Source organism: Protomyctophum bolini, assembly GCF_963924005.1.
Source record: "Protomyctophum bolini genome assembly, chromosome: 2".
Lineage (NCBI taxonomy): Eukaryota > Metazoa > Chordata > Actinopteri > Myctophiformes > Myctophidae > Protomyctophum > Protomyctophum bolini.
The window spans coordinates 30,720,814-31,139,027 of record NC_137863.1 but is presented as its reverse complement, the minus strand read 5'-3'; the positions used below and the strand labels follow the sequence as shown (position 1 = coordinate 31,139,027).

Below are 418,214 nucleotides of genomic sequence, written 5' to 3'. Positions count from 1 at the left end.
GGTTATAGTTATGCACAGAAGAAGTACTCTGATTATTTATTTATTTTTTAATTATCATTGCAACGTTTCATTGCATTGGGCCAAAATGCCCCCCCCCCCCCCGTCTCCTATACGGCCCTGCTTGTAGGTGGTGAGGAGTACTTTGAAGCAGGGACGGATTAACCCTCCCTGAGCCACTAATCTTTTCCGGGTTTTTCCTTCTTTTAATCATCTTTTTGACCTATAAATCTAACACAATCAACAGCCAATGAAGAGCCTCAAACCCAGTACTGCGTGTACTCAGGGCCCCTGAGAGCCAAGCTAGGGCTCCTGGGCCACGGCCCCACTGGCCCTGCATGCTTTGAAGTCGATTATTTGTTTAACGGGGAGCCAGTGGAGGCCATGAAGGAATGGGGTGAACAGGTGAACAGGTGAACAGGCGGGCAGCTGAGTTTTGAATGTATTGGAGCTCATTGCTACTATATTATGGTATAGTTATAGAATAGATACTATAATATGTCGATACTCAAAAAATGACGAAATGACAAAAACGATGGGTTATAGCCCATGTTTTTTGAAATTTTGAAAAAAAAAGTTAGCCTCGTTTCTCATCATTTTGGACCATGGGCTATAGCCCATATCCTACGGCATACTATAGCGCGCCGTTTTTTATCATTTTTGAGGATTTGAAAAAAATGACGAAATGACAAAAACGTTGGGTTATAGCCCATGTTTTTTGAAATTTTGGAAAAAAAAGTTAGCCTCGTTTCTCATCATTTTGGACCATGGGCTATAGCCCATATCGTACGGCATACTATAGCGCGCCGTTTTTCATCATTTTTGAGGATTTGAAAAAAATGACGAAATGACAAAAACGATGGGTTATAGCCCATGTTTTTTGAAATTTTGGAAAAAAAGGTTAGCCTCGTTTCTCATCATTTTGGACCATGGGCTATAGCCCATATCGTACGGCATACTATAGCGCGCCGTTTTTCATCATTTTTGAGGATTTGAAAAAAATGACGAAATGACAAAAACGATGGGTTATAGCCCATGTTTTTTGAAATTTTGGAAAAAAAAGTTAGCCTCGTTTCTCATCATTTTGGACCGTTACGTGGGCTATAGCCCATATCGTACGGCATACTATAGCGCGCCGTTTTTTATCATTTTTGAGGATTTGAAAAAAATGACGAAATGACAAAAACGTTGGGTTATAGCCCATGTTTTTTGAAATTTTGGAAAAAAAAGTTAGCCTCGTTTCTCATCATTTTGGACCATGGGCTATAGCCCATATCGTACGGCATACTATAGCGCGCCGTTTTTCATCATTTTTGAGGATTTGAAAAAAATGACGAAATGACAAAAACGATGGGTTATAGCCCATGTTTTTTGAAATTTTGGAAAACAAAAGTTAGCCTCGTTTCTCATCATTTTGGACCATGGGCTATAGCCCATATCGTACGGCATACTATAGCGCGCCGTTTTTCATCATTTTTGAGGATTTGAAAAAAATGACGAAATGACAAAAACGATGGGTTATAGCCCATGTTTTTTGAAATTTTGGAAAAAAAAGTTAGCCTCGTTTCTCATCATTTTGGACCATGGGCTATAGCCCATATCGTACGGCATACTATAGCGCGCCGTTTTTCATCATTTTTGAGGATTTGAAAAAAATGACGAAATGACAAAAACGATGGGTTATAGCCCATGTTTTATGAAATTATGGAAAAAAAAGTTAGCCTCGTTTCTCATCATTTTGGACCATGGGCTATAGCCCATATCGTACGGCATATTATAGCGCGCCGTTTTTCATCATTTTTGAGGATTTGAAAAAAATGACGAAATGACAAAAACGATGGGTTATAGCCCATGTTTTTTGAAATTTTGAAAAAAAAAGTTAGCCTCGTTTCTCATCATTTTGGACCGTGGGCTATAGCCCATATCGTACGGCATACTATAGCGCGCAGTTTTTCATCATTTTTGAGGATTTGAAAAAAATGACGAAATGACAAAAACGATGGGTTATAGCCCATGTTTTTTGAAATTTTGAAAAAAAAGTTAGCCTCGTTTCTCATCATTTTGGACCGTGGGCTATAGCCCATATCGTACGGCATACTATAGCGCGCAGTTTTTCATCATTTTTGAGGATTTTTAAAAAATGACGAAATGACAAAAACGATGGGTTATAGCCCATGTTTTTTGAAATTTTGAAAAAAAAAGTTAGCCTCGTTTCTCATCATTTTGGACCGTGGGCTATAGCCCATATCGTACGGCATACTATAGCGCGCAGTTTTTCATCATTTTTGAGGATTTGAAAAAAATGACGAAATGACAAAAACGATGGGTTATAGCCCATGTTTTTTGAAATTTTGAAAAAAAAAGTTAGCCTCGTTTCTCATCATTTTGGACCATGGGCTATAGCCCATATCGTACGGCATACTATAGCGCGCCGTTTTTCATCATTTTTGAGGATTTGAAAAAACATGACGAAATGACAAAAACGATGGGTTATAGCCCATGTTTTTTGAAATTTTGGAAAAAAAAGTTAGCCTCGTTTCTCATCATTTTGGACCGTGGGCTATAGCCCATATCGTACGGCATACTATAGCGCGCCGTTTTTTATCATTTTTGAGGATTTGAAAAAAATGACGAAATGACAAAAACGATGGGTTATAGCCCATGTTTTTTGAAATTTTGGAAAAAAAAGTTAGCCTCGTTTCTCATCATTTTGGACCATGGGCTATAGCCCATATCGTATGGCATACTATAGCGCGCCGTTTTTCATCATTTTTGAGGATTTGAAAAAAATGACGAAATGACAAAAACGATGGGTTATAGCCCATGTTTTTTGAAATTTTGGAAAAAAAAGTTAGCCTCGTTTCTCATCATTTTGGACCATGGGCTATAGCCCATATCGTACGGCATACTATAGCGCACCGTTTTTCATCATTTTTGAGGATTTGAAAAAAATGACGAAATGACAAAAACGATGGGTTATAGCCCATGTTTTTTGAAATTTTGGAAAAAAAAGTTAGCCTCGTTTCTCATCATTTTGGACCATGGGCTATAGCCCATATCGTACGGCATACTATAGCGCGCCGTTTTTCATCATTTTTGAGGATTTGAAAAAAATGACGAAATGACAAAAACGATGGGTTATAGCCCATGTTTTTTGAAATTTTGGAAAAAAAAGTTAGCCTCGTTTCTCATCATTTTGGACCATGGGCTATAGCCCATATCGTACGGCATACTATAGCGCGCCGTTTTTCATCATTTTTGAGGATTTGAAAAAAATGACGAAATGACAAAAACGATGGGTTATAGCCCATGTTTTTTGAAATTTTGGAAAAAAAAGTTAGCCTCGTTTCTCATCATTTTGGACCATGGGCTATAGCCCATATCGTACGGCATACATAGCGCGCCGTTTTTCATCATTTTTGAGGATTTGAAAAAAATGACGAAATGACAAAAACGATGGGTTATAGCCCATGTTTTTTGAAATTTTGGAAAAAAAAGTTAGCCTCGTTTCTCATCATTTTGGACCATGGGCTATAGCCCATATCGTACGGCATACTATAGCGTGCCGTTTTTCATCATTTTTGAGGATTTGAAAAAAATGACGAAATGACAAAAACGATGGGTTATAGCCCATGTTTTTTGAAATTTTGGAAAAAAAAGTTAGCCTCGTTTCTCATCATTTTGGACCATGGGCTATAGCCCATATCGTACGGCATACTATAGCGCGCCGTTTTTCATCATTTTTGAGGATTTGAAAAAAATGACGAAATGACAAAAACGATGGGTTATAGCCCATGTTTTTTGAAATTTTGGAAAAAAAAGTTAGCCTCGTTTCTCATCATTTTGGACCATGGGCTATAGCCCATATCGTATGGCATACTATAGCGCGCCGTTTTTCATCATTTTTGAGGATTTGAAAAAAATGACGAAATGACAAAAACGATGGGTTATAGCCCATGTTTTTTGAAATTTTGGAAAAAAAAGTTAGCCTCGTTTCTCATCATTTTGGACCATGGGCTATAGCCCATATCGTACGGCATACTATAGCGCGCCGTTTTTCATCATTTTTGAGGATTTGAAAAAAATGACGAAATGACAAAAACGATGGGTTATAGCCCATGTTTTTTGAAATTTTGGAAAAAAAAGTTAGCCTCGTTTCTCATCATTTTGGACCATGGGCTATAGCCCATATCGTACGGCATACTATAGCGCGCCGTTTTTCATCATTTTTGAGGATTTGAAAAAAATGACGAAATGACAAAAACGATGGGTTATAGCCCATGTTTTTTGAAATTTTGGAAAAAAAAGTTAGCCTCGTTTCTCATCATTTTGGACCATGGGCTATAGCCCATATCGTACGGCATACTATAGCGTGCCGTTTTTCATCATTTTTGAGGATTTGAAAAAAATGACGAAATGACAAAAACGATGGGTTATAGCCCATGTTTTTTGAAATTTTGGAAAAAAAAGTTAGCCTCGTTTCTCATCATTTTGGACCATGGGCTATAGCCCATATCGTACGGCATACTATAGCGCGCCGTTTTTCATCATTTTTGAGGATTTGAAAAAAATGACGAAATGACAAAAACGATGGGTTATAGCCCATGTTTTTTGAAATTTTGGAAAAAAAAGTTAGCCTCGTTTCTCATCATTTTGGACCATGGGCTATAGCCCATATCGTACGGCATACTATAGCGCGCCGTTTTTCATCATTTTTGAGGATTTGAAAAAAATGACGAAATGACAAAAACGATGGGTTATAGCCCATGTTTTTTGAAATTTTGGAAAAAAAAGTTAGCCTCGTTTCTCATCATTTTGGACCATGGGCTATAGCCCATATCGTACGGCATACTATAGCGTGCCGTTTTTCATCATTTTTGAGGATTTGAAAAAAATGACGAAATGACAAAAACGATGGGTTATAGCCCATGTTTTTTGAAATTTTGGAAAAAAAAGTTAGCCTCGTTTCTCATCATTTTGGACCATGGGCTATAGCCCATATCGTACGGCATACTATAGCGCGCCGTTTTTCATCATTTTTGAGGATTTGAAAAAAATGACGAAATGACAAAAACGATGGGTTATAGCCCATGTTTTTTGAAATTTTGGAAAAAAAAGTTAGCCTCGTTTCTCATCATTTTGGACCATGGGCTATAGCCCATATCGTATGGCATACTATAGCGCGCCGTTTTTCATCATTTTTGAGGATTTGAAAAAAATGACGAAATGACAAAAACGATGGGTTATAGCCCATGTTTTTTGAAATTTTGGAAAAAAAAGTTAGCCTCGTTTCTCATCATTTTGGACCATGGGCTATAGCCCATATCGTACGGCATACTATAGCGCGCCGTTTTTCATCATTTTTGAGGATTTGAAAAAAATGACGAAATGACAAAAACGATGGGTTATAGCCCATGTTTTTTGAAATTTTGGAAAAAAAAGTTAGCCTCGTTTCTCATCATTTTGGACCATGGGCTATAGCCCATATCGTACGGCATACTATAGCGCGCCGTTTTTCATAATTTTTGAGGATTTGAAAAAAATGACGAAATGACAAAAACGATGGGTTATAGCCCATGTTTTTTGAAATTTTGGAAAAAAAAGTTAGCCTCGTTTCTCATCATTTTGGACCATGGGCTATAGCCCATATCGTACGGCATACTATAGCGCTCCGTTTTTCATCATTTTTGAGGATTTGAAAAAAATGACGAAATGACAAAAACGATGGGTTATAGCCCATGTTTTTTGAAATTTTGGAAAAAAAAGTTAGCCTCGTTTCTCATCATTTTGGACCATGGGCTATAGCCCATATCGTACGGCATACTATAGCGCGCCGTTTTTCATCATTTTTGAGGATTTGAAAAAAATAACGAAATGACAAAAACGATGGGTTATAGCCCATGTTTTTTGAAATTTTGGAAAAAAAAGTTAGCCTCGTTTCTCATCATTTTGGACCATGGGCTATAGCCCATATCGTACGGCATACTATAGCGTGCCGTTTTTCATCATTTTTGAGGATTTGAAAAAAATGACGAAATGACAAAAACGATGGGTTATAACCCATGTTTTTTGAAATTTTGGAAAAAAAGGTTAGCCTCGTTTCTCATCATTTTGGACCATGGGCTATAGCCCATATCGTATGGCATACTATAGCGCGCCGTTTTTCATCATTTTTGAGGATTTGAAAAAAATGACGAAATGACAAAAACGATGGGTTATAGCCCATGTTTTTTGAAATTTTGGAAAAAAAAGTTAGCCTCGTTTCTCATCATTTTGGACCATGGGCTATAGCCCATATCGTACGGCATACTATAGCGCACCGTTTTTCATCATTTTTGAGGATTTGAAAAAAATGACGAAATGACAAAAACGATGGGTTATAGCCCATGTTTTTTGAAATTTTGGAAAAAAAAGTTAGCCTCGTTTCTCATCATTTTGGACCATGGGCTATAGCCCATATCGTACGGCATACTATAGCGCGCCGTTTTTCATCATTTTTGAGGATTTGAAAAAAATGACGAAATGACAAAAACGATGGGTTATAGCCCATGTTTTTTGAAATTTTGGAAAAAAAAGTTAGCCTCGTTTCTCATCATTTTGGACCATGGGCTATAGCCCATATCGTACGGCATACTATAGCGCGCCGTTTTTCATCATTTTTGAGGATTTGAAAAAAATGACGAAATGACAAAAACGATGGGTTATAGCCCATGTTTTTTGAAATTTTGGAAAAAAAAGTTAGCCTCGTTTCTCATCATTTTGGACCATGGGCTATAGCCCATATCGTACGGCATACTATAGCGCGCCGTTTTTCATCATTTTTGAGGATTTGAAAAAAATGACGAAATGACAAAAACGATGGGTTATAGCCCATGTTTTTTGAAATTTTGGAAAAAAAAGTTAGCCTCGTTTCTCATCATTTTGGACCATGGGCTATAGCCCATATCGTACGGCATACTATAGCGTGCCGTTTTTCATCATTTTTGAGGATTTGAAAAAAATTACGAAATGACAAAAACGATGGGTTATAGCCCATGTTTTTTGAAATTTTGGAAAAAAAAGTTAGCCTCGTTTCTCATCATTTTGGACCATGGGCTATAGCCCATATCGTACGGCATACTATAGCGCGCCGTTTTTCATCATTTTTGAGGATTTGAAAAAAATGACGAAATGACAAAAACGATGGGTTATAGCCCATGTTTTTTGAAATTTTGGAAAAAAAAGTTAGCCTCGTTTCTCATCATTTTGGACCATGGGCTATAGCCCATATCGTATGGCATACTATAGCGCGCCGTTTTTCATCATTTTTGAGGATTTGAAAAAAATGACGAAATGACAAAAACGATGGGTTATAGCCCATGTTTTTTGAAATTTTGGAACAAAAAAGTTAGCCTCGTTTCTCATCATTTTGGACCATGGGCTATAGCCCATATCGTACGGCATACTATAGCGCGCCGTTTTTCATCATTTTTGAGGATTTGAAAAAAATGACGAAATGACAAAAACGATGGGTTATAGCCCATGTTTTTTGAAATTTTGGAAAAAAAAGTTAGCCTCGTTTCTCATCATTTTGGACCATGGGCTATAGCCCATATCGTACGGCATACTATAGCGCGCCGTTTTTCATCATTTTTGAGGATTTGAAAAAAATGACGAAATGACAAAAACGATGGGTTATAGCCCATGTTTTTTGAAATTTTGGAAAAAAAAGTTAGCCTCGTTTCTCATCATTTTGGACCATGGGCTATAGCCCATATCGTACGGCATACTATAGCGCGCCGTTTTTCATCATTTTTGAGGATTTGAAAAAAATGACGAAATGACAAAAACGATGGGTTATAGCCCATGTTTTTTGAAATTTTGGAAAAAAAAGTTAGCCTCGTTTCTCATCATTTTGGACCATGGGCTATAGCCCATATCGTACGGCATACTATAGCGCGCCGTTTTTCATCATTTTTGAGGATTTGAAAAAAATGACGAAATGACAAAAACGATGGGTTATAGCCCATGTTTTTTGAAATTTTGGAAAAAAAAGTTAGCCTCGTTTCTCATCATTTTGGACCATGGGCTATAGCCCATATCGTACGGCATACTATAGCGTGCCGTTTTTCATCATTTTTGAGGATTTGAAAAAAATGACGAAATGACAAAAACGATGGGTTATAGCCCATGTTTTTTGAAATTTTGGAAAAAAAAGTTAGCCTCGTTTCTCATCATTTTGGACCATGGGCTATAGCCCATATCGTACGGCATACTATAGCGCGCCGTTTTTCATCATTTTTGAGGATTTGAAAAAAATGACGAAATGACAAAAACGATGGGTTATAGCCCATGTTTTTTGAAATTTTGGAAAAAAAAGTTAGCCTCGTTTCTCATCATTTTGGACCATGGGCTATAGCCCATATCGTACGGCATACTATAGCGCGCCGTTTTTCATCATTTTTGAGGATTTGAAAAAAATGACGAAATGACAAAAACGATGGGTTATAGCCCATGTTTTTTGAAATTTTGGAAAAAAAAGTTAGCCTCGTTTCTCATCATTTTGGACCATGGGCTATAGCCCATATCGTACGGCATACTATAGCGTGCCGTTTTTCATCATTTTTGAGGATTTGAAAAAAATGACGAAATGACAAAAACGATGGGTTATAGCCCATGTTTTTTGAAATTTTGGAAAAAAAAGTTAGCCTCGTTTCTCATCATTTTGGACCATGGGCTATAGCCCATATCGTATGGCATACTATAGCGCGCCGTTTTTCATAATTTTTGAGGATTTGAAAAAAATGACGAAATGACAAAAACGATGGGTTATAGCCCATGTTTTTTGAAATTTTGGAAAAAAAAGTTAGCCTCGTTTCTCATCATTTTGGACCATGGGCTATAGCCCATATCGTACGGCATACTATAGCGCTCCGTTTTTCATCATTTTTGAGGATTTGAAAAAAATGACGAAATGACAAAAACGATGGGTTATAGCCCATGTTTTTTGAAATTTTGGAAAAAAAAGTTAGCCTCGTTTCTCATCATTTTGGACCATGGGCTATAGCCCATATCGTACGGCATACTATAGCGCGCCGTTTTTCATCATTTTTGAGGATTTGAAAAAAATGACGAAATGACAAAAACGATGGGTTATAGCCCATGTTTTTTGAAATTTTGGAAAAAAAAGTTAGCCTCGTTTCTCATCATTTTGGACCATGGGCTATAGCCCATATCGTACGGCATACTATAGCGTGCCGTTTTTCATCATTTTTGAGGATTTGAAAAAAATGACGAAATGACAAAAACGATGGGTTATAACCCATGTTTTTTGAAATTTTGGAAAAAAAGGTTAGCCTCGTTTCTCATCATTTTGGACCATGGGCTATAGCCCATATCGTACGGCATACTATAGCGCGCCGTTTTTCATCATTTTTGAGGATTTGAAAAAAATGACGAAATGACAAAAACGATGGGTTATAGCCCATGTTTTTTGAAATTTTGGAAAAAAAAGTTAGCCTCGTTTCTCATCATTTTGGACCATGGGCTATAGCCCATATCGTACGGCATACTATAGCGCGCCGTTTTTCATCATTTTTGAGGATTTGAAAAAAATGACGAAATGACAAAAACGATGGGTTATAGCCCATGTTTTTTGAAATTTTGGAAAAGAAAGTTAGCCTCGTTTCTCATCATTTTGGACCATGGGCTATAGCCCATATCGTACGGCATACTATAGCGTGCCGTTTTTCATCATTTTTGAGGATTTGAAAAAAATGACGAAATGACAAAAACGATGGGTTATAGCCCATGTTTTTTGAAATTTTGGAAAAAAAAGTTAGCCTCGTTTCTCATCATTTTGGACCATGGGCTATAGCCCATATCGTACGGCATACTATAGCGCGCCGTTTTTCATCATTTTTGAGGTTTTGAAAAAAATGACGAAATGACAAAAACGATGGGTTATAGCCCATGTTTTTTGAAATTTTGGAAAAAAAAGTTAGCCTCGTTTCTCATCATTTTGGACCATGGGCTATAGCCCATATCGTACGGCATACTATAGCGCGCCGTTTTTCATCATTTTTGAGGATTTGAAAAAAATTACGAAATGACAAAAACGATGGGTTATAGCCCATGTTTTTTTAAATTTTGGAAAAAAAAGTTAGCCTCGTTTCTCATCATTTTGGACCATGGGCTATAGCCCATATCGTACGGCATACTATAGCGCGCCGTTTTTCATCATTTTTGAGGATTTGAAAAAAATGACGAAATGACAAAAACGATGGGTTATAGCCCATGTTTTTTGAAATTTTGGAAAAAAAAGTTAGCCTCGTTTCTCATCATTTTGGACCATGGGCTATAGCCCATATCGTACGGCATACTATAGCGCGCCGTTTTTCATCATTTTTGAGGATTTGAAAAAAATGACGAAATGACAAAAACGATGGGTTATAGCCCATGTTTTTTGAAATTTTGGAAAACAAAGTTAGCCTCGTTTCTCATCATTTTGGACCATGGGCTATAGCCCATATCGTACGGCATACTATAGCGCGCCGTTTTTCATCATTTTTGAGGATTTGAAAAAAATTACGAAATGACAAAAACGATGGGTTATAGCCCATGTTTTTTGAAATTTTGGAAAAAAAAGTTAGCCTCGTTTCTCATCATTTTGGACCATGGGCTATAGCCCATATCGTACGGCATACTATAGCGCGCCGTTTTTCATCATTTTTGAGGATTTGAAAAAAATGACGAAATGACAAAAACGATGGGTTATAGCCCATGTTTTTTGAAATTTTGGAAAAAAAAGTTAGCCTCGTTTCTCATCATTTTGGACCATGGGCTATAGCCCATATCGTACGGCATACTATAGCGCGCCGTTTTTCATCATTTTTGAGGATTTGAAAAAAATGACGAAATGACAAAAACGATGGGTTATAGCCCATGTTTTTTGAAATTTTGGAAAAAAAAGTTAGCCTCTTTTCTCATCATTTTGGACCATGGGCTATAGCCCATATCGTACGGCATACTATAGCGCGCCGTTTTTCATCATTTTTGAGGATTTGAAAAAAATGACGAAATGACAAAAACGATGGGTTATAGCCCATGTTTTTTGAAATTTTGGAAAAAAAGGTTAGCCTCGTTTCTCATCATTTTGGACCATGGGCTATAGCCCATATCGTACGGCATACTATAGCGCGCCGTTTTTCATCATTTTTGAGGATTTGAAAAAAATGACGAAATGACAAAAACGATGGGTTATAGCCCATGTTTTATGAAATTTTGGAAAAAAAAGTTAGCCTCGTTTCTCATCATTTTGGACCATGGGCTATAGCCCATATCGTACGGCATACTATAGCGCACCGTTTTTCATCATTTTTGAGGATTTGAAAAAAATGACGAAATGACAAAAACGATGGGTTATAGCCCATGTTTTTTGAAATTTTGGAAAAAAAAGTTAGCCTCGTTTCTCATCATTTTGGACCATGGGCTATAGCCCATATCGTACGGCATACTATAGCGCGCCGTTTTTCATCATTTTTGAGGATTTGAAAAAAATGACGAAATGACAAAAACGATGGGTTATAGCCCATGTTTTTTGAAATTTTGGAAAAAAAAGTTAGCCTCGTTTCTCATCATTTTGGACCATGGGCTATAGCCCATATCGTACGGCATACTATAGCGCGCCGTTTTTCATCATTTTTGAGGATTTGAAAAAAATGACGAAATGACAAAAACGATGGGTTATAGCCCATGTTTTTTGAAATTTTGGAAAAAAAAGTTAGCCTCGTTTCTCATCATTTTGGACCATGGGCTATAGCCCATATCGTACGGCATACTATAGCGCGCCGTTTTTCATCATTTTTGAGGATTTGAAAAAAATGACGAAATGACAAAAACGATGGGTTATAGCCCATGTTTTTTGAAATTTTGGAAAAAAAAGTTAGCCTCGTTTCTCATCATTTTGGACCATGGGCTATAGCCCATATCGTACGGCATACTATAGCGCGCCGTTTTTCATCATTTTTGAGGATTTGAAAAAAATGACAAAATGACAAAAACGATGGGTTATAGCCCATGTTTTTTGAAATTTTGGAAAAAAAAGTTAGCCTCGTTTCTCATCATTTTGGACCATGGGCTATAGCCCATATCGTACGGCATACTATAGCTCGCCGTTTTTCATCATTTTTGAGGATTTGAAAAAAATTACGAAATTACAAAAACAATGGGTTATAGCCCATGTTTTTTTTAATTTTGGAAAAAAAAGTTAGCCTCGTTTCTCATCATTTTGGACCATGGGCTATAGCCCATATCGTACGGCATACTATAGCGCGCCGTTTTTCATCATTTTTGAGGATTTGAAAAAAATGACGAAATGACAAAAACGATGGGTTATAGCCCATGTTTTTTGAAATTTTGGAAAAAAAAGTTTGCCTCGTTTCTCATCATTTTGGACCATGGGCTATAGCCCATATCGTACGGCATACTATAGCGCGCCGTTTTTCATCATTTTTGAGGATTTGAAAAAAATGACGAAATGACAAAAACGATGGGTTATAGCCCATGTTTTTTGAAATTTTGGAAAAAAAGGTTAGCCTCGTTTTTCATCATTTTGGACCATGGGCTATAGCCCATATCGTACGGCATACTATAGCGCGCCGTTTTTCATCATTTTTGAGGATTTGAAAAAAATGACGAAATGACAAAAACGATGGGTTATAGCCCATGTTTTTTGAAATTTTGGAAAAAAAAGTTTGCCTCGTTTCTCATCATTTTGGACCATGGGCTATAGCCCATATCGTACGGCATACTATAGCGCACCGTTTTTCATCATTTTTGAGGATTTGAAAAAAATGACGAAATGACAAAAACGATGGGTTATAGCCCATGTTTTTTGAAATTTTGGAAAAAAAGGTTAGCCTCGTTTTTCATCATTTTGGACCATGGGCTATAGCCCATATCGTACGGCATACTATAGCGCGCCGTTTTTCATCATTTTTGAGGATTTGAAAAAAATGACGAAATGACAAAAACGATGGGTTATAGCCCATGTTTTTTGAAATTTTGGAAAAAAAAGTTAGCCTCGTTTCTCATCATTTTGGACCATGGGCTATAGCCCATATCGTACGGCATACTATAGCGCGCCGTTTTTCATCATTTTTGAGGATTTGAAAAAAATGACAAAATGACAAAAACGATGGGTTATAGCCCATGTTTTTTGAAATTTTGGAAAAAAAAGTTAGCCTCGTTTCTCATCATTTTGGACCATGGGCTATAGCCCATATCGTACGGCATACTATAGCGCGCCGTTTTTCATCATTTTTGAGGATTTGAAAAAAATTACGAAATGACAAAAACGATGGGTTATAGCCCATGTTTTTTTTAATTTTGGAAAAAAAAGTTAGCCTCGTTTCTCATCATTTTGGACCATGGGCTATAGCCCATATCGTACGGCATACTATAGCGCGCCGTTTTTCATCATTTTTGAGGATTTGAAAAAAATGACGAAATGACAAAAACGATGGGTTATAGCCCATGTTTTTTGAAATTTTGGAAAAAAAAGTTAGCCTCGTTTCTCATCATTTTGGACCATGGGCTATAGCCCATATCGTACGGCATACTATAGCGCGCCGTTTTTCATCATTTTTGAGGATTTGAAAAAAATGACGAAATGACAAAAACGATGGGTTATAGCCCATGTTTTTTGAAATTTTGGAAAAAAAAGTTAGCCTCGTTTCTCATCATTTTGGACCATGGGCTATAGCCCATATCGTACGGCATACTATAGCGCGCCGTTTTTCATCATTTTTGAGGATTTGAAAAAAATGACGAAATGACAAAAACGATGGGTTATAGCCCATGTTTTTTGAAATTTTGGAAAAAAAAGTTAGCCTCGTTTCTCATCATTTTGGACCGTTACGTGGGCTATAGCCCATATCGTACGGCATACTATAGCGCGCCGTTTTTTATCATTTTTGAGGATTTGAAAAAAATGACGAAATGACAAAAACGTTGGGTTATAGCCCATGTTTTTTGAAATTTTGGAAAAAAAAGTTAGCCTCGTTTCTCATCATTTTGGACCATGGGCTATAGCCCATATCGTACGGCATACTATAGCGCGCCGTTTTTCATCATTTTTGAGGATTTGAAAAAAATGACGAAATGACAAAAACGATGGGTTATAGCCCATGTTTTTTGAAATTTTGGAAAACAAAAGTTAGCCTCGTTTCTCATCATTTTGGACCATGGGCTATAGCCCATATCGTACGGCATACTATAGCGCGCCGTTTTTCATCATTTTTGAGGATTTGAAAAAAATGACGAAATGACAAAAACGATGGCTTATAGCCCATGTTTTTTGAAATTTTGGAAAAAAAAGTTAGCCTCGTTTCTCATCATTTTGGACCATGGGCTATAGCCCATATCGTACGGCATACTATAGCGCGCCGTTTTTCATCATTTTTGAGGATTTGAAAAAAATGACGAAATGACAAAAACGATGGGTTATAGCCCATGTTTTATGAAATTATGGAAAAAAAAGTTAGCCTCGTTTCTCATCATTTTGGACCATGGGCTATAGCCCATATCGTACGGCATATTATAGCGCGCCGTTTTTCATCATTTTTGAGGATTTGAAAAAAATGACGAAATGACAAAAACGATGGGTTATAGCCCATGTTTTTTGAAATTTTGAAAAAAAAAGTTAGCCTCGTTTCTCATCATTTTGGACCGTGGGCTATAGCCCATATCGTACGGCATACTATAGCGCGCAGTTTTTCATCATTTTTGAGGATTTGAAAAAAATGACGAAATGACAAAAACGATGGGTTATAGCCCATGTTTTTTGAAATTTTGAAAAAAAAGTTAGCCTCGTTTCTCATCATTTTGGACCGTGGGCTATAGCCCATATCGTACGGCATACTATAGCGCGCAGTTTTTCATCATTTTTGAGGATTTTTAAAAAATGACGAAATGACAAAAACGATGGGTTATAGCCCATGTTTTTTGAAATTTTGAAAAAAAAAGTTAGCCTCGTTTCTCATCATTTTGGACCGTGGGCTATAGCCCATATCGTACGGCATACTATAGCGCGCAGTTTTTCATCATTTTTGAGGATTTGAAAAAAATGACGAAATGACAAAAACGATGGGTTATAGCCCATGTTTTTTGAAATTTTGAAAAAAAAAGTTAGCCTCGTTTCTCATCATTTTGGACCATGGGCTATAGCCCATATCGTACGGCATACTATAGCGCGCCGTTTTTCATCATTTTTGAGGATTTGAAAAAACATGACGAAATGACAAAAACGATGGGTTATAGCCCATGTTTTTTGAAATTTTGGAAAAAAAAGTTAGCCTCGTTTCTCATCATTTTGGACCGTGGGCTATAGCCCATATCGTACGGCATACTATAGCGCGCCGTTTTTTATCATTTTTGAGGATTTGAAAAAAATGACGAAATGACAAAAACGATGGGTTATAGCCCATGTTTTTTGAAATTTTGGAAAAAAAAGTTAGCCTCGTTTCTCATCATTTTGGACCATGGGCTATAGCCCATATCGTATGGCATACTATAGCGCGCCGTTTTTCATCATTTTTGAGGATTTGAAAAAAATGACGAAATGACAAAAACGATGGGTTATAGCCCATGTTTTTTGAAATTTTGGAAAAAAAAGTTAGCCTCGTTTCTCATCATTTTGGACCATGGGCTATAGCCCATATCGTACGGCATACTATAGCGCACCGTTTTTCATCATTTTTGAGGATTTGAAAAAAATGACGAAATGACAAAAACGATGGGTTATAGCCCATGTTTTTTGAAATTTTGGAAAAAAAAGTTAGCCTCGTTTCTCATCATTTTGGACCATGGGCTATAGCCCATATCGTACGGCATACTATAGCGCGCCGTTTTTCATCATTTTTGAGGATTTGAAAAAAATGACGAAATGACAAAAACGATGGGTTATAGCCCATGTTTTTTGAAATTTTGGAAAAAAAAGTTAGCCTCGTTTCTCATCATTTTGGACCATGGGCTATAGCCCATATCGTACGGCATACTATAGCGCGCCGTTTTTCATCATTTTTGAGGATTTGAAAAAAATGACGAAATGACAAAAACGATGGGTTATAGCCCATGTTTTTTGAAATTTTGGAAAAAAAAGTTAGCCTCGTTTCTCATCATTTTGGACCATGGGCTATAGCCCATATCGTACGGCATACTATAGCGCGCCGTTTTTCATCATTTTTGAGGATTTGAAAAAAATGACGAAATGACAAAAACGATGGGTTATAGCCCATGTTTTTTGAAATTTTGGAAAAAAAAGTTAGCCTCGTTTCTCATCATTTTGGACCATGGGCTATAGCCCATATCGTACGGCATACTATAGCGTGCCGTTTTTCATCATTTTTGAGGATTTGAAAAAAATGACGAAATGACAAAAACGATGGGTTATAGCCCATGTTTTTTGAAATTTTGGAAAAAAAAGTTAGCCTCGTTTCTCATCATTTTGGACCATGGGCTATAGCCCATATCGTACGGCATACTATAGCGCGCCGTTTTTCATCATTTTTGAGGATTTGAAAAAAATGACGAAATGACAAAAACGATGGGTTATAGCCCATGTTTTTTGAAATTTTGGAAAAAAAAGTTAGCCTCGTTTCTCATCATTTTGGACCATGGGCTATAGCCCATATCGTATGGCATACTATAGCGCGCCGTTTTTCATCATTTTTGAGGATTTGAAAAAAATGACGAAATGACAAAAACGATGGGTTATAGCCCATGTTTTTTGAAATTTTGGAAAAAAAAGTTAGCCTCGTTTCTCATCATTTTGGACCATGGGCTATAGCCCATATCGTACGGCATACTATAGCGCGCCGTTTTTCATCATTTTTGAGGATTTGAAAAAAATGACGAAATGACAAAAACGATGGGTTATAGCCCATGTTTTTTGAAATTTTGGAAAAAAAAGTTAGCCTCGTTTCTCATCATTTTGGACCATGGGCTATAGCCCATATCGTACGGCATACTATAGCGCGCCGTTTTTCATCATTTTTGAGGATTTGAAAAAAATGACGAAATGACAAAAACGATGGGTTATAGCCCATGTTTTTTGAAATTTTGGAAAAAAAAGTTAGCCTCGTTTCTCATCATTTTGGACCATGGGCTATAGCCCATATCGTACGGCATACTATAGCGTGCCGTTTTTCATCATTTTTGAGGATTTGAAAAAAATGACGAAATGACAAAAACGATGGGTTATAGCCCATGTTTTTTGAAATTTTGGAAAAAAAAGTTAGCCTCGTTTCTCATCATTTTGGACCATGGGCTATAGCCCATATCGTACGGCATACTATAGCGCGCCGTTTTTCATCATTTTTGAGGATTTGAAAAAAATGACGAAATGACAAAAACGATGGGTTATAGCCCATGTTTTTTGAAATTTTGGAAAAAAAAGTTAGCCTCGTTTCTCATCATTTTGGACCATGGGCTATAGCCCATATCGTACGGCATACTATAGCGCGCCGTTTTTCATCATTTTTGAGGATTTGAAAAAAATGACGAAATGACAAAAACGATGGGTTATAGCCCATGTTTTTTGAAATTTTGGAAAAAAAAGTTAGCCTCGTTTCTCATCATTTTGGACCATGGGCTATAGCCCATATCGTACGGCATACTATAGCGTGCCGTTTTTCATCATTTTTGAGGATTTGAAAAAAATGACGAAATGACAAAAACGATGGGTTATAGCCCATGTTTTTTGAAATTTTGGAAAAAAAAGTTAGCCTCGTTTCTCATCATTTTGGACCATGGGCTATAGCCCATATCGTACGGCATACTATAGCGCGCCGTTTTTCATCATTTTTGAGGATTTGAAAAAAATGACGAAATGACAAAAACGATGGGTTATAGCCCATGTTTTTTGAAATTTTGGAAAAAAAAGTTAGCCTCGTTTCTCATCATTTTGGACCATGGGCTATAGCCCATATCGTATGGCATACTATAGCGCGCCGTTTTTCATCATTTTTGAGGATTTGAAAAAAATGACGAAATGACAAAAACGATGGGTTATAGCCCATGTTTTTTGAAATTTTGGAAAAAAAAGTTAGCCTCGTTTCTCATCATTTTGGACCATGGGCTATAGCCCATATCGTACGGCATACTATAGCGCGCCGTTTTTCATCATTTTTGAGGATTTGAAAAAAATGACGAAATGACAAAAACGATGGGTTATAGCCCATGTTTTTTGAATTTTGAAAAAAAAAGTTAGCCTCGTTTCTCATCATTTTGGACCGTGGGCTATAGCCCATATCGTACGGCATACTATAGCGCGCCGTTTTTCATCATTTTTGAGGATTTGAAAAAAATGACGAAATGACAAAAACGATGGGTTATAGCCCATGTTTTTTGAAATTTTGAAAAAAAAAGTTAGCCTCGTTTCTCATCATTTTGGACCGTGGGCTATAGCCCATATCGTACGGCATACTATAGCGCGCCGTTTTTCATCATTTTTGAGGATTTGAAAAAAATGACGAAATGACAAAAACGATGGGTTATAGCCCATGTTTTTTGAAATTTTGGAAAAAAAAGTTAGCCTCGTTTCTCATCATTTTGGACCATGGGCTATAGCCCATATCGTACGGCATACTATAGCGCGCCGTTTTTCATCATTTTTGAGGATTTGAAAAAAATGACGAAATGACAAAAACGATGGGTTATAGCCCATGTTTTTTGAAATTTTGAAAAAAAAAGTTAGCCTCGTTTCTCATCATTTTGGACCGTGGGCTATAGCCCATATCGTACGGCATACTATAGCGCGCCGTTTTTCATCATTTTTGAGGATTTGAAAAAAATGACGAAATGACAAAAACGATGGGTTATAGCCCATGTTTTTTTAAATTTTGAAAAAAAAAGTTAGCCTCGTTTCTCATCATTTTGGACCGTGGGCTATAGCCCATATCGTACGGCATACTATAGCGCGCCGTTTTTCATCATTTTTGAGGATTTGAAAAAAATGACGAAATGACAAAAACGATGGGTTATAGCCCATGTTTTTTGAAATTTTGAAAAAAAAAGTTAGCCTCGTTTCTCATCATTTTGGACCGTGGGCTATAGCCCATATCGTACGGCATACTATAGCGCGCCGTTTTTCATCATTTTTGAGGATTTGAAAAAAATTACGAAATGACAAAAACGATGGGTTATAGCCCATGTTTTTTGAAATTTTGAAAAAAAAAGTTAGCCTCGTTTCTCATCATTTTGGACCGTGGGCTATAGCCCATATCGTACGGCATACTATAGCGCGCCGTTTTTCATCATTTTTGAGGATTTGAAAAAAATGACGAAATGACAAAAACGATGGGTTATAGCCCATGTTTTTTGAAATTTTGGAAAAAAAAGTTAGCCTCGTTTCTCATCATTTTGGACCATGGGCTATAGCCCATATCGTACGGCATACTATAGCGCGCCGTTTTTCATCATTTTTGAGGATTTGAAAAAAATGACGAAATGACAAAAACGATGGGTTATAGCCCATGTTTTTTGAAATTTTGAAAAAAAAAGTTAGCCTCGTTTCTCATCATTTTGGACCGTGGGCTATAGCCCATATCGTACGGCATACTATAGCGCGCCGTTTTTCATCATTTTTGAGGATTTGAAAAAAATGACGAAATGACAAAAACGATGGGTTATAGCCCATGTTTTTTGAAATTTTGGAAAAAAAAGTTAGCCTCGTTTCTCATCATTTTGGACCATGGGCTATAGCCCATATCGTACGGCATACTATAGCGTGCCGTTTTTCATCATTTTTGAGGATTTGAAAAAAATTACGAAATGACAAAAACGATGGGTTATAGCCCATGTTTTTTGAAATTTTGAAAAAAAAAGTTAGCCTCGTTTCTCATCATTTTGGACCGTGGGCTATAGCCCATATCGTACGGCATACTATAGCGCGCCGTTTTTCAGCATTTTTGAGGATTTGAAAAAAATGACGAAATGACAAAAACGATGGGTTATAGCCCATGTTTTTTGAAATTTTGAAAAAAAAAGTTAGCCTCGTTTCTCATCATTTTGGACCGTGGGCTATAGCCCATATCGTACGGCATACTATAGCGCGCCGTTTTTCATCATTTTTGAGGATTTGAAAAAAATGACGAAATGACAAAAACGATGGGTTATAGCCCATGTTTTTTGAAATTTTGAAAAAAAAAGTTAGCCTCGTTTCTCATCATTTTGGACCGTGGGCTATAGCCCATATCGTACGGCATACTATAGCGCGCCGTTTTTCATCATTTTTGAGGATTTGAAAAAAATGACGAAATGACAAAAACGATGGGTTATAGCCCATGTTTTTTGAAATTTTGGAAAAAAAAGTTAGCCTCGTTTCTCATCATTTTGGACCATGGGCTATAGCCCATATCGTACGGCATACTATAGCGCGCCGTTTTTCATCATTTTTGAGGATTTGAAAAAAATGACGAAATGACAAAAACGATGGGTTATAGCCCATGTTTTTTGAAATTTTGAAAAAAAAAGTTAGCCTCGTTTCTCATCATTTTGGACCGTGGGCTATAGCCCATATCGTACGGCATACTATAGCGCGCCGTTTTTCATCATTTTTGAGGATTTGAAAAAAATGACGAAATGACAAAAACGATGGGTTATAGCCCATGTTTTTTGAAATTTTGGAAAAAAAAGTTAGCCTCGTTTCTCATCATTTTGGACCATGGGCTATAGCCCATATCGTACGGCATACTATAGCGTGCCGTTTTTCATCATTTTTGAGGATTTGAAAAAAATGACGAAATGACAAAAACGATGGGTTATAGCCCATGTTTTTTGAAATTTTGAAAAAAAAAGTTAGCCTCGTTTCTCATCATTTTGGACCGTGGGCTATAGCCCATATCGTACGGCATACTATAGCGCGCCGTTTTTCATCATTTTTGAGGATTTGAAAAAAATGACGAAATGACAAAAACGATGGGTTATAGCCCATGTTTTTTGAAATTTTGAAAAAAAAAGTTAGCCTCGTTTCTCATCATTTTGGACCGTGGGCTATAGCCCATATCGTACGGCATACTATAGCGCGCCGTTTTTCATCATTTTTGAGGATTTGAAAAAAATGACGAAATGACAAAAACGATGGGTTATAGCCCATGTTTTTTGAAATTTTGAAAAAAAAAGTTAGCCTCGTTTCTCATCATTTTGGACCGTGGGCTATAGCCCATATCGTACGGCATACTATAGCGCGCAGTTTTTCATCATTTTTGAGGATTTGAAAAAAATTACGAAATGACAAAAACGATGGGTTATGTTTTTTGAAATTTTGGAAAAAAAAGTTAGCCTCGTTTCTCATCATTTTGGACCATGGGCTATAGCCCATATCGTACGGCATACTATAGCGCGCCGTTTTTCATCATTTTTGAGGATTTGAAAAAATTTACGAAATGACAAAAACGATGGGTTATAGCCCATGTTTTTTGAAATTTTGAAAAAAAAAGTTAGCCTCGTTTCTCATCATTTTGGACCGTGGGCTATAGCCCATATCGTACGGCATACTATAGCGCGCCGTTTTTCATCATTTTTGAGGATTTGAAAAAAATGACGAAATGACAAAAACGATGGGTTATAGCCCATGTTTTTTGAAATTTTGAAAAAAAAAGTTAGCCTCGTTTCTCATCATTTTGGACCGTGGGCTATAGCCCATATCGTACGGCATACTATAGCGCGCCGTTTTTCATCATTTTTGAGGATTTGAAAAAAATGACGAAATGACAAAAACGATGGGTTATAGCCCATGTTTTTTGAAATTTTGAAAAAAAAAGTTAGCCTCCTTTCTCATCATTTTGGACCGTGGGCTATAGCCCATATCGTACGGCATACTATAGCGCGCCGTTTTTCATCATTTTTGAGGATTTGAAAAAAATGACGAAATGACAAAAACGATGGGTTATAGCCCATGTTTTTTTAAATTTTGAAAAAAAAAGTTAGCCTCGTTTCTCATCATTTTGGACCGTGGGCTATAGCCCATATCGTACGGCATACTATAGCGCGCCGTTTTTCATCATTTTTGAGGATTTGAAAAAAATGACGAAATGACAAAAACGATGGGTTATAGCCCATGTTTTTTGAAATTTTGAAAAAAAAAGTTTGCCTCGTTTCTCATCATTTTGGACCGTGGGCTATAGCCCATATCGTACGGCATACTATAGCGCGCCGTTTTTCATCATTTTTGAGGATTTGAAAAAAATGACAAAATGACAAAAACGATGGGTTATAGCCCATGTTTTTTGAAATTTTGAAAAAAAAGATTAGCCTCGTTTCTCATCATTTTGGACCGTGGGCTATAGCCCATATCGTACGGCATACTATAGCGCGCCGTTTTTCATCATTTTTGAGGATTTGAAAAAAATGACGAAATGACAAAAACGATGGGTTGTAGCCCATGTTTTTTGAAATTTTGAAAAAAAAAGTTAGCCTCGTTTCTCATCATTTTGGACCGTGGGCTATAGCCCATATCGTACGGCATACTATAGCGCGCCGTTTTTCATCATTTTTGAGGATTTGAAAAAAATGACGAAATGACAAAAACGATGGGTTATAGCCCATGTTTTTTGAAATTTTGAAAAAAAAAGTTAGCCTCGTTTCTCATCATTTTGGACCGTGGGCTATAGCCCATATCGTACGGCATACTATAGCGCGCCGTTTTTCATCATTTTTGAGGATTTGAAAAAAATGACGAAATGACAAAAACGATGGGTTATAGCCCATGTTTTTTGAAATTTTGAAAAAAAAAGTTTGCCTCGTTTCTCATCATTTTGGACCGTGGGCTATAGCCCATATCGTACGGCATACTATAGCGCGCCGTTTTTCATCATTTTTGAGGATTTGAAAAAAATGACGAAATGACAAAAACGATGGGTTATAGCCCATGTTTTTTGAAATTTTGAAAAAAAAAGTTAGCCTCGTTTCTCATCATTTTGGACCGTGGGCTATAGCCCATATCGTACGGCATACTATAGCGCGCCGTTTTTCATCATTTTTGAGGATTTGAAAAAAATGACGAAATGACAAAAACGATGGGTTATAGCCCATGTTTTTTGAAATTTTGAAAAAAAAAGTTAGCCTCGTTTCTCATCATTTTGGACCGTGGGCTATAGCCCATATCGTACGGCATACTATAGCGCGCCGTTTTTCATCATTTTTGAGGATTTGAAAAAAATGACGAAATGACAAAAACGATGGGTTATAGCCCATGTTTTTTGAAATTTTGAAAAAAAAAGTTTGCCTCGTTTCTCATCATTTTGGACCGTGGGCTATAGCCCATATCGTACGGCATACTATAGCGCGCCGTTTTTCATCATTTTTGAGGATTTGAAAAAAATGACGAAATGACAAAAACGATGGGTTATAGCCCATGTTTTTTGAAATTTTGAAAAAAAAAGTTAGCCTCTTTTCTCATCATTTTGGACCGTGGGCTATAGCCCATATCGTACGGCATACTATAGCGCGCCGTTTTTCATCATTTTTGAGGATTTGAAAAAAATGACGAAATGACAAAAACGATGGGTTATAGCCCATGTTTTTTGAAATTTTGAAAAAAAAAGTTAGCCTCGTTTCTCATCATTTTGGACCGTGGGCTATAGCCCATATCGTACGGCATACTATAGCGCGCAGTTTTTCATCATTTTTGAGGATTTGAAAAAAATTACGAAATGACAAAAACGATGGGTTATGTTTTTTGAAATTTTGGAAAAAAAAGTTAGCCTCGTTTCTCATCATTTTGGACCATGGGCTATAGCCCATATCGTACGGCATACTATAGCGCGCCGTTTTTCATCATTTTTGAGGATTTGAAAAAATTTACGAAATGACAAAAACGATGGGTTATAGCCCATGTTTTTTGAAATTTTGAAAAAAAAAGTTAGCCTCGTTTCTCATCATTTTGGACCGTGGGCTATAGCCCATATGTACGGCATACTATAGCGCGCCGTTTTTCATCATTTTTGAGGATTTGAAAAAAATGACGAAATGACAAAAACGATGGGTTATAGCCCATGTTTTTTGAAATTTTGAAAAAAAAAGTTAGCCTCGTTTCTCATCATTTTGGACCGTGGGCTATAGCCCATATCGTACGGCATACTATAGCGCGCCGTTTTTCATCATTTTTGAGGATTTGAAAAAAATGACGAAATGACAAAAACGATGGGTTATAGCCCATGTTTTTTGAAATTTTGAAAAAAAAAGTTAGCCTCCTTTCTCATCATTTTGGACCGTGGGCTATAGCCCATATCGTACGGCATACTATAGCGCGCCGTTTTTCATCATTTTTGAGGATTTGAAAAAAATGACGAAATGACAAAAACGATGGGTTATAGCCCATGTTTTTTGAAATTTTGAAAAAAAAAGTTAGCCTCGTTTCTCATCATTTTGGACCGTGGGCTATAGCCCATATCGTACGGCATACTATAGCGCGCCGTTTTTCATCATTTTTGAGGATTTGAAAAAAATGACGAAATGACAAAAACGATGGGTTATAGCCCATGTTTTTTGAAATTTTGAAAAAAAAAGTTAGCCTCGTTTCTCATCATTTTGGACCGTGGGCTATAGCCCATATCGTACGGCATACTATAGCGCGCCGTTTTTCATCATTTTTGAGGATTTGAAAAAAATGACGAAATGACAAAAACGATGGGTTATAGCCCATGTTTTTTGAAATTTTGAAAAAAAAAGATTAGCCTCGTTTCTCATCATTTTGGACCGTGGGCTATAGCCCATATCGTACGGCATACTATAGCGCGCCGTTTTTCATCATTTTTGAGGATTTGAAAAAAATGACGAAATGACAAAAACGATGGGTTGTAGCCCATGTTTTTTGAAATTTTGAAAAAAAAAGTTAGCCTCGTTTCTCATCATTTTGGACCGTGGGCTATAGCCCATATCGTACGGCATACTATAGCGCGCCGTTTTTCATCATTTTTGAGGATTTGAAAAAAATGACGAAATGACAAAAACGATGGGTTATAGCCCATGTTTTTTGAAATTTTGAAAAAAAAAGTTAGCCTCGTTTCTCATCATTTTGGACCGTGGGCTATAGCCCATATCGTACGGCATACTATAGCGCGCCGTTTTTCATCATTTTTGAGGATTTGAAAAAAATGACGAAATGACAAAAACGATGGGTTATAGCCCATGTTTTTTGAAATTTTGAAAAAAAAAGTTTGCCTCGTTTCTCATCATTTTGGACCGTGGGCTATAGCCCATATCGTACGGCATACTATAGCGCGCCGTTTTTCATCATTTTTGAGGATTTGAAAAAAATGACGAAATGACAAAAACGATGGGTTATAGCCCATGTTTTTTGAAATTTTGAAAAAAAAAGTTAGCCTCTTTTCTCATCATTTTGGACCGTGGGCTATAGCCCATATCGTACGGCATACTATAGCGCGCCGTTTTTCATCATTTTTGAGGATTTGAAAAAAATGACGAAATGACAAAAACGATGGGTTATAGCCCATGTTTTTTGAAATTTTGAAAAAAAAGTTAGCCTCGTTTCTCATCATTTTGGACCGTGGGCTATAGCCCATATCGTACGGCATACTATAGCGCGCCGTTTTTCATCATTTTTGAGGATTTGAAAAAAATTACGAAATGACAAAAACGATGGGTTATAGCCCATGTTTTTTGAAATTTTGAAAAAAAAAGGTAGCCTCCTTTCTCATCATTTTGGACCGTGGGCTATAGCCCATATCGTACGGCATACTATAGCGCGCCGTTTTTCATCATTTTTGAGGATTTGAAAAAAATGACGAAATGACAAAAACGATGGGTTATAGCCCATGTTTTTTTAAATTTTGAAAAAAAAAGTTAGCCTCGTTTCTCATCATTTTGGACCGTGGGCTATAGCCCATATCGTACGGCATACTATAGCGCGCCGTTTTTCATCATTTTTGAGGATTTGAAAAAAATGACGAAATGACAAAAACGATGGGTTATAGCCCATGTTTTTTGAAATTTTGAAAAAAAAAGTTTGCCTCGTTTCTCATCATTTTGGACCGTGGGCTATAGCCCATATCGTACGGCATACTATAGCGCGCCGTTTTTCATCATTTTTGAGGATTTGAAAAAAATGACGAAATGACCAAAAACGATGGGTTATAGCCCATGTTTTTTGAAATTTTGAAAAAAAAGATTAGCCTCGTTTCTCATCATTTTGGACCGTGGGCTATAGCCCATATCGTACGGCATACTATAGCGCGCCGTTTTTCATCATTTTTGAGGATTTTAAAAAAATGACGAAATGACAAAAACGATGGGTTGTAGCCCATGTTTTTTGAAATTTTGAAAAAAAAGTTAGCCTCTTTTCTCATCATTTTGGACCGTGGGCTATAGCCCATATCGTACGGCATACTATAGCGCGCCGTTTTTCATCATTTTTGAGGATTTTAAAAAAATGACGAAATGACAAAAACGATGGGTTATAGCCCATGTTTTTTGAAATTTTGAAAAAAAAAGTTAGCCTCGTTTCTCATCATTTTGGACCGTGGGCTATAGCCCATATCGTACGGCATACTATAGCGCGCCGTTTTTCATCATTTTTGAGGATTTGAAAAAAATGGACGAAATGACAAAAACGATGGGTTATAGCCCATGTTTTTTGAAATTTTGAAAAAAAAAGTTAGCCTCGTTTCTCATAATTTTGGACCGTGGGCTATAGCCCATATCGTACGGCATACTATAGCGCGCCGTTTTTCATCATTTTTGAGGATTTGAAAAAAATGACGAAATGACAAAAACGATGGGTTATAGCCCATGTTTTTTGAAATTTTGAAAAAAAAAGTTAGCCTCGTTTCTCATCATTTTGGACCGTGGGCTATAGCCCATATCGTACGGCATACTATAGCGCGCCGTTTTTCATCATTTTTGAGGATTTGAAAAAAATGACGAAATGACAAAAACGATGGGTTATAGCCCATGTTTTTTGAAATTTTGAAAAAAAAGTTAGCCTCGTTTCTCATCATTTTGGACCGTGGGCTATAGCCCATATCGTACGGCATACTATAGCGCACCGTTTTTCATCATTTTTGAGGATTTAAAAAAATGACGAAATGACAAAAACGATGGGTTATAGCCCATGTTTTTTGAAATTTTGAAAAAAAAAGTTTGCCTCGTTTCTCATCATTTTGGACCGTGGGCTATAGCCCATATCGTACGGCATACTATAGCGCGCCGTTTTTCATCATTTTTGAGGATTTGAAAAAAATGACGAAATGACAAAAACGATGGGTTATAGCCCATGTTTTTTGAAATTCTGAAAAAAAAGATTAGCCTCGTTTCTCATCATTTTGGACCGTGGGCTATAGCCCATATCGTACGGCATACTATAGCGCGCCGTTTTTCATCATTTTTGAGGATTTTAAAAAAATGACGAAATGACAAAAACGATGGGTTGTAGCCCATGTTTTTTGAAATTTTGAAAAAAAAGTTAGCCTCTTTTCTCATCATTTTGGACCGTGGGCTATAGCCCATATCGTACGGCATACTATAGCGCGCCGTTTTTCATCATTTTTGAGGATTTGAAAAAAATGACGAAATGACAAAAACGATGGGTTATAGCCCATGTTTTTTGAAATTTTGAAAAAAAAAGTTAGCCTCGTTTCTCATCATTTTGGACCGTGGGCTATAGCCCATATCGTACGGCATACTATAGCGCGCCGTTTTTCATCATTTTGAGGATTTGAAAAAAATGACGAAATGACAAAAACGATGGGTTATAGCCCATGTTTTTTGAAATTTTGAAAAAAAAAGTTAGCCTCCTTTCTCATCATTTTGGACCGTGGGCTATAGCCCATATCGTACGGCATACTATAGCGCGCCGTTTTTCATCATTTTTGAGGATTTGAAAAAAATGACGAAATGACAAAAACGATGGGTTATAGCCCATGTTTTTTTAAATTTTGAAAAAAAAAGTTAGCCTCGTTTCTCATCATTTTGGACCGTGGGCTATAGCCCATATCGTACGGCATACTATAGCGCGCCGTTTTTCATCATTTTTGAGGATTTGAAAAAAATGACGAAATGACAAAAACGATGGGTTATAGCCCATGTTTTTTGAAATTTTGAAAAAAAAAGTTTGCCTCGTTTCTCATCATTTTGGACCGTGGGCTATAGCCCATATCGTACGGCATACTATAGCGCGCCGTTTTTCATCATTTTTGAGGATTTGAAAAAAATGACGAAATGACAAAAACGATGGGTTATAGCCCATGTTTTTTGAAATTTTGAAAAGAAAATTAGCCTCGTTTCTCATCATTTTGGACCGTGGGCTATAGCCCATATCGTACGGCATACTATAGCGCGCCGTTTTTCATCATTTTTGAGGATTTGAAAAAAATGACGAAATGACAAAAACGATGGGTTATAGCCCATGTTTTTTTAAATTTTGAAAAAAAAAGTTAGCCTCGTTTCTCATCATTTTGGACCGTGGGCTATAGCCCATATCGTACGGCATACTATAGCGCGCCGTTTTTCATCATTTTTGAGGATTTGAAAAAAATGACGAAATGACAAAAACGATGGGTTATAGCCCATGTTTTTTGAAATTTTGAAAAAAAAAGTTAGCCTCGTTTCTCATCATTTTGGACCGTGGGCTATAGCCCATATCGTACGGCATACTATAGCGCGCCGTTTTTCATCATTTTTGAGGATTTGAAAAAAATGACGAAATGACAAAAACGATGGGTTATAGCCCATGTTTTTTGAAATTTTGGAAAAAAAAGTTAGCCTCGTTTCTCATCATTTTGGACCGTGGGCTATAGCCCATATCGTACGGCATACTATAGCGCACCGTTTTTCATCATTTTTGAGGATTTAAAAAAATGACGAAATGACAAAAACGATGGGTTATAGCCCATGTTTTTTGAAATTTTGAAAAAAAAAGTTTGCCTCGTTTCTCATCATTTTGGACCGTGGGCTATAGCCCATATCGTACGGCATACTATAGCGCGCCGTTTTTCATCATTTTTGAGGATTTGAAAAAAATGACGAAATGACAAAAACGATGGGTTATAGCCCATGTTTTTTGAAATTTTGAAAAAAAAGATTAGCCTCGTTTCTCATCATTTTGGACCGTGGGCTATAGCCCATATCGTACGGCATACTATAGCGCGCCGTTTTTCATCATTTTTGAGGATTTTAAAAAAATGACGAAATGACAAAAACGATGGGTTATAGCCCATGTTTTTTGAAATTTTGAAAAAAAAAGTTAGCCTCGTTTCTCATCATTTTGGACCGTGGGCTATAGCCCATATCGTACGGCATACTATAGCGCGCCGTTTTTCATCATTTTTGAGGATTTGAAAAAAATGACGAAATGACAAAAACGATGGGTTATAGCCCATGTTTTTTGAAATTTTGAAAAAAAAAGTTAGCCTCGTTTCTCATCATTTTGGACCGTGGGCTATAGCCCATATCGTACGGCATACTATAGCGCGCCGTTTTTCATCATTTTTGAGGATTTGAAAAAAATGACAAAAACGATGGGTTATAGCCCATGTTTTTTGAAATTTTGAAAAAAAAATTAGCCTCGTTTCTCATCATTTTGGACCGTGGGCTATAGCCCATATCGTACGGCATACTATAGCGCGCCGTTTTTCATCATTTTTGAGGATTTGAAAAAAATGACGAAATGACAAAAACGATGGGTTATAGCCCATGTTTTTTTAAATTTTGAAAAAAAAAGTTAGCCTCGTTTCTCATCATTTTGGACCGTGGGCTATAGCCCATATCGTACGGCATACTATAGCGCGCCGTTTTTCATCATTTTTGAGGATTTGAAAAAAATGACGAAATGACAAAAACGATGGGTTATAGCCCATGTTTTTTGAAATTTTGAAAAAAAAAGTTAGCCTCGTTTCTCATAATTTTGGACCGTGGGCTATAGCCCATATCGTACGGCATACTATAGCGCACCGTTTTTCATCATTTTTGAGGATTTGAAAAAAATGACGAAATGACAAAAACGATGGGTTATAGCCCATGTTTTTTGAAATTTTGGAAAAAAAAGTTAGCCTCGTTTCTCATCATTTTGGACCGTGGGCTATAGCCCATATCGTACGGCATACTATAGCGCGCCGTTTTTCATCATTTTTGAGGATTTGAAAAAAATGACGAAATGACAAAAACGATGGGTTATAGCCCATGTTTTTTGAAATTTTGAAAAAAAAAGTTAGCCTCGTTTCTCATCATTTTGGACCGTGGGCTATAGCCCATATCGTACGGCATACTATAGCGCGCCGTTTTTCATCATTTTTGAGGATTTGAAAAAAATGACGAAATGACAAAAACGATGGGTTATAGCCCATGTTTTTTGAAATTTTGAAAAAAAAAGTTAGCCTCGTTTCTCATCATTTTGGACCGTGGGCTATAGCCCATATCGTACGGCATACTATAGCGCGCCGTTTTTCATCATTTTTGAGGATTTGAAAAAAATGACGAAATGACAAAAACGATGGGTTATAGCCCATGTTTTTTGAAATTTTGAAAAAAAAAGTTAGCCTCGTTTCTCATCATTTTGGACCGTGGGCTATAGCCCATATCGTACGGCATACTATAGCGCGCCGTTTTTCATCATTTTTGAGGATTTGAAAAAAATGACGAAATGACAAAAACGATGGGTTATAGCCCATGTTTTTTGAAATTTTGAAAAAAAAAGTTAGCCTCGTTTCTCATCATTTTGGACCGTGGGCTATAGCCCATATCGTACGGCATACTATAGCGCGCCGTTTTTCATCATTTTTGAGGATTTGAAAAAAATGACGAAATGACAAAAACGATGGGTTATAGCCCATGTTTTTTGAAATTTTGGAAAAAAAAGTTAGCCTCGTTTCTCATCATTTTGGACCGTGGGCTATAGCCCATATCGTACAGCATACTATAGCGCGCCGTTTTTCATCATTTTTGAGGATTTGAAAAAAATGACGAAATGACAAAAACGATGGGTTATAGCCCATGTTTTTTGAAATTTTGAAAAAAAAAGTTAGCCTCGTTTCTCATCATTTTGGACCGTGGGCTATAGCCCATATCGTACGGCATACTATAGCGCGCCGTTTTTCATCATTTTTGAGGATTTGAAAAAAATGACGAAATGACAAAAACGATGGGTTATAGCCCATGTTTTTTGAAATTTTGGAAAAAAAAAGTTAGCCTCGTTTCTCATCATTTTGGACCGTGGGCTATAGCCCATATCGTACGGCATACTATAGCGCGCCGTTTTTCATCATTTTTGAGGATTTGAAAAAAATGACGAAATGACAAAAACGATGGGTTATAGCCCATGTTTTTTGAAATTTTGAAAAAAAAAGTTAGCCTCGTTTCTCATCATTTTGGACCGTGGGCTATAGCCCATATCGTACGGCATACTATAGCGCGCCGTTTTTCATCATTTTTGAGGATTTGAAAAAAATGACGAAATGACAAAAACGATGGGTTATAGCCCATGTTTTTTGAAATTTTGAAAAAAAAAGTTAGCCTCGTTTCTCATCATTTTGGACCGTGGGCTATAGCCCATATCGTACGGCATACTATAGCGCGCCGTTTTTCATCATTTTTGAGGATTTGAAAAAAATGACGAAATGACAAAAACGATGGGTTATAGCCCATGTTTTTTGAAATTTTGGAAAAAAAAGTTAGCCTCGTTTCTCATCATTTTGGACCGTGGGCTATAGCCCATATCGTACGGCATACTATAGCGCGCCGTTTTTCATCATTTTTGAGGATTTGAAAAAAATGACGAAATGACAAAAACGATGGGTTATAGCCCATGTTTTTTGAAATTTTGAAAAAAAAAGTTAGCCTCGTTTCTCATCATTTTGGACCGTGGGCTATAGCCCATATCGTACGGCATACTATAGCGCGCCGTTTTTCATCATTTTTGAGGATTTGAAAAAAATGACGAAATGACAAAAACGATGGGTTATAGCCCATGTTTTTTGAAATTTTGAAAAAAAAAGTTAGCCTCGTTTCTCATCATTTTGGACCGTGGGCTATAGCCCATATCGTACGGCATACTATAGCGCGCCGTTTTTCATCATTTTTGAGGATTTGAAAAAAATGACGAAATGACAAAAACGATGGGTTATAGCCCATGTTTTTTGAAATTTTGAAAAAAAAAGTTAGCCTCGTTTCTCATCATTTTGGACCGTGGGCTATAGCCCATATCGTACGGCATACTATAGCGCGCCGTTTTTCATCATTTTTGAGGATTTGAAAAAAATGACGAAATGACAAAAACGATGGGTTATAGCCCATGTTTTTTGAAATTTTGAAAAAAAAAGTTAGCCTTGTTTCTCATCATTTTGGACCGTGGGCTATAGCCCATATCGTACGGCATACTATAGCGCACCGTTTTTCATCATTTTTGAGGATTTGAAAAAAATGACGAAATGACAAAAACGATGGGTTATAGCCCATGTTTTTTGAAATTTTGAAAAAAAAAGTTAGCCTCGTTTCTCATCATTTTGGACCGTGGGCTATAGGCCATATCGTACGGCATACTATAGCGCGCCGTTTTTCATCATTTTTGAGGATTTGAAAAAAATGACGAAATGACAAAAACGATGGGTTATAGCCCATGTTTTTTGAAACTTTGAAAAAAAAGTTAGCCTCGTTTCTCATCATTTTGGACCGTGGGCTATAGCCCATATCGTACGGCATACTATAGCGCGCCGTTTTTCATCATTTTTGAGGATTTGAAAAAAATGACAAAATGACAAAAACGATGGGTTATAGCCCATGTTTTTTGAAATTTTGAAAAGAAAAGTTAGCCTCGTTTCTCATCATTTTGGACCGTGGGCTATAGCCCATATCGTACGGCATACTATAGCGCGCCGTTTTTCATCATTTTTGAGGATTTAAAAAAATGACGAAATGACAAAAACGATGGGTTATAGCCCATGTTTTTTGAAATTTTGAAAAAAAAAGTTAGCCTTGTTTCTCATCATTTTGGACCGTGGGCTATAGCCCATATCGTACGGCATACTATAGCGCGCCGTTTTTCATCATTTTTGAGGATTTGAAAAAAATGACGAAATGAAAAAAACGATGGGTTATAGCCCATGTTTTTTGAAATTTTGAAAAAAAAAGTTAGCCTCGTTTCTCATCATTTTGGACCGTGGGCTATAGCCCATATCGTACGGCATACTATAGCGCGCCGTTTTTCATCATTTTTGAGGATTTGAAAAAAATGACGAAATGACAAAAACGATGGGTTATAGCCCATGTTTTTTGAAATTTTGGAAAAAAAAGTTAGCCTCGTTTCTCATCATTTTGGACCGTGGGCTATAGCCCATATCATACGGCATACTATAGCGCGCCGTTTTTCATCATTTTTGAGGATTTGAAAAAAATGACGAAATGACAAAAACGATGGGTTATAGCCCATGTTTTTTGAAATTTTGGAAAAAAAAGTTAGCCTCGTTTCTCATCATTTTGGACCGTGGGCTATAGCCCATATCGTACGGCATACTATAGCGCGCCGTTTTTTATCATTTTTGATGATTTGAAAAAAATGACGAAATGACAAAAACGATGGGTTATAGCCCATGTTTTTTGAAATTTTGAAAAAAAAAGTTAGCCTCGTTTCTCATCATTTTGGACCGTGGGCTATAGCCCATATCGTACGGCATACTATAGCGCGCCGTTTTTCATCATTTTTGAGGATTTGAAAAAAATGACGAAATGACAAAAACGATGGGTTATAGCCCATGTTTTTTGAAATTTTGAAAAAAAAAGTTAGCCTCGTTTCTCATCATTTTGGACCATGGGCTATAGCCCATATCGTACGGCATACTATAGCGCGCCGTTTTTCATCATTTTTGAGGATTTGAAAAAAATGACGAAATGACAAAAACGATGGGTTATAGCCCATGTTTTTGGAAATTTTAAAAAAAAAAGTTAGCCTCGTTTCTCATCATTTTGGACCGTGGGCTATAGCCCATATCGTACGGCATACTATAGCGCGCCGTTTTTCATCATTTTTGAGGATTTGAAAAAAATGACGAAATGACAAAAACGATGGGTTATAGCCCATGTTTTTTTAAATTTTGAAAAAAAAAGTTAGCCTCGTTTCTCATCATTTTGGACCGTGGGCTATAGCCCATATCGTACGGCATACTATAGCGCGCCGTTTTTCATCATTTTTGAGGATTTGAAAAAAATGACGAAATGACAAAAACGATGGGTTATAGCCCATGTTTTTTGAAATTTTGAAAAAAAAAGTTAGCCTCGTTTCTCATCATTTTGGACCGTGGGCTATAGCCCATATCGTACGGCATACTATAGCGCGCCGTTTTTCATCATTTTTGAGGATTTGAAAAAAATGACGAAATGACAAAAACGATGGGTTATAGCCCATGTTTTTTGAAATTTTGAAAAAAAAAGTTAGCCTCGTTTCTCATCATTTTGGACCGTGGGCTATAGCCCATATCGTACGGCATACTATAGCGCGCCGTTTTTCATCATTTTTGAGGATTTGAAAAAAATGACGAAATGACAAAAACGATGGGTTATAGCCCATGTTTTTTGAAATTTTGAAAAAAAAAAGTTAGCCTCGTTTCTCATCATTTTGGACCGTGGGCTATAGCCCATATCGTACGGCATACTATAGCGCGCCGTTTTTCATCATTTTTGAGGATTTGAAAAAAATGACGAAATGACAAAAACGATGGGTTATAGCCCATGTTTTTTGAAATTTTGAAAAAAAAAGTTAGCCTCGTTTCTCATCATTTTGGACCGTGGGCTATAGCCCATATCGTACGGCATACTATAGCGCGCCGTTTTTCATCATTTTTGAGGATTTGAAAAAAATGACGAAATGACAAAAACGATGGGTTATAGCCCATGTTTTTTGAAATTTTGGAAAAAAAAAGTTAGCCTCGTTTCTCATCATTTTGGACCGTGGGCTATAGCCCATATCGTACGACATACTATAGCGCGCCGTTTTTCATCATTTTTGAGGATTTGAAAAAAATGACGAAATGACAAAAACGATGGGTTATAGCCCATGTTTTTTGAAAATTTGAAAAACAAAGTTAGCCTCGTTTCTCATCATTTTGGACCGTGGGCTATAGCCCATATCGTACGGCATACTATAGCGCGCCGTTTTTCATCATTTTCGAGGATTTGAAAAAAATGACGAAATGACAAAAACGATGGGTTATAGCCCATGTTTTTTGAAATTTTGAAAAAAAAAGTTAGCCTCGTTTCTCATCATTTTGGACCGTGGGCTATAGCCCATATCGTACGGCATACTATAGCGCGCCGTTTTTCATCATTTTTGAGGATTTGAAAAAAATTACGAAATGACAAAAACGATGGGTTATAGCCCATGTTTTTTGAAATTTTGAAATAAAAAGTTAGCCTCGTTTCTCATAATTTTGGACCATGGGCTATAGCCCATATCGTACGGCATACTATAGCGCGCCGTTTTTCAAAATTTTTGAGGATTTGAAAAAAATGACGAAATGACAAAAACAATGGGTTATAGCCCATGTTTTTTGAAATTTTGAAAAAAAAAGTTAGCCTCGTTTCTCATCATTTTGGACCGTGGGCTATAGCCCATATCGTACGGCATACTATAGCGCGCCGTTTTTCATCATTTTTGAGGATTTGAAAAAAATGACGAAATGAAAAAAACGATGGGTTATAGCCCATGTTTTTTGAAATTTTGAAAAAAAAAGTTAGCCTCGTTTCTCATCATTTTGGACCGTGGGCTATAGCCCATATCGTACGGCATACTATAGCGCGCCGTTTTTCATCATTTTTGAGGATTTGAAAAAAATGACGAAATGACAAAAACGATGGGTTATAGCCCATGTTTTTTGAAATTTTGAAAAAAAAAGTTAGCCTCGTTTCTCATCATTTTGGACCGTGGGCTATAGCCCATATCGTACGGCATACTATAGCGCGCCGTTTTTCATCATTTTTGAGGATTTGAAAAAAATGACGAAATGACAAAAACGATGGGTTATAGCCCATGTTTTTTGAAATTTTGAAAAAAAAAGTTAGCCTCGTTTCTCATCATTTTGGACCGTGGGCTATAGCCCATATCGTACGGCATACTATAGCGCGCCGTTTTTCATCATTTTTGAGGATTTGAAAAAAATGACGAAATGACAAAAACGATGGGTTATAGCCCATGTTTTTTGAAATTTTGAAAAAAAAAGTTAGCCTCGTTTCTCATCATTTTGGACCGTGGGCTATAGCCCATATCGTACGGCATACTATAGTGCGCCGTTTTTCATCATTTTTGAGGATTTGAAAAAAATGACGAAATGACAAAAACGATGGGTTATAGCCCATGTTTTTTGAAATTTTGAAAAAAAAAGTTAGCCTCGTTTCTCATCATTTTGGACCGTGGGCTATAGCCCATATCGTACGGCATACTATAGCGCGCCGTTTTTCATCATTTTTGAGGATTTAAAAAAAATGACGAAATGACAAAAACGATGGGTTATAGCCCATGTTTTTTGAAATTTTGAAAAAAAAAGTTAGCCTCGTTTCTCATCATTTTGGACCGTGGGCTATAGCCCATATCGTACGGCATACTATAGCGCGCCGATTTTCATCATTTTTGAGGATTTGAAAAAAATGACGAAATGACAAAAACGATGGGTTATAGCCCATGTTTTTTGAAAATTTGGAAAAAAAAGTTAGCCTCGTTTATCATCATTTTGGACCGTGGGCTAAAGCCCATATCGTACGGCATACTATAGCGCGCCGTTTTTCATCATTTTTGAGGATTTGAAAAAAATGACGAAATGACAAAAACGATGGGTTATAGCCCATGTTTTTTGAAATTTTGAAAAAAAAAGTTAGCCTCGTTTCTCATCATTTTGGACCGTGGGCTATAGCCCATATCGTACGGCATACTATAGCGCGCCGTTTTTCATCATTTTTGAGGATTTGAAAAAAATGACGAAATGACAAAAACGACGGGTTATAGCCCATGTTTTTTGAAATTTTGAAAAAAAAAGTTAGCCTCGTTTCTCATCATTTTGGACCGTGGGCTATAGCCCATATCGTACGGCATACTATAGCGCGCCGTTTTTCATCATTTTTGAGGATTTGAAAAAAATGACGAAATGACAAAAACGATGGGTTATAGCCCATGTTTTTTGAAATTTTGAAAAAAAAAGTTAGCCTCGTTTCTCATCATTTTGGACCGTGGGCTATAGCCCATATCGTACGGCATACTTATAGCGCGCCGTTTTTCATCATTTTTGAGGATTTGAAAAAAATGACGAAATGACAAAAACGATGGGTTATAGCCCATGTTTTTTGAAATTTTGAAAAAAAAAGTTAGCCTCGTTTCTCATCATTTTGGACCGTGGGCTATAGCCCATATCGTACGGCATACTATAGCGCGCCGTTTTTCATCATTTTTGAGGATTTGAAAAAAATGACGAAATGACAAAAACGATGGGTTATAGCCCATGTTTTTTGAAATTTTGAAAAAAAAAGTTAGCCTCGTTTCTCATCATTTTGGACCGTGGGCTATAGCCCATATCGTACGGCATACTATAGCGCGCCGTTTTTCATCATTTTTGAGGATTTGAAAAAAATGACGAAATGACAAAAACGATGGGTTATATCCCATGTTTTTTGAAATTTTGAAAAAAAAAGTTAGCCTCGTTTCTCATCATTTTGGACCGTGGGCTATAGCCCATATCGTACGGCATACTATAGCGCGCCGTTTTTCATCATTTTTGAGGATTTGAAAAAAATGACGAAATGACAAAAACGATGGGTTATAGCCCATGTTTTTTGAAATTTTGAAAAAAAAAGTTAGCCTCGTTTCTCATCATTTTGGACCGTGGGCTATAGCCCATATCGTACGGCATACTATAGCGCGCAGTTTTTCATCATTTTTGAGGATTTGAAAAAAATGACGAAATGACAAAAACGATGGGTTATGTTTTTTGAAATTTTGGAAAAAAAAGTTAGCCTCGTTTCTCATCATTTTGGACCATGGGCTATAGCCCATATCATACGGCATACTATAGCGCGCCGTTTTTCATCATTTTTGAGGATTTGAAAAAAATTACGAAATGACAAAAACGATGGGTTATAGCCCATGTTTTTTGAAATTTTGAAAAAAAAAGTTAGCCTCGTTTCTCATCATTTTGGACCGTGGGCTATAGCCCATATCGTACGGCATACTATAGCGCGCCGTTTTTCATCATTTTTGAGGATTTGAAAAAAATGACGAAATGACAAAAACGATGGGTTATAGCCCATGTTTTTTGAAATTTTGAAAAAAAAAGTTAGCCTCGTTTCTCATCATTTTGGACCGTGGGCTATAGCCCATATCGTACGGCATACTATAGCGCGCCGTTTTTCATCATTTTTGAGGATTTGAAAAAAATGACGAAATGACAAAAACGATGGGTTATAGCCCATGTTTTTTGAAATTTTGAAAAAAAAAGTTAGCCTCGTTTCTCATCATTTTGGACCGTGGGCTATAGCCCATATCGTACGGCATACTATAGCGCGCCGTTTTTCATCATTTTTGAGGATTTGAAAAAAATGACGAAATGACAAAAACGATGGGTTATAGCCCATGTTTTTTGAAATGTTGGAAAAAAAGTTAGCCTCGTTTCTCATCATTTTGGACCATGGGCTATAGCCCATATCGTACGGCATACTATAGCGCGCCGTTTTTCATCATTTTTGAGGATTTGAAAAAAATTACGAAATGACAAAAACGATGGGTTATAGCCCATGTTTTTTGAAATTTTGAAAAGAAAAGTTAGCCTCGTTTCTCATAATTTTGGACCGTGGGCTATAGCCCATATCGTACGGCATACTATAGCGCGCCGTTTTTCATCATTTTTGAGGATTTGAAAAAAATGACGAAATGACAAAAACGATGGGTTATAGCCCATGTTTTTTTAAATTTTGAAAAAAGAAGTTAGCCTCGTTTCTCATCATTTTGGACCGTGGGCTATAGCCCATATCGTACGGCATACTATAGCGCGTCGTTTTTCATCATTTTTGAGGATTTGAAAAAAATGACGAAATGACAAAAACGATGGGTTATAGCCCATGTTTTTTTAAATTTTGAAAAAAAAAGTTAGCCTCGTTTCTCATCATTTTGGACCGTGGGCTATAGCCCATATCGTACGGCATACTATAGCGCGCCGTTTTTCATCATTTTTGAGGATTTGAAAAAAATGACGAAATGACAAAAACGATGGGTTATAGCCCATGTTTTTTGAAATTTTGAAAAAAAAAGTTAGCCTCGTTTCTCATCATTTTGGACCGTGGGCTATAGCCCATATCGTACGGCATACTATAGCGCGCCGTTTTTCATCATTTTTGAGGATTTGAAAAAAATGACGAAATGACAAAAACGATGGGTTATAGCCCATGTTTTTTGAAATTTTGAAAAAAAAAGTTAGCCTCGTTTCTCATCATTTTGGGAGAGACAGCGAGATCAATTCGTGGCGGTGACGACTCGCCACGACGTATTTTTTTACGCCATGACGTATTCTTCATTATCCGCCATGGCAGAACAGAATCCGTGGCGAGTACAGAATCCGCCATTGTTTATTTTTTTTTTGCGTGCCGTGGTGCAGGTTTTATTGTCCTAGTATTACTATTCTCGGAATTATTTCATCCTCTTGTAGCGTAACGGTTAGCGCTCTCGCCCCTATAGTCAAGGCACTGTGCCGGGCCAGGTTCGATTCTTGCAAAAAACAAACTTTTTTTTTTAAAAGTTATTTTTTTACCCGTACATACAGTGTGTGTGCGTGCGTGCGTATACAGTGTGCGTGCGTGTATGCGTGCGTGCGTATACAGTGTGTGTGTGTGTGCGTGCGTGCTTCATCGTATTTATTATTATTATTATTATTATTAATATGCAGGTAATAATAATAAATACGATGAAGCACGCACGCACGCATATACAGTGTGTGTGCGTGCGTGCGTATACAGTGTGTGTGCGTGCGTGCTTCATCGTATTTATTATTATTATTATTATTATTAATATGCAGGTAATAATAATAAATACGATGAAGCACGCACGCACGCACGCACACACACACTGTATACGCACGCATACACGCACGCACACTGTATACGCACGCACGCACACACACTGTATATGCGTGCGTGCGTGCTTCATCGTATTTATTATTATTACCTGCATATTAATAATAATAATAATAATAATAAATACGATGAAGCACGCACGCACACACACACACACACACACACTGTATACGCACGCACGCATACACGCACGCACACTGTATACGCACGCACGCACACACACTGTATGTACGGGTAAAAAAATAACTTTAAAAAAAAAAAGTTTGTTTTTTGCAATAATCGAACCTGGCCCAGCACAGTGCCTTGACTATAGGGGCGAGAGCGCTAACCGTTACGCTACAAGAGGATGAAATAATTCCGAGAATAGTAATACTAGGACAATAAAACCTGCACCACGGCACGCAAAAAAAAAATAAACAATGGCGGATTCTGTACTCGCCACGGATTCTGTTCTGCCATGGCGGATAATGAAGAATACGTCATGGCGTAAAAAAATAGGTCGTGGCGAGTCCCGCCATGGCGGATTCTGTACTCGCCACGGCGGATTTTGTTCTGCCATGGCGGATAATGAAGAATACGTCATGGCGTAAAAAAATAGGTCGTGGCGAGTCGTCACCGCCACGAATTGATCTCGCTCCACCTGCATTTTGGACCGTGGGCTATAGCCCATATCGTACGGCATACTATAGCGCGCCGTTTTTCATCATTTTTGAGGATTTGAAAAAAATGACGAAATGACAAAAACGATGGGTTATAGCCCATGTTTTTTGAAATTTTGAAAAAAAAAGTTAGCCTCGTTTCTCATAATTTTGGACCGTGGGCTATAGCCCATATCGTACGGCATACTATAGCGCGCCGTTTTTCATAATTTTTGAGGATTTAAAAAAAATGACGAAATGACAAAAACGATGGGTTATAGCCCATGTTTTTTGAAATTTTGAAAAAAAAAGTTAGCCTCGTTTCTCATCATTTTGGACCGTGGGCTATAGCCCATATCGTACGGCATACTATAGCGCACCGTTTTTCATCATTTTTGAGGATTTAAAAAAAATGACGAAATGACAAAAACGATGGGTTGTAGCCCATGTTTTTTGAAATTTTGAAAAAAAAAGTTAGCCTCGTTTCTCATCATTTTGGACCGTGGGCTATAGCCCATATCGTACGGCATACTATAGCGCGCCGTTTTTCATCATTTTTGAGGATTTGAAAAAAATGACGAAATGACAAAAACGATGGGTTATAGCCCATGTTTTTTGAAATTTTGAAAAAAAAAGTTAGCCTCGTTTCTCATAATTTTGGACCGTGGGCTATAGCCCATATCGTACGGCATACTATAGCGCGCCGTTTTTCATCATTTTTGAGGATTTGAAAAAAATGACGAAATGACAAAAACGATGGGTTATAGCCCATGTTTTTTGAAATTTTGAAAAAAAAAGTTAGCCTCGTTTCTCATCATTTTGGACCGTGGGCTATAGCCCATATCGTACGGCATACTATAGCGCGCCGTTTTTCATCATTTTTGAGGATTTGAAAAAAATGACGAAATGACAAAAACGATGGGTTATAGCCCATGTTTTTTGAAATTTTGAAAAAAAAAGTTAGCCTCGTTTCTCATAATTTTGGACCGTGGGCTATAGCCCATATCGTACGGCATACTATAGCGCGCCGTTTTTCATAATTTTTGAGGATTTAAAAAAAATGACGAAATGACAAAAACGATGGGTTATAGCCCATGTTTTTTGAAATTTTGAAAAAAAAAGTTAGCCTCGTTTCTCATCATTTTGGACCGTGGGCTATAGCCCATATCGTACGGCATACTATAGCGCACCGTTTTTCATCATTTTTGAGGATTTAAAAAAAATGACGAAATGACAAAAACGATGGGTTGTAGCCCATGTTTTTTGAAATTTTGAAAAAAAAAGTTAGCCTCGTTTCTCATCATTTTGGACCGTGGGCTATAGCCCATATCGTACGGCATACTATAGCGCGCCGTTTTTCATCATTTTTGAGGATTTGAAAAAAATGACGAAATGACAAAAAACGATGGGTTATAGCCCATGTTTTTTGAAATTTTGAAAAAAAAAGTTAGCCTCGTTTCTCATAATTTTGGACCGTGGGCTATAGCCCATATCGTACGGCATACTATAGCGCGCCGTTTTTCATCATTTTTGAGGATTTGAAAAAAATGACGAAATGACAAAAACGATGGGTTATAGCCCATGTTTTTTGAAATTTTGAAAAAAAAAGTTAGCCTCGTTTCTCATCATTTTGGACCGTGGGCTATAGCCCATATCGTACGGCATACTATAGCGCGCCGTTTTTCATCATTTTTGAGGATTTGAAAAAAATGACGAAATGACAAAAACGATGGGTTATAGCCCATGTTTTTTGAAATTTTGAAAAAAAAAGTTAGCCTCGTTTCTCATCATTTTGGACCGTGGGCTATAGCCCATATCGTACGGCATACTATAGCGCGCCGTTTTTCATCATTTTTGAGGATTTGAAAAAAATGACGAAATGAAAAAAACGATGGGTTATAGCCCATGTTTTTTGAAATTTTGAAAAAAAAAGTTAGCCTCGTTTCTCATCATTTTGGACCGTGGGCTATAGCCCATATCGTACGGCATACTATAGCGCGCCGTTTTTCATCATTTTTGAGGATTTGAAAAAAATGACGAAATGACAAAAACGATGGGTTATAGCCCATGTTTTTTGAAATTTTGAAAAAAAAAGTTAGCCTCGTTTCTCATCATTTTGGACCGTGGGCTATAGCCCATATCGTACGGCATACTATAGCGCGCCGTTTTTCATCATTTTTGAGGATTTGAAAAAAATGACGAAATGACAAAAACGATGGGTTATAGCCCATGTTTTTTGAAATTTTGAAAAAAAAAAGTTAGCCTCGTTTCTCATCATTTTGGACCGTGGGCTATAGCCCATATCATACGGCATACTATAGCGCGCCGTTTTTCATCATTTTTGAGGATTTGAAAAAAATGACGAAATGACAAAAACGATGGGTTATAGCCCATGTTTTTTGAAATTTTGAAAAAAAAAGTTAGCCTCGTTTCTCATCATTTTGGACCGTGGGCTATAGCCCATATCGTACGGCATACTATAGCGCGCCGTTTTTCATCATTTTTGAGGATTTGAAAAAAATGACGAAATGACAAAAACGATGGGTTATAGCCCATGTTTTTTGAAATTTTGAAAAAAAAAGTTAGCCTCGTTTCTCATCATTTTGGACCGTGGGCTATAGCCCATATCGTACGGCATACTATAGCGCGCCGTTTTTCATCATTTTTGAGGATTTGAAAAAAATGACGAAATGACAAAAACGATGGGTTATAGCCCATGTTTTTTGAAATTTTGGAAAAAAAAGTTAGCCTCGTTTCTCATCATTTTGGACCGTGGGCTATAGCCCATATCGTACGGCATACTATAGCGCGCCGTTTTTCATCATTTTTGAGGATTTGAAAAAAATGACGAAATGACAAAAACGATGGGTTATAGCCCATGTTTTTTGAAATTTTGAAAAAAAAGTTAGCCTCGTTTCTCATCATTTTGGACCGTGGGCTATAGCCCATATCGTACGGCATACTATAGCGCGCCGTTTTTCATCATTTTTGAGGATTTGAAAAAAATGACGAAATGACAAAAACGATGGGTTATAGCCCATGTTTTTTGAAATTTTGAAAAAAAAAAGTTAGCCTCGTTTCTCATCATTTTGGACCGTGGGCTATAGCCCATATCGTACGGCATACTATAGCGCGCCGTTTTTCATCATTTTTGAGGATTTGAAAAAAATGACGAAATGACAAAAACGATGGGTTATAGCCCATGTTTTTTGAAATTTTGGAAAAAAAAGTTAGCCTCGTTTCTCATCATTTTGGACCGTGGGCTATAGCCCATATCGTACGGCATACTATAGCGCGCCGTTTTTCATCATTTTTGAGGATTTAAAAAAAATGACGAAATGACAAAAACGATGGGTTATAGCCCATGTTTTTTGAAATTTTGAAAAAAAAAATTGCCTCGTTTCTCATCATTTTGGACCGTGGGCTATAGCCCATATCGTACGGCATACTATAGCGCGCCGTTTTTCATCATTTTTGAGGATTTGAAAAAAATGACGAAATGACAAAAACGATGGGTTATAGCCCATGTTTTTTGAAATTTTGAAAAAAAAAAGTTAGCCTCGTTTCTCATCATTTTGGACCGTGGGCTATAGCCCATATCGTACGGCATACTATAGCGCGCCGTTTTTCATCATTTTTGAGGATTTGAAAAAAATGACGAAATGACAAAAACGATGGGTTATAGCCCATGTTTTTTGAAATTTTGAAAAAAAAAGTTAGCCTCGTTTCTCATCATTTTGGACCGTGGGCTATAGCCCATATCGTACGGCATACTATAGCGCGCCGTTTTTCATAATTTTTGAGGATTTAAAAAAAATGACGAAATGACAAAAACGATGGGTTATAGCCCATGTTTTTTGAAATTTTGAAAAAAAAAGTTAGCCTCGTTTCTCATCATTTTGGACCGTGGGCTATAGCCCATATCGTACGGCATACTATAGCGCACCGTTTTTCATCATTTTTGAGGATTTAAAAAAAATGACGAAATGACAAAAACGATGGGTTGTAGCCCATGTTTTTTGAAATTTTGAAAAAAAAAGTTAGCCTCGTTTCTCATCATTTTGGACCGTGGGCTATAGCCCATATCGTACGGCATACTATAGCGCACCGTTTTTCATCATTTTTGAGGATTTAAAAAAAATGACGAAATGACAAAAACGATGGGTTGTAGCCCATGTTTTTTGAAATTTTGAAAAAAAAAGTTAGCCTCGTTTCTCATCATTTTGGACCGTGGGCTATAGCCCATATCGTACGGCATACTATAGCGCGCCGTTTTTCATCATTTTTGAGGATTTGAAAAAAATGACGAAATGACAAAAACGATGGGTTATAGCCCATGTTTTTTGAAATTTTGAAAAAAAAAGTTAGCCTCGTTTCTCATAATTTTGGACCGTGGGCTATAGCCCATATCGTACGGCATACTATAGCGCGCCGTTTTTCATCATTTTTGAGGATTTGAAAAAAATGACGAAATGACAAAAACGATGGGTTATAGCCCATGTTTTTTGAAATTTTGAAAAAAAAAGTTAGCCTCGTTTCTCATCATTTTGGACCGTGGGCTATAGCCCATATCGTACGGCATACTATAGCGCGCCGTTTTTCATCATTTTTGAGGATTTGAAAAAAATGACGAAATGACAAAAACGATGGGTTATAGCCCATGTTTTTTGAAATTTTGAAAAAAAAAGTTAGCCTCGTTTCTCATCATTTTGGACCGTGGGCTATAGCCCATATCGTACGGCATACTATAGCGCGCCGTTTTTCATCATTTTTGAGGATTTGAAAAAAATGACGAAATGAAAAAAACGATGGGTTATAGCCCATGTTTTTTGAAATTTTGAAAAAAAAAGTTAGCCTCGTTTCTCATCATTTTGGACCGTGGGCTATAGCCCATATCGTACGGCATACTATAGCGCGCCGTTTTTCATCATTTTTGAGGATTTGAAAAAAATGACGAAATGACAAAAACGATGGGTTATAGCCCATGTTTTTTGAAATTTTGAAAAAAAAAGTTAGCCTCGTTTCTCATCATTTTGGACCGTGGGCTATAGCCCATATCGTACGGCATACTATAGCGCGCCGTTTTTCATCATTTTTGAGGATTTGAAAAAAATGACGAAATGACAAAAACGATGGGTTATAGCCCATGTTTTTTGAAATTTTGAAAAAAAAAAGTTAGCCTCGTTTCTCATCATTTTGGACCGTGGGCTATAGCCCATATCATACGGCATACTATAGCGCGCCGTTTTTCATCATTTTTGAGGATTTGAAAAAAATGACGAAATGACAAAAACGATGGGTTATAGCCCATGTTTTTTGAAATTTTGAAAAAAAAAGTTAGCCTCGTTTCTCATCATTTTGGACCGTGGGCTATAGCCCATATCGTACGGCATACTATAGCGCACCGTTTTTCATCATTTTTGAGGATTTGAAAAAAATGACGAAATGACAAAAACGATGGGTTATAGCCCATGTTTTTTGAAATTTTGAAAAAAAAAGTTAGCCTCGTTTCTCATCATTTTGGACCGTGGGCTATAGCCCATATCGTACGGCATACTATAGCGCGCCGTTTTTCATCATTTTTGAGGATTTGAAAAAAATGACGAAATGACAAAAACGATGGGTTATAGCCCATGTTTTTTGAAATTTTGGGAAAAAAAAGTTAGCCTCGTTTCTCATCATTTTGGACCGTGGGCTATAGCCCATATCGTACGGCATACTATAGCGCGCCGTTTTTCATCATTTTTGAGGATTTGAAAAAAATGACGAAATGACAAAAACGATGGGTTATAGCCCATGTTTTTTGAAATTTTGAAAAAAAAAGTTAGCCTCGTTTCTCATCATTTTGGACCGTGGGCTATAGCCCATATCGTACGGCATACTATAGCGCGCCGTTTTTCATCATTTTTGAGGATTTGAAAAAAATGACGAAATGACAAAAACGATGGGTTATAGCCCATGTTTTTTGAAATTTTGAAAAAAAAAAGTTAGCCTCGTTTCTCATCATTTTGGACCGTGGGCTATAGCCCATATCGTACGGCATACTATAGCGCGCCGTTTTTCATCATTTTTGAGGATTTGAAAAAAATGACGAAATGACAAAAACGATGGGTTATAGCCCATGTTTTTTGAAATTTTGGAAAAAAAAGTTAGCCTCGTTTCTCATCATTTTGGACCGTGGGCTATAGCCCATATCGTACGGCATACTATAGCGCGCCGTTTTTCATCATTTTTGAGGATTTAAAAAAAATGACGAAATGACAAAAACGATGGGTTATAGCCCATGTTTTTTGAAATTTTGAAAAAAAAATTTGCCTCGTTTCTCATCATTTTGGACCGTGGGCTATAGCCCATATCGTACGGCATACTATAGCGCGCCGTTTTTCATCATTTTTGAGGATTTGAAAAAAATGACGAAATGACAAAAACGATGGGTTATAGCCCATGTTTTTTGAAATTTTGAAAAAAAAAAGTTAGCCTCGTTTCTCATAATTTTGGACCGTGGGCTATAGCCCATATCGTACGGCATACTATAGCGCGCCGTTTTTCATCATTTTTGAGGATTTGAAAAAAATGACGAAATGACAAAAACGATGGGTTATAGCCCATGTTTTTTGAAATTTTGAAAAAAAAAGTTAGCCTCGTTTCTCATCATTTTGGACCGTGGGCTATAGCCCATATCGTACGGCATACTATAGCGCGCCGTTTTTCATCATTTTTGAGGATTTGAAAAAAATGACGAAATGACAAAAACGATGGGTTATAGCCCTTGTTTTTTGAAATTTTGAAAAGAAAAGTTAGCCTCGTTTCTCATCATTTTGGACCGTGGGCTATAGCCCATATCGTACGGCATACTATAGCGCGCCGTTTTTCATCATTTTTGAGGATTTAAAAAAAATGACGAAATGACAAAAACGATGGGTTATAGCCCATGTTTTTTGAAATTTTGAAAAAAAAAGTTAGCCTCGTTTCTCATCATTTTGGACCGTGGGCTATAGCCCATATCGTACGGCATACTATAGCGCGCCGTTTTTCATCATTTTTGAGGATTTGAAAAAAATGACGAAATGACAAAAACGATGGGTTATAGCCCATGTTTTTTGAAATTTTGAAAAAAAAAGTTAGCCTCGTTTCTCATCATTTTGGACCGTGGGCTATAGCCCATATCGTACGGCATACTATAGCGCGCCGTTTTTCATCATTTTTGAGGATTTGAAAAAAATGACGAAATGACAAAAACGATGGGTTATAGCCCATGTTTTTTGAAATTTTGAAAAAAAAAGTTAGCCTCGTTTCTCATCATTTTGGACCGTGGGCTATAGCCCATATCGTACGGCATACTATAGCGCGCCGTTTTTCATCATTTTTGAGGATTTGAAAAAAATGACGAAATGACAAAAACGATGGGTTATAGCCCATGTTTTTTGAAATTTTGAAAAAAAAAGTTAGCCTCGTTTCTCATCATTTTGGACCGTGGGCTATAGCCCATATCGTACGGCATACTATAGCGCGCCGTTTTTCATCATTTTTGAGGATTTGAAAAAAATGACGAAATGACAAAAACGATGGGTTATAGCCCATGTTTTTTGAAATTTTGAAAAAAAAAGTTAGCCTCGTTTCTCATCATTTTGGACCGTGGGCTATAGCCCATATCGTACGGCATACTATAGCGCGCCGTTTTTCATCATTTTTGAGGATTTGAAAAAAATGACGAAATGACAAAAACGATGGGTTATAGCCCATGTTTTTTGAAATTTTGGAAAAAAAAGTTAGCCTCGTTTCTCATCATTTTGGACCGTGGGCTATAGCCCATATCGTACGGCATACTATAGCGCGCCGTTTTTCATCATTTTTGAGGATTTGAAAAAAATGACGAAATGACAAAAACGATGGGTTATAGCCCATGTTTTTTTAAATTTTGAAAAAAAAAGTTAGCCTCGTTTCTCATCATTTTGGACCGTGGGCTATAGCCCATATCGTACGGCATACTATAGCGCGCCGTTTTTCATCATTTTTGAGGATTTGAAAAAAATGACGAAATGACAAAAACGATGGGTTATAGCCCATGTTTTTTGAAATTTTGAAAAAAAAAGTTAGCCTCGTTTCTCATCATTTTGGACCGTGGGCTATAGCCCATATCGTACGGCATACTATAGCGCGCCGTTTTTCATCATTTTTGAGGATTTGAAAAAAATGACGAAATGACAAAAACGATGGGTTATAGCCCATGTTTTTTGAAATTTTGAAAAAAAAAGTTAGCCTCGTTTCTCATCATTTTGGACCGTGGGCTATAGCCCATATCGTACGGCATACTATAGCGCGCCGTTTTTCATCATTTTTGAGGATTTGAAAAAAATGACGAAATGACAAAAACGATGGGTTATAGCCCATGTTTTTTGAAATTTTGAAAAAAAAAAGTTAGCCTCGTTTCTCATCATTTTGGACCGTGGGCTATAGCCCATATCGTACGGCATACTATAGCGCGCCGTTTTTCATCATTTTTGAGGATTTGAAAAAAAATGACAAAAACGATGGGTTATAGCCCATGTTTTTTGAAATTTTGAAAAAAAAAGTTAGCCTCGTTTCTCATCATTTTGGACCGTGGGCTATAGCCCATATCGTACGGCATACTATAGCGCGCCGTTTTTCATCATTTTTGAGGATTTGAAAAAAATGACGAAATGACAAAAACGATGGGTTATAGCCCTTGTTTTTTGAAATTTTGAAAAGAAAAGTTAGCCTCGTTTCTCATCATTTTGGACCGTGGGCTATAGCCCATATCGTACGGCATACTATAGCGCGCCGTTTTTCATCATTTTTGAGGATTTAAAAAAAATGACGAAATGACAAAAACGATGGGTTATAGCCCATGTTTTTTGAAATTTTGAAAAAAAAAGTTAGCCTCGTTTCTCATCATTTTGGACCGTGGGCTATAGCCCATATCGTACGGCATACTATAGCGCGCCGTTTTTCATCATTTTTGAGGATTTGAAAAAAATGACGAAATGAAAAAAACGATGGGTTATAGCCCATGTTTTTTGAAATTTTGAAAAAAAAAGTTAGCCTCGTTTCTCATCATTTTCGACCGTGGGCTATAGCCCATATCGTACGGCATACTATAGCGCGCCGTTTTTCATCATTTTTGAGGATTTGAAAAAAATGACGAAATGACAAAAACGATGGGTTATAGCCCATGTTTTTTGAAATTTTGAAAAAAAAAGTTAGCCTCGTTTCTCATCATTTTGGACCGTGGGCTATAGCCCATATCGTACGGCATACTATAGCGCGCCGTTTTTCATCATTTTTGAGGATTTGAAAAAAATGACGAAATGACAAAAACGATGGGTTATAGCCCATGTTTTTTGAAATTTTGAAAAAAAAAGTTAGCCTCGTTTCTCATCATTTTGGACCGTGGGCTATAGCCCATATCGTACGGCATACTATAGCGCGCCGTTTTTCATCATTTTTGAGGATTTGAAAAAAATGACGAAATGACAAAAACGATGGGTTATAGCCCTTGTTTTTTGAAATTTTGAAAAGAAAAGTTAGCCTCGTTTCTCATCATTTTGGACCGTGGGCTATAGCCCATATCGTACGGCATACTATAGCGCGCCGTTTTTCATCATTTTTGAGGATTTAAAAAAAATGACGAAATGACAAAAACGATGGGTTATAGCCCATGTTTTTTGAAATTTTGAAAAAAAAAGTTAGCCTCGTTTCTCATCATTTTGGACCGTGGGCTATAGCCCATATCGTACGGCATACTATAGCGCGCCGTTTTTCATCATTTTTGAGGATTTGAAAAAAATGACGAAATGACAAAAACGATGGGTTATAGCCCATGTTTTTTGAAATTTTGAAAAAAAAAAGTTAGCCTCGTTTCTCATCATTTTGGACCGTGGGCTATAGCCCATATCGTACGGCATACTATAGCGCGCCGTTTTTCATCATTTTTGAGGATTTGAAAAAAATGACGAAATGACAAAAACGATGGGTTATAGCCCATGTTTTTTGAAATTTTGGAAAAAAAAGTTAGCCTCGTTTCTCATCATTTTGGACCGTGGGCTATAGCCCATATCGTACGGCATACTATAGCGCGCCGTTTTTCATCATTTTTGAGGATTTAAAAAAAATGACGAAATGACAAAAACGATGGGTTATAGCCCATGTTTTTTGAAATTTTGAAAAAAAAATTTGCCTCGTTTCTCATCATTTTGGACCGTGGGCTATAGCCCATATCGTACGGCATACTATAGCGCGCCGTTTTTCATCATTTTTGAGGATTTGAAAAAAATGACGAAATGACAAAAACGATGGGTTATAGCCCATGTTTTTTGAAATTTTGAAAAAAAAAAGTTAGCCTCGTTTCTCATAATTTTGGACCGTGGGCTATAGCCCATATCGTACGGCATACTATAGCGCGCCGTTTTTCATCATTTTTGAGGATTTGAAAAAAATGACGAAATGACAAAAACGATGGGTTATAGCCCATGTTTTTTGAAATTTTGAAAAAAAAAGTTAGCCTCGTTTCTCATCATTTTGGACCGTGGGCTATAGCCCATATCGTACGGCATACTATAGCGCGCCGTTTTTCATCATTTTTGAGGATTTGAAAAAAATGACGAAATGACAAAAACGATGGGTTATAGCCCTTGTTTTTTGAAATTTTGAAAAGAAAAGTTAGCCTCGTTTCTCATCATTTTGGACCGTGGGCTATAGCCCATATCGTACGGCATACTATAGCGCGCCGTTTTTCATCATTTTTGAGGATTTAAAAAAAATGACGAAATGACAAAAACGATGGGTTATAGCCCATGTTTTTTGAAATTTTGAAAAAAAAAGTTAGCCTCGTTTCTCATCATTTTGGACCGTGGGCTATAGCCCATATCGTACGGCATACTATAGCGCGCCGTTTTTCATCATTTTTGAGGATTTGAAAAAAATGACGAAATGAAAAAAACGATGGGTTATAGCCCATGTTTTTTGAAATTTTGAAAAAAAAAGTTAGCCTCGTTTCTCATCATTTTGGACCGTGGGCTATAGCCCATATCGTACGGCATACTATAGCGCGCCGTTTTTCATCATTTTTGAGGATTTGAAAAAAATGACGAAATGACAAAAACGATGGGTTATAGCCCATGTTTTTTGAAATTTTGAAAAAAAAAGTTAGCCTCGTTTCTCATCATTTTGGACCGTGGGCTATAGCCCATATCGTACGGCATACTATAGCGCGCCGTTTTTCATCATTTTTGAGGATTTGAAAAAAATGACGAAATGACAAAAACGATGGGTTATAGCCCATGTTTTTTGAAATTTTGAAAAAAAAAGTTAGCCTCGTTTCTCATCATTTTGGACCGTGGGCTATAGCCCATATCGTACGGCATACTATAGCGCGCCGTTTTTCATCATTTTTGAGGATTTGAAAAAAATGACGAAATGACAAAAACGATGGGTTATAGCCCATGTTTTTTGAAATTTTGAAAAAAAAAGTTAGCCTCGTTTCTCATCATTTTGGACCGTGGGCTATAGCCCATATCGTACGGCATACTATAGCGCGCCGTTTTTCATCATTTTTGAGGATTTGAAAAAAATGACGAAATGACAAAAACGATGGGTTATAGCCCATGTTTTTTGAAATTTTGAAAAAAAAAGTTAGCCTCGTTTCTCATCATTTTGGACCGTGGGCTATAGCCCATATCGTACGGCATACTATAGCGCGCCGTTTTTCATCATTTTTGAGGATTTGAAAAAAATGACGAAATGACAAAAACGATGGGTTATAGCCCATGTTTTTTGAAATTTTGGAAAAAAAAGTTAGCCTCGTTTCTCATCATTTTGGACCGTGGGCTATAGCCCATATCGTACGGCATACTATAGCGCGCCGTTTTTCATCATTTTTGAGGATTTGAAAAAAATGACGAAATGACAAAAACGATGGGTTATAGCCCATGTTTTTTGAAATTTTGAAAAAAAAAGTTAGCCTCGTTTCTCATCATTTTGGACCGTGGGCTATAGCCCATATCGTACGGCATACTATAGCGCGCCGTTTTTCATCATTTTTGAGGATTTGAAAAAAATGACGAAATGACAAAAACGATGGGTTATAGCCCATGTTTTTTGAAATTTTGAAAAAAAAAGTTAGCCTCGTTTCTCATCATTTTGGACCGTGGGCTATAGCCCATATCGTACGGCATACTATAGCGCGCCGTTTTTCATCATTTTTGAGGATTTGAAAAAAATGACGAAATGACAAAAACGATGGGTTATAGCCCATGTTTTTTGAAATTTTGAAAAAAAAAGTTAGCCTCGTTTCTCATCATTTTGGACCGTGGGCTATAGCCCATATCGTACGGCATACTATAGCGCGCCGTTTTTCATCATTTTTGAGGATTTGAAAAAAATGACGAAATGACAAAAACGATGGGTTATAGCCCATGTTTTTTGAAATTTTGAAAAAAAAAAGTTAGCCTCGTTTCTCATCATTTTGGACCGTGGGCTATAGCCCATATCGTACGGCATACTATAGCGCGCCGTTTTTCATCATTTTTGAGGATTTGAAAAAAATGACGAAATGACAAAAACGATGGGTTATAGCCCATGTTTTTTGAAATTTTGGAAAAAAAAGTTAGCCTCGTTTCTCATCATTTTGGACCGTGGGCTATAGCCCATATCGTACGGCATACTATAGCGCGCCGTTTTTCATCATTTTTGAGGATTTTAAAAAAATGACGAAATGACAAAAACGATGGGTTATAGCCCATGTTTTTTGAAATTTTGAAAAAAAAATTTGCCTCGTTTCTCATCATTTTGGACCGTGGGCTATAGCCCATATCGTACGGCATACTATAGCGCGCCGTTTTTCATCATTTTTGAGGATTTGAAAAAAATGACGAAATGACAAAAACGATGGGTTATAGCCCATGTTTTTTGAAATTTTGAAAAAAAAAAGTTAGCCTCGTTTCTCATCATTTTGGACCGTGGGCTATAGCCCATATCGTACGGCATACTATAGCGCGCCGTTTTTCATCATTTTTGAGGATTTGAAAAAAATGACAAAAACGATGGGTTATAGCCCATGTTTTTTGAAATTTTGAAAAAAAAAGTTAGCCTCGTTTCTCATCATTTTGGACCGTGGGCTATAGCCCATATCGTACGGCATACTATAGCGCGCCGTTTTTCATCATTTTTGAGGATTTGAAAAAAATGACGAAATGACAAAAACGATGGGTTATAGCCCTTGTTTTTTGAAATTTTGAAAAGAAAAGTTAGCCTCGTTTCTCATCATTTTGGACCGTGGGCTATAGCCCATATCGTACGGCATACTATAGCGCGCCGTTTTTCATCATTTTTGAGGATTTAAAAAAAATGACGAAATGACAAAAACGATGGGTTATAGCCCATGTTTTTTGAAATTTTGAAAAAAAAAGTTAGCCTCGTTTCTCATCATTTTGGACCGTGGGCTATAGCCCATATCGTACGGCATACTATAGCGCGCCGTTTTTCATCATTTTTGAGGATTTGAAAAAAATGACGAAATGAAAAAAACGATGGGTTATAGCCCATGTTTTTTGAAATTTTGAAAAAAAAAGTTAGCCTCGTTTCTCATCATTTTGGACCGTGGGCTATAGCCCATATCGTACGGCATACTATAGCGCGCCGTTTTTCATCATTTTTGAGGATTTGAAAAAAATGACGAAATGACAAAAACGATGGGTTATAGCCCATGTTTTTTGAAATTTTGAAAAAAAAAGTTAGCCTCGTTTCTCATCATTTTGGACCGTGGGCTATAGCCCATATCGTACGGCATACTATAGCGCGCCGTTTTTCATCATTTTTGAGGATTTGAAAAAAATGACGAAATGACAAAAACGATGGGTTATAGCCCATGTTTTTTGAAATTTTGAAAAAAAAAGTTAGCCTCGTTTCTCATCATTTTGGACCGTGGGCTATAGCCCATATCGTACGGCATACTATAGCGCGCCGTTTTTCATCATTTTTGAGGATTTGAAAAAAATGACGAAATGACAAAAACGATGGGTTATAGCCCTTGTTTTTTGAAATTTTGAAAAGAAAAGTTAGCCTCGTTTCTCATCATTTTGGACCGTGGGCTATAGCCCATATCGTACGGCATACTATAGCGCGCCGTTTTTCATCATTTTTGAGGATTTAAAAAAAATGACGAAATGACAAAAACGATGGGTTATAGCCCATGTTTTTTGAAATTTTGAAAAAAAAAGTTAGCCTCGTTTCTCATCATTTTGGACCGTGGGCTATAGCCCATATCGTACGGCATACTATAGCGCGCCGTTTTTCATCATTTTTGAGGATTTGAAAAAAATGACGAAATGAAAAAAACGATGGGTTATAGCCCATGTTTTTTGAAATTTTGAAAAAAAAAGTTAGCCTCGTTTCTCATCATTTTGGACCGTGGGCTATAGCCCATATCGTACGGCATACTATAGCGCGCCGTTTTTCATCATTTTTGATGATTTGAAAAAAATGACGAAATGACAAAAACGATGGGTTATAGCCCATGTTTTTTGAAATTTTGAAAAAAAAAGTTAGCCTCGTTTCTCATCATTTTGGACCGTGGGCTATAGCCCATATCGTACGGCATACTATAGCGCGCCGTTTTTCATCATTTTTGAGGATTTGAAAAAAATGACGAAATGACAAAAACGATGGGTTATAGCCCATGTTTTTTTTTAATTTTGAAAAAAAAAGTTAGCCTCGTTTCTCATCATTTTGGACCGTGGGCTATAGCCCATATCGTACGGCATACTATAGCGCGCCGTTTTTCATCATTTTTGAGGATTTGAAAAAAATGACGAAATGACAAAAACGATGGGTTATAGCCCATGTTTTTTGAAATTTTGAAAAAAAAAGTTAGCCTCGTTTCTCATCATTTTGGACCGTGGGCTATAGCCCATATCGTACGGCATACTATAGCGCGCCGTTTTTCATCATTTTTGAGGATTTGAAAAAAATGACGAAATGACAAAAACGATGGGTTATAGCCCATGTTTTTTTAAATTTTGAAAAAAAAAGTTAGCCTCGTTTCTCATCATTTTGGACCGTGGGCTATAGCCCATATCATACGGCATACTATAGCGCGCCGTTTTTCATCATTTTTGAGGATTTGAAAAAAATGACGAAATGACAAAAACGATGGGTTATAGCCCATGTTTTTTGAAATTTTGAAAAAAAAAGTTAGCCTCGTTTCTCATCATTTTGGACCGTGGGCTATAGCCCATATCGTACGGCATACTATAGCGCGCCGTTTTTCATCATTTTTGATGATTTGAAAAAAATGACGAAATGACAAAAACGATGGGTTATAGCCCATGTTTTTTGAAATTTTGAAAAAAAAAGTTAGCCTCGTTTCTCATCATTTTGGACCGTGGGCTATAGCCCATATCGTACGGCATACTATAGCGCGCCGTTTTTCATCATTTTTGAGGATTTGAAAAAAATGACGAAATGACAAAAACGATGGGTTATAGCCCATGTTTTTTGAAATTTTGAAAAAAAAAGTTAGCCTCGTTTCTCATCATTTTGGACCATGGGCTATAGCCCATATCGTACGGCATACTATAGCGCGCCATTTTTCATCATTTTTGAGGATTTGAAAAAAATGACGAAATGACAAAAACGATGGGTTATAGCCCATGTTTTTTGAAATTTTGAAAAAAAAAGTTAGCCTCGTTTCTCATCATTTATCGTACGGCATACTATAGCGCGCCGTTTTTCATCATTTTTGAGGATTTGAAAAAAATGACGAAATGACAAAAACGATGGGTTATAGCCCATGTTTTTTTAAATTTTGAAAAAAACAAGTTAGCCTCGTTTCTCATCATTTTGGACCGTGGGCTATAGCCCATATCGTACGGCATACTATAGCGCGCCGTTTTTCATCATTTTTGAGGATTTGAAAAAAATGACGAAATGACAAAAACGATGGGTTATAGCCCATGTTTTTTGAAATTTTGAAAAAAAAAGTTAGCCTCGTTTCTCATCATTTTGGACCGTGGGCTATAGCCCATATCGTACGGCATACTATAGCGCGCCGTTTTTCATCATTTTTGAGGATTTGAAAAAAATGACGAAATGACAAAAACGATGGGTTATAGCCCATGTTTTTTTAAATTTTGAAAAAAAAGGTTAGCCTCGTTTCTCATCATTTTGGACCGTGGGCTATAGCCCATATCGTACGGCATACTATAGCGCGCCGTTTTTCATCATTTTTGAGGATTTGAAAAAAATGACGAAATGACAAAAACGATGGGTTATAGCCCATGTTTTTTTAAATTTTGAAAAAAAAAGTTAGCCTCGTTTCTCATCATTTTGGACCGTGGGCTATAGCCCATATCGTACGGCATACTATAGCGCGCCGTTTTTCATCATTTTTGAGGATTTGAAAAAAATGACGAAATGACAAAAACGATGGGTTATAGCCCATGTTTTTTGAAATTTTGAAAAAAAAAGTTAGCCTCGTTTCTCATCATTTTGGACCGTGGGCTATAGCCCATATCGTACGGCATACTATAGCGCGCCGTTTTTCATCATTTTTGAGGATTTGAAAAAAATGACGAAATGACAAAAACGATGGGTTATAGCCCATGTTTTTTGAAATTTTGAAAAAAAAAGTTAGCCTCGTTTCTCATCATTTTGGACCGTGGGCTATAGCCCATATCGTACGGCATACTATAGCGCGCCGTTTTTCATCATTTTTGAGGATTTGAAAAAAATGACGAAATGACAAAAACGATGGGTTATAGCCCATGTTTTTTGAAATTTTGAAAAAAAAAGTTAGCCTCGTTTCTCATCATTTTGGACCGTGGGCTATAGCCCATATCGTACGGCATACTATAGCGCGCCGTTTTTCATCATTTTTGAGGATTTGAAAAAAATGACGAAATGACAAAAACGATGGGTTATAGCCCATGTTTTTTTAAATTTTGAAAAAAAAAGTTAGCCTCGTTTCTCATCATTTTGGACCGTGGGCTATAGCCCATATCGTACGGCATACTATAGCGCGCCGTTTTTCATCATTTTTGAGGATTTGAAAAAAATGACGAAATGACAAAAACGATGGGTTATAGCCCATGTTTTTTGAAATTTTGAAAAAAAAAGGTAGCCTCGTTTCTCATCATTTTGGACCGTGGGCTATAGCCCATATCGTACGGCATACTATAGCGCGCCGTTTTTCATCATTTTTGAGGATTTGAAAAAAATGACGAAATGACAAAAACGATGGGTTATAGCCCATGTTTTTTGAAATTTTGAAAAAAAAAGTTAGCCTCGTTTCTCATCATTTTGGACCGTGGGCTATAGCCCATATCGTACGGCATACTATAGCGCGCCGTTTTTCATCATTTTTGAGGATTTGAAAAAAATGACGAAATGACAAAAACGATGGGTTATAGCCCATGTTTTTTGAAATTTTGAAAAAAAAAGTTAGCCTCGTTTCTCATCATTTTGGACCGTGGGCTATAGCCCATATCGTACGGCATACTATAGCGCGCCGTTTTTCATCATTTTTGAGGATTTGAAAAAAATGACGAAATGACAAAAACGATGGGTTATAGCCCATGTTTTTTGAAATTTTGAAAAAAAAAGTTAGCCTCGTTTCTCATCATTTTGGACCGTGGGCTATAGCCCATATCGTACGGCATACTATAGCGCGCCGTTTTTCATCATTTTTGAGGATTTGAAAAAAATGACGAAATGACAAAAACGATGGGTTATAGCCCATGTTTTTTGAAATTTTGAAAAAAAAAGTTAGCCTCGTTTCTCATCATTTTGGACCGTGGGCTATAGCCCATATCGTACGGCATACTATAGCGCGCCGTTTTTCATCATTTTTGAGGATTTGAAAAAAATGACGAAATGACAAAAACGATGGGTTATAGCCCATGTTTTTTGAAATTTTGAAAAAAAAAAGTTATCCTCGTTTCTCATCATTTTGGACCATGGGCTATAGCCCATATCGTACGGCATACTATAGCATGCCGTTTTTCATCATTTTTGAAATTTTGAAAAAGAAAAAGTTATCCTCGTTTGAAACCTATAGCTATAGCACATGGTCCAAAATGATGAAAAACGAAACGAGGTCAATTAAAGAATTAGAAAGTAGATAAAAACGGCAGGTTACAACACTTTTGTTATTTTTGTATGTTTGTTTTTCTTCTTTGTAATTATTTGTTTGGTCCAAAATATTGTGTGTATGTTGTCACGACAAGAGTTGGCTTCGTACAACGCTTAAAAGGTCTTTAAATAAATACATTTTGAAATGCCCATGGGAAAATTAATGTCCTGGGCCACTCGTCGTTCTGAAAGGGGGAGGGACTGCGACACTCTATAGTCCATGGTCTCGGAGGGCATATAGTATGTCATTTTTCACGATTTCGGAGGATTTAAAAAAAGGTGAAAATCGCGGAAAAGCGAAAGGCTATAGTCCATGGTCACAGAACGCATACTGGTAAAGGTAATTTATACTGGTCAAGGTCATTTATACTGGTCAAGGTAATTTACTAGTCTTATATAATTTAAATAAACCATGTAAATACAACAAATTGAGCAGAGCACTGCAGGGACTTGAACCCCGTTCTGGTAAACCAGGAGTACCACACCAGTGCCTTAGTTTTAGTTTGTTTTGTTTTAATTTACAGGTCCATTATTTTCATCTTGTTCTCAAATCCTGCAAAATCATGAAAAACGTCATGCAGTCCGAAACCATGGACTATAGTATACCTTTTTTTCGTGATTCATCTTTTTTGAAATCCTTCAAAATCTTGAAAAGTGCTGCAACTCTGTTGGGTTGCACCACAGCATACTATAGATAGAGCGTCGCAGTCCCGCCCCCTCGAGAGACCCCGAAAATAAATCCCCGTTCATTTTCCTTAGACTTTTCAGAAAGTATTTATTTAAAGAAGTTTACGCCGCGGACAAAGCCAACTCTTGTTGTGACAAATCATGACAATAAACACAATGTTTTGGGCCAAACAAATTAGAACGTCAGGTACATACAAGACTTTGTTTTTCTTCTTCGTTTGGTCCAAAATATTGTGTTTGTTGCCATGATTTGTCACGACTCGGCTTCGTACAACGCTTAAAATGTCTTTAAATACTTTTTGAAATGTCTATGGGAAAAATGCATTGCGATTAATTTCCTGGGACTGGCATAGTCATGAAAGGGGGCATCATTTTCTTTTTCAAATCCTCTTAACACATGAGCTTGTAGATCAGATTTTTTTTGCTAATGTTCCCCTCAGAATAGTGATTCTAGCGTTAATGTAATTAATGTAGTAAATACATGAATGGAAATTGGATTTAATTATTACATTAACGATATCAACGAATGAATGAATATTAAATGAAAAAAGTTGCAAGCAAAGATTTGGAACTCCTCTGTAGTAACGAGGAACCCCTATACTATAGGGGTCAGAGAACCATGTGATCAGAACCATCACTGGCCTCTCTACACTGGCTCCCGGTTAAATACAGAATAGAGGTCAAAATCCTCACCTATAAAGCTCTCAATGGTCAGGCACCAAAATATCTCAAAGAACTCATTGATCCCTACAATCTTAACAGAACAGTGTGTTCATAGTTTACAAAAATGTTTAGTCCCGAATATCAAAAGTTACAATAGGAGGCAGAGCGTTTAAGTCCCGGGCACCTTCTCCCGGCATCTGTCCTCGGGGGTGACACGCTCTGCACAGTCAAGACTAGATTAAAAACCTCTATGACAAAAGGTGACCCGACAAAGTAAAAAGGGTGAGAAGAGAACCCCTCCACCCAACCCCTCGGCGTGGTCACGCCGCCAGGGCGAGTTAATTGCACAACCAAACACTGTTGTATATATATCAGTATATTATGTACACGTAATAGAGGCTAGTATTTTATAGAGAAAGGCTTTATTATGTGATGGGAGTTTAATTGTGTTTAAGTGCTTTGCATTATATGAAATGTCTTGTCGTAGTTTACCGTTTTGCCTCATTCTAGTGTTGTTCTATAACCCACTGAGTATTTACTTTAATAAAGATTGTTATACATTTAAAACCCTCGTCTGTGGTCCTTCCAGGTTCGGACAGGACTACAGTTTGTAGTAAACTCAGTCTTTTACTTAATTTCCATATATAAATGTTTAGGCATTTTGAGCAAAGATCCCAGGAGGAGAGAGATACAAAAGTCAGAATACGAAAGTGAGGCAAGAGGAGACACATGGGTAGGGATGGAGCTCATTAATTTATATCGATAACGATCAGGCTTAGAGCAATTTATATTATTTTGAGGAAAGACAGGAGACAATAAACTCTGAACAGAACCAGTATCTACTGGGGCAATTGCCCCAATGGGGCAAATACTAGGGCAATTGACCTTTTTACCAATAAAATATTAAAGAAACTGTTAACAGGTTAATATATGTTCCGCCACTTTAAAAGCGTAATTGAGTTTACCCAGATAGTGCTGGTTGGCATTTATTGATTCACCTCTTGATTATTCAAACATGAACGGGCCACTACGCTCAACAAGCCCAAAGCTTATTGATAACGGGTACTCAATAAGTTTAAGGATTTTTCCTGGTATCGCTCCATCCCTACACAGCTTATTGATAACGGGTACTCAAGTTTAAGGATTTTGTTCAGGTATCGAACTCCATCGCTACACATGGGTATCAACGTTTTATTGCTCACGGTCAAGCGGTCCATGAGCTATGCCCGTTTAAAGTTTGAATTTTCAGTTGAGTGCTATAGCGCCACCTATTGGACAATGGCTGTGGGCTTTGTGTCCTCGCCGTTTGGCATTGCCCTCGTTGTCCTGATCAGATGGGGTGATGGGAAATCAGGGCAAATCGTCATTTTCAAATTATTGGGAGCCCAAAAAAAATAAAGGAGGGCTACCATATTGCCAAGTTTGACGAAAACCCGACAGCACAGTTCAGCCAGAACTAACATTTTTGGTGGAAGGAGAAGAGAAAAATAAATAAATAGACTTGTAACCCAACTGTAGAGAGTACAAACACAGTAAAGAACCTGGGGGTTATCATCTATGAAAAGGAAACAATGAGCAGAAAATGAACCATGTAAATACAACAAATTGAGGGCACCGCAGGGAGTTGAACCCCGTTCTGGTAAACCAGGAGTACCACACCAGTGCCTTAGTTTTTGTTTATAATTTACAGGTCCAAATCAGTCATTAGTTTCAATTTTGCAATATAATTAAAAAAAAAGAGAGCCTACACACTCAATTTGAATCTTGACTATTATATAATGATAGCCATGCTTATGTCTTTATACAATTGAAAGCCGGAAGACTCACTCCACAAATACCTTAAGGAAAATTCCTCAGACATAAACTAAGAAAATATTTTGTCATGCTCATAAAGTGCTGCAAAGTGCTAAAAGTGAAAAGTGCAGCAGAAAACGTTTGGGTCATAGGCCCATCGTCAATGCCAAAGTTTTAGCTGCAAATGGCAGCATAAATAAATCACATCAATACACACCACATAATGTGATGTTAACTGACACGATGAAGCTTGCACATTATAAGACATACATCACATCAACCAACATCACATACCTAGCCCTACCCTAACCCTAAGTTAATTATGTGATGTTGGGATGACATGATGAAGCCTTACTCACAAATGTGAAATGATACAAGACATAAACACACATCACATACCGGGCCTGTGTTCATAGGTGATGTGGGCTTACGTAATGAAGCTTTACTCACAAATTAGATCTGATAATATAGCACGAACAATGGTCTTATGACCTAGATGTTTGCTGCTGCACTTTCACTTCAAGCACTTTGAGCGCTTTATGAACATGAACAAAATAGATTTTCTTGGTCTCTGCCCAAGCAGTTGGCCTTTAGGTTTCCGTGGCGCAGTATTTTTCTATCTAGTTGTCCCATGTAGGAAACATGGGGCAAGACTGTACAATTTATGCCATTTGTGGACGATTGACATAAATTATACGAGGTAGCAGCATTCTTTGCGCCCCAGTATTTGTCAGCAATATTATGAACATTAGTACACAACATGAACAGCAATAAACACAATTCATATGGCGCAATGCCAACAGACGTGAATGACGAGCTAGCCGCAATTGCTGTGAAAAATCACCTTTAAAAAACCACATAAATGCACATCACATATCGGCCTGTGTTCATATCTGATGTGAACTGACGTGATGACGCTTTACTGGTAAATTACATGAAACAGCTCCAAATGAGAAACTGTACGCGAGACATGACCAGACTCACACATACACTAGTGAAAAACTAGTGTCATAGATAGGCAAGAAAGAAATAAGAAATTACAATAAAGCAAAATGCGATTAAAAACTCTGAGACCACAAAAACAAATTACTTTATTAAAGCAAAGAATAGAAGAGAGAAAAGATGAAGGTTGGGTAGAAACCTTGTACGTCCAAAACGGTTACTTTTATGGACCAAAACAACTGATCCAATATTATTAATATAATAATCTGTGTTGCAATGTTATTATTTAGTCACAAGCTCTTGCTGATACTTCACTGGTTTGATTAGAAAAACAGAATACTACATGTTAAATATTCAATAATGGATTATCTTTGCCTCATGAGATTGGCCATTTGCTACTTGTGTGTGACACTGTAGCATGACCAAGTAACGAAATTAATTTACTAAAGGTTGAACTATGGAGATACAAGGTTTCTGCCCAACAGTCAAGGATAATAAACTACACTCACTTACCTTCAATATCAGCACTAAACAAAACACACACACCAACCAAGGAACCAAATGACACAGCGGCCATCATTTGCTTCCTCTTGTTAGTTCAGACCTACAGCATAGTAAGCTGTAAACAAAGTGTTAAGGGGCTACGTGCTACCATAATGACACAAGACATAAAGCACACACCTCCACATCACATAAAACACTAGTGAAGAACTAGGGCAATAGATAGGCAAGAAGACAGACATTACTTAAATAAAATAAAGCAAAATGCGATTAAAAACTATGACAACAAAAAATAAATAACTTTATTAAATCCAAAGAATAGAAGAGAAAGGAGACACATACATATGTGATGTGGATGTGGACAGACTTTACCCGTAAATTATGTTAAACGATAAATAAATCACATGCCTCCACAAACATCACATAACGGTGATGTGGACTGGCATTATACACACAAATTAAGTGAAACTATACATGGCGCGAAAGACAACCTACGGTATGGTAGCATGTAGCCCACTTAAACAAGCAGCAGGAATCAGACGGTTAACTAACCTTCACTGCTAACAGCAGCCAGCAGTGGCAACAGCATAGAGTTCACCCAGCAGTGGCAACAGCATAGAGTTCACACCTCCAGTCCGCTTCACTTTCTGAAATGGCAGGGGAAAAGAAAATTAGTTGTCGGCCTACAGGATGACATTTTGGAAGTCATAACAGTCACTGACAGAGCTGTGTCACCATTATTACACACATTCTAGGGCTATAATCTGCCTTGTGCAACCATTTATTTTATGAAGCCTAAAAGCTAAAAAGGAAACTTCATATTCATAAGTTCACGTACCATGGGGGGCCTTCCGTCGCTCGGTTGAAGATAGCCGGTATTAATAGAGCCGCGTAGGTTGTATGGCACAATACGTCCCGAGCACCGTACGCCTCGTAATCTCAGGGAGCGTTCGTTGACACCGTTATAAGTTTCAGCTCAGCCGAGTAGACACTCTATTACCAATACCAGCCATCTCCTGATGACTGCATCCAAGGTCACCGCATGACACCAAGGTCACATGATCAACCTGTAAGACACAAACATAGGCCAACATTACTCTTTATCCAGATTTTATACATTGTAGAAAATACATCTTTAGGAAATTATTGCATTTTCTTTTGCAACCAGATCTTATTTTAATGATGTTTGAGACAAAAAACACTTTCCTGGGGGTTTTATGCGTTTAGATATTTTAGTATTTCAAAGAGTCCATGATGTCATGGACACTTGGCTCACTTCCTTCCTGGACTAAATGTTGTCTCAGTAAGACAGCCCTCCCCCTATCCACAAGGAGGAGCAGTGGACCAAAGCATTGTGGGAATTGTAGTTCAGGAAGGAAGTGAGCCCGGTGTCCATGACATCATGGAGTCCATGGACACTTTGAAATACTAAAATATCTAAAAACACATAAAAACCCCAGGAAAGAGTGTCTCAAAAATCATTCATATAAGAACTGGTTGAAAAAGGGGTGAAGTGGCCCTTTAAAGTTGAAATAAAGTTGCTCTGTATGGTAGAAATGAGCTTGTAGATCTGCTACTTTTGAATTCTGAGAAGTTTGTACATTTGAGTTTTCCATCCAGCAGAGAGACATTTAGTTTAGCTTAATCTTATGAATGTGTCTGAGCCACAGTTACAACTTGTGTTACCATTATGTACTAAAGTAAAAGGGTATGGCATACAAATGTACTTAAAAATGACCAAATGTAGCCTACTCATTACACAGAATGTCCCATTTCAAATGTTTGAAAGAAAATCTGAAAATAGCAGATCTACCATCTCACAATGCATTGCATCACAATGCATTGTGAGATTGTAGATCAACTACTTCCAAATAGCCAACATGTGGTTGTAGCCCAGTGGTAAATTGCAATGTAGCCAAAAGGATATACTTTTTAAATAATCCAAATCTACAAAACTACAGATGAAATGTAGCTTTGGCTAACTCTACTCTGGCCCATTTACATTGATGTGAAATCTGACATGTTGATTAATGAGCTTTGTCCCTGTCAAATAAATAAAGTGTCCAAATAGAATATAAAAGTACAAAATATTGTCCACAGTACTTCAGTAGATGTTTGTTTGTGTCTCAAAAAGTACCAACACGTTCCTCATATTGTTGTCCTTTTAGAGTCACAATAAACAACCAACAGTCCTTCTAACAACACTAATGTTTAAACAACAACAGAGGTAATGTTGGCTAACATTAACAACCATGCGGTTCACAAACAAATCTTACCTCTCAGCAGCAACGCCCCAAACACACTATGCAACGCGTGAGGCTCCATTTTAAATCATAAGCCCCGCCTGCTGTATCCGGTTCTAGCCCGTCGGTCATTGGTCCGTCAGAGTGAATGGATCAGCTGTGTGGATTTACAAGCCACACGTATGCGCGCGCGCACACACGCAAGTGTACATTTGCGTTTGGCACATTAAATGGTATTACACTGCCATCTAGTGGTTAATGTTTCAAACATCAATGTCCAAAGTGCAATAAAATTATGTAAGCGAGGCATAAACAAAATTCCCCATGTGCCCTCCCCTCATCTATCCATCCATGTATTATCCATTAATCCACCCATCTACAAACCCCCTCGGCTCGGTCCTCATGTTTGACAAATGAGTGTTTTCCTTCAAACTGACTACTCACAGCAGACATTACATTGTGGGGGATTTGCCATCAATCGGGCATCATGAAATCAGCACAATGTTGACCATCGTGCTGATTTCATGATGTTATGTGGACAGTGGACAGCAGATTGATGTTGTGAGTACGCGCTGAAATCAGAAAACATTTTTGAGGGGCGCTTTGAAGATTACGTCATATCCCTGCTGGAAAATAAATAAATACAAATAACAACTCGTAATGGTTGTCAGCCAGAGCTGAGGACATGGAAGACACTTTTCCAATTGAAAAATGTGTTAGCAGAGGATGGTTTCGATCCATCGACCTCTGGGTTATGGGCCCAGCACGCTTCCGCTGCGCCACTCTGCTACCGTTACCCCGGGTGGGACTCGAACCCACAATCCCTGGCTTAGGAGGCCAGTGCCTTATCCATTGGGCCACCGGGGCTGCAACAGGTACTACCATAGTGTTAATACCGGTATATAAACTAGGGAGTGGAGTCAGTGGACTGACTTCGAGGCACGGAAGAACGCTTTACCAGTAGAGTTATATAGATTTGTATTGATTTGGCACAATCATAGTGGCTCGATATTGCCAATATCGAGCCATATTGCCCAAATCCTTGCCAAAATGGCCAATCAAGGTCGCCTATATGGCCCAAATCTTGGCCCAAATGCGGAAGTGCTAACCTCCATGAACGCGCATGAATCGATTCATGAACGAGCGCTCTGTGTTAAACGAGCAGCAGCGCCGCATTTTTGTTCGTGCGCGTTCTCCGGCCTGCAGTTCCAATTCTAGCCAGTAGGGCTTTCCCAGCCGCTCGGGAGGGCTGTGTCTGGGTCCTTTTATCATTTATTCTATTCTATTCTATTTTATTTTTATTTTATTTACCAGTTCTGGTAATCAAACGCATCCGTTTTGTCAAACACAATTGATATACTTTTCCCAGTTTGTTTTATTGTTTTTAATGCTGACCCAAAATGCCATCCCAATGAGCGGGGAGATGGCACCACCATGTGGTCATTGACAACATTACAACTACTAAGCCTTAAAAATATGAAGAAAAAAAAGCTGATACACTATATTGTTTTGCTTGTCTTACACAAGTAACACTCAGACAGAATCTACCCCTTGGCCAAGTATTATAGGCTGCATAGGCTATTATTTAATATAGCCCATGTAGACATTTGGTAGCTGAAATATATCATTTTCATAATTTAATAATTTTCCAATCACACACACAGTATAAATCTCCCAAAACACAGGACTATATAATCACCTCAGATGAAAATATTACCATAATCATTCTTTGAGCATATCTCCCCATCTATGTCATTAATCTCAGTCGAGGCAGCTGCAGAGGTTTAATGCCTGTTCCTGTCCCCCACAAATCTACACTCAGCTCTAATTATAGATCCACCTTTGCCCATTGGAGAACGTTATTATTAGAAGTCTAATAGGGCAGTTGGTTCAATAACTATGCGGAGTTTCAGCCACGGAATCCAGTTTATGCGGAGTTTTTGCCAGGGAATCCAGTTATAATCAGCAAATGAGGTAGGTTTGCTTATTCATTCATAACCAGTCAATGGTGATGTCAGCAATACAAAAACATTAGCATGAACCCACACAGGAATAGGCCTTTGGTTCTAAATGAGATCATGGTACTGTTTTTGGACGATGTCTGTTTCATTTTACTGCCCGTTTCATTTTACTGCCGTTGCTGCTATGACGCCTAGCTGAATTTTCTCCCCGCAGTGATCGATAGGGTTAGGCTGTTATCTTATCTCATCTCGTCATCAGACCTTATACTACTACAGTATTTCTTTACATAATGGGCTCTCCCACAACTCCAATTATGCACAGTATCTTTTTGGCATTTAGCTCACCCAGAGTAAGTTACACTGTCTTAGCACACATGGGGTCATGTGGGACATGTATGAATGCTGATGCACACACTGGCTGTACAGTGGTGCGGACAATAACCACTCCGATTTAAGACTAGTCTCAATCGTATACTATAGCCCCCTCTGCTGCTAACATTATCCAAGACATACGTTTAAAAAGAGCACCTTTTGTTTAGGGGAAATTAAACTACCAGAAAACATTGTTTCATATCGATAATATTACCATAACCATGGTCCAAATGTATCAGCGGTCTCTAGCCCATCACTTCTAAGCACCCTGACTGAGCGAGACAAGATGTGCCCTTAGAAGAGAAAGGTTGCCGTAGATACTCTAGGAAATGGTAAAGGTGAAGAGTTTAGAGTGGCAGACCAGTTCAGCTTAGGTCAAGTTACAGTGTGGCCAGGGCTGATCTTGCATGTGTTGACAGTTGTTGAGAACATCCTCTGCTATGTAGCACCAGAATTCTGTCTGCTCATGAGTCCAATCAACACTGAATACAGAACAAGGAACAGACCAAAACCATAGTTGTAAACATTTTAAGTTCTAAGTTTATTCCAAAAGATCTTATTACGTTAAGTGAGCAACCTCCCCAAGCAATGACTGACTGTTATTTGTTTAACATATCATTACACAACTGCAAAGGTCAAAATGATGTGGAGCTTTTACACCCTGAAGCCAGTCAACGTTGCCACTCCAGGGAAAAAATAATACCTTTCTGTTAACTTTTGACTTGATACCAAAAAGTACAGAACTGTAAATAACAAAAAAGCCACACACAGTGTATTTGAAATCTGCATCAAAGAGTGAAGTTATGCTTTCTCCGGTACAGTAACAATGGAGGGTCATTGACGCGACTCTGCTTAAGAGGTCCTCACAGCTTAAGTACGACAGAAGAAGAGTTAGATGCGGCGCAATCATCATTTAACCCATTCCTCTAGTAATCCCCTGGGCTTGTTTTAGTGGACACGTCCATTTAAGGCAGCCATCACTCAGTCCGTTTACGTTAGTGAGTCAGTCCATTACATGTGTTCCGGGTGGTTCTGCAAACAGTGGATGAACTCTGTGACTGGATGGCCATTGAAGCAGATCTGGTACACCTCATTAAACAGTGGGAACCTGGATAGGTGAAAGATGGAGAATGTAACCCCGATCCTACACTGGCTTTAAGAATTTATTGTTAAGCTCTTCATGGTCAGAGTTGTTAAAACCCTATGTTCCGGAAATTCCTCCGAAATAATTTTTTCTCAAATAGAAACTTTAATCAAATTATACACTTTTTGACAAAATAACAGTATAAAAAAAACAAATCGGTAATCATCCAAAATCATGATTGGCATCGGATCCAAACATCTGGCATTGGACGTGCTCTACTTACTTCTCCACCATGTTTTTGTGTTTGAGGATGTGGTTGACTTCAGCGGCAGTGGCTGGACCCTGAAGCTTCTGACCGTTGAGCATCTCCTTCTCCAAATCCTCAATGGACTGAACAAAGGAATGGTGCAAAAATAAAACTGTTGTGATATTAAATTGCAAATGGTCCATGTATGTCTTTGGAGACACATTCATTTTAGTTTTAGTCATAGTCTCTTGAATAGTTTTTTAGTAAAATTTTAGTCACCTGGAATGTCTTAGTGTTAGTCTAGTTTTAGTCGACTAAATATAAGATTTTAGTCGACTAACTCTACAGTTGATTTAGTTGACTAAAATGTATTTTGGCGGGCTTTGATGCCGTCGTAATAACTGGTTTTACAAAATACAAAATAGCCGATCTACAAGCTCACAATGTGTCGCACTGTGACGCATTGTGAGCTTGTAGATCTGCTATTTTCAGCATGCAACCAATTGTAAAATGACATACTGGATCTCTGCTATAATTTTGTATGGCATACGAAATGCTGACTAATCCCTTCCTAACATTTTAGTCTAGTTTTTAATTGTTGACGAAATCGTCTTAGTTTTAATTTAGTTTCCAATAGATTCCGTCAGTGGAAAAAGGTAGCCGACGAACATTTTTCGTCTTAGTTTTAGTTGACGAAATCAACACTGATCTTAGGAGAAACAAAAGATGGAATAGAGAGATAGTAAGAATACTACTGTACGTCTATATCCATTATTTTTGTCATACTTTTCCCGTTTTGGCGAAAGCTTCACCGATCTTGCGGTTGCGTCCACCGTAACAGGTTGTGATGAGGTCGGCGATGCCGCAGCTCTCCAGGAAAGTGGAAGGGGACACAGAGCCCTTTGTGCAGAAGAATTTGGCAAAGGCGATCATCTCCATTAGGCCAAGACGAATGACTGCAGCCTTGGTGTTATCCCCAAATCCAAGGCCATCACAGAAACCGGCCCCCACTGCTACAATGTTCTGCAGTAACAATAAAGGCTTGGTTGGTTGGGGCTGTATTGTGCTTTCTGAAAGTATAGCAATGCATTAATGATTTGTTTTCTCGTTTGTGTAGAATCTGCATTCATGGTGTAAGACTCTCTCCAAACATATTGTCAAACGAATGACGATAACCAACGTTGACACTGTGATTATGTATCCCCCCTATTATTCATTCTCTATTCCATTATCTATACCTCACTGATGCCTTTGATACCTCATCTATCCATTTCCTTGAAAGGATTTAGAAAGCACTATGTCAAGGTAATCACAAAAATCTTAATGAACAATCTTATGGTCTGTTAATAGTGGCAGTCGTGTTTATTTAATCTATTTACGTAGTAAGTTATGAATGTGTACAACATGAGTGACCATAATCCCACTGCCGCCTGAGTATGGCATACGAAATGCTGACCTTGAGAGCTCCACAGATCTCCACAACATCAGCCTCTTCCACCACAGTCACACGGAAGTTTGTGGTCTGCATCAGCTCCTTCAATATGGGCCCGTTTACTTTGTCTTTGCACCCTGCATGGTATATCATTATTACCTTAGTATATATTATAATATAGTACTTATATTGTTCTGTACACACTAGTGCTGCCAACGAATATTCTATATCCGAATATATTTTCGAATCAAAAAAATTAATGAATAACCAAATATATAAAATTAAGGTTTGAATTAAAAATAATAATAAAACATATTTTTTAGTTATTATTATTATTCGTTTTCGCGAGATGGTGCCATGGGTAAGCGACGTAAAAACGTAAAGTTGGCTCTTATAGCGCCACCATGAGGCCGACCGGTATACTTCTAAGGTAATTAATTTTAGTAATTATTATGAATCTCTCCTCCAAGTCTTGTAAGTATAGCCCTTACGGTCTCAGAGGAAAAAATACTTGAAAGTGAGTTTTTGCATTTTCCCATTCATGTCTATGTGGAAGTTCTAATTAATTCATATCAATTAAATTATCCAACAAATGTCTTAGCAAAATACAAGCACACGATTCCCGATGTAGCCCGTCGTTTTGACATATGGCTCGAGTGCGTGCGACAAAAACTGTGGGAGGTATAATCATTATACCTCCCACAGTTATTTTGACGCATTATACTATAATGCGTCAAAATAAACAGAGCAGTAAAACAATAGTATGATTGCCCTCAGGGCAATCACACTAATAAATCTGAATGGCTCGAATTGAAATCCGAAATCCGAATGGCTCGAATTGCTCGAATCCACGTGGGTTTTTAAAACGAATATCCGAATCCAATTTTTGGACAATTACGGTAGCACTAGTACACACCCAGTATAGCATAGTATATATCGACTCAGTCTACACAGGACTGAGTCAAGACATCCACTTTCATACAGAACAATTTAAATAACGAACAGTTGAAATATTAAGTACTATAAGTGTGTATACACAACAATATGATTGATATGCATATTATGAAGTTTTATCTTTTGTGAAAAACTGTCAAGTCCAGGCTACTTACCGATAGTTGTTTCACAGAACTTCTCATCAGCAACCTCATTGGCGATGTTGGCTCCCATAAGAACGGTCATAGTGATGCCCAGCTTCTCACGAATGACGTCTGAGATCAGCTTCAGCCCTTCTGGACCCTCATCCACACCCTGGCAGGGGCACACACACGCGCACACACACACACACACACACACACACACACACATCTATCATGGCCTTACACCCTATTTTAAACATGCTTTATACCAGGGGTATTCACATTTAACCTCATTAATTTATGTTATTTTATGCATGTTTTATACAACATTATTGTTTTTGTCTTTTTTGTGATTAATTAATGCAACACTGAATGCATCTCAATCATTTGACACACATTTATACACATTTTCTTGTCTGCAACTATACTTTAATGAACCACCTTCAACCTGGCCTTTCTATTTTGGGCATGTCATCAAAAATAGTGGAAATATCTACACATTTTTAACGTGTTGCACTGGGACACTTTCAGCTTTCAAAGTCTATGTTGATGTCTTTTTAATGACGTCTTCTATCTTTCTGGTGAGAGAAGGCTGGCCCATCTAGGACAAATCTCTCCACGCCTTTCTTCAGATGTTTTCAACACTGCAAAGAATCTACCGTACCTTGATGAGAGACATGCCAACGGACTCCTTCTTAATGACGTCTTTGATGGTGTCACAAACTCTCAGGATGAACTGGTGAGGGACCACAAAGATGAGGATGTCGGCTCCCTTCGCAGCCTCAGCCAAGTCTGGGACAGCCAGCTGATGGAGGATGTTTTCAAAATATTATTCACTAAATCCGGGTGATTTTCACCCAGACATTTATGTTTATGTGATTTTCATAATGTCTGAGGTGGGTGGGTCTTTCAGCCTACCTTCATGATGCTCAGTGACATCATAGAAGGTAGGTTTGTTTCCCTGTCCACAGCCCTAGGCCTGACTCACACGGTCACAACAGATTGATGTATAGCTGATGCATGAGACTTGTTTACTGATGCAAGCCCCCCACCCCCTCATACAACACAAATGTGTCAAACCATGTGACTCCCATTGGAAATGCATTGTGAGCTTGCATCAGTAAATAAGTCTCATACATTAGCTATACATCAATCTGTTGTGAAGGTGTGAGTCAGGCCTTAGTCTTTCTACAGGCAGGTGTTTGGGTGTATTTCACCCGGGTTTAGTAATATTGGGACCCCCCCCACCCCCACCCCATGATGTCTATACTAGCTGTACATACTAGCAGCCGCATAATAAGATGCTTCTGAATATTTTCATTTCAAAAAATTATTTTGCAGATGATTTTCCAACTTTAATTTAACTACATAGGCCTATAGCCTAAAGCCTCCAACCACGTGCATTGTGCTGAATGAACAACATGTGGGCGGTGCTACTTACCACATTGGGGGGCAGTTTGTGACCAGGCAGGTACTTTACATTTTCATGGTCTGTGTTGATGATTTCTGAGAGTTTACGGTCATTAACCATCTCCTCAAACACCCACATGGACACCGTCGTTTCAAAGCTGTCATACTTTGCTGCATTGGCACCAACAATCTTGGCAATAGCAGAGCCCCTGGACATTGGACAAGTGGACGTTATTATTGACAATTCTGGTGATCGGTATGTAGATAAGACCAGATGGGTTCAGGGGGGTAGGCTATTCTGAAAAAGTTGCCTAAATGGACTTTGAGATGGCGCGTATACATTTAGCAAACGATTAAATTATTACAGGGAAGGCTACTTCCATTATTATAGGAAACTTTTAATTAAAGATAGTGGGGAAAGCAGCCAAAGTTAAGGACAAACGGCGATAGCGCATGAAGATTCATTACAATACCACTGTTATTTGGCAACAGCGGCTGTTAAAGTCAAAGACATTTGGAATGATTTGGCAAAGCTGTAGCCTATGTCTGACATCAAATCCTGGGTGTGCGAGTCAGAGGGTCGGGCCTCAGGGACAGATGATCATTCCCAGCTGTTAAATGACAACTCAAACAACAACATTCACTCAAACTTCAAAGCAAGCTGCAATAGGCTACGCAACAATGGCAAGCTTTACAAATGCATCTTTTAAAAAGTATTGTTTCACATTTTCAGCCTACCTACAGGCAAGTTGTTGTGCTGCTTAGTTTTACTTATTCAGTCTAAAATCGCTCACCAGTTACCAGAGCCGATGACGCAGACTTTCTTTGGTGCCATAATGATGTGTGATGTCCCAGACTGTGGAGCTGCTTCTCCTCCTCTGGTGCCCACTGCCCGGTGTGAAGAAGTCGAGCTCAACTAACGAGTCAACTTGAGAGAACACATGTATTTATATAGCACTTAAGCATGCGAGAAAAGAGGCACGACCCTTTCCCATTGGTTGGGATGTTGTCGAGTCCCAGAGACATGAAAGTTCAATTGCAGACCCCCCTCTGGGAACCACCCTGATCCACATGCGGACATCCGCTGTTTAACATACCGTAATTGTATAAAAATGGAACAGTTAGGGTCCATTTGGTTCCATTCAGGCAATATTCAAAGTCTTACTCTATTAATCATTTAGGGAGTGCCCATGTTGAGAACCATTGGTCTGGAGAATGTTTTACTTTGGCTACCTTGAGTGACTCCAAATTGAGTCTAGACTACCGACACCATTTTATTGGATTTTATAATCGCCTTGTACTTTGGTCTTACCATAGGTTCGTTTTAAAGCATGTTGGATTGGAAAAATGCCAACAACAAATCAAACGCCATCAAAAAATATTGTGCCAGGCCAGAGACCCCCACGATGCAATTCACAATGTTCTTTTCAGGATAAAAAGGGCAAGCCCACAGCCCCTATATAGGCTATGTATATTAGGGTTAAAGCCGTGGACCCACTAAACCCCCCAATGACCCTGAAATCTATCAACCCACATGTATAATTGTTTCCACCAGAAATAGACCGAAGCAAAAGTTACTTTAAGATATCCTTTATTTTATTATAACGTAAGATTAGAACATACAGAAAAATAGGTTTGGTCCATGAAAAAGTCTTAAGATAATAATACTATAGTCTCAAGTGTTGTCTATATTTAACTCTAGTGGTTCTGAAAATGTATTGAACATTAACAATTTTACTAATCAGCCCTGAAAACATTAGTGTATTGTTGGAATTCATAAAGTGAATGAAAACCAACCTTTCAAATGAGGGCCTCCAACTTGACTTTGACAGCTAATGGCCCTTAAATCAGACTGATTCAAAAGCTGAAATTCTTTAAATAGGGTAGGCTACATTCCATGACCAATGCACCACGCTTGTTCAAGTGTATATGGCTTCTCTGCAAATAATTAAAATACACAAATCTATAAAGCATATTATGGAGCATTGGTTCATCAAATGCAACTGCTACAGTCATGTTATAAAGAAGAAAGCCATTGGGCTCACTGAGCGAGGAGGACCGATAATATAAATATTGCGTAAACTATCCGAGCATAGACAGAGTTAAGAGAACCATCTGCCTGGAAAACAGATACAATTTTACTTCACATCAATCATCAGTTTATCCTTGCTCAGTATTTACAAAACTATATAGACTAGAGGTACTTATACTAGCTAAATTCTTGATATTCTGTACTAGCTAACAAGACAAATATTGATATATTTGTTTGACAAAACAAACAGGATCATTAACAAAAAGTTTTTTTTTTTTTTCGTTTTTTTTTTTTCAATCAATGGCACCCTGAAAAATATGAAGCTTAATTCATATTTAGTTGAATGACCCCTTCAACACGCGGTTGTAGACAATGTTGCTAAATTATGTACTTTTGAGAAAGGTTCAGGCAAATAATTATTAATTAACCTTTAAACAACTTTGTCTGATCTGTCCCAACAGTGTATGTTCTGCCATAGTCAAGTTGTAAAATCTTCAATTTCAGACAAGAGGACTGTGCCACAAACCATCAAAACAGAACAATGAAATTGTATGACAGACTGACATGGATATCCACACACTGTAGGCTAGATAAATGATTACAAACACATTAACCATCTATACCAAACTTATGACTAACCTTTTGGGGGGGCAAAAATGGGAGTGTATTATTTATGAATTCTGTTCCCAAAAAACAAAACAAAAAACAGAAAGCAAAGACCCATGGCAAAACACTTGATACTTGAAAGCAACGGCTGGTGCAACTGCCCGCTGTTTATCATGGGTGTACAATCAGTACTGTGTGGGCCAGGGGGAACAATCTATCCAAAATGAAAGGAATGCTTCCAGGTAAGGCGTAGGCAATCAAGAGAAAATACATTGTGCTCAGGGAGCTGTGGTGTGTGACAAAAACAAAAATCGTTAATAAAGAACATAACTGCAATACACACTGAGCAGCGGGGTGGTGGTGATGAAGCTTGAAAAAATATCCAACATAACAGAAAAGGCCGTCTATTATCTATAATCCGTCTAGGTTTGTCAAAGCGCTTTGAACATTTCCCTCGGTACGCTCACAAACACTCTGAAAGCACAGCACGTCTCCGCGGTTGGCCTGGCGCCTCTTTTTAGGTATTCCTGATCCCAAGAGCCTGCTCCAACTCCTGACGACGCTGCTGCACCTGGAAAAGATTTATCACAGATACAGTATGTCATACATGGGCAACTGGCGGCCACATGCGGCATCACTTAATGTGGCCCTCAGGTTAATATCGGAATACTGTTACAATTCCAAACATACAAACATGAACCGCTTTAATTACTTCAGTCTAAATTAGCAGCTTAAGAACCGTTCATCCAATCGACTGAAATCGGTTCCGGCCTGTGCCATGGACACGCGTTCTTAGCGGTGGCTATGCCCCAAACGGGCACGGCAACAGCCGTAGGAAAATTCACCCAAAACAGATGATGAAATGGAGAAAGAAAGAGGGACACGAGGTGCTGGCAATTATAAAATAATCAAATAAAATTACACCTGTTGTCCGCAGTGATGTGGGAAACTGCAACACTTTGAGGGGATAGAAAACCTCATGCATATTGGCAGAGGAGCAGCCATATTGAGCATGACGTAGGTCGGAGCCAAATGGCCATCATGTTGTTAAGCGTTCTAAGACAGATTACCTTGGAGTAGAAGTAGCGACACACTGCCTCCTGGGCCCAGGGCTGGAAATAGAACTCTGCCCTTCGTTCTTCTTCCGGGTTTCCGACCACATCCGTCATGGTCTGATTGCAGTGAAAAAATACAGAATTAGGCATTTGCACTTTTGAAAGTCATCCGAGAGTCTCAACTACACTTGTAATGCAGGCCGTGACAGTAAAAACAACAAATATTGATACAGTCAAGAGGATAATTGAGTTGAAACAATTTTCTCGGGGGAAATTCTGTTGCAACTGCAGCCGCATGCAGAATAAAAATCACACCCGTGTGAACAGAGTGGTGCAACTCCCCTCTCCCCCTGCCCCCCTCCCTCTCTCTCATTAGCAGGCAAGAGTGCAGCACTCTCTCTCCCTCTGTTTCTGGCACAACAGCAGCACCTTTTCCCCTACTGGTACTCTAGTAGGGGCAAAAAGTAAACAATTATATTAGAATATTTTTTGAATAACCACATAGCTATGGCAAAAATAGCTGTGTATAAATTGTGCAAAAGTGCTGCACCAACTGAATCTGAAGTCTGAGCAGTACTACCGAGTGTAGTAAATTAATGACTTATTTTGTAACATTTTTACACCCGTATTAACCCTGCCATTGAACCCCTTTCAGACAATCAGCAGGCCTGTCGTTTGTGATGTATTTTGCATGTTTCATAAAGTAAAATGCTTGTAGATGGGCCATGTCCACTATTTGTACAAGACAAGTTTAACAATATTAAATGTCAGTCAGGTCTTTGTATATTTACAGGAGTCCCTGTATATCGCATTTTCGTGTTGAAAAGGGAAAAAATACAAACCATCCAGGTTAAGGACTGGAATGAGGATGCCCGTCTGTCTCTACAGGGTTGTCTGGATTGCACTGACTGGGATATGTTCAAAGAGTCATGTAATGATATTGATGAACTTACTGATGTTATTTGTAGCTGGACATCCTACTGTGAGAATATTGTGATCCCCGTTAAAACTGTTAAAATGTATCCCAACAGTAAGCCATGGATAACAAGGTCACTTAAAGGGCTACTGGACAGAAAGGGGAAGGCATTTAAAGAAGGGAACCTTATAGAGATGCGTAATATTGAGAAAGAGATTAAACGAGAAATCAGAGCCGGGAAAATGAGATATAAAGTCAAAATAGAAAATCAGCTCAGGATGAACAATCTGGGCTCTGCCTGGAGTAGTATGAAGACTATTGTGGGTCTCAAGGATGAGGGCAGGACTAAGATACAGCTTGGTGGCTATAATTCAGATCTGCAGCTAGCAGAAGAATTTAATGAGTTCTACACAAGATTTGATTATTTGTTATATCGGCCCAGTGCAATTTTTGCTGAAGCCAAAAGAGATTTATTTTGAGTGATGCAACCACTCCCTTAACCCATTCTGACCGGGCACCCATTTTGGTGTTAGCATCATGTTATGCTTTAGCTATTGAAAAACAGCAGATCTACAAGCTCATAACGACTGACATTTTTTTAAATCTGATCTCAGGTCAGAATGGGTTCATCAGACCAGTGTGTGTCCAGTGGAAACCTCGTATGAATCTGATCTCAGGTCAGAATGGGTTAAGGAGTAATGTGTGTGGCTGGCTGGGTAGCTGGCTGGGTGGGTATGAGCACGAAAATACCATGGTTGTTTTTCACCACCTGTGCGCAACCTAACACACACAAACACACATATTAACTGTATATATAATGATTTCGGGTGTGCCAGTACAGTGACAGTACAGTACAGTAGAGGGTACAGTAGAGGCAGCACCAAACGGTAACTCATTTCTCAACCATTTCGGACGTGGGGCGGCTCGCTGGGACTGGGCCGGCACCCTGGCCGTGATCCTGTGGGTCTGGAACTTCCGGGGACCCCCACACTGAGATGATGCACCACTCACTTCACACGGGTGTGATTTTTATTTATATGCTCCGATATTCAATGGCAAAAACACCATCGTGCAGCAGGGCCCTGGGTGCCAGCGCAAATGCTTAACAGATTTAAACCCCAAAAGAAAAGGAGGGCAAGTTTGCCTTGAGCACATAGTGTGGATGCACTAAGTTTCATACTGGACTTGCCGGCATATGCCCGAGTGAACATGTGATAATTTAAAAAAAGATCACCACAATCCAGGTCTAGTCGCCGGCGGGCGTGTGCACGAAACGAGCACGCGTGCAACAATTTCACGGGACTGCGTCCACGAAAACACAAAATTCGATTTAAAATAAGTTTTTTTTTTTTTTTTTGGTATGTTTTGGTAAACCATCTTTTTAATGTCCTAGCAACACCATGCCTCTATTTAACACCTAGCCTGGCGCCAGCCAGCGTGCTATCTGGTCTAGAGGGGTGGGCGAGCATGGAGCAAGCGCTGGAAAATATTGGTTCATCGATCGCCTGCCCCCCTCCAGCCCCTCCACCCCCCTCCCCCCGGGCACCATTATTTCGAGCGATGCCCCTCTGTTCACTCCCACTCCTAGACCAGGAAATGTATCTCGTTCCCCCAGGCTTTCATTTGTTTGAGCCGATGCGAACGAAAATAAAAGCCTGCAGGGTACCGAGGCTATTTAACACCTGCTTGGCTCCATGACTGACAGGCCTTACCTTGAGGTCTCTGCACTGCGACTGCAACCAGTCGTTGATAAAGCCCTGAGGATCTCTGGCAAAGCTCAGCATGAACTCTCTCTGGGTCTTCAGCTGGTTGATGGTCTCAATGGTCTCGTGGATCTGTGGAGAAAAAAACCTCATTATCAATTCAGTTAATATCTGCAAAGAATTAGTCATGTCACTAGCAGTCATTGTCACTCTATGCTAGAATCAGATTTAATTCCATTAAACCAAATGAAATTAATACAGTGGTACACGGTACTGCTGGATTTCTGTCCTATCACCAGGCAATTCAGTAATTCCACTTAACAAGTCTGACGTCGCGATAACACCCACAATGAGCAATTCATATCCTGTAGCCTAGCCTTAATTGTTTTCCAAGACATTTTTAATTAATTAAAATGGCCTTATATAGCTTGCCTTGGTGGCAAGCCTTTGATATACAGCAAGCAGGAAAAGCATGTCCAGTGACGATAATCACTCAAAAATAGTACAATACGAACGGGGCCAGCGCCCATTAACAATAAACAAATATAATTGACATTGTTGACTCAGTCTCAGAACAAAGACCACCCAGGAGGAACTCTGTCAGTAGGGGATGTTTGGCTCCACGGCATTATCAACAGCCACAGTAATGGCTGATGGAGGGGAGCTCACAAAGATCAAGCTGACCTCAACATTGGGACAATTAAAAAGCGACAGATAAATGTAACTTTGGTCATAAATCGTCGGGAAAAGACATTAATTTCCATTTGCTCAAAAATGGTGTCCGTGTGCTGTGCCTCATGGTTTTAGCATCGTTACAGAAGATGGAGCGTGTCGTCACACAGCCAATCCACGTGATTTATAACTGAGCAACAATCACATTTTGGAAATCTGTGAAGAAGCCACGTTCTTTTTAAGCACCACACCTCTAGCGGTCATTTGGGATTCTCAGAACCGCAATTACATTAGTGTCCATTTCTTAAGGCCCTGAGAGCATCTCAGAGCACGCATAGAAGTGAGCAATAAATAATAATCGATCGATCATCAGATAAAGAGGGGGCACAGACGCAATATTTTTGAGTGTTTTCTCAGGCAGACAAGCCTGCTCCTGGGCTGATATTTACAGCGTAGGGGGGGGGGGGGGGGGGGATTGAACACAATTTCAACTCGTCTGTAACTGCAACAAGTTTTTTTGTCACCCAGCCAATTAAATACATATATTTCAATACAGAAAGTATTGATGCTTTCATTTCGATGCAAATAAAGAAATTCTGGGGGAAATAGCCCTTCCCCCACTTTGAAATCCTGTGGTATATATTACCTTGTTGTCCAGGCCAGCTATTTCTTGCTGACTGGCTGTGGAGAGAAGGAAGGAGTTCATCTGAGTCTTCAGGGTGTCGTCCACCTCTACATCAATGTCGTAGCAGGCAGTCTTCTTTTGGTCATTCGGGTCCACACTGCAGAGTAACACACAGATCCATCTTTAGTTTCACCTCTGTGGTTTTGATCTGATGGATATACTAAACGCTTCATTTCTGACTTCAACATGCCTCTCGTTCAAAATAGGAACGCTTTTTGGATCATGGATCATGAGTAAAAGCGGCACCCCAGAGCTTCTATTTTGAAGGAATCCCGGCACTGATTGTGTTAAAGTGAGCTTGCGTTAACACAAAATTGAAAGCAGTGATGCAAGATGCTTATGTGCGAAGAGAAATGTAAATTAGTTCCTCTGACTACTGATTTAATATTTGTAGTGACCAATATTAGTCAGGATATTCGTCTAACAGAGGGTGTTGAAAACACCAAAACACCTGAACTACCAGACACTGCAAATGAAAGCCATGAAGGAATCATGCCACTCAACCATGTACACCTATAGTTTGCCTAGTTTCAAAAGTACTCGCATCCATCAGTCGCAAATGTGGCATCCGTTTCTTCCACGCTAAAACAGCCAAGCCTTTATGAACAAAATGCCATTACATTTTCTTTGTTTTCCAAGGAAAAGGTATTATTTTTCTCTGATAATTACCTGATGACATGGTTGATGATGATGGGCTCGGGGGGCATCAAGAGGGCATGCAAACGTTGAGGGATCTCTGAGAACTTCATGCGCTGGGTCTCGAAGATCTACAAAATGACATCCACGCTCCGTTATCACAGCAAGAGACAAATTAATGGTGCCCACCACTACTTCTGCCACAAGATGAGAAAAGTTATTTTGAATTCTTATTTAAGAGCCATGGAGTTTCTAATCTGTACATAATGCGGAGGCTAGACCCGGCAGAGTACATAATTATTACTATTTAAACCAACCAAGAATTTGAATAGAATAGTAGAATAGTCCCCACTCTTTTGCTGTGTTTTTGGTCACATTATGTATATAATATAGTATTATGCATATAGGTGCGTGTAAATATGCATTTACACATTCTTAGGAGCAATTCGGGGTTAGGAGTCTTACTCAGGGACACATCGACACAAAAATGCTACTTTTTCAGCTGAGTATGTTTATTCATTTCAGTGGAATAATATTTGTGTTCTATAGACCAGTATTATTTAATGGGGTTAAAGTACTCAAAACATTGAACATGACCACACGGATGAATACATCTTGGAGAAAGTAAATTTGATGGTTTGGATTTAAGTAACGTTGCATGAAATAGGCATAGGCAAAATAAACCTATTTTTTGGGGGAAATGTTTGGTGGATGTTTGGTGCAAGATGCTCAAGATAGATGGCCTACAAAGGTTAATATGCCACCACCTGAAAATAAATATGCTACAGTTTCATTAATACAGATTGTAGAATGCAGATTTGATACATTTCACTTGATTATTGTCCATAAAATCTCAACAAATTGGGATTTTGTGGTTTTCGGGCATGAAGGGGTTATTATGCATTAATTAATAATGCATTAATCATAAATGAAATACATTGTGCATCTCCACATTTATGAACACTGTAGAAAGCTAATGTGATGCATTTAGACCAAGTGTCTTGCATGAAATACCATAAGACTCTAATTTGGGTGGATTTATTGTGTTTCGTGCATTAAGCGGTTAATAACAAAAAATGCCCAAGGGATATCAACGGGCACCCTCTTGAATTTTTAAGAGGTGACCCCAAGCTACAAGAATCAGTTGGAAAAAAAAAACGTTATCTGACGAAACCACGTTCAGCCAAAAATCAGCCTTGGACAATATGGTTTGCTGGAATACCCAGCCAAGATCGAGGCTTGGCAGAAACTTTAGTTAAAAAAACAAAAACACGAATAGGCAACATACTGTGCCTCCACTCCATATGTTGCATCAGCAAGGACGGCCCCCCCTCACCTGTTGCAGATATTTGTCACAGTTGATGAACTCGCGCTCATGTGGGTCCTGGAGCTTGTGAGTCTTGACGTACTGCCACAGGGCCTGGATGATGACCGGCCGGGTCTGGGTGTGGATGCCCAGCATGCGAGCCAGGCGGGGGTCCAGCTTGAACTGAGGAGGCTGGGAAGGGGCAGAGAAATGGGGGGTCAGTGAATGGTGCAGAGAGAGATAAGAGTTGCAGTTAGGAGAAGACGATAAGAGGAGACAGAGAAAGAGGGTATAGGTGAACACTAAAGGAATTGAAACGATGATAATACTTATTTTACATTCTCTATAATTGTGTAGATTTCTTGTAAACTAAGAAATGCAGATGTTTAACAATGTTTAACTCTTGAGAGCGTAAAATGAAACCAAACGGACCCGTGTGGGTCCGTTTGGTTTGGTGATCACTTCGAAGAGAGGTGGCGAAAAAACAACAAAAGATAGCCTACTTTGGGCAGCCCGTGTGCATGCACATTTCTGTTAGTAGCAAACCACAGCATGCAAGCCGCCTTTGTTTTCAATGATCCCCCCATTAGCACGTCGATCGGAAAACCCGTTCTCACCTATCGGCTGGAGATGCGCTGCCACCCCCGTCCTTCATTAGCGATGCCCATAATTTGCCCAGTCAATCGTGTGTGTGTGTGACGTTGCTCTCATATCTCAGACATGCTTTAATTTGTTATTGGTAATAAGAGAAGTAGCCTACAACACTATTGCCCTGGGTAAATACAGAATAGATATTATATAGATATTATATTTAAAATAATCACTATATTATCCACAAATGGCTCAATAAAGGAGAGGATGTTATACTATTCATTATACATGTCTTAAATTGACATTGAGCTTTTTTGTTAATGTAAATAAACATTTGATTTGACCTCTTATTTAAGTTATTTTATACCATTTTGGAACCGAAATACGGAACCGTTAAGAACCGGAATCGATAAGCAGAACCAGAACCGGATTCGCAAAAATCCAAACGATACCCATCCCTAGCTGGGGACCACCTGGAACACTCTCAGGGACCACTGATGGAATACGCCAGCTTTCACGAAAGCTCGAGTCTTACCGACACGCAAGTGTTGTTTTACCTGGTAGTCCAGCATGAGCAGGACGGTGCAGCGAACGCCCACATCACCAGGCCTCTTCACCTGGAAACCGTCCGTCTCCTGGGTGGTGGCAGTCCTGTGCCACTGGAAACAAAAAACATGTCATCATCTATGACCGTCCTAGAGCAGTGGTTCCCAAACTTTGTTATGTCAAGGACCCCCAAATTGACACCAATTATCTCTGCGGACCGCCCATTTGAAGCGATATGCCAGGGACCCCACAGCCCCCCACCCCGTTTAAGTTCCCTCAGTTTGACCTGCATTAGTCTACGGGCCACCTGGAATTTCTATCTCCGAAACACCGATTTATATCGTAGAACCAAATGGACACGCCAGGGTCCAAGACAGAGAGATTTGGTGCAGAGAAAAGGGGATGAGACCAAGTAGTGCCAGGTTTTGCGACCATGCATAATGCTGTGCTGGGGTCTCACACTTGGATTAGGCCATAGACCCGAGGACGCATCTGTGTCACCTTATAGCTATTAACCACTTAAACCATTGTTTTAAACTTTAGCTGTTGAAAAATAGAACATCTACAAGCTCATAGTGCGACACAGTGCCACACTACGAGCTTAGTTCTGCTTTTTTTTTTAAATCGTGAAAATGAATGCAAATCTGTGAATATATTCGTTCACAGCAAACGTTTTGAACTCATATCTTTTCTTCTGGGAGGTCCCTGGAACAACATATTTTCAGATGGGGATCGGCAGCCAATTACATATAATTCTGGGGGTCCTTGACATTAAATAGTTTGAGCACCACTGATACAGAAACATTCTTCAGAGAACGGTCAGGATTTAGAAGACATTTGTAGAATCTGGTCTCAGGTCTTAATGGTTTAATAAAATTGTAAACGCATATGATTAAATAGAATTATTGTGAGTAGTCTTACTTCCACTAGGTGATTATCGGGGCCGTACAGATCCTTGTCCAGCTCAATCACCAGGGACTTGAAGAAGGAAGAGAACTTCCTTTTCTGTTTGGTGGCATCGTACTTGGACACAGCCGTCTGGAAAACAAACCATCATCGCTGTAAAATGCGTCACGTAGCCCAGCAAGCAAGGCAAAAAGCAAGTACTTCTGTACACCGGACAACACAGTGGATAGTTAAGCCCCAAGTACCTCTGTACACCGGACAACACAGTGGTTAAGTTAAGCCTTTTTAACATCTTACCAGCCATGAAAATGGAATAAGACCCAAATGACAACTGGCCATTAGGCCATAACAAGTTGGTTGATAAGGGTAAACCAACTTGCCAGCTCAAGCCAACATTTATTAGCAATTAGTCTAGATATTCTATAGCAAACATTTTTAAATGGCATGGTTATATGCAATTGTTCCCATAAACTGTTGAATGAAATAAAATAAACGTCTACTGTAATCAGGGCTCGATTGTGCGACTAGGTACTCGCATTTGATACAAAAAAATAGCAACGTCTATCAGCATAAAAACAAATTGATTATATAGATTATATATAAAAAAAACATAAAAATTATATCGAGATGAATATCAATATTGTGATCATTTCTGAAAGGATAGTGATATATTTTTCCATATTGCCCGCCCCTACCTCATATCACTTTATTAAAGAAATATCACACCTGTGTGATGATGTATCATCATACATCATCTCATACTGGCCAGTGGCCAATCAGAATGCCTGTTGCCGTGATTTGTTAGCCGATTAAATTGTCCTTTCAATGTCAATGGCGTTTAATGTTTTAATTTAAGTCATATTTAGCGGAATTTTGACCTAATTTCTCCATTCATTGTCAATAGCAAATATTGAGACTTGTGGGGACTAAAGCTGTATATAGGAGGGTCTAGCACCCCTCAAAAGCACATTTGATAACTTTTCATCGTGTTACTAGAATTTTCAACTTAGTAGCACACATGCTACTTGGAAGAAATGCTAAGCGTCGAGCCCTGACTGTACTACCGGTACCTATTCTAGGCATGTCATAATAGGCAAACATTCTGTGAAAATACAGCAAAAATAGATCTAAAAGCTCAAAACCTGTTGTGGCGCGTTGTGTACCTCTTTGCTGTTTTTGGCAAAGAGTTTGTGTAAATGGAAAAAGATGGGACCAAGTACAGACAAATGGGGAACCCTAATCAACTATGTATATAGAGTTTAAATGGCTATGTGTGTGAAGCGAGCAGGATTTCCTTTGTTCTACAAGATCCGACTGTCAGCAGATGCAAATAATTTGGAATTAAACATACAAATTACAATACTAAGTACTGGTAACACAGTATTACAGATTCCTTTAATAAAATAGTGTAACTTTGGGAATTCTGTTTGAAGTGAACAGTGACTCTCACGCCGACAAGAAAGGTTGGGTCTACGGAAATACAGGCAGACATTAATCCAGAAATGACCCCATTGTGTCAGTCTTACATCTTCAAGGAGGCGGCCTTCTACACGTAGCTCCCATGATGCAACTGTGCCCTCTCCATCTTCGGCATCAGGCTTGGCAGGGTTGAAGGTGTTGGAAATGAAGATGCGAAGCTTTCTTTTTTGCTAGAACCAGACGATAAGTAGAAGCAACATTAGAGTCATAGATTTTTCATGATTAAAAATGTGAGAACTATTCTATGTATATATATCAAATTGTGTTTGTGCCAAATTCAATGTCTAAACCAGGGTTCTTCAAAGCCCTGTCACTACTGGTCACAAATAGTGCCGTTTTTCAATTTCACCATGAAATAAATTGCATTCAACTGGTGTTCCAGGCCCCGTCTGGACTGTGAATTCTATAAATGTTCCCATTTCAAAAGTGTAACAGAAGTGGCTGGCAGAATGTAGCTCAAATGGGTAGAAAACGCCGGTCGACCGAAAAAAGCAAGCACATAAGGTAAAGCAAAAGCACTATGCCAAACAGTTTTCTATTTATTAAATGTCCAATGAAGTTTAACTTCATTTAGCGGAATATATCTGAACTGTTCTTGGCTAACATGACCGCTGAGAACAACTTGGGAACTGTAGAAAAATTCTCTATCCGGGGCGAAATACCCCAAAATGACCACGCCCTTTTTTAAATAACCGCCATTTAAAACATGGCTCTCTCTTCTAAACCGTTGGAGCTACAGATGTTCAGAGATGCTCAAAATGTTCAGAATACTCATGTTTGAATACTCAATAGACCATATGGACACGGCGGTCATCTTTCCATAAGTTAATGGCAGGTTGGAAACTAGCCAAAATTTGCCAATGACCGCCCAGACAACCAAACAGACAAAGTCTGATCTAATTGTATTAAATTATGTCAAACTCACCAACATTGCAGCTGTATGAAAAGCTTTAATTATCCTCTTTCCATCTGCAAAGTGTTTGTTTCATAAAAGTCCAAGGTAGAAATGTTAATGATGTTTTGAGCTACTTTATGTCAAGAAATTCCTTGCAGGTGATTTCTTTCTAAGTATTGGAGTTTGGAAGCGCTTGAATCATCACTCAGCGCACTAGGGCTGTGAGAACCAATTTCATAATGTGAAAGAAATTCGAAAATTAAAAAACATAATTACATATTTGAATGCTAAAATTACCATTTGAAAGTAGCTTTCATAATTTATTAATTATATTTCATATTTTTATTTTGTTTTATATTTTACCCGATCGCTTAAAGTATTTGAATAACGAATCTACCGGCGTTGAATCGTCCCGGCCGCTTCTTGCCTTCCAGCCATATAGAGCGTTGCAGTCCCTCCCACTTTCAGAACAACGAGTGGCCAAGGAAATGGTTCTCCATTCATTTTCACCATAGGAGATTCCTAAATGATTTATTTAAAGACGGTTACACCGCGGACAAAGCCAACTCGGATCGTGACAAATCATGACAATGAACACAATGTTTTGGGCCAAACAAATAATTAGAAAGTAGAAAAAAACGGCAGGTTACAACACTTTTTTTGTTGTTTTTCTTCTTATAAATTATTTGATCGGCCCAAAACATTGTGTTCATTGTCATGATTTGTCACGATCCGAGTTGGCTTTGTCCGCGGTGTAACCGTCTTTAAATAAATAATTTAGGAATCGCCTATGGTGAAAATGAATGGAGAACCATTTCCTGGGCCACTCGTTGTTCTGAAAGGGGGAGGGACTGCGACGCTCTATAGAGGAGTGAGCAACTTCCATTGAAATGAATAGCAGGGGGGGCAGGGCTGTCGCTACCGGTCCTACTCTATCAATCGATCTGTTGGATTGAATATAGAAAATAACATTAGAGAAAACGTAATCTGCAGACTATATGAGCTGGCCTGTTCATCGTGATAGCCACTGCCACACTGTTCTGTTAACCCATATTGGGCGGGAACCGCTTTTGGTGTCAGCATTATGTTATGCTTTAGCTATTGGAAAATAGCAGATCTACAAGCTCATAGCACGCCACCGAGTGGCCCGCTACGAGCTTGTAGGTCTGCCATTTGTTTTAAATCGAAGAACGACTGACATAGAAACATAGTTTTTTCAGAAAACTGTCAGGATGTAGAAGACATTTTTAGAATTGATCTCAGGTCAAAATGGGTTAAAATAGAGAAACAACTGCTGTATTGCTGGTTTGAAAGTTCACTGTCTAAGTGCACTAGTGAAGTATATTATATTTAGATATATATATATATTATACGCTATTAATATTTTTTTGTGCCAATCATTAATTCATGTTGGAAAAATAGCTTTGGCGTTTGGATGGGGGGCCCTCTAGTGGACAGAACGTGCATAAAATAATATATTCTGTGTATATGTAGGCTATATAATGAGCTAAAATGAATTATGTAAATTTTCGAATATGTTCGAATATTAAAAATAATAAAGCAATGAAATTCGAATGGGATTATAGAGGTAAACGGACAGCCCTACTGCGTACCACTTGTTTTGAATTTGCACATAATGCAGGAGGCAGCAGGATGTTGCGTTACTGAAAGGGAGCGCTTCCAAACTCCATCACTTGGAAAAATCACCTGCAAGGAGTTTCTTGACATAAAGTAGCTCATAACATCTTTATGGTGGATTTTTATGAAACAAACACTTTGCAGATAGAAAGAGCATCATTCAAGCTTTTCGTACAGCTGCAATGTTGGTGAGTTTGACATAATTTAATACAATTAGATAGGACTGTGGCAAATTGTGCCTAGTTTCCACCCTGCCATTAACTTGTGAAAAGATGACCGCCGTGTGCATATGGTCTATTGAGTATTCAAACATGAGTATTCTGAACATTTTGAGCATCTCAGGAAATCTGTCGCACAAACAGTTTAGAAGATAGAGCCATGTTTGAAGTAGCTGTCTGGTGTGGTCACTTCCGGGTATTTCGCCCCGGATAGAGAATTTTTCGCAGCGGTCATATTAGCCAAGAACAGTTGAGATATTCTCCGCTAAATTAAGTGCATAGATATCTTAGCCAGGTCCTGGAGTAAGTGCAATGGAACTGCCCTGAACCAGACCCGTGAGTGATACAGGCATTAAATTAGAAGTGAATCATTTCAGTGGAAGCAAAGGTTCTCCCGTCTTTACCTTAATGGGCCTCTTGAGAGCCTCCTGGATGTCCAGTCTCTTGCGCATAATGGTCTGGTCCAGTTTCCTCTCAAAGGCCAGCAGATCCATGTAAGCCTGAGACTCTGGGACCAGCTCTCTGATCTGAGACAGGACAAACACACACAGAGGTCTTTCAGGCCATCTACTGGCAGTAGATAGTGGAACAGAGGAAATTCCCCATTGTTGCAGTCATCAATTTCTTTGCTCCACCTCATGGACACATGTCATTGTGTCATTTTTTTAAAATAATTATGCGGTTGACATTTGCACGTTAATCCCATTTACGCACTTTCTTTTGTCTTTTGTGTGTTCACTCTTTTATTCTAGCAGCTTGACCAACAGGGTGGATATATATATATATATATATCCTGTTGCCATGCACAAACTTTTAGTTTATACCTTATCTCCAGTTTATGTAAAAATGTTGATTTATTTTACTTTGTTTCTTCATTTATTGATCTCCCCCCTTTTCCTCCCTTTCTCTTCTGTGGAAAAAGCGACACGAGGGGAACCATGCACAAAACGTAATATTTTTACTCTGTAAAATCTGTGACGTAAAGCAGATTCAGATATTGATAATGCAATGAGTAGGGGTGGATGACTATGAAGTCTACCACAGTGTAGTACGCAGCCCGATGAGCCACATGTGTTCATTTAATTAGAATAAGATTTAAGATAAATTAACTTGATTAAATAAAGGACCAATACTTTCTCTGTGCAGCTTGCACAAACATTACCAAGCAACTGTCAAGACGATACATTCCGATTCACTCGTGGCTTTGTTTTAATGAACCCCACAATCACAGCCAGCAATGAGTAATTTGTTTAATACTCACCCTCTGAGGTAGAATTTTGTCAGCCATCTTCTTCTTCTTTGTGCTAAAAAAAACATTAAAGATTATAATTAAAGTATGCAAGTTAGAAGAGAATGATTCGCTTAATTTGACTTAGATGCGACAAAAACAATTATTCCCTGATCGGCTCACATCTCCACCTGACCTGTGAAATAGCTAGTGGATGTTGTTTAGTGTTTGAACCGGAACTGATTGTCGGCCATTTTATGAGTTTTTTTACGTGCTAGCGGCCACTAGCGCGGAAAAAGTTAACTAGGGCTGCACGATAGTGTATGATGGCTACATGTTTTATTTTGTATTCAATGCCATTGTTGTTCATTGGAACCACATATTTAGTCAAATGCTATGTAATGGCCTCTGGTAATTTTATTGCGCCTCAGGGTACCCGACTGCAAAGTTTCACGATTATGTAACTGTGAAACAAATAAATTGTGATTTTCAATAATTTGATTAATTGTGCAGCCCTAGTCATAATAAAACACATTTCAAATCAAACAAGCTGTTACATCGAACGTGCTGTACATAGAAGGCATCAACAGAACACAACAGGCTCGTTATCTGATAAATAATAAACGGAATGTCTGACATGCCAGTCACGCAGTTTTGGGAAGCATATTGGGAAGAAGTGGTTGCGTTACACCATCATTCGTTGCCTATTAAATTTTGTTCCCTTAGCACACTCCAAGCCTCATAACAACACTCATGTTTTTGGCCGTGAACATCTGTACATTGATCCATTTAACTACTAAACAAAATATGGACTCTCCTAACTTCTACAACACGCCAAAACGGACATTGCAGTGTGTGTGGCTTGTGTGTGCGCACGCATGTGCCTGTGTGTGAAAAAGACACCTTGTCCAACGGCATGCTTCGGACCACTTGGGGGTCCACGGACCACCTGTTTAATAATAACATTAATTTTGTGCCCATACCTGTACATTGGTGTTGGAGTACTAAGGACTAGTTGATATAATATCCCATTAAGTAAAACAAAAAATTAGTCTTGAGAAGAGATTTAAAAGATAGCCTGACCACTTCTAATGGGGAAAGGGGGGGAACCTGGTGGCAGCTGCAAAGGAACGGTCACCCCTGGTTTTTAGTCTAGCTTTGGGAATCTTTGGGAATCAAGTCCAGGGGCAACTTGCCAGCAGACCGGGCCTAGAGCTCTGACTGAGGTATAAAGTTTCACATATTCAGCCAGAACATAAAGATTTAACCCATTCTGAACGGGAACCCCTTTTGGTGTTTTAAGCATTATGTTATAATTTAGCAATGGAAAAATAGCAGATCTACAAGCTCATAGCACGGCACCAAGTGCAGTGCTACGAGCTTGTACGATCTGCTATTAATATGTCGCAAATCTTTGAATATATTCTTTCAGTGCGTTTTAACTCAAATCTTTGAGTCCCTATTTTCAGATGGGACCGGCAGCCAAATACAGATAATTCTTGGGGTCCTTGACATGAAAAAGGTTGAGCACCACTGACATAGAAACCTAGGTTTTTCAGAAAACTGTCAGGATTTAGAAGAGGATTTTGTAGAATTAGCCCTTCACTAAATCCCACCCCAAAAAGCAATTGTCCAATGCCAATCCAAATAGTTTAGCAACGGTTGCTATGGAGGTCAAGCTTTCTTCGCTGCTAACGTGCCTATTGGACAAGGATGGGTTGGGGAGGGACTTAGTGAAGGGCAAATTGACCTCAGGTCTAAATTAGTTAAAAACATTTACTCAAGTTTGTTTCATAAACCCAGTGAACTGACATGACACTTTACTGATAGTACTATAGCCATACTAATAGGCCTGTCACATTTATATAATCATCACTTATTTATTACATAATCTAATCGCAATTATTTGAGGTAAAAAAGCTTTTTAAGTTTAAAATGATTAAATGTCAGTCATTTATTTTTATACATTAGTCATATCTGCAATTTTTGATTACGAAGTCTTTAAGGCAATCTGAAATGTAATTTATATTCATATCAAAGCTCAATGCCAAAAAAAAGAACACAATTAAATCGTAAATTGCAATAATTTGTATGCCAATTAATCGTCAACTTATCCATGTCTGATCGTGGCAGCCATACCCAGTGCTCTGGAACAGAAGGCCCTGAAATGACACGTGCTAACCAGTGGGAACTTACTGCTGGTTGCGGTTCTGCTGCTGGACCTGTTGGATCTGCTGGGGTGCAGGCCTCTTGCGAGATGGGTCCATGACCCCAGGCATCCCAGGGCGGGACACAGGGCTGTTACCATATCCCGGAGGGCCCATGGCCGGTCCCTGGGGCGTCATGCGGTTGGATGGGGGCATGCCAGGTCTCTGGATAGGAACCAAAGATTTCGGTAAATTTTCGGGGGTGAGCAGCTCCTTTGCTGGAGCAGTGTGGTGGTCAGGTGTCCCTTCTCAACAAGTCTCAAGTCCATCAATTGACAGAGTTGAGGGCACAGCACACCGATATAAAAGTAGATTTTTTTAAAATCAAGATTTAATCATAGACTTGATTCTGGAGTATAAGCACGATTGTTCATTTACAATGTGATGGTCCGTGGCGAAAATACAACTTGGCAGTTAATTACCCTCCCCAGAAAAAGTCCAAACAAAGGCTAAAAAGCACTAAAATGTCTGAGTGCTTCTGTTCAGTAAATTGATTCTTCAAAGTTAGTATGCATTGTGCCACACATGCATTTTAAAAGGAGCCAGAGGACACGACACAAAGTCCAACAACTATTTATATAAACGTAGGTAATCTAGGTATAAAACGTTTATATGCTTGCATCAGTAATCACCAACAGAGCAAAAGAAAACTTGGAATGTCTAGGCAGCATTGACTATTTGGTTGGGAGTGGGACAAAACTTTTTTTAAGGTAGATCACACCAAAGCAACTCATTGAAACTCGACTTAAAAACAGTTTTGTCACAACCCGACCCTTGGGCTTAACACAGACGATAAGTAAAGCAATAGTGGAAGAAAAAGAATGTACCATTTGTATAGAAATGGTCAATCATAGATTCTACCACAGCAGCTACCTTATAGGGTAGATTTGTGCATGCCCCCTTTCACAATGAGAGGTATCTCAAATGTGCATGTCAAGTAACTATTGCAAAAGAATAGACAATACTCCCCCACCCACCCATCCAACTCACCACAACATCTGATAGGAATTCAAACAGACGGCTTCGTGTGTCTGACTGCATGATAAAAGCCGCAGATGAATGACAAATTACTGATCTCCCCTTTTCTCTTCAGCAGACACTCTTGTATTGAACGTGCAAATCTCAATACAGAGAGGCTACGGCACCTTCCGAGTCCCTCCACCTCTCTCTCTCTCTCTCTCTCTCTCTCTCTGTGTACAACAGCTTCAGTTAGACACTGCCCTTCGGTTGGAGGGTAGGTTGGAGAGAGAAGAGAGCGAGATGGATGTACATTGGACACCAGTAGCCCATACACTGGCAGCTAACGTAAAAAGGTATTTTTTATTAGTTATGATGATCAGCTATGCTGTCAAAATGTGACTACGTAAAAACAGCACCCAGTTTTCCTAATGTTTGTGCTCTCCGTTTTTCAGAGCGCAAATCACATCTATGCTCAGCTCTAAAGATACCGTAGTGATTTGACTATTGCTTGACAGACAGCATATAAAAGTGGAATACTAACTTACTATATTTGATTTTGACAGAAATGTGGACCGTTTAGGCTGTAGTGGAATGGGCACAACCATACATACACTAAACAGAACATAAAAAATACAAATATAAATAAAAATTGTGATGTATAAAGTAGTGTAGTGCACGCCTGCACGGGAACGATAAAATGTGCCAAGAGAAATTCCATGCAATTCATTCAGCACTCTTTTCACAGCTTCAGCGCAACCTTGGCTTTCTGGAGAAGAATTACATGAGTTACCTCGAGTATGAGGCTCTTGATTATGTTGCCACAGCATGCTTTTGTGTGTGTGTGAAAGCAGTCAAGGACAGGGGAGAAAGTGGAACAAACATCATTTCACAGAAAGTTGCTCTTAGAATGTCAGTAAGCTGCAATGACTTGAAGAAAAAAAAGAGACTTCTCCATCATTGTGATATACATGTAAATTAGATGAGGTAAATCCAAGGCAAGATGGTTATCCTAGTAGCTGACAGCATGTCTACTTTAAAGGGACCCTTTTTGCTAAAAGAAACATGTTAATGACGTTTAGAAGATCTAGAACACTTTCCTGGGGGACTTTATGTGTGTACTATGTGGGTTTAGATATTTTTGATTTTAGCAGTGAGCCCAGTGTCTATGATGTCATGGACACTGGGCTCACTTCCTTCCTGGACTACAATTCCCATAATGCTTTGGTGCACTGCTCCTCCTTGTGGATAGTGGGAGGGCTGTCAGACAGTACCGGGCAACAGCCAGACAAATTTTCCAGAAGTGCATTATTTGTCCTCACTTTTGAGGTCCGGGCTTACGCACGTGATGTCATGAACATCCGTCCACCTCCATGAAAGTGCTGCAATTCCACATTTCTCCAGTAAGTAGTGGCAGCTTCAACGTTGGATAGCCTTACTGGGGGCTTGGGTTTAACCCATTCAACAAAAACCTTTTCTGTGTCCCCGGTTAAAGGACCACTTCACCACTTTTCAACCTGCTTTCATATATATTTGGTCCTCACTAATGTTCATGATAAAATGCAGATTTTTTTTCTACTCAAGTCTGTGTCTCATATGGCTGTGGGCAGTTTAGCCCTAGAACGGCTCTTGTTGATTCATACAGCATTTCACATACAAGAGCCATAGAACGGTCGTACTTACTTTCTGATCGGATGTAAAATTGGCGGCCTAAATGTGATAAATGCTCCGTTTGTACCCATTAAATAATTCCAAAGACGTGGAGTGAAATATGGTCCTCTAGTTTTATATCCATGTGAAAGTTCTGGCACTAAACGTGTATTTAGTCAATTATCTCCACTTTTTCAAGAGATGCACACGGACATCTTTCTCTCCGGGCAAAGGGGCCCAGAATGACAGCTGGACTTCATTTATCAAAACTTTCTCTGATCATCACAAACGTCATTTGACCAGGGAAACACAAAAGTTTGGGTCACACAATTGGCAGGTGCCTTCAATAGGTGCTGGGTAATTAATCACACCACCTGCCAATTGTGTGACCAAACTTTTGGTGATGACATCTGCTGTAAACAGGACGTATACGTAAAATCAGTCCATCGATCATTCTGGGCCCCTTTGCCCGGAGAGAAAGATGTCCGTGTGCATCTTTTCAAAAAGTGAAGATAATTGACTAAATACACATTTTGTGCCAGATCTTTCACATGGATATAAAACTAGAGGACCATATTTCACTCCACGTCTTTGGAATTATTTAATACTAGTACAAACGGAGCATTTATCACATTTAGGCCGCCAATTTTACATCCGACCAGAGAGTAAGTACGACCGTTCTATGCCTCTGATACATGAATGAAAATGTATGAAGTTAATTAAATGATCACAGGCGTTCTAGGTCTATGGGCAGTTGAGAAACTTGTCGCCCCACGCCCCCCAGTGACATCATCGATGGGGAATCCAAGCTAATAGAAACTGCAGGCTTACTATTCGTGTAAAGTTGCAATGCGATAATGGAAGGCATCGTTCTCACAATAATAAAATCTAAATATTAAAAAAACTGAACTGCCCACAGTCCTCCTATGAGACCAAGACTGAGTAGAAAAAGAAGTGGTATTTTATCATGAACATTAGTGAGGACCAATTATATGAACATAAGTGGTCCTTTAATGTAAATTTGCAGCCCACATCATTGAGAGAAAGAAAGTTTGGGGATACCTGCACAATATTGCTGACTGCACTAGCCCTGAAAACATGACTGCCATGATGATTATCATGACATGTATAAATACGAGTCATGTTTTCAGGGCTATGACTGCACAAACTAAAGAAGATATCCGTCGCTTGCTCCCACTAGTTAAACCGAATACCAGCCAGGAGGCAAGTGTTATAAAGTGTTACCAAAACAGAAATATAAATTTTATTTATTAATTACTAGCGCCTGCATAACATCAGCTTGCAATATAGTAAAACTCCAGCATCCAACTATAGGGCGCAAACTATCCCTGAAAAGAGGGCAGTGCATGTTGTTACATAAAAACGGTTACCATAACAGCATACCGTACATGTCTGCTAGTGCACTAACTCATTCAATACGTATTTTGTACACAATTTAAAAAAAAAAAGAGCAATGAGGTCAGCATCCTGCACAAGCACAACAGTTAAGATTGCATCAAACAAACAAACTACTCAAGCATAGCTCGGCAAATAAGAGCGCTATGCAAGTTAGCTAGGCTAGCCGGGCTAAGTTATTTGGCTAACTAACCTAACAACTAGCTGGCTAGTAGCTGCTAACCCGAACCCAGTTCCAAACTACAACCCAATAGAACGTGTGATCAGACCGAGCAGGGTGTTTGTGTCCATTATAACAGTTGTATTGTAACAGAGCCTCCAGCTAGCATCAGTAGCGCCATTAGCTCCCTGACAAAAGCAGATTGGAAAGGCTTTGTTCTTTGCAGACATGCTCCATGGATGGATGGAGTGAGTGAGTGAGTGACGGTGGCTCACCGGGTATCCAGGCCCTGGCATCGGGGAGCGGTACATGTGGTTCTGGCCGCCCGGCGAGGGTCCCATCCTCCCGGTGGGAGTCCCGGGTCCCATGCCCGGTCCTCCGCCCGGTACCGGAGGTCCAGGTCCCATTCCGCCGCCACTGCCTCCCGTTGGGGCCGACTGAAAGCCACCTCTAGCCGCCATCTCTCCTCCGAATGGTAGCAGCACCGCTGGGGGAGAAAGAAGAAACTATCGCGATACTACGGTGACGGGCTGCAGACGAGACGTGTGAGCGTTGATATGTGAGCGCTGCTGTGTGAGGAACGCGAGAGAACTAAGCAACCCTGTCTAGGAAAACAAGCCCAAAAGGATTGATTGATTGATTGATTGATTGATTGATTTTTATTTCACAGTATGTAGAATGGGTATACATTTCATGATTTCAAACGCACAAGTCAATACAAAAACTGCTACTTTGTGGACGAAACCATGATGAAGCAAGCACTGCAGTGCACTAAGACTTGTTTACAACAGGATCCACCATTTTCAATTCATCAGAACATTTAAAGATGTACAATATATTACACTTCAGGAAAAGAAAATGGGATTTATACTCGAGCCGTGACCTCGGTCCTAGTCTCCTAGCCATTGTTCACATGACGATGACTCATCATGTTTCAAAATGGTAAATGGTGCATTTATATAGCACCTTTATCCAAGGCGCTTTACATAGATTGTGCATTACATTCACCAATTCACACACACATTCATACACTGATGGCGGCAGAAACCATGCAAAGCTGGGGCACGGTGGCACAGTTGGTAGTGCTGTCGCCTCACAGCTAGAAGGTCCTGCGTTCGATTCCCGCTCGGGACGCTGTGGGTGCTGGCGGCGTGTTTCCTCCTCCGCGCCATCAGTGCCCATACCCGAAGGCGGGGTTGGCGAAAGGGCCTTTCTGTGTGGAGTTTGCGTGTTCTCCCTGTGTCCCCTAGGGTAGGTACCCTCACAAAAAACATGCAGTAATCCTGGTCACTAAACTGCCTCCCCCTGGCCAGCCGGGGCGCCTGATGGAGGGGAAAGGAACTGGTTGGAATAACGTGTTCCTTCCACGCGCTACGTCCAACCAGGGAAACTCCACCCTGTCAGGTGTAAAGGAGCAAATTGGACACTCAGGCATGAAGGAAGCATGAGTTCAAGTCCGTTGCTCTCCCCTTGTCCCCCATATATGGGGACTAGGTTGGTGGAGGGTGTGTAGAGCTCAGGAATCAGGATCACATTAGATGATTGACACAGGGGTGAAAAATGGGTTACAAAATCGTGGGATAAAAAATATATATAAAAAAAAGGAAACCATGCAAAGCACCAACATCAGGAGCAATTATGGGTTCAGTGTCTTTCTAGCCGACATCAATAAATGGATGGACATCTAGAAAGGAGCGCAAACCCCAAATTCTGTTATTGCATACATGTAAGTAACCATATTGTTATAGTCTCCTTCATATCACGATGAAATACCAGGAGGCACAGTGTGTGCGTGTGTGTGTGTGTGCGTGCAGCGTGCGTGCACGCGCCGCATGCGTGCGTGCGTGTGTGCGTGAGTGAGTGTGAGACATACACAAGGATAAACCTAATCTACAGTTAAAAAGTTAAACGTTTAAATATGTCTTGACAACAAACACAAGTACTTCTAGACCAAGTCAAAAAGAGACAATCTGCAAGAAAAAATGGGAAGGTGCTGACTCAACAGAAACCTGCATGGGAGTTATCTTGGATGCTGACCTCAATTTTCAATCTCATAGACAAGCTGACCAATGCATGCTGGAAAACGGATTCACTCTTTTATCTCTTGACTATGCTGCTTTTTACCAGCCTGTCCAAGAAGTGTATACTACACCAATTTTTGCTATACTCTGAAAGTCTGCATTGGCTCCTTTATGATGATGATTTCCTGTTTTTTGGCTATAGAAGTGTATGTCTCTAAATGTTATGATGAAAAAGGTGGACCCTCTTGTAAACAAGTCTATAGTGCTTTATTGGTCGTCCACTCACAGTTAACAGTTTTTTGTATTGAGTTGTGCTTGAACTATACTGCAATTCTGCAAACTGTTAATAAATACTTCAATCAATCAATCAATCAATGGCTTCCAATTTAATGTTAAACTCTTATTACTTGCAAAGCTTTAAATGGCCTATAGCAAGGTCTCACTACCCCACTTGTAGCAACTCATGCACTAAAGAATAGATTAGATGTTTTATTTTGTTAAAAGGTTAAAGCATATATAGGCCTAACCATTCATTCCAATGAAATGTTTGTTCAGTAACAGGGGTCTCCCTGTGTTTGCATTGTTCAGTAACAGGGGTCTCCCTGTGTTTACATTGTTCAGTAACAGCTAGGGGTCTCCCTGTGTTTTCATTGTTCAGTAACAGCTAGGGGTCTCCCTGTGTTTACATTGTTCAGTAACAGCTAGGGGTCTCCCTGTGTTTACATTGTTCAGTAACAGCTAGGGGTCTCCCTGTGTTTACATTGTTCAGTAACAGGGGTCTCCCTGTGTTTACATTGTTCAGTAGCAGCTAGGGGTCTCCCTGTGTTTACATTGTTCAGTAACAGGGGTCAGTGGAAAGAAGACCTACACAGAGGAGGTCCTGAACTCAGTGTCAGACATGGCTGCCGTACAAGTGAAGAAGCTAACCAATCTCATGCAGCCCCACCTGCAGACTGTCCTGGCCAGACAGAGGACTGAGAGGAGGGACTATGGCATTGATGAGAAGACCTTCCCAATGAACTATCCTGTCAGCGAACAGGCAGCCAAGATAGATGAAACCCCTGTGCACAACATTGGAATGGAGAGACAGTGTGGCAAGGTGGACTACAGACTGAAGAAGCTACGCACATTAAACGCAGTCAGCAGGTCAATCATTTTGCAGAAGAGCCAGGAGCTTAGGGCTGGACAGATTCCATCCTTCAGAGGTTTCAAGGCAGCAGCCGAAGCAAAAAGGGAGGTCGAACTCAACTGGAGTAAACTCATGAAGCCAAAATTTGTTATAATTTCATCACGTAGAACATTTTTGTTAAAAGTGAAACACACCAGGGGTTAATTATCTTGGGGCAAATATAATATGCGATTTTAATTTCACAGGTATTTAGCACACAATGACTGACATGACATTTATATGCCATAATTTAGTAGCTAATGGACATTAGCATAACATAACATAACCTTGGCTCCTTTGAAAGCACAATTAGTTTTGGCAGAGCTATGTAAATCACACAGCTCCTGTAGTGGCTTCACCATTATGTCCTGTGTGTATGCCAGGGTCCAGCCACATATTTCATAACACCAACAAACCCTTTCTTATTATCTAAATCCTTTGATGTTATCAGAAAAATCTGATGGCATATATACCATCTGTTTGTGTAGTGTAGGCACTACACATAAGGGTGGCGCTATGCCCCCCTTTGTGAAATTGGAGTAAGACTGGTTTGAGTGCTATTTGGCATGACCCTCTACCATATTATAAAGTTTCATGAACATGTGACTGACTCTGCATGTATGTATCAGGGGCAAACCTCTCATATAGGCCTACTGAGTTTTTAGATCAGACTATTGGTCCAAAGTGTGTTTAGAAGGTTTCGAGCTTTTTGAGATTTAACTGTTTTTCTGTAATTCAAAATGGTGGGAGATCTAAATGTCACAGGTCATCATAGGTCCTAATACCACATTTGTTCATATGTGTATTAAAGTTTTATTGCTACCGGTCAAACAGTTCATGAGCTATGCATGTTCAAAGTTTGCATTTTTCAATTGAGCCAATTGTGGGCTTCATGTCTAAGCAGGGTGACATAGCACTCTGGTAGAGAAAACAGGAAAGGGCACACACCAGTGATGGTGAGAAGCTCAAGGAATTCCCTGAAGATCTCCTGGAACACCTATACAGCAATCTCATCTAATTCTACTTCATTAAATACTTTCAAACATAAGTTTAGGACCGACTTAATTGATCAGATCACTTAATTATATTTCTTTGTATCATCTCTTCTTTTCTCTAATCATGTAGATAACCAAGAATTCTAATCATGTTCTTGTTTTATATACAGTACTGCAATCATGTATTCTATATCTCTTGTACAATGTTTCATTGTGTTTTACATAGGTAGAGGCCTCATAAGCCCCTTGGGCTTTTTTGCCTCAGCCTAGCACTTTACCCTTCATATATATATATATATATATATGTTGTTCACTGTGTTGTTTTTCTATACGGTGCTGAATAAATAAATAGAAATACTAGGTCGAAACGTTGGATATATATATATATATTTTTTTATCCCACGATTTTGTAACCCTTTTGTCACCCGTGTCAATCATCTAATGTGATCCTGGGCTCTACACACCCTCCACCAACCTAGTCCCCATATATGGGGGACAAGGGGAGAGTAACGGACTTGAACTCATGCTTCCTTCATGCCTGAGTGTCCAAGTTGCTCCTTTACACCTGACATGGGGGAGTTTCCCTGGTTGGACGTAGCGCGTGGAAGGAACACGTTATTCCAACCAGTTCCTTTCCCCTCCATCAGGCGCCCCGGCTGGCCAGGGGGAGGCAGTTTAGTGACCAGGATTACTGCATGTTTTTTGTGAGGGTACCTACCCTAGGGGACACGGGGAGAACATGCAAACTCCACACAGAAAGGCCCTTTCGCCAACCCCGCCTTCGGGTATGGGCACTGATGACGCGGAGGAGGAAACACGCCGCCAGCACCCACAGCGTCCCGAGCGGGAGTCGAACCCAGGACCTTCTAGCTGTGAGGCGACAGCACTACCAACTGTGCCACCGTGCCCCTCGTTGGATATTTCTTGTCAATAAATATACTGCATCGTGGCTACGTGTGCGGCCTTTTTCTTATTTTCCTGACATAGCACTCTACCATATTGGCAAGTTTCGCGAAAACCGACTGCACAGTTAAGTGCTATTTTTGGCGGAAGGAGAAGCCTTAATAAAATGCGTGAAAAATGTATGAGTAGGTACTTCTGTCCCATTGTCAGTATGCCCAAGAAATGTGGGTGCTGATGGGTCCAGATCCAGCTGTGCACCTGCAGAGCCGTGCCATAAAGACAGACGATGGATAAAAAGATCTTGTCATCATGACTTTGGTACTCGGGAACCCCTTTTGGTGTTTTAAGCATTTTGTTATACTTTAGCTATTGAAAAACAGCAGATCTACAAGCTCATAGCGCTACGAGCTTGTAGGTCTGCTATTTTTGAAAAATCATGAAAATGTGGAGCAAATCTTTGAATATAATGCTTTCACAGCGAATGTTTTTAACTCATATCTTTGCTTCTGGGGGGGGGGGGGTCATCATTTCAGATGGGGGTCGGCGGCCAAATACAGATAATTCTTGACATGAAAAAGGTTGAGCACCACTGGCACAGAAACATGGGTTTTTCAGAAAACTGTCAGGATTTAGAAGACATTTGTAGAATCGTCCTCAGGTCTAAATGGGTTAATTTACAATACATAAGACTGCTGCAAGAAGGCAACGCAAAACAAAATGTTCTTATTTTATATAGGTCTATAAACACAGGCAACATAAACATAGCTGAATGAAGTTTTAATGATTTAACAAACTACTATAGCCGTTAACTATAGGAGGAAAAAGTGGAATCAAATAAAGAATAGAAGTCTGCACTCCGCAGAGTCCGCACACTAACTTTAATAATAATAAAGAATAGAAGTCTGCACTCTGCAGAGTCCGCACACTAACTTTAATAATAATAAAGAATAGAAGTCTGCACTCTGCAGAGTCCGCACACTAACTTTAATAATAATAAAGAATAGAAGTCTGCACTCTGCAGAGTCTGCACACTAACTTTTCAGCTCCCAGTTAAGGCTTAATGTGTCAAAAAAGAAACAACATGAATCTAATAAAGTCTTGACTAGGAGCTTCTTGAAAAGTTAGTGTGCTGACTTCTATTATTCTTATATATAGTCGTAAAACGCCTTAATTATTTAAAGGTTGTGTAAGTGATATTCTTAATTTATTTTGCTGTGAGTGTTAAATAGCTCCAATTTATTCGTCCCTTCCTCCCCCCACACACACAGGAACAGTTTTGACATTATAATTTTGGAAATATTCAATTTTTCCCCTTGTTCAGTAACAGGGGTCTCCCCATCTTTCCTGCTCTTTAGTAAAAGAATAAAAATATAAGTACATTTTCAGGTTGGGAATCGGCCGGGAAACCAATCTACTGAGAGAGAAGTCATACAGGATAGTGGGATTCTGGGATACACTAGTGAAATTGAAGTGATGGTGGGGGGAAAAGGCAAATTTGTTTGTCACAACAAGAACCTGTAATTAGGCGATACACAATGTTTTAAGTCGCTCTGGATAATAGCGTCTGCGTCTAAATGCGTAATTGTTAACCTGAGAAATCTGCATACAAACTTTGTCCAACAGCATTCTTCTTCCTCCAAACAAAAAACATCAGAAAACTATTCTAGAGCTTTACATGCTACAGTACATTTGTATCAATCTTTTTCTGGAAGACGACGTATCCAGGCTGAAGAATTAGGTTGAAGCACACCATCCATCACCCAGTCACCCCGAGCCATGGTAGCGTTGTTGTGGCTAATCACGAATCAGTGTCGGCATCGGTGTGGTAGATGCCTCTGGTCCAGTTGAGTAAAGTCGCGTGCTGCTTAAGGGTTTTAAATAGGTTTTCTTTAGGTCTCGGTGAGAACCGGGGGAGTTTACGTCGCATCGGCCTCTGAAGCGTTTGCTCGAGTGGAGGCTTTCAGAGTCCAGTTCCCTGTGGCGCTTCCTGAGAAGGGATCGGTGTGGGGACAAGGCAAGGGCTGACATAGCACTATTGGCATCCATGCGCATTGTGCACACGCTGCAAAGAGGACCCAAGGGAACAGGTTTTCCCAGGCAGACACATCTGTGGTAGACTCTCTGAAACTCCATGTCAATCTTCTTGGGAGAGTATCGGATGCTGCTGCTGTCATGGCAGGTGGAGATGTCAAGAGAACGTCCAGTCCCTGTGGTGGACTGACGTGAGTTGACCTTTGGTTGTGAAGGACTGTAGTAGTGATGCTTCGTTGGTGACATGATCGACTTCTGTGGGGAAGAAAGTGGAGATGCAGACCTAGACGTGGATTCCCCTAGGTGTTTGGAATACTTCTGTGGGGAAGCGAATGGTGATGCAGACCTAGACCTGGATTCCACCAGGTGTCTGGAAGGACTTCCTGCTGTGTCTGACTTGGGCCTTTGGGAGAGGGCATGGGACATTCCACTTTGCCTTTCCACATTCTTCAGCCAAGTTTTGAAAGGACTCCGTCGGACTGAGGAGGAGAAAACAGCAGAACCATCTGTGACTGTGAATGAGAGTAGCGATGCAGACCTGGCTTCCCCTGAGTGTTTGGAATACTTCTGTGGGGAAGCGAATGGTGATGCAGACCGGGCTTCCCCTGAGTGTTTGGAATACTTCTGTGGGGAAGCGAATGGTGATGCAGACCGGGCTTCCCCTGAGTGTTTGGAATACTTCTGTGGGGAAGCGAATGGTGATGCAGACCTTGACCTCGATTCCACCAGGTGGCTGGAAGGACTTCCTGCTGTGTCTGACTTGGGCCTTTGGGAGAGGGCATGGGACATTTCACTTTGCCTTTCCACATTCTTCAGCCAAGTTTTGAAAGGACTCCGTCGGACTGGGGAGGAGAAAACAGCAGAGCCATCTGTGACTGCGAATGAGAGTAGCGATGCAGACCTGGATTCCCCCGAGTGTTTGGAATGCTTCTGTGGGGAAGCGAATGGTGATGCAGACCTAGACCTGGATTCCACCAGGTGTCTGGAAGGACTTCCTGCTGTGTCTGACTTGGGCCTTTGGGAGAGGGCATGGGACATTCCACTTTGCCTTTCCACATTCTTCAGCCAAGTTTTGAAAGGACTCCGTCGGACTGGGGAGGAGAAAACAGCAGAGCCATCTGTGACTGTGAATGATTCCTTTTCATATGCAGCATTGCACGTCGGTAGAGGATGGATGACTTCTCGCCCTGACCTTGGGGACTGACTCCTGAATCCATCAATCGTGAGACGGCCAGACCGGCCAGTAGGTTGATCCCTCTGATGCGGGCTCTCCGTTGGGGCAAGATGTTGTTGCCTCTGTAAAATGTTAGTGATAAAAGAAGGGTGAAAAAGAACGTCAGGCCTGTACTTGGATTCCACAGGGTCTGCCTTTTTTTTACGACACCCAATTTCTGTTTGTTGATCCTGCTGGTTGGCAACGTCGTGCAAATACGACTGATTCACCACTTCCATGGTTTTCCCTGGTATTAAGTTAATGAGCAATGAGCAGTTGGGGGATCTCTTACGAACGACTTTTCCTTTATTCTTCTTTGGGTTCCTGAGGTCAGGTGCTCTCACCGAGACATCGAGGGTGTGGTTGAGGTGGCTTGCATTGGGCGGAAATCTCTGTCTCCGATACTTCCTCATCACAGAGTCAGCTGCGTCAAAGACCTGCTGACTATACACAGCCTTGGACAGTTGATCGATCATCCTGGGATAAAGTTCCACTAAAAAGGTGCCGTGACTACTCAGGGTCTTCTCAAGTTCCTCATCCTGGTCCTCAGGTTGGCTTCCCCGAGTCTCATCCAAGAAGCTCTGACTCAGCTGGGTATTGTTCATTCCAGATTCACCTGTGACTGTGAGAGACACAAAGAACAAAATAAGTAATGCAATAATACCCAACTCAAGGTAGGCCTGTCACAATTATTACATAAGGCAATTATGTTTGTATAATCATGTCCCATGTTTAAAAATGTAACAATGCAAATTTAAAATAAAATTGTGAAAATGGCAGATCTGCAAGCTCACAACATGATGCAACACGTTGAGAGCTTGTAGATCGCCTATTTCCACTATTCATGTTTTTTTTTAAGATTATGAAGTTGTCATTATTAGTTATTTGATACATCTGCCTTAACAAGATGATCTAGTCATACTGATCCCATTCCCAAGTAGCGCTGGCAGCTTCTCAACATAATGTAATGAGTATGAGTATGGCATTGAAAATTATAGAAAGTATATTGCCAGTAAGAGTGTTGTTCTAATTTGTAGAACAAAAGAGGAACAAAAGTAAAATATTTCCTGATTTTAAACTTTTAACACTCTCATGTGTCTGCAGTAAAGTCAATTATCTTGGACATTTTATTACCGAGCAGATGATGATGATATAGACAGTGCCGCAGGATGTATGTATAGGCAAACACCCTCGCACCACTGTGTTCAATAGCAGTTAAGATCACTTTATTTAGAGCTTACTGTGCACCACTCCACACTGCCCACTTGTGGTCAAGCTACAAAAAAGCAAGTATTCAGAAACTTCATGTAGCGTATAATGAATTAATGATGCCAAGAGAATCTTAATCAAAAGGCCTAGAGTCAATACTTTTCAAGCTGTTCTCGAGATTCATGTGTTGCTTAAGGATGAGTCTGTGAATAGCAGCATTGTGTCAGTATACTGTGTCAGATACTCCTCGAGCCTTAGGTGGGGAGACATGGGCTAAAAGCCTGAACTTATAACTGTCGCAAATGCCTGTCTAATATGTAGGCTACATTTAGACTGTTTTTTATTGTATGAATATATATATGTTATTGTGTTTTTTGTCGTTTTTCTATGGACCGTGAGTCTGCAATAAAGGCATTAATTAATTCTTACCCTCATGCTGCACAGAATGATTACTGCCCAGATCAGTCTCATCAGCCTCACCCTCCTGCGTGTTGTCCCACTGCTGAAAGTAAGGTATGGTGGGGGAAAAAGAAAACACACTTTTAGGAGTGATAAAGTCTGGTACATTCAGGAAGTTAAAATCATCATCTGATGCTGCCTGAAGTGCGACTAGTTTGAAAAGCAATGCATGGCATTAGTAATTTCATTCCAAGCCATTGGTGTTCACTGCATTTTATGCACTTTGTTTAGTGCTATTGCTAGCAAATAATCATCACAATTTGTATTTCACAATAATTCTATAGCTTTATGCATGCTGTTTATTTTGGAAGAACAAAAAGTTACCCGAGTGTCACTTGTGTCCTGTGCTGAAATGAGAAGAAACACATGGGCTGGCATTAATGTCGACATAAACACAGTCGTAAACATTGGTATAATTAGTTAAAAGTTGACATCTACCTCTCAGTGACTCTTCTTCAAAATCTCTGGAAGAAGTCTGAGGAATAAAAAATAAAGTTGAAATCAGTATAGATAACCAGTCACATTTTGCATGTCAGTCTTTAAGATCTGTACAAGGCGTGTAGTCACTGTGGTGATAGGCTGGTGAAGTTTAATCAGCGAAGCATTAGCCAGCGCACCCCCACCTCCCTGTCTCTAATTCCATTAAAATTGCAATATCTATCTCTCTTTTTACAAAGATATTTAGAAATATATCGTGTAGCAAATATTAGAGCATACATTATTTACATACATATAACATTATTTTTATATTGACAACATCGATGAATACCGCTAACCTAAGCCCTATTTTATACTTCACAATAGTGTCATGGAAGAATAGAGGAAATATCGATCGATATCTCACCATGTCACATCACGGTTGCGAGTTGTGTTGCGAGCGTTTAGATCAATTTGAGCTGAAAACCTGGGCCACCTTGGACAACTAAAGAGCCAGTGATGCCAGCTCTTTTTTCTTTTTTGGCTTTTGTGCCTTTATTGATAGGTGAAGACAGACAGGAAAGAGGGAGAGAGAAGGGACATGTAAGGTCGTCATGAACGGGACACGCTGTCAGGCAAGAGCCTACAGGTATATGTGGCATATGCCTGGACCACTAGGCCAGCGGGCGCCCGTGATGCCAGCCAATACGTATGACAATACATCAATCTGTTAGGCAAGCAGCAGTCATCAGATGACTAGGAAGAAATGGGGGGGGGGGGGGTCACTCAACTTATATACACACTGCCTGCCAGAAGTATACGTAAAATTGGGCAGTTTACATCAACCACACGACTACTGCTACTACCCAAACCTTACATTTGTAAGTGACATCTTCAACTGGAACTGGCCCTTGCGGATGCGACGACAGTACACTTCATCATCCAAGGACAGGGCCGAACATGAAATACAAAACACAGAATAACACCAACCACATGTGAGTAGCAGAAACAGACAAGTAAACAACCACTGAGTAATGTACATCAATCCGAACCTAGAGTGTCCTCACAGCAATAATAATCTCTCTCCAGTGTGTGTGTGTGTGTGTGTGTGTGTGTGTGTGTGTGTTAATTAATAATACGTTATTTGGCCTTGAATAAGTCCTTTTTGATTACCTGAAAATGGCAATTTACGTCATGACATTTTATATTCCAACATAACACAACACATGTAGTTGGTGCACATTAAATCATATGCCATGATGGAACATGGCTATTGTATTGGATAGACATTTCACATTTGGTCACCTCCATAGGACGTCTCGTTCAGGTCGATGTTCACATCGTCCGGATACTGTGAATACTGTGAAGTCAAATGGACAAGATTTCAATGTCACTAAAGTTTGTTTCATTTTATCTGAGACCTCATTCACCACACTGATTTCCAACACTGCTGTTGAGTTCGGATTTATTTAATCTAATCTCTTGCCAAGATCATCATTGATTGATTTATTAACAGTTTGCAGAATTCCAGTACATTTCAAGTACAACTCAATACAAAAACTGTTAACGGAGAGTGGACGGCACCATAAAGCATTACACTTGTTTACAATAGGGCCCACCATTTTCAATTCATCAAAACATTTAGAGATGTACAAATATACACAACTATATACTCAAAAGGAAATCATCATAGGAGGTAAAAAGGGAAAAGAAACATATACAGTGATTGATGGGGAACAGGGGTGGGTGGGGGATTCAGATTTTACTGGGGGCCAGTTTCGAATTGCAGTCATCCGTAGGTTCCCTTTGAGAGCAGTTTTGAAGGAGTCAAGGGATTTGCTTGTCTTAATGACTGTTGGTAGGGCGTTCCACATTTTGGTGGCATAGGAGCGAAATTAATTTAGTCCCCGTTTGTGCCGAATCTGGGTTGCACTGGGTTTGTTGAACTCCCTCTGGTAAGCCATTCCAGCCTGTCAAAGTGGACAGGGGTGAAGTCATCATCATCATCTATTATTCATCATGTTGTATAGGCTACTTAGACTATTTATTTTTCATTAATTCATCAATGCGTTTACTTTGACGCATTACATAGGCTGCATAGATAATGTTCGTGACATACGTTTACTCATTCATACTCCAATGGCGAATAGTTGCATTTATTAAAAGCTAATGATGTGTTGGTAGACAGTCACAGGAAGAAGGGGTTGTCTTCCTGTCTCGTTCTCAACAACAAAACGTGTCTAAGGTCCACACAAGTTGACACAATTAACGCACGTGTGTCCGTCTGCCTGACGATTCTTTATCCAGATAAAAATCAGTCACATCGGTATGTTTTGACATTCCGTCGCTGTGAACATCTGTCGTCTCTACGGCGACAGTTGACGCGGTCTGACTATGCGGACTGTGCTTGAAACTGTTAATAAATATTTCAATCAAAGACAAACTGGAACAACGGAGCTAACGTTAGCACTTAGCTTACTTGACTCATACATACTTTCCTCGTGATTCTGTCCATATCACGCTTGTATCTCAACATATTTGACGCCCAGCCCTCGTTCATCTTGTCGTCCATGTCGTCTATGTTTAAAATAATATAGCAATTACTGTTGAATTGTGTCGATTTGAAAAAGTGGAGCCTCTCGGTCAAAATAGAGAAGAGAAACGTGATTGGTCCAGGAGGAGGTGACGTAAGGCTTTCGTCGTGGATTGCGTCATCTTTCTGCGACTAATAAACTGGCAGTGCTGCTGCGCTGTGATTAGTTGAGACCTCTATGGTTGAGACTCGCAAAAAACAAAAACACAGGAATGACGAATCCATGCCGTAATGTGATGTTGCTCTCTGAAAAAAAAGCTCACAACCGCTTGCAGCGTGGCATTGTGAGCTTGTAGATCGTCGCAAAAACAAATAAATAATCATTCAAAATAACATGGAACTTGTTTGTCGCCACAATTGATTTCAATCATTAGAGTGAAGAGTATTAGAAATGGTCAGCAATACAATACATTATAATATGTTGCTTAAAATGCATATTTAAATTCATGTTCAGAAGCATCTTCCATAAAACCCTAATGATCTGGGATATATGTAATAAAAGCAAGGTTAAAAGCCTACAATGGCTTCAACTGGTTTAGAATGAATAATAATACCTAAACATAATTTTACATATAGAGTATGCACATACTCAGAGTTGTCACAGTACTGCACGAACCTACAGGATCTGGTGGTCAGAGTTGTCACAGTACTGCACGGCAGCACCAGAACCTACAGGATCTGGTGGTCAGAGTTGTCACAGTACTGCACGGCAGCACCAGAACCTACAGGATCTGGTGGTCAGAGTTGTCACAGTAGTTGCACGGCAGCACCAGAACCTACAGGATCTGGTGGTCAGAGTTGTCACAGTACTGCACGGCAGCACCAGAGCGGCTGTGACAGCATTGTCACATATTATGCAGCAACACTGTCAAGGAGTCTCCGAACAGCAGGGTCAATAGGTCATACTCTAAACAGCAGGGTCAATAGGTAGGCTAGTACTCTAAACAGCAGGGTCAATAGGTCATACTCTAAACAGCAGGGTCAATAGGTTGTACTCTAAACAGCAGGGTCAATAGGTCCTACTCTAAACAGCAGGGTCAATAGGTTGTACTCTAAACAGCAGGGTCAATAGGTAGTACTCTAAACAGCAGGGTCAATAGGTTGTACTCTAAACAGCAGGGTCAATAGGTTGTACTCTAAACAGCAGGGTCAATAGGTTGTGCTCTAAACAGCAGGGTCAATAGGTTGTACTCTAAACAGCAGGGTCAATAGGTCCTATAGGCTACTCTAAACAGCAGGGTCAATAGGTTGTACTCTAAACAGCAGGGTCAATAGGTAGTACTCTAAACAGCAGGGTCAATAGGTCCTAGGCTACTCTAAACAGCAGGGTCAATAGGTCCTACTCTAAACAGCAGGGTCAATAGGTTGTACTCTAAACAGCAGGGTCAATAGGTAGTACTCTAAACAGCAGGGTCAATAGGTAGTACTCTAAACAGCAGGGTCAATAGGTAGTACTCTAAACAGCAGGGTCAATAGGTAGTACTCTAAACAGCAGGGTCAATAGGTCATACTCTCTAAACAGCAGGGTCAATAGGTTGTACTCTAAACAGCAGGGTCAATAGGTTGTACTCTAAACAGCAGGGTCAATAGGTCATACTCTAAACAGCAGGGTCAATAGGTTGTACTCTAAACAGCAGGGTCAATAGGTTGTAAACAGCAGGGTCAATAGGTTGTACTCTAAACAGCAGGGTCAATAGGTTGTAAACAGCAGGGTCAATAGGTTGTACTCTAAACAGCAGGGTCAATAGGTCATACTCTAAACAGCAGGGTCAATAGGTTGTACTCTAAACAGCAGGGTCAATAGGTCCTACTCTAAACACCCATACATAGGGACAGACAGACATAGGGACACACATAGTGGGGAGTGTCTAAGTGGGAGAGGCCATGTCTTAGCTATAGGTGAATTGCGATCGGTTTGTTTGGACATATCTAGGCAGGCAGTCATGTAGGTAGGAAGGTGCGACACCATTGAGAGGCTGAGCTTTATAAAGAAGTTAAATAATTTAATAATTTAATAATAATGTGAGACTAAAACCTATCAAAGCCTCTGCTTCTGCTCTCTTATTAACTATAATTATAAACTCCTGAGCAGGATGCAAAGTAGAGCCCAGAGGAGCCTTGCCAAAGCATTATGACAAACGGCTGGGCTTTCTAATTGCTCTGCAGGGTCTGGCAGGATAAATGAATGCTAAGACTAAAACCATGAGTCATTTGACATGATGGCAGGCATAAGTACATCATATGGGTCTAGACGGCAGTGTCATTTTCTACTTAAAAAATTCATCCACTTTTCAGAGGCGTAAATGGGCCAGCGTTGTGGAAACAGTCTGATGTTGTGATTCAGATGGCACAGTGGTGGAAAGCAACTAAGTACATTTACTATAAGTACTGTACAATTTTGAGGTATTTGTACTTTTACTCCATTACATTTATTTGAATCTACAACCTAACAATGCGTAGCATTGCGACACATTGTGAGCTTGTAAATCTGCTGCTATTTTCAAAAAGAAAATTTGAAAACTTGAAATGGGACATTCTGCATAATGAGTACTTTATACTTTTGGTACTTGAAGTTTATTTTCATAGCCAATACTTTTGCACGTTTACTTAAGAACATTTTGAAATCCGTAACTTCTACTTGTAACAGTATTTCTATATTGCAGTATCGATACTTTTACTTTAGTAAAACATGAGAGTACTTTTCCCCGCCGCTGCAGAGGCAGTGCAAGCTATAGTGTATGTCATTTTCCCCATTAATTCCTAAAGGGTGTTGAAGGACAAACGTTCTGTAGCTAAGGGCAACGCTGGCATTATGATATAACGCTTTTCACCATCCAGAAAGTCTATAAAGCCAAAACGGAGTGCATTGCTACTTGCTAGTGGTAGATATAACGACAGGACTTGATAAGAGGACTAAGAGGAAGATTACTGTGCTGATGCATGCATTGAGTTTGATGCCCACGAGCCTATGCACAGCAGGAAACAGCCCAATTCACAGGACATGGTTGAATTATGCACCGAGAATGTGATATTCACGGCCTGGGCCGGTCCAGGCACCTTGGACCAGGCACCTTGGCCAGTAGCCCAAGTCTGGCAGTGTGCAGTGGGCTCGACTCCCAATCCCGACAGTCTTTGCTGCATGTCGTCCCTCTATAAAAAAAAGAATAAAATAAAGGCGAAAGCCATACAAAACAGAGAATGTGATATTCATATTATTAAAATGCAACAAGAAAATTGTTTGAATAAAACAAACGTGTTTATTAAGTGGTCTCGGGGGCATACAGCCATCTAGGGAGGATATACACACGTTTTTTGTTTGATGGATTCATTCACTCCTTCGTGAAAATTAATCTCTGATGTGACTGTCAACAGATTGGCCTTTTAGTCAAAGATGTCTGGAATGGAAAGCACAACCACCTCCAGAGCGATGCAAGCCAGGTACTCTGGATCTCCTGGCAATATAAATGACGCTTGGCATATAAAACCACAGGACCATAGACAAGCTTTATTGATCCAGAACCTTTTTTATGTGGAGGGGAACCTTTTTAATTTTGACTGGGGGTTTCATTTTGGCAAGGGGCTGACCCCCCCCCCACCCCACACACACCCACACACACACACACACACACACACACACACACACACACACTCACTCACTCACTCACACTCACACTCACACACACACACACACACACACACACACACACACACACACACACACACACACACACACACACACACACACACACACACGCAATGCTCCCAACAGCCCGAGCCTCATCTGAATGCAGCAAGCGTCTCTTCTGAATTCCTTTTGTTGGCAAGCTGCTCTCTTGCGTAGCACTGTCTTTGACCCTTGTCCAATCTTCTGAGTAGCAGACAGCCATGCACTCACGCAAAGACACGAATGGCAGCAGGAAATGAACTGAGCACCATATTTTATTCTTGATTAATTTATCTTCCCGTCAGGTCAGAGAATGATAAAATAATCTGGAACAAAATCATGTTCTGGGAATTTAAACCTGCAAAAAAAATGTTTCACAAGATTCTGCAATACAAGATACAGCCTTAATGCAGTATATTAATGTATGGTGACTAGCAGAGCCAGAGCCAGAGGATGAACAATGAAGGGACGCTCGCGCAAGGCGAAAGTCGCTTGATGTTTTCATTTCCCAATAAACGTAAAGTTTTGAGTGGAAAAATAATGAGAGGTAAAAGGGGTAAAGAGGCAAAAACCTAATATCCTTGAATAACCCAAATCAGCCATGTATTAGGCCAACATATGCATCTTAATATGTCCTGGGGCAACAAACAACAGACATGGTTTTAGGGCAGACAATGTTGAAGTGATGTAATTGAGCCCCCAAATATATATGGGATTACTAATCTAGTTCTCTATATTTCACTATCTCTCTCTCTCTCTCTCTCTCTCTCTCTCTCTCTCTCTGAGTTGGCAGCAGCCAGTACACTGCCTAGTAGAATGGGGAAAGGCATTAGGCTACTGGCTGGCTGGCTGGATGGCAGACTGACTATCACGATAAAGCTGTTTTGGTTGTGCAGGATATTTCTCATCCATCCTGTTGTCAGAGCAGCTGAGACTATAATTACATTGCAGCAGTTTGGTGTTCCAAAATACCAATGTTGTGGCTTGCAGCAGGTAAATTGCCGCTCCAATTAAGGGTTGAAGTAGATAAGAGATATCACGTTTATTACAAGATTCAAACCCCATTACAAATGCCAATTTAACGTGAATGCTTAATTTATACAAAACGTAAATAAATTAAATAAATTAATATTTACTGAGGTTACTTATTTTCTTGTTTATTTATAAAGGAGATAAGGTAAGTTTGTTTAACAATAATGACATGCCCAAAACAGGCACAATAATGTTATGAATTGAACTTGAATTGAAATAAAAATGTCTCTATTTGTCCATTTCCCCTCCTTTCCAATTTGCCCTCCTTGTCCCCAATTTTGAAAACATGTGCCCTAGGGCCTAGATCAGCGGTTCACAAACCTTATTGGCCATGCACCCCCTGTTAGTGCCCGACCTAGCTGTCGCACCCCCCACCATGGAAATATAAATTGAATAAGCTATAAAGAGACATAATTATATTTCCTATTTTATCTACATATATGCACAATATGAATATGGCATATATATGCAGCATAGGCCATATTCTGTATATACTTGCCCTATATGGGCATAATATGTTAATATATTTAAAATAAAACTATAGCACCACCATTAGCCTTTTCATGTCGCGCACCCCCTAGAAGGCGCTCACGCACCACAGTTTGGGAACCACTGCCCTAGATTAACTGCAGCTTACGCCAGGGCTCCACCGGGCGGCGGGCGCGTTGCGTCTCCATCTCGTGCGTCAAAAAACGAACCGGGGCAATTTTAATGGTGACGGAGACGCAGTGGAGCCACCCTTCATTGATTAAAAAGGGAACATTCTGTGACGGTGACGGAGACGCTGACGCGCCCGGTGGAGCCCCGGTGTTACAGGATAAAAGCTTTGCACTTTGTGGTCGAATGAGAAATGCTTCTGGCACCTTGTGAGAGTGCGTAGAACTGACAAATAAAATACCTTGATGGGCAGAGGGAGGAAATTCAATGATAAGAACAAAAGTTCCATAAAATATAAATTTTCCAAAAATGATATTTACATTTTATTCACGTTTTGTTAGCTAAATAGAACAGTGTATTACCTGGGAGATGAAGACTGGATTATCAGGCAAAAATTGATTATATGTTCTTTGTATGAAAACAAAACCAACCTAAAAGAGTCAGAGCAACACGATAATTATGACATTGATAATATGACAATATATCAATAAGAATACATTTTCTTTTTTATGTCACCTCTACATATTGGCTGTATTTGTGCTTTGATAAGACGTTTGCAACTAGAACACACAGAAAAAAAAATAACCCCCCAAGATTAGAGCAATCGGTTGAGCTGGGAGATCTCACTTCACTTCACAGTAAAGATAAGAGTAAACAAAGTTGGAGGGGAAGCACACGCACGCATACACTCTCCACACATTCTGCCACTCATTAAGAGTACATAGAAATGGAGGTGGGGGTGGGGGGGTCTAGCTGACATGAGTTTCAGCTCAACAACTTTAACTGTAAACAAATACGCATATCCATACATATGCACGCAAGTGCACACACACACACACGCACGCACGCACGCACGCACGCACACACACACACACACACACACACACACACACACACACACACACACACACACACACACACACACACACACACACACACACACACACACACACACACACACACACACACACACACACACACACACACACACACACACACACACACACACACACACACACACATACACACACAGAGAGGATATCTTCTTCATCTTCCTGTATATCAGAGGCAAACTTGGCATTATAGTATATCTCTGCTGTCGGGAAGAAACTCCCAAATTGTTCATTTTTCAGGAAAACCTTGTATTTTGAAAACAAAGCAAAACTGCCTCATCAAAGTTGGTGTTGTGACTTTATATATTGTAAATTACTTCCATGAGAGGGAGAGAGGTGGTGGAATTGTTTTAGCAGACAGTTTGAGGGTCCAATGGAGTTAAGAAGTTTTGTCCAAAGCACATTTTTTTTTACATTTTACTTTTTACACAGACTGGTGTTCAATAGCCCTGATTTATGCAAAAAAGAAAAAAAAATCAAAAACCTAAAAAATTAAGTTGGGTGCTTTCCTCCCGACAACAACGAATATATATATATATATATATATATATATATATATATATATATATATATACACTTAGAAATGAAACGACGTACTGAAATGACGTACTGTACATGCAGTGGGCAAATACAAGCATGCATTTACAAGATGTGGCCTGAAATGTTCACCGTACATTTTGACTATTAAATGGTATAGATATTGTATCTCTACCACCACCACCATGACCTGTAGGGTACAAGAACCACCACCAGTCATCACCCCCAACACTTCCACACCACTCGCTTCCAATGTTATCAACAGATAATCACCATATGTTCTCAACTGGACCATGCAATGCAGGCAATATGGACATTTCCACATTGGGTGGCTGTGGCTCAGGAGGTAGAGCAGGTTGTCCAATGATCCGTGGGTCGGTGGTTAAAATCCCAGCTGCTCCTGTCCACATGTCGATGTGTCCTTGGGCAAGACACTGAACCCCACCTTGCCTCCAGTGGTTCCATTGTAAAGCGCTTTGAGTAAGCACGTAGTGCATAGAAAAGCGCTATAAAAATGCAATCCATTATTATTATTATTATTACCTGCCTACCGCGAGTAGGAGACTAGGAAATGCGGAAGTGAAAATTACTGCCGCCAAAGCGAAAACATTGTGAAACTGACTTAAATGGCCGTTTAAGACTGATATGAGGTTAGGGGGACTTACATGGCCTGTTAAGACTGAGGTTAGGGTTAGAGTTAGGGTTACGGTTAGTAATAGTCAGGACAATTAATGCGGCCGTCCAACGCCACGTCGGAAAATGGCTGACAACAACGTCCGTATGTGTAAATGTCCATGCTGGCTGCATTGCATGGCCTTTTGATAATTAAGGGCTGATGACGGAGATGAAATCCTCTGATAACATCCGAAGCCACTAGCCACGCCCACTGTAGTCTGCTGATTGATCTGTATCCCCAAGACGATTACATACATTCTCAGATAAACTATACAGAGCCCAGCTGTTGTCTTATGGATCGCTGCAGCATTTACAGATGTCGCTACATGTACAATGGAGTAATAAGCACTATGATTCTCTAGATAGACGTCCATGGCTAGAGCAGAGGTCTGCTGAGAGCGACATGTTTTAGCGGCGGGGAAAGGCATAGGGGGGACTCTTTTTCAGCTGTTGTCTATTATAATTGTCCATTTCTGTCTTTTGAATAGACAGGTCCATGTTGGCAAGGCTTCTCCAAGAGCATCCTTTTGCGGCAGTATTCCAAAGAAATACACAGAAATGTTCTGTGAAATATTCTTAGAATGTTCTGAATTTCTTTTCTCTTTTTTCTTCTTTTTACAAGATATTTATATTTGGAATATATTCTCTTCTGGGCCTCGGGGTTAAAGTTCTTGGTGGCCCCCTCCCCACCTCCACCCCCATGTCTTCATCTTCTGTTTCTCCACTGTAGCATTTGATTTGATCGTGTTACTCTTTTTTCCTTTAGTCAGATAGTCTTCTCGAATGGTTGGTTGCAAAATGCACGCTTTGACCCTTGGACCCTTGGAGGACTTTACTCAGCAGGTGAAATCCTCAAAGTTCCCTTGTTGTCCTGGATGGTGAGGTAGCATGTTGGCAGCGTACGTGGACGGGGTACGCAGGTTCTCGCAAGGAGTCTGCGAGAGAACAAAGACAGAGAGATTGACAAAGTGATACACAGAGAGAATGTAAAGGCTATTGTAAACAAGTGTAATGCTTTATGGTGTCGTCCACAGTTAACAGTTTTGTATTGAGTTGTGCTTGAAATGTACTGTAATTCTCCAATCTGTTCAATCAATAAAAAAAAAAGAGAGAACAAAAGAGAGACATGCAGGTCCACAGGAAAACAAAAAACGGAGCTGTAACAAACCAAAAAAACGCTTTAGTAATGAGGAAAGGGAACAACAGAAGGGAGGATGGGTTGTGTTGCTGGACAATAAGCTCCTGTAGGAAATCTCTGTTTCTTCTTCTTCTTCCTTTAAAGGCAGGAATATAAAAGATTACCGCAAGTCACTCAGGATGGCAGAGCAAAGCAGAACCGAGAGGGGATTCTGTCTTGTTCTATGCCCGCATCCTGAAGTACGATTAAAGCGAACTGGCTTCATTTGTACTGGGAAATTGGTGAACTGTCACACCGACCACAGCTCTAATTCTGTGACCATCCCTCCCTGCCGACCCTTTCTACCGCCTGTGATTTCATTTTAACTGCTTCACACAGCAGTTCTTACCCCCCCCCTCCTCTCTCTCTCTCTCTCTCTCTCTCTCTCTCTCTCTCTCTCTCTCTCAATTTTCACTCCCTCTATCTTCAAAATCTTTCTTTTCAGTCCCTTCATGCCTCACAATTAACTTTCTTCCCATCCCTCTGAACTTTAGTCTCCGTCATTGTTTCTTTTTTTGGCATAGGCAGCTCCCGGCAGGATCGGCCGGGAGAAACTATGCGCAGCTGCTAGACATGAGACTAATTCATTAGAGAGACAGAGAGAGAGAAGAGTGTATGTGACTAGCAGCAGTTTTATTCAGATGACAACGTTTCGGTCTAAACGACCTCCTTCATCAAGTATCTCATACCTGATGAAGGTCATTTAGATTGCTGCTCTATAAGTGAAGACCCTTTTCTTCTCATGATTCGCATTTGGTTGCCGGCTCATACTCACCTGTCCCTGTAGGTATGCACAAGGCCTTTTCTCTACAAGGTAAAAACCTATCCAAAATAATCAGTGTGCATGCCTGGCTGCAGAACAGACTGGTCGGGAAGAGAAGAAACTGTGCAGTGGTTGTTAGTAGAGATGTCCCGACTGTATCGGTATCGTAAAAGTATCGGTATTGGCCCTTATTTGTCATATCGGGTTATATCGTATCGGCGAATATGCCAGTCTAACCACTGATCTGACACAGGGGTAAGGGGTTGACACTATGGCAGGGAAAAAATGTTGGGGGATGTGGAGTTTGCTTTTGTTTGCCCTAGTGGTCAGATGTGTGACTGTGCAGTGAGCATCCTATAGTATACTCACATGGCGCTTCACGTCGTCCAGGCTCAACACTGGTCCCCGGTCGTTGTTGTTGCTGCGTTTATGTTTCTTCTTCGCACATCGACACAGCTTGTACTTGATCACCTGCAAACAGGCAAAAAAAAACCACACACAATCCTGAGATCTTGGCCATCTGTTAATCGCTGAACGGTCCTGGAATGCATCCAGCATACCGTATCTACTGTATACTGTATACTCCACTGAGAGGGAATGCGGGGAACTCATTATTAGATACACGCCCACGGACACGTGTTAGGAGAAGAACACAAGCGCACACAAAGCACTGCAATCACAGAGCACTTAATCTTGAATCTAACATTTTCCCATTTCATGGAAAGTCTCCCCAACCAGAAGCAATTGAGTTTAAAAGAATATGTCCAACAGAGGGGGATGTTATTCTAATTAGAATGGATGGGACATTTCCTGGCTAATCTGAAATATAATACATTCAAAATGTTAATGTATTCAGGGGTGCAATAAGATGACGCTAGTAGTTTCCTACTACAGCAGTGGTTCTGTAATTATAAGTAAGTAAGTAACTAACTAACTAACTAACTAACTAACTAACTAACTAACTAACTAACTAAGTAAATACATTGCAACAGAGATTGTAGATTGGCTATTTTCACAATGTTTGCCTCTATCTAATATATATACTTACTTATACACAATTTGGCCAATGTTTCACCAGTTTTTATAGTTTGTTGATTACCTTTGTAGTCAGGAGCTGGCTAAGATACTGTATGTATGCCCTTCATTTAGGAGATAATATCTCAACTGTTCTTGGCTAATAATTCAAGCAATATTTTGATACAATTAGATAGGACTTGATGTATGGGCCGTCAATGGCAAATTGCGGTTAGTTGCCATGCGCTGCCATTACCATAATGGCAATATGACCGCCATGTGCATATGGTCTATTCTATTGAGTATCAAACAAACATGAGTGTTCTGAACATTTTGAGCACCTCAGAAGATCTGTAGCTCCAACAGTTTAGAAGATAGAGCCATGTTTTTAAAAGGGTGTGATCATTTTGGGGAATTTCGTCCCGATAGAGACTTTCTCACAGTTCCCAAGTTGTTCGCGGGGCTCATATTAGCCAAGAACTGTTGAGATACTCTTTCCTAAATGAAGTGCATACAAAACTTAGCCAGGTCCTCTACTATTGATGCAGTAATGGACTTTCTTTCTGACTGATTTGGGTCATTTTTGTGCATTGTGCAGGCATTGGAGGTAAATAGGCAGGAGAAGGGTGCAAGCCAATATTAATGAGGCCTAAGGCGATGAACAATGAAAAAAGAAGAAAAAGGCTGCACACTCATAGCCACGATGCTGGACGTTTAATAACAGAAACCAGACATGACACCATGGTGTGGACAGGAGTGTGACATCTGAGGTCTTGGCAGCTTTCTGCATAAACGACTCCTCAATCGCCCACCACCCCACGTAGTCGTTATGCCAATTATTTATATCCTCCACACACATTTTGTGTGCGTTGTCACTACTGTTGTATCCTACTGACTCAATCAGTGAGGGGAGCCCCCACCGTAAATACTAGTTACTAATTAATCAAATTTACCAGCAACAATAATGTCAAACAGCAGTAAACTCTTACTTTTTGTTTTGTATAGTGTCTAGTTAACATTACTCTACTAGACCCCCAGGTGTGGTTAGAATATCGAAATATGTCTTCCCTGTGTATTTTTGGTTTCTTCCTGAGTCGAAAGGCCCAATCAAAATGCACCAGATATAGTGACATCACAATATCATCCCCTCCCCCTAACCCCTCCCCTTTTATCATACAACAACAGATGTGGGTGCGGCTTCAGTTCAAATGGATCACCACCTACCTAAAAACCAGGCAGACTTAATGAACTGGTGGGTGTGGCCACATAAAAACATAAATTGAATCATTAAAATTTTAGTATAATCATACTACGAATGAGAATGTTTTAGGGGGGGGATCACGGCATTCCCTCTTTAAAGCACATGGAGGCGGCGCTGTTGTGTTCTCCGTAAAACAGCCAAGCCAGCAATAATGACAGCTCTTCTTTATTAGGGGTATCTAATCCATCTGTATTAAAGTGTTACATGATGTGCTTGTACAGAATGACCATGCTCTTTGCACACAAGGCGAGGAGAACGTGGGAGATATTTTACCTCATACAGATAATCAAAGAGTTCGAGAATGGTGAGGAGACTGGCTCCGATGAACAGGCCCATCTGACCCCCAATGTCACCTAGAAAGACAAGTCAAGACAAGTGTGAAGGTCTTGAATAATACTGCGTGGGTGCGTACGTGCGTGCGTCTAAAATGGTATAGGCCTATATGTATGTTGTGTGTGTGTGTGTGTGTGTGTGTGTGTGAATGAAGAGAACAAATCAGTTTTCATTCTTGAAATGGCCTGCACCTTTGACTCTAGCTTAGAGGAAGCCTTTATGACTAAGGTCATTAAGTACCAGCCGCTCCTCCAGACCATCATTGAACTAGGCTATAGGTGCAATCTGTATATGTGTTTATCTTCGGCAGCCTAGGACATGTACACAGTTTGGTCGTAAGAGGCTTCCAACAACTTGGGATGCCAAAAAAAGCAGCCAAACGGCTTGCGAAATTCTGTGCAATATCTTCCACTATCGGTAGCCGCCAAATATGGCGAAGACGCTGTTACCTGTACCCCTGAAGGGTGTGTGGGTATTTGTTCGGGATTTGCTGACTGCATTCTGTACGGCACCTTGTAAATATTTGTGTCCTTGTATTTGTATCTCTTATGTGGACATAAATAAATGATTAAAATGTGTGTGTGTGTGTGTGTGTGTGTGTGTGTGTGTGTGTGTGTGTGTGTGTGTGTGTGCATGTGCGCGTGTATACACCTTGTATCTACATGTTTGTTATTTCTTTTCATAAATTAATGCTCTAATTCATTGAATGACTGTAGTGCATAATTATCAATAAAAGCAGATCTACAAGTTCACAATGCAGCATGACGCTTTGTGAGCTTGGCAATTTTCACAATTTTAGAAATTTTGTGAAAGGTTTTGCTTCTGTAGACATGACCCAAAATATGGATACCAGGTTAAAGGAAAACAAGCTGACAATGCGCTGCGATGTACATTTAAAGGAATACAAGCTCACAATGTGCCGCGATGTACATTTTGAACTTGTGAAATGGGACATTCCGCACAATAAGTACTTTTACTTTTGGTACTTTAAGTACATTTTTTAAATCAATACTACAGATCTTGAAGCTCACAACGCTGCGTTGTGAGCTTGAAGATCTGCTGTTTTCGCGTTTGTGTGACACTCTTGTTTGATGAAGTAGGGCATTAATTCACTGAAGAAGAAGAAAAAACATTAAAAGTTGAAATATGGTTTCCTCCCAACAGCGACGATATACTATAGAATGTCTGCATATAATATATTGGTGGCTATATTCTGTTTCATATGCCCATATTCAGTGACCATGAAAGATGAAAGAAAAATGCATTGAAAGGCAAAAGACTGATTAATACATCAACTCAACCTCCATCGAGACGTGGCTGCCTATTACAAAAGCAGCAGCAGCTACAATACTGTCCCTCTGGATAAAAAGTATCTATCAAATTGCATTTTGCACATTGATCTATTCTTAAGTACACACTTGCCAACCATTTCCTTACCGAGAAGGCCCGCCAGCTCGTACGCTTTCTTCTGCTCAATGGTCTCGTAGTTCAGCGCTTCAAAGAAGATGTCCAACACCAGAATGTTATCACTGCGAACAGATGTCAAAAAAAGAGCACAGACATTTCTCTCTCTCTCTGCTTTTTCATATTACTTTCACATCGCATGAGGTGGCTAAAAAGCCTGTTGGCAGGTTTTCTTACTTGTGTGGGCATGTTTTTGTAATGTACAGTGGTGGAAAGTAACTAAGTACATTTACTTAAGTACTGTACTTGGGTACAATTTCGAGTATTTCCAATTTCCAATACTTTTACTTCGACTCCACTACATCTCAGAGGCAAATATTGTTACTCCACGACATTTATTAGACATTTTTAGTTACTAGTTACTTTACTTTGTAAATTTGAATTATTATTACAAAACATACATTAACCTCTTCAGCCCTATTTAAACTTTTGGCTATTTGAAAATAGACAATCTACATGCCTATATAACGACACGTTGTGAGCTTGCTTTTTTCAGAAGACTTTTACACATTTTAAACTGGACATTATGCATAACTTGAACTTTTGATTTTGGAACTGTAAGTATATTTTGATGGCAATACTTTTGTACCTTTACTCAACTTTGATTATGCAGACTTTTACTTGTAACTGTAACTATTTCTGCATTGCAGTATTGCAACTTTTACTGCAACTTTTTATGTAAAACATTTTAGTACTTATTCCACCACTGGTAATGTGCAGATGTCTCGCGTCAAACAAGTAAACTGCTGCCACCAGGAAAGGCTCGTCAAAGTAATTTAGAATCAAAAGAGAAAATATGACAGGTGCTTGTTTTGTTATTCCACAACCTGTGACTTCAGTGAAGAGACCAGAGGATTATATTTTAGAGACCCTGGGGCAAGGGAAAATATGGTTTTGATTTCTGAATATCCAATGTAGTCTGATGATGCAAGGACTGCTTATCATGAGGGAAAGTTTAGCTTTCATCTGTCAACAAAGCAATATTCGCTAGCAAGTAACCAGTATTATAATACACCAATATTACTAGTGAGCTATAGAAATATTTGACCCCAGCGACTGCTGTTTAAATCTTCAAACTGAAACCATCTAAAACCATCCTGTTCACCCGAGATACCCAGCCTCTCCTTATGTAAGCGCAAAGCGGTAACTACTAGAGTCACAGACTTCGGTACGTAAGGCAACCAACATGAAACTGCAAAAATGAAACAGTGTGTTTGTAATACTCGTAACTCTTCGTGATTGTACTTAGCCAGAGTTCACAATCTATATGTGTCCCAGAGATATATATGATATGCAGTATAAGCCCATTTAATTTATAGTTGCTACCATGCTGCCAAAAACTAAAACAACCAAATGGCCTGCCGAGAAAATTAATAAGCCGATGTATTAACCTCGTGTCACCAGACGTTCCACCTCGGCGGAAAGCCTGGTCTGTGTTTCTAAATCACTGTGTGATCCGGTATAGACCGGATGGTAAAATCCGTAAAGTCCAGATTTTTTGGCATCGATCAAGGCATAAACAGTCCTGCCTTGATTGGCCAGGCCGTTTGGTGGCCGGAGCATCGAGTCTGCCTGAGAGTTCCCAGTGTACTCTCTGCTGCCCCATCTGGCGGAGTCAGGTTATTGTTTTGGTCCCCCCCGTTTGTTTTTAGTCTCGCCAGTCGCTACGAGTTGGATTAAAAGATGGAAGAAATTATTATTATTATATGCTGCATCAAGGCTTTTATTGGGTAGGCCCTAAAATTATGATGCCCTTGATCAACATGACGTAAAAGTGTCCGGTCATGACCGGATCATGGTATGCCTCCCGAGTCCCGGGCTACCGATCTATTAACGTCTGGGTTTCCGAGGCTACCGATCTATTAAGCATTAAGCTCAAACAACGCATCACTGCGTGACACCTTGTGAGCTTGTAGATCTGACATCTTCGATGTGAGACACTGGCACGCAACTAAGAATAAATCAGGCCTCAGGAATCAGGATGCAACCCAGGATACTACTGTACAATACTTTTTTTAAGACCCAGAAAAATACAGGAGATGAGGACATGACCTCAAAGGCATACATAGGATAGTTCTTTATCTTTGGACTGGACTGGGACTGGTATGTATTGTCAGATGCCCAAAATAAGTTGCACACCTGTTCGCTATCTTGCTTTTCCCATTCCCATTTAAACAGCCTGAGTAATTATACATTTTTGACACAACGTTTACTTGAACAGAATTCTGTGTTCATTGATATAACTTTCTGTAGCTATGTCCTTATTTAATTTTGTTGATTTGGGCAAATTAATGAATTATGTAATGTAAACATGCTGTAAATGCAATTGTGAAATGGTGTCTTATAAACCCATGAGGGTTGGGCTCATTGTGTGCAGGACACAAACATAAATAAACAATCAAACAAAACAATAATCAATATACATTTCTCTAGGCCGTCCTCAGACGAGCCCTCCATACATTTGATCAAATATTAAGTATTCAGAAGTAAAATGTATTTTCTTTATATTTTTTTTATCCCACGATTTTGTAACCCATTTTTCACCCCTGTGTCAATCATCTAATGTGATCCTGGGCTCTACACATCCTCCGCCAACCTGGGGAGAGCAACGGACTTAACTCATGCTTCCTTCATGCTTGAGTGTCCAAGTTGCTCCTTTACATCTGACAATGGGGGAGTTTCCCTGGTTGGACGTAGCGCGTTGGAACACGTTATTCCAACCAGTTCCTTTCTAACCCAGGACCTTCTAGCTGTGAGGCGACAGCACTACCAACTGTGCCACCGTGCCCCCTAAAATGTCTTTGTAATATAAACACATTGCTGTATTGTTTTCACAATAATAATTTCTATGAAACCACCTAATGAATGCTCTGACTTGTGGAACCACTATTCGCTAGACTACATGAAACGCCTATGTTAACGTCAGCATAGAAATGCAATCAAATCAGCAAAAAACAGATGCAGATTCTTCATAAATACAAAGCAACATAAAGCATCAGCCTCCTTTAAAATCCCTATAAGATTGCTTTCTGCGAGGCAAACTTAATAAAGACTGTATTAATTCACAAGCAAGCAAAGCTTTTTGTAGCCTAATCATTTTGAATAGCAGACTTTTACTTGCCAGGGTGCAGTCACAACAAACTTTGATTCTGCCTATCTGCCAAGCTTTTTTGTGAATGAATGTTTGTTGCTATTCGAGGATGGGAATGATATTTTTAATAATGTTACCATTAAAAAGCATTGGCAGAATCCATCCCGTATAGGCAGAATTAAACTGAACACACCCTAACAGTGCATTTCTACGGTACATTGTTTCTATACTTGAGTTTAAAGGGGGAAAAAAAGAGTACTTCTTCTATCATTGGTTAACGTTCACTGACTCCCAGTTATTAGCGGTGAAGGTAGCAGTCATTGTAGTAAGCCATTTGGTGGGAATGACTTCTACGGTCTACGGAATTCTCTGCCTGGTCAAACTATTCAATCATGAAGAAGTTCTTATTGAATTCAACAGCTGACTTCCCCCATCCCCCTGCTGTTATTGTGATAATGTTGTGGTGAAAACACTTGGCTAGTCAGATCGATGTTCAGAACACACACACACACACACACACACACACACACACACACACACACACACACACACACACACACACACACACACACACACACACACACACACACACACACACACACACACACACACACACACACACACACACACACACACACACACACACACACACACACACACACACACACACACACACACACACACACACACACACACACACACACACACACACACACACACAAAATAATTAGACTGTTTATCATTTGCAGTAATTTATTGAATACATTTTTGATTTAACGGTTCTCTTTGTTGTTCTCTTCTCTTTTGTTTTAAGGTAAAACGAGGAATATAATATCATTGTCAGTTTTGAAAGGAAAGGTTTCTTTGTGTTTTTAAATCTATGACTCGACCTTTTCTTCTTTATAATCAAGCGTATTGTGTATGCAAAACAGAGCAGGGCCTGGACTGTGTGGATTGTGGAAAGTGCGCGCACTCATGTTTAGCATTTTGTGTTAGTACTGTTAACTTGTAGGCTACACTATTCCCCCATGTGAATCATAATACACTTTCCCCGGATAAAAAAATAATAAAACACACATAATAAGGAGACAGGCATAATAAATACTATACACATATACCAAGTTTTTGTCTCTGTCAAAAGAGAAAAAAGGAGAGTAATAAACAAATCTTCTTTTGTGAAAGCTGTCTCCTCATTATTATGTCACCTCCCCTTACCCTAGACAGGGGGTCGTAACACAGGTATACTAACAAATTCAACTTTTCTTTCCAGCCACAGTGATAGAAAATGAACAGGAGGCAGCTTTCTTTAATTATTTCTGACACTCATGGGCATTTCTTCTTATTTTCCAGACCAGTCACGCGTACAGTGTCAGCTGCAAATGTGAATCATTATTTTCTCACTGTCAGATTTTCTCATTAGCTGGTGTTTAGGTTAATCTTCACTACATCGGAACAGCTGCTGTCGTAAAGACATGTGTGGATAAATGTCGCATCCTTGAGCGAGTCTGTGTGTGTGTAAGTGTGTCCTCATTTGCATGTACAGTATGCACGTGTGCGCGCGTGCGTGTGTTAATTGGTCTGTGTGAAAGTACCTTTCTTTTTTTTTTTTTTGCCTGTTGACGATGTGTGCAGTGTGCAGGGACGTGCACACATAGACATCAAAGGGGGCTTCAGCCCCTGCCCATTTACCCGTCTTTAAAACAACTGCCATTTCCAGACCACGAATACAGCATTGAAAGAAATGTAAATGCCACTCCTTTCCATGCCATGCTGGAAGGCAGCATTCAGGACGGGAGGGCGTATTTGGCGTATTGTCACGTAATGGCTGCTCGGAGACCTCGATGCAACTCAGGTCAACAGAATCGCTGCATACCAAGCCGATGGTGTCGGTGCAGTGGGGTGCACCTCATCTTGTTTCTCTCTCTTTGTTTCAGGGAAGGGAGGGCTCTGTGACTGAGTGTCTGTCCGTCAGATTTCTGTCTCCTTTTTTCTTCATATTCAAACAAAAAAACTCACGGATTGTATCGTCCCTCGGCGAGCGGTTATTTCTTTATTATGATGACCAACGCCGGTCAGATGGAACATTGCAAATGCGCTGTGTTGTTACGAGTGTTGGGCAGGCTCTGCAGCAACACTAACCGCCTCACAACAGTCTTTCCACCTCGGAGGAAAAAACAGCAGGCGAACTCGACTAGCCGAGTTTGAACGATACACAGCGTCTAACATAAAACCGCTTCTAATTAGGCTTTCTGTTCAAGAAGAGTACGTTACTACAAAAGCAGGTGTTACATAAAGGTACATATCTCCAGAATGGAAGATGGTAAAATCAATTAAAAAAATAAAAAATAGAGAGAGATATGCTTTCTTTTGAGGTATGCTGTGTGATTCTCGCTATAAGAGCGTTGGAGTGTCGGCCTAGGAAAAGTTTGTTCGTCCAATGCTATCATCATAGCAGTGAGGGCCATGCAGTTAATCAGAATCGTTAGCACTCTTTGTGTTAACACATTTGTTTTGAAATCCATGTCATACACCACATCTCCAGTAGATAAAGAGTGCTGGGTTGCGCCCCAAAAATAGCTGATCTACAAGCTCTCAGCGCGTCGCAGGGCGACACTATTTTTGTGCAAAAGTGCCCTCTTACGAGATTTCAGTCCCTGCCTCTCTAACACTCTCTGCACGTCCCCTGGATGTGTGAGCAAATATGTGTCTCTAGCTAACCCACAGTATAGGTGGGTTAGCTAGAGACAGCTGGCCCATCCATCGCTGTCTCTCTTTGTGGTTCCCGACAGACAACTCTGCACACTGTCACACACTTCAGTTTCACACCGCTAAACATCGCTCAGACACTCAAATTCTTCGACAGTCTATTCTCTCTGAGGACATATGGAGTTATCTTGTCCTGTGTAGCTCCTTGGGAACTGAGGGATAAAGGGATTCTGTATGCCCTTTACTCATTTTTCCTGGACAATTTTTGCTCTTTCCAGAATAGGCTTTATGCACCACAGGAAGAAATAAAATCCTTACAGGTCCTTCACAGGTCTTACCAATTATACTAATTACGACTCTGTTCCATTCTGGTCAAACAGAGTCAGGGTGCTGACTGCTGAATGGTGCATGGTGGCTCACTGGAAGCAAGTGCTTAAACTGCTGTTTAAACTACTCACTGGCAGACGGTGGGGAGGAGCTAGGGGCCGCTTCAGTTCTGAGCAGATCCACATGGGCACGCATGCAACTCCAGGACACCCGTATTTGGTGCCCCCTCGGCGTGTTGTCCGACGCACAGTGTGTACCATGCGTATGCCTAGCGGTGGGACTGTTTGTACACTCTCAAAGTGAAAAAACAAATATTTAAAGAGAACCCCTGGGCTACACTAAGGCCTGGGCTACACGTATATCGATTTTTTACAAAAAACCTGAAGGGCCTTTCAGCCACACGCGAACGGCGTTTTCAGCCACTCAAACGGAGGTTTTTGGAAACGGATAAATAAGTGAAGATTTTCCAAAATATCCGGAATCAGTGGATCTGTGTAGTCATGTGAAACGGAGCGTTTGAGAAACGCATCTCATTTTTACTATAATTAGGTGAGAAATGCAGCTTGCGCCTGCATGGAAAGTACACGGATATCGATCCGATTCTTTTTATATCACTGTTAACAACTTTAAAACGTATGTTGCATCAACTTTACCACGTCACCAGCGAGCAAAGGCTCTGCTCTGCTGCATCGAATAATAAATAATATATCAGCGGACTGGTGATTTCATTTGTATTGGTGCCGAGTGCGAAGCTTGAACAATAGGTTAATTGCGGACCGCTACAGAGAAACTGTGGATATTAACCTACCAATAAGGACCCAGGCCAAATGCCATTGCGCAGTACACCAACAACAAGTCTATGCGTGGTGTGTGCATAGCATAAAGTAATAAAATGATAGAGACTGAACCGGAGCGATAGCCCCGCCTCCCCGCTATTCATGTCAGTGGAAGTTGCTCAGTGGCGCTTTGAAGCACCCGGAAGAACAGTCTACTTCCGCATTTGACCACGAGATTTTGGTGGTCAAATGCAGAAGTGCAACCGAGCGCTCAATGTTAAAGCCCAGGTGCACAGGGGGTTTCCCGGACATGAATCCACGGGTCCGCCTGCAGTTCACGCTCTAACCACTAGGTTAGGTTAAGGCAGAGTGCTTCAATGCTGGAGAGCCTCACTGGGGGCTCTCCATTTCATGCTCATGGTCATGGAGGGAGAGAGGGTGCAGAGAGAGAGAGAGGAGTGAATGCTATCGCAACAAATATCATGGCTGGTGAAAGTATACAGTGGGTCGCCATGTGCATATATGTCACATCTCTCTCCTGTTTGGGTAATAAAGGGTGCACCCCGTTGTCACTGTGCCTGCGTGAACCTTTATTCGCCTACATAATGTGACATTTATTATAGCCTACACCTCGAGCTCACAACTGAGCCTTAATTAGTATCATTATTAAGGGGACACTTCACCCTTTTTGCAAAAAGAAAAAGAAAGAAAAAAATACAGTATTTGTTAATGACGTTTAGAAGACTTGTGGTCTTTATGTGTGTAATATGTGTTTTTTGATATTTTAGATTTTAGCAGTGAGCCCAGTGTTTATGATGTCATGGCCATTGGGCTCACTTCCTTCCTGAACTATAATTCCCATAATGCTTTGGTGCACTGCTCCTCCTCGTGGATAGGGGGAGGGCTGTCTTACTAACATGTAGTCCAGGAAGGAAGTGGGAACAGTGTCTGTGACGTCATAGACACTGCTAGAATCTAAAATATCTAAAACCACCATATTACACACGTAAAGACCCCAGAAAAGTGTAAATGTTATAAACCTCATTAACATATATTATTTTGCAAAAAAGGGTGAAGTGTCCCTTTAAGACCTGTGAAGGTGAAGGTGAGGACACAGACACACTGAGAATTTCACTAATTAATCTGATATTAAGGTCAGACAAGCAGACTTGTGACCAGGAGGGTATTGATTCTGATCGTTGGGCGGGTGGGGGAAGAGTAGGAGAGTAATGCTCTCTTTCGTCTCTCAGTGACAGGAATCATAATTAGGATGACTCCATAGCCATGAGGCTCATACTGGCGGTGCTACAAGAGTGCTAATTATAACTCTGAAAGAGCTTAAATGGCTTTATGGCTTCCAAAGCCAAAATCTACAAGCTCACAACGCATTGCATAAGTATTAATCAGGCAGGCTTAAGTATTCAACCAGTAAGACGCCTTAAGGCGACGGGCGACCGAAGGACAAAAAAAACCACACAATTAAATGTCAACCGCAATTATTTGTGTTACAATTACTGTCACATATTTCATAATCGTGACAGCCCATATAGTACAGGGATATATGCTGCAGCACTGTCATAGAAGTTTCATTTTAAATTGTCTCATATAAGCAGGGGTGCATATTAATATTTTGGGCTAGTTCTCAAAGGAGCACCTGGACATGTAAGTTGGTGCAGCGTGTGTGTGACAGTGCGTGACACTTAACATTCAGTTGCTCATGTGGTTCCACTGACCATCAGTTGACGGCTGGTCTCCAACAGCAGATATGCATGGGCTCAGCGAAGACATTTCTCTGCACATGATGAACAATGAACAGATTAAGAAAAATTATCTGACTCACGCTATGTACTGTTCTGTCTTGTTGTATTTCTTGGCCAGGTACTTGGCCGAGGCTTTGCTGGGGATTTTGACGAAGGACATCTCTTTGCCGTAACGTGTCAGGTTGCACGGTGTCTCACACACACAATAGTCATTGTCTTGCTCCACCAAAAAGTCTAAAAACGGATGGAGGAGAGAAATAATGAGAATCTTTTAATTCAGATAGGGGGGGAAAGAGAGAGAGAGGGACAAAGGCAGAGTGAGAGAGGAGTGGAGAGTGAAGACAGATACAGTCAAACACAACATTTGAACCTTGAATTATTTTTTTACATTTTAAGCCATTTCGCCATGAATACACTAGCAAATAGGGTGCATTGTGATATCACTGAGAAAGCGTGGGAGAGCTTTATGAATAGAAAACCCAGAGGAGTCTCGAGAGGCTTAGAACTACATCTGAGCCTCTCGGAAACGACACAGACTAAGACAGCAAGTACAACAACAGCCAGAGGCCGACACATCAGACGAACGAATCCTCTATGATGCATCCGGCTTGGACGGCAGATCCACCGGACACAACTGTGGGTGAGAGGGACGCAGAGGAGGGCGACCAATGATCTGTCGCTGCCTTAAGGACGCTTACAGGTTGGCACCGATCCGCGCCCGACTCCGGGGAGAGGAACGGAGAGGGACAGTTACACACTAGTCTGCACTCTCAGGTGAAAAGAAGTGACTGGTGGTGAGTCTTGACATTACGTATATCCTCAGAGGAGAGTGGAGACACATGGTCGTCCACAGACATCCCCAAGACCAGCCAGTAGGGCTCAGCAGTGACAGGGAAGTGGAATAATTATAGGACTAAATTGTGTGAACATTTTAAAATGTACAGTGGTTGAAAGTGCATTTTATTTTACTTATAAGTAATGTTCTTAAGTACAATTTGAGGTAGGCCTACTTCCAATTTACAGTGCTTTTACTTATATACTCCACTACATCTCAGAGAAAAATATTATACGTTTACTCCACTATAATTATATGAAAACTTTAGTTAGTTACTGTGTAGATTTTGGTTAATATTACAAAACACACTAACCCACATCAGCCGTATAAATATATTTCTGCCAGCAGATCTACAAGCTAGACTTTTTATACATTTGGAAATAGGACATTCTGCACAATGAGTACTTTTACTTGTGGTACTTTAAGCACATTTCGACATCAATACTACATTGCAGTATTGATGCTTAATTTACTTAAGTAATAAACGTGAGTACTTTTTCCACCACTGGCAGATGTGGGATGATCTTCAAGCTGAATATAGCTCATTGTGACCATGCAAATGATGAATGAAGTTCGGTACATTTGGACCTGGGTCTCAGAACGGAGGGGCAAACACACACACACACATGCATCGAAATTACGCATGCATGGCTGCATGCGCTCCACATAAATCCCTCTTACTTTTCTGCTCATGCAACCACAATGAATATCATGATCTTTCATTGCTTTCCAGAGGCGTGCACAGATAGACACCAAGTGGTGCTAAAGAACATGCCCTTTTTGAACAACAAAGTGCCCTTTTGAAAGGCCCAAGTATGTGGCCCATACAGTACTATACAGTATGTGGCCCATGGTGACATCAATCAATAAAATATATTATTTATGCCCCAAAATCTATAAATCTCACACACTGTTATTAAGGCCGCCGCACAAGGTGCCCCTTTTCACTTGAGCACCTGCCCCAGATGTCTGTGCACACCACTGTTGCTTTATACACACAGGCATGATAACACTTGGCATCCACAGGGTGTTGTGTGGTTATTATCTACTTACCCAGAGCAGGGTCGGCGCATTCTTTGTATTGCTCCGGAGTGCAGTATGGAGCGTCTCCTGCATACAAGAACAGTGAACACAATGCTTAAAAATTCAAAATTAAGGGGGTCGAGGGGTGGTATGGACCGGAGTGAGTGAGTGAGTGAGTGAGTGAGTGAGTGAGTGCGTGCGTGCGTGCGTGAGTGAGTAAGTGCGCGCGTGTATGCGTGTGTGTGCCTGGGCTTGTAAGTAATTTCTAAGCGTGTAATTCATTTTGTTTCAGCCTGTCATTATCCTTCTTATCGCAAATGGATTTTCTTCACACATTTTGATCTCATCTCCTAATTGATTTCATTAACGTTTGTACTTCATCGGCTCCTCTCTCTGTCTAGTTTTCTCTCATTGTCCCCATCGCCCTCTCCCCTCCATTTCCCCCCCGAGCACTCACTACAACCATTCCTCTCGCTCTATCAGGACAACACAGGCAGAAGGCATGTCCGAGATAGAGAGCAAATGATCTCCCAGGTGATATTATTCATGGTGTTTTTGAGTCGTGCTCTTTGAAAATTGCCCCTAATCACGCGAAGCTAGGGGAGATGAATAGGAACCGAACACAATCTGGGGGGGGGGGGGTCTCTCTGGAGATGCCACATTAATGCGTTAAGACCTGAGGAACAGATTGTGTCTTCTAAATCCTGACAGTTTCATGAAAAACCTAATGTTTCTATATCAGTGGTTCTTAAACCATTTCATGTCAAGGACCCCCAGATTTATCTGTATTTGGCCACGGACCCCTATCTCAAAATATGTTGTTCCAGGGACCCTCAAAGCAAACGAAAAGGTAGGAGCAGTAGTGGGGATGTGCTAACCACGGGAGACAAACTTGAAAATAAGAAGGAGAGGTCGCACAGCTCGTAGTCATGATGCAAAAAACCTTTCCCATTGGGTTACCAACGTTTCGGCAACAAGATGCCTTCTTCAGGGTACCTCCAGGGACCCTCCCAGAAGCAAGTTAAAACTGTTCGCTGTGAAAGAATATCTATCCAAAGATTTGGACACATTTTCACGATTTTTCTAAAATAACAGATCTACAAGCTCGTAGCGCGGCACTCAGTGCCGCACTGTGAGCTTGTAGATCTGCTAATTTTCAATAGCTCAAATTAAAAATAATGGTTTAAAAGACACAGATGCGTACCAGCAGGTCTTAATGGATTAATCAAGCTACACAATCGCAATAATAGACTGGCCTAATCCCTGGTATACCATCGCTACAGCAGACAGGCCAGACAGACCGTGCGTCTGTCTGGCTGGCCAGGACGATCGACAGGCGCAGAATGCAAGGTTGATTGGGGAAACAAGACAGCCCGTGGCATAACAATTATTGTTTAGATGGGAGGGGGTTACGGAGAGCAATCAAACGTTTCCCGTCTGCCAATTGCATGCCAGAGTCCTTGTTTGGGAGACGCACAGTCTAATTTTCCCCACCACTGATAGTCTGGCTCCCTTACCAGGCATGTGGACCATTCTGCAGTTGCAGTTCTCCACCAGGTAGCGCGTCTCGCAGTCGATGCGGCAGGCCGTCAGGCTGTAGCTGCTGAAGAAGTCAGAGTCCATGGGCGTGGACTTGCAGTCGCCCCATGGCGGAGGAAGGTAGGTCAACTGACAGACAGACAGACAGACAGACAGACAGACAGACAGACAGACAGACAGACAGACAGACAGACAGACAGACAGACAGACAGACAGACAGACAGACAGACAGACAGAAGGACACAGGGTAAGCAGAACAACAGTGCAGCAGCATTCAGTAAAACATTAGCCTGGCTGCAGCCAGTGTGATAATTATATAATAATAATAAATATAATAATAAACTTTATTTATAGAGCACTTTTCCCAACAATCTTACGAAGTCAGTCTTCGGAAAAAGTGTGGGAGGGGGGGGGGGGGGGGGGGGGGGGGGGGTGATTGACGACGTCAATCTAGACATTTTCCAAAGGAATTAAAAGATTTTCCAGAAATCTTCCAAAAATATCAATAGTGAAAATAGTGCAGCACACTACTCAAGATCTGCTACTTTCCCTGTATTTCATTGAAAATAGCATAATATAATAATGCTATTTTAATAATAATATTCTATTTCTAGAAATGTAGTGGAGTCCAAAAGTATATTCGAAATGTAGAGGATTCCAAAATACAAAACTACAGTACTACAAGTAAAGTACATAATACTCCACTGTCTCATGGTGTATCATAGTTAGTTCAAACCTTGTAATGTAAAATAGATAGCATTTTATGTAGACATCGCACTCTATAGTGTATACTATAAATAGGCCTACTCTTACTCATAGGTTCATTCTACAGATATTTTAGGTTAAGATTCTTGATGACTATTTCTATGTGTTTGACGTATTGCCATGTGTTGTTCTTGCTTATACTGTAAATCGCTCTGGATTAAGAGTGTCTGCTAAATGCTTAAATTGTAAACTGTGATTGGCTGAGAAGCATTCTAATGAGTGCATATATTAGTCCTGATATTACCTCACGTAAGGTAGCAATGGCTGCCAACTGCTGTTAGTAACAAAGTGCTTTTCATTTTCTTTCCCTTCAAGTCATAAATATCAGTAATGAAACCGTGGTGTATATAATACCAATAAGGCACTCAAGGGTGTGCTATACCGTGAGATATTGGAACTGATGCTCTGATCTACAGCATACACGACAATAATTTCTCACAGCATACGTAGCATCCCCTCCAGTGCATTATTGCTTAACCGTATGTCTTGCAGCAACGCTTTCCAAGACAATTTCCTTAACACGGTGGATTAAGTTATTCTTTCTATCGACTCACTCTCTACAACAGCTGTACTCAGTGTGTGCGAAGGCATCTGTTATACATTCGGGCCACTCCTACTGGCACCACGTGCCTGTATAAATCCTGGAATAAATCCCGTTACAGGTCTCTCTCCTGTGTCTCAGCCAGTCAGTCAGTCCCCCTCACTGCCTCACTGTCAAAATAATTCACAGAAAAACATCAAGAGGGATAGATTGCACTCTCGTCTGTCGGGGCAATACAGCTATACTATAAGAACAGCTGCAATCTAAGCGTTTCACCGCAGGAACATTCATTTGCCTCTGCCAACAATACCCTACGGCATACTGCGTTTCCTCTAATCCTTTAAGGCAAGCACTAGGTGGAGAAACAAATTAAAACCAAAACAAAAGTACACTGAAGACAGTGTAGTGTGTGCAACAGTGCGCACATTTTAAAAGAGGCAATAACCTAACATTTTTAAACGTGCGTGTGAAGTTGCCCGAATGGCCAAGGCTCCAAGAACAGTCGTAAATTGTAGTTAAGGGCTTTTATTTTCCCCAAACTCCTCCACCAACTGACAGTTTTAATCAGTGCAATTCATATCAATTCAAATATCAAATGAAAAAACGAAATACTGGCCAACAATAGACCAACAAAATAAATTCTTAGGCAAACACAATTGAACAAAACCAAACAGGATGAGAACTCTCTTCAGGCTAAACCTTGGTCACACAAGGCCCTGTAGGTCTCCCTCAGGTATGTTACCCGTGTTAAAGCCCACAACCAACTAACTCAACTGACCCTGCATCCTCCCTTAAATAGGAGTGGATCCTACCACAGACACAGAACAATTAGCAACATTTCTTCTCAATAACTACAAATAAATACTTCCATAAATAAGCCATTGTATAAAAGTAACCTAAACATACTAAAAATGTGTTACAATTAAACAAATATAAATAAGCATGAAAACTCAATGACAAATACTCAAAGCATAAGAAGGAACACCCCTCTCCTGCATAGCACTTGGCCCCTTCCTCATCAAGGGACATGCCACCAACTGTGCAGGAGAGACAATTGGCAATCAGTGATAATTTAAATTCCACCACACAATTTGAAAATGGTCCTTGCATGTTATAGACAGCAGTTTCATGTGTCTTTGTATATAGGGCACGGGTTGCCCCGTGACAGTGCATATTAAATTGAGCAAGTGAAGCGTTATTTATTGCCCATCGTCGAGCATGTGAGCGAGGTACGAAGGATGACTCACTAAATCAAGCAAGCTTCGCAGTGCAGTTACATCAGCTCAAAACCAAGGGTGCCATTGAGTACTCAAACTAATTGAACACCACCATGGTAATTGAGGGACCTTGATTACTCAACAAACATGTCTGCTGTGGTGTAGTGTACCCGTACCGTAGAGAGCAGGCCACGGCCTCGCTGTCCTTGTGGCTGGCTTTGTTTGGTACACTAATAGCTGTGTAACCACTGTGCGCACGCACAAACTCACAGTGTGTGTGTGTGTGTCCTGACTCCTCTTAGTCCTCTAGAATGTCATCAGAGGAGTAGAATCATTTGTCTCTTTTGTTTCTACTACAGGACATCTCAGGAAGTCATGGCGAATATAAAACCCAATAGAGCCGGACACACGCCGTGAGATGAGCTCCATTAAGTGCATTCCTTATTTATCCAAATCATCATCTGCAGCAACATGAAAGAGCCATGAGTAATGGCTCTCTTATGCATGGTTGCCTCCTATTTAAAAGTGCCGGCATCTTCACAGCTTCTAGCCATTCTAAAAACCGTGTAACATCACTAGATTAATATCTCTTTTTCTTTTTCACCCTTTACAGCAGTGGTTCCCAAAGTGGGGTCTGGGGACCCCCAGGGGTCCTCGAGGGAGTTCCAGGGGGTCCCCAGCTAAATGATAGTTTGGAACCAAATGGACCCTTATGGGTCAGTAACTCTGAGAGTGTACAAAATGGAACCAAAAGGACCCGTTAGGGTCCATTTGTACAGTCAGAGTTAAATTAACATAAATTAAATATATAAATTGTGGGTCCCAGAGATAGAAATGCCATTAAATGGGGGTCTGTAGACTAATGCATGTCAAATTGGGGGTCCTTGAAATTAAGTGGGTTGAGAATCACTGCTAGAGCCGTAAAAATCTCCTCTTATGGGGGTCCCTGGCATATATTTTTCAAATGGGGGTCCGTGGGAAAATTAGTGTTAATTTGTGGGTCCTTGACATGAAACAGTTTGGGAACCACTGCTTTAACAGAAGCAGGTATATGAGGTGGTGTGCAGACCAAAGTATATCAACCCAATGTTTCAGAATGTATCTGACTCTGCTTTAAAAATCCACTGGTGGAAATTCTGAAGAAGACGACGAGGAAGAAGAAGATAAGGAGAGGAAGAAAAGCATTCCATGTACGTTTTTTGACCTAAATTCTCCGTTCCTTAATTATACGGGAAAGCGAGTGAGAGGGAATAGGGGTAGGAAAAAAAAGAATAAGCCCTGAAGTCAGCGAGAGAGCGAGATAAAAAGAGACACAGGGTAGAGATAGGGGAAGTGGAAATGGAATGAGAAAAGTGGCAACATTTGAATGTTATTTTTGTTTTCCACGATAAGTGAGCGGGGGAAGAAATTGTTCATTCTTTTGTGTGCTTGAGCCTGAGCAATCAAGACTAGAGCCTGAGTGACAAGCAGCATAACTACAAAACCCCCAAGTACTGTTACAGCACAGGGTAGGGCAGCTGTAGCAGGGAGCTGAATGGACGAAGAGTAAACTGCATTAGATTAATGAACACTGGGTCGCATGCTGCCACACACACACACACACACACACACACACACACACACACACACACACACACACACACACACACACACACACACACACACACACACACACAGAGAGAGAGAGAGAGAGAGAGAAGGAGGTGGAGACCAGTGTCTTCGTTGACTAAAGCTAAGACAAAAAAATGTTCGTCGACTACCTTTTTTCCACTGACGAAAACTAAATGGAAACTAAATGAAAACTAAGCTATGACGACTAAAACTAAATATACCAACAATTTTGTCAACAAATAAAAACTAGACTAAAATGTTAGGACATGTTAGGAATGTTAGGTGGACAAGAGATCCAGTATACCGGTAAGTCATTTTACAATGAGTTGCATGCTGAAAATAGACGATTTACAAGCTGTAAATCTTATAGATCGTCTATTTTCAGCAAGTGAAAATAGACAGTCGACGGCATCAACATTTCGTTCGACTAAATCAACTGTAGATTTAGTCAAAATGTGCTGCCAAAACACTGGTGTAGATAGACTAGAGAGAGAGTGGGAGGGAGAGTTATAGAGAAAGAGAGAAAAGCAACAGAGAGGTCAGAGAGATATTAGACGACGGGGAGAGGAGGGGAGTAGTATTCCTGCAGAAGCGACGTCGGCAGCATGCATAATCTCACTGCAGCCCGGCGCTGACACAGGGGCACACTCTCTGACAAGGGGGGCACGCAGTGGTGGTGTGACTGTGATCGCTTTCCCGAACACCGATCCTGTCCCTCATTCCCTTCTGGCCATTATGCATGTTTCCGTATCGTGCTGGCCTGGGGGGCAACCCGGAATGAGCGATTGACACTTGCACCGCATCTATCTATGCCTGCCCTCGCTCCCCTAGCCTGTGGAATTATACATGGCGGAACCGCAGAGAGCACGCGCGGGGAGGGAACATCATTCCAGGGAGGGTTGGCCTCCCACATACTGATTCGCAAAGGGCACGTTTCATGCGTCGTGCGGTGCAGGCTTAGTGTGGCGCCCGTGTCCAGATCACATGCAGGAAATCCATGGTCTGAGGCATCCGAGGTGAACGCCGACTTAGGTTTAAAAACACTTGTCACAGGACACCAGTTGCAGGGATGCTATTGATTGTTTTGTAAACTTGTACACACGCCCTGCGCTGAGGGGAGCTTTTCCCAACATAAAAAAAAAAGAAATGGAAATAACTTGTAGACAGACGAAGGAAGAAAAAAATGACTAATATAGACAGAACACTAGTGAAGCAAATGTAATTTGTGGTTGTGATATGCTCCCCGATGCTTGGCAAAGCCACACCAATGACTGAAAAAACCTGGTAACAAGGCTCACCAATACAATATTTCTTTTTAGAAAACCGAGAGCAACCAAATCATGTATTTTACAAACTGCTATTTGATGAAAATACTATTGTTGAACGTGATATTGATGCGCTTGGAGCTGACAGATCCCTTCACTCTGACTCTCTGCAGTATAGATTGTACACGCACACACACACACACACACACACACACACACACACACACACACACACACACACACACACACACACACACACACACACACACACACATACACAGTCTCACAAGTGACGCGTGATCTGTTTAGGATGTCATGTCATTCATCGTGCCAATCCATCTGAAGACGTGCAGGGGGCCTTACCCGTTGCTCCTGACAGGAGACGAAGGTCTGGAACCCCGGGGCCACTCCGAAACCCAGCTGATCGATGAAGGGAGGCTCGTCTTGGCTGTGAATCTGGACCTTTATCCCTGCCTCGAACGACGTCTCATCTGTCAGTGGGGAAGGTGGGGGAGGGGGGGGGGGGTGTACACATGCATATTTTTATAGCACATTTCAATAACAAGTACATTTGTTAAAGGACCACTTCACCACTTTTCAACCTATGTTCATATAATTGGTCCTCACTAGCACAATTGTTTTCTACTCAGTCTGTGTCTCATAGGACGGCTGTGGGCAGTTCAGAAACCCGTCCACCAGTGAACACCATCAATGGGGAATCCAAGCTAATAGAAACAGCAGACTTTCTATTCCTGAAAAGCTTTATTTATTTATTTAATCAAAGGTAGTGTAAGGTTTGGTTAAAATATGTGTTAAAAAGCTCTATAATGTGATAGTAATCATTGCTGTATAGTGTGTGTTCGTGTTGCAGTAACAGGAGTCTCCATGTCACTCCAGCCTCTCACCAAACGGAACATGTATTTTCAGAAACCGAAACGAAATCTTTTTTTTTACCCATTTAGGACTGAGGCCAGATTCTACAAAATGTCTTCTAAAATCCTGACAGTTTTCAGTCAGTGGTTCTGAAACTATTTCCTGTCAAGGACTCCAAAAATGATCTGTATTTGGCCACGGACCCCCATCGGAAAATATGTCATTCCGGGGACCCCCCCTAGATGCAAAAACATGCTGGGAAAGAATATATATTCAAAGATTTGAGGCACATTTTCATTCTCAGTTATGAGCTTGTAGATCTGCTATTTTTCAATAGCTAAAGTTTAAAATAATGGTTAATGTGGTTAAAAGCTATATGGTGACACAGATGTGTTCCATCCATTGGCACATTTGCCAATCAAGGCTAAAATGTAATTTTGATAGGATAGCATGTTATTTGTAGATAAATAGCATGTTATTTGTAGATAAATATTGATATTATATATATTACTTTAGACTGATTATAGGTTATTGGTGTAGGCCTATGATCCTATAGATTACCATTTCTAATATACATTTAATGTACAGTGTTACCTCGGGTCTATACCTTGCTTACTGAAAATCGCATTTTTCAGAAAATGATGAAAACCGAAGGCCTATATTTTGAAAACAAACAATACTGCCTCATCAAAGTTGGTGTTGTGACTTTATTGTCAATTGCTTGCATGAGAGGGGGAGAGGTGGTGGAGGGTCCAATGGAATTTTTTTAACCAACGTACAGACGTAAAAAGTGTTCGATAGCACTGATTTATAAAAAAAATAATAAATAAATAAATAAATAAAATGGAGTTAGGTGGTTTCCTCCCGGCAGCAAATCAATTATGCACATTGTGTAAATGTATACACATTGCACATGTAAGGCCTATACATATACATATATATTATTTATACCCTCGTACTGTGCATGCAGTGAGTGTATTTATAAGTAAGGACTATGCACAGAGCACCTTCAAGCACCTCAAAGTGTGCCAGGACTATAACTAATACTACTAACTGATATGTTCTTTAATTTTATGCCGTTATTGTTGCTGCTGCTACAATATTGAGGAACAAAAAGCAAAGAAACGTACTCATATTCGTGAATAAGGTCTTGAGTCCGGACTTTTCTATTACGTGCACTGGTACGATCATACTTTTCACCATTGAAAAAACCCCTAAAAAGTATAACTTCTTAGGAGTTATTGCTATTATTGCTACCCCGTGATTTCCTGAGGTAGCGAAGTGTTAACACCCCAAACGCCCTGGGTTATTTAATCCATGATTAAATCATAGCGCCCATCGATTTATAGCAGCGGAGCACATTTAGCGACGGACCAGATGTTATCCCGGATGTGGCTGTAGCAGCTAGATGTAGCCAAAACACTCTAGAGGCGATCGGCAACAACGGGAGGTATGATTCATTCTAACACAACGGGACCGCGACGGGCCATCTAACACAATCTTTTCTTAGAATTGGACGGAATGATTTAGATCAAGAGTTATTCACGTTTTAAGATTTTCGATCTCATCAGCTAGATGACGTCCCACCGGAAAATAACATTGAATGTTGCGCAACAGACGCTCCCAGCCTGTGGAGTGATGCGATCTGTTTTGATATCAATAATCTCCGTCCTTTTGATCAATCTCGAAGCGCAGGGTGTTACTAATTGAAAGGGTGGAGGACTTCGTCCTGTGCGCTCAGGGTGTTAATGAACGCTGGAAAGGACAACGCATATATAAACGCCTTAACAAGCCCGCTTAACGATATACCTCACGCAGCACCGTTATTTATTGCCTTGGAGGAAAGGGGGAGTGAATAGAGAAATTAATAAATAAATGATGAGGACAATAAAGGAAAAATCAATGGAGCTGACAGGTTCCTTCGCTCTGGCACTCTCTCGTATAGATTTTACATGAAACAGATGGGCCTCCGTGATACCGAGATCAGGGCTAATACAGAGACACGCGAGCAACCCCTGCTGAGTACATTGTTTACTTTTCTTTTCATATTCATATTTTCATCACGTTTGTTGCCGGAGACTATACTTATCACAGAGAGATGGCACCGCTGCTTTGGAGTGATTTAGTCTCCCTGGAGATGAATCTGTGAGACTAAATAGGATGTCTGTTTCCATACTTCCTCTGCTCCCCTGGATGTCACCCACTATCTGTTCCTCTGATTGCCAGTTCTTCTGGCCTCGGTTTCTTTAATTAAAGGCGCAGAGGGATACACAGGTGGAACTCAGGGAGAAAGTTTTCGTTAAAGAAGGGGCGACAGAATATTAACACTTAAACATTGGTCTTCTGAGTCTGGGATAGAAAGCCACTGCCAAGGAGAGCTTTGCTTTGAAGGGGGCTTTGAAGCACCACATACAATTACATGAAGTACATAACTAGGACTGAGGCTCTGATTGGAAAGGCTAATGCCATCTTTAAGTAAGGGCCATCTGTCATCTCCACGCCGTTTGAATAATGATATTCAAGAGACAAATGGAAAAGTCAACGCCATAGGGAAATGACTCTATTGGCGTGTTTGCCTCACTAAATCACAAAATAATTCCACTGCCTCTGGTTTGATGTGAAAGGAATGCGGGTATACTACACAGCTAATGTTTGTAGTGGGGGAAAAAGTTCCCCACTGCTCTAATACAGGTCCTTGAATGATTGATGTTGTGGTCCTATAGCTGGATTCAAAAGTGTGTCATTACTTCACTTTTGTCCCCCCTGCAGGCAATCATCAAGCTGAAACTGTTTCAGCACACAAGTAATAGTAATCTGTAATTTTTGACTGAGGCTCTCTAAATCTATATTTTACCATCAACCTTGTAGTTAAAATAAAAGCTATATTATTTTGTCAGCAGTCAAATTCCTCAAGGAGGACTATGTTAATGTTGTGAATAACACACCATCACCCCGAGGATATAGGATAGCCTACTTGTCCACGGAGTGGGACTAGCCAATGGGCACAAGCTGTCCATCTGGCATATGGGATCTACACCATGCCAATTTGCTCCTCCCTTCGGGTGAAGCTGCGCAACTGTGGGCTCTGTGCGTAATATAGTCCTGGGTTTCTAGAAGGCTCTGTGCGTAATATAGTCCTGGGTTTCTAGAAGGCTCTGTGCGTAATATAGTCCTGGGTTTCTAGAAGGCTCTGTGCGTAATATAGTCCTGGGTTTCTAGAAGGCTCTGAGGTAACTATAGTCCTGGGTTTCTAGAAGGCTCTGAGGTAACTATAGTCCTGGGTTTCTAGAAGGCAGCCTTTTCCAGTGTCCCATAAACTTGATTGGTCCCCAAAACACTGTGTTTTCCGTTCAAATCTACTGCAGAGCCCAAAAAATTGGGACAGGCAACGGGATCGCTTGTTTTTACCGCGACGGTTGCATGCCGTCTCAAGCGAACTTGAGCCACAAGAGACACCGTCGGGGCGAGCCATAGCGAGCGAATCGCCGGCTCGTGCCGAACGTTACGAAGCCCCTTGAGCCGTTATGTCTCCATAGGGACATAAGCGTAAATCCTCGGACCCCCCCTAGTTTCTGTACCTCCGCCATGGCTACACCAAGTCAGCGTCAATATTCCGATGGGGCTTAATTCCCTCGTCGCGTATGTCCGACTCTCCCCCCGTTACTAACCCTGTCCCTAACCTTAACCTTAACCATAAGCAAAGCCACGTTGTCGGACTAATGCGCCGTCGGGATTACGAATTACAAGGATCCCATCTCGGTCCGAAACAACACAGCGTTTTCCTGTTTTCACCCACACTGCTAGTTGCCGCGTGGGTGGAGCGCCCAGACGTCACGCCCTACAGTACATTATAATGCGTGCACGTTCTTTGGGAAAGGCGCTGTTAACTTATATCATAGTCTGATTAACACCAACCAACATACTACATGTGTCAATATATCTGGTGCACCTACTGTATGGCACACGTCTACCGGACACAGACAGAGACAGAGAGAGACACATGGAGCTTGGGGAGACATCGCACCTATAGATTTGGTGTGTGTGTGCGTGTGCGTGCGTGTGCGTGCGTGCGTGCCCGTGTGTTTCTCATAACATTGTTACTAGGACTGCATTAGGTCTAGGCTAAATTCCTGTCTTTGTGTTTTACTGTTGCAAACTGTGTCTTTAGCCTTTTAATATTATTACAGTAGTATATCAATATCAGAATATCATTAGCCATCTCATTAAAAAAAACATGTTTAAGAATCCCCATGTTTCTTTTTAATTAAAATGTGTAAGTAATTATTAATGATTTATTGGTTTGCGGGCAATTCCTATAGTGGTTGGAATTAATATTCTTTGGCCTGTACTGAAGGTATAGTTTTACATACATTTCCCGATCCTCGTGAAATATTAATACAGACACAGCAATGTTTTAGCAAATCAACACAATCCCTGAGCTCCCAGCCTTCTAGGGGAAAAAGTGGCGCCAGTGCCAAAGAAAAACCAAAGAAGAAGATGTATGTACGTATGTAAATATTATGTTTAATTACTGGATTAAATTATATTAAAGAAAGACGAGTTCCCTCGTTCTGGCAAAGGCGGGTTGTGGCGAGAAGAACGAGGTCCCGCGTTCATGGCATACTTTATGTTAAAGGAGCATTCAGTGATTTGGAAAACCCCCCGGTCCGCCCCGGTAACAAGATGTGCACATGCACGCACTACAGTGGGGGGGCACGCGACAGGCCGACAGCACGCACACCAAGGCACGCCCCCGCTCGATCATGATTGGCGGAAGGCCCCTCTCTATCCTGATTGGATGAAGGCTGGGCCACCTAGCCAAAAACGAAAGGTTTTTTGACCCCCAGGGGTTAACTCATAGAGTATAAAGAAGGATAGAGACCGAAATGGAGCATTAGCGCCGCCCCCCCGCTATTCATTTCAGTGGAAGTTGCTCAGTGGCACCCGGAAGACTTCCGGAAGTATAATTATAACTCAATGGCTCGAGCGAGCGGAAGTTTAGCCTAGCCCCGGACCTCAGGAACTCCTTATATGGTCAGCACACTCTATAGTAGGGAAGAATATCACAACAAAACAAAAATAAGTGATATTTGAATTAAGTGAAATCACTGAATATACCTTTAAGGACCGAAACAAAAGATAAACAAAAATAACTTTCAAAAAGACTTTTGTATGTGTTTAGAGACTAGAGTGTGTTTGGTTTGTGCAGAGACAGGATGTGCCCCGAGTTAAAAACCCTCTATTGATTTTATAAGGCAAAAGGTTCTGCTCCATCTCTGATTCATGAGAAAAGTAAACCCAGCCGACAAGTGATACAATTACATCACAATAAAGGACCATTTCTCCTCGTCCATATCCATCCATCTTTATACGGCACAGTTGTTAACGCAGAGCGGTCAATGCAAGTGCGATTAAACTGGGCAATATGTGTGCCTTTTCTGGGCCATCACTCATACTCGAAAAGTGGGGACGGCCTGCCCTGCATACCGTATTTCAATCTGTGAAGCACGAGTTATGTTAGTTATTCTTATAACATTATGAATTTATTTCTTTTTTTTAATGTGTTTTGGGCTTTTCTGCCATTATCAGAGGTATACTCCCCTTCTTAACCACTCTGCCATTGGTGTCCCCGTAACCTTATTCATTTCAAGGACCCCCAGTTTGATATGCATTAATTAAGCCATGGACCACTTTTGATGATTATTTACATCTGGGACACTAATCTACACTATAATATCCTAGGTGTTAATTCGACTCTGAGACATTTGTACACAGGTTTACAGACAAATAAGGGTCCATTTGGTTCACAACAACTATCAATTATTTAGCTGGTTTCATTGTACAGATAATTATTATACTGATACTGACAGATGTTCTTTCTTACTGTAAATTGCTCTGGAGCGCCTGCTAAATGCCTGAATTGTAAATTGTAAAAAACATTGTCATAATTACTTTATAAATTATTATGCGTTTTTGGTTCTACCGAGTAAAGCCCTTCCAGCCAGTAGCATTCATTTCTGGTTACTTTTCGGGACCGCAAGTTCCAAGACGGTAGATTTGAATTCACCAAAAAAATTGGCTTCAAAACGGGGTCCCTTTGTATATATATATATATATATTACAGTCTATGGTTACGACATGCTGCATGGATCTGACGAAATTACAAAGGATTTTCCTCACATTACATATTTTAAGAAGTGATTCAAAGAAAGACAGTGATTTATCAGGTCTGATGCGCTCCACTGGCAGGTCATTCCGGAGTCAAAGAGCGCTAACATCAAAGGCATGATGATCACCCTTTATTGTCTTCAGCCTCGAGTCAGGAACAACCAGCGGGTTCCTCCCTGGGGAGTGGGGACCTCCGATTAACTAATAACTCAAAAATGTAATTAGGGACCAGGCTGTGAAGTGCTGTCGTATATTAAGGAGCCACATTTTCCATATAATGTTGTATAATGTTATATACTGTCTGTGTATGACAAACCTTCACTGACTGAGTTTCTGAATGCTACTGTAGCTCTGAGAGGCTTGATATTAGCTGGCCCACAACCACATTCCAAGAAGGGCCTATAGTGATCTGCTATGTATCTGCTTGTAAAGGCTATTAAAATTGGGCCGTGGATAACATTGTATAGATTTAGTAGAGGACCAGGCTAAGATATGTATGCATTTCATTTAGAAAAGAATATCTCAACTGTTCTTGGCTAATATGACCGCCGCGAACAACTTGGGAACTATGGCTAATTCTCTATCCGGGAGGAAATACCTGAAAATGACCACACCCTATTATAATGACCGCTAGTTGAAACATGGCTCTAGCTTCTAAACCGTTATGTCAAGAAATTCCTTGCAGGTGATTCTTTTTCTAAGTATTGGAGTTTGGAAGCGCTTATTGAATAATCACTCAACGGCCTGCGTACCACCTGTTTTGAATTTGCACATAATGCAGGAGGCAGCAGGATGCTGCGTTACTGAAAGGGAGTGCTTCCAAACTCTGAATTTCTTGACATAAAGTGGCTCACAACATGTCTATGTTGGATTTTTATGAAACAAACACTTTGGAGATAGAAAGAGCATCATTCAAGCTTTTTTTACAGCTGCAATGTTGGTGAGTTTGACATAATTTCAACGGTTTAGAAGTTATAGCCATGTTTCAACTAGCGGTCATTTTAAAAAGGGTGTGGTCATTTTCAGGTATTTCGTCCCGGATAGAGAATTAGCCATGGTTCCCAAGTTGTTCGCGGCGGTCATATTGCCATTGTGTTAACAATCTATAGAAATGACCATCTACTTAATATGCGGTGGTCTAGACGAAGGAAACATACTGGGGGCGCACATGCACGTGCATACCCCACATGCACTATTTCTTTGGTATAGAATGATATAGGGTCTCAAATGTGCGGAGATCCACAGTCAGTCGAGAGTTGACAAGAGAGTCGGAGTGGGAGTCCAGAGTTGGAGTAAGCAAGAGTCCAGAGTAAGAGCAGGGAGAGTGCAGGGAGTGAGATCGAGGTTCCAGATGAGTTCGGGAACAGCTATGACTGCTCTGGGATGAGTAGCAATGGAATGGACTGATCATGAATTTGGTAACAAGCTTTGTCCTTAATAAAATGATACAGGAATAAGGACATGCCTGGTCATCTCCAATCATTTATGCTACAAGGTCGAAAGTCCTTAATAAAATGATACAGGAATAAGGACTCCAATCATTTATGCAAGGTCAAAAGTGCTTCCTGGACACTCAATATGCTACAGTGCCTTAAAAAATATGAACATAAATCCTATAAAACAGACAGGCTATCATTGTGTAGGGACGTTCACACAGAATATATATATATAAAACAGACAGGCTATCATTGTGTAGGGACGTTCACACATAGAATATATATAAAACAGACAGGCTATCATTGTGTAGGGACGTTCACACATAGAATATATATAAAACAGACAGGCTATCATTGTGTAGGGACGTTCACACATAGAATATATATAAAACAGACAGGCTATCATTGTGTAGGGACTAGGGACGTTCACACATAGAATATATTCACTTCTCCTGGTTGTGGATTATTATGTGGTCGACACACGCTGACTCTTTTGCACCTTAATACAACGCGTCATTTTTTCCTCCAGTTAATTTTTCCCATAGATGTTTCATAAAGTATTTATTTAAAGACCTATAAGCCTCAGTCAAAGCCAACTCGGATCGTGATAATGAATGAATTGTCACAATCAGAGTTGGCTTTGACTGAGGCTTACAGGCTTTAGTTCCAACACTATTATTGGTTCGACAGTCATTAGACCGACAACCTATACTCAAACCCTAACCTAATCATAACCGCAAGCACGGGAGCAGCGCATGTTCGAGAGCTATAGTGGTTAATGTATGTTTTCAAATCAACATTTTAATCTAAAAGTAAAATTTTTGGTATTGAAAATTTGACATGCTCAAGTAAAGTATACAAATACCTCAACATTGTACTTGAGTACCTACAGTACTTGAGTAAATGTACTTAGTTACTTTACACCACTGGTAGATTGAACTCCTTTTATGTGATGCACAACACCGAGACCCCTCTAAGCTGCCTTGCGCTATTTGAAAGGTGGCCCATGCCACAGCAGATATGGGAACTTTGATGGTGAAACTTAAAAGTCACTTTCAGAATGTCAAGGGGGCACAAGGTGGAGTGCCGGAGCTCTAGAAATCACTACTCCAGAATACTGGAATAAAACGGAATAATGAACTCCAGCGCAAGGGGAATATATCAGTAGAGGTGGAATACGGTTCCGGGTGGCTGCTGGAACCTAATGAAAGATGCAAAGCTTGCATTATTGCTTCCTTATTGCTTCCTTATTGGTTCACTCTGGTATATCAACCATTCCACATAAATATGTGTCTGCTGCTCTGCCCCAGATTACACTGTAAACAACAATGGAGCTAGCTTGGAAGAGGTGTCACCAAAATGTCGGCGGACATGCAGGCTTTGGATATTTACACAGTTGCTACAAGTTCTGGAGTTAAAAGCGGAGAATAAAACCTAGCAATCAAGCACAATGATGCATGAGACAAGTCAAATAATATAAATACATATCACTATGTATTAGATAAAGATAAAAGCACGTATGTTTGTTCATTTAGACGTGTGGGAACGTCATAACTAATCCAACCGACGGGTTGCTAGGACGTGTACACACGTGTACACACGTCCTAGCACATTTTCATTCATATCAAACGAGAGAAAGATATTCAGAATTTAATTTTTTATTAAAAAAAATTGTTGGCATCCAACTAAAGGAGGCCAACTTTGTCGTTCACTTCCCTGTATACGGATCAGAAAGAAAGGCTCTGCGCGCGTAATCTAGGGAGCTCTCCGTGGTTTAGACCAGATGGATATACTAAGCTCTTAATTTCTGACTTCAAGGGGGGGGGGGCTTTACAGAGTAAAAGTGGCCATATCTTCCTGGCACCCCGAGCTTACCCCTCAAAAACAGGTTGCGATCAAATTAGGACACCAATTCGCCAAGGATCATTTCAAGTCTAATTGAGCCTTTAATATCTATTCGACATGCCGTTAACTATATGGGACAGCTTGTAGGGTTGTTTCACCAGAAAATATAATTGTGTACCATTTGAAGGGGAAAAGAATGGTCACAAATTGATCGATTTGTCAAATATGACGTAAACCATTGCAAAGTAGTCACAGATATGCTAGTAGTCTGTATATGTCTGTATGCAGGGACGGCTCCAGGGGTGGCAAGGGGGGCTTTAGCAAGCCCAATTATTGACTGACTTCTATATAAACCAAGATTCATTAGCCCCTGCTCTAAATAGCCAGCCCTCCCAGGCAGAATTTTCTGGAGCTGTCGCTGTATGTATGACTGTAACAGCCGTTGGCTGTATTTATTATTATGTTCGATTAGTAGTGATAAATATATATAGAGCTAATGCTATTTTATTAGTAGGCTTGCTTAGCTGTACAGGTTATAGGGATGGCTATTATTGCCTGGTACTGTTTGGTGCTTCTGTCGTCCCTGCAGATGATGAGTGACGTGTCCCTAATGTGTTGCCGTCTTGAGGAGGGCCTGGCTTGCAGCTCCTATTGGCTAACTGGCCCTGTGGCAGTTCAGAGACCCGGCTACCTGGCTACATAGCTCACTCTCTGTCAGCCCTTGCGTGGTCTTCCCTCCAGCCACCTACGCTCTGTTATGTTTTCGTTATGTCTGCTTTATTTCGTTAGTTTGTGTTTTCGTTCTGCTTACGCTTATAGTTTACTCCCTTCAGGAAGGAGTGTTAGTCTTGCTTAGTTCTTAGTTCTGTTTGTTAGTTTCAGTTGTAGTCTCGTATTTGTATGTTTGTCAGGGGTTTGAGTTAGTGTTGTTGCCATCATCACCTTTCTTGTGTTTATTCGTTCATTCATCACCCTGTAATGTAAGTCTTTCAGTCATTCAGCCATGCAGTGCTCACAGAGCCAACTTGTAAATCATTGTTCGTCATGCACTAAAGCCACTTTGTAAATTATTTGCTTTTGAGTATTAAAGAAATACTCTTTTATGAGCGGCGGTGTTCTTCCATCCATGTTGCGGGGAGTATGCCCCTAGACTTCAGATCAGTCCGTTACAATGACATTGAAATTACTTTTACATTTTATGGAACTGGAAAGACGACAACATGCATACCTCCCTCTGCATAACCTTACCAGTCTCTCCCCATACGACAACATGCATACCTCCCTCTGCATAACCTTACCAGTCTCTCCCCATACGACAACATGCATACAGTACCTCCCTCTGCATAACCTTACCAGTCTCTCCCCAGACGGGCAGATACTCATCTTGCTGGATGTCCAGCATCAGTTCCAAGCCGTTGCCCATTCCACCCTTCATTGTGATCATTAGGGGACGCCCGTCTTGGCCCGAGTTAAAGGTGTAGCATTTCCCATAGCGTGTGAAAATCTGAAAGATACAAAGAAACAAAAAACATATGGAGATCATTAACAATGGCAATAAATATATATATATATATTGGACACATTTTATCAGCAGCACATGTGTTCAGCTGTAATGCATGTAAACCTTTTAAAGTCATACTCTGAAACTTTTCCATTAAACAAAAGTGATTTTTTTATTATAATCTTTGGTATTTCTTCCACAATTGACAACATCTCTGTGTGTCTGCTCTGCCCCAGAACCACGGAGCTATAGCCTGGGAGAGGTGTCACCAAAAAGACTACCAAAAAAAGAAGAAATGTATGACAGAATCTCAGATTTACAATATCAAAGGTTAATGCAATGCATTGCAGGGTATGTGTTCCGCCCATAGCACCGCAACAAAGTAATAAATCCTAATGGAATTATGCTAATGGCAGACCAAGCCGCAGGACCTGACACTGTTGTGTGCCGGTACCTGTGTGGTACCTTCACAAAAACTAGTTGTGGTGAGGCATAGATATGTGCTCTGCTAGAAACCTTTTAGATAAATCAAGGCACAGCTTCCTTTTAATGCTAAAAATGATGAGTGCCTTAAGCCATTTAGACCTGAGCTCGATAGTCTTCTGAAAACTTTCAAAATCAGTGGTTCTCAAACTATTTCATGTCAAGGACCCCCAAAAATATATGTACGTATTTGGCCGCCAACCCCCATCTGAAAATATGTTGTTCCATGGGATTTGCGCCACATTTTCACGATATTACAAAAATAGCAGACCTACAAGCTTGTAGCGTGGCACTCGGTGCCGCGCTATGAGCTTGTAGATCTGCTATTTTTCAATATCTAAAGTATAACATAATCCTTCAAACACCAACAGGGGTTCCCGAACTTCCCGTCCAGAATGGGTTAAGGCTGCAGGCAGTGCAGGCTACGCCTGTATGGTCTCATTAGCTGATCGGTTGTATAGCTGCCATTGAAGTGCTACAGATGAGAGCAGGGGTCCACTAGCGGGGCCATGCATGTGGGCATGAAAATATATGATTGGCAGTTCTAATGGAGGTCTAACCAAATCACAAACATCAGGGAATGGAAAGTAATGCAGGAACCAAAATCCAACGTCCTTGCACTTAGCTGCCGTATAATGGCTACTGTACCTACTGATGTCAAAACATATCTGGTCACTATACTCACTATAAGGGAAGAGGGAAAGATAGATTTGATACAGACAATTAGGATGAAAATGCTTTTTACTGTAGACAGCAGAGACAGTCTGTGAAAATGGGAAAATAATTCATTCATTCAGCTTCTGACTGCATCTTGAAAACCTTGAAACCTGCGAGGAGGCGTTTATTACTATGAGGGTGAGTGATGACTCAGACATTAAGCGGGTTCATGACAAATGACTCAAATGCCACAGATACATGGAGGCAGAGAAATTGCATACAGTATGTGGCCCACAATGGGAAATCCTTACCATTGATTGAATACAGTGCGGCGATAGAGTGGGATAAAATAGAAATGACTCTAACCCATTCTGGGCAGGAACCCCTTTTGGTGTTTTACCCCCTCAGGCCGGGAACCGGGTTCTGTACAGTCTGTGTCTCTTTTGTGACCATACTGTATATGGAGATCTCTGTATCTGTCTGTCTGCCTCTGTCTGTCTGTCTGTGCCCGAAGAGTGCAAACTGACTGTGAAAAGTGTAGTGGTTAAGTAATCAATTTGCAGGTGTGGGGTTGCCATGGCAATCAATTGGCTGAGGCAGAGGCTGGGAATTGCACAGGTGAGGAGCCTTAAGGCTCATTCATAGTCTGGATTTTCGGTGTTGAGGTGACCACCGCTCCGGTGGTGAGGTGACCACCGCTCCGGTGGTGAGCTGACCACCGGAGCTGAAATAACGTTGAGCGGTGGTGAGTACAAACAGAGAGAAGGGCCGGGGCGGTGGCGGTGGTTTGCGGCTCTTGACGTCATGTTGTAGTTCGGTGGTCACCTCACCACCGAAAATCCAGACAATGTATGAGCCTTTAGGCTGATTAGACCCACTGGCAGAGCCCGAGCAGAGCCTTTTGTGGTGGTTCTGGAGAACCAAAATAATTGCATTGAAACTGTTGCAAGAGCTCACAATATGTTACATTGCAAGTTGCATCCCGTTTGTCGATTGGCTGTGTTTGAGTTTCAACTGAAGTATAATAAATCATGCTTTAAGTGCAAGACATGGGTCATATTTCATTCCTACTGTTGCATTCTTTCCTGTCTCGTTTCTGTACACTTTAATAAAGCAGAAACCCATTAGATATATAGATCTTTACAAAGACCACTGTTTATCACTACTCCTTGGAATATGAGTCGAGTTGTGATGCTGAAACAATGAAGTGCAACATTTGCGGGAAAACAAGGTCACTGCCTTTTAGCCTTTACACAAAAATGACAGGGAGGTTTTCTTTTCCCCTTTGGCACCCATTTAAACAGCTTAACCACCATATACACACACACACACACACACACACACACACACACGATTGTTTGTGTCTGTCAATGTGTGTGTGTGTGTGTGTGTGTGACTGTGTGTGTGTGTGTGTGTGTGTGTGTGTGTGTGCGTGTGCGTGTGTGTGTGTGTGTGTGCGCACGCGCGTGTGTGTGCGTGTGTGTGTACGCCTGCATGTGCACGCATATCATTCAACAGCGAGCTGATGGACCAAAGGGAGGTGTCAGAGTTGCTGTGGTAACCATGGAGCCTGCGCTGGGCACATTGAGCAGCTAGCGGAGCGAACAACAATCTCCGTGGGTGCTGCATGGCGACCTTGGAGAGGCAGCGAGCACCTCCATTGTGCTGTGGCTAAGAAGCTCTGAGCGTTATGCCTAAGGTCTAATACATATACAGCACTTTGTCATTGCGGAGTCATCTATCTAACTATGACTATGTACCAAACTCTCTCGTACGTGCGTGTGTACTGTACGTCTGAAATCCACGTAACTCGAGAACCGTTCGCCCCACCGACTTCAAATTCGACACACACGTTACGTTCCACACCCCCACAGGGAGTGCAGTGCCCGGTGGACCCACGGTTGTCCAGGACCGCCACAAAAGACCTCTCTCTGCCCAGGCTCTGGACCTGATCTCCATTATGGAGCTGTCCTATATGTTCTGACATCATTCTGACATCTGCATAGACTCCGTATTTTAGCATGCCTGACAATTTAAAGAACTCCATATATGGACATAAAAGGGACGTAGACATAATAACATTTTGGCCATTTGAAAATAGCCAAACTTGCGATATATATATTCTGCAAAATAAGTACTTTTACTTTTAGTAATTTAAGTACATTTTGATTCCAATACTTTTGTACTTTTACTCAAGTACATTCTGAATACAGGACAGTATTTGTAACGGAGTAGTTCTACATTGCAGTATTTATACTTTTACCTAAGTAAAACATTTGAGTACTTTTTCCACCACTGACGGGCACCGCTCTAGTTGTATAACACACAGCATGATGTCCAGCTGAAAAGCATGACACAATCGTACAACATGGCAGGCGGAGAAACACCCACGAGCTCCACCAACACAAACACCACGTGAAAGTAAACAGACCAAGAGAAAGCAAAATGAGCATTGAGTCATTTTGGAAAGCAAACAAATTATTTTACCATAAAATGCTCTTGGCTCTATACAGTACTTCCACCTCACATCAGCAAAATGAGCCTCACTGAAACAAACAAGTTCCATTCCACCTCTTGCCCCAAATCCCATTTGTTGTTGCCAATTCATAAATATTTATGATATTTAAATGGTGATATAGCCATACATTTGTCTATGGACTGGATATACTGTACAACTGCGTAATGCTGTGGTGATGAATTAAGCGGAAGTAACAAATCTATGATTGGGTGGGAGAGGGTCATCACAGCTGTTACTATACTAGGAGGCTGACTCATGCATTCCAGTATGATTGGCTTTTGCTATTAGCCAAAGTAAACATTTTCCACATCTTGAGGAAAGAACAGAGGCTTACTTGTGAACAAGAAGAATTTAAATGTTAATATCAACTCAAATGAAAGAAGTAAAACCCAACCAACCGAGACAGACTGATTCATGCTTCAGTGACAAAGTGCTGTGAAATGTCACACTAAAGAAGATAACATTTTCAAAGTCGTCAACGCGCGTCATCCTCTCTAAGATGAATAATTCACAGGCAGACAGGCCTGCCTGACGCCTGAGCATGTTAAGGTGGCCCAGGGCTAGACCCCACATGCGGCGAGGCCACAGAACCATGTTGAGGTGGCCCAGGGCTAGACCCCACATGGCACATGTGACGAGGCCACAGAACCATGTTGAGGTGGCCCAGGGCTAGAACCCACATGGCTGACGAGGCCACAGAACCATGTTGAGGTGGCCCAGGGCTAGACCCCACATGGCACATGTGACGAGGCCACAGAACCATGTTGAGGTGGCCCAGGGCTAGACCCCACATGGCACTGACGAAAACTAAATGGAAACTAAATGAAAACCAAGCTGTGATGACTAAAACTAAGACGGAATACATTCACAATTTCGTCAACAAATAAAAACGACACTCAAATGTTAGGAAGGGACTAGTGGACAAGAGATCTAGTATAAGTCATTTTACACTTGGTTTGAATGTGCTGCGACGCGTTGTGAGTTTGTAGATCTGCTATTTTCAGCAAGTGTCAAATCAGCCATTACGACAGCAAATCAAGGATATTTAGTCGACTAAAACTAGACTAACACTAAGACATTCCAGGTGACTAAAATGTGACTAAAACTAAATGAAAACTATTCAAGAGACTATGGCTAAAACTAAAATCAAAATGTGCTGCCACGCATGCATGTTTCAAGATCAACCAGGCACTTGGGGACATTGCAAATTGTGACACTGTGGCAGTCATGGAAAAAATGCTTGGCCATGTAACATTTCTCGGGGGTGCTTTCGACATTGCATCAATAACGGTTATACTTTGTATTTAAAAAAATCACACCTGTGTGAACTGAGCGGTGCAACTATACATTTATTGTTATAGTACTGTACTATTCAATTTCCCCTCTGGGATTAATAAAGTATTTTCCATTCCATTCCATGTGCTCTGATAACTGTGTAACGGAGCGGATACTACAGACTAGCCTACAACATCTAATTTCCAGTTAACATCTCATCTAGGATGAATGAGTTTGTCTGCCGTGATAATGAATGCCATGCACTATAGGGTTTGAATTCTCATGTTGTTTTTGGCAGCACATTTCTATTTTAGTCTAAATGTCATTTGTCATGGAAGCTCAAGCTTGTAGATCTGCTATTTTCAGCATGCAACCAAGTGTAAAATGACTTATACTAGATCCCTTGTCCACTAGTCCCTTCCTAACATTTTAGTCTTGTTTCTATTTGTTGACGAAATTGTCAAAACGTATAGTTTTAGTCATCATAGCTTGCCTTAGTTTATTTAGTTTCCATTTAGTTTTCGTCAGTGGAAAAAGGTAGTCGACGAACATTTTTCGTCGAAAACAACACTGATGTGAGACCTGTATGGGAAACGGGATGAACATAATGGCTGTGGATGGGCGCGGTGCACAGGAGGGCATGAAGGCCTGCCCCAAAAAGTGTTTGGTAGCTAATGGGGGATTCACACTGAGTCCATCAGGCTCCCCACATTGGGCCTTGATTCTTTCGCACCCGCGAGTACACTTCATTCAACTGTATTCAATGCTTTCCCATTGCAGCGATCCGTATCCGAGTACACATGTCGTCAATCAATCGGTCCCTATGCGGTCCCGGGAACAGTTGGGTGATCCGCTCACAGGAACGGTAACGCAGCATTCACACTACACATCTGCCAAGTGGCCCCGAGTGAGCATCCGGAAAACAGTGTGAATCGATGCTTTTACTCAAGTAAAACATTTTAGTATAGCCTATACTTTTTACCACCACTGTATGTATGGATAAAAAAGGATGGAGTGATGGAGTAAGAGACTGAACGGAGTGGTTGATGGAGCAGGTTCATAGAGAGAAAGAAACAGCCAACATGGGCTTTCCGTATACCTCCGTGGAGACCCACTCCATCACCTGGACCAGCTCTGTCTTCATGCTTCTGTTCTCACTGTGAATTATGTTAGTGACCTGAGTCATACCAACGCCTTGCCCTGCCCTGAAGCTGAAGCAAGAGAGGGGCCCGTTATTTATCCATGTGCACAGGCAGACACACGAAGACAGGTGCCCCGTTAGTTATCCATGTGTACAGGCAGAAACACGACCTCTCCAAGCAACTAAAAACTCGTGAATTGGATTTATATCATTGAAATTACGGCCTTTGCCAATGCAATTACTTTGAGCAATAAAAGCGTCCTTATAATGTGTTTGGGCTGATAGTACTCGGATGAGAGTAAAACATCTGTCTGAAGTCTATGTTCTGTGGGTTCTTATTAACCCATTTAGACCTGACGTTGAAATTAATTTTTTTTTTTTTAATGTGTCAGTGGTTCTCAATATTTCATGTCAAAGATTATATGTAATAGGCCGCCGACCCACATCTGAAAATATGTTGTTCCATGGACCACCCATGGAACAACATATTTGAGTTAAAAACGTTCACTCTGTAACAATATAGTATATACAGATTCCAGGCACATTTTCATGATTTTTCAAAAATAGCAGATCTACAAGCTCGTAAAAGGGATTGACGTACAGAATGGGTTAAACACAAGTGCATTTGGAGAAAAAAGCAGGAGCCATCTGTTGTGTTATGCTGTGTTCTGATGATGCAGACATCTGGAACAGCCATGAAGGCGAGATATATATTTTTAATCGAGTGCCTCTGAATTATGGGCCTCTCAGGCGCTCATAAAACCACACAGACGTGCCTATGGCAGTCTATTACCAGCATTACTGCTTAGTTGACTAACATGGGCTTCAATCATCGGGAGAAAAAAACCCCTCACTATACCATCACTGTCTGAAGGCAAATTTGGGTAATGAGGTATGGGAGAAACAGTGGGAGGGAGACCCACTTATCGCTGTGCTTCATGGATTGATGGAGTGTCGATCAATGAACTGCCTTTTCCATTGAGCCTGTCACTATTAAACCGCTCTGCATCGAGAGTGTCGCAGAGTGCTGAAAAACGCTGCTAAATGAATCAAAAGTCTTCATTAGCAGCATATTGGTCTCCCGAGACACTCCTTTAGTGTTCTATATATATTGATCGTTCTGTGTTATGAGTGGAGCGAGTGGTGGAGGAGGGGCCATTTCAGAGCAGAAGAGCATTCTGCCACCATATCTGCTTTATTAATAGGTCAGTTTGGTCCTAGTTGACCTTGTCCTTGACCAAGACTTTGATAGTTGGATATAGCCTTTTTTCCTAATGCTGCACATCTCTTGTAAACTCTAGTAGGTAACCCTTTAATTTTGCAAGTCTATCCTTTTCAATAGCCATTGTGAAATCAACGTCGAATGTTCAGTTGTCAACCTCACCAACCGGAAAAGTTCAGATGGCCCTATAAAATTACATCCAATTATAATGATAGTGTGAGAGACAGGAATGTCAGGAAATAGTGATTCAGTGACAGAGGGGAGAGAGAGCATGAGAGAGATTGGTGAGGGGGAAGAGAGAGAGAGAGAGAGAGAGAGAGAGAGAGAGAGAGAGAGAGAGAGAGAGAGAGAGAGAGAGAGAGAGAGAGAGAGTCCTGGATTAGCTTCAACACCCAGAGGCATTTAGAAGAAAGAGACCCAGACCAGTGCAAAGGATTGTGCATAATTGATGGACCTTCATTATGAGTATTAGGTCATGCAGAACTCCATGCATCAACATAAGAAATGAGTCCCAAGTCCCAACTCAATCATCGGACTTAATCAGGTCAAAAGACTGCATGAAAACAACCAACTATATGGATCCAAATCAATTCTGCGGGCTGTTGATTCTTAAACAGCATTCAAATATCAAACATCTGAAAATGAACTTCAACCATAGCTTTCCCGTGCTGTTGTGATCTACCCCACAGTGTATAGCCTATAGGCTATATGTTCATATAAAAACCAAAATCCGAAAATCAAACCAAAATCGAAAGCCAACTGGGGCTATATATCTTGTGCCAGTGCCACCCCTTCCCTTCCCTTACCCCTTATCCCTAAACTTATTTGCCTTTTTATTTTATTTTATTGTTTTAATTTATTATTTTACTATTTTTAAAAACATTTTCAAATTCTTCAACTAGCCGATCTACATTGACCCGTTGTGAGCGGCTATTAGAACTATAAAGGTTTTTCAAAATAGTAAAAAAAAAAAGAGGCAAATAAGTGGCGCCTACTGTACTGTACTGTACTGTACACTATACTGTGTACTGTACATACTGTAGCCACAGATATTGTAACTTTGGAACTGTCCACACACTCACGGTGCTGAAGTTGCGCGGCCCGCAGAGCTCTCCTTGGTAGCGGCAGTACAGCAGCATCTCTTCCAACTGGTGTCCCAGCCTGTCCAGCAGCTGTCTCATGGAGGGCTGCGACTCCCGCGGCGGCGGGAGAAAGTGGTTGAAGTCTAAAATCCGAGAGAAGGGCGACCAGGGGTCGGGCTCGCTATTAGCCAGGACTGCGCTGCCACCATTGCCGCCACCACCATCATCATCATTCCGGGGACTGGTCGGAGGAGCGAGCGCCTCGCGCGCAGCGGGAGAGACCTGCCAGTTCCTCCCCAGCAGTCCGAGCCACCTCCCCGCGCTGAAGATGTCCGTCTTCTTCATGCGCCGCGGCAGCAGCAGGTTCTGGTTGCAGATGGTCACGGCGGGGAACACGAGCCGCTTGGCGTACACCATGTGCGCCTTGGTGTGCACGGGCGACGAGAGCAGGTAGCGCACGCGGTTGGACGACCACGTGAAGAGGAGCGCCAGCGCGGCGAGGAACGCCAGCAGCCAGGCGACCCTGCGCGGGTAGGAGCCGCCGAGGAAGACGTGTCTCAGGCCGTGCACGGTGGTGTGCTTGAGGAACAGCCTGCCGGCGTCCGAGAGCCGGGAGGAGCCCGCCGCTCGACTTGACTTGGTGGTGGTGGAGGTGGATCCGGATGATTCGCACTGCTGGCACATTTTGGGGGGAATTGATGAATGCTCACAACATCCAACATCGGTCCCATGGATTAAAACGCCTCATGCGGTCTCCGAGGCTAATAGTCCCTGGATTGATCGCGATTCGTTTTCTACACTTTCTCGTTTTCGTCTGTGTCTGTAGGCCAGGGCACTTCGTTTGGAGAGCTCGGATCATGAAGCGCATGCAGCGCACATCATAATCATCTGTGGAGTGTGTAGCGCGCTCTCTCCTCTGCTGTGTCCCTCTTCTTCTCTCCGCCACTGAGCAGCATTTGGAGTCTGTCTGCTGTCGCGGGTCGGCGGATCGAGGGAGAGTTTATAGTTTAATATATGTCAGTCGCGGAGCGAACCCTATAATAATAATAAGCTTTGATGTCAGCGGATCGCCAAGTTATGCTTATTAAAATGATTCTCCGTGCCGCGTTGTCCGCACGCACGCGCGCAGCAACAGGAGTCCTGCAGAGGATTACTTCACCAAATACCAATATAAGCCAATTTAAGCCACAGATCCACGCAGTTACACTACAGGGTATCTCTCTATAAACTGACTGTATATAGCTCCGTCCTCCTCCTCCTCCTCGCTCTCTGAGTGTCTCCTTTCTGTCATGTCTTTGCTCATGTTGTCAGAGTCAGACCATTTAACAATTCCCTGAACCTCTCTGCGCTGTTTACTGAGTGAAAGCGTCGTTCTCTCAGTGGATGCCGTGACACACACACACACACACACACACACACACACACACACACACACACACACACACACACACACACACACACACACACACACACACACACACACACACACACACACACACACACACACACACACACTTATGTTATTGCATGCAATTCATCTTTTTCATAAGTATAGCTCACACCATATTCCAGACCATTATGTCACCAGTTGCCAGTTGCATTCTAAATACCATATATGGTCCTATATAAGAGCATTTCTTGCATTCACCAGAAGACTTTGACAGCAGCCAGACCTATAGCCTCCAGTGGTGGAAAATACTCAGTTGTTTTAACCCATTTAGACCTCTAAATCCTGACAGTTTTCTGAGAAACCTGCATGTATGTCAGTGGTGCTGGTGCTCAACCTTTTTCATGTCATGGACCCCCAAAATTATATGTAATTGGCTGTTGAGCCCCATCTGAAAAGATATTGTTCCAGGGACCCCCCAGAAGCAAAGATTTGAGTTAAAAACAAAAATAGCAGATCTACAAGCTCGTAGCGTGACACTCGGTGCCGTGCTATGAGCTTGTAGATCTGCTATTTTTCAATAGCTATATAACATAATGCTTGAAACATCAAAAGGGGTTCCTGCCAAGAATGGGTCAATACTGCAATTTAGAAACGCTAAATGTACTTGACTAAAAGTGCTAAAGTATTGGCATCAAAATGTACTTAAAGCATATTAAAAGTAAAAGCACTCATTATGCAGAATGTCTCATTTTCGTTTTCAATTTTCTTTTGAAAATTGCAGATCTACAAGCTCACAATGCATCGCAAAACTTTTGTAATTTGTAGATTTTGATTATTATGACAAAACATACATTAACCACTTCAGTCCTATACATTTCGGCCATTGGAAAATAGCCGATCTACAAGCTCACAATGGGAAATATACTCCAGTAAAGTAAAAAATAAATCACACCCGTGAGGGCGCTCTTATCGTACATCATCTCATTCTGGCCAATCAGAATTTGCGTCCTCACCTTCGTCCTCAATGTTTGTGTTTACACAAACACTCAAAATTGTCCATTCATTGTCAATGGCATTTAATGTTATATAGGACAAAATCTGGGTTATACATACACTAAAAAGTGGACATATAGCCCCTCAAAAATATACCTCAAAATAGTACTCGACCCATTTAGAGTGACCTGAAGACGATTCTACAAATGCCTTCTAAATCCTCACACTTACACTCACATGGAGCGGCATTTCAATAGCTAAAGTACTGTATAACATAATGCTTAAAACACCAAAAGGGGTTCCCGCCCTGTAAATGTACTTTATACACAGCACTGGTGTCCACCATCATTGTATACATACCCCTGACTCAGCATATCCCTGCATGTGAGAACCCTTTAATGGCACAGGTAATGAGAGGCATGATGACAATTAAAACTCCCCTAGCTCAGTCCCCATGCTAAATTAATGCAAATAATGCAGCATGTTAGGAGGCATCGGGGGGAAAAGAATACCGTAACTCAGCTCTTAATGGCTCCTTTAGGCCCGAGCTGTCCCAGTGCAAGAGATGATAACAGACACATGCATTGCATGCATTCAAAACCAGGCTATATAGAGGCACCATCACCAAAGCATTTCCCGAGGCAGGACGGGAACCCCTTTTGGTATTTTAAACATAATACTTTAGCTATTGAAAAATAGCAGATCTATACAAGCTCATAGCGCGGCACAGAGCTTGTATAGACCTGCTATTTTTTAAAAAATCGTTCTAACTCAATGTTTTGCTTCTGGGGGGGGGGGGGGGTCTCTGGAACAACACATTTTCAGATGCAGGGTCTGCGGCCAAATACATACATACCATTCTGGCCCTTCCGGGGCTCAAAAAGTTTGAGAACTACTGATATAGAAACAGAAAACTGTCATGATTTGGAAGACATTTTGTAGAATCCGTTGTCAGGTCAAAATGGATTAGGGCCGAGCTGTCCCAGTGATGATAACAGACACATGCATTTCATGCATTCAAAACCAGGCGGCTATATACAGTATACAGGCCTATAAGTGCACCCTCACCACAGCATTGTGTGAGGCAACATCGCTAGCTAGCTCCCTTGGGGGATGCTGGTTATAACTTAAGTGCAGGTTCATGTTTGGATGGCTGTCAGCACACACTGCTCTTATCCAGGGTAATAGCTATATATGCATATAGGCTGATCCTATAGCCATTGGTGGAAAGTAGCTAATGTCTACTCAAGGGCTATATATGCTTAGAATTTAGAATAGAATAGATTTTGAGGTATAGTTTTACCTTGAGTACTGGTATTTCATTTTTGAGGGGCACTAGCCCCTCCTATATATTCAGCTATTAGTGTATATTTTCATCTTACACAAACATTACATTCCCATTCTACGTCATACTGTATGTGGACGAGCAAATCGGTATTTTTTGTGCTATGAATGGAGAATGTACGTCATACGTAGATGTCTGAGCAAATAGACATGTTACGTCATAATGATGTAAGAGCACCCCTCACTTCACACGGGTGTGATTGCTTCCATGGCTTATGGAATAGGACCTTCTGTCACACTGTGTACTGTGCGTGCACAGACGGGTTGAGTGTGTGAGTGAGTTTGTGCTGGAGACAGATTGGCTGAGTTAAGAAGTCTGTGTGAATGCATGTAAGAAAAATATTAGGAAAAATAGCAGATCTAGTCTCATAAATACTGTTTTCTAGGCGTGTATACGGAATTGCAATTCCGTGCAATTTCACCATGTTTGGGTGAGACCGGGTATACAGTAGGTATACAGTAGGTAACTACATTATCTGGATTATGCTGCATACTTCGCAGTACTATTCATTGTCCAGGCAGAACCACTGACAGTTATGGTCTCCAATGAAGTTTCAGTCCACAAAATAAAAGTCCACAGTGCAGATTTAACTGTGAGAATGTAAAAAATGGCCCCATTGTCCAGTGATCCAAAAAGGGGTCAATTTGCACATTATTGGAGTACTGTGGATTTTACTGTGTTGTGTAGCGACTGTAGTGAGTCAAGCCCCGTCAACCACAGAAAAAAGGCGCAGGCAGGAAATGGAAGATGTAATCATTTTTTTTCTCCAATCTTTTCCATTCACTGCTTTTACTGGGACGTCCACTCTAGCTTCCCGGTGCATTTCCATTAATTTCCATGTTGACCACATTGCATCTTGGATTGTTGCTGCATGGTAATTGCCCCCTTATCCTACAAGGCATTCTAGGGTTTTATTCACCTCGTCTGATAATCACTAGACATGCTTTGATGTACGGAAGCGCTGTTTGGTGGTGGAACTTCAAGGAGGCGCCATGCATCCATCGTCAACATACATTCACGTCGCGACTTGTAAGATAGTAATCGCCATCTTCATTTCATACAGGTGTGTGTCCTGCGTGGAACAACATAGACATTATGCACTTTAGGAGAAAGATGGAGTGGTGGATATACAAAAGTGAGAGAAAATACAGTTAAAGAAAGAAATGCAGGCGTGCTTCCTCTGGAAACTCTCCTTGGTTGATGCAGTGGATGCTAAATGGTAAATGGTGCATTTGTTTAGCACTTTACGTAGTTTGTGCATTACATTCACACACACACATTCATACACTGATGGCGGCGGAAACCATAAAAGGAACCAACAAGCACATCAGGAGCAATTAGGGGTTCAGTGACTTGCTCAAGGACACCTCGACACCAACTCTGGGGGAGCCCGGGTTTGAACTGGCAACCTTGCGGTTACCATCCAGCTACTCTACCCCTGAGCCACCACCGTGCTCCGATTTAAATAGAACTCAACTCATAAACCAACAAAGTGGAAAACGTGGCACATAAAAGATGCAAGACTGGCTCAAAGTGCCGCTTTTTCCACTTTGTTGTTTTATGAGTTCTCTTTGTTCTGTTGTCTGTGTGTCTGTGTGTCTGTGTGTGTGTGTGTGTGTGTGTGTGCGCGCGCGTGTGGCAGGAAAGCGAAAGTTATAGTCACAGAACAAAAAGTTTGCCTATGAAGTTTGGACGTGTTCGGAGATCATTGCTGATATATTTTTACATTTCCGTGTTTCACGGTACTTATTTGACGATTGCCGCCCAATACTCTCTACGCCTCTAGATCTCTCATCAAGTCACAGACACGCCGCCGGAGGAGTCGGTCGTTTCGACAAACTAATCCGTCCCAGGGATGGGATAATGATGTACTCGCCTGACAGGGAAAACAAATAAAACATTGCTACACCACCACCACAAGGACGACAACGATGATTTAATAACACGCCTCTCGGAAACGCTGTATAAAGACACTCACTAATGACCATTATGAGAATGACTCAGGGACACTCGTTAAGGGGCCTTGAGCCAGAGCTCTGTGATCACGCAGTATGAAGCACTCTGCATGGGTGAAAACACTTGGTGTGGAAATAGAGAGGGTTTCTAAAAGACACCCAGAGGTGACTAATGGAGCAGGAAAAGGGGAAGACAAATCGCTCCCTCTCATTCAAGAGTCAACAGAGGGCCAGAAAACAGATTTCCTATATAAAAATAAAAGAAAAGCTGTTTCCAGTGTTGGGTATAAACATGGTGAGTTAATTGGATTTGGACTCTCACAGCAGAACATGGTTTATATCAGTGCTTCTCAAAGTGGGGTCCGGGGACCCCTAGGGGTCCTTGAGGGGGTTCCAGGGGGTCCCCAGCTAATGATAGTGAGGAACCAAATGCACCCTTAAGGGGACTGTAACTCAGTGAGTGTACACATGGAACCAAATGGACCCGTTTGTGCACTCTCAAAGTTAAATTAACATTGATTTTACAATATAAATTGGGGTACCAGAGATATGAATGCCATTAAATGGGAATCCGTAGCCTGCCCTGGCTATAATGCATGTCAAACCGGGGGTCCTTGAAATTGAAATGGTCACTGCTAGAGCCGGAAAAATCTTCTTTCATGGGGGTCCTTGGCATATCTTTTCAAATGGGGGTCCGCGCACTAATACGTGTCAATTTGGGGCTCCATGACATGAAAACGTTGGTTTGGGAACAACTATGATGACTGGCTTGTTATTCCTGTAAAGACAAAGAGAATTGAAACTTTGTATTGAAAGAGACAGCCGCCCCGAAGCTAAATATGATCCTTGTCAGTTCGGTTCAGTTTTGATTAAGTGATGGAGACATCAACACCCAAGGAATAAGGATCCAGACTAGAAGAGACATATCCTGAAACCGTTTTGACTGACTGTTAATGGAAAGATCAACTTCCTTTCTGTCTGCCCACACTGCGATGAAACTAACCTGTAAAAGCTGCAGCAAACATGACGAATCGTTTCTGTTACCATCGTGTGGTGTGACGTCTGCTGCATTAGTGGCAACTATTGTGGATAATATTTCATATACTTAACTTGTGTGCTGGCTTTAAGTAAGATGTTCATATTCACAAAGGCATTATATATACTACAGCACATACATATTTCAACGTCGAAGTAAATGTCAGAAATGAAAACCTATGGGGAATGTGAGTGATAATAGACAAAAGAAGACAAAAAACAACAACAATATGAATTGTGTACTGCATGTTATATCCTTTAGTCGTTTTGTCAAGGAGACATGGATAAAATAACAGTATTTTATGCAGTACATCTTTTGCCTGGAGCTAAACACAAACTAATTTGCACACTGCTGCCCTTACAGTGTGCCTGTCAATATTTGAGATGCGTGTACAAATTATCAAAAAGATATGAATTACAATGAGTGAGATTAATTTAAAAATTAGTCAATACAAATGCTAATCTATAGAGCTTAATTATTTCTTTGCTTCTTGTTGGGTTACTCTTATGTTCCTTGTTTTAACTTGGTTATTTATTTTGTTACATTGTAGGCTACAGCACCTTAATTGTAACATTGTTTCGAAAGGTACTTTATAAATAAAATGTACTTATTTACTTACTAAAAGGGAGAGAAAAGAGAATCCCCACAATGGAAGGTCTCTCCTCTGGCGGTGAAACTTAAATAAATTGTCGGGGGGGAAGAAGGCTGGTTTTATCTGCTTCCACGATGGAGGCTGATGGTTTGTTTGGCAGAGCTGAGGGGTGTCGAGGCCCAGCACATTTAATCAAACTGTCAGTCCAGAGCCCTCGACTGGGGCGGGGCGGGACCTTGCCTTGTGGAGAGTCAAACTTTGGGGCCAGTGGTACCGCCCTGTTTACTTCCATATATTCTGTTTGTCTTCATCCATCTACCTGGCCGTGAAATGGCTTTTAATCCATCTTTGTTTCTCTCTCTCTCTCCCTCCCTCCCTCCCTCCTCTCTCTGCTGCCAGCCAGCTTTTCTCAGTTAATACTAAATGGCTGTATGTTCTTTCTCTCCCTGTTTCTCTCTCCATCATTCTTTCTCTCTCTCATGCAGCTACTCCCTGATTTCTTTCCATCCATCTCTCTCTCTCTCTCTCTCTCTTTCCAGCACTTAACCAAGTTCTCTCTCTCTCAATCTATTTACCTGTCCGTTACTGACTGTACACGCACGCACGCGCACGCATGCACACACTACACGCCTTACTCTGCTTGTCAGCATGTACTGAACAAAGTGTCTCTCCTCTCCAGGACAACACACCGTGCACTCTCTGTCGTGTTCCCCATTCTGAATTGTTTCTCATCTCACATCAGCACACCCTCTGTTATGTTCCCCCGTTCTCAATCCTTCCTCATCATAAAGTCAGTGTTGACCACATTGCATCAGTACTTCTGTATATAGAGGTATACTGGGTATCTCTCTATTATGTCCAGGTTTCCATCCTGCAATCCAATTTCACATTATTCTCTCCGTCGCTGGACTCTGTCTCGATATCTGCACTGTAAAATACCAAAATCAAAATAATATTTTCCAATATTTTAACTGAGGGTATACAAAATGTGCCCATATGGTTTAAGTTCAATTAACACTGAAGGGTTAGAGCCAGCCTGCCCGCCCGCCCGCTATTTGGGGGGTCGCTTTGGGGCGAATGAAAAATGGGGAGAGAAGTGAAGTGAAGGAGGGAGCATGAGGGAAGGAGGCAGGAGTCAGCGTGCCCCTGTGGGAGCTCACAGAGGCAGGTGGTGATTTACGGAGACAATTTCAAAGATAATTGTGTACATGATGTGCCGGTAGGGACGTACGTGTCACAAGGCTTATTTTTCCAATAGTTCCTCAATCTCCCATGAGGCTAGAAAGGTGAATTAACCTGACACACGTCAGGCCAGTTCTGCGAGGTTCACCTGAGAAACAAGTGCCTGTTAATCCATTCTGGGCGGGAACGCATCTGTATCGCCTTAGCTTTTAACCACTTTCAACTATTATTAAAACTTTAGCTGTTGAAAAATAGCAGATCAACAAGCTCATAGCGCGGCACAGAGTGACGTGCTATGAGCTTGTAGATCTGCTATTTTTTGAAAAATCTTGAAAATGTGCCACAAATCTTTGAATATATATATTCTTTCACAGTGAATGTTTTTAACTCATACTGTATATTTGCTTCTGTTGAGATGGGGGTCTGCGGCCAAATATATATATCATTCTGGGGCCCTTTGACATGAAATAGTTTGAGAAGCACTGATAGAGAAACATATAGTTTTTCAGAAAACTGTCGTGATTTAGAAGACATTATAGAATCTGGTCTCGGGTCTAAATGGGTTAAAGAAACATACCAGTGTCAACTGTCAATGTCATCGTCTATTGAAAGATTTGATTGTCATTGTTACCAGTGGTGCAGGAAAAAGTACTCAAATGTTTTACTTCAGTAAAAGTACAAAGGTATTGGCATCAGAATGTATACCAAAGGCTACTCACTTACAGTATGTAGAATGTCCCATTTCAAGTTTGTAAGTACAGTACACAGTACTTACAAACTTGTACTTGGTTACTTGGTTACTTTACACACCCCTGGAAAGAAGTGCCTGTTAGAGAAACATGCCATTCTGTCCATGTCATCGTCTATTGAAAGATGTGATTGTCATTGTCACTCTGTCCACCTCGTCATGGTCAAGGCACATAATGGTCTCGGACCAGTCAGAGGCGTTCTGCTCGAGGTCTCTCACTGGCTGTTGAGGAGTTTATCCTTGCCGCTGTGACCAAAACCTTGCTCAGGGGGTAAACGTTGGGTCTCTGCTCTTGTAAAGTGTCTTGAGACAGCGTGTTATTTTTGCACTCTAATAAATATGTGCGACCAATGACAAAGCTTCCACCCTGGGCAAGACCTACGCTGAAAAGACTATCAGCAGAAATTGCGGGATTTTGGCGGAAGTATTGCCCAAGGAAATGACGTTGATGCTTTACAAATCCGTTTACATTCTCCGTGGATGAAACAAGTGTTGTGAACTTGTGATTGGTCGGGAAAATATCGTATCCGGGGGAAATACATTTGACGGATGTTCCAGATAAGTAAGCCTGGGACCGAGGCTACAAAGCTTCTAGGAAAATCTCTGAATGCAGGCAAAAATGTTGGGGAGTGTTTTACCCATTGCTGGCTGTCTTCTGAATACCCAAAAGTCTGTAAATTTTTTACATATTATTGCTTATAGCAGCTGTATAGTTTCTTTGCATTTAACAGTGCTAATGACATATATATATAATCCGTTTCAAGACCACATATGAGGCCCCCATGTATACCTCTAGACATAATTATTCTGTTGATACAGCTGTATTGATACAAATAGTTTTGACTGTTTCAACATTGCGAGCATTTACGCCGCAGCAACACCACCTCTCCTCATCCTGTCGTTCCTTCACTTCACTGTCCCTCCACAAGTGTCTCCCCTTTACCTCCCAATGCTGACCTACGTACATTTCACTGCATTTTAAAAATGTGTATGTGACAAATAAAGATTGATTGATTGATTGATTGAATGCCACACATTTTACCCAGGTTGGGAGAGAGTAAGGCAGCGAGTGAGCGAGAGAGAGAGAGAGAGCGAGAGAGAGAGAGAGAGAGAGGGCCACGGGTGGCGGGGGGTTGACTGACTGACGACCAGTCAGAGGTCGGAGGCCCCCCTGAGGGTGGAGGCCCATTTCAATTGAAACTGGTATGAAACATACAGTAGCAAAGGCCTCATTTATTATTATTTATTATTTATCATAAAAAACGTCACCCTAACTACTTGTCCTTGTATACTTGGCAATGACAAACTACTATTACCAAACTATGCACTTTTCAAATTTGCAAAGTGGAGTTTTTCCAAGTGCTAAGTAGTTGGTATTAAAACAAACTTAAAATCTTACATTTGGAATCAGTTCAAGAGGCATACTTGTATTAGTATTATAATAATTTGTAATAACCTAATTGTGTGCTAAGTGTTGTAGATGTTGCTAAAAACATAATTTATTCAGAAATCCTAATCCTAATATTAAATATATTATAAATGGTGTGAATATACAAAACACTGTAATACCCCTCAAGTACGCTAAACTGTTATGCTAACATTACTGCAGTGGTGGCAGTAGCTCAGAGGTAGAGTGGCCAGTAGAGCAGCTGGATGGGAACCATGAGGTTATCAGTTCCATCCTGGGCTCCCCCAGAATCATTGTCAGTGTCCTTTTTTTTCTTAGATTTGTTTTGTATGAAGATGGACAGGAAAGAGGGAGAGAGAGAGAAGGGGAGAGAGAGGCAAGGTCGTCATGAACGGGACTCGAACAGTCCAGAGCCTATATGTGGCATGCGCCTGGACCACTAGGCCAGCGAGCGTGTGTCGAAGTGTCCTTTAGCAAGACGCTGAACCCCAAATTGCTCCCGATGTGCAGGTTGGTGCCTTGCATGGTTTCCTCCGCCATCGGTGTATATGAATGTCATGTGATAAACAAAAATTAAATGCTGTGTTCAAAAGATTAAGCCTAAATCAGAATTTGCTGTCAAAATTAAGACTAAAGGGCAGTAAAGGCCAATTCATACTTCAATTATAGGTGATAAGGTGACCACCGAAACGATGGTTAGTATAAACAAAGAAGAGGGGTTTGAGTTGCTTTACCACCGCGGAGTGACAACATTGTTGTCGCCTTATCACCTAAAACTGGAAATAGGACTAAAACTGAAATGGCGTGTTATTAAAAAAGACTACGACTAGATTTGAATGTAACTGAATTTGCTGTGAAAACGATCACTGGTCGGTCCTGTGTGTGTGTGTGTGTGTGTGTGTGTGTGTGTGTGTGTGTGTGTGTGTGTGTGTGTGTGTGTGTGTGTGTGTGTGTGTGTGTGTGCATGGGTGAATGTGTTAATGCACAATCTGTGTAAAACGCCTTGGATAAAGTTGCTATATAAATGCACCATTTTCCATTTACTGCACTAATCTCAAAATGGACTGAAAAGCCATATAGCTTAAGTGTTGTCGATTAACGGGTCAGGTTCATATTTATTTACGATCATCCTTGGCATGATAAGAGGGTAGCCCGTCACAGTTCAGTTCAGCAGAAAAGAAAGTCCCTGAGTTTCACGCAGATGGGCGTTGCATACCGATAGGGTGGGTATCAGTTCATCTTTTTAGAAATTGCACATAACGTACAGTATAGTGCAATGTCCTGTGTGTGTACTGTAAATAAAAACGACCTTAGCCAATAACGTCGGTATCTCGCCATAGTACAAGAGGAAACAAGGGTAGTGCATTTTCAGAAGATATAAACAAATGAATCTAAGCCTAAGGCAACACACCGCCCTCGAATGAAACATCTGGTTATCAGGGATGGTGGAGGGGACACGCACGCAGGGATTCCAACCCAAGTAACCGCCAACTCCGTTGAGTTGACAAAGCATGGCAACAGGAATAAAGGTCAAATGATTTCATGGTTGCAGGTCAATTTTGAGGAAGTAAGTAAGTATGAGCCATGAGGCCCATGGGGCAGAAGCCTATCTCTTATTTCTGTAGCATGAGGGAGCTTTGATGTACAAGTACAACCCCTGGACATGACACTAGTATGTCGGAGGGACTTACGCCCAATCCAACCCTTGATGCTGAGTGTCAAGCAGGGACTCAGGGAGGCACTGGATCCCATTTTTAGAGTCTTTGGTATATAACCAGGCCAGGTATCGAACCCCCGACCTCCCAGTCTCAGGGTGGACACTCTAACCACAAGGCCATTAGCCTGGGCAGCATTCCTTTTCGGGTTTATGATCCGATCGGGAGTGGATGATATCGCTACGTCATGTTGTAGTATTGTTTTGTAGTCAACAATCATCCGGAACTTCCTTTTCCCTCAAACTGATTTTTCTTAATAATAGCTGCAGGCTATGAGAGCTTTTATTGTTATTCTTCCGGTTTGAGGGAAAAGGAAGTTCCGATTGATTGTTCCTGCCTGATGACTACAAAACAATACTACAACATGACGTAACGATATCATTCGTTCCAGAGTGGGTCAAACAGCAATTTTGTAACACAGACAAGGATTTCCTCCGAAGTGGAAAGCCTGGTGACGCGAGGTTATAAGGCCACTGAGCTGGTCCCAAGTTTGAGGAAGTGGATACTTTTTTGACAAGGATTTGGGGGTCGTCGCTACCTATAGCTACGTATATAACCAGTTGTGTAAATTAAATAAGTACATTTACTTGAGTACTGTAAACTCAAGTACATGTTTGAGGTATTTGTAGAGCATTTCCAACTTCTTACTTCAATACTTTTACTTCTACTCCACTACATCTCTGATCCAAATATTGGACTTTTAATCCACTACATTCATTATGAAAATGTAGTTAAGATTTTGTTAGATTTTGATTATTATTACAAAACACTAACCGTCTTCAACCAAATACATTTCGGCCATTAAAATCTATCTACAAGTTCACAATACGTCCCGATGCGATGCATTGTGAGCTTGTAGATCAGCAATTTTCTAAATATTTGTATACATTCGAAATGAGACATTCTGCACAAAGACAACTTTCTACTTTGACTTTAACTTGTAAAAGAGTATGTCTACATTGCAGTATTAGTTATTTTACTTACATTAAGTAAAACATGTGAGTACTTTTTCCACTACTGGCTATAGGCCTTACCAAAGCCATAGAGTAAGTAAGACAGAGTTACGACAACTCTGTTCACTTCATAGGGCCAGTCCAATGGTGGCTCTTCTATTGGAGTCTATAGGCTACCAGGCTGTTTTCTGCCCCCTCAATGTCATAATGCCGCTATAACCCACTCTCCATGGTGCCCACGGCTCTCCTTCATGCCCCTGCCTATACTGTATACCCGCTGATGTGCAGGGGAAGATGAATGAATGCCACTTTGAGAAGGAAACATTCCCGCTATACGACTGACATTTACAAATGAACACTGTAAAAAGGCATGAGCAGCATTTATCTGCGAATGTGAACCTTGAAAGAGGACAAAGTTAGAACGCACGCACGCCACACACGCACACTATTCATATCAAACTGAAATGCCAACATTAACAACCTTGGTTTCCTCCATTTCGCAGCTTCTCTAAAAGGTTTCTTTTTTCAAATCATCATCATAATTTTTCGACCGCGGTCGAAATCTTGGATTTCACAATGCCACGGCAGTCTTTCCAGTCCTTCATTGTCATCCCCAGTTCCTGCTTACTGATGCATGTGTCCCTAGCGATGACATCAGGGAAGTTTCTACCTCTGGTCTGCTTTGAGGCAGGATTCCAGAGAAGAAGGGAGAGATACAGTATAACCTCATGATCAGCTCTGTAGCAGTGGCCGGCAAACTGTGTTCTTCTGGATCGGACTAGTGAAGAAACACAGGGAAGGTTGCCGTATATAAGTCGATGGGTGCTCTGCAGCTCTTCCAATTATTTTTCAAATGTTCAAGTTTTTCAAATATCAGCACCTCTCCAACAGTGAAATACCGTAAGTCAAAGAAACGGCAACACCGGGCACATAGTTTGCTTTTACTATGTTTAATTCAGCAAAAAGAACTCGCAAGGAGGAGCATATGGCCAGTGGCGGTGCACTAACCGGCTGAGCCACCAGGCACCCCATGCATGACAGCTACTTAAACAGTTGGCCAGACGAGACTTTCATCAAGGGATGTCAAGCACATACACACACACGCACAGTGGTTGCGCGCACGCACGCACACACGCACACACGCACACACACACACACACACACACACCTCCCTCTTCCTCCCCCGCTCCCGAGGAGCAGAGCACACTGCCAAAAAAATTCACAGAGTCTGTCTAAAAGCAGCTGCGCGCAGTTTGCAGATAAATTATTTCATTTTGGGTTCACAGTGTAGCGTAATGGTTCAGTGTGTGCGTGCGTGTGCGTGTGCGTGTGTGTGTGTGTGTGTAAAGCTTAATTTATGCACCATTGTACAATGATGTCACAGATTGTAAATGTACAAGCTCAAGCCTCACGGCATTTCGTATCGCAACCTGTAGCATAGATCAGGCTTAAGAGTATGAGTGCACTGCGCGAGCCCTTCTGCAGGGCTACTATACTTTGGTCCGACATACCATTGGTCCCATCCATTGGTCCCATCGACTACCTACCCCAAACCCTCACCCTAACCATAACCGCGAGCACGGGGCAGCACCATAGAGTATTAAAAGGATAGAGACTGATCTGGCGCGAAGCTCCGCCCCCTCCGCTATTCATGTCAGTGGAAGTTGCTCAGTGGCGTTTTGAAGCACCCAGAAGGACCGTCTACTTCCGCCTTTTTTCGAAAAATAATTTATGCCAATTATGAAAATTGCTCAACATATGCAAGTTAGCATCCGGCAGTTTCTACATGCTGGGGACCCATACTCAACATTTCTAACATAATACCTTGGTATACTCAACATGCCTGGGTTCACATTCTGACAAGTGGACTAAAACCCTAATCACAGGGAACTGAGGGAAGCCACAGGTGAGTTTTAACCAGCCATGCTGACACCCTATACCCCAAACCAAACCCTAACCATAACGCTATAAACCTCACAAGGAAGCCACGGGAGATTTCTAACCGGCAACGCATTGTCGGGAGCCACGGATGAGTTTTAACCAGCCACGCATGTCAAGTCAAGTCAAGTCAAGTCAAGTCACCTTTATTTATTTAGCACATTTAAAAACAACAGAGTGCTTTCCATATAAAAATTACATCATAAAATACATAATTTAAATAAACGTTTAGCAATACTACAACATTTTAAGGAACATGAAACAACAAATAGCCTAATAATTACAAAAAGGTTTAAAACATTCACAGAACTAGGAGCTGAAGGCAATGGAGAAAAGGTGAGTTTTTAGGGAGGATTTGAAACTTTCGATGGTTGAGCTGGATTTGATCTGTAGTGGGAGACTATTCCAGAGTTTGGGGGCAATTACTGAAAAGGCCCGGTCGCCTTTCGTTTTTTGGCTCGTTGAGGGGACAGCAAGGGGCAATTGCTGTGTCTTATCGATACACTGCCGCGGATGTTATCGACAGTTGCTGCTTCTGGACTGGCGGACGGACCGACACTGCTGCGGTATGGAGCCAGACAACTATTCCACAATCTCCGAATGCTATATAGAGTCTGGAACTACACCTCCCGAAATCCGAGGAAGGAAGGAAGCTGCCATTTCCGTTCACAAAAATATATTTTTAAATATCTTTAGAGCTTTTTTTTAAATTTACTTTTCTGCATGCTAAGTAACACGCTATATAATATGCTTAGATGATCTTTATTTATATTTGGATAAATGTGCGCGACTGTAAAGACGAAACGAAAGTGGGGAGGAGGCTCCACTTCCGCTTTATATTTGACTCATGATAGAGCTTCCGTTGCTCCAGACTGTATGATGGAAGCATTTGGAAATTGCAAGTGGCAACAGTCTGGCAACGCGTGACACCATCCTACAGCAACGTATATGGAATAGGTTTTAAGTGGTTAAATCTGACACAAAGTGTGCTTCCAGGCAGGGGCCGCAGGGCCAAATGTTATTGGCATTAAGAATTGCATTAGCTATGCCAATTAGCTAGTAGTGACTGTGAATAATGTGGACTGTGTCTCGTTGCACCATGCAGCGCCAGCCGGACTGAGATTGATTCATTGTTAGGGAAGAAGAGACCTGGCTGACACCTAAAGCCAATTGAAACCTTGTCATATGGGTTGTGTCACTATAGCCAATAATCGTCTTGTAGGCCTATTTGGAAACCATGCAGCTCTGGAGGTCTGCCAGCTAGCCACAAGGAGAGAACTAGCAACTGTATATCAACCTCAGCATCACGGACATATTCTAGCACAAACACACACGTGCTAGAACATGTATACTGTACTGTACAAGCCACAGAGTAATGGTCATCCTAAAAGTGCTTGTTGCTACAGTAGGCCTACAGTACATCGAGTCTGAATTTATGTGTAATTAGTGCTGCTGTGGCCACTGCAATGCATATTTATTTATTTATTTATGTTGTTAAACAGAGGTGAATGGCGATTATGTAACATACAATTCTGGTATCTCTAATGACCACTGTGCCGCACGCACGCACACACGCACGCAGCTCATAACGAGAGAAACGCTCTCGAAAACGGACACCGTCCCCTTAACAGCCCCTCTGCAAACCATATAGTCAATCGAGGCCAAATGGCAACTGCTCCATTTCAGCTGTGGTAAAAAAAGCAGAGGTGTAAGAAGAAGCCATTACGGGCCAAGTTCTCAGCCTAATTAGCTGCAGATAAGTGGCTACTGGGCCCCACATCAGACACTTGTCATATGTCTTATTCATATATAATTGCTGCAACACGGCTGGATTATCCCTCATTCTCACATTGTTAGGCACCATTAATCTCACTGCACGAATGAAACGAATGCCCTATACCCCTTCATTCTCTGCCACTCAAATGACTCATTAGTACGTTGCGTGATGATGTAAGGACGGATGGGCATTGAAGAAAACTCACGACATACTGTACTGTACACAATGTTGGTAAGACCTGGTTTATCCTTAGTTGCAGGTCATAGCAGAAAATAGCAGATCTACAAGCCCCACGTGTTGCGATGCGGCATAGTATACCAAGTACTATAAATCAGTCTGGGGTTTCAGGATGCAGGGTGCAGAACATCTAGACAGACACTGACGGCTCTCTCTCTCTCTCGCAGACTAGGAATGATGAGTGCTTTGATTAAAAAAAGGGTGTTTCGTTAAAACGACGATTCATCATCAGGGAGAGAGACAGACCTCTGTTGTTCTATGTTAGGTCTGGGTCACCCTGACTAAATAAAAAACGCCTGGGTTTCTGAGGCTACCCCGACTCTGACACACAGAGTGCACTCATATGCAGAGAGAGACAGTAGGGTTATCTGAAGATTCAGAGAGAAAGTGGGGGAGAAGAAAAAAAGAGAAAGAGATAACAGAAAGAGAAAAGAGAGATAAACAGAGAGAGAGAGATACTATCTCCCTCTCCCTCCCTCTCGTGCGTGCATGCGTGCGTGCGTGCGTGCGAGAGAGAGAGAGAGAGAGAGAGAGAGAGAGAGAGAGAGAGAGAGAGAGAGAGAGAGAGAGAGAGAGAAAGAGGGGAGAATAGCTATATCTATCTATAGGATCTGCGAGTCCTGTGGGCACAAAGGATTATTGAGCAGCCCAATAGCCAGGTGGTTAGGGCACACATACAGTACCACATGGATGCAAGTCCCTGATCCCCTGATCGGTCCCTGGTCCCCTGGTCCCCTGGTCGGCGAGTGCCCTAGTTCCATTACCGGTCCACCGGACCATTTGCTGAATATCATCCCCAAACCCCCACCCTCTCTGTGTTTCCTGTCTCTCTCCACGGTCACTGATAAGGACAAACAAACAAACCCCCGAGTAGCGGACTGTGTTTGTGACGATGCAGAATGAAACGTGTCCGAGGTGTCTCACTCTCAAAGGCAAAGCCCTGCATATGGCCTCAAGGCTCGTTTCTTATTTTATTGTAGTTCATTAGGCTGAATCGGACAAAACTAAATGTGTTCCATTTCATTTGCAATAAATATCCCCTTGTAGTTGGTGATCACTAATGTTATACTAGTGTATACTGGGTATCTACTATCAATGCATACAGTACGTGCATACGTACCTGCAATTACTGTAATATCATATGCATCTACCGTATATACAGATACAAATGTCCCCATCTTTCTGCACATTTTCCCATTGCTACTAAACGTGTCTATATACCTTTTACAATGTAATATAGGCCTATATTAATGCCAAATGGTTTATATTTATTAACAATTAACAACATTTAGCATTTTGCCAAACTAGTAAAACAAATAAAGCCCTCTTGAATCTTGATTTGAATTTCTATAGTATCCACTGTGAAGTCGCCGGGAAAGGGCTAGCAGCTCATACATACACACAGGGACAGGGAAAGGGCTAGCAGCTCATACATACACACAGGGACAGGGAAAGGGCTAGCAGCTCATACATACACACAGGGACAGGGAAAGGGCTAGCAGCTCATACATACACACAGGGACAGGGAAAGGGCTAGCAGCTCATACATACACACAGGGACACGCAGAGAGTGTTAGAGGGGCGGGGTCCGTAAGAGGGCACTTTTGGACAAAAATAGCGGATCTACAAGCTCACAACGTCGAGAGCTTGTAGATCGGCTATTTTCGGGGCGCAACCCAGCACTCTTTAGCGGAGATGCGGTGTGTGTATGACATGGATTTATAAACACATTTGTTCAACGTAAAATGCTGCGTTCCAAGTTCATTCTCCTGGACGCTGCCTTCCGGCGTGGCATGGAAAGGAGTGGCATTTGCATTTCTTCCACCATAGTAAAGGTTGCATTCATTCGTGGTCTGGAGAGGGCAGTTGTTTTACAGACGGGTAAAAGGGCAGGGGCTGAAGCCCCCTTTGTTGTCTATGTGTGCACGTCCCTGCATACACACCCCTAGAAAGTGTGCTGCTTCATCAAGACCCCCCCCCCCCCCCCCTCTAAATGCCACTGGCCTCAGCTGGATAAACGTTCAGCTCTATGATCCTTAAACGGAAATCAAAGGGCTCATTAGAGATCATTAGAGATGGGATTAAAAGGAATTTCCGGGACATTAGAGGCCGACAGTTTTGTAGAAACCACTCTTGTACAAAAAGAAAAGAGTGGTTTCACAGCTGTGGAAACTCTGACAGAGAGCTTCTCCCAGAGTCCACCATGATTCCAAAAGGATTGCAACACTGCCCCCTTGTGTTCACAGGGAGAAGTTGGTATACTTTAATCGGTAAGAGGGAGGTGAACATCTGCCAGAGCGGAAATTAACTTGATCATCCCCAGTGATAAGATGGGAATCCAAATCATTTATTTTATCGATAACGTTCTCGCTGCCAAAACAGTTTTTAGAATAAGATTACGAGAGGGGAAAACGCAGACTCCTGCGAGTCTGCGTATAATTACTTTAGTGGTATGCACAGGCGTTTAGAGGGGCAGGTGCTCAAGTGAAAAATGGCACCATGCAGCGCGTGGAACCGGCCGGTTGCCTTAATAGTGTGAGATTTATAGATTTTGGGGCATATTAGTTCCGTGCAATGTTTTTCATTTTGAGCGAAAGTATTTCAACCTCACTAAAGGAAGAGGTTCATCAGTAGATTCGAGCTCAGTGCTTGCAATCATGTGGTGGAAAGTAACTAAATACATTTACTTAAGTACTTATAAGTACAATTTTGAGGTAGTTTTCCTTTAATGGTGTATTTCAAAATTGCAGTACTTTTACTTCTACTCCACTACATTTCAGAGGCAAATATTGTACTTTTACTCCATTACAATTATTTGAAAACTTTAGTTACTTTTTAGATTTTGATTAGTATTATAAAACAATAACATACATTAACCACTTCAGCCCTATACATTTCGACCATTTGAAAATAGCCGATCTACAAGTGACGCATTTAAAAACGTACTTCTACATTGCAGTAATTGATGAAGAAATGCTAGGACCTTTTCCACCACTGCTTGCAATATACGGCTATGTTTTGCATCACAAAGGGCACATTCAAATTAAACTGGAAATGGAGAATAAAATGCCAAAGAATTAACAGCAGGGAAGCTTGCAGTCAAGCAGCATTCATATTTTATGATATGGTGATGTCACCTCCTAGAGCAGTAGTTTTCAAACAGTGGTCCTTGAGGGGGTTCCAGGTGGTCCCCAGCTAAATGATAAGAGAGCTGGTAACCAAATGGATCCCCATAGAGCCCATACAATCATTGTATGCTCTCAAGAGTTACATTTTTGTTAAACAACTGCGTCTACACAATTAGAGAATGTAGAATAATTTATATTTTGATTGACATTTGCCAACAGCATGCAGGAATTGTGGACACAATCTTATCCAACTAACAAAATATCCTTTAGTTTTGGGTCTGAGAGGCTAAATGTCATCAAATGGTGGTTCCGTGGCTCAAATGCTGAAAAAAGAATGGGCCTTGCTTGATGTGAAAAGGGTTGAAAAGCACTGTCCTAGAGGAAAGGTAAAACTCGCCATCTTCAAAACGGAGACAATGTAATGACAAGCAGTTTATCACAGAGTCAACCCTATTTTCATCTTATTGTCATCTGACCCTCTAGATGGGAGATACTGTATGGGGGGGGGGGGGGGGTCACCCACACGGACAATGCTGCTGTCTATATGAAACTGGAACTGAAATGAAAGGTCCAAAAGTTCTGTAGCTGGCTTCATACTGTATTATGGCCTCTTTTTATATATCCAAATGGTTTCAAATGCAACCTTTCCGGGGTCATAATATGATACAAAGCATTTTGTAAATGAATGAACCATTTGAAGGACAAGCACAGCACTCTGGAACCTTTTTGTTTTTTTTAACTTTTGTTTTTTTTATCCCACGATTTTGTAACCCATTTTTCACCCCTGTGTCAATCATCTAATGTGATCCTGGGCTCTACACACCCTCCACCAACCTAGTCCCCATATATGGGGGACATGGGGAGAGCAACAGACTTGAACTCATGCTTCATGCCCGAGTGTCCAAGTTGCTCCTTTACACCTGAACCTTTTTCGTTCCATAATTATGACACTTTTTTTTTGTAAGAGTGATCCATTCTGTGGGGGGGGGGGAAAGGGCTGGGTCTCTTTGAAACATACAGTACTACTGTACATACGATGTAGCTGTTTTCTGACAAACTGGGTAATACACCACTATGGGATAAAATATAGAATATGTTACTAAGAATAAAACAACATTTTGCAACGGCAATTGAAATCAATCATTAAATAACCATATGTTACAAACCTTGACATTATTAATGACTTACTTATGTAAGTAGCTCAACTGCAAGGTAAATGCCTGTGCGTGCGTGCGTCTATAATCAATCGGTCTGTCTATCTGTAGATATCCATCCATATATAATGTATACGTACCACGTCAATACATCCCATAATAGGCTTGGGAATAATGACATTACTCTTTACCCTGATACAATTCCTGAGGATACAACTCCATAAAGGAAGTGCTGAACCGCAAGTATTTACTTCCTCGCTGTCGGGCAGTGTGTGCGGCAAGACCTGGCATTTAATTTTCCTCTCCCTTGAAAGCATTCCCTTTCCGACTGACTGTCTGTCTGTGAGTGTGTGTGCGCGTCTGCGCGTGTGTGTGTGTGTGTGTGTGTGTGTGTGTGTGTGTGTGTGTGTGTGTGTGTGTCTGTGAGAGCCTGAGGGCCAGCAGGGTAAACAGACACATGCTCTTGAGGAGACAGGACGAAGGGCGAAACCGGAGCCGCCGGGCCGCGCGGCCTGGCTCTGATAGTGGATGCTGAGTTTGATGGAAAGGCAAGCCGTCTAACGGGCCGAGGGAGGGGAGGGGAGCAGGAAGCCAGGGGGTTTGGCTCGCTGCTCTGAGGGGGGCTCACATTCTGCTGCTGCCCCAGGACTGAGAAAAACTCTGTAACCGGAGCCTTAATACCTTGTCCGCAGGGCATTAACCAAAGCCCAGCTATATTGAACGAGCACGAAACATCATTTGCAAATGTGCCTGCGCGCGCGCGCGCACACACACACACACACACACACACACACACACACACACACACACACACACACACACACACACACACACACACACACACACACGTGTGAATTCTGAAGTCTTGTCTTAGTCGAGGAAATAACAAAATCTTAGTCTTTTAGTCTTCGAGTCTTAATCAACGAAATGAACACTGAGACACGCACAGGAGGATAGACAAGGGCACACAAATACGTGATACGAAGAAAGAGAGAGTTGAAATAGAGATGGAGAGAGAGCGAGACCACAAAGAATGAGAGATAAATAAAACAATCAAATAGCTCTTCCCTCCCTCTATGCCCCTGATACCAACAGGCCATTATCAGTCTCATATTATAAACAGCCACCAACAAATATCACATCATAATGTTGTTATCAGTGCATGCATGGCTGCCAAACGAACCCATTACGCATGAATGCCAAGCTGCCAGTATATCTTTAGGCCTTAATATCTTAAAACATCCTTTGAATGTTCAAGTATGCCGGCAGTGGAGACCGACAACTATGGTACAAGTATGCTAATTAAATACAATTCTGAGTAGACCTGATGTCTGTTCTTTAACTTGAGCTCTGTTCCTTCAATGTGTTATTTATATAACTCCGTCATCCAGCTAGTCCAGGAGCTGCCGCTTGTAGCGCAAGCAATCGATGATTACATTAGTAGAGGACTGTAATAGAGAGGGGCTCAGGTTAATGGTCAAAGACTGAGTTTCATTCCTTTGGGACTAGACAGGGAAATTAAACCTTGTCAATTATTGGGAAATGGCTCCTTAGCATTTGTGCGTGTATACACACATGTGTTGACATTAAGCCTACCCTACACAATCAAATCCTCAGTGTTAATTGACCTCTGAGAGCGTGCAAATGGTACCAAGTTACATTGTGAGGATATTTCTGTGTATAAATGCTGTGTATATGTGTCTAAAATGGGAAGTGTGATATCTACACACATTTACACTTTACATTTCTTGAACGTCCTTTAGCAGTCAGTGCAGACCTGTCTATATCTGTGCAAAGGTCATGGAAATCAATAGACAGATGGTAGGATATTAATTGTCGACACAACAAACGCAATTTGTATTCCACTTGCGTCTCTCAGCTGTGAATGCTCAAAGGAATGCAGCAACCAGAAAACAAGCCTACTGTGGACATCAAGAAACCATGCAGCTCCTATTGCTCTGAGAATAACACAAATGATTTCCTCAACAGCAGATATCTATGACATTTGATCTTCGATTTGAACAACCCTTGTTTAACTGGGCAGAGGGACTAAGAACACATGATTACATACGACAGCGGTCATCGTAATAAGTGTCTGAATTGGCCCTGAGTAATGAGGGCAAGCATTTTGGTTTGCAATTTAGACTTTGGACACGTAAAACGTGATTACTAAGTTCAAGAGTATAAGCTAAATCTAGTTTCAAAGTGCTAGCCTGGCATTAGAGCAATTTATCACAACAAACAGTGGCACAGTCTATGTTCTGTCAACTCCGAACAGATATATGCGTTCTGCTATTCCCTGATACACACAAATCAACATTTTGTCCGTCCCATATTTCCCTAGAAATTAATTTAAAACACGTCAAATTTATAAGAGTAGCACAAATTGTTACTAAACAAGTAGTATCTACTGTATAGGTTAGAATATGCAAATTAAATCTACACATAATTTAATCTATTCAAATGACAATTTAAAGTTTTTCTTTCAACCATCATTTAGCCATTAAGATTGGAAGCCCTTTTCAAGAGTCTTTCTTGGCCAAGACATCAGCATCAAGAAAACATTTCCAACAATTAATATACAAGAAACTATCGCACAACACACTCACAACGAATAACTTCTCAGTCTGAAATAAAAATTAGTTTAATTTTCTGAAATGGCAACGGTCCAACAACAGCACACCGCTGCTTAAGTTGAAGACGCCCTATTGTTGGAGAATAATTTTCATGACATATGTACTATTTGTTACTGATTTATTAAAAACAGTAACAAAGGGTCTTGTTACACCCATTAGGTTCCCTAATGCCCCCTACCTCTCTGAAGTGCTCGGGGCCACACTCCAAGCCCCTGAATTCACACTCCAGCAGGATATCCTCGATGCGGTGCCGCGTGCGGTTGAAGAACTCGTCGAGGCTGAAGCGAGACCCCGGGGGACGGTCGGGCTCCGGGGCCAGCGGGATGCCGGGCGCCATGTTGTCCTCGTAACCCAGCAGCGGGCCCATGAAGATGAGGTCGCTGTAGCTGATCTGGGACTTCCGGAACGTGTTGAAGTTGCACATGGTGATGGCGGGGAAGGTCATGTTGTCCGCCACCCGCTCGTCCAGCATGGTGATGTGGTCGTACTGCAGGTAGTAGATCACACGGTCCGCCACCTGCATGATGAAGGCGGAGAGGGCCAGCGTGAAGACGATGCCCCACAAGCCCTGGCGGATGCTGCACGACTTGTCCTCCGCGAAGATGTGGTTGGCTCCGTGGAGCGAGCATCCGTCGAAGAACGCGGCGATGCCGTCCACTTCGCCGACCTCCTCCTCCTCCTCCTCATCTTCATCGTCGCCACCGATGCCGTCCGTCTTGTCTCCCCCCTCGCGGTAGTCCCGTGAGTCCCCGTCGCCATAGCCCTTATTCACCCGCCTGTAGTGGTCCTCGAAGCCCGGTCCCCGGCCGGGCTCGTCGTCGGCCGCGAAGGAGATGGTGCACATGATCCGGACAGGCATGGTGGCGGCGGCTGGATGACGAGGCTAATAGTGTGGGTGATGTCGGTTATCAAGTCCAATGCTCAGTCCGCAGCAGTGGCTGATCCTGAGCCTTGCACAGCTTTAAAGAAAACAACTGGATAATGTAATAATTCAACAGCAAAAGTAAGGATATGCTTGTTCAGAAGTGGCAGTTGATGCAAAACAAAAACCCCCAAAAATGCATTTGGAAATCATCCATTGACGCATCGATAACTTCAACCGACGGATGAAATAGGGATGAAATCCCAAGCTACACAATTTAAAATAAGTGTCAAAGAAAATAGAAAACCAAAATGAAAAGTTAATTTGAGTTGCAGAGCAAAGTCAAGACTGCATCAGCCAGTATTTAAAAAAAAGCTGCACAATCACTCAATTCCATCCGTTCGCATCTGTTGGGGCGGTGGTTCTAATGAGAGAAGGATATCTTCAATCTGGATCTGTCCTTCTCTCTGTGGGGCAGATTCACCTCAGAAGTAGAAGAGGAGGCAGGGAAGGAAGGAAGGAGGAGGAGGGAAAAGGAGTACCGCCGGACACAGAATACTCCCTCAGAGCCCACGCTACAGGTCACCGGGCTAGGGCAGAGTTTCACCATTTACAGGAAACACAGCTTTGACGCAGAGCAAAGAGTCAGAGATCAGCAGCAGCCAATGTGCTGTGTAGAAGGAAAGAAAAAGCACAACATTTCTGCTGAATTTGGTGTTCGGAATGAGCTCGATCTCCTCCCTTCCTCAAAAGACTTGCCTCATCGTGGTTATGTAATCAAATGTCAGTGGTAACTGGATGGGCATGCCTGCATGACAAAGCCATTCTTCTGTTGTGGCATCATGGAGCCTTCCCGGTACCTGCCTTTACCCTGTCGTTCATTCAACCTGTTCAGGCTGGGAATGATTCTCTTTCAATGGTACCTGGATGGATCTCTGACTAAAGCGTTGTTCTGTGCAGCCTACTCTGTTAAGCCAGCTTGCTCAGATATCTTAACCAAAGCACTGAGGTTAGCAGAAAAGGCGGAATCAAACAGTAGGTCCAGACTACTACTGACAAGGAATGGAGAGACAGCTGTATTAATATTGTGCCTATACAAGATTATCCAGGAACGGCTGCAAGGAATGCTTCTGTTCCAAGTAGGCACACAATTATCCGGGATTTCGGAACATTACTTTTCAACCCTCATCAAACCCTGTACACTCATTGCCCCATTGCACCCTTGGATCTCTCTATATGGAGCTGACCTGTTCTGACATTCCATATGTTGATCTGACTTCATCAAACCCTGTACACTCAAGACACGCTCCATATATGGCCAGACCTCATCAAACCCTGTACACTCAAGACACTGCCAACGCTGCCACCCTTAGATCTCCATATATGGAGATAACCTGTTCTGATATTCCATATGTTGATCTGACCTCATCAAACCCTGTACACTCAAGACACGCTCCATATATGGCCAGTACAGAATTCATTCCATATGTTGATCTGACCCCTCCCATGCCAAAGCCACCAGCGCTCACCCAGCAGCCTGCCGTCGCCCAGACGGATACGTGGACGTGACCTCGCCCTTACTGGACTTACTGGTCATATGTGGATATTATCAGTTATTTGTATATTTGTTATTTAAATATATATTTCATTGAATTTGTATGTTTGTATGTATTATTTGAATAATGTAAGGCAAATATGGTCCTCAGCCCACAGGGGACTTGACTCCCTATGAAAGCCTCAGGACTGTGGATTTAATAGGAATACGTTTCACGTTCACGCAACACAGACGCCAACTCTAGAATTCAAGAGATAAGACGTTGACAGAACGAACAGCCATTAAAAGTTGTGGCCTAAACAAGAAATTAATTTAAAAAGGTCATTTCGTCGTCTTTTTTCAATCTAACGGCTCATTTTGCAGACTATACTCTCCTTTAAATGACACACTCATAGCTCTGAGAGGTTTGGGGGGGGAATTAGATTAGTCAAAAACGGGTAGATGAGAAAACACGGCACTCTGACGAAGGCTTAACAGCCGAAACGCGTATAGGCCTGTCTTTTTTTATGCTCTTTGCCGAGCTTATGTCATCTAAACAAAGGCTTTTTAGTTGACTGTAACCTCCTTTTGTAGTACCATTTTCGAACCCTCGCCATTGAGCACCCGTTTAAAGCTTTTACAACCACACGGACCACGGCAGCGCTTCTTCTTCTTTATATTCACAGAAGAAAACGTACTGTATCTTAAATGGAGCATCTCAATGTTGCTGCATTGAGATGAATGCAGTTTCCCAGTGGCGGTGTTGGTTTGCGATATGAAAAAGGAAATGTAGGAAAATGATCCGTCTGTATTGATCCCGGGCTCCATTAGAGCTTAAGAGATTATTTTCAGAAACATGACGGTAACAGGAGGATGACCAGCGCTCCACCCGGATAATCTTTGCCTGCAAGATGCTGGAAGCATCGATGAGTCCAAACTGATATAGGAGAGAATTCCGCACACTTAGAAGATGACGATGGTGCCAGAAGGTGAAACCTTAGACCCATTTAGGACGAATCACAACACTTGCTACAGTAACCCATGGCGGTATCGGCCGGCAATTGAAACTATAAAACTGAATCAAAAACACATTAGCTTAACAGGTTTGCTGCGCTTTAAAAACCATAACAATAACATTGTTATGTTTCTTGCGAGCATTTCCTAAGCATAATTATATTAGGGAATGGCCACAAGAGACAGGAGGAGGTTTGGTCAATATGCGGTTGACTTAAAGACTTATGATGACTATACGAGTTTTCCTTTAGCCGACACTGCAGTAATGCCTGATTCATGGATAGCCTACGGCAGTGGTTCCCAAAGGGGGGTCCGGGGACCCCCAGGTGTCCTTGAGGGAGTTCCAGGGGGTCCCCCGGCTAAATGATAGTTTGGAACCAAATGGACTCTTATACAAATGTACACTCTCAGAATTAAATTAACAGTGGTTTTACAATATAAATTGGGGGGTTCCAGATATAGAAAAGCCCTTAAATGGGGTCTGTAGACTAATGCATGTCAAACTGGGGGTCCTTGAAATTAAACGGGTTGAGACTTGAGAATCACTGCTAGAGCCATAAAAATCTTCTCTTATTGGGGTCCCTGGCATATGTTTTCAAATGGGGGGGTCCGTGGGATAATTAGTGTTAATTTGGGGGTCCTTGATATGCGGTACCAAGCTTGACCAAACGCAAATAAAGTCACCCCAGCTCCATGTCTTCCAGCGAAACTATAAAGCCAATTAATATGCACATAATATTAACATCCTATATTTGACCTTTGGCAATGTGTGATATTGCTGCAGGGCCAGGGGAGAGTACAATGTTTAAAAAGGCAGTGCAATAACCCTACCCAATGAGTCTTACTTGTTTCTCCTTAACCCCTATCGGATGTGAGGGGCCATCAGATCAATTCTGATCTATTCTTGTCCTGAGTTCACCTTGACATGCACTGATGTTGACAACCACCAGATGGCAGCAACGGCACATCAAATCCACGTATTATTTTTGTTGCTTCTAATCTGAACTCTTAAAATGTTCAGAGGTGGCAAAAGTACTCACTTTTTAAAATACTTTACAAAATGTACTCGAGTAAAAAGTACAGGCAAAGTATTGGCAAGTACTCATTATGCAAAATGTCCCATTTCAAGTTTCAAAATGTATAAAAGTCTTCTGAAAATAGCTGATCTACAAGCTCACAATGCCTCGCACAGCGAAGCATTTTGAGCTTGTAGATGGGCCAAAATGTGTAAATATAGGGTTTAAATGGTTAATGTATGTTTTGTAATAATAATAATCAAAGTAATTAGTAACTAAAGTTTTCAAATACATGTAATAGTAAAAGTAGAGTAGAGGTAGAAGTAAAAGTATTGGACGTCACATTGGAAATACTCAAGTAAAGTAAAAATACTATATATATATATTTCTTTTACAGTACAGTACTTAAGTAAATGTACTTCATATTATTTAAACTATATATCAAATGGCGTCTTTATTTTGAAACTAAAACTTGATTATATACATGGGGTGAAATATGTCCGCCCCCATAAACAGAGTTTATAGGACATTCAGTGCTCAAGTGGAAATGGGCCTCATAACTGAAGTGGAGCAATTAAGATGATCTCAGGCAATTTAATTAGCGTCTGTGAATAGGCAGCTCCCTTCTGAAGCTATCGAACATGAAGCAAAGACTGATTTGTAGGCTCTCACAGAATAATTGAATGAATCTTTGCATTAAACAAATTTCAATAGTGTTTCACCATTGAAAGAACCAGAAATCATTGCTATATTGAGGATGTAGCAAGGATTTCTGGTTCTGTCAATGGTGAAAGACCGCTGTGACTGCCGTCACCATCTCCAGATGATCACTGCCAACGGACCCGCCTTTTTGACATCCCGTCCCTATTTTGGGCAAGTCCTAATATTGTACGTGAACATTCAACAAAAATAGCCGATCTACAAGCTCACATCGCATCATGTTATGATGTGTTGTGAGCTTTGAAAATTGTCTAGGTTTTGGTAAAGAGAAATAGTGTATACAGGCTACAGGGGGGAAAAAGGAGGGGGCCAAGCATAGACCCCTGGAGGATAAAGTAGTTAACAGCACTAGTATCTGAGCTCTGTTCTCTTCTCTCATCCTTTTGGGTACATACTATTTGTGTCCTAAGCTCTAAAGTGAACTCTCAGTACAAAGGACACCTGTTGTGTGCGTGTGCGTGCAATATAGAATGTAGAATAACATGTTATTTAGACAGATGGCAGATTGGCATCCTCTAGTTTGTAGTTTCAATGCACAGATGATGTATTTTGTGATATGAAATATGATACAGTTTAGAGTAGACTTATGCTGTAGGTTCTTGGCGTACCTATGATCCTAGATCACTGAGGCACTACAGTGACTACACTGTCTCCATAAGTTTGATGTACTGTATGTGTTCGCCTTGCCTTCTGCAAGTGGCTCTTGATAAAGTTTGCTTAATTGTAAATGTGTGTGCAGGCTGTATGCGTGTTGTTGTTGCTGCTGCTTCAGGTCATAAGGTGGCAGTGTTGTCGTGCTGTTGTCAGGCCAGCCACACACACACACACACACACACACACACGGCAGATGGGAGCAACAGCTCCAGCGTTTCCCTTGCAGGTCCCTCGTTCTCACGACGAGCCCCACTGATGGCTGGGGCCGACCTGCCGTTGCCATGGCTACACTCTGGCCGTCGCTGTGTGAGACGATGGATACATGAAACCCATTACTCAGAACATGCGTGCACTGTAGGTGACCCAAACACATGCACACACACACACCAATGCACATGCACACTGACACACACAGAAAGGCACACCAAAGCGCAGATACACGTAGACACACAGCCAGATGTATACATGGATTCACACACACACACACACACACACACACACACACACACACACACACACACACACACACACACAAAGAGCTTGGCATGCCAATCCAGTCAATAATAAGCAAATAATTTGCTTTTGCTGTGTATTGACATTAAGTATCTGGATACAATATTACACATATTTAAGTAAAGTACACTAGCTCACTGGCAGAGAGCCATAGGGAGACAAGCACGCACAGCCACACACGATTGGTCAGCCCCACAGCTGGATTACATCAACTCACATACCCTGGAGGGGTACAATTAATCAACAGCACTGCCAACTTACATAAGCTCACGCACACTCATGCACCCTCTTGGTCCTCCATCATATGGACATGTTTAAATTAGTGTCCGTCCGTCCCACCCACCCACACACAGGTTATCTAACCCTGTGCATGTCCAACACACATTAATATATACATTGCTCGTACATAGACACTCATGTTAATTCTCCATATAAGTAGTATGGTTGAACAAAGGAACTGGGACGTAGACGTAGACTCATAGACTATGGGCTCCATCTTGCGCCACCCCTTATCCCTAAACTTATTTGCCATTTTTTACTATTTTAAAACGTTAAATAGTTCAACTAGATCTACATCGACACATTGTTAACTGTCTGCCATAGATGATAATACTGTTCTGGGTGGATCAATATGACAACATGCATACTGTAATATACTTCATCCACTGTGGGATGCGACAATAGAATTATTGTGAGCCGAAATAGAAAAACAAAAAGCATTGAGGTAGCCTATAAAAGTACAGTAGAATGCTGTTTTCAGAAACAGCCCTCTTCTGCTAGGGAGTGTTACAAACAGTGGCGCTCCCCTGCTGGGAGGAAGAAAAAAAACGAAGAGAAAACAATGCTCCGCCTTTAAGTGAGTTGTTTTGGCCACGGAACACATTTCTCATTTATGGTCCCATGTGGAGAGGTGACACGCAGCCGCGTGACCTCAGAGAAAACCTGATAATGGGACACCAGTTCTATCATAACACACACACAAGTAACACAGCCTGGTGAAAACAGACCATAATGTCACATTTGTGTATAGACCAGGGGTTCTCAACCAGTGGTCCAGGGCCTGCCATAGGTCCTTGAGGGGGTCCCACGTGGTCCCCTGCAGCTAAATGATGGAGAGTTGATAACCAAATGGACCCTTACAGACCTTTAACTCTTGAGAGTGTAAAATGGAAACTAAACCAAATGGACCCGCACGGGTCCATTTGGTTTAGTTTCTTTAGAGTTAAATTATTGTACATAGAAGTCTTCATTAGAGAATGTAGAATAATTGTTATTTTGATCAGTGTTTGCCTATTATCTTATGGTACCAACGTCAATACAGCATGGAAGAAATTAAGAAATAAGAAACAATACGATAAGAAAATATTCAGTGGTGCTCAACCTTTTTCATGTCAAGAACCCCCAGAATTATCTGTATTTGGCCTCCGACCCCCATATCAAAATATGTTGTTCCAGGGACCTCCCGCAGAAGCAAAGATTGCAGAAGCAAATTTTAGTTAAAAATGTTCGCTCTGAATGAATATATATTCCAAATTTGCGGCACATTTTCACGATTTTTCAAAAATAGCAGATCTACAAGCTCATAGCGCGGCAATGAGTGCCACGCTATGAGCTTGTAGATCTGCTATTTCTCAATAGCTAAATAATAACATAATGCTTAAAACACCAAACGGGGTTCCCGCCCAGAATGGGTTTCGTGTTGCAGTTGTACAACACTGTTGTACAACGGAGCATAAATTGGGCATATATAAAGACTGACATGCATTACACACACTTGGAACAGACCGATCACAGAGATAGGTCAACGGGATGAGAGAAAAGGAGAGATCTCATTTAGATTCACGACGAACATGAGCGTAGGGATTTAACGTTTGATGGAGGAAAAGGTCTCTCTACCAGGTGGAGTGCAGGGCAGTGGACTGCCTAAAAGTGTTAACTCAATGGGTTTCAAAGGAGAATGATGAAGAGGCAGGGTTATGCCTTTTGGGAGGGCAGGGCAAGGGCACCCATACAAAAAAAAGAAAAAGGGAAAAAATGAAAGACTGAATAAGAGCAGAAATTACAAGAAGATGAAAACAGGATATAGTCACATTTTGGAAACTGTAGAACCAAGAGCGTCTAGAATCTATCGATCATAATAAAGATTTTTACATTTTCAACTTTTCATAATAGATGTAAATGTTGGCTTTGATATGTCTCAGGTGTCTAAGGCAGGGGTTCTCAACCCGTGGGTCGTGACCCCCCGGGGGGGTCCCCAAATTATAATTATTTTTTTGCAACTGAATGGCTGGAAAATGGAAATTATTTGTTTACATACACTTTCCTTAATGATTACATCTGGTTTCATTTTTGCAGTCAGTTTGTATTGGTGGTGGGGAGGGGCGGGGCGGGGGTCCCCAGCCAAAAACGTTGAAAATATACACACATAAAAACCCCACTACCCCAGGAAGGTTTCTTGTCCTAAACATAATTAAAATAAGCTCTGGTTGCAAAAGGGGTGGTATCTCTCATTTTAAGATTAAAATGATGCAGGAGGCATACATTTTTGACATTGACTTGATTATTTTGATGGCTTCTGAGTGGCTACTGTAAGTAACCAGATCAACTACTGTAGAATATAATGAAATAAGGCTTCTGCATTTCATCTACATAATCTTGCACTAATTACATTATGTAGATGCCTCAGCAGGCAAAACAACAATGGGATTATTAGAGCCACAGAGAGTGGCAGTGGTAATAATATCTCTGTAATACGTATTTTTTTAATAAATTACCAACTGAAATAAATTAAATGTAAGACTTTTTTTTGTTTCACATTATTTTGGAGGTGCTCTGCCTTTTGGAATCAACCACCACACATTGACTCTACTGTACCACACTAACAAACAAGTGAACCCGTTTCCGTGAATGCATATACCATTTTCACACATAATTATGCAAGTATCAATATTGCAATAGCCTACATATCACTGCTGACTTAGCAGTTTATCATAGTAGACTACACCAATGGCAGAGAGCGACTGCAGTTTAGTTTGTCTAGAGGGAATGAATGAATTATGAAGGCATAAAGAAATGGCACTTTAATATAGGGAGCAGGTGCACAGGGACCAGTTAGTTTGGTATGCATGTCTGCAGTGGTGGAGGTATTTGTACTTTACTTGAGTATTTGCAATTACTTCTACTCCACTACATCTTGGATCCAAATGTTGATGGTAAAGAGCTTTTCTCAAGTTATTATAGAACAGCAACAAGAACATTACTCTTCCCCTTTCATGTGGCCGACAAGTCTATGGACTTTTTGGGGGCTTGCTGATTTTGAGGGGAGCATGAAAAAGACAAACTTTGAAAATGCTCCCCCCAAAATCAGCAAGCCCCCCCGTGACGTCATGTCGCAGCCAAGTCATGCCAAGTCATGATAAACATAAAGTGTGACTTTTGAGGGGAGCGCTACCGTCTCGTCTCCAACGTCTGGCTTTCAGACATGACGTCATGTGCCAGCCACGTCTATGGACTTTTAAATGTTTTGCTTTAAGCAGTGACCCTCACTCCCCTCACTTCACACGAGTGTGATTTCTCCAAACATCATGGATCGCACACAAGCAAGCAATACTAACACCACCGGCAGAAGAGTGAAATCAACCAAACATTTGTTTGATTTAGTTAAAAGGTCTGTTTGGGGAAGAGCATAAAATCCAGCCTCCTCATTACTGTCTCCTTGTCGTCAGCAACACCAAAGCAGCTTCCCAGACTCATCAGTCCCTCCAAGCGATTAGTGTTATACTTCTTGTCTACAGATTGATTGGTGCCTTCCATTTCAGCAGTTTCTCTGTACCGTCCGTCACAGCAAGCAACCATATATATTTTCACTTTACTTCCATGGCTTCCTTCTTCCCTTCTACCACCGCGGTACGCCGGGGGGGGGGGGGCTGACGGCTATGAATGTGTTTGATCTTGGTTTACAGTATAGGCATTAGAGGGTTTAACCTGAAACAAATTGCAACAAAAACTCTTTCAACTGTTAGTAACATGTGAAAGGTCCTAAGAAATCCCAGTGGGGACCACCACACATATGTGATGGTTATCACAGTAGGGCAAGTGGCTATGGCCACTTGGTGTGATGGGTTTTACATGCATGGGACTCCAGAAGCATGGCAGCCACACCGGCATGCCAATTCTTTGGAGTTTGGCTGGAGTGGCCATCATCAGTGGGCCGTGGCACCTTGGCTGGTAATCTGGTAGTGTGCCGCGGGTTCGACACCCGATCCTGATGGCCTTTACTGCATGTCATCCCCCCATCTCTCTCCCCATTTCCTGTCAGCATACTGTCTATCCCTCCATACAAAATATAAAATAAAGGCAAAAGCCACAAAAAAACATTTAAGAATGCTGTAGTTTCCAAAAGAGAAGGAAACTGGAATGACTATTCCAGTTTCCTGGAATAGTCTACTGTCAATGACTATGTCAATCTTTGCCTGCATTGTGACTGCATAAACTACCTGCGTCATGGCTCATGACTCCACGAAAAGGCCTCGTTGTCCTGTCCTCTGTTGCAATTGGTTTGAGGTTGACAGCTTCAACCTCAAACAGTTCACAGCCAATGGAATGTTGACATGAAGATGTTATGATGTGTGAAAATCACAGCACACGGTGAGAGAGGAGGCACTTACTGAGGATCAGGTCATATATATTATTATATACTTCACTGGCAGCGCTTGCGTCACTGAGTGCTTTTATAGAGAGCAAGGGTCAAGAATATTTATTTATATTTCATTTATAGGCTTTTTAAAATTAATTGCACAGACAGAAGTCAGTACAGAGAGAGAGAGAGAGAGAGAGAGACACACAGACAGATAGATACAGAGAGAGACAGAGAGAGTTAACACAGAGAAGGAGAGAGATAAAAGGGGAACAGAGACATTTCCCACTCATTAGGGTCAGTGCAATTAGTGCTGTATTGAAGTGACTCCACAGGGAGAGACGGGGACCAGCTGGGTCTATATAGAGGCAGCAGCAGACAGCAGCAGCTTCCTCGATCAATGGCAGCATCCTATGGGCGCTTCCACAATCAATGGAAGCCTGTCGAAGCATCGGGCCTGTTCACATCACAGACAGCGACATTAGACGCCCCTCCCTTTCGTCTCTCTCTCTCTCTGACTGATGGAGAGAACAGAGAGGGGTCAGGGGGTAAAGATAGTTGGTCTTTGATCGTTGCCTCTGTTCTCCAGCGGATTCGACGGTGCCTCTGGGCTCCCCTCCGAACGTGATTATCACTCAATGCACTCCATTACCCCCACTGTAAGCCCTGCCTGCTCCTCCTTGCTTGGCTCCCTAGCTCTTCCCTTTCAGGCATGCATTCTAAATCTCTTGTTCCCCTCTCTCCATCCCTCTACTTCCCTCTCTCTCCCCCCCTCTCTCTCTCTCTCTCACACCTTGGTCCCACTTCATCTCCCTCACAGTTTGTCTCCTTCCCCTTCTCTCTTACCCATTTCTCTCTCTCTCTCTCTCTCTCTCTCTCTGTTTCGCTAATATGAGCAGCAGTCAGTCGGGCGTCGGCATTGGCACGGCGTGGCGTTTTAACGGAGCAGCTGATGGGGAACACAGTTATCAAGCCGAGCGGCTGGAATGTGCAACATTTTCATGAAGCCAATTCATCAGGGCCTGGACGGATCCACATAGCGTGACCATCTTTTCAATGAGATCCGCTGTACTGCTGCCAGCATGGGTAACTACTATGTCTGCAACACGGTATATACACAGAAACTAGAGAAACGGTTGGATGGTACTTACACCAGCAACCTTCCCCGTGTTTCTTCACTAGTCCGATCCAGAAGAACACAGTTTGCCGGCCACTGCTACAGAGCTGACAATGAGGTTATATCTTCCCTTCTTCTCTAGAGTCCTGCCTCAAACCAGACCACAATCCGCCTCTGTGACACGTTAAAAAATGACACATCAAACCTATGGGAAGCTTCATTAGAACATAAAACAAATTCACTAAGGCTAACTAATAAACCAATTAACTACCGTAAATGGAAAAAGCATAATTAAAAGAGGCTCAGATGCAATTGCTCATGTCTATTTGCGAGCGCTGGCGTGTTTCGGCAGAGCCTTTCTTCAGAGCAGACTAAAAATTCACCATGGCCTCAGCTGTCAACCATTGAAAAGATTAGCTTATAGATCATTTGTCAAAACGTCGCTGTCAAGTGGAAACCTTATTATGTCAGTTACAGTTACAGTTACATAACAGTAATTCCAAGTCTAAGCAGCAAAAATTGCTAAAAATAACAAACATATCTACAGAGCTCAAAATTGAACTTGTACATCGGCTATTTTTGCTCCTTTTGTATATGCAGTGGTGGAAAGTAACTAAGTAGATTTACTTAGATGTACTGTACTCAAGTTACTGACCTTTAGTACTTTACATAAGTACTTTACATTACATTACATTTATTTGAAGACTTCAGTTACTACAGTAGTTACTTCGTAGAGTTTTATTATTATTACAACTCTTTACACTTCAGCCCTACGATCTCATGCAAAATGTGTCGCAATGCGACGCATTTTGAGCTTGTAGATCTGCTATTTTCTAAATAGTTTCATACATTTGAAATCTTTAAAAGGGGCATTATGCATAGTTGAGTACTTTCTACTTTTGGTACATACCGGTAAGTACATTTTGATGCCGATACTTTTACTTGAGTACATTTTGAATACGGGACTTCTACTTGTAACAGAGTACATCTACATTGCAGTATTGATACTTGTACTTAAGTAACTTACCACTGCCCAGTAGTATAGCCATGCATGCCATTCATTTACGGGGGGGGGGGAAACAAGTTGAAAGATACAAGGTTTCTGCCCGACAGCGATCATATGACAAGGTGCAAATCTAGCTTAACGATTGTTCCCTGTGTTTCTGTTTAGAGTCCCTAGCCTCATACTTCTCAGGTTCTGTTCTGCCTGCTTTACCTGTACTGTGCTTGACCTTGTGACTGTCCCTTAGACTTTTGCCTGCTCTCCTTCTGTAATTGGCCCCTACACAAATGAAGGGACTTTAGTTTGTAATGGAAATGTCTTCCGTATTAAGGGTGTTTACTGTTATCCAAATATTTCTGCTACATTGTGCAGGCAGTCGCCTGTGCAAAAACGGACGTTGCTATGCAAATTAATGGAAGGTCACGCATGGTGAATAGTGTAAACACGCCGTTTGTAAATGTGAATATATTGAGCAACAGCGTGGCCTATTTAGCGGACGCTGTTTTTGTAAATAAAATGTCATAACAAATTCTGACCTTATTAGACAATTTGTTTGGCACAGTAACTCTGATACATGCAGTCATTATAGGTTGCGTGTTTCAAGGACCGGAACTATCCATTTTATAAGTGAGCGGATTTGGATGGATGTAAACTGCAAATGAAGTATCTCTAGTTCAGCGACTCTCAAAGAGGGATCCAGTGACCCTCAGTGTTCCTTCCAATACACATGGAATCAAATGGACCCTTTAAGAGTAGAGTTGGAGCTCGAAACAAAAACAAAAAAAACGCAACGATAACAAGCCTATTGAGTACCGGCCGGTATAAATACGGTTTGGGCTTATCAAACCTGTTATCGCTTAATCGTTTAACGCTTTTAAAGTGACGCTACTCACATTAACCAGTTAACAGGTTCTCAATATTGTTTTCCAAAAGTAAAAAGTTATAAAAGTATAGGCTACTGTATTTGAAGGCCCTAGTAAAAGATACTGGTTCTGTTCAGAATGTATTGTCGTCTCCCGTCTTTCCACAAAATAATAGAAAATGCTCGATAGTTATCAATAAAAATTAACGAGCTCCATCCCTACTTAATATCATTCCATTTGTATACACTCACGTTTGAAGAACAACGGTTCTAGTTTATACACAGATATGATGCGTTGTGAGCATCATAGACTGGCTCTTATCCCAAGCAAAAATCACACCCATGTGAAGTGAGTGGTGGTGTGTGTGTGTGTGTGTGTGTGTGTGTGTGTGTGTGTTTAGGCTACAACAGTGACACTTGGTGATGAAAACCAACCGAACACTATTTTCGTGGTGCTCGGACACAGCCAGACACACAAAGATCCGTATAGGAGTGGTTGTCACACGGAAATGTATGAATCAGGCTCAAGGATTGCTACTACCCTTTGCACTGTGTTTCTTTCTGTCTTGCTTCCCGAATCCCTAGCCTCATTGTTACCGCATGTGTTGTAGTTTCCCGAGTGCCAGTGTCAGACCTCCTTAACCTGTGTAAACCTGTGTGTTTGACATTGTGCCTGTCCCTGGACTCTGTCTGGTCTAGTGCATGCTCTCACTTTGTTTGTTTGTTGGTTTCCCTGCGTTACGACCTCTGCTGTTTTACCATGCTGTATAAGCCTTGTCCCTTTATGTCTTCAAATAAATTAAAAAAAAAAAACTAATTCTAATTCTAAGCACGATGTGTGTAGCCGAGTACATAAAGCCTCCTTAGCTGTTCTGTAAACCACGGCTTGTGTGGCTTATTGCTTTTATGAAATATATTAAAAAAAAAAAAAAAACACTTACAAATTAAAATAAACGTACAATATAAGTACAATTTTGAGGTATTTGTTGTATGTAGCTAGCATTTACTATGAAAACCTGAATATCCTGTCTGTCCGTACGTCCGTCCGTCACCCCACGCCTCCATATATGGTCATGCCTCGTGACATGACGCCTATTGACACGTCATGCCACCATACAGTATAAATGGCCATATCCATATGAAGATCACGACACTGACTAACCCTCGATAACCATACATGGAGAAGACTGGATCATCACCTAGATCTCCATATATGGAGCTGACCATTATGTTGATCCTTCCCCGCCCGTCCTTCCTGTTCTGACATTCCATTCCATATGTTGATCTGACCTCATCAATCCCTGTACGCTCAAGACACGCTCCATATATGGCCAGTACAGAATTAATTTCATATGTTGACCTGACCCCCCCATGCCAAAACGCCAGCGCTCGCCCAGCAGTCGGCCGTCACCCAGGCGGATGCGTGTACGCAACCTCGCCCTTCAGGGCGTCTTTCTGGCACTTTACTTGAGTATTACCAATTTCCAATACTTTTACTACAGAGACAGACAAAGCTATATTTACTAATTGGATTAATGAAGAATCAAGTGCATGACAATTTATCTGTTCTTTGAGCACAAAAACGATATACGTAGGTTTTTTGTCTGACAACAACACAGACCCGAGTCTCCCAGGAATGTCACCTACATTGTTGAATGTAAGTGTTGTGTTGAAATTGGATGATTTTGATTGTGTGTATATTGTGAACCCCCTCAACGTGCATCTTAACTACAAAGAACACTATACTGTATACACAAACATTTAAGAAATATCCAAACGTGACAACCAGGAATAGTCTGGTGACCACCGGAGAGACGGGATATAGACGGCACCCGGGAGCAGTATGGGTTGGCGCCCCAGCCTGTGTATTCCATGGGGAGGAAGCCCAACAAACCCACGGTGAGGCCGTTAGGAGGGCCATGCAAGGCTGCAGAACCATTGCACTCCTGAATGAAGTGCCTGGTGCTGGGAGTCTGGTGCAACGCACAGGGGCTGGACCTGGTGAGAGCAGGAGGGGCCCGGACAGGAGTCAACCCACAGAGCCTAGTCCCTCCACGTGCCAGAATAGTACCTCCCAGTCCCGGCAGAGTAGTTCAGGAGGAACAGATTGAGTGACCCTGGTTTTTCCCTAATGGCACTGATCGAGGGTAGCTACTGGGACGTAAGTCGGGAGTTGATCACCCCGGTTGGGTCACCTGAGTGAGGGGTATGATGTTGGAAGACCCGAAACCCTGATGACCTTGGGATACATCACTGAGGAGGATACGTCCCAGGTGCATCCATGCGATGTTTTTTTGTTTTGGAAATTACATCAAACTAAAACACAAAGACAGTTTGGAGAGCAGTTTAGCAGCATGAACATAAAACAAGCCTTCCGTTAAGTAAAAGTCCTAACTGGTTGTGAAACAAGGCAGAGGAATTGCACAACAGCGGAAACTATCACTTTGACAGCCATAACTACACTGCAGACTGTGGGGAGCTGCCGAGAGCCCCCCCCCCCCCATTTTTTTCTCTCTCTCGCACACACACACACACACACACACACACACACACACACACACACACACACACACACACACACACACACACACACACACACACACACACACACACACACACACACACACACACACACACACACACACACACACACACACACACACACACACACACACACACACACACACACACACACACACACACGGCAAACAGCTGCTGTGCAGGTGTAGACCTGGCAAGGCACCAGGACCAGGTGGCTTTCCATCCAAGGTGTTGAAGTGCTGTGCCATGAAGCATCTCTCCCATTCATCATCCTATCTTCTGTAAATCATACAGGACAGTATTGAAGTACAATTTGAGGTATTTGTACTGTACTTGAGTATTTCCAATTTCCGATACTTTAATTTTACTTCTACTCCATTAAATCTCAGAGTGGTCTGCCCCACATTTTCCAGAACGGCCTGTTATAGCGCCACCAGGAGGCCGACTTTTGTAAAACAGCTTTGTTTTATATTACTCCTCCAGATTCTGTCCAGAAATTCCACAAATTGTTACACACTATCTCTATAGTCATGTGTTCAAGCCGGATCTGTCCGATATTTTATATTCCATCCTAATTGGCTATTGACTTTCAAAGTTTGCATGATTGGCCCGTTTTGAACAAACAAGCCTCAAATCATGAACGCAGTGTGCAAATTACGTGAAATCTTTCACAGACGTTCCTACTAGGCTGAGGAATATAGCCCACCCTTTTCACATCGGCCTGTTATTGAGCCACCAACAGGTGAACTTTTGGAAAACAAATTTTTGGAACAAAATGAATCAAATCATCCAATTGCCATCCAAGGCGTAAGAAGAAATGGCCCCCTTTTCACATTGGCCTATTATAGCGCCACCAGGAGGCCACAACCTGACCTGCCCTGGTGGAGACCTGTGACCCGAGGGGAACTTTTTCTATTTTTTTTCCTTTCATTTAACGCTCTTTAAACAAGCCTTACATTATTGTGAATTTACAAGAAGTCTACACATTTAGAGAGAATGTAGAAGATGTTTTATTTTGACCAATGTTATCTCTCCTAATGGTACCAACATCAATATGCCTACAGCTTGGAATTGTGGACACAATCTTATCCAACGACGACACACTGTTCAAAGTTTTGGGTGTGAGAGGCTAAATGTCATCAAATGGTGGAACGTGGCTCAAATGACGAATAAATACTGGGCCTCGATATCAATAAATACTGGGCCTCGATATGAAAATGGTTGAAAACCACTGCTGTACACCATCTTGCCAGCTGTCATCAGTCTGCAGCTGCACGCTAAACGAGGGACAGAGGATGTTGTGCCTGATTTCAGTTCAGCCTTCAACACTATTCAGCGCCACCGGATGACCAAGAAACTCCACTGCCTCAAAATCACCCCACTCCTCCTTAGCACTGCAACAGACTGTAGACTCAAAGTCAAAACAATTTGTCACACACGTTACCACAGTGCAATTTGTTATCCGCATTTGACCCATCCCTTGGAGTCAATTTCTTTACACTTATACAGTCTTGTGATGCTTGTTGTGTTATTGTTCCATGTTGAACAGGCTGTGAAACTAGATATCCCTCTGGGGAAAATGTCTAATCTAATCTAATCTTAATCCCATTGATGCTCTAAACAGTAGTAAACATCTATACACTGTCACTGCGCTGGCTGATAAGACCACCTGAGAGCCGGTCTTAACGTAGCAGTGCGCCCTGATTGCGACAGACCAATTCAACTGGAAATTATAGCCATTTCTCCTTCACATCGATGCAAAGTCAGGGAAGTGCATGGCACAAAATATATTCTGGGGCTACAGTAGCTCTGTCCAGAGATTATATAAGGTTTGGCAGCCATTTTTAGATTATTCTTATTTAACGTTTCTGGCTGCAGACACTCAGGGCATGTGTGTGTGTCCATTTGGACACACAAGCACACGCACGCACGCACGCACGCACATCAACACCTCCTCCATCACTATGACAGAGGGCGGTGACTGGTCAGACTGGCCCCCATGGCAGTAAACATTTACGCTCCATGCTGCGTCGTCCCTTCACAGGTCAGCGAAGGCTAACGGACGCAGATGGCCCCGCTAAACGCACCGGCTGAATCACGACCAAATAATCACACATTGAGCTGTCCGAGGGGAGTGCACCTGGTAGCCATGCAGCCTCTCTCTCTCTGCAGCACTTTTGTCCACCTAAAGGCATCCACCTATAACATAACATTCTACTTTTTCAACTTATTTTGTGTTTTTGGGGCTCCCATATGTGTTTTCTATCCCCACAAAGAACCAATTTTGAACAATCAGGCTTTCATATCATATGGGTGCTTTAATGGAAATTGCTCTCAGGAACAGCTCAACTGATTTTGGCCTCATCGTGACGTCATCAATGTCACCCTACTTTGTATAATTCCTCCTCTTCTTCAGTCTTCAGTTCCACATTTGCATTTCCACTTTGTTTACAATGTCCACCATTGTTGATTTTCCAAGCTGGCATGGAATGGAAACAAGCCTGGTTGTATCTAGCATCAGTATTATAATGACTCAAATATTAAATAATCTGCATATCAGCACCCCCACCACCTCAGGACATTGTGATACTGCAGCTAAAACTGCTTTCAAAGTCCAGAAAGAAATGAGCCTGGTTATATCAGAGTAGTGATTGAGGCTCAAAACATTAGAAATAACTTTGAGGGACATAGACAATATGATATTAAATATTAAAAGCAGTTTTAAAACGCATGTTATTTGCACTAAAAAGTGTAAAGCGTAAAAGTGTAAATACTGCAATATGGAATTGCTCCATTGCAAGTAAAAGACTGGAATTCAAAATGTACCAAAAACTCACTATGCAGAACTGTAGATCGGCTATTTTCAAATGGCCGAAAAGTAACTATAGCAACTAAAGTACTCGTACTAATGTAGTGGCGTGCAAGCACAATATTTGCCTCTGAGATGTAGTGTAGTAGAAGAAAAACGTGTCTGCAAATTGGAAATACTCAAGTTAAGTACAAATACCTCAAAATTGCATAGTTAAGTAAATTACTTAATTTAAGTAAATGGTTTTACTTGGTTACTTTCCACCACTGGAATGCAGCGCTGGGGAGAAGATGGAGGTGGTGAGAGAGAGAGAGAGAGAGAGAGAGAGGGGGGGGGGGGGGGACAGTAGGAGGGAGGGAGGGTGGAGAGCTGCGACGCATGAGCTCCCACCATCCATTCGTCATGTCAGATAATACGACAAGCGCTCAGAGGGAAAGCTCATAACTAGATTATTGAGAGCACCTCGATTTATTTGCGGGGTTAAGAGATATGGCACTCATGGGAGCTGCATGCATGCATGCCGGCCCGCCTGATGCGCTCATCTTTTTTCTTTTCTTTTTTTTCTCTTTAGGTCCAAATTCTGAAACGAGATTAGATTCCGTCGCCTCGGCTAACTCGATTACGCCTGGTGTATAGCGGTTAAGGCGGGTTGGTGATGTGTGCAGTTTGCTTATTTAACGATGCATCGCTGTATTTATATGAATCACCCCCGTGGTTCTCTCTCTGTCTCTCATAACATTATACACTTTGTTTGGCCAGCCACCTGGCCTTCAGGAGAATGGGAAGTGTCCTTCTGAAAAGTATAGATCCAGCTGCCTTGTTCATCTCTCCATTCATCCACCCATCTATCTCTCCTGCCCATTACCTATTTACCTACCTATACGTCCATTCCATAGATTACTTCTTCATCCAACTCATTTATCCATACATCCAGGCCATTTCCTTCCTCCCTTCCTTCCTTCCTTCCAGCCATTAAGCACGTGGCCATCGCCGTACAGCATTTAGATCAGTTAAATAAATGCAGCTGGGTCTAAATTGTTCAACCAAAGCAAATCAATTCTCATCACATGGTGCAACCCAAGGCTGGAGGCAGGTTTAATTTACACTTCAGCCAACACTCTTACCTGTGATGAATCTGTCTCTGCTTGAGCCCATCTCCTTTTAAACCGTTAAAACCGGGAAAGCATTCGTTTTGATTTGTCTTCTCCCCAACAGTGCACTCAGGGGCAGCCTTAAGGATCGGGAGGCCCCGTTCATTATGTCATAATTTTAATTATTAATAATTATTAAATAATATATGTATATATTATTATTTTTTGTCCGTGTGTATTATCAGACTTCAAAGCATGAACAGCATACCCAGCCAAGTAGAAAAATACACAAAAGCAGCTTGATTTTGATTTTTAATTTTCTTTTTACTTTGTCTTGAAATTACTGTAAGGTATAACTGGAAGGCAGGCTATACAATGATGCAATCGCAACTCTCAGCGCTGCTAGTGCAGTGAGTGCACACACAGGTCAATGTGACATGACAGGTCGAGTACCTGCAGTGATTATTAGCTGCTGCAAACTAGGTAAGTGGACGTACAGGATGAGACTGAATCATTTACAAGGCTGATTGGAAGGCTGCGATGCAAATGCAATATTACTTCTACTACTACCTTACTACTACTACTACTATTTTTGTTTTACCATTTTTGTGTATGCGCACATTTCGATTTCTTTATTTGAGTCCACATTTATAAAATACATTATCAAGGGCACAAATATTTTCAGTTGCTTCTGATATATTACGCACTCGAAACATCACGTGTCTCAGTGCTTGAGTCCTTCTACTTACTACTACTACTAACTTTTTAGTTTTACCATTTTTGCGCGCGCACACACACACACACACACACACACACACACACACACACACACACACACACACACACACACACAAAGTCACTTAATGAAGGTGGTTTGCACCGCTCAAAAACCTCTCTTTGTGAGAAATGTAGTTTGGACAGGGATGTACATCCCAGTATAAAACGGAAAGGACATATACCGGTACACAAATACAGCAAACCACACAACAGAGGAAGAAAGAGGAACAGAAAAACAGAAGCCATACCATAAACCCAGTCCCATCTGTCTGTCAAACTAGCTCAACATCACATTTCTAGTTTTGGGAGTGAGTGGGCGTCGGGAACCACTGGAGGAGACGGTATATGGGCCGATTCATACTCCTATTTTAGAGCTGAATAAAAGTCGGTTCGGTGCTGTAGAGCCTACAATGTGACGTCATTTGAGGTTCGGGGGGGCGGGTAGCCGGGTACCGTCCTAAAGTCGTCTCTTCGGTGCTACTGAAATCGAGCCGAAATCATTTCGGCACTACAGCATAGAAACAGCGGTAAAATAGGAGTATGAATCGGCCCTATGAATGTTCGCTCATGGCTAACTTCACAATTGCTTACTCTGCGGGGCAATTGGGGTGACATTATTTCTGTAAAACAAGAACAAACACTAAAAACCACAACATCAATTACTGCATTCCTCCAATTATGGTATTCATAAGCTCTACATTGCCACAGGAGTTCAATTATACTCACAAATCACAATGACTGGAAGCACAGCAGTAGTCATATTATGTCACATTGTGTCACACTAGTGCTACAAACGAGTCTGCTCTCATACTGTAGTTATGTTTTCTACACACCTGTGCTAATTCTCAAAACCCAGCAGTGGTTCTCTCTCAACAGCCTGCTGTCCTCCTCTGCCCCTGTTCTGTTCTTCACACACAAACATTTCAACTTCTCCAAACTGAAGCCAACGTTGAAGAGGCTCCCTTTCAAATGCTATTAGCATCCAACGCAGTGATAAACTAACTGCCACCCCCCAAAAAATCGAAGCCTCGTATTTCTATTTTACGTTATTAACCCCGGCCAGTCTCTGATGGTAAAAAAAACAAACATTAGAGAGCACATCAACCAGCGGAGATTATGATCCGGACAGGGGGGATGTCTTATGCCTGACAGAAGCTCACTCTATGAGATTTAACATTTTCAACGTTGCAAATGAGGGGCTACTGTAGCTGCCTGGTGGATGATGATGGGAGGGGGTGGAGCGGGAGGGGTGGTTGGGGGGGGAATCAATGCACTCGTTCTTGTTCTCATGGCCACGTACTTGAGGGGAGGAGAAAAAAAGAAAGAAAAGTAAAATCAGGGTCAGTGATTTAGCACATCTCCCCATGAAGGGGATTAATAAACATGACAGAGTGCAGAGTGAAGCAGTGCAGTGTGTGCTGTTCACATCAGAAAGACGTAAGAGTGATGGCGAGAGTTAATTCAGCCTCGTGAGAAGGGGCGGGGTGGGGGGGGTCACTTCTATCATCACAGCGGGATAGATAGGTCTCTCTCTCTCTCTCTCTCATGATTGCTCTGTGCAATCTTTCCCTCGCTCTCGCTTTTCCGCCCAAAGCTCTGAAAACTCCAGAGGCAAAGTTGTAAACCTAATTATCCTATCAAGTATTAGGTTATTATAGAGAACACAGACCATCCGGATGATTTTATTTCATTAATTTTTTTTCATGTCGACAGATCCGAATTGTATAGCCTCCTTGGGCATGCCAAAACTAGAAATAAGAACGACGATAAAAAGGAATGATACATGTTGTTTGGGACTTGTATGACAGTGAATCTCAGTGTTAGCAATAGCACAGCTAGATACTGTACACGCAGCATGCAGTAGAGCCACGTGGCTGCGTTCTTGCGTCCAACAAGTAAACTTTCTGGAAGAGGCACAAGGACAGCGTCACATAAGTACACTACATCTGTACAAAACCGCCATTCCCAATTTACTGGTATAAACCAGATTTACATCAGAGGCAGAGAAATCCCTCTGCATAAATAGCAGCTTACAGGGGGAGAAACAACATCCACCCATGACAGAGTGATAAGGGACAGCAGCCCATATCTTCATTATTGTCTGTTGTTCTCCTCCCCGGCCTCTGGAGTATAAGCGTTTTTCCTCTTCCACTGAAAAATGGATCTGAGAGCCAGCCTCAAATTGGTGTTATTCTCTCTTCTACATTTCCTCATTGATTTGCATTGATTATGTACCGTACTGTAGCTTTGCTCCATTGCTATTTGGGGTTCCATTAGAATATTTATTACCCCATACATTATTTTTAGATTGAGGTTATAAAATAAACTGGTTGCACTGTGAACCTAAAGACCATGTCATCATTTATTTTATATGAACAAAGTTCTGCCTTTAAGGAAGGAATGATGATGGCCCATTCCTCGGTGCCAAATGCTGCAGGCAGGTACATGGCTGCTGTATTCAAATTGAAAGTGAAAAAGGGGGTCAATACTGTACTACAGAGGGTTTCACTTCATTAAGTTTTTCTGAGGATGCCGGATATGATAAAGAGAAGCATGCTGGCTGAACTTAGCCTGATTATCAGACTGTAGCTTTCTTGAAGCTTCAGTCTGACGTGGCAATTTCAAGGGGGGATTAGAATTTCCCTCAACCAATAGCCATTGTTGTTGTTTTTCCCTCCTTCCTCATACATGTGTGTTGCGCTGTGTGATGACGCTGAAAACGGGCCTCGGCGCTGATTGGTTGTTCATTAGACCCACCCCCACCACCGATTCTCATTGGATAATACATTTTTGTACCGAAGAAATTATAGGTTCACAGTGCAACACCAGACCAATAGATGCAGTCCACTCAGAGAGTGGGCAGGGTCTTTGGGCTGTGTCCAGGCTAAGCTGAACTAGTATAAAGTCACCTAAATGAAAAAGACACGCATTGTTTTCCGTCAGGTTTGAGGGAAATTGATTGGCCGCAGACCTTCAAATGAAAAGTGCCTTTACTACTTTGATGTTGCCGACACAACTAGGAGCCATGCAGTAATGAGGTCTTTGATTGGAGCGTTACGTCACCAAATCCCCCTTTTGAAGCAGACAATTTGAGTTGATATCACACCGTCTGGCTGTGTGCTGATATTACGCATTGGTCTCACTCACACGTTTGAACCGAGTAAACACCAACCCCCAGAAACGGGGGACCAGTCCATACAAATAATTCATCACAAACCCCAGCCTCTGTGTTTGATCTAGGCCATGTTATTGGCGCCCTAAAATCACAAATGACCTGCTTTCATTTGAACGTTCTATCTATACTATTACTACTGAGTTGGGTAAATTGAGTTAATTCACTGAGGGTGAGCAATTGCTCTGACTGCTTTCTTGTAATTTTTCAGCATTAAAAAATAAAGTGGAAAGTGGTTTCAGTGCAGAGGTAGCCTGAGCTAATGTGTTAGGTTTCTTCTCTAGAGGCGGCGGGTCGCGGCACAGATTTGTGACTCCCACTTCTAGACCAGAGCAGCCAATGCGTTGTTCCTCCAGGCTTTCATTTTTTGCGCCTGGCCCAGCTAGCGTGCTTTCTGGTCTAGAAAGGAGAATATTGGTTCACTGATCCTGGATAAAGCCTGGGCACCAGCGAGGCTCATGTGCGTGAGGGAGTGGCAGAATGTAAGATCTTTTCTAAATAAATGCCATTGAAGACGCCTAAGTGGATCCAACACGGTGGGACTTTTCATGATGCTTGGTTTGAAACTCCTGGAGCTCTTTTAAGGAATATTCAGTTCATACAGTAGCACAGATGGATACATGACACTGCTTAGAGTTTTGATTTAGGTTCTCCACATTCAACTGAATCAGTGGCTATAGACACATGGACAGTTAAATCCCCTTTTCATTCAGAATAAAAGTTAAATCCTATTAAAAGTTGTCATGTAAACACCTACAAAAACATAAATCTGATGTAACTGACTGGTTTATTCCATTTTTAAATCCTATTGAAACAATTTTGGACTCATGTAAACACTCATTCGGAATGACCATTTCCCATGTAAAACATTCAAACATTACTTTACATGTAAAAACATTACTTCTGAATTTTCATTCTGAATGAAAAAGCCCTCATGTAACCAGTGCCTATTCTGATGTACCGTTTGGGATCTTGCAGAATGGAGTCATGGAGACATGCCAGCTCGGTGAGATCCTGGGAAATGTTCTCACTGAAAAAGCTCCTTGCCCTAAAGACTTGCCCTTTTTAATATACAGAGAAAACGTAACTTCTCAGAGACAATGTTTGAAAGTCTCGGGGGAACTGCGAGTATAGCCCTTTGCCCTAGGCTCCCTAGGCTCAAGACTGAAGTGACAGTGTCATGCATATTGTAAAACATTACATGTCAGACTTTGAGGGAAAAGGCACCCAGTGGAATGTTTCCTTACACAGAAGGATCTGGGCCTGGGGAGATATGATTTTTCTCAGTTGCCGGCCTCCCCAATTTTAATCTTTTTGCTTTAATAAAGATATTTGTTTTGTTTTTCAATCTCCTAGAAAAGTGCTACAGTATATAACTCTACTATTATTATTGTCTCTGCCAGACTGATATGAGGCCGTGGCCGAGACATGTTTCCGTCTGTCAGTCTGTGAGCAGTTAATCTCTGGCACTGTTGGTCCGATCTGGTCAGTGTTTATATTGGTTATAGCGCTACTAGGAGGCCGATTTTAGCTATTAACACATTTTTGATATTATTCCTACAGATTTTGTAAAAATATACAATAGTTAAAATAGCTTATCTACAAGCTCACAATCATATTCATATCTCGACATGTTGGGAGCTTGTAGATCTGCTATTTGAGTGGTGCAACCACTCCAAGGAACAGCAATGTCCGTGTCTATGTGTTGTTCACCTACCTATGTGACGTTAATGAGCACCAGTATATGACCATCAGTACCAGTGGGGGCGCTGTTGTGCCAGAGAGAGATATAGGGATAGTGCTGCACTGTTGCCTGCTAATGAGAGACAGAGAGAGAGAGAGAGAGAGAGAGAGAGAGAGGTGGGGTGGAGGGAGTTGCACCATTCAGTTTACACGGGTGTGTTTTTTCTCCCGCGCGCAAATATAAAAGCAGCTGGCAATAATATATGTCATAATTTCTTGTTTATTATTACTCCTACAGATTTTGTCCAAACTTCTCTCTGTAGTCAGTGTGACATATCTATCACAATATTATTATTCCTACACGAGTCATTAAACTAACATTGTGCTGCCCCCTTGGACCTTTAAAAACAAACAAAAACAGATGGCTGTTAACAGCGGGTGTATTACAGAACACCGCTGGGCATGGGTGTAATTAAACAACCCCCAAAAATCTCCCAGGCACAATTATATTTAAATGAACTACAGTAACTACAGACTACAGTAACTTGCAATTACAACACGTCACTGCTATCTAACATGCACAACCCAGTATGGTAAGTAGGAGTAGGAGAGCATTCTATTTATAAAACATCTCCTCTTAAATTGTCAGAAGCACTCAGCAGCTGAAAAAGACAAATGTCTGCTACTATCACCAAATTGCGTTACCATAAAGAGCCATGCTGTGTAGTAGTAACGCTTTTCAAATGCCTTCAGTCTTTTATATGCTGGTCAATAGGTGGTCTTGAGAGAGACGAAATGGGACAAAACACGAAAGACATCTCAGTGACAGAATTCTCTGCTGGCCTGAAGACGATACCGTGAGAAGACATGGGAAATTGTGATTAAACAGGAGCAAAGTAATTGATATTCCTCAGAGGATGCCAAGGCTCCACCGACAGGGAGAAGGGGGGACATGGAGGGAGAAGTGGGCAGAGAAAAAAAAAGGAAAAGAAAAAGAAAATGTATTACTCAACGTCAGTAATGGCCTAAACATATAAATCATGAGGAATTGAGGCTGTTGCAGGGGGAATGAATCAGGCAGCTGTATGAGGGAAGGTTGGAGGGACATATAGATGAATTAATGAATGAATCTTTTACAGAGACATTACAAGAATCATATCGAAAAGATATATAGGCAGAAGCTACAGTAGTAGCTAATGAATGCCTATCCTTATTACATTTTGTTATGTATATTAAGAACGAAAAAATCTGAAAAATATGCATAAACAAACAAACAAACAGAAAAACAATAACAGAAACAAAAACCAATGTGGAATGTACATAATTAGTTCCCTAGACTAAATCCAGCATTTCATCATATTAACAAATTAACAATAAATCAATCATTCCATTTAGTATTTGTCCAATAACGCATGTTTGAGGCTTTAAAAAAAAAATTGTATCAAATGTTTACTTTGCTTTAATAATCTTGGGCAAGCCATTCATATCTTCACCCTGCAAACAGGCCTATAGTTTAGTATATCCGTCTCAGCTCATACTGTACCTACTGTACCAGCCCTGTCCCCAAAACTTTTTTGGATGTTGCCAGGAGAGTATTTTATGTCTGGCTTTATATATGGTTTCATATAGTCAAAAGTAGTAGTATATTTGTGTGTTCATGATATCCTACATTATTTACAATTCTTATTTATTTTTTCTGCATTATGTTTATTGGTTGGAGGTTGCTTCTATAGGTGTTACCCCATACATCCACACAATAGGTGAGATATGGTGCAATAAGGGTGCAATGCAGAGTTAAAATGTAAAACCGTTCCAAACTAGCAAGAAGTATTGGTGTCTTGGGCAAAGCAAGACAGGATGTCATTTATATGGGGTTTACAGGAAAACTGGACGACATATGAGTGAAGGAAGGGAGGAATTGAGCAGACAAGGAGTGGAGGCGACAGGGAGGAAGACTTGCAGTGCTTGACTCGAGTGGAGTACAGATAGTTGTATCAGTATCCACTGCTCCAAAAAGTCCAAAAGTTTGGACTCTACAGTTTGACAACTACAATACGCAGTACTCAACCCCAGTACTTGAATCAAAGTATAGATACTCCTTTAATAAATATCAGAAAAAAAAGAAGAAGCGCTTCGTGGGTCACTCTTTGGAGAGGGTTTCAAATAATACAGCACACAAGTTCTTTAAAAGTTCTATACCTTGAATGAGTCTTTGATTGTAGGTCAGTTGACCCTGATGAAGGCCCATGCAGGCCCAAACGCGTTGGTCGTTTTTTAAACCTTATTGTTTTCTTCATGAAATAAAGGACTGCACAGAGCTGCCTTGGACAGTTGGACCCTCTTTAAAGTCAATCGCCACCTTCTTCCACATAGATTTTGACTCATTCAAGGTATAGAACTTTTAAAGAACTTGTGTGCTGTATTATTTGCTGTATAGATACTCCTTGACTCAACTAGTAAACTAAACTAAGTAAAAGTTGCTCTGTCAAATTTGTGCTTGAATTACTTTCTTTAAAAAATACGTATAGGGATATTCAAAAGTACATGCCTTTAAATACACTTACATAAGTATTCAAAATAATCCCAATGTACATTTTCTTTTTAATATCAACACATTGCTGTATTAAAAAAACAACTGTTCTAGAAATCTAGAAATCTTCTAGAAATGTTCCAAAAAAATCAATATGAATGTGGGGTTTTGTGGCCAATTCATAATGCATGTTTTCCCTTCCTATATGTATTGGTGTCAAAAGTGCAAATCTTTGAAATGTAGTGGCGTGAACGTCATAAGCACCCAAAAATACACGTTAAGTAGGCCTATAGATATTCGAAGTACACTACTAATTATAGATTGTTACTGTCCACCAAAGCTAATAGGACATGTATTTGCTAACACCCGACTACTCTGTGTGTTTTAATGTTTACTCTGTGTTTTAATGCTGCGGTTAAACAGTCGTGATCCAGATCTCCCTGCCGTGATTTCAATAACCTTTGAAGAGCCACTGTGCCGAAAGCCGAGTTGCTTTAAAACTTTTAAAACGGTGTAATCGCTTGTCGTATAGTGTTGAAAAATACTCCAAAGTGGCCATCACAACAACATCTACACGTGAACTTTGGAAGTTTTTATGAGCCAATGAAAATTGCTGGTTTGTGAAAATTCTTCTTCTGCCTATACATGCAGCGTCATATGCTTATGTCACTTTACAGTATAGTAGAGGGTCATGCCAAATAGCACTGAAAGCAGTCTTACTCCAATTGGCCAAAGGTGGGCGCTATAGCAATTATTTTTAAATGAAACCTTTGAACAGGCTTAACTCATGCCTCATTTGGCCAAACGTCATGGCACTTGTTCCTTGAAAAATGCTTATACCTGATTTTCTGCCTGGATTTTTGAGCAATTTGTGTGAAATGTCCTACACACAATCTAAGGACCATAAACTGAAATCCCAGTTGAAGAGAAGTTTGTACGTGAAAACATATACAGCAAAACACACTGTAGTAATGGATAGACTTCCCCAAAACCAGGACACACATGATCCAGGTACTGACAACTCAGCTCGTCAGTCTTATTTGTGCATATTGTTCTTATTGCGTATTGTCTTCTTTCTTGGTCCCGCCTTATCGCTGCTTGCAGCTATATTTCTCTTTCTTTCTTCACAACCCTGACATTGTATTTTACATTTTGACGTGTCGGACATGCCAGCAAATCAAGGCCGAGGCAATAGAATGTGTTGTTTACCAACGCGTCTTTATCTGTCTTCTCTCTTATCGGCTCTCCCTCGTTCATTTCCTCTCTTTCTTTCATTCCCCATTATCTCCATCCACTACACCCCCCCCCCCCCCCCCCCCCCCCACCTACCACCACCACCACCCACTACCACCCCCACCCCCCTTAACTCTCTCCCTCTCCATTCTTCCCTCCATTTCCAACCACACCCTTGGGACACAGCTGTCCAGTCTGACGGAGAACCAGCCCCTTCTCTGCTGTGTTTCCTTGCACACACAGTCACACACACAAGCTGAGTGTGGACCAGAGTCTCCTGCAGCCCACCCCCTCCAATCCCATCCTTTGCAGTTGTTGTTTTTTAATAGAACGACCCCTGAAGCTAAACTACCTCATTAGCCGCCCCGTGGAGAACCGCAGCAGAAGTTATACCTGCGCCGCCAATACGTCTCCATTTAGCCATGTACTCGGCTGTACCTTCATTTCTCTCTCGGTCTTATCTCACTGCACACGCAGAATCGAGCGCTATATATGCTGTGCATTTAGTGCGCTTGCATCTTAACTTGCGCATTTTGCACGCACAGTCGCACACCTACAGTACAGTACATTATGCACACATGCCTGCACACACCTATACCAAAAAGTTACAGCAGGAGTTTGTCATTACTAAGCAGGAACTTTTCCCCTTCAGGACGGCCATTCATTTAATAATGTACTACCAGCGGTCCTTGCTAGTGAAATGAGCGAGAGCAGCAAACAGAGTGCGGAGCACAGATAGCGGCCTGTATGCGATGATGCACTGCAGACAGAATGCAGCCACATTCACTTCATCTCATGGTAAAACGATGGCCTCTACGACCACAAATGTCCCAAGAAACTAGTAAGCCTAGCCACCCAGTCTGCTGCGCTCTGGGAGAACAGCTTTAATTCTTTGATTTGAGCCTGCGTTCCAGGATTCTGGTATGAAGCACGGCTAGAAGGCCGTGCTTCATCAATCAGATTGCCTCCTCGAAATGACCTGTAATATGTGTTGTCGTCATTGTCTCCTAAACTGTTGTCATATTATGACAACAGTTTAGGAGACAATGATGTGCAAACGACTACGGCGCCAACGAATGAAACATTTGAATGACTCCACCGCAGACAGACACTGTATGGTCCTGTTCCTCACACCCTTTTTCTTGAACGAAGCTGAACATAGACGATCTACAACAAGCTCTGCTATTTTCGTGTGTCCTATTAGCGTGTGGAGGACCATACATTATAGGCATTAGACTAGACATAACCCTTTGGAAAGTTACTCTGTTGTAATTGTAAGCCAACTGGTTTTGTTATATTTTTGTGTTACAAAGGTCAATTCAACAATGAACGGTATATTTCCCCACTGCATGGCATTTGGGCTACCTATACGCAACGCAAGAATGCTGGCCGTGACATTTGAACATTGCACCCAGAATGTGCGGTATTGTGTGTACTGCCAATTTGTAGCTCATTGTCTCCTAAATGCAACTTCTAAATGAGGCTCCTGAGTGGCACGCAGAACAGGCTGTCTGACACGCCGCTTCTCATCTGCTCCCCTTTGTGCTGTGATGATGACGCCGTTCCCCATCGCCCGAGACAGATTATACATACCATTTCAGAGGGATATGGAAATGAGTTGACTTGCCGTTTGGTGTGTGATATCACAAACGGTTCTGCTGGTGTTGTATTTATTGCAGTTGGCACAGAAGTAGAAGGAGAGATGCGAGGCCGCACACGTATGTGTGTGTGTGTGTGTGTGTGTGTGTGTGTGTGTGTGTGTGTGTGTGTGTGTGTGTGTGTGTGTGTGTGTGTGGCTGTGTGCGCATTGCGTGTGAGAGAGAGAGAGACATTATAGAGAGACTGAGAGGGAGAGGGAGAGAGAAATAAAGGAAGGGAGACAGATGAATACCTCTAATGAGGTCATTGGTGAGCATCTGGTATATAGGCATTATGCACTGATACCTTCTTTTCTTTCTTCTTGGGGCCTCTGCGCATAATTCATTCACTTGTTAACTATATCAACATGGCGTCATGGCCTGTGGCAGAAATTAACCAGACAATTAAACCTTCACTCGAACGAGAAGGAAACTTGAAAATGACGAGGTTCACCCCTTTCCTCAACCAAAATATAGGTTGCAACTTGCAATATTCAGGATCACTGTCCTGTACGAGATAGGTGTAATAATACCCCTGCAAAAGAACCAATATCTTTTTATACTAGAAGAAAACACACTTCAGGAGTTCCCCCATCCGGACCTACACCCCTTGACAGCCATCATCCACATCACCTTCCAGTGTATTTCTTTCACTCACAGAAAACTGAAACAGTTCCTTATAAATAAATAAATAATGTTATTTCCTCCGGTTAGCTCAACCGTCTGGGCACATATGCTGCCAAGCCAGCCGGACGGCGTGCCGCGAGTTCGACTCCCGAGCTCGACAGCCTTTGACGCGTGTCACTCCCCATCTCTCAAAAAACACCAAAAAGATATATTAAAAACAAAAAATAATGTTGTCTTTCCCCAGGCAGTGTAGAGCTGGCCATAATGTAGGTAGATGACCAACTTGACCCTGCCTTGACTCTTGACCCTGACCTCCGTTGATGGAGGTCGAGAAAGCCTACCCTGCATGACACTCTCCTCACTCTGCTACCACCTGCTTCCAATGTTATCAACCCATAATCACCAGTAGGTTATACTTATCAATCGAATGCAATCGAGTCAGTAGCCTGAGTATACTGCCTGCGATTAGGACACACGGACACAAGTGAAATTACTGCCGCCCAAGCGAAAACATTGTGAAATCGACTTATGTGGCCGGTTAAGATTGATATGAGGTTAGGGGGACTTACGTGGCCGGTTAAGACTGATATGAGGTTTGTGGACTTACTGTACGTCAAGTCAAGTAAATTTTATTTATATACGTAGCACATTTAAAAACAGCAGTTGACCCAAAGTGCTTTCCAGAGAACAGGTAGACCGTAGTCTATCCACAGTGCAATAGTAGTACATGTAATACAATCATAAAACAGGCCAAGCAAACAAAATAAGGGGACCTGGCCGTTTAAGACTGATATGAGGTTTGGGGACTTACGTGGCCGGTTAAGACTGATATGAGGTCTGAGGACTTACGTGGCCGGTTAAGGCTGAGGTTAGGGTTAGAGTTGGTTAGATTTCTGGTTTAAGGACTTCAGTGTTCTGTATCATACAATTGTATGTATACAGTAAGTACAGAACAAAGAATGTTTGCTTTCTCGTTTGATTTAGAGTTAGGGTTAGATTTAGGGTGAGTAATAGTCAGAAAACACGACCAACCATGGACGTCTCCACGTTTCCTAATCGCAACCAGTGGGCTCCAGGCGATTTCTTCCTCTTAGCAAACTTTGCAAACTGTTAATAAAGTATATTCAAGCAAAACTTTGCAAACTGTTAATAAAGTATATTCAAGCTAAACTTTGCAAACTGTTAATAAAGTATATTCAAGCTAAACTTTGCAAACTGTTAATAAAGTATATTCAAGCTATAAATGGAAGATGCATGGTCATGCTATATGACGCTGAGGCACAGAGACAAATACCCCTCGTATGAGCAAATATACATGGCAATAAAATGTAATTAAAACAAGTGTAGGCCGACTAGAGAGCAATAAGGTCCATACCAGATGCCCCCTATAGCCACCAACAGCACTTGACACAGAATGCTTCAACTCACACGCCCCGAGAGAGTATTTCATTGTGTTCAGTGTGTGTGTGTGTGTGTGTGTGTGTGTGTGTGTGTGTGTGTGTGTGTGTGTGTGTGTGTGTGTGTGTGTGTGTGTGTGTGTGTGTGTGTGTGTGTGTGTGTGTGTGTGCGTGCGTGCGTGCGTGCGTGCGTGTGTGTGTGTGTGTGCGTGCGTGCGTGTGTAAGAGAAAGAGAGAGACGGACAGATAGTGGAGAGAGTGTGTTACAGCTGATCCAGTATATGCCCTTGGTAAAAAACCTCCAAAGATAGCATCACGTGTGTGTGTGTGTGTGTGTGTGTGTGTGTGTGTGTGTGTGTGTGTGTGTGTGTGTGTGAGAGAGAGAGTGAGTGAGTGATTGTGTGTATATGAGAGAGAGAGAGAGAGAGAGAGAGAGAGAGATAGAGATAGAGAGTGATGGAGGGGGAAAACATGGACATAAGTGGGAGTTGTGAATGAAGATGGAAAGAGCACATGAGTAGTATCGCAGTGTAAATAGTGGTGCACTTGAACAGCAAACAAAATGCACATGCTGGTTAGAACATAAATGAACACCATGCCTCAGAGTGTACAGAACAATATTCACACAGCCGTGATGCCGTATGCCAATTTGTCACACTTGTTCTTGGGATTAGTTGTGAATTGCTTAACAAACAACAGATTGCCCAACACAAATAATAAATGCCATTAACAATGGCACACACGCGCACACACACACACACACACACACACACACACACACACACACACACACACACACACACACACACACACACACACACACACACACCGAAACTTTTGCGAAAGTGGCAGAGCAGAGATGCCTTTGCCTCTATAATCTCCTTCAAAGCTGCAAACCCTCCTATTTGAGCAGCTACAGCCCGGAGCATGAAAATGGATTAGCCTCCTGTCAGGGCTCACAGGTTATGCACAGAATTATGCACGGAATTATCTCACCTGGCATGCGTGTGGAAATTCATTACCTGTACCTTCACGTCAGTTAAGAACAACTTTCAGAACTCATTTTAAAATTGTACTTCGCTAGTCGCTACAGTACTTAAGTAAATGCACTGCAGTTACTTCACACCAGTGTCTGTGGGAGGTATTTGGGGTTGTATACTCGGAAGAGAACCATGCCACATTTGGTTTTACAGACAAAACGATTATGGGTTTACTGCAGACATTTTTTGCCCCGCCGTCGCACCATGCCTGAAATCTCTGGCACCATGGCAAGACAAGCCATTAAGCCAAGAAATAAAATTGGAGTGAAATTTATTATACTACAGGCAATTGTTGAAATAAGCTCTCAAGCTGTTCTGAAATGGGCATGACAGAACACCTAGACGTTAATAGAATATTTGAGAAGAGATTAACCAGAAATCAAAATCTATTTTGAGGGCAATAGTAATCCAAATTATTCAAATTAATTAATTCATGAAACAAATGTTCGGCGCGGGCGCGCTTCGGTCGCACGCCGGAGATTCTTCCCCCGGGCCAGCACCGACAGGGCAAAGCTTTTTCCTGCAGTAAACACGCATCAACTCCTTTTGTACAATGCATGTGACGACGTGTTCCACTGATTTTAGCGTGCGCTATTGTGGAAGCATTATCACTTTGCTTTGGAAGTCTGTTGGTACCATCAACTGGTACAAACGGTTTGCTAGGATGGGCTGAATTAAGCAATATTACACGAGATGGTGTGGTTTAACGTGATTATTGCCACGACAGTGATGCGGTCAGGAACGAGACGTAGTCGACTTCCGCAAGCATCACTGAAGAGCGCAGCTGAATTCTTTGTTTTGATTAGGTGTGGAGTGGTGCTCGTTTGAACCACGGCTAGAAGGCTGTTTCAACCAGATTGCTTCCTGGAAACGACCTGTATAATGTGTGCTAACTAACATCCCCGGAGAGGAGAGGTGTGCCGCAGTAGAAACCACTTGAGCATCCCATTCTGATTCGGTTCATAAAGTATAGGAGCTATACGAGGCAAAGGGAAACTACACCGGAGGGGCCTACTCTGCAATGCAGTGGCTATAAAGTAATTAAGTGCATACTTAAGTACCATTTTTGAGGTGTTTGTACTTTACTTGAGTATTTCCAATTTCCAGTACTTTTACTTCTACTCCACTACATCTCGGATCCAATATATTGTACTCTGTACACTGTACAACTTTAGCTACTAGTTACTTTGTAGATTTTGATTATTATTACAAAACATATATAACCACTTCAGCCCTGTATACACTTCAGCCATTTGAAAATAACAGATCTACAAGCTCACAATTATTGTTATTCTACGCATTGTGAGCTTGACGATCTGCTATTTTCAAAGATTAGAAAACTTGTGAAATGGGACAGTCTGCATAATGAGTACTTTCTACTTTTGTACTTCATGTACATTTTGATACCAATACTTTTACTCAAGTAAATGTTGAATTCTAGACTTTTACTTGTGATGGAGTATACGTCTACATCTATATTGATACTTTTAATTATAGTAAGTAAAAACTTTGAGTGCTAAAAGCTAAGGTGAGACGGATGCGTCCTCAGGTCTAAATGGGTTCATTTGGCTTTGTAAACGTATATGATAAAGTACTGCAAGCACTGTACATTTCCTCTGTCATTTCTGTGGTAAAGGTACTGTTGCAGTTTCTGTTAACACCCTGTTAACACGGAGGTCTCCGTCCTATCAAATAGTTACGCTTAGTGCTCAGCACGGAGATTAATCACAGGACGGAACATTAATGTTGATCTAACTCTTGATCTAAATCAATCCGTCCAATTCTAACCTGATTATGTTTTTGACGGCCCTCAGAAGTAATCACACCTCCCGTTGTTGTCGATCGCCTCGGGGGTGTTTTGGCTACATCTAGCTACTTCAGCTAGACCCAAGATGGCGCCTGGTGCCCCTTGAAATGCGCTCCGTAGCTGCAAATCGCTGGGCGCTCTGATTTAATGGTCCTAAATACCCCCAGGCTTTAACACAGATAATGAGCTTCCCTTTATTTTCATGTCGGTAAATTAACCATTATAATGATCTTTTGTTATATTGTATACAACTTATAGGACCGAACTCTGTCACAGCGCTAGCACACTCCTTGACACTGTCAAAGGGAATGACCCAAGAGTGGGTTTTCCTGCATTCATTCTACGATGTGGACGTTTTATCTGGGGTGGCGCTGAGATGGTCCAGACAGCGTGTGATCACTTTAAGGAGGTGAGAGGATTGAGGAGTACATAAAATGAGCTATAGGGAGGCTTCCACATTTCATGGTGTCCTCGTGAACCAACCAAGCACACAGATCACAGATCATTCCCTTTCCAGTCACTTTCTACTGTTTCGTCCAATAAAGCTGCCTAAATAAATCATCTTAAAATACATTTAAGGAAAGGCGGGATGGCATGCAACGAGACAGTATCAGGAGTTAAATCAATATAAAGATGCTTACCTGTTGTAATGGAGACAGGTGACAGCGAAACAGCACATGAAAGAGAAAAGAGAGAGACATGATTAGAATATGGGGTCAGCGCGCACACACATGCACACGCACACACACCGTGTGTAGACCTCCCAAAGGGCCAACATTATTTCCCTGCATGAAGACAAAGAGAAGATTATGATGGCTCTCTTTCTCATGGTACATATCTTCCTTTCTCTCTCTGTGTGTGTGTGTGTGTGTGTGTGTGTGTGTGTGTGTGTGTGTGTGTGTGTGTGTGTGTGTGTGATACACTCGTATGCATCAGACGGTTTGAGAGATAGAGAGAGAGAGAGAGAGAGAGAGAGAGAGAGAGAGAGAGAGAGAGAGCTGTGAGTCAGAAGTAAAAAGGTAGCGAGGACTGGCATGACTGGCCTGGATAAATGAGATGGTTGATGATTCTGTTGATACGCGTTTCCTTTCCTCTTCCAGAGGCTTACTGAGAACAACACAGACACAGATGGTGGCTGACACACCAGCTCCAATGAAAAACAAATGAGATATCGTGTGAGCAAGAGGACATTGTTGACTAATGCTGGTGCCATGGGGTCATCAATATCATGTGATGCCATCCTCTGGGTGACATGAAAGTGCACAGCGAATGCCATGGCAATCCAACGAGCCGTTTTCAAGATGTCTTGTTTGTGACCTTAGACTATAGAGCCATCCTCCTTAGAGCCAAACACCACATGTACCATACCCAGTGAGGATTTATCATCTTTTGAATAACGCTCAAAGAGCCATTGCATAGTATACATTCATCAAAGGAGGCGAGAGATGGAAGGAATATTATGCAAATCGTTGAGATGTATAGAGTGTGACAGGTATATGGAGCTATGGTGGAGCCATGGGGGCGCCTCCTACGCCAGAACCTGTTTGGAGGCATGTGTGACTAAACATGAGAACATGTACAGTAAGAGTATAGGTAGCCTACATGGTGTGCAGAAAAGGATGCAGATGGAAAGATATGGGGGAGAAATGATAGAGAGGAAAACGAAGGAGAGAGAGAGGGAGCGAAAACAATGCATGATGTATCTATGTGTGTCTCTCTGTGTATAGCCGATGCTCGCACACGCGTGCGTGTGTGCATGTGCTCCCGGACGACCGCAGAGATGATCAATGGAAGGAGCGGCGCTCGCTCTGTGATGCAACAGTATTCCATCTCCTCCAGCCGCAACAGCTAGTTGCCATACCGTGCACCGTCCGTCTCCACGCTGGAAACCTGCTGGCTGTGATCGAGTGTCGCCGCATGTGGCAGATGTGCTGCTTGGTAAAGGTCATCGCACTCACCACCCCATGCCACTGCCTGACACTTTGATGGAGTGCATTTTAAAACAGTATGATTCCAAAAGCGGGGTTCCGGGGACACCCAGGGGTCCTTGAGGGAGTTCCAGGGGGGGTACCCAGCTAAATGATTGTTAGGAACCAAAATGGACCCTTATGGGTCTGGAACTCAGAGCATGTACAAATGGGTCCATTTGGTTCCATTTGTACACTCTCAGAGTTAAATTAACATTGATTTTACAATATACATTGGGGGCCCAGAGATGATGGGGGACGGTAGCCTATAATTCAGGTCAAACCGGGGGCCCTTGAAATGAAAATGGTTCAAAATCACTGCTTTGGCATATATTTTCAAATGGGGGTCCGCAGGCTAATGAGTATATATATATATATATTATTTTTTTTGAGGGGGGGGGGGGTCCTTGACATGAAAATGTTTCGGAACCACTGTTCTAAAAGATCAAACACTGCCTACACACACACACACACAGACACACACACCTCGTCTTCCTCACTGAAGATAAAACCCGTTACCTGGAAGGCACTACGGGCATATCTTGAGTTGCTGGCTGTTATTTCACCAGGCAATGAAACTGTCGACATGGCATATGAAGGATTGAAGCCGCTGCTGAAAAACAAGCGGTTCAGCCGAGGAGAAGCGCAGCGTCGGGCCGGGTGGGGTAACAGGTTCATCAGTTGGTGGCAATGTGCTTTTTTTAAGTCCCTATACTTCGCTGAGCACGCAGGATGTGAAGTGCAACTGATGAGAAGCATGCACTTTAGACGTTATCACTGTGGTTAGCGTCAAATCAATCACCAGATGCGAGTGAACAAGGACAGCCGTGACTCAAGTTGGTGTGACGGAATGAATGAGACACACAGGGACAGAGAGCGAGAGCGAGAGCGAGAGAGAGAGAGAGAGAGAGCAAGCGAGAGAAAGGAAGATATGGACCATGAGGAAGAGAGCCAGCGAAGGAAAGCATTATAGAGATCAGAGAGAGAGAGAGAGAGGAGAAGAGGGAAAGTGCAAGAGAGAAAACAAAAGTCAGAGCCAAATTCCAATACCCCAACTGTCACACTCGCTCACTCCCCTCGCGTCCTCCACTTGCGCCTTAGCCCCAAGCTCCACCTGTGTGAACTGAGCGGTGTAGGCTGTGTGTGACTGTGTGTGTGACTGTGACTGTGACTGTGTGTGTGTGTGTGTGTGGCAAGAATGCGACCCCAATCAGGGGTCAATAGGTCATATATTACAAACAAACCATACTCCAAACAGACAGACATACACATGCACACAGCCCTTCAGTGGAGGGGTTAGGCACCTCTCAATTTTTGTTTTAGGCTTTTATTGATAGTTTCAAGTGGAGATTGGCAGGAAAGAGGGCGATAGAAGGGGAGAGACAAAAGTCGACATGAGCGGGACTCGAACACGCTGCCAGAGCCTATATGTGGCATGCGCCTGGACCACTAGGCCAGCGGGCGCCCCAGGCACCACTCAATTAAAGTGAGAGAGGGAGAAGAGAGGCAGAGAGAAGAAGGAGTGTGAGGGAAGAAAAGAGAGAGAAGAGGGAGAGAGTGTAAAACAGTCAGTGGAGAAGATGGAAGTATAAGGAAGAGGAAGTGGGAAAGAGAGAGAGAGGGGGAGAGAGAGGGAGCTCAGAGAGGGAGAGAGAGGGAGGGAGCTCAGAGAGACATGAGAGAAGGAGCGTGAGGGAAGAAAACAGAGACAAATGCTATCAGGTCAGTGGTGGTGGTCTGCCTCAGGCAGATGCAGCACGGCTCATTAAAACAGACCGAGTTTCTGAGAGCCGAGGAGAATACAGAGAGAGAGAGAGAGAGAGAGGAGACTAACGCTCTCTGTAAAAGTGTGTGTGTGTGTGTGTGTGTGTGTGTGTGTGTGTGCGCGGTACATATAATAATAATGCTATAATTCTTCACCACTCGTGATAGAACTGCCGCGGGGGATTCGTCACTCCATTGCCACTTCATTTCGGTCTGGTCGGCAGTAGCCGGTAAACTGCCGGGTGTTCCGCGGGTCACGCCGTGCTTGCGGTTAGGGTGAGGGTGAGGGTTTGGATTAGAGCCCTGCCGCGTGAAACGCCTGCCGTGGGTGTATTTCTGGAAGGTTTCTCAGCGGACAGAATCGAAATGATAATAGGAGCTTTGTTTTGTACTTCATGGACAGATTTTATACATTGTTTTGTTGTCGTTACGTGTCTGAAACATCAAGTTGTTTCTTCCTTTTTTATTTCTGGATTTACTGTTATGTATGGAATGTTTTTACAAACCAAAACTCTGCACAAGTCAAAGACATCACAGGGTAGGTAAACGATAAAAAAATGAAGCTATTTCTTGGGCGAACTGGGGTCGAGCGCCATCTTTTAGCCTACTCTAAAAAGAGACGTTTGTTTGTTTTCCACAGCACATTTTATGAGCACAAACAGGCCCATGATTCTCTGTCAGGTCCTCGGGTCAATACGGAGAAAAGAGATGAGCCTCGGGTCAATACGGAGAAAAGAGATGAGCCTCGGGTCAATACGGAGAAAAGAGATGAGCCTCGGGTCAATACGGAGAAAAAACAAATCAAACAAACAACTGCAACACATCTACTGTACGCTGCATCTCCTCTCCAAGAGTAGTCTTTTCAGCAGCCCCTCCTCTCTATCGCTCTTTATCTCATCTCTCTCTCACACTCAATCTCTCGCTATATCCCTCTCTCCCTACCTCTCTCTCTCTCTCTCTCTCTCTCCGTTTCACCCAGTGTAGGCATCATCGGTATAGCTCTGCAGCCACAGCGTGACGGAGCATACGAGACGGAGTGTGAGCCCAGAACGGAACGGAATGGGGCCTCCAGCCCAGGTGGGCCTGTCAGGCCCTTCAGAACGAATGGGGCCTCCAGCCAAGGTGGGCCTGTCAGGTCCTCCAGACAAGGCTGAAGGTTAAGATGGTGATTAGAGTGGGGGGAGATGCTTCCCTGCCCTTTGTTCCTCTGCACTCCCTATTGATCGCCAACATCCTTGGAGTGCCGATTGCTTTAAACGAGCCTCTCCTGCGGCGGCCACTCGGCCAGAGGGAGGAGGGCTCAGAGACCAGAGACGTGCACATAGGCCCTACACGTGTGTGACCCAGACTCGCGCGCATGCACGCACACACACACACACACACACACACACAGGGATGTGCACACATAGACATTAAAGGGGGCTTCAGCCCCTGCCCTTTTACCCATCTGTAAAACAACTGCCCTTTCCAGACCACGAAAGCAGCATTTACTATGGTGAAATAAATGCAAATGCCACTCCTTTCCATACCATGCCGAATGCCAGCATTCAGGATAAGTTTCGGAATCCATGTCGTACAACGCATCTCCAGTAGATAAAGAGTGCTGGGTTGCGCCCCGAAAATAGCTGATCTACAAGCTCTCAGTGCGTCGCAGCGCAACGCGTTGTGAGCTTGTATAGATCTGCAGCTATTTTCGCTATATTTGTCCAAAAGTGCCCTCTTATGGGGTTTCAGCCCCCGCCTCTCTAACACTCTCTGCATGTTCAGACATCAGACATGCATCCACATCCCAGGAGACGAGAGCCCGGCATCAATATATAAGAGCATTAAATAACCCCTTCGCGCTGTCGCTTCTCCACTCGGCCAGAGTTCTCGATATTAATTGTGTATCTTCTGTTTGTTACGTACAGCGCGCCGCAGCTCAGCTGCTCTAATGAGACAGTCGGGACCCGGGTCAAAATGTTCCTTTTATCTCACACATGTACCACGGCCATGGGTGGAATTATTTTTTCCTCTTTTTCTTTTTTTTTTAGAGATAGTGTAGAAAGTGGCTGGAGACTATTCTTGTGTGTGCCCTCAGCTTGCTCATAACGTTTCACAGAATGAGAAAGTAAAGTGTAAAGAAAGTGTCTGACAGACTGAAATGAGTTTTTAATGAGATAGTCGGACCATTCCCTAAAGTTCACTGCTCATTTAAAAGACGTGAACCTTCACGACCCTATCCTGGGCATGTCATGGTATAGGCACAGCGTAGAGTGAAAATATAGGCAAGCGGACAGCAGACAAAATAGCAGACCTACAAGTTCACAAAGTGTCATGTTGTGAGCTTCTACATCGGCTGTTTTCGGGCAAGAGGGAAAAAAAAGGAGAGAACCATATGCAAAGATGCATATGGTGGTGGAATTTAGCAGACAGTTTGAGGGTCCAATGGATTTACAGTAAGAGGTTTTGTCCAATGCGTTGTTTACTACTTTCCATTGGTTCATTATTTTCGAAAACAACACACAGACGTAAAAGGGGGTTCAATAGCACTGATTTATGGGGGGGAAAAAAATCTAAAACCAAAATAATTGAGTTATGAGGTTTCCTCCAACGAATACTAGTTAGTGTAGTACGTCATCCCTTGACGATATACAACCAGCGCACTCTGCAGAACTACGTTAGATACAGTATCTCTCTGATAATGCCAGCATTTGTTTTTGAGTGGTGCAGCCACTCCAAAGAATAGCAATGTCTGAAGCTGAGTTTTAGTGTAACAGTGCAGTACAGACTGCTAGACGGTAGACGCAATAGCATTTGTTAACCACTGTTGTGCAGTCAGCACCGCTCACTTCAGACAGGTCTGATTTTTCAACAATAAACACAAATATCTTTATATACCGTATAGCCTAAGCAGACTGCAAACATGTGTACGGAACACATAACATTATTCACACGCACGCACGCACACACGCACACACACACACACACACACACACACACACACACACAGTTGTAAACTCTAAGTACTGTACCCTCGTCTGGTTTGACAGACAGGTAGTGTGTGCAGGCTGGGTGGTGTGTGATAAATCGGTTGAAGTAATCCGTTCTCTACCCGGACGTGACCGAACTGAGGTTAAGTGATCAATTATGTTGTTGAAAACACATTCATTCATGTTACAGTGAACAATGTGTCATCATGCATACATTACAGATGCATTAATGTACTCTAGGATCACACTGAGGGATTTTTTTCAATGAAGCAAAGTTACAGCAAAACCACATTTTATTGCAGTATAAATACTCAGTGACATCATAGAAGGTAGGTTTGTTTCCCTGCCTGCCCACATCCCTGTTTCATTCTACAGGCAGGTGTTCGGGTGAATTTCATCTGCGTTTAGTGATAGTGTGATAGAGAAAAATCCCATACACTCACAATGGTCTTTTTTAATTGTATTTTTTTCACTGGACCATCACATGTCCCAGGAATGGAGGGGACCGAAGGAGAAGTTCCCAGCTCCATTGTGTGTAAAGATTTATATTTAAATAATACCCACGTTTTTCACTGATATATTCTTTCTGCTTCTATGCATTTGTGTGTGTGTGTGTGTGTGTGTGTGTGTGTGTGTGTGTGTGTGTGTGAAATCACGAGTTGGACTGTATGTTTCAAAAGGGCTACATAAATAAATATAGCTGTTGTTGTTGTTGTTAGTAGAGAGAGTTAAAGCTCTATAATGGTCCATTTGGTTACCAACTAAACATAATTTAGCTGGGGAGCACCTGGAACCTCCTCAAGGACCACTGTTTGAAAACCACGTAAGGTATTACAACACTAAATGTGCATAAGGTAGGATTTCTACCACAACTTCGAATGCACATCACATCACATGTACAGTAACACGACACATGCACAAGACTGAGGAAGTAAGATGTGTAACGATTATCCCCTAAGAGTCCTAAGTCCTAAGAGACGTCGGGACTGAAACGCGATGCTAATGGGAAATCTTCTGAAATGTATCATGGAGATGGAATTGTTATGTAATCTAATAGCCTAATATCATGCATGTGCACGATTTCGGCAAAGCATTGTCTGCCATGGTACTCAGCAATATAATGTGTTCAGTGCCGTCGCCAGTTCAGAACCATACCCCACCATTATTTTAATGTTTTACAGGTTTCAAATATATATAATGTGTTCTTTTCATGTTCTTTGTGACCTCCACCACCACTGCATGCTTCTCCAACAGAGGTTATTGGTTCTGGCACAACAAATCAGGTGAAACAGGACAAATACCCAAGTAGCCTTTATAGTGGCATAAAATGCTGGTTTATGAGTGCATGGTTTCAGGGCAGGGACTGGCTGGAGACAGATGTTGGTTTCAGGGCAGGGACTGGCTGGAGACAGATGTTGGTTTCAGGGCAGGGACTGGCTGGAGACAGATGTTGGTTTCAGGGCAGGGACTGGCTGGAGACAGATGCTGCATTGTGTTTCCCACGCAGGAAATTCCGTACTTTCACGTTGAAAGAATTTCGTAATTGGAAGCATGTAACAGAATCAAACAAAGGCTTGTTTGATGCGCTCTCTAAAGAGCATTTGACATGTGCCGACATTTGGAGGGAGAGAGACAGACGCACAGATCCCCCCCTTTGCCTCCCGACATAAATACACTATAGACTTGTTGTTTTTGGTTGGTGCATAGACTTTTACTCATATTCCTCCCGCAGTGGAGATGGCGACATATATAAGACACTAGGCCTAAATGCTCAACTATTTGTTGATTAATGGTTGGTGCATATAGTCTTTTTATTTTCTGCTTTCCTCCCGCCGTGGAGATGCTCATTGTGTTCATTGTGTTGTTGGTGCGATGCGATCGTGTTTCCACATGACAGTATAATAGGCTATGTTTGTTTGTTTGTTCTGTTGGCTACAATAATTAGGCTATATTATTTGTTCTGGTGTATAATTGGAACCTACTTGTAGCCCTTCTCCAAGCCTTATGTGTTGTTTTATTGTATAGGCCTATGTGAGAGCTTGCTTGCTATATGGGTGTGAACTTGAAAAATCAAGTGCCCCCCTTGGAAATATGAAGGCCCCCCTGCTGATTATTCCCTGGATACGGCACTGAATGGGTTTTCAGAGTTCAATGTTGAGGTTAGTAGAAAGATATTACATTATTACATACATTAGCGACTTGATATAATTTGTTTTTAACTGAAAGATTTTCTCAATTGGGCACCAGCTGTGTCACCCACTCATTGTGGAGATTAATTTAATATTAATTAAATTTGATAGCTCAAATGACCCCAAACGTATTATCAAAGTGAATGCTGTAAGAGTAAAATGAACGGATCATGGTGATGGAATCAGTGCTCAGTCGCTAATATTTACTGGCCTATTCAGATGAGTACTGGCATGTTTTTCTTCCCTGTAATTATGAGATCAAGCACAGTAGGAATGTGGGCAAAACCTTATCTGCTTCTCACACTGTCTATCCACAGCAGTTAAGACGCAAATAGGGCTAGCAGGGAGAAAGCAGCAGGGTACTGTAAACCTGCCCTCATTCAATCGGGTTTAATACCGAATATGAGGCCAAACTCAAGACGATGAAGATAATGATAGAGAAATGCTACGATTTCATGGAGTAAGTCAACAGCATGTCTTTCCCACAGGAGAAAGAGTAACAGAGAATTAAATAAGCTCCCATTTTAGTTAACGGACATCATCAAAGATAAAGTAATGTGGCTTAATAAACCCGTTTTCCCCATTTTAAGTTGAGACATGCAAATTTTTCATCTTTGGAGCCAACTGCAGGGATTTGAATACATCTCTGAACGATTTAGCTAAATTCCAGTGAATGTGGGTACTGTGTAGTGGTGGGGAAAAAAATCGATTAGTCAATTAATCGCGATGCCATCATGGGCGATAATTCATCGATGCACAAATGTCAAACATCGATTATTTAATGTATTTTTTTTACCGGAGCAAAAGGGCGGAACTAATCTGCGACTGCGCTGCGTCGTCGTACCGGACCGTTTAGAGTGACGCACACAGCGCTCGCACACGCTTTAGCTTTCAACAACCAAAACAGAACGAGTTACCAACGCGGAGGGGAAGAGAAAAAAGATGACAGAAAGGGAACATTTTGGATTGTATGAGGTTGAGGGGACACGAGAACTCGATAAAACTCACACCATCGACCGCCTGTGAAATGTGGCCGACATGGGACGATGTAGTGTGGCTCCAAAGTGCTAACATGGCCCGGAATCCGTCGCTCCCCACGACCGAATGTGAACGTAAATCCTTTGCAATAAAAGTGCCGATGGACTTCGTAATTCTAGTCGCCTTTTCTGAGTGCATGGGCAGCTGTCCGTGTGTTCGGGATCGGGATGGTTGTCTTGACTGCATCTCTGGATGTCAGTGGGCAATATGGTCTTGTACACGTTGTGAGTTGTATCGAGTTCCCGTGTCCCCTCAACATCATAGAATCCAAAATGTTGCCATACACTTGTAAAATACTTTAAACCAAATGCTCCTTAATGTGTGCAAACAAACAGAAAGGTGCAACATAATAGTCTCAATAACTACCCCAAAGCTTCCTTAATGACACTTCAGTAACTGAAAATGAAATCCCTGAATAAGGAAACAAAGAAAAGCACCTTTTTTGTCCTAACAAAGAATGAAGGCAATTTGACAGAGTGCTGCTGACCTCAACCGAAATCCTGCCCATGTATTTCTATGACATGACATCTTATGTCATTATTAATATATATTTATTGTATGCTTGTACAAACTCATTCTTTTTTTTTTTAAGAAAACTGCTTATTACTGTTCTGTATTTGGCCACAGACACCCATCTGAAAATATTTTCTTCTATGGACCCCCCCAGAAGCAAAGATTTGAGTTAAAAACGTGCACTGTGAAAGAATATATATATTCATAATCATTAGAAAGCACTTTGTTTATTAGTCACACTGAGACTGAGTGATTAACAGTGAGTGATTAATCATGATTAATCGGGATTAATCGAATCGTAACGTAGCCCAATTAATCGGGATTAATCGGGATTAATCGCATCGTGACCCTCGGAAACGATGTGTAATCGCATCGCCAGGTACCTGGCGATGAACGCCTCTAGTACTGTGTGCCAAAATCACAATATATAATAGCGAAATAATACTGCATTAGTGGAAACAGAATCAGCCTAAACTCTTGAACTAAAAAAGCTTTTCTAGGCTAATTAAATGCATCTTAACGAAACGAAAGATAGTGGTGTAGAATAGTTTTTACATTGGATATATCACATCCAAATTAAGCCTTGCTCCAAGTCACACTGATGCAGGCAATCAAAACACCTGTGCATTCGCTGCTGCAGCTCATTGCCCCTGTTTAAAAATTAAATTACATTAAAGAAAACAATTGGTCCCATTTATCAACGTATAGGCGACACTATTAATCATACGCTGTGTCTGTGTGGAGAAACCAACCTGTTTATCACTGGATCAGCTACTTGAGGTGTGAGCGTTATTTGAGAAATGAAAGTGCTTCTAATCAGTCTAGTGAGTCCCTTGTTTGATCTGTTAATCACTGTATTGACCTGACAATGGCCTTTCTGTGGTAAAGACATACGTATCCCCCTGTCATATTTCTACTATGGATAACCTATATTAGACACAGACCTGATGGCTGTGTCTAATAGGTTACCTTACCCAGTAAGGCTGTGATTTTCAGCCTTACTGGGCTGGCTCATAACCATTGACTAAAGTCATGTGTTAGTTATACTAAGGGCCAGATTTACATACTTACATACATCAAAGGCATTGTGTATAGTTTGCGTCCGCAAAAAAGGCATTAATTTATGTCTGGCTTACAGGTGCTCGCACAATTTTGACAAATCAATTTTGGCAATCTAAATCGGCCCTTTGACAAGGGGCCAGATCTACATACAGTAGATCAAAGGCATTGTGCAATAACTTGCTGTCGCAAAATGAATTCATTAACATCTAATTTTCTTGCGGTGCTTGCACACTGCACAACTTTGACAATCTTATAATTGTGATCATCATTACATGTCCCACATTGATAATAAGCGACGTAGCTCCTCCAGCTACACTACACGGGCATTGCAGATATACTTTTGGACGCGGACAGTTCTTAACAATTAGATGCCAGAGCTCATGAACCCGACTCAAAGTGCCTTCACTTTCACTTTTTTTTTTTTTTTAAGATTAGTTTTTGACTTTGTACCTTTATTGATAGTTACAAGTGAAGATGGACAGGAAAGAGGGAGAGAGAGAAGGGGAGAGACATGCAGCAAAGGTCGTCATGAACGGGACTCGAACACACGACACGCAGTAAGGCCAGAGCCTATGTGGCATGCGCCTGGACCACTAGGCCAGCGGGCGCCTCTTCACTGTCACTTTTAGTCAGGTTTGACTTACTGAAACCATATGGCATGTTCACGAGCAACACGGTTTATCTGAGATTTGTGTAATGCGTATCATTGTGTAATGAATTGTGTCTGTCTTGTCTGTATCTTGAGCGGTGAACGTCATGGATGCAAAACAAATTTCAGTGCAAGCTGACAATAAAGTTGTATCGTATCGCGTCGTATCGTATCAACCGCATAGTGACATATAAATCTTCTTGATTCTCAAGGCAGCGGCAAATGATGCAATCGGAGAATGGTACCGTCCAATCACATCTTCTTAAGCTCTGCTTCTTCAGTCTTTGAAGCAGAGCTTAACCCATTTAGATCTGAGGACGATCTGAGAAAAACCCATGTTTCTTTGTCAGTGGCTCTCAAACTATTTTGGATCAAGGAGCCCCAGAATTAGGCTATATGTATTTGGCCGCTGACCCCCATCTCAAAATATGTTGTTCCAGAGGGACCCTCCAAAAGCAAAGATTTGAGTTAAAAATGTTCACTCTAAAAGAATATATATTCAAAGATTTGCGCCACATTTTCACGATTTAAAAAAATAGCAGACCTGCAAGCTAGAGCTAATAGTAGGGTCTGCTATTTTTCAATAGCCAAAGTATAACATAATGCTTGAAACACCAAAAGGGGTTCCCGTAAAGAATGGGTTATAAGACCATGGAGGAACTGTGAGACCGATATTGCTTTAGTTCAAAGCGTGCCGCATCGTCAATCCACACACCATGCAGTGCACCGTTGCACAATGCACATCGGCTAATTCTTTCTCAGTGGAAACGGGGAGTAATTGTATTGTTTCTAAAATGGTGTGGGAGGTCCAGTTCCATCTGAATAAAGTACACTACGTGGATAGGAGTGGGAGAGGCACACAGAGAAAGGGGATTACAGGAGAGAATTGGTATATCAACAAGATTTGCTTAGGCCGGGGATGCATAATACAAAATGAATCACGCAGCATTGAATTGTATGTGGGAGTTGAAAGGCATGGTTTCAGATGGGGTTTGAACTGAGGCAGGTGCTGGCAAGAGGAGAGTTTGATCACCCCGGTTATGCTTAGAGGCTATAGACCAGTGGTTCTTAAACCTTTCAGCCTGTGACCCAAAACAGATATTAGATATTCGCCCCGGGTGAAAATAGTAGATCTACAAGCTTGTATATCGGCTATTTTCACTACTTATATTTGTTGTAATTTTCGGAATTTCGTAGATTTTTCATTCATTTCTTCTTAATTTTGTTATTAATTATTTCGTTATTAATTCATGAAAAGTTTAGCTTTTTTGGTAATGTTTTTTTTAAATGTTTCAAAATAATAACAATTAAAAACCAAATGTACACAAATTAACACTAAATAGCCAATACAGTGTCCGCATCACTCCGTGACCCACAAATGGGTCTCGACCCACTGTTTGGGAAACAGTGCTATATAGCCATTATAGAAGAGGACATAGACGGCTGATGAAAGAAGCACGGTCATTGTTGTAGGCTTGTACACACCTTACAGCCCCCACGATCTATGCTTTGTATAGTGTTAGTCGACAACTGGCCAGTGTTGATTTCGTCGACTAAAACTAAAACGAAAATTGTTCGTTGACGACCTTTTTTCACGGACGAAAACTAAATGGAAACTAAGCTATGATGACTAAAACTAAGACTACATTTTGTCACTGGCAATTTCGTCAACAAATAAAAACTAGACTAAAATGTTAAGTGGACAAGTACTTTTACAATTGGTTGCATGCTGAAAATAGCTGATCTACAAGCTCTGCGACGTGTTGTGAGCTTGTAGATCGGCTATTTTCAGCAAGTGTAAAAAAAGTCATTACTACGGCTCCAAGAACCGCCAAAACACATTTTAGTCGACTAAATCAACTGCAGATTTAGTCGACTAAAATCCTATGATGTTTAGTCAACTAAAACTAGACTAACACAGGTGACTAAAATGTGACTAAAACTAAAATCAAAATTTGCTGCCAAAAACAACACTGACACTGGTGTATAGTGTACCTTATAGCTTTTCTCCTCTCTGAGCCTGAGAGAGGAGATGACACCCTGCAACTATACCTCAGTCTGCAGAGTAGGGGGGTCACTCACAGCCTTATAAGACATGGAGCAGTGACATCTGTCACTGCTGTAGTTGAGACCCTTAAGTGTTCCATGTGACTAGGGCTGCATGGCCAGCTCAGTGAGTGGCAGTGATATAGATGAGGAGCTAAGCCCAGTAAGCACGGTCAGGACCTGGACGAATTAGTGACATCTCTATTGGGGCCAGATCAAGTGAAAACCACTACAGTCACATCTGGCCCAGAATATCACCTGCTTTCAACCACCAACATTTTAGACCTGAGCTCGATTCTACAAAATGTCTTCTAAATCTTTTCTACTGAGTCAGTGGTGGCAGTGGTGCTCAACCTTTTTCATGTCAAGGACCCCCAGAATTATCTGCATTTGGCCGCGGACCCCCATCTGAAAATATGTTGATCCAGGGACTCCCTGGAAGCAAAGATTTGAGTTAAAAACGCTCTGAAAGAATATATATGCAAAGATTTGCACAACATTTTCACGATTTTTCAAAAATAGCAGACCTTCAACATAGTGCACGGCACTCAGTGCTCTATGAGCTTGTAGAACTAGTCAGATCTACTGTATAGCCAAGAATAAGCTATATTATTTAAACTGGTGAAGATGTCCTGGAAATTAGGTAAAAATCATCCCCGTATGGGCTGTGATCTGGCCTGAACATCACCGGAGGACGTCATCATAACGTCATTTGGCTTGCTGGGAGCAGATCTTCCAGATTGGAGGGGTCAAGACAAGACAAGATGGAACTCAAGCTCTGACAGCAGGTACTCTTTCACTGACTGGAGATACATATACAGTACAGTACACGAGTACAGTAACCTGCTGCTGATTATAACAACCAAGCTGACAGCAGCTGGCAGCTCTACTGTAGAATGCTGGTGGTGAGCCATCAGTCCAGTATATTGATACGTTTTGGATGCATACTGACAAGAAAGGTGGAAGAGCAAGGATACCAAACCACATCCAATCCTCCTGGATCCTGCCAGGAGCTGCCTATGCCATAGAAAGTATAGGTGGACCCCAGGCTACATCCAGAATAACGTACATGAATTCAAGCATACATAATCGTCTTAGCATTCGTTTTTCGGAACTCTCCTGATCTTGAACGCAGCATTTTTGAAAGAATTGGTTTAGAAATCCATGCCATCGCCGCATCTCCATGCAGTAACCAACAAGTGCGGAGTCGTGCCCGGAAAATAGCAGATCTGCGACGTGCTGAGAGCTTGTAGATCGATGTGCTGAGAGCTTGTAGATCGACATGCTGAGAGCTTGTAGATCGACATGCTGAGAGCTTGTAGATCGACATGCTGAGAGCTTGTAGATCGATGTGCTGAGAGCTTGTAGATCGACATGCTGAGAGCTTGTAGATCGACATGCTGAGAGCTTGTAGATCGACATGCTGAGAGCTTGTAGATCGATGTGCTGAGAGCTTGTAGATCGACATGCTGAGAGCTTGTAGATCGACGTGCTGAGAGCTTGTAGATCGACATGCTGAGAGCTTGTAGATCGACATGCTGAGAGCTTGTAGATCGACATGCTGAGAGCTTGTAGATCGATGTGCTGAGAGCTTGTAGATCGACATGCTGAGAGCTTGTAGATCGACATGCTGAGAGCTTGTAGATCGACATGCTGAGAGCTTGTAGATCGACGTGCTGAGAGCTTGTAGATCGATGTGCTGAGAGCTTGTAGATCGACATGCTGAGAGCTTGTAGATCGATGTGCTGAGAGCTTGTAGATCGACATGCTGAGAGCTTGTAGATCGACGTGCTGAGAGCTTGTAGATCGATGTGCTGAGAGCTTGTAGATCGACATGCTGAGAGCTTGTAGATCGATGTGCTGAGAGCTTGTAGATCGACGTGCTGAGAGCTTGTAGATCGACGTGCTGAGAGCTTGTAGATCGATGTGCTGAGAGCTTGTAGATCGATGTGCTGAGAGCTTGTAGATCGACATGCTGAGAGCTTGTAGATCGATGTGCTGAGAGCTTGTAGATCGATGTGCTGAGAGCTTGTAGATCGATGTGCTGAGAGCTTGTAGATCGACATGCTGAGAGCTTGTAGATCGACATGCTGAGAGCTTGTAGATCGATGTGCTGAGAGCTTGTAGATCGATGTGCTGAGAGCTTGTAGATCGGAAATTTTCTTGGTTTGCAAGCTTATCCACATCATTTGTGCCCATTTGTCTAATCCTATGCCCGCCAATAACTGTCAATCTCCATTCCCTCAAAATATTGCCTGTAAACAATGCCCTTGAGGTTGCAATTACCAATTATCCGTTACATTATGATGACTGTCTGCAGGCCTGGCTTGGCGACAGAACACCAGTGGTGGGAAAAAGTACTCAAATGTTTTACTTTACTACTTGTAAAAGACTAAGTATCAGAGAATGTCTGGAATTCAAAATGTACTTGAGTAAAAGTGCAAAAGTAATGGCATCAATTCAAAATGAACTTGAATGAAGTACCAAAAGTAAAAGTACTCATTGTGCTGAATGTCCCATTTCAAGTTTTCAAATGTACTGTACAAAATCTTTTGAAAATAGCAGATGGTGACCTTGTAGATTGGCCATTTTCAAGTGGTTAATGTATGTTTTGTGCTAATAATCCAAATCTACAAAGTAACTATAGTTAAAAAAAAATTGTACTGGAGTAAAAGTACAGTATTTGCCTCTGAGATGTAGTGGGGTAGCAGTGAAAGGAGCACAGAAAATACTCTAGTAAAGTAAAAGTACCTCAAAATTGTACATAAGTAAATGTACTTACACCACTGCAAAATACCAGTCTCTGTAGTGCTATATATATATACATATATATATATATATATATATATATATACATACACATACTGTATAGTGAACTGACTGACTGCAGTTTCGGTTGCCTTGATGGACGGTATAGCTAATGGCCTTCTCTCTCAAATGTATACAGGTTGCACCCTGTATACCTTCAAACAGTGTTCCTGCCTTTTCTCCTAATTACAGTAGCCTACTTTGAGGCGATATGCCCAAACCCACACTAAGAATAGCCTAGCTCAGCACCATGCAGCAGCTCGGCTTCACTTGGCTCTTTGAGTCTTCTCAAGGCCTGGTGGTGAATGTGAGTGTGTCACGGTTAGAGTCAGGAGAGAATGTCAGACACAAATGCAGGATGAGGCAGGTCAGTGTTAAATAGAACAGTCTGATTCATTCTGAAATGGTGCCACTTTGCTGTTTAACACTTAAACCCTAAGATCACGTGGGAATTGGTTCAGACTAGAAACATAAAAAATCTTAACTATATCTCCATTATTATCATAAACAAAATTTGATATCTAGTCTCATACAGTACTATATTAATATATCACCTACATTAATATATCACGCTGGATGGCCAGGAAAAAAGTTATGAAAAAAAATCACAGAAAACTGTCAGCTTGGCTCCCTTTGTGAGTGTGGAAGTACAAACCTTTATGCAGGCTAACTCTCACCAACAATTGTGTAATATCATTATTGAGACAACAGTAGCTGGCTATTAAAGCCACTCTCTAGCTGGCCTTTTCAGAAACAAATAAAGATCATCTATGCCCATAAACGATTCCTTTTCAAGAAGGTCACCCTAGCTTTTATATTCTGGCCACTGATGCTCACACACTGTTTGAATTCAAATCACAGCACTTTCCACCCCGAGGGCAGTTGCAGTGCATGACAAAACAGGGTGTCATTTGACTGTAAATGGAACGCACTGTGACTGTGGCTGTCCAGAAGACAATGTCTTCAATATGGTATTGATTTCATTGACCAAAACTTTGTTGAAATAAAATATTCTTTCCCGGGACTAAGACCACCCACGTGAATAAACCATAGACTGTAAATAATAACATTAACCCTAACAAAATAAAAACATTTTCATGACAAAATCCCAGCTGGCCCATCTCAACATATTTTGGTTGCTAAAATGTATCACACATACACCTTTAGTTTAGGTTAAAATGCTCGACTTTTAGTCAACTAAAAAAAAAAAAAAAGTTAAAGAGGCTAAACAAAATAAAAAGCCCATGCACCTGCCAGTGAATAATCTACATCTAAGCCTAATACCCATAATCCATAAGATTCTTAAACTAGATTCTGAAAACAAAACAAAACAAAATCTTGAAACATAGATTAATATAATATATTTTAACAGCATTCTGTAGTCTCTAGTGCTGAAAATCGTCTTTAGCCTACAGGTTCTTGCTTAAAATGTCAATGGAGAAGGAAATGGCGATAAGTAGATATACTGTAGGGTTCGTGCGCTCAGTGGAGCACACACTGTACTGTACTGTAACATACTGTATCTCTGCCAGGCCATGTACCAACTGCAGTCATATATAACTTGTCTATGAGGTATATAGACTCCATATTTACTTGTGACAGCTGAGTGGTTAGTGAGCCCACCTCGGGAGCCGGAGGCGCCCCCCGGGCAGTGATGTTTTTGACAGCAAATTTTAGTCAACTAAATATGAGATTTTATTCGACTTAATCTATACAGTTGATTTAGTCGACCAAAATGCGTTTTGGCGGGCCTTGATGCAGTCGTAATGGCTGATCTTACGCGTTGTAAGCTTGTAGATCAGCTATTTGGATCTCTTGTCCACTTGTCCCTTCCTAACATTTTAGTCTAGTTTTTATTTGTTGACGAAATTATCAATAGTCTTAATTTTAGTCATCATAGCTTAGTTTTCATTTAGTTTCCGTCAGTGATTTTTTTTTTGTTTTAGTCGACGAAAACAACACTGCTCCCCCGGTTTCCCAGGTTCGATTCCAGGCCAGCATGGTGTTGAAGTGTCCCTGAGCAAGACCGCTAACCCCTAACCGCTAAACCGCTTTGGGAATAATAAGAGGGCTACATCTATTCTAAGGTAGCATATACCTGTATAGACATATTATCCTGCTCATTACTGTGTGGAAATATACATAAATCTTCGTGTTTGAGCACAAAAAGCATTTTGAGCACAAAAAGCATTTTGAGAACCCACAAATTTCCGCACTTCGCACGCACACTGTGCGCCCCCCACACACGATCATTCTACAGTTGTGGCCCCCGGCCTAATCTAATTGAATACCCCTGCGCTAAACCCTAACTGTTCCCCCTCCGTGACCCTATAGTGATCATTTGGTTGAAGATGAATTTGCACCGCGGAAGCAAGTTGATATAATTTATATTCTTTTAAGCCTTTTAGGACAGGGACCCCTTTTGGCGTTCTTGATGCTATTTACAGTATATAGCAGCATATATTAGTTTACATTTTTGAGGGTATGTTCAGCTTTTGGTGGGTGTAACCCATATTTTGTCCTAACACAAACATTAAATGCCATTGACAATGAATGTGTAAACACAAACATTGCATAACACAAATATTGATGACGAAGGTGATATAGATGTACAATTATAAGAGCGCCCCTCACTTCACACAGGTGTGATCTTTTTGAAAAAATATTTTAAGTTCCTCTGAAAGGTCAGGATTCAGAAGCTGTTTTTAGAATCGGCCTCAGTCCTAGAGCAAGCATTCAAGATACGATCCCCCAATCACTTTCATCATAGAGTGCAAGTTAACCACTTGAACCCCATTGTCCCTATTCTGACGGGAACATTTGCCAAAAGTATAGTAGTAACAGTATGTGAAAAAGAATACATTGCATGGAGGTACTTTCCTTGGCCTACTAATGTGTAATGTGCTGCTGACCAGTCCAGAAGTTTGTCAGATTCGTCCCATACAGATACAGGCAAACACATAATCTACCCCCTTGCCCTTTCGCCTGGCAGAGATAAACGTACACGAAATCCACAGAACAGACCAGTTCTGAAGTCAGATGATAAGATAAACTGTTTCTCATCGTAGATAAATGTGAAATAATCCTTGAGGGGGTTTCCCCTGCGCAGAGACAAATGGCACCTCCTTTTGCTCAGTGTACAACACTGAGTCTGGAAGGCAGCAGCATGCCGAGCCTACAAAGGATTATGTAAGTAAGTAACAAAAAAGAAGCCCCCACATTCAGTATCACTGCATGTTGTCTGTGTGTGTGTGTGTGTGTGTGTGTGTGTGTGTGTGTGTGTGTGTGTGTGTGTGTGTGTGTGTGTGTGTGTGTGTGTGTGTGTGTGTGTGTGTGCGCGCGTGTGCGTGTGCGTGTGCCTGCGTGCGTGCCTGCATGCGTGACTGTGAGACTGCGTGTGCGAGACTGTGAGACTGTGTGTGTGTGTGTGTGTGTGTGTATCAGTGTTTTTCCACCAGCTCTTCTACAACAGTATATACAGTATTATGCGTTAGGGTCCCTGTGGAGGGGATCCATTTAAAAGCCATTTGGAGCTAGACTGGGTCTATTCCAAAACCATTCACCTGTCCCCGTCTCTTTCTGCTCCCTTAGCTGCTCTGACCAGTGCTGAACACTCCAGATTCTCTGTAAGATCAATGCTCTATGCATACTTTACCCCAGTGTGTGTGCGTGTGCATGCGTGTGTGTGTGTGTGTGTGTGTGTGTGTGTGTGTGTGTGTGTGTGTGTTGCGCGCTGTGTGCGTGTGTGTGTGTGTGTGTGTGTATTTCACTGTTTGTGTGTGGATGTGTGTCAGATCAGATCTCCACTGTACTCAGCAACTCCCCGCCTATAGGAGAGACTGGAAGAGGAACCAGACACTTCAGTCTATGGCATCTTCATTGCAGGTCTGACCAAATGGATTCTATACTATACACTTATGTATGAGCCAAGCATGAGTACAATAGAGTTATAGACAATAACACACTTGAGAGAGAGAACCAGCTGTGTAGAGAACCCTATACATCCCTGCATGCACTGTGAGCTGAGAGCGTTTACATGGCTGAGCGTTTACATGGCTCCCGCCATGTAAACACTTCTGACGAAAGGTAAACTCTAAAGAGTGTGTGCTTGTGCCAATGATGTGGGGGGCGGGCAAACTCCGTCTCTTAAAGTGAACGTGTATGGTGGCACTGGGAACTTCATAAATGCTACTGTAAATGCTGACCCTGAACCGGGTCCAGGGACGCTGCTGACCATGTGGGTTACCCTACGCAGGACATGTTTGATCTGTAGCTCTCTTCCCCCTCACCTCGAGTGGTGGATTATATTATTGATACAAACGGATGTACAAAAGTACACAGTAATTTAACCTTGAAAGTGTAACCAAACGTTTACCTCATTTGTACCTCAAAACACCTACAGCCGAGCTAGAAAACACCAAAGACGGATCGGTTCAATATATTAAACCTCATTCCTGCTACTTGCAAAGGGCTTTGCAGTATATTGTTTTTGGATGAATAAAATCATCGGGGCTACGAACATCAACGCATTGGCTGTCATGACGGCTCTTGCATTGACTAGACTTATTTTTCTGCTAAGTCGGACCCGCCACTAGAGGACCTGTAAGCCCTATATATACGGACCCCAATGTAATGGTTGAGCCCCATGGCAGCTTTTAACATTGGTCCCGTTGCTATGGCAACGCCCCACCGCTCCAGCTATGGGACGGAAAGTCGGATCACCATTTAAAGCAGTTGAAAGGAGAATTTTCAAACGTCCATAAGTCGGAGTCCTTGGTGGATCTTCAGCCATCCAAATGTCTGATTTAATTTGTGCCTTTGTACCGCGTCGCTCCCACCATGTAAACGAAAGGCAAACACTAAACAGTGTGTGCTTGTGCCAATGATACTTAAGTGTGTGTAGTGAGTGTGTGTGGGGGGAAAACTCCGTCTCTTAAAGAGAACGTGTATGGTGGCACTGGGAACTTCATAAATGCTAACTGCTAGCCGGCAAAATAATGAATTACTTTCCAGTTTCCACCACTGCGGACGGCCCAGCACATCATCAGAGGTGTGCTTCCCTCCCTCCCATATATGGGAGCATATGTCCATACATGCGGATCATCAATGGCAGGTTACCATTGGCCCAGGCCACAATCTGTTCACACTGCTGCTACCGCCAGGCAGGCCATTTATTCCACAGTATATCAAATGCAGATATAGCGGTATATGGTTTCCACAGCCAAGCCATCAGGCTGCTGAAGGAAGGGTGCTGCTGCTAAGCATTGTTGCCACGTCAGTCCTACATACTCCCATTACACTGCTACTATCTCTTGATGTACGGTATATATATTTGATACGCTCCTGTACGTTTCATTTGATAGCTGCTGCCATTTGATATGACCCATAACTGCAATCCATATATAGCCCACTCCGTTACACCTGTAAACTTGGGATGTGACAATACATTGAAGTTTGTGCGTGCGTGCTAGAGGAGGTACCATAATTATTTTTACACCAACCAAACACTCCTTGTTCAATCTGTCCATTCACACATGCACTGACCCTTAATCCATCCATTCATCCCTCACTCTGTGCATTCTTCCAATCATCGATCCATCCATCAGTCAGTCCGTCCGCCCAACCGCCCAAAATACGCCACTCACCACTCATTTAGTAAAAGGTGCACTTCACATATTGTCAACATTATCCTTAATTAGTCTTCACTAATGCTCATTATAATGTCACCATAATTATGTCACCATTTCAGTCTACTCACTCAGTCATTGGTTGGCAAGTTCATGAACTGTCCACAGACCACCCAAATGGTACCCTCTTATAAATGAGCATGTGTGAGGAGTTGAGGACCAATTATATGAAGATGAGGTTGACAACGGGTGAAGTGGCAAAACAAAATGAAAGGTGGTGGTCTTGCACTGCCTCCGCTTTCGTTATAATTAAACAGTGGGTTGCGATTTAGGCCTTTGCTGCTCTGTCCATAACAATGCACTGGTACTGTACATGAATGACTTTCCTGGCTGTACTACTAACCCCAATGTTCCTTAATTTACTGTCAGTGTGATAGCCTGGTTGGCTAATAATTTTTCTGACTGATGGCACTGTAAGCCCAGCTGTATTATAAGCCGTTTGTGCTGCCTGGTTTTCTTGGCTGGGTGGTACCGTTTGGTTGTATTTGACTGACTCGAATATCTATTGGATTCCAAGTGTCTGACATGCAGTGCTATCTGGCTACTGCTGCTGCTGGCACAACTTTGCAGGCGGAAAAGTAATTGAGCGATACGGGGAAAAAAAGCTTCGCTAAGCTGCCACCGACTGCCAAAATTGTTATTTGGGGGAGATAACCATAACCGCGTGCATGTGTTTTTCAAGATAAAACTGTACATTATGATGAATTTCTCATTTCAAACTATAATGCCAGCAGATTTTCCATCAAGGAAGCAGATCTGAACTTGCCCCATTAAATAAATAGTCCGTAAACAGAATGCAACTTACAAATAAACCACAAAAGGAATCAGATATTAATGGAGCTAATGTGAGTCAATCCCCAGAAAGGGGCCAGCCTGCTGGCGTCTGTGCCCACTGAATCAAACTCAGAAACCTGTTTTTCCCGAAGAGGCCTTGTGAAGTGTTGGTTATCCACTGTGGTGGGGAAAAGTACTCTAATCTGGTGTACAGCTGATGACATGCACATTACATGCATAATAGAATTACAAATTCTTTCTTTCTTTATAATGGCTGAATTGGCACTCAGAGCCTAAACTGGTGACCACCAGGTGGCGCTGAAGGAGTTAAAAGACCACTTCACCACTTTTCAACCTATCTTCATATAATAGGTCCTCACTAATAATCATGCAAAAAATGGCACAATTTTGTCCTACTCGGCCTGATAGGAGGTCTCATAGGAGGGCTGTGGGCAGTTCAGATAATGAAAATCTAAACATTTTTGTAAAAAAATCTGCCTAATGAGGTCACTGGAAGACGGTTTCTAAACTGCCCACATCCCTCCTATGAGACAAAGACTGAGTAGAAAACAATCGTGCCACATTTAGGCCATACAAATGGCCTAAATGTATATAGTGCTGAAGTTGTTACTGTATGTTTTGTACAAAGTAACTAAAGATTTCAAAAGATGTAGTGCAGCAAAAGTACAATATATGCCTCTGAGATGTAGTATAGTAGAAGTAGTATACAGTAGTAGAAAAGTACCGGAATCTCCTATCATCCCGATTATCAGTGGCACCCTGAACCTGTCCCACTGCCCCAGTGGCCCACTGTCCAAGTGTCCCACTGTCCAAGTGTCCCACTGTCCAAGTGTCCCACTGCCCCACTGTCCAAGTGTCCCACTGCCCCAGTGGCCCACTGTCCAAGTGTCCCACTGCCCCAGTGTCCCACTGTCCAAGTGTCCCACTGCCCCACTGTCCAAGTGTCCCACTGTCCAAGTGTCCCACTGTCCAAGTGTCCCACTGTCCAAGTGTCCCACTGTCCCACTGTCCAAGTGTCCCACTGCCCCAGTGGCCCACTGTCCCACTGTCCAAGTGTCCCACTGTCCAAGTGTCCCACTGTCCAAGTGGCCCACTGTCCAAGTGTCCCACTGTCCAAGTGTCCCACTGTCCCACTGTCCAAGTGTCCCACTGCCCCAGTGGCCCACTGTCCAAGTGTCCCACTGTCCAAGTGTCCCACTGTCCAAGTGTCCCACTGCCCCACTGTCCAAGTGTCCCATTGCCCCACTGCCCCACTGTCCAAGTGTCCCACTGCCCCACTGTCCAAGTGTCCCATTGCCCCACTGTCCAAGTGTCCCACTGCCCCACTGTCCCACTGCCCCAGTGGCCCACTGTCCCACTGTCCAAGTGTCCCACTGTCCAAGTGTCCCACTGTCCAAGTGTCGCACTGTCCAAGTGGCCCACTGTCCCACTGTCCAAGTGTCCCACTGTCCAAGTGTCCCACTGTCCCACTGTCCAAGTGTCCCACTGTCCAAGTGTCCCACTGTCCCACTGCCCCACTGCCCCACTGTCCAAGTGTCCCATTGCCCCACTGTCCAAGTGTCCCACTGCCCCACTGTCCCACTGTCCCACTGCCCCACTGTCCAAGTGTCCCATTGCCCCACTGTCCAAGTGTCCCACTGTCCCATTGCCCCACTGTCCAAGTGTCCCACTGCCCCACTGTCCAAGTGACCCACTGTCCAAGTGTCCCACTGCCCCACTGCCCCACTGTCCCACTGTGCAAGTGTCCCATTGTCCAAGTGTCCCACTGTCCAAGTGTCCCACTGTCCAAGTGTCCCACTGCCCCACTGTCCAAGTGTCCCATTGTCCAAGTGTCCCACTGCCCCAGTGTCCCACTGCCCCACTGTCCAAGTGACCCACTGTCCAAGTGTCCCACTGTCCAAGTGTCCCACTGCCCCACTGTCCAAGTGTCCCATTGTCCCACTGTCCAAGTGACCCACTGTCCAAGTGTCCCACTGTCCAAGTGACCCACTGTCCAAGTGTCCCACTGTCCAAGTGTCCCACTGCCCCACTGTCCAAGTGTCCCACTGTCCAAGTGCCCCACTGCCCCACTGTCCCACTGTCCCAGTGTCCTAATCCCACTGTCCTAGTGTCCCAGCCCCCTCTGCCACAGCTCCTTGGTGCTACGGTACAACAGCCTTCTGGTGTCAAAATGACTTTTTAAAAGACTGCCAACATATGATATGCCCCATAAATAAAAGCACCCGATCTTCACTGCCACCGCTCGCTCGCTCATCGGAGGACATTGTGATGACAGGACGGGATGCGCACTGCGCTCGCTCCCCCCAGGGCACCTCTGCCGTTTTCATTTGGCATTATTCATGATGACATTTCAATTAAAAGAAACGCAACGAGGGAGGACGAGAGGAACTACTGTGGGATAGAGCAGATCCGAGGGAAATCATAAATGTGCTCGTAAACATAAGCTCAGTGGCTCAAAGTGATCCGTTCCGTTTTTAGAGCAAAAGGGGACACGAGAGACAAGCTGCCGTTCCAGGTTGGAATTTGCAACATAACAGGCAGCCGGTTCCCATAATAACCATACACTGTACACCCGTGTGTGTACAGAATGTGCGTGTTTGAAAGACAGGCCGTGAGCATAGTGTGTATTCACTGCCTGTATGCATGGTTTCTTCAGATCTGCTAACGTTTGCCACTGCCGAAGCAAGTAGAGCAATCAGCCCGTGTCAAAGTGTCTGATGGATTCTGCTGAGTCCAGACTTTTGCCAGCATGAGCACTCTCTTAGAGATTGTTTCTGTGAAGGGGATCTTTCCTGTCTCTTTTCTTCCTTTTCTCTTTGCCCAAAAGGCTTCGCTGTGTGAACCTGCCTGCCGGTGTTCACTTCACAGCATGTTAGCTTTGGGCGGAAACTCTGACCTACATACTGTACTGTACTGTAGACAAAAAGCCCATAAAGACACATCACACCATAAAACACTGTGAGAATAGAACAGCTCTTTCTTTCTCTTTTTATAGGAATTAAGAATGTTGACAGAGTAGCAATGACACTATCAATATACAAGTGATTTTTGGCAACATTTACTGGGGTAGAGTGGCCGGACCGTGACGTTCCCAGTTCGATCCCGGGCTCCCCCAGAGTTAGTGTCAAAGTGTCATTGAGCAAGACTCTGAACCCCTCATTTCTCCCGATGTGCAGGTTCCTCCGCCATCGGTGCATAAATGTGTGTGTGAATGGGTGAACGTAAAGCACAATCTATGTAAAGTGCTTTGGATTAAAGGGCTATATAAATGCCCCATTTACATTGCATTCACATTCAGAAACAACAAAAAAAAAAAATTCAGTCAGGACAACTCATGAATGGAATATATATATATATATATATATATATATATATTATAATATAATGGTTTGATGAGGAATTGGATTTGCTTTTTAGGCATCAGTCCCAAGTTCCCAACCATAGGGACACGGAATCGCCCATACTCAAACAGCAGATAAAAACAACAGGTGGTAGCTGGGGTGGAGGAGGGTGAGCAGCAAAAGTTTAAGCAGACAGCAGCACAGCAGTATCAGTGTGTGTGCAGCAGCAAGCAAGCAGATTGAGCAGTGCAAACTTCCAGTTTAAATGAAGATGGAATGAGTGTGTGATTGGATGAAGTGAATCATGAACGGCCGCCGGAAACTGCACTGAGTTTCCTGACTGAACTTGCTCTGTGCATGTCTGTGACAGGCGCAATGCTCAGATGTTAGGGACGTAATTTGGGACCGGTGTTTTGGTCTTCTTTTGTCAACTGTTGTAGTTAAAGTTAAGTTACGCTAGCTAGTCTTTTATACAGGTTAATAATTGCTTCTCTGCTGGCTTTAAAGTGAAGTTACGCTTGTCTGTTATAAAGGTTAATAATTACTTCTCTGATTGCTTTAAAGTTAAGTTACGCTTGTCTGTTATAAAGGTTAATAATTGCTTCTCTGCTGGCTTTATTATTAAAATACGAGTGAACTTGAGTTCAGTTGATATTTCAAGATCTATTTAGAGTGGAATGAAGAGATTTTAGGCTGCGGGAACAGCTCTGTTAACACCCGCATCACTGTGATAACTATGCTTTCATCAAAATATAATGAAAGAATGAGAATATCTAACTATATGCACCATGTCTGTGTCTGTACGTACGTCTGTACGTCTGTAATCCACGTAACTCGAGAACCGTTCGCCCCACCGACCTCAAATTTGACACACGCGTTCCACACCCCAACAGGGAGTGCAGTGCCCGGTGTCGAGTTGGTCGGACCCATGGTTGTCCAGAACCTCCACAAAAGGCCTCTGGAGGGCGCCTGCCCAAGGTCCATAAACTGTATGTAGGCGGCCTGTTCTGACATCACAACACTCCATATTTGGGCATGCCTGACACAGAACTCCATATATAGCAATAAAGGGACACAGAGAGACACATACAGAAATCTCCATATATGGGCCTAAAAGGACACAAACAGATGGGTGGAACAGGTAGGCCTACTCTGCATTTCCGGTTGTCCAGAATCAGCACAAAAGCCTCATTTGGCATAACAAATAAAAAGGACACATACATAACTAGAAATGCACTCTGTCGAGCTGAAAACTTGCGCTTTGCACACAAGTTGACCATGAATGGCCTACTTGTGGGCGAGCACAGCACGCAACTTACCTCTGACTCTTGTCATAGGTCTATATAAATCCTGTTCGACATATCCACTACAATGAGCGACGCCACCAACATACGGAGCCAATCCAAATCGGTCGAGGGGGCAACCAACATAGGCAGCAAGCTGCCCCCTCATTGGACGAGGTATAGTCACCAACATACGCAGCCTAAAACAGTACTCTGCTCGCGCAAGTAATAACTGGGTGGGGCATGCATTTGACACACGTGTTCACACCACCACAATGATGCGCGACCTCACCCTTTATTAGCCAATTGATCACACCTGATCACTCCCCTACGGGCACTGTTCTAGTCCATCTATAAATGCACTACGTCTCTGTACGTGTGTAATGTTAATGTGTATATGTACGTGTGTACGTCTGTAATCCACGCAACTCGAGATCTGTTCGCCCCACCGACTTAAAAATCGACACACTACACAAGTTCCACACCACTACAGCGAGTGCAGTGCCCGGCCTTGAGTCGGTCGGATACACCGCCCAAAAGGCTCTGGTCAGGCTCTGCCTCAGCCAATTGATTGCTATGGCAACCCCACGTCTGCCATTGTATTACTTAACCAGTCCACTTTTCACAGTAAGTTTCCACTCTTCAGACACAGGCAGGCAGACAGATACAGAGATCTACATATATATATATTGGGCACAAAAGGGACACAGGCAGACAGTTAAAACGGGTGCCATGACAACGGGTATTGCATTCTAAGTTCCAAACTTTCATCATTCCCAAGTATAGGCCGGTGGCCGACGGCCACAGGTCTAGTGTAGTATATACGTGCACGCTCTGCTTGCGCAAGTAATAATTAGAACCTTGCTGTATATGTTATGCATTAGCTCACAATATAACGCCTCATCATCTCTGCTAATAAAAGTCGACATTCTAGAAAGTGATGGCTGTGCTGCTCACATGCCAGACAAACTGCAGATGCATATAGGCTGTAGAAAGCCTGACTAACGGTGGTAAAATGCATGCAACAGCAGAGATGCAGACAACATTAAACATCAACGACCTTGACCTGTTGTCCGAGCTCCAAGTAATCTCCAAACGGCGTCCCCCGGGACGCTGCACGTCTTCAAAGCCGTCAATTTCGTAGGTCAAGTGAGGGCTCGATCAGAAGTCGAATATCTGATTGTATTGACTACCCCAATGACAGCGGCTTCAGAAGAACAACGTTTTTCTAAAGTACAAATGTATCAGTGGATAGTTGTGTCTATATGGAAAAAGTATGCACTGTATGTGGCAAGAATGATGTTGCTTCGACACACTGTGCACACCCCTTGATATGGCCCTGAATGCAGCAGGGAACATGGTGTGTGACAGCTTTGTCACAGCAACTCCATCACACCCATCTGTGAATGTGGACACAGGCTTACTGTAAGTGCATCAAAGCACACACACACACACACACACACACACACACACACCCACACACAATTTCTACTCCACTTATACAGTAGTTGTAATATGAACGGTTTAAAAAACAAAAAAACAAAGGCGGCTTGCATGCTGTGGTTTGCTATACTAAACAGAAATGTGCATGTACAAGGGCTGCCAAAGTACAGGCTATATCTTTTGTTGTTTTTGTCTAACTTCTTCGAAGTTAGACTGGACCGGCCCGTGTGGCCCAATGGACCCTACGCCAGCCCCTTGGGCTGGTTATTGTTTAAATAATAATGTCCAAATATGTTATATTTTTCCCATATTCATGGCATGCTAACGTTGTTTGCAAGGTCAGCCCTGTCTAGACTCTAGACTGTGAACACAGCAGCTTGTACCTGTGCGGTCATTTTGATTGGCGCTGGCTCAGACCCAGACAGCAAATTGAAATCATGACTTCAACCGACCCTGTATGACTGAAGGTCAGACTGTTGACCACATTGGCTCAGAGCAAGACTTTTCTTTGAACAAAGTCAATATCAGTAGATTAACCTGTATACTGCATAGAATGTGAGTGCATATCGGAGACAAAGTGAAAAGGACATTAATCTGCGTTATAGATCCACCATTGATGGATACCACGAAGAATGAATACGAATGAATACGAAGACAGAGAGCAAACATTATATAAGTGGCACATCCGTTCCTTCTGACACCTTTAAGGGGGCCGCACCCGCTTGCGTCAACACTTCTCACTGAAAATGAATTACTGTACCAAGGCAGTGTGGCACATTATGACCTGATGACCTGATTCTACCAAATGTATTCCAAATCCTGATATCCATAACCAGATGTTACAATGGCAAAATGCTGTGTGTGGTTGACTGGTTGTGGTTCTCTCGGTCGGTGGTGAAAAAACCCGACCGCGAGTATCACAACGCCTGCTGTCGGCCGTTGAAAAACCTTGTTTTCACCAGAAACGACGATTTGGAGATACAGGCCATTGAAAGCATGCAGCAAGTGCAAGTGGCTGCGCACGCATCTTCAAAATGGCCGCGGCCACTGTCCCACTTTGACGGTTATGCTAACGAGCCCTGGAAAACATAGGCTACGGTTCTGGCGGGCTGCACGACTAATTTAATCCTACGGTTACTACGGTTCTGGCAGGCTCCGTGCTAATAACGTTTAAAATAATAGTTAAAGTGGTTAAAATCTATAAGGTCACACAGATGCGTCCTCGGGTCGAAATGGGTTAAGAGACTTGGCAGGACCGTCAAAAGGGCAGACCAACTTCACCTTACGGTTCAAGTGAGGATAAATGGGTAAATATCAGGCAAGAGACCTAGCCGGGATCCAGCTTCTGTCTCCGTGTCTCTTTTTGCACTTTCAATGTCATCTGACCGTGACCGGCGGTATAGCCTGTATCACCTTGTCCTCACCCAATGCAGTTATGCATTCACCAGAGGTTGCCTGACCTCATTCGCGTACACAGTACACACTGCATAAGCTTGCGCACCTTACCCGTAATGTTTATGCACCGTCCTCCTTTGAAGACTGCTTCATCTACATGCCGGGTGTCTGTTAGATCAGAAATCAAAAGCAGGGATTTCATCAAAGCAATTTCATCAAAATAATCTCGGTGCACCCACCGCCCGCCGAGATTACATTTTGCTTACTGGCCAGAATAAAAATGTCAGAGAAATTATACCACAATGGCATAATGTAGTTGCGTTTACCATCACATGTGAGACACCAAACCGTCCGCCCTAAAGCCTCACACATGCACTATAGGGCTGAAAGATATCGATTTGTCGTTAACCACATGCAAGATATTAACATGGCAAAGGTTAACGATATGGACCGCATACATTATCACCATCTCTCACACAGCTAAAGCCGAGCAAGCAAAAAGGCCACTGACTGCCCACCACTTCTAAAGGGTGTTTGACCACTTTAACCGCATTATGGTTGACCAGAGTCCCTCTGGGCTCTACGCTAGTGTTGATTTAGTCGACTAAAACTATGACGAAAAATGTTCGCCGACTATATATTTTTTCCACTGACAAACTAAATGGAAACTAAATGAAAACTAAGGTATGATGACTAAAACTAAGACTACATATATTGTCAATTTCATCAACAAATAAAAACTAGACTAAAATGTTAGGAAGGGACTATAGTGGACAAGAGATCCAGTATAAGTAAAAGACAAGTCAAGACAAGTTAAGACAAGACAAGAAAAGACAAGACAAGAAAACTTATTTTACACTTGGCTGCATGCTGAAAATAGCCGATCTACAAGCTCACAACACGTCGCGCTCCCACACGTTTTGAGCCTGCAGATCGGCTATTTTCAGCAAGCGTAAAAACAGCCATTACGATGGCACCAGGGCCCGCAAAAATGCATTTTTGTTGACAAAAATACAACTGCACATTAAGTCGACTAACACTAAAGCATTTCAGATGACTAAAATGTGACTAAAACTAGGCCTAAATTATATTCTATTCAAAAGACTGACTAAACTAAAATCTAAATGTGCTGCCAAAATTCCACTGAAAATAGCAGATTGACAAGCTCACAGTGTGTGGCAGCGCGATGCGCTGTGAGCCTGCCATTCATTTGCTGTGGAAGCTATTCCCCATAATATTGGATGCCGGGGGTTGAAGTGGTGAAAAGCTTGTTTCAGGCTCAGCTCATTCAAGCCCTTCATGGGACTCTCTTAAGAGTGCCCGCGACTCTCTACCTGCTCGCATCTCTCATAGATAATGACACTTTAAGCAGCTTAGCAAAGCCTTCTGTACGAAAAGCTTTACAGTTTATGTCGGCTACTTACTGTATGTTGGATTCAAAAACAGCACTATACCGAATGTCTTTTTTTACACAAGGATCCGTCATTTTCCGTGACCAATGCAAAGCTTAGCATTTAGCACGTGGTAAGAGTGGGCGTGGTGGTGGTTCAGGGGTAGAGCGGCTGGATGGTGTGTGTGTGTGTGTGTGTGTGTGTGTCATGCTGGGCCATAATAACTGATAAAAGCTCTGAGAATTCATCTATAAAACCAGAAAGTTCAGGAGGCCATTTAAAATTATTTCTGTAAATTAGTGCAAGACAACCGCCCTTGCTTGTCAGTCTAGGGCGATCGAGACAGGAATAGTCAGGGGGTGGCTGCCTTGAGAGAGACCATGTCGTGGGGGCCCAACCAGGACTCTGTGATCATGAAAAAAATATTCGACATGATGAAATCTTGGCAGACTTAAGATGGAAGGTCTATGGAAGGGTTCGGCCAAATATCATTGGAAAGGATATGGAACTAGGCTGGGCGATATCATTTATAAATAAAATATATATAATAAAACTTTATCACGATTATTCCAAACTTGATTATGACTAATTGATTGATTTGTTGATATATAAGAAACAAATTGATGATAAGCAAAACCTGCTTCTCGGTTATTCGATTAACCTACATGAGCAAGATTGAAGTCGTATAGACTAGAGCAGTGCTTTTCAACCCTTTTCATGTCAAGGGCCATTATTTATTAGGCATTTGAGCCACCATTTGATGAGATTTAGCCTCTCAGAGCCAAAAGTAAAGAATATAATTATTTTGTTGTTGTTGTTGGACAAGATTTTGTCCACAATTCCATGCTGTATTATTATTATTTTTGAAATATTTTGTAACCCATTTTTCACCCGTGTGTCAATTATATAATCCTGGGCTCTACACACCCTCCGCCAACCTAGTCCCCATATATGGGGGACAAGGGGAGAGCAATGGACTTGAACTCATGCTTCCTTCATGCAGCCTGAGTGTCCAAGTTGCTCCTTTACACCTGTCAGGTTGGACATAGCACGTGGAAGGAACACGTTATTCCAACCAGTTCCTTTTCCCTCCATCAGGCGCCCCGGCTGGCCAGGGGGAGGCAGTTTAGAGACCAGGATTACTGCATGTTTTTTGGAGTGCCCCTAGGGGACACGGGGAGAACTTGCAAACTCCACACAGAAAGGCCCTTTCGCCAACCCCGCCTTGGGTATGGGCACTGATGACGCAGAGAAGGAAACACGCCGCCAGCACCCACATCGTCCCGAGCAGTAATCGAACCCAGGACCTTCTAGCTGTGAGGCGACAGCACTACCAACTGTGCCCAATTCCATGCTGTATTGATGTTGGTACCATTAGGAGAGTTAACAGGCAAACGTTGAATTGTGTAAATTAAGTAATGCAGATGTTTAACAATAATGTAACTCTCGGCCTGGGCCGTGGCACCTTGGCTGGTAATCCAGTCTGGCAGTGTGCCGCGGGTTCGACTCCTGATCCCGACAGCCTATACTGCATGTCACCCCCGTCTCTCCCCATTTCCTGTCGGCCCTCTATAGGAAAATATAAGGTTAAAAGGGCGAAAGCCACAAAAAAGAAAAATCATTAAAAAAAAATGTAACACTCGTAACATGTAACATTTTATTTTTTACGCTCTTGAGAGTTAAAGATCTATAAGGGTCCATTTGGTTACCATTTTACCAATTCTCCCTTCATTTAGCTGGGGACCACCTGGAACCCCCTCAAGGCACACGGATGGTCCCCGGACCACCTGTGAAAACCACCGGTGTAGAAGTTCAAAATGTTAAGGTTTTCCATATATTTATGATTCATTGCCCAGCTCTATGTGAAACTTCTCAAGTCAGCGGTTCAAGTCTTCCCCTCAGCTACAGTAGATATCCAACGCATTATGATTCAGTGCTTGTTGAAAAACTGATAATTAACACTAAACGGCCAGCTTGGGGCCTGGTAAACAAATTGCATGAAATTGGGCGGATGGTAGGCCTATAGCTTCAAGGCAAGAGCCTCCATTACAGTATTACATTTGTTTTCGCCATGATTATTTCATTCAATGCAATGGAGCCACACAACCGCGTGGGCGAAGACGAAGAAGAACAAAGGGGGGATAGGAAAAAAATGAAACGATGCACAAATAAGTCAACTTTATCTCCCTCGAAAAGTCACTCACTCAAACAACCGCCAGCAGGCATGTGGCCTCTACCAAACAAAACGAAAAACGTCTGCCTCACTGGAGTCGCTTTTCCAAGATAATGAGGGGCACCGTTAAGGATGCCTCCCCCGCCTAATATTCTGGGAAATACGCCCACACACACACACACACACAAGGACACCGCGGGTCAATTCACTTACACAGCTGAAGAAGCACCCTGCGAGGCTCCGGCAGAGGTGAGGAAAGAGACACACGTATTCGTGTGTTTAACCCGTTCTGAACGGGAACCCCCTTTTGGTGTTTTAAAGCATTATGTTATACTTTTAGCTATTGAAAAATAGCAGATCTACAAGCTCGTATAGCAGATCTACAAGCTCGTAGCGCTGCACCGAGTGCCGCGCTATAGATCTGCTATTTTTTATAAATCGTGAAAATGTGGCACAAATCTTTGAATATATATTTTCGTTTTGAAATCAAATCTTTGCTTCTGGGTGGTGCCTGGAACAACATATTTTCAGATGGGGGGGGCGGCGGCCAAATACATATATTTTTGGGGCTCCTTGACATGAAAATGTTTGAGAACGACGGACATAGAAACATGGGGTTTTCAGAAAACTGATTTTTGTAGAATCGGTCTAAATGTGTTAAATGACTGCCTGCAGGGGAACACAACAACAACAACCCAGCCAGGCTGCAGCAGCAGCAGCTAGCGGTACACGTGAAGAACAGATGGGCAGTAGAGCGCAGAGGGAGCATAATGATACAAGAACGCACACACACACGGTATACTGTACGTGTGTGACTGTGTGGGAGTGTGCATGTGCGTGCATGTCCGGTTGCAAGCCGTATACAAAAGTAAATAAATACAGATGAATGCACGTTCACATGCGTGCACACTGCACAGCCACGCACACACACACACACACACACACACACACACACGCACACTTTCAGTCGCTAACTAAATGATGCAGCTCTCTAATAACAACTGTCTACAACTGATAAATGGACCCGCAAACAAAACTAGCCAATGATGGCTACGGTTGCAAAGCCTTCCCAATCTTTTCTGCCATTATCGCCTCTGTTGCTCCCTCATCTCCTCAATTATCTTCTCCTCTCCTCTGTCTCCTCTCCTCCATCTTCTCCTCTGTCTTCTCTCCTTCTCTGTCTCTTCTCCTCTGTCTTCTCTCCTCCCATCTCCTCCATCTTCTCCTCTGTCTCCTCTCCTCCTCTGTCTCCTCTCCTCCCATCTCCTCCATGTTCTCCTCTCCTCCTCTGTCTCCTCTCCTCCATCTTCTCCTCTGTCTCCTCTCCTCCCATCTCCGCCTCTGTCTTCTCTCCTCCCATCTCCTCCATCTTCTCCTCTCCTCCTCTGTCTCCTCTCCTCCCATCTCCTCTTCTGTCTACTCTCCTCTCTTCTCCTCTGTCTTCTCTCTTCTCCTCTGTCTCCTTTCCTCTCCTCTCCTATGTCTTCTGTCCTCTCTTCTCCTCCATCTTCTCTCCTCTCTTTTCCTCTCCTCTCTTATGTCTTCTCTCCTTTCCTCCTGTTCTCCAGTTAATTCATTTATTTGGCAGGAAGCACTCTACCAAGGCCTTCATTTAATGAATCTGCTCTCTCTGGTCGGTCTCTCTCTCTCTCTCTCTCTCTCTCTCTCTCTCTGCTGGAATGAGCTCATCTAATTCACATTTCTCTTGATTAGAAGAGATAGTTCCCAATTAACACACACACACACACACACACACACACACACACCTCTCTCTGGCTCTCTCTCTCTCCATCCAATTAAGACACACGACTAGACTGTTTCACTAGTGAGGGAGAATGTGTGCATGCACAGCCGATAGAAGCTTCATGAAGTTTCTCTCGTAAAAGTTGAGAAAAAACATAATTGTTATTTTTTTCTCTCCCCCTTTCCTTCCTCCAATATTTACAATGCCATCAACAAGTGACAACTCTTTCCTCCCAGTCTGTCAGCGTGGATGCCACCGTCTGGGGAGTTTTATGGTATTCAAAACAGCAGAAGACATAGTGGGTCCTTAATCACGCGCTACAGGAAAGCAATTCTCTCCAAGGTGACCCCCGTTGCTTTGCACCACAAAGCAGTAATGAACATTTTAAAGACAAAGGAGCCGAGTGGGACAGGTAGCCGCCCACCCGCCCATCAATTCCCTGCTTTATCCGTCAACACAGGACTACGTTCTCCTCCTCGGGCACTCAGCTTCTATACTGGTAACAAATGAGAGAGAGAGAGAGGGGGGAGAGAGAGAGGGAAAGAAAGAAGTAAGAAGAGTATAAAATAGAGCTTACGACAGGTCTTAAATGATTCAAACCAGGGAAAGGCAACACTTGTGCCATATCACAATACAATATCCAAAATCATAGACAATATCCAGTCTAATATTATGATATGGATATAATATTGATACTAGTAGGGATGTCCCGAACACTTTTTTTGCTCCCAATCCGATTACGATCATTTGATTTGAGAGACACTGTGCGCTCTGTGACGTGACCGCCCAGCACTCAAAAAAAAGAAAACGAGCACATTCCCGGTGCGCATTTCCCAAACACATGTACCCAATGTGTGAATATGATCACAACAACGCATGCATGTGCTGCTGATCCTATGTGTCAGTTCTGCAGCAGTCCGGTTCGGGGCCATGATTGACAGAGAACAATACAGAGACTCCAAGTGGAACGAGCCCGCGGTTGTTTACTCGTATAGACGAGGCACGCCTCACCCGACCCAACAGAGAATAATATAATCATCTGTTAGCCGAGAAATAACCCAATCATGCCGCGCTGCCTTGCAGCCCCGGTTAGGTGAATATGACACAGACCCAATGCGGTGATACCAACACGATCATGGGGGCAAAAAACGTGACCTGGAATCTTTGGGATGATCCAATTATCTCTTTAACTCCCCCCCCCCCCCGCCCCCCACGTGCTTGCTCACAGCAGAATCCTTATTGAATAAATGTTTAGGCGACTGGGGCTCAGATGACACATTGTGGTCTACATAGCAGGGTCTTAATTGAAGTCTATTTATCACTGGAGAGAGCTATGTATGTTGTTACTGTTTGTGCGCGCTATAGCAAGTGTGAGTGTCTACATTTGTGTGTGTGTGTGTTTGTGTGTGTGTGTGCGTGCGTGCGTACGTACGTGCATGCGTGTTTCTGTTTAGCCCTGTCACTGAGCGCTGAGCTGTGATTGATGTGCTACCTGGCTAGTGATTAATTACACTCCAGAGGGATGTCTCCACTCCAGGTGCAACTCTAGATCAACACCAAGACACACATCTTAACATGCACACACACACACACACACACACACACACACACACACACACACACACACAGTCTGTTCATGGTTTCAAACATGTATGTACAGTATCCACAACATATACGTATACTGACATGAAAACAAACATGCTCTTTGATGCAGAAAATTAAATGCATATTCTTGCATGCACAGACGCATGCACTCTCACATGCACACACACACATGCGCACACGCATGCATGCATGCATTCATACAGTACATGGACACATCACGTACACGGTACTATATATAGATAGATAGATCTATAGTAGAGTTCTATTGATCCTGCAGGGGAATTTCAGTCGGCCAGAGCCAGCACAGCAGTTACAGGTACTGTGTACACACGTGCACACACATGTGCGCGCGCACACACACACACACACACACACTTGCGCGCGCCATCAATTTTGCACCCTACTTAATTCCAATGCAATATAACAAAAAACGATTTCATCTGTGGAGAAGAGGCACACTTTGACGCCCCTATAGGGATTTGCCACCCTGGGCATTTGCCCATACAGAATCATAGACAGATATATTACACACACAGCCATACATCAGATGAGTATAGACGCAGACAGCGTATCGAACCATAAAGGCATAACTGTATCTCTCCATCCCTGTAGGTTTCTACAGAGCGGTGCTGGCGCACAGCAGAGCACAATACAACACACGACACAAGTTACACAACACAACACAAGTTACACAACACAACACAAGTTACGTACACAACAAAACACAAGTTACACACGGGACAGAAAGGCACAGGACATCTACACACGGTAGATGTCCTGTGTATTGGTGATGCAGAGGAACACACGCGAGCACGCAAGCATTTTCCCAGTTTACCTAGTCGGTACATACTACAGTATAGGCCAGCCGTGCTTGTCGCCTATTGTCACATTTTTATGAATATTTCCACTAAAATATGTATACATTCTGCTTTGTATATAGACAAAAGCATAACACAACACCATACAGTATGTGACCGGATATGCAGCCGCCCGCCTGCTCACCTCCACCCGCTCCAGAGACCACATCACTCCAGTCCTCCGTGACCTCCACTGGCTCCCCATCAAACACAGAATTGAATTCAAACTACTCCTCACCACCTACAAGTCACTACACAACCTGGCTCCCCCCTACCTCTCCGACCTCCTCGATCCTCACGCACCATCCCACTCCCTCAGGTCCAGCGACGCCGGCCTCCTTGTGATCCCCAAGTAGATCAGGCTGTGTGTGTGTGTGTGTGTGGCGACAGGGCCTTCTCCGTGGCCGCCCCTACCCTCTGGAATGGCCTCCCCAAACAGATCCGGGATGCCCCCTCACTCCCCACCTTCAAAACCGCACTGAAAACCCACCTGTTCAGAATAGCATTCCCGAGCTGATGTGTTTTTAACCTGTTACATGTACTGTTCTTATTGGTTTTACTCTTATTTTACTTGTTTTTTCTTTTTCTCATGCCCCCCCCCCCCCCCCCCCCGGCCACCACACATGTAAAGCTTCTTAGGTATTAGAAAAGCGCTACAGTATATAAGTCCCAGGTATTATTATTATTATTATACAGTGATTTGAGACACAAGGCCATGATAATTTTTCCGCTTTTTACATATTATGAAACTACAGAATGTAAACTTTCTTTCATATGAATGTATTGTTGGGAAGTATTTGAAACATGAGGCCAATCGAAACCAAACTATGTAAATATGGTGGAGGAATGTTCACCCCTCCCCCAAAATATGCGAATTTTTGCAATGCAATTATAACCATTTGATGACTCTAAAACGACTATCTGTTGGAATAAAAACCTCCTTCAACATCCAAACTGTGTTAACTCTTTTTCCCCCCAAAGTCCGTATATATACGGACGTTGACGCTATAGGTGACGTCATATCCTAGGTCCGTATATATTCGTACTGTACCCCAACGTATACTCTCTATATAATGGTTGAGGCCTACGGAAGCTTTTAACATTGGTCCAGTTCCTATAGCAACGCCCCACCGTTCCAACTATGGGATTGCAAATATAATCTCAGTGCAAACCAGTTGAAAGGAGGATTTTCAAACCTCCGACTCCAGGATCGCTGTCCTTGGTGGATTTTCTGTCATCCACATTTCGGATTTAATTTGTGCCTTTGTGCCCCCATGCCGCCATGTAAAAGCTTCTGACGAAACGTAAACAGTGTGTTCTTGTTCCAATGATACTCCAGTGTGTGTCGCGAGTGTGTGTGGGGGGGCGGGGAAAATCCGTCTTTTGCGGGCACTGGGAACTGGGGTTTATGCTAACAGCTATCGGTAGAGATAGAGTTAATATGGCTATAAACGAAAAACACACAAAAAAAATTAATCAAATGTATTAAGTGTCTTAAATAATTGTAGCTGCATGGTCACATATGGAAACAAACAATTGTACTCGGGGGGAGCTTGGCACAACAACCACAAATACTGCTGTCCCAACGCCAAACCAGCACAGTCTCATCAATGCACAGATGCTAGCTTTGTAAACAGGAGGGCCACACGATACCTCAATATATGAAGTCAATACACGAGGTATACAATTACAGTACTAGTATCAATAGTGAATGAGCAGCTGCTCATTATTCGCAGAAAACATGAACACTAAGTGCAACAGAGGCATGTGTTTGTGTAAGGTGGTCAATGTGTGCCTGGTTGCATGCACGCATGCACGCTTCCTGTGCATTATGTATTGTGTGTGCATTGTATGCGTAATCGTATACATGCTAATGTACAGTGCTTTGGAGAAAAAGCGCTATATAAATGCAGTCGATGTTTGCACAGGTGCATGCTGTGTGCCGTTACAATGGGTACTGCATTTGTGTGTCTGTGTGTGCTGTACAGTACATGTAACCTGACGCTGCCAGATCCAAAAAGCTTGCTACACAAATTTGTTTCACAGCTTATTTGGATCTGGGATCTCTGAGGGGGTTGAGCTAACACAGATCCGACCCGTACCGAACCAATCAGCGTGAGCTAAGGGCGGGATATGTGCGAAACCGGATGTGATCCCAATAAGCTGTTAAACAAATTTGTGTAGCAAGCTTTTTGGATCTGGCAGCGTCAGGTTACAGTACATGATGGAGGGGAAGGAACTGGTTGGAATAACATGTTCCTTCCACCTGTCAGGTGAAAAGCGGCGGTGAAAAGTGGCGGCTTGTATAGAAGGAAGACTTTGAAAATATAATTTGGTGTACAGTATAGCAGAGCTCAAGTGTAGGAGGGAGCGGAAGGCATAATGGACCGCCGTGGTGTGAGAATGGACTGTGACTGGTGCTGCTAAGCAGCAAGCTATAGATGATTTTGATTCATTGCGACCGCAAGTCGCATTTACTATGAAAACGTACATTTCCCGACAGTCAGTCAGTCCGTCCATCCGTCACCCCACGCCTCCATATATGGTCATGCCTCGTGACATCATCAGGGATGGATCTCCCTGATGTCATCAATATTAAGCCCATATATGGGAATGACCATATATGGAGATCCCTGATGTGATATACAGTATTGGCCAGCAACTCTACATCTGACCTCAAACCCTTAGATCTCCATATATGGAGCTGACCTGTTCTGACATTCCATCTGTCCTTCTTCTTCGATGTCTCCCTTTTGACTGATACCTTCAAACTCTGAGAACGGATTTATCACATTAGAAATCCATCAGTTGTGGCGATTAGTGATTAGACTGTGTTTTGTCAGAGCAGCAGCATTATTGGAACAAAAAGAGCGTTTTAACATCAGTTATTATGGTGGTACTTGGAGAGATGTGGTACTTCAGTATAAACAGAATGGGAACCACTGGGTTAATCAATCATCGACAGAGCATCAGTGCTCCAGACAGTATGACCGGAAGCATTCCAACAATGTGGGAGACAACAGTCTGGCCACGCGAGACTATGTTGGTGCATAACATTTAATCATGTTGTTTTCACAAATCAATATAATATTCTAAAAGTGTGGCTGATTAGAAACACATAATCAATCAGCATGCTGACAGCTGATTCCAGCCTGGGCGTATGAGCCTGTGTGCTGCATCAACTATAATACTATATTTATGCACCTGTCACTAACGCCTTAAAAGAAAACTATCCATGGACTGCCCTCAATACGCTCTTTGTGATAACGAACAGCAAGTCTATTTTATTGAGGTGCTTCTCTTGAATGGCAAAACGAATAAATCATATTGCACCCCATACTGTATATTGGTCTATCTTCTTTGGTATTAAATCCAGCTATCATTCACGATATTTTGTGTCTGCAATCTTGTTTTGTTTTATCAAGTTTATAGTCTCCCTTCGACAGAGGATTTTACTGTGCGACACATCAGCCTGTATCATTGGGGAGCCACACCGCAGAGTAAAAATAAATTGATATGCAGGGGAGATATATCCCATCGAGATGCTTGGTGGAGTTTCCAGCTGTTCACCATGGGACCGGCCGTGGCTGATTAGAACGTTGGTTACATGCGATAAGAATTGCGGGTGTATTATTAGCTGCCAAGTGCTAAAATAGGAGAAGCATTTGCAGGTGCTGAACCTCGCTGCCGTGACCATGAGCAAACCAGCGTGATTTAGTACATACATACATTCGCCACCTCTCCAAGGAAGTCAATGAAGGCTCTCCTTGGGGATTTTGCCCAAGCAGGGCCCCCAGACATCCCGACATAATATTACCCCCTCCCTCCTAGCAAAGACAGGTGCTCATACTGTAGTAGGGGACAAGACTGGTGTTTTGCAATAATCCAGTAGCATATCGTTAATACATTGACTGGGCTAACTTTATGTTCCAGTGGCGGCGGGTCCACTAGTGCTCACTTGGCAGCAGTGTAGATTTCATCGGCCATGACACAAAATGTTGTGCTGCAACACGTTGTGAGCGTGTAGTTTGGCTATTTTCAGCATTATGCGATGGAAGAGCTGGTGCATATCGTGTTACTGGGGCGGACCAGGTTTCACCCAAATCACCCAAATCACTGAATGCTCCTTTAAACCTCAGAGTATTCAAGAATCAAGATCCACCCCTTTAAAGTACAGTACCCACAGAATTTCACGAAGAACGTCTATTTTCCTGCATACCTTTCAGCTTGTTCCACCTTTTTGGGTGATAAACACAGCTTCATGCAATGTATTCTGAATGTTACGCTTAACAGGATCCTATTATATGTAGGCTTATAACACTCAAAAGCATTTTCAACGTGTTCTTTCGTTGACAGTGTACATGAAAACTGTGTGAAATATCTCTGCATTCATTCCCTTATAAGATTACGTTTAAACGTCCGTCTCGGCTCTCAGTCAGCTCAGCTCAATCACACCGAGTTTCTACACTCCAGCTGTGCATGTGCTGGCTTACACAGTTGGCACAGGGGATTTTTGTTCCCCCAAGTATACATAGAAAAGCATAGGCATCTTGTACTACTAACCAGAGCAGTGATTCTCAACCTTTTTGCATGTTTGATGTGCATATGGTTGGCCAACTAAGTAAGTTGAGTGTGTATACGGTTATTATATACTCCTCTGCTCCAGTGGGCTAGATTATACTGTCTGTATTAGTACACTACTTTTGCCACACAAGTGCCTATAATGATTAGGCTATGGACCTAAAATAATAATTTAACTGGGGAACCCAAGCTCTCAGTCTACAGAGCAATCTTCATTCCTACTCTCACCTATGGTTATGAAGTGTGGGTCATGACCAAAAGAATAAGGTTGCGAATACAAGCGGCCGAAATGAGTTTTCTTTGACAGGTGGCTGACATCTCCCTTATAGAGATATATGTACTAGATATATGTATAATCTACAGATATAACTGTAGATTAAGTCGACTAAAATCTTATGATTTTTAGTCGACTAAAACTAGACTAACACTAAAACATTCCGGGTGACTAAAATGTGACTAAAACTAAATAAAAACTATTCAAGAGACCCAAAAACAACACTGAATTCAGCATGCATGTCACATGTTGGTGTCACCATGACATGAAAATGGGCAACAGGGTGCAGCCTTCCGCCCTCCTGTCTTCATGTAAATATGCTGCTGCTCATTTCCCTTGCCTCTCTCTCTCCTAACCCATTAGGCCTGACGTCGAAATCAAAAAAATGTCTTCCAAATCCTGACAGTTTTCTGAAATACCTATGTTTCTATGTCAGTGGTGCTCAATATTTTATGTCAAGGACCCCAAAAATGATACGTAATTGGCCCGCCGACCGCCATCTGAAAATATGTTATTCCAGGAACCCCTCAGAAGCAAAGATTTGAGTCAAAAAAGTTCGCTCTGAAAGAATTCAAAGATTAGCCACATTTTCAAGTTCTTTCAAAAATAGCTAAAGTATGACAAAATGCTTAAAACACCAAAAGGGGGTTCCCGGCCAGAATGGGCTAACTCATCTGTCTCCTCCCTCAGTCACGTCTCTGTCTGTCTCCATTCGCAGCCACTTGGTATTCTGCAGAAATACTCCTCCACACAGTGCACTCTGGAGTGGAACCGACCTTCCAGCTGAATTCACACTCTGTATCTTATCGGTTAAGTTGACATATGACAGTGTCTGACATGATCAGAAAAAAAGGTTTCTTTACCTCAGGTGGCCGACTGGAATGGTTATATATTAGTAGGATGTAATTGTAATATAAGCAAGTAAATAAATAAACTGCCAATGACACACTCAACCATTTGTAAATTGCTAAGATATAGCCAAAACCAAGTCTGTGCTCTCCTTTAGTGATTTTGAGTGTGTAATTCATTCCTTTATCACGCGTTTGGACGTACTGTATGTTGGCTTGAATTGAGTTGGCATCCATTGCTCGGCTTCAGATAGTCCAAAATGACGCGGCACGCCTCTTAACTGGAACTCGCAGGCGTGACCACATCACACCCGCTCTGGCGTCACTTCACTCGCTCCCTGTGAGCTTCCGAATTGATTTTAAACTCTTTATCGTTTGTTTTTAAAATCACTGAAGGCTGCACCTCAGTATCTGTCGGAAATTATTGAGGTGTATAATCCCCCAAGGTCACCATTTTTTCCACCCTAAAACATGATCATCAGGAATTATTACAATATAAGGGGGAATAACTTTTTCCAAAAAGTGTACAGTATTTGTTAAAATCATGCTTTTATGTGGACACGCCCACCAGTTCATTAAATATGAAATATGAAAGACCAGAGGGGACGAGCCTTTTCCGTCCCCTCTGGTCTTTAAGCTATAACAGGCCAATGTGAAACGGGTGGGATATATTCCTCAGCCTAGTAGGAAAGTATGTGAGAATTTCACGTAAATTGCACGCTGCATTCATGATTTGAGGCGTTTTGTTTCAAAAGGGCCAATCCTGCAAACTTTGAAAGCCTATCTTAGCCAATTAGGATGGAATATGAAATATCGGACAGATCCATCTTGAACACATGACTAGAGATAGTGTGTAACGATTAGCGGGATTTTTGGACAGAATCTGGAGGAGTAATATAAAAAATGTGCCTCCTGGTGGCGCTATAACAGGCCGTTCTGGAAAATTTGGTATCGACCAGGTTAACGGTGCCGGAGATTAGCTGTTCACAGACGGACGGACGGACGGACGGACGGACACACGGATGGAGTGCAAAACATACTCTCTCCCCATGCCTTCGGCCTGGTGGAGACAATGAACTATATGAAAAGGACATGTACTGGCCTGGGCCATAGCTCAGCGGTCCAGGCGGTCTTCCCCCATCTCTCTCCCCCATTTCTTGTCAGCCTACTGTCTGTCCCTCCATAATTTTTTTTTATCTGGAGTGCTGCGGAAGTTCTCTCTCCCTCACCTTTAGCTCCACTACAACATGATCCTTGGTCCAACACGCACGCACGCATGCACGTGCACACACACACACACACACACACACACACACACACACACACACACGCTTATCAAATGATTGGAAGGAGGCATGATCGCTCACACGCCAACACATACAATGACTCATGGACTGATTGGGTGGATAGGATAAGAAACACACACAAATCACTGACTGATCGACTGACTGCAGACAAAGATGCGCGTGCGTGCGCACACACACACACACACACACACACACACACAAACTACACTGTGTGTGTGTGTGTGTGTGTGTGTGTACAGTTAAGAATGTCACTTATATAGCATGTTATTTTGACAGCTGCCAGGTAAATTTTTTACCTGTTATCCTATAGCGTCGATGTACAGCTTGTTATTTAGATAGCATATTGTTTAGACAGATGCTACAGTAGGTTCATGGTTTACGGCGTCATCGTTTATTTAGGCACTGCACTGCTCTCTCTGCATTCTATATATGTAATTATTTACCTTGCTTATTAAAAGTCTCTATGGATAAGAACGTCTGCTAAATACCTGAATTGTAAAATGGCACGCACGCTCGGATGCATATCGCCCTCAGGGCATCTTACTGTTGTGGTTAAATGCACAGTGACAGTGGCGGATGGCGCCGTGGCTGTTTCCGCTTGTTATGACTCACCAATGGCTCTAGATACACATCTATGGCTGGTTATGACTCACCAATGGCTCTAGATACACATCTATGGCTGGTTATGACTCACCCGTGGCTCCTCCCCATTAGTTTTACACAAAAACACTCCTTAATTGGGAGGAAAACGGCCATAGCCGTCATCACAACTGTGATGAGGTCAGCACAAGTGGATATGGCCAAATTTAGCACAAGGAGTGTTTTTTGTGCAAAATATAGGATGTTAAGGGTATGGTCACATATTATGCTAATAACTCAAATTTCCCCCGGGAGTTGAATTTCAATCTTTTAGTACATGTTACGGTAGATACCTTTAGAAACACATTGGTGAAGACATTTCTTGGTAACGGTTTAGGTCCCAGATTGATCAAATACCTGATCAAATGCTCTATACTTGTTGGGGACATTTCTTAGCTCCGTTACCCTTGGTCCGACTGCAGCGGCCACTGGTATTTCATCAGCTTTGCAGAGCTTCTGTCAACCCGGGAACCACACTTTGTTGTTGACATTCCATCCTGTCGCCTGGATCTCTTCTTTTCACTATGATGTTATGACTCTTTTCCTCCGTTCGTCATGTTCTCCATTCTTCACAGACAGCGCCATCTCTCAGTCTCCTCTCCTGTCCTTGTTTATTCCATATTGCTCCCTTGTCATTTAATTCCATCTTATCATTTTGGCCAACCCGCCCTCCATTTCATCGTCAACTTATCTCATCTGCTTACTTTTTACCCCTCCACACCCACCCATCTCAATTGAATTCACAAACTCTCCCTGTCTGTCTGTCTCTCTCCCTCTATCCCCCCTCCCCCCCTCTCTCTCCTCATATCTTCCCACATCTCTTTAGGGGACAGTGACTGAGCTGACGTTTCCCGGCTCCGTATTGTTGGCATCAGGAAAAAAGCAAAGGTATCTGTTCACCACCGGTCCGCAGCGCACGGACCCTGAAAGGTCCCCACCTCCTCTGCCCCACTCGCGACCCTATTTAGCAAGACGATACATGGGAGAGACTTAAAAGATCTACACGTATCTCTCTCTCTCTCTATTGCCTCGCCTGTTTCCGCTATATGTTTCTGCCTTATCTGCTCCTCGGCTATCCGTCCCCTCTCTGTCTGTCTGAGTCGCTATAGTCTCTCCCAAGACAGTAAATGCCATGAATACATTCAACTCACACTCCTACTGTAGGTGATTTAGCATATCTCTGCTGTCTGGATGAAACCTAACCACCACCACCTAACTCCAAAATGTTCATTTTTTCAGAAAATGAAAAACATGTATTTTGAAAACAAAGCAATACTGTCTCATCAAAGTTTATACATTTATTGTCAATGACTTCCATGACAGGGAGAGAGGAGGTGGAGTTAGCTGTTTTAGCAGACAGTTTGAGGGTCCAATGGAGTTAAGAGGTTTTGTCCGAAGCACTTTTTACTACTTTTCATTGAATCAATATTGTAGACGTAAATGGTGTTCAATAGCCCTGATTTATGAATATCTTTAATACATTGAGTTAATCGGTTTCCTCCGGACAGCAACCATATTGAGGACAATGGGAATGCTGTGGGGAAATGATCTACTGGCAATCCTTAAAAAACAAAAAACATTCATTCAAAGAAAATCAATTTCTCACAGTGAAGATAATTATATACAGCACTCATATGGCTGTGACATTGTAGGCAATCTGAATCCATATCCGTTCAAGATGCCAAACACCCACAGTGTATAGCCTACAGCCTGCATTGTTTCTTTTTGCTCGTGAAAGTGGCAGATGTGCATAATGGTGTGTGATCATGGATGGGGCCTAAATCTGCACACACACATATGGGGCACTACGGCAGTGTTAGGCAGTGTTAGAGCTTACGTAGAGCAAGGGTGCCCACACTTTTTGGACTTGAGAGCTACTTTCAAAAGGACCAGCTCAACAAGATCTATATCCACCAAAAAACTATTGTACCATTGCTGAAAATAGTTTAAATATGTTATTTGGGCTTTGTAATACCGCATCTGGCATTGCATATAATACAAATGTACTTGGAATGCGAAATAGAGTGGGAGAAATGGAATAGGTAGAGGTTTTTTGTGTTAATTTGTAACACTACCAATGTTTTTATGCACAGCAACACTCTTGAAAACAAAATATTGCATTGTGGGTTTGAGCTGCTGCAGGCCCTTGATGTCAATCAATCAAGTCAATTGAGTCAATTGAAGTGGCAGATGCCACTATTTCAATTAAATATTCCTTAGGCACATGTCATGTGATCTATTGTACCTGCACACAGTGCACAGCCTTTGTGATCTACTGGTAGATCGCAATCTACCTTTTGGGCACCCCTGTTGTAGAGCAGGGGTTCTCAACCTGGGGTTCGCAACCCCTCGGGGGGAAATCTGATGAAATACCACGAGACATGGCCAAAGCATTACCGGGGGTCCCCAGCCAAAAACGTTGAGAACCCCTGTTGTAGAGTGTCTATTTTTCTACTGTTGTGTGACACTGTAGAATGACAAAGTAGGACTTTCATTTTTATTGAAAGAATCACAACCGTGTGTGAGGAGTGCTCTTATACATACTCACATACTCTTATACATCATCACAATCTGGCTAATCACAGGCGTCCTCTATTGTCTGTCCTTACTTTTTATCCTCAATACGTACATTGCTCAGCCAATCAAATCATTGCTATGGCGTGCTCAGCCAATCAAATCATCGCTATGGCGTGCTCAGCCACTCAAATCATCGCTATGGCGTGCTCAGCCAATCAAATAATCGCTATATGAGGTACACACAAACACACAAAGCTGGGCATAGGAGGTGCTAGCGCCCCTCAAAAAAAATAAAAAAAAACATATAAAGTTAAAATATGGAGACAAGTGGTTTCAGCCTGGATATACAGTATGAAATTGGCTATTGGCCAACCAGGCTCAAAGACATGATGCCAGCTATATTTAACCCAAGTCAAGTCAAAATAAAATAAATCTGCAATACAGATTTGCCTGCCAGGAAAGCAACTTAAAGGCCACGTAGCAGCCTGAAAATCTAGTAAAACACACATACCGTACGTGTGCACGTGTGCGCATGCACGCACGCACTCATGCACGCACTCACACACACACACACACACAACTTTCCAACCTTTTGGTCTGGTAAACTTCCTCCAAGCACGTCGGCTTTGCTATTATGAATAATGTGTGAGGCTGAGCTGAGTGGTTCGCTGGGTGATTCAGAAAGGTCAGAAAGGTCTCGCAGAATTAAAATTGTACAGTCTGTAGTAGAACCGCTGCATCTCCGCTCAGTGATGAGAACCACTCCCTTATGCTCTTCTGATCCTCAGAAGATTATTTGAGTAATAATAATGGTGTATTTAATACGAAAGTTGGCTTTTGTCCTCTGTGGTGGGAAAAGTACTCGCATGTTTTATTTACTAAAGTGACAATACTGCAATAAATAAATACTCCCTTCCTAGTAAAAGTCTGGAATTCGAAAAGTACAAAAGTATTGGCATCAAAATGTACTTAGAGGACCAAAACTAATTGTGCAGAATGTCTCATTTCAAGTTTTTAAATAGCAGACCTGCAAGCTTTAAGCCGAAATGTATGTAGGGCTGAAGTGGTTAATTAATGTGTGTTAGGATAAAGGGTTTAGCATGGACGAAAATAGAGCCCATAGCCTATACCAGGGGTGGGCAACTGGCGGCCCCCACCTTCACTTAATGCGGCCTGCATGTTAATATCAGAATACTGATATACAGTATAGTATTGATTCAGCTGTTACAATTCCAAACCCACTTTAATTACTTTAGTATTAGATGACTAGTACTTAACTACATTGGACACAAAAAGACAATAACATTAACAGTTAACAGTTCATAAAGTTAACATAACTATAACTAAATGCATTTGAAATTCAATAAAAAGGTTACTTTTCAGGTTTCCAATTCAAAATAATAATAATCAGGTTTTCAATTCAAATATAGCAAAAGTAGCTGATCTACAAGCTCAAAACGTGTCGCAATTTTGAGCTTGTAGATCTGCTATTTTTTTGCTACGACAGTAATATGCAATGTGGCCCCTCTGGAGTGAGTGTGGAAATATGGGGGCCCTCTCCAGTCAAAGTCGCCCATCGTATATAGCATATTACTGCCAGGTCTATTCAGTGGTTGGAGGAGACAGAGGAGGGACTGAAGGACTGCTATTGGACACCTGCTTTTATCCAAGCGGGTTCACAGCGAGGACTCTCCCATTGTATTACGGATCACATCAGGTTCTGTGAGGAGAGCATTGTACCCACTAAAAGGTTGCTGCTTTCCCAACAACAAACCATGGATCAATGGGGCCATTAAAGCCCCGCTGAACAGGACGAAGAAGGATTTCGTGGCAGGGGACACTAAGGGGGCCAAGGCTGTTCAGAAGGAGATGAAGAGAGAGAGCTTAGGGCTACAAAGACAGACCGGAGGGCAGGCTATAGGCCAACGGGGGGGGGGGGGGGGGACGTCTAATTGAGACAATCTCTTGTGTCTGAGTCAAGACAGGCAGCAGCGTAAGCAACAAAGTTGCAGACATAAAACAAACCAAATAATTTACTAAAAGGTTTGCTCGTTGCACTGTAAGTCTCCACCAGGAGGCATGCCCCATTAATTACACTTAGTCCATCCGAACAGGCAAACTTTGGTCTAGCTGGGGTAGGCAATAACTACACAATGACATCATTCAACCTCAGGACGGCTCAGTGGATGTCATCCTCCTCTCTGTCCACTAGAGGCAGCATACTGCATGGGGGAGGGGGGCGGGGCAATCTATATTGACCACCAGCTTTTAGTGTGCGTGTTCTTTATGGAAAATTATGTTCCCATTTATAAAAAAAATGACCATAAAGTCGCGCATGTTCTGAGGGGCGTGGCTACCGTTACAGTCTATGAACGGGATCCCCCACCCACTCGAGTCAAAATAAAAACCAACGAAGAAGAAGGGGGAAGTCCCGCCTCGTTGTCTGGGCCAGCCAATGGGCCAGCTGGCCTGAACTGGGCCAAAACGGATCTAGAAAGATGGCGACTTCCATTGCAAGGACTGACAGGCTTCATTTTACGTTCACGTTAGACCCGCGGAACGCTTTGTCCATATTTTTTACAGTCTATGGTGTAAACACAAACTTTGTCCTAATACAACTTTAAATGCCATTGATAAAGAATGGCCAGTTTGGAGTGTTTGTGTAAACACGGACATTAAAAGTTGGACATAGGATTGTGATTGGCCGGAATGAGATGATGTATGATGATGTACGATGATAAGAGCACCCGTCACTTCACAGGTGTGATTTTTTTACTTTCTGACGTGGTGGATCCACTCTCCCTATAGGCCCACTTCCCTCTGCTGTGCTTGAATCAGCCTAAGCAAGTGACAAAACCACTCTGGATTAATTGACATGGCTCCGGGCCATTCTTTTCACTATTTAAAATCCATCCATCACAACTTCAACAAGCAACAAAAACAAAAACATTGCTAATGAATCGGATTATGACTCTATAGAGACCATGAAGAGAGCTGATGGAAGAGCAGAAGGTATCTTATGTGGAAACGTAGAAAACATCCATTCTTCAATTCTCCCAAGCCCAAATCGATTGACTCGCGACGGATGGAAAAAAAGATTGGTACATTTAAATCACAACTGCAGTCTCTGTCCTATTACGTACGTATGAACTCTAAATACAAAGGCATATCCATTATCATTTAATTTTTTCATCAGACTTGACAAAACTATGTACAATTTAGGATGTACAGTAGCAATGTGGCTATCTCTGTACAGCTTGAACATGAACCCTAACATCCCTATTCTGGCATGTCATGTCAACAGGGAACATTTGGCAAAAGTAGGGCAAACGTTCTTAAAAGATAGCAACTCACAATGCTAGTCACAACATTATGTGATTATTTTTGATACAGAGACAGTCATGGCGGCAAGACTAACGGTTCAGGAGGAGAAAAACGGATGTTTTTTTTCAGTCAGTGGTTCTCAAAGGTTTTCATGTCAAGGACCCCCAAAATGATATTATGTATTTGGCCACAGACCCCCTTTCTCAAAATATTTTGTTTCCGGAGACCACCAGAAGTAAAGCTTTGAGTTAAAAGTGTTCACTGTGAAAGAATATATACAGTATATTCAAAGATTTGTGCCACATTTTCACGATTAAAGAAAATAGCATATCTACAAGCTCATAGTAGACTCTGTGTCACGCTAGACACAGATCTGCTATTTTTCAACAGCTAAAGACAGCTAAAAACTATGTCAGTGGTTCTCAAAGGTTTTCATGTCAAGGACCCCAAAATGATATAGAAGGTATGCACATGCTTAAAGTGAATGGCACATTGAGTGGCAAAGCAACATGCAAAGTGAATTTAACAATGTTTAATGTCGTTTAATGCAATCAGATAGGACTTTTCTGTTTGGATGTATGGGTTGTCAAGGCCAGAAAGTAGTTTTTTTTGCCACTCAGTAGGCGTTCCTGCATAACTTCCGGGTTTGATGATGATTGTCACGCACATACCCTCTATTATGCATTTGGCCGCAGACCCCCTATCTCAAAATATTTTGTTCCGGAGACCACCAGAAGCAAAGATTTGACTTCAAAGTGTTCGCTGTGAAAGAATATACAGTATATTCAAAGATTTGTGCCCCATTTTCACGATTAAAAAAATAGCAGATCTACAAGCTCATAGCGCGGCACTCTGTGTCGCGCTATGAGCTAGTAGATCAGCTAAAGTTTAAAACAATGGTTAAAGTGGTTAAAAGCTATAAGGTGACACAGATGCGTCCTCAGGTCTTGATGGGTTTAAGTTGATAATACGTGGACGGTCTGTGAATTAGCATTAACTTGTGACTATACTGACTATACTGACTGACTATACTGACTGACTATACTGACTATACTGACTGAATATACTGACTGACTATACTGACTATACTGACTGACTATACTGACTGACTATACTGACTATACTGACTGACTATACTGACTATACTGACTGAATATACTGACTGACTATACTGACTATACTGACTGAATATACTGACTGACTATACTGACTACTGACTATACTGATTATACTGACTATACTGACTGACTATACTAACTGAATATACTGACTATACTAACTGAATATACTGACTCCTGAACATGGACTACTGACAATACACATCACTTTATAGCGTCACTGCTTAGTTTACGGCACCACTTATTGCTTATGAATATTTATTGTGTCATTACTGCTGTGCTAATCCCGCTATTCATCCTTGCCCACTCATTAATTTCCAGGCTGTCAATAACTTCTACTGATAATGTCCAAAGTGCTTTTTAATACTTTCCATTGGTTCAATATTTTTTTAACCAACACACTCTGTGGAGCTCACCTCCCAGTGAGAGGCAGCTATACTGCTGCAGCCCACTCTGTGGAGCTCACCTCGCAGTGAGAGGCAGCTATACTGCTGCAGCCCACTCTGTGGAGCTCACCTCCCAGTGAGAGGCAGCTATACTGCTGCAGCCCACTCTGTGGAGCTCACCTCCCAGTGAGAGGCAGCTATACTGCTGCAGCCCACTCTGTGGAGCTCACCTCCCAGTGAGAGGCAGCTATACTGCTGCAGCCCACTCTGTGGAGCTCACCTCCCAGTGAGAGGCAGCTATAGAGCGCCGCAGTCCCTCCCCCTTTCAGAAAAACGAGTGGCCCAGGAAATGAAACCCGAATGCATTCTCCCATCGGCACTTCGTATTTAATTTATTTAAAGACGGTTACGCCGCGGACAAAGCCAACTCGGATCGTGACAAATCATGACAATGAACACAATGTTTTGGGCCGATCAAATAATTTATAAGACGAAAAACTCCTGACTTTCTTTTCTTCTTTCTAATGATTTGATCGGCCCAAAACATTGTGTTCATTGTCATGATTTGTCACGATCCGAGTTGGCTTTGTCCGCGGCGTAACCGTCTTTAAATAAATTTAAAAAGAAGACTGCAGCGCTCTATACTGCTGCTGTCCACTCTGTGGAGATCACCTCCCGGGCCACAAGCATTTGGAAGTGTCCTTGTGTCGCTTCCAAACTATACCGGTGCTTCCTTGGCTTCGCGGCCCCCCGACAAATTGAACTCGAAGCTGGGCTGAATGAATGAGGGAATACCGCTGTAGTGCCATAATGATTTTGGCTCGTCAGAAGATTTCACTGGCACCGAAACGCAGACTTTAGTACGTCAAATAAATACTGTATGTAGGGTTTAAGTTGATAAGATTCTACAATGTAGAACCTTGAATGACGTCACATTGTAGTCTCTACAGAACCGAACCGAGTTTTACTCGGCTATTCTAAAATAGGAGTATGAATCGGTCCTTCTAGTCGGATTGTGAAAAGGCAGTTATTTTCCTAGATCTGCATGGTTTCATACGGATCTATTTTTGTACTAGTTTTTATGGTCCCTCTGTTCTATTGCTGTTCTAACAGCAGTGACAGTGATGCATTGTAATGGTCATACTTTTCAGCCATTAGCCTTTTATCCTGTCCACAGCACACCTGGATGTCCTTTATCAGATCACACTCTCTCTCTCTCTCTCTCTCTCTCTCTCTCTCCCCGTCCCTCCCTCGCTCAATGTCTTTCATTCTCTATATTCTCTCTCTGTCTATTGCTATACACACACTAACATGGCTCTTTTCTGCGTGACATGCTTCTGTCGTTCTGTCGCCTTGTGTGTGCGTTCAGTTCCAACATGCAGTGCAAGCGCTGTAGCTCCGCCCAAGCCGATTTACAAGTCCACTTCACTGTTGCGTCACTGTTGCACTGTGTGGATTTATACATCAGCTCAGCTGTATTCGACACGATAAAAAGCAGCAGGCTGCTCTGGACAGGAGCGCACAGAGGCATAAAGCGGTGTTTTTTAATACAGTATACCTGCAAGGCGAGTACAGGTAATGTGATGGCCCCACACAAAGCCATAAATTAGCATTTCTACAGCTGAGGGTATAGCTTCACTAAATGGACAGTCTGTGTGTCCGTGATGGACGAGTTGTCAATGGACTGCAGCTGCAGCTATTGTTGTCGGGGGAGGTGTTATATTCATTCCATTTATTTGACGGCACACTTGGGCATTTCAGACGGCACACTAAAGTGCCGCGGCACACAGGTTGGGAATCACTGAAATAGACGACTATTGCTCACCAGACACCAGGATATACACTTCTACATTATGACGAATAGTGAAAATAGCTGACATAGCAGGCAGAAATGTTTTGAGATCCGCTGATATGACTGCCTCTGGGTCCTTGGATATGTGGGCGGGGCATGCCCATATAATGTGGGCATGTCAGTTCGGACATGCGCAACTCCATATATGGTCAATGGTATGGTACTGTACATGGTCAGCCGGATTGGTGGTTCTGGACAACCATCCATCTGACTGATACTACGATGGGCATCGATTCGTATTACCTGCAGGTCGCGGACCAATTACTATGGGTCCCTTATTCCAATTTAGACCTGATGACGATTCTACAAAGGCCTTCTAAATCCTGATAGTTCTCTGAAAAACCCATGTTTCTATGTCAGTGGTGCTCAACCCTTTTCATGTAAAAAATCATATGTAATTGGCCGCCGACCCCCCATCTGAAAATATGTCATTCCAGGGACATCCCCCCAGAAGCAACGATTTGAGTTAAAAACGTTGCTTCTTTAACCCCAGAATGGGTTAAAGGGACATTTCACTGCTGGAAGAAACTGCAGCCACTCAATGGTAATAGTATTTGTAGTAGATAACAGTAGCACAATTTTAAATTTGCACCCTATATGGCCAGAAAAATAATGAAGTCTGTGTGTTTGACTAGGGTTTGACTGGATTGCTGAATTCCTACAATGCCCATAATGCTTTAGTGCTCTTCCCATCCTTGTGGAGAGGGGGGAGGCTGCATGGAGGTGTGACTTTGTAGTCCAGGCCATATTTTCATCACAGGTGTATGGTCATGGCGTCATGACCAGAAAACATATTACACCCTGTCATTGTCATCCATCCATGAACGTACAGTATGATGTTCATGCTGAGAAGTGAAGCTGCAGACAAAAACTTCTCTCTGTGAATGAGAAGAACCGATGTGGAGCTCAGCTCAGAGTACCACTGTCCATCATCTAATTAGGACAAATACCTTATCTCAGTGAACCCCAGAGTCCGCAGCAACCTAGTTGCATCTCTCTCTCTCTCTCTCTCTCTCTCTCACAATTATGAAAGCTCGGCTAATGACCAGTTAACATCTAAGGCTTTCTTCATTCCCCTGAATGGTGTGCTGCTACTTTGTTTAGGGAGGTGTTCAGCAATAAAAATGCAATGCATTTCATGTATATGACAGACAGTGCCCGGATATACCATGTAGACAGCGCAAACTGTAACCCAAAGTCGGCAAATACTTTGAGTGTGCACATCCCCGGGTAAACAAATAACAATACTGCTGATATATATTGGCTCAGTTTGTGACATTAGACACAGAGTTAAACTTTGCATATTGTTCACGGAGTAAACAATACGCTAATTAAATTATTTCACGGAGTAAACAAGCTAATTAAATGAGCTAATCTGGCTTTACGGTGGACTGGCTTAAGGTAGACCAGTAATTCTACACAGAGCTAATGTCACACCAACTCATAACCCCTGTCTCATCAAAGTCTCAACGAGATGCAGTCCCATTATTACCCATACACCAATATCAAATATCTCCATTTCCGGGTAATGCAGCATTCGCAGGGGGTCGACCTGCCTAATAACTAGTTTAGCAACAGAGGCCCTCAGAGTTTGAGATAACCCTACCCGAATTAGAACTAAACAATGTGTTTTCTTATCTTTAGGGTCTGAAATTAATTATGTTACTGCTAAATACGAACATATTCACATATTCACATATTCAACATATTCTCACCTCCAGCACCAGGATCTTTGCACACAGCAAAAATGTATTTTGGGGCTAAATTATTTTATACTTTAGACAACCCCAATCTCTCAAATTAGGCCAATGTGTAAAGGGTGCCTGTAACTGTCCCAGAATATGAGACAGTGGTGTCAGTTATACACATAAATAATATTAAATATGGTTTTGCTTATGTAGGTGCTTATGTTGGGTTCATTTCATTATGAATAAATAGAATTAAAAACAACACATATGTTAAAAGCTAAAAGGTGTCGAATGACGTCACCTGTCAGTAAGGGTCAGAGGTTGAACCGAGTTCCTGGAAAGAAGTTGCATTGTTTTGGTTCCTCTTATCAAAGGGTGACCCTGGGGTACGTTGTGTATTACCCAGCCTGCCGAGACTATACACAGCAATTCCAATCACTGTTCCGCGTACAGCCCTTTCCTCTACTCACCCCCCCCCCCCCCTCCTCCTCCCCGCCATACAACCACTGTTAAGTCCACAGGGCGTGTGGAAGATAAAGTCTAGCTGGTCTAATGGATGGATGGCAGGTATAGTAAAGCAACGTTAATGCTGAATACAGTAGAAAAACCACTCTTCAGAGACAGCGGAGTAAGAGAAGAGAGGGGGAGAGAGAGAGAGAGAGAGATGGAGAGAGAGAGAGAAGGTGAGGACAATGACGGATCAGTCACCTATGGGCTACTATTACCTTTCACTAACAGAGAGGCCCTCTATAAGCCCAGCCTGTCACTTTGACTGATTGACCTGATCTGAGAGGAGCTATACCCCCCAATCACGCACGCACAAAGACACATACTGTAGACACACACACGCACACACACTCTTACTGGGCCACTGTGGGCCAGGGTGTCTTGAGAATTGACTGACAGCTAGCTGGCCTCACGAAAGTCATGATTGTGCTCACTACGAGTATTTTTGCTTATTACTTTTCAGGCTTTTCCGCTTCTGTTGCACAGGACAGTACAGATGACTTGATTTCTTCTGTTGCACAGGACAGTACAGATGACTTGATTTCTTCTGTTGCACAGGACAGTACAGATGACTTGATTTATCCTTCTGTTGCACAGGACAGTACAGATGACTTGATTTACGGTCTCGTCATCATAACGCAACGGCCTCGTCACCAGGTCCGGGACAAATCCGCTATTTATTTTTCATTATTAAAAACTATATATTAAACGCATTAAACAAATAGCGGGTTTAGCGTATTACGCGTGGTGGAACCCTGGATTAAACAATTAGTGTTAATTTACGAAAAATGGAGATTTGGAGATGCAAGATTTCTGCCCGACAGCAACGATATTCTATATAGAAGAGAGAGAGACAGACAGTCAGAGATGAATACAGCAACGATATTCTATATAGAAGAGAGAGAGAGACAGACAGAGATGAATACAGCAACAGAAAGCAAGAAAGGAATAAAGGAAGCAAGCAAAGAGAAGCAAGGTGGGGGAGGGAGAGAGGAGGGAAACGAAGCCCAGCTAAACGAGGTGGGAATTATTCATGAGTCATGACTAGAAGAAAAAAACACATATGGACTATACGACATACAAGGATATCAAATATCTTATCAATTATGCATGCCGTTAGTTGGTTGGAAACCCCACTGCCCCAGATGGGGATCACTGACCTTTATGCCTAGTGGAAATCAGAATTAGAGTCCTGGCGGAGATTCCTCTCCACTAAAATGTTTAACCCTTCCTTAATCTGCATCAAAAAAGGGCGTTCTTCAACACTAACCAGGACGGATGTACCTCCTCATGCACAGAGCATGGATTGTTGTGTTACTATGAAGGTTGTGCAAGGTATACTGTAGCCTGGAGCCTCTTTGCCAGTCGATTGCAGACGGAGTACAATGAAGATGTTTAGGCTATTGATAACTTCCACTTCTGTGTCATTATCCACTTGATCCATACCTTGTTGTACGTCAAATAGCAAAAAAATAATCACACCCCTGTGAAGTGAGGGGTGCTCTTATCATTATACATCATCATACATGATCCAACTGAATTTATGTGATTGTTTTTTTTTAATTTACGTCATATTTGGCGGACATTTGACCTCATTTCTCCTTGCATTCTCAAATATTGAGACGTGGGGGGACACAAGCTGTATATAGGAGGGGCCACTAAAAATAGCCAATGTTCGCCTATACCATGACATGTCTATATAGAATAGGGTTCAGGTGGTTACAATAAAAATAACCGTCTGAAAATGTATGTCCTTTTCATTTCATCTCTGATGTGTGTGTATCTCCTCCGTCTCCTTGCTTGACATTTGTCTCCATTGAGCCTTGCAGCCTTAATATTGCTGCATGCCAACCACAATAACTGCTCCATGGATCATCGTCGCCAAAACCACTACTGCTCCTTCTCCCCGAGGGGGGCCGATGATGGTGGAACGACACTTCCAGAAATATTACAATGGCTCTATCTCACATAGTTGAATAAACATAAACAGAGCAGAGTACTCCAGAACTCTCTCTCCTCCCTTTGGAATTAATATCAGCTAAAAGCAATATGAGTTCTTGTTGTGTGCGCATGCGTTGTGTGTCTAGCTCTGTGTGTGTGTGTGTGTGTGTGTGTGTATATACAGCAGAGGAAATGAAACCTTTATTAAAGCAGGGGAGGAGGCTGTAAATAGCAACCGCAGCTGAATGGAGGCATACCAATCATGCAGGACAATCATGACCTTTAAAAGGTGTGTGCATGATATACTCCATTTTCAAATATGGTCCCATATTGCGCCCATATAGAGGGTGTTGGCATGTATAAAGTCAATGGCAAATCGAGACTACTTAGGCACCCAGTTATTGCATGGGTGAAAAGGTCTCTCTCTCTCTCTCTCGATTGTGTGGGTGAAATAAGTGCTCTCTCCCTCTTCCTCTCTATCTCGGCAATCTAAGCTATGGTCTGATGTCACGCATAACCGAAACCTAAAATGCCTACAGTACTGTATTTTCCCCCTGCATGCGCCATCTGGAAGCAGCCCCCCACATTGATTACATTTCGGTCAATGAATAATTAATTGTTTAATAATAATTCCACCCCCGTTTTGTAATTTCTTTCCTGCAGTTCAAACAATGACGATACGACAACCGAGGACGGGCCTCTCAAGGCCTGTGTTGGCCTGGAGGAGAGTTCACGCTTGCTGCTGCCCATGTATAAAACTCCATTAACTCTGCATATCCCCTATAAGTCAGGCTCCCATCGTCTTCTCAATGCTTTTTGATCTGCATGATTCTGTTGGGGTTTATTTTCCGCCCCCGCAAATGCTAATGCAGAAATGTAATTATCAGATGTCCTTGAAGGAGAGATCGGAAGAGGTTGTTTTCCGCAAAAAGAGATGAGCTGTCCGATGGCTGACCAAGGACTCAACCTTCTCCTGTTTCGTAATTTTTCTTCTGACAGTTCCCCCGGGGGCACAAAGACCAAACATGACCAGAATACAATACTTTGATGGACACGCAGGCTCCACGGCAGCAGATAAACTGTCTTTATTGTTGTTGTTTTAGTACGCTACGTGAAAACGGACACGTTATTCCACCTGGAGGTGTTTACACTCACACTGCACGGTGGGTGAGAATATTCAGTTGACAGCCAGCCAGCAGTAACAGGTTGAAAAGGTGAAGGACATTAGCACGTTGCACAGGGTGAGGATAGGCTGACAACTGGGCATGCACCTGTAGCTGCAGGGTGCACGCACGCACGCACGCACGCACACGCACGCACACGCACACGCACACGCACACACACACACACACACACACACACACACACACACACACACACACACACACACACACACACACACACACACACACACACACACACACACACACACACACACACACACACACACACACACAAAGCACAATACATCAGATCCAAACACTGATCAGAAGAAGGTTACATTACGGTCACACCAGATACAACAGCTGCACATGCTTAACACGTGCACACCACACACACACAGGGCGTCAGTGGTTCAGGGGTAGAGTGGCCGGTATTGTGAAGTTCCCAGTTCGAGAGAGAGAGAGAGAGAGACCCATTCAGGACAGGACGAGTGCCGCGCTACAAGCTTGTAGATCTGCTTTTTTATCGTGAAAATGTGGCACAAATCTTTGAATATATATTCTTTCACAGCGAACGTTTTTAACTCAAATATGGGGGTGGGGGTCCATGGAACAACATATTTTCAGATGTGGGTCCGCGGCCAAATACAAATAATTCCGGGGGTCCCTGACATGGAAAGGTTGAGAACGTCTGACAGAGCAACAGGTTTTTCAGAAAACTGTTTGTAAGAAGCCTCAGGTCTGGGTTAAGAGTTGGACGGAGACCGAGGAAAGAGAGAATAGAACGAGAAATAGGCTACATGAATGCATGTACAGCAGCCTACTGTATACGTGCGTGCGTGCCGGGTGGGAAGCTCAGTGATCCCTGTTTGGGGGTAATATTCTGCACTTGACTGAAGTCCAATCAGTGACCAAAATTGTGGTCATGCACCCCGAGGGGGGGGGGGGGGGGGGGGGGGGGACGACTCCCACGCAAAGGAACATCGTAAAAACACACAGTCCGACTCCGACGCAAAGGAACAGCCCTTTTGAAGCGTCACGGTATACCACTGCACAGACATGAAAGACACATTCTTTTGTATGATCAAACAATAGGGGCCTAACAGTCGGCCGCCATGTTTCTTTCCACCGGTGCAGGTTCCAAGTGTGTACAAAATCCCATTCATTTCTCCATAGACATTTCAGACAATCCTATTATTATTATTGAGTTCCAAGTCCTGGAACCAAGCCAACCAGGATCCCAGGGAAACGTGGCCGTAATAACATTCGGTTCATAGAAGATAATTGGAAAACGGCAAAAAAAAGGCGAAGGTATTACGATTGTGTAATACCATCATGTTAAGAATGAAGAAAACGACTTTGAAACACAGAAACATGGTGAAATTTCATGAGTGTGCGTGTGTGTGTGTGTGTGTACTATAGTAACAATGCTATAACAATGTATAATGTTAAAACCTAAACCATATAAGATTCTCATTGAGAAATGAAAAAAGATTGAGATTGATGGAGGTCAAGTGTGAGTGGCAGTGCTGTTGATCATCTCTTTGAGAGGCTTCTCCGATGTGTTACTATGTGTGTGAGTGCTATTAGGCTGCCGGGAATTTGGTGACTTTACTGTTTCTGCATTATTTAAAGCATGATGGTGCAGAGGGAAATACATTTTGATTGCATAAACCAATAAATATTGGTCTATATTGGGGAGTAACACCTTTCGGCCTGGTGGAGTGTTGTGATATCTCAAGGTTTGTCTGACACCCACAGTAAGTGTCACTGACAGGTTTCTGCAAGAGCAAAAAAGAATAAAAAAATGTGTGAATAAAGGATCTCATTCATTGAGATTCAGTGTCATCTAGTACTCCCTGCCTGTTTAACATTAACAAGCTGCAGGCTATCTTCGTCCTATACTTTCTTTTGTCCTCCTGAGCCTCTGCAATTGCAAAACTGAAAATATCACGGGTCGTCACAAAATGCCATGGTGTACATCGGTAATGTCATGGTGTTGTGGGGCAACCCACAGAATGCACACATACCGTACCAACCGACTCATTCAGGTCAGTGAAAACAGGACAAATGGCCAAGAATGAAAGCATGAACTGAAAGGAAAATGCTCTCTTTTGTGCACTCTGCTTGGACCACTCTTTACACAGTATTATTCGATTCCCTGTATTTCACAAAAGTATAGTTAAACTAAATACTACTTCGATTTTTGCTTATGTGTATCTGTATTTTCACAGAGACAGAGATATTTGCCTGATGAAGTCCTAGTCTAGTCTAGTCTGGTCAAACTGTTCCACTAGTGCACCGATAAAATCACACAAATCCAAATGACCTTTTTACGTTTTTAACAAAAATCTTTGCTTCTGGGGGGTCCTTGGAACAACATGGGGGTTATACAGACATGACATTGACATGACAAAGGTTGAGCACATTCAGAGACATTCAGAAAACTCTAAGGATTTAGCAGCCTTTTTTTCCCCGGCCTCAGTCCTAAAAGCGCCATTCATCAACGCTTTGCTGCCAAACAATTCTTCACCATATGGAATTCCATGGTGACATATTGACAGTTTTTAGATCACTATTGTGCTCAAAGCATGAATGTCTCATCGTAAATTATGTCGTCTTCCAGCAAGCTATATTATGCTTAGATGATTTCTATTTATATTAGGATAAATTTGCGCGACTGTAAAGATGAAACGGAAGTGGGCTCCACTTCCGCTTTATATATTACTCATGATCAGAGCTTCCATTGCTCCAGACTGTATGAAGGAAGCATTTGGAAATTGCGAGAGGCAAACAGTCTGGTAACGGCAAGACTAGAGATGTAGTGGAGTAGAAGTAAAAGTATTGGAAATAGGAAATATTCAAGGAAAGTACAAATGCCTCAAAATTGTACCCCTCTGGCAAACCTCACATGCCATTTGCTCTGACGTGGGGCCCTAATAGCTGAGCCCACTGAGCTCTGCCATGGGGCCCCACTGAGGGACAAGCTCTGCCGTGGGGCCCTAATAGCCGAGCCCACTGAGGGACAAGCCTCTCATACTCTGACCAGATGGAGCCATCTGCCCTGCTTGCTCCAATCAGACCGTAGGCTGTTTCAATTACCGGCACTCACCAAGATTCAAGATTCAAGAGCTGATCCCCCTCACCAGAGTAACATTCTTTGGTTTTGGATCCTCAACATTGTGGCGACAATTAATACAATTTCAGAATATATACAGTGTGCTTGTGTACATTTATCTGTATGTTAATGTCTGCAATCATAAAATGGTAAATTACAGTAAATGGTAAACAGTGCATTTATACAGTATTTTACTTCAAAGCGCTTTACACAGATTGTGCATTACATGCACCCATTAACACACATTCATACACCCATTGGCGGAAGAAACCATGCAAGGCACCAACCTGCACATCAGGAGCAATTAGGGGTTCCGTGTCTTGCTCAAGGACACTTTGACACTAACTCTGGGAAAGCCAGCCTCAGGGTGGGCTACCGGCCACTCTACCTCAGGGTGGGCTACCTACCGGCCACTCTACCTCAAGGTGGGCTACTGGCCACTCTACCTCAGGGTGGGCTACCGGCCACTCTACCTCAGGGTGGGCTACTGGCCACTCTACCTCAGGGTGGGCTACTGGCCACTCTACCTCAGGGTGGGCTACCGGCCACTCTACCTCAGGGTGGGCTACCGGCCACTCTACCTCAGGGTGGGCTACCGGCCACTCTACCTCAGGGTGGGCTACCGGCCACTCTACCTCAGGGTGGGCTACCGGCCACTCCACCTCAGGGTGGGCTACTGGCCACTCTACCTCAGGGTGGGCTACTGGCCACTCTACCTCAGGGTGGGCTACTGGCCACTCTACCTCAGGGTGGGCTACTGGCCACTCTACCTCAGGGTGGGCTACTGGCCACTCTACCTCAGGGGTGCCTGCCTCGCATCGCTCAGCCCACTCAGGTGGTATCAAAATAAAGTCTTCAAAAGGGACCTGCACAGCGAGTTAACTTGTACTTGTGCGTGCGTGTGTGTGTGTGTGTGTGTGTGTGTGTGTGTCTGTCTGTGTCTGTCTGTCTGTCTGCGTGTGCGCGCACGCGCGGCTTCTGTCTGCTTACGGTGCTGCTTGACTTTTGAGAAACCCAACACACACACACGAGATCAGTGGGCTGTCGGCACAGCGGTCCTGTCTCTTGTTTGGGAACGGCGGCTGTCTTTCTCTCGGCCCCCCGCTGGGCTGTTCCACACAGTAGTGATCCAGATAAATATCAAAGACGTTTGAAAATAGTCGGGGGGGCGCCCCGACCGTCCTGTAAGCAACTAGTGACAGTTCAGATTGGATCTTTGAACACTCACACTAGACGATAATTTATGCCCATGATAAGGGAGAGAGAGAGAGAGAGAGCTCAATAAAAACAACAATGTATCTATATACTAGGGCTAATAACTTTAACTTTAACTCAAAAATAGCAGATCTACAAGCTCGTAGATCCACTATCTATTTTCAATAGCTAAAGTATACTGTAACATAATGCGTCAAGCACCAAAAAGGGTTCCCGTCCTGAATGGTTGATTAAGAACACCCTCTCGTGTAATAAACGTAAACGACCACAAATGTCTCAAGAAACTATAGCTACTGTACCCTAACCACCGAGTCTGCTGTGCTCTGGGAGAAAAGCACAGCTGAATTCTTTGCTTTGATTTGGCCGTTCCTATATCGTGGTTTAAGCACGGATAGAAAGGAGTTTTCAAACTTTCAACTAAACAGATTGCTTCCTCGAAACGACCTGTTGTATAATAATAATAATATGTATTAATCCCCTCCCAATCATGTCACTGATAATAACTTTTTCATAGATTTGTAGTCCCTCTAGCGTGAGAGAGCAGAGCTCTTAGGATGGCAATGTCAGTCAGTTCAAACCACTTTGGTGCAGTTGCATGTAAAGAGCAGCATGGCTTCTAGAATGGCCGCTATAGTGGGGCTTTTAGACTCTTCCTTCCTACTTTATTTGAAAATACCATTTACAAGTAAGTAGCCCTATAGTGGAGCCTTCTTCAGACGCATATACGTATGCATCGTGCACTCACATTGAGATGGAGGGCCCTTTGCCACTCGACACTTCAAACACCGCCACCCGGAGCCATCAATCTTGGTGCGATGCTTCGCCACTGTCAGGAGGATACCATTAACCCATTTAGGACTCAATGAGTCTTGACAAAAAATCTTCTAAATCCTGACAGTTTTCTGAAAAACCCTGTTTTTCTATCAGAATTATATATTATGTAAATGGCCGCTGACCACCATCTGAAAATATGTTGTTCCAGGGACCCCCCCCTCCCAGAAGCAAATATTTGAGTTAAAAACATTCACAGAGAAATAATATATATTTAGCATTTTCACGCTTTGAATGCCGCGCTATGAGCTTGTAGATCTGCAGCTAAAGTTTAAAATAATGGTTAAAGTGGTTAAAAGCTAAAGCGACACAGATGTGTTCCCCGTCCTAATGGGGTTAAAACACTGCAAAGGGCAGCGTGGCGCAGGGAGCACCTTGAGCGAGCACAAAGCAGCGCCACCACAGCGCTGGCTCATTTCACTTTCAGTAGGATGGTCACAACAAGCCGCTCCAAGAGCCTGCCATTGATGCATGGCGTGTGTGCATTAGCCCATTTTGACCCGAGATCAGATTCTAAAAATGCAGTTTTCTGAAAAAGCTATGTTTCTATGTCAGTCGTTCATCGATTAAAAAAAAATAGCAGACCTACAAGCTCGTAGCGTGCCACTTGGTGGCGCGCTATGAGCTTGTAGATCTGCTATTTTTCAATAGCTAAATAATAACATAATGCTAACACCAAAAGTGGTTCCCGCCCAAAACGGGCTAGAGCCGTCGGAGAGGACCAACTCAAAAGGCTGCTTTCCTGGATGGAAGATGGAAGCATGCGGAGGTTTTTATCCCCCCGCCACTTCCACGTCTCCCAGCGAATGCTAATGTAAAACCGATGGCAAACCATTACCCTTTGAGAAGGGGACCGGAGAAAGGCATTAATGATTAGATCCGCTGGAGTCACTGCTGTTGACTGGGCGGAGAAAAGCGATGGCCGTAAATCAGCGTCTTCTCAAAGCCGACTGGTGTTTGTTTGTAATAGCATGCACTCAGCCGGTGACACGGGATTATAGAATGTACTCGTATATAATGGTAGTGACGCGTGTACCGAAAATAACCGATGGACGCATTGTGCATGACGTGCGGTGCATGGTTGTGTAACAACACTACAGTGGGTCAGTGGGACCCATTTGCGGGCCAAAGACCAATTTTTGTGGGTCACGACTCGAGTAAAAATCCCATTTTCTTTTCATACGGTATATCAAAAAACATCACACACACACACACACAAACACACACACAAACAAGTAGTGAAAATAGCTGATCTACAAGCTCGCAACGCGGTGGGAAGCGGCGCGTTGTGCGCATGTAGCTCCGCTATTTTCTCTAGTTTGGGTCCCGGGGAAAACTGATTTTGGGTCTGGAGTCGACCTGAAACGTTTGGGAGCCACTGTTGTATAACACGCTGCACAACCAAGCCAACCAGTCACCTTGGATCAATAGAGGATATTTTATAATGGGGTCTTGAGGTGTTCCAACGCTTGGGAGCCATTTTCGCTCAAACCGAAACTCTATTGGAGACAAATCGGACCCCAATGCGTCTCCGGTGATGAAACCCCTCGATGGCTCAACTGGCTGCAATAGAGGCGTGTAATAATTCTTTTCAATTTGTGTTTCCTGGGCGCGTCTCTGTGATTCTGCCGTACACTCTCACCGAGACACTCTGTCTCTCTTTATTCTGCACAAACGTTCAGAGAAATATGCACACGCACACACTCACGCGCACACAGAAACAGACACACATGCACATTATTACTATTACTATTACTATTTTCTGCACTGCCTATCTCTGCTGCTCTGCATACGCACACACAATACGCAAAAACGTGAAAGCCTTGCAATTTCTCATAACAGAAAATAATCATCTATGGAACGAACGCTATAGCTAGCTTTCTCCACTCGCTTGGAAATTTTCATGGGGTAATCATTACTGTTGATGTAGTTATGACACAAATCTGTTATTCTCCAAATTAATCACACCAGCAGTTATTCTGGGCTTCTAAGCGAAACTGGTTGACATTCTGCTGATACACAAACATCCACAATGGTCCACCTTGGAATATTCATATTGCTGGATGACATTTAATCCATTCTGGACGGGAACCCCTATTGGTGTTTTAAAGCATTATGTTTAGCTAATGAAAAATAGCAGATCTACAAGCAAGCTTTCTATTTTTGAATAATCGTGAAAATGTGGCGCAAATCTTTGAATATATATTCTTTCAGAGCAAACGTTTTTAACTCAAATCTTTGCTTCTGCAAGGTCCCTGGAACAAAATGTTTTGAGATAGGGGGTCGGCGGTCAAATACATATAATTCTGGGGCTCCTTGACATTAAATAGTTTGAGAACGACTGACATTTCTGAAAACTGTCATGATTTAGAGAGCATTTGTAGAATCGTACTCTGGTCTAAATGGGTTAAGCACCTTATATGAAGTGATGACTCTCCAAATCCCCCTCTCTCTCTCTCTCTCTCTCTCTCTCTCTCTCTCTCCTCAGGAAAACTTGCTATTTACCGAGTCTTAGTGAGTGGTGGGAGTGTGTAGGAGGGGCGGGCGCTCTCTGGCGCCCAGTGCTATACAGATGAAACCCCCCTGGAGGTTGAATAGCAGCTGCTCTAGCTGAAGGCAAGGCTTTGTACAGTACATCTGCATCTTCCAAAAGTCCATTTCCAGCCCTCCTTCTCTCTGCCGCCTTCCCCTGGCACCCTCTCTGAAACCTAAAGATAGCACAGGTTTTAGCCCCCGGGAAAACAGCCTGGTCGACAAACAGCAGCCCCGCGCTGACAAGCAGGCACGGCGATTTCCCATATTCTCCACTTTACCCTTCTAAAAACGTTTCTTGTACGGCTTTGACACCTACGTACTATAGTAATATATACACACATCACAAGAACATGCAACCTTTTTGACCACAAGCGTAGTCCTGTGTGGTTCCATCTGTCATCTTTGGTTCTCTGTGCAGGCTCAGGGGACAGATTTTGACACGACGTTTTTATTTTAGTTTTAGTCATATCCGAAACGAATAGTTTAGTTTGAATTTGAATTTAGTTTTAGTCACATTTTAGTCACCTGGAATGTTTGTGTTAAGTCTAGTTTTAGTCGACTAAATCTACAGTTGATTTAGTCGACTAAAATGGGTTTTGGCGGGCATTGATGACGTCGTAATGGCTGATTTTACACTTGCTGAAAATACAACAATGCATCGCGCTGTGAGTCTTGTAGATCTGCCATTGTCAGCATGCAAACCAAGTATAAAATGACTTATACTGGATATCTAGTCCCTTCCTAACATTTTGGTCTAGTTTTTATTTGTTAACGAAATTGTCAATAGTATATATAGTCTTAGTTTTAATCATCATAGCTTAGTTTTAATTTAGTTTCCATTTAGTTTGACAGTGGAAAAAAAGGTAGTCGACGAACACTTTATCACTGCATGGCAGTTTGGCTGAGCACGCATGATGGGTTGGGGGGGGCATCCCCATGACCCCCCCCCCCCCCCCACCCCACCCCCTAAGGGCTTATCACTGCCTAAGGCGAGGGGGTCGTGTGTATACTTGAGCAGCCAAATGAAATAAATCAGCGGGTATTGGCTTTATACAGCCGGGCCTGGCGTCGGCCTGTCTGAAAAGGTCAGCGGTGGAAATGCTGCGGCCTTGGGGGGTGGGGGTGAGGGGGGGGTTCGCATGTTGTCAGACGTTCACACAGCTTTGTCCTCCTCTGCTGCTTCGAGGACCCGTGCAGGCAGAGATCAAAGGGGCCCATTTGCATCGCAGCTTTTTCACCCCCTCCAGGGTATGTGCATTTGTGTGTGTGTGTGTGTGTTCGTATGTGCGCACACGCTTAACCAACACAGCGTGAAACAGGAAGTATAAGCATTCATAGTCAACTCAAGCCCCCAGTAAGGGCTATCCAACGCTGCCACTACCTACAGGCAAAATGTGGAATTGCAGCACTTTCATGGAGGTGGACGACGGACGTTCAAGACGTCACGTGCGTAAACCTCAAAATGTATGCTCCGGTTCGGTCTCTATCCTTTTATTACTCGATGAGTTAACTGCATCAGCAAGACCTCTTCCTTTTATTTGTGCACTGAGGGGAGGAGCACCCAAAACACTCACGTAGCCAATCACATACAACAAAAAGAACAACACACTTCTGTCGTCTGTCTACACAGGATGTTTTCACTCAGCACTCAGTATGTTGCAGTGTGGCGTGCTCACCCATACTAGTAGGTAAAAAAAAGGGGACAAAATATTCAGTGGTTCACATGGGAGAAAAAAGTGTGAAGCCACAAGAAAGCCAGATCAAGTGGGCTTTGCTGCAGTTCATTCAAGGATGTGCTCTTTTCTCCCATGGTCAAAACTTTCTTCCAAAAACCTTCTGCCGAACTTCAGGGGGTTTAACATGTTGAATGCCGACAATGTACGGCCGTCTTTTATGCTAGACTGCCTAGGTTTGAAGTTACCTTTGAACAGCCTGCAGTGCACCGACCGCTGAGTGGCTTGTCATGAAAATCCACTTTAAAACGGTGTAATCGCTTGTTGTAGTACGCTGCTAGGCAGCTTTCCCATTGTAAACAATGGGGACTTCATTTCCCATAACCCTTTGCACGCCGGAGCGACGGACCTTTTTGCGATGACGTCATCAAAACGCGTCTCATATCCCATTCTGTCCGATGGATTGCCCCGTATGACTTAAAACCGATTAAAAATGTGGATTAAACAATGAAAACATAACTCGGGCAACTAGCGAACCGCAGGGAAAGTGTTCTACAGTTAATTAACTCGAGTTTTAATGCATAATTTATTCTCCGTTGTAAATAGCCTATCTACAAGCTCGCAATAGACTCCTTTCTCTCGTCATAGAATGCAAACAGGCGACATTGCACTTCAAGGACTGGATTTATAGCGCTTTTTTCTAGTCTTTCCTAATTCTGACCACTCAATATGCTTCACTTTCCCCCCCACACCGACGACAGAAGCAACCATGAAAACCGCCAACCGGCCCATCGGGAGCAGTTATGGGTTCAGTATGTCTTGCTCCATTAACCCATTGGGCCGGGAACCCCTTTTGCTGTTTTAAGCATTATGTTACGCTTTAGCTGTTGAAAAATATCAGATCTACAAGCTCATAGCTCATAGGGTTAATGAAACCAAACGCTACACGGTGCCGGTACAGGATTATTATTTCATGTCAAAATGAAAAGATGATGTTATCCAGGTAAAGTATAGTGGCCTAATGCCTAATGTGTCACTCTGCATGTCCAAAGCAATTTATGAAAAAGACCCCTTCTATATAGGTTATCATATATATATATATATATATATATACATATATTATCATCACAGCACCCAGCAGCAGTTTGGCACATCATCAGAATACAATCTGCATTACCTTACTCCTCCTCCTCCTCCTCCAACAACTCGATAACGTTCTCATGTTAGTTTGTTACTTATTTTCTGAGCCATGCAAATAAACAACAACCCGCACTGACCGGAGACGGAGAGGTCCATGTGCCCCGCGCGTAAAGCTTAACCAAAAACAGATCAGTCATTGCGTCAGCACGGATGTAGCCTCGGAAACCCAGACGTTTTATTTCCAGCACGGAGGTGAGGGGGAATGGGGGATATCGTTGTGGGGATAAAGTTTGCGCGCTTCTATCCGTTACTTCTCTGACACAGCGCAGTTCAAACTTCAAATTCAGCCAGTCAATAGTGGGACACCGCGCGCTGAGAGCCACTTACACAGCTGCAGTTGTTTTTTAATTAAGGGCGCGTTCTGAATGCAATGCAAAGTAATAAGCGTGAGAGTGTGCTCCGGTGCATATATGCAAAGGGAAATAATTACTTCTGTCCGTGACAATAATCAATGCTACAGTTTGAATTCTGTACACACGCACAAAAATATGAATATAATTTATTTTATTTCTTTTTTCAACTTTCGACTTCTCCTAATCTGAATCGACTTGTGTTAAAGACATCGATAAATCGACCAGGAACCTTCTCAGATGGCCTCTCTATACCTCCTTTACCCTCAGTTAGCAACGCAAAGTGGCCGTGCTTTGAATTAGCAAGGAAGAAACTGGCAATGGAATGAGACGAGCAGCTTCATGCATGAGAAAGGTTATAACATTCGAGAGACAAGGGAAAGAGAGATAGTAGAGAGATGATGCTGTGAACGCTGGCATGAAAATTGGCCATAACTGTAAAAGTCACACTCCGAGAAGAAGGCTGTGCCGAATGAACAGCAGGGGTGCTAGCAGGATAACACTGGTTTCGGTGACTCTGCCAAACCACTTGTGTGAGAACAAAAGTACACCCTTGCTTTTACTCTCAAGAGTTGAGACCTAAAATAAATTGCGTGTGTAGGAATTGAGAGGTGGAAATAAAAAGCAGGTTCACAGAAGGGAGACGAGAGAAGAGAAGAGAAGAGTCTACGAAAAGTGTAGCTAAAAGTATGCAATATATATTGAATATTTACCTTCATCAAGGTATTATGTGAGCTATACATATCGCGAAAGACGGCATTTATCAAGATAAATAAATGGCATATTATATTATAATCTATTTGCGGATTGAGCAATGCTATTGGCAAAGCACCGTGGAGTGGAGAGGTCAAGCTGCTCCTCCCCGCCCCGCTCTACGGAACAGAATTTATATCAAGTACTTCCCAGTAGCCAGAGACGTGGACTTATAACTGGGTGCTTGCCTTGAAACATACCTTGAAATTATTTATTTACAGTTTGCTAATAAACAGTGGTACGGTTTAACAACAAACGAATGATACACTGATGACTTGTTCCAGCATCTTGTTCCAACATTTCAGCACCATATCAACAGTAATGAATGAATGAATGATCAACAGCAGTGGTGTAATGGCGATTTATTTTTCTCTGCGCCACGGCATTTTAATGACTTCACACACACACGCACGTACATGTGCGCACAGAACAGCTGATAGCCTACAGTATAAGCCCTATATTTATAGTGTATGAGTTTTAGACGCACAAACACAAAAGTATACTCCCAGGGTCAAAACTTTCTTCCAAAACCTTCTGCCGAACTTCAGGGGGTTTAAAGCATAATTTATTCTCCGTTCTACGGTGTTGTTCAACAAAAATAGCCTATCTACAAGCTCGCAATATGTTGCATCGCGATACGTTGTGAATGTGATCTTGCAAATCGACTCCTTTCCCTCGTTATAGAATGCAAAGAGGCGACATCGCACAACAAGGACGCACGCATGCTTTCCTAATATTGTGCAGCCTTAGTAGGTGAAAGAACAAAAGAAAAAAGAGAGGAAAAGTGATGATAGGGAAGGGCAGAGGAAAAGAGAAAATAGGAGTGTTCTGACAGAGGAGGGCGAGAGAAAAGCAAGTGAGGGACAATAGGTGAAGAGAAGAGAACCACAACCTCCAAACGATCTCACCCTCTGCATCTCAATGACGGCACCGCATGAATATCAAAGCAGCGCTGTTGACTGACAACCACGGTGAGATGCACGAGGGAGAGAGAGAGAAATCTCAGCGGTAATGAGGACTGGAGAGAGTGGGGAGAAATTATTGCACACGCATCCCTTTCCCAAGATCAAGGGGCAAGGGGTTTTTGATTGCTATTGCGGACGCATGTAAATGTGAGCGCCGGTGCAAATGAGCTTTTCTTTTGGTGTAAAGGAAGGGGAAAAAAAGAAAAACAGCCATAGGCACCGAGCTTGTAGATCTGCTATTTTTGAAAATCGTGAAAATGCGGCACAAATCTTTGAATATATATTCTTTCCGAGCGAATGTTTTGAACTCAAATGCTTCTGGGGCGTCCTTGGAACAACATATTTTCAGATGGGGGTCCGTGGCCAATTACATAATTTTTGGGGTCCTTGACATGAAGTATGGAGCACCACTGATACAGAAACATAGGCATTTCAGAAAACTGTCAGAATTTAGAAGACATTTCGACGTCAGGCCAAAAATGGGTTAAGAGGGCTAGCCCTCTCAGCTGAGCTAAACTAGTGAGATTATATTTTTTTAGCAAAGTGGTTTAGCTCAGTACTAGCGATTATGTGATTTTCTGTGTTATTTTATGGGATTTTTTTTTATCTGTCATTTTCACTTCCTGCCCTCTCCTCCATGTGCCCTCGGCTCGTACTTGCTGAACCCAAAACGTCTCTCTGGGCCGTAAAAAATAAACGCTCTCGTCTTATTCTTTCACAAAGAGAAAAAAGGACGAATTATATCTGGAGCGGTCTCTATACTCTCACACACACGCAATTAAAAATGTTCCTCTCCCTTCCCCTGCCCTCATTCAAGTTAATTAACATATACGTCCACTCGTCTCTATCTCAGTCTCAGCATTTGTTTGACGTCCCGTAACACTATAAAAAAGTAAGTATCCAGACAAGTGCACTCACAGATTCTCTCTCTCTCTCTCTCTCTCTCTCTCTCTCTCAATAGACGTCACAGGGAGGTGTAATGGCTTTTAGATTTGCACCTCATCATCGCCCAGGTCGAGGCGCCAGTCTAGTCAAACGCATTATCATAAAGGACTTTGTATGGTATATGTATCCATACTTGGAGATAGATACACCACCTATTAGATGTTTTAAAAAAAATCACGTGTTTAATATGTGTTCAACTCGTCGGTTCAATAGACACAACTATAATAGTACATGTGTCTTTCTTTCTCTTTCTTTCTAATCTCTACACAGCCAGTGGAGGTTCTATAATGACCCAGTTTGAATGCATAGCCTTCAGTGTCATTGGTTGATAACAGCAGAAAATAAATGTTGCCGCTTGCGAGAGGGGCAGGGAAATTCAACCCTGGTTTTCCACGTGTGTGCATTATAGAATTAACACGTTTCTATCCCTGGAGCTTATTGTTCAGCAAGCATTGGGTACGTGCTCATTTGGCCAGCAACATAGTGTATGAACTATAATGAGCAAAACAAAGGCACAGCATTATTCTCCAAGCTTAGGCAATAATCCCTTTATCTGCTCTTATAAATTGTTTCTTGTGTGAGGGAAACGTCTGCCAAATGCTCATCCTCTGCAGTGAAAATATTTTCGTATGTTAACATATGAACAGAGAGAGAGAGAGAGGTCGTGCTGAAACAACAGAGCTTCTTAACACATCCAGTGTGGTTTTTTTTTTCAGATGATCAATCCTAAAAACAACCGGAAGCCAATGCAGTGAAGCTAATTCTGGAGTAGGTCCAACACCAGGCTCTACATTTCTCACTGGAAGACACGCACACACACAATCAAGTTTTGTAAATTGAATGCCACAGACGAAAAACAGTCTAAGTCCACACTATTGATCCATAATGTATAAATGATAGATACGGGTTCAGGACAACAAGGCCTTTTCGTGGAGGGGTCAGAATGAAATTTGGACTTGGACTGTTTTTCGTCTGTGGTACTCAATTAAAATAAGTTCCAGCATGCAGATGCTACACACTGGATTGGACAATGTACAGTAGGAAGACCATGGAGTTCCATTATTGCTCCAACTGTATATTTCCCTGTTTTGGCACAGCAGCCGTGTTAAGTCTCAGGGGATGGCTGTTCATCAGACGGTGACCAAAACACAACACCTCCTACACCTGCAATTTACTATAATGAACCACAGTGGCTGCAGAGCCTCTGCCTGCAGCATATGCAGAGAGAGGTTAAGAGATAGGTAGAGAGTCAGAGAGAGACAGACAGAGAGAGAGAGAGAGAGAGAGAGAGACAGGAAGAAGGTAATGCAGTGAGAAAAGAGTAACAGAAAAACAGAATGGCTTCGCTGTGGATCTGGGTGTTTGTTCTTGTTCATTGTTGGGCACGTTACCCTCTCCTACGCACCTGTCACCTGTACAGTAGGTGTGCAAAAGCCTTGCTTTTTATATTCATAATGTTCCAATTTCCAATGCCAAAAACACAATGAATTTGTGACAAATCGTCAACCCATTTTGGACTGAGGTCAGTGGTGCTCAACATTTTTCATGTCAACGACCCCCAGAATTATCTCTATTTGGCCACGGACCCCCATCTCAAAATATGTAGTTCCAGGGACCCCCCCAGAAGCAAAGATTTGAGTAAAAAATGTTCGCTCTGAAAGAATATATATTCAAAGATTTGCACTACATTTGAAAATGTAGTGCAAGCTCGGCTATGAGCTTGTAGATCTGCTATTTTTCAATAGCTAATGTATAACAGAATGCTTAAAACACCAAAAAGGGGTTCCCGCCCATGTGTAATGGTGACAACCCTGTATGAGGACGGTGTCGACGCAGTAACCATAGTCTGCATTGGCACAATAATTAAATGCTGTAGCAACCAAAGTCAAGTCCACTAAGTGCTTTCTTCTGTCGTTTAGTGACCCGACCAGTCTCCTTTAGGGAGAAATAAAAATAACTGGAGTGTGCTGATAGGATAGTGTGTCAACCACATAATGTGCACTGTGTGTGTTGTGGAAGAGTAGCCTAAAGCCTAATGCCTAGTCCTGGAACCACACATCACACTGTGTGTGTTGTGGAAGAGTAGCCTAAAGCCTAATGCCTAGTCCTGGAACCACAGATCACACTGTGTGTGTTGTGGAAGAGTAGCCTAAAGCCTAATGCCTAGTCCTGGAACCACACATCACATTGGTCCCTCGTTCCATTCCAGGTGGATGTACATGTAAAGGGTGTAATTCTGTATGTACTTATATTGAAATGAACGTCTCAATATTCCAATTGCAATGTGTTTCATTAACAGGGGTCTCCCCGTCTAATATACATTACACTTAACTTGGGCTACACTACCATTAACTCAGAGTGTACCCACTCCCACTGTATACCTTAATTAATGGTATACAGTACACTCTCAGAGTTAAATTTCCAGTGCGGTACTGTATGCGTCATGTCCTTCCCCATCTCAATAATGTTTTTTGTTTCCCTAATCTCGAATCTCTAGTTAACATTTTAGTTTAAGATACATAACAAAACAAACACTTAAACCAACAAACAAACAAAATAATTTGCTGCGGTTATACAAGAGAGGTTTAACGTTTGAGAGACCTGTACAATGTCGATGCCTCTAGACTTCATGTGTATAATGTACCGTCTACTGTATACAGTGCCTGAACATGGCCTGGGGGGGTGTAGGCACCACGGCCCTAGCAGACCAGGTGTCAGTGGCTGTGCCTTGGGCACGCAGCAGCAGCAGCACCCATAGGTAAACATACGACCAGGTGGAGCAAAGCCCCAGGTCTTCTCTTGGGTAGATACTAGCTGTGAATTCTAATTACTGGAAGCTGGGCTGACAGCGGTCTCGGGCAGCCAGTGACGTCGACCTTGACTCTTCACAACCGGCTTAAAAAAAGACCACAGACATTCCTGAGGGAAACTCTGGCTATTTTGTTTGTGTGGCCCTGCATGTGCCGTTTCAAGGTCCAGGGCAACATGATGGGGATTTGGGTGGGTTTGTACGTACGTCACTAGCAGTGTTGTTTTTGGCAGAAAATTTTGATTTTAGTTTTAGTCATAGTCTGTTGAATAGTTTATTTAGTCACCTGGAATGTTTCAGTGTTAGTCTAGTTTTAGTTGACTAAATCTACAGTTGATTTAGTCGACTAAAATGTATTTTGGCGGGCGTTGATGCCGTCGTAATGACTGATTTTTTAAGCTTGTAGATAGTCTATTTTCAGCGTGCAACCAATTGAAAAATTACTTCTACTGGATCTCTTCTCCACTAGTCCCTTCCAAAAATGTTAGTGTAGTTTTTATTTGTTGACGAAATTCTCAATATATTTAGTCATAGGTTTAGTCATCCTAGCTTAGTTTTCATTCTATTTATTTTTTGTCAGTGGAAAAAGGTAGTCGACGAACATTTTTCGAATGAATCTTCCGAATGACTATCAGCTTTTTTACAGTAAAAAAATGCTAGCGGTTTCGGATGTTAGACGATTGAAGTAGCCGTCATCAGCCCTTATCGTGACCATGCCATGGCACCAGTATGGACATGTCTTACATACTGACGTGGTTGTCAGCCATTGTCCGACGTTGGTCACGTGTTCGACTACTATGCCTATTACTAAACGCTAACCTCAGTCTTAACCGGCCGCGTAACTAAACATAAAGCGATGTTGTACAGCATTTCACGTTGGTTTTCCTAGTCGCCTACTCGTGGTAGGCAGTACGTAGGAAATGTCCATAATGCCCCATCGCATGGTCTGATAAGGAGCATATTGGTTGATATCGGTTGATACCATCCGAAGCGGGTGCAAATGCGCCCAGCACATCTTGGACCTGTGTATTTAGTTTCTCTCGCTTATTGATGCAATTCCACATCTGTGGTTTGAAATGTCTTGTTGACAGCCGTGCGTGACGATGAAGGGATTGACAAGTAAATTGGAAAGAGGGAGCCAGTAGAGGCAGCAAGAACAAAACAACACAATTACTGAGAAGGCTATCACAAAGCAGGCTATCACATAGTACATAACAGAACTGAATGCAAACACCCACCCACACCCAGGTGTGCGCAGTGCGCACACAGGCACACACGCACGAGTGCGTGTATGTGAGGCCATCTGGCTGAAACAAACATAGTAAAACGTAGTAAAAGACTGTGGGTGTATGGGATTTTCTTCACTAAACCAGAGTGAAATTCACCCGAACACCTGCCAGTAGAAAACAAAAACATGCAGGGATGTGGGCAGGGAAACAAACCTATACCTTATATGATGACACTGAACATCATCAAGCTACCCAAGGACCGACCCACCTCAGACATCAGCAACATCATGAAAAACACATACAAATAATTGTCTGGGTGAAAATCACCCGAGTTTAGTGTTCCAGGGTTAAAGAAAAACAAGTCTTGTCTTTACGTGTGTCTTTATGAAAGGCACACTGAGAACCTGCATGACATGGCATGACTCCGATTTCTTTTGAGTCAGGCCAATTCAATAGGGTGGCAAGTGGCAACATTGACGTACAAATGCGGTGTCATGTTTATTATGTCTATGGCAACAAAGTACAGTAACAGCATAATTAACCACCATAACCGCAGCATTCTACAATGTACTGTAGTAGCTGCTCTCACCATTACAACTTACACCCACGTACTGTATACACCCTCCCTTCATAATGGAGAATGACACAAATATTACATAAAAAGTCTAATTACAATTATTTGAGATAATCACAATTATTTTGTCATAAACGTCATAATTGTTTACATGTTGAAAACAATCCATGCATTAAAAAAAGCTGATATAGCTGATCAGCCATTTCCGCTTAAAAAAAAAGTTTGTGTATACAAATTATCCCAGTAATTTCTTTGTATAGTTCAGTTATTTGCCATACAGTATCTGCCCTGTGCATTTTTTTGATTACCAGGCAAACAGAAATGTATTCTTTATTCATATGTTCCAATGTCCAAAAACACAATTAAATCGTTAATAGCAATTATTCGTGTGACAATTCATCCGCCAACTCAAATTTGTAACCATGACAGCCCTAATGACACAGACTTGTATACAACCATCAGGTCGGCTGGTCTGACTGCAAATACGCCATTCATTGCCACTCACATTGGCGGTGTGTTGCTTCTACGGGATGAGACCGTTTAATTGGCCATTATTGTTGCAAGGAAGGGACTGGTATGTCTCCCGAGTGTATTGGGTGAAGTGCTATTGATGCATGCATTGGGTGTGAGACCGCTGGATGCCATTGTCCCTGCATGCGTGCCACTCGATAGTCGGCGGGGGTATTAATGACATCCATGTGTGTGCCGTAAATGCGTTGCAATCTCCACGTGAGAGAGAGAGAGAGAGAGCACAACCTGAACAGACACCGATTATTCCCCTCTGTAGCCTGTATTGATCATTACACTCTAGATGCATCGATACGCTGCAACAGATGAAGTGGCTTCCTGAGAATTAGCTGCAGGACAGGACATGTAGAGAGAGAAAAAAATGACAATTAGGAGTAATTATATCTATTTACCACACGGCAAACAAAAACGTGGGTTTTCTTGGAAACAGGAAAAAAATAGTGAATTCCGGCACCCTATCAGCTTGGAGACATGTCTGAGGAGTTTGGCCAGGAGTCAGGGTACACTTCTAAATCACTTCACAAAACATATTACTGTACTTTACATTCCTGCTGAGCTACAAACATGGACATGGGATGGTCTACTCTAGAAGGTTCTTGAGAGTTCCAGAGGACACAGGGTCACAATTTAAAATTCAAGTTCAATATATAGAGAGCTCAACATGTAAAGCACTGAAGTGAAACGCTAATGTTCCAAATCATACATCATGCCTCATACGACATGCCTGAGGAACGATAAGCATTAATGAAGAAAATCTACAAGCATCTACTGTACAAGCTCACAATCGCGTTGCGAGCTTGTTAATGAATACGATTGTACCATCATTGAACAATGTTATCCAGAGGACTTTATCATGCTGGGTTTTTCGTTTGTTCATTATTTTCTTTACAACCATCAGAAGGATAATACATTGGCAATACTAGTGTTGATTCATGCGTTTTATTGCCTCCACCAATATTCTTTACAAGTTGCAGGTTACAGCAGGCCACTAGTGCAGAGACGAGAGCTCTATCATGATGCATTGCTGTGCAACAGTCCAGAACCATGTTGAACACATGGTTGTATCATATGCTGTCGCTGTAGCATCTGAACGATGCTTTGTTTCTGATCTCTTCACTACACTGACCCGACAACACTGAAAAAAGAAGTGGAGTCAAGTGTGGGAGGAAGCAAGGCTGCAATAAATGCAGTCTTTGATTCCTACTTCTTACCAATGCTTCTTGAAAGAAGGGTGCATCTGTTGGAACTTGGAAGAAAGCCAGCAAGGGTTCTGGCAGAGAACAATCTTTGTTTATAATTGATAGTTAGAGAGCAAATATGATTTCATAAGAGTACCAGGCGCAGCCAGAATGGAATTATGCGATGGTGATGTTGTACTGCTTATGGAGACTGCAACTCATTTTGCTCATTTAAGTCCGACCCATAACTGTGTTTACATCTATTGATTTTATTTTTTAAAGTGTGTATATTATAGTCATTACCACACAGTGGCTCCATATAATAGAGATGAAGGGCCGAATGAACAGTGCCACGGGAGGCAAGATGCTGTGTACAGCATCTTGGAACTCTATTATTTCATCATCATTGTCAATATCCATGATTTGTGTTTATTTTACTCCTATAAGGCCAGTCCTCTCTCTTCTTCATACACTATATATGACAGGCGGTGTGTAAATATCCGGTCACGATGGGTTGTGACGTGTTGTTTGTTTGTAGATTATGGGACATTTTTCAACCTATAATGTGGACATGCGTGTGTAAAAGATTAAAGGGTTTAACTCCATTTTTTGGGGTGCAATTTGTGTTCCATACACAAACGGGCCTACATTTTTTTCAAAAAGGAAAATATATAGTGTTTTGCAGTGTGCAATTGTGCGTTTTATGTATCCGTAATAAACTCATATTCATAAAGCGTGTCGTTTTGTGTAGGAGCATCCTCCTGTTCAGGCAGCCATGAACGTGTGGAGGGCTCACCGAGGGGCTTCTCAACCCCTCTGTAATAGTGCTGCTATTTCCAAGAGGAGAGCAATATACTGTACTGTACGTCTTAACCACTTCCAACCTGATGCCATGAAAATAGCTGCTCTACAAGCTCACAATACGCCACGAGATTGTAGATCGCCTAGATATTTTCACTGAACAGCAAAACTCCACCGTATCAAATGGGGCTTATATGTGGAAAGAAACCTTCTCTTACTTGAGATGGGCCAGCTCTGTAGCAAGACATCGTTTAGTGCGGAAAGGCAAAAAAAGAAAGCCAAACCTTTTCACCCTCACTGATGGAACTTCACACTCAAAAACGGGTATGAAAAAACGAATTTCCCGGCTAATGCTTGGCAAAAAAAACCCACAGGGGAATGTCCAATATTGCAAATGTAACATACAATATGTGCAAAGGTGTCTTTTTAGACTGTACAGTGCTACACACATGTAGATTGAGACACACATTTCCTCACAATTGTGCCTCAATGTGAGGCAATTTATTGCCATGTCAAAAGAAATGCCACATCAAGTGCAACCTTCAAAATCCAATTCCGTAATCCGTATTCCGTCATTTTCCGTCATTCAAAATGTTATTTCAGGTCACACACTGTGCTTCTATACTGCATAAACTGCATTTATTTTTTTCAAATCTAAATCTGATCATGTTCACTCAAGTGTATAAGCCTTACTTCCATTACACCACGTCTGTATTCATAATGGCAACGGGCCGGTGTAATTATAGGAGGCTCTATCTCTCCGCCCTACCCTCCCTCACCGTGCCTCCCCCTTGTTCTCTCAAAAGCAACAGGCCCAGGCAGCCACTGACCGATGCTTCTCTCATTTCTCCTCCCATCACTGCCCCTCAACTCACAGAGGACACGAGGCTGCAGTCACATTCCCTTTGTATCGATCAGAGCATGATCAGTAAACATGCCCCGTTTACTCTGAGTCTGTGTGTGGGACGGTGTGTATAAATGGTGCATTTATATAGCACCTCTATCCAAGGTGCAGTGCATAGATTGTGGATTACATTCACACACACATTCACACACCGATGCCGTAGGAAACCATGCAAGGCACCAACCTGCTCATCGGGAGCAGTTAGGGTACAGCGTCTTGCTCAAGGTGGACACTTCGACAATAACTCTGGGGGGAGTGCCGCCTGAGCCACTGCCGCCCCACACTGTGTGTGTGAGTGTGTGTGTGTGTGTGTGTGTGTGTGTGTGTGTGAGTGTGTGAGAGAGAGAGATATAGAGACAGAGACAGAGACAGAGAAAGAGATATAGAGTATGTGCGTGCGTGCGTGTAGTTTACATCTGCAAGGCAGGGACATGAAGACCAGTCCCCATGCAGCTGGCACCTCAGTAGACAAACCAGGGAGAGACAGTCACTTTGTGTACTGTGTGTGTGTGTGTGTGTGTGTGTGTGTGTGTGTGTGTGTGTGTGTGTGTGTGTGTGTGTGTGTGTGTGTGTGTGTGTGTGTGTGTGTGTGTGTGCCTGTGAGGCAGCGTTTTGTCTGTGTGAGAGGGAGCCAGAGCTCAGCACAGTTGATGTGTCCTCGAGCAAGACAGAAATTGCAATGCTTATTTATCGTTGAGTCACACTGGAAAAGCACATCTGCTAAATGCCTAGAGGGTAAATGTAGTAGTGCGCGTGCGCACACACATGCACGCGCACTACTACACTACACTACACTACACTACACTACACTACGCACGCACGCACGCATAATTGCATGGAAATAAGTGAGGCAGAGGCTCCTGTCGTACTCCTGTCATAGTACGTGTTCAGTCCAGTTCAAAGAGCAGACAAAACTTATTTTACGCCTCATTTCAGCGTCCGCTGCCATTATGTTAATCAGCCAGATTACTCTCTTATGATTGTACAGCAAGTGCACCAGATTGGACAGCTGAATGACATTTTTTAATTCTCATTCCAACCTTCATCTGAACCAGAGAATAAGACTCTGTAACGTATGGTGCAATGTGATGACATTCTGCGGTCATCTTGGAAATCAAAGCCTTCAAGGTGACAAAGGGACGCAGTTCCCTTATACGCTGGATGAGCTAGAGAGTGTTTTATTCTATATGATTCTAGTCTCAATCTAAGGGAGGTGTATCGTCATTTAAGGTTTTGTATAAGGTTGCAACAGCACAAATAGACACATAGGGTAAGTGATGTGTTTTGGTTAAAACAAAAAGTATTTTGTTAAAGAGGTTAAATGACTATATTCTGAGCATTGTAATCATTGCTGTATAGAGTGTTTGTTCACTAACAGGGGTCTCCTGAAGTTAGTTATAATGAGCTGTTCCACTCAGCTTGTAATGCATTATGAACACCGCTTACATTAATATACAATATGAATGTTATAAGTTGTCATATTGCATAATTTCAAACATTTATAACGTGTGTTATAATGCACCAGTAAGACACCTGAGGGCGAGAAGCGTGCACTGGCCATATATGGAGCGTGTCTTGAGTGTACAGGGTGTGATGAGGTCAGATCAACATATGGAATGTCAGAACAGGTCAGCTCCATATATGGAGATCTAAAGATGGCAGCGGGGGCAGTGTATTGAGTGTACAGGGTTTGATGAGGGCCCAGGTATAGGGCCGGGCCTTAATTTTCGGGCCGGTTGAGAACTCTAGTTTTCGCCGGCTGCCGGGCGCAGGCTGCGTGCGCTGCTTCTTCAGTCTGCCGTCCTGGGTGACGACAGACTGCTGGGCGAGTGCCGTCGCTTTGGCATCAGATCAACTTTGACCAAGAAATGCACAATGAAAAACGGGTATCTCACTTCAATGTGTAATGGAAATGCTGAGAAATGCTGGGAAATGCTAGATTCCAGAGTTAACTGCAACCTGCGGTCGCAATTATACCGGTAAATGTGATTATAATGCATTATAGACCCAACATTTATATAAAAGTACATTCATAAAATGTAATACATTTCCTTCATCTCGCATGTTTTTAGTGAAGTACAGAATACTGAAACGTAGTTTATTCTCACTGCACCAGAAACCATTCGTGTATATTTCTGCCATCCTTTACAGAGTAAAATCCCTCAAAAGATGCTTCTGGGGTGCTTTGGTGTCGAGATCATGATCAGCAGCAGCATGGCTGAGCTCATTAGTTTACCCAATTCTGACATTAGCAGTGTCAACGAATTCCGGAGAGTTCAGGATGCTGAGGCAGTCAAAGTCAGAGGCGTTGGAAGTTTATTGCAGAGAGAACTACATCAGACACGCGGAGCGCGTACTGTAGTTCTCTACCAAAAAGAGGGAGAAGAGATGACGGGCCCAATAAGTAGGCCTATAGTATTAAATATGGTGTTCCATCTGTTCCGTGTCAAAGGATAAAAAGACAGACCTTAACCAATTTAGACCCGAGGACGATTCTACAAATGCCTTCTAAATTCTGTCAGTTTTCAGAAAAACCCATGTTTCTATGTCAGTGGTTCTCAAACATTTTCATGTCAAGGACCCCCAAAAATGTATGTAATTGGCTGCCGACCCCAATCTGAAAATGTGTTTTTCCAGGAACCCCTCAGAAGCAAAGATATGAATTTAAAACGATCGCTCTGAAAGAATAAATATTCAAATGATTTGTGCCACATTTTCACTACAAGCTATGAGCTTGTAGATCTGCTATTTTTCAATACGTATAACATAATGCTTAAAACACCAACCGGGGTTCCCGTCCAGAATGGGTTAATGTCAACTATTAGCATCTGTCTACTCAAAAAGATTGTTGGAACCCCCCCCCCCCCCTACACTAGCTAAGAAATGTAGAGACTAGTGTGTGGAGGAGTATAGTTAGTAACAACCTTCTGGTCACAAGGCCACGTTTCTAAAACCTCGGGCTGTCACATGGCTGAAACTGCTCAAAGAGATGGAGTGGCGAGGAACGGAGATGGTTTATGGGTTGCCCGTCAGTGTTGGTACGATGACAGCGTCGATTCGGCGTGGCAGTGATGAGCAGTGAGGCGATGGCATAGACAGCTTGTTACACTGATGGCTGCCACACCCATTTCTCAACATGTTACACCATAGTGGACAATGCATTCAATCCCGTAGTGTTGTACCCTAATGGCCAAAACCAATACAATCAGGGATCACAAAAGGCATAGGTCTGCACATTTACACATGCACGCATACATGCATGCATGTACGCACAGCTGTAATGAGGACCGAGCTGGTGGGCCTTTTATGTCTGGCGATGGAATAATTCACTTTTAGCAACGGTAACGTGATATGCAGATCATGCACATGGCAACCCTACTGTATGCAATATTGATGCGGGTGAGGAGAGATAGGGCGGTACACAGTAAAATCCTTGGTGTTTCATTCATCTATTTTTAACGAAGAGACCCTGAACCTCTCCCTAACCCCAACCCCTCATTCATTTATAACTCAGAGGGTACACATACAGCATGTAACCAGATGGACCCTCATGGGTCCATTTGGTTACATTTCGCACGTTCACAGAGTGAGATTAAGACCGAAGATTTTGCGGTGTACAGCGAGGAGTGGAGGATGGGAAGAGGAGGAAGAGAGAACAGAAACAAGCTATGACAGGAATAATACCAGGAAATGGAGCCTCTTCCCACTGACAAGGCAAGGGCACGGCGATGACAAAGCGGTCTCGCCCGCGCGAAACACTTTCTCTCCGCGTAATGAAACCGCTAATGCGGAGCCATGTTCACCGTTGTTCCCCTTTTCGCCGCGTGGCCCTCTGCCTCATTACTCAGCTGGGTTCATTAAGGACTATTTAATCACATGAGGAAAAATGATGCCTTTTTTTTCGGGCACTCCGCAAACCCCAAATCAGCTAGCCGATCCGCTCGGACAGAAACCGCAGGGTGAGATGGTTACGGCACGCCGGTGTGTGTGACTGTGCATGGTAATGGCTGTTTACCGCTGCTCGCTTCACCCCTGGTTGATGTGTCAGGCCGCTTCGCTTGATAAGACCACGGAGGCACTGACCATCCTCCAATCAAAGGCTATTTGGACAACATTGGACAAGAAACCACACACACACACAGTGTCTGTCTACAGCATGCACTCAAACTCCTGTGAGTTAGAACAAACACCCAAACATGTCGTTTGGGTGTTTGTTCACTGTCGCCTCTGAGCTAGAAGGTCCAGGGTTTCGATTCCCGCTGTGGACGCTGTGGGCATGTTCTCTCCTCCACGCCATCAGTGGCCATAACCTAGGTGGGGTTGGCAAAAGGGAATTGGCAGGGGTTTTACACTACAAAATTGACACTGGGTGAAAACAATTGGTTACAAACATTGTGGGATAAAAATAATAAAAAAGAAATAGCGTCGATCTAAACAATTAACTGCAATGTACTTCAAGAAACACGTTCACACACTAAATCACAGAGAGGGACGCATACTGTACATGAAACTATACAGTACCAAATTATGTATGTCATACTGCAAACCCTGGTTAACAGTATGGAACTGCATACAGTATTCACACAATACATGCAGACATACACTAACACGGCACAGCACACATGCCTCCCGGTGTCCAGTCAGCTGAACATAATCTCAGGGAGAGGAGGTCGGGCGCGGCAGCCTCAAGTGGACGAGGTTTATTCCAACACATGTACTGGAGCTCTGCTCTCCCAAACTGAACTGGGCTTTGAACCAGAAAATGAGGCCGGCTTAATTTCGTTTCATGGGAGACGGGGAAAAGAAACACACACACACACACACACACACACTCACTCCGACAGTCTCTCTGCCACTTTCTTTCGGCCTCAGGCAGCCAAATATCAGTCTGTTGGACAAAGTATTCAACAATGCTTCCAGCTTTGACAGCTTTCAGGGCCCTAACCCAAAATAAATGTTTTCTTGTTCATGAAAATAATATTGGACTCAAGCCTGACTACCCATGTCTTAGGTCTGACTCACTGCACCTTTGCATCTAGCATACAACATTGATGCATGCTAGATGTATGAAAGGGTTTGTTTACATCTTGCCCCAATGCATTTCCAATGGAAGTCCCATGGTTTGACTGGACAGATGGCAAAGACGAGACCACTGCAAGATTTTTCTAGATCTATCATCTGAACAGACATCAGGCCCGACATGTTCTTCGTTTGTGCTTTCAGATTGTGGCCACAAAAGAGGACAAAAGATGTGAACATCGATTTCTCAATTGTTCATTTGAGTGAAATTGAAAGTGCACCCTAGTCACTCAGATCTCAAAGAGCTCAACTAGCGTCTGGAACTGTAGTCTAGACGGAAGTCTAGAGTCATTGAGCAGCCTGGCAGCTGAGGGGAGAAAAAACCTTAGTCTGTGGCGGGTTTTCGTTGCCTCCAGCAGCCGCTCACTTCTCATCGCCGCCCGGGACAGATGGCAAAGACAAGTTCTCTGCAAACAATTCCGAGCGCTAACTATCATCTGAACAGACATCAGGCCCGCGACACAATTATGTTCTTCCTTTGTGCTTTCAGATTGTGGCCACAATAGAGCAGAATCTATTATCTATTACAGCCAGTCAATTATTTTAGACAACAGAGGACAAAAACATCCAATCGTATTGCCATTATGAATGTTCCCTGCAAATGTGCTCCGTGAACATTGATTTCTCGGTTGTTCATTTGAGTGAAATTGATTTGAAAGTGCATCCTATAGTCACATCTCAAATTAAAGAGCTCATTTGGCAGCCTGGAACTGTAGGGCATGAAGTCATAGAATGGAATCACCACCTGACATTGTTAATATTCACACAAAAAGATATGATTGCCCTTTTAGAGTGAATCGCACAACAATCATACCGATTTTTAATGCAACAATAAACTCAAGATACAAATGTAATGCCACTCAAATAATCAAAACAAAAAAATGCAGAATTCCGTGAATGCCAAAAACATTCACATTTATACGTTCTCTCCCAACAGAGAGAGGTAAGTGCAACGCAGAGTAATCTAGTAAGAGAGTGGCAACACGCTTTGATCTGCTATAGTTCCAAACATTGGAATAGAATGAGCACTTCCGCATTCCATTGTTACAATGGGAGTCAGCGCTAGTGTCGTCACTCTCATATCACGCTGGTGCAAGCGTAACATCTGGAGTTTCAAACCCGGGGATCAATCAATGGAAGAGTAGAGACACCACCTGACCCCACTGCAGATGTTCTAGTTATATTGTATTAAGATATTAACATACGCAACAGATTGGCTAAAATAAGGTGATTCTATATTCATATAAATTGGATTGCAGAATTAAATATTATTTCAATAGTGAACGCACATATTTGAACACTTTCTTGGCAAAATAAATGTACTGTAGAGTGCAGATCTATACAAGTAAATAAATGCCATACAGGGGTTGGGGTACCCTGGTGACTCAGCAATTAATTGTATCGACAACGGTAACTTCACTGATTCCCATTTCAGTCTCTAGACTTTTATTTGCCATTATGCACAAATGCATAGGACATCATGGAACTCAGCTCCCCCCCTCCCCCCTCCCCCATAGGACATCATGGAACTCAGCTCCCCCCCCCCCCCTCCCCCTCCTTGAAGTATCATGGAACTCAGCTCAGAGCATCAAGCTTGCTCCCCCGCCCTCCCCCCCCCCCCCCTCCCCCTCCTTGAAGTAAGTGCATCTTGCAGTAAAGACGACAACAGCTATTTTATGGGTTTAATTCCTAGTCAGGTTAGAACTTTGACACAGCACATCATTAAAGGGCTTCCATGGTTGTAGATGGCCTGTGAACTGCAGTGCTCTTCTGGAGAGATGTCTAGAGGAACAATACAGCGTCCCATATATTTTTTACCCCTCCTGACAATATCACATTGATATTGTTAAACGAGACTAGATATCGTGTGGGATTTTGTAATATCTTGTTATGGCATAAGTGTCGTGTTTTCCTTAAGCCCTGTATAGGTGTTTTTTTACAGAACGGGACACAAAACGAATCATTAATGATGATCCATAGCATAATAATACAAAAAATGTAATCTTTACCACTTTATCATAAACACAAAAAGGCCAGGGAAAATTCATCGCGCACGCGCACACGCACACACACACACAGTCAAGTGATTAGGGTGCCAGGCTGCCAGCCAGACTATCAATGAAGGCCATTTGCCTTCTGTCTCTCTCTCTCTCTCTCTCTCTGCATTTCCTGTCTCTCTATCCACTACGTGATAAGATGACTATAGATTGAGAGAGTGATCTATCTCAAGGAGTATTTAAATTTGTCACTCAAGATTGTCAAGATGATAAACGTCACTTGTTGTTGAAACATTAGTTTGGTCTCTACGATAACACAATTGCCAGTCGACTGTGTGCTCAAGAACACTTGTCACTTCTCACAACAAAAATATTATTTTTAAGATGTACCGTACTCAAACACAGAGAAGTCGGCCCGGACGGTTAGCTCAACCGTCTGGGCACCTAGGCTGCCAAGCCAGCCGGACGGCATGCCGCGGGTCTTACCCCCCTCCCCCCCCCCCCATCTCTCTCCCCCCTTCCTGTCTGACTACTGTTTACTATCAATAAAGGCAATAAAAAGCCCCAAAACAAATCTAAAAAAAAAAACACAGAAGTCCACTCTGCCCGCACATAATTCATAATTATGAATGAGGACCCATCTGACCGATAGGTGCAATATAGTGTAAGTCCTTTTGGAACTGGAATGTTTTGAGGAGATCACTGCCAACGAGTACCACACAGGACCCCAAACATTGTCTGCTATCCATTGTGTATTGTAAGTGAATTTTCCCGCTTTAGATTCTTGTTACATATCTCTGCTGTCGGGAAGAAACCACTTAACTCCAAAATGTTCATTTTTCAGGGAAAGAAAAATACAAAATTTTCAGGAAATATAGAAAACCTTATATTTTCAAAACAAAGCAATACTGCCTCATCAAAGTTGGTGTTGTGACTTTATATATTGTCAATAAGCATGAGAGTGGGAGAGGTGGTTGAGTTAGTTGCTTTAGCAGACAGTTTGGGGGTCCAATGGAGTTAAAAGGTTTTGTCCAACGTGTTTTTACTACTTTCCATTGGTTAAATTTTTTCGAAACAATACGCAGACGTAAAGGGTGTTCAATAGCCCTGATTTATGGAGAAAAAAAATCTAAAACCTCAAAAATGGAGTTAGGATGTTTCCTCCCGACAGTAACGAATGTTATATATTCTGTACGTATACATACTAGCTCACACGTGTGCATGTACGCACACGCACACACGCACGCGCCATCCCTTAACAATGATCTTTTATTCAGGTCTGTAGTCCAATGAATGAGTCATTTCCTGCTATCCTGGCCCGTTGAAGAATAGAAATGCGATGTTCTTCTCCCGGGAAGACACTGAATAGCAAGGGGGGAATATAGCGTAGTTACTGGGAACAAAGTGACAGAGAGAGAGAGAGAGAGAGAGTTCTGGGGCCTTTCAAACAAAGAGCCATGTCAGTGGAACAGGCGGGTGAGGGGGTACTGGCATTAGAAAATGAGGCCATTAATAAAATGAACTATTGAAGTGTCTACATTATTTGGCTTAAATAGGGCCAGAAAAGCTGGCAGCAGCCACCATGACTAAGCTCTGAGAAGCACAAAGGAAAAGGACCCCGAAGATGTGTGCGTGGGATCACAAGAGAGAGCCAAACTGAGGGACATTCATTCTCTGCTCATCACAATCTCATGACTCTCTTTCTCCCCTTTTTCCCCCTCACGACATGAGACCTGCCATCCCTTTTCTGGGGTGAACATACATCAGCAATAATAGATCGACAAGCTCACAACGCGTTGCAGTAACACCGGTAGAGTCAGTGGTTTTCAACCTTTGTTATATCAAGGTCCATTATTACTTGCACGAGCAGAGTGTGCGCAAGTACAGTTTTCGGCTGCGTACGTCGGTGACACCCTCGGCCAATCAGGGCGCTGCGTGCGTGCGTACGTCGGTGACACCCTCAGCCAATCAGGGTGCTGCGTGCGTACGTCAGTGACTCCCTCGGCCAATAAGGGCGCTGCGTGCGTACGCCATTGACACCCTCGGCCAATCAGGGATTGTAATTTTTTGGTGGTCCCCTCGGCCAATCAGGGATTGTGAATTAGTTTTAATTAGTTAATTAGGTGTGATGAACACCTTAATTCTCTTAAGTTTGTTAAATGTTTGTTTATGGGTTTCATCTTTATTTGTTATATTTTATAGAGGGGACAATAAGTTGACAAGAGTCAGAGATAAGTTCTGCTCGCGCACAAGTAGGCCATTCATGCGCAAGTTGGCAGCTCGACAGAGTGCATTTCTAGTTTATTCTGCATTTGAGCCACAGACCACGAGATTAAGCACCCTATTTTCGTCAGAATTTATTTGCCCTTTTTTTCTTTTAGTATTTTGATATACATTTTAAAATACGTTGCATCCCTCCAGGCTATGGGACATAGTTCTGCTACATGCGCGACGTGCGCACACAGGCAACAAGGAATGTGTGCGCACAACAAGGAACACAGCATGTTGTCAAGGAACGACAGGCAGCAAAGCTCATGGATTATTTCTACCCTATAATGTTTTCAGATACATATTTTAGCGTGCTGCTGAAGTTTAAACAGAGTAATACACTGTCTGGATGTCATCTTGAATGGGATTAAAAATGGAGGATTTCTGTAATCAGTAGCAGCTGTGTTTGGATTAGAAGGACGTGCAGATATGGGAACCAAACAGGTGAATCTAATCAAGCTTCATGCGTACCTCTACACATCATCACGCATCACGTTTTCGTTTAAAGGAAGTAATTAAAATTAGATCTTTAGGGATTTTTTATATTACAAATACACAAAAATTGATATTTTCCAATTTCTTTTGGCATCCATTGTTAGGTATGTCCATATGATGACTCCGGATTATGGTCCAAAAGTGTGAGAAATGTATTTTTAAGTGTATATTTTTCATTTTTAAGTAGTTAATAAACCAGGATTCATGTACTGTACTCGTCGGGCGTAGCAGTTTGTTTCATTTGGCAAAGCCGGAGGCATATACACTATGAGGCATACACACGCATACAGTGAGGGAATTAATGGTGCAGTGGTTGTATTTCAGTCAGGTCTGTGCAGTCCAACCACCGCCACATCCTCTCCACTGATTTGTAACCAAGGCCCAACACATCCATTGTAGCTGTCAGCCCCCAACTTTTTTCCCACAGAATTACTTTACCACATTAACCCATATAGGACGGGGAACGCATTTGTGTCACCATATAACTTAACTACCATTATTCTAAACTTTAGCTGTTGAAAAATAGCAGATCTACAAGCTTGTAGATTTGCAAAAAATGCAGAAAAATCATGAAAAGGTGGCGCAAATCTTAGAATATATATTCTTTCACAGTGAACGTTTTCAACTCATATCTTTGCTTCTGGGGGGGGGGGGGGGTGTCCATCCCTGGAACAACACTTTTTCAGATGAGTGTCTCATGCGGCCAAATACAGATAATTCTGGTGGTCCGTGACATGAAAAGGTTTGAGCACCCCAGACATAGACCACATGTCACATAGGGTTTTTTTAAATACTGTAGAAGCCTCAGGTCTAAATTAGTTAAAACTGCAGTACTGTAGCTATACAGCTGCTGCTGCTGCAACGTTAAATGAATGTCTGGCTGCTGTCCATACCAGCACAGTACAGTACAGTACAGTACACTGAGAAACATTGCATGTAGGCCAATGGATGTACAAACACATCATGCATCAAAGATCAAACACAAAACCCAGGTGTATACTGCACATGTATACTGCATGTACAGTATGCACAGAAGGCCTACATATACAGTATATCAGTCTCGCTCTTTTATTTGGATCTGCACAAAAGGCGCAATACATAAGATCCAAACGCTGATCAGAAGAAGCTTACATTACGGTCACACCAGATACAACAGCTGCACATGCCACGCACGCACGCACGCACGATAACAGCATGGGGGGCGGACCTGTTCCACTTAGTAAATCCCTAGAAGTGGGAGTCTGTCAGAAAATAACTTTATTTATTACAATGTATTATTATTTATTATTAAGTCCACACCCCTACAGAGATCCAGTGGAAAAAAACAGCTTGTTGGCTTTTTGAGGGTTTAAGCAACGCATGCGGTCGGTCAGGTCAGCATATTACGCACACACACACACGCTGCCAGAAGCTGCCGCTTCTGAGAATTTAATTTGGCACCTTCCCCGAGCATACCTCGTTACCACAATGCATTACACACGTAAACACATCCAGACGTGCATGCATACTGCAAGGCACATGCTAATGAACGAATGCGCATACATTTTACATGCACACAGTCACACACACAGAATCACGTGTGCACGCACACATCTACACACACATACACACACAATCGCGTGTGCATGCACACACACACAATCGAGTACACACACCTACAGAACACACACAGACCCCTACAGAATCGCGTGCACGCACACACCTACAGAATCGCGTGCACGCACACACACCTACAGAATCGCGTGCACACACACACCTACAGAATTGTGTGCACGCACACACCTACAGAATGGCGTGCACACAAACCTACAGAATGGCGTGCACACAAACCTACAGAATGGCGTGCACACAAACCTACAGAATGGCGTGCACACAAACCTACAGAATGGCGTGCACACAAACCTACAGAATGGCGTGCACACAAACCTACAGAATGGCGTGCACACAAACCTACAGAATCGCGTGCACACAAACCTACAGAATGGCGTGCACACAAACCTACAGAATCGCGTACACACAAACCTACAGAATGGCGTGCACACAAACCTACAGAATGGCGTGCACACAAACCTACAGAATGGCGTGCACACAAACCTACAGAATGGCGTGCACACAAACCTACAGAATCGCGTGCACACAAACCTACAGAATCGCGTGCACACAAACCTACAGAATGGCGTGCACACAAACCTACAGAATCGCATGCACACACGCACCTACAGAATCGCGTGCACACACACACACACACACACACGGGGAAAACAAAGGAGCAGGAATAGGATGCAGCGCTGTGGTTTCAAAGGTTATGATTTATCGATCTATTTAGTTTAATAAATAGCATAAATCATAAATGCGCCTCCCTTAATCCCAATCCTACTATAAATGCAACACAGAGCCATTCACGACAGCGCGCGTGTCGCTGAGGACGCGAGGGAGTGAGGCGCCAAGTGGGGTTGGCGGGTTGGAGCTGCAAATGTGCACATTATTCATGCCTGAGTCCGACACAGAACTCCCTGTACCAGTGGTTTTCAACCCTTTTCACATCAAGGTCCATTATTTATTCAGCATTTGAGCCACGGAACCACCATTTGATGGCATTTAGCCTCTCAGACCCAGAACTTGGAATATTTTGTTGTCCTTGGATAAGATTTTGTACACAATGCAATGCTGTTGATCAAAATAACATTATTGCTACATTCTCTAATTGTGTAGACTTCGCTTAAATGAAGTAATGCAGATGTTTAAACAATAATGTAACTCTCGAGAGCGTAAACTCTCAAGAGTTAAGAGATCTATAAGGGTCCATTTGGCTACCAACTCATTCAGCTGGGGACCACCTGGAACCCTCTCAAGGACCACTGGGTGGTCCCCGGACCACTAGTTGAAAACTCCTGCCCTATACGAGCAGAAAAGGGACAGACAGACAGACTGACAGGGTACAGCAGGTAGTCTGACAACCGGGGAAGCAGGTTATTCCATAACGGCTTGCATTGTTCCCATCTCGAGTATAGGCCGGTGCCTCACGGGCACGGCAAGAAGAGAAGGTCTGCTTACAGGAGCTTATGAGGCTGCTTATATATCTCTGCTGTCGGGAAGAAACCACCTAGTTTTGTAACTTTGTAACGCAGTATAGACTTTAGGTTTGAGTTTAGGTCACAAGGTCAGCTCAACGTGTATAACATTTACTACATTTTAGTAGTCTGTTATAACTGATTCTCATAAGACTCAAGTCCATGCAAAACGAAAATTAGTTCCACCAGATCGAAGCACCACCCGGAAACGAATACAGCTTGGTTTGTGCAGTGTAGCGGAGCGCTCCGAACGCATGCCCCTCCACCAGCAACAGATGCAATTAGTAGCATTTAATTCACTGACAAATTATCTCTGCTGCCTTTACAATCTACAAGCTAAAGATTCACGCCATGCAACCCCCCTACACCTCCCTCCACCTAGATAGGGTAGTCTATGTTTAACATGGCCTATAACTCTAATTCACAACCCTTCCCCCATTTACATATTCAGCCATACAACTCCATGGCAACTCAGGTACTATGGCAACCATGGCTGACTATAATTACAGCATTAAAGGAATGTAAAATGATAATAGCACAGTGGTTCCCAAACCATTTATGTGTCAGGATCCACTTGAAAATCACAAACCGTCACTCATCTAGGTACAGGTACAGTAAATGTCAGCTTTCATAACACAACACTGTCAGCAGCACCAAAGGCAAATGAGAAGTGTTTTGTTAATTTATTTTCTCAATAATGACTAAATTACAAAGATACTAGAGAGGAAGAATAAAGGGAGAAGAAAGGAGAGGAGTTGAAGCAATTGGCAATTAAGTCATCTAATTGTGGCGACGTGCCGACTGCTGGCATTGTGTGGATTAGTGCATTAACATAAAAATCGACTAGTCGACTAGCAAAACGGTAGTCGACACTGTAAATCAAAAACCGAATATTATTTATTTATTTTTTGCTTTTCTACAGCAGACATGCAGCTGTGAGCTCTGTTGTTTTGTTGGTAGTTCGCCAACTTCAGTACTAATCCATTCCTGGCTGATTGTTTTCATATCATATACAAGCCTACTGTACGTGGGTTTTGCCGTCACCCTCACTCGTGTAGGTGCGGTGGAATTTGGTAAAAATGTCAGCACTTGCACAGGAATCAGGGTTCAAATCTGGGATAGAAGAGGAAAGTGACGCTTTAATGCAGAGGAGTAGTTAGCTTTATACACAGTGGGCAAAATGTCAGGACCTTAGTGTAAGCTGTACACAACACATTATACAACATTTCTAATTCAGCTAGTGCTCTGCCGTCTGTCTGTCTGTCTGTCTAGTTACTAGACCCGTTACGGTGACCCGCAGATACTGTAGATCTACTAGACTCTAGTAGATCTACAGTATCTGCGGGTCACCAACATGTCGGTACACGGACAATGGGTCTTGCCTCTTGGTGACCTCACTGAATTTGCCTAGCTTAATTAGAGCGAGTTTCTCATTCTCCATGTCCAGCTTAGCCATTTCTGCTCTGTGTCTCAACCTCTCCATCTCCATATTCTGCAACTGCATTTGCAAAGTTATCAATTCTTTCTGCTGCTCAAATGTTAAACCAACAGAGGCTGAACCCTCAACCTGAGGTGGTTCTCAATTGATTTATTTGCAAAGACCCCCCCTTAACTCAGAGTGTTAAAATGGAACTAAATGCACCCTTACGGGTCAATTTGGCTATTTATGTGTTTATAATGGGCCACTGGGCACCACTGACCCACAGCCTATCAGCAACCCCCAATGGGCCACTGGGCACCACTGACCCACAGCCTATCAGCAACCCCCAATGAGCTACTGGGCACCACTGACCCACAGCCTATCAGCAAATGTACTCAGAAACCGTCTTATTTCAGGACAGTTGGCCGCCCTTTTCTTCCTCCATCGGGGGGGGTCTCTCTCTCTCTCTCTCTCTCTGATCTCAGCCAAAGCATTTATAATTGATTCTTTGAGGGATAAGCTCTCTCTCTTTCCCTCTCTCTCTCCCCCCCTCCCTCTCCCTCTCACATCGCGCATCCCAGCCACCCAAGTTATTAAAATCTGATTTCTAAGGGCAGGAGCAGCGACAGGCCAGATTAAATAGATTCTCTCAGATCTCTCCTTGCTCAAAGTTTGCATCCCTCCGTCCACACCCTCATTCCATTTGCCCCCCCCTTCCATGATTTGTATGCCACTCCCCACCCCCACCCACTACTGCGTACCATTTCCAAGGCGTACAACTTATCTCGCCAAAACCATTTATTTTGCACTGTAATTAAAAAGATGCCAGAGAAGCCGTGATCACATCATCTTGTTGAAAATGGGAAAGAGAGTGTGTGTGTGTGTGTGTGTGTGTGTGTGTGTGTGTGTGTGTGTGAGCCTGCGCGCGTTATTGCAATCTAGGCTTTGGCGCTCTCCCCCACTCCCTCCTTCCTTGCGAGAGGAGCCAGCGTGTGAGTAATCAGCTCCAGTTTAACAGCGTTAATGTGTGTAAACTAGGCTATAGGAATCAGCCATGATCCCTCTGTTGAGCAGCACTGTGTGATGTTTAACAGCGTTAATGTGTGTAAACTATGCTATAGGAAGCAGCCATGATCCCTCTGTTGAGCAGCACTGTGTGATGTTTAACAGCGTTAATGTGTGTAAACTATGCTATAGGAAGCAGACATGGTCCCTCTGTTGAGCAGCACTGTGTGATGTTTAACAGCGTTAATGTGTGTAAACTAGGCTATAGGAAGCAGACATGGTCCCTCTGTTGAGCAGCACTGTGTGATGTTTAACTAGGCTATAGGAAGCAGACATGGTCCCTCTGTTGAGCAGCACTGTGTGATGTTTAACTAGGCTATAGGAAGCAGCCATGGTCCCTCTGTTGAGCAGCACTGTGTGATGTTTAACTAGGCTATAGGAAGCAGACATGGTCCCTCCGTTGAGCAGCACTGTGTGATGTTTAACTAGGCTATAGGAAGCAGCCATGGTCCCTCCGTTGAGCAGCACTGTGTGATGTTTAACTAGGCTATAGGAAGCAGCCATGATCCCTCCGTTGAGCAGCACTGTGTGATGTTTAACTAGGCTATAGGAAGCAGCCATGGTCCCTCCGTTGAGCAGCACTGTGTGATGTTTAACTAGGCTATAGGAAGCAGACATGGTCCCTCCGTTGAGCAGCACTGTGTGATGTTTAACTAGGCTATAGGAAGCAGCCATGGTCCCTCCGTTGAGCAGCACTGTGTGATGTTTAACTAGGCAATAGGAAGCAGCCATGATCCCTCTGTTGAGCAGCACTGTGTGATGTTTAGCCTCTGTTCAGGCCACTGCAGTAGAGCTGGGCATCTTGGCTTCTATTCCACATCCTTTCCTGGGGAAACACTGATAAACAGTGATCTACTGTATTTACTTTCTTTGCAGGGGAAGGGATAAATAGTGTTCTACCGTTCACTTTCTGTCCAGGGAATATGCTGTATATGATAGTAGGGTTGTCCCGGTCCGATCACGTGATCGGGAATCTGGGCCCATCGCGTCATTTTCAAATGATCGGAATTGGATTGAGAGCAAAAGAACGTGATTGGGACATCCCCATAGTATCATGACATTAGACTGAATAGTGATCGGGACATCCCTAGTATTAGACTGGATATTGTCTGTGATTCTATACAAATAAAATCACACCTGTGTGAAGTGATGGGCGCTAATATATTAAAGTCTAACTCATTAGGTGATGTAAAACAAACGGTGCCAACACAAACATTAAATGCCATTAACAATAAAGAGACAATATGACATAATGAGGCACATTAGGACGTACATTTTCCCTTCATTGTCAATGGCGTTTACAAAACATTGAACTACAAATATCGGATCGGGAAAATCGTCAGATACTCAAAATCAAATGATCGGAATCAGACTGGGAGTAAAAATACTTTATCAGGACATCCCTAATAAACAGTGTTCTATTCGTTTTGACAGAATATGAGATTAAATAGTTTTCCATTCACTTTCTCTCCAGGGAAAGATATGTGATACATGTGATAAATAGTGTTTCATTTTTCTTAATTTTCTTTCCAAAAAGTCAAGATTGATAATGCCCGGGTTAGCTGCACAATGGTTTTGAATTGTCTCTTGATCAGAACCACATTTGGTAATATGAGTAAAAGACAATGACAGTCACTGACCCCCTGATTATGACCAAGGAGAAGGCTGTTATTTTCATTAGGGATGCATTCATTACTCAGCAACAACCTAATTGATCCTCGTCTTTCAACACTAGCTCAAATAATAGCAAATTGATTGATCTACCCTCATGGGGAGGAGTGGTGGGAATTATCCAGCTAACAGGAACAGCACACTCATCGTCTTCACTAAAGCAGTGGTTCTCAATGTGAAGGACCATTTGTGCGTTAAAAAATGTCAACATTTAAACAAATGTTAAAAAAGGACCCGCCTGCACTACAGTATGAGCTTGAGGATGAGCGTGGAAAAAGACGACAACGTCGGCTAATGTCACAAACTGTTGATGAGTTAAGTGAGATAAAAGCACATTTTGACTGACATCACGACTCGCAGGAAACAACATCAACCGACATTCAGCCCTGAGCCTTCATCAAAGGTTCGTTATATAGCACAGCATTTTATATTATCCACGTCAAAAAGAGGAAAAACCAAAAGCATTTTGAGTCGCATCGTGCCTTGCAGACTTAGACAAAGCATTTACGTTTTGTTTTTTTAAACAAAAAGCAATCCCCCCCCCCCCTGAGGGCATGAAGTGGTGTCGTGTGGCGTTTATGAAATGTGATCAACAAGCAGGTGTTTCTGACAGGCTCTTTCTATTGATCACATCTCATTAGCAGTGCCTCGATCGCTCCTTGCACCTCAGAAGACCCGCTGAAATGGAGCCCATGGTTCAATACTAGTGATCATGGCCAATTATGTAAGCGGAGGGGGGGGGGGGCAAAGGGGAAGAAAACAAGTGTTGATTTTGTCGACTAAAACTAAGACGAAAAATGTTCGACTACCTTTTTTCACGGAGGGAAACTATTTAGTTGACTAAAACCAGACAAACACTAAAACATTCCAGGTGCATGACAAAAAATTAGGTTCATTCCAAAGACTATGACTAAAACAACTAAAACACAAAAATTGCTGCCAAAAACAACAGTGAAGAAAACAAGAGGGAGCATTAGAGCTCCCAGGCTGGGCATTAGAGCTCCCAGGCTGGGCATTAGAGCTCCCAGGCTGGGCATGATGGGAGACAGGATTGACCATAATGGGAACCGTGGAGAGGCTGTGCAGAGGCTGGCTTGTTGTTCACAGACAGTGTGTCGTTTTTTTTCCTTCGGTGTGTTCTTTCGGTGTATGTCTGGCTTTAACAACATTTTCCACCACCGCCAGGGATAATAAAGTGGAATCTCTGTGGGAAAACCATCAACTGTCTAGCAGTGTGCAACGTCAGCTTATTGCAATAGGTATAATCTATAGTTCTATAAATAGTGGCTTGGGGAAGGAGGGAGGAAGGAGGGGCATTACAGTATGTTGCCAATATATGCTTGACTTTCAGATTGTCTCTGTCCAGGTTAGTTCACGCAGTTCAGGGGCGCTATATTCAGCTCCTATATTCAGCGACAGTTTAGATATATTCTTGTCCTACAGTAACACAAACATTAAATGCCATTGACAATGAATGGAGAATTTACGTCATACTGTATGTGTCTGAGCAAATTGACATGTTACGTCATGATGATGTCCGATGATAAGAACGCCCCTCACTTCACACGGGTGTGATTTTTATTTTTATTTTTATGTTGGATACATATAATATTAAACAATTCTGGTGTTTCAACAGACTTACTGATTAATGTCCTTTCAAACTGTAAGAACAATATGTCATTGGGCTACAAGCAGACTTCGTTAAACAATGCCAGGTTAAACACTGAAATTGTGAGATCTCTCATTTGTGCCGTTTCTTTTCCCAGTTCAGCTGCACAAAACATACTACCCACCATTCCTAATTTCATCCCAGTCCAAATTTCATCCCATTTCAATTTCGATGTTGATACGGGGCTGATAAAATCATTGTTGAGCTGCCAAGGAAGAAACAAAGTTAATACTGTGCGGTGGTTAGAACTCTATCGAAGTTGAAGATAAATTGGAGATCTGTTGAAGAAAACTTGTGAGAAACTTGTAGAAACTGACTCTGCAGTGGTGCTCGCAGCTGTACATGAACCAATACACAATTTGAACCTAAGTGAGCAGAACATGACTGGAAGATTCAGTTGGAAATGTACTGTTCCTTTCCTGACTACCAGTCACTGAACAGCCTGTCAAAAGAGAAGACTATGATAAATGGACGGAAGGCAACTTGTTGCCAAAACGTTGGGAAAATATATTTTTATGGCATCGTGACTACGAGCTGTGCGGCCTCTTTCCTTTCTTAATCATAGTTTTACCTCCTGCAGTCAGTCAGCACCACCCCACTACTACCAACATCAATACAAAATCTTATCAAACGATATAAAAATATTCTTTAGTCTTGTGTCTGCGAGGCTAAATCTCATCAAATGTTATTTTTTTGTGCAATGCACCCGGTTTTCTTGCACCTTTCTTCATTCAGGTACTGTGTAAATGGTTTCTTTGTACATAGTTGTTGGTAGCATGCTTTTGGCTAAAAGGGAGGAGTTCCTGTGTGTCACGGAGAGAGAGAAATCAGTCTTTTTGCACTGGTCCATAACGATTGTGTGCGTGTGTGTGTGTGTGTGTGCGTGCGTGCGTGCGTGCGTGCGTGCATACAAGCATGTTACATGGGGAAATTAGTGTTGCATAATGTGCTGATGCGTGTGAACTGTGAATGTGTGGTATCGGAGTGCAAGTGTGCGAAATCTATAGCCTCAACCTCTGCTGTAGAATAGTAACATGGTCCTTTTCATCACTTTGGGTTTGCCCTGAGAATACAGCACCTATCTAGTCTTCTAGTCATCTAGTCTAGAGCAGCCCTACAGCTACGGCCAAATGACCATCCATCCATTATAAATACATTAATATACTCTACACCCAAAAGTACAGTATGTCACAAGTCACACAACACTGAAACTAGATTGCTGTTGCTTGCCAAAAACAGAACAGGTTTTCAAGCTAGCAACACATTGCATTCCAAGCAACAGAACCATGTGATGGGGTATCAACATTTTCATATATTTTTATTATTATTTGGCACTCAGTTCCTACTGAGTGGCAAAAAAAAACTAGTTTCTGGCCTTGACAGCAGAATATGACCATTCAAGGACAGCATTTCTGGTAGAGTGGACACTATAAGGACTGTCTGAGATTGATGCTCAGGAGGCTTGTGCCCCGAGGGGCTGCTGGAACAGGCCACGCAGGAGGCTTGTTTCTTATGATCTGTAAGTATTCTGTTCTTCTGCCTGAATCTCCAGAATGAGATGAGTGACCAGAATCTATCCACAGGCACATACACAGACTCAAAGTGAAAACACGTTTTCGTTTTCAGCTGAAGTTGACTGTGGTCGCTTGACTACTGCTGCAAGAATCAGGGGGACCTTGCTGTTAGCACGTTGTCGTCTCTCCCTCTGTGACTCCGTCACTATTCATCTCCATTTCTGTCTCTCCCTGCACCACCCCCATTCTCTCTGGCAGAGGTTTCTCCAGTGAAGAGAGTGTGTGTGTGTGTGTGTGTGTGTGTGTGTGTGTGTGTGTGTGTGTGTGTGTGTGTGTGTGTGTGTGTGTGTGCGCGCACTGTTGATCTTCAGGATACTGTACTGCTGCGTTGTGACTGCTTCGGTCATGTCCAAATCTACACTGTACACATACCCCCCTTTTTTTATATATATATATTTTTTATCCCACGATTTTGTAACCCATTTTTTACCCCTGTGTCAATTATCTAATGTGATCCTGGGCTCTACACGCCCTCCGCCAACCTAGTCCCCATATATGGGGGACATGGGGGGAGCAACGGACTTGAACTCAAGCTTCCTTCATGCCCGAGTGTCCAAGTTTCTCCTTTACACCTGACAGGGGGGAGTTTCCCTGGTTGGACGTAGCGTGTGGAAGGAACACGTTATTCCAACCAGTTCCTTTCCCCTCCATCTGCCTCCCCCTGGCCAGGGGGAGGCAGTTTAGAAACCAGGATTACTGCATGTTTTTTGTGAGGGTACCTACCCTAGGGGACATGGGGAGAACATGCAAACTCCACACAGAAAGGCCCTTTCGCCAACCTCGCCTCGGGTATGGGCACTGATGACGCGGAGGAGGAAACACGCCACCAGCACCCACAGCGTCCCGAGCGGGAATCGAACCCAGGACCTTCTAGCAGCACTACCAACTGTGTCCCGGCACATACCCCTCTTAATAACATTTGTTTGTCGTCCCTATGAAATCCACAGGACGGAAATCCGTCCCCAGGACGGAGAACTTTAAGCCCTGCTTAATGAAACACTAAAATCTAATTAAGGGTCTTTGTATTTTAGACCCCTTTTTACTGTTTCCTTATTATCCCCAAAGGCATTGGTACAGAAGCCATGTGAGCTACTAATTATTCATATTAATTGAAGGTAATTTCTCCGTGCTGATGGTTAACGTCAGGTGAGGAGGTAAACTAAACTGCTTCAAGGCGCCCCTTCCTGGTCAGGGAACGTCCTCCCAAAGAGAGTTCAAGTGTGTGTGTGTGTGTGTGTGTGTGTGTGTGTGTGTGTGTGTGTGTGTGTGAGTGAGTGAGTGAGTGAGTGAGTGAGAGAGAGAGACCGGAGAGTGTGTGTGTGAGAGAGTGGTCGAGACAGAAAAAGAGGCTGCAATAAGCAATCCTTCCAGCTGTAATGACTGTTGCAAATGGGTTTTCGCCACTTTGCCGTATTGAATATTGAGACCAATAATACTTAATTGATTGCATTAACCGGTCAAATGTTAGCCTGTTAGTGCCGGTCAATGACAAGGACACACTGTACCAGGTTACAGATAACAGGCCTAATAGACATGATGTGTGAACCCAATATCGACACAGTTAGCGGCTTTCAAGTATAGCCACTCCAATCCCAGTCTTGTTCAGTTCATCCCCGCGATTACATTACACACTTAGCCCGGTGGAAGCACTGACAATGAAGTCTTAATGATGCCGCGGTCCGGTTGCTTTATCCTCCCAACTGTATAATTCACAGTCTAACTGGGTTCCCAGATGGAGCGTGGAGCCATTTGTTCCCACCTATCTCCCACGACCAGAGAGCGAGTGGTGCTGGAGGTAAACAAGCAGAAGCTGCCTGCAGTGTTAAATCACAGTTTTACTGCGGCCCACAGTCTGGACTTCGGGGGGGGGGGGGGGGGGGGGTATATTGGTCTGTCTTTCTTCACCATTGCAAGGGAAGATTCTTTCCACACCATTAGTGCCCTCTCCCTGCTGAACCGTTCCATCCATCCTGGTCCACAAACTGTACTAATAAAGCAGGACACGACGACACGTACTGTATACCCTACCCTCTGTACTGCCATCAGCACAACCAGACATGGGGACATCAGCAGCTTTAGAGGAGCAAAGCCCGCACCAGTGCACTCACTGCTGTGATACATAGTTTTGTGGGCCCTGGGGAAAAGTATGTCTCTCGCTCTCTTATACCATAGGATATTTTAACACAGGGAGCTTTGAAGGGCATTGAGAAGATGGGGAGAGTATAACGTATATACACAAAAAGGAAAGGGACAAAGTGGATAAAAAACCAGTGGGTTGACTGGACCCTAACGCAAGCTGGAGATGGAAGGATCAAATAGAGAAAGTTACGAGAGAGAGGGCATTACACATAAAAATGATAAAAGCGGTAGACATGATAAAAGACATGGTAGACCGGGTGAAAAAAGGCATTAGAAGAAGATACTGCCAAATGTGTCAAACTGACATATTCGCAGGCTCAAACAAGTTCACAGATGGCAACGCAAAGTCCAGAAGATACTGCTAATGTACAGCAGCCAAATAACGTGCAGTAACGTGCTACGGTGTCAAAGGCGTGTGATGCACCATATGGCATTGTATTACAAACCACACCAAAGGTTAGTGTGAAGGAATAAGATAAACCTTTATTTACAGTATATACTAACAGCAGAAAGGTTGAAAGACAGGAGAGAAGCAGGTAAAACACAAATAAACAAAGCAAAATATATATAAATCTTTGACTCTGGCACCAAAATATCTGGGTCTCTGAATTAATATTCTGTATGTATTATATCAATAAGTATGTATAGTCCATCATCAGTGAATATACAATCTCAATCACTGTATCCATTAGTACCGATAGATTCTGATCAGCCAGGACCTGCTGTTAAAGATCCAACGCTCTGTTTTGAGAGTGCTTTTGTTGAGTTATGTAATTATAGAAAGACTGCAATGCATTGTGAGCTTGTAAATTGGCTATTTTCACTATTTGTGAATCTTTGGAAATCTTTGGAAATGACGCCAGGTTCAAAGTGGGTTTTATAAATATTCAGGATATTGCCCAATGCCCGCACACCAATTTTGTACCTGATTAAATCACATTTTGGGAGAAAGAAAATGTGTGTAGCGGATAATCCTTTCTTTTCTTGTATTTGTTTATCCTGCAACCAGTTTAATTATTGTTTGGACGCGCATGACTGCAGCTTTTCTAAATATTCAATGAATGAAATGAATTATTAAAGTATTAGCTTGTGACTGAATATTAACTACATTGAAACACAGGTTCATTTTTCCATTTCCTGTGGACATACAAGATGTCCCATGACAGCCTTCTTTGTCACCAAATCTCCCCCCCTCTCTCTCCCTCTCCCTTACTCTCTCTCCTAAAAATGGATGGGACAAGGCAGTGAGCTATTAGCCCAGAAGGATGCTTGCATGAACAGCACAGGTAGAGCTGTACAAGTGTGTGCAACGTGTAAAAAGACCACACACATATTAGATCCTATAGAGCACTAAAGTCTGACGTTAATATCGGTAGAGGGCACAAATCCACAGGTTCGTGTACTTTTTGTGTTTAAAATATGAACACTTTTTGGATTATATATCGTATAAATTAAAACGATAGCAAAGTAAGGTAGCAATGTTTCAGAGTAAAAGCGGCCATGTCTTTCCGGCACCCCAGAGCTCCTATTTTGAAGGAATCCCGGCACCGATTGTGTTAATGGATGTTTTCTAATCAAAATTACAATCTCCAAAGTAACTATAAAAATCACACACGTGTGAACTGAGTGGTGCAATCCCCCCCCCCCCCCCCCCCCCCCCCCCTCTCTCTCTCTCTCATTAGACACACAGCACTACCCCTCTCTCTGTTTCTGGCGCCCCCTACTGGTATAAATAAGTAACATACTCGTGCTCGTAGACACACACAGGTACACAGGTACACAGGTACATGGACATTGCTGGTTGTAGGAGTGGTTGCACCACTCAAAAATGTAAAATAAATGTAGTGGAGTAAAAGTACAATATTTGGATCCAAAATGTGGTGAAGTAGAAGTGAAAGTATTGGAAATTGGAAATACTCAAGTAAAGTACAAATTCCTCAAAATTGTAATTCCTACAGTACTTAAATAAATGTATTTAGTTACTTTCCACCACTGCCAATCTTCCGTCTTTCCATGAGGGAAAGATGCTTCCATCATCAACATAGTGGTAGAGACGGGGCCAGATTACATAGAAGGACATTACCAGCAGCCGTGCTGAGACAAGGTAAACCCAGTGTGATAGCGAAGAGCTCAGCAAGGATTTACTCCAGCTATAACTGATAAATCCACAGAAAGGTCAAGCAGAGGAATTTGGTCACAAACTATACCCGTCAGTGAACCAAAACACAGGATTGATGGTCTAAGAGAAAAATCAACTAACAAGACACATGAAGAGGGAACCCCCAGAGTTATAGGCTCAAGCCTTTAACTGCCATAGCAAATCACGCCCCGCACAGAGCTCCCGCTCAGTGGAAAGCCTCAGGTTTAAGTCCAATCCCTTCTCAGGTTCAACATACAGATGGTAAAAGGTGAATGTATATAGCGCCTTTATCCAAGGCGCTTTACATGGATTGTGTGAATGCACATTCCCCCATTCACACACACATTCCTACACAGATGGCAGCGGAAACCATGCAAGGCACCAACCTGCACATCAGGAGCAATTATGGGGTTCAGTGTCTTGCTCAAGGACACTTCGACACAAACTCTGGGGGAGCCCGGGTTCGAACTGGCAACCTTGCGGTTACCGTACGCCGTCCGGGCACTCTACCCCTGAGTCACTGCCGCCCCCAAAGGACAAACAATCTTAATAGGCCCGTCTCGTTGTCACACTGCACTCAGAGAAACAGCTTCCATCCTATGCAGCAGGAGGCGGATCCAGCACATTGCAGAGCAGCAAAGTTGAGAAGAGTCTGAGATTAGGAGTCGCCTGGCATGCACACTAAACAGACTACAGTAGTGTAGATTGGACCGTACTGAATATTGATAACGTTTTAAACGAGCAGATGTACTGTTGATTAATCAAGATTGAGCAACTGGCCTATTTCTCTGAATTGTACAGATCGTATATACAACCAAGCTGCCAGAGACGAACATTGACTGTCTGTACTTTTCCTCCCACTCCTGGTCCTGGGGCACACCTGCTGGCTAGAGACGCCTATAGAGCAGCGGAGCGCACACACAGTTGGACCACAACAAATGTATGCAGGTGTCACATTATACCTCGGACACACCCCATTCAGCGTAATTGCGTAAGCATATTTCTGTGAGCGCGGTCCCTAGAAATTGTCGCGTGCGTGCTCGTTACGTGCACACGCCCGCGACCGACAAGACCTGTTTTCTGTTTAGCTTTTGTTTTATGCTTGCGATGTCACGCCCCTCATGTGCAGACCTGGAGCAGACCCGTCATTGATCCAGACGACAACACCTGCGTTAATCGATGCCCGTCTGAAAGGCTGTACCTTAAAGCTGTACCGACAGTAAGAAGTTCTGAATGAGGATGAATGTATAGCATTATGTTTATTCCCTAAGAAAAGGGAAACCGAAAGCTCATCCAACACCCCACCGAACAGCAAGCGTCAACGATGATTTATCAGTAAGAACTGACTTAAATAAGAGCAATAAGCATTAAGCACTGGTCTCAGCCAGTGTGGAGAACCAGTATTTATTTTTTTGGGCACCCGCGACTCACCACGCTGAAGTCTTCGGCGCTGCACTCGGATCCACGGTAGAAGCAGGAGAGCAGCATGTCCTTGATGTCGTGGCCCGTCCGGTCGTAGAACTCGCGCATGTTGAAGGGCCGCGGCTTGTAGCTGTCAAAGTCGGCCCGCTCCTTCAGGATCTGCAGCACGTTCTCCTCCACCATGTGAGTGTCCCGGATCTCGTACCTACAGAGAACAGGACGCTTCTCAGGTTAGGTCATATTATCTCTGCTGCCGGGAACAAACCACCTAACTTCAAGAAATGAATAATGTGCATTTTTCAGGAAATTAAAAAAACCTTAAAATATTTTTTTAAACAATGCAATACTGCCTCATCAAAGTTGGCATGAGAGGGGGAGAGGTGGAGTTTGATGGTCCAATGGAGTTAATCATAACAGTCAGTCTGGTCAGTTTTGTTTTCACAACAGAAGCAACACAAGGCATTCCAACAAACTATGTGAGGTGTGAACTTGTAGATCGGCAATTTTCACAATATTAATCTGTGGAACCAAGTAAAAATAAATGTGATGCCGCACTCAACTCCTACAATTCCTTGATAAAAAGAGAGGATCCGTGCACTCAGTTAAAAATGAGGAACGCCTTTATTAAATTAAAAGGGCAACTGCCTTGGGCAATTCCAAGTGCTCGTCACGAAAGGGGCTCCCCAGTTCAGTTCAAATTATTATTATTATTATTTCTTGATTATTTTGGGCGGGGGTCGCCGCGGTCGCGGTATGAAACGTTTGGGAACCCTTGGTTTAAGACAAACAATCTTCATTTTATTTCATCTACTTGGCTTGGCACTCTGTTCTTACCTGCACATATCCTGCTGAATTCCCCCAGTGGGAAATTATCTGTATCATATTCATATCTTAATCTTGCAGTTTAATGTTGGATAACGCTCAACTTGCAGAGAGTGTAAGCAGCACATGCTATTCCACTGTGTCTTACAATGTGTCTGAAAAGCCATGCTCTCAGCAAGTTCTGCACTTGGTTATTGCTATCAGACAAGCCATAGTCAGTGTATTATTTAGAGTTAAATATGGTTTTGATTCAGCCAGGAAACAGCAGTATCATTATATGTGTTATATACAGTTCTTCAGTGAAAAAGGCATGTGCGTGTGTGTGTGTGTGTGTGTGTGTGTGTGTGTGTGTGTGTGTGTGTGTGTGTGTGGCCAACAAAATTGGCTACAAAAACATGCAGTAATTCCACATGCATTATCCAATCAGATAAAACCCGATACTGAAAGCCAAGGGTGCAAGCCAAACGATAACAAAGTCAAAACCAAATGTGATAATGATTTATCATGACTAGCAGAAACATTTTGTATTCATCTATCATACCCTAGAAAGCACTAGTGTCTAGGCATGCAGTAAAGTGCCTCTGGTCGGACTCAGAGTCTCAGACTATTGCCTTATGTATACACATTTAGCAAGCATGTGTGAGCTGTGTGTGGATGTGCTTGCTCCTGTACTGTGCACTGTGGATTGCTGCCCACATGATAAAATCTGAAAAACGATACATAAAGTTGTAAAACAAAACAAAGGAACCAATCATAATAATTAAATTAATTAAATTTGACATTTAACATTCAGTTATATTAACACGTATTTTGTTACTGGACAGAAACGGGTTCATATTCAGTTGAGTTGCACTACCACTGCTAACAGTGAATTATTGACTTAGTAGAGACAAATAATTTAGGGCATTGAATTCTGATAGGCATATAAAGATTCAGAGCCGTCCCTTTTACTCCGAATGTCTTTTCTCTTTTACAAGATTTGCAGCAACAAATCCTCAGTGGTTTCTGCTTTTGCCAAACTTCAATTACCATCTATTAACACGAAGAATGAACCACCAAAAAAAGAAACCACTTCAGGGATGTCCCATAGGAGAGCACGGGGAGCCGTAATCCTCTACAGCTCTATAAAACTCAAAAAACGTTCATTTGAATAAAATAAAACTAACAGAAAAGTTAACAATTTCGTCAAGACATGTGGGATTATCGTGTAAAACATTAATAGGGAAGCAGAACCATGGAGATTGTCTCCAACAAGAGCCAGAGCAGGGATTTGTTCTACACCGACTGTACACCAGGCTCTCCAAGTCATTGGTTCTCAAAGAAAGAGGGGTCCTTGAGGGGGTTCCAGGGGGTCCCCAGATATAGCAACAAAATCAGTTTAACCACTTTAACTCTATATAGTATATATAGGGTAAATAAATATCCAATGTACAGTATCTATACAGTATCGTTGCTGTCGGGAGGGAACCTCATAACTCCAAGTTTTTTATTTTATTCCATAAATCAGTGCTATTGAACACCCTTTACGTCTGTGTGTTGTTTCGAAAATATTGAACCAATATAAAGTAGTACAAAATGCATTGGACAAAACCTCTTAATTCCATTGGACCCTCAAACAGTTAACTCCACCACCTCTCTCCTTCTCATGCAAGTAATTGACAATATCTAAAGTCACAACACCAACTTTGATGAGGCAGTATTGCATCGCTTAAACAATATAAGGTTTTATTAATTTCCTGAAAAATGAACATTTTGGAGTTATGAGGTTTCAGCAGAGATATACTGTACATTAAGGATTTTTTAAACGTTTCGAATATGTACGATACTGGTACATATTCAACCTGAGGCCAATTTCACAAATTCAGTAGTTCTCAAACGATTTAGTGCCAAGGACCCCCAACATTATGTGTATTTGGCTGCGGTCCCCCATCTTAAAAAAAAATCTGTGCCAAGGACAAAGGACTTTGAGTGATTATTATTATCACTCAAAGTAACTATGCGGACTGAGATCACGATCTCCACAAAGGTTTACTCATCAAAACTGGTTCTAAAACTGTAACCATCAAAGCAAAGACAGCACTTAACATACAAATGTGACCATGTGCGTATAATATAAAAAATATACTAACTTAAACGTTTTATATGATATAATTTTTATATTATAATATACAAATATTATTTTCATGTCTTTGATGTGAAAATGTTTGAGAACCACAGTGACTTCCACCATGCTGCTTCTCACTGCGATTATAATCGTGTGTGTGTGTGTGTGTGTGTGTGTGTGTGTGTGTGTGTGTGTGTGTGTGTGTGTGTGTGTGTATCTGGAAGCTGTGATGTACCAGTCGCCATGGGAGGTCACTCTGCACTGAATGAGAAGAGCTCATCACTGCAAGCAATGCACCCCACGTAATAATACACAATCATGCTGATCACTCCTCCATGGCAGGAGGCTAATTGTGGCGTCAGAGAATAGCTTCAGATTGTTAAGTCAAGCACACTCACCACTAACTATGTGCATTGGTGACCACCATTGTGATAATCACCATTCACTCAGCATTGAATCCCAAGCAAAGTGCTTGGGATTGGGGAAGCTATTCACTCTGCCTGGCTGCCAGCAATCATTAGTGTCCAGCACCTGCTCATATAGGCATTCCCAGATTAATTAACCTCAATTACAGTTACTGTATTGGCCCGTTGACAAGATACAAGAGTCTGGTGACACCCCGCTGTCTGGTGACACCCCGCTATCTACTCTGTACATAGCGTTTTATATTTGGGATGATATAGATTGTGGTTTTTTTATGATGAATTGAATACATAGGACCTCAATGGAAACAAGTCCACTATAGGACTATTTTTTGTGTAAATCCTTTTAGACCAAAGTGTTTGACTCTACTCTGTATTGTCGTTTGCATTTCTGTCTAATGAAGAATTCAATCAATCAAGCCTTTATCCAAAGCCCTTTACAATGTGCATAACGTGCCCAATAAGATTGATGAATTGCAAATGTCTCCTGGCTGTGCAAATCTGTGGTGTTGGGAATCCATGGTAACAGTTTGTGTTGCCTATGACTGACCATGGAGAGCTCTGACCATATAAGGTCAAGATAGAGACAACATCGAATAATGGTCTGTCTGACCAGACCAAATAGTCCTGAAGGTTCTGCTCTGATTGGCCAGCTGAAATTGCTTTAAGAGTCCAGCACTTTATAATCAATGGACCTGTCACCAACAGTAACTACTTTATAACTAAGTGATGGACAGATCCCGGGAGGAACAGCCACACTAACCCACCCGGGGAAGGCCATCCTGGAGGAACAGCCACACTAACCCACCCGGGGAAGGCCATCCTGGAGGAACAGCCACACTAACCCACCCGGGGAAGGCCATCCTGGAGGAACAGCCACACTAACCCACCCGGGGAAGGCCATCCTGGAGGAACAGCCACACTAACCCACCCGGGGAAGGCCTAATACTGGGGGGTCAAATTATGACAGGCAATTCCTACTGTCAAAATATGACCACCCCAGTCAAAAAACACTTTGTTTGAAATAGACACTCATGCTTTCCAAGGTGTGATTTGGGCTGGGAGGAGGAGTAGGACTAAGGCCCTATACGTCATCTCTGGGGGGGTGGGGGGGGGGGTGGTACTACCTACCTGTGATTTGGGCTGGGAGGAGGAGTAGGACAATTTAAGGACTTTTAAGGCCTCATACCTAAAAATAAGTAAGGGGCACCCACTGTGGCTGCCGCATGACGTCACAGGGCGCATGAATAATACAAACATAAAAAATCCATAGATTTAGCTGTCACATGATGTCATGTCTGAAAGCCAGAGAAGCGTAGTACTACTAAGAAATTCTACTAAGTACTACTAACTACTAAGCCAGTCTATCTGGCTGGCCATTCAATTATCTAACCAGCTTGACCAACTGGGCTTTGCTGGTCAGTCGAGCCAACCGAGCTGACCAGCTTGACCAGCAGAATCAAGTTTATTGACCAGCAATACCAAGCTGGCCAACTATATAGAGTGATAAACCAGCAAGACTAGCATGGCCAGCTTGTCCAACCTGGTAAACCAGCCTACAACCATCTTCAGCTGGTATATACTGTTTTTTCAGCTGGGATAAGCTTTGTTTCAACTTTGAAATTAAAATAATCCTGTATGTGTGAGAATCTCTGGTCTACACCCAAGAACATGAATATGTTGCCCCAAAACTTCAGTATACATGCTTAAAGACGTAGTGAAATGACGTTTTTCACACTTTTAGAGCATCATTTGAGAATACCTAACAATAGATGTCAAAACAGTGGGTCAAAAGTCCATAAAAAGCCAAATTTAATAATTTCCTGTGAAGGAAAACGTGCTGCAGGAGGGGGGGAACCCTGTGTACTCTCTGCTGCCCCATCTGGCGGAGTCAGGTTAGCACGTTCCCCCAAACGCAGCAGAATTTTATTACAGAACTATAGCTCCGCTACACACCGTTGACAAGTGAGAGACAGACGGCCAGCAAAGCATACGTGGCTTATTTCTAAACTATAATGTTTTCAGATAGATATTTTAGCATGCTGATTAGGTTTAAAATAAGAAATACACTGTCTGTTTCTCATCCAAAATGAAATCCAGAGTATGTAATCAATCAATCAGCTATTTGGAGGAACGTGCAGCATGAGAATCAAACAGGTGAATGAAATCTAGATTCTTTGGCCTGCATTCCTTCATCACGCAGCACGTTTTTGTTCAAAGGAAGTAATTAAAATTGGACGTTTGATATAAAAAAATACACTAAGTGGAAATTTTCCCATTGTTTTGGCATCTACTGTTGCCCATATGATGAATCCAGTGCAGCGATAGTTCTACTTCTAATCTCTCCCCGGACCCCCATTCATTTGCTAATAGTTAATTAATATATACTACCACTAAATCAGTCTGTCTGTTTCTCATTCGCTTCAAGCTAACTCACACACGCCCGGCCCCACATTACATCAGACGGTTCATTTAAGCCCTACGGGCAACTGGTGGCCCGGGGGCCACATGCGGCCCGCACCTTCACTTAATGCAGCCCACTGGTATAATATTGGAATACTTAACAGTATATATTATTGAATTCAGCTGTTACTATTCTAAACATGCAAACATGACCCGCTTTAATTACTTCAGTCTATATTAGTAGCTTAATGGCTAGTATTAAAATGTTAGTCTTTTTTATGTCCAATGTTTTAGCATTTAAGTTCATAAAGTTAATATAAGTATAACGATAAAAATGTAAATTTTCAGGATTCCAATTAAAAAATAACAAAAAGTAAAACCCAAAATATTCAGGATTTTAATTAAAATATAGAATATGGCCTATAGCAAAAATAGCAGATCTACAAGCTCAAAACGCGTCGCACTGTGACACGCTTTGAGCTTGTAGAACGGCTATTTTGGCTACGAAAGTATGTGGTCCTCTGGAGTGACTGTGGAACTAGAGGGGCTCCATCGTCAAAGTTGCCCACCCCTGATTTAAGCAGTGTCTATTCTGCGTTCACTCTACATGCTAGCTGACAAAGTTCAGATGTTGGCATTTAGTTCTGTAATGGGTGATTATGTGATTATAAGTGATTTATGGATTTGCATCATATGTACCTATGGCATACATGTGGTATATGGCATACAATTGAAGTTATGTTGCCATGTAATAATCTTGTGCGCTGCTCTGGGGGAGGTTGTTGTTTATATCAGATCTGTGTAATCTGTGATATCACATGAGCAAAGCTGCACCGCCAATGCAATAGCTTTGCAATAAATTGAAATTGTCAATCCTGAGCTAAGAGTCTGCTCTAAAAGTGTGAAAAACATGTTTTTCATTTCACTTCGTCTTTTAAAAACACACAGCCAGGAGCAGCCAAGGATTGAACCGGGAACCTTCCAGCCCAGGTTCCAGGCGGCGGCCGCTCTACCTCCTGAGCCACTTCAACAACGTTGCATTTCTGATTTCAGTGAAAACAACTGTGTCTGAAATATAATACGGCTTGTTTCTTTTGATGTCATGCAACGTGTCTACAAACGGATGTACAAGCCTCAAACAGAGCTAGGTGACTAGCCAATGTGAAAAATAACTGGATTTGGAGGAGAGAATGAGGATATCAAATAATATTATATGTTTGAATACTCAATGTGCCAGCGTCACAGTTTCTAAACTGCTCAAAGAAGTTCTAGGCGTGGATAGGGGCATCTTGATTAACTTCAAAACCTGACCTGAACCTCTGTACGTGTTATCAAGTCTCACTATTATTGAGGTCCTTCGTTGAACAGGGAAGCCCGCCTTCTGCATTCAAATGAGTCGCAATTTCTGTTATTTCCTGATTATGCAACAAGTAGCAGTGTGGTAGGTTATTTTAAAGTGAGTTTGAAAGCTGTATACCGCCTATTACAGCTATTCATTGCTATGCCATCCAGCCTAATGTATATTTTCTCTGGCATCTTCTTTTTCGTGATATTTTTAGGAAATGTCTGCACCAAATGCACTACATGTTCTGTCTGGACCAACTAGGACTTTATTCTCTGGACAAAATAACTGTCAGAGTTTCTCCGGATTGTCGGTCAATGGGAGCTTCTGAAAAAAGTATTTTTTCACATAGAGTTGCTGTCTTTTGTGAGGTGGATTTATTGTCCTCTCCTTTCAAGTGCAAGAAAGCCAATCTAAAGCTCACACTAAGAACAAATAGATAGCAAAACAATATTGAATTCAAGTGATTGTGTGCGTGCGTGTGGACTTTCAACAGCAGCAGCATGCTACGTGAACATTATAGTGGTGTATGTATTGTGTGTACGTGTGAGTGAAAGGGTGTGTAGCCTCTTAAAGGAGAATTCCATACTAGAAGGCTTTATTTGTAGTTGTTACTACTAGTTGCCTACCATAAGCCCTCAATGAATTGCATTGAATTGAATGGGGCTACGGGGTGTTGCGCTAATTCGCTTATTTCCATCGCTCAAAAATGTATATATTTTTGGATATATCCTCTCTTCACAATGCAAATAGTATCCCAAGCGGCACACTTTACTACTTATGTCGATGGAACTAAGTGAATTAGCACAAAAACCCAACCCCCATTTATTAGGGTAAATCGCCAATAATGCACTTTTGCACAAAATAACATCTGGACCTCTTTGGTGGGGACATAACTAGAAATAAAGGTAAGAAAGCCTTCTAGCATGGAATTCTCCTTTAATGATCTCCTGGGATGGCAACACATTATCTGCCTCTCTACTGGTTTCTGAAATGGCACAGATCAGCAAGAGACAAGAGCCAAGCCACCACCTTGTACACATTTTCCATTAAAAAAATCCATACTTGTCCAGACTCAAATTGACAGAATTCTCTGTAGATTTGTCACACCATATTTGACATCGGAGTACAAATAGATTAGATGTTTATGTAACTAAATGCTTTATAAATCCAATCGTTAATTTATGTTCCATTCTGACTATACAACACAAACAATTATTGTCCGGAAGAAAGAAGTCTGTGTGCAGCACGCATACACAGATTGATTGTGAGGCCAAGGTGACCCTGGTGGTGGCTCAGGTGTAGAGTGGCTGGATGGTAACCGCAAGGTTGCCAGTTCGAACCCAGGCTCCCCCAGAGTTTGTGCCGAAGTGTCCTTGAGCAAGACACTGAACCCCTAATTGCTCCTGATGTGCTGGTTGGTGCCTTGTATGGTTTCCGCCGCCATTGGTGTATGAATGCGTGTGTGAATGGGTGAATGTAATGCACAATCCATGTAGGCGCTATATAAATGCACCATTTATGGTGCATTTGGGGTTCAAAGATTATGTTCACCTGGAGAAGTGATTCCAGCAATCATGTTCAGAGAGTGTGTTGTTGCTTTCTAGATTTTATGAAGATTTGAATGCCTGCATATTGTACATAATGGATTTATCCGAGTAAACAAACGCATGATTGATGCAATGCTTTGGTTTCAGCACAATGCCTGTATGTAATTGAATAACTAAACCCAGCATTATCTGTTAAATATCCCAAATAACCACATCATTATCTGGAAAACATTCCAACCAACCACAGCAGATATTGCTGAGGTTAGCTACAAACAGTTTTATGGGTGGACAGCTGCAAAAACCGCATATTACAAACACAACAAAGCAAGCAAAAGCAACATTGCAAAAGCGTCAATATGGAGTAACTGAGAATGTATTTAAATTGAGGGTCAATTTGTGAAATTATGTTAAATTTGTGATTTTGTAGTGGAGGTATGTGCTTAGTTTTGAAGGCGTGAATATGTCGCAACATTTGGATAGCGTGGGGTCTCGCTGCGGGACCGCGTGCCGTGCGACCACCTCCCCGGAGAGAGAGAGAGAGCGCGGGAGGCTGGGCTGCGTAATATAGGAGACAGGTATTATCATGATTACCTGCTGGAGAGCTTCAGATGAGAAACACCTGTGCTCCCAGCCAAACACTACAACAAGGATTCGTCTCCCCGCTGGCGCACACCTGTATGTCAAATGCTTTTCTTAATTCAGTTTTACTTATATGTGTGTATATATGTATGTAGGCCTATGTAGGCCTATGTGTACGTATATATTTATTTATTGTTTCCTTGATGTTTGTTGTTGTGATTCTATGCTTTGTTATTTCTGATGTTCTTGATGTTTTTGATTGTTGTTTCTAACCTGTAAAGCACTTTGTAACTTTATGTTTGGAAAGGTGCTATATAAATAAAATTCATTCATTCATTCATATATGTTGATCTGACGCCCTCGCCCAGCAGTCTGTCATCTGCCGTCACCCAGGGTGTCTTACTGGTCCAATTATTATTTTTTAACTCCAAGTCTCAAATAAATCTCTCCACCTCCATAAGCAACCGAAGCATGAGGTCCGATTCCGTCTCAAAACGAGAACAGATGTAAATGCCTTCCACATTACTGTAATTCCTCTTAACCTTAAATCTTTAATGTTTAATCTTTAATCTTTAACCCCCATACTCTCCAACTCCCACCACCCCTGTCGGTCAGATCGCATATACTGTACCACCGATGTTTAACGGCTACCACAACTCACGATATGAAAATAGCAAGGATTTCCCAAGCTTATTCGATGTCCCCAGGGATCACATAAAACCTTGAACGTTTACTACTGCAATTTTCCCTGGGTCAAATATCGACCGGGCACATATTGACACATCGTAAACATTTATCTTTTGTCATTGATTGCATTAACAATAAAGTATAGTTGCGTTTTCAACTCTGGTCCCTGCCAGACACAAACAAATATCATAATACGATCCGACTGCTGTTACTGCGATGTTTGTTCATGGCCAGCAGAATGAAGGAAGGAAATGTCCACGGTGTGCCACGTACTATAATTATGCACTGTAATTTCAACTGAGGAATAATACAGCCTTTTACTCTCCCGTTGGGATCATCATTCTGGAGGTAGGTATAGGTGGCAATCATTTTGCATTTTGCATGTCATGAAATAGTAACCAGGAAAACAAGGGAGGGCTGAACTGTACATCCCAGTGACACCAATTAGGCATTGGTTAAATTTGATAGGCAGTTAAAAATATGAAATTAATTAAATGAAGCATGAAAGAAAAAACTGCATTTATATTCAATATACAACCAATGTCTGGGACTTAAGTTCTTGAGTCTCTGGTATTTTAGTAGCCTGCATGGGATCCAGCCTCATTCACTACATTCTGTGGATTTCTTTGTATTATTCTTTTTTGGTCACTTCGCTACTCAAGTGAACCGGCGGGGACCTTCTGATTCCCAGATCTATTCAGTGATGTGGCTGCCCTGTTATACCTCATTATGGCAAAGGTATAAAGGCCTCCAATAAGCCATTTAGACCTGAGGACGCATCTGGGTCACCTCATAGCGTTTAACCACTTTAACCATTTAAAACTTTAGCTGAAAAAAGCAGATCTACAAGCTTGTAGATTTTTATTTTTATCGTGAAAACATGTGCAAATCCTTTATTATATATTATTTCCCAGCAAACTAAAATCTTTGCTTCTGGAGGGAGTCCCTGGAACAACATATTTTGAGATGGGGGGGGTCTGCGGCCAAATACATATAATTCTGGGGGTCCTTGACATGAAATAGTGTGAGCACCACTGATAAAAAAACATAGGTTTTTCAGAAAAAACGTCTGAGAATCTGTTCTCAGTCTTAATGGGTTAATATAATGGCTTCACATGGGCATTATAGGACCCCTGGTAACCATAGTGACCTCAGTTCATACTCTACCTAAGTGCCTTACCATTGACTATCCCTTCAAGGTCCTGTTAACGTTTGCCTCTGACTTAAAGAGATTATGCTAATAAGAAAAGACCGGGAAACAGTCTGAAATTTCCTCTCCTTGCAGATGCACGGCAGTAGTCGATAAGTACTAAAATAAGCTGTAACGTCACATCCTTCTACCCTAATGGACAGGGGGTACACAAGCACACGTTTATCCGTGCTCCTTTCACTCTGTTAGCACACATCTCTCCATGCACAAAGAAATCTGCATGACACCCGAATCCAGCTGCACTACATTGCATCCACGCAACTGCCATATTTACTGTACATTACAAATATTGTTTTTGATCAAAACACGGTCCAACTGCCCAGCTTGCTGTGATGTCAAAATCGTCATCACTTTCCAGTTCCCACATCACCTCCCACATCACCCATCCGCGGGTCCCTCCCCCTTTCACCCCTCGCATATTTCACTATTGGTTATGGTTATTTCGGTGCGGCAGTGTAACAATGCAATCGTCCCACTCCACAAACAAGATGAAGAAACATACAACATGGACCCATGCTTGCCACCGCCAACAAGTACAAACGTGAATACTCAGACATCACCTCCAAAACCACACATGACTTTCAGACGATATACGTGACGTGCCGCCATGCAGGCATCAGTGGTTCACTCACGCAACAGCAACTGGTAGCCTAATCCAAACATGTTGCATGCGGGTGCTTCTGTAAACTTCTCTCTGTCCGTGCTTCATCGGTTGCACGCCTGTGTGCGTGCGTGTGTGTCTCGCCCACCGGCCGTAAATGCGTGTGTGCGCCGGACCCACACACACGCACGCACTATACAAGCGCATCATTATGTCGCCATTTACTACAGTACGCCGTTGCCACCGTCATTCACCGTTGGAAGGACATGTACAGACTACAGAGCAGCAGCTCCGCCGTGTGCATGCATACTATCCATGGGTCCGTCGTGCCGTGTCTCGCGCTCTTACTCCGAAGGACAGGGAGTCTGGGACATAGACAGGCCTATAGGTGGGTTATTGAGTCCATTAACATTGCATCCTGATGTCCAAAACAATATTTCTAAGGTTGTTATATGTATCCTATGGACAATCACAATCAGTTGGGAATATTTAATTTAGATATGGTATATGCCACACTGACTATCACGAAAAGTCAAACATTGCACTTTATGTGAAAACTATTGCAGACCCCTGCAGTGCAGTACAGTACAGTACAGTACAGTACAGTATGGCATCGCATGTCGAGTTCTAGTAAGATTAATATTACAGTAATTAATGCAACAGACTGGTGTGTTGGCCATTTTTACTCTTGAGAGAAATTAAAATGCTTTATATAGTTCATTAACCCACTTTGGACAGAGGTCGATTAAAAAAAAGGCTTCTAAATCATACGTTTTTTTCAGAAAAACCTATGTTTCTATGTCAGTGGTGCTCAACCTTTTTCATGTCAAGGACCCCCAGAATTATCTCTATAGGGCCACGGACCCCATCTCAAGATATGTAGTTCCAGGGACCCCCCAGAAGCAAAGATTTTAGTTAAAAATGTTCGCTCTGAAATATTTGAAAAATATTTGAAAAATCGTTAACATTTTAACATTTTAACAAAAAAATTAAAAAATAGCAGATCTACAAGCTCATAGGTGGCGCGCTATGAGCTCTAGCTGGCGCTGATTGGCCAGGCCGTTTGGTGGCCAGAGCATCAAGTCTGCCTGAGAGTTCCCAGATGGTAGCAGGAGGGGGGGAACCCAGTGTACTCTCTGCTGCCCCATCGGGCGGAGTCAGGTTACCAGGGACACCCCCAGAAGCAAAGATTTGAGTTAAAAACGTTCGCTCTGAAAGAATATATTCAAAGATTTGCACCACATTTTCACGATTTCTCAAAAATGGGTTAAAATATTATGACGTTTGGCAGGCCACACATTTACACAAAACCAAATGTTGATTGCTGGGTCAAACTGAGGCTAAATCTATAAAAGAAAACTAAAAACCCAGCTCAGTGCCCGAGCCGGTCTCTGTTGGGACTGCATCACCACCTTCTCATGTTGTGTTCTACTTGAAAGACATCTTGTTGTGGTTGATTCCTCAACGTAATTGAATTGTATCCCTATAGTCTCCGCCTTATAAGTAGCACATGGTTGCCAGGAGAGCACTTACTGTAAGCGCTGCACTCGCAAATTCCCCTAGTCAGGAGGCTTTTCTTTAAACGGATACAATCACAACAATATGGGTGGAATTTTAATATTGCCCCGCCACTACTCCCCAAAGCAATCACTGCATGCTCATTATGTGTGGTGGTTGGGGGGGGGGGGGGTGAGACCAAATTGAATCATGGGCCACGAAGAGCACTTTAATTTTCAGATGGAGTCTAAAAGGAGTTAACCCATTTCGACCGAGACCGATTAAAAAAAAAAGAAAAAAGTCTTCTAAATCCTGAAGGTTTTCGGGAAAAAAACATGTTACTATGTCAGTCGTCAACAATTTCATGTCAAGGACTCCCAAAAATGTATGTAATTGGCTGCGGACCCCCATCTGAAAATATGTTGTTCCAGGAACCCCCCCAGAAGATTTGAGTTAAATACTCGCTCTGAAAGAATATTATATTCAAAGATTTGCGCTATGAGCTTGTAGATCTGCTATTTTTCAATAGATAAAGTATAACAAAATACTTAAAAACACCAAAAGGGCTTCCCGCCCAGAATGTGTTAAAGAGCAATCTGTTGCCACCACCTCACAAGAGAGCAGAGTAAATAAAGACAACCCAGTGGGTTCTTCGACAATAGCCTTGTGGTCACTGAACCGAAAGACTTCATACAAGTGCAGTACATTAGAATATAGATGCTCTATAACATTTCTTAAAGCTACTTGTCGGTTCTACAGTCCCTTGATTTGATACCCCAGGCCACGTGACAAAACAGGGATCACATTGTGCGTTATCCAGGGACATCGCTGACCATTTGGTTGCCCTACGCGCAATACGTTTGTGCTGCCCCCCCCCCTCCCCCTCCCCCCCCCCCGACGAGTTTCATTATGCAGATTGGCTACTTTTGCCTTTGATTGGTCCTAATGTTGGTGCTAAATAACACACCATCAAACAAAAAAAAATTGGCCACCACAATGCTTTTCCAATGGGAGTCACATGGTTTGACCAAACATTTGTGTTTGATTGCTGATTGCTGGTGGTGTTCTGCCCCTCCCCCCCATCAAACAAAAATGTTTGGTCAAACCATGTGACTGCCATTGGAAAAGCATTGTGGTGGCCTAAAAAAACAAAAAAACATGTGTGAATGAGGCCTTAAACTCACTGCTAGAATGGGTGGGGGGCTGCTTCAGCTCTGAGCAGATCCACATGGGCACGCATGAAACTCCAGGACAAACTTATTATTATGAGGATCAGCTTGGCGCATTTTGTTGCCCCGCGGTGTGTTGCACTATGCACAGTGCGTATGCCTAACAAGTCACGACTGGCGTTGGTGTTATCTCAGTTAATCACCAAATTACCACTAATTGTGTTTATACAATTGTGTGTGGGTTGGATTGTTTGCTCAATGTCCTTGGAAATTAGTAAATGCTGCCACTTCATTTCAGTTCTGCAAATTGCTGCTTAAAATTATGACTTGTTTGAAACTGTAACTTTAACAGGGAGACAAACTGAGAGAGACATTAATTGGGGACATTTACAGAAGTGCCATGCAAATGCATACAAATTAGACGCATAAATAGTATAAAAATAAATGTATAAAAAGTAGATATTAGATATTAGTCATAGATCACTTATTCACACATTAAAAGATAATTGTTCCCTGAATGTCCTTAATTCATTCCTTTGTGATGCACCTGGCTGTGACACAATTATGCAATTATATTGGTAAAGTGGTACAAATGACAACCACCGGCAGCGAAGATTGGCAACACAATTATGTGAACCCAGAAAATCTCTAATTAGCGATATGCAATGTCACAAACCAACCCACAATAGGAGCAAAATATTGACGTAGCACATCCTGCTACCCTAATAGACAGGGGTACATGAGCACCTGGCCGTTCATTCGTGCTCTATCTCCGACCAAGCCACACTTCCACCACACATCTCTCTATGCAAAATAAAACCTGCACACTCCCACAAAAGACATAGACTACATTGCATTCGCCACAAATGTCTTCTTTACTGTTTAAATATTACTTTTCTGAAACACGCTATTCTTGCTCAACCTCAACAGCCTACGTCAGAATCGTCATGTTGGCGTCTACTACGCCAACTACGTTCACTTAATGGGGCCAGTCCTTCACAGTGACACACGCGTTAGATCAACCACGCGACCGGGATGGTTTCTACCCCTCAATGTCGTGCCTACTCTACACTGCCATCCGAAGGCCCCTCCCCCTTTCACTGCTCCTGTGTGTGACCTGTGAACTACTCTCTGACTGCACTGTGGCTTGATTTATATGTGCGAGGTGGAAATGTAATGCACATAAATTAATTATAGGTCCAGCAAGCAAATCATGATTGTCTGTTTGTGCTCAATAGGTCACCATCACATTCCGATTTTAGGTGTTGTGTTTAGTATGACATTTATTTTGGCCAGTAGTTTCATATCTATCCTTTTTCCGACCAACACAGAACATGCTAACGGTGTTAGCGCGTTAGCATCCATCTTGCTTTTGATTTATATGTGCGAGGTGGAAATGTAATGCACATAAATTAATTATAGGTCCAGCAAGCAAATCATGATTGTCTGTTTGTGCTCAATAGGTCACCATCACATTCCGATTTTAGCTGTTGTGTTTTGTATGACATTTTGGCCAGTAGTTTCATATCTATCCTTTTTCCTTTGACCAACACAGACCATGCTAACGGTGTTAGCGCGTTAGCATCACACAGTTTACAGCGTCAGTGTTGCATGAATACTTTCAACCATGACAATGCCGACTACTTTTGCTACACACACTTCCCAAGGATTATGGAGATGTCTTTCTTTTTTTTATAAGGTTGAGAAATGAAATAATTATGGTCGTTTCTAATCTCAGCATTTCACAAGAGAAAGACGTGGATGCCTTTCGCTGCTGTTGCCATGTCTCATAGAAACAAGTAAATAGGTCTATAAAAATAATCCCAAAACAAGCGCATATAACAGGGGTCTGTAACCTATTTTAAATGAAGTGCCATGTTTTTATTTTCTAGATAGTGAGTCAGCCACAAGCTCACATCACAACAATAATCCATGTAATAATCACAATAACAATACTAATAATAATAATCATAATAATAATAATAATAACAATAAACTTCTTTGTAAACTCACTCATTTACAAACAAGCTCACATCAGAACAATAATGCATGTAATAATAATAACAATAATAATCATTATAAGAAAAACAACAATAACAACACTAACAACAGTACAGTACAGTACAGTAAAGACGTACAGTAAAGTACAGTACAGAGGACAACATTACAGTACAGTGCAATACTAAGGAGTGCAGTACAGTATCCTGCTACCCTAATAGACTGCTACCCTAATAGACAGGGGTACATAAGCACAGTGGCCGTTTATCCAACAGCTTTCTCCGACCGAACCACACTTTTACCACACATCTCTATATGCAACATAAATTCGGCACGCTCCCAGAATACATATAGGCTACATTTAATTGAAAGAAATGTCTTAATTACTCTATAAATATTGTTTTACATCACCACACGATCCCATGGGACAACTTTCTGTGACGTCAAAATCGTCATGTTTGCCAAACTCTCCACCAGCACAGAGCCTCCTCCCCCTTTCACTGCTCCTCTGTGCTGTGTGTGACCGACCCACTGTACTACTAAACGGACTCGCCCACTCTACAAACAACAACAACAACGTGAACAACAAAGTGAAAAAACAAGACTCATGCTTGCCACCGCCAACAACTGGACTGGAATACATCATGCCACGACGAAAACGCTCCGCACTTTCTCAATACACGCCACACGCCAAACGTTTGCGAGCCAGTCACGCAAAGAAACCAAAACAGGTCATCACAGCATGTTGCATGCGTGTGCTTCTCAGCTTCTCCAAACATTTGCCTGTGCGTGCTTCTGTGCGTGCTTAATCATTTGCACGCCCGTGCATCGTTTGTTCTTTCTGTGCTTTTCCCAAATCACATCGTGTGTGTGTGTGTGTGTGTGTGTGTGTGTGTGTAAACATTTGCCTGTGCGTGCTTAATCGCTTGCACGCCCGTGCATCGTTTGTTCTTTCAGTGCTTTTCCCAAATCACATCGTGTGTGTGTGTGTGTGTGTGTGGCGCGTCGCCCTCCAGCTGCAATTGCGAGTGTGCGCAGATTTGAACCCAAACTCACGCACTATCCATGCACATTATTAATACTCGCCTATATTTACTACATCGCCCTGTGTGTGTGTGTGTGTGTCGCGTCGCCCTCCAGCCGCAATTATTACTCGCCTATATAACGACACTTTCACCCAGTATGAAGCTAAATGTGGAAGCCGTGTGTGTCACACCAAAACTGGTGACCTATACAATCCTGTAACGCCGTGCATTCTGTGCTTGCGTGCGCATTTCCCAAATCTCAGTGATTTATCCACACATCGCTCTGTGTGTGTGTGTGTGTGTGTGTGTGTGTGTGTGTGTGTGTGTGTGTGTGTGTGTGTGTGTGTGTGTGTGTGTGTGTGTGTCGCGTCGCCCTCCAGCTGCAATTGCGAGTGTGCGCAGTGTGCAGGGCACACTACTGAGTTTAAAAACACAGCTGAAACATGAAGTGGAATCTTTTGTTTGTGTAAAAAAAAAAGGGAATATCAACAAAACATATCTGTTTATTGTACACAATGCAATATTGAATGCAATGATATGGTGTGTCCTGTAAGCCCATGTGGGCTGGGCGCCTTTGGTGCATGACACAAAAATAAAGAAATCTATCTATCTATCTATTCAGGCCCATTCAATTAATCTATCACTACATTAGTTGCCTGTTCAAACTAAACTACACTTTATGAAATCATTGTTGCAGCCTACACACATATATTCAGGGCCCATTCAGAACACATTTCCCAAATCTCAGTGATTTATCCACACATCGCTCTGTGTGTGTTGGCGTGTGTGTGTGTCACGTCGCCCTCCAGCTGCAATTGCGAGTGTGCGCTGTGTGCAGGCCACACTACTGAGTTTAAAAACACAGCTGAAACATGAAGTGGAGTCTGTCAACTCCAGCAATTTCTTTCTTCCCATATTGCGCTGCAACGACACTGGGATGAGGCCCCCGAAGGGGGCCGAAATTCTAGTTACACTAAGTCAAGAATAGATGATACTGTACATCACCTAAATCCTATCTTGACCAATTTTGGGCAGGAACCCCTTTTGGTGTTAGCATTATGTTATGCTTTAGCTATTGAAAAATAGCAGATCTACAAGCTCATAGCGCGCCACCGAGTGTCACGCTACAAGCTTGTAGGTCTGCTATTTTTGAAAAATCAAAGAACGACTGACATAGAAACATAGCTTTTTCAGAAAAGTATCAGGATGTAGAAGACATTTTTAGAATCTGATCTCAGGTCAAATGCGTCTCCAGTTATATTCTCTTCAGCACGCATAAATCACACTACAAATGCAAATGAACAAAATGTGAGAGACAGCGAGATCAATTCGTGGCGGTGACGACTCGCCACGACCTATTTTTTTACGCCATGACGTATTCTTCATTATCCGCCGTGGCGAGTACAGAATCCGCCATGGCGAGTACAGAATCCGCCATGGCGGGGACTCGCCACGACCTATTTTTTTACGCCATGACGTATTCTTCATTATCCGCCGTGGCGAGTACAGAATCCGCCATTGTTTATTATTTTTTTGCGTGCCGTGGTGCAGGTTTTATTGTCCTACTAGTACTATTCTCGGAATTATTTCATCCTCTTGTAGCGTAACGGTTAGCGCTCTCGCCCCTATAGTCAAGGCACTGTGCCGGGCCAGGTTCGATTCTTGCAAAAAACAAACTTTTTTTTTTTAAAGTTATTTTTTTACCCGTACATACAGTGTGTGTGCGTGCGTGCGTATACAGTGTGCGTTTGTATGCGTGCGTGCGTATACAGTGTGTGTGTGTGTGTGTGCGTGCGTGCTTCATCGTATTTATTATTATTATTATTATTATTAATATGCAGGTAATAATAATAAATACGATGAAGCACGCACGCACGCATATACAGTGTGTGTGCGTGCGTGCGTATACAGTGTGCGTGCGTGTATGCGTGCGTATACAGTGTGTGTGTGCGTGCGTGCGTGCGTGCTTCATCGTATTTATTATTATTACCTGCATATTAATAATAATAATAATAATAATAAATACGATGAAGCACGCACGCACACACACACACACACACTGTATACGCACGCACGCATACAAACGCACACACACTGTATACGCACGCACGCATACACGCACGCACACTGTATACGCACGCACGCACACACACTGTATGTACGGGTAAAAAAATAACTTTTAAAAAAAAAAGTTTGTTTTTTGCAAGAATCGAACCTGGCCCGGCACAGTGCCTTGACTATAGGGGCGAGAGCGCTAACCGTTACGCTACAAGAGGATGAAATAATTCCGAGAATAGTACTAGTAGGACAATAAAACCTGCACCACGGCACGCAAAAAAAAAATAAACAATGGCGGATTCTGTACTCGCCACGGCGGATAATGAAGAATACGTCATGGCGTAAAAAAATAGGTCGTGGCGAGTCGCCGCCATGGCGGATTCTGTACTCGCCATGGCGGATTCTGTACTCGCCACGGCGGATAATGAAGAATACGTCATGGCGTAAAAAAATAGGTCGTGGCGAGTCGTCGCCGCCACGAATTGATCTCGCTCCACCTGCAAAATGTATCCAAAATACAACATTGCAACAGGGGGAATGTGATCTCTTGTACCATCAACAGCGCTTCGTCTGTCTCCACCAGTCTGTATACATCATGTCATCTCACTTACAGTTGTCCTGCATGACATTATGTAGCATTCACACATACAGAATACAGTCTACTGATATTGTGAACGTATAGGGAATGCTTGCTTGCTACGATAAAGAAACAACTTGGGATTATGAATTGTGTTATTGAAATAATTGCCCCGCTGACTTCCATCAGCTGATTTAACATTTTGGCAACAAAAAAAACGCAATGTAATGCTGCCTACTTCAAAATGACCTTCATTTTGCTAATTACCATATAACTGCGTTCACTGTGGAATTAAAAAAGAAAAACCATTACAATTTACTTGCAATGTTCTGCTCTACGGAGCACAGCTGTGGCTACAAAAGACACAAGAGAGAGAGAGAGAGAGCAATTGATTTTCTTTGTTATAAAAATGCGGGACTGGAGTGGAGTAGTGGAATAAATATAAATTCTTATAATTGCGAGTCTAACTTCTAGACTGAAATCAGCCTAGCATAGACAGACTGCCTTCCCTGAAGGAGTGAAGAGACTTTTTAATGTGGAAGGCCGAGGCCGAAACGTGTTCTCCATAAAATGTGGATTTGTATCTGAGCAGTCTTGCATGATTTATTTTTTGATTATTATTCAAAGAAACTGCATAATAACAAGTCAATATCACTCTTAATTTTAAGTGCTATAGAGCACCGAAGTCGGACGTCAATATCGTTAGAGGGCGCAAATCCACGGGTTCATGTACTTTTTATTTGCATTAAACAATGTCATCCCGGCCGTTTCACTCATATGGATATGAAGAATCAACTGACTGAGAGAAAACGCTATTGTTACTGCTACTGAATTAGTTACATTTTCGCTAGAAACCGATTGTAACATATATGAGTGACTGACTGTCCAGGCAGAACCAGGGGATGAGCGAGTGACGTCAGGACTTCAGCGCTCTATGGGTTCCCACACTTGTTATTTGATATTTTAAGTGTAGCAACAATGAAAACTATCATAAACAGAATAACTATAACAAGTCAGTAATCAGTATCACTCTTAACACTTATTTATATTAAATAATTATATTATATACGTTAGTGTAGCACTAATGAAAACTAAGACTAGACTAATTTTAGGAAGGGACTAGTGGACAAGAAATCCAGTAGAAGTAATTTTACACTTTCTGAAAATAGCCGATCTACAACGTGTCGCAGCACGACGCGGTGAGAGATCGGCTATTTGTAAAGTGTAACAACAGTACTACAACGGCACCAAAATACATTTTAGTCGACTATATCAACTGTAGATACAGTAGACTAAAATCTTATGATATTTAGTCGATTAAAACAGGACTAACACTAAATCATTTCAGGTGACTGTTATGTTATAATCATGAGTTGCCCATGTCTGTGTACTTGAACTTGAGATACAGTGTACTTGATATGTATTGTGTACTGCCTGAACTGTAGCATACTTTATAGTTAGGCTACGAGAGACATCTCAGCAGCAGCAACGTCAGCCTTGCTGGAGTATAGGCACGTTATTATGTCTCATATCTTGTCACGTCATTAGGATCCAGCACTATATATGTTCCTGTTTGTGTAATAAACTTTGTGAACCTTTAGCGTGATACTGTCTTGTGTCGCGTTATTGTTCTCTTTTGTTGGTTTACTCACTGTTTTGTCATGGCTTTCCCCTAGGTCCAATTAACATCATTATCAACATTAGCTTCTGTTGCCACTCGCTCCGCGTTGCGGCCGTTCTTCAGAGTATGGGTTTTTATGTGGGTTTTTATGGGTAAGTCTCGCATTGGCTTAGACGCAGCCTAGAGGCAGCCAGTCGTCTTTACGGTCGTCAGTAGTGACGAGTGCAAATGTAGTCCATGCGCTTTTCAAGCACCTGACAAAACAAATTGCAATTCAGATTTACTCTTATTTTGAATTTCGTTGACCGAAAGTGAAACGTTTCCTTTCCTAGGATGCACGCTTATTTCGAAGGCCGACCGTTCGGAAGTGTTTACACTACTGGCGCTGGCTTGACAAACACAACACAAGTCAATGTTGTGGAAAATCACTGAGTTCAATAAAAACATTTAGCTTGGCTACATTAAGGACATTTTCAGACGACACCTATTCATTTTCAATGCCGGTATGTCTGTATATATCGCGATACCGTTGCATTTTTGCAATACTGATCTGATACTGTTCATATTGTGCAGCCTTAACCTGTGGCATGTTGCCCAGGTGTGAACAAATCCATGCTCAATATGGTCAACATTAACGCAGGAGGCCATTCTCCTACTTCGAGCTCAGCCAATTTCCTTCTCTGACATGGGTTATTATATCACACAAGAAGTTTCTACAGCAATATGCTGGCTCCACCGCCCCTGGCCAAAGTCACCTCCTGCATCACATCTCGCAGATTGCGGCTGGAGGGAGGCAGGGAACACCTCCCTTGAGGCTCAGTTGGACAGAGGGTGAGAAATGCAGCGTGAGTGTTTATCGGTAGGACAACATGGTAGCTTCACAAACAGCGCTAATTACACGGGGATAAAGGCTTGTTCATCACACAGCTTACGAGCCACAAGTTAATTGCCTCTGCTTGTAGTCCCATCCCCCTTCTGTCTGAAGTCTGCGATCATCCCAAAGTCACTCTGGCATGGAAGCGACTTCTCCCAACCTTTCATTTGACGTTTTCTTAATCGATTTTTTGAGTGGTGCAACCACTCCCTTACGGAGCTGTGTATGGGTGTGTGTGGGTGGGTGGCTGGGTGGGTGGCTGTGTCTGAGCACGAAAACAGCATGGTTGTTTTTTACCACCTAACACGCAACCTAACACACACACACACACACACACACACACAGTATTAACTGTATATATGGTGATTTCGGGTGTGCCAGTACAGTACAGTACAGTACAGTAACTCTGTCATTTCTCAACTGTTTCAGACGTGGGGCGGCTCGCCAGAATTGGGCCGGCACCCTGGGTGGGTTCCTGTGGGTCTGGAACCCCCCCCCCCCCCCCCCTTTGCTGCGGTTTGCCTTCACACTGTCATCCGCAGCAATTGGAAACGCAGCAGGGGGACCTTTATCAATGTGTTCCATTCATAAACTAGCCTACACAGTGACATCTATGGTGATAAAATTATACTCATAACGTGCATGTGTCGTGCCGGCTGGGACTGGACCCCCCTCTCTCTCTCGCTATACGCATGCAGCCACGCACTGTTCTTTTGGGCATGGAGGCACAGCGCTGAGCGCATTGAGAACAGACAGCAGCACAAAATGTTTACAAGTTTATCGAGATGAAAGTCCCTACTCCCCAGTCCCCACACAGTGACAGCACTCCATGTTTATGGCTCGCACAGACAGACAGACAGAATATTCTGTAGGCTATAATACACTGCAGTGTTTTTATGTGTTTTCTTAAGCAATAGATTAATGTACTCGTCCTCATTTCGATCAGGGCTTCAGTCTCCTCATTCGACCAAGTCTATCCACGGTAACGGGACATCTTTGCGCTGCGTAAAATATGCCTTCTCCGTCTCCAACTGTGTTCAGCTCCTCACCCACCACATTGTTTACATTTCCTTTATTTACTGCGGATTGCATTCACACCTGCACCGAATCGTAATCAAGTGCGATTGGAAGCGAAGCGAAACCCCCGTTTTTTCTCGGAGTAGAATGCGGTTCTTTGATACGCATTAGGATTCGAATGAGCCTCCACACCTGCCAAACGAAGTGCACTTTCTGAAAATGCACAGCAGGATTCGTTTTAATCGCAGCAAAGCTCTCTGGTGTGAATGTGACCTAATTTGTTAGATTAGGTATCATCTTACCATATATGTTAATGGCAAGGTTCTACCTAGGTGCAACTTCCATTGGCAGCCCATTCATCCAAACAGAAAAGTCCTATCTGATTGTATTAAACAACGTCAAAGTCACCAACATTGCAGCTGTACGGAAAGCTTGAATTATTCTCTTTCTATCCTCAAAGTGTTTGTTTCATAAAAATCCACTGTAGACATGTTATGAGCTACTTTGTGTCCTTGCAGGTGATTTTTTTTCTAAGTGCGGGAGTTTGGAAGTGCTCGTTAGATATCACTCAACTGCACTGTGTACCACCCGTTTTGAATTAGCACATAATGCAAGAGGCAGCAGGACATTGCTTTACTGAAAACGAGTGCTTCCAAACTCTGATGGAAACATGGCTGCGGTCTGCAAATGGGCAATTGGGAAACAAGTCCACAGAAGGATCTTTGCCAGCTTTGACAGAGTGAGGGCTTATTGGTGTGATGTACATGCCAATCCATGGAAGGCTCCAGAACATGCGCCCTCTTCCAGCACAGTGTTGATTTCGTCGACTAAAACTAAGACAAGACATTTTCGTCGACTACCTTTTTCCACTAAATGGACCTTTTTCCACTAAATCTTTATGGAAACTACATGAAAACTAAGCTATGATGACTAAGACTAAGAGATCCAGTATAAGTCATGTCACACTTGCATGCTGAAAATAGCAGATCTATTTATAGTGAAAAAACAGTCGTTTCGCGGCATCAAGGCCCACCAAAATACATTTTGTTCGACTAAATCAACTGTAGATTAGTCGACTAAAATCTTATGACTTTAGTCGACTAAAACTAGACTAACACTAAAACATTTCAGGTGACTAAAATGAGACTAAAACTAAATGAAAAGTATTCAAGAGACTACGACTAAAACTGAAATCTGCTGCCAAAAACACTGCTGTAGTGTTAGATGCATCTCCAGCAATCTGAATGCATATATGAAGAGGTCACAGAGGCCATGTCATCCAATATGGAAACTGACTGTATTTGCAACACAGTCCAGTCCTATGTATTGTACAAGGTGCACCACAGAAGGCTGTGCCTTAGGCAATAGAGACCTGAGGATCAATAATAAAGAATGTGATTCAAAATGGCATTTAGATGTGTTTATTATGCAGATTTTATTTTTGCCATAAGGACATCGTGTGTGCGTGCGTGTGTGTGTGTGTGTGTGTGTGTGTGTGTGTGTGTGTGTGGATGATGCGTGTGTCTTGCGTCTGTGAATAGCTGTGAATAATAAGTGGAGGAAATCATACAAGAGTACGTGGTTAGAATAATCTACTGTAGGACTCACATGCAGAGTCCTACAGAGTCGGCATGGCAATGGCGCTATAGGAGTTAAACACAACATGTACACTTCAGCACCATGGACAGCTTTAAATAGAAATAAAGCAAGCAATTCCTCCTCCGATAGCATTAGCTTTGAGAGTTTGTTAACTCTAATGTTTTTCTGTTCTTTTTCTCATTTTTGTTCATGTACTGTAGCATTTATAGTTTATTGGATATTAATATTTAAAACCTAATTTAGGTTTTCTACTACTACTTTACTACTACTGCGAGTTGAGTTGACACCGCATCACTATAGCGTCTGTGAAAATTAATGACTTGCCTACTAGTTTTGCTGTGCATGTCGAGTTCCTTACTGGTCACTTCTGCCTGCAATTAAAGCTGGCTGTTCTTTTGAAGCCGTGTCTAGCGCGTCATCTTTGAACCGAGTAACCACACAACTCCCCACAGTAACCACACAACTCCCCACAATATACAATTGAGTTCTTGCATGTCAGAGAAGGGTGAATAAATCTGCAGTCGACAGCTACACAAGTCAAAGGTGGGGTGGTCATAGCAACCAGCAGTCCAATGGTCATAATAGCAAGGTGAACAATTAGCAAGTGCAATAGCTGCGAATCCCATTCTAAATTACACATAATTTATCTCCTCCTTGATGGCATGTCTGTGTGTGTGTGTGTGTGTGTGTGTGTGTGTGTGTGTGTGTGTGTGTGTGGAGGCGCGGAGGGTCTGCTTCCTGTAATAATGATTGAGAAACTAGTCGTACGTCTTCAATTACCCAACAGGAGTGTTGGTGATGATGTGATGTGTAAAAGTTCTTTTTTCATCAACACATACTACTGTATCAATCCAGCCCTGCAGTTTAATAATGTCCTGTGTTTCACCCTGGAGAGTCAGGCACAAATGAGTCTGTAGAAAATGATTGATACGGTGACATTGTCCCAAGAAAATAAACTCTCTCATGCCTTTCATTTTCATTTAACGTTTTCTCTATTTGCTACTTTCACAGATGACCAGTGGTAGAATAACTACTCAGATGTTTTACTTTAGTTAAAGTAGTAGTAAAAAAATACTTTGTTACAAAGTAAATAGTCTATACATTCAACATTTTACTTGAGTAAAAGTATAAAGATGTGTTGCCATCAAAATACTTACAGTACTCATTGTGCAAAATGGCCCAATTTTACAATTTCTCTCTAAATCTGATCTCCAAGCACACAAAGCATCTCAATTTTATATAGACAAAGTATAACATCAGGCGTCACATCTAACTTTGATTCTGCCTATGACTGCAGGGCGGATTCTGTCCATGCATTTCAATATTAATGGAGCGATTTGTTGCCATTTGCGGATTTCCACAAAAACAACACTCATTGAACAAACATTGAAAAGCATTGGCAGGAATCCACCCTCATAGGCAGAATAAAGGTCCGGTGTGACCACACCCTTAGTGGTTGATCCTGCAAAGAAACTAAAACTGTCAAATAATTTGCAGTAGAGTAAAATGTACAATATTTGCCTCCGAGATGTAGTGGAGTAGAAGTATAAAGTATTGCATTTTTCTAATGTTCAAGTAAAGTAAAAGTACGTCAAAACTTTAAGCCTACTTAACAGTACAATACTTGAGTAAATGTGCCTATATTAGTTACTTTCAACCACAGAGAACCTCTCTTTGACCCTCAATTATCTCTGGTCGAAGTCAGTGCAGGTTCATAAATTCATAGAGTGCCTAAAGAGGTTTTGCATGTAATAGCAGCATGGAATTTGTACCGCTGCCAAGTTGAACAGCGAAAGCCAGCCAGAGTTGGGTGTTAAAACACCACATAATATATGATAGCATGATACATGATCGCCTTAAGCCCAGCATCAGTCGACATAATATCAAACCAGCGGCCAGCCATATATGATGACCCTGTCAGTGTCAATTGTATCGGATTATTTCATAGGCGTAGGTGTGCAGTAGCATTCACAGTTCACACAACCTGTAGCATACACTACTGCCTAACAATGTAAGCCCATAGTCAACTGTTGTTTAAGAATCTATAGGGTGATGCTTTAATATTGAAAGTACCTCTTCTCGTTATCATCATGAGAACAACAACAATGGTGGATTCAGGTGAGGCAACACATTGAAGAACTCATTGCAAACTTTTAAGTGACAGCCTGTGGTAACAGCAGCAACAAGTAAAGATGAGACAGACAGACAACAGAGATGCTCTCACTCACACACACACACACACACACACACACACTTAAAAGGACATGTGGTAACAGCAGCAAAAAGTACAGATGAGACAGACAACAGATATGCTCTTTCTCTCTCTCTCACACACACACACACACACACACACAGAGTACACGCACCTGCCGTTTAGCAACGCGAGGAGCTCGCCGGCGTGGTACAGGTCGTTGCGCGTCACGCGGCTGAAGCGGAACGAGTTGAGGTTGCAGAAGGTGACGGCCGGGAACACCATGAGGTTGGCCGCCACCTCGTCCAGCTTGGTGACGTGCGGGTACTGGAAGTAGAGCTGCACGCGGTCCACGCACACCAGCACCAGCACGCCCAGGGAGCCCAGGAAGAACAGGATCCACAGCGTGCGCTTGATGCACATGCGCTCGTAGGTGAACATGTGCGAGATGCCGTGGAGCGTGGAGCGGCTGGCGAACACCTCGATGGGCGCCGGCCGCTTGTACGTATTATCCATGGTGTCCATTTCTTCTCCAGACTCCGCGGCTTTGGTGTCCATGGTTGGTGGTTGGTGGCGGTGGAGTTGAGAGGAGGACGATGAGGGGGAGAATAATCTCAAGACTTTTTCCTCCACACACAAGGTTTGGCTACACACACACACACGCTCTCAGCTGGAAGGAGGTGACTGTAGTGCTGAGTTCACGCCCCTCTATAGATACGCATGTGTTTGTAATGTTTTTCATTCAGTCAGTGAGATGAGAATAGAGATGTTGCGTCACTCACTCACCACCAGCGAGATCAGCAGCACCGGCGAAAAAAGATCCATCAAACAAGCCAGAGCATTTCACACGAAGAGAGATTATTTCAACCTATTTGTTGTTTCGTTACCTGCATATTAAAACGGATCAAGCTAATAACGACATATCCTCCACTAGCGCGCACGGATAGAATCCAAGTATCCAACCCTGTATATTGGTCCACTCCTTACGCACTGCTGGAACGATATAGTATGAACTGAAGCTCAAGTGGATATTCCGTCTTCAAACTTGAAATGTATCATAATCGATGGAACAGGAAGAATTCAATGGGAGCAACAATTAAAAAAAAAAAATCCTGAAAACAAAAAGAATCACAGCAGCAAAACGTCGTAGATAGCTAGAGCTGTACGCCTTTCTCTGTATCGTCCCCCAGGCAGCTGTGTAACAAAAACACTTGTTTTCATATGCCCGTTGTTAAACAATTGCAATTTAAGCCAGTTGGTTATAAACAAACAAACAGCCGCATCATGGGCAGGGAGAGGGAAGGTTTCTGTCAGATCCCGGCGGTGCGCGGCGACTGCATGCTTGTATCCCTGTTGAGCGGACGCCACCACCACAACAATGCAGTCATAATATTAACTCCGTTCTTTTTTTCCTCCTGCGGGGCCTTATCCTTTTAAAAGAACGTCTCCCGAATGAAGCGATGCGATGCGAGACCAGAGCAGAAGAAAAGGGAAAAAAACATAATCCCCAAATGAGCAGCAGAAGCTTCTCTCTCTCTCTCGGGGAATTCTCGGGAAACCCTCCGAGACACAGCCGTGTGGCTTACCCGGATCAATTAAATTCGCCCCTATCAGGAGAGAGCAAGGATTGGATGAACGGCACGTGTTTTACAATGGGGGGGTGTCGGGGTGACGAGGAGGGCTGCTGTTGTTGCAGCCGCCTGCCTGCAAGTCGCAGTCACTTCGTCACTTCTTGTCTGATTCTGATGTAACTCATACTCAGTTATGATGATGAACACATGGTCAGTTCAGCATTCTCGTGAGTCGTGTAGAACACATGTGTGGGTATTATTATAGGAGCACAAACAGGGCATGGAGAAATATGAGGGTTTGAGGGAGAGAGAGAGAGAGGTCAGACTTCAGAGCAGAGGTAGAACTGCTGACGTGAGCTGTAAGGTGTGCATAGGTTAGGCGCCTGCATATCTCTCTCTCTCTCTCTCTCTCTCTCTCTCTCTCTCTCTCACACACACACACACACACACACACACACACACACACACACACAGATCATCACCTTGTGCACAGACTCCAGAGAGGCAGGCAGGTACACACACACACACAGGAGAAAATCTATTTCCTCCCAGACCAATCCTCAGTTGTTTGGTGTTGACTGGAATGGAAAAATATGTCAGGGAGAATAAGGGATCCGAGCGGAGATAGGCAGCCAAGATGTGCTGTAGGAGACTGTTAATGCCAAACATGTCATAGAAACCCTATCTCCACACAGCGAGAGCAGCTCACCCGTGAAATTGCTCATAATGCGTCCATAATCGCCATTTGCCACAGTATTGACTGCAACAATGTGGCAGTCATCTATAAAGGGAATGTCTTTATTGATCAGCAGCATATTGGGAAGCTGCCTGTGAGACATGTCTCATGTTCTCCACTGGGGTGATGTGAATAGTGAATTCTAGGCAGCCAGTGACACAGCCCAACGCAGAGCGAGATGTAAGATATGAAATTACTCTGTAACCTGTGCTGGGAAGTGCATCCAGATCTCTTTTTGTCATTGCTACCTGGTAGTGTATGACGATAGATTAGCCTACAAGGAGGCTAGTCATATCCCTTTACGTTATTCTGAAGAACCCGATACTATAATGGTCTTTCAGTGGTATATACCTCATGACAAAGCCATTCTTCTGTTGTAGCCTATAGGTTCTAACTTCTAAGGTTATAATCTAAGGTTTGAACTAGGGCTTTCGATCCGATCCCGATATCTCAATTTCTGTGCTAGCCGATACCGATACCAGTGTCGCGATATCATGTTGTGTTTATAGCTATCTAGCTATATATCTCGTGTTGTGTTTATAGCAGACTCCTCACTCAAATGTGCACTTGCAGTTTGGGCAACTCCAAAGCAAACTCCACATGCCCCAACATTTTATTTACCTGCCATAGTGTCAACCCCTTACCCCTGTGTCGGATCGGTGGTTAGACTATAACCGATATGACAAATAAGGGCCGATCCAATACTTTTCCCGGTACAGTATCGGGACATCTCTAGTTTGAACCAAAATAAATTGCATTTGCAGTAGTAATCATTCAAGGTTTTTTATAATCCATGGTCATCATCCATACTGTATAACATACAAAATTGTCAATTAAATAATTAGTGGATCATGGTAAATTCAGGGGTTGAAAGTTGGCGTACTATTAACAACCTATATAAGGCTACATTTTAACATTCATTATGCTATAAGTAGCATGTGAAGTGTTAAACTAGGGTTTTTTCATGATTCTGAATTCATTCCAAGCATACATTTTGCACGGAAAACACTCCTTGGGCTAAATTAGGCCATATAGCCACTTGCCCAAATGTGCGCAATAGGTATAGGCGTTTTTAGCCCAAGGAGTGTTTTTCTTGCAAAACTAATGCTTGCAATCCATTCAGTATCATGAAAACCCCCTAGTTTGACACGTCACATGCTACTTAAGGCATAATGAAAATGTGAACATGCCTCCCTAAGGATCATAAAGAACCTTGAAAGATTATTGCAATTTATTTTGGGTCACAGCCCTTTTTAGCTTAGATTGACAGGCCTATTGTGGCGTAGCCTTCACGGTACTTGCCTTTACCCCTATATCGTTCATCCAACCTGCTCAGACTTCCCTGGAGGCTGGGAATGATTCTCCTTCCATGGTATCTGGATGGATCTCTTGACAAAGGCATTGTTCTGTGCAGCCTAGTTAAGCCAGCTTGCTCAAATCTCCCTGTAAATCGGAATGTATAGCTCTTCCCACTGGTGTTTATGTCAACCCATGAATATGAGCCTCTTTCCCAAAGCACTGAGGTTAGCAGAAAAGTCAGAATCAAACAGTAGGTCCAGACTCGGAGACTCCAGAGACCATCTGATGACAAGGAATGATTGTATTATTATTGTGCCTATACAAGATTATCCAGGAATGGCTGCAAGGAATGCTTCTGTTCCAAGTAAGCACACAATTATCCAGTATTTCGGAACATTACGTTTCAATCTCTCAAATGTTACAGCAGCACTAAATAGGTTAATTGATTTATTTTGTGGAAAACAAGTGCCGTTTTCTTTTTTCAGTTACAGTAGCACACATTGCTTTTATGTTGGCATATGTGCAGATGTCAAAGTATAATGTTTCAGTCTTGATACTGTACCTTGACATGTATCAATTGTACAAATATATTAATATTCTATGGGGATTGAAATTATTACTGCATGGGAGCCCCTCTCAGGTCGCTGCCAGGGCATGCATGCATACTGGCCTTTCCGTTGGCCAGAGCCATGCGGTGTGCCAGCCCACAAACTGGAAGGGAAGATGAATATGTGCAATCTGCACTCACACTGACAAATCTGCTTCGCTATTGCACTGCCAGCAGTGCATCGAGGGAGCAAGAGGCTCTTGACCCACAGAACTCAAGACCCTATCCACCTATTACCTCCCCAGGAATAATCACAGAACAAAACCACCAACCAATCCCACATCCCAATCCCATCGTGCTTCTTCTGAGCAACTGTTGTCTTGGCGCCACACCAGAGGGATGATGCCAAGGGACACACAAGGTCTTGCGCAGACAGATGGCTATTAGTTCTAATAATGGGTAACTGCGGGTTCTACCCAGGATGAATACATGGTAGGCTGGCAGCTGTGTGATCATTAGTATTCAAGGACACCTTAATCAAAGGCAGGGGAAACTGTTCACTGAACACATCAAGACATGACAGATTAAAGCTTATCGTGTCATCTCACTCATGTGATGACACTTGTGCAAGTATTTTATATGGAAAATGTAACTTCATTGTATCACATTTAACACACTCACTACACCTGTGTAATGGTCAGCAGCAAGCTATTTTTTCCCCCGACGAAAATGAAAGCATCGAGGCAAGCTTCAAGCTTACAGCTCATGCACATCATTGCCAGGAATAGGCCCTAGAGGCAGGGTCGTGCCTGGACCTTTATTTCACATACTTTAATGATAGTAATCAGTCTATATATAAACCAGTAAGACGCGCAAACAACCCCATTATTGACAGAGAACATTGATGTTATTCTGTCCGTTTCGGACTTTTGTCCACATAGTCTATGATGTATTTTGTGGGCAGGCATTGGTAATTTGGCCACATGAACCTGAAGTAAAGATCGCACTTTGCTGTGAGCACAGCAAGCCCTGCTGTCTGTTAACTCATGGATTAAGAGCTGTCTGCCCTGCTGAGAGTCTAACTCTTCTAACCTTTCAGACTACTTAAGAGCCACCAGTGCACCACTGGACCAGCTCGGAATCGGATGAAGGCTAAATACAAATTTCCGGTGATAATTTCATCCTATTATTGCTATTTCAAGCCATATAGGGGTATCAACACTGATTTGCTGTGCCTATTTAATTGACTAACTAAGATTGAGAAGTAAGACATAATGCTTAGAATTGTTTATTTCAAAAATCCCTAGATTTAGAGCGGACCCACAAACTACAAAGACATGCTTTTGAATATTGCTTGCTACACAGCTATACTGTAACTCCATGCAATGTTGGTTTGATTGATTTAATACTTTAACAGTTTGCAATAAATAGTACAGTACGGTACAATTATACACAAAAAGCCCGGAGGGCTTATTTCCATTGTGGTCCTGTGTATTCAATTATTGGAGACATTTTAAAGACATGCATGTAGTATTTGAACAACATATACCTCAATTTCTAGGAGGAGTAGAAAATGCACATTTTGCACATTACAATTTAGCAAAATAGGGCGCCCGGGTGGTGCAGTGATAAAGTGCCTGTCCTGTGGACACAGGTTATGGGTTCGAATCCACTGTGGTGCATCCAACGTTGTTGGGTTTCTATACGAATAAACGCAATAGAGCGTTGCAGTCCCGCCCCCTACCAGGGCCCAGGAATTGATTCCCCGTTCATTTTTCATAGACATTTTAAAAAGTATTTATTTAACAAATAACAAACACAATTTTTCGGGCCGAACAAATAATTAGAAAGAAGAAGAAAACGGCAGGTTAAAACACTTGTTTTTCTTGTTTTTCTTCTTTGTAATTATTTGTTTGGTCCAAAATATTGTGTTTATTGTCATGATTTGTCACGACTCGAGTTGGCTTTGTACGACGCTTAAAAGGTCTTTAAATAAATAAAATGGCGATAGTATTCCGTGTGGGGCAGACGGCCTAGCTGTCACAGCCAGATTTGGGAGAGCAGCAGCTTTGTTGTTGCGAGAAAAGCGGTAAAATTAGACTTTCGTGGTTGTTTTCATTTCAGATTTAGTACGACGGAGCGTCACAGTTTAACTCTATGGGGACACAAAAGTAGGACCCGGAAGTATCTCTGGAGGGGGCGCTCACGTCACGGCTAAAATACTGAATTGGCCTGTGTTCAAGGGAGGCCAGGCAGTATCGAGTGATATTTGTTTCTGCATGTACTACTACTGTAGCCCTACAGGCTGGAGCAGCATCATGCACTTGTCAGCAGTGTTGTTTTTGGCAGCACTTTTTTATTTTAGTTTTAGTCATAGTCTTTTGAATGCATTTAGTTTTAGTCACATTTTAGTCACATGCATGTTTTAGTGTTAGTCTAGTTTTAGTCGACTAAATAACATAAGATGTTAGTCGACTAAATCTACTAAATGTCTTGATGCCGTTGTAATGACAGTTTTTTTTTTCACTTGCCGAAAATAGCCAATCTACAAGCCCACAATGCTTTGCAGTGCATGGCGTTGTGAGCTTGTAGATCTGCTATTTTCAGCATGCAACCAAATGTGAAATTACTTATACTGGATGTCTTGTCCATTAGTCCCTTCCTAACATTTTAGTCTAGTTTTTATTTGTTGACGAAATTGTCAGTATATTATAGTCTTAGTTTTAGTCATCATAGCTTAGTGTTCATTTAGTTTCCATTTCGCTTTCATCAGTGAAAAAAGGTGGTCAACGAACATTTTTCGTCTTGGTTTTAGTCAACAAAAACAACACTGCCCGGTGGGGGCTCCTCACTGGCAGGTGAGTCAGTAGGATACAACAGTAGTGACAACATGCACTGGGGAGGAAAGGAATCAATTGGCATAATGACAAAATTGGGGAGAAAAGAGGCTGGGGGGGGAAGCAAAAAAAGAAAATTGACCTTGAGGAATTAATCCTAATGATTCTTTTCACTAACACATCCAATATTCACATATGTGCAGTCTCAATCTTTCTTCCTTTCTCTTCCCTTTCTCGCTAATGTATGGTTACACGCTGCAACAAAGAGGCAAATGTAAATTGTATTGTACCACTATGAATGAGATATGGATTTAACAAAATAGACATGACGTTTTATAATGTGACATGAAAGCAAACGGTTTTCAGTGACGAGATAATTGAAAATTAACTGCCAATTACATTTGAATGGATGAAAGTGTTGTGCTCACTGTCACTGAAGCAATTTTGAGCGAATTCAACATTGATTTTGAACAGAACTAATACATCTAGTTCATTATAGCAATTGTCTAGAATAACAAGAATAACAAGCAATATAGAATAACTCTGTCAATAAGAATTACAATTTAGTAACTCCCACTATGGTTCAAAGTCAATTCTGAGTGTAACCTAGAAAAATATTGTCAATATCTGTATATACAGTAGATAGATGTTCACAGCTGTTGCTTTTTATGATTCGTGAACCAGTAGCCAGGCAGTACACAGCCCAGGCAATGCCTTACAAATCAAAGCAAAGTATTTCCAAGAACAGTTCCAGACTCTATATAGCATTCGGGAGGTGTAGTTCCAGACTCTATATAGCATTCAGGAGGTGTAGTTCCAGACTCTATATAGCATTCGGGAGGTGTAGTTCCAGACTCTATATAGCATTCGGGAGGTGTAGTTTCAGACTCTACAGTATATAGCATTCAGGAGGTGTAGTTCCAGATAGACTCTATATAGCATTCAGGAGGTGTAGTTCCAGACTCTATATAGCATTCAGGTGGTGTAGTTCCAGACTCTATATAGCATTCAGGAGGTGTAGTTCCAGACTCTATATAGCATTCAGGAGGTGTAGTTCCAGACTCTATATAGCATTCGGGAGGTGTAGTTTCAGACTCTACAGTATATAGCATTCAGGAGGTGTAGTTCCAGACTCTATATAGCATTCAGGAGGTGTAGTTCCAGACTCTATATAACATTCAGGAGGTGTAGTTCCAGACTCTATATAGCATTCAGGAGGTGTAGTTCCAGACTCTATATAGCATTCAGGAGGTGTAGTTCCAGACTCTATATAGCATTCGGGAGGTGTAGTTTCAGACTCTACAGTATATAGCATTCAGGAGGTGTAGTTCCAGATAGACTCTATATAGCATTCAGGAGGTGTAGTTCCAGACTCTATATAGCATTCAGGTGGTGTAGTTCCAGACTCTATATAGCATTCAGGAGGTGTAGTTCCAGACTCTATATAGCATTCAGGAGGTGTAGTTCCAGACTCTATATAGCATTCGGGAGGTGTAGTTTCAGACTCTACAGTATATAGCATTCAGGAGGTGTAGTTCCAGACTCTATATAGCATTCAGGAGGTGTAGTTCCAGACTCTATATAACATTCAGGAGGTGTAGTTCCAGACTCTATATAGCATTCAGGAGGTGTAGTTCCAGACTCTATATAGCATTCAGGAGGTGTAGTTCCAGACTCTATATAGCATTCGGGAGGTGTAGTTTCAGACTCTACAGTATATAGCATTCAGGAGGTGTAGTTCCAGACTCTATATAGCATTCAGGAGGTGTAGTTCCAGACTCTATATAGCATTCAGGAGGTGTAGTTCCAGACTCTATATAGCATTCAGGAGGTGTAGTTCCAGACTCTATATAGCATTCAGGAGGTGTAGTTCCAGACTCTATATAGCATTCAGGAGGTGTAGTTCCAGACTCTATATAGCATTCGGAGATTGTGGAGTAGTTGTCTGGATATGTGAGCTTTGCCCTGACAGCGCATCGCATGTTCGAGTCCCGTTCATGACGACCTTTGCTGCATGTCTCTCCTCTTCTCTCTCCCTCTTTCCTGTCCATCTTCACTTGATAGTTTATACTATCAATAAGGTACGATTGACAGAAAATAAAGGCAAAAAGTCAAAAAAATGTAAAATAAATAAATAAAAAGGTTTGTTTAACCATTTAAACCCTGTATTCCTTGTTGACCGGGGCCCCTGCACAGGTTTGTATTGAAATCTCTTCACCCCCACAATAGCTCATAAATTCATAACACACCGCACTGTGATGCGATGTACAGTAAGCGTGTAGATTGCGCGTGTGTGTGTGTGTGTGTATTCTTGTTAATGATCTCCCATCATTCAACACGTTATTCTATAGTTAGCGTTAGCCCCTTCTTCACTTAAATTGTGCTAATTGACATGCAGTTATTTCTCTCCCTTCTCCTCAGGGAATAATTAGGATGACAGCTCAGCAGACGACCGGTATATTGAAACGTGCAGCACATCCTTTAGAAAAAAGAACTACACTGACTGCCTCGCGGTTAATCTTAATCACAGATGCAACATATTTATGTTTTTCTTTCTATTTCAGGGTAAATCATCTGGGGTTAATTATTATTTATTATTTATTGTATTTGTGCTATTTATTTTTTTGCGTGCGTGCGTGCGTGCGTGCGTGCGTGCGTGCGCATGTGTGTGTCTGTGTGTGACACAAGTGAAGAGATATAACATCCTTAATCATCTCTCGAGCCTCTCCTATCTGTCAGGAGGGGTGAGAGACAGTGCAGGCAGCACAGAGAAGCTCCAGCATGCAGTTCCACTCCAGTGGCCTCTGACTATCACTGCTGCATCTGAGGGCCACGGGGGCCATGATGTCACGCCCTGCCTCTCACCCACCACAGCTGAGACCTCAGGGTGTGTGGGGGGGATGCAGTACAGGGCAGTATAGGCAGCACAGCAGTAAGGCCGCTCCGCGAGACAGTGATGGATGAACGGCACAGCGGGGGGGATCAATCAGAGCCTCCTGGGCCTGCACGGCAGAACATCCGTCTCTGGTATGATCCAGGCACGTTGGTTTACTCTTTCCGTGCTGGCTGCGTTCGCCAACCCACTCCTCCCACTCTCCCAACCTTCTCCACATCCCATATTATTATCGCCCGCTGCCTGTTGTGGCACTTGCATGCTAGCCCATTTAGACCTGAAAAAAATATTTTTAAAATGTATTTCTTTCTGAAAAACCTCATGTTTCTATATCAGTGGTTCTCAATATTTCATGTCAAGGACCTCGAAAATTATATGTAATATGCCGCCGACCCCCATCTGAAAATATTCAAAGATTTGAGGCACATTTTCACAATTTTTCTAAAATAGCAGACCTACAGTACAAGTTAATCATAGCGCGGCACCAAGTGCCGTGCTATGAGCTTGTAGACCTGCTATTTTTCAATAGCTAAATTATAACATAATGCTTAAAACACCAAAAGCTTTTCCCGCCCAAAATGGGCTAGATAAAGATAAATGAGGATCGGGTGGGGGAGAGAGAGGGGAAAAGAAAAATGCCAAATTCACTCCTAATGTTGTACGCCAGTGTCACACGGCAAAAATAGCAGATATGCCTACATTATACAAGCTCCAGCATGTTGCATCCCTGATGCGTTAGTGAGCTTGTAGAACCGACGATGAAGTACACATCAGGTTTGAACCTATAGCTTAAAGGGCCACTTTCATCCCTTTTGCAACCAGATCTTTTTGTTGATCTGTTTGTCCAGTGTCCATGATGTCATAGGTCATAGGACACTGGGCTCACTTCCTTCCTGAACTACAATTCCCATAATGCTTTGGTGCACTGCTCCTCCTTGTGGATAGGGGGAGGGCTGTCTTACTGAGACTACCAAGCCCCCAGTGATCGAGGCTCTCCAGCATTGAAGCACTTGGCCCTAGTGGTTGGAGCTGCAGGCGGACCCGTGGATTCATGACGAGGAAACCCCGTGCAGCTGGTCTTTAACATTGAGCGCTAGATTGCACTTCTTGAAGTAGAGGGTTCTTCCGGGTGCTTCAAAACGCCACTGAGCAACTTCCACGGAAATGAATACCGTGGGGGCGGGGCTAACGCTCCGCTTCAGTCTCTATCCTTTTATTACTCTATGTAGTCCAGGAAGTAAGTGAGCCCATGCATGCAGTGTCCATGACATCATGGAGTCCATGGACACTTTCACACTTTGAAATACTAAAATATCTAAAAACACATATTACCCACATAAAAACCCCAGGAAAGTGTTTCTTCCCAAACATCATTAAAATAAGATCTGGTTGTAAAAGGGGTGAAGTGGCCCTTTAAGAGACAATGATATTGGGAATGAGCATAGCAGTCAGAGGGAGTGAGCAGGGTGAAAGAGATGGAGAACAGGGGGGTGGGGTGGGGCTTGTCAGGGATTGTATTGATTGTTTCTTCTGTGGTGTAATTGCAATTAAAGTTTGCAAAGACAGAGCCTAGCAGTGGATCGGTTTCACTGCTGGATGACATCCAGCAGGATTCATGGGAGCACTGATGCGATGTTACACATCTCTCAGCATCAAGCAGGGAAACCGCTAATAATACGCTGGGGACTTATAGCAGACGTGGGCATGCAATAAGTTAGTGCTCACACCTTAAGTGCATTTATGGAGTATTTTACAGACAAGCTGCCAGTCAGACTCCCACAGGAGTCTTCTTATCAAGTGTACAGTCAGGCTCACTGGCTCAGATCAAGAAAGATGTTTAGTATAATTGAGCAAATAGACATGCATATTAATATTATTATTATTATTACTGTTTTTCAGTTTACTTCAGAACTTCAGTTTAAAGGACCTGTATTCTGATCACGATACCCTACTTGTCATGTTTTTCTGCTTGGTCGGGTTGAAGATTTCCTTTTATTTGTTTTCAAAGACAGGCCACCAGAGACAATAGTGCAATTCTGTAAGCTCTCTGATAAAGTGTGAAGGAACAAGAAAACGGAAACAAAAAGTAAGTATAGGAGAAAGAAAAAGGATAAATTGTGTTTCCTTCACTGGCTTCCATTTGCTGCCCATACAGAACAAAGCATTGGTGATGGCAAGGGAATCATGGTATAGTACTCCCCTTATCTTCAGGACATGATCAAATCCCACAGGCCTCCCCGCTCACTTAGATCAACTAACACAGGACTCTTCCCTAAAACACAGTGGCCAATGCTCCACACGTACTACTCTTCTCACTCCTGTCTCCTAAGCTATGGAATAAACTACCTCTTGCAGTCAGAACTGCAAACTCACTCCCCACTTTAACCTTTTCAGACTCGACATCAGCCCCTGGCACTTCTCCCTGCTTTCATTACTTCTTGAAGTTCTTGTCACCTTTAGCATTTCTTTAAGCCAATTATCATATGAGTCAGGGGTGACATTTTCCACGTCAATAAAATGTGATGAAATTAACTGGGTAGTGCAGGCTATGAAAAGGCACCTCATAGACCTCCCATAACTTACTGGAATTGGAATTCCAAACATCGCCGTAAGGGGTCAGGGTTTAGTGTCTCACCAAAAACAGCTCCAAGAGCTTTACAGTGCTGACAGACTGACAGACAAGAAACTGCCAAAGGAGCCTATTCTATTTTCTATAGAGTTTACTGTTATAAAGGTTTAGAAATATACTGGCCTCTCTTCTGGCCCAGTATTGATGAAAGAGAAGACAAAAGGCTATTGTTGCAAACTGCCAAAACAGCAACAGCTGGATCAAATTTGACATTCAGGGAATGAAGCTAACATTCAACATTGTTCTGTAAGTTACTGTAACAAGAAGAACAAAAGAACAAAGCCATTTGAAGGATTGAAAAGGGGTTAGGGGTAGGGTTAGAGTTCATGTGAAATGTGTAGAGTGGGTAGAGGTTGAATGAGTGCAGCGATCTTGTGAAACCTAAAACATCTTGTGCTGTTATAATGCATTATTGTGTTGGAAAAACCTCATATTCCCTCATAGGAAGCTCTAAACAATTAATGGACAATGAATTAAGTATAGACCAAAGACCAAAGGCCCATTCAACTCACACAACTTCAATTATGGCGTGCAGTAGGTTTCAAACATACATGAAGGGGGACATGCACATTCATGATGCAAAATCTCAAGCTTATTTTTAATGCAGCAGCAGTCACAGAAACAAAGGCGTTTTGGCTATAAGGGGTTTGGGTAAAGGAAGCACTGACGAAGTTGTGACAGCTACATTAAAATAAGCATGAAACCTGTTGTTTGGTAATTATTTTATTTTTTAAATCACACCAGTGTTGACAAATGAGTACTTTGGATTAAATTATCAATTCACACCGCAGAGATACAGTATATAGTTTAATTTTAATGAGGTTTAAATCTTTTAGCAGCTGCCCTGACAGCAGTTTGGGCATTTTGTGTTGGCATAATCAACAGTTGCACTCGTGATAATAACCCCAGTATAGGACTTAATATCGTCGAACCCAATCAAAGCATCCCATTAATTTATTTTGGAAGCTCAATTTCCTGCCATGCGTGCGTGAGACATCTTTATGAGAACCAAATCAACCGTTCATTAACAGGGGGGGAAGCAGTATCAAGAATAAACATCTTTAATTATACATGTCCCCAGCATTTCCCCTCTTTGATCTATACACCCATTTTGATTTATGCCTCTGCAGGGAGAGAAAATCAGACCAGAGAACAAACAGGGGATGAGCAGAGACGGATCGAGGGAGAGGCGGAGGAGGAGGTCAGTCCAAACTCTGTGAGAAAATGCCAGAAAACCTGTTGTTGTGGAAACACTCGAGGGCACCAGAACGGTTTTCCCTGCTTGTCGTGGGGAACCGACTCAATTACCAGAGAACATGGCTATCTCTTTAATAGGGCGATAAGGTAATAATAGGCTACAAACTCCATGACACTTTTAATGACTTCGGGTCTAATTAACCACATGGACCCTGGAGCGTCCCCATTCTGGGCATGTGATAATATTGTAGGCAAACATTCGCATGAACATTACAGATCTACAGGCTCGGAATTTCTCACAAAGTGACACGCTGTGAGTTTAGATGAGCTGTTTTCAACATGATTTGGTGTAGAGGGAAAATGGGAAGGGACCACCAGAGACCCTGGTCAATGAATTATAGGGTTTCCATAAAAGACATGCAATGCAGAGACTTCCCTATTTACCAGAGGGGCATTGTTGTAAAGCTGCTCCATTGCCTGGCCCGTTAAGAGCTCTTAAATGGGCTGTGAAAGTTTTAATATACTTTTTTTTTCTTTTCTTTTTTCACTGAAAGACTCAGGATTACGATAAACTAATCCATCTACAATAGCAATGTTCAATGTCAAAGAGTTCAGAAGGAAACATGCCTCTATATTTGTGTGGGTTGATGAGGCAACAGTGCTTCATCTCATTAGGCCTACTTTGTAGGTTTAATGCAATGTTTTTTTTATATTTTTATTTAATTTTTTACTGTCATTAAAGCAGCAACATCCTGAAAGGATTACTGTAGCAGCCTACTGGCACCCAAGGATGTCATGGTGTATTTAAACTGTTTAATCCTTTTGAACTACATGAGAAATGTCTCCATTAACAAAATATCCAGTGCATTCCTCTATGGAACCTGTCACTTTGTTAACCTTGCAATGCTGTAGCTCCATATAGTGAATGACAGTGGTGTATTTATTTATTTCCCTCTGAAACGTACTCAACATGGTGAGGTTAACAGTCCATAAAAATAAGTTTGAGGTTTTGTTGTTCTATTATAATGTGCATCTATTATAATGTGCATTGTTAAACATAACTGCATTCTTTCAAACAAAAGAAGCAAAGAAGAACCACGTGTGTACAATCACATTCAATTAAAAAGAACAAAAGTTTCTTCATTGGCAGAGTCTATGTTTTGAATTTGCACTCTGTCCGTCAGCTACTCTCCAGCACTGTTGGCACACACTCCCTGGATGCTAGAGCAGCTCAACATTTTCACATGGGCCTGTTATAGGCCACCAGGAGGCAGATTTTTTCAAAACACATTTTTGAGTGGTGCAGCCACTCCAAGGAACAGCAATGTGTGTCTGTCTGTCTTTCTCTATGTCTGTCTGTCTGTCTGTCTGTTTAGAGTACCGACAGGTGACAAAGTGGCGCTGTTGAGTTTTTAGCAGCCATTAGGTGAGTTCAGCTGTGACAGTACAGTCAGTGGAGGGACCCCCCGGGGACCCACACACGATAGAGGGACCCCCCGGGGACCCCCACACGGTAATCTTTCTCCACCGTTTCGGACACAGGGCGACACGTCGGTTTTCAAATCAGCCTCATGGTGGTGTTATAACAGGTCGATTTGCATAAGACTTAAGGCCAATAACCCTTTGCCCTGCATTGTTCACATCTGCCTTGAAAAAGTCTTGTGACTAAAATGGTTATTATGTAACATTATATAACCAGAATTAAGAGTTTGAGGCCATGCACAGTAATGACTCCCATTATGTTTATGTGCATTTAGGCATGAATCTCAGCATTATGCATAATTTAAAAGTAACATTCTAACACATTCTAGGATCCATCCATCGGAGTGAAGGAAAAGTAAAACAAACAAAATCACAAATTTCTCTTACTGTATACTGTGTTTGGAGTTAAATATGTACAGCTTGCAAACGGTTACATCAGTTCATTGTAAATAATAATAATAATGAAGGGGGAAAAAAACTGTCCACTTCCAGCACTATGCTCATTTGAATTAAAGTGGCTTTGAAAATCATCCATGGACAAGAATACGGGTGACATCCCTAAGGGTGAAAGACAGCATTTTGATCTTGCACTCCTTATTAGAGGTTTCCTGCAACCAGATGTTATTCATTTTGTGGGGGGGGGGGGGGTGCAGTCCAGATGAGTTTGTATAGCAGCTTCTTAAAGTTATCTCAGCATTTGTTAAGTAAAGTGGTCAGTCATTCCAAAGTGTAGGTGCTACAAATGCAAGGATATTCAGATGCTATACTTTCATGGCAGATGAAGGCACCCTATAGCAGCCAGAATTGTACGCTGACTTGTGAATGTTACAGATAAGACCTAATGTCAACGAGTTCTCAGACACAAGTCACAGTAAGGTTTTATCAGTATAAGTGCATTGATGACGTTTGTATGGACGTAGTGTTGGGTGCTTGCACATACGCACACATGGCATCAACGCATGGTGTTGTGTGCAGGCACACTAGTCTTTGTCCTTTTTATCATTCATTTTTTAAGAGCCTGCCCAGGGACTACAGATGAAATTTAGCTTCGGCTAACTCTGGCCCATTTACATTGATGTGAAAACTGACATGTTGATTAATGAGCTTTGTCCCTGTCAAATAAATAAATAAATGACGACACAGGCAGCCACACATAATAATTCCTTATGTCTCGCCTGTACAAGAGACAGCGGTAAATATGCACGTGGGACTGTGTTTCTATATTTGCTATTTTTGTAGCCATGCATATTATGGGTGTACTGGCATTAAATATTTTATTACATTTATTTAACTAGTAAAAACACATCTTTTACAAGTGGGAACTGGCCAAAAGGCAGAAATATAATTACACGTCAATGCTACATTGTACATGTCAAATTACACAACGCCAATAATACATCCATGGCACACCTCAAGGAACCTATATAAATATATAAAACATATCAGTAACCAGGCGCCATGACATACTGCGCCTGTACAACTGTGATGTATTGTAGGCTTATTCTGCATTCAAATAGTTCCAAACTGTTCCAAACCTGGACTGGATAATATACCTGCTATTTGTCTCAACAACAACAATAACCGCAATTGGCTATACATTTCACAGGCAGTCATGTTTTTGTTTATTTTTCAGCTAAAAGGTTAGCTATCCTATGCTATCCTTTTAAACATTGATATACAGTATAGCTGGGCCATTCTACACAGAGCATGATCCATTTGCCATTGGTCACACCAGGGGGTGTGAGGCCATTGGCTATGATAACGTGTATGTCTGTCTGTGTGTGTGAGAGAGACCACAGGTGCATACCTGGCTGCTGACACAGAGGAAGGCTAAGCACACATTCCAGATCAACTGAAGGTCAACATCAGCTATAAAAGAAGGGGAGTTTCTTTACAGACACATTTTGGAACACTGCAGACATGCTCAGGCTTTTGGTGTTGACCACTTTTGCAGCCATGGGTAAATGCAGACACCTGCACAATACGCACGCACGCGCACACATACACATGCACACACACACACACACACACACACACACAGACACACACACACACACACAGAGGGTTTTACTTTTTGTCCCTCGCTCGCACACTTTCATTCTCCTTTCTCTTTCTCACCTTTTCACACACGGCAACGCACACACAGAAATGCATTTAAATGATGTAACAGTATTGTTTTGGCACAGCTGTGAAACTATTTGCCCAATTAGTTGACATTGTTTTCTGCTTATCTATGTGTGCTCCTCAGTGCTGGCTGACCTGGAGCCTCAGCCCAGGTATCTCAACATTGTTGAGGAGAGGGTTGTGGGAGGTGAGGTGGCCAGTCCCAACTCATGGCCCTGGCAGGTAACATTTTGCAACACACATACACAGCAATGTCCTCGTGTGCATAACCCAGAGAGAGTTAAATGCTACGTATACCAAAATGGACCCTTACTTAAAAAAAGGTCATGCCCAAAATAGGAGCAATACTGTAGGTTGAAAGTCTCACATGTGTAGCCTATATACCTTGTATATACAGTACACAGACATTTTGGAATTCTGCTCATGGGATTTGAACCCTGTGGAAATTGACATCTTAAAGTTCAACTAATGTTGATATGATGATAAAATGGACCGTGGTAAAAACATTAAAAAGTCTGCACACAGCTCTGCTCCACAGTGTTCCGTTTATGGTGAAAACACTGATATTACAGGGTTGACGACGTTTCAGTCATTGTTGGAACACTCATCGCAGAGATATTAGGCTTTTTGGTCGTCAGGCAGAGACTCTGAGCCAATTCTGCTACACCTGGTCATTATTTAACCCTAACCTTAAGCTTGGTATGAGAATTTCTTTCACTAGAACCGTGTGTTTTTGTTTCTCTCAGATCTCTCTTCAGTACAAGTCTGGCAGCAGGTTCCACCACACCTGTGGAGGAACCCTGATCACGACATCATGGGTGATGACTGCTGCTCACTGTGTGGACAGGTAACATACTGTACAGTACTGTTTGTAGTAAAGTACCAGCCTTCTCTTTATTTTATTGGTCGTGAATTTGAGTTATCCTCATACAGTAGTTCCAACATTTGGCTTAATGCCTCTAAAAACGACGAATAGCAGTTTAAGTCCACACTAATTATCCATTGAACTTAAAATGTTATTCATCCATAGTACTTGGCCACATCGTTGGCCACCTCATTTTTTTTTCCTTCTACACCAAATGTCTTCTCTGAAACAAATATATTTTTTCCCAGAATGTTCTCCTATTTTTTAGGATGTTCATCTAGGGTTCAAGTGGTTAAACACAAAAAACATGTTTTGTGTATGAAGCTACTATTAGCTCAAAATCTATGTTTACCAAAATACAGAAACAGCCTGCCATTTGCCGTTTGCCCACATACCGTAGCTAAAGTATAGACATTTGGGTTTGCGTTTAGTGAAAAACTAAACTAAAAATAATCTCTTATACACTCGCACACAAAAAAGAAAGAAGTATAAAGCCTGTAGTGAGGGGGTGATTTTCAACGAGGACAGCTGTGCTGCGTTATACAGAATGTTTGGGGAGTGATCACTATCACTAATGATTACGAGGCACAAGCCACTGGGTTAGATGACAACTCAATGGAGAGACTGTTATGTTGTGACTTCTTTCTGACAGCAATGGAAATCTAATTTCACTGTGACAGCAATGGTGTTCAAATTATACCAGGCATCAAGGCATGATAAAGTCTCAGTCTGTCGTCTTGTGTTGTTCCTAGGTCTGATGTGCCTCATTATATTCACTGAAATGCCATTTTAAACATTTCACGTCAGGCCTCTGTCACTGACGGGAGTATGCATCTTTTGAACCGTGTGATTACGCCAAATACGGTATAGGAAATAGGAATGCCTTCCTTTTGAAAGGCATTTTAAGGCAAGCACTTAAATGCATACCACAGTAGCATTATCAAAGCAGTATGCAAAGTACAGTACAATTGGAGGCCTTGAAAAAACAAAGTGAATTAGCGAAAAAGGATAGATGGATGGATGGATGGACAGACGGACAGACGGACGGACGGACGGACGGACGGCTGTTTTATTATCCCTTTGAGAAATTATGTCAGCACCTTTCTACATGTAACTTTAGTACAGTATCATGTTAATTACAAATACAGTACACACATTTGCCTTACAATATAACATGTATAGGCGAACATGTCAACTGCATCTAGCACACACACACACACACACACACACACACACACACACACACACACACACACACACACACACACTACACAGTATATGGATTATGGACGAGCAGCAGAGATAACGTTTACATGCTGAACTGAGTGCTATACGGTTATGGTGATCATAGTTGTGACGTGAACATGTCTGTCTTTCTACAACAGATCCAGGACGTGGCGCGTGGTTGCCGGTGAGCATGACCTGAACGTCAACAGTGGCAAGGAGCAGGTCCTCAGTGTCAGTAAGGTCTATATCCATCCCAAGTGGAACTCCAACAATGTGGCCTTAGGGTGAGCAGGCACATCATTCTATCAGTTAGCATATAGATGTCACAACTCATTGTGGTTACACCAGTCGTTCCCAAACGTTTTCATGTGAAGGACCCCCAAATTGACACTAATTAGCCAGTGGACCCCCATTTGAAGAGATAATGCCAGGGACCCCTGTAAGAGAAGATTTTTACGTCTCTAGCAGTGATTCTCAACCCGTTTAATGTCAAGGACCCCCAGTTTGACATGTATTAGTCTACGGACCCCCATTTAATGCCCCAGTTTATTGTAAAATTAAGGTTAAATTAACTCTGAGAGTGTACAAATGGAACCAAATGGTCGTTAGCGTCAAAGGAACCACTAGGTTTCCTTTGATTCCTTTGGTACACCAGGGTTTACAGTTATAATCTGAAGATGATCTCAGTGTCTTTGCAGATACGTTCAAAGTCAATGTTCTGACACACGGTAGTACAGGGGGTGTGTCAAGGTTTTTTTATGTTATTATATTTCTAACTTATAGAAAAGAAACTGTTTGGATTGACATTTTGGACTAGTTACTAGTCCAACTGGCAGCCAGCAGTCTGTTGGCTTCGCTCAACATAGCCTCGGAAACCCAGACATTTTTATGCTCAACCCAACACCTACCCTGGCTGTGCTTCATTTCCCTTTTGGTATCCGGAGAACTCGCCAGTTTACCAACTCGCCGCGATATATTGCATTTTAGTTTTACCTCACCTTCATTTAAATTGCATTGAATTGAGAGAGAGAGAGAGAGAGAGAGAGAGAGAGAGAGAGAGAGAGAGAGAGAGAGAGAGAGAGAGAGAGAGAGAGAGAGGGAGAGGGAGAGGGAGGATAGTTGTTTAGAGTCAACACTAGAGAAAGTAGGAATGCTAAAAGTTTCAACACCAAGTAGTACAGAAACAATGTAATTCATTAGTAAACAATTCCTGTAATGGTAGGCCTACTTATCATTGGTACTCACATACTCACCTTTATTTCTAGCTGACCATTTAATTGCACAGAATAATTTGATCACTTTGGAAATGAACTACAACAGCTGTGAGTTTGACATACTACATTGATGAGGAATGCTCGCCGTGGCGACTTGGTAAACTGGTGAGTTCTCCGGTATCCTTTCCGTTTAGATGGGACATCGCCCTGCTGCGCCTCTCCGATCAAGCCACCCTGAACAGCTACGTCCAGCTGGGCTCCCTGCCTCCTTCTGGACAGATCCTGCCCCACAACAATAACTGCTTTGTCACTGGATGGGGACGCACTGCCAGTGAGTATAGGATATCATGAGCGGTGCCTTGGATGAGTTGATCTGCTGCAGCCTGCACCCCACCGTCTTTAGTATTTGATGATGACGTATGATGATTATGATGTAGTCACTACATAAATGACTATAACGTCAGGGGTGGGAAACTTAGACGATGGAGAGAGCCACTATATTTCCACACTCACTCCAGAGGGCCACCATATTTCCACACTCACTCCAGAGGGCCACTATAGTTCCACACTCACTCCAGAGGGCCTCTATAGTTCCACACTCACTCCAGAGGGCCACTAGTTCCACACTCACTCCAGAGGGCCACCATAGTTCCACACTCACTCCAGAGGGCCTCTATAGTTCCACACTCACTCCAGAGGGCCACTAGTTCCACACTCACTCCAGAGGGCCAATAATGTTTTGCTATTTTCAAAGGGGAATCCTGAAAAGTAACCTTTTTATTTAATTTAAAATGCATTTAGTTATAGTTATGTTAGTTTTATGAACTAAATACAAATATATTGGACATAAAAAAAGCATTAAGTGCCCATGTATGCACTACAACTACATTGTAGCTGCCCACATGACGTCCTAGTAATTCATTTTGCCATCGACTTAATGGGAATTTGGGGGCGGAATAACAATGCTTAGACACGCAAACACACAAAGCCACGCGTCGGAGCGGTTAGCAACACTCAAAAATGCAGTAGTAAGAGGCTTTAGGACTAACTTGTTCCCGTCAATCATTTGTGTGTTTTGAAAGCAAGCACCTTGCTCAGGGCACAGACTAGTACATGACTGACAACAACTCACACCAGGATGAAGTACATGAAACAAAGGCGACCATGTGTAATAAATAAGTGTAGGGGTGGCGAAAGGCAATCTCTCAGAGATGACGGCTCTACAGGGGGGCATTGGGCGGGAATAGCCCACGCAGATTGGACTTTGTGCCACTCCAGTCGAGATTCATGGCCAGTCATTATAATGCTCAACATAATTGCATTTGTTTGTTGTTGGTGGTGCTGCATAATAAGCCTACTTGTAGCCTTTTTCAACGCATCACTGTGTTTATTGTATAGGCGAGTATTTGTTATAAAGAGGTGTTGGAAAAAGAATGTGGGCTTTGGAAAATTGCACACTTTATCTCTGTGATGGCCAGTGTATAAAATTAGACAGCAGTATATTAATAGTGTAGGCTGCTAGTAATAGTACTGTAGTGGTAGTAGTAATAGAAGATGTGTGCCTAATTCATAGTCCATCCCTCGGCCAAAATAGAAAAATAGCTCACAACGTGACACATCGACGATGGTGGCGCGTTGATACGTTGTCTGTTTTTGGCATGGGGCTCCACCGCATCACTTAATATGAATCAAGCTTTACTGTATTCATACATGTACTGTATTGTACTCAAGGCTTTTTGCATGTCTCTTTTCCCAGCTGGTGGCAACCTGTCTGCCCAGCTGAAGCAGGCCTACCTCCCCCTGGTTGACTACAAGACCTGCAGCAGCCGCGAATGGTGGGGAAGCACCGTGAAGGCATCCATGGTCTGTGGTGGAGGCGGTGCCGAGGCTGGCTGCAATGTGAGTATAGAAAAGAAAAACTACAACTGAAACTATTATCATAATTGTCATGATATACTGTATGCCTTAAATTAGCAGGCTGTTTGTTTGCGGCGTGGCTCCCCATGAGGGCTAAATTTAGGTGACAGAACTTGTTCACATATTTTAAACTTTAATGTTAGAATGGAAGTCAATGAGACTCTAATCGGGCTGCAATTAGCTTATAAATGACAATGTCTGCCAGTACGTGTTTTGAGTCCCGGGTATAGGACATAAATCTTACCGATTGCAGCTTTTAATGAAGATGTTTAATTTGAGTCAATATTTACACTATGCAAGTTCAAGTTTTACTTTGTGGCTTCAAATTGAACCAAAATGCAGAAAAGCATGCTTTATAAATAATCACACACACACGTGTTGTGTTGCTATGACTTAAGGGCCTTTCAAACGGGACGCGAGGAACGCAGGCGTTGTTGCCTGAATCAACGACAGGTCTCCTCCAGGTCTGCTCAAGAGGGGCGCAACAACGCAATCGTAAAAAAAAGCTAAACAGTATCCAGGTCTGGTGAGTCGCGGGCGTGTGCACGAAACGAGCACACGCGCAACAAATGCACGGGACCGTGCTCACATAATACGCTTGTGTTGTCGCACCGCGACTGCTCCCCAGAGCTCCGCGCAAAAACGCAGGTCTCCTTGAAAATGAACTATAGTCGTGTTATATCGCTTCATGTTTGAAAGGCCCTTTAATCACACCCTTGTGTCCTTTCTGTCTGCATACCAATAGGGCGACTCTGGTGGCCCTCTGAACTGCCAGGTGGATGGTAGATACGTCGTCCATGGTATTGCCAGCTTTGTGTCCGGCTATGGCTGCAATGCTCCCAAGAAGCCCACCGTCTTCACACGTGTCTCTGCCTACATCGATTGGATGAACTCGGTCAGTATAAGATCCATAACTAATGAAGTGATCTCATACAGAAGCATTTTTTTATGAACAACCAGCTTCAGTATAGAAGCGATATCATGTATGTATGTACTCAAAAATAAATGGTTTGTAGACTAAAATAGAAATTTCAGTGCCACTCACTAAATCTCAAAAATCTTTCATGGTGTCACTTTTTATTTCTTCAAAATGTGTACATTTAAGGGTTAATGTAAGGTCTATTATATTATTAAATACATGGTCTTTCTCTTTGTTTCCAGATCATGTAAGGAGGAACAGAAGAATTAAGTCTGCATTCAACTATATGTCCATCAATCTTTTCTTTGTATAGTCTCTCATGTGCAGAAATAAACACCAATCAAACTCATTGTATTTACTACTTTCTATCATTCTGAATAGTCTGTTTTATGCAGCATTTCAGCCTTTTAATGATTCATGTGACATCAGAGGATGTCACAATTGCAAGTGCACTGTATGATTAATGGCTGCAAGTATAGCTGCAAGTAGTTGCATGTTGCAAAGAGTTCCTGGAGTTGCGTGGCGAATCATTGGTGTGGTTTAATGGGCCTCATTCTTTGCCACCGGGTGGACACCAGTTTTGGCCCTCGCTGCCACCATCATAATACAAAGAAAGAAAATGAGAATCCATTGTGCACGTCATGTGCATATCGTCACTTGCACCCCGGATTAGATCAATTAAAAAAAAAAACATTAAAAAAAACAAAAAAAACATATATAAAGGCGTCCTGTGGCATTGTGGGAGTGTTAAGGCTAGTTCAGATTTTTTTTAACTTAGGCTAAGTTGTATGAAATACTTGCATATAGTGGTTGCAACTGTATTAAAATTGTTCCGTGGTGGGAGTTCTGCTCTGGTTTTGGTCAATATTAAGTAGTTCCGGTCATTTTGTGGGGGGGGGGGGGGGGGGGGGGTCACAGGGGGCAACGCAGTAAAAGTAAATCAGATCAAAAATGAACAAAAGTTGCACTAATATTTTAGAAATGGGTCAACAATACAAATTACGTTAGTTTTGTGGATTAATTTACTTTTAATGCGTGGCCCCCTGTGCCCCCCACAAAATGACCGGAACTACTTAATATTTCACCAAAACCAGAGCAGAACTCCCACCACGGGACTCGGGCAATCAATTAATACAGTTGCAACCACTATATTAATGGCAAGTATTTCATACAGCTTAAGTAAAAAAAAATCTGAACTATCCCTTTAAGGGTGGCACTAGAGGAGATGCAATGGGGTTACTTAAATCAGCAAGGTTGCGCCTCGCCTGATTATGCATCCCACCAACGTTCTAGGGTAGACCCGCCTCACCATGTGGCTCCCGGGAGGGCATAGTTTTACCGTTCAGGTTAGGTTTAGGGGGGTGCATACTTAGTTTAGACTAGTCATTGGTTAGACATGGGTTAAGGTTATAGGTTTAGGTGTGCTGCCCCGTGGGAGGTTAGGTTTAGGGTGAGGTTTTGAGATAGGTTGTAGTTGTAGGAGTAATGACTGGTCGCAAAAACAAGAACTGTCAATCACAACGACTACTGGCCAATCACAGCAGGGCTTTCCTAGAACGTTGGTGGGATACATCCAGTATAGATAAAAAGAGAGAAGGATCCGGGCACACAAAGTTAAAAAATTAGGAACGCCTTTATTAAATTAGAAAGGCAACTGCCAACATGTTTCGACCTAACAGGTCTTCATCAGGGCAGGCTGCCCTGATGAAGACCTGCCTTGTGTCCAAAGACACCCTGGACGAATGCTATTGGTTGGGACCAGACTTCGGGCCACAGCGGGGGTGGGTCTTACTCAAAACCCACGTGTACAACAATTATTCATTCCCACCAACAAAATTAACTGCACCAGAAATTCATATTTACATCAACTACAAACAAACAATACTTTTGTTCTTAGAGACCCTATATGACATGCAAATTCATACATTGGGGGATGAAGCTGCGAACAGTCGACGCCAGCGTCCTCACTTCCCACATTCACACACCAATGGTGGCAAGCTCACACCGACCGAGTCATTGGAGGCAATGTAGGGTTTCAACATGTGGACAGGAGGAGCCGGGATTCTAACCGCCGACCCAGGGATCATTGGACGACCTGCTCTCCTGAGACACAGTCGCCCATCAAGTCTAAAGTTAAGCCAAAAACAAAGCCATAGATAGAGGATCGTTTTTTCTGGGCCTGCACAGCGACACTACAGACTATACGCACAACTGTGTTTCTGTACAATTTGCTATTCTGTATGATGTCTCACCTGTACGAGAAACTACAGTATACGCACAAGGGACTGTGTTTCTATATTTGCTATTTTTGTAGCCATATGTATACTGACATTGCACACATTGGTTATTATTAGTATATATGACATACTGTATATGATCTGTTAATTCTGTTTTCCTTGTTTTCTTTATTTTCTCTCAGAGAATTTCACCCACCTTTTTTGAGACTGTAAAACTGTGATAACAATGAGAACATCATATAACTGAGAAGATACTGATATTTTATTCCATTTTCAATCTGCATTAAAATTGTTCAAAACTGTTCCAAATCTCGACTGGATTATTATAGACCTGCTATTTGTCTCAACAACAACCACAATTGGCTACACATTTCACAGGCAGTCATGTTTTTGTTTATTTTTCAGCCAAAAGGTTGGCTCATGCTATACGAGTATATGATCCATTTGCCATTGGTCACACCAGGGGGTGTGAGGCAATTGGCTATGATAACGTGTATGTCTGTGTGTATGTGTGTGTGTGTGTGTGTGTGAGAGAGACCACAGGTGCATACCTGGCTGCTGACACAGAGGAAGGCTAAGCACACATTCCAGATCAACTGAAGGTCAACATCAGCTATAAAAGAAGGGGAGTTTCTTTACAGACACATTTTGGAACACTGCAGACATGCTCAGGCTTTTGGTGTTGACCACTTTTGCAGCCATGGGTAAATAAATGCGCCCGCACGCACACACACACACACACACACACACACACACACACACACACACACACACACACACACACACACACACACACACACACACACACACACACACACACACACACACACACACACACACACACACACACACACACACACACACACACACACACACACACACACACACACACACACACACACACACACACACACACACACACACACACACACACACACACACACACACACAGGCTGTACCCTAGCCCTTATTTTAGAACTCGAACTTCGGCAGGAATTTCCGAGTGAACATTCGGACCGTTTCTAATTAATTAAAAAAATAACCGTCTCGATCAGAGCGCACAGCGTGTCTCCCCCGCTATTTATCAATCTCTGTCGTCTCTCCCAACACACACAGACACACAAACTTTCTCACCTTTTCACACACGCACACAAACACTCGCTTGGAAAAACATTTAAATTATGTAACAGTATTGTTTTGGCACAGCTGTGAAACTATATTATGCCCAATCAGTTTACATTGTTTTCCCATGGGTGCTCCTCAGTGCTGGCTGACCTGAAGCCTCAGCCCAGGTATCTCAACAGTGTTGAGGAGAGGGTTGTGGGAGGTGAGGTGGCCAGTCCCAACTCATGGCCCTGGCAGGTAACTTTTGCAACACACATACACAGCAATGTCCTCAGTGTGCATTTAACCCAGAGAGAGTTAATTGCTATACCAAAATGGACCCCTAATTAAAATCTTTTAAAGGTCATGCCCAAAATAGGAGCAATAGGTTGAAAGTAGCACATATGTGTAGCCTATACAGTGTATATACACAGACATTTTGGAATTCTGCTCATGGAATTTGAACCCTGTGGAAATTGACATCTTAAAGTTTGACTTCATTCATCCATTCATCAATTTATCTTCATATAATTGATCCTCACTAATAGTCATGATAAAATGGGCTGTGGTAAAAACATTAAAAAGTCTGCACACAGCTCTGCTCCACAGTGTTCCGTTTATGGTGAAAACACTGATATTACAGCGGGTTGACGACGTTTCAGTCATTGTTGGAACACTCATCGCAGAGATATTAGGCTTTTTGGTGGTCAGGCAGATACTCTGAGCCAATTCTGCTACACCTGGTCATTATTTAACCCTAAGCTTGGTATGAGAATTATGGCATTTCTTTCACTAGAAAGGTGTTTTTTTTCTTTCTCTCAGATCACTCTTCAGTGGAAGTATGGTAACACATGGCGCCACACCTGTGGAGGGACCCTGATCGGGACATCATGGGTGATGACTGCTGCTCACTGTGTGGACGGGTAACATACTGTACATACAGTTTGTAGTAAAGTACCAGCCTTCTCTTTATTGGTCGTGAATTTGAGTTATCCTCAAAGGTCAAACATTACGTTTAAACCCTATATAATCAACTTAAACCTTATGTTAACCAAACCCTAAAAAAAAGATCCCTCCTTGGCCAACTCATTTCTTCCTTCTACACCAAATGTCTTCACCGAAAATAGCCAATCTATATTTTTTCTCTGCTCCCAGGGAATCGTATTAGTACTTTTATATTTTATATGTACTAATAACATTTCCTGGGAGCAGAGAAACAGTGTGCGGGCATCCCTTCCTTTTCATGATTGGATTCAATGATTGGAGATCACTAACGAGCATAGAACGAGTTTGACACTTGTACGGCCCAGTCAGTCAACTCAGTGCACTTGAAGTTCAAAGGGATCAATTAAGAGCTCCTGCCAAGCCAAGGAATGTCAACATAAACAGTGGAACAAAACCAAAATACACAAAGTTCCCTATAATGCCTTTAACAACAATATGTCTGTCTTTCATTCGCAAAAACACAGCCCCAGGACGTGGCGCGTGGTTCTTGGCGAGCACGACCTGAACGTCGACAGTGGCAAGGAGCAGGTCATGGGTGTCAGTCGTGTCTATATCCATCCCAAGTGGAACGCAAACTTCCTATCCTCAGGGTGAGCAGGCAGATCATCCTAACATTCATCATAGATTTCAAATTGTGGTTACACTGCCTGTTTGATTTTCTTTGGTATACCAATTAGTTTACAGTTATAATCTGAAGGTGATCTCATTGTCTTGGAAATGCTGTACTAAGAAAGAACATAAAATAAATGTTTTCTCTGACATGCGGTAGTACTGGTGTGAAGGTCTTTTTTATGTTATTGTTATTTTATCTAACTTATAGAAAAGAAACAGCTAATGAAAAGTTTGGGTTGACATTCTTTTTTTTGTTTGCCTATATTTTTTATCCCATGATTTTGCAACCCATTGTTTTCACCCAGTGTCAATTATCTAATGTAATCCTGGGCACTACACTTCCTCTGCCAACCTGGGCCTTGACTACTCACTACTGTCAAAGTAACTATAAGCCTGTTGTTTTCCCTCAACCCAACACCAACAGCTGAATGTGCTTGATTTCTGTTTAGATGGGACATCGCCCTGCTGCGCCTCTCCGCTGACGCCACCCTGAACAGCTACGTCCAGCTGGGATCCCTGCCTCTTTCTGGACAGATCCTGCCCCACGACAATAACTGCTTCGTCACTGGATGGGGACTCACTTCCAGTGAGTTGGATATCAAATTAAAAATCACATCCGTGTGAAGTGAGGGGCAAACTTATCATACATCATCCATTCATTGTCAGTGAGTTGTTTGTGTTAAGACAAAATTGCCGATTTGCTCGTCTAGGCCTACATATGACGTAAATTCTCAATGGCATTTAATATTAATGGCAACAAAAATATACACTATAGCTGAATATACAAAAATCACACCCGTATGAAGTGAGGGGCGCTCTTATCATCGTACATGTCCTACACATGTTTGTGTAGGGCAGAAATAGCTGGACATACTGTAGGAGGGGCCACATCCCAGTGTGAAGTGAGCGGTTGATACAAATACAAATAAAGAGGCTTTAGGACTGGGTTTCCGAGGCTATTAGGACTGTAACTTGTTCCCGTCAATCATTTATTTGCCTACCCACACCAGGATGAAGTACATGAAAACAGAAGCGACCATGTGTAATAAATAAGTGTAGGGGTGGCGAAAGGCAATCTCTGTGATGGTCAGCTGTACCAGACAGTAGTAATAGTAATATGTACTGTTGTAATAGAAGATTTGTGCCTAATTCATATTCCATCGCTGGGCGGTGTCCCTCGGCCAAAGTAGCCAATTTACTAGCTCGCAACACGACACATAATTTAGGCGCGTTGTCAGCTTATACGTTGGCTACTTTTGGTGCGGGACTCAAGCTTTACTGTATTCTTATATATTTCTCCTTCCCGTCTCTTTTCACAGCTGATGGCAGCATATCTGCCCAGCTGAAGGAGGCCCATCTTCCTCTGGTTGACCACGCGAACTGCACCCACCCTGACTGGTGGGGCAGCACTGTGAAGACCAGCATGGTGTGTGGCGGAGGTGGTGCCGAGGCTGGCTGCAATGTGAGTATATAAGAAAATCAGACCTGTCTGAACTGATCGGTGGTGGTGGTGCTGTGTGTGTGTGTGTGTGTGTGTGTGTGTGTGTGTGTGTTAGGGCGGCTGTGACACTTGGTGCCAAGCAACGCTATTTCCGTACTTGGACATACAAAGGGAGGGAGGGACGGACGGACGGACGGATAGACAGAGCTGTTCATTGTAGTGGCTAGTACCACTCAAAAACTACAACTGAAACTATTATCATAAGGTCATGTGTGTCTCCCGAGAGGGCAAGAGAGATTAGTGCCACATTTAGGACACAGAAGTATTATTTGTTCACATATAGTTTTAATGGAATTTTAATTTACTCGTTTATATATTATAAGCCTACTTTATATTTTAAACTTAAAATTTAGAATGGAAGTCAATGAGACTCTTCCACGAATTGCAGCTTTAAATCAAGATGTTTCATTTGAGTCAGTATTTATACTATGAGAGTTGAAGTTTTACTATGTGGCTTCAAATTGAACCAGAATGCAGAAAAGGGCAGAAAATAATCAATAAATAATCAATCAATAATCAAAATCTTCATCATGCTTTATAATTTCTCTGGCATGTGCTGCTTTATCAGTAATTTGACCCTCGTGTCAACATACTTTCTGTCTGCATACCAATAGGGCGACTCTGGTGGCCCTCTGAACTGCCTGGTGGAAGGGAAATACGTCGTCCATGGTATTGCCAGCTTTGTGTCCAGCATGGGCTGCAATGCTCCCAAGAAGCCCACTGTCTTCACACGTGTCTCTGCCTACATCGAATGGATGGACTCGGTCAGTATAAGATCCATAACTAAGATATAGCCCTATGTACTCAAAAATAAATGGCTTGTTTTGCAGACTAAATCTTTCATGGCGTCACCATTTTCTTGCAAAATGTGTACATTTAAAGGACCACTTCACCACTTTTCAACCTATCTTCATATTCTTCATAGGCTTTCTAGTCCTGAAAAGTATCGTTCTCACGATAATGAAAATCTAAATATTGTTGTAAAAAAAATCTTGTTTAAAAAAAATCTGCCTAATGATGAGGTCACTGGAAGACGTAGAAGAAAATCGTGCAATTTTTTCATGATTATTAGTGAGGACCTATTATATGAAGATAGGTTGAAAAGTGGTGAAGTGGTCCTTTAAAGTTTAAGGTATTCACGGTTAAATAGGTATTTTCTATTATTAAATACAGTAATACACCTTTCTCTTTGTTTCCAGATCATGTAAGGAGGAGGAGAATTAACTCTGCATTCAACTATATGTCCATCAATCTTTTCCTTGTGCAGTCTGATCTCTCTGTGCAGAAATAAACTCATCGTGTTTACTACTTTCTATCATTGTGAATAGTCTGTTTTATGCAGCATTATAGCCTTTTAATGATGCATGTGACATCAGAGGATGTAATCCTCTTAACAGTTATAGGGAAGGACACAGATGACAGAGCATTGCAAACAGTCTTATATTTTCAGAAGACAGTGTGGAAGGTCACTCAAACATCAATCTGAGAACCCATCATCAATAAATAAAGGAAAAACTGTCTAAATTCTAGACTCCAAGTTTTACAGCTTAATTGTCAAATTATCAGCTGAAATTATTCAATGGAGCTCTCTTTATGTATATCCCCTTTCTCATAAAGACAAAGACATATCTGCAAAGACTCAATGTACTGTACTGTCATTATCAAATCACAACACAAGGACATGGAATTTGGTGTTCAAAAGTAAAGGTCAAGAAGGTTGATTAAACACTATAGCCTATGCTGACTGGAGTCCCCTAAGGCTCTATATTTGGCACCCTCCTTTTTCCCTTTTTATACCAAATGACTTCTCAGAAAATACCAGATGCAAGCTCACACACGTTGAGAGCTTGTATGTAGATCTATTTTTGCCGTATGTCCGGATATTTTGGCAAATGTTTGCCTATTATGACATGCCTATAGGGAGGCTAGAGTTCACGTAACACATTCCTCATACCTGACGAACACCCATAAGGGGTCGAAACGTTGTCATCCTCCTAATTTAATAAAATTCCTGTGGGAGCTACGAAACAGTGTGCGGACTACTTCTCCTTCTCCTGCACGTAACACATTGTCATTGATATATGCACACCTCCTTGTTACCCAGCTGGTCCCTATTCACGTAACATTGTCATTGACATATGCACACCTCCTTGTTACCCTGGTCCCTATTCAGTGACTACTACAGAATACAAACGGGCCCCTTCATAGACCAAAAGATTAATTCCTTTTTCTCTCCAGCCCTCTACTCGACAAACATAAGTAACGCAAGGAAAAGTCAACAAGCATGTGTATCTTGTTGTCTTGCCTCTGACTGTGTCTACTATCATCACTAGCTTAACAGTAGGCTACCTAAGTGAGCTAACATCAAACACCTTTATACGAGCAACAACCAACATTCATATTATTCCCCAGGGTTTTGTTTGTATGCTTTCTAAAACAGGTATACTGTGGTACGCATTTGAGTGAAGTGAGAGTACAGAAAAGATGCAGCTTCAGGCAAACAACACCTTTCTGAATGAGAACCGCCGGTGTTACAAATGGGTAAATAATAGGTGCTGAGTAAAGCCAAAGGAATGATTGCGTGGGACAAAACACAGGTGCATACCTGGCTGCTGACACAGGCCATGTGTGAGCACATTATCCAAATGAAATGAAGGCCACCCTAGCGTCTCAGGCATTTTGACCCAAAACATGCTCAGTGATTACCGTCATAGTAGCTGCCTGTAGGTATTAGGCAAGTACCGGAATAAGATTTCAAGCTGCAGCTGCAGTGCTACTCAACTGGGCCTGTACGTGGCGATGGGCTGCATGCGGCTCCTGCTTCTGCGGCCCGTCATGGTCATACCAATAAAAACACATTCATTCGGGGGGTTTTTTCATTGTTTTGAACAAGATTGTAGGATTGTTTATGGTATGCGCCCCTTTATTTGTTTGTTCAAAGATTGTAGGCGCTCCTTGTTTGTTCCAAAAGAAAGTGATATGGCCTGATGTCAGACGAGTATTAACCACTTGATTCAACTGTGATAATTGGTTCATTTATATGTTCTCTTCACATTTTGTGAACATTTTGTAACTTCATCATTAATCACAATGTTCATTGAGGTTTGGCCTTATAGATGGAAATGTGGCTTTTTACTGTGCGTTTTCATTTTTAGACTAGTCATGTAGTCTGTTACAAAATAAAATGTAAACCTTTCAAAATAACTGTAATTTTTTAGCTTGCGGCCTTTGGACTTTTGCTGAGTGGCTCCTGAGACATCTTATAGGCCCGTCAATCTAAGCTAAAAAGGGGGCGTGACCAAAAATAAATTGTAATACTACGCTCTTGTTTTTTCATCCAAATAACATAAAACATTGTGAATTAAATAGTTGAAAGTTGGGGTACCATTAACAACCTATATAAGGCAGAAATGGCCCAAATTGAATGTGCCCAAATGTGTGCCTGCCACACACACACACACACACACACACACACACACACACACACACACACACACACACACACACACACACACACACACACACATGGTCCTACCCCCCCCCCCATGAGACTTACAAATCCCAAATGTTTATAAACAAATCCCAAATGTTTGTAAACAAATCCCAAATGTTTATAAACAAATCCCAAAATGTTTATAAACAAATCACAAATGTTTATAAACAAATACCAAAATATTTATAAACAAATCCCAAATCCCATGAGACTTGGTCCTACCCCCCCGACCATGAGACTTACTACAGGTCAACTGGAAGTGGTCCTACCCCCCCCATGAGACTTACAAATCCCAAATGTTTATAAACAAATCCCAAATGTTTGTAAACGAATCCCAAATGTTTATAAACAAATCCCAAAATGTTTATAAACAAATCACAAATGTTTATAAACAAATCACAAAGGTTTATAAACAAATCACAAATGTTTATAAACAAATACCAAAATGTTTATAAACAAATCCCAAATCCCATGAGACTTGGTCCTACCCCCCCGACCATGAGACTATACTACATACTACAGGTCAACTGGTAGTGCCGGTTCTAGGTCTTTTGAGGCCCTAGGCAACATATTATACAGAGGCCCCCCCCCCTCCTGCTTTGCCACGCCGGATAAAAATTGTAAATTTGCCATGAAAATGCTTCAATCTGGTGCACTTTGAGATCAAAATTAAGAAGCTAGGTGGGGGCCACATGTGGCCAGTAGCCCATGTAAGGGATACATGAAAAAAAAAAAAATTCTCCCTGTGACGAGGCCCCCTCAGTGGTTGAGGCCCTAGGCGACCGCCTAGTTCGCCTATGCCTATGCCTACACACACACACACACACACACACACACACACACACACACACACACACACACACACACACACACACACACAAATAACTCAACTTGGCCAACATGAGGCAAAAACATCCAGGGAATAATGCTCTTAGTAGTCTGAGAAAATGTATCTCCACTACGATCGCACCCCCGATCGTTGATAATCACGGTGCATTCCGCTGTGCGTTCGCGTGGAAACAACGGTGGAAGAGGAACGATACAGAAAGGGAGGTGGACTCTGTCTCCCTCTAGTGGACGAGAGCTGTGTTTTTAAATAGTCTAACGTGGGATTTGTTCGGATTCTAAACAAGAACTAAATAAAATCCATCTTACCCAAAATAGAGCTGCGAAACTAGCTCTACATTGCTCATTTATGACCGGCATTGAAATAATGCAAAATTAATTGTCATGGATGAGAGACTATAGCTTGCAAGTTTGATTCTGTTAAAAAATAAAAAGTACATCTACAGTAAACGTCACATAAACCTGCCTATCTGTCTTCCCAGCTGTTGATTACAGAGAGGTGCTTTCACCCAGCTTAAACATTACATAATATTTTGTTGGTTTTAGACTGAAACAGTCGAATGGGGTGCAGCATGATGGAAAGAGGGAAGAGATTGTTTTACATTGTGTCCAATATTTGTCAGTTTACTAAATTTTGTCTTTTATTTATTTATTTATTTTTTATTTCATGTTGTGTGTTTCTTGTTATCATTGATTGATATATTGATTTTGTATGTACTTGGCATATTTGAATGCATTACTTTTTGACTATTTAGGTAAATCGTTTTTGGCCTTTTTTAATTGTCTCTGCTGAGGCAGTGACTAATGGGGATCTAAAATGAACAATAAACAATGCGTAGTCTATGAAAATAATAGGCAAAAAATATATATTCAAATGAATGCTTTTGATACATCTTTACGAGACGAGAAGTAAGGCAATTGTCAACATGCAACTTGTACAGTAGCCTAATGTTTGCACAATGAATTTGCACTGAGTCCAGTACAAATAACCCCAATGCACATATAGCTGTGATAACGGTGGGATGAACACAGGTGGATGTCCGCTACTCTTGAGCGGCGGACGCACGCACGCACGTGATCAGTAGAGGGGACCCCAGAGACTGCCAAAAGTATAAAACGGTAGCCCGTTCAAATCTCCTGCAGTGCAGAAAGTCATACAAGTCAGGCTGCAAACATGCTCAGGTTTCTGCTGTTGACCTCTCTCGCAGCCCTAGGTAAGAGTCAGAATACGAGCACTGCTGATTCAGACAGGACACTCTGATAGTTTACCGTGTCATAATCTGTATAGTTTTTAGTAATATTTTAGTTATCTGAAATGTTTTAGTTTTAGACCAGGTTTAGTCGACTGAATACTATAGGATTTTATAGTAGACTATGTGAAATGCCTGAAAATAGACCATATCTACAAATTAAAGAATGGCATGGCATGGCTTGGCTTCCCCCCCCCCCCACAGCCATGGATAAAATTACTTTACTAGTCCGTCTAACATTTTAGTCAAGTTTTTATGTATTGACGAAAATATGCTTTAGTCATAGTTTTGTCATCATAAAGTTTTACATTTTTATTTAGTTTTCGTCACTGCAAAAAAAAAAATCTCGTCATATAGTTTTAGTCTACAAAATGATGGCCACCTGTAAATCTCTCTGCCTTTCTATGTGTGCTCCTCAGTGCTGGCTGACCTGGTGCCTCAGCCCAGGTATCTGGAGGACAGTGTTGAGGAGAAGGTTGTGGGAGGAGAGGTGGCCAGTCCCAACTCATGGCCCTGGCAGGTATGTGATGGCCGACTCCAAAAACTCTCTCTGGGTCAGGGCAGAGTAATCTAGTAAGAGAGTGGCGACACTAGCGTTGACTCCCATTGTAACAATGGAATGCGGAAGTGCTCATTCTATCTCAATGGGATAGTTCCAATGTTTGGAACTATAGCCCATAGCACACCGCTTTGCGGCGAGATCAAAGCGTGCCGCCATGCACTCTCTTAATAGAGTACTCTGGGTCAGGGGTGCCCAAAAGCCTGGTAGATCACAAAGGCTGTACACCACGTGACATGCCCCTAAAAATAATACTTAAAATATAAAAAATATATATATTTGTGCATTTTGTGGCATCTACCACTTGAATTAAGGTGACGTCTTGATTGATTGACAATTGATTGATTGATGGATTGAAATATTTATTAACAGTTTGCAGAATTACAGTACATTTCACGCACAAACTCAATACAAAGACTGTTAACTGTGAGTGGACGACCCAATTAAGCATTACACTAAGAGGGTCCACCTTGTTCAATTAATCAAAACCGACATAATGGGCCTGTCTGCTCCTAAATCCACAATGCAATAGGCCTACTTATTTTCCAATAATGTTGCACACAAACGTCAGTAGCATTCTTTTCAGCAATGGCGTTAATCATTTTTGGGGTGGGTAGATCTTGTTGAGGTGGTCATTTTGAAAGTAGCTCTCAAGTAAAAAAAAGTGTGGGCTACAGGTCGTTTAGCTGAGACGAGCCCTCCATCGTCGCTTCCAGTCATCCATATACAGCTGGCCAGCTTGTTGGTGCTTTTGCGCTTCGTTCTTGAGTACATCCACATTATGTTAATGTGGGACATCATCGTGACCGGTGCCAGCATGTTTTGGTTCCCACGGCACTAACTTTCTGGCTGGAAGCTCTTTGTGTCTCTGGCAGTGTCCTGCTGTAGTCTCATTCTCCTGGCTTCTATTTTGTGCATGCTCGCCCTTGGCATTCCATCATACATGTTCTTGTTGGTTAATATACTCTTGCTGATGTACTACATCAGTACTACATCCTGGTGTAGCGCTCGTCAAGAGACGTTTTGGCTTCAGAAGGGTTGGCTTCAGGGTCCAGCATTCACTGCCGTATAGAAGAACAAACCGCAAAGTGTCCATTTTTGGTTCCACCACGGCCATTGTAAACGATCAGTACTGTCACTGAAGGGCTATATCGAAGTGTTTTTTTTGTTTGGTCATGTGATGGGCAATTTTGCGTCAATTAATGCCAACTTCACTTTGCGTAGTGAAATTGTATCCAATTAAAAATTAAGGCCTCTGCGGCACTCGAATCCTCGTCCTTGGGCGCTCCGCCAAGATGACAATATGTATCAGTGAGTTCATTACATGAATTATGTGTGTGTGCGTGTGTGTGCGTGTGTGTGTGTGTGTGTGTGTGATGAGAGACAGAGACCCACATAGTTGTCTTGTGACCGCAGCAGTGACTGTATAAGGACATAGTGAATGCCATTGAGGGGATCAAAGGCGTTGTGCTTGTACAGGACTGGAATTCAGAGCACTGAAAAGAACTGTGTTAAGCTGCTCAACTTTAGAGTGTGTGTGGGGGTATCACATTGAGTGCAGCTTACAGTATGTGTGTGTGCTGTATTCTTGTGTGTGTTTGGGCAGGGGTTGCATAGAGGGGTTCATTCTGGGAGGACTCTTATATGACTGCTAATGGAAAACTATCCCTACATCGTCAGATCTCTCTTCAGTACAAGTCTGGGAGCAGCTTCCACCACACCTGTGGAGGGACCCTGATCAAGAGAGGATGGGTGATGACCGCGGCTCACTGTGTGGACAGGTGAGAGTTTCACACGGACGTCATCAGCAGCGCAGCTGTAAGATGTGTTTTAAAAACAGGTAGTGTTGGAGCCAGGAAGCTGGTTCCACAGTTTAGGAGCAATGACTGAAAAGGCTCGGTGGCCTCTTCTCTCACACCGTGCCTTAGGGATGACAAGGAGCATTTGATTGGCTGACCTCAGTGATCTAGATGGAACATAGGGTTTTAGGAGATCGGAAACATAAACTGGCGCTGATCCATTTAAAGATTTAAAAAACAATAAAATCTTAAAATGGATTCTAAAACGTACTGGGAGCCAGTGGAGTGCAGCTAAAACGGGAGTGTAATAAAAGCGTGTATCACTCGCTCTACTGTAGGTCCTTAAAAGATAAAACTGATTTGATTTGTGATAAAAGCCTCAAATGATAAAAAACTAGATCTAACCAGAGCATTTATTTGTGTATCAAGTTTAAAAGCATTATTAAGTGGGCCCAGGTTTAAGGGGGGAGCGTTAATGACACTTGGTCCGAACATTATTACTTCAGTTTTACTTTCATTTATATTTTAAAAATGTAGGGCCATCCAGGCTTTAATATCTTTTAAACATTCAAAGAGAGGGGATAGGGGGCTGTTGCTATTTCTATTTAGGGGCATGTATATTTGGGAGTCATCTGTGTATAGATGATAGATGTTTTTTTAAGATGAGTCCTAGGGGGAGATGATCATTAAAAGCTTTGAGCAGTGCAGAGTAGACTCAGTGCTATGGATAGCTTTCAAACCAGATTGAAATGTTTCAAGGATTTTGTGCTCATTTAAAAGTCTGTAACTGTAAAAGTGCTGTTTTTTCTAAAAATGTTGAAATAAATGGAAGCTTGGAAATGGGTCGATAGTTGGATAATACAGAGGTGTCCAGGTTGGCTTTTTTGATTAGGGGTTCTACAACTGCTACTTTAAAATGTGCTGGTACATTATTGAACAGTTAAAACTCATTACAGTAATGTGTAGAGTTGACGCACTGCAGGTCCAGATGATCAGTGTCAGAAAGGTCAGGCATTTAGACATTGATTGTAAACATCAGTTTACAAGTGATATATTAGAGTGTTATCTGGCCTGTTTCAGACAGACTTCACAATAATGTATAGGAAAGGACCTGAAGTGAAGGCATACACTGGACGAAGAAATATACTGTAATTAGGACATTTATTTGAAAGGGGAAAAAAACGGAATGTTTCTGGTAAAATGCCTGACATTTGCCCAGATTGTCTCTTTAATACACATTATAAAAGCAAGTGTACACAGTAATTGTGAGTAACTTTGTTTGTTCTGCGTGTCTCAGCAAACTTTCTAGGCAAGATGAGCCAGAAAAGCAGAGCAAAGCATTCCTTGTCTTAGTTTTATGGTTTGCAGTGGTGGAAAGTAACTAAGTACATTAACTTAAATAAAGATTTGTATACATTTGAAAACTCGAAATGGGACATTCCGCATAATGAGTACTTTTGGTACATTTTGACGGCCAGTACTTTTACTCAAGTGAATTTTGAATTCCAGACATGTAGCACATTCCTTACTTGTATCAGAGTAGTTCTAGTACATTGCAGTATTGATACTTTTACTTACTACAGTATTGATACTTTTACTTTTTTTTCCACCACTGGTTTCATGGTTTTTTGCATGAGATGTACTGTATATGCCTTGTGTGGGCGGCAGTGGCTCAGGGGTAGAGTGGCCAGTAAAACAGCTCAATATTGGGAATGGGAACCCTGCAGTTCGATCCCGGGTTCCCCCAGAGTTAATGTTGAAGTGTCCTTGAGCAAGACACTGAACCCCTAATTGCTCCTGATGTGCAGGTCGGTGCCTCGCATGGTTTCCTGCACCATTGGTGTGTGAACTGGTGAATGTAATGCACAATAAGCGCCATATATAAATGCACCATTTACCATTTGACCTTGTTGCTCCACAGGACCAGGACGTGGCGTGTGGTTCTGGGAGAACACAACCTCAACAGCCAAGAGGGCACTGAGCAGTACATGAGCGTCAGCCGTGTCCACCTCCACCCCAGATGGAACTCCAACAATGTCGCTTTAGGGTTTGTAAAACTCTTATTTATTATACCTAGTTATTGCTGCATCAAAAATAGTTGATCTACAAGTCAAGCTTGTATATTTCTGCTATTCTTTTGGCGTGTGGCACCGGCACCTATTTAAGTATCCTATTTAATTGAAGCCTAACTGATCTTTTTCATGATCCCACTGAAAACATAATGTAGTAAATGTACCAGAGGTCATCGCCATGCTGAATTGTGGTGGACATCTTTTGTCAAAATTACATTTTTGCCACGGACATACAAAATGGAGACAATATCACCAGAAGCACTTAATAAAAAGCTAGCCCTGAATGACCATCACGCATCTGTAACTCTGAGTGTTCAAATGGAACCGAATGGACCCTTGCATTTCCATTTGTACACTCATAGAATTCGGAAGCCACTAGTAGGCTTCAACAGTTGGACTCTTCATACTGTCGGCTATATGCCATAGTGTCGTAGTAAATAAGGTGTCAAACATATTCCGAGACTTGACATTCAATGGGTCTCATGATCAGCAATAAGAACAACATTATAATGGCGTGTAAAAATGTGCCACGGACAAGACCAAGTCTACGGACACATTGATGACCCCTGACTATAGAACAAATCCATGCGTGATCAAATAGCCCAAAAATACATAAAATATTGCGCAATGTCATGAACCCACTGAAAGCTGTTCAACCCGTGTGGCGAATGTGGCCCATGGTGCGCTTAAAATTGGAACACAGTAAATAGTCAGAGAGTAACACAAGATAAGATAGGCTATGCAAACAAAGATGTCAATTCTCTGAAACCTTCTGGGAATGTTGCTCTTGACTCGCAGATGGGACATCGCCCTCCTGAAGCTCTCTTCCGATGCTACTCTGAACAACAACGTCCAGCTGGGTGCACTGCCCCCTAGTGGCCAGGTCCTGCCCCACAACAACCCCTGCTACATCAGTGGATGGGGACGCACTCAGAGTGAGCCTGGCCGAAACTGTTTTTTTATTCGAAATTTTTTAAAAAAAAGTCTTCTAAATCATGACAATGTTTCTATATCAGTGGTTCTCAATATTTCATGTCAAGGACCCCAAAGATTATGCAATATGCCGCCGACCCCCATCTGAAAATATGTTGTACCAAGGACCCCGCAGAAGCAAAGATACGAGTTAAAAACATTCACTCTGAAGCTCGTAGATCTGCTATTTTTCAACAGCTAAAGCATAACATAATGCTTAAGACACCAAAAGGGGTTCCCGTCCTGAATGGGTTAAACTAGAAATAGACATTCATATAACAAATGCTCTCTGTAGGAAAGCATGCAATTAATTGATGTGCTCTTTGAACCTCCCATTCCCATCCCCTTACAATGGGCTCTATCTCTATGCACACACACACACACACACACACACACCATTTTGGAAAGAACTTATGGGCCCCTATAGCTTCCCTACTTCCTTCACAGGTGGTACCGCTGATACTCATGAAGGCTCTGTTCCATTCTGGTCAAAATAAACAGAGTTTAGGGTGCTGCTATTGTGCATGTTGGCTCGCTGGAAACATTCTGCTACACCAGGCAGTGAGTCTCAATTAAAGTGCCCTTGAGTGGGTTCCAAATGGCCCGGTAAGGGTGTGTAACTCTGAGAGGGTACAAATGGATTTGTACACTCAATTTGGGGGTCTCTTTCAATTTGTACACTCTCTCTCTCTCTTATGGGGTATTCTGTGTGCATACTAGAGCCCATTCTTGTGTAGTCCACTAAGCCATCTCTTTTTCTGTGTCATTATTATTCCCAGCTGGTGGAAACCTGTCTGCCCAGCTGAAGCAGGCCTACCTGCCCGTTGTTGACCACAAGACGTGCACCAGCTATGGATGGTGGGGAAGCACCGTCAAGGCCTCCATGGTCTGTGCTGGAGGCGCCGCCGAGTCTGGATGCCAGGTGAGGTCTTTTTTTTACCTAAAGAAAGAGTGTGGAAACCGTTACAGCCTGCAGGCTCAAAGTATAAGTAAGTAAGTAGCCTTGCCGAGCCATGTGGCCCATAGGGCAGGAGCCTATCTCTTGTTTCTGTAGCGTGAGGCAGCTTGATGTACAAGTACACCCCCTGGACATGACGCTAGTATGTCGCAGGCTCAAAGTATAATACAGGTAAATTGATTGCCAGAGTCCCGTGGTGAGAGTTCTGGCGCTGGGGGCCACACATCCAAAATAAATGAATCCACAAAATTAGCATAATTTGTATTGTTGACCATTAATAGCACAACTTCCGTTCAACGTTGACCCCTCTGTCACATATGGAACATGTTAGTCACAGTGCTTTAGTGAGTGAATGAATTGTTGTGTCAGTAAAGATTTGTTGTCTCATGCAAGGCGTCTCTTTGTCCAATGGTGGAGTCTATAATTAAGTCACAAAAAGGACATTTTAAGGCATCGTTCAACACCGATAGGAAAGAAACTCGGGTTGCTGTATATGTGGCCAGCCCACTAATTAGTTGAGCCAACAGGTGTTGTGTTACCCTATTGTGCTGAATATAAGACTATGTTGTTGTTTTTTCAATGGAAATATCCTAAAAAACGACTATGAGTATTGGCAGTTTAAAAAAATACAAAAAATTACATCAATTTAGAAAACGCCAACATGGACTATACACGTCACCTTGTCACCTTGTGACATAAAAAAACAAAACACAAACATACTGTACAAACTGAAACTAAAATCAGACCAGTCTGAAGTGAGTGGTACTGTACTGTACTGTACTGTACTGTACTGTACTGTACTGTACTGTACTGTACTGTACAAGCTCTCCTCCTGGGAGCTATACATAAAGGACAAGAGGTACCCTAAGGGAAGAATATTAAGACATTCAAATGTTCTTTTTCCACAAATGAGCCTTGAAAAGTGGGGGCCGTCAGTACAACACGGGAAGGTTACGTTTTGTTGACGTGGTTTGTGTTGTCATTATCACATTCTATAGGGTGACTCTGGTGGACCTCTGAACTGTTCCGTCAACTGTGTTGTCATTATCACATTCTATAGGGTGACTCTGGTGGACCTCTGAACTGTTCCGTCAACTGTGTTGTCATTATCACATTCTATAGGGTGACTCTGGTGGACCTCTGAACTGTTCCGTCAACGGCCAGTGGGTCGTCCACGGTGTGACCAGCTTCGTGTCTTCCTCCGGCTGCAACGCCCACAAGAAACCCACCGTGTTCACCCGCTCCTCTGACTACATCGGCTGGATGAACTCGGTCAGTATCACTCCCAGTGTTGTCGACTAATTCTATGACGAAAAATGTTCGCCGACCTTTTTTTCACGGACGAAAAACTAAATGGAAACTAAATGAAAACCCAAGCTATGATGACTAAAACTAAGACTAAATATATCGTCAACAAATACAAACTAGACTAAAATGTTAGGAAGGGACTCGACTATAGTGGAGAAGAGATCCAGTATACGTAAGAGACAAGTAATTTTATGCTTTGTTGCATGCTGAAAATAGCAGATCTACAAGCTTACAACGCGTCACTGCGAGTGTAAAATCAGCTGTTAGGACACCATATCAAGGCCTGCCAAAATACATTTTAGTAGACTAAAACAATTGCCGATTTAGTCAACTAAAATCTTATGATATTTAGTCAACTAAAACTATAGGCTAACACTAAATTATTCCAGGTGAATAATACATTTAAAATTAAAATTCAAAAGACTGACTAAAACTAAAATAAAGATTTGCCATCAAAATAAACACTGGTCACTCCGTACTCCATCTAGCTAGCTATATGGGCTATATGTACATACACTATTTTGGAAAGAACTTGAGCCACTTCCTTCACATGTGTTACTGATGATACAAATGAAGGTTCTGTTCCATTCTGCTCAGACAGAGTCAGAGTGCTGCTATTGTGCATGCTGGCTCACTGGAAACACTCAGTGACAGTGGGTCTCAGTGTTCTTAAGTGGGTTCCAAATGGTCCCGCACAGGTATAGTAACTCTGAGTGTACAAATGGAAACTTACGGGTCCATTTGGTTCCATTTTTATACACTCTCAGAGTTATGGGGGTCCTTAAAATTAAAAGGTTTGAGAACCCCACTAAAAGGAACAGAGCCTTAATTAGTATCATCGGTAACACCCGTGAAGGAAGCATATCGAAGCGGTCCAGAAGTAAGAGTTATTCTGTGTGCATAGGCCTATAGTCCATTCCTGTCACATTTGCGGATATTAATCTCTGTCTTTTTTCAGATCATGGGTTAAAAAGGAGAGGATCTCGGTGAAGATGTGAGAACACGTGTTCAGCTTGATTTCTGCCTGCATGGTGTCTGTGAATAAACCGTATTAAACAACACCGTCATCACGTTATACTGGCCTGATTTAGTTTCTTTGTTCGTCAGGGCATTGGCTAGGCCCACTAAGCATGCATTAGTCATTGTGGATACTGTATAGAGTGCATTTGGGATGAATGGGTGGGTCATTAGTACATAAGAATACAGTAGGACCTATGGGTGGGTTATTAGTACATAAGAATACAGTAGGACCTGCACTCAAACTGCAGTTTTCAGAGTCACTCCCTAAATGGGATGTGTGTGGGATGCTCTCTTTTGTTTTGGCCTTTCAGTTTCAATATTAAATCCATTTCAACAGACAACATAATGCAAAGCATATAGTAAGAGAATATAAGGAAATGTGTGTTTCCTATGTCATACGCGGGCAACTGGCGGCCTGGGGGCCACATCATACGACCCCCACCATCACTTAATGGGGCCCGCAGGTTAATATCAGAATACTGATATAGTATTATTTTCTGGTGTTACAATTCCAAACATGACCCGCTTGAATTATTATTATTATTATGTTAGTATTTTTTAATGTATTTGGATTTAGTTCATAAAACAAACTATAACTAAGTGCATTTGAAATTAAATAAAAAAAGGATTCCAAAAAAGGTTATTGAGGATTTGAATTAAAATATAGCAAAAATTGCCGCAAAATGTGTCGCAGTGAGACGTGTTTTTTTAACTTGTAGATCGGCCATTTTTGCTACGACAGAAATATGCAATGTGGCCCTCTGGAGTGAGTGTGTAAATATAGTGGCCCTCTCCATCATCGAAGTTGATCACCCCTAGCCTATATACCCAGCATTATAGCCCAGCATCCCTGCAGACCTGCTTTTAGGCCTGACATCGAAATTTAAATAATGTCAATCTACAAGCTCACAACGTGTCACATGGGCAACGCAATGGAAGCCTGTAGATCAGCTTTTAGGAAATAGAAAGTGCCAAGTAGAAAATGTCAGAGGACTTCTAGGGGAACTCAAATTATTGGATCGTATTATTTGACAGTCAGGGACAGGATGGCAGAAAGCACATTATGGACAAAGTTGCATGCTAGCAAAAACATTTAATTGATTGAATTCATACTTTATTAAATGTAAATAGCACGTGGTGCAGCAGACATTAAGGCAAAAAGCACAAAAAGTCCTGGGAACTTGTTCCCATTGTGATCCTATGTAATTCAATGAATCAATATAGCATATAAAAAAACAACAATAATACATGTCATCAACGAATACAAAACACAGTAGGCCTAATGTTTATTTCCCCTTGTGGTCTCCTGATAATTATTTTTCAGGACAGTTTTGGCTGTTTGCACAAATTCACATTCATTCACACACACTCACAAAGCTGACTTGCTTTGTGAGTGCTCCTAAACATGGAGAATATTAGAGAGTTGTGGGAGGTTATTGACTAGACAACTCCTGGCTCTGCCAGATAAACATTCTTCTGCCCAAACCAAACAGCTTAAGCAAGCCCTACCCTTTTTTAGCAGTCTATAAATATTTGCCTTGTGGGGTCATTCAAATTATTCTACCTCAGCATTTCTGAAACCTTGGGTCAAAAAACGAAAATGAAATATGCAAACGAAGCAATTGCACATGGAGTGTGTTAAGGGTATAAACTCAAGTGGGTGCTTTTGGAAGAAAATAGAAATAAAGCGCAACTAGAAAGAGTGCACTCAGCACTCTGACTTTAAACTATTTCTCTGAATATTACCCCTCTTTACCCCACTCAGTATTTGTCTTTACCTATGTAGCAGGACTAGGGAAATGACGCCACCCTCACACATTTGAGTGAGGGATCCTACAAACACATTAATCATAGCATTAACCATATACTGTATATGTATAATATGGTAACTGAGGTTAGCATAAAACCAGGTTGGTACGGTTGAACCATTTCACAATAACACGCCAGACTTCCCGGTCCTTCATTGCCCCACCCCCAGTTCCTGCTTACTGATGCCTGTGTCCCTAGCGATAACATCAGGGAATGACAGTTTTCTACCTCTGGTCTGATTTGAGGCAGGACTCCAGAGAAGAAGGGAAGATATAACCTCATTGTCAGCTCTGTAGCAGTGGCCGGAAAACTGTGTTCTTCTGGATCGGACTAGTGAAGAAACACGGGGAAGGTTGCCATATGTTTGATTAAGCGATGGGTGGCTCTTCCAAGACAGAATTTGCACTCTCATTAGAAGGCGGTGTAAGTGCCATTCAACCGTTTCTCTATAGTTTCTTTGAAAGTGTCCATGTCTAGGAGCCATAGAGTAGAATCGGCTCAACGGTCGTCCTAAATATAGGTGATAGGCTTCAGGGCCTCCTCCAAACTAAACACAGCAAAACAATAGCAAAACCAAAAGCAAATAAAGTAAATAAAGTACAGCAAACAAAATCCAAACCATGCACTATTAATTAATGGCCAGTATTCGTCCTCAACACCACTATGGCACATGGCCCAACAAACAATCTGGTAAAACCCAGTCTCAAATACAATATGGCACAGTGGGGAAAATCAGTGAAAGGTTGTAGGTTAGGTACAGTGTAGGTTAGTTACTCGTCCTCCTACAATAGATCACATGATAAATCATACAAAATGTATTTGGTCTACAAATACATATATACATACTACAGTCCGACAGGCACTATACCCTAAAAAAACCTAACCCTACCTCACAGGGAAGCCTAGCCCCTCTCGGAACCCCCTGGGTCAGCCCAATCCGAACCGAACCGGGCTGACCCGTAGGGTTCCTGGTCACGCTAAGATTTTTCAATGCGATTGTTGGGACGCGGATATACACAAACTCATCGTTTAGTCGATCGGCGCGGTATTACGACGCTTTTTATTGTGTTTGTTTACGGATGTGCGAACTATAAGTACCTTACATACCTCTGATAAAATCTCCTGTGTCGCGGAAGCCGTTAAGTATTTTTAATCCATGTTTGATTAAAAATGTCGCTTTGATTTCTTCTTGTTTATTTACCGTTTATTGTACCGCCTCCCGATGTGCGGTTGGCTTTGCGGGCTATGTCCCTGCCTCTGATCTGCTCCGTCATAGCTGTAGCACCACTAGCTAGCCAGATAGGCGGTACAATGAGGTGTCAATAAACAAGGTAGGAAGAAGCGACATTTTTAATCAATCATGGATTAAAAATACTTAACGGCTTCCGCGACACAGGAGATGTGTCGGTATGGTATGTAAGGTACTTATAGTTCGCACATTCGTATGTCAATACATGAATAAACATGGTAAAAGCGCGCAGAAGTCCGTCTCATGGCGTGTTTACATTGTATTTGTTTGTGCGTAACTGGCGACAGCCCAGCGTGAAGCAGGACCCAATGCAGTAAAGTCATAAAAGTGTCAGAAACTTTACTACATTCGGGTTCTGCTTGCGGGGCTAAGGGAAGCCACAGGTGAGTTTTAACCGGCAACGCATGTCGGGAGCCACGTGTGAGTCTTAACCAGCCACGCATGTGTCGGGGCTGTTGCATGTCAGACTCCCCCTTTACTGACTCCAGCAGCGTCCCAGCTCTCCCTCACAAAACATTGCACCTGCCAAACTCTGTAAATTGACTATTAAATGACACTAATTCAACTATATCCCCATATAATCAAAATTAATTATTATTCTTAATCTTACCGAGTACTGGTAGGCTGTACTGTACACCTCATGACTCCAGGTCCCCAACAAACACTCAAATCAGACTTCTGGCCAAACATGAGGCCTCTTCTTCTTCTTCTTCTTCTTCTTTTTCTTCTTCTTCTTCTTTTGGGATTTCCGGCAGTGTAGACGCTGTTGCGTATTACTGCCCTCCACAGTTCAGGGTGATATTCCACTTGGTGCTCACGTGACATCATCGTACCTGGAAGTTATGTGGGAACGCCCACTGAGTGGCAAAAAACTACTTTCTGGCCTTGACAGCCCATTCATCCAAACAGAAAAGTCCTGTCTGATTGCATTAAACAATGTTAAACTCACCAACATTGCAGCTTGAATTATCCTCTTTCTATCTGCAAAGTTTTTGTTTAATAAAAATCCACCATAGAAACGTTATGAGCTACTTTCTGTCAGGAAATGCCCTGCATTTGATTATTAAGTGTCAGAGTTTGGAAGTGCTTATATTCAATAACACAACAGTTATATTCAATAACACAACATTTTGCTGCCTCCTGCATTATGTGACCTTTAGAAGCAGGACAGTGGAGTGATTTCCAACGAGCGCTTCCAAACTCCAACACTCCATGCTGCTCAATGTTCTCCCTAGGATGTCCTCGAGGCACGTCCCACTGGGAGGAGACCCCGTGGGCAGACCAAGGCACAGTTGGAGGAAACACATCGACTCACTGGCCTTGGAACGCCTCTGGATCGCCCAGGAGGAAGTCACTAATGTTGCCCTGGAGAGGGACGTCTGGAACACTCTGGTGGAGCTGTTTCCCCCGCGACCCGACTACGGATAAGCGGTTGAATATGGATGGATGGATGGTTTACACAGTGTGTAATGAATATACATACAGTGTGTACAAAGTATTTAAACCCTAAATACTTTGGTTGAGCATGCAAGGTCCCCCAGGTGTTTATCCTTGGCCTTTATACTGTTCCCTCCTACACCTCTTTGCCAAAAATAAGACAGACATTTAGTTTGTAGATCATTTGAGTATACAGTCTTGTTTAGCACTGTTTAAAGCTATATTTTCATTGGCATATCCAACTGTTAACCCTACTCTGACCTCGTGTTCACCTCCCTTTGCTTCAAGTGGTTCTTTTCATTAACAGGAAGAGTTTTGAAGTAGCTTCGTAATTAACAACCTCTTCTCTTCTTACCAGAAAATGTAATAACTATTTAGCTGTTATGAATACAGAGAGAATAATTCCTAATAATTGCTGTCTCTCCCAGTGGAATCAAATTAAAGGTCACAGTATCCGTAATATAATATCTGAAAAAGAAGGTTATTGAGAAACACTCCTCTTGTGGGGCTAATTATAATCCATTTTTCCAATTTGTTCTGCCTGATTAATCTTGTTAATCTAATGAAAACACGCCTCCATGGGTGAGCGCCTATGAATTCAAATACTTCCTAACAATCCCCAGGACGTTTCGTCTCAAGTGGCCGAAGCACGTGCGGACGTGTAATTATCTTCGGCGCTTTCCTGGTTGATGTATGTATCTCTACCTCAGGTGTGACACTGTCCGGCCGCATGTATCCTCTGCGGTCTCACTAAAGTACACGAATACAGCTGTGTTTTCTCCCCCCTCTGGCCTGACTGACCCTGACCTACAACAACCATCAGAATGGAGAGTGAGACGCAACTCCAGTGAGACAGATAGAATAAATAGCTACAGTATATAGCGTGAGAGATACCGGTATACAAGTGTTACACTATAATTTCCTGTGTTGATTTAACCCTGGGAGTGTACAAAATGTAGGGTCCATTTGTATTTCAATGTGTACCACCAGCCATGGGCCTTACATTTGTTTAGTCTAATCCAATCCACCAATGTGGCAAGACTCAAGAGACGTGCATGCGTGTGTGCGAGCGCGTCCGTGCGCGTGCATGCGGCTAACCCTATAACCCTGTGTCTCACACACATTATATACACACTCTCACAAACATTATATCAGCACTGTTAGGCAGGCATATAAGAATTTCTGTTGCCACTTTGTTCTGTTGCTACTTTGCTAGTTCTGCATTGCATTATGACTCAATAACTAGACATTTAACGAAATCAAAGAGCCTTAGAACAAGGAAAAGGAAGAAGATAACAAGGACCAGTGTCTGTGAGGGGAGATGGGAAGGCAGAGCCCTCTTCCAAAATATATTTTTCTAACAAACAATAAAGTGGAGAAGCTGAGAGAATATGATGCAGTTCTATGAAGCAATAAATTCAAGATGGGGATCAATCCACTTGAGCATTTATTTTAGGAGCTCATCCTCTTCTGGCCTCACAGATTGGAAATAGATCTCTATCCAGACAACGAGGCAAAAATGTCTCCTATAGGAGAAGCAGAAGATGGACTGGAATGTTAAGGAGTGATTGTTGTGTTGGTGAAAAGGTTTTAGTATGCCACAAACAAAATGATTACTACTGAAGTTTATTCTGATCCCAGGACATCCCATGATCACAGGAGAGGATATAGAGGCATATCAGGGACTTGTTCCTGAGGAAATGGAGGCTTAATATCCCACCAACAAACCAGCTGCTCCTGTGTCCTAGGGATGTCAACGATCCTTGAGAAGACAAGGAATTTGGCATAGTTGCATGCAGACAATGGGGGGCAGCAGTGGTTCAGGGATAGAGTGTCCCCCAGAGTTAGTGTTGAAGTGTTCTTGAGCAAGACTCTAAACCCCTAATTGCTCCTGATGTGCAGCAGGTTGGTGCCTTGCCTGGTGTCCTCCGCCATCAGTGTGTGAGACTGAATGGGTGAATGTAATGCATTGTAATGCACAATCTAAAGTGCTTTGGATAAAAGTGCTATATAAATGCACCATTCATCTATCTTAAATAAGCCAAGTCTCTGTGCGTACCTACAGTAAACTCCACGTACATAGTCACACGTATGTACGCCTGAAATCCACGTAACTCGAGAACCGTTCGCCCCACTGACTTCAAATTCGACACAGGTGTTCCACACCACCACAGGGAGTGCAGTTCCCCATGTCGAGTCCGTCGTATAGCCGGTTGTCCAGAACCAGCACAAAAGCCTCTGCACAGGATCTGGTCCTGATCACCCCTAAATCTATGGAGCTGGCCTGTTTTGACATCACAACACTTCACATTTGGGCACTGATACAGAACTCCATATTTAGCCTAGGAATAAATGGACACAGCGAGACAGATATACAGAAATCTCCATATATGGGCATAAAAGGGACAGATGGGTGAAACGGGTACTCTGACACGGGTATTGCTAATCCAGGTGCGGCATGGATCTCCAACTTCCATCGTTACCGACTCGGTGCTCTACAGCCGGCCACCGGTCTATAGTGTCAGTTGAAGGGGGGGAAGAAGGCAAACGTGTCGTGAACTGAAGCCTGCATCATTTCTCATGAAGACAGGTGAGAATGAGGCCAGGTTGGCATCATCCTGTACATGCCCTTTAATGAGGAAACAACTCTATGTTCAAAAGACAGCTGCCCATGCTCACTGGGAACCCTCTCCAGAGACCCACACTAGTCCTCCTTGACCTCCACTGGCTGCCTGTCAAACAAAGAATCCACTTTAACATACAGTATAATGCTCCCCACCTAACAAGGCACTCCACAACCTCGGCCTCTCTGACCCAGTGTTGATTTCGTCGACTAAAACTAAGACGAAAAATATTCGTCGACTGTACCTTTTTCCACTGACGAAAACTAAATGGAAACTAAATAAAAACTAAGCTATGATGACTAACACTAAGACTAAAAATGTATTGACAATTTCATCAACAAATAAAAACTAGACTAAAATGTTAGGAAGGGACTAGTGGATCTACAACCTCACAACCTCACAACGCGTCACGCTGCGACGCGCTGTGAGCTTGGGAAAGTTCAATGAATGATCTTGACAGCTATCCTCACCGGGACTTAATTCCAAGCCGAGGCACTGCAGCAGTCTCCATACCAGATGGAGATACTGTACAGCTGGTCAGTGCACTCTCTAGGGTATGAAGTGGTGCAGCATGAGGACGGGAGTTGCGTGGTATGCACTCCTAAAAGAAAAAACTACAACAAAAACAAAACATCACATGGATGCACCTGTGATGTATCCTCAGTGATGTATCCTCAGTGATGTATCCTCAGTGATGTATCCCAAGGTCATCAAGGTTTCGGGTCTCTCGAATATCATACCCCTCACTCAGGTGACCCAGACGGGGTGATCAAGTTCCGAATTGCGTCCCAGTAGCACTTAGCTACCCTCGATCAGTCCCATTAGGGAAAAACCAGGGCCACACAATCCGTTCCTCCTGAACTATACTCTGCTGCTGGGACTGGGTATGCGGGAGGATCGCCTCCATCTGGCACATGGAAGGACTAGGCTCTGTGGGTTGACTCCTGTCCGGGCTCAATCTGGCACGTGGAAGGACTAGGCTCTGTGGGTTGACTCCTGTACGGGCCCCTCCTACGTGGAAGGACTAGGCTCTGTGGGTTGACTCCTGTCCGGGCCCCTCCCCTCCTACGTGGAAGGACTAGGCTCTGTGGGTTGACTCCTGTCCGGGCCCCTCCCCTCCTACGTGGAAGGACTAGGCTCTGTAGGTTGACTCCTATCCGGGCCCCTCCTACGTCTCAGGTCCACTGCTGCTCTCACCAGGTCCAGCACCTGTGCGTTGCACCAGACTCAATGGTTCTGCAGGCTCCACCTGGCCCATGGTGGTGCTGTAGGCTCCGCTTGCGGCTTGAATGTTGGGCTTCTTCCTCACGGAAGACAAAGGGCTGAGGCGCCAACGCATATACTGCAACCGGCTGCCACCCGTCTTTCCAGTGGTCTCTGAGTCACTAGAATAAGTAAAACAAAAATATAAAATATCCTCCTCATCCATCACCTCTGGCTGGAAGTCAAGAAGAGATGTCGATTTATTTCCATTGCTGTACAAACTAAAACCAAAAACCAATACTGTTTTCAGTGTTTTGCCATTCCAATTAAGTTGAACATATTATCATGATTTGTGTACATTACTGCTTGAAACAATATTGTTTACTGTCTGTGATACTGTATAATAGGATTTTAGACCTCTGCTCTGCACAGCCCGTGCACACATGACATTTGTACCCCAATAACATGGATGAAGTGCCATAAGGCTGACTGGCCAGTGGCCACATGCACCACTGCACTGTGCATGGTGGGCTTCAAAGTAAGTGCTTATTCAGTACTCTGACCACTCTCTTATTAGCTGGGGCTGGGGGCATTACCGTGTGGCAGTCAGTCTGTCTGCCATGCAGGCATACTGTACCCCCAGCACCAGCTGTTGCAGAGCCAAGGAACTATACTGTACCCCCAGCACCAGCTGTTGCAGAGCCAAGGAACTATACTGTACCCCCAGCACCAGCTGTTGCAGAGCCAAGGAACTATACTGTACCCCCAGCACCAGCTGTTGCAGAGCCAAGGAACTACACTGTACCCCCAGCACCAGCTGTTGCAGAGCCAAGGAACTATACTCGCGTGAAGGATCATGATGGGGAAGCTGTCAAGCCAATGATGGTTTATGTTGCTGGTGGCAGTCTGTCAGGCTGCCATGAGTCATGCAGTATATATCCCTAAACAGCCAGACTGCTTTTGCCTCGAAAAAAATATGCACGCACGGTGCACTGTTCAGCTTGATGGGAGTGACGTGACGACTCCATTACATCAGATCTGGGCTGTCTGTGAGAAGAAAAAAAAAATTATGGTTACACACTGCCACCTGGTGGATGCAGAGGGGTTTGTCGCTATTATGAAAGGAAACTGCTTCACAGGTCAAATAAAACGTATGTGTGTGTGTGTGTGTGTGTGTGAGTCTGTGTAATATTTTAAGCAAAAGCATTATGCCTGTATGCAACCTTTTACTGAAATGTTCTATTTTACTTGCTGCAATGGTGCATTACAATATAAAGTATGTTAATTGTCTCACAGATCAAGGTTTAACCCTCGGTTCCATCATTTCTGCATTTTTCATGCGATGTGGGCATAGTGTTAATAACAGATATGATGATATATAGAATTTATTTAAGTATGACGTTTAGTATTTCAATCTGAGACTACACAACAAACCTGTTTAATGGGTTGTTTCTGCTACCTGTTCAAAGAACCAAATCATACAACGGTGTAGTGAACAGTAATATGTTAAAAGGCATGTGTGCACATTTGGAAGAGAGAATGCCTTGACTTAATGTTATACTTTAGCTATTGAAAAATAGCAGATCTACAAGCTCATAGTGACGACCTTGTAGATCTGCTATTTTTGAAACTGTGGCACAAATCTTTGAATATATATTCCTCTTTCAGAGCGAACGTTTTAAACTCAAATCTTTGCTTCTGGGGGTTCCTGGAACTACACATGTTCAGATGGGGGTCCTCACTCCTCAGCCAAATACAGATAATTATGGGGGTCCTTGACATGAAAAAGGTTGAGGTCTACCACTGACATAGAAACAGAAAAACTGAATCGGGCCTCAGCATTAGGCAATAATAATAACCTTTATTTTATAGAGCACTTATTATCAAAACAAAGTTACAACCAAAAGATGACATGTGCAGTGTGGAATAAAAGTAATAACGCACGCAAATAGCCAATCTACAAAGTTACAAATATATATATTTATTTGGGACACAGTACAATAATAAACATTATGTTACATTATGTTGCACCACATGTATCTTCAGCTAATTTCCATATGGTCACACCAATCGTTGCTGTCCGTTAGAAACCAACTCTATTTTTTAGGTTTTAGATTTTTTGTTGTCATAAATCAATGCTACTGAACACATCTGTATGTTGATAAAAAATATATTGAACCAATGGGAAAATATATTGAACCAATGGAAAGTATTAAAAAGCTCTTCAACAAAGAAGCCTTCTAACTCCACATGAGCTGGATGTTTGACAGCGGAGACATATATAATATAAGCCACACAATCAACAGTAACAGCACACATACTTTGTGTAGCATGTCATAACACAAAGTAGCCAATAACGACTGCAGGGAGATATAAAAGTGTATATGGGAATATACATAAAATATTTATAAAGGGCCTTGCAAATGGGGAGTGATAAAACGCGCCTAAAGTTCATTTTGAATGAGACCTGCGTTTTTGCTCGGAGAAGTCACAGTGCGACAACGCAAGCGTATTTACGTGAGCGCGGTCCCATGAATTTGTTTGTGCGCGTGCTCGTTACAAGCACACGACCGCGACTCACCAGACCTGGATTCTGTTTCGCTTTTTTTTTTACGCTTGCGTTGTCGCGCCCCTCTTGAGCAGACCTGGAGGAGACCTTATGCATGATTCATGACGTCATTCACATGCCCTAAACATCTTGAATGACTGATTTGACCCGTGAGCCGTGACCTCCAACATTTTGTTACTGCACTCTGCCTTGGTTTTGTAGTTACTTTATTATTATAACGCTTTTACTCTAAAAAACGAAATTAAACTTTGAAACTTTGTCACAAGATAAAACATATATAACTCAAATAAAGTAAGTAGTTTAATACTGCACTCTGGCTTTGCAGGGCAGCATGCATTAGCAGTATACAAGATATATTAGTGTTTTCACTCTGGCAGCAGTGAAGCTGCCAAAGGAACTACCACATATGCTGGAAGTGTGTTCCATTTCCAATTGCTGATAGCCGGCCTTAGTTTTGTGCAATCTCCTCTAAAGGCAGTCCTGGTGGAACTAGTTGTGTGTGTGTGTGTGTGTGTGTGTGTGTGTGTGTGTGTGTGTGTGTGTGTGTGTGTGTGTGTGTGTGTGTGTGTGTGTGCGTGTGTGCGCGCGCGCGCGTGTGTGTGTGTGTGTGTGTGTGTGTGTGTGTGTGTGTGTGTGTGTGTGATTTAATACGTTCAGACAGAGTTTGGGGGGTTGCTAGACTCTTAGTAGAATCTTAAGAGCTAAATAAATTATACTTCTTCAGTATGTTACAGTGATGATGTTGGACAAACCAACAATCACTTCGTAACACCCAATGAATCCAAGGTCCAATTTGTCAGTGATTCAGTGTTTAAAGCCTTGTTCAGACCAAACATTTGCCACTGGACCAAATTATACTTCATCGTACAAGTCCCGACTGTGAGTGTGCCAAAAGAATAGCAAGCACGGTCAGGACCTGGACGAATTAGTGACGTCTTTATTGTGGCCAAGTCAATTCAAGACTAGTCAGATCTGGCCCAGAATATCACCTGATTTTAACAAACATAAATTCTGCCCACTAAGATGGACGTCCCTGGATGAATCAGAGAGAGTCCGATCATAACCGTTCAGATCTGGCCCAGAATAAGCTATATTATTTCAACTGCTGAAGACGTCCTGGAAATGACGTAAATATCATCCGCATATGGGCTGTGATCTGGCCTCAACGTCACCGGAGTCACCGGAGGACATCATCATAACGTCATGATGACGTCATTTGGCTTGCTGGGAAATGACAATTGTACAATGTTGCGGAGTAAAAATCCAAGTGTTCCGAAAGACGACCCTACAAAATCCCACCATGCCCTCAACTGGGGGCGGCCATAGCTGAGTGGTTAGTTGAGCCCGCCTGGGGAGCCAGAGCCCCTGGTTGTCCCAGAGGTACGCTTCCAGGGCCAGCTCAGCAGTGTGCCGACATGTGTCCCTGAGAAAGACTCCTAACCCCCGAATTGCTCCCCGAGCGCCGGAATGGCTGCTCACTGCTGCTAATTCAGTGGTTCCCAAAGTGGGGTCCGGGGACCCCCAGGGGTCCTCGAGGGAGTTCCAGGGGGTCCCCCGGCTAAATGATAGTTAGGAACCAAATAGACCCTTATGGGTCTGTAACTCTGAGAGTACAAATGGAACCAAACGGACGGGTTCGGGTTCAGGTCCGTATGGTTCCATTTGTATACTCTCAGAGTTAAATTAACATTGATTTTAAAATAAAAATTGGGGTCCCAGAGATAGAAATGCCATTAAATGGGGGTCCGTAGACTATTGCATGTCAAACTGGGGGTCCTTGAAATTAAACAGGTTGAGAATCACTGCTAGAGCCGTAAAAACTTCTCTTATGGCATATATCTATCCCTGGCATATCTCTTCAAATGGGGGTCCACGGGCTAATTATTAGTGTCAATTTGGGGGTCCATGACATGAAAAAGTTTGGGAAACACTGTCCTAGTTGTAATAGGATGGGTAAAAAGCAGAGAACGGATTTCACCTACTGTACAGTATGTGCATACACAGTATATACATATAATGTGACAAAATTGGGGACTATTCTATTCTAACTGTCTCCTGTTTCCTCTGGTTGTAGAGGTCATGGTAGTCTTTTAGCACCTCTACCACGACACTGTGGCCAAACTGCATGGCGTCGTCCATTGGAAAGTTGCCCCATCTGAGCAATAATGACAAGAGAGGCATAGTTTTAGTTGCACAAAATGAGGGCTCAGTTTCCATCTAATTCACCCGTTGTCAAGTCCCGCCCGTGGTTGTGCCCCTCTTCACACCTATTGATTGCTGTTTCGTGGTTGGACAAAAAAGATTTGATGGCGTGAAAAAGATGAACAGAGAGAGAGAGAGAGAGAGAGAGAGAGCAGTTAGAGAGACACAAATCTTACCTATCTTCCACAAACGGATTCACTTTGCAGTTTTCGATGAGGAAACGGACTACTTCTATATGACCTGGGGGAAAAACAGATCATAAAGCACTCAAGTTTCAGGGAGAAATAGCCCCTCTCATTGACACATGTACGTAAATGATGTCATGATCACATTTAAAATAAGGTTCAGGTGTGCAACAATGGGGGGGAACTAGAAAGGCTCAATTCTGTGCAAGTGTGCAAGTCTTGCATAAGTACAGTATGATGATGATGTACTGTATGGTGATGATACACATCATTATGTCACAGGAACCCTAAAAACATCCAATTATCAAAATGATTATTTTAGGCAATCGGTGAGCAGTAGAACATAATCTGCCTTTCAGACAGAGTATGATGAATGTTGATGAATGAATATGAATTTTGCCTTAAAAGCTTGATTTGGGGCACTGCTCGTGCGTCTCATAAAGGAGGTGAGCTCACCCTCAGCTGCAGCAATGTGCAGTGCTGTTCTGGAGTCATAGTCCTTCAGATCCATGTCCAGTGATGAGAGGGCAAACCTGAGGAAAGAAAAACTAAATCTTAACTTTAGCCTCACTAAAATGTCACTATGTTGGGAAAGCCCACAACACTTGCGACGCATTGCGACATCGTAGGTCATCCACGTTCGAGATATGACAAAGTGATTGTTTTATAGTGTTAAGGACAGAGTTATGGCATATAGATGCTTATGGCATATAGATGCTTTTTACTACATTTTTATCCCACGATTTTGTAACCCATTTATCACCCCTGTGTCAATTATCTAATGATCCTGGGCTCTACACACCCTCCGCCAACCTAGTCCCCATATATGGGGGCCATGGGGAGAGCAACGTACTTGAACTCATGCTTCATGCCTGAGTAGAGTGTCCAAGTTGATCCTTTACACCTGACAGGGGGAAGTTTCCCTGGTTGGACGTAGCGTGTGGAAGGAACACGTTATTCCAACCAGTTCCTTTCCCATCAGGCCAGGGGGAGGCAGTTTAGAGACCAGGATTTGAAGGGGCTTTTAAGACAAATAATAATCAAGCTTGTTGCTTGTGTAGCACTACTTACTACCTTCTCATGGCTGACACATCCCCACTATAAGCGGCAAACATCAGGTTGAAGACCGTCATATTCTGTAAATAGAGGGAAATGTTAGTGTTTATAGAGCACCAAAGTCTGACGTTAATATCGGTAGAGGGCGCAAATCCACGGGTTCATGTACTTTTTATTTGCATTGTAATCCCCATAGGGGGATTTTAGATCGCCTCATATAAGAACTGTGTTTGAAAAATAAACATGCCATCCCGGCCGTTTCACTCATATGGATATGAAGGATCAACTGACTGAGAGAAAACGCCATTGTTACTGCTACTGAATTAGTTACATTTTCGCTAGAAACAGACTGTATCAGATGACCCCATGTTATTCTCCATAGAGGAATTACTTCCGTGAACCAGGCAGAACCAGGGGATGAGCGAGTAACTTTGGCGCTCTATTAGAAGACATTTTTACGCACTTGAAAAAAAAGAGGTGAGTAACAAAGTTGTCTCACCCTGTCATCTCCATCCTGCCTGCGTGGGTCCTGCTTCTTCACAAAGTGCCTCAAGTTGTCATAGTTGTGGAAGTTGAAGTATTTCACCAGCTCCTATTTGGAGCCAAGAAACATGGCCAGTTCAAATGGAAATATAGCACAATTAAAAGGCTGCACTGGTTCAGGACAGAAACCCCTTTTGGTGTTTTAAGCATTATACTTTAGTTATTGAAAAAATAGCAGATCTACAAGCTCATAGCGCGGCACCGAGTGCCGCACTACGAGCTTGTAGATTTGCTATTGTTTTGAAAAATCGTGACAATGTGGTGCAAATCTTTGAATATATATTCTTTCAGAGCGAACGTTTTGAACTCAAATCTTTGCTTCTGGGGGGGGGGGGGGGGTCCCTGGAACAACACATTTCTGGGGGTACTTGACATGAAAAAGGTTGAGCACCACTGACATAGAAACATAGGATTTTCAGAAAACTGTTAAAAAAATACAGTGGTTTTCCCCAGCTAAATGACCCAAATGGACCCTTAAATATCTGCATTACTTAATTTACAAGAAGTCTACAATTACAGAATATAAAATAATTGTTACTTTTTATCAACATTTGCCTGTTGTCTCTCCTATGGTACTACATCAATACAGCATGGAATTCTGGACAAAATCTTATGCAACAACAACAAAATATTCTACGTCTTGGGTCTGAGAGGCAAAATCTCATCAAATGGTGCTCATCAAACCACTGCCATACAGTAATAAAACAGAAAGTTAACTCGTCACATGATTAGTCCCTAAATCCTACTCTTACCTGACAGAAATGTATTCCACGAACACTGTTTCCAACTCTGTCCAGTGGAGGAGACCAGCACATCACGCCCATGACATTGGGGATGACCAGCAGCACTGCGCCCGACACACCAGACTTGGCAGGCAAACCCACCTGAGGAGATGTCGATGATGGGAATGAGTGACTGTACAGTAGTTGGGACAAAATGCTGACATTTGTTTTCAAGTAAATACACACCAATAAGTGTCAGCCCAGCTCCTAATCCAGACAACAGTCTTGTCAAAACTTGACTATTGTAACTCCCTCCTTACTGGCCTACCAGCATGTGCACTTAAGCCTCTCCAGCTGATCCAAAATGCCGCAGCTCGCTTGGTCTTCAACCAGCCAAAATTCTCACATGTCTCCCCCCTGCTCCGCTCCCTCCACTGGCTCCCGGTCGCTGCCCGCACAGAATACAAAACTCTGATGCTGGCATTCAAAGCAACCAAAAGTATGGCTCCCCCATATCTTGCAAGTATGATTGAACCCTACAAACCCTCCCGCGCACTCAGATCAGCTAACGCAGGGAAGCTGGAAGTACCCTCACTAAAAACGCCGGGACAACGCTCCACACGTCCCAAACTCTTCTCCCTTCTGGCTCCAAAACTGTGGAATGCACTTCCCATGGCAGTCAGAACTGCAGCATCACTCCCAATCTTCCGCCGTAGTCTGAAAACCCACCTTTTCAGACTCCATCATGGCCCATAGCACTTACTCTACCCTAGATAGCACTTCTGTAGACTTAGATAGCATTTAAAACTTATAGCATGTTATGTAGTCAGCACTAGAATTGCATTGTATATAGTCATAGCACGCCATAGTACATATGTATAGCATAGTAGTATATATGTATAGTTTATACGCATAAGTTTCATTATATAGATATTCCACTGTTACTTTCTTAGCTTACGCATGTTTCATGATGAATGTTTTTTATGTGATGTATTCCCATGCTTTTGTTCTTGCTTAATGTAAGTCGCTCTGGATTAAGAGCGTCTGCTAAAGGCCTAAATTGTAAATTGTAAATTGTAATAACAATTTTGGCACTGTGCATGCAGTAGGATGTCCCACACTGACATTAACCAGATAAGCCCTATACACTTTGTTACACAACGAATCACGGTGAGCTTGTAGATCGGGTTTTAAAGATTTTGACATTA

At 42.0% G+C, this 418,214-nt stretch overlaps 5 protein-coding genes and 1 pseudogene across 8 annotated transcripts in view; 2 read left to right on the top strand and 4 right to left on the bottom strand.

Annotated features, from left to right (window-relative positions):
* Window positions 1–68,567: 68,567 nt before the first annotated feature.
* gpd1b (glycerol-3-phosphate dehydrogenase 1b) lies at window positions 68,568–74,192 on the bottom strand. The gene is made up of 8 exons (XM_080784363.1): window positions 74,078–74,192; window positions 73,315–73,492; window positions 72,538–72,678; window positions 71,907–72,045; window positions 70,822–70,934; window positions 70,152–70,388; window positions 69,402–69,508; window positions 68,568–69,142 (listed from the first exon to the last, which is right to left on the bottom strand). The coding sequence occupies exons 1-8, from the start codon at window positions 74,116–74,118 to the stop codon at window positions 69,046–69,048; spliced, it is 1,053 nt and encodes a 350-aa protein (XP_080640489.1). The 5' UTR covers window positions 74,119–74,192; the 3' UTR covers window positions 68,568–69,045.
* Window positions 74,193–74,857: 665 nt separating this feature from the next.
* Window positions 74,858–97,264, bottom strand: smarcd1 (SWI/SNF related BAF chromatin remodeling complex subunit D1). Its single transcript, XM_080786178.1, has 13 exons — window positions 97,061–97,264; window positions 92,592–92,767; window positions 90,429–90,471; window positions 89,572–89,694; window positions 86,464–86,586; window positions 84,953–85,069; window positions 84,043–84,144; window positions 82,925–83,086; window positions 81,622–81,719; window positions 80,914–81,049; window positions 79,605–79,727; window positions 76,992–77,093; window positions 74,858–76,492 (listed from the first exon to the last, which is right to left on the bottom strand). The coding sequence occupies exons 1-13, from the start codon at window positions 97,244–97,246 to the stop codon at window positions 76,439–76,441; spliced, it is 1,545 nt and encodes a 514-aa protein (XP_080642304.1). The 5' UTR covers window positions 97,247–97,264; the 3' UTR covers window positions 74,858–76,438.
* An 18,180-nt stretch (window positions 97,265–115,444) lies between these two features.
* asic1b (acid-sensing (proton-gated) ion channel 1b) lies at window positions 115,445–358,760 on the bottom strand (the record flags this gene model as incomplete). Of its 3 annotated transcripts, XM_080786117.1 has the most annotated exons (11): window positions 115,445–118,187; window positions 119,562–119,663; window positions 121,741–121,820; window positions 123,238–123,329; window positions 132,005–132,158; window positions 133,813–133,869; window positions 135,300–135,450; window positions 141,084–141,211; window positions 152,396–152,546; window positions 329,878–330,073; window positions 357,390–358,760. In XM_080786117.1, 11 exons carry the CDS (start codon window positions 357,770–357,772, stop codon window positions 118,089–118,091), a joined length of 1,593 nt encoding a protein of 530 aa, XP_080642243.1. In that variant the 3' UTR covers window positions 115,445–118,088. The 3 variants fall into 3 exon arrangements, with proteins under 3 accessions (XP_080642243.1, XP_080642242.1, XP_080642244.1); XM_080786116.1 differs by lacking the exons at window positions 329,878–330,073; window positions 357,390–358,760 and adding an exon at window positions 185,287–185,967; XM_080786118.1 differs by lacking the exons at window positions 329,878–330,073; window positions 357,390–358,760 and adding an exon at window positions 160,922–161,039.
* A 15,553-nt stretch (window positions 358,761–374,313) lies between these two features.
* LOC308333899 (transmembrane protease serine 9-like) lies at window positions 374,314–387,924 on the top strand (the record flags this gene model as incomplete). Its single annotated transcript, XM_080790416.1, has 13 exons — window positions 374,314–374,365; window positions 374,654–374,751; window positions 375,276–375,376; window positions 376,780–376,905; window positions 378,030–378,166; window positions 379,592–379,734; window positions 380,498–380,651; window positions 384,173–384,270; window positions 384,835–384,935; window positions 385,482–385,607; window positions 386,079–386,215; window positions 386,949–387,091; window positions 387,745–387,924. Exons 1-13 carry the CDS (start codon window positions 374,326–374,328, stop codon window positions 387,922–387,924), a joined length of 1,584 nt encoding a protein of 527 aa, XP_080646542.1. The 5' UTR covers window positions 374,314–374,325.
* A 4,719-nt stretch (window positions 387,925–392,643) lies between these two features.
* LOC308333890 (elastase-1-like) lies at window positions 392,644–400,381 on the top strand (the record flags this gene model as incomplete). The annotated part of the gene is made up of 7 exons (XM_080790404.1): window positions 392,644–392,683; window positions 393,139–393,239; window positions 394,959–395,059; window positions 396,999–397,124; window positions 397,948–398,084; window positions 398,901–399,043; window positions 400,202–400,381. 7 exons carry the CDS (start codon window positions 392,644–392,646, stop codon window positions 400,379–400,381), a joined length of 828 nt encoding a protein of 275 aa, XP_080646530.1.
* An 11,306-nt stretch (window positions 400,382–411,687) lies between these two features.
* The window catches only part of LOC308331100 (glutaminase kidney isoform, mitochondrial-like), a 21,217-nt pseudogene continuing 14,690 nt past the window's right edge, over window positions 411,688–418,214 (bottom strand). Inside the window, exons 12-17 of the transcript XR_013966272.1 lie at window positions 417,037–417,305; window positions 416,241–416,333; window positions 415,760–415,821; window positions 415,142–415,218; window positions 414,677–414,740; window positions 411,688–414,453 (exon numbers count right to left, since the gene is read on the bottom strand). The product of XR_013966272.1 is annotated as a glutaminase kidney isoform, mitochondrial-like (transcript). The remainder of the gene's footprint in view (window positions 414,454–414,676; window positions 414,741–415,141; window positions 415,219–415,759; window positions 415,822–416,240; window positions 416,334–417,036; window positions 417,306–418,214) is intronic.

Coding starts and splice junctions, on each gene's coding strand:
- smarcd1 (XM_080786178.1), bottom strand. CDS start 97,246: ATGGCGGCTAGAGGTGGCTTTCAGTCGGCCCCAACGGGAGGCAGTGGC. Junction 90,472..92,591: donor CAGCAGAACCGCAACCAGCA/GTAAGTTCCCAC, acceptor TGTTTTTTTTAG/CACAAAGAAGAAGAAGATGG. Junction 79,728..80,913: donor TAGCTGGCCTGGACAACAAG/GTAATATATACC, acceptor TTTTCTCCACAG/ATCCACGAGACCATTGAGAC.
- gpd1b (XM_080784363.1), bottom strand. CDS start 74,118: ATGGCACCAAAGAAAGTCTGCGTCATCGGCTCTGGTAACTG. Junction 72,046..72,537: donor TTGGCATGTCTCTCATCAAG/GTACGGTAGATT, acceptor TGCCCCTGCCAG/GGTGTGGATGAGGGTCCAGA. Junction 69,509..70,151: donor CTTTCGCCAAAACGGGAAAA/GTATGACAAAAA, acceptor TCCTTTGTTCAG/TCCATTGAGGATTTGGAGAA.